Below are 566,112 nucleotides of genomic sequence, written 5' to 3'. Positions count from 1 at the left end.
AAAATTGTTTTATTTTTATTGACATGACCAATTGCTATTCTGTGCACTTCATTAAACTGATTGTGATGACTTTTCATTTGTTTTTATATATGTTGCCTCTGTAGTCCATTATTTCCTTGCCAGAAACAGGAGCTCAGAGGTGTGTGCACGCTTCCCAGCTGCTCTCTTCCCTGACATCCATGGACTGTTGAAGAATGGTCAGGGCTAATTAGAATACTCTATACTTACCTATATATCCCTGTGAAGTCGTGAAGCCAGTACTCCTCTGAGTCTCACATGTGGTGATATATTTTACATTTTGGATACTTTTTTTGTCTGTAACTATTTTTAATAAAACAATGAATACATCTGAGTGAATGTCAGAGGATGTATCATGCATTCAGAAGAAAAAATGGAAAATTAATAAAGGATTACAAATACACATTTTACAGGAATTGCATTATATGTCATAAAACTACATGACAACTTCAAAATGAAAATTAAATACCAGATTATGATAATATTAAAAGTAGTAGCAGTATATTTTAAAATAGGGTTTTCAATCCTATGTTGAGCAAATGCAGATAGATTCTGGAGGGGGCTATATAATGTATGTCAGTTCAGTTCACTATACTAGTGTTTAATATGTGCATACCTAAAAGTAAGCATAAGTCTATCATTTTAAAAGGTATCCAGATTTGAAGCCAAGAAAATCTTCAGTGAAGATGTAAAAGAGACCAGAAGGAATGAAATTAGAAGAGGTGCTTTAGCAGCATAATATACCAAAAGTGTTTTAAAGAGTCCTTGAATACTTTAAAAAATATTTGGATATTTATAAATCAAGAGAAAATAGTTATCTTTTTTCTTACCAGAGGAGTGGATAAAATGGTAGAGTGCATGAAAGGTTAATGTGCATTTTTAATAAGATTTGTTTAATGCTCTGAATTATAAAAAAATGTCAAATAAAATTGAATAAGAACATCAATGAAAAAAATACTTTGTAGTCTTTATTTTAAAAAGTTTAAGAAACTAAACTGGTTTATAACTACACTTTATAAAATAGACATTTTGAATATCAAAGTATTTAGAATAATTCATGATTGGTAGTATACTATTAATAAATATTCAGAAATGTTTGAAATGATAAAATCAAATAATCCTTCACTGATTAAAGAAAAGAAGCATTCAAATAATTAGACATTCCCTATGGAAAAGTGAGGATTATGTGATCAACAGTACTAGGCCTGCCCTTTTTGTATCAATATATCCACTGGAGATTTTACCTATGATGATGTGTTATTTATCTTTCCAAACTGCATTTTCTTTTAAACTACATTTTCAGCTTTTAATGGCAGCAACAGCCAAAAATCATGCTGCCCTCCACCCCCCACTATTGCCAACGAGCAATAGTGAAGCTGTTATTGGGCATGTGTGACTGGCAGGACAGCCACTAGCCATGCTGAGATGAGCCATATTTTTCTGAGAAATTTCAGAGATTTGTTTCAACAGTTCCATTTGCTTTTTAAGCCATCTCCTCTTAGTTCTTCAGTCTGATCATTTGTTAGCTTTGTCATAGATCAAAACTAGAATAAGAACTAAAAAGGTCCAGCACTCTTTTTCACTGTACAATAAGCAGGCAATCTGCAAAACACAGAGAAATATATTTCTGAACACCTTTTTATTGTAATAACCATCTTCTGTGAAATCATGCTGTCTCAAAAGAAATGCTGATAAATGGAGAAATTTTGTTAATACCCAGTAGTAAATGTTAACAGTGTTTAATACAACTTTAAACAAAACTTACTTCAAAAGACTACCTTTTGAAATCCTGTCTGGTTGCTGCAGCTAACCTGTATATACTGTAAGGCAAACCCCACCTCTGAACTGGTGCACTAAGGAACCCTCACTGGGATGGGGTGATAACATCTGCAAATCCACCCCTCTGACTGCCAAAGATGAGAGAAACAGTCTGCTAAATTTGCTGTCTGTAGGAAATTGAAGGAATTTCAGTACATTTTCTATTTACAGTTGAGAAAATTCAAGTGCCTGAGCACTAAATGTTTCATTTACTATATTAAATATTGTAAGCTAATAAGCAGATATAATACATATTTCTCAAATCAAAGCACAAACTACAATGTAGATCTACCAGTGTTTTCATTAGAAAAAAATAAACACATGGAGGAGGTGTGTGTGTGTGTAAAAGGCTGAAAAATAGAAACCCAATAAATACAAAAGAAGTGCTGAAAAACAACAAAAACGCACCTCTGAGGTTAACTGGTCAGCTATGTATTATCAAACCAGATAATGAAAAAAGTTGCACAGTTGATAATTGTAATTCATAACTATCATAGAATTGTTACTTTTGTTTAGCTAAGAAAAAAACACAGATGTGTAAACTGTAAATATATCTCAAAAGTGGTATTAGACATTACATGAAAAAATTAAATCTATTTTTTAAATTTGCTGTCAAAGTTATTAAATGGCTTAATATCCCTCTTAGAAATTCCTACATATAGACCTTTCTGTCTTCATGAAACAGAAACATCTGTACAATAAATTCTAATTTTATCATGCCCTATGAGACTGTTTCTATTTAACTATGTGGTATCTGGGGGGTGGGGTTTACTATGTGTCTTAGGAAATTAATTTCCTCAATTCTTTGTAGGAGCAGAATATAGATTCTATATATTTTTTCATTATGAACTTAAAGAATCCCATATGGATTCTATACCTGCATAAAGCTGTTTGAAACCACCTCAAGTTTATCCAATGTTGGCTAACATTCATGTTTTAATTAATAATTAATTTTTTATTTTTCTTTGCTAAAGTGTAATGCCTGAACAAACAGGACAGGCTGGTATAATGGGGCAAAGTTCATAGCCTGGTCCTATGCAATGCAGGGATTTATTGGACCCAACAAACTGATGCCTGGTTGCAGTTCACGGAACAAACGATGCAGGCAGCCTTCTTTGGGTACCCAATATGGCTCGCACAGCTGCATCAGCTGAAGGTACCAGGCAAGAATGTCTGAATGGAGGATCCCACTGTCCAGGACAGGGTATAATTGGCATAACACGGAGTAGGGCCACGGCTTCCATATTCTTTTCAAGCAGGATTTGTGAGTCCCAAGAGGAGCGTCAAGTTACACACTAGGTCTGTCTGGGGTAGTGCAACCATATCCAGGACCAAAGATGATAAACTCCTGAATACAGAGAGAGAGACACACCCAGAGTCACACCATTTTACCAGGGTTCAGTTGAAGTCAGTTGTGCTCCATCCAGACCCCCCCATAGCTTCCAGGCACAGCAAGACTTTCATTGCATTACTCACTTCACCCAAGATAGAGATATATAATTGGGTATCAGTGTATTAGTGATACCTTGTCCGATGGTTGGATGGTCTCGCCCAGTTTAATATTGATGTTAAAAAAGAACAGAGTACTGAGCCCTGTGGCACAATACAAAAGAGGAGTTGTGAGCTAGATTGCTCGCTCCCTATTAACTTTAACACTGATTGGGACCAGCCTCAGGAGGTGAACCAGCACAAAACGTATCTAACTTTTGAGTTGCAGTCAACATGGATTCTTGTCCAGTCTTCCCTTTTGCCAGGTTCATACTTAAAAGAAATTTATTGACCTCAGCCTTTCACTGCTACTATTGAGCCATAGCTGCACATTCCACTATGAAATGAAATTCTTTCAGATACTGGAATAAACTCATCATGAAGACTTCTTTTTTTAAAAAAAAAAAAAAACAAGTTTTATTAATTTTTAAAACACACAAATTGTCATTATTCATTACATGTTTAAACCTTTTTTCATTGTCAATTTAACAAGTCAGATAAATTATAATTCTGTTTTAAACCATTTCCATACAACATACCAAAACCTCTTATTCAATTTCTCTTTACTTCTCTTTACTCTTATTCAATATCATTATTATTATTTCATCTGTTTCTTTCTGACTTAGTTACCATTATTCTCAATCTATATTTCTACAATTTTTAACTAATTCTCCCCCCAAAAAGACATATACACACAACACACAAAACATAAAAAAAATCTTTTTGGAAAGTAACTTGGACCCAGGTGTCTCTCTCTTCATGGACTTCAATTATATTCATGCTCATCTTACATATCATTACTTATTTTATTTACCATTCTAAGCCTTCTATATTAACTTCCCCACATATTTCACACTTCTTACTTCTATCTTAATTAATCATCTTAATTTGAATCATTATATTTATATCTTTTGTCCATTTTTTATCATCCCTTTGTCTCATTCCTTATAAAAAAAAAAGAAAATAAGTTTCTCCTGAAATCATTAATCAGAGTATGATGCCTTTCTATCTCCCCCTAAGTTAATCAAATTAATCTTTAAAATAATATCTAATACCCAATCCAATTTTGCTTGGTACATTCTATCTAACTAATACATCCAACATAATTAAGTACATAATTAGACAATAAATCCAAATATTAAAAAAGATACTATAATAAAAATTTTATAATAACGTCAATACCATAGTCTTATTAAACTCTTTAATTAAAACAATATTCTAAACCTCCCCTATTATTAGGTTTTAAAGCCAATCATTTTTAAACATTTTAACATTTTAATCTCTTATCAACTCTTAAATCATTACAATACTACCATCTCATCTTATGTACCTTGCAAAATCTTTTTTTAAAAAAAAATTATACTTTATCCATTATCCAAAAAAAATTTCTTTTTTCATTTAATTTCAAAACATTGTAGCTTTTCTCCACCTTTTCCCTTTCTTTCTTCTCCCAACAAACCTTTCTACCCCCTTCTTCTAGCCTCTGCCTTGCCAGCTTCCCTTCTCTGTCGTATTCCTTTTCCCTTTTGTTTACTATCATCATATTGGTTTTGCACCTTATTTTTCCCTTTCTTAAATGTTTTTTTAGATCTTAAGTCCTTAAGTCCTTTAATTTTCTTCTTTTCTCTTCTTTTCTTTTCTTTCTCTCTTCCTTCTTTCTGGATCAAGTTCTGAGATTCATTAAAAATGGCTCCTTTCTTTCTTTCTTGTTCCTCTGCTGTCTTCATCTGTTGTAATGTTTGTTGATAATTAATAAGCGCCATTTCTAAGAAAAGGAAAGCTTCTTCCACACCATCTTTACCATTTTTTTTTGCTTGTTCATATTCTTTTCTTAGTTCCTCAACAGAAAGAGCCATTATAAATCTTTTCTTTTCTTTTCCCCTTCTTTCTTCTTACAACAACCAGAATATTCAAAAGAAAATAAAAAAATAAAACAGTCCCAAAGTTATCAGTCAGTCCAAACCAAGGCAGAGTTCTCACTTTCTCCTTCTGGGGTAATATCAATCCAAGAGAAAGAAAGTCCAAATCTGTTTAAAATCTTATTGCAATATATTCTAGTCTTCAAATCCTTAAGGCATCTGCTCCAACAAAGTCTTAGCATACAAATGTTTTCTTTTTAATCCTCTCTCTTCCCACTCATCGCTTAAAACCAATTTTCACCTAAAAGAAATAGGTTTCTTAATATCCAGTTATTTATTCCGTAGGAAAAGAGGGAAAGCTATCCTTTCAGCACCTTCAAACAGCCGCTTTTTTCCTCTTCTGGCAGGTATTATTCAGAAAGTCATACTTTTCAGGAATTTTATTAGATATGTCTTAGAGTCCTAGGAGCCAAGAAAAACTTTCTCCTCTCAATCACTTTCTCCACTTCCTCCTGCGCATTCTTACCCGGCTGCCAGCTTCTTTGTGGCGGCCATTACAGACCGCCGCTGCACCGTCCTGGGAAAAGGGAGTTCTGCCGGCCAGGGAGGAGTCTGCAGCACCCCAAACCCTTCTCCGGATTCCCCTACCTTCAGCTGCCCCTGCAGGGCAGCTAGCTCCGATACCGGCTGGGTCGGAGCCCCAAAAACGGCTAGCGCGAGGGATCGCGCAGCTTCGCAAATCCCTGCCGCTCGCGGCCGACAAACCGGAAGCCATCATGAAGACTTCTATTGTCTGGAAAGGCTTTGAGGAAAGAGATTCTGCATGAAAGTCTGTTTATGCCTTTAATACTTTGCAGGTTAACTTGTTCTACTGGTGTTAGGCACTGTGAAATGCTAATTAAATGACAGGGCTATACAGAGATTCAGACTCAGGATATAATTTAGGATATAATGTAGCACCTATCATGAACACCTGTAACCATGCATGTTCTTCTGTAAACTGTGTTAGTTAGGGAAAAGGCCACACGTTCAGGAAAAGATGCAACCATTTTAAAGTATTTTCAACAGATGCTCACACATACTTTAAACGTATGCTTAAGTTGATATATAGAAATTATTTTTAAAAAAGAAAATAGCTCTTCTTGTAACAAGGTGAGTAAAATGACCCTTGTAAAAAGACCTCAAGTTTAAATTAATTCCATTATGCAATTAGGCCAAATAAAAGTGAGAATAAAAACCGGATAAAGTACTGTACATTGACAACTATGTTGAGATCACCTCATTTGTTCTTTAATATAATTTATTTAAAAAATTATCACAATAATAAAAATTAATACAAAATAAACTAAAATAAAGAGAATAAAAGAAGAATAAAAAGAGCAAGAAAAATGAAAATTAAAGAAAAAAATAATGTATTAAAAACCTTCATCACAAATATAGAAACATTTATCGGTAGTAATCTTTACTCTCCATAACATTACAAAAAGATATATCTTCATCCCATTTCCCATTCTTTAATATAAACAAATTATATATAAAATAACTTTAGTTTTAACTACTAATTTAAAAAAAATCCATAAAGGATTGTCAGAACTTTGCCCCCCCCCCCAAATGTTTTATTTTAACCTGGCTCAATTGAATTAACTTTATATTCCTTCCTTTTACCTGTGATAATTTTTAATATTTAATTCAATCAAATATTTTGTAGGATTTCAATTATTCTTCCTCCTGTTACAGAGATTTCTTGAAGGCAACCCTCCTTTGTAGATCCGATATGAAAATATTTTTCCAGGTCATTATTTGTATTTCTTTCTTTTAAATAAGCCACCTAGAATTACCTCGAGGTTAAGATTAGTGGCCTATAAATTTTACAAATAAATAAATAATAAATCTTCAGCTACCTTCTTTGGTATACCATACAAGTGTCCTTATTCAATCATTCTGCCATTTGTAGTTCCACTTTTAGTGCTTTCTCTTTCACATAAAATTTCTTCCACATTTGTCATTCTTTTAACATCTTTTGGACATAGCCTATGCATAGAAGTTGACATCATTACTGACAATGTTGATACTGTATTACTAATTGCTAGTTCCATTCTTCAAATATCTTTAACATTTCTGATGATAAACTATTTTTGTTTCTATACATTCCAGTACTAACCAACATCAAGAACAGGTTTGTATTTATTTATTTTTTTGCTTCTGGTTGGAATCCTTATTGCCCTCTAAAGTGTCCAGTTTAATTTTTGCTATGACTTACAGTGGTCAGGATAGCCAAAATTAGTTTATTTACCACAAGAAGCCTTTCATTCTTTATAATTAATTCAAAATCTTACAATAAGCCAATACTCCAAATTTACCTGGAACTTTGTGCTGTACATCTTTATAGGGGGCGACTTTAATGCCCGATTGGGAGTCCAAGTTCCCCCATCGATTGAGGCACTCTACTCCCAAGAAACCCTCCAGGCCATAGGACACCTGATTTCAGCCAGACATTCTAAGGATGAATTAACAAATTTTGCTGGCATTCAGTTAGCCCTTTTAGCAGCCCAACACAATAAGATAATTCTTAATGGAAGTACCCTAGGTGATCTAGCTGGTGAGTTTACTTTTAGTTCCTCACGTGGGAGTAGTGTTATTGATTTTGTGCTGGTACCCCAGCTTCTTAGAAAGGCAGTCTGTGCTTTCTATGTGGACTGCCTTACGGAGAGCGACCACTACCCCCTGGTTACAATCATTGGGCTTTCCTCAAATATACATCTCCCTAGGGGTTCCCAGATATTAGATCCCTATGTGGCCTCGTATACAAGGAGGATCAAATGGTCTTCTAATACTGAAAGAAAGTTCCACTCCTTTTTATCATCTCCAGAGTGTCTCAGCCTATACAATCAGGCCCTAACAAGTAGTGGCCCAGGGACAATCTCGGCCTTTGAATCACTAATTAATAGTGTTCAAAGGGAGCTAGGAGCCATCCGTAGGCCGAGAGGTCCATATCATTCAAGAAGTAATTCTTGGTTTGACAAAGAGTGTCTGATGCTCAGGAACCAGATTAATTGGGTTTACCTTCTCTATCGTAATCGAGGGGATAAATGCCCACCAGAGGACTACTATCACTTGAAGCGGGAGTATGAAGGACTAATTGCTAAGAAAAAGAAAGCTAAAGAGAGAGAGAAGTGGGATCTACTTCTCCTCTCCATCCAGCAGAAGAACACTCAACTATTTTGGCAAATTGTTGCCAGCTCCTTGCCAGGTCATCAAGAACTCCCCCTCTGCAGGAGGAGGGCGGAGCTGGCGTCACGACGATACGGCATGCGATCTTAGAGATCTGAGATCGCTGCCGATATCTTTGCTCCTGGACGATCCTATCGGATCTAAACCATCCCGAAGAGATGGTGAAAGTGAAGAGCGCATCCTGTTGATCCCAGGGACACGCAAAGTCCCTGGTAGATCCAGGAGAAGCTCTTCTTGCCAGCGGCAAGAGGCAGCCATTAAAGCTGCTGAAGTTGGGACAGCTCCGAAACAGAAGAGAACAAAGAGAAAGTGTGCTGGTTTGGTGAGAACTTTTTCTTTATTCTAAGATTTGAAAGGACACCCTAAGGAAAAGAAAGAATCTGTAAACGTTTTGACAGAAGTGATTAAGCGGCAATTTTAAACAGGAATGTCAAAGTAATGTTTTTTTCTCATTGCTGGATTTTCTATACATGATCTTATATTTTGAAACTGGACTGGTTTTTTCTTTTCTATCTATTTTTTTTCCTCCTATTTGATTTTGTAACCATTTTAGGCCAGAGACTCCCTTTTAGTTACTTCTTTTTTAAAAAATATCTTTTTTTTTTTAATTAATTCTTATTGCATTTTGCTTGGAAAAGGAGGGAGAAAGTGAAAGCAAAGAAACTTCGTAACACTGCCAACTAGAGGCTTGGAAATATTCTATTTCTCTTGTGACCAGACAAAGCTGAGAAAGAACTGAGACTTTTTTTCAAGGACATTGCTATTTGATAAGATAGAGGGAAGAGCATGGGAGAGTATTATTGCAGGTGCTCTTCTGGGTTTCTATCAACAGCTGGAGTCTGGTGTTGAAGTTTATAGGAAAAGAAAAGGTGATACGTTTCTGGAGAAGAGTGTTATAACAAGAGCCTTGGATAACTAAACAAAGTGCAGTGTGTTTTCCTGATTTTTCCTAAGGTGTGCTATCCCTCCTCAACAGTTTACTTTTTGAAATAGCTATATGGACTTTTAGTTCTTTGGAACTTGTCTTTGCTTTTTTTTTTCTTTATGCTTGTCTTTGAAAGTTAATTTTTTACGTTAATTTTTTATTTTAAAAGAAAAGTTTTAGTATTAATGATTCCCTTCCTTTTCTTTTTAAGGGAGTAGCCTTTTTTTCTTTTTCTCTTTTTGCCTTTCTGGTACTTTTGTTTTTCCATCTACCTCCAATACTGGTTTTTTCTTTCTTTTTATCTTCCTGGCTTCCCCCCCCCCCCATTTTTTCTTATGCAGCCTTTTATATTTGAGACCTCTTAATTGGATTAAGGTGTTGAAGAACCTGAAGAATTTTTCCTTTTTTAAAGCTTTTTATTCTTCACTTTTCCATCTTTTTTAGGATTTTACAACTTTTTCTCCTTTGTGCATGTTTATGGTTTTTTCCTTCATTTTTGAATTTTCATTGTTATCTAACGAATCGATGGGATTAAGGTATACAAGAACCTGAAGAAATTCTTTTTTCTTTTTTTATTATTATTACTATTTGGCTTCCTTTTCCCTACTATTTTTATTTGGAATCGCAATTGGTTACTTCACAATTGGATTAAGGTCTAGAAGAACTTGAAGATTTTGAATTGTTTGAAATGAGTAGGAAATTAACAGTTACTGGTTCTTCAACTTCTACTTCCTCCTCTCCACCATCTGAAGGACAACGTTCAATACAGACAATGTTAAGGCAAGAGAAAGAAAAAGAAAAAGTGACCCTGCAGATGATTATGCAAGGAATTCAAAACATTCAAACAAGATCAGAGAATATTGAAAAGAGAATAGAGAACATCGAACAAAGAACAGAGAACATTGAACAAAGAACAGAGAAAACTGATGAAAAAGTCGAGAACATCCAACAAATGATGATGAAGTATGATGAGAGATTCCAAAAAATTGAAGAAGATAAACAAAGAGATAAGAAGACTGGAGACATTGATACCAGATTAACTGTGGTTGAACAAGATAAAAGTGGTATGCTGAGATGGGAGATGTACAGATCAAAATTTTATCTCAGATTCCAAAACATAGAGGAAGAAAAAGGACAAAATCTAGCTGAGATAATGATAGAAATATTGGCTGAAGCTTTGGAAATAACTGAAGAGAAGATGATGGGTGGAATAGATGAGGTTTATCGAGTCTTCACAAGATATGCAATGAGAAATAGCCTACCAAGAGAAGTTCACATCAGATTTACAAAGAAAGCCATTAAAGCGCAAATATTGCAAGTGGCAAGAGAGAAAACATTGAAATATAAAGATAAGGAGATTGTGGTTTTGAAACAAGGACCCAGAAGAGTGAGAGAGATGAGAAGAGAATACCGATTCTTGACCAAATTGCTATTTAAAAAAGAGGTGAATTATAGATGGTTGATTCCAGAAGGTTTAATGTTCACATGGCAAGAACAGAGATACAGAATTGATTCAATTGAGAAAGCTGAATCATTTTATACAGAATTTTTCAGAGGGAAAGAGGAAGAGGCAGAAAAAGAAATTTCACTAATTGAATTCCAAGAGGACTGCCAAATGACGACTGAAAAAGAGGAAGGTGCAGTAGGTGGAAAGGAGGAAGCCAAAGGACAACATGAACCAAGATCCACGAGAGCTGTCAAACCTAATTATAAAATATAACCATGGAAGAGAAAAAATTGATTACAATTAATATAAATGGACTTAACTCAGCCGTTAAAAGAAGGAAAACTTTCCATAAATTAGAGAAATTAAAATTTGATATAATCTGCCTACAAGAAGTACATATTAAAAAGCAATATGAACAATTGTTGATACAGCCAAAACTAGGGAAAATATTTACCTCCTTGACACAATGCAAGAAAAGAGGAGTGGTTTTATATATGAAAGAGACCATTCCAGCGAAATTGATTTATACTGATGATGACGGAAGAATACTAATGGTGGAAATAATGGATAATAATACGAAAACACTCCTGATTGCAATCTATGCCCCGAATGACGAACAAGAAGAATTTTATCAAAAATTACATATCAAAATAATTGAACTGGACTATGTTAATATAGTTATGATGGGAGATTTTAATGGAATTGTAGACAACAAACTGGACTATACAGCACAGAAAACAATAAAGCAAAACAGAAAGACTCTCCCTAAATCTTTTTTTAATATGGTAGATGAAATAAACTTAAAAGATACATGGAGAGAAAGAAATGCTAAAACTAAACAATACACCTTCTACTCAAATAGACACTTATCATGGTCCAGAATAGTTATGATATGGATGTCAACAGAATTGTTAACTAATATTCAAGAAATAAATATTGAAACAAGTACTTGGGCAGATCACAATTCAATGACAATTAAATGGAAAGGACAAAGAAGAAGATCTAGATGGACGCTAAATAATACTATTTTAAAAGAAAAAGACTTCACACAGTGGATGGAGAAAGAACTAGCTTTTTTCTTTAGAGAAAACAAAAAAGAAGATACATCAATCCAGAATGTATGGAATACAATGAAGGCATATGCCAGAGGCTTGATAATAGACTATACAAGGAAAAGAAATACCATGAAAAGATTAGCCTCTAAGCATTAGAGGATGAGTATAAAGGACTTGAAAAAGAGCTACAGAAAATGCCACAGAAAAAGGACATTAAGTTAAAAATGGATATAACCAAACATAAAATGGGTCAAATAGAAAAAGAAGAATTAGCACAGAAAATTAGAGGTGCTAAACAGAACTACTTTGACAAAGATGCAAATAAACCAGGTAGATGGTTAGCATATAAATTGAGAAAGGAGAAAGAATCAAGGAAAATATTGCAATTAATAGATGATCAAGGCCAAGTTTGCTATGGTAGTAAAGAGAAGAAGGAAATCATTCGAGACTATTATAGGAAACTATACACACAAGAGAATATTGATGAGGAAAGAGTCAAACAGTACCTACAGAATGCTAAGTTACCCCAGATACCTAAAGAGATTGAAACAATGTTAGAAAGCAATATAACAATGATGGAGTTAACTGAAGCACTCAAGAAGCAAAATAATGAAAAGACACCAGGCCCAGATGGACTTCCGGCAGAATTTTACAAAACATTACAAGAATTGTTGAATCTTCCATTGCTAGAAGTTATGAATGAAGTTATGTTAAAGAAGAGGATACCTAAATCATGGTCAGAAGCTTATATCACACTTGTTCCAAAAGAGGAGGCTGATCCATTACAAATCAAGAACTATAGACCTATTTCCCTACTAAACGCAGATTATAAAATTTTTGCTTCAATATTGGCAGAAAGACTTAAAAAAATACCTAAATAATTTCATCCATCCTGATCAAAATGGATTTCTGCCAAAGAGACAAATTAAAGACAATATGAGAGTAATCTTGGACACTTTGGAATACTACGAGGCACATCCTGAAAAACAAATGGCTTTTATATTTCTAGATGCACAGAAGGCATTTGATAATGAGAATTGGCGATTCATGTTGTTACTGCTGGAACAGATGGGCTTTGCTAGAAAATTTATTCAAGCAATAGAAGCTATATATCATAAGCAAACGGCAAAGGTAATGATAGAGGGAGAACTGACAAGACTCTATTGATATAAGAAAAGGAATAAGACAAGGGTGCCCACTGTCACCTCTGTTGTTTGTGTTAACTTTGGAAGTGCTAAATAGAAATATTAGAGATGAAAAGAATATGAAAATTAAAAAGGAAGAATTTAAGTTGCAAGCATTTGCAGATTGTCTGATTTTTATTTTAGAAGACCCACTAGAAACAGCATCAAAATTGATAGAAAAGATAGAGACATATAGAAAGGTAGCTCGTTTGAAAATAAATAAAGATAAGACAAAGATCTTGACAAAGAATATGCTATCAAGACAAAAGGAAGAAGTGGCAGACCTATTGAAAATACTTGACATCAAGATCCAGTACACTAAAAGAGAATAATTATATCAAACTTAAACAGCAGATAGCGCTAGATTTGACGAAATGGGAAAATTTACAACTGTCATTAACAGGGAGAATATCAACAATCAAGATGAATATATTACCCAGAATTTTATATTTGTTTCAAACAATTCCAATTAAGCTTGGAAAAGACTATTTTGAAGATTTAAATAAAATTGTGTTGAAATATATATGGCAAGGTAAGAAAGCGAGAATAAAGTTAAAACTTTTGCAAGATGCTAGAATTAGAGGAGGCTTTGGTTTGCCTAATTGGGAATTGTACTACCAAGTTACAAATCTGATGTGGGTTAAGGAATGGATAACACTAAGAAATACTAGATTGTTGACATTAGAAGGACATGATCTGTTGTTGGGGTGGCATGCTTTTCTATGGTATAAAGGAACTAAAACACAGTGGTACTTTATTTTATTTTATTTTTATTAAATTTTATTGGTTTTTAAAAACAAACATAAACAAACAAAACATAAAAACATCAAGCTGTCTTCCATAGGTGTACATACAGTGTGCCGGTTGCTTTACAAATTGTTTTGTGCTTCCCTTTTGTAGTCTTCAATTACAATTACATTACATATAATCTCATATTGTCAATCAAAAACTAAATACCTTAGTATCATTATTAATTAATCATTTGACTATACTTTTATTCATTCATGTTTTACAAGATAACCATAATTTACTTAATTTATTGTATAACAGCTCACATTATCATCCCAAATCCATCCCATAATCATCCTGTAGTCATAACAAGAAAGAAGTACATCTTTATATATTTATTATTTTCTAGAAATCTACATATTTCATTACTGTACTTTAGTATCTAACCATTGATAGAAAAGATCCCAAATTTTATAAAATTGTTTATCCTCTTGTTCTCTAATTTCAAATGTCAATCTACTCATTTCAGCACATTCCAATATTTTCTTAAAAATTTCCTCCTGTGATGGTATCTTCTCATTTTTCCAATTTTTAGCAAATACAATCCTAGCCGCTGTTAATATATTTACAATCAAGTATTTCAAGTCTTTACTATATATTTCAAGTAAAATTCCCAATTAAAAATGTATCTGGTTTCAAGTCTATATGTTTTTTCGTCATTTTCTCCAACCACATGTGGATTTTAGTCCAGTATTTTTTGGCATCCGCACAAGTCCACCACATATGCTAAATGAGCCAGGTGTCTGATGACATTTCCAACATTTTTCGGATTTATTCTTGAACATTCTTGCTATTCTTGTCAGGGGAAAATGCCACCTGTAAAATATACAAATTTTCTTTATATGCTGTTGACATTGTCATTTTATAAAGATTTGAAATACCTGATTGTAAATGTATTAACAGCGGCTAGGATTGTATTTGCTAAAAACTGGAAAAATGAGAAAATACCATCACAGGGGGAAATTATTAAGAAAATATTGGAATGTGCTGAAATGAGTAGATTGACATTTGAAATTAGAGAACAGGATGATAAACAATTTTATAAAGTTTGGGATCTATTCTATAAATGGTTAGACAATAAAGTACAATAACGAAATATGTAGACTTTTAGAAAATACTAAATATATAAAGTTGTATTCTTTTCTTATTATATCTACAAAATGATTTTAGGATAGATTTGGGATGATAATATGAATTGCCACAAAACAAATTAAATAAAATATGATTATTTCCTAAAGCATGAATGAATAAAAGTATAGTCAAATGATTGATTAATAATGATACCAATGTATTTAATATTGGATTGAAAATACGAGATCATATACAATGTAATTGTAATTGAAGACTACGAAATGGAAGCACAAAACAATTTGTAAACCAACTGGCACACTGTATGTACATATACGGAAGATGGCCTGATGTTTTTATGTTTTGTTTGTTTATGTTTGTTTTAAAAACCAATAAAAAATTATATATATAAAAAAAGAACTCCCTCTCTGCTGTATTTCCAACAGAGATTGGGAAAACCATTTCTTGGCAATTTTCCAGGCACCAAGTTCAACTGTGCTTGAGCCACAACTGCCTCTGCAGTTCCTGACTGGCAACCCGTGACTCAATGCTGAGATTACCGAGCTTATCTCCAAACTCAAGTCAGGCAAAGCCCCTGGCCCTGATGCTATACCCCCTGATCTGCTAAAATCCAATCCTGAGTGGTGGATTCCTCTCTTAGCAAGACTCTTTACGCATATCAATACCTCTGGCAGGATCCCTACCTCCTGGAGTTTAGCAATTATTGTTCCAGTTTTTAAACAAGGAAATAGGAACAACCCAGCCAACTAGCACCCCATAAGCCTGCTCTCCATCATTGGAAAACTGTATACTAAATATCTCCAACGTAGAGTCCTCACTTGGGTTGAGAAGTCTAATATTATTGGTGCTGAACAGATTGGGTTTAAAGAGGGCTGTACCACACTGGACCACTGCTTTGTCTTAGCGCACCTGGTCGATAAATATACTACCATACCAGGTGGCAAACTTTTTACTTTTATCGACCTAAAGTCAGTGTTTGACTCAGTCCCTAGGGGACTGTTGTGGTCAAAACTGCTCAAAAGTTCTATCGAAAGATGTCTTCTGTTCCTAATTAGATCCTTGTACAACCAGACCTCTAGTCAGGTCAGGTGTGGTTTGCAGGGAGAACTTTCAAATCCTATCCTGATTAAGAATGGAGTAAGGCAGGGTTGTGGTCTGGTTCCTCTTTTGTTTAATTTATTCTTATCTGACTTGGCCTTTCACATTGGATGTATTGAGTCCCACGCCCCAAAGTTGTCAACTATGAAGATCCCGCTTTTCCTTTATGCTGACGATGCGGCCCTCCTTTCACTGTCAAGGCCAGGTCTAAAAAGATTACTTTCTGCATTTGGGTCTTACTGTGCTGAGAACCACTTGTCCATTAATTATGACAAATCCAAAGTATTGGTGTTCTCTAGAGCCCGGAAATTATATAACTGGGCTATCAATGGTAATGCTATTAAACAGGTTTTCCATTTTAAGTATTTAGGTATTCAATTTCAGAACACCGGTGCTTGGCCTAGACATCGAACCCAGATGCTGAACTCGGCCTCCTGTAGTCACCAGCAGATTTTAAGATTTTTTTATACCCAAGGAGGCCAGTTTATTCCTTCTGCTTTGCGTATTTACAAAGCCAGAACTTTGGCTCAAACTCTTTATGGAATTCCCATATGGATACAGGGCTTCAAGAATTGTATTGAAAGAACCCAGGCTGTCTTTCTTAGAAAACTTCTGGGTCTTCCTCCTTGTGTTGGTTTTGCTCCGATGTACCTGGAACTGGGCACTCGATCAGTCGAATGTATGGCGTGGATTAACACCTTTAAATGGTGGTTTTGGGTGCTCTTTCTGGCAGTTCCTGGTAGCTACCTCTCCCTGGTGTTTGCTGACTCTCATATTTCTCATGGGAGAGGGAGCTGATGAAGAAATTACACCTGCTAGGATTTACGGGGGATGCCCTGGGAGATTATGGCCTTACGGACGCCCAATTTAGGGTAGTCCAATGGCTTGTGGACATTGACTTGCAATATCTACGAGCCAGAGCTAACAAAACTTGCTCCCCTCTGATCTTCAGCCAATTTAATAATTACGGACTGAGGATGGCTTCCTATTTTTACACTCTAACCATTCCCAAGTATAGAAGAGCTTTCTCCCTAGCTCGCTTTAATGTCTTGCCCTCAGCACTACTGGATGGGCAATTTAAGAGGCTCCCGATTAACAAGTGGCTATGCTCCTGTGACAGAGCTGAGGTTGAAACTGTGGAGCATGTCCTTTTATATTGCCCTATGTACAACGCAGGCAGATCTAAGTTACTGTTTCTCCTTGAAACAGACCCTTCTAGACCCAATGTTAGCAATTTGTTCTTATATTGTCTTGGGGATGGCTCCTCATATATCACTTCTCAGGTTTCCAAATTTTTTTTAAGAGCTGTAACCATCAGAGGAGTACGCTATAATTCCCCTTAGTCAAGTTTTTGGTGACCAATTGTTCATGAATAATTTTCCCATGTTCTTCTTTTGTTGTACTTGTGTTTTGGTCTGTGACCGCAAATAAAGTATTATTATCTGGAACTTGGACCCCTAATCTATTTATAACTTTGTTAGATCAAAATCTTACTTAGCTTTTTTCTGTTCATTTCAAATTCTGTAAGTTTTTAAGCATATAATTAATTTTTCATCTATTCAAAGTTGAAGATAAACTCACCCAAATGCATCATTCTAAAGGTCTCTACAAGCTTTAAGATGGTTAACAGGCAAGTTTTGATTAGAAAGTGAGACTTAGAAAATCTTAGAACTTAATGTTCTTTAAAAGGTTCTGCCACAGTTATTACAAGGTGGCTGATCCCTTCATCTCCTGGTGCTGAAACCTTCATAAAAGTATTGTCCTGCAGTTTCTTTGTGAGAAGCAGTTGACGAGAGTGCATGTAGACAATTTTCCACCATTAACTTTATTATTTTTCACATTTTAAAACTCCCTTTCCCTCCTTGTTCAGACAGATTCCAAGGAAATAGGCTATTTCCTCAGTCAGCTCCACAATTGTCAGCTCCTTCATAGAGACATCTTCAGTTCATCGTACCTCTCCTGAAAGTCCGAGATCACTGCATTTGTGTATGTAAACATACAACATACCACTCATCTCAATGTAGTAAAAAGTGAAGATTTCCCATCAGTCATGTTGGACTCTAGAGCATGGTGCTCATCTCTATTTCTTGGCTGAGGGAACCAGCATAGAAATTTCCATGGTCATGTGGCCAGAATGGCTATATGCCAAAGGCGAAAGGAACACTGTTACCTTACCATCAAATTGGTACCTATTAATCTACTTGCATTTGCATTTTTTCAAGCTGATAGGTGGGCAGGAGTTGGGGCAAGTAATGGGAGCTCATCCCATTGCACAGAGCTCAGGTCTTGAACCCAAGCTCAGTGTCTTTAACTGATGAGCCATCACATCCCCTCTGAATATAGTATAGGCACCCAAAAATTCAAACTCTTAAATTGTGGAAGGAGGAGTGGTCCATATGAAGGAGAGTGTTGGCATGCGCACTCAAATACCAATCATGCATTTCTCTTATTTCACAAAATATGGGTAGATCATAGCTAATAGCCTTATCTATTTATTAGTAGTGATTAGTGTGCTGGTAGGGAGAGCAGGTCTTAGATGTTTTGCATTTGAAAATTAGCAATTATATAATGTCAGCGTTAAAGCACTTCTTTGTTTACAGGTCTGCTGTTGGGAGACTAAGCAACTCGAGGGATGGATTACAAAATTATTTTAATATGGGACAGAGAAGTTATTTAGACTTAACTAATATTCTCTTGGTGCAATATATCTCTGGATATCTTAAATAGGGGTAAAGAACTAAGTGGCCCCTTCAAAAATTCTTTTGATGGTGGAATCTAGAGATTATTTAATCTTCAATGCATTTCTAAGCAGGTCTTGTTCTTTCCTGATTACATTTGCTGGAGGTTCCTAGATCCTTACCATTTTTAATACAAAACACACACTTCTCTTTTACTGTAGTGATTCAGAAGCAGAAAATATATTGGGCTGTGATCTTGACTTTTAGCGTTTTCAGTGCCAGAGGTGTTGTTTGCTTTAACCACCTCCATCTAGTTGTCATATATTCTTGGGATATTGCTCGGAAGCCAGAGTGTGAGGAAGAGAGTTTCCGATCACCCATACTTTTTTTTTTAAATCATCAATTAGATTAGTATACTATGAGGTGCTTGAAGTGAGATCCAGCACATTTATATACTATCTCTAACTCATTTCTATATAGTTTTAAGCATGTGATAAACATACTTATACACACCTCTTAGAAATGTCACATAAAATAATTAAAGGTTTCATCTGAAACCGTTAGGTCTATATCAACTTCCATGATGATTGTATAGATCTTTAGAAGACATTTGTATTAACACATAATTTATTTCAGTGCAGCAAGAATTCAAGTGAATTTGATAATGAATATTTGTGTATGTGCCTACTGATACTTGGAGTTTTGCTATGAAAAATATCTAAGTAAAAACACAAATATAGTGATGGATTTTGACATACAATATAGCATAAAAACACAGTATTATTGTACAGGGTTAACTTTGGAAAATTATCAGTATTTACTTTGGATTTGCTTTTGCTAAAGTTTAAGCATTCATTTTTATATGTTTAGAAATAGGATCTTCATTGTGTATTATCTCTTCAATATTACACAACCCTACCAAAGGAAGTTTCTGAATGCTAATTTTCATGGAACTTTTTTGAAAACTTACAAATAAATAATGTGGCCATCACTCATCCAGTTCAAAATAGCATCATCCCCTACAAGTTTCAGGTTTATCCTCTATTACCTTCAGCATTTAATATAATGCTCAAGTATGAAGACCAAATGTGAAGTATTTGTCTCAATGCACAAATAAATGTTCTAGTTGTCTACATAATTATGTTGTCTGCTGGTTTTTTCTTTCTAATTTTACTTAATACTATCCATATACTATCCATATTTTGCAAAATCACCATTGTTTTCATATACTTTATAATAGAACACTACTCTCCTCATACCATAAACAGCCTAGCTACAAGCAGTATGTTGAAATGCACTTTCTGTCTTGGTTTTAGAAAGAAAAAAAAGTAAATTCTTATGGTCTCAAAAGAAATTAAAGTATTTTTAAACTAAATCCTTTAAAAAAAGTTTAATCTAAAAAAAATTCTATTTCCCTCTTTTCATATCATTGGTGGAATTGTTCAAGTAAATGTAAACCTTAGCAAACACAATTAGAACTGGCAATTCTATTGCTAATTGCCACAGCCCCTAAGTAGAAAATAATGGGACCATGATGGACTTATGACATCACTTCCCATTTGGTCATTAAGTGAGTCACTGTGGTCATTAAGTGAAGTATCATGTGGATGCGACTTGTGATTTTGCTTCCACATTCTCCATTAACTCTGTTAATTGATTGGGAAGCAAGCAAATGGTAATCATGTGCCCACAATATGCGACATTTGTAAATATGCACCAATTGTGAAGAACCCGAATGGCAATGACATTACAGCGGGATGCTGCGAAGGTCTTAAATGTGACGATTGGTTGAAAAGCTTTTTTTTTTTTTACACAGTTCTAACTTCAAACAGTTTGCCATATGAAGCGGTAAGCGAGGATTACCTGTAGATGGGAGAAGGAGCTGCAAAATGTTGATTGATGAGCTGGAAGAGAGGTCTTTCTTCCCTTAAAGCTCTTAAAAGGAATCCTGCAGATGCTTCTATGCAATATTCTATGCAGTGGATGGTTGCAGAAGAGAAATGCTGAGCTAGGACTACATACATTAGCTCTTCAGTCTACTTCTATCTTTACAGCACTTCATAGAATCCATTTCTGCCAAAAGGTGTTATTACATTTAAGAGATGGATGACTTCTAGTTTTCAATTTAATATCGTGGAGCAGGTTGACAACTTGAAGCCTTCATACACAAATCTTTCTAAACAAAGATTAATTTTGCAAAGAGATGTATACATAAATCAGTTATAAAAAACCTTATCCTTACAAGCATGGACTTTACCCTTATCATTTGTCATATTTGGCACTTCAGTGCAGAAAAAGATTGTGGGGTTCCCTGCACTGATAAAATAGTGTAGAGTTTTTTCTCTTAACTGTTTTTTATTTAAGCATTAAAGAAAAGAAGTTTGGAAAGGAAGCACCTATTAACATGCACACTGTCTCACTGAGAGAGAACACTTTAGAGAGGAAAACTTAATGGCAGAACAGGAATAAGATCAAGATTTTAAACAGGATGCCAAGGCATTACCACCTTATTTTTATACAACTAAATCATTACAAGTTAATAGCGTTGCCAGATAAAGCAAAAGTATATAAAAAGGCCAGGTTTGACTGTTACTAAAAATTGATAGCAAAATATGAAATTCTTAATTTCATTAGCACCACTTTTTCCACCCTCAGTCAAATAAGGGCTTTACATTTTGTTTTGCAGGCTTATAAATGCACCATTTTGCTTAAGAGAAAATGGTGTATTTACAACTTACAACAGATAAAAAATGGGTATTAATTCATTAAAACAGAATAATTAACATGGCAGACGAGAATGTCAGTCACTGAAACCTTTCGGAAAGAAGCATGCCCAGTTTCTGGAATCTTGGAAGCAGTTGCAGAAGGCAGGAAAGTGCTTTGGGTTCAGCGCAGAAAATCTCTAGGTTTTGTTTTTAAGTTGGGCGGCTTTGACCAAATCGAGCTTTTGTCCTAAATTGACAGAAATAGATTGGAAAAATTGCAACAGAAGTTAACCATAGCAATTAATCAATGTCTATGGGTCATTTGCTGATTTAGCAATACAGTACCTGAACATTGCACTACCAAACTAGAAACCGTCAAATATGACCTCTCATTCTTCAATGGAATATGTTATGAGACTCACTGATTTCACAAACTTCCCACTCAATTAGTAATTAGATACAGGGTGAAAGTAAAATGACCACATTGAATCCAATTATTGAAGCTGTAAATTAGTTTCTAAGGAGAATAAAAATTGTATCAGTTCTGAAATTTTAGGGCATGTTATTTAAATATTTATTTATTTATTGAACATATTGGCCACCCATTTAATATGGGGCAACTCTGGGAGGCTTACAATATTACAGTGTAGACATACTGCATATCAAAATCTAGTTGCTCTTCTATAAATCTTTATATACCAATTATAATATTCTTCTTCACTTTCCTTCTCCTATTTACTTAATATTTACCTTATCATTTTTTCAGGGATATTCTGACGAATATTGACTTGTGCAGCTGCCCTGATTTGAGCTTCAAGTCTTGCATAAATTCCGGCTGCAGACTGAAAGGACAAAAGTCAAATAATCAGTCAAATGATTTACAGATTAGGGCTTTATTTCTTACTCTACATAATGGGAGATGGATAGCCTTTGTTAAATGGGATTTTTTTTGTCCCAATGAGAGACAAGGTAAAAACCTGAATTGTAATTATATTGTAATAATACCCAATGAGAAGAAATCAGTAGAGGTAGTCCTCAACTTACAGTCATAATTGAGTCTCAAAATGGTTAAATGGTTCACATGATTAAACTGTGCCTGATATTTGCAACCTTTTAGGGGGCAGTTGTTAAGTGAAAGTGTTGGTTATTAAGCAAACTAGTGGTTGTTAGACGAATCCATTTTACCCACCCGCAAACAGCCATGAAGGTGTTGCCAAAAGGCAACTGGACTTTCTAATGTTTTTTTTTTTCTTGAAAATGTTTCGTTTCTCATCCAAGAACCATCTTCAGTTCAAAGCACCTTTGGGACAACCATGACCTGGATGATTGAGAACCTCCATAGATACTGAAATAGAGGTAAAATCCAGGGATGTTACTGAAGAGAAGGAGCAAAGGACAACCTAGTTGTGGGTAGGAAATGGTGATTTGTTTTAATGTGATGGAAAGACCTAATCACATCCAATATGGCAATGTGACAGTGTCACCAACCAGAGAGGGAGACAAGAAAAGGACTAGAGCAAAAGCATCAGGCAGCTCACAGCTGGGAAAACCAAGTGGGGGACAAGAAGATACAACAATTATTTTTAGGTATCATTACTATACCCAACATTCGATGGAGGGGGGTTTACTGGATTATAGAAAGGTAACAAATAATAATTTAAAGGGAAAAAAATCAGATGCATAGCCAAAATACATCAGTAATATTAAATTAGAACAGCAATAAAGCTCACTTCTTTGTTTTCTTTTGATTTTAGACGATCAAGATCTCCCAACCTAATTTTTATTAGATGTCCTGTTATCTCAATCATTCGCCGCTGATCTGGAGGGGAAAAAAAAACACAGAAAAGAAATAGAAGAGCCAGTCCCTACAACCTTTTCATTCTTCAGAGTAGCAATTACTTTATTTCTGGCCAAAGATCAAACCCAACAAAGACAGGAAAATTAAAATGAAATGTAGTAAAAGCCAAATAATTAAGTAAATAACAAATCATATCTAGAAAGATCTAAATTAAATCAATAAATATTAATATTTAACCCATAGCCCCCCCACTTTTTAAACCCATTTATAGTCACAAAAATCTCTTATAATGTTTCTAGAGATCGATCCATTATTATTATTTTTTTAAAGAACTCATCTTTTCTGAATAACCTAAACAATGGGCTAAGAAAAGTATTATTAATTCATAATTCTGTCTTAATAACTGAGTAAAATGGGTCTCAAACCAACAGGGACATGGGCAATCTTGTGCTGGATGGCAGACCATGAAGTCTAGCCAATTAGACATCTTTACCATAAAAGACAGAGAGGTTTTCATCAAAGTAGTTCAGTAATGTAAAAAAATCTACTACTGAGCCCACCATTAGAGTAATGGAGTGTTCCACCCATCTCTTTGTAGATCCAGGTAAAGAATTTGCTCCTTTGCTTCTAGTGTTATCTCTCAAAAAGGACATGAAGAATTAGGATGAGGGACCAGAATAATTTAGATCTGCTATTATTAATTTATCCCAGGAAGAAACAGTTAATAACAGTTAATAACAGTTAATAATGTGCTTTCATCAAGTTTTGCTTTAGCTATTCTTTAAACAAATTAAACATAGATACTGACAGGCAGGAAGAAGAACTTTCTTTAGAAAGTGGATTTTCAAACATCTTTTAAATATTGAAAGAATGGACAAAGACTATACCTCTAGTTTTACATTAAGATTGCACAAATTAAAGTTAGATGATTTTTAAATAGCTTTTCTATCTGTCACATTAAAAATTGTTTGGAGAGTTTCTGAGGCCAATCCTCAAGACGCTGGAGAATACATACAGCCTAGGGCTGCAGTTTATTTATTTATTTTATTTAACTGGAAAATTTATATTGCCACCTACTCGCTCACAGGAGACTCAAGGCAGCTTATGGGAAATAAAAACACAATATAAAAATAATAATAAAAGTAATAAAAAGGATTATGCACATCTTCCAGGAGTATTCACTGATATTAAGATGCTTCATGGACAGCAGAAAGATTTAATTCCTACCTAACAAAAGCTTGGACATACATATTTATGCAGGTATGGAATAATACTTGCATTATTTTATCTATTAAAATTACACAAACTAAGCAGGTACCTTCTTCTCTCTTTGAGCATCTTGATTGAATCTTAGTGATCTGGAAGGATCCCACTTACTCTGTTGCATACTCATTCTAATGAAAGAGCAGATAAGCCATGACAAAGAACATAGAAGCAAGCAATCAGTCTTATTCTTTCTAGACTAATTCAGGGTATATTGGGCCTGTTTTGAAAGCCATTGCAGAACTCAGAGGAACTGGATAATTTTAAGGCAGGTTGTGAAGTTGGATTGCAGCTCCCAAGGAAGTGAATAATTAGGATCCTTCTCTGGATTTCAGACCTGGCTACAGCATTAAGATAGCACTGCTTACATTTGCTGATGACCTTTGGTGGGTAACATACACCTCCTGCCCTTCCTTGAACCCTCAGCAGGTTCTGATACCATTGATCTTGGACTAGCTCAGAAGGTTAGGAGTGGGAGGCTGTTAAGGTAATTCCCTGTTAGGAGAATGAGTGCACACAGGGAAACGTAGTGAGAGTGATGTTGAATAACAGATACACTGAATAGTAAAATGTAGGTTTTACTTCCAGTAAACAGTTAAGCAAGGTCCAACAAACAGTCCAAGTCATACACGGTTAAAGTAGTCAGCATTCAGTCCAGGGATAATCCAAATAACAAAGTCCAGTATCATAAACAGTTCAGTAAATAGACTCACAGCAATCCAAGAAGAACGATGATCAGCAACAGTCAATAGGGAAAAATGCAGGAACCAAAAACAGCGAACAACAGAACATTGACCAACTAGCAACTAACAGAACTAACAACCCAGGTTTCTGGCTCCATCTTATGGCCGTTTGAGGAACCACACCCAATTACAATTTTAGCATTCCCTTAAAGAGACAGTATTAAATGTCTATCCTGGTTTATATATTTCCAACCCAACTGTTAGGTATCAATTCCTAACAGAGGCTACAGTAGTTCTCCTTCCTCTAGTGCTGCTTCCAGTTGATATTAATTAGTGAGGAGTCCCAAAGTTGCTTTTTCAAAAGGCAACTTGACTTTGTTTTATTTATTTGATTTGTCAATCACTTACAAGATAATAGGTATAAGAATAAACATGAGTATGAATATAGGAAATAGATATGAATAAATGGGGACTATAGGACAGGGATGTAGGCATGATTGTGCACTTATGCACACCCCTTATAGACCTCTTAGGACGTTTCACTTCTCATCCACAAAGCTTCTTCATTCAGTAAAGAAGCTTCTTGGATGAGGAGCAAAACATCTTCAAGCAAAAAACAAAGGAAGCCCGGTTGCCTTTTGAAAAAGCACCTTTGGGAGAACCATGACCTGGATGACTAAGAATCTCCATAGACAATTAGTGGGGAGAGATCAAACCTGTGGTCCCTACTTTGTACAACTTTTCAGAGTTCTAAGCACTCTATGCTTCTCTATAACATCTGTAGTAAGTCACTAAAGAAGTCATCTGTTGACACAGTATGCCGATTATGCTTAATTATATATCTATGCCCCAGGCCAATAAAGTTATTTATTTTTATCTCTGCATGGAGCAGCACTTCTCCAGAGTTGGTATACAACTTGGAGGTTCTTCTGAAAGAGTAGCTTATGTGCCTTCTGTGTACTAGAATCTGTCTTACAGAACATAGATCCTATGGAACAGATCAGAATGGCCTGGACACTTCTGGCCTTTAATAAAAGAGACCTGAATGTTCGTCCAGGCATTGGGACTATGAACTTAAGCCAGTCTATTGGTGGATTTGTTGTTTCATCTGTATGGATTAAAATTGGATTTTTAGATCTGGACATATGTTGCTGTCTTCTTATTATTATTATTACCTTCTATTATTGTATGTTTTGCTAGTTTTAATCATGTGTCTGCCCATTATCACTAGAGCAGGGGTGTCAAACTTGCAGTTCACAGGCCAGAGGCATCGCACGCTAGCCATGCCCACCCCCAGTTTTATGAAGGGGGGAAACGTTGTGATACATCATGTGACAACAATGTGTCATCACGAGTTTGACACCCCTGCATTACAGTTAGATGTGCATCTATATAAGCTATTAAAATAAATAACTGAATAAATAAAATTGCCACCCCTTGCTGCATTTATTTAACCTCTCAGCTTAGGGCCAAAAATCATAATACCAAAATCGGAATTTAGCATCATGCTCATATACTTATGTCACATATGAAAACTAAATACAACAGCTGGAGCAGCAAACTATGGCTTATGCTCTCCCTCCAAACCACAAGAACACATCATAGCCTGAAACTATTTGAAAGGAAAGTACAAACCAGTTTGCCAGTTCAGACATCAAACTGTTTCTTGTAAAATAAGTGGGCATAGCAGAGGAGGAAGACATACATAAGCATTAAATATCATACCTACAGCACTATGGTTTGACAAATTATTGTATTAACCAAATTAGTACAGGTAGTTCCCTGCTTCCCTATCCATTTGACCTTTCAATGGCATTGTAAATAGAGATTTATAACTGGGTCCTCAAAGTTGAGGATATTAAGAGTCACAGTCATGTCACTCTGATTTGGGCACTTGGCAACCAGCATATATTTATGATGTTTGTAGCCACCCAGAGTCATTTGTTCACATGGGCAGCTATATAAATAATAAAATACTAGAGTTTGCTTTAATGGCTTTCCTCTAAATTTTAGCCAATACTTACATAAAGGGAGATGTGTCTCGAGAGGTAGGCTGTCAAATAAAAGAAAAAAGAAATACACTAAAATAAGAAAAATCTTTATTCAAATTTTCTTTACTTAAACTATGCAAGCTACTAACCACAGAGGATTTCCCTTGGAGATACTTGTTTTTAGGCTCAAAGGAACAACAAAACCCTAATAGTTATGAAGTCAGAGTTTATATCTACTAACAAAACTAACCTCATTATGACTCGTTCTTTTCATTTAATTATTGAGACTTAAGTCTTATTCTAGATCATCCATCAAACAGAAAGGCCTATCTTAAACTAATTTTTCAGAGTTGAACTGAAAATAAAATCAAAGTTGTTACTACTTTCAGTGAATAACAAAAAGTTATTTTTATAATACTTTACGCATTTCAGATTTACCTTCTCTAATGTTTTTTCCTTCTTTTGAATATTAGGTGAAGATACTTGCTTTTTTGGGTTTCTGATCATTTTTTTTGGCCTCTCTTTTCTTCCTGTTAATTAAAAATAGTGTACACAAATGATCAGCATATACCCGTGATGGTGAACCTATGGCACGTGTGCCACGGGTGGCACGCAGAGCCATTTGTGCCGGCACGCAAGCCGCAGGCAAACTTACCTCACTGCCCATGCATGCACCTCACAGCTGATTTTCCGGCTGGTTTGAGGCCTTTTTTGGCCTCCCAGAGGCAGGATGAACAATAGGCCCATTTCATCACTTCTTCTAATACTGGAAGTGACGAATCGGGCCTATTATTCATCCTACAAAGCCTGCAGAAGTTTTTTTCAAGCTTCTGGGAGGCTGAAAAAGGCCTCAAATTGGCCAGAAAATCAGCTGTGAGGTGCAGTGCAGGTAAGGGGGTGGGGGAATTGCATGCACATGAACAGGGGGTGTGGGGGGACGCGCACATTGCCTTCTGGGTGCTGGCACATGAGTGCGCACTCACGAGCACGCACACAATTTTTGGCACAGGAGCCCAAAAAGGTTAGCCATCACTGGCATATACCATATTAGGCTCTCTTCATCTGTCATATTCAAATACACAACAATGAATTAAAACATATGTTTAAGCTAGGAATATTCTGAACAGGGACAGATTGACATTTGGAGTTTCTAGATAGTCAAAGTGAAGCTGTATTTCTGCACAAAGTGGCTTTCATTATCAGAATCAAGAGTGGGGGAGGGAAGGAGAGAGTGTCAGCCTTCAAGATTTTTCTCCCTTTGCTTTGCATCTTTCGGCTGTCATAAGTAACGGGGGGAGAGGGGGGAATGGTTATGGGAAGTGAGCTGGAGGTGTTACAAACCAGAACTGTATAAGCTGGGGAGGGGGGGTACATTCTTGCTGAGGTTTCTATCCTATGCTATGCGCAGCTGCAACCCTTTATCAAACTATGTCAAGGTCAACGGACAGAAGCCTCATCACCACCTGGAGATGCCCACATGATGATATACACAACTTTTAATTGGATGAGCCAATTGAACTATTGGGGGTGGGAACATTGCCATTACTTTGTATATGTGATTTACGCGCCCATTTTCTCAGATTCAGAATTATTTTGTTGCTACCACTTGATTTCCAGTAAAAGATATCTTTTCTCTGATTAAAAGAGTCTAAGTATTTCTTTCTTGGATTTTGAATGGAGCACCAGCTGACATTATTCTGAATCTCCACATTACCAGCCCACCTGGAGAAATAATAAATTTTCTTCCGAGGGGATCTGAACACAATGTCAAATCCAGCCAGCGACCAAGAAGACCTGGGAGCAACTGGAGGACAAGATTCTCTGCTGCTAGAGGAAGCAGGGGAAGCCGACTTGTTAGCAGAACTAAATCTTGGGGGAAAACCAGCTGTAAAACCCAAATGGTCCCTGGGAATCGGCTGGAAGGATCCTGAGGAAAAGCCTTCTCCAGGAGTGACCACTACCCGTCGGCGTGGAAGAGAGGAGCCATGGCAAGAGAAGGAAAGGAAGAACTTTTTACTAAATCAAGCCATGCATCTTCTAAATGAAGCTATCAGAGAACCTCAAACTGATCAAAGGTATGAGGGAGAGGAGAGGGAGGCAGCCCCAGCCAGAAGAATCAGAGCAGCCACCCCCATAAATCAACCTGGGCTAGCGCAATAGGCAGCAGCAGCCCAGGGGCCCCCAGAGGGAGGAGTAATTGCCAGAAGACGTAGAACTCCAAAGGTGCCCCCGTTGGAAGTAAAATATGTGGGGGATCCCAAGGAGTTAGGATTCTTCCTGGCACAAGTCTGGAGCCATATGGAGGAATATGGAGGGGATTGTTCCTCAGAAGCAGCCAAAGTTAGATGTGTTACCAGGGCTCTGGAGGGAACAGCTGCAAAGTGGATGGTGACTTTGCATAATGATAATGCCCCTCAGCTGATGAATTATGACCTGTTCATGACTGCACTGCGGGCCAGGTTTGAAGACCCACTTGCTGAACGTAAGGCCAGAATTAGGATGAAGACCATAAATCAGAGGCGGAGATCAGTGGCCAACTACACCCAGGAATTTAGAGAGCTGGCATGTCATATTCGAGGCTGGTCTCAGGGAGCCCTGATAGAAGCTTTTAAAGATGGGTTGAATGAAGATGTATATCAAAGCTGTATTGCCAGAAGAGACCCCAGTGAGCTGCAGCTGTGGTACGTGCTGGCGGCAGAGGTGGAAATTGATCTGACCTGAAACAGACGCCGGGGGGGGGGGTTGGTTGGAGCAAATTCTCCCCCACCAGCCCTCAAGAAGCCTTAAAACCTCAAAAGGGAGGAATGGCAGCAAAACCCAAGACCACTGCTTGCTTCCAATGTGGGAAGGAAGGCCACCGGGCTGCAGATTGCTGTGCCAAGCTAGAACCAAAGGGGACGCCAGGAGGAAGAAAACCTGAAAAAAACCCAGCAAAGCCTTGCAAAACGGCACTTAAAGCAGAGGAAGTTGTAGAGATCGCCCCTCCGAAAGGAGAGGAGCTGGGAACTCCAATCTCTTCTGAAGAGAGTGAATCCGAATCAGAAGATGACTCACTGGTAAGTCCAAACAAGGGACCTATGACCATTCCAGTGAGATTAAGGGTACCCACGTCGGGAGCCGAAGGGGAAATGCTGGCCTTGTTAGACTCTGGGTGCACAAGGTGTGTAATCAGCTCGGAGGCAGTGGAGAAAATGGGCTTAAGGCTGAAGACTTTAAAAATGCCCATAGCCTTTTGCCAATTGGATGGATCGGTAGCTAGGAGCCTGGATCGGTAGCCTGCACATTTCATAATGGAACCAATAGAAATGATGATGGGGAAGCATAGAGAGACTTTGTGTTTTATTGTGGCTCCTGGGATGGAGCAGCCCCTAATAATGGGGTTGCCCTGGCTCCAGAAATGGAACCCCCACGTTGATTGGAGAGCGTCACTGCGCATACGTACTGACCAGCGCCCAGAAGGGAAGGGGCAATCTCAACCGAAACTCAAGAATCCCACTGAACTGGCCCCCACTGGAACCGAGTATCTGAAGGGGGAGGAGAAAATTCCAGAGGAATATTGGGACTTAAAGAAGGTATTCAGTGAAAAGGCCTCGGATGAGCTTCCCCCCTATCATTCAACAGATTGCAGTATTGAAATTCTACCCGGGGTGAAACTCCCAAAACCGAAACTGTACTCGATGACACCGCGGGAGCTAGAAGAGCTGCGGTCATTTATCAATAAGAATTTGGAACGTGGTTTCATCCAACCCGCTAGACCCCGGGTAGCAGCCCCAGTATTGTTCCGTGAAAAGAAAGATGGCTCCCTTCGTTTATGTGTTGACTATAGAAACCTGAATGCTATTTCAGTGGAGAACGTGTACCCCCTCCCCTTGATGAAGGATATGTTGAGCCACTTGGCCAAAGGGAAATTTTTTTACAAAACTCGACTTGAGAGAAGCATACTACCGGGTTCGAATTAAGGAAGGGGATGAATGAAAAACTGCTTTTAACTGCCCAATGGGTTGTTTCCAATTCAACATTCTTCCATTTGGCCTACAGGGGGCTCCTGCAGTATTCATGCAAATGATCAAACAGGTGTTGCATGAACATCTATACAAAGGGGTGTTGGTTTATCTTGATGATATTCTTATCTACATGGAGACTCATGATGAACATGTGAAACTAGTGCGGTCAGTTCTGGAAAAACTTCGAGCTGCTGAGTTGTATGCAAAGTTGTCCAAGTGTGAATTCCACCAGGAAAAAATTGACTATTTAGGTTATCGCATCTCACATGATGGCATAGAAATGGATCCGGGGAAGGTTCGTGCCGTTTTGGAATGGGCCCCTCCCCGCACCAGGAAACAACTTCAAAGTTTCTTGGGATTCGCTAATTTTTACAGTCAATTTATCCCTGCTTTTACGAAGATTGCAATGCCTATCACAAATCTCCTAAAAACCAAAGGAGAGGTGAAACCGAAGCCTAATAAACCCCTGGAGTGGTCCATGGAATGTCAAGCCGCTTTTGAGAAGCTGAAACGACTGTTTGCTGCTGAACCAGTATTCAAGCACCCGGACATGGACGCTCCTTTTGTAATCCAAGCCGATGAGAGTGACGTAGCAGTCGGGGCGGTGTTACTACAAGCAAACGAGATGGGGACTCTGCAACCATGTACATATACTTCCCGTAAACTAACTGAAACTGAAAGAAGATGGGCCATCTGGGAAAAAGAAGCTTTTGCAGTTCGTTGGGCTCTGTTAACCTGGAGGCATTTCTTAGAAGGGGCAAAACACCCATTTGAGGTGTGGACGGATCATAAAAATTTGGAGGCTTTGAAAACGCCTCGGAAGCTGTCTCCCAAGCAAGTTTGCTGGGCGCAGTACTTTAAGCGCTTTAATTTTTCATTGAAGGGGGGAAGAACTTCATGGCGGATGCTTTATCTAGATTACCTCAATATAATAGTGCTCGCCAAGAAGTGGTACGGCCGATTGTCCCAACCAAACAGTTGGCAGCTCCAGTGGTTACCAGAGCCCAGAAAAAGGAGGTTGATTTATCAAATGATTTGACTGCAGTTAAGAGATGCTCTAAAACTTGATGATTGGTTCCTTGCTCACTCAAATAACTGTACGGTTAGAGATGGATTAGCATGGGTGGGGGCCAAATTATATGTGCCAGCGAACCTGAGAAACCAAATATTACAGCAAGCCCATGACTCTAAAGCTGCTGGTCATTTTGGATTCGTGAAAACCTTACACTTGGTTAAAAGGCAATTTTGGTGGCCTACCTTGAAAAAGGACATTGAGACTTATGTAGCTAGTTGTCCTATTTTTGCCTCAGCCAAACGGCCTCCTGGTAAACCAGCAGGCTTACTACAAAATGTGGCTAGACCAACGGCTCCATGGAAGGAAATCTCCATGGATTTTATAGTGGAATTACCTGAAAGTGGGGGGAATACAGTTATTTGGGTAGTAACTGATTTGTTTTCCAAACAGGTACATTTCATACCTTGTCCGAAAATCCCATCTGCGAAAACGTTGGCTAAACTGTTTATTTTACATATCTACAGGTTACATGGAGTTCCTGAACACATAATCTCAGACAGGGGTGTCCAGTTTACCTCAAACTTTTGGAAGGAGTTCCTGAAGTTATTGGGCTCCGCCCAGGGCTTAAGCTCCGCCCACCACCCACAAACCAATGGGGCTTGTGAGAGGACTAACTCGGTATTGGAACAATATCTTCGATGTTATATAAATTATCAGCAAGATAATTGGGCTGACCTATTGCCATTCGCTGAGGTGGCATATAATAATTTGGTACATAGTAGAACTGGGTTTACTCCATTTAAAGTAGCTTCGGGACAAGACTTTGTACCCATACCCGAGCTTCCACAGGAGAAACCTAACATTCAGTCATTAGATGAATGGATAACACAGCTCCAGCTTACCTGGCCAGTTACCCGTAAAGCATTAGATAATGCTCATCAAGCTCATAAAAAATTTGCAGATAAAAAGAGAACTCCACAAAAACCATATCAAGTGGGTGACAAGGTCTTTTTATCCACCAGATATTTGCAGACTACACAAAAGTCAAAAAAGCTTGGACCTAAGTATGTTGGACCTTTCTCAATTGAACAAATTGTGAACCCTGTGGCAGTCCAACTGAAATTACCAAAAACTCTTCGATGGATCCACCCTGTTTTCCATGTTAGTTTGTTAAAACCTGAACATACCTCCGACTTGAGACCAATTCAGGTTGATCCCCCTGTACCATTGCTAATTGAAGGTGAACAACATTTTGAAGTTAAAGAAATTTTGGATTCTCGAAAACGAAGGGATCGACTCCAGTATTTGGTTGCTTGGAAACATTTTCCTCGTTCCCAGGCTGAGTGGGTGAATGAGAAGGATGTTAGAGCTCCTACACTTATCAAGGCATTTTGTATTAAATATCCTGATAAACCCTAAAAATTAGTATGTTGCTGTTACATGTATATTTTCTATTACCTTCTATTTTTATCTTTTTTAGGACTAAAGTCTCTTTTCTAGAAGGGCCGAATGTCAGCCTTCAAGATTTTTCCTTCAAGATTTTTCTCCCTTTGCTTTGCATCTTTCGGCTGTCATAAGTAACGGGGGGAGGAGGGGGGAATGGTTATGGGAAGTGAGCTGGAGGTGTTGCAAACCAGAACTGTATAAGCTGGAGGGGGGGGTACATTCTTGCTGAGGTTTCTATCCTATGCTATGCGCAGCTGCAACCCTTTATTAAACTATGTCCAGGTCAACGGACAGAAGCCTCATCACCACCTGGAGATGCCCACATGATGATATATACAACTTTTAATTGGATGAGCCAATTGAACTATTGGGGGTGGGAACGTTGCCATTACTTTGTATATGTGATTTACGTGCCCATTTTCTCAGATTCAGAATTCTTTTGTTGCTACCACTTGATTTCCAGTAAAAGGTATCTTTTCTCTGATTAAAAGAGTCTAAGTATTTCTTTCTTGGATTTTGAATGGAGCACCAGCTAACAGAGAGAGAGAGAGAGAAAGAAACAGATTTTGTAATACAAGAATACAAAACAGTAATACTGAATTAGTATGTCATGCCCCTGGTGGAGACTGACTCTGAGGAAGAGGAGGAACAGCCAACAGGAAGTGGGAGTGTGGCTGCAGAGGTGGTGGAGGAGGCTGGGGAAGGGCAGAGGCTGGCTGAGCAGTCAGAGGAGGATCCAGGCCCATCCCCTATCCATCCTAGGTCATGCAGGGAGGAGAGGATCAGGGAAAAGCGAGGTCTACTCAAGAGGAGATTACCATGATCCTCCTCGTGGCTTGCAGGTGGGAGCTATGTATATAAGTTTGTAACTGCGCAGTCAGAATTGCTGGAGTAAAAGTTTAGTGTTTACTTTGAAAGAGGTTTATCTTTGCTGGCGTTCTTCCCATGGACTCTCCTCGGTTATTTTCCTAGAGTTTATGATTAGTTATCTTGGCTTGCTTCAGAACTCTCATCAACGCGGTTTGTTTTGGTTTTCTTTTTGCCTCATTATTTACTTTTGTGACTTTAAACTGTGCCTAATAAAACAGTGAAGTTAAGTTGAAGACCTTACCGGACTTTAATGTATGTTTTGGGTTTTGGGTTATTTTAAGAGACTACGGGTCATCACATAGTATAACTTATATAATCTTATATAAGATCCAATACTGAGATGGCTCCAGTGTAATTAACACCTATTGTTTGCCTATTTTTTTTTCATTTGGGGGCTTTTACTAATTTAATATTTTTTAATAATAATATTAATAGTTGATTGTTTTGTTGTATGCTGCCCACTCATTTGTTTGCAAGATGGGCGGCCATATAAATATGACAAATGAATGGATGGATGGATAAATACAATAACTAATCCATATTAAAGTTCTAGGAGGAATAATGATTTGTGAAGAGATTTTTCACTTTCTTATATCCCTAACTGTTATCATATTTAATATTACAGCCAGGAAAAAATACCTGTTTTCCTGGACACTTCTTCTTCATCCCCTACTTCATCCTCTGTGACTTCAGACCCAGTTGTGTATTCATCATCTTCTGAAAGTAGCAACTGTTGTTTCTATTATAGCCAGGGGACAGGGAGGAAATTAATGGGTACCACTCATCTCCAAACAACAATAGATTGTTAGGTAACAGGATTTACACACAATAAACCAGAAAGAGAAACTGGTTGGTTTAAAAATTGAATTTTCTGCTCCCGTCATCTGGTATATGTATTTGAAAATTATTCCCCATATGAGCCTTAAGGAATCTTGGACTCGTGTATTACTCACAGAGATCTAGGTATCACTTTCTACCATTTCTGAATTTTTAAAATTCTAATGTTCTGATCTTGATTATGATGAAATGGAAGTAGTGTAGAGAATGTATGCTATATTATCTATTCCCCTAGCTCCCATAAGCAATCCAGCAGTCTCATTCCATATTAGTTGTGGTTCCTAAACTAGAATTTAAAAAATGGTTCTTTTAAGCACATTAAATAGTCATTAAATAGTCCAGGAATGGCAGATTTTCTTGTTAATAGTACTTTTTCATTTGAATTAAAAATTAATTTGTTTTTTGTTTTTCCAATCCCAGGCACACCTTCAACATATATAACTTTTAGGATTAATAGGTCAAATGAAAGAGCTCTATGACATTCTTATATTGATAAGAATGGACTAAAACATATATGTTGAAAAACAACAAAGAACCTTAGAACATCACCATTTATAAAGCAAGGAACATTTGGGATGTTCTAACAAACCCAAATGGGATCACTGCAAAAACTCCAAGGGGTAGCCAGTCAAAATGATAGTTAACATCTAATAATTTGAGTTTATTGCTCCCAGGGCACCGGAATCTGGGGTGAGAATAATCAGACATTCAGATAAAAGCACTGCCCGTTTATTCTATACATGTCACTTAATGGCAGGAAACAATTGTGTGGACTATCTGTTGCACTATTGGTTGCAGTTTGTCAATTTAGATGAAACAGAGAAGGCAACAATCTCTTGCCTGGGAGTTCAAAACTGGTAGCACTATAAAATGAGCAGAATTGCTGATTATTCATTCTCATATGACTTGGATTTCTTATTCTTTTAGATTCTGCCTAACAAAACATGTATTTAGTTAAACATGTATTCACCTATTTTAGAACAGCTCTTGTATAAAAAAAAATCATCTCTTTTCTTGCATTACAAATCTCAACCAGGTGTAGTGAATATGGCAATCATCAACATGTTTAGAAATTCTATTATATTTCAAAACAGCCCAAATATAATGGCTGAAGTAGGGCACCATTTTCTTTCCCAGTAGGAGCTACTATTGAGCTGTAAAATCATGATTTGCACAACACAAAATGCTCAGGTCATGGTTGAGAACGATAACCTACTAAAATTCAATTAAATTATAATGGTAAAATGTAAAACTGCCACCTTGAGCTCCTGAATGAAAAGCAGGATATAAACTTAATTAATAAATGAATATGAATACAAAAGAAAAAGAAAAAGAAAAAGAAAAAGAAAAAGAAAAAGAAAAAGAAAGAAAGAAAGAAAGAAAGAAAGAAAGAAAGAAAGAAAGAAAGAAAGAAAGAAAGAAAGAAAGAAAGAAAGAAAGAAAAAAATAAGAACAAGGCCAATAAACATATAAGTATAAGCCAACATAGCAAATGAAATTGCAGAAACTACTTTCTTGGGATGGTGTGAAGAAGTTTAAAGCTGAACTAGCAACTTTCCAAACAATGTTCTGACTCTAAGCTTTCCGGCCAATAACTTGTAGTTTTCCATAAATTATTTACTATATTTATATCCTAATATTTGCTGAAGACAATGGTTTAAATTAAGTTTCAAAGGGGTTTCTTGGAAAGCCGGACCCTAGTATAACAAAGCATCTAAACATGCAGAATACTGAAAATGTAGGAATTTTATCTAATGGAATGTAAATAACTAAGATAAACATACCAGCTGAAGAGTCCAGTTTTTCAGAGAAAGGAACTAAAGAAAGAAAGAAAAAAACCAGGAGAGTTGGAGAATGTGGCAAGTCTACTGTGAGCATTTTTAAAAGGGTCTAATGCAGAGCTGTCAAACTCCCGCCTGCAGTCCGGATGCGTTACACGCTGGCCACACCCACGCCGGGTTTAGTGAAGGGGAAAAAAGTCCCAATATGTCATGTGATGTTGCCATGACGTGAGTTTGACACCCCCTGGTCTAATGCCAATTCTCCTGTTAAAATGCAATAGAATGGTAATGATACAGGCATCCCCTCCAGCCAACAGGAGCAGTTTATATCAACAGTTCTGGAAAATGCTAGGATATAATAACAACTAAAAAAATAATCAAAATCATAATATGCTGCATTAAATGATTATTTCCTCTTGAGCTGGTCCCTTTGATACAAAATCATTTCAAGATATAAAGTACACAAGGAAGCAATATTTTTCAAACTAACTAAAATTTAAACTAACATTTTTCTTACTTTATCAACCAAATAATATCACAATCCTATCTACACAGGTCACCATGCATACAATGATCAAATTATTTTAATAAGCCTTCACTACATCTAACGTAGTAAAACTTCTGTGAAGGCAGCTGATGAAAGCAGAAGACAGAGTGTAGGAAGGGAACAGAGGGCAGTCATTCACATATAACCAGTTTGGTATTCTACAATATAACAATTTCTTTAGCCCAAACACCTGGGTCTCAGCAGCTTTCCCTCTTTAGAAAGAACTTGGTTAACCTGAGATGAAAAGCAGAAACCACAGGCCTCTTTCTATGCATCAAGCTTGCATCCAATTTACTGGTCTGGCAGAAAGAATTTCCCACACATGCTATACTTACACATTTCCCTAAAGGCACCAAGGTCAATGTGCTTCTCATGAAGGACAAGTGGGGAGATCTGCAATTGTTCAAATAGTGCTACATTCTTGATTATTGCTCAAACTTGATGGGAGATCCATCCAACAAAATTTGGAAAGCCACAATTTCCATACACCTGTCTTAAAGAAAGTGCCTCCCTGAACTGATTTTACTCTGTTGAAATAAGCAGGGTGATATAACTTAATGGAAATTTAAATAGAGGGGAGGAAATCCCAAATTACTCACAGCATTAATTTCTCCTGCTTTGGGCCCCCATGATGAATTTGGCTCCAATAAAATACTACATTCAAAACCTTTCTCATCATTCAGCCCTATTCCAGAATTGCTTCAAAAAGAAAGAAAGAAACAGCTGTGTTATTCCAGTCAGAATTCTGCAGGCAGATGACTGTCCAAAACAGAACATTTTTTAAAAAAATGGCAAAATATGAAATCAGCAGACAAACACAATGCTTTATTATGCACAATAATGTTGTGGGTTCTAGAGAAGGTTAATTAACTGATGGCATACATCTAGAAATTATTTTACATAGATAAATAGTAACATATACCTATTTTCTTACCTGTTCTGGTCTTTTGAAAAGGGCAGAACAATAATATTTCGGTGTTGAATCAGATCATTCAGTATTTTAGCTGTCTGATAGGATACATTATCCCCACCTTCACCTCCAGGAGGCAAGCCAATCACATGATCTCTTACTTTACATCCCTTTTATTAAAAAAGAACCAATGAGGCAAATTAAATAATACATAATTACAATGTATACAATCACACAATCTTTACAAACAACAGTGATTTTGGCACAATTGTTATAACATTTGTTATAACATGTGTTATTTGGGACATCCAGTATAATGTAGTGGTTAATGTGTTGGGCTACGAATGAGGAAAATGAACTCAGCCTCTGTGTGTGTGTGTGTGTGTGTGTGTGAGTGCGCGCACGTGCATATGTGGGAAGGTGGGGTCAAAGGGGGCAGTATGCTGAAAATAGCAGTGCAGCACCATAATGAAATCTTGCCCCCTTTTTATGTACGTGCTGTTACATTGCACTCAACTATCAACTGATGCAGAACTGATGACATGATATCACCTTTATTGTTTTGACAAAAGCAGACAGATTCTGTGGAGATCCATATTCTAGTCCCCTCTGCCACACAAGATTAGTGAGTGCCTCTTAGCTCCCCTCAAAAGTTTGTTGTTGTGGAAAAGTAGGCCTTGTACTGTTTTTAGATATCTCTGCATTTTATTAATTAATTTGTTTAATTTGTTGACCATCTCTTTTCAAACTCTGGGCGGCCTACAGCACAAAAACTTTAAAATCATCAGAGACAAATACTCCTAACCCAGTAAAAAGAAAGTAAAATCATAGTTACAAGACGGGGAAGGAAGAAGCCAGATTTTTGGGGAGAGGGAAGAGGTGGGATTGGCACTTAATTAACCACCTCCATTGAGATACTTGCCTGTTGGGGCAATTGGTCTGGACATATTGAATAAAAGTACATATTAACGATAATGGTTTAAAATTCATTCCGTGAATCATGCCTCATTACAAGTCATAGTAAAACACAAAAACACATAAAACAAATTTGCATACTGCTTGGATGGCATTCATTTACATAAATATGCAGTAGCTCATTAAAAGGGGATTTGGAGCTTTCTTGAGGCTGCAATGGAGATTGGGGGCATAAATTAGTTAGAAACTACCATATGTGGCAGGAAGATTTCAAAAGATTTCTTCCAAATACATACTTTTGGAATAGGAGCAGGATCAAATCTAAGAACTTTTTGGTTACAGCAGGGATATATTCCGGTACCAGTGGAACCAAGACAACTTGCTACACCAGGATAGAGGACTGGTTGAGGATGATATTGGCAATGTGAAAACTCAGTGCACAGGAAAATCTGCAGGAGACACCCAATAGCAACAAACATATATATTATCACCATTACCATTCTTGCATTTTTTTTACTTAAAAAGGAAGAAAAAGCTGCAAATCAGACTGGACTCTATGATACATTGTTCTTAAATATATATATATATATATATATATATATATATATATATATATATATATATATATATATATATATATATATATATTTCTTAAAAAATGCTACTCTATAAATTTTAAGACAACTAAAAATATCCTGAGGGGACTAAAAAAATACTCACTTGATTACACCTTGAACAGGTCAACCAGTTAATAGTTCCCCAAAGACGCCAGTATACATCTCGCCATGATTTTAATTCTTCAAAAAGACTCAGGAGATACTCATGGATATCCCAAGATTTATCTCTATACAGAAAAATGAGCAGCAGTTTTAGAGAAATTAGTTTTTAATTCTGACTGATTACTGTTGCACGGATTGGGAAAAAACATAGTTCTTTTTTCTTTCACCATTTCTTTGAGTGATCCTCATTGTGCTAATTTAATGATTGGCAATCTTTCATACATCTCACCTGTAGTCTGCTAACATCATCATTTTGTGTTGATGGCTACAGTATACGGAGAAAATTATAAACTCTGAATAGAGTTTAAGTTCTAATAACCTCGTTGGCATATCCATATTTATTTGACAACAATATGGAAGTGGTTTACCATGGCTACTGTTAAGTCGGGGCGGTGGGTCCCAAGGAGAGACGAGACTCGAAGTAGTGACAACAGCTCTTTATTAGGAAACCAGATACTGAGACAACAATCCTAGCCGCGGCAGCCCTTTTTATAGAGCTGGCTGCGGCTAGGCAGCCTATGACATGCATTTGAGCTTGCCGCGCTTGGTTTTACCCAATTGCGGCAGCCCAAATACGAACCAATCAGGATTGCTTAATATTGTCCAATCACGGCCCGGCTTTTCCGGACCAATAGGAATGCAGGCCTACAAGCCTGCTAGTATGGAACAGCTACCTTTGAATAAAGCCTTGGCATTTCCTCACTGTCCCATCCAGTGACCCTGCTTAACTTTTGTTTTCAGTCAAAGTAAATTATACGTTTGAGCCAGTAACAGGGATTGCATTGATCTGCTAAATTGTTTTGTTAATAAATCTATATTTCAAAAATCATTGTTCCTTAGCCATTGTTCCCTAGAGAACCTGGTTAAAACTGTCAGCTGAAATAATAGATGGAGTGTAGTTTATAAACTAAAGATTTTCTACAGCATATATTAAAAGAAGTTAAAATAAAAACACAAAAACGTTGCTGCAAAATGACTTGTGAAGTACCTTATGTGAATATAGAGTATATTTCCATATTGATCCACGTTAATCTTTCCAGGAATACATGGGATTTTTCTTTCAGTATCTTGAATAAGAAGTTTCTTACATAAGTAACATCTGCACAAAAAACAAAAATATGAGAATGATTTTACAAAACTGCAATGAGCTATCTGCCAAGGTAAGTGCAAAGCAATGGAGAGCTGTATACCTGTAAAGGGTTGCTGCGTTTCCCTTAGAATCTGCATTCTGATACTCTGGATCAAACAGTCTTTCTATCTTCTTACAGAAAAGTTTGCTATTAGTCACAAAACAAAAGACTCATAAAAACGAGTTACCAAGTATTTCATTCATATTCTAAATGTTATATTAAAAACAGAGAAGAAAAGTGCTTATAATATTGCAGCCATTTTTTTAAAGAAGTGCTGCACCGTGATTCGGGTTCCTTGCATGGTGTTTGCTCTTTCCTGTATTTAGTTCTTAATTCCTAACAGAGAGGATACTCTGATCTTGGTTACACAGATCATACTGTTCTGATGGAACAAGGAATTTGCCCAGGTGGTTCTGAATATTGGCTGAGAACTGCCATATTCAAAGGATTTGAAATTGCTATCACAACAAAATTCACAAGCTGACAATGAAAGTCCCTTCAATAGTTAATACAATTTGGTAGGGAGATGGCTATTCAGAAACTCAAATAGATTCTTAGCCATTTGAACTTTAGCTCAAACATATTCCTAACCATTTGAACTCGATACAATTTTTGTTAGTTTGGGTATGATAGGAAGAAGGCCACTGCGATAGTGAAAAACAAAAACTCCACAGCACTATCAGTTTGCTTACTAGACAAAGACATCTGTTGAAGATTGCCCAAGCCATCAAAACAGTAACTTTGCCTAAGTACAAATGGGTTTTTAGAAAAGAGAAGCAATATACACTGGACAAGTCCTAACCTTATTTTATGTGACATCTTTTCATATATTTGCAGATATTTAACATCCTCCTCAGTAACATTTTTCAAGCTAAAACCTCCTATGTCAATGTCTTCGAGTCTTACTTTCTTTGACAATTTTTTACTGACTTGGAGAAAGTCTAAAACTATTCCAACTTTTCAGAATGCCCAGAACTAATCACAATAAAGGTGTGTGTTGGGAGGGCTAGGAATGAAGTCTCACCAAAGAAGAATAGAGTAATATTACATTAATAGTTCCTTAGACTTCGTCCATTGGGTGATTGTGCTGTATCCAAGGACAGGACATTTTTATTTATTAATAGCCATAGCAATTAGACTTATATACTGCTTCACAGTGCTTTACAGCCCTCTCTAAGCAGTTTACAGAGTCAGCATATTGCCCCCCAATAATCTGGGTCCTCATTTTACCAACCTTAGAAAGATGGAATGCTGAGTCATCCTTGAGCTGGTGAGACTCGAACTGCCAAACTGCCGGCAGCTTGCAGTCAGCAGAAATCGCCTGCAGTACTGCATTCTAACCACTGGCACCACCACGGCTCCTAATTGATCTAATTTCTATGATTTTGCTGAAGCTCAAACTTTGTTCTGGGAGTTCAATCATAATTAACTAAATATTGGTCTCAATTGTGCAGTTAGTAATATTTCTTTCAAACTAATGATAATATGAATACAAAAGAAAAGGAGACAATGGTAAGGTTTTGTTTTGCTCAGAAAGTACCTCTTAAATTTATCTCTCTTGTCCTTCACCTCTTCTACTTCATTATGTGTGAAAAGATCAGTTATGCGGGTTAGTAGGTTAGCATTAATGCAGTTCATATTGCATGGCGTGGCTACAATTGTACTCATATTCTTGTGGCAATAATTAATACATTTTTCTACCTAAAAAACATAAACATAATTCACTTACTACTGAATAGTCATACAAATATTTCTTATAGCATTTTCATATTCCAAGAAAAGCATTAGGACAATCCAATGACCAGAGGAAATGAATCACTCAGACACTTTTATATACAGAGATTCAAATACTTACTGTTACCTATTAAGATTGGAATAGAGTTGGGGAAGAACCTGCTGGATTGATCAGGCTGAGTTGTGCTATGAGTTGGTGGAGCAATTCCTATCTTTTTCTGATGCATATGCACATGCAGACAAGAAATATTTTTGTAGTTTATGCAAAATTTGGGTTTGATAGGAACTAGCAGTCAAAGAATTTAATTTTCCCATTATCTATGGAATATGTAATAAGCAGGATGACCAGAGATCTCTAAAAATAGGAATATTGCATATTCATTTCTATTTTTTTTAAGATGGCAGTTAAAGTTTGGAGGGGCTTCTCTAAGAAAGCAGCTTTAAATATTCTATACATTTCCATTTCCTGCTCTCTGTTGTGCTTGTATGATTTCTAGGTCAAATCAAGTTAAAGAATACTTAACAAGCAACAGACCCTTCTATCAATTAGGAAACAGAATGGATTACTTCTCTTTTTCCATTTCCATTTTCCATCCTCTACGAGGTACATCCAACTTGAATGAAAGAAAACTCAAGCTCTACCAAAAGAGCCTTTGAATACTGCTTCCTGTACTACTGTTTCCCTCCAACTTGAGCAATAGATCAGGACTGCAAAAATCCAGACAATGATTACAGAGTGCTAAGAGTTTTCTGTATCCCTACACCAGTGGCTAATTTTTTGAAGTTCAAGCATGGAAACCTTCTCAAGTTTTATTTATGTGTAATGAGCAATAAACACAGAAGTTGTTCCTTGCTTTATTACTAGCAGAAGACAAAATCTACTGCTGTTTGGATTGTTGCTGGATGGGATGCGATCCTACAAACTGGGATATTTTTCTTAGAGCCTGGGACACTTCTTCCAAAACGGGTACTGCCCCTGGCCCAACAATCCCAGTAAGTTTGGTCATTCTTAACACTGGTGAAGATTTTGTACTACACTAATTAATCTTTGATGATAACTTGCATATAATTAGACATCATATAGCCTTATTTTTTTACAGCATTTCAACAGACATGAAGCTATTATTTTGGATAGTAACAAGTCTCAACTCCAAACCTAAACTAGTTTGCAAGCACCTTATTCAAATAACTCTAATTATAAATTTGTAAGTAAAAACACAATATTGAAAGATAGGGACATGTATATAAAGAATTACTATATTATCATGTTTGCTTAGTAAATATTTGGAAAATGCAGTCTACATTTTCTAAGAGCTGAGAAATTAAGGCAAATCACAATCCTTTTAAAGATTCTATAAACTTCTGCAGTTCCTGCTTTAGGAAATATCACAGAGAGACCCATGAAGAAAGATTAAATGTTAAATTAAGCTTCTTGCTTAAGCCAGATGGATTAATTGTGTACCATCAAGCTGGTGTTACTTCTTAGCAATCATATAGATTTTATCCATAAAAGACAACATGAGGCATTTTTAATACCAAATATTATTTGATTTGGAATAAAAGGATTTAAGTATTTTTAAAAATAAGATATGAAGAAAAAAGAAGATAATTATAAACAATTTGTAGCCATTAGCAAAGTGAACCAGTATCTACAATATATGACCATAATCTCTGAAATGAATATAACATTCAAATACCACAGAGATAAAATACTTGCAAAACCACTGCATTTATTTATTTATTTATTTATTTGTTTGTTTGTTTGTTTGTTTAAAAGATTTATAAAGCTGGTCATTTTCCTGGGTATCTCCCAGAACTGTAATGAAATAATAAATAGAATGGGATGTCAGACCACACAGGTCAGCTCTGTGGGCTGCCTGTTCTCATTCTAGATGAATTTAGAGCTCCAAAGATACAGAATGCTTATTGCTATAGTGTACTCACTAAAGAATCCATCTTCAGGAATTCAGAGGAAATAAGTATCGAAATGACATTGCTTGGTTCTAAAAAAAAAACAAGATAACAAATTGAAAAGTTATTAGATTTATAAATATTGCAAGATACTTAAAATCAAAGGAAACATTGTAAAAGATGTTTCGCTTCAGAAAATCCACATTCTATAAAATTGGAATAAGAGAAAGTCTGGAGATTTGTTTTGGTAGTTGTTATCAACTACCGTGACCTTGGATTATCCTTGTATAATCTAGAATTTTCAATTCTACTTAGACCTTATATCTAAATAATTGCTTAATAATTTAATGTTAAATCATTATTTGCTTCTAATTTTTATCCTAACATGCAGTCAGAAATAATAAGATAGGGTTTTACAGTTCACATTATTATGACAAAGCAACATGAAGAAACTAAAGAAAGAAAGTAACTATCTCAAACCACGATTCAGCATTTATATCCTGATATTTTAAATGTGTTATACAAACACATTCACAGTGAAGAATTTTGAGTTTCAAGCTATTGATCTCTTTTTTTTTAAGACAAAAAAAATCTCTTTTTTTGTTTTCAGAGAGGAATGGGCTCTCAATATTGAAAGCTGAGTTGAACAAAAGACCAATTTCAAGTTTCAATATATCTAACTTCAGTCCCTTATAAATTAGACAGTACGAGAGCACACTCAGTTTTTTAAAAATGTTTGCACTTTAGATCAGATATAAAGCTAGATCAAAATCACATTTGAAAACAAAGCAATATTACGGAAATCCCAATTTCCCACAAATACCAGTAATTTCCATACTAGCATTGCAAGCCTAGTCCTAACCTATTATTTTCCACCCCAGAAATTTTCCACCTTCATGATCTAAAAATAGTTGTGCTTTCTCCTTTATATGCAGTAAAGAAAGGAAAAGAGCTGATTTTAAACTGGGCGTGGGCAATCTTTATATAGCCGGAACTCTTACAGATGAGCATTATGATCACAAAACCCTGGAGAGCCATGGGAATGACTTGGTGAGATCACCTACAGCAGGGTCACCAACCTTGGCAACTTTAAGCCTTGTGAATTTCAACTCCCAGAATTCCTCAGCCAGCTTTGCTCCACAAGTCTTAAAGTTGCCAGGATTGGAGACCCCTGATCTAAAGGATCAGAACTATAATTGTTCATTTGTTCATTCTGTTTAAGGAATGGAGGTGGGAACTGTTGTTGGGGTTTTAGATTTATATATATATATATATATATATATATATATATATATATATATATATATATATATATATATATATATATATATATATATATATATATATATATATACACACACACACACACACACACACACATACATACATGCATTTTAACCTTTTTTAAGGTTAGAATACCCCTCCCAAAAAAATTGTAGTGCAATGTTACAAGATGTGAGAAACCAAAGAAAAATGGGGCCTGTGGATAGTATGTCCCCTTCTATCGCCTACCTCTAGTTTCAATTAAATAAATATACTGCATTTACTATACTATGCAAACTTTAATATGTGCTATACAGAATATAAGTGAGAACTAACAACTACTTGAACAATATTTTTTTTAAAGAAAAAATGCTGAAGTGCTAAACATTGTTTGTTTAAGTCAGAATCACATAGATATATTAATACCATGAATTTCAGTGAAGGGAAAGCTGAGTGTATACTTAAATCTTCTATTGATTTATCCTGGAATTAATCTTGATTGATGGTATCAAGAGCATTCTACCCAATCAAGGAACCACCAAAACCATCCCTACAACACTAACAGGACAAAGCACTAGTATATAAAAAAGAGAGCAAACCCCACTCTCTAACTAACACTGATGATGTTACCTAGTTTGGTAATGAAATGTCTGCAAGGAAATAATCAAGCTCAGAGAGCAGCAAGGACTCCTTGTTATCCTTCCCTAGCACTATTTATCTTTTACACACACACACACACATGAACTTTCTCTCTCCTAAAATAGGTGCAGATATTTTTCACCACTGAGGCTGTCGTTATCAATTTTTCACATTCTGTCTTAGAAAAGGTTATTAGTAGTAACCTTTAGAAATCAGACTTTAAAGTAGGGTACTTAGAAAGCTCTGCACCCATTTTCAGTAACTTTGATATCCTTCATCCCTAAAATCTGCATTAAATCCATGCACTAATTTAGATTAGATTAGCTATGGAGTAAACCAGAACACATCAAGTCATTACCACATTTCTGGATATTCAGATCCCAAATTTGATTGGGTGCTTTCTGTATACAGAGTGCAAAATAATGGGGCCATAATTATTTCTCAAAAGCAAAAGGTGAATCTATGTATGAGAATGAAGGAGGTTAAATGGGAATCCTCAAATTCTTAATCAAATTAGATTGTGTACCATACTCATTTTGTAAGACATGAATCCCATTAAACTTTATATCTTATTTCAGCTTTCCCTATTGGTGTAGATTAGGCTTTCATCATCAAAAGCAGAACAGGAAAGGAAAATCACCCTTCAAAGCCATTTTTGCAATCAGACGTTTAGTCTGATACAGGTTTTCAAAAAATGTGTGGCAAAAATGAAAAATATATTTTCTTTTACCTAAGGTGGGTATTTCATCAACCTCATATTCCTTAGTGTTCCTTTTAACATATCTTATCAACCAGTTAAAGATGTGAACGTCACAGTGAACTGAAATGTCCACTTCTTCCCAGCGTTGGGCATCCATTGATAGATATTCGGCAAAGTACTTCATTTCAGAAATTAATAGATCTCGTGGACAAACAAAATCTTCCTTCAGATTTTTTGCTTCATCACACACATGGATCACCATATTTGGCCTTTATTTAAGAGGGAAAAATCATAGGGAGGAATATTACTTTCGTTATCTGGAATATTAGAATAATTTTTGAAAATTATTGTTCAATTTTAAATTTAGGTACAATGTTACTATTACGGAAATGTATTGTCATTTGTAGATGTGCATGTTAATTGTTTGTATAATACTTTCATGAGACAAAAAACATGGATTTTCAACTTATAATGTTTTAATGTATGAAAAAAGTTAAGGAACAGTAAAGTAGGAAAAGGATAATTGAATACATTATAATTGGCTTAGTTGACCATGAGCTGGGTAAACATGCATTTAAAGCACACTGTAGCTATGTTTGATAAGAAGCAATAAAATAATTCATCATTATGGAGATGGGTAAAATACATCATTATTGGGAAACAGACCAGTATAGCTTCTTTCTATTTCTCCAGAGTAAAATTAAGCAAAGTGAAACATTTATGAACATGCTTAATTTACTAATGTTCTGTGTGTCTCAAGACGCAATAGCAGATAATGCAGGCAGACCTGTTATTCACATACAAATCTTTTGCCCAAACAGAAATATCTAAACTGATGCCAGTTGTCAAGGCCAAGAAGGTGATTTTATTTCTGTTCATAATCCCTGCTTTATATTACATTTTCCCTCTAGAGATCAGGATGGCCCCAGCCTTACTGGCTTTTCTTTAAAGATCCTTAAAAATGTGGCTCCATGTCCAGGCCAGAACCCCAAGTGTACTCAGGGACCTGATTTTTGGTTACTTTAGTAATTATGTTTGATTTATTCTTAGCCACTATGTATTTTAATTCTTGTATTCTTGTAATTATTCTTATTTTCTTTTTAATTTTATTAAAATTAAATTATGCCCACAATTACTTGTTGAAATGGGCAGCCACACTAACTAACCAACTAACTAAATTAATAAAATGGAATCAGGTGTGTAGTCTGGATTTTCATTTTCTCTATTACTGGGCATATTTTTATGCTAACTATTCATTTCCTTCAAAAATTCAAGATAACATACATAGTTCTTCATTCCAATTTTATTCTGATCACAGCCCGTAATATTAATTATGCCAAAATATTGTTCGTCTCAAATGCATCCATGGAGCTTTATCGCTGAGTAGGAATTTGAATCTAGGTTCACACAATTCTAATCCAACAGGGTTAACAACTAGCTCAATCTCTATTAGATTCCATTGAAGACTGTCTTCTGAAGGCAAAAAGCACAACAAATTCCTGCTTTTAGTCCTTTATTAATTACAAACATGTTAAAAAAAAATTACATCTAGGTAAAGTTATCTTGCTTATCTACTCTAATTACAATATGATTTTTAAAGTAATTCCTATATACAGAATTTTTTTTATTTATACTGAAGTGTGAAAAGCAGAAGAGAAAGAAGAAAAGAAAGGTACGTTTGCATAGGAAAAAAATACTTTGTGTAAAGTTTCATCCTCTGTGCAAATGAATGCAGAAGACCTGGCAGGCAATGAATGTCACACACTGGAACTTTCACTCCTAGCAGAACTCATTTGGTTATAAGGAAAGGTTCCAAGGCTTATGAGAGCTGTTTGCCTTTTACAAACACAATGATAAAGGGTTTTTTCCTCCCTAGATAATTTGTCACAGAACCCCTAAATACTGCAGACCATTTTTCGATATTTCCTCTTAGATAAAATCTGTACACAAGCAAAGAGAAGCTTGCTATGAATCTGTTGGCAACTACAGTACATTGACTCCTTGAGAAAACTGAGTTTTGAAGAAAAAGCTTAGTGTGCAAACTTTCAAAGACTCACTAAATAAAGATGAAAGAGAAAGCTGGTACTGATACTTTTCAAGTTCACTGTGGAATCGAGAGCAAGAGTCTTTTCACAACTGAAACTTCCCTTATTGAAAAATGACACACAGGAATCCCATAATTCAATTTGCCAAGATGATCCAGAGAAACAGTACTCCTGTCACCCTGGGCTAAACATTTACTTCTCCAATTCTATTTCCCAGCTATAATCTAATACTGTTTTACTAAACTATAAAACACATAATTATGTGAATATTAAGGGATCCAGAATTAGAATATTTTCAAAACTGAAATTAATTGGATAGGCTACGATACTGTCATATCTGTAATATTTTTAGACCTGAACATATTTTTCACAAGGAACACATATTTTGAATGCTTTTTTCCCCTTAGCGAGCCAATATAATGCTCCCCACAGAAAACCCAATCCCACCCTCTGAAATTCCACAGAATATAGAGAAGTATGTAAGTACCCAGCAAAAAGACTAAGGTTAATCTAGCTGTTTAAAATGAAACAGCCATCTTCCTACCCTTCAGTTTCATCAGCATTTTCTCCACCTTTAAGTGCAGGGCATTTTTCATTTTCTGAAGAGCAATTCCTTGAGGAAGCTATACTTGACTTTCCTTAAATACAAGTGGGGAGAAAAAGCATTAGGTCATAATGTTGAGATGTGTACTTCTCATATGTGGTAGGCAGTGTTCCTTAGTTAAAGGAATGATGCAATCATTATTTCAAATTTAAATGAATACTTTTAATATATTTTCAGAAGGGTTTTTTTTTTAAAAAAATTGATACAATCCAAATAGAAGAGAAGTAAAGAAGCAAATCTTTTTAATCTCAGAGTTTATTTTAACTTGCAAGAGAGAAGGAAAACCAGTATAACTCTATGTACCACTATATAGTACATGTTGTCTAATATACTTTATGGGAGAGTAAGTGCAAATGTGCTTAAACAAACATACCTCTTCTGAACTATGCATAACATAATAGTGGCAGTTATCTCTGCCCTTGTCAAATACTTCCTTCTTTGCCAATTCCTTGCTAAAATACAAAGGAACATTTAAAAAAATCCACTGGAGTGTGCCTGCATTTTTCTTATTTAACATAGTGCTTCTAATTAAAAAGAAATGATAATACTAAATCTCTGATTTTCACTAGGACAGGTAAAAAGGATTGCTGTAGATTCCCAGTAAGTTATATATAAAACAAATCCCTGAAAAGAACAGCACCCAACACCAAGAGGGAAACACTTCATCTATGTTATTTGTATCACAGATTTGTCTCGATTTTAATATCCTAAATAGATACACAGTTAGTTTTTGGCTTGTCAATTCTAATTTGTAGGCTCTTTCCTTCTCACATAAATCAGCAGGTTTCAGGAAGATAAGTTTACCACATAATTCTTATGCAGAATCTTTGTTTTCTCAGTTTTCACTGTCTCATCACACACAATTGTTTATAGAACATGCTTGTTTGTCTCCTTCATATTTTATGTTGTTTTCTCTTGCAGTTTCCCTCACTCATTCTGCCCTCTAGTTGTGTCTTATTTTCCTAGACCTATGCAAATGCTATTTTGTGTAAGATTTCATCGTGAGATATATACACCACCATATTCAACTACAGTATTTTTGACATGGTCTCTGAGCAGCTTGCATAGTGCTTAGCACCTAGTGTTATCTTGAGTAGCAATGATATCATTCTCAACTGCTTTTCTCAGCCAACCCTGAGAACATCTGAAAGCTTGTCTTCAGACTCCAAGCATTGTACTACAGGTAGTAGTCATTTAATTACCATTTGTTTAGCAACTGTTTGAAGTTGCAATGGAGTTGAAAAAGTGACTTAGGACTGTTCCTTGCACTTAAACCATTGCAGCATCCCTGTGATCCTGTATTCATGATCTGGACACTTGGCAACTAATTCACATGTACAACAGTTGCAGAATCCTGTAGTAACGTGATTGCCATTTGCAATCTTCCCAGACAGTTTCTGACAAGCAGAGTCAATGGGGAAGCCAGCAGGATGTCACCAGTCAGTCTCACATGATTTCTGAGCAAACAATAAAATTGGGTGTGGTCACATGATGCCTTACTTAACAACTGCACTGTTTAATGATTAATTTTCTGTTCCCTACTGCAATCCTAAATCAAGGCCTACATGTATATTACACACCTACTATATACGCCTTAAATTTTGGTAGGTTCCTTGTATGGTTTATACAGCTTTCCTTGGTTTATAGACTATAAATTGGTTGGCAACATTCCTGGAAAGCACCATTTTTAAAAAATACTGATAAAGGGTTAATTACAGCTTGGTTCATACAAGTTTCATAAAGCAAAATAACTTCAGCCTATAATAAATAAATTGTATGGTTCTGTCCAGAACAGAAGTATGATATACTTTAGAGGTCTAATTGTTTTAATTTTAAGGGTAGTTACCCAAGAAGTCAAGTTTTTTTTTAAAGCCACAAAATGTTTGGTAGAAAATGGATATACATTTTAAGAAATCCAACATTAATTTTAAAAATCCATTCTAGTTCAATCTGAAAAGTGATATAGTTGATATATAGATTGGCAAAAGCAAATGATATATCAACAGGAGAAAACTAACATGCATAATTCTATAAACATAACAGAATAGATTAAAGCCTACCATTTAAAGAAATTGCATCATTTTCACTAGAGGGTTCTTGTAACTCATCCTGAGTATCAAGCAGCGAAGATTTAATATAACCAGCTAGTGTTTCCACAGGTTTCGCACCACTGGCCATTAGTGGATTGAACTGGTTATCCACGGGAGAACTTCCACTGCTTTTCAGCTCATCAAACCTTTTTGCACACTGTCAAAATATAGCAAAGTATATTTAGTTGGACATCTTATCTTGCCTAGGATTCTGAGAGCTGACCAATAATTAATAACATATTAGAAATCCCCTGAACCAGGCCAAGATCCATCCTCTTTTGTTTCTCAAAATCAGATGCTTCTGAGATAATCTCAAGCAAGAAATGGAAACAAATCCCTCTTCTGTTATTGTTTTGCTCTAACTAATATCTAGAGCAAGGGTCTTCAAACTTAACAGTTTGCCTTTAGGGAGCTGCTGAGTGCCTGAGAATAGGTACCTGAGGTAGGATTGGAGTGCTGCTTTCGTGTGGAATGAAATTTGGGGTTGTTGCTGTAGTCATGTGGTTTTCTTTTTCAACATTTCATGACAGTTTCCCAGCCAGTTTCCCAGCCAATCTCACAATCCCTTGTTCAGTCTCCCTACCCAGCAGCAGGTAATTACCTGCCAGGAAGGAAGGAAGGAAGGAAGGAAGAAAGGAAGGAAGAAAGGGATGCAAGATTCCTGTATGGAAATTCACTGGAGGTCAGCAGGAAATCAGAAGTTGTTCCTACTCCCACTGTTTTCCCCCCACTCTTAGTTTTATATTTATATATATTTGAATGAATGTATTATTAAGGTGACAAGAGGCTTGGGCACAGAGTTCAGCTTGACTGTAATTTTGGTTTAATCTATCTCTGCTTCTAATGTAAATGATTGTATACTTCTATTAGCTGAAAAAGGTTTACAGTATTTTATTTATTAATAAAATTTGTATAGCCACCCATCTCACCCAACTCTTGACAATATTAAACATACCCTGAACTGCAAAGAATAAATATTTTTCCTCTCTTGTCTTAAACTGCAGTTCCAGCAACAGTTGTTAAAATTTTGCTCTTTGGAGAATTTATGCACAAACACTGAATTTACAACATATTTATAATATACATAGGAATTAAGTAAGCAACATTTCCAATTTGAACTTGCTTAGAAATAATTTTTCTGTTAAAAGTTGGGAGAAGGAAAAAAAGCCTACCTCTTTGGATGAATACCCTGGAACCAGTCTTGCCACATTTTCCCAGTTGATAGGTTGAGGAACTCCAATTAAAGAACAAAGAATCATATCCAAAACCATTTGATTATTATCATGTGGGACATTATTATTTTCTATATATCCACGGTTCATTTTTTGGCACTGGAAAAGACATGAAAATTAAAAAATTCTCATACTGTTTAAAGAATTTTGGTTTGCTGAATTATATAGTAGCTATTATGTAAACCTGTAAGGAGAGACAAGCTTTCTTTGGATAAAAATGCATCCAAAACTAATTAAGTATCTATTGCCAACAGGGTGAACATAGGAACATCAGTGTCCATTGGTACCATCATGGAGAGCTGAGGATTGTCCCATCACATTATTACTTCCTATTCCAACCCACCCCAATCCTGCCATATCAGGCTGATATGTTTACTAAAGGCTACGATATGAATACAGAAAAGTAAAATATGTATTAAATCTGATATTACTATAGCAGCAGGTTATCAGATAGTTGAATTACTGTGGAAGTAAATCAGATAACAGGAGTTTACTACCCAATCCATGAATTTCAACAGTACACATTTTAAATGATATACCATATCTATATTACTAAAGCAGGTTCTCTGTTAGCATGCAAGTTTTAAAAAATACTCAGAAAGAGAACACTGATAATAAAAGATATTAAACATTAATAAAATATAAACATCCGAAAAGTTTTTGTGCCTTCAGTTTACTAACATTGGAGAAAATTCAGCCACATATAGGAACAAAACAATTAACAAATTATTTAAAGAAGAAATGCAAAGGAATAATGTTGGGCTTCATATATGTTCTTTTCAGAATTAGCTGCAGTCATAGAGACAAGCTTCCCCTCCTCACTTCCTTCATGCATTCAGACATTCACTCATATATTTACTCAAAGGCATCCAAGCCAGTTATAGGCACCTGTGATAACTGAGTCACACCTTGGCATTTTCAAGGATGTGCAGAAGTATAGAAGCAGCCTAACCCCATCCAGACAGCTATTACAAGCAGGCAAGAGGACTATCATTCAATTGCTAGAATCACAAGCAACCATCATACATCCTTATGGGAGTCCTGCCTAAACTAAAGAGTTCTATCTTGGGCTCAACAGCAACTAGAAAAGGACCAACCATACTGAAAGAACACTTCATCCCAATGAGTGCACAGACTTTTTGGGAAAAAACATAGGTTATATGTCACTTTAAAGACTATGCGACTTTTTATGAAATGAACATTGTAAGAATAAGCATTAAAGGACTGAGTATTAAAGACATCTTTAAGGACAAATCAACTTGCAAAGTTCTAGAAAGGGGAAGTTGACTCAAAACAATAGTCTGTTGTTGGGAAAGGCAATTAGTTAAGATTTGCTACACCGTGGTGCATCTTTGGAGAGCAGAGAACCCTTACAAGAGGGACCAAAATAAAAAGCTAATAGTACAGAATATTGTCACTATTGCCACTGTAAACATCTCTAATACAAACCACCCACCCAGACCCACTATTTGACTAAAACTAAAAAAACTAAGCAATTGGAGATCATCTGCCATATAATTATTTAGAGTACAGGTTTTCTTTTCTGTGTGCATTTTAAGGGCAGGAATTCCTCTCAATCAAATTATTGTCCTGTACTTTTGTGAAAAAATATAGTCTCTCTCAAACAATTTAAGCCTTATTTGAACATGGAAATGATAAAAAAATTAAACCTTGTAAAACGTTTGTTTTTCTTTTAAATTAGGTTAGCGATGCTAAATATAAATGCAGAAAGCACTATATGCTTAAAGCAAAAAATCTTTCTCAGGATGTTTCATTTTTTCAAAAGCTGGAAAAATGAAGCCTCCCATATTATACATCACTATTTAGCTAGTTTACTTGGCTTACCTGCAGTTCTTGCAGTAACTACTTAGCTGTAAGAAGCATCTTTCCAATATCTAGAATATCTTTAAGTTCTCATCCTTCATTTATTTCCTGACACCCCTAATCCCCAACTGCATAAGCAGATGCAAAAAGTGAAATATTAGGAAGAGCACAGATAGTATCAATTACCTGAAATATGCTTCAAAAGAGTCAGTGTTCTTTGCAAACCAATCCTGTAAATTCAAGATATAGAGAAAGCATTGCACAAAATTAAGCAACTATAGTACATAAGAGAGAAGTACATTATAACTTGAGTGGAGGCAGAACCTCAGTGTTAACTTTAGCACACATTTTCAGCAAGCAAGTCACTCTGTTCAATTCTAAGTTTAGAGAATACAGCATCCTAAACTGAACTTGATCCATCCTTGCTATCAGCCAGCATTTTTTTTTTCATTCTCTGAATCTTTATCTCTTCATCCTCCCCACCCCCTTTCACGCAATGGAAGGAAGTCTGAATCACTCCAACCCACTAAAGCAGCAGCTACCACATAAAATGGAGAGAACTTTCCAACCTCTACATTCCTCACTATATCAAACACCCAAGTGCAAATATGCCACCCTCTCTCGTCAAATCCTGAGACTTCTCCCATTTTGTCATAAGAAGTTATATTTTTATTCCAAGGTACACATAAACATTCAAGGCAATACAAATATTGCTCAAACATTTTCATTTTTTCAAATTTCAACCCTCAGGATTGTAAATAAGAAAGCAAAGCTAAGTACCAATGGCAACAGCTTTGGATTCAATCCCAAAACATCTTGAGCAGTCTTAAACACTATTGGCACTGACAAAATTACCATCAAAAGGCAGCTGTACTTGTGACGGTACCTCTAACACTCTCAAAACAAGATCTACCTATCCCAGAATAAAAATGGCAAGTCCTGTCTAAACATCTGGGTGACTATGCATCCAAATGTAATATATACATACAGTATATATTTTAAAATCCCTATAGGAATTCATTTACTGAATTCTAACAAAAGCTTCATAACATTTCCTCTTTAGGAATTTTACTATTAAAAAGCATTGGAAATCAAAAGACTCACAGTATCACCACTAAGATAAGCATGCAATCAAATGCATAATGAATTAGAGAAGCTGCTGCTCCATCTGAGTCATTTATACTAAATTGGGAAGTAGCGGAATTGTGCCATTTTTATAGCACTCACTCAGTCACCCACCCGCACTCTCGCCCATCCACTAGCTCTCCCAACCTCCTTAGTCCTTTTGACAGTCCGCTCGGTCTTTTAATACCGCCCTTTTCTGATTGAGAGAGAGAGAGAGAGAGAGAGAGAGAGAGAGACCGATTCAGGGGAATATTCAGTCATTCATATCCTAATTAGCCAATCCACGCGCCTCACCTAACTATATCTCGCCTTCCCGGGGTCCCAACGAGCCTATTGCAAATCTGGAGGGCTGGCGCACGCGCGCCTCCTCCTTTTCGGTTTTGTCGCAGTGCAGCGGCCTTCTCTGTTTGAGCTTCTCTCACGCTTTCTTCCGCCCTGCCCTTGCGCGTCTGGTCGCCTAGCAACAAGCGACAGCGCCCTATAATTGCAGCCCAGATCATTTCTTTTTTCAGTAAGGGCGCTCCCTGATTGAATGGAAATGGAAGCGTGGAATAGGAAAGAATGATGGGGAGGGGTTGATTGCAAAGAAAAGCAATTTAGAAAAGGGCGTAGAACATAGATTAGAGGTAGACGGCCATGTGCCACATGCCATCTTTGCTGTAGCACTTGCTCTGCTAATGTAACTCAGGCCAACCTTCATTAAACATATTGTTAACAAGATGCAAGATGAATGGATGTGGCCTTGCAGTTAGAAATTAACAAATCTTACCTCTGCCTTTTTTAATGGGTAGTTAAAATTTACCTTGCAAGTAAATATTTCTTCAGTTAGAAATCTTATCCAGCTGGATATGTGACAGCCAAGAGCAAACACAGGCCTGAAAGCATATAACCATAAATAGAAAATATTAAGCCTATTTTACTTTTATATACTACCGTCATCCAGACTTTCTTTCAACTGTTTCTTGTCCGAATGTTTTCCACCTGACTAACCTGCTCTTATATGATAAATTTGGGATTATGATTATTGAGACTTCAGTGACAGATTTGCCAAAATTCACTTTAGTTTAAATTGGCTTGAGTGAGACATAGTTCTGATTATGAAACTCTTGAAGGGAAATGCACTCTGCATATGCTCAATGTTTCTTGTTCCAAGTAGCAAAATGGAATGTAGAGCAGAGGATGCACCAATTAAGTTTCAGATGAGTGGATAGTACTCAGTGTTAGTAAGATAATGATTCTCTCAAAAGTAGAGGGCAGATCTTCATCTCTCATTAAAACTATTGTGCGTGCAGGGCAATCTATTTGCAATTACCTTGTTTTATACTAACTACTGAGAAATAAAGCTTTTAGCTTCATGCTTGTTTCTGCTTTGGGATCACTTTACAATACGATGAAGTAGCTGGGAATTTATTAGCTTTTCTATCACAAACAATTCTAGTGGGTTTTTATATTAAGTTTTTGAATATGAAATGATACAAGCAAAATTAAAAACTGAGAAAATTCAGGCAGGCCTTTAGTATTCCTGAGTTATTTTTCAGTTTCCCTGGAGCAGTTTTTGTGGACATGGCTATCAAGCTGAAATTCAGCTTGCAAATCTTAGTCAATAATGGAAATCAGTTCCAGTCAATTGGAAGGGAATCTGACAAAAAGTAAATTGTGACAAATAAGTGCTGACATGTCATTTTATCAAAATGAAATTCATCTCATTTCAGCTGGAAGAAAGCACAGAGTAAAACTATTGGGATGTTCTAATTTTGGTATTGAATGGGAGACAACCTTACGTCATATAATTGTGTCTGAAAAGTTTTATATACACAAATTAGATTACCCAAGCAAAACAATTTTAAGCAGTATTGGGCTGAAGGGTTTCATGACTGCTCTAGACAACAGATTTCCTGATATTTCACTGGCAACTGAGGTCGACACCTTCAGTTGGCACAACACCTTGTCTGAAGGTTGTCACTAAACCCTGAAACCCAACTCTGCCCTACAGATACTGTCAGTGAAAGTCTACATCAGTATATAGAATTGTGCTTATTTATTTACAGTGAGAGGCCTAAGAAACCAATATATGCACAAATAACATTCTATATCAGTTCATTTTTAATGAAAGAAATTAGTTTCCAAAGTTCTCAAGCTATCTTTATTGAGAAATATGTTCACATGAATACCCAAGCATATTAGTAAATCTGCCCTGAAATAAACCCATCTGCAATGGTAGATAAGAGGGAGGGACTCTTATTTATGTATGTTTGTAAGCTTTTTACAAAGAATAATATGTATGTGGTAAACAGTATTTATATATTAAATATGTAACATTTATTTCAGTTCCACATACAATCCTTTTTCAAATCAAATATTTTGCAACTATCAGCATGAATTTAAATTTTACTAAATGTTAGGTTACAATATTTTTTAAACTTTTCATTATTAAAAAAAATCAGTAATCTTACAATTAGCTAGTATTGTTCAGAAAAAAATCTTTTTGCACATTATTGTTTTTAAATACTGCACAAAAATAAAGTGCAAGCTGAAATGTAAATATTGTTTTAACAAAAAGGTTTTATAACATTGTTCATTTGGGCAAATGGGTGTGTTTAAAACTATTTTTTCCAAATTTAGGACAAAACAGCATTATTTGTAATAACTTGGCTAACTACTAATTGGATACTGCTACAAAGTTCTGAGAGTTTTTTGTTCATAAGGAACAAAATTCAAAATGCTTTAAGTGTTCCACAATAAGCAGCAGCAGGAATTTAGAACAAACATATTATTCTCTTTTTAATTCAAGAGCCAGAAATTGTGACAGTGGTACTGACTCCAATTATCATGTAAACTAGAGTTTTATTTCGGAATCAGCTATCCAAAATGCTTTTTTTTTTTTTTTTTTTTTTGAGATATAAGTTCCAACACAGGCAAGTCTAGCAGTAGCGGCAACTATTTCTGAATAAAAACTTAAATAACTTGGTGGTTTGTCTTTATTGGAATGGGAAATGAGCATATATATCCTCGAGCAGATCATTTGAATGAACCTGTTCTCTGTCTTGAAGTGTAATTTTAGAGTTAGACAAACTATCTGATTTTTGTAATATGTATACTTAACAAGATAACCACATCCTTTAAAATATTTATAACTTTATTTATGTATTTATTTGATTTGATTTCTATAGCTGCCCATCTCAGCAAACAAGTCTGGGTGGCTCACAATTCAAAGCATATATTATAATTAAAAATTTAAAAAACATTTTAAAAGAATAAAGAGTTAAAAGCATTAAAACAGTAAGAAACATTGAAACACTTAATTTGAAGTATGTGTAAAAGCAAGGTATCTGGCCCATTAACAATATAGTCAAGTAACGGATCCTTGGTACATGTAGCACTCCAGGCTCGGGAGCATATCCAGGTTTTTAGAGCTTTACAAAAGGCTAACAGGGTTGGACCATTCAAATCTCTGAAGTGAGGATATTCCACAGAGCAGGGGCCACTGAAAAAAAAAAAAGCTCACCTTCTAGTCCCTGACAGCTGACATTCTTTGGCTGACATGATCTGCAGCATGCCCATTCTATTTGACCTGGTTGGATGGGTACAGACTTAGAAAAAAGACAATCTCTTAGGTCTTGTATGTGAAGTCTTTATATAATGAACTATTTCTTCCGTTAAATACATGATTTTTGTAGCAAATTATTAAAATGTGGCTAATGTATAGTGGAACCTCGATGCTCAGTTTTAATTGGTTCCAGGAGGTGTGATGAGTATCAAAAACAATGAGTACTAAACAAATTTTTCCCATAAGAATCATGTAGTGAATCACAAGACAGCTGACACAAAGTTCTAGCTTGTGCATCGAATTCTAAACAAGTGATGAGTACTGGGACAAATTTTTTGTATCAGATGTGTTGAGTACCAAATTCAATGTGTTTCAAAGTAGTGGAGTACCAAAGTACCATTGTACTGTATACATTAAAATACTTATATTATATAAAGGGCTATGTACTGGCTTTCTAAAATTAGTAAAGGAACTCTTTTAGCTTCTATTAATGAATAAAGCTATATTCATTATATAAATGAAGATGTTAGACAGGAATACATTCTTAAGAACTAGGGAGGCAACAGAGAAAGCCTGACCCCAATAGTTACTAAACAAGCTCATGTCATTCATAGACAAACTCTTCAGATGGTCTAAGTCTAGGTAAACTTGCAGGTTTATGTAAAAAGAAACTCAAAACAGTCTGGACTGATATTGTAATGTATCTTTGGCAGGAACCTCCATATAATGTCTACATGAGAATGAACAACCAGTGATCTTGAATATCAGAATAAATGTGCTGACATCTAAAACAAGCATTAACCTTTTAAAATAACCTATTTAATAATATGTTTTATGCAAAATGTTATAGTATGCATAATTAGCCTTATTTTACCTAAATCAGAAGATACAAATGTATCTTCAGAATATATTTTGTGTCTTACCTTTTGGGTTTCAAAAATGGTAAATTATAGCAACCAATACTGTGTAATATAAAAAGATGGGTGGAAAATAATACCAATAGTAGCACATATCATAGCTGTAAGACTGGTTTTATTTCAAATCGATATTCTACTTGCACTTTTACTTGAATGTAAGTTTCTTAAGAGAAAACAAGGCTGTACTCAAAATTCAGTGGAATTTAATAGATTTTACAGTTATTCCAAATGCATGATAAAATCTTCACTAAACGTTAAATCGTTATAAACATTTGCATTCTGGCTCCACTAAAGCAAATATGGTTCAAAGTTATGATTTACACTAACATGCATAGATATGCTACTTCATTAGTTAAATAGGTAGCCCTCAATTTACAGCCATAATTGGGACTAGAATTTCGGTCGTTAAGCAGTGTGGTCATAAGACATCATGTAACTAATATCACTTAGTGATCGCAATCTCAGCTATCCTCTTGCTGTTAAGCAAATGTTACTGGTCATTAGTTGAGGACCCACCCCAATCCAAGCCATTTTGGACTTGGTCCCTCCCATCCCCAAGCCTCAGTAAGATAAGGAATTGCCAACATCCCCCCATTCACCCATCTCTGCCCTTTTGGCTACCCTGCACTTTTCTTCCCCTCCCCCCCTTTTTTTTGCAGTCCAAAGCCAGCCCCATATAGACCAAAGGTGTAGCAAAAAGGTGCACTCCAACTCAAGGAGTAGCTGCTTTGCACTCCCCACTCCCCCCCCTTTTTTTTAACTGCATGAAGCCAGGTCCATGCAGCCCAGCAGTTAGGCCAGATATGCCTTGTCAGCAGCAGAAACAAGAAGGTGGAAAAGGTGAGCTGGGGTAGAGTGCAAGGTGGCAGGGAGCCAAAAGGGCCCAGGTGGTGGGAGATAGCTGGGTGGAAGTAGTTGCAGTGTCCTTGCATTCCTAAGTGCATGGATTCTGATCATGTGATCTTAGGGGTGCTGCAACAACAAAACTTTGAACAGTGGCTGAAAGAACTGCCTATACAAAAGTAAATTCACATATGACAATGATTATTGTAAATTCAAGTAAACTTCCCAAGAAGTAAAACCTATCAAATTCAAGACTATTCAATGTTTTACTAAAAGTGGATAATCCTTTTTATTAGAATTCAACACATTTATAATAGTAAAGTATCAGAAAAATCAAATATTTTAAACCTTGATTTGAAGGTCAGTTACAATCTGGAATCTACCCTTTTCACCACCAGATGTTAGTTTCAGTAGGCAAGAAAAACTGATTTCAGGTACTAGATCCATGTCAACATCTTTATTTAAATTTCCTAGTACATTTTTGGAGGAAAACTGTTGTACCAATTTACATTGCAGTGTTTCATGAAAACCTATAACCGTGCAAGTAATAAAGAAATGTGTGCAAATGATTATTCCTGACCTACCTTCAGTCTAATCCTAATTTTACATTTTTCTGGCTTTCAGCTACTAATCATATCAAATTAGAAATTCAAGTATTTTAATTAGAAATTACTGCATTGCTTCTTCACTAAATGAAAAGGATCAAAGAAAATACTTTTAAGGCCTTTAACGAATTGACTTAGCATAAACGCTATGGTGAAAAAAATATTTCCATGTAAGGTATTCTCATTTGAGCTCTTTGTTTTGTGCTGTGATTTACCTGAAGATGCAAAACAGTTTAGAATTCTTAAAAAAAGATTTGTAGCAAAACTGCAAATAAAGTATCTATAGAAGAGTTTTGATTTAAAATTAAGTTTGTCAATTTGTATCTTTCAATTTGGAAATCAATTTATTCTAAGATAGAGAAAAAAAAGTGTATAATTTTGTTGCAATGTAAGTTCAAAACATTTTAAGTTATCAGTACTACACAACTCAGAAATCTATATATTTCATCTAATACATTTCACCCTTAAGTTAGTTTATCACTTATCAAGGCTTCTTCAGAATAAACTTAGATTTTTATCCTGGCTATTGCAAATGGCATGTCTCAGTATAGTATTTAATGTGATTTTTATGAGCAGAAGTTTTATCTTCATATCAATCTGGCTTTGTAAGCAGCACCTCACAAAATTTAGATATATTCTTACTAGAAAATTACTACAGATTTACTAAGCAGAATGTTAAGTGAAATGACATAGTTGGCATTTGCAAGTGAAGAAACCAACTACAGAAAAACATGTATTTATCCTTTTTATCAATCATTAGGCTCAGACTGCATGTGACAGGCATAATTAACTTTAAAACACATAGATATTGCCAATTTATGATGAACTTGAGCCTCTGAAGTATTCTTCATAGAACATGTTTCAGTAAAAAGATAAAGGGAAGTTGTTACATAGTTTATCTGGAAGAACAAGTGACAGAGTAGTTTTTAACATATATCAAGTAACTTCCAATCCAAATTAAGAGGATTACATCAGGCTTCAAATACAATGTTACAAAGCAATTTTTTAAAAAAATCCCAGCTTTCATAATGAAGCATATAAAAAGAGATCTTTCCAGGAGTGGGATGCTACTGGTTCAGCCCAGTTCTATAGAACTGGTAGCTCTGAAGAGCAGCTGACACCAAACCGGTTCACTGTTTGGCCCACCCACCCGCCTGGGCTCTAGGCTGTCCTTTATCCTATGCTTTTACCTCCTCAGCTGCTTTGCGCAGCACAACTGAGTGCCGTTCGTCAGCTGGAGAAGGTAAATGCTCGCCGGAGCCGGTAGCGCGCATGTGCATTTGGCACGCGTTTGGCGCGTGTTTGTCATACATGCGTGCATTCCCCGAACCGGTTGTTATGCCAGTAGGATCCCACCCCTGGATCTATCAGTATACATCCTAGAACTACAATTAGATGGACTTTTTGCTTGTTTTTTAAGCATATTACAAATATTTGTTTCTATCTTGTGGAGACATTAATTTCAACCCTGTAAGTTTTCCTATTGCTAGCTATCTCCCTGAATCAGAGATTTTCCTTATATCTCACAAAAATGTACAAAAATGACAGACAGAAGGTATACTCAAAACCTCTGAAAACAGTTTTTCTCAATATACCACAATGCTACTATATGGAGTAGATTCTTTAGACCAGGAGTCTTCAAACTTGACACCTTTAAGACTTGTGTACTTCAACTCCCAGAATTTCTCCTCCAGTCATGTTAGCTCAGGAATTCTGGAAGTTGAAGTCCATAAGTCTTAAAGCTGTCAAGTTTGAAGACCCTTGCTTTAGACTTCAAAAGTGGCTTCAGGATAGAAAGCTATCTGAAGCCTTAATGTCAGCTTCTTCAGATCAGATGATGATATTTTCACCCTACAGTCACCAATGTTTGCAATCACACAATGGACTTTAGCATACTTTACCCAACAGCCTGATGTTCAATGAACCTAATAGGGTTTACAGCCAATGGCAAACACCCCTATGACTGATGTTACCAGATAAGAATAGCACTTTACCTGGATACTGTCAATAACGATATTTTGCTGCTTACTACTGAATGTCTACCCTAAAGTTTTATTGGTGAATGCAGTCCAGTAGCCATAAATCTTCAAGCATCAAAAATCTTCTTTACTTCCACTAAGTGGAGGAGAGTTTGATCTGACAGGGGTTTTGTTTGTTTCCACAAAAACAGACTCAAAAGCAGCCTCTTGCTCCTCCAAAGCACAAGCAGATGTGCTTTCTTGACCCAGAGAGGTATTGTTAATTGAGGATTGATGCTCTGCAATCTTCTCTATCTCTAAGGTTTTTTTCCCTTTTCTTTTACCAAGTACTCGGACATAATTAGCTGGTATGAGTCCTGTTGTTTGACCATCACGGCTGGCTAAAAGCCAGCCACGTATCTTGGGTTGTCGTTCTGATAAGAAAAACAAAACACATGCAATTACCAGAAAATTCTTATGTAATGACAGTGAACTAATAAAAGTGTATTAGAGAACTTAAGATGGTTAAATTAGATTTATATAAATCTCCTAAGCTTTTCAAATTACAATGAAAACCTATTTGAAGAAATATTTAGAATGTTTATGGTTAGCAATAGTTAAATTAGCCAAAATTAATGTTTAAACCAAATTATAGGACAGTCAAGACATTTTTTAAAGGGACTCACATATCTCAACAACCAAATTTCTATTAGGAGTAGAGGTTCTTTAGTCAAACCCTAACCCATTTTAAAGGGTTAGCATAGAAACTGGCAATCTGTGCAGAACTTCCAGAGCACTGCAACTTACAAGAATCCCTGTAACTTATACCAGTTATCATATTTAACACAGATTATCATTTTTGAACACATTTCAAGGGTAGTACAGATAGTCCTTACATCAATTCATTTAGTGACTGTTCAAAGTTACAATGAGATTGAAAAAAGTGACGTGACCATTTTTCACATTTATGACCATTGGAGCATTCCCATGGTCACATAATCAAAATTCAGATGCTTGGGAACCGATTCATACTTATGACCATTGCAGTATCCCAAGGTCATGTGATCCTCTTCTGTGATCTTCTGACAAGCAAAGTCAATAGGAAGCCAGATTCACTTAACAACCGTGCTCCTAACTTAACAATGTCAGCGATTCACTTAACATCTGTGGCAAGAAAGGTCACGAAATGTTTCACTTAACAACATAAATGTTGGGCTCAACTGTGGTCATACGTCGAGGATTACCTGTATATTGTCAAAGTCAAAATGGGATATAATCAAGGTGAACAACAGTCAACCGACTATAGAGACTATAGCTGGTAAATCATGTCTACCAGGCACAACTGCATGGAACTATGACTTGCCACTTTTGCCATCTACAAATCCAACAGCAGAAGGTCAGGGTGTACTCCCAATAAACTTGTTCTTTGGAGGGCAGTGCAAAGCTGAACTTAATCCCAGTTTCCTGTCCTGTTCATCCATAGTACTTCTATCTTCCAGGTTTCTCTCCCTTGGTGAATTATGACTGAATTTATACAATACTGAATGGATATTTCATAGAGCTTAAAGAATGATGTGACTCCTGGATTATATCATCTTGTATCATATCAGCTTGTATCATCTTGAGGTTACATGCTATGGCTAGCTTCACACAACATGCTCAACCCCACAGCCAAATTAAAAAAAGCAGAGTTCTGAGTTCACAGAAACATTAAATCTTTAATTACCCAACATTATTTTAACCTAATCTCACTTGTTACACAAACCAAGCCTCTTACACAAGAGTAAGCCTCTTTACCTATTCATAGGTAATGATTACTGCTTATAAAATCTTTCATGGTTATTTGCAGGACCACATTTTCTCAACTACTGTTTCTGCCTGGCTCAACAGACCTGGGGGGGGCGGTGCGGGGGATAGTTAGGGGGGAGCTCGCTGGGATCCATCCATTAAGTAGTACTATCTGGCAGGGACCAGGCTGTGGGTCTTCAGTCTTCTATATTGCAGCCTGTTCTCTGGAATATCATACTCCTTAAAAATCATTTGGCTCTGATCTTGCTAACATTTCATAAATTGCTGAGGACATGGATATCTCTCAGGTGTCGTTTGTTTTGTTATTATTTATTCTTTCATTCTGTTAGTTTTTAATCTTGTGTTGGTTGGCCAGAGTTGCAAGATGGGTCACTATATAAGTATACAATAACAAATAAACTGATATTAAACTGTTTAACGTGAACATTGTAAGCCACCCAGAATTACCTCATGGTGAGATAAGGTAACAAACAAATAAAATAAAATAAATAAATGCAAAGGCATCCTTAGCTACCCTTTTAGACAAGTTTATCTGTGAATATTCCACTGAAACTATGGGATTTAGTTCTAAATAAACCTGGATGGCAATCAAATATTAATATAAGAATAATATAAACTAGTAGATCTGTGGGTTGTAATTGAAGGAGCACAGAATGAGTGGACTGGAAGAGATCTTAGGAAATTAATGAGGCCCAAATATATATAGCTAATCCTCAATTTATGAGCATAATTAAGACTGGAATTACAGTCATAAATTGTGGGTTACCAGTTGACTGCACTCAATTTTACTTTTATGCCACATGACAATTATTAAGCAAACCCAATGTACCTTATGAGTGTTTTTGCTGAAAATCCAAATGCCAAAAATATGACCGCATGGCCATCACCCACTCATCATAACTTTGAAACGGGGTCTTAAATAGTTCTGAGGAAGTCCACTGTAATTTTGAATGGTTGCTAAGTTACTGGTCATAAGTCAAGGACTACCTGTATAACTTCAAGCCTCCAATATACTGGCTAAGTCAGTCAACAAATCTTAATAGTGCAAATCCAGAAATTTCTATGAAAATATGTGAACAAAGACCTTCTTTATCGATGAATATTTGCAAGGAGGTGCCTCTACATCTATGAGATCAAATAAAGTTTCCTTCTGATTTCTTATTAACCGTTCAATTGACCCACAAAATAAATATCTTTTCTGTTTTGATTTCTATACACTGCTCAGAAATTTGAGAATGTTGGACAATTTTAAAACAAATTTATCTCACCTTTGGGTGCCAATTTTAACATTTCACCTGCACGGAAAGAAATTTCTTCTTCTGAAATAGCATTGAAGTCATATTCTGCTCTCCCAACAACATGATCATCCTCTCCACTGGCCCAGTCACTGGAAACTGTTTTACAGAACAAAATTAGAAATGTAAAATCTGCACAATGCATGGCTAATGTTGACAGTATATATATTAAAAGAAAACAAAACTCCATTTTTTCCCCAAAGTTGTCCAAACAAGTAATATAGAAATCTGGCTTCAAATTCCTCTGTGAAAAACTGAATGTAGATTAAATAAATAAACAGATTAAAGTTTAATATGCATGGAGTTATGCCTATTAAACTTAGTATATTTTTAATTTCTTGCAAAATCTATACAAATCTATTAAAATAGTTCAGATCTTCAGTATTCCTGATCTTGATCACCTATTTTTAAATCTTGGAAGCAGCTACATTTACAGCAAATCAATTTGACTTTTGAAAAACTTTTGCAGAAGGCAAAAAAACAAACACTTGAGGTCTAGGTTATTCATAGTTATACACTATCTTATGCCAGGTCCTATGAATAAATTTTTAAAAATTAATTTATTTTGGCCTTTCCCTGTCATTTTCTGTTATTTGGGGAAATGTTTTTAATCCCTCCCAGTTTGTATTTTACTTGATTTGATAGCTTCTTTAAAATGCTTTGTGATTCCTAAACTGTGAAGTTGTAAATAATTATTTTAATAAATGAAGAAACCACATATCCCAGCAATATTGAGGTAATTCACAATGACTGAATCTCTTTTACCTATGTTCTTTCTTCCATGACATCAAGATTCTACTATTCATAAATGCATGAATTGGTTCCTACACACACATACACACACACACACTCACACACAGAGGTAGTCCTCAACTTATGACCATAATTGGGCCCAAAATTTATCTGGTTAAGTGAGTTTTGCCCCATTTTACAATTTCTCTTGCCACAGTTAACTGAATCATTGCAATTGTTAAGTTAATAACTGGTTGTTAAGTGAATTTGGGTTCCCCATTGACTTTGCTTGTCAGAAGGTTGCAAAAGGGGATCGATCACACAACCCCCGGGACATTGGAACCGTCATGAGATTAAGTTGCCAAATGTTTAAATTTTGATCATGTGAACATGGGATGCAGCAACAGTCATAAGTGGGAAAAATGGTCATAAGTATGAACTGTTGTATATATGTATATGTGTATGCATATATATTCAAGAATTAAACCCTATTAAAATTGTGTGAGAGATAATTTTTAATAGTGTTTAATTATTCTTGCATCCTTAAAAACATTTCTAACTTTAAAAACTGTAAATTCTAAAATTTTAACTCTAACATTTTATTTTTTTAATTTGTAAAAATTTTGTAAAAATATTAAATGTTAAATTAAACTGAGCCCCTCTATGAGGGAGATGAGTGATTAAGGTTGATGTATGTATGTATGGTATTCATACATATGAATTCATACATACAAAACTTAAGAAAACATATATATATATATACGTATTATACACACAGACACACACACCACCCAGAGCCCTTCTTTGAGGGAGATGGGTGGTTTAGAAATGTAAAATGTAAATAAATAAAATTAAAATAATCATACTTCTCATTAAAAGCTGTCTTCATACTGATTCAGTTTTCTAATTTAAACAAGATTTGAAGCAGTTTGCAAACCCTGCTCATTCTTAATGTTCCACAGCTTAAATAGGAGAGGATAGAAGACAATGCTTCTATTTCAAACCAAATAGACATCTTCTTTACCTGTTTCATCATCACTGTAGGTGGACAGTAGCTTCCATATAAGGTAGGGACCGCCTAAAACCACGGCAAAGAATAGGAAGATGGGCCAGGATTTTGCAGAGTTAGCTGCCTTATCTTCTGGACGAATGCAGGCCACAGTTCCTTTGCTTTCTGCCCACAAATCATCATTCTCTGAGCTCCTTCTCATACCCAGTAATCTCTGCAGCCATCTGTAGAAATATCTTATAGTTCTGACTAATGCAAAGGCTGAAAACACCTTGGTAAAATGTATTTTGAGCCTGGAAAAGTGATTGGCAACATCCAATACAGCTCGGAAACTGTTATAGACAGCTGAAAATGTAGCATCCATCATCATGCTAACAGAGGCAAAGGCATGGACTATGCTTTCAATGGACTGAAATGCACCCCGGCTGCTTTCCTCAGCTTGCTGAACAAATCGACTGGTGGGAATATCATCCATTCGAAAACGACTGTATCCCAAGCCACCATATCCACAATTATATGGGCTGTAATTTCCATAAAAAGAATTCCCGTATGTGCCATAGCCTGAAGAAAAAGAGCTGCCGTATGCAGGTCTGAAGGTGTTCAGAGCAGTGCTCCCAGTCTGTTGTGAAGGCCTTGGCAGAATAGGAGGTGGAATACGAGTGAGTGTGGGCTGTCCAGGTCTAGTCACTTGACTGACTCCTACATCAGCAGATCTAAAATTCAGAAGTCTTCTGTTAATATGTAGGATAATTCTTAAAAGTAAACATAATTCAAATCCACTCTGTATGTTTATAAATTCATGCTAACTATGCCTCATACCATTTTTAATTGCTCCTATCCAGTTAGAGGATTTAAAATTACTTTTACAAAGATTTTCAGATGCACTCAATATAAACATTGATGATTTCAAGTTCAAATATTAAGCAGTTTTTCTGCAGATGTAAAACAGAGAGAAAAAGACAAAATAAAGGAAGGCAGGAGGAGACGGAGGCTATGAAATATAAGCATTGTCATGTCTTGCTCACTTTAGTATAAGCAGAAACTATTTAACAATTCCAAACAACATGAATAGGGATTCTCAATCCAACTTTGCAGCCAATTGCCACTCATATTTCATTACTCCATGCCAACAGGCGTTTTGTGCGATCTCCACTAGCACAGGCAGGCAGTGCTACGTATTGTGACTATTGTATCTCATTTCAAGGTGGCATCTCTGCTCCAATTGGCAAATATGTACCATGGCAGACTCCCCTCTCCTCTGGTTAACTGTCACATGTCCTTGTGCTGGTGAAAAAGGGGACTTTTCTTTTTTAACTGACTCCATTATTGAATCAATGAATGTTCCTTTTTGTTCTTAGTCAGTTACTTTGAATCAGTATACTGGGGTAGTAGTAAAACAGTGGACCTTGTTTTCCTTCTAAATTGGTTCTATGAAAATAATCTAAAAACAGGGAAATGACAGAATGACAGGATGGTGATGAAGGCTAGTAGAGGGAAAAGGAAGGTTGCAAGAATGAGAAAGGGTAGGAGGTGGAAAATCATAGGTGTCTGTATGAAGGAATGCATTTTTATGGGACAGTCAGCAAAGAAACAAGCAAGCAAGCATGAAGGCAGATATGATCAAGTTGGAATAACAGAAGCTTGGTGGGATGAAACCCATGATTGGAACATACTGGTAGAAGGATACAAACTGTTCAAAAAAACCAGACCCCATAAAAGAGGAGGTGGAGTTGCACTGTATGTCAAGGACCACTATATTGCTACAGAAATGCATGAAACAAAGATGAACACCATGTAGAATGCATATGGGTCAATATAAAAGAAAAAAGAGTGACATGGCCATAGGTGTATATTATAGGCCACCCAATCAAGCAGAAAAAATAGATGTTGAATTCTTACAAACAGAGAAGAAGTGATAGAGGGAGTTGAAACTGCAGGAACCTTGGATGAGAGTGACCATGTCATACTAGAATTCAACATAACACAAACACAAGCAATATAACATAATGCCACCGGAGTCTTGGATTTTAAAAGAGCTGATTTTAATAAACTCAGAGAGAACTTGGGAAAGATTCCATGGATGAAAATCCTAAAGGGGAAAACAACTCAAGAATCTTGGGAAACTCTGAAAAGTACGATCATAGAAGCCCAGACCAGCACAATACCACTGAAAAAGAAAAATAAGAAATCCAAGAAGAAACCAGCATGGTTGCACAAAGATCTCTCTGGCAAATTGAAAGAAAAAAAGGACAAGTACAAAAAAATGGAAAGAGGAACGAACATACAACTAAGGCAGAATATCAGCAGATAGCCAGAATCTGTAAAGACGAAGTCAGGAAAGGCTCAGAATGAACAAAAACTTGCAACAAAAGTAAAAGATAACAAAAAAAGTTTCTTCCAACATATAAATAACAGGAAAAAAAATCAAGGAAACAGTTGGTCCACTAAAAAGAGAAGATGGCAAGGAAGTATCAGGCAACAGAGAGAAAGCAGAATTGCTTAACTCATTCTTTGCATCGGTCTTCACGCAAAAGAAACTATAGCTCAACCCATCAAAAATGTAACTGCAAAAGACCAGGAATAAAAGTTAAACTCATTCTTCAACATAGTGGCTAAATTAGACGACCAGTGAAATACTGTGGACATAATATATTTAGATTTCAGCAAGGCATTCTACAGAGTAGACCACAACCTATTTCTTGGTAAGCTAGAAAAAACTGGAATAGATAGCACCACCACCAGATGGACTCGCAACTGGTTGACAAACTGTACTCAACGAGTAATCCTTAATGGGTCTAAGTCTACATAGAGGGAAGTAAGCAGTGGGGTGCCACAAGGTTCTGTCTTAGGCCCAGTACTCTTCAATATTAACAACTTAGAAGAGGGAATAGAAGGGGAACTTACCAAATTTGCAGATGATACTGAGCTGGCAGGAATAGCTAACACCCAAGAAGATAGGCTCAAGATCCAGATGGAACTTGACAGACTAGAACACTGGGCCGTATCTAAGAAAATGAAATTCAATGTAGACAAAAAAAAAGTCCTACACTTAGGCAAGAAAAACCAAAAGTACACATATAGACTGGGTGAAACCAGGCTCAACAGCAGTAACTGCGAGAGGGATCTTGGAGTCTTAGTGGACAACCAGCTAAATATGAGCCAGTAGTGTGCAGCAGCAGCCAAAAAAGCTAATGCAATCCTAAATTGTATTAACAGAGGGATACAATCAAGATCAAGGGAAGTACTAATACCACTCTATAAAGCCTTAGTAAGACCACACCTGGAGTACTGCATCCAGTTTTGGTTACCACATTATAAAAAAGATGTTGAGACTCTACAAAAAGTACAGAGAAGAGCAACCAGGATGATTAGGGGATTGGAGACTAAAACATATGAAGAACGATTACAGGAACTGGGCATGGCTAGTCTAGTGAAGGGAAAGACCAGGTGAGACATGATAGAGGTCTTCCAATATTTGAAGGGCTGCAATAGAGAGGAGGGTGTCAAGCTATTTTCTAAAGTGCCTGTAGGCCAGACAAGGAATAATGGATGGAAACTGAACAAGGAGAGATTTAACCTGGAAATAAGGAGAAACTTTCTAACAGTGAGAACAATCAACCAGTGGAACAGCTTGCCCTCGGAAGTTGTGGGAGCATCATCACTTGAGACTTTCAAGAAGAAATTGGACTGCCATTTGTCAGAAATGGTGTAGGGTCTCCCACTTGGGCTGGACTAGATGACCTACAAGGTCCCTTCCAATTCTGATTACCTGTTATATGTTAAGCCCCCAACTACTCTGACCATTGGCATGGAATGAATTGCTCCTACTTTTCTCCAAGTGTGAATGTGCCTCCCACTTCCTCTAGAACCAGCAACCACGTTTTTATTTATTGAATCTCTCCTAAGAAGCCTTGCAAAGCAGTGTTGGGAGAAAGGAAAGGATTGGATCAGATGACCTCTTCTAAGATCTTTTTCAAGTATATTGCTATGATTCTATGACAGGGGTGTCAAACTCAAGGCTCGAGGGTCAGATCCGGCCCGCAGGATGCTTAGATCTGGCCCGCGGGGCTGCCCTGGAAACAGTGAAGGACTGGCCTGCGGTGCCTGCCAGTGAAAATGGAGCTTGGAAGGGTTGCAGGAAGCTATCACAGCCAAAAATGGAGCATGCAAGGACCACGGGAGGCCCTCCCAAGCTCCGTTTTCACTGGCAGAGGATTGCAGGAGACTATCGCAGAGGTTGGGAGCCTGTTTTCACTGTCAGAGTGTTTGGGCCACCACATGCGCCCACAACAGGGGTGACGTTGAGCTGGCCACCCCCATCCTGGCCATGCCCAACCTAGACCCCCAAGGTCAAACACAGCCCTGGTGCGGCCCTCAATGAAATCGAATTTGACACCCCTGTTCTATGATCACTATATATTGTTTGCTCATACATATGGAAACCATACATATTCACCTGCTCACAGAAATGAAAGTAACTAACCCTTGTTTTCCTAGCATAGGAGGAAGGGTAAAGAAATAGGGGCCATGGTAATCACCATCAGAGAGAAATCCGGCAAGCATCATTTCCAAAGCTAGAAATCTGGGTAGTGATTTCTTAGGCTGCTTCATTTGCAGCTTTATAGGAAGAGAGAGAAGTAGTTTAAAGCTGCTGTGCAGAATTATCCCCACAGGCAATTAGATATTCACATTTCTAGATAAGCGTAGAAATATGCAAAATAAAAACCATGACCCATTTATAAGATCAGACTTTTTAAAAATAAACATAAGAAAATAAAATAAACATATTCTGTTCATTCACTGCAACCCAATTTCTATGAGGAAAACTTTGGAACCTCATTCCTCCCAAGTTTACATGTGTTTTAACCCTGTTGGCTTTCTGCAAAACCCCTAAGAATTCACTTTTCTCCCTCGAGCCGCTCGGAGCATCCAGACTGTGGGATGTGCTTCTGAGTCCTCTTCTTTCAGGCTGAGCTTTAGACGAGGAAACGCTCCGCCCCTCCCACGTGGCATCGCGCAGCGTCTCCCCAGTCTTTTGCTCAGCCTCGAAGAATCAGGCTGCGTTTCAAAGAGCTCCTTGGCTGTTTCATTGAATCCTCCGTCCTAATAAGGTTTGCTTCCTTCCTCCTCCTGCGCAAAGGGTCAGGACTCAAGGGAAATTTCTTCCCTGTCCTCAGGGCGGTTGCGGGCTCGCAGCGCCTTCAGCGCGACGCCCCCACCCTTATCAGATCGTGTCGCTGCCTGCGCGTTGCCTGTGGCACGCGCTCCTCCGCTGGATTCCCCCCCACCCTAAACGCCAACCGGGAGGGCTATCGCCCCTAAGGCTTTAGGAGCGCCGAGCTGACCGGCCAAGCCTTCCTTTTCTTTCCGTCCCGAAGGCGCCCAGGCAGTTCAGCTCGCGGACGCCATTTTGGCTCCACCTCGTGGCCGGGCGCTGAAAGTTTCTTTTTATTTAATATTCAGCTGCGGTGAATTAAATCTCCAGGCCTAGGGTTAAAGCCTAGCTGCCCATTGAACTGCCTGGCTAGTCTTGGTTAGTGCTTGTTGGCCTCCCGCAGCCCTTTTCGGGCGAAGTTGCAGCCTCCCCCTCCGGTTTTTTTCTTCTGTTGTCTGGAGGCTGGCTGCCAGAGGCCTCCTATTCAACTCTAGGCCTCAGGCGTTATTCGACTGATTCGGCACTGAGAGATATACATCCAAGGAAATAACTATAATAGAATTTATATTTGATCCAAATACAAAAGGAATAATAACAAAAAAGAAATAATTTTTTTGGTACAGCAATTTTTCTCTTAAGATATTGGATATATCGGAGTACCTGTATATTCAGCTGATATAAAGAATATAAAAAGCACTACAGAAAGGAACAAAACAGGATTACATAGCTAAATATATATATATATATATTTCTGTTATCTCTGTACAAGTAAAATTCCAAAAGGGGGAGCGGGCCAGCCTCATCCTCACCCGGCCTTATCCAGGCCTGATCTGGGCGAGCCAACCGCCCTTATTAATCTCTATTGTTCAATATGGCAGACGACAATTCCTCTAAACGTCCTTCATTGAAGGCCAAGGCAAAGTCCCACTATTTGCGCAAGCAGGACAAGGAACCTAAGGGCTCTAGAAAGGACAAGGAACCTTCCAAGGCCTCTCAACGTGACGCCTTAAGGCGCCACAAGGCGTTAGAAAAAGAGTTCGACAGGCGTTCAAGGGAGTCCCGCTCTGAACCGTCTCTACCTCCTCCTCCACCCCCTACCTCTATTCAACCTCTCCCCCCAGGCCTTTCTTCCCTACCTAGGCGCAGTTCGCCCCAGGGTCTCCCGACCCCCGGTCCTACGATGAGTCTGACACCCGAAGCCACTTTTACACCCACGGCTGCTGGTCTGCGCCAGGACGAACCTTCTACATCTGAGGTGCCACCTCACATCAGGGCTTGGATGGAATCAGCCATCCGCCAGAGTGTTATAGAGGAACTACAGCACATGTCCAGATCAGGCTTCTCTCCTCGAGTCTCCGAGCACGACTCCTTGTCTATCAGATCCCTTCCACAACCGGTCCCCCGGTTGCTCAGGTACTCTCTCAGAGGGACAGCCCTCCTCCGGTTGGGGCCCAGGTTGAGGAGGAAGGGGACTTTAGGGATTTCGAGGAGGAGGATTCCCAGATGGGATCCTCCCGCTACAGTGAACCTCCCTTAGAGACTGACATCATGGAGGGGGAGATGTCCGAGGACGAGGGCACTTCGACTGACCAACCCTCCTTTGGGGGGCTCTTCAAACCACACATGTTCAAGTCCCTCCTTCTTAAGGCCAAGAATGTCTCGGGCCTTCTTTCCCAGGCCCCTGCTGACCTCCCCCCCCATCCCAGAGGGCCCAGAAGATTCCATTTTCACCCAACCAGTGGTTGAAGCTGAGGTCATCCCTTCCCCCCCATATTCGTAGATCTGGTAGCGAAGCAACTATCCTCCACAGGGACCCCTCCCACACCCTCTAGCCAAGACAAGAGGTTCTTTAATCTCGATTCGGCACTGTCCAGCCTCCTGAACATTCCAGAGGTCGATGACCCTATTGTGGGTCTAGCTTCCTCCTCTACACCTAGTGAGGCCCTAGAGGCCTTGAAACCTGAGGATAAGCGGGTGGAGCTGGCCCTGTGCAGGGCCCACCTATCCGACGCCTGGGCCATTAAGTCAGCTACCGCCGCCTCTTTTTCACTAGGTCCTCTATCCGCTGGCTACGTCCAGCTCAGGGAACACGTCCCTGCTTCCAACCTGAGGGCGCACCAGGACATTGGAAGCTAGTGGCTGCAGCCGAGTTCTCGGCTGACGCCACTTACCAGTCGGTGAAATTCTCTTCCAGGGCCATCACGTCCCACGTCACGGCTCGCCGCCTGCTATGGCTCAAACACTGGCAGGCGGACGTAAAGAATAAGGTCAAGCTGGCCACTGCCCCTATTACAGGAGACAAACTGTTTGGCCCGGCCCTCGAACCCCTGCTGGTCGAGGGTCGCAGCAAGAGGAAGTACTTGCCTTCCCTTCTTCGAAGATCGGAGACCAGGGGCTCTCAGCCCTTCGGAGGAGCTTTCCCGCCCTTTCTACCAACCCCCTTCCCGCCCAGATTCCCCGACCCCTTCCTTCCGATCCCAGGATCGCACGGACTCAGGCGACAGGACCAGGCGAGGGGTGGTTATAAGAGACCCTTTCGGGTACGGGAGGAAGGCCCTACCGCAGAAGGTAGAGCCTCCTTCTCCCTCCCCATTGGTGGCCGCCTCCGCCACTTCGCCGCCCAATGGGACAAATCCACTTCCGATGCATGGGTTAGAGACACAATAAGGTTTGGTCTCGCCCCGAGTTCAAATCCACTCCCCTGATCGCTTTCTTCCCATCCCCTCCTCAGGGGATCCCACCAAACGTGCATTAATGGAGGCAGCCATCCATCACCTGCTTGATATTCAGGCCATTCAACCTGTCCCTCCGGCTCAGAGAGGAAAGGGATTTTACTCCCATCTCTTTGTCGTGCCCAAACATTCTGGGGGCTGGAGAGCCATCCTAGACCTGAAACGGCTCAACCGTCACCTTATCCAGCGCAAATTCAAAATGCACACCTTGCAATCCATTCTCCTAGGCACCAGGCGGGGAGACTGGCTGTCCTCCATAGATCTCTCTGAGGCATACCTTCATATTCCTATCAGGCCCTCTCATCACAAATTCCTTAGGTTCTGTTATAATGGCCTTCACTATCAATACGTGGCCCTACCCTTTGGGCTGGCCTCGGCCCCCAGGACCTTCACCAAGGTCCTGGCGGCCCTGGCGGCCCACCTCAGGAGCATTCCTGTCCGCCTCCACTGCTACTTGGACGATATCCTTATCCTGTCCCCGTCCAAGTCCCAGGCAGTCAGGGATACCAGGGTCACCCTTTCCGCCCTACGGGCACACGGGTTTCTAGTCAATTGGCAAAAGAGCCAACTTACCCCTTCCACCCGAATCAACCACCTGGGTGCCATAATTGATTCGGTCTCAGAGAGAGTTTTTCTCCCCAGAGAGGTTTCTTAGCATTCAAACCCTGGTCAAACAAATTAGACGTTCTAGGAGGGTGGCCTTGCTTGACCTCTCTAGATTGTTGGGAAAAATGGTGTCATGCATCTCTATTATTCCCTGGGCCCGCTTACACAGCAGGCCCCTCCAGTGGTTCCTGCTCCCGCTCCAAAGATCCGGAAGAAGCAACTCAAGATCAGAGTCAAGGTCCCTCCAAAGGTCCTCACGCTCTTCTCTGGTGGACCAATCCCGCCATCAACAGAGGCCACCTCTTTGCGGAGCCTCAAAGACTCACCATCACTACCGACGCAAGTCTATCCGGTTGGGGCGCTCATCTCAACTCACTCTCGGCGCAAGGCAAATGGTCGCCGACCGAACAAAGATGCAGCATCAACTGGCTAGAGCTCCATGCCGTCCATCTGGCTCTGCGCTGCTTCCCCAGATCCGCAGTCGCCATGTTCTCGCTTCTCACAGACAACGCCACGGCCAAGGCCCATATCAACAGGCAAGGGGGCACCCAGTCAATTCAACTGATGAGGGAAGCCGAGCGCCTTTGCCGCTGGGCAGAGGCCAACCTCCTATCACTAAAAGCCGAACACATCTCCGGGATAGACAATACCCAGGCGGACTGGCTGAGCAGGGCCACGGTGGACCAAGCAGAATGGCGACTTCATCCATCCCTGTTCGAGGAAGCGTCCAGGATATTCGGCCTTCCAGTGGTGGATCTGTTCGCTTCCCCATCCAACACACAACTTCCACGGTTTTTCTCCCGGTATCCGTCTCACGGGGCGGAGAACCACAATGCTCTGCGCTGCCCATGGCCCCCAGGGCTCCTATATGCCTTCCCTCCGCTCCCGCTAGTGCCCAGAGTCATTCAGAAACTCATTCAGGAGAGGGCAGTCCTTCTCCTGGTGGCTCCCTATTGGCCCAGGCGACCGTGGTTTGCGGACCTCCGCAACCTATCGGTAGCGCCCCCATGGCGGATCCCCGGACAGGGTCTCCCTCTCTCAGGGGCCCCTTCTACATCCGGAGCCTCAATGGCTACAGTTAGCCGTCTGGAAGTTGAGCGGATCCGTCTGACTAGCGAGAACCTATCAAGCCATGTCATCGACACTATTTTGGCCGCCAGGCGACCCTCCACTACACGAATTTATGATGCCACTTGGAAGGGGTTCTGCAAGTGGTGTAGTGGGTCCCAGGTTGACCCTCTCTCTCCCTCCGTGGCTCAGATTCTGGAATTTCTTCAGGAAGGCCTTCGCAAGGGGCTTGCACCTAACACCCTGAGACGACAAGTCTCTGCCCTCTCAACAGTGGTCTCCTGTGATAACTACGGCTCCCTTTCCCATCACCCCCGGGTTAGATCCTTCCTTAGGGGTGCCACCAACCTGTGCCCTCCCACTGTTCACAGGTTTCCCACATGGGACCTCAACAAGGTCCTAGTTTCTCTTACACGTTCTCCGTTTGAGCCTTTGAGGGAGTCATCTCTTCAGTTCCTCACCTTTAAGGTAGTTTTTCTAGTAGCCATCACTTCTGCTCGTCGAGTGTCGGAATTAGCAGCTCTGTCAGTCAGGAGCGATCTATGTGTGTTCCATGCAGACCGGGTCGTCCTGCGGCCTGACCCCACTTTCCTACCCAAAGTTAACTCGCCCTTCCATAGATCTCAGGAACTGGTTCTACCAAATTTTTGCCCTAGACCCTCCGGGAACAGGGAGGTTCTTTTGGCACACCCTAGATGTTAGACGGGCCTTGCGTATATATATATATTAAGCGCACTCAGTCCTTACGAAGGTCGGAATCTCTTTTCCTGTCCTTTCAACCCAAGACACTAGGGCTCAAGGTTTCTCCTTCCACTATCAGCCGCTGGATCAGGGCGACCATCGCCAGGTGTTACCTTTCCCATTCTCTGCCGGCACCGGTGGAATAACTGCCCATTCCACCAGGAGTGCAGCCACTTCGCGGCCTGGGCCACACAAGCCCCCATTGCTGACATTTGTAGGGCAGCCACCTGGGCCTCTCCGTCCCCGTTTATCAGGCATTACAAGATCGATACGTATGCCTCAGCTGAGGCCTCCTTTGGCCGGCGGGTCTTACAGAGGGTTGTCAATGATCCGGAGGGGCCTTCGGGCCAGACGGAGTCCCACCCATAGGACAGCCAAGCTTTGGTATGTCCCACAGTCTGGATGCTCCGAGCGGCTCGAGGGAGAATGGGGCGTTGGTCCTTACCTGATACGCCCCTTCTAGGCGAGCCGCGAGGAGCATCCAGCCCCACCCTAGCATCTCCGTCTGGTGGGGACTCCTGTTTTCAGCCAAGGAGCCAATAGTTGATTAAATAGGATTAATAACTTCTCTTCTCGTTATCGCAAAAAACTGGGGAGACGCTGCGCGATGCCACGTGGGAGGGGCGGAGCGTTTCCTCGTCTAAAGCTCAGCCTGAAAGAAGAGGACTCAGAAGCACATCCCACAGTCTGGATGCTCCTCGCGGCTCGCCTAGAAGGGGCGTATCAGGTAAGGACCAACGCCCCATTCACAGAGGTGTTGGGAGATGATTGGACTCATGATTTGTATGACATTGCTACCCACTGATTTATCCTCAGTGGGCATTTCCTTTTTGTCTTTGTGTTTTTTATCTCTTGCAATTTCTTATGATATATTTTTATCGTGTTAACTAACCAGAGTCACTTTATATGAGATGGGGAGCAATACAAATCTACTAAATTTTGAAAAATCTTAAGAGCAGAACATTAGCACACTGCCTTGCTTCTTTTCTCTCAGTGACCACCATTGAATGGCAAATTGCTTCAGAAGCATTAAAGATGGCAGGATAAATTGCACATATGTTAAAATACATTTTCCCTCTCAAGATCCAAATTAATGAACTAGGCGGTGCTACAGAGAAATTCTGGGTTACAATTGGCAGTAGAACAAATGAAAGCAATATTGTTTCCCCCCCCAAAAAGTTTATTTTTTAATTATTTAAATACATCTTTGCGAGAACAGTGTGGTTCTAGGTGTTTTACATTTTGAATCAATCATATCCATAGTCACAAATACAACTTTCCAACATCACTTCATTATCTATTAGCATTTTTCATCTTTATATTCTCATAAATTACTTTGTGTCAGCCTCTTTATTTTTATTCATTCTCTATCTTCCTTAATCATATATTCTATGTTTACAATTTAATTCATTCATATCATTTCATTAATCATTCAAAATTTCATCTTACAGTTATCGCTTCAAATCTATAACAATATATCTCATTACCTTCTACCAATGGATAACAGGATATTTAATTCATTACAAATATATTAATCAATCTCTAATTTCCTTAATCATGTTTTAGTATGCTCAATGTTTACAATTTCATACCATTCTTGAAGCATTCAAAAATTCCATCTTAATTTATATTGTCCCCTATTAAGTTCCTACAATATTACATTTGCCACAGTTGATTATATATTTTTTCTAAATATTCCCTTCCCTCTAACATCTCATTTTTACACAAGTGTATTTTCTCTTAGCCAATAAATTCAAACTTATAACATTATAAAATCCCACCAGGCTCAAGGCTGACTCAGCCTTCCATCCTTCCGAGGTGGGTAAAATGAGGACCCAGATTGTTGGGGGCAATATGTTGACTCTGTAAACCGCTTTGAGAGGGTTGTAAAGTACTATAAAGCGGTATATAAGACTAAACGCTATTGCTATTGCTATTATTACTTCATTACCTTATATATATGAATAACAACATATATAATTCATTAAAAATATTATCCTACCATATGGTTAAATCTATTCTGTCAGGCTCCACATAACATTTCTTTTCATCTTAACTATTAATCACTTACATCTTACATTAATCACTTCTATCTTACTTGATTAATCTATTATAAATTCTTGTTTTCATCAGTATTACATTAAGATTATTTCTTCTTGTTCTAATTCTTAATCCCAATTCCTCAAAATCTATTATATATATTTTTACTACAAATATAACTCATGTGGAATCTCCCTCCTTTCCATTTCCAACCATTATCTCTAAGTCTTTCTTTTATATTAATTCATCATTTCTTTGCTTGTTGGTCATTTACTATTATCTTTTGGCTTTTTCCCTTAACCCTTCCTCCATTTATCATCATTTTCTTTCCCATACCATTTCATTTATCAGCATTCCAATCTCAATATCCCCCTTATTATATCTATCATTAATTTGTTCAACTTCTTTTTTCTTCTTTTGTATTATTTGTTGTTCCTTTTGTTCCATTTCACTGGTTCCTCTTTCTTCTGGCTTCTCCCCCTTCTTTGTTCTTTCTCCTTCTTCTCCTTCTTCTTCTGCTACCATCACCATTTCTGAATCTTCTTCTATATTCTGTATTTTAGTGCATAAATCCAAATTCCATCCCACATCTCATTCATGGCTCGAATATCCATCTTTATTTCTTTACATATAACACTCATCGTTATATTGCTTATTGCTCCAATTGTCCGGCATCCAGTAAATTGTATTTTATTTGAACCGGTGTCTCCTTTTTGTGTCAATGTCCTCATATCTTTATACCCCAAGGTTAATCAGTCCAAGTCACCAACAGTTCCAGGGGTAGAACCCTCCTGTATCCTTACTTTTTGTTTATGATATATTTCATCTACCGGGGTCTTATTATAATGTCTTTCTTTTATTCCTTTTTTAATTTCTTTTTTTTTATGAAATCATTAGTTTGAAGGGATCTACAGGATTTTTCTTTCATCAACAGGTGGCGCTTTTAGTTCAGTTTTATTGCCACTCTTTTTCCGTTTCTTTATTCAGCTTCACCAATTTTAAAAATCAAATATTTCTCTTTAGAACAATTATTTCCAGCATTCAGATTAATGCATTTCAATACCAAATCCTGCCCGATCGCCAATTCCAAATTAATGTTCTTCCAGATTAATTCCTTTTCAAATTTTAGGTTTTTTTTAAAAAAAAAACTCTTTATATTCCCAAATTCTTCTTCTATCTTCCATCCGCCGCTAACACAATTCTTTATTCTTCTCTGTTATAGTCTTTTGGGGTAAGTACAAATAAAATAAATTCTTCTCACCTTTTTCCAAACACCGTTCCCAATCTCCACTCCAGCGCTGCGCTTAGATGTTCCTCGGCTGTCCCAACTTTGTAGCGGCCATCTTGGCCCGCTCTTCTCTCCACTGTGGCGTAAAGAGCAAGATCGGGGTTTCTACAGGGGAGCTGCATACTCCTCTGGAACCTCACTGGGCACCTGTCAGCTTCGCCGCCACTCCAAGGGGGCTTTCAGCTCGAGCCCACAAACGGCGAGAAGCCAGCGCAGGAACGGAGACCTCCGTTCACTGCTTCTGGTCTCGTCATGACGTCAGCCTGAAGTCCTCAAAAGCAATATTGTTTTTGGTGTCAGCTTTCATCCTCCCAACCAAAAAGATGTCAATTATGCCCTCCAAAAGCAAAGTGAGGATCTTTCAGTGACATATGAAGCTGTAGTGATGAAAAACTTCAATTAATTCAATGCATGTTGGGGGACAATCTCTACTAAGAACAACCAGAAAATTCTTGACTTGTCTTACAGACAACTTTCTCCTTCAAAGGATGGAGTAAGACACATAAATATCATGACTTAATTATTATGAATAGAGAAAACTTAGTTGAAGACATGGAAATAGCAAGAATGTTATAAGCAATGATGATGTAATACTGGAAATTACAACTGGGTATAACATTTTCTTGGACTTCACAACAACATTAATAAAGAGCAATTGCAAGTATCACTCCATTGCAGGAAAAGGTTAATGGAATATCAAAACATTGAGGAAGTAGAAGTGAGGCCCTGATACACAAAAAGAATACAGACAGGTATCCTAAAACTCTTAGTGAAAGTTTGTTTAAGATTAACAAAGGAGGCTAATGATATCACAAAGAGCTTATTTGGACATAGTGATATTAAAAGAAAAAAAAAGAATCAGTATACAAGCCATTCAGTGAAGAAAGAAAAATGTTAAGTTAACAAAGAAAACACATTTAACTTCTATTTGTGGATTTCTGTACATGATTTTTAATTTTGTAAGATACCTGGAGTTACCCTGTATGAGTTGGGTGCCATATAAATGTTTAATAAGCAAACAAATATTGACTCATACTTTTTTCAATATAAATTATGTCTTTAGCAGGAAATTGTGAAGGAGTAAGACTGAAACTTGACACTGATCAAGGGATTCAATGGTCATGAATGAGTGTAGAACTCCAGGACAAGATTAAATGCAGCAAATTATAAAGAGATAAATTTTGAGAACTAGTTAGTTAGTTAGCACTGATTTGTCAAGAACAAATTTCCCCTCATTCTTTTGATCAGGTAGTCTCCTTTTAACAGATTGTGGGAATGCTATATGAATAATATACCTTTATTTTGAAAAAAATTATGATGTAACGTAGGTCATGTTAATTTGCAGGCTAGTTAAGTGTGGGATGAATGGCATTATAGTAGATACATTTTATACTCAGAGAATGACTCATCAGACACTAGTTTGGCATTAAGTTGGGAGGGTAGTGTCAAATTAGATACTATAAATGCTCAGCCTTAGATTTTTCAATTTTCAAATTTTTCATTCATGATTTGCAGAAGTTTTATGCATTTATTAAATTTATACTGTACATTATGTTCTATATCCTTAAGTTGAGGATCTTCAAATTGTGTGGGAAGACCAATGTCTTAAAAGATAGAAATACAAATCCAAAATATTGTTAGGTTGGAGAAATAGGCTAAAAATAACAGAATGACAGTAAGTGTGCTGACTGCTATTGAATCTTCTTGTAAGTCCTGGATTTTGGGGACAGCAGGCTGTGCCTGTGTTGTCTCATCTTGAATATAATGAGCACTAAGGCCTGGCTGATTCTCTTTAAGAAGCTTCTGTTGTTCTCTCTCTCCTACTTTAGTCTTTCCTGGTATTTGCAAAGAAACTCGTCATTAATTAAGGATATTATCACTAATTAATTCAATGATTGTCCCTTTTCTATTTATTTTCGCAGAGAAAAGATGTGAGGCAATCTTTAGGTATACTGAAATATTCATGATTGCTGGTAGAATGCAATGTGGGATAAACTATGTCTGTTTCTCCCTCATGTACTCTCTCCACTAGGAGACAGGACAAAAAAAGGATGCACAAGTTGTATTTTTGTTCCATTAAGATTAATTAACTGAAAGGATGCTTGCAGGAATTTGCTTTAAATTCACCTTAAGGGGAACTTTCCTTCCTGCCACTGGTGTACAGAATAGGAGAAGGGAAGAATACCAATTAATGACAAGTGCTTCTTTCTGCTACTCCTCTATCTGGCTTTTACTCTCACATGAGGCATAAGAAACAATTAAAACAAACAAATTAAAGATAAGGAAGAATGAACTTGAATTTGTTTTAAAAGTAAAAAGAATGGATTAAATATAAGTCATAATGTATTAATTTATAAATTTTGTTCTGGTTTCATTTACTTTTTGAAATATACCAACATAGAACTGAAATACTAATATGATCTTTGGCCCAAGAACATTTTGCACTGCTGCTTTAAAGTATCAGAAATAGATTGTTCATTTTATTTCAAAATTAGTTCCACTGATACTTTAGTCCCAGTAATACTTTCAAATAAATAAGAACTGATTTTTAAAATGATTTTACATAACAAAGGAATTTCAAGTTGAGTAGAGTTGCAGGTTGAGATCAAAGATTAATTGCACAACTGACTTTTCATTTCTACCCTTATATATTACAAAATGTATCTGAAACAAAAAAGAAAACCAGGTTGACACTTCTAAACTGTCCCAAAAATCAAAGTTATTTTTTAAAAAGAGAAAACACCAGAAGGGAACATCTGATTGTAGCTGGACTCAAATATATGTTTAAGACTGAGGGCATCCAAGGAGTGACTGGGTTTCTTTTGGGCAAAACATTGTATACAAATTTCAGCTCCTTAACTAAATGAGAACATGGTTGTGGGTGAACCAATTTGAATAGGTTCTATTCCTATATATATATATATATATGAATGAAATTAAAAATCTGCAACAATTCATTCCTTCACAGAACAGTCCTTAGACAAGGTACTGTCTACATTATGAAATGAATAAAGGAAAATTGTGCATTTATATAATTTTAGACTGCCACAATCATGTGTTTACAATTAATAAAACATTCATTGTATAACAATCAAAAATATTCATAATTGTCTTAAAATTGGAGTACAGTAAAGCATAAGCTATTCAAATATATGTAACCTCTGCACAGTATCTTTACAACAAAATTCTACACATTGATATAAATTTTAAGACTGACAAAACTTAGTTGTCTCCCATATTAGAGTCTGGAAAGAAATGCCACTTATGCAGGTATATTATGCAATCTTAATTATGTAGAGAACATAGGTAGGAAGCAATAAGAACTCTTCTACCACACCTGTTTAATGGAAAAGAAGGGAGAAGTGGAAGGAAAGCAAGTATGTCCTAATAGATGTAAACTAGCACAGTATGCAATCAACAAGCTGTTGCACTTTAAGTAGGAACAATCCCACTAGGAAAACCATTTTCAATTACAATTAAGTTTTCAGAGCAAAATTTAAAACACCCAGAAGTCAGAAAACTTAACTGTACAAAATTTAACCCACCAACTCAGCATTCGTTCAGATATACACTCAACACAATCCTGACAAGCATACGAAGCTGACAAATTCCAAGGTGGAAACACAGAAAGAAAACAAGCATTTACAACGAGGCCAAAAAAATCCTTAGAAATAAACTCAATTGAGGGAGAAAAGAGGAACACATGAATTTATGGGGAAAAGCTATATTTCCCTTGAGTTGGAGGACAATTTGTGTGAAATACAAAGTACAGTAATAAAATTTGAGAGGGTGGTGGTGGTGGTGTAGGTAGACAATTCCTTCTCCAGTCTGCTAGGCTTCCACTTATTGTCCGTCCTAGAAGACGGAGTAAGACAGTTGTCCCTCTTTTGCACCCTCACCTAGCTCGATAACCGAGTGAATCCGGGGCGGAGATTTAGAGATGGGGGGAAGGGGTTCTCCGAAATTTATTTTTTCAACGACCACCACAACTTGTAGCTTTGAACGAAAGCGCTTAAGATTGCGCAGAGTACCTTTCTTTTCCCCCACTAAAAAACCTCCCCTCCACCCTTTCCGCGGATGGTCCCGTTTAAATAGTAACAATTAAGTTCTGAGGTGGAACAGCCCTTTCTTCTTCTAGGCTCCTTCCTCGCCCGCCTTGCACCCGCAGCCACCTCCAAACTTACAGGCGTCGGTTTTCCCACGGCTTGGGAGGAGGCGGTTGATTGGCCGCCATCACCGCGCAGGAGACCCTCGGTCGTGCGCTGCTGCTCCTGCTGCTTTGCAGAGAGCCGAGCTATGGAACTTACGCCAGAACCGCGCCGCCTTCTTCAGCTCGCGCGACAAGAGCGTCGATTGATTATTTCTGGCTGCGATGCGTGCTTCCTATTTATCCACGTCAAAGAGAAGCGTGAAAAGGAGACCTAGCAGCACTTCCGCAAAATCTATCTCTATGTTTTCATTGCACCTTTGCCTTAAGTTTTCTAATTTATTTGAAAACAACATTAAGGCAACACTTGACAATTAACCAGTGGAACAGCTTGCCTTCAGAAACCGTGGGCGCTTCATCACTAGAGGTTTTTAAGAAGAGACTGGACAGCCACTTGTCTGGAATGGTATAGAGTCTCCTGCCAGAGCAGGGGGCTGGACTAGAAGACCTCCAAGGTCCCTTCCAGCTCTATTCTATTCCGTTGATTCATGCAATTATCAATTAAGGCTATCTTTAAATTCTATTTACAAGGCCGTCCGATATACGTCTTTCTTAGGGCTGATAAAGCCCCGTTAAATTTTACTTATTTAACCCTCCACTCGGTCACTTTGTATCTTTTAATTCTGAAACAGCATTGGGAATATTTTTGCAACGTTTAAATAGAGCGGCTAGCATTAGCACTTGCTTCTCCGTTTGGACTATTTTCTTCCTACACCATTAAAAAAAACCCACATTTTTCTTTGCTTGAAAAAGTTTTTTTACATTGTGCATAATTACTTTGATCATTAAGTCTTTAATTAAAAAAACAGCTGTATTCCAGAGGGAAAAATTAAAGTGTTCTCTTTCAACAACTCAAATCTCCTTTCGTTGGTTCGTTCGTTCTTTGCTCTTTCCTCTAAGCCACCTTTTTTCTTTAATCTCGGTATGCTATCACCGTCCTTCATCAAAACGTTGGAAATCCAAAGAAACAGTAAAGATCTTGCATCCTCGCACAGTTGTGCTCCGGAACAATTATTTCCGAGAAAGCGTTTCCTTCCCATCCGGAAGCGAGGAGCAGCCATTGATTAGGGACGTGGGGCGTGGCAGGTAAATAGTTCCCCCTATTCCTCCTATTGGCATGGGCGAAAAGGTAGGCGATCGTTGTCCGTTATGTTCATTTTTTTTTAAAGCCAGCGTAGAAAGGTTAGGTAGACTACTGATTCTTTGATTTCTTGTAGCAAGATAGAGCCAACATTACTTTGTCAATGCTTATTCGGAAGTAAGTCACCGTTTCTGTGGGATTTGTGTGCTCGCTAGAGAGTTGAAGTCCACGAGTCTTAAAGGTGTCAAGTTTGAAGACCCCTGGAATAAAAGATAAATGCATTTGTCCTTTAACATTTATCTTAAGATAAAGCATAGAATAATTCTTAAGCTAAAGTCCTTATCACTCTTAAGTTAGTTTAGTATTTTCTCTTGAGAGAAAAAATGTTTAGAACTGACTGGTATCCAATACCCAGAATTTTGCTTCTAGCACAAAATCGATGGCTGGCTTAAAAATAGATTGTTGACTAGATAAGAGCTGGAGTTGCACATGTATAATTGGAAGATGCAACTGTGCATCTTCCAATTATAACTTGTTATTACCCCCTAAAACTATATGAAATGTAAAAAGCATGAAAACTAAACAAAGTGAAAGATGAAATGAATTGACTACACACTGACACCTAAGACATCAGCAAATTGAAATGAGAGAAGAGAAACCAAAACCAAGATTCAAATTTTCACTTGAGGCACAAATGACTGAGCTCAAATTACCAGGTGTTGGCCCGGAAACCAGCAGACTAAATTGTAGGCTTCTCTTAGGCATAAAAGCTTGCTGGGTGACTTTGGCCAGTGATTCTTAGCCCAATGCATTTCACAGTTCGTTGCAGAGAAAATAGGAATATTTAATTTAGATTAATTAGCTGCCTTGAATTATATATAAAAAGTAGGATAAAATGTAATAATAGCAATATTATAAATATTTGCATACTTTATGCAAAAGATGTCTCTCTCTGTAGAAATTTATAATGTTGGGAAAGGAAGGAAATAGAACAGGACAATCAGCAGCAGGGTGGTTTAATCAGATTACAGTTTTGGTGAATATACCATTAGAAGACCTGAAGGGCTGCTTTGAGGGCAGATCATCCTGGAAAAGGTCTTTTTAGTGGTTGTTATGAGTAACTAATACAATCGTTAGTTCCCTATCTTCTCTTTTAATTTGTCCTTTCTAAATGTTATCATGAATTTTTCTTAGGAACAAAAGAACTTTCCATTTATTATCAGACTATATTTAGCTTAATTTGTCAATTGTGTTTAATATAGTGTGTGCTGACAGTGGAGGGAAGGAGGAACTGCATGTAGCACATGCACACTATTATGGTCCTTCCTTGGTCCTCTTTCCATTGCGGTTATTATAGTGATTCTATAAATAACTTTTCCCCCAATACAGGCTTCATCAACATGGTTGTACTGACAGAGAAAGACAGACCTGTTGCTCAGATGTTACTGAATTCTGGAACATGTCCCCGCTGTATTTTCAGGTTCTGTGGTGTAGGATTGCAGACTTCCTACCGGCAACCTCATAAGGTTTGATTAAATTAGAATATATGTTGATAATTATTTTCATGAAGTGTTCAGTCTTAGTCACAATCTTTTCATAGCATCTTTCCTGAGAGTTGAAAGGAGATTTGGAATGAACAGGATCCAAAAGGTTTTCACAGTGAAGGAAGACATGCAAGCAGTACTATTTATTATATTGTGCTGGGGATTCTGAATGGGGGAAGGAGATGAGAATTAATGCTAAAAATATCTATCTCAGAGTCCAGGCAAAGGAAATGACCAAGCACAACATCATGAAACCAATAGATTAATAAACTGAAAGTGATTAAAAGTCAGTTGTGTCCCATTTATGACTGACTCTTAGAGTCCAGGTCTGTGTAGGAATTTAGCTATTAAGCTATTTAGTCTCCTCTGATGGTTCCATTTGTAAATTTGCTTTTCTCTTCTAAATATCAGTGGTCTTTTCTATCATCTGCAGGCCTCAGACCTATTTTCCAGTCCTCTGCCCTTGATAACTTTTGTTGTTGTTGTTTTCAGGCAGCGATTAAAAATGATGCCATTGTTAGCTGCTTCTTTTAACAGTTTCAGTCTTATTCTGTTCAGCATTTCAGACATTTCATTGAGCAAATGTGAAGGAACAGCTGGAATATGTAGCTGCTTTATGCTGATTTAGATCTTTGGTCTCCAAGCATAATACCATTTTCTTTGATTGTCAACTTTTTATCTCAGACCTAGTTTTTTCCTCAAAATACTTTTGGAGAATTACCTACGAATAGATCCTGTAAGAATCTGCATGGCTGGACTGAGCTCTGGCTTTCTTGAGGTCTTTCAGCCTATTTTCTTCTCTCCTCTCTTTTATTGTCACCTGCCCAAAAGTCTAAGCCCATTTTGATATTCTTTAATGGAGAATAGAGCATTCATTCTTCTCTGTGTTGGTGTTATGATCCCAAGCCTAATCTTATGCAGGTTTACTCAAAAAGGTTTACTCACTGGCTTTAAATTTACAAGATCACCAATTGCCTGACATTAGTTTTGTTCTCAGTCTGAGATATCTCTTTTATGATAACTTGGTGCTGTTTTCCCATGTTGAATGAAAAACCATATTGATAGATTTCTATTTTTGTTTTGTTTTTTGATCAATCAGGATTTATTTCATGAACTATGCAAGTTTCTGGAGAGCAAAGAAGATGAAAATATATTATCTTGTGAAATGGCTAATCCCCCATGTAAAAAGATCAAACTGGAAAATGCTAATGGGATTAAAGATCAAAACCCAAATGGAAGCCATGAGCTAAACAATATGGGCAATGATGGAAGTAATGCTCCACCAATTGAAAACTTGCTGGAACCTGTTGTGTGCAATATATGTTTGGGGATTCTACAAGATCTTTGTGAAATAGACTTTGTCAAAGCTGTAAGTGTCAGCCTTGTGGAGATTTTCAGCTTTTCAAAGGATAAAACCAAATGTGACATACAATATTGTAAACATAGATGGTATTTATATAGGATTTCACTGAACATTTTGTTGCTCATATCTATCTGAGAATAAATATCATTGCTCCTAAACAAGCGCATAAAAAATTAGACAATAATTAGTTCTACTGCAGTTACAGTACCTTAGCTTAATTCTAAGCAAGCAACCCATTGAGGAAAATTTAGAACTCAATTGTAGCCTTTGATTTTTCTTGGTCTAAGTTATCTTGGTCTAAGTTATACTTCCTCCTTCCTGACTTAGGACCTACTTGTGTTCTCTGAGCTGGTAAGCACCAGGAAGCACAGGCTTCGTTGGGTAAAGTATTCTTCCAGAATGGCAATTTTGTAGATTCTGATTGATGTGGCTCCTAGTTTACAGGCTCAGATTCAGTGTCTGGGTCACCATTTAATAGCTCCTAAAATATTCCTCAACCAGCTGGTTTTTCTCACTCTTTTTGGTTGCTCAAGCATCTTTTGGGATAGAGAAGAATACCAAAAGAATGCAACATCAACTGTTGTGGAAATGAAACTTCTTGAATTGACAAAGATCAGTATAATTAAATATGTTCCTTTTCTCTGTAAAGGAAGCAATGCTTTCTGCTGCACCTCCAGCTTCAGAACTGCTAAACAAACATGCATTCTCTAAGGTGCCTGTGCATCTAAGTTTATGATTTTTCCCCATTGTTTTTTTTTATCTTGCATTAAACAATATTTTGCAAGTACAATATTTATAGTTCTCCTGCCAGGTTTGGTTAATCTGTTCAACTTCTGAATTGGTGGTGGTGAGACATTTTTGGAGTGATGTAAGTTTTTGCCCCAATACTAAAGCCAAACTGGGGAGAAGAAATTAACCATTAGGTACTGAAAGAATCTGAAGAAATCTACACATTTATTCTAAAGTAAAAATACTATCTCTCCAAAGAATTATTTTGTAAATAATATTTCTCAAACAGTTTTCTGGATTGACCTGTATGAAGTAATTTGTTCTGGGGGTATGGGTTGAAATATGGTAAGTAAATATTTTAAATAAATCTATATTTTTCAGGTATGCCATAAGATTAATTCTTCTGAATATCAGTTTTCCAGTTTTGTGTTTTCAGTGTCATTCCCACCACAACTTTCAGTCAGAGAGGTGGGTATTTTGCTGATACTTTTATTTATGCTTCAAATTGGCCTTCAATGAGAAAGAAAGGATGTTCTTACACATTACCTTGCTTTGCATTCTATAAATTACTTTGTTAGGCAGATATTGAACAACATGGGATTGGTAGTAGTTAGCCAAGATGATGGATCAATGGTGGAACAAAGTGGAAAATTGCTGCTCACTGTTTTGGTTATGTTGATTTGAAGTTTAGCATTTCACTTGGAGATGGTAGAAATACTTTGGCCAAAGGTCACCCTGTGTATCAGACAGGCCTTGATTTTTATGAAAAGTAGAGAAAACTTGGTCAGCCAGTTACTGAGGAAAAAAAACTATCAATGCTCTTTCTTTCTCATGCTCCACCTCTTTTGTTTCCCTCCTTTTTCTTATGTATATATCTAAAGCATGCAGCATGGCTGTTAGTGAAAGAAGAAATGGGGTGAGTATATTCTCCAGACAATCTAAGGACCAAAATGATTTAATTATGATTGAAACAGCAGTGACCTTGGTTAAGTCATCAATCAGCTGATTGCTGGGCACATGATTATGAATAGTAGCATACTTAAGTGGCCAAAGCTATGACTGATTCTGGATATTCCATCATAGGTCAGTGTGTTTCTACTGTCACTTTGGCAAGTATGGCAGATGTTGCCAGTCCTGTACTGTATTCTACTTATTTTTAGATCTTTGGAATACAATAGATTGTTAATAGTCAAGTCATTTTAGTTTAGTGGATAAGCACCAGGCTACATAGCAGGACACTGTGAGTTCTAGTCCATCTTAGCCATGAAAGCCAGTTGAGTGACTTTGGGATAGTCATTCTGTCTCGGCCCAACTCATCTTCCAGGATTGTTGTGGGAAATATAGGAGGAAGGTGTGTTGAATATGTTCACTGCCTTGTGCTATTTTTAAAAATAATAAAGGTGGGATATAAACAAAGAAACAAACAGATTACAGAAGAACTTGTTGAGATAGTAAAAATATGGGTCAGTTTATTTTTTATCCCAGTTGTGTGTACTTTAAAAAACTCTTTCTTACAATTTAGGAAACAGGGCCTATCAATTGGAAAAGATGACTTTGTTCAGCTGAAAGAAGCTTACAAATGGCTTATCCATCCCCTGTTCTTGGAGGAGTTGGGAGTTCCTGCTGATGGAAAGGTAGTATATACATAAACCATTTACTCTGTTTTTGCAATGCTAGCTCACCACTAGCCAATGCGATCTGTGTTTTGGCTGTGCTAGTTTCAGACTGTAGATGGGCCTTCATGTAATTGAATGCCTTCTCTAAATATAAGTGGCATGTTAAGGGCAAAAAGAGGACAGAATCCTTTCTCCTGGTGAGATAATATTCCTGGTGCAGAGTAAATTTTGTTCATTGGTATTTTTAATTTTATTAGCCTTCGCCTGCCTTTTTTAAAAAAAGAAATCATTGGTTTCACTTATGGAAGAAAGATGTATAGAGAAAAAAATACAAAAAAAATCAACCATGAGGAAAACATGAAAATAACTTTTTATATTATACATAAGACATTTCAATTCGGTTTTTAAATGCAGTATTATGCCACCATCACAAAGAATTATTTTGGTCAGTACAGATCTAATTTATAAGCAAAGAGCAAAGGCATGCAATCATTTCAAGATTTTAAAGCCAGACTGGCACTGGCACTAAAAAATTTTTTTCCTCTGTATGCTCCAGTAAATAAGACTTTGTATGTTGATAAATTTCTAGTCTGGGAATATAATTCAAAGCTGCAGTCACATCTTTAAACAATGCTACCCTTCCTTAACAAATGTACAAATGTAAAACCAAAATGGAACAATTGTAGGACAAGCTCATATTATATATACATTGCTTCCATAATTTTGCACTTCTAAGATTATGAAGCTGAAAATCTCCACTTTGTGTTGATTGAGTTTTATTTTTTCATTAATATATTGAATATTTTTAATATCTTTAACCATTGATTTGTTAGTTTAAAATATTTCACGCCTTGGTTCCAAAGTTGAGGCAAATAATTAATATTCACTTCAGCAATATTTAGGTGTTTGTAAAAGAAATTTGTTTTGAAGTTTACAATTTAATATAACTAGATGACCTCGTTAGAGATAACTCTTTCCAAAGTATCTTTTGTCCCATTATGTAACAAACAGGAAAAGAGTCATAAAATTTGTGCTAATGTTACATTCATTTTGGGTACCAGATCAAAATTTCATTTCTCTCTGCATTATAAATTGTTCAGCCTGGCCTTCCATACTTATATTACTTTTTCATAAAGAACAATTAACCCAAATAAAGAATAAATGTAGTATTAACCCACAGTATAGTTGCTTCTCTTTTTATAATAGTAAGGAGGGAGCAGTGGAGATGAAAATTAAAGAATTGAAAGACTTAAGTGGGGCAGTTAATCCCAAACATGATTTTTTCATAGAGAGTAAGATAATTTAGGTTTGTCAGAATCAGGAACCATGATTAAAACTTTGAACCAATTCAAATTTTTTAAGCCAACTGTAAACCATGGCTTCATATTCTGGCTGGTATTTCATGGTTTATTGTTATATGTAAAATTATTCTGATGTTTTTTGTTAAAAAGGAATGAAGTTGAAGCATCCACAAGCACTGAAGATACTCAGTGCTTATTGTAGGAAATTCTGATGCTTCCGAGAAACATGCCTATTTCTTAATGCCAATATGAATAATACAGCTGATCTGCCCTTTAACATCTGTAGTTGTATACATGTCTTTAACATGTGCAGTTGTATGTCTGAGGGCCTTGTGTGGATTACTGCCTCTTGCATATGCTTTAAGCCTTAGGACTTGAACCTGTTACTCATAGTTCCTGTTTAATATTAGTCACATCAAGTCTCTTCCTGATGATAGGCTTCAGGTTATCGGACAGACTGAATTCAAGCTATTGAAAAAGTGATGTGGAGGAAATCAGTAGCAATTAAAAATTAACTTCTATCTTTGTGATTCAGAGCCTGTTTGAAGTGGGTGTTGTATTTGCTCATCCAGAGACAGATGAAGATTGCTGTTTCCTGTAAGTATAATGTAACAAGCAACGTTTTATGAGAGCAGAGACACATGGTATTGGCTGAACATTCTAGATCTCCCTCCAATATTTGAGATATCTTGAGCAAGTTACTCTTTGAAATAGCTAATAGACAAACTGTTTTGTCTGATAGTGCTTCTGCTAAGGGCTAGGTGCCCTGTATAATGTCATCATGCTTGGGTTGCATTCCTTACAACAGAGTAAGTGGCACTCAGATATCACTTATTCTGTTTCCAATAACATGCTCCTTCTAGCCCATGATTCTGGTACCAGGAGAACCGTTAAAGTGGAATGGATAAGAATGTAACTCAACTTATTCATGCTTCTACCCTGCACCTGCTAAATGCCTTCCACTTAAAAAAAGAGAAGACCCACAAGATCTGAGGCGTGAAGATCATTTTTTTTTTAGTCAAGAATGAAATGCAAGAGCCTGAACTGGATTTAAGCAGTTCCCGTTGAGTTGATTGTCTCAAGCTTGTATTTTGCTTGAATATAGCCGTATGATCTCCCAGTCAATAGAAGAGATCAGAATCTTCTGCTCTTCAGCTTTTTTAATCCCTGGGCAAATGTCAGCAGGAGCTCAATAACACAAAGTTCCTCAGATTGGCCTTAACTTTGCTCTGATGTTCTGCCAGAGAAGCAGAGCCTTCCAGTTCCATGGCCAAAGGAAGGCAGTCTAAGGACCAAGAGTTGCCTGACAAGGTAGAGATGGGAAAGTTATTTTCAAAAGTATCTATCTTCTTGGAGATTGTTCTTAATAAAATGTCTTGACACCAGCAAATGTAAAACATTATACTATTGTGTTCGTTATCTATTTGGTTGAAAATGTAATCACCGTTTTAAAGAAATTTGACTGATTTTTATTGTTTTCATTCAGAGCTTCAGTGTGTCCAAGCTGCTTCAAGCCAGCAAAAAATAAACAGGTAATTAACTTTAATTTTATACAACTAGCAAGACCTGGTCTCCAAAATCTGTATCTCAGGATAAGCACTCTGATGCTTTCTAAATATTTTGACTTTACTGGCTGAAGTTACATGAGTTCCCAATCAAGAACATCCGGAGAATAGCAGAGTACTTACCATGGTTTCAATTTTTTAAATATATCTCTCTTTTAAAACAGGCAATTGTTGGTTACAGATTCCTTAGTTGCCATAATATGCTTGTTCTTGTCTTTTATCATTATTTGGGGTATATAGTTTTTATTTTACTTTTTGGCTGCCCAGAATTTTAAAGATGGCCAGCCATATGAGATAAATCAATAAAAATATGTATGAATCATATTAACACTAATATAAAGTATGAGAGGCAGTTTGGTGTAGTGGTTAAGACATCAGGCTGGAAACTGGGAGACTGGTGAGTTCTAGTCCCACCTTGGGCATGAAGCCAGCTGGTGACCTTGGGCCAGTCACTTTCTCTTAGTCCTAGGGAAGAGACAATGGCAAATCTTTTCTGAAAAACCTTGCCAAAAAACCTGCAGGGACTTATTTTGGCAATGTCTGAAAATCAGGCACAATTGAATAGAAGGAAATAAAAAAGAATACAGTATAGGGAGTCACATACTTCCCAAGTAAAGTTGGCACCCAAAGCAATCTGAAGTTAGAATTTGTAAAAGCTATGTCTCTATTTAAATGTAAAACTTTCCTTCAATAATAAAGCACCAAGCTTAGAACAAAATTAAGGAAGCAACAAACAAAAAGGGCATTACTAGATAAGCCATTGTTTTTCAATGCTTCCTACTTGGCTAAAATAAATCAACTAGAAAGAATAATGTTTGCAGTGTCTGATAACTCGGGTAATAGTTTACTTTTCTCTTTAGTCAGTCTTCACCAGAATGGCTGTGGTAAAAGCTTTGGATATGATTGATGAAGAAGAGTTTCACAAGTGAGTAACTCCTGAGTTTATGTTGGGGGGGGGGAGGGGGATGTCAATCAACACAAAGATAGTCAAGTGGCATGTACTTTTGCCAGCAGCCAGCATGAGTTTTTTAATAATAGGACAAAGCTAACTTTGTATTTTTTATGACAGTGATTTGTGTGATACAGCAGTGGAAAATTATTGATGTAGTGTGCTTTGCAAACAGAATAACCAAAAATGTGCTTATTAATGCAGATTGGTAGATTTGCAACTAATTGGATAGTTGCATCTAAAGCATATTCATATGTATTTCTTCATCAGTCTAAAAAAAATCAAGTAGGCTTCCCAGGGCTTTTTCCTTGGTCCAGCACTATTCAATAACTTTATAAAAATGTAAAAGATGAAATAGAAGGAATTATTATTAGATTTGCAGATGATCCCAAGTTGTAAAATTGTGGATACAAAATTATCATAGGGTCATGAACAACTAAAAAGACTTGGTAGCAGTGTTGTAAACTTTTTTATAGTATTATTTCAATATTCAGCCAACAGAAAATTTAAAAAAAACACAGACGCTATGCGATTAACATCTCTAGCTTAAAAAGAATAGGCCTAAAAATAGTGAAGACCATGTTGATGTGGGGTAAGTGCGAGCTGTGCTATTTAAAAAAATGGCTACGAAAACTGTTAATTTGGTCATAATAGCAGTTTAGGCATGTGTCAGGCATGGATTGCTCAAGCTCACATTTAATATCCAGTGGATTTTGCATGCTCTATGTAGAACTTGGCAGTGTTATGCATTTGAGGGGGTTGAATTGATAGGGCAATGTAAACTTGGTCTCTGTGGCTGTGTAGACTGGTAAGTAATGGGAGAGTAAAGGAACTGCAGATATCTTTGTAACAATGATTAGGAGAGAAGGGTGTGCTTGGTGATGTTGATTACCTTATCACTGAAAGGCTACAGAAATTCCAGGAAGGAGATCTACTTCCTTCCTTCTAAGAAAGATGAAGGAAACATTGCAATCAGCAATGAAGAATGAAGAACCCGCTGTGTGTAATGATATGCATCCATTATATGTGGCTGAAGAAGCTTACTGGCCTGTTCATGTTCCTTTGATTATGGTAGATGAGATCAGATTTTGAGTAGTGTATTATCAAGGTTATCAAGATTTTTCACCTGCTTCTATTTCTTAGATATAATATTGCACTATTTAAAATTATTTACATTGTAAAAATGTTTTTGAAATATTTGAAAGAAAGTTTTTTTGGATACTCATATCTATTTATTTTGCACAATGTTTAACTTTTCCTTCAATTTTTCTCTAGTGAATTGCCCTTTATATCTCCCCTAATACAGGAACTATACATCTCCTCCAAGTTCACCTAAAACTTCTTGCGCAGCTGTTGACATTCAATGCAACAATGGTGCCATTTTTGTGGCTGGTAAGAATAAATGTTTTTCCTTTAATAGAGGTTGATAAGGATCACTCCTTTTTAAGATTACTGGGCAAGTGTGCCCTTTGGTTAATAAGAAAAGGATACTCAGTTGTTATTGGAACAGAAATCCATATAATTATATGAACGGTTTTGTATTGGGAAGTATGATTGTTGTTGTTAGTTGCAAAGTGTGTCCAACCCATCGCAACCCCATGGACAACGTTGCTCCAGGCCTTCCTGTCCTCTATCATCTTCTGGAGTACATTTAAGGGGAAGTATGATGGTACAGCACAAATCAGCCATTGAGCAAGTGTTAAAAAGTTATGCATTTTTTCAGTGATCTTCATCTGTATTGAAGGAGATTGATATGTAGAATATATAAATTTGTCTTCAAATAGAGTTTGTTTTTCAAATCAGAGTCTATTTCTGATTAAAATGGGCTATTATGAAGTGGAATTTATATTTGGCAGTTTTTCTTAGTCCAAGACTATACTCATTTGACAATGTTCTGTGTTGAAGTCATTGGAAAAGCATTTTGGAAAATATTCTGGGATCAGAACGGTTCGATGAAATACAAATATTTATCCAGTTGCTTTTCATCAAAGTAGGCAGGAACAACCTTAACATGTAATGTGTTGTATATCACAATATATCAACTAGCTGAAAGATATGTTTTCAAAGTAAACTTATGTTATGTCCTTTGCTGCTCAAGGAGCAATTCTTGTGGGATCTTCTAATACATGCTTTATGATAGTGACTTCCTTCTCTGTGCACTTAGCTTTTATTTGTAATACTGTTGCTGAACTAAGAGTTAATAAATATCATAGCACATTTTTTATGTTCTGTTTCTCTTTGAAACAGGAAGATATAATAAATATTCAAGAACTCTACCTCAGACTCCATGGATTATAGATGGAGAAAGGAAGATGGAATCATCTGTAGAAGAATTGATCTTGGAGCATCTCATGGCTGCCTTTAAAGCAGATAGTGAGTGTGTGCATGCATATGTTTACATTACTTTAAATAATTTGTGTATACACTGATGAAAAAATGCAGGAAAATTGGGCAGGCAAGTAACCCAACATCTATTTAATATAGATCTAAACTTTGATTTGCCTTGATCACTTGGCTTGCGTATGGATTTCCAGATTCACTCAAAGTTTCTTCTATTTTTAAGATTTTAACTTTTCATCCTCTGGAAGGGAAGATGTGGATGTGAGAACATTAGGCAATGGTAAGTTCAACACTTGAAAATACTCTACATGGGGAAAAAAATCAATTGACGATCCCTTGACAAAAAAGGAGAGGCATTTTTGATATCGTGGGAGTTAGAAGGGGCTACTTAGGCCATAGAGCCCATCCCACTGTTCAGTGTAGAAATCCAGATAGCATATCTAAAGAAATTTCCTTATGAGAAAATTTACGAGTTAAGTACATTTATGCATAAAATATTTTTATTCAAACAGTATTTAAAGCTAAAGGTGATATAATTGAACAACAACAAAAACTGATTGTCTGTGGAGATTCTCAATCATCCAGGTCATGGTTGTCCCAAAGGTGCTTTTTTCAAGAAGCAACTGGACTTCTTGCTTCTTTACTGAAACAATAAAGTCCAGTTTCCTGTATGTGCTTTTTTTAAAGAGGTAACTGGACTTTCTTATTTCAGTAAAGAAGTAGGAAGTCCAGTTGCTTCTTGAAAAAAGCACTTTTGAGACAACAACAAAAACTATGAAAAGTTTACTTTGAAATAATTTAATAAGTTAACAAACAAATTAACAACATTTGCTGAACACTTCTTCTGGTTTTGTAGCCACTTAATTATCTTTGTCTTGTTTGTCCAGAGCACGTTGTTCCAGAAGTCCTGGTCTTTGCCTAGGTGTTTATAAACAAACTTTAGTCTTGCCCTGATTTTTTTTTCTGGAGAACAAAAGCTTTCTCTTGGCACACTTCCCATGTAGATTTAATTTGTGCAACTTCTTTCTAATGGAAGTCTCATGCACTTTGACATTGATAGCAGCAAGCAAGATAGTAACAGATGAAATTCTAGGGTTATTAAAAACATCTTGTGTTCTGCTGTGGGACAGCCTGGCCTGGGCAAGTAGGCAATTGTGTGAAATATTTTCCATTTGTAGATGATCTTCTGGACAGTGGAATTATTGATGTCCATTGGGTTGGTGATCCTTTGAAATCCCTTCCCAGCCTCTAGGCTTCTATGAACTTTTTGAAGGCTTCAGGGTGCTCTTTTGATCTAGACATGGTAGTACTATATATTTCTGAATTAAACTGAATGCCTGAGGTTTAAGTAAAATTAATTCCTTCTAGGTTCTCTATACTGATCTAATTGTCTGCACCTCATCTGGTGCACCTGATTTTAATTTTAGGTATTTGAGATATTGGTAAACCTAGGCATGTACTGAGGTTTTCCCTTTGTGAACTTAACATCTTGATATATTTTTATATAGTTTATTGAAAATTGATATTTTTCAATTGTCAATCCCCCATCCCCCCCCCAATGTCTAAATCTGAAAACTAGTTTATCATCTTAATTTGTTTTCTTCCCATCTTTCTTTCTTGAATTCCACCACCCTGATTACACCATTGTTCACAGGAAGGCCCTTTGCAGTTGAGCTGGTTAACCCTCGGAAAGTCCAGTTGGCTGCAGTAGAAATGAAGGCACTTCAACAGGTACAGTGTTTGAAGGTTGACCTGTAACCATTGTCATGTAGATTGGGATGAAGGGAGTCAATCAGACATATCCTTGCAAAAGGCTGAATTTATCTCTAAAGCTAAATTGCCTGGGGACTAATACAATCTTCTCCTCTTGGAGGGTATTGAACAGTGGCCAGATGAAAAATTGGCCCTAAATTCCATGGAGAAGGGAAGGCTATTGTAGTAATTTTATACATTGTAAGCTTATTGATGTACACATTTAAATTGCATATACTCTTTGCTGATTTCATAACTCATATGACAAGAATTATTTGATGAAACTCAGGAATATGCATGGTACTCCTTGTTCAGCTGATTAAGGGTATAGTGCTTTATTTTTAAAAGAAATTGTTTTTACTATCAGATTTTAATTGCAAAATAATCACATATAATTACCGTTTTTTATTTTTATTATCCACTTTTAGAGGATCAACAGTTCTTCAGACAAAGTCCAAGTTCGTGATTTACAACTTGTCAACAGGTTAGTTGATTTTGTTAGATAAAACAGGATTTTTTTAAAAAAAGAAATCTCAACGTGAGGTGGTTTTTTTAGCATAATTCCATGGAAAATGGAATCAACCTATTTTTCCTGGCACTGGCATAATCTGAAAAAATTACTGAAATCAGCAGAAGAGGCTCTTTTAAAGGAGCTGATTGATCTATGAAATAGGAGGGGGCCCTATCCTGAGGGGCTTCCAGGCAATGGAATGTGTTCCCTGGGGTAGTACATTTGATACCTACTCCTCAGTGGGGAATAGGAAAATAGCAGAAATACATTTCTTTCAAACTTTTAAGGATTAAACTGATTTCAGTTGTCCCGATTTTAGTTTTGATTTTACTATTTTAATTAGTTGAGTTTCGTTTTTTTCTTGTTAACTGCCTTCTATGCTTATATAAGAATGATTATAAATTTAGTAATAATGAGAAAAGAATAACAACACAACCAGTAACACAAGATCATAAAAGGTCTATAATGTATTTGATCACCAGCATGAGTTGGGAGATTTGCTTCTCTTTTTCAGATGATCAGCATATTTTATTGATTTCTTGATCAAGTAACATATTTCAAAGGTCTTTATATTCAGATTGCAGATTTTGGGGAATCCTCTGCTACTGCAGATTTTCTACTTTTGACATCAGGGATACGTTGCAGGATGGAGGAAGAGATATTTTTCCCATCAAATATCTGATGAGACATCTTTTGCCCATCACAAGTTTGTAGCTGTTCTAATTTGTTGTTTGTTTTTCTTTCAGAGAGGCCATTGTACATATGAAAGAAGGGGAAGAAGAGAAGACCAAGTCCTACAGTGCCTTAATATGGACAAAGAAAGTGATCCAAAAGGAAGACATTATGTTCCTAGACTCTATGAAGGTTGCATGTTTGGGGTGGTATTTATCATTTGTTTGCTCGTTTTTAAATCCTGTACAAAAATTTTACAAGCCCCTTTATAAGAGTATTTAGCTTTCATCAAACACAAGATGAAAATCACTGTACCTTTTTTAGTGGAAAATCACAGAATTCATGCAATGGCTTTGAGCGTAATATTTTTCAGAAGTTTGACACTGACAACATAGAAGTTACTTTCTGTAAGAAGTTTCTATGCAAATGGATAATGTACACATTATGTTGGGTTATTTAATGAGCAAGTTGAGAGGTGTTATAATCAAATGTTTAGCAGAATTAGGAAGAAAATGTCTTGCTCTGTGTACATTGGGTGGGGTATTAAACAAGGTCCAAGCCATCACTCAGCCATAAAAGGCATTGGATATATTTGTTTGTTCCATCCTTTGGACCAGCCATTTTCTGTAGAAATACATCTGAAATAAATAAGAACAATATATATCCATCTTTCTATAAGTAACTGTCAGACATAGAACCATAATTCAGGAAAGTTTGTTAATTCTTGGCAACAGATAAGAAAGAAAAGACCAGCAGGGAATAATGAGAATTGAAATCAACACATTTTGAGCACATCAGATTGGGGAATGTTGATACCTATTTAAAAAGAAGATTAATCGGAACAATGTTTGATGAATGTATTTATTTGCTTTTAGTGATTTTGTATTTGAGCTACTATGTATCTCTTAAAAATATTCGGGTACCATATTATTTTTCCTCAGCCTTCATGGCAACAGCATTGGCAGTTAGCATTAATGCACAATAAATAATTCTTAAAATGTAAGGATTGAAAGGGAAATTGGGGAACATCTGATCCAACAGTTTGCTCAGTATAAGAATCTACCACAACAATATTTTGAAATCTTGGCAGCTTTAAGATGTATAGATTTCAACTCCCAGAATTCCTTAGCCAGTTTACTGTTCTGGGAATTGAAGTCCACACATCTTAAGGTTGTAATGTGGAAAAACACTGTACAACTGTATGACCAAGAGGTTTCTATTCAAAAATTTCCTGCAAAGAGTCCATCACCTCTTGTGGCAATTTGTTTCCATTGTTGAACAGCTCTTATTGCTAGATTTTTTTTCGTGATGCCCAACTGAAATCTGATTTGTAATTCTTTCTGTACTATCTTCTGGAATGTCTGTGAACAATTTTACCCCATCTCTTATATAGCCCTTTTGATTACCAGGGACAGTTATGTTTTCCCACAGTCCTCTCTTCTCCAAGTTATATACACTCAATGCCTCCAATCATTTTTTGCAAGTTTTTCCTCCCAGGCCCTCCTTTGGACATAATTCTAGTATCTGTTAAAATGTGATGCCCAGATGTAATATTCTAGGTTTGGTCTCTGTACAGAATATTACCGTATTTCTGATATCCTCTAGAATTTTATTTGCTTTTTTTTTTCAGCTAAATCACACTGTTGCCTTGTGTTCAGCTTCTGATTCACCGGGATATCCAGAATGTTTTCTCATGCACTGTTTCCTAGTATATTTTCTCCATGGCCTGTACCCATCCTTTCATTTTCCTCAACCTAATGGAGAATTTTGCATTTCTCCCTGTTGAAAAACATACTGCCCATTTTCCAGCTTATCAATATTTTCTTGAATCTTCATATTATCCTCCAAAGGGTTTGTCATGTTCTCATCCTCATTATTGGTTTGTCAAGGTTACTTTGTTATCACTGTGGTAACCTGGAGCTTGGGGGAATAGAATAAGGGGGGGGAATAGAATAAGAATAGAGTAGAATAAGATTTAGAAGTATTAGAATTATTAGAATCAGAATAGAGCTGGAAGGGACCTTAGAGGTCTAGTCCAGCCCCGCCCCCTACTGAAGCATGAGACCTTATACTATACCGGGGAAGATGTCTGACTGGACATTTGAATTTTCTACCTCATGGGTTTGTGATGAATGTAATGTTATTTTTTATCTGAAATTCTTGTCCAGGAATTAAAGCTTGATCAAAAAACTCCATTACGTGTACTTCATCGGCGGCCTTTAGCTGTCAGGATTCGTGTCATCCACAGCATGCAATCAGAGTACATAGACGAGCATCATTTCCGTCTTCACTTGAAGACACAAGCAGGGACGTATCCTTTCTGAACTGAAGTGCCTCAGTGGTCAGGAATTCTGTACTAAGCTCTTCAATAAAAGGATAGTATTAAATATGGAAGAATGAACATAAACCTTCAAGTATTGTTTTCCTTGGAGCAGGAAAATGTGTGGAGTACGCATGACTCATGTTACATTCAATCTTTTTTCTCTATCCCCTTCCCTTCCCCCAGAAGGTGGCATGCTCTCTTCTAACCCCATCTGAATTTTGCTATATCCTGTCATTTAAAAGCTCTAGCAGTGTGTTGGAGAGAGAGTGAGAAAGAAAGGAAGGGAGAAGTACATGTTCTGAATGAGAAGTGCATTATCTTATTTTTAAAATCTATTCTAATAAGCTCAATATTTCTCATTTCCTTATCAGCAATCTGTTAGTTATGTTAAAGAATTTGTACATGGAGATTTTGGAAGAACCCAGCCCAATATTAGTTTCTTGTTGAAGACAACTGCAGACATCTTGGAGCTGGATGTAGAAGTGAGTACTCTCTTTTATATGTCTCTGTAGACAGAAGGATGGGACTGCCACCATTGGTCTTTCAGGCAGGAAATTAAGGGACAAATCACAGGGGATTTGTTTCAGATCTGGCAACCTGAGTTTAATCTAATATCTGCAATCTCTGTCATTTCCTACAGCATCTCATCTCTCTTGAAAACTTTTTTGTTAGACTGAGAGAATGCAAATTTAGTTTTGTGTGTTGAGAACTGTAGAAACGCATTGGGATTAAAATTTTAGTTTAAACTCCAGACTAGAGCAAAACAATCAAATCATATCCCAAGTTGGTTTTCAAATGGCTTTTCATCCAGGCTAATCAGATGTTCACTTAAGGTATATTGTCACCTCAGCATTCCCCAGTCTGGGAACATATAGATGTATTAACTACACTTGCTGTAGTTCTTGGCCTGCACTTTTGTGTTGGACACTGGCGGATGATGGAAATCATTGTCTCACACTTGGGGAACCAAGTTTCATCATTTGTATTGAAGCCATTATCTAAGATTAAATATTTTGCAAACAAATGAGTTAGCTATGATTAAATTAATTTTCTTTCTTTCTTTCTGCAGTCCGTGGATGTTGACTGGCCACCAGCTCTAGATGATTAAGAAACAATTTTAATTTTCAAGAGGGAGGGAAAGACTTATCCACGGCAAGATTTAGAGCACTGTGGGAAATATTTTATAGGCTAGCTGGATGACTTTCCTGGATTTTTATAAACCAGTTTAGATCATGTTGATCTGCTCAAGATTGATTTGTTTTTAATTCAGGGGTTCCCAACTGCTGGGCCAGGGCCTAATGCCAGGCCGTGGTCTATTCGGAATTGGGCCCTGTGAGTGGCTGGCTGGAGCACATGAAGGGCGGGCTGGTGGGCACTTGCACAGGTGGACCCTGGCCCATTGCTCACACTGGCCCTGCTGCTTGTTCAAGGTTTACCTTCCCCCCCCCCAGCTGGGCCACCAAGTCGCAAAGGGAACCACTGTTTTAATTTTTAAAAATGTCTCAAATTGATTTACACACTTTAGACATAATGCATTTCATTTTAACCTCATTACCAATACACTATAAATTGGTACCTATACAGTACGGATACAGATTCTCAAACAGAGAATAATTTTGAATTTCTGTGCAAAGGGGAAGAGTAAAAAAAACAAAAACTTTAATGTTGCATGACAACTCTCAACAAGACATTTAAAAGCTTTTTAATAGGAAAAAAAAGAGCCCATTTTGTGTAACAGTACTTCTTGTTCAGTTCAGTTCAATTCCACATGTCCTTGTGCTTGCATGTCTTAAAGCAGCCCTCTCTTGCTAAGGGCTTTCCAGATGTGTGGGACAATTTGACTAGAATCCCCAGTCAGCACCATTATTGTTGCTGGGAATTTGGGAGTTCTACTCCCACTCGTCTGAAGAGAGGCCAGTTGGGCAAGGCTAACGTACATACACTATTGGAATCATTTTGATAAATTCAGCTACTTTTATCAGTTTTTCTTCTTATACTGCCAATAGAGCAGCACATAGAAGAAAGCAGCTCATTGAATATAGCAAAATTTAGGAATACTATTTATGCATAATAGAATTACAGATCCAAACCAGAAAAAAGCAATGAGATACCTATTAGAGCACCCTAATAATTCTTGTGGTTGAGCACTGTTGACTACTGAAATGTGCAAAGTTGCTGAGCTATCAGCATGCATTCCCAGTAAAAACATGTTGCTGATTTAGTCCTGTATAGGTTTAGTCAAGATGTATGGCTGGCGTTCCTGGGAAGGTGTCCCTGTGCATCATTAGAGGAAATAGTAAGCCTGATTGCATTCAGAGCAACTTATATCTGAGTAAATGGGATTCATTGTTTTCCCAATGATACATAGGATTGCTCACATGCATTCACACGCCAATATGGACACAGGCTTTAAAAAATACATCCCCCTGAAGGAAGATGTGTTTACCCTGTTCAGTATTATGCTAAAAGGCAGAACCAGTTCCATAAGACATTTTTTTGAGATTTTCAAGGAGCAATGCAAACATTGTTAAGTTTACAGCTGCCCCCAACCCCCAGATCATGTAAAGTATAAAGGAAGTTCTGATATGAAGTAAAGATTTTGAACCAAAAATGTCCAGAACTTTTATAAGAAAATAAATTGTTTTTCTTTCAAAACTTTGTTTGCTGTTGTGTGTCTGAGATGTATGCACATATTCATTAGTTGAAAATAAGCCATATAAATCAAGGCTTGAAAATTCATGAAATTAAAAAGAAACTTAAAAATGGCCTGTAAAGCAAAATCTTAGTTCATGGATTTTATCTGTACTCTATATCATTAGTCCTTAATTTACAAACGTAATAGAGCTTGTACATATCACCTCTTAATGCAACTCCTTTAAGCTACATTTTTGTAAACTACATTGCTGCGCTCCAGTGCAGGATTGCAATCTTGGAAAAAATACAAATTTTGTTTAAAAAGTTGCTGATTGAAGCACTACAGGTAGTCCTCAACTTACAACAGTCCATTTAGTGACCATTCAAAGTTACAACGGCCCTGAAAAAAAGTGACTTATGACCGCTCTTCACGCTTATAATCATTGCATCATCCTCATGGTCGTGTGATCAAAACTAGGCCTCTTGGCAACAGACTCGTATCTATGACCGTTTCAGTGTCCTAGGGTCATGTGGTCCCCTTTTGCCACCTTCTGACAATCAAGTCAATGAGGAAGTCCGATTCACTTAACAACCGTGTTACTGACTTAACGACCACAGTGATTAACAACTTAACAACTTGTTTCCCTTAGCAACATAAATTTTGGGCTCAATTGGCATCGTAAGTCGAGGATTACCTGTATTTTATTTTCAAACATGAAGCAATACATTGCCCTACTTAATACGGGTAGTCCTTGACTTACAGCAGTTCATTTAGTGGCCGTTCAAAGTTACAAAGTGGTCATGTGATGTACATTCAGGTGCTTGACAACCAACTCACATTTATAATGGTTGCAGTGTCCTGGAGTCATGCAATCACCTTTTACTGACTTAACAACCACAGTAATTCACTTAACAGATATGGAAAGAAAAGTCATAAAATGGGGCAAAACTCAGCAAATTTCTCATTAGCAACATAAATTTTGGGCTCAATTGTCATAAGTTGAGGACTACTTGTACACCTTATGGCAATCTTGAATCATGATTCAGTTTTATGAATTCAGTTTTATTTATGAATGTATGAATACAGATAACAGATAATCAGAGTTGGAAGGGGTGGTAGTTGCTGGTCCTCTGAACTACTCCAAATTTCCACTACCGGTTCAGAACTGGTCAGAACCTACTGAATGCCACCTCTGGTCTGCATTTGTTCCAATGATGCAACAACAGTAGGCATTCTAATATGGAGTAGACAAATAATAAAAAATTTTTAAACAAAACTTCTGGATTCAGAACCTCTCAAATAAACCTCTCAAACAAACCAAAGCTAAAGTACTCCACCCTACAAATCATGCCCTGATTTTGCTACCTCTCAGAGTCACTGATACAAGAGGAAAGAAAATCATATGATGAAAATGTTTTAGATTACAGATTATAGATAATCAGAATTGGAAGGGACCTTATAGGTCATCTAGTCCAGTGGCCCCCAACCTTTTTTGTGCCACGGCCCGGTACCGGCATCACAAAATGATCTGCGGCCCAGTACCGGCATCAGCATGCATGACAAGGCAAGGCGAGCCGAGCGACCGGCCAGCCAGCCATCCCCCGCTTCTCCCCGCCACCTTCAACTCCTCCTTTGTACCTTTGTCGATGGGCTTCGCTTCGGGACGGCTTCGGGACAGTCGGCTCGCCTTGCCTTGGGTGCTGAAAGAATCCTCGCACCTTAGTTTCGTTCGAAGCCCCCCCTCACTTCGATGAAACTAAGGTGCGAGGATTCCTTCAGGACCCAAACGCCGCTTTCCAACCGGAAAAGCTCACCCGGAAGCACTTTCTCGTCAAACAAGATGGCGGTGCCCAGCAAATCGGCGGCCCGGTAGGAAATTTTTCACGGACCGCAACCGGTCCGCGGCCCGGTGGTTGGGGACCCCTGATCTAATCCACCACCACCCGCCCAAGCGGGAGACCCTACACCATTTCTGACAAATGGCAGTCCAATCTCTTCTTGAAAGTCTCAAGTGATGGCACTCCCACAAGCTGTTCCATTGGTTGATTGTTCTCACTGTCAGAAAGTTTCTCGTTATTTCCAGGTTAAATCTCTCCTTGTTCAGTTTCCATCCATTATTCCTTGTCTGGCCTACAGGAGCTTTAGAAAATAGCTTGACCCTTTCCTCCCTGTGGCAGCCCCTCAAATATTGGAAGACCTCTATCATGTCTCCCCTGGTCCTTCTCTTTACTAGACTAGCCAAGCCCAGTTCCTGCAACCGTTCGTTGTATGTTTTAGCCTCCAGTCCCCTAATCATCCTGGTTGCTCTTCTCTACTTTTTCTAGAGTCTCAACATCTTTTTTATAATGTGGTGAACAAAACTGGATGCAGTACTCTAGGTGTGGTCTTACGAAGGCTTTATAGAGTAGTATTAGTACTTCCCTTGATCTTGATTGTATTCCTCTGTTAATACAATTTAGGATTGCATTAGCTTTTTCGGCTGCTGCTGCACACTTCTGGCTCATATTTAGCTGATTGTCCACTAGGACTCCAAGATCCCTCTCACAGTTACTGCTATTGAGCCTGGTTTCACCCAGTCTATATGTGTACTTTTGGTTTTTCTTGCCTAAGTATAGGACTTTACTTTTCTCTACATTGAATTTCATTTTGTTAGATACAGCCCAGAGTTCTAGTCTGTCAAGAACCATCTGGATCTTGATCCTATCTTCCTGGGTGTTAGCTATTCCTGCCAGCTTAGTATCATCTGCAAATTTGGTAAGTTCCCCTTCTATTCCCTCATCTAAGTCGTTAATGAAGATATTGAAGAGTACTGGGCCTAAGATGGAACCTTGTGGCACCCCACTGCTTACTTCCCTCCATGTAGACTTAGACCCATTAAGGACTACTCGTTGAGTGCGGTTTGCCAGCCAGTTGCGAGTCCATCTAGTGGTGGTACTATCTATTCCACTTTTTTCTAGCTTACTAAGAAGTAGGTTGTGGTCTACTTTGTCAAATGTTTTGCTGAAATCTAAATATATTATGTCCACAGTATTTTGCTGGTCTACTAATTTAGTCACTGTGTTAAAGAATGAAATAAGATTGGTTTGGCATGATCTGTTCTTAATAAACCCATGCTGACTGCTAGTTATTACTTTACTTGTTTCTAGATGTTGGCAGATCTGTTTTTTTAAATTATCTTTTCCAGTATCTTCCTGGGTATTGATGTTAGGCTGATTGGTCTATAGTTTCCTGGGTCTGTTTTTTTTCCTTTTTTGAAGATGGGAAACACATCAGCTCTTTTCCAGTCCTCTGGTAGTTCCCCGGTGCTCCAGGATTTTTGAAAGATATGGTACAGTAGTTCTGAGATGACCTCTGCCTGCTCCTTTAAAACTCTGGGGTGTAATCCATCAGGCCCTGGTGATTTGTGTTCATCAACATCAGACAGGTGTTGTCTTACTAATTTTTTTTTTGCTTATTTTAACTTTTATTTCTGGTCTGTCTTTTACAGTTATGTTTTTGGTGGGTTGAGCTATAGTTTCTTTTTGCGTGAAGACGGATGCAAAGAATGAATTAAGCAATTCTGCTTTCTCTCTGTTGCCTGTTACTTCCTTGCCGTCTTCTCTCTTTAGTGGACCGACTGTTTCCTCGATTTTTTTTCTTGTTATTTATATGTTGGAAGAAACTTTTTTTAAATTACCTTTGACTTTTGTTGCAAGCCTTTGTTTGTTCTGAGCCTTTGCTATCCTGACTTCATCTTTGCAGATTCTGCCTATCTGCTGATATTCTGCCTTAGTTGTATGTCCTTCTTTCCATTTTTTGTACATGTCCTTTTTTTCTTTCAATTTGCCAGAGAGATCTTTGTGCAGCCATGCTGGTTTCTTCTTGGATTTCTTGTTTTTCTTTCTCAGTGGTATTGTGCTGATCTGGGCTTCTATGGTCATACTTTTTAGAGTTTCCCAAGATTCTTGAGTTGTTTTCCCCTTTAGAATTTTCATCCATGTAAATTTTCCCAAGTTCTCTCTGAGTTTATTAAAATCAGCTCTTTTAAAACCCCAGACTCTGGTGTCATTATGTTCTGTTGCTTGTGTTTGTGTTATGTTGAATTCTAGTATGACATGGTCACTCTCACCCAAGGTTCCTGCAGTTTCAATTCCCTCTATCACTTCTTCTCTGTAAGAATTAAGTCCAGTATGGCTGTCCCTCTAGTTTCACCCTCTACCTTTTGGACAACAAAGTTGTCAGGTCGGTTGGTTAGGAACTTATTTGATTTCTCACTTGGTGCAGAATTAGTTTTCCAATTGATATCAGGATAATTGAAGTCTCCCATTACTACTGTTGTGTGTTTCCTGCATATGTTTGTTAGTTGGCTGGCAAATTCAGTTTTATGCAGCCTGCACATGAGGACACCTAAGGAGAAATTCATTTTTAAAACAATGTAGTGAAATCAGGGATGGGATGCTACAGACTCAGGTAGCCGATTGGAGATAGATAGATCTCTAAGTGAATCTGTGTTTCTGTGAGCAACTCAATCTGCCTGCCTGCTTTGCCTGCTTTTGGGTAAAAGTTGCTCTTTTTTTAATAAAAAAATCAATATTTACATAAATATTTATAATATTTATACACAAGCCATGACCACCAAGCCATGCCCAGTAAGCAAGCCACACCCACCCAGTCACATGACTACCAAGCCACACCCACAAATTAGGCCACACCCACAGAACCGATTAGGAAATTTGAATCCCACCCCTAAGTGAAATACATATAAAAAGAACCTCACTGGAAAAAGGGAAATGGGAAGCACAAATGAAACCAACTATCTTGCATATAAAATTTCAAACTGAAGTCAGTAGCCACAAATTATTGCCCAAATAAGATCACAAGCTGTAGATAGTCTCCATTAATATGCAGGATTAAACCATGAGGATATAAGTAAAATCTGATGCTCAAAAGATTGTAGACAATGTTCTGAAAAATAGTAATTTGTTCATTAAACAAGCAATAAAGTTCTAGAGACATAAGTAGAATTAGAATTACAATATAAGGGTGTTAGTAGAAGAATTAAAGATAAATTAATAGTAAACATGAATAGGTTAATAAGGCAGACAAATCCATTGAAAATAATATATGTATTTCAGAGATAGTTTAGAAAACCAAATTTATAGCATTTCTAATAAAGGTGTGTGGCTATTTTTGAAATAAGCAAGTTACAGCCAGTTTAGACTACTAAAACCAGGGATTATCCAATTTTTGAGAAATGAAGATTAGGAACTAATAACAAAATTGGGAATAATTTTAACTATGGGGAACAATTAAATACAAGTTTCAGTGGCATTTGAAGATGCTAAGTTTATGATGAAAAAATAAATACAAATATGGAAAAATGAAAAAAAGTTAATTGGCTTATGGTCAATTAGTAGTGTTAGGATTTAGTGTAAAAATCTACCTGGCTTTAAGTGCTAATCTGGATGTTGAAACTGCTATAGTTTATTTATTTATTTATATTAAATTTATGTATTTATATAAATTTACATTCTGAAGAAGGACGGGGGAAAGAAATTGTGTAGAATGAAATGTCAGTACAATAGCAAATATGAGAGTTTTGTATGGATGGAAAAAATCACCCTCCCCCACATTTTAGCTTTATATATAAATATATATAACTGTGTGTGTATACACACACGCACACACACATATATGGTATTCAGCTTTATTCGGGTATTTTCCCACATCATTATAGTTGTGCTTTTAAAGTTGTAGTAACGTGATGATGGCAGATGAGATTCTGCCGAAACGGTGCTACAACTTTAAAAGCACAACTATAATGACGTGGGAAAATACCCGAACAAAGTTGAATACCATATATATATATATATGTATGTATGTATGTATGTATGTATGTATGTATGTATGTATATATATATATATTGCGGGTACTTACATGTATGTTATTCAGCTTTGTTCGGGTAGTTTCCCACGTCATTGTAGTTGTGCTTTTAAAGTTGTAGCAACGTTTCGGCAGAATCTCATCTGCCATCATCAGGCTTCTGTACTTCCGAACTCGTCAGACGAACACAATACAGAAGCCTGATGATGGCAGATGAGATTCTGCCGAAACGTTGCTACAACTTTAAAAGTACAACTACCCGTGTAAGATTAAGAGTATCTTGGCCACGTTTCGGTGAGGTCCCACTCGCCATCCTCGGGGTGGTGCTTTCGGCTTCATGCCAGTGCAAGCAGTGTGTGATCGGAGCTGCCGTCTCACTATAAATACTGGTGGTGGGGGCTGGTGTGCTGGGCTGGTTGGCTGCGCTGCTGCCTCTTGATTGTTTGATGGAGTTGATGTTGATATAATGGGCTGTGTGATGGCCTTGTGAGTTTTGTTGTGGAGATATCCTGGATCTTGTGCTGTAATCTCCTGGGTCATTTGTTTTGTAGTGATCTTTTTTCCATTACCCTCTTGTGTTTTAATGGCTTGGATAATGGGTTGTGTGTTGGGCTTGTGAGTTCTTTTGTTGTGGTATCCTGGGTCCTGCGTTGTAATCTCCTGGGTCGTTTGTGTTTTGATCTCTTTTCCATTAGCCTCCTGTGTAGTAACAGCTTGGGTAATGGGTTGTGTGATGACCTTGTGAGATTTGTTGCTGTGGTATCCTTGGTCTTGTGCTGTGATATCCTGGGCCATTTGCTGTGTTGCAACTTCTTGAGTTCTTGTGGTATAATTTCTTGGGTTTTCTGATGTGATATCCTGAGCGGGTGGCTGTGATACAGCATTCTGGGTTTTAGTCTGGCTTCAAGTTTGGGGTCTGGGTCTGTGTTCTTGGCGTGTGTCAGCTTGTTTGGTTTTGGGGTCGGGGGTTGCGACAGCTGGTGAAGCAGCCGTGGTCTGTTTTCTGGATGGTGGTTGTCCATCATTTATAGGATGGGCTTGGGCCTGGGTCTGATGAGGGGGATTGGCGGTGGTGTCCCATGTTGTTTTGGGTCTGGTGTTGGTTTTCATGCCTGGGACTCGTTTGTTGGTGAGGGCTAGCTTCCAGATGTCTGGTAGGCGGGAGGTATCGTCCCGTCTATTCATGCTATGGGGGTGTTTATCTCGATGGCTTCCCTGATTATTCTCTTGCTGGAATGTTCAGTGTTGGATATTAATTTGGTTCCTTCTTAATTAATTTCATGTCATGTGGCTTTAAGGTGCTGGAAGAGGGAGGAAGTATTTTCTTCTCTTCTGACTGCGTTTTTGTGTTCTGCGATGCGTGCATTTATTCTCCTGTTGGTTTGTCCAATGTATGTGGCTGGGCAATTGTTGCATGGTATTTCATAAACTCCTTGGTTTTCTAGCTGGATCTTGTCTTTGGGGTTTCTTAGTATGTTGGTTATTTTTGGGTCAGTGCCGAAGGCTGTCCTGATATTGTGTTTGTGGAGAATTTTTAATAGACATGAATAGACAGGACGATACCTCCCGCCTACCAGACATACACACACACACACACACACACACACACACCAAATTTCAATAGACATCTGCACATGTTTCTTACTAAACATAACTTGGCAGTGTGTAGCCAATAACATTGTTAAAAACAATATGACAACCATTAAAACAAAATAACAAAACAAAGCTAAATAATCTCTCCATGGTTTTTCTAAACTATGAATTTGTTATACCTCTTCCCTTCCCTTAACCTAACCCTAACCTCTTCCCTAACTCCAGTTTTATGGAGGTATGTTAAAAAAAAACCCCAAATAAGAGAATAAAATCAACAAATCAGCTCGCTCAAATATCTCATCTTTTTAGAATTATTCCATAATTTAAAATATTGGGTTAAGATGACAATGCTATACAGTTCCTGCTTCTGCTTCCAAAAGTCCCTCAGTAGAAATTAAGTTGTATGAAGCTCATATTTTATTATGGATTTGTAGTGACACTTCCTCTAGCCACTGATTGCCTGGGCATTTCAAGGCAACCTTCAGCAGAGTGGAGGCATCTAGACAGAAAATTAGTCGTGTAGCTCCAATTGTACCCTCCCAATAATGTCTATTATCTAGAAGCAACATGATTGGGAGAAAGTTAGTCATAGCGATGTATGGTATACTTTTGACAGGAAATACATTTCCACTATGGGCCAAGATATCTGGTTAGAGAGATACTTATTTGCCAAGCATAGATCAATTCTTTTTATTTCCTCTAAGTAGTACTTGGGACTTGAATTAGAGATACTGATCATCATTGTACCCAAGGTGCGTATTAGGGCACATGCCTTCATCATGATTTAATAAGCTTACTTGATGAGAAAGTTGTAGAAACTCAACAAATGCTTTTTTTAGTTTTCAAATGACCTAGTAAAGTCTTGATGAAGATTCTGAACATTGTCTCACCTCATGGTAAATCCAGTTTTTCTTGTTCTTTACCACTTGGTAGGCATCTGAAGAACTTTTTATCCAGGAGATTGAGGACGCATTTACTTGAACACATGCTTTTGTGACCATGGTTACAGACCAGCAAATGTATGTTGTAATATTTGTTTGGGGATTCTCATTTACCCACACCTAACAAAAAACAGTTATTGTACAATATCTAATTTCAGAATAGTTGACCGTATCTATAGGATGTGAAAAGAGCCTGTAGATGTCACTCTAGATCTGTTTTCTACTACAAGGATAATTACCAACTATAGGTACTGTAAGAAGAGACAGCCTAAAATCAGGAGTCTAGTTTTCATACTAACAGGTTTTATTAAAAGGCTCAAACTTTTATATACTACTACAGCTTGAGAATGACATCCTGCCCTTACAGAGGAGGTTTTACATGACTTCATCTTCTCCCACCTGGTTTATGCTGTGTAAAACAGAAATTCCCCCCTCACCCAAAACCACACACAAAGGATTGAGTGGGTGGAAATCATGTAAAACCTCCTCTGGTTTTATGAGGGCAGAATCTATAATAAGATCTGTAGCAAACTTGTCTGACAGCATAAGAAAAGAATATGGACTGCATTTATCAAAAGTAGGCTCAAATATAAAGAAAACTATAGGTCCCTTAGAGCAGGGATCCCCAACCTTTTTGACGCCGTGGCCCGGTACCGGCATCAGCTGGGCGCCGCGCGGTACCGGCATCAACTGGGCGCCGCCATCTTTTCGTCAAAAGATGGCGGCATTAGCGCTCCGGTGAGCTTTTTCGGGTAGAAATGGCTTTCTACCCGAAAAGCTCACGAGTGTGGCGCCGCCATCTTTTTGATGAAAAGGCTTCCGTGAGCTTTCTACCCGGAAAAGCTCACCGGAAGCACTTTTTTACCAAAAAAAGATGGCGGCGCCCAGCAACCAGCGGCCCGGTAAGAGTTGTTCTGCAGACCGGTATCGGTCCGTGGACCAGCGGTTGGGGACCCCTGCCTTAGAGCCCAGAAGGATAAAGATTACCCCACTATGATCCTACTTAAACACATTCCCAATTCAGCTGCAAGTTTCCTTTTGATATTCTGCCTTAGTTGTATGTCCTTCTTTCCATTTTTTGTACTTGTCCTTTTTTTCTTTCAATTTGCCAGAGAGATCTTTGTGCAGCCATGCTGGTTTCTTCTTGGGACCTTCTTCTTGGGGAAGGTCTTTGGCTCCTTAAGACTGGTGTGATTTTGAAAGGCTGATTTTCCACGCCAAATGTATATTGAACTGGGCAGTGGGTCACATCTGATGAATTAAATGATCTCTCACAATTCTAACAGACTTTCCCCCTAACCTGAAGTTAACCAATGGTATTAACATTCCTTGACAACTGCAATTCCCCCCAAGCACAACATAAGCCTTCCTCTTGTCCTCAGCCTGCAAGTGAATCAAACTTAAGATGTTTTAAGCTGAACAATTTTAAAGACAGGTAGTCCTCGACTTATGACAATTGAGCCCAAAATTTATGTTAAGTGAGACATTTTAAAGTGAATTTTGCCTCATTTTACAAACTTCCTGTCCACTGTTGTTAAGTGAATAACTGCAGGTATTAAATTAGAATGAGAGTTGTTGAGTGAATCTGGTTTGCCCATTGATAGTGCTTGTCAGAAAGTTGCAAAAGATGATCACAATACTTCAGGACACTGTAACCACCATAAAAGTGAGTCAATTGCCAAAAGTCTGAATTTTGTTCATGTGACCATGGAAATGCTGCATAAGTGTGAAAAACAGCAATAAGTCACTTTTTTCAATGAATGGTTGTGTGATGAAGACTACCTATATTTTATGCATTCTGGTCTATATAGTGAAGCCCCTTCTCTGTCTTCCTTGCCTGGTTTTTCCAAAACTGTAACCATGAAGATATAAATGAAATGTCTTCTAATTTTTCAGGAAGATATTGGGTCACTTATTGCTGACTAATTTGTCTGGTTTATAATTCAGGTAATCCTTCAGAGTTTGTCAATTTCACTCTTTTCATTGTTAGTTATGGGCATAGTGTAATAAAAAAGAGATAAGAGATAATATATTTGACTGCAATGGAGGGGTAGGCTTTTAGAGTTCTTTCTCTCTATTGCACACACCCCAAAATCAATCATTTGCTCCATGTGGAGGGGATTCAAAGACAGCTGCTCTATATTCAGCTTCACAAATATTTCTATAACTTTGGCTTAATTGGCTTAACACCTGAGATATTTAGAGGGAAGTGGCTTGAGGTGGTAATGAATGCAAGCTAGGCGTTCCTCAAACTCAATACAGTCACTCTTCATCCAGGTCCAATACTCCCCTGTTGTTCTGGCATCACTCAGTTGCACATCAATTTACCCATTTTCTGAATCAGCGTGCTGGGTGAAATAAATTATGTGAGAAGGCAGGAATTAAATATACAGGCTGTCTGTCTAAGCAGAGACTGTTCCAAAGCTCTCTTTGGCTCATCTTCCTTGACCAGGAGCAATATTGTTATGCGATATTATTTATCTCTTTCAGGGAAGAGGAAAAGAACATCTTAGTGACCTCTGGTAACTGTTTCTACATTTATTTATTGAGGGTAGCTTGTCTTCCTGAGATTTTCAAACTAGTTTTTCTCTCTCCCTTTTCTTACCCTCTCTTTCTCTTTAGCCACCCTGGAAATTATAATCAATATAGATTCTGTTGACTCTTTTCATCCCAAGTGGATAAATGTTAAGACATATCTTAAAACACTCCTGCTTGGAATCTGATTGTTTGCCTTATGCTCACTAATGAAACAATTTGCTGTCCTGAACTTAGTTTGGCCAACCAGAATTGCCCAATTAGTGTTACATTGTATCATCAGTGGTGTTAATTGGGAGGTGTTTGTCTCAGTGGCTGGTGATATGTTGAAAAAGGAAGCAAAGCTAGAGGATTCAACCAATCATTTTGTTTATCATGATGTTCATATATAATCAGGACTTGGAGACCTCCAAAGTCTCTTGCAACTGTGATTCTATTTGTGATTCTATTTGTGATTCAGGACATTACCATTCATCAGTGACTCAAAGCAGATATAAGGGAGGAAGAATAGGGTTGGTCAACTAGGACAACAAATTTTATACTGATGCTTGCCCATCTACTCAAGCAGGAGTGTTAGTGAAGGGGAAATACCCTATGACTAACCAGCAGACCCATAACTAATTTTTCCCTCTCCTATAAAATGGGATAAACAAAGCAACAGTTGCATGACAAAAACATTTAACATTATCTTGGTTACTACTTGAACTGTAAGGAAAGGTTTTTGAAGGGAAATGGATGGATGATACTTATCATCTATCAGCTGAATGGCACTATGCAGTTCTTTCACTTTTTCCTTCAGAACAGATGTTTTATGAAAACAAGAACAGTAACTTACAAATAGAGGGAATGATCACGTGATCCTTTTACAACATTCTGACACTCACCCACAATTCTGCAATAAAGGCCTCACTTTCATTCCTTTGATTATTCTTTATTCCCTAGAATTTTCTCCATCTTGGTGCCTACTGCTACGTTGACCAACAGTTCCCTTGTCTCCAGATAGATAACTGAACACGACAGGATAAACCTATCAGGAAGGTTCCCCTAATGAAATGATTGAACTTCCTTCTGTGACTCAGTTCAGTTCTCATCCTTTTTTCAGACATCAGCTAGTAATTCCACCAAAGCCCAACTAGTAATCTATATTATAACATTTGAAACAAGAATCTGTACTATAACATTTGAAACAAGAATCTGTACTCTTAAATTGCAGATTGCCCTCCTAACAAATCTATTCTCCATCCAGATCTTTTATTTTATTTTTTACTATATATTCCTGCAAGCTTCTGATGTTGAATAGTTGTAATGGAAGGATGGAATGGCTTTGAGGGACAGAAGGAAGAGATGTTACCAAGACAAGACTCAAAATAAAAGAAACCTGAGTCGGGGCAGATCTGTAACCTGAGAAAATGTCTCAGATAAGACTTTCCCTAGTTCTCATAAAGGGACTGAGGGAGAAGAGGAATGCATTTAAACTTGCAAGGTTCTATTATTATCTTAATAAATGTTCTATTGGCCTGCATGCCTTTGGCTTCCTGGTCTGTCTGCTTTAAAGAATTGACAGTAATTACACTGAGCTAATTATCTTCAGTAAACTTTATTGTTGCTTGCTACATTTCCTTTTTTCTTCGTGTGTTTTAAAATAAAATTTGATTGTATTGATGATGCTCTTTTAAAAGCTGCTTTGATTGTATTACCAGAAAAGTAAGAAATAGTGATTGCAAATAGGCTGTTTTGACCCAGAGGCTTTCCACACATTGAAGGGATTGTAATTTTCACTGACTTTCCCTCCTTCCTTTGCAATTTTATACATTCTTCTGCCTATGTTATCCTGAAGCATCTTCAATCCCTCCAAACAGTTTTGGAAACCACAGAGGGTTAGGGCGTTATTAGCGGGTAGCATCTGCTTTCATGATTAGAGCTCAGTGGACATTTAGATTAGGGACAATAATAAAATAGTCAACCAAATCTTTTTGGCAAAATGATTTTATTTATTTACATTTGTTAAAACAAAAAGAAATTGCCATACATTTTCAACTTTAACAGACAATTACCAGCATGAGAAATTTAAGCTTTAAAATACACGAACATTATTTAGATTAATGACCTGATTGAATGGATACAAATTCTTGTTTGTTGATTTGTAAAACTTATGCCCTGCCTTTTCTGGAAGACTATGCACAAAATTCTCTTCTTGAATTCTGGGTTTAGAGACCATGACGGACATAAGATCACTCTGCAAACTTCCATGGTTATGGGTGGCCATTAGTCTGAGTTTCAGAGCTCGGTATTTTAACCACTATGCTACCTTTCCTTTTAGTATTACTAAAACCCCAGAATTTTTATCAGCTCTTTGTGTGAAACATTCATCTGAATCTAGCATGAACTGAAATACTACTTGGATCACCATAACATTGGACAAAGATCTCATCTTGAGCAAATGAGGCCAAACTACTTAAAGCCAGTGGTGGGATTCAAATTTTTTAACAACTGGTTCTGTGGGCATGGCTAAGTTGGCGGGCGTGGCTTGGTGGTCATGTTATTGGCTGGATGTGGCCAGTTCAGTATCACTCACATCGAGGCACTCATCTCCTCGCCTGGCCTCTCATGACTGTGGGGATGCTGCAACAGTCGTAAGTGTGAAAAATGGACATAAGTCACTTTTTTCAGTGCCACTGTAACTTTGAATGGTCACTCCACACAAGCAAAATACCAGCAAAGGAAGGGGAAAAAAACCAGAGAAGTTCCTGAGACAGGAAGTCTAGTCTTGCCAAGAATATAATAAGAGTTAACGGAGAGGCAGTTTCTGTAAGCAACACCAGAATGTTTCCTTCCTGCCTTCCTTACAGGATTAGGCCAGTAATTTCTTCTAACAACTGGTTCTCCGAACTGCTTAGAATGTTAACAACTAGCGAATAGGTGCAAACTGGTAGAATCCCACCCCTGCTTAAAGCTGTCCATCACACCTGTTCTTGAAAAGTGTTTTAGATACAATTACTGTATTCAAAAAACAACTGTTTTCCATTCTCAGCAGTGCTGGACCTACACATGCTTAGTCCCAGCTTTGCCTATGTGATCAAGACCTACTCCTAGCACTAGAGTAAGAGAACGAATGGTCCTTGTCCCAGGGATCCAATATCCATTCCAATGCCTTGTTATCACTGTAGAGCAGTTGGCAACACTGGGGAATCAACTTGATTCCTATTTTATTTGAGCTCAGATATATTGATTTTCATTAACTGGCAGTATGTTGTCAATTACTTATACTTCAATATGTCTATTTGTATGCCAAACACAATCAATTTACCTCAGAAAACTATGATTTATATCATAAAGGAACAAAATCATAACTCGGGTCCAATCATGCTTACGTGTATTTTAAAACAATGGAAAAAGCACATTGATGCCATTCATAAATTATAAAGCACATATGTATTTTGTACATGCAACTGAATATAATGTTCAATCAGAATTCATCCTTGTTTTTGCAACTTCTGTCTATACCAAATGGCTGTATAATGTTCTGGACTATAAACGCCATCAGAATAGCTAAATGGGGATTATGGGACTATATCTAGAGCATTATAGGATGGGAAAGTTGCTTTAGAAATATCATTAAAACAAAGAAGATATTTTATATCTTGAGATTGTGACCAGTGCAAACATATACTAATTCATCTAATTTTATAAACACTTCACAAAGAAAAAAAATCTCTCACAGTGCAAAGAAAATTGAAAGGAGTGAGAAAAAGCTTGGTCACTAGTATATTTTCAATATTGATTGAATTAATTCAAAAATATATATTTTTTGAAAAATAGCACTCCACATTAGTTATAAGTCATTTCCTCAATGTGAGAACTCTGAAAATTTAAATTCTAAAAATTATTTCAATGCTTTTTAAGGCTGTATTTTTTTTAAATATTCACAATGACATAGTCATTACCATTACTGAAATACAGATTTGCCTAAATGCAAACCTGGTTTAAGACTGTTTATTGTAGTGCTAGTGCAAAATTTCTCGAGAACGTTCGAGCTAATGAGGATGATGCCAAGAAGCTTGCTGACTTTAAACAGAACAACGAACGAGCTCTTTGTATAATTGGACTAACACTGAGTGACCAGCAGCTAGTCCATATTCATGGAGAAGAGTCTGCTGCTAGGTGTTGGGAGAATTTGAAGAGGATTTATGTTCGTGACAGTGTAGGTGCACACATACATCTTACACGTAAACTGTTTAGAACACGTCTTCTGAAAGGTGGAGATATGTTAGCTCATTTAAACTTCATGAAAAGAACTTTTCAAGAGCTACATGAAAAAGAACTGATATTTTCGGAGCTGCATCAAGTTTACATCATTCTTTCCTCATTGGATGAAAGTTATGATGATTATGTATCTTCACTGGAAGTCCTGCCCAGAGATAAACTGACATTGACTGACATAACTGGAAGGTTGTTAGAAGAAGCAAGAAGACGGCTGGATAGGGACCAACTGAGGAAGGAACAACCACAAGAAGAGGATTTGTCTTCAACTGCCTATACTGTTCGGAAATGTTTTTCTTGTGGGGCTAGGGGACATATAGCTAAATTCTGTAAGAAGAGAAAACAACAGAATACTGGCAAACACCAGAAGGCTAAGAAGAATGTTAGTTTGGCTATGTCTAGCAATTCAACTGTAAACCATGATTTGTGGGTTGTTGATAGTGGAGCATCACAATGTATTACTAAAGATAGAAACAGGTTTGTAAAGATGTCCACAAGTAAACAACATGTATCATTGGCAAATGGATGGAAGATGAAAGCATCAGGTGAAGGCACTGCATATTGTTCTTGTATAAACGAACATTTAACTATGTTATATGTACCTAAACTGAAATTTAATTTGTTATCAGTAAGGGCTTTAGTTAATATTGGTTATGTAGTAACCTTTAGGGGAGATAACTGTATAATAGAGAAAGAGGGTAAAAGTGTTACGGCTACTTTAGAGAATGATTTATATGTAATACATGATGATCAGTTGAAGATGGCTAACTCAGTTTACAACAATGTTAAGCCACATGATGAATGTATACATTTACTACATAGACGTCTAGGGCACATTAATTTCAAAATGCTCAAACAAACTGTTGAATTGTCAGAGGGAGTATAATTGAAACCCTGTAGCAAGTATTTACACTGTAATGCTTGTAGTCAAGAAAAGAGTAAGGTTACTCCAGCAAACAGACTAAATGGGTTTAAGACCAAAGAACCTTTAGAGGTTGTGTTTGCTGACATAATTGGTCATAAGAAACCAAGTTTAGGAGGTGCCTGTTATATTTTGAGTATTATGGACCATTACTCACGATACGGTTTCTGCTATCTTATGAAAAACAAAACAGAAACATTCCAACATTTCTTTAACTGGCTAAGGTTTGCTGAGAAAAAAATGAAAAGTAAAATAATTACTTTAGTAACTGATAATGGAACTGAATTTGTTAACAAAAGATTCCAAAATATGTTGAAATTGGCTGGTGTTGAGCATAAACGTTCTGCACCTTACAGACCACAACATAACTTATTTATAGAACGAAGAGGGCAAACATTACAAGCCATGGCTTGCACTATGTTATCTGATTCAGGTTTACCTGAAACACTGTGGGATGAAGCCATAATGTGTAGTAACCATGTTTTAAACAATGTAGTTAATACAACAACTGGTGAATTGCCATTCACTTGTTGGCATGGCAGAAAGCCAAATTTAAGTTACCTACACACATTTGGAGCTCCAGCATGGGTGCATATTCCCTCACAAGTAAGACTGAAAGGGCAACAAAGAGCTAAGAAGGTATTTTTTGTGGGTTATGAGGCCAACCATTTAGATTTTGGGATCAAGGCACAGCTCATGTTTATTGTAGTGCTAGTGCAAAATTTCTCGAGCACGTTGGGTGGGATAAACTGGAACAGGAATCCAGCAATGATATTATTATTGACACCCAAATAGTCCCTAAAGATAAAATCAGTAAACCACAAATAGCCATTAAAGAGGAAGAGGAAGAACAGGAGGAAGTAGGAGAACAGGCACAGGAAGAAATAGAAGAACAGGAGCAGGTTGGCACAGGAAAGTCCACCAGTAAGCCCTGTATTACCAAGACGTTCAACCTGAGTTACACGACCACCTGATAGATATCAGGCTAGTGTTGTATGCCAAGTGAATACAGTTCCAAGTAATTACAGTGAACTGAAAATGTATCCTGCTAAGGATCAGGCTGCTTGGCAGAAAGCAATGGATAAGGAACTAGAATCTTTAAAAAGACTGGAGGTATATGAAAATGTTAAGTTACCACCAGGTAAACATGCCATAGGATGTAAATGGATATATAAACTAAAGACAGGTGTAGATGGGACTGTTACCCATAAAGCCAGGTTAGTAGCACAAGGGTTTAATCAGACAGCAAATGACTATGATGAGGTGTTTGCACCTAGTCTGAAGGCTACTACATTAAGGGCAGCATTAGTGTGGGCAGCTAAAGAGAAATACATTGTAAATCATTTGGATGTAGAGACAGCTTATCTGCATGCACCATTGCAACACACTATATATTTAAAGAAACCTTTAGGTCTCAAAAATGATAATACTGATAAAACAACTGATTGCTGGAAACTGAAAAAGAGTCGTTATGGTTTGAAGCAATCAGGATATGAGTGGAACCAATATATAGTTAAAGAATTAATTAAGATAGGTTTTGTAGCTGGCATGGCCGATCCATGTTTGTTTAAAAGAGAAAGTAATGGTGTAGTGTCATTATTGTTATTATTTATTGATGACATAGCATTAATCACAAAAACTGAACAAGAAGCTACTGAGATAATTTCACTATTGAAAAAGAAATTTAAGATAAAACAATTAGGAGAAATCAAACAATATCTTGGTTTAAAGATAGATAGAACTAGGGGAGGATACAAGATCTCACAAGCTGATAAAATTAACCAATTACTAAAAAGTTTTAAAATGGAACTTTGTAAACCGGCTAAAACACCAATGAGCCTGGAGTTTAGCCATAGTGATGTTCAAAGTCCTATTTTTGATAAGAACATTTATCAGTCTTTGATTGGTAGTTTATCTTATCTCAGCAATTGGTCAGGGCCAGATATTGCATACCGTGTTAATCAATTAGCGAGATTTAACACTGAGCCAACTGAAAGGCACTGGCAAGCTGCTAAACGTGTGTTAAGATACCTGAAACAAACAATGCATTATGCATTGTATCTGGAGCCAAAAGATGAACTGAATTTGACTGCATATGCTGATGCAAGTTTTGCTACAGACATAAATACACGAAAATCTACATCGGGTACTGCTGTATTATTGGGAAAAGCATTGATTGGATGGAGATCTATTAGACAGAAACATCTAAGTTTTTCAACAATGGAGGCTGAATTCTCATGTTTGTCTTTATTATGTACAGATTTAGTTTTGTATAAGCAATTATTGATTGATATGGGAATTGATGTAACAGATCCTATTGTTATTTATGAAGATAACCAATCAGCAATACAGATGGCTTCAAATATTGCTATTAAAACAAGAACGAAACACACAGATTTAAGATATTTAAATGTGAGACAATGTGTGCAAAGTAAGATGATTAAGCTAGAATACTGTATGTCAGAAAACAATATAGCAGATCATTTTACAAAGGCCCAAGGCTCTATAAAGCATAAGGCATGCTGTGAAGATTATGGACTTAGAATGTAAGGTTGTATATATTATCTTACCCAAAAGGGGAGAATGTTAGGAATATAAGTCACCTAACAGGTATTTGGGTTAGAAATATATAAACCAGGATAAACATTTTAATACTGTCTCTTTAAGGGAATGCAAGAGCATGCAATTGGGTGTGGTTTCTCAAACGGCCATAAGATGGAGCCAGAAACCTGGCTTGTTTAGTCTTAGTCTGAGTCTCAGAAGAGAGTGTGAGTATATCTCTGTTTCCTTCTGTTGGAAAATATTGCCGTTGCTCCATTTCTTCTAATTGACTGATATTACTGGATTTAATGTAAGTCTGATACTGAACTGTTTTTGACACTGGAATTTGATATTTGGATTATCCCGGGATTGAAAAACTGACTGATTTTACCTGTGAATGACTTTTGGACTGCTTATTTTGGACTTTGCTTAAACCTTTCTGGAAGTAAAAACCTACATTTACTGTACAGTGTATCTGTGTGCTCTGTGTGTATTATTCCAACACTACTCTCTATACGTCTCCCTGTATGCGCTCATTCTCCTAACGGGGAATTACCTCAACAAGTGCTTAAATCAATTTTGGGAATGCAAAGAAGCTAAAAACATAGAAAAGTAATATTGGATAAATGAATTTAACTATATTTCATATCAGAGATGTTTCATATAAGAGAAACGGCTAACAAGCCTTGCAATCCCATTAATTTCTTTTCTTGGAAATGTCCCATTGCAACTTATTTCTAGAGCCCTGTGGTTACAATGACAACCCAATATACTTGTCTTCCTCTCTGAATGCACATGGCAACATGTACAATGAAAAGAACCTTAATCAATTAAACATGAGAGGTTCACTTAATTAAGGACACCTTATATACATGTGTTGTATATGCATAAAACTAATGCTGAAATTTCATGCATATCCATTTGTAAAGCAACTTCAATAAATTCAGTGGGACTTTCTCTAAGACAGTCTATACAAGAGAGCAGTGTAAATATTGCAACTTCAATAACATTATCAATTTGAATGCTTGCAGATAAAAGTAATTTGCTATGTTCTAAATAGATCATGAATCAAACGTTTCAAACTGTTACTTACTTTTTGATCACATGGCAGTGCTTTACCCAAACACTTAATCCCTAATTTCTAGTATGCTTCAATGTTGTCTTTGTAATAATCTCATGTCAATTCTTTCATGTCAAAAGTTGTATTATTCCCAGCATTATTGTAATATCTGGGATAGGTCTCAATAATATAAATGCGGTACTGTACTGGAAAGGCTTATGCGTGTAGATTTTATATTTACATATTTTGCATTAAGCAAGGATCAAAAAGCTGTTGCAAACAGAAACTGTTGCTGTCAGCACAAAAGGGTAAAAAGGCAGATTTGGTCCTTTCTTTAACCTCCCAAGTAGCACATCTCTGTCAGCAGCAGATCTGTCACATACAGTGCCACTATTCCAATATTAATTACTCTATTTAGCAACTTTTTTGTTGCTCCGAACAATGTTTTGTTTCCTCTTGTCCTCAAGCCTAATACTGAAGATCCTAGGACTTCTCTCAAAGATGCTTTTTCAAAAGGCAACTGGACTTCCTTAGTTTTTCCTTCAAGATGTTTCACTTCTCATCTAAGAAGCTTCATCAATTCTGATTGGATGATGGGGGAGGAATGGAAGGATTAGTTCTCACAGAACTAATCCTTCCATTCCCCTGCTCCCAAATCCACTATCCAGTCAGAAGTGATGAAGCTTCCTGGATGAGAAGCAAAATGTCTTCAAGGAAAAACAAAGAACAGTTGATTTTCAAAAAAAGCACCTTTGAAATGATCATGACCTGGATGATTGATAATCTCCATAGACATCCTAGGACTTGGATCTTCTTAGCTGCAATAGATGCACTTGTAAGGATATGAATATACCCTATTCTGAGATAGGGTATATTCATATCAGATAATAAACTGGAGATAGAGGCACAATCTTGGCAAAAATAATAGCAACAATCAACTGGTAATTTTAGAAGCCAGGTTTGATGATAATATGGAGTCTCTAATAAACTTGAATATGCATCTTCCATATAAATTCTAACTTGCTTCCTACCCAGGGCCAAGATAAAAACACTGTTTCCAATTACACAGCAGAGTAATGCAGATGAAGCATGGATAATCTCCAAACTCAGAATTTTGGTCAAGTATCTTTACTGACACAGGATCAGATATATATAAGGTTGTTCAACATAGTGAGTGGTTTCACATAGTTGCTTTTCAACAGCAACATTGGAAAAGGGTGAAAACACAAAAATGGCACATACAAATAGTCCTTGACTTACAACAATTGGGACCAGAATTTTGGTTGCAAAATGACGTAGTTATTAAGTGAGTTATCATGTGACCAGATCCAATTTTATGACCATATCACTGTTGTTAAATGAATCATACATTCAGTAAGCAAATTTGCCTTCCCCAACTGACTGTACTTGTCTGAAGAGGGCTGGGCAGGTCACAAATTGTGATCACATAACCTCAACAGACGGCATCCATTGGAAATTTGAAGCAATTGCAGTTGAATTGTGATAACATGACTGTAGGAGTGGTGTAACTGTCATAATTTCAAGGAGGAAATTTATACAAGGATTTAAAGCAATTTACACTTTACAGCAAGGAAGGGTCATTATTAATGGAGACTTAATTTTCAGTAATTGTTTAATAATTCATAATCCTGAATAATTATTAATGATTATGAATAATCTTTAATAATTAATAATTCTGTAATTGTAAGTAATTTTTAAATTGAGACTTTGGAAAAAGTTCACAGAAGAGCAACTAAGATGATTCAGGGCCTGGAGACAAAAACACATGAAGAATGGTTGCTGGAATTGGGTATGGCCAGTCCAGAGAAAAGAAGAACTAGGGGTGACATGAGAGCAGTATTCCAGTATTTCTAAAACATCAGAAGGCAAAACAAGAAACAATGGATGGAAACTACTCAAGGAGAGAAGCAACCTGGAATTAAGGAGAAACTTCCTATCAGTGAGGACACTTAACAGCTTGCCTTCAGAAGTTGTAGGTGCTTCATCACTGGAGGTTTTTAAGAAAAGACTGGATAGCCACCTACCGAAATGATATAGGGTCTCCTGCTTGAACAGGGGGTTGGTCACTAGAAGACCTCCAAGGTCCTTTCCAGGTCTATTCTAATTGATTGAATTAAACCATGTGAAATTCAAAACAACATGAGACAAGGATATCCCTTATCTCCTTTATTGCTTATATTACATTCTGAAAAGAGATATTAGACATGCTGAGAAAGTAGACATAAAATTATAAAGGGGGTTTATCAACTGGAAGCTTTTGCTGTTGATTGAGTTATATTTCTGTAAGACTCAAAAACTGATACATAATATTTGAAGAAATTAAATGACTTTGGAGCTTTGGTGGATTTAAAAAAATGAACACAAAACAAAAGATTATGAAATATTGACAAGAAAATCAGGTGGAGAAAAATGTTAAATATCTTGGAGTTACATTGACAAATACAAACCCTAAATTATTTCAAAGCAATTTTGTACCTGTGTAGAATCAAAAAAGATCTATTAAGATGGGATAGTTTACAGTTATCCATGTTGGGTAGAATCTCAGTAATTAAGATGATGGTTTTACCAGAGATGTTATTTTTATTTCAGACTTTACTGATATTGACAACAGATACTCCATTTGAACAATGACAAAAAGACATTTCTAAATTTGTATGGCAAGGAAAGAGACCAAGAATTATATATAAACTACTGCAAAATACTAAAGAAAGAGGAAGTTTGGGTTTACCAGATTTGAAATTTTACTTTGATATATGCTGTTTGGTTTGGATGAAAGAATGGGTGACTCTTCAAAAATAAAAAATTACTTGAATTAAAGGCCATGAACTAAGATTTGGAAGGCACGCCTACTTATGACATGACAAAGTTAAAATGTTGATTTTAAGAATCACTTTGTAAGATATGCTAGATCCAAAGATTTGAAACAAATATAAAACAAGGTTCTCTACAAAGGTACCTTTTTCGACCAGGAAGTCTTCTTCAGAAAAGAAACCAGACTGGTGGACCTATGGACAAATAATACTTTTTAATCAAGTTGAACCTACCCATAAATCTAAAAAAGAGTGGGAGTCAGAAGGATTTGTCTGTCAGTGATTTACATTTTTAGAACTGAAAGAAAGGTTTAAATTAGACTTAAAAATTTATGGGTTTGATTGTGTAAAAAATGAATTTGAAATTGTACTGTGTGTTAAGGATGAACATGTTATTGCCAAGTTCTATAAATTGCTATTGAAACTGAATTTGGAGAATGAATATGTGATGTATTGCTTGATTCAATGGGCAAAGAATTTTGAGTATAATATAATGCTTACTTGAACAATGGGAAAACATATGGACAAAGGGTTTAAAATGTACATTAAATTATAATTTAAAGGATAAAATTTATAAAATGAGATATCAATAGTATTTAACACCCAATAAATGATCAAAGATATACAAAGATATTTCAAATGTATGTTGGAAATGTAAATGCAAAGAAGGAACATTTTACCATCTTTGGTGGATTTGTGATAAAGCAAAGTAGTATTGGAGTAAAATTTATTTTTTAATTCTGAAGATTGTTAAAATAAAAATAAAAATTAAACTAGATATTTTTCTTTTGGGCTTAATAGACAAAGAATTTGAAAAAAATTCTAGAACCTTGCTGTTTTTTATGTTGAATCCTTTATGCACAAAAATTGAGAGATACTTTAATTCTAATGGATAAATAGCTGGAAAAACTGGTGAAACTAGCAGAGATGGCTAAATTGACTGCTCTAATCAAAGAAAAGAATACATCCCACTTTGTTTTTACTTGGAAACTACTTCTGGATTTTGTGCTAGAAAAAAAATTGAAACTCTGACTTTGGGTTTTGCTGATTACATAACTTTTGTTATAAAAATGGCTGGTACAAGTTAAGTATGCAAAAGTAAAAAAAAGTTGAGGATGTAATGTTATTATATTATTCTACTATGCTAAAAGAGTTGGAAGTCAACATTTTTCTTTCTTTCCCCCTCTCTACTCTACACTTCTTTCTCTTCCCTTCCCTCTTTTCCCACTTTCAGTTGTCTTTTATAGTTTGATAAATTTAATACAAGTATTAAAAAAATAATTTCAAGGATGGGTAGTTACTTTTTCAGGGGCTGTCATAACTTCAACCCATCATTAAACAAACAGTCTTAAGTCAAGAACTAGTGGCTGTATGCAACATTTGAAGTAGCTTTGGTCTACTATAAAATTACTCCATTCTACAAAATGTTGACATTTGGTTCTGATTTTGGTGAGCACCAAGGTCCATATTGCATTTAACGCAAAGTAAAAAAATCCAAAACATTATTTTTTAAAAAAATTAAAGTATGCTATCAAAATTGCTTCCAATGGAATGTAGGAACTCATCATCTTGGGTGCTGCAAGTATCAAAATTTGATATATTTATCATGTTTGAATTGCCAGGAAATCCTGATTCATTAAGGTTAGCCATATATTGAAAAGTTGGTGTCTCAAAAATATTGGACATAGAGGTCAAAGATAAGCTAGAAGTGGTTACTGGTGATATGGCAGGAGGCAGCAATGGTTGGACTTTCTTCCTGTGGTTGCTTGGATTTAAATCTTGAACAAAAGATGACTTTTCCAGGTTAACATCTGAGCATCTGGAGTCTTCCATCTCCATGCTAATGCCATTGGACACTGCAGCATTTTCTGGATGAATAGACTGGCTGTCAAGAGTGCTGGAGACATTCTGCATATCTTGCTGAGACACTGATGGCGAAGGTGATGATGACGACATTGTTGACTCATGATCATTCATTGTTCCAAGGAACCCGTGATAAATGTTTCCCTCTTTCTGACTGGCCCAGTTCAGACACTTTTCCTGTCCAAGACATGGAGAGCTACCATTCTGCATTGTAGGATGCAACGTATCACCCAAGTTTCTATGTTGCAGCAAAACACTTAGAGGTGAAACAGAAGAATGCCAGCAAGATGGCAGAACCCCATCCTGCTTAACGGACTCTGTCATTTGAAAAGGTGGACCAGGATGTCCATTGGAACTTAAGTGGTTTAAAGGAGGTGAATAATATGCCTGCAAGGAAGGAATGCTTCCTTTCTGCAGTGGGATGGCTGTTTCAATCGGTGAGCAATATATATTTGGTTCTGTGAAAAAAAAGTCATCATTGATTAGAAAAGTCTTATGGCAACAATTCTTGAACATTTTCCGCACTATCTTTATACTTTACATTCTTTATACTTTACATATACATTATATTCTTTATACACTATCTTTATACTTTACATTTATAACTTTCTTTATACTTTACATAAATGACCTTTGTGATCATATTAAAAGCAACAGCATTCTCTTCGCTGATGATGTAAAACTATTCAACATCACTGACAATGCTGCTACCCTTCAGAAAGACCTTAACCATGTGTCAGAATGGTCAAACAAGTGGCAACTTCATATCTTAAACAACAAATGCTCTGTCTTACATATCGGCAAAAAATATATATCAGAAAATAAAATACAAGCTGGACGGACATGACCTTGTAGACAACCCTCACTCTTTCAAGGACTTTGGAGTACTCATCTTCCCATATATTCCAGAGTTAGAGTGCAAACTGTATTATACTTTATCAGACTATCTAGCAAAGTATTGTTGGCACTAGAACTATTTTTTTCTATTCCAAGTTGGAGATGCTACAAACTGAACCCGGAAGTTCTTGTATGCAGGGTTTTGACAGTTCACCATGAGGACACAAAAAGGTCTCCTTGAAAATCCATCACCATTACACACATCAAATACTCTGGGCCATACAGCTGTATTCTACTTAATCTGGTAGCCTAGCCTACATTCTTATAATTCCAAGCCAGTGTAGACATGGCAGTTTATAACTACGGTATAAGAACTGTAATCCAATATATCTGGAGGCTACTAATTCAGGAGAAGACTCCTGTACAGCATTCATTCTACCTTTGTTCTCCTTAATATATGACAACAAATTAATGGAAAAAAGATGTGGATTCCCTGAAGCAGATTTTTTAATTTTTAATTTTTATTTGTCCCCTGCCTTTTAATCCAGAATGATCCCAATGGTAAGGATTCTTAGTTCATGGGAACTAAAAATCATATACAACCTGATGTATATTCTGTCCATCAGTAATGAATAGAGATGTGTAGAACATTCCATGCATGACTTTTCTGATCCAGACATAAATGGTTTAATGGAGTTAGGGTTATACAAAAAGCCAAGGAGACCAGTGGCCAAAATGGGGCAAGGAGAGAGGAAATGAAAAAACACGCAGAAAATCAGGGAACAAGGGGATCAGAGGGACTGAAAGCATTAGGAAAATTGGGGTAGTGAGTTTGAGGCAAATTCAGTTTGGGACAGCAGTAGCTGAAAAAAGGAGGAAAAGTGGTGGGAAAATTGAGACAAGGATAGATACATGGAAGAAACTTTGTGAAGGTGGCTGGCCATATAAATTTGATAAATAAAGAAATAAAATAAATTAGCATGTGAAGAAGAAGGAAGGTGGGATATGCTGCACTGGAATACATTAAGTGAGGCAATGGAGAGAAAGCCAAGAGTAGAGAAGAGGAACTAGATGGATCAGTGAATTACCCATGCATGGAGCTGCTTGGAACAGGGCAGTGCAGTAATGCATTCCAACAATATATATGCTGGACTAGAAGAAGAATCTATAATTACTCAGAATGTTGTACGGGACTCAAAGAACTTAACTAATACAGTATACACCAAAACAAACTTTACAAAACTAAAATATCTTCTCTTTTAATGTATGCCATTAAAACACTGTCATGGAAGAGATAGGAAGAAAGAAAGTCAAAGAGCCAGAACAAAGAAGGCATTTAAAAAAATACCTTTCTTAATGAATTTTCCTTCACTGGTAGCAGTCTGGAACAGAGCAGCATTAGACCTTTCATAGGGACCTATGGAAAGAATAGCTGTTACCCTAAAGGAAATAAATCCTATAAGGATGATGATCTGATTCACCCAATATAATGAAGACTCTATTCCCCAACATACTGTATCCCCAATTACCCAATTTTAGCCTAAAGTGTCTAAATCCAGCCTCTTACTAAAAAAAATGGGGTCAAGAAAAATAAGAGGGAAGCATCAACATCACTTTGGAAGTCCTTAGATTTGTAATCCCCCCCATAAAATTTAAGTCCAAGTCAAGAATGCAAAATATTTTTTAAAAAAACCAGCCAGTGAGAGCCATTGTATTACGAAGAACAAGAAGACAATGTAGAGAGGCCTTCTTGCAGCAAATAAGCAGTGAGGTCTCATCCCATTTCATTTATATATGTTTAAGCCTGCCTCCAGGGGTGGGTTTCTACCAGTTCTGTCCACCTCTGTAGAACCGGTAGCTCTGAAGAGCAGCAGACATAGAACGGGTTCTATGTCTGCTGATGTTTTTGCCCACCTGTCCACCCAGGCTCTTACCTGACCTTTATTTCCTGATTTTTTCAACTTCAGCTGCCGTGCAAGGCACAGCTGCAGTTAAAAAAGCAGGAAAAAAAGGCTTTTTGAAAGGCTGCTTCTCTGCACGCAGCATGCTGATGATGATTTACAGGCGCGCCGCCAGCAGTGTGCAGGGAAGCACATCGTAAATCACCGAACCTCATAAATGACCGAACTGGTAGTTAACCCTGTCAGATCCCACCCCTGCTTGCCTCCAATTCTCTATCCTGTACATTCTATCGTGGTTCAGTTTAGTGGACCTGCACACATAAGAAGAGAACTTAGACCCTACCTAGTGATACAGTGGCATTCTTGTCACTCCCAAACAAGTGAATAGATGGTATCAATTGCAGGAGATCAGAGACGGAATAAATTACAACATCACATGTTTTGACTTAAGTATGATGTTGCGTGGCATGGTGCAGCTTTTACTGAAAGGAAACCCATAATGGTTTTGTAAGGCACAGACTTCTATCTCTCTACATAGGACTTCTGAGTCAAAATATTCTCAATTCAAATGATGCTAGGAAGCCTCAAGGATACACCCAGTTTGGGAGAGAGGGGCTTCATATTAGAACAACAAAATAAGATGGGATGAGATATACTCTTACCAGAATCTTGAATGAGCTTTTGTAAAGCCATTGGTGACCTCTGCCTCTTTGCCTTATGTCCATAAGGATCTAAAACAGAAAGGAAAAAACAGCATTTCAACTAATCATGTACATACACATGATGATGTTGGGAATGTTTGCTGAAAAGGAAAGGTTTAATTGTGTGTTCCAATTGACTACAATAAAATATAGAATATTATCTTACATAGTGTTGCCTTCTTACTCAGCCTGGTATATTTGGACAGAAAATAACTCTTCAAGCTTACAAGCAAAGCTTCTTCATACAATTTGCTACTTTGTTTTTGAATCTAGGGTCGTCTGTATGTGATCTACTGCTTCTTGCTGCACAAACTTTCATTTTAAATATATTAACATATGCTAACTCCTCGCAAAGAAATTGATAATATTCTTAAAATGAAAAGCTCCTATAATTTTCATTTCTTTTATGGCATGTTTTTTCATTACCCTAAGGTTTTCCAATTAACTAAGCTTTCAGAGGTCTAACTGAAGAACATTTGCTGTAAAGTATTTTCTTTTTTAAGGAGTAAGTATTCAGAGTGCTGGAAGGAAGATTTCTAACATAAAACAGGAGTGAGACAACTGTAAATGCTGCTTCCAAAGGTTGGGACTATTTTGGGAGATGGGAAGATTGACGCTGTATAAAGATTTGGTATGCCATATTCTCCAACATTCAGGGAGTGAGGAAAATCTCCATAATTAAGCAGATTTCTCACTTCCAAGCTTTGCCCATGTATGCCAATTTGGCAACTTTAAGATGTGTGGACTTCAACTCCCAGAATTCCCCAGCCAGCAACATCCCCAAGGAAAGAAGGCTGCAGCCCAGTGAGAGTGAGGCTCACATTGATGTCACCCACCTAAAATAATGCATTGTATATCTGCAATGCCAGCCAGGCCACCAGCCTCCTCATGCGTCAGTATCTCAGTGTAGTTGAGTGAATCCTATTTTATCTATTTTGTTTTGGTCTTTGCAAAAGTTTGTTTCCAAAAGCTTTCTCCCACTACAATTCTCAATGCCTCCAAGGAGTCAGCTGTTTCTATGTGGACAACTGTTTCTGTGTGGGCAGCCAATATCACCAGCCTTGTTTCTGAAGCACAAGCAAAGGTAGATTATAGCAGCAGCTTTTAAAATGACTTCTTTCTTTTTGTCTTAAAGCAATCTTCTTCAACCTGAAGCATGCTGCATTTTAACTCTCAGCCTTTCCAGTTAGCACAGGGCCATGCTGACTGGGAATTCTGTATTTGACGCTCCAGAATGTTTGCAGAACACTAAGCTGGGGAAGACTGTGCCACAATAATACTATAGTACTGACAGAAAAATAAATTGTTCCCAGATCAGAAATCTGTAAGTTCTTCTTTAAATTAGCACGAGCCCTGATTCCAAAGCAGTAGCTAGTCCTACCTCAACAAATGTGTATAAGAATGTACCTTTTTCCACTGGTAAATATCTAAAGTCCATTGGATCACTGACTTCCTGATCTGAGGGCCTTCGCAATTGCATCTTCACAGTCACAGGATCTGGGATATCTTTGAAAAATGGGGGCGTCTTGAAGACAATTGCTACTTGACGATGAACATCAGCTTGTGAAAAAATCCCCCTGTCTTCCCAGTCATTCATGAAAAATCTCACTTCTATATCATCTGTTCATCAGAAAGATATAAATATCACACTTAATTTTAGGAATAAAACAACAAACAATAGTTCAAAGAGTATTTTTTTTTAACATGAAATACCAAAAAGGATCGGTTCTGCTTTCTATATGGATTGTAAATGTCATAGCAATACATCTGGCATATACTTATTTGGGAAAGAATAGCACTTAGAAGTAGCCCAGTTTAGCCAGCTTTCATATTTTATTAAGACTAAGATTATGAAAGTCTTAAATTTAACATGGAATGGATTGTTTTTCTGTTTACCTTAGCAGATTTCTTTTATTTAGTGTGGCATTTCTTAACTTTGGCAATTTTAAGATTTGTGGACATCAACTCCCACAGAATCCCCCAACCAGCATATTGAAGCCCACGTGTCTCAAAGTTGCTAAGATTGAAAAACTTAGTAGCCTTGAATCAGCAACTTATTAATTAATCTTATCTCCACATCATCTCATCACTGGTCATTCTAGATGATGAATTTTCTAAATTTGGCACTTAAAGTACCAGTCTCCAGCTCCCGTCTTCCATAGCCAGCAGCTGTACTGGCTGATAGTACCGGGCATAAGACATCTGGACGGCCACTGGTTGGGGTGGTCTGATATACAACGTAAGTAGCTAAAGCTTGTATTTTGATTGCCAGTGCTGGTTATTCTGTAACATGTGAAATATCATATAGACATCTGCTGCAATACACATACAGTACAGGCTTAATTGCAGCCCCAGAAATGCTTGAAAGGCAGTTTTGCAGCTTTAACACTGTGGCTGTAGGACTGGCCATTTCCCATTGGCAAAGAGTTTTACCTTGCCCCATTTCCCTAGCTCTCTGGAATATCTGGAAGAGTTGCTCCAATTTCACTGGACTCTTTAAATTAAGCAGCAGGACAATTTTACAGCTTTCCCTTACACTAATCCATTTTTGTTCTTCCTTACACAAAAACAAACATTACATATTAACACGCAGATGCCAGTTTTTGCATTTCCTCCTTGATCAGCTGAAAGGAGTCTTGATTGAGTATTGAGCAATTCTGGGCATTCTGAAAATGACAAGGGTGAGGACAGGCATGTGCTTCTGAGTTCAAAACTAGTACATGCATTGTTTCATAGATCTACAGTATATAAATCAATGGATTATACAATGTTTGGATGGAATTTGAATCAAACTATAGAGTTTTTTTGGTTGCACCATTAACCGCCCAAGTTACATACTTAAATATTACAATATTTTGCTAGATTACATGTCATAACTCAATTTTATGAATATTTGGCATTCAGTTCAACCACTTCCACTTTGGAAGTGTACATGTATCCATATAAAATTGGTTGCTTCTTCATATCTCATTCTTTGATATCTAAAGTTAACATTTATACTATACATGGTATTTGAGTTTCCAATCACCTTTCTGAACTTTGTCACACAGGAGGAAAATTTCATCTCCTCCTGTCGCTGTTCCACAGTTCTTGTTCACACGGCAGATTCTCAATTCAGCTGAATTAGGTGCACCTGAATAGAAAAAGGAATTAATTATTGGGGGAGAGAAGGATAAAGAATGGCTATTATGATTACATACGTCTAAAAATAGAACTGGGGGGAGAAAGTTCTGCAAGCAACTCTTTAACTGAAGATAGGTAAAGCACAGAAAGCAATAGATACATTTCAAGCATCCACATAGCCCACTTTACCCACCAGCATTTTACATGACATCATTATGCCCACCATCCCTGATGTTCCTCTTTGATAATGCTTGCTGCCTTTCTTTAGTTCTCAGCACAAAATTTAATGGGTTTTCTGTTTCTGTTGTCATTCTGAATTCTGAATTAAGTGTTCATTTTGTTGCTCAAAAACAGGGTCCTATCATAGCAAGAAAATTTGCAGCATAATTAATCTGTTGTGTAATTAATCAGGGGATTTATTTCTGAGTATTGCCATGAATGGGCTTAACCAAAGAAGTGATCATTATGCCCACCATCCCTGATATTCCTCTTTGATAATGCTTAGTGCCTTTCTTTAGTTCCTCTCTGTTTGGGTGTTGGCCAGCACCTGCCACCACTATTTCCCCCCAACATTTGCCTTCTCAAGTAAGACCAGGTCTCAAAAAATGTTTGCTGCCTCCCCACCCTTTTAAAAATCAATCTTTAGCTGTATAAAAGTTAAAAACATAACAATCTGTTAAAACATGCTCAAGAAAAGGAGTGGTTTTAACAAAATGATGAGATACAAAAATGTGGAACTCACAAAGGGAAAAATAACAGTTTTCAAATATCCAAAAATATATCTGGCAATTTTAAGGGCTTCACTGACTACATTCTAGTCAATTTGCTTTCTACCCAAGATTCAAGTCTTTCAGTGCCAAATAACATGCCACCAGTCTTTAAAATCATACCAGGACAGAGGAGGGGTAGAGGTGAATTTTCAGAAAACTGAACTGGTGCAAGGTTGAAATAACACCAAAGGAAACAAGAATCCCATTTTTTTCTTCCTTAATTTGTAATTATTTCCTGCCTCCATTGACACTGAGGGAAGATAGCAGAGGAGCAAATTATGATCACAATGATTCTTGAGGGGGTCTTTGCTGGTCTCTGAGCTTGCTTGTTTTATTGAAGATGTTTCATTATCTAAACTAGGTAACATTATCAGTGCAAGAAAACAACCAAGTTCAGAGAGCAGCAAGGATCCTTCATTTCAATCCTGAGTTATAAATATTCTCCTTTAATAGCAGAATGTTTTCTCCTAGCAGAAAAAAGATTGGGCTTTAAATAAACAGCAGGGAAATGGCCAAATTCTCTGTCATATATGTACAGAAATATAACACAATTTGTCATTAAATCTGAAAACATATTTATATTCAAATTGAATTCTGTGTCTGCCAAAGATGCTTTCAGTTATCTTCTGCATTTTAGGGAGAAGAGAGATGAAGCAACTCCATAGAGAATAACTGGGGCCAAAGAGCTTGCAGGGAGCACAGCAGAAGAAATTGGACATGAAATATACCCTGTTCTTAGATACTTACGGTTATCATAAATGGGGTTGGAGATAACTGGGGATATAGGTTGTGTGCAGTTGCCAAGCTTATCAGAGAGGAATGCTTGGAAACAGAGTCTCACCACATTGAGGTCATATTCTTCAACTGTCAACAGCTGTTCTTCAGAAACTATGAAAACAAAACAATAATAATAAGGATGGGATATTATATTTAATTTGGGAATAACAAGAAAATGGAAGAATGTTTATATCCCAGACTCTAAATGTTGGTTAAATGAAATTTCTAGCTTTTGTACCAAAGCTTTGTACAGGTAAAACTGTAAAATACGATTCGGTAGGGCTTTAGATTTAATTATATAATCTTAATAACATTACTTGGTAAATGAGATAGCAGTCTTTAAATTTGATAAACAAACAAATAAAATACTAGAATTTAAATTTAACAAGCTGTGTATGTTTATAGCTCTATCTATCACCTGCTTGCCTGCCTGCCCTGTCTCCGTCTGTCTGTCTGTCTGTCTATCTACCTCTACCTACCTACCTGTTGATATATAATTTAAATTATATCTAATATAAATACATAGTTTAGTTTTACTTAGTTGCTTATAATTGTGTTGCTATTTTGTTTGTCTCTTTCTTTCCCTCCCTCTCTCCCCACCAGCTGTTTTTTTCTTGGGATTCCCCCCCTTTCTCTCTCTCTGTAGTTTACTCTAGGATTTGTGGGGTTTTTTCTTCTTCTTATCATCAAATAGCTTTTTATAAAATGCTAGGTTCATAACTATATTTTATATTTTAATATAATAATAGTTATATAGCTTTTTAGAAACTGCAATATTTTTGAAATACCAGACTTAAAAATTATGGAAAAGAAAGGGGAAAAAATCTGGATAGTTGACATTACAATAACTGGAAGCAGCAGGATAGAAAAGAAAGAACTGGAGAAAATCACAAAATATAAAGACCTACAAATAGAAGTAGAACTGTGGCAAAAAAAAGCAAAGATAGTACTAATAGTAATAGGCACCCTGGCTGCAATCCCAAAACATCTGAAGTATGAATATTATGGGCATTGACAAAATTCCCATCAGTCAATTGCAAAGACAGCTTTACTTGGAACAGATAAATCCTCCGACAATACATTTAAACAACAATATCTGTCTTTCCCAGGTTCTTGGGAAGGACTTGATATGGGAAAAAAATGGCAAATCCAGCCTAAACATCTGGCTGTGTGACCAACTATAGTAATAAAAGTAGGTTAACCTATCTAAAAGTCTATTAATTAATTGTTAAATATTCTGTATGCTGTAAAAAAAATACCCTCAAAAACAACCTATACAATGAACACCTATTTCAGAGGCCAGATAATGCCATTGCAAGAAGGTGGGCCAAAATCCCAAGCCTCATTCTCCCTTGGCAATTTTCTGAGATTGGTTTGAGATGATGGAAGTTGCAACTGCCAGCCCAGTGTTGCAGTAAAAAGCACTACCAGACTTGAGTCATAATGGTAATCTGGTGGTAGGCTAGAAGCTTTTAATCATATGGTAGAATTTAGCATTTTCAGAATAGGGGAAAGGCAATTCACAATCATTTATTCTTCCTGGGAGCTCTCACTGTCCTCAAATTTTTGTTGCCATCTGTGAAATTAAATTTCCAGCATCATATATAACCAATGTTCCCACTGATCTCCAATTGCTATTTTGTTAGAGAGGGCAGCATGAATGAAATTTAAAATGGAAATGCCACCCACATTGTCGTGATAAATTGCAAATGTTACAGAAAAGTGAAATATTGCTTCCCTCATAATTGTAGTCCTACATACATACCACAAGGGATGTGGCACTTCTCCCACTTTGGTTTTTATACCTTACTTTCTTCCTTTTTATTGGAGGAGGTGGAGGAGGAGGAGAAGGAAAACTATACTACACTACTGTGAATTGATAAGGATAGCTGAAAGAGAAAGTATATATATTTCACTGTGCTGTAGCCACTGTGCAGTACCTTATCTATCTTGGTTCTAATATGTCTCTTTACATAATTGTTCTTTATACATACACATTCAGGAAACACGTTTATTTCAAAACTAAATATTTGCATAATTCATGGTACATTTAGAGGTGCTTCTATATAATCAGCTCCTAGTACAATTAGCCAATCTTTTATATGATTTAAAACAAATGCAGGAAAAATAGTGAGAAACCAAATGTTTCTCACAAAAGATGGTAATATCTGAACCCAACCTGATAGACATGCATTTAGAATATTACTGTCATCCTATCCATGTTTCTTTGCAATATAACACAGCTTATGTCTGGGCAAAATTGTTGGGTGTAGGATTCTATATGTGTGTGTATTTGCATATAAGTTTGTGTTATATAATATTATAATATACGTAAGTGATAATACACATTCTGCACATGATGGAAATTTTTGCATTACATTCTTGAGTTTTTTTCAATCTGAGGCTCAAAAAGAGGAAGTGCATTGGTCTTGAGCTATTTTTAAAATCCATTTCCTATCACAAGAGTAAAATAGAACAGTGTAAATACTCATGTTTTCCTTTGCTACCATTCTGATAATATTGATAGGCACTTAACATGAACAAACTGAGTAACCCTTAAAAGAATTAAGGTAGATCAATGCTATTAATATATTTATGAAGACCCTGAATTTGAAATCACCTTCACGCCAAAGAAGAGTCAACAACAAAATTATAAGCACAGAGAACAATTCAGTATTCAGTGCCCAAATTCTCCATCTTGTCTATCTATGGTTGTCAACTCCAGTTCAAACCAGGCTTGCAAATTCCCCTTCCCACCCTGTCTCTAATAAATGAGTCCATGACAAATATAAAAATTTATGTGCATACTGTATATTATTCATTCGTGTATTTATTTGTCTGGCTTGATATACAATGTCTTGTATATTGAGCTAGACTGATAAATATTCAATTTCTTAACAGTTTACAATAAAACAAATGGATACCAATTCACCAAAACAAAGAGCAATTAAAACCAACAGACAGAAAACTAATAATAACAATTAACAATTAATTAATACTTAAAAGCCAGTTTTAAAAATGTTTTCTAAATGCTAATAAAGATAGTGTGCCTCCCTACTTTGCAGGAAATAGATTTGTGTATATTATGTATACTTCCTACAATCCCCCAAAGGCCAGGCCAGGTTATAAGGTAAATACATATTACTTCAATTAATCGCCCATTACAAAATACCCTGCCTGTATATTAACTGTCCTTGCACTCACATTAGAAGTGTTCCCATGCCCAGAAACTTATAAATATGCATACATACATTCCTGAGAGAATAATGGGGTAAGAAAAAAAAGGGAACTGCTCTGGAAAGAAAATGAAAGAGAACCAGGGAACAAAAGGGGTGCAGACCAAGAGAGGGGAATTGGCAGTTGATAGGGAAGGAAAAATGATAAAAGCTCCTATAGAGGCAAATTCTGTAGAAAAACAGGTCACCCCAAAAAGAAGCTTATCTTCAAAGGCATCCAGAATATCTTTTGGCAATTTATATGTCACTTGTCCCACACTTTCTTTTATTGGTGAATATACAATGATCACCATCTCCATCTCTATTAACAGACAAGATATCACCGCTGCACATGTTTATAGGGCAAGGCCTGGATGACTTAAATCTGCCCATAAATTGTGAAAGAAAGATCAGAAAGCCACATCTGATCTTGCACATTATATTCCCCAGGGGCAACTATTGCACATTTCCTCCTTTTAAAAGGTGCTTCCTTTTCAAAGCAACTTTATAGGATGTTTTTCCAAAGGTCACAGTTCAAACAGGTGTTTCCGGTGTTTCAGCTAACAGTTCTTAACTGCTAGACTGTACTATCTCCTTATTAATCCTTTTCATGTTCATATCACCACGATCATCAACATTTGTTGCTCTGGCCCGTTGGAAGCAAGCCCAAGCATTAAGCAAATCAGAAGTGGACTTAAGAAGAAAGCATCAATGATACAAATTATGCACAACTCGCCTCTGCATTTGCATTACTGGCAATGAAATTGTATTGGTTCTGGTAGTATACAGGAATGCATATCTTAAGGAACATATCTTGTAAAAATGGGCATGACAACTTTAATTTATTTATCAATTTTATATAACCACCCATCTCACAAAAAAGTGACCCTTGGCAGTGTATAACAAGACTATAAAACAGCTAACATATAAAAAAATATTATTTAAAAAAAATTAAAAATCACAAGCCTAAGAGAGGACAACAGATGTTAACAACGTCAGTCCCCTGTATCTTATAGTACATGATTACCTTTGTAATCTTATGACACAATACCTTATCCTGAGATAACTTTTTCTTTCTATTTGTATTAGCTTTCACAAGGTGTAATTAATTTGATGCCTGGAAAAGAGGGGAGGACTTGCAACCTTGACCACAATGCAAATGTCCAGGGACATTTGAAAACACAGAGAGAGTGCTTGCAGCTTTGCCTTCTTTCAAGTAATGCGTCTTTGTAGAATTTAAGAAGGATTTCAGAGAATGACTTCTGTTTGTAATTCTCCCGCACCTGTTTCCTTCTATAGAAAATATATAAAGGAACATGAGAGGAAAACATTGAGGTGTGGTGGCTAAGCCACCAAGCTAGAAACCTGGAGTTATAGTCCTTCCCTAGAACACAAAGCCAGCTGAATGCTCTTGGGCTAGTCCCTGTCCTTCAGTCCTAGGGAGAAAGCAATGGCAAACCATTTTCAAAAAATCATGCCAAGAAAACTGTAGGGACTTGTCCAGGCGGTTGCCAAGAGTCAACACTGACTCAAAAGCACACACACAAAGAGGCAATAGCAGGGGTGGGATTCTACTGGTTCTGTCCAGTTCTATAGAATCCCTTGTTAACTTTCTAAGCAGTTTGGAGATCCGTAGTTAGAAGCAATCTCCTTTTGTTTTTTTCCATCCTTATTACATTCTTGGCAGTATGCCTGGACTTCCTGTCTCTGGAGCTTCTGAGGCTTGGCTTTCTTAAAGGGGAAGGGTTGTTTTAAGATTTTTACACTGCTGTTGAGAGGAAATACTTCCCTGGACAATCAGCACTTTGAAGAAATAATTGAATAATGAAGCAAAGCTTTCAAAAAACAGGGAACCAAGATGAGTGACATTCAGCAAGGCTTCTTGGCTAGCTAGAAAGATTGACATTCAAACATGAGTTTACATACCCTTTCTGAGTTTTGGTCTAAAACTGGTTTTTGGTGAAGGTTAATTCTGTGCTTGGTGACGTTTAATCCTGTTTTATTGATGGAATAATTTTCCCTATTCAGCTTTAACAAGCAACAGCTACTGTTGTGATAATTATTTGTATTGTGTTTGAATTTTTTCCTGCCTCATGGTTTCTTTTGCTATCTGGGGAGAGGGTGTTCCTTCACTGCTTTAGTGGTATTTGGCACTGTCCTTTTGGGGTATACTTCCAAGAAGCAGCATGTAAGCTTGACGCTGATTGTTTTTACTGCCTTTCTGGGGGGCATGTGACCTTTCCTTAAATCTGGATGATTTCCTTAAGATATCTTGTGAGGTGAGTGAGACCAGATGGTATTTTTAAATGGTGCAAATGGATCTAAGGATTGTTTTTTCTGGGTGTTTTTTACTACCGGTAAAATTTTTTACTACCGGTTCTGTGGGTGTGGCTTGGTGGGCGTGGTAGGGGAAGGATACTGTAAAATCTCCAGTCAGAGGTGGTATTTGCTGGTTCTCTGAACTACTCAAAATTTCTGCTACCGGTTCTCCAGAACCCGTCAGAACCTGCTGAATACTACCTCTGTTGTATCAATTCATTAAACTCTCTTGGTAGAATTTGAGTTTTCTTTCATTAAGTTTGGGAGTGAAATCTGTAGATTGGAAGATGGGAATTGAGAGAAGACTAACATTTTCTAACTAATAGTTTATTGTGTTATTACCCATCCATTAACACAGTTTGACCTGCACAAAATAAAGCCACAATTAAAAAACAGGAACTTTCTGGAATTACTGAAAACTGCTTCCTTTCCGCTTCATTATAGTTGGGGGATGGGTTTCCTGAAGATGAATTGGTCACTAGTGGATGACTTTGTTGGGATTTGATGGAGGTAGAATATCCCTCTTGATCCTTTTAGATCTCTAGGCATTTGATACTACTGACCATGGTATTATATTGGTTTGCCTATAAGAATTGGGAATTGAACACTATATTCAGTGTTCAATTCCCACCTCAGTAAGCAGTTCCATGCAATGGTAATAGGGAAGAAAATATCAGCTTGGTGGCAACTCCCTTGTTGCCCCTTGAATTAGGGTTGCTGAAAAGGCAATGACTTGCTTGCTGACTGGTGTGAATCTTTATGATCACAGCATCTATTACAGTACACAGGTTCTTTATTGCTTAAAGCAGATTTCTAGGTGCAGTTCAAAGTGTTAGCTTTGACTTAGAGCTTTGTGCAACTTAGCATCAAAGTAGTTGCAGAATTTTTATAAGGTAAAGGTGGTATAAGCCAGAAATGATTTTTTTTGGTCTAGAAATAAGCTATGTCTGGAAGTTACACTAGAACCTTGATGATGGTCTTTTGGAAGCTGTGAAGTTTGACCAATTCTGAAGGACTTTGAGGGGTATCAATATGTTTCTGTACTGTTATTGTTGTTATTGTTTTGAGTTTATGGGTTTTTTCTTGTTTAATGTTATTCAGATTATTAATTATCTGTTTATTTTTTCTTAGTGTGGATGTTTGATTGTTCTTTCCTTGGGCACTGTATTGTATCTTCTGTTATTGCAATCTACCAGGGTCTGAATGATTTAGCAATATAAAAAATTAATCAATGCACAATAACAACAGAGAAATCCTTCCAAATATTCACTTGCTCTGTATATATGTAATTTTTGCCTAGGACTCATGGGAACTGAGTTATGGATTAACCAGAGCTCTTAGATCTGGAGCAGAAAATATGGCTATCATATTATGAATTCTCCAATTGGAAAAACAATGATTGGATAATATGCAATGGGGATGAGTAGTCTATGGCATCCAGTTGCATGTAGTTTTACTCCCTATTTTCTTATAGTCCCCAGAGCCACAGATTCTGCTATGCTGCCAAAAGCTAGTAAATAGTTAATAACCAATTGCAGCCAAATGGTCACTTTAGTTCAGTTTCATGAAAACTATTTGCATTCAGTTAACAATTTTTCTTCTAGTAGTCCTCCAGCTGCTAGCCCTGATTGCTCAGTTAACAGTCCTGAGTCCTGTAGCCCACATCCAGGAGATGTCTGGGAGACCTAACACCTTAGCATGGTCCTTGTTGACCCAGGTGACAACCAATCCAGTGTAAGTTTTTGTAAATTTATATCTCACTATATTGTTATGGGAGAATCACTCTTCATCTGACTCCTCTGGTGAAACCTGTCCACCTGGCATAGCTCCCATCCTCCTTGGAGCATATAAACCCCACAATCGCATTACTCTTATCTTTTATTTATTTCAACTTAAAACAGTGATCATACAGTACCTAATACTTTTGCCTCCTATTTTTCCCACCAGGTAGGAGGGTTGGACTGAGAGTGTGATTGGCCCAAGGCCACCCAATCAGTTTTCATGTCTAAGGTAGGACTAGAACTCATGGCCTCCTTGCTTCAAGGGCAGTAATTTAACCAATACATCAACACATTAATTTTAAAAGTCTTAATTGCAAATTGTCTGAGTGTGCAGGGATGGAACTTAAATTCTTTTCCACAATCTGTTCTGTCTGCTGCTTTTGCTCTGCAAAGCAAAACAAAGAATATTAAGGAGCCCTGCGTTGTTCACTTTCCTGTGCCAGACCATTTACAACACTCATTATCATACTTGTGCTTCCTGGTTGCCATGGTTCAAAATTAAAGAGACCCCATTTAATATTTAAAAGGTAATAACTAAAGCAATTATATTTACTAAAGTAACTTCTTCTTTTCAATGCTTTATAGGATTTTTTCCCCCTTTATACATATTACCATTACTTAATAAACAGTACTGTGACATTTTGTTATGTATCTTATCCAATACTTTCTATACATACTACTTCCATGCCATCTATATCTATTATATACATTATTTACATTTTCTTTTCTTATTTCTTATTTCTATTATCTATTATATGTTTCCCACATTGCATAGTATTCTGTATCTACTTTCCCTTTTAATTCCATGGTTAGTTTATCCATTTCCACGCATTCGAAGATTTTTTTAATTATTAAACCTTCAGGTTGTGTGGAGTTTTTCTTCCAATACTGCGCATAGGAAATTCTTGCTGCTAATACATGTAACATAAGATATTTTATCTTTCTATTATAATTTCTTTTTATTATTCCTAAAAGGAATAATTCTGGGACAAAATCAATATTAAAGTAACTTCTACGCTGGTTTTATTGCAACGGAAACTTTGACATAATTTACAATAAAAGATATCAACTACCAACTAAAATCATGACCAGTTTTATCCATTGCACATGGTGAGGGTTGTGAAGGAGAATGGTCTTTGTGCAATAAATCCTCAGATGAATTAGTAACCAATGTTAATTGCAGTGACAGCTGCTGCCTAGTATAATTGGTGTGATGCTGTGTAGGATGCGGCAACTTGTACAGCGCCACGGCAAGCGGAACTAGCTATTTCTCCCGACTTCCTCTTTTGAAAGAAAGACCACTGAAGCAAAAATCACTACAGTTACACAGCAATTAACTCCACTGAGAATTAGCACTGACAAATACAGTGTTCTAAACTCATAATGGTTCAGAAGGATACATTGCTGTCATCCTTTGCAGAGACGCATGACTTCTATTGCTTTTTGTAATCAATGATTCTTACTTTCCAGCTAGGTACACTACTTCTACAACATGAATTGTTTTTTTCAGGTAAAAAGTTAGCTTGGTCTTCATGTATAAAATTCTGCAGAATTTTTTTTCTGTTTGTTCTCTCAGTACATTTTAGAAACCTTAATTAAGACTCTGAAAAGTGGAAAATGAGTGACTTTCCAAAGATTTCTCAAATTTATTGCTCCAATTGCATACCATATACATTAGAATAGAATAGAATAGAATAGAATGGAATGGAATAGAAACCTTATTGTCACTTTAAATGTACACTAATCAGCATATATTAAAATGAAATTTCATTGCATTCAGCTCTCAAAAGATAACTGTTATGCATATAGATACACATACACACACACACACACACACACAGAGAGAGAGAGAGAGAGAGAGAGAGAGAGAGAGAGAGAGAGAGAGATTATCTCTGGGTGACTTCTCGGAGTTTAGAACATTTTGTGTTAAAAAGATGAAAAACTCTATATTAAATTCTACAGAGTTTAACTGCTATTTCTGAACTAATAGGATTAGCCCAGCTACTAGCAGTTAGAAAGGAAACTTAGCAACAGAGCAGACCATACAGGAGATAACTGACAGAAGAGGCACAATGCTAATTAAGTTGTCAAGGCCCCTCCAACAGTGACCTCCCCCCTTGGGATTCATGCCTAACATGGAACTGAATTCACCACACACTAACACAATCTTTCTCAGCCAGACTCCTTGCAAATATTGACTGGAGGATTCCCAAGCAGATTGAAAGCCAACTCTGGGAAGAGTACAAAAAAGAGCAACCTTCTTTGCGTAGGTTAGTTCTACTGCATTACACAATATTTTAAGTTGGAAAACCACTTCTAAAATATTAGAGATTCTAAATGAGACCTGTTGACTAAAATATAAAAAAAATTAAAATGCTTAAATTGTAAAAAAACAAAAAACAAAGTTGTTACAAACTAAGCCAACGCGTTCATTAACAACCCTAATAGTTTTACTTTAACAGCAGGCTCGTAATCCTGCAATTTTGATTGGCCCGCGAATAGCGAGTCGTGATTGGTCATTTCTGGCTGATCTGATTGGCTGACAGCAGGTTGCCTCTGATTGGACGCTTCTTAGAGCGGTAAACTCAAATCATTGGTTGTTTTGACAGCAGCCAGCTCTATAAAAGAGCTGCTGCTGCCCAAGTATTTTGCTCTGTTCTGAAGTCACTAATAAAGAGTTGAAGTCACAGTTCAATGCCTCGTCTCCGTTCCTTGCGCCCATGCTCAGGACTTAACACTGGCGACGAGGATGGGATGCGGAGACGATAAAGCTGACTAAACACTCATCGAACATTACAGAGCACGTGGCTGAGAGCGCAAGCAACAAACGGCAGGATGACCAGCGGCGCCATACCACCCGCTCCATTTGACCCGGCAAACGAAGACTGGGACTCGTATATGGACCGGTTCCAGATGTTCCTGGAGACCAATAATCTGAAAGATGCTACGCCTGGCAAGAAACGAGCGGTATTCCTGACCCATTGCGGGCCTGACGTTTTTAAAATGGCTAAGGTGCTTGCAAAACCCGCGGAGGTGAAGACAATGGATTGGGATAACCTTGCGCCAATCCTCCAGGCCCATTATGCACCCGCAGTGCCAACACTCATCCGAAGACACGAGTTTTACCAGAGGGACCAACGGAAAAACGAGAGCGTTGGAGACTTCATTGCGGACCTTCGGAACCTGGGTGGACTCTGTGGTTTTGCAAACCTCGAGGACGCCATGAGAGACCGAATAGTTCTGGGATTAGATGACCACACAGTACAGAGCAAGATTATGGCGAAGGGAGACATCAGCCTCACAGATGTCATCGCCGACGCTACTGCAGCAGAAGCAACCAGGAAGACAGCCGCTCGAATGCGCCGAGCGAACGCACCGCACCGCCAACTCGCTAGGGACAGTACGCCTTCCTCTGAGAGGCACACTACTACCGCCCATCATGAAGACCTCGAATCCTCATCAGACAGTGAGGAAGAGGAGGTCAACCGACTCCGGTCCGAACGCGACCAACGAGATGAACGGAATCAAAGACTCCCGCGCCAATGCGCTGGTTGCGGGGCAAACCACCCGCGATCAGACTGCAAATTCCTCGACGCACTCTGCCGCTCCTGTGGAAAGAGAGGCCACATCGCAAAGGTCTGCAGAAGCAAGCGAGGGTCCAGTCCAATCAGGAGGGAGAATAATCTCCGCCAGGCTACAGGCAACCCACCTGTAAATCGGGACCGCCTGAACCACCAATGGAACAACCACTACTACAGAAATCGAACACCTGCCACTACAACTAGACGAGAAGAGGCACACCAAACCATCACTATCGGCCACGCCTCGTCCCTGGATGCAAGGAAGATCCGAGTAAAGGTCGCTATTGAGAATCGACCTTGCGTGATGGAAGTCGACTCGGGTTCATCCCTATCGATGGTCTCCTGGAAAACCCTAAAACAGCTGATCCCTGCCATCCGTCGCCAGGACCTCAGCACTCAAAAAATCATACTAAAGGACTACCAAGGAAACAGAATTCCGGTTGTCAGCTCCAGCCACGTCCAAGTATCCTTCAAAGACCGCACCGCATCGCTACCTCTGACCGTCGTTGATCGTGACCGGCCCAGTTTGCTAGGGTTACAGTGGTTCGCCCCACTCAGAATTGAACTAGCGGGCATCCACCAAACCAGAAGCGATGACTGGGAAGAGGCCCTCATCCAGGAATTCCAGGACATTTTCACAGAGAAGCTAGGCAAGTACAAGGGGACCCCTATATCATTTAACCTCAGCCCCGATGTAGCTCCCATTCGCCTTAAGCCTCGTCGGGTGCCCTTTGCACTCAAGCCAAAGATTGACGAGCAACTGGACAAATTAATAGCCCAGGATGTGTTGGAACCGATTGACCACGCCCGATGGGAGACCCCAATAGTAACACCCATAAAGCCAGATGGATCGTTAAGAATTTGTGGGGATTACCGGGCCACCCTTAATCACGCGCTTCAGCAGAGCGCTTACCCAGTACCTGTGGTTCAACACCTTCTTCACTCCCTGGGTGGCGGAAAAATATTTGCGAAATTGGACTTAGCTCAGGCTACCAACAGCTACCGATGCGAAGACTGCAGAGGCCCAGACTATAGTCACACACAGAGGTGCCTTTAAGTGCAATAGACTCCAATTCGGAGTAAGCGTGGCACCGGGCATTTTCCAAAGTCTGATGGAGAGACTATTACAAGGCATAAAAGGGGTCGTGCCTTATTTTGATGACGTCTTAATAGCTGCCCCTACTAGAGAAGTATTAGAAAAACGACTCAGAATGGTTCTCCAAAAGTTTAAAGACGCTGGCCTGAAGGTAAAAAAAGACAAGTGTCAACTTTGTATGGAAACGGTGGAGTTCCTTGGATACCTTCTTGACAGACAGGGAATCCACCCCACCGAGAAAAAACTAACTGCAATCAAAAACGCCCCAAGACCTAGGAATAAGACAGACCTCCAAGCCTTCCTGGGACTCATTAACTTTTATAACATCTTCTTGCCCCAGAAGGCGACTGTAGCTGAGCCCCTACACAGGCTACTCGACAAGAAGGCTTCCTGGGTCTGGGGACATCGGGAAGAACGAGCATTCCAACAAGTAAAAGACCTCTTAACCTCAGATGCTGTATTAATGCAGTATAACGAGACTTTACCTTTAACTGTCACCTGCGACGCCTCACCGTTTGGAGTGGGAGCCATCTTGAGCCACGTCCTGCCAAATGGCAATGAGGCACCTATTGCTTTTTTCTCAAGGACCTTATCAAAGACTGAAAGAAACTATAGCCAACTCGATAAAGAGGCTCTCGCTATTGTGTCTGCCATTAAGCGTTTCCATGAGTATGTATATGGAATACCATTTGCCATAATCACCGATCACAAACCATTGCTTGGCATTTTAGCGGGAGACAAACCAACTCCACACATTTTATCGCCAAGAATGACACGTTGGTCAGAGTTTCTAGCCGCATACGATTATCAACTGCGACACCGCCCGGGGAAAGCCATTCCCCACGCTGACGCCTTGAGTCGTTCCCCGCTACCTGAAGCCATCGACGATCTAGCTCCAACCCTAACTGCACTCCAAATTGAAACTCTTCCCTCACCACCGCTGACTGCACGAGACATCGCGACAGAAACAAAACGGGATCTGTTTTGGCACGAGTCCTCACCTGGGTGGAACGAGGTTGGCCTGACAACGAGTTCAACGACACCTTTGCGCCTTTCAAACATCGCCAGACAGAACTATTCTCTCAAAAGAGCTGCATTTTGTGGGGAGACAGAGTCGTCATCCCAGAGAAGCTACAACATAAAGTTTTAAAACTATTGCACGATGGTCATCCAGGCATCGTGCGAATGAAGGCACTGGCAAGAAGCTACGCGTGGTGGCCAGGTATAGATAAGCAGATAGAAGCCTGGGTGGCCACATGTAGCAAGTGCCAGGAAATTCGCACTGCCCCACCAAAAGCAACTCCAACTGAGTGGGAAGCACCTCGTGGTCCCTGGTCCCGCATCCACATCGATTTTGCGGGACCCACAAAAGGGCACACTTTTCTTATAACAGTGGATGCCTATTCCAACTGGCTCGAGGTCCACAAAATGAAGAGCACCACCACAGAAGCAGTCATTAAAAAATTGAATAAATTATTTGCTACGCATGGATTGCCGGACGTTTTAGTCTCAGATAACGTTTTAGTCCCAGTTCACTGGCATTTGAACAGTATCTAGCAGACAGGGGCATCCGCCACGCTTTAACATCGCCGGCTCACCCTGCGGCCAACGGCAGGGCTGAGCGAATGGTCCAATTCGTGAAGAAGACCTTACACAAAATGGAACATGGGGACATTGACGACAAGATAACCAGAATGCTTCTCCTCCAGCACATCACCCCACACAGCACCACAAACAGAACTCCGGCCGAACTCCTGATGGGCCGGAAACTTCGCTCACACCTTGATCGCCTACACCCTACCTACACGCCAGAAAAGCCTTTGGGGTCCAGCAGCAAGTGTCGTGCGTTCAAGGTAGGCGACTTAGTCTTTGCTAAAAATTTCTCAGGTGACTCACTGTGGGTCCCTGCTACCATAACTCAACTCACAGGGCCAGATCCTACCGTCTGCAAACGGATGATGGAAAATTATGGAAGCGCCACATAGACCAGCTTCACTCCAGACTGGCACCTACGCCCATCTTGTCCCCTGAATCTCAAACCGGGGGGGGGAAGGGATATCGAGGAGGCCGAAGAAGAAATAGCAGCAGCCTACACAAACAACCATGGGATACTCACCTCCAGAAGGAGAACCGAACCGGGTGATTGCCTCACCACATAGCAGCACCGCGATGCAAGCGAATCCAAGGAACCCCGATGACAGCATTGGCAAGAGCGGTGAGGACAGCCCCGAGTCACACAATGGAGCAGCGGGACCATCTTCGCCATCCAGCTCAGCAAGCAGCCCACCGGAACCAGAGAAACCGGTGGAACAGCGCAGGTCAAGCAGGCAGGTGAAGCGACCTGCCTACTTGCGAGAATACGTCACCCCACCCCTAAGACGGAACCTAGGGGGGAGGGGTGTTACGAACTAAGCTAACGCGTTCATTAACAACCCTAATAGTTTTACTTTAACAGCAGGCTCGTAATCCTGCAATTCTGATTGGCCCGTGAATAGCGAGTCGTGATTGGTCGTTTCTGGCTGATCTGATTGGCTGACAGCGGGTCGCCTCTGATTGGACGCTTCTTAGAGCGGTAAACTCAAATCATTGGTTGTTTTGACAGCAGCCAGCTCTATAAAAGAGCTGCTGCTGCCCAAGTATTTTGCTCTGTTCTGAAGTCACTAATAAAGAGTTGAAGTCACAGTTCAATGCCTCGTCTCCGTTCCTTGCGCCCATGCTCAGGACTTAACAAAAGTTCATGATCTTTTTGATAATGTCAGACTTGAAAAGTGACTAAGTGATATATCTCATGATCCTACCTTTCTTAGCTCCATGACGACAGTGAAGAAACACCACCAACTTCCAATTCGCTCTATGTTCACACGTGGTCAGAAATACAAGCTGTTCCGTATTAGCAGCCTTGTAGGCCTGCATTCCTATTGGTCCGGAAGAGCCGGGCCGTGATTGGACGTTATATAGCACTCTTGATTGGCTCGTATGGGGCTGCCGCGATTGGGCAAAACCAAGCGCGGCAAGCTCAAAAACCTGTCATTGGCTGCCTAGCCGCGGCCAGCTCTATAAAAAGAGCTGCCGCGGCTAGGGCTGTTGTCTCAGAATCTATCTAAATAAAGAGCTGTTGTTCACTACCCGAGTCTCGTCTCTCCTTGGGACCCACCAACCGAACTTAACACAAGCCATTAAATATTTTCTGTATCACCCACTCAATTACCGCCCAAAACACCAATCACATTTCCTCATCTACTGACACACTTCACCATGCTGTGACTCACATAGTGAACAGTTACCTATACACAAAGTCCTCCTCACTTGGATCCAGATTCATACCTCTTTGCCGTTCTGCTATCTTTGCATTTATTTACAAAACAAATATAGATTAGAAATCATGTGGCAAACTACAAAGGTCAAGTCAACTTCATACAGTAGCTGCACATTTTCTCAAAGTTTGTTGTCATCTTTAATCAGAAAATACAGTAAGATTATTTTTATACAGTGCCAATCATGCCAGATTTAATGTATCATTAGAACCCTATGAGGTTCTAATGTATCATGAGAACTTGCCATGCAGTTAGGAAGGAATAGTATTAACAACAGCCCAGCATTTTTCTCTGAATTTAAATTTCCATGTCATATTTTATTTATTTATTTATTTATTTGATTTGCCAATTGTTTACAAGATAATAAGTATAAGTGTATACATAGTTGTGAATACATGAAATGGGTACATATAAGAAAAATAAAAGAACAAGAGAAACAATAGGACAGGGACGGTAGGCACGTTGGTGCGCTTATGCATCCCCTACAGACCTCTTAGGAAAGGGGTGAGGTCAATAGTAGACAGTCTAAGGTTAAAGTTTTTGGGGTTTGGGAAGAGACTACAGAGTCGGGTAGAGTATTCCAGACATTGACCACTCTATTGCTGAAGTCGTATTTCCTGCAATCAAGTTTGGTGCGGTTTACTTTGAGTTTGTATCTATTGTGTGCTCTTGTGTTGTTATGGTTGAAGCTGAAGTATTCATTGACAGGTAGGACATTGCAATGTATGATTTTATATACCATGCTTAACACTTTTCCACATGATCCCAAAGATAAATCTAGAAAAATGCTGCATGTCTAAGCACAGACTTTTGAGAATGTCTCTGTCATGATATCTGCTGCCTGTTTTCCAAGGGCTGCTAGTATCCTGGAGTGTGGCTTGGATTATTTTAGTGTATTTTTCTTGCCTCCCTTTTTTTCTGTCCTGTACTGCTTCATAATTCTGGGCACTTTTGGTTGGGGACAATCATCTACTTTGCTATGACTTTTTTTCTTCATTACTTTGTTTTTCTTGCAATGGTTTGAATATGTGAAATAAGGGTCGGTCTAGTACAGGTTTTGCTCTAGATTATATGCCTTCCTAAAGTCGCTCAATAATAAAATGTGGAAAAATGACTAAAATTTAGTCATTTAGAGTTATGGTTAGAGATGTTTAGTTTGACAGAGCCCTTTTCATTTGGACCAACAGATTACCTGGTTAGAAAAATGACATAAGCAGCGCTTCTTTCTTCTCCTATTTGGCCATTCTTTTTTTGCCTTGAATATTGTATATTTGGATTGAGGACTTGGTTTGCTATTTTTGTTCTCTTTTTGATATTAGTTCAAGACAGGATATTTTCTCAAATCTAAATGCTTTGCATTATTTTTTCAACTATAAGCTTTGCTTCTCCCCCCCCCCCCCATTTTCTTAATTCTTTAAGATTGTGCTATTTCTGGTATGCTTGCTTTGTTCAGAATTCTGCTCATTTATCTTATTATGCTTTTAAGTATCACTTCTTTTCATTCTGTTACCCAGTAACGTGTATAAATGCAACTAAAATCTAACCATTAAACCAAATTCCTTTGTAATTTTCTTTCTTTGATACTGTATGGAATCAAGATTAAAGATGTACTGGCTAGTTTTAGATTTTACTAGTACAGGATCTATAAGAGGAAACTTATATTCATTTAAAAAATTGTGTATGGCACTCCTTGAAGAAAAAGATTTATGTAGAATTCTTGAAACCTTACCTAATCTAATACAATTCTAAAATTCTTATTGATTGAAATCCCAGATAGATGCGTTCATCCTTACTAACCATAACTGTTCAATGTTCTGATATTCTGAGCTGATCTATTAAATTTTATTCCTGTGTGCTTATAGAGAGATGCTATACAGCTTTTTAATTGGTTTGTCATTCTCTGTAGGCTTTGCTTGAAGAATCAGTTTTTCTAGTTTCCAGAAATAAAAGATCTGATAATATATATATATATAAGCTAAGAAAAGTATCATAAAACTATGAACAGTACCAGATGAAATCACTCAGCTCTAGGCCAAGATCACAATATGGATAGGGTGAGCTAGTCTGTGCTTGCATCTCAAGATAATTTTATTTGCTGCTCAGACAGAGCCTGATGGCATGACCACAGCTTCCCCATGACGTATCAGTTTCAGTGGAACAACTGAACTGTGGGAGGATTATAGTGTGCGACAGATATCATTTTCATATGAACTTGAACTGAAGTTATTTACATTGCCAAAAAGGCATTAAGAGTTGTTAACCTAATCCTATGTAGCCTTTTCTCTGGTAATATCACACTACTAACCAGAGCATACAAAACATTTGCTAGACCAATACTCGAATACAGTTCATCAGTCTGGAACCCACATTACGTATCTGATATTAGCACAATTGAGAAAGTCCAGAAATATTTCACAAGAAGAGTTCTCCACTCCTCTACTCGTTGTAGAATACCTTATGCCACCAGACTTGAAATTCTAGAACTAGAAAACCTTGAATTATGCCGTCTTCGGTCTGACTTAAGCATGGTATATAAAATCATACATTGCAATGTCCTACCTGTCAATGAATACTTCAGCTTCAACCATAACAACACAAGAGCACACAATAGATACAAACTCAAAGTAAACCGCACCAAACTTGATTGCAGGAAATACGACTTCAGCAATAGAGTGGTCAATGTCTGGAATACTCTACCCGACTCTGTAGTTTCTTCCCCAAACCCCAAAAACTTTAACCTTAGACTGTCTACTATTGACCTCACCCCTTTCCTAAGAGGTCTGTAGGGGGCGTGCATAAGCGCACCAACGTGCCTACCGTCCCTGTCCTATTGTTTCTCTTATTCTTTTATTTTTCTTATATGTACCCATTCACAACTGTGTATTCATTTATATTTCCTACATGTATATTCATTTCTTGTATTCAATGTTCCAACTGTTACACTTATACTTATTATCTTGTAAACAATTGGCAAATCAAATAAATAAATAAAATAAATAAATATTTAATTGCTTTCTGATATAGTTAAATAAAGATAGAACCAATCAGATATTAAAGTACTGTATTAAACATTGACCTTTAAACCACATACATGGACCCACACACATGCATTTCTCTTTTCGTCCTTGATTTTGCTGTTCAGGGGTGCACAGATGGGTGGCAAGGCACTCCGTGAGCACAGAGGGGCTGGGGGAAGATGTGCAAGGATCTGTGGTGGCCAGTGAGGCATGACCCCAGCAAAGTGGGGGTGGCTGGCTGACAAGGCATGGGCTGAGTGCAGTGGGACTGATGGAAAATGTAGGATGGTGTGTGAGTGGTTGTGAGGTACAGGCCGAATGCAGTAGGGATGGAGGAGTGTGTGTGAGGTCTACAAGTCGCTGTTGAGGCATGATGGGTCTGGCTGCTGTCGTGTGGGAAGGCTGCACAAGGGTGCAAAAAGCCTCAGATTCTTGCAATGCAGCAAGAAGCCCAAAGCCATAGCATCTCCCCATGTGTAGCCGGGATGGTAAACTCAGCAGAGGGAAGGCAGGCAGGGGCAATGAAGGTCATATCGGGGGAGGAGGGGTGTGCAGGGTTGGTAGTTGTAAATGCAGACTGGGTCAAATTTTTATTACATGACCGCAGAGGTCCTGCAATGGTTGTAAGTTCAAGGACTGGCCACAAGTCCATTTTTTCAGCACAATCGTAACTTTAAACAAACACTGAACAAATGGATGTTAAGAGAGAACTACCTACCCTGTTTCTCCAACAATATGGCCTCCCCCAATAGGAAGTCCCAGCATGTTTTATAGGCATGAAATGAAATTAAGCCCCTCCCCCAAATTAAGGCCTATATTAAAACATGAAGTGGGGGGAATGGTGGGGGGCTTGCCATTAGGAAGTACTTTTGTTGCACACCCGGATATGGTGCTGCCTGCGTTGACCCCGATACGAAGTGCCCCACCAACGCCGAGGTCAACATTCAAGCCGTCGCCCCACCCGCCCGAAGATGCAAGGGGGAATTAAGTCACCCCGAAAAGACAGCCTAGCCATTTTTTCGGGCTCAAAAAAAAATAAGACCCAGCCTTATTATATGAGAAACACGGTATGTATTACTAGATTCTTAGAGAACTGACTTGCTGTAAGGTATTTGTATACGATCCACTGTGACCTGCTGTAAAGATTTATATTTTCAGATGGTGAGTTGCATGGTTCACGAACACTTATTAGTATAGCAATAGGTAAAAATAAAATCTATCCCCCTGGTTCATTAGTTGAGTTACATGTGGCCAATAGTGTAACTCATTCTGACTTTAATTATAGTGTACCTTTTCATGGTTAGACTTACTGTAAATACTTTACTGGGTAAAAAATTGCTTTGCATCTGGTCTCCTCACAGTTCAGATGTTGCTATTTTTAGTCCCATGCTACTCTTTGGATGAATTTAGAATTCATAGACAAAAAATAATGCAATAATTACTAAAGGAAAGCCTCCAGTAACAAGCTGTGAAAGTCAGTGATGTGATTTTCACATGTACATCCATTCCAGGTAGCTGGTCCATTTTGCGGTTTTAACATGGTTTGATATACATTAAGGGAATTAATATTTCAAAGATGTTTGAAAAGTAAATGATAAAGGAGTCTCAACAGTCATTAATGTAATTAATAATCAGTGGTTATTTACCATTGAATGGATTGATCTTCTTAGCAATTCGTGAAATGATGGATTCCTTGAGTTCTCTCTTTTTCACACACTGAATGCCCAGGTTCTGAAAACTACAGCAAATACATTTGAGAATTAGATGTTTAAAATAAATATAACAATGATACAACTACAGGGACTCTACCATATTGGTAACAAAATAAATTGTGGAAATTTTAATTCTAACAAATACTTTACATTAAGAAGATTTGATGAGATCCTTCATAAAAGACTAAAATAAATGTCATCATTGTAATTTGCCTGTTATTAACCATTTTCAAATATTTAAATGCAACACAAAGAGAGACACATTATTTTCTTTTTTAAAATAAGTGACAAAGAACAAGAAGAGAAGCAGCCATAACAAGAACTATACCACATTATATCAAAGGTCCATCTAGTTAGGGATGGGAAAGTAATCATCTGTTTGGGATAAAAATCAGCAAAAGCCCTCAAAAAGCATTTGAGAGTAGAATGTCTCACTCCAATTATTTATTTATATACCCACCCATCACACAAGAAGTGAATCTGGGCAGTCTGTAATTAAGATATAAAATAATAAGCATATCAAACATAGTTGTATTAAATACACACACAGAGAGACACACACATGCAATTCAATCACCAAGGGAGCTACCTCAAAATCTCATCAGTCCCCTAAACCCCATATCTTGAGGAACTGGAATATAAGGAGGGAAGGAGCTGACTTCTGGAGGGAAGAGGGGTTGGAATGGAGAGAACGTTCCATTAAGCAGATGCCACGGAGACACGCCTCCTTGGGTTTCCTGAACAGATGGGACAGGAATAATAATCAGGAAGAGGTGATCCCTCAGATAACATAGCCTCAATCCATGAAGGGTTTAAAGATCAAACTCAGCAACCACAAATTAGCCTGATTCTCTGGAAGCATCAGATGGGCTGCGAAGAGGAGCAAAGCTGAGGTGTGTTGCATAAAATCAAATGCCCATGTGTCCTTATGTGAATATTGGATTCTAATCTCCATCAGGCTGTTACAGTTCTTTAGAAAGAAAGACTTGAGGTATAAGATGAAACTGGCATTTAGCAGCGTTATCATCTACTTAATGAAAAGGCATGCTTTGCTTCTCCTTTCTACTGCGTTTTGTTCAAAATCCAAATAAAGACATGTAGTTCTTGTTTAGTGACCACAATTAGAACTGACAATTTGGTTGATAAGTGAAATTATGATTGTGCTTATGATCTTACTTCATTCTTTTTTTGCTTTACAGACCTGTGAAGATCATAAATGTGAGAATTATCACTGTGAATGGTAATTAAACAAGACAGTTACTAAACAAGGACTATCTGTAATTTCTTTTGCTGCTTAGGATAGTAAAGGCTGAATGACCGCTGCCATCATTTCAAGTAATTTGTATTTTCTGTCAGGGACAATGTGAATTGTAAAATAATTCCCACCATTTTAAGTGGAAGAAGGCACAAAAGTATTGGTACATTACAAATAACTCATTCAATTTCTGAAAGCAATAAGTGAGGGGAAACAGATTTCTCCCATTCATAAAGCATCTGCTTCACCGATCCCTTTCCAGGACCACCCCTTCTACAATATGACTCATGTACAGAAAGTAAAAGACCAATTGCCAGCGAGAATATTAAAAATATCTGAATCATAATGCAGCAACTGACTGGGTTTAGGCATTTCCACAACTTAGCTTCCTGGGTGGAGTTATTTTACCTCATTACCTCATTCTGTCAGTTCTTTGGCTGGTGTTGGCCTGAAGTTATGACCATCACACCACCCCAATTGTCATGTGATCAAAATTTGGTGCTTAGCAACCAGCTCACATTTATAACAGTTGCAGTGTCTTGCAGTCATATGAACATAATTTGTGACCATTTGACTTCCAACAAGCAAAAATATTGTAAAATGCAGATTAGAAATACAAGTCAAAATAAGCAAGAAAATGGGAAGAGAACACCTAACTGTTCTAGATGAGTTCAAAATACCAGGACCAGATGGTTTACACCACAAGGAATTGCCAGATATGAACTAGAAATATTGAACCATATTTTTCAAAGATCCTGGAGCGCTGGGGAACTACCAGATGATTGGAAAAGAGCTAGTGTAGTTTCCAACTTCAAAAAAAGCTGGGGGGGAAATGGATCCAGGAAACTGCAGGCCTATCAGCCTGACATTAATACCTGGGAAGATTCTGGAAAAAATAATCAAGCAACAAATCTGTGAACACATAAAGACAAACGAAGTCATAACCAGAAGGCAACATGGGTTTGTCAAAAACAGATCACGTCAGACAAATCTTATTGCAATATTTGACAATGTGACAAAATTAGCAGACCAGAGAAATGCTGTGGATATAATTTATTTTGGCGTCAGTAAAGCATTTGATAAAGTAGACCACAACCTTACTACTTGATAAGGTAGAAAAATATGGATTAGACAGCACCACCACCACATGGATTTGTAATTGGCTGACCAACTGTACTAAATGTGTAGTTCTTATTGAAACTGCATCTACATGGAGGGAAGTATGCACGGGGGTACCTCAAAGCTCTGTCTTAGATCCAGTACTCTTCAATATCTTCATTAATAATTTTGCAAGGGGATAGAAGGGGAATTTATCAAGTTTGTAGATGAAATCAAGCTGGCAGGAACAGCCAACACTCTAGAAGACAGGCTCAAGATACAGAAGGATCTTGACAGACTTGAATACTGGGCCCTATCTAATGAAATGAAATTCAATGGTGAGAAAAGTAAGGGTCTACATTTAGGCAAGAAAAACCAAATACACAAGTATAGAATAGGTGGTATCTGGCTCAATAGTAATAACTGCGATTTAAAAGGACAATCGGTTAAATATTAGCCAGCAGTGTGCTGTAGCTGTCAAAAAAGTCAACACAGCCCTAGGCTGCATTAATCAAGGGATATAATCGAGATTATGTGAAATATTAGTACCATTTTATAATGCCCTGGTAAGGCTATGTGGCTGTGAAAGTTGGACCATAAGAAAGGCTGAGCACCAAAGAATTGAGACCTTTGAACAATGGTGCTGGAGAAGACTTTTGCAAGTCCCTTAGACTGCAAGGAGATCAAACCGGTCAGTCCTAGAGGAGATCAACCCTGACTGCTCTTTAGAAGGCCAGGTCCTGAAGATGAAACTCAAATACTTTGGCCACTTAATGAGAAGGAAGGACCCACTGAAGAAGAACCTAATGCTGGGAAAGATTGAGAGCAATAGAAGAAGGGGACGATAGAGAATGAGGTGGGTGGATGAAATCACTGAAACAGTAGACGTGAGCTTAAATGGATTCCAGAAGATGGTAGAGGACAGGAAGGCCTGGAGGAACGTTGTCCATGGGGTTTGCGATGGGTCGGACATGACTTCGCAACTAACAACAACAAAGACCACTCTTAGAATATTTCATCCACTTTGGGATGAAGCAGTGCAGAGATGAGTTACAAAGATGCTTAGAAGTTAGAAGACTGGAGACTAAAGCATAGGAAGAATGATTGCAGGAATTGGATATGTCTAGTTTAATGAAGGACTAGGGATGACATGATAGCAGTGTTCCAATATCTCAGGGACTGCCACAAAAAAGAAGGGGTCAATCTATTCTCCAAAGCACCTGAAGGCAAAACAAGAAGCAATGGATGGAAACTAATCAAGGAGAGAAGCAATGTAGAACTAACAAGAAATATCCTGACAGAACAATTAATCAGTGGAACGACTTGCTTCCAGAAGTTGTGGGTGCTCCAACACTGGAGGTTTTTAAGAAGAAATTGGACAACCATTTGTCTAAAATAGTATACAGTTTCCTGTTGAGCAGGAAGTTGGACTAGAACAGGGGTGTCAAACATGCCACTCGTTTATTACGTATATCACCAGAAAATTATAACAAAGGGACTACATATTTAATAATACATGTGTTGACAGCAGCGAGAATTGTATTTGCACAACATTGGAAAAATGACGACATACCTACAGTGAAAATATAATTAGAAAAATTTTAGACTGTGTGGAGATGGATAGATTGACATAAACAATAAAAGATAAGGAAGAAACAATATTTTGCAACATAGGATATGTTTTATCAATGGTTGGATACAAGGGGTAGAAATTAGAAAATGAATGATTACTGATATATATATATATATATATGCAAATGATGTAAGAATTCTACTAAAATAAGTAAATATTAATTTTCTAATTATGGTTGTTATTATTACTATTACTTTTATTACTAGTTTATTAATACTTTGTATAAACAAATTGATCCAGGCACATGTATTTTAAAGAATGTATATATATATATTACTATATACATGTATTTTAAAAAAAACACGCAGCTTGCGGGCCGGATATGGCCCGTGCAGGCCATGCCCACCCCAGCCCCACAAGGGCAAAAACAAGTCCAATACGGCCCGCAATGCAATCGGGTTTGACATCCCTGGACTAGAAGATCTCCAAGGTTCTTTTCAACTCTGGTTTTCTGTTAATCTAGGAAGCCAGATTTGTTTAATAACCACATAATTCATTTAATGGCCATATGATTTGCTTAACAATCACAATAAAAATAGTTGTAAAATTGATCCAGTCATGTTTAGCAACTGCATTGCTTAGCAACTGAAATTCTGGTTTCAGTTGTTCTAGGCTGAGAACTGCCTATAGAACTGGTCTGGGCATCATGGAAATCAACAAGAGTAATGGGTCCCAGATTTTTTATGTATTATATAAGTTAGCAGATTTTATTAGCAGATTTTTAGGTTGTGGTATAATGAACCATTTGGGCTAACTTGAGAATGCAAACAGACAGACAAATATAATGAGAGTTTTAGTAGTATATAGATTTCATACTGAAAAAAAAAATACTTTTGGGGGGTCCTTGAAGAAGATTAATATGTAATTTAAGCAGAACTGGATACTGGTTTGAAAATAGAGATGCCAAGTGTTTAAAGACAGCTTGACTAATTAAATATTAAATACTAAAATATTAAATACTAACTTATACTAACATAACACCACAAAATACATATTTTACCAATATCAAAAAACAAAAGAACAAATGGATAATCAAATTAGGAAGAATTAATCTAGACTTCTCACTTGATCCAGAGTCAAATTATTTTATTTACGGTACATAATGCAAAGATGTAGCTCTCTGAATAAATCTATAAAATTGGAAAAGGTGAAAGGAAATAGAGGAAAAGAACAAGCAACTGTAAGATGGATGGCCTCAATTTCAGCCCCAACAGTGGAAGACTTTAAGGAACAGATTAGGAATAGATCCTTTTGGAGAAAATCTGTGTGGTCAGTAAAATTCGATACTGACTTTATGGGACATAATCAGTGAAAACCTTTCTAAACAAGAATTATTCAGAGGCAATACTATCTTTCACATTTCCTTTTTCTATCTTAGTAACATCACAGAATAGTCTCTTTTTAAAAAAAAAAAACATCCTTCAATTGCACACTTATATATTTAAATGTTCTTCAGTTAGATTATTCATCTTCTAATTAAAGAGAAAGAGGCTACAATATTATATATATTTGCCTGGGAGTAAATTCCAGGAACATTACTGAGTGCACACAGGTAGAAGTAAAGTTTAGTAAAATTTACCAAAAGCCAGAGATTTGGCTGATTGAGACTGAATCCAATATTCCATTGTCTGAAAATGCAGTGAGCAAAATAGGTTCTTAATAGATATATAGAGAATTACATCTTAAAGTTCTTCAATCCCTAAGATCTGTACTTTGTGCATATTTGCTTAGAATGAAGTCCCTCAGAGTTTGGTGAAACATTTTTTCTAAAATAAGCATGGATTGGATGGCAGTTCTGGATTCTAGATACCTCCCCTTATTTTTAAAGGAAAAAGGAACATGATCATGGTCTAGAGAGGTATGATATTGTATATATTCCCACAGAGGGAAGTATCTTTCTTCTCAAAGTTTCTAACAGAGTGTAGCTGTTCATTTACCCCCAGGTATCCCTGTTTTTTTTTAAAAAAAAAACCCCACCAAGAATTAGTTCAAATTTGTTTTTTTCTGACAGAGAGGGAGGAATGATTCTGAATCATGTAGCTATGAGAAAAAATTACTATGGCCAGGCTACTTGTCTGGTGAGATTCTGAATATTAGCAACAATAGCATCAGCTTCCTAATTTGCATGTAATGGTATCAGATCACAAGGCAGTTTTAAGGGACTCTCCCCACCTACTCCAGCAACCTGATTCTTTCCCACATGGAAAACCCATGACATCACTCCAGCCCAGGGTAAATGCAAAATAGGAATTAATACCAGATAATTGCAATATGAGAAATCAGATTACAGAAGAGCCAAAATCTTGCACATCAGCTATCCAACTGCTGATATTTCTGAGGATTGATAATTGCCATATTACCTAGAGATACAGCAAATCATTTGCCTTATAAATCTGACTGATTAATTTATCCCACAATAGACAAATATGCAACCTTTCCCATACTCCAAATCTACATATGTAAACTCAGAAACAAATCCCAGGTTGTTCAACTCTAGAAGTGTGATTTCAATTGTGCCTTAGTGTTCCACAAGTTTCGACACTGTAGAAATCATTTCATCCCATGTAAATTTGTACACAAAGAAAAAAATAAATAAAAACCACTGGTGATGTTTGTGATATCTCTGAGCAAAACTTTTCATGAATAACACACTTGAGTAAATATTTAGAACAGCAGTCATTGGCAATGAAGTCATACTGCTTGCAAGTGAAAAATTCCCAATCTCAGTTAAACCTTTCAGTTCAACCAGCTTTTCTTTTAAATGACAGCAACTTCACAGTATAATTTCTCTCTGAATTACTTTGTGTTGAATAATGTTTACTTTCAGAAAGCAGCTGAATAAGGAAGAAGGCTATTCCAAAGAAACTGTGGAAGTAATAAATCTATCATCTCCTTCAGCAAGGAGGGACTTGGTGAATCAGAGAAAGGTAGGGAGCACTGGGCCACCACAAATGCAGTTAAGTTTTCAAATGCAGTTCAATTATACCTGAAAATCATGCAGGGGTGTAAGAATGTCCTTTGGGGGCCTTTATGTGATCTGTGAAAAGACATGGGTGAGATACATAGTGCCAGAAGACTAGAGAAAGAAAAAAGGACTAAAAGAAGAAGAGCCAAGAAACTTAAGACAGGTGATTTTCATATTAATATCACTAGTGATAGCATTTAGACTTACATTCCACTTCACAGTGCTTTATAGCCCTCTCTAAGCTGTTTACAGAGTAAACATCTTGCCTCCAACCATCTGGGTCCTCATTTTACCAACCTCGGAAGAATGGAAGAATAAGTCAACCTTGAGCTGGTGAAAATTGAACTGCCGAAGTGCTGGCGGCCAGCAGTCAGCAGAAGTAGCCTGTAGTACGGCATTCTAACCACTGTACTACCATGGCTCATGCTTGTCAAAACTCTAGAAATGACCATTGATCAGTCAGTTTGTGAACATGTAGAAAAGAATTCATTGTTTGACAGGAGCCAGCATAAGTTTATGAAGAATAAATTATGTCAAACCTATCTGATTTCCTTTTCTTGATATATGACCACAGGAATATGGTGGACATAATGTACCGCAAACTTAGCTTCAGCAAAACATTTGATAAAGTCCTCCATTAAATTTTGCTAGAGAATATAGTAAAAATAGAACTGAATTACCCCAACATTAACCGAATAAAGATCTGGTTGACCAATGATATCTAATAAATGTATGTCAATGATTCTGCATCAAGATAGAAGGCAGTAACAATGCCATACCACTGGGCTGCATCCTACACGGAAGGGCCTGCATTGTTCATGCTTATCAGTGCCTTGGATAATGGGTTTAAAAACCCAATTATCAATTTGCAGGCAATACAAAGGCAGGAGGAAAAGTTAACAATTTAGAAAAAGTATTAATATTCAGGAGGATTATAATGAGCTGAAAAAATGAGTAGAAACCAACAAGCTGAATTTCAACAGGGAGAAATACAAAGTCCTTCATTTGGATAAGAAAATCTAAGACATGAGTAGACAATCTTACGGAACAACTATATATGACAGAAAGTTCTGAGTATCTTGGTGGATCACAAGCAGGATATGAACAGCGTGATGCACCTGCGAAAAAGTAAATGTAATTCAAGACAACATCAATAGAAATATAGAGGTCAGGATGAAGAAGAGTCATTAGTTCTAATTGGTATTGGTCAGACCAACCTACAATATTGTATCCAGTACTGGGCTTGGCACCTTTATGAAGCACTGACAAACTGGAGCATGTCCAAAGAATAGCAACCAAGATATTAGCAGGCCTAGAGTTAAAAAACTGATGAGGAATAGTTGGAGGCACTGGATGTTTAGCCTGAAGAAGAGAAGACCATGGGGAGATATGACAGCAGAAGACAAGAAATAGTGAGTTTAAATGAGAAGGAAGCAGATTTCATTTGGGTATTAGAAATAATTTTCTAATGAGAAACTGTTCAGCAGTGGAACATGCTGCCTCAGATGATAGTAGAATTCCCGTTTCTATAAGTATTTAAGCATGGATAGCCATGAAGTAGAAACAATGTAGCAGTGGATTACAGTACTGGCTAGGGGTTAGTCTCCTGGCCAGTATTCCAGATAAGCTTCAGATAATCAGAGTTGGAAGGGAGCGTATAGGTCATCTAGTCCAACCCCCCGCCCAAGCAGGAGACCCTACACCATTTCTGACAAATGGCAGTCCAATCTCTTCTTGAAGGTCTCAAGTGATGGTGCTCCCACAATTTCCAAGGGCAAGCTGTTCCATTGGTTGATTGTTCTCACTGTGAGAAAGTTTCTCCTTATTTCTAGGTTAAATCTCTCCTTGTTCAGTTATCTCCAAGGTTTCTTCTAATCCTTCCAATCTATTATTAGTCCTTCAGTTTTTGAGGAATAAGCTTTCTTCACTGTTCTCTTTTCCTATTATGAGGAAGAACTTCAAAAGTTCCTGTTTCAGATGCACTTGGCAACCTGGGTTGATATTTAGAGTATACCTTCCTTTCTACATTTCTCTACTGGGAGGGAAAGGAGGGAGTGAAATAGAAGCCTTTTTCTCTCTGTCCATCAAGGAAATACAGCAGTCTTCAAATATATTGTTTTTTCTCCCTGCTCTGGCAGTATGAGCACTCTTCCAAGTATGTTGAAGAGAAAGGTGTACTTCCCATTAAGCACAGGAATATAAAGAAGATTGTGAAGGAGCAACACAAGGAGTGAAGGCCCACCAATCAAATGGGGATGTGCCTAGGTGATCCCAAGGCTGGAAGCTTCTTACACTGGGCAAAACATATTGGAAAGTTTTCCTCTGGAATAAATTTAATTTTTAAAAAAGCTTATTGTAATTGTCCACTTTAGTATACCAGCTTTAAAACAACACCAACTCTGTGGTTCCAGTGTCTGTACTCTTTCTCTTTACATGAAATCAAACATATTTAAATTTCATAAGAAAATACTATATCATATATAAATATCACAAGAAATGCACAGAAAAGAAAAATCAGATCTTTCAGGCAGGATATTTCACCTTCTGCATATAAGTACAACAGAATTGGCCTCAGCATTTTCCATCTGTTCAATGCTCACTCAACTGCTACATTTTCAGCTAGTGATAGTTAACAAAGAACTTCGTAACTGGTACCCAAGACACAGGCCTACTTTAAGTCTGCCATACTTTGGGAGGTTTGTTAATTTTCCCCATATAGAGAAGTAGAAAGTACTAGCAATTAAATAAGTATCTATTAAGAAGTCAAGGAAAGAAAAGGGCTGCAATACTTCAACTACTGGTAGTATCCAGTTCCCCATGGATATCCTTACTTAAAACAGAGCTACAAAAAGTGTGCTCCACCAGCATCATTTCTAATAATTTCTAATCATTTCTAACACTTTTTTTTTGTGTTTTTGGAGTGAGTTTGGAAATAATATGGGCGTCTTCTATGCCCTGAAGAAAGTTGAAGCTTGTATCTCACCTTCCAAATAGGTTTTGATCTTGCCTATTGTTATGGGACCACTCAATATAACATGTAAAAATTTGCAACAATTCTCAAACTGAACAAAAATGTTAGTTCTGTTTCATATCACACATAACAACACCCATTTACTTACCTCAAAACTCTACGCTCTGGCCCAAATTCAGCTTCATAGTAACCATTTTCACAATCCTTTCCAACCAGCTGGTGAGGATGCGGCCTATAGGGTTCATTCTTAGTTACCAATGTTATTCTGATTTTTACTTTCCCAAAGTAGTTCAGAATCTAAAAAGAAATGAAACACACAGCAAAAATATAATGATATGATTAAGCTGATAGAATGAAAGGTTATAAATCACAAACTTTCCCAGAGCCCTTCAGGGTCTACACACACTAGCTTTGCATCCTGCTGTGTTAATTCTTGTTGCCACCACCTATTTGGATAACCTTTTTGCTAATGATGGTTCACAAGAAGGACTATACTTCCATAGTTTATATGCTTAGCTAGCAAGTATAAAAGATACAATATTGAAATATATTCTAGTGTCAAGTCCTAACTTTGTAACTTTGAATGACATGGATTCTGAAATAAGTGTCCCACTCTTTGTGGGGAGATAGATCATTCAATTTCACAAGAGAGAAAGAAAATCAAACTTTAGCTTAAAATGAAAAGAGATACTGTAACATTTCATATTCACTTTAAATAATTACATGCAAAATTACAATACTGGAACAAATAAAAAGATATGGCTTCTCAAATTACAGAAGTGATTACAACAGAAAACTATATAGGGGAAAAATCACATTCTGAATAGATTTCAAAATTATGTTGATCTGCTTTTACTTAGAAGTAAATATACGTTTTAAACAAATGGCAGCGTGTATAAAGTATACAGGGACTGTGCTTGTGGAGAGACAGTAATGACTGAGAGAAAATATGATAGGGGTTTGCAAATATATGAAGAGGTGTCATATACCGTATCAACCCAGAATGCAAGACATAGTATAATGGCTTTATGTTAAGGAAAGCAAAAGTACTGAATGGTGCTATAATTACTAAGTGAAATAATGACTCCTTTTATCTGGATGTGTTCAAATGAAACACTGTGATTAGGAATCCTGCACTGACCAAGAGATACATAATATTTTAATGACCTGTTCCTATTCTACGATTCTAAGATCTTCCATGTTTTCCAAAATCCTACAACCTTTTAAGTTCAATATTAAGTCAAACAATGCAGCTTGCTCAATTTCATTTTAATCAGTCCTTATGTTTTACATTGAGGTTTTCTGGGTAAACCCAGGATGCTTTATTCAATAAACCATAGTTTAGTGTGTCCTAACTTATTTCATCAATTAATACACCACATAACCTATACACAGAAGACAGCCCCATTTAAATTAGTGGTGCTTACTCCCAGGCAAGTGGACACAGAATTAGTGCCTGAAGATATAATCCTAAGCTCACATATTTGAGGATAAGGTTTACTGAACTGCATGAGGATATTTTTCTCATAAAAAACCATCAGGGAAGCATCAAACTTATTATCAGAGTACATGCTTTAATGCAGGAGAGTCTTGGCTTCAATCTCTGATGGCTTTAGTGGAAAGAAACTGAACAATAGGTAGATGTTATTTCTGTGACTTTTCTCTGCCTGAAACCTTAAGAGACACTAGCTTCAGGTCCAAAGTGGCTGTAAATTTTTTTAGGATTATATATATTTTAAAAATCTTTATTAAATTAAAAAAGTCATATAAGATATAAAATAACAAAAAGCGAAAAACCTGCGAAAGGAGGATCAAAAAGGGGAAAAAATTAAAAAGTGACAAAAACAAAAGGGGGATTGATTTCCAAATTTCTTCAGTACAGACACAAATAAATAGTAATCTCTTACAGTAAAGTAAAACAAAATCTTTTAAAAATATACAGATTAAACAATAAAAATAACATTAAAATTATATAAGAAAAGCCATCTTATTCTAAGTTAAATACAAGCATAATGATGACTATTAATAAGAATATAAATGCATAATACTTGTATAGTTATATAAAATCTAGTTATCAAATCCTAAAATCAAAACTTCATTTTTATCTTTTACAAGGAAGAAGTCCAAAAGTGGTCTCCAAAAAGAAATAAAACTAGATAGGATTTTGTCTTTCATCAAAGTAGTCAGTTTTGCCATCTTTTCTAATTCCCTATAAAAATCTTTGCTTTTCCATTGTTCACTGTTCCTCTTTCTTGTGAAGGAAGCTCCCAATGACCATTGCGATAAACATGGTTTTTCTTTTGAGGGTTATGCTTTGGCAAAATTCCGCCACACAAAGATCAGAATTTCCTCCTGATTGAATTATCTGATAAATCTTTGTGAGATTATTGGAAAGTATGTGGTACTACCTGTACAGTGGCATTCTCCAACTTACACAACACCTAAATACCTTCCCAACATTCCCCACCTAGCCTAGCCAAACAGTAACTGAATTATGGACACTAAAGAAAGTCCTACCTAATCTATAAATTAGAGAAGGGTGCTGTACAAATCATTACAAATATTATGGCTACAGAGATAGTCCAGGTACGGCTGGAGTGGATATTGTTTCTCCATTTTATTTTTCTGCTGGTGAGATCCAGGAATGGACAAGAAGGATTGATACTTGGAGGTAGCCTAAGAGCAATAGTGTGGAAATTGGCTAGTCAGGACTTTCATCAGAAATTCAAATGTTTCTGAATGATTTTTTTTCCCTTCCAGTCAAAGCTATGAAACACTCCGCTGTTTAGGTTAAATGACAGTGATTTTCCTTCCTTGATATTAACTATAAGGAAATAAGGAAATAATCCTGGAGGTATGCAAACATCCTGACTGGCAATTGTTGGCACTACTAGACTTTTCCCTCTACACCTGATGAGTGGTTCGTGGATTTATCTTTTGGATTCACCTACTGGGATAAATGATTCTATATTCTATTTTAATTGGTTCAGAGTGAGAGAGAGAGGATTTGTCAATCTTTTCTAGATTTGCTTCAAAAGGCTCACTGTAATCTTTAAATCCTCAAAGTCCCAGAGCAATATACCTGAAGGATAATTATTCTTTATTACAGAGTTCATGCAAAACAAGAATCATAATGAAAATTGTGGTTTATTTAAGTTATCCTTGGTAGCACAGTGGTTAGAATGCAGTATTGCAGGCTAATTCTGCTGACTGTCAGGAGTTCGATTCTCACCAGCTCAAGATTGATTCAGCCTTTCATCCTTCTGAGGTCGGTAAAATGAGGATCCATATTGTTGGGGGCAATATACTGACTCTGTAAAACCACTTAGAGAGGGCTGAAAGCACTATGAAGTGATATATAAATCTAAGTGCTATTGCTATTGCTTTCATTTATATTGTTATTGTTGTTGTTATCACTTGTAGGATGCCTATCCATTGAAATGGTGCAATGTTTCTCAACTTTGAGAACTTTTAAGAAGTTTAACTTTAACTCCATGCTGGCTGGGGAATTCTGGGAATTGAAGACCACACATATTAAAGTTGCTAAGACTGAGAAACATGAACTAGTGTGTGGTATGGTCATGCTTTATTCAATAAATTATGGTTAAACAGTTCATGGCTTGCTACAACTTACATGGCCATAGTCCTGAACTAGGAAATCTTTCTTTCCCCTGTAGAACTGCAAAACTTTCTGCTTTTGTTAAGTTGCAAAAAAGCTATAGAACAGTCCCTTTACAACAAGCTTTTTAAAATATCATTCTGAGGGTCATCTTTTTAGGGTAGCCTTTTACAATATTATTTGTATTTATGCGATTATTGTATAATTTGGATTTCATAACATAAGAACAGGACAAATGAGGAATCAAATTTAATCTTCCCAGCAGCTTTTCAACACATTTTGCCTGAAGAAAGCGGACCTTAAACAATGTACTGTATTGCACAATCCTTGCCTTTTGAGCAAAACAATCCCCACTCCCAATTTTGAAAGAAGTTTGGGGTACACAAAAGAGAAAGCAGACACAGTAATAGGTATACCTGTATAGATGGGAACGTCCGGTTGATATCGGTACTATGTTCACCCGGAATACTGCCTGCTGATCTTCCTTCACATTTGTATCGAAAACGCATCCCTCTCTGTCTAGGTTGCTCATGTATTTCAATATATGGCTCATGACCACCTTTAAAAGGAAAGAAACAATTATAAACATGCAATTTAAAACATATGTTATGGTAATTAAATGACCGCTAGAAACTGGCTTTTAAAAGAGAAGGTGAAACAGCTAATTTGGAAAGCAGATAAGAAAAGTCATGTGAAATGCTGATATGTTCCTGGAGATTCTCAGTCATCCAGGTCATGGTTTTCCCAAAGGTGCATTTTCCAAAGGCAACTAGGTTTTATTTTTTTGCTTCTCATCCCAGTAATTTCTTCAGTATATTCTGCAAGGGATATAAATCCTTCCTTCTCCACTATTCAGTCAGAACTCAAGAAGTTTCTTGGATGAGAAGCGAAATGTCTTCAAGCAAAAAACAAAGAAAGTCCAGTTGCCTTTTGAAAAAAAAGCACCCTTGGGATAAAACATTCACATTTTCTACTGATGTCAGTTTATCAGCTCTAGCAGCATTGCCCATAAAAATTCCTATCTGGATTCTGTGACAGAAATGGCCTTATTATTGGGAAAAATTGAAACAAAATTCTGTTGATTACTTTATGACCTGAGTTGAAGTAAATTACTCTGCTGTACGAAGCTTCAAATGCTTAACTCAAGATATCAAAACAAACACTGATTTCTGTATTGTCTTTCTTGTTCTGAGGCTCATCCATATAGCCACCTTATCCAGGCTATGAGACAGCTCATTCTTTATTTCTTGAATAGAATAGAATAATAGAGTTGGAAGGGACCTTGGACGTCTAGTCCAACCCTCTGCTTAGGCAGGAAATCCTATACCATTTCAGACAAATGGTTATCTAATCTTAAAAACTTCCAGTGTTGGAGCATTTACAACTTCTGGAGGCAAGTTGTTCCACTGATTAATTGTTCTGTCAGGAAATTTCTCCTTAGTTCTAGGTTGCTTTTACATGTCCTCAATAAGGAAATGCCATCACATTGCCAGCCTACTATTGAGGCAGACTGAAGTCAGATTCAGCTGACCAAGCAGAAAATTTGTGTTTTTCTGGAAAACAGGAGAAAACCCGTTTGAATGTTCTACTGTATCTTTGGAGGGTCAATAATTTGTTGAACTCTAATAGGTCCTTGAAGACCATCCTCTCCCATTGGGCTGAATGACTCCACATTTACTGTATATATATCCTGATACTGTTCTCTTTTTAAATTCTGCACTTTGTTGAAAAAAAATTGATTACATTTACCTTCAACCAGGCTCAAATTTGAAAAAATATTTTCAAAACCTAAAATCAAGCATGCAAGATTTATATGCACAGATTATGTATGTGTGCACAGATTGCCTGTATTTTAGCACTAATTCAAAATTGTGAATCCCCAGCATATGACTGCAGGAGGAACAATTTCTAACTAGAGAGAAAAATGATTCCAAGTTAGCTTCTGCAGTTATCTCAGACTGAACTAAATGCTAATCTTTATGTTTTCCTAGTTTACTGGTAACATTAATTAACCAAATTGCTGTGGGGCCTTCTGAACAGATTATACTAGATTGTACTTGCCAGCTTCAGCCTACTTAGACTAACTTTGTACACTGAGCAGAAATCAGCATTAAATAACTAGCAGGAATAAAGGGGGAAACCCGAGTTTGATGGATCTCATGATGCCTTTTTCCTGAAACCTCAAAGGCTATCAGCAAGAGTTACCGGTAGCCTTCAGTAGACTTAGAAATAATGACCTGTCCCTACGGAAGATATGGTAATTAAAAAAGTGTTTGAATGTGCAGAGATGGACAAATTAACGATGGAGTTGAGGGACAAGGAGGAAACAGAATATTATAAGATTTGGGACATATGGTATGAGTGGCTAGAGGAGAAAAGTAAAGAATATGTATACAATTACTTAAGATTTGCAGGAAATGTGTATATAAGGAATTATAAAAAGGTAAATATAAATGTACAAATATTAGAGAAATATACCAGGAACTGAAAATGAAAATGAAAGTATTACTATGTAAATAGGAAAGAAGGTGACTCTGATGTACTGTCAGAAATGAAAATGTAGTGTAAATGTTTGAAAAATGTGTAATAAAGATTATTTAAAAAAAAAGAAATAATGACCTGTATTTTACTAAACCCATATCTAACATTGTTATTCATGGTTTATTGAAGAAGCCATACATGTGGTTTATTGAATAAACCTAACTAACTGGTGTCAGATTAAGCATGCAGACTACTTTATGGCTTAGCACACAAAAGTTCTATCATACTCTCAATAGAGTATTTTCATACTCTCTACATGCTCTTTATTACAAAATAGATTTAGACACAACATTCTCACAATTCTCTTATTTGCTGTCCTTCTACTCCTCTCCTAAGTCTTTCTTCTTGGAATATTGTATCCAGTTTTGGTCAACACAATATAAAAATATACTGAGACTGAAAAGAGTGCAGAGAAGAGCAACAAGGATGATTAGAGGTCTAGGGGCTAAAACATATGAAAAATTTGGTATGGCAAAAAGGACCAAGGATAACATGATAGCAGTGTTCCAATATTTGAAGGACTGTTATAAAGATGAGACGGTCAAACTATTTTCAAAAGCACCTGAAGGCAAGGCAAGAAACAATGGGTGGAAACTAATCAAGGAGAGAAGCAACCTAGAACTAAGGAGAAACTTCCTAACAGTGACAATTAATCAGTGCAGGTGCAGGTGTTTGGCTTCAGAAGTTGTGGGTGCTTCATCACTGGAGACTTTTAAGAAGAGACTAGGCAGCCATTTGTCTGAAATGGTATGATAGGTCTTCTGCTAGAGCAGGGTTTGAACTAGATGATTTCCAAGGTCCCTCCCAAATCTGTTGTTCTATGTTTTTCTTGTCTACTGCAAAATAGCTTGGGACTTGTTCTACCATTCTACAATCAACACCAAAATTGAGATTACAGTACCGCTGTTGTTTCCTTCTGCATACATTTATACAACGCAGCACTTGAGTTGTAATGATTATGATAATACAGATGGAATCCAGGTCAAGGAATGTTTATGAAAGTGACTCTTAAAAGTGTCTGTTTTTACATTGTCCTAACACTAGACTCTGTGAAGCAGTGCTATTGCAAAGCCTTTTGCTTCATTCTGAATTTGATCATTTACAGGCAGAAGATTAATTGGAAAAACATACATGTGCATTCATTAGGAAATTAGAAAATTCCCCTAATTTATAAAAATATGAGGATCCTTTACAGCTTTGTTTCAGATATTAAAATACAGGTTGTCCTCAACCTAGTGGCCATATATGATGGCCCTTTAAAAGAGTGAGTTATGGCAGTTGCAGCATTCCTGCAGTCCTGTGGTTAAAAAAATCCAGGTGTGCATTTGCAATAGTTGCAGCATCCCAGAACCAGGCGATTGTCAGGTGTGACATTCCCAAGGGGGCTTCCAACCAGCAAAGTCAATAGAAGAAGCTGCTTTCACTTAACAACAGCATGACTAACTTAATGATGGTAGCAAAAAATTTATAAAATTGGGCATGACTCACTTAACAACTGCATCACTTAACAACAGAAATTCTGATACCAATTATGGTCATAAGTCAATGACTACTTATGCATTGTTTACTAGGAAATCATGGGACTCACTTACTTGAATAAGCAGACTCAACATGAAGCTGTTTATTGAACAACTTTACAGGTCTGATTTCATTTTTGGATTTCTTTCACAATAATTTTTTAAGTAATACCATAACCCCAAATGGTTCAGCTGCCAGGCTGCAATGAAATGTGCGAAGTAATGTTCGCTGATAGATTCCTAAATATATTTACACTTATTTTACTGATAATCTACCATTATTCAAATTCACTAAATGAAGAGCCTCTCTACAATGCAGATTCCAAACCATGAACAATTAAAAAAACAAAAACAAATGAAAGCAATGTTATATTCATCCAAACTAAAAGAAATAATGAACAAACCTGGAAAAATAAAATTGTAAGACAAAGTATGAACATATAATTAGGCCATTGGTAAAACACATGATTGGTTTGTCAAAGATTCTGGAATATTTAATTAATTTGGGGGGGAGATTTTAGAGAGTCCCTGTCAATCAAAACAGACAATACTGAGCTAAATGGACAAATTGTTTTAAGTTTTGGCTAAGGTACTTTCTGATGATACCTAGCTCATTAAAAAGAGTGATATCGTTTCCTAGATTTAGAAGATCGTACTACAGAAATGGGAAGCAGTGACCTCATTGATGTGTTTTATATTCAAACTTTAGATTCAAACTTGCATTAGCAATTTCAAAAACTCTTGACCAAGTTTAACAATCTAACAAGCAACTAGATCCTTCTGTCAAGCTATTGAGCATAAACAGAAAAAAATGTTGCCATGCCCACTTTGGACTGGGCTGTCTTTCATCTGCATATGCTTAGCATATAACGGTTCTTGACATTTGACTCCAAAAGATATGTGGTCTTTCACAGGCAAGAATTTTTTTTCAAAAATTCAAGGCAAGTGATGTAATAACTTAGTTGCCCATTTAAAAAACAGATTAGTCACATTTTAAGCATTTTGAATGTGCTCAGGCTGGAATGACCGCTTGACAGTTCTTTTCTACAGAAGTACATTGGAAAATGTTCCCAATTCTCAATTTTCACTTCCACTTTTCTATGTTCTTGAAAGGTGTTACGCTGGACAAACCCTGTATCAAATGTCAAAACATCAATTCAAATGTTGTATCTCGGGCAGAGGTGGATGTACTACATTTAACAAGAAAAAGGAACCCCTCCCAAATCCTGGTTTTATGCATATGAAACTGGCTTCATATCTATAGCCTAAGCCAGCATAGATTCCTCCTTTTATTCGACAAGGTTCCTATGAAAATTCATCATTTACTGCACACATAATTCTTGCCCTACACAAGCCAGTTCAAGACTATAAGTAATTGTCAACTTACCACAGTTCATTTAGTGACCATTTGAAGTTATAGTGGGATTGAAAAAAGGAACTTATGGCCATTTTTCACACTTATGACCATTGCAGCATCCCCATAGTTACATGATCAAAAATCAGACGCTTGGGAAGTGACCCATATTTATGATAGTTGCAGTGTCCTGGGGGTCACATGATCATCTTTTGTGATATTCTGATAAGCAAAATCAATGGGGAAGCCAGATTCACTTAAAGACCATGTTACTAACAATGTCAGTGTTTCACTTAACAACTGTGGCAGGAAAGTTGTAAAATGGGGCAAAACTCAACAACAAATATGTTAGGCTCAATTGTGGTCATAAGTCGAGAACTACCTCTATTTAGAGACAAGTGTCAACCCTGAAGCTGGCATATGTGTAGCCATATTTGATTGTAGCCTTTGTCTATGCTTTTCTTAACTTTCTTTAGGGTTTCTGCAAAGGATTTTAACGGTGCTTCAGGCTCGCCACATTCTAGCAGCAGGGGTGGGGGGTTGCAGAGATAAGGGGGAATGTTATGGCTAATTGGCATTCCTTCCCGTGAGAACTGAAAAGGTGCCTGCAGCTGGCGGAAGGTGGAGCTCAGAGTCATCGGACTGATGGACTGTGTGCTGATTGGAGAATGTGATTATGGGGGAAAGTTTCAAACTTTTGTTTTTACTGGATGTCATTCCGGGATCTGGTCAGAGTAGGAATTAAACCAAGACCTTGCCAATGTGATATGTTCCTAATAAATAGACTTCGATGAAAGATGGATGCCTTGGACTTTTATTCTGGGGGCATATTACTTGGAACCTTGACAACAGGATGAGCTACCTTTAATGGGGATATAGCTGATGATGCCATGAGTTGAGCTCAGATATTTTCCCCCAAAACACAGGGAGGAAAGAAAGGAGGAAATTATTCCACCTAAAACAAGTATTTTGATGCCAAATATCAGTAATTTAAACTTCTGGACTCTGAGATATTGCCGATAGTGCACCTCTGCTTTAAAGTAAATTATTTAAAAATAGTTCCCCAAATATGCATATTATTACATTGTGAGAGAAAGCTTCTGCAGGTAGGTTCTTTGTGCAAGCAAACCAGAGTCTATGGATGCCATTATACACATAAACCCCCCCCAAACGGTTTCCTCAAGATACTCTAGTTAAACAAACAACAAAAATAAACAATTACAGATGGTCATAAATTCACACTGTCATTAAAATACCTTGAGACTTCGTGTAAAAAGTGTGAAACCATGTTTAAAAAAAAGATTTGGCCATCCTGTGAGCTTTCAGTTATTATTCGACATATAAATATATATACAATTATTTTTATTTAACACATGAACTACAGGCCCTGATTCTCACCAAATATCACTTAATTGACTATAAGCTGAGAATAACTAACCTAAAGAATACCTACTGTATGTTATTTGTCTTTTGTATATGCTTCTTATGTATTTGTTGTAGCTCTTTTCTTCCCCATCCCTAATTTTAATAAAACTATCGCTTAATGCAATGTGTCAACCAAGCCTCTCAGTATTCATATTAGATAGTGCCATGTTCATGATGTTGATCACAGAGCTCAATTAGTGATTTAAGGCAGCCACTGTCACTCAACCCTACCTACCTCATATTTTGCTATGGGCAAAATCTGATCCACATATAGTTCGCTGAGCATTTATCGAAAACTCTGAATAAAAATAGAATAAATTTAAAAATGTATAAAGGGCAGGAGAAAAGAAATGCAGCTGCTTAAGATAGAAGGTACACCTGTGATTGAAATTAATTCAGTTGTATAGCTTCTCCTTTAAAAAAAATTGTACCTCTGGGTTCCAGGAAGTCTTGATGTTATAAGGAAGGCATGACTGAACTATCCAAAAGGCACCTGCTTGCCACAAAAGAAGTCAGATGTTTTTTTCTGTTTCAGTAAGTTTTTTATCTTTATTGACGTTAGCCTGTAATTAGCTCAATAGTCTCCTGCAAGGTTGTCAAACTCGCATCGTCACACCATCATCACATGATGTATCACAACTTTCCCCCTTTGCTAAACTGGGGGTAGGCGTGGCCAGCGTGTGATGCATCCAGCCCATGGGCTGTGAGTTTGACACCCCTGGTGTACTGCCTTCAGTGAGGCTTTCCTTTCATTCCTCAAACCAATAGACCCCTAGACCATAATCTCAGGCCACAAAGTTCCCATTTCTTTTCATGCATTGCCTTTGCCCAGGAAAATCCATGGTGCTATACATATAAGATAAAATAACTTTTTTGTCATTTTTTTTACTGTGAGCACATTGGCCCACATTAAAAATGAAATTCTGTTGCCTGCTCTCAAGTAAAAGTGTGTATCTACCCAAACACATATATACACATGCTATATACATACATAAATACCTGCACTGTACATACATACACACACACACACACATCACTGTCCATTTTGAATATGTAGTGGAAAGGGGAAACTTGAGAGTTCACAAGGTTGATGCCATAAGGAACAAAACTGTGACTGAATCTAGATGTTCTGTTTTGGATACCACAAAGTCTCCTCCCAGAAGGTAATAAGGAAAACAGGTTGTGAAGAGGATGTGTAGCATCCCAGACAATCCTGAGGACCCTGCTCAAGCATCACTCATGTTCTGGATAGAAGGAAGTGAACTACCAATGATCTTTTCTGCTATCCTCACCACTTTCTGCACCACTTTCCTGTCCAAAGCAATAATGCTTCCAAACCAGACGGTAATGCAATATGACAGGATGCTCTCAATTGTCCCTCTATAGAAAGTGATAAGGACAGGGGAAGAAAGGTGAATTTTTCTCATGTGATGCAGAAAATGCAGGTGCTGCTGTGCCCACTTTGCCAGTGTCTCACTGTTGAGTGACCAAGCTAGCCTACTTGTTAGTTGCGCACCCAGAAACTTGATGCTGCTAACCACCTCCACAGGTGACTCATTAATATGTAGAGGTGTGTGGCTGTGCCTGCCTTTTCTGAGATTGACAACAATCTCTTTCATTTTTCTTACGTTTAAAATGAGGCTGTTTTTGTTACACCAGTTCACTAAACTCTCTACCTCCTTGTGGTAAGCATCCTCATTGATATCTTGAATAAGGCCCAGTACTGTTGTATGCAGAAAAAGCTTAGTACCTTATGTAAAATGATATAATCTTTCTCTCCTTTGTGGTTTTCTCATTTGAAATGTCCACATATGTAAGTTCAGAGAATGCAGGAAAAAATACAGTAGTTTTTCCTTTCTTCTATATTTTAAAATGTATTTTGTCATTTAGATTTTACAAGTTGCATCTACAAATCCTGTCTTTCCACCAATATAATTGAAAATGCCCAATATATGAATGGTGCCAGTAATTTAATTTCAACATCAAGACAAGGAAATTTGAACAATCTTTGGATTATGTTTAAAGAGTATTGGTAAATCATTGCACTGTGTATTGATTACATTCTTCCTTGATATCCATTGAGAGAACAAATATTAAATATTTAAATAGAAAATCATGTTACCAGCTTGGATAAAACAGGAAACTGTATTTAACTGAAGACTTCCTTGTTTTTTGTTTGCTCAAGAAAAGAGAGAAGTAAAAGTGTATAAGTGAAAGGTTCATTCATGGCTTGGTATATAACAGTATGAGCTTTCCCAGTGTGGTACATTTTATAATATCCTTGAAGTTATTATTTCATATCAAAAACAAAAGGTCTTGAAATCAACATTTCATTGTATAAATAATCTCACAAAATGACGCTGACAAAAGAAATTTAAGATATTTCTGTGATATGTGAAATTCTGAATGCAATGATGAAAAAGATACAAGGCTTAAATGTAGAATTTTAATGCCTCAAATCATATAGAATGAAATACTATATACTATAAGTTTCATATGCAAAATATTACATTATACATTCACAATTGTAAGAGGTAAAAGTTTCTGAATAATATTATACTGTATTTCTCTTCCACCAATTACTTCTATTTATTAGTAAAAATGATATTGTACTACTTTGTAACTTTCAAATAACTTCGAAGCCAGCATAGCAGGTAAAGAAAAATCGATGTAATTAATAATGTTAAAAAACACAGTTTCAAAACATGTTATTAATAGTTGTTTTCAGTAAAAAAATGCTATAAGGATTATGATTCAATACTGATAAATGGAAGATTTTGATTTTAAGAAACTAAGGCACAATTCATCCCTTAAAAACAAAATGTAGCCTATTTATGGCTCTCCATTAGAAATTTAGATGGAAATCTGTGCAATTTTCATCTCTGTTTAGAAAGACATCGTTACAGTGCTTATGTGGAAATAAATCAACTTGGAATCAGTGAGGGGTATTTGAACAAACATACAAAATTGAGATGAATTTTGTCTACTTTCCCATCTTCACTGCCTCTTCCCTTCATATCTTAGGCTATATTGCAGATAAAAGAGGGAATTCAAAAAGGCAACAGCTGAAATCAAACAGTAACTACCCAGAACCTCCATTGTTTGGAGGCACCAGTTCAGATTTCAGTACCAAGAATAGACCAATGCAGCAAGAAAGTATCCAGCAAGTTCCAAAATTGAATGACAGTAAGTGGTAGGACAATAAATACTCATTATGATTCTTTTTTTAAAAAAACTACATTAATTATGAATTAGGATAGTGTCTGTGTCTTTCCAATTCCACTCTACCTCATTTTTACAGTTATTTAAGCATGTTTGTTCAAAGCTCTTCTTATTCAGAAAAGTTGAAGCTGTCAGTGAAAAAATGACTTTAATGCCTCAAAGTTACCTATTATAGTGGAGACATAAAAGTTCAGATGTAAACCTGAAGTGCTCTAACAATCTAAATATCAAAACAAAGAAACTTTGTGAGACTTTAAAGACCAGCTTTTGACAAAATATAAAGTTTTGCTATAATAGATCTGAAGCTGTCACAAGGCTCTCTTTTCATTGCTACAAAATAGTATGGATCCTTCTCAGTTAGCAAACAGCAACTGCAATTAATCAATACTATATTGATTCTAGTATTTCATCAATTACTGAATTATTATATCTGTATCCTATTCTTTTTCCAAGCAGCTGAAAGTAACATTTTAGCTTGGAAGAACCTATAAAGTGCAAAATAAAAATAGTATGTATCTAAGGAGATTTAAATGGCTACCTAGGGGTCGTCTAAATTAATTTTTACAATTAATTATATTAATATTCATAATTAATTAATATGCTGCCCCTCCATAACAGCATAATATAAAGATTAAAAGGCAATACAAAACATTTGAAAATTAAGAAAAAATAAAGATTAAAAAAAGGAGGAATGGGTGAGATGGGTGAGGGGATTTCTCTTTAACCCATGAGTCACTCCTGACATTGAGCACCATGGGAGGATTTTGTGTGTGTAATTTTGATTTTATTTTGCCTGCACTGAGCAGTTTACAAAACCTGGCCTCACACCATCAAAAGTTTTCTCCGGCTACTTTCACACCAGGAAAACATTCAAACGATTAATCTAACTATCCGCCATCACATCCCCTAGCCTGCAAAAAAGGGAAAGGATCAAGAAGTAAGCAAAGCATTTGTCAATACTCTAGAACCCCTGTATCTTATAAGCAAGCTTCTGTGGTTTTCTGTCCAACTGCCCAGAAAGAAAATAGTTTCTTTGGCCCCAGGGACAGAAACTAAAGTGAGTGCGGAGGAACTGTTAGTATAGGAACAGACTTCCTGAGGCCTCTGCGCCTTGATCTCTGCCCTTTTTCTGGACAATCATGTCGAGCAAACGGCACGGGGCCGCCTTGCTGACCTCGATCCGAGAGAGCCCGACCGCGCGATTCGAGCGCTTACCGGCCATGGTGGGACCTTCTCCCGCTGAGGCTGGCGTCTGCGAAGCTGCTTCTCGTTCAGGCGGCAGCCTCCGTCTTGCCTATTCCGCGTCTGAGTGCTGCTTGTCTGGGTAGTTAGGATCTTCCTCTCTGTGCGCTTACTCGTTACAGTCAGGGAATTTCCCGAGACTTAGGCAAATCACTTCCCCGTCGATGTCTGTCAGTGAAAGAAGTACCTATAATTTTCTTTGCTTAAATATCAAAGGAGGGACCGCCTCCCGCCTCTTCGATTTTCAAGCTACCTGTGACTTTAACATGCAAAAGCTTCACATGAGGAGGCTGAGCTGTATCTATGGGTGAGGTTTCGCCAATTGCCAGATCGAGGCCAGAGCGCCCCTCCTTTTCGTGGGTGAGGGGGAATGCCTCACTGCAATTCACACTCAAACCCACTGAGCTGTGGTCAGTGACCCTCTCTTTGCTCACTTCTCACCTGTTGAGCCTCCCCCTCAAAAGAAGAAGGGGTTTGACTTGGTCGGCCCTATACAAGAGAATGGGTCAGATCTGGTTGGAATTTGGATGGGAGACTACCAGGAGACCCCAGGGCTATATACTAGGCAGAGAAGTTGGGGGGGGGGGAATATTCCCACAAAAAGGGAATGAAAAAGTCTTTCCTTCCTGTTGCCAGGATAAGTGCAAGGAATATATCTCAAGTCACGAGGAGATTAAGTTGACTAAAAAGAAAGTTTTCGTGGGTACTTACATGTATGTAAGTACATGTCAGCTTTGTTCGGGTATTTTCCCATGTCATTATAGTTGTGCTTTTAAAGTTGTAGCAACGTTTCGGCAGAATCTCGTCTGCCATCATCAGGCTTCTGTATTGTGTTCGTCTGTGAGTCAGATTAAAACGGCTGTAAAAGTCTGACTCACAGACGAACACAATACATAAGCCTGATGATGGCAGATGAGATTCTGCCAAAACGTTGCTACAACTTTAAAAGCACAACTATAATGACGTGGGAAAATACCCGAACAAAGCTGAATACCATATATATATACCTGCGAAAACTTAAGAAAACATATATATATATGTACCCAAAAGGACAGAATAACAAAGTTTGAGGGGACCTTGGAGGTCTTCTAATCCAACCCCATGCTCAAGCAGGAGATCCTATACCATTTCAAACAAATGTTTCTCCAGTCTTTTTTTTTTAAAAAAAACCCTCAAGTGATAACTTATGAAGGCAAGCCATTCACACTGTCAGGAAATTTCTCCTTAGTTCTAAATAGTGTTTTTCAAACTTGGCAACTTTAAGATATATGGACTTCAACTCCCAGAATTCCCTAATCAGCATATTGCCCATTCTCTCTGGAATGATCTTTCCTCTTTCTTCAGTATACAACATGCCACAACTCTTTTTGACTTTAGGAAAGACCTCGTCTCATCTCGTGTTAGAAATGCACGAAGTAGAAAAGGACAAATTATTGATTTAATATTTTAAAATTTTAAAAGCTTTGATAAAATACAGATTTATATAGACCTTACTGCCTGGCTCTTACTCCGGGTAATAGGGGTCAGCTAAGTGGGAGTCCCTTCTCTGAGTTGGTTGCCATTTTGCATTTTACTTTTGTAAGAGCCATGGTGACACAGTGATTAGAATGCAGTATTGCAGGCTAATTCTGCTAACTGTCAGCAGTTTGATCCTGACTGGCTCAAGGTTGACTCAGCCTTCCAGTCTTCCAAGGTTGGTAAAATGAAGACCCAGGTTGTTGAGAGAAATATGCTGACTCTGTAAACTACTTAGAAAGAGCTGTGAAGCACTATAAGGTGTACAAGTACTATTGCTATTGCTGCTCATATCTTGTTTATTGTTATTGTTGTTAGTGGGTGTTTATGTTGTATACCACCCAGAATCACAATGACTGAGCTGGGTGGCCTTATCAACCTTGAAATATTGTAAAATAAAAATAAATAATTAAATAAAATAACTTGTTAATACTCCTCAGTGTTCCATGTATTTGTTTATATTTCTCCTTGAATTTATAAAAGACAACCAGAAAAACAGACCCCTGAAAGGCTGCTGGTGATTGTAAGAAAGAGATAGTGGTGAAGGAAGATTGTTGGTGAAAAAGATTAATAAGTGCATACTGCCTGGAAGCAACACTTTATAGATATTGTGCTACAGTTTTTAAACAGCATGGATAAGCCCTGTGGCAATTAAAATAGGATAGTAAAACATCACCAAACTTGCAATTTCAAAGCTCTTCTAAGAGGTTGCAGATTGGATACATCACATTAATCTACTTAAAAGATGCCATTCTGAGCAGAATAGGATTATGGGAAGGAGAAATGAAGGAAGATAATTTAAAAATTATGCATATGCAAATTTTAGAATGTTGAAAGCTGTATGAATGTAACAACATCTATGGAGTGAGTAAAAGATGACTGCATGTTGATTTTCAGGGCCTGGTTTCAGCAGATAGAAATGAAAGCTAGGCACAAAAACAGGGCAATAAGGCATGATGGTGAGGAGTATGATGAAAAGCCCTGGGTGCTCTGTTAACAGGGCAGAGATTTCTAAGAGAAATATCAGTAATGTGAGTTTCAAAAAAAAATCCCTCTTTTTTAACATTTGGAAAATGCTTGGGAGCTGGGGGGGTGGGGGGAGCAAGATGTGGAAATTGCCAGTAGTTGGAAAATTCTACAGGCAGACTAAAAAATGTTTTGAATGTCTCATTGAATTGAATCCAGATTGTATTCACTCATAGAGCAGACTCATAGAAATCAATGAGTCTTAGGTTAGTCCTAAGTTTAATGTTTTGTCAGGTCTACTGTCACATCTTGAGATGGTACTCAATGAAAAGACATTATTGCACCTCAGTTTTCAGATCTCTCCAACCAAAAGAGTTTAATGGTACGAAAAGAAACAATTATTTGCAAAAGACAATAGATTAAGTTGCTACCAAAGAGTGCAGAAACTGGACAGAACTGGTAATCTCTAGCTTTAAATTTATCTCAAAACTTCAATCCTTTCAGGTATCAGATTAACCTTAAAAAAGGTTAAGTATGACATAAAGTGTATAGAAGGCTCACTGTATTCAAATATCTGTGTTCAAATATCCTTTGTATGACGTTAACAAGAGAAACCACAGACTGCTTAAGCTACAGACTGCTTTTTAAGAGAAAGAATCAGAAGTGCAACTTTCATTTTCAATCTATTTCAAATATTACAGCATTGCTACAGATTCATTACTATGAATTCAATATATAGTATGTAGATTTTTTTTAAAGGAATAGGCACATTTAAAAATGCATGGAATGATTTAACATTAATACAGGTTGGACTCTTCTCAAACTGATAGTCCATCTGATTTCTTATTATAAAAGGTAAAAGTTTACAATATTACAGAAGATTCTGGAATCCCTTGCTATGTTTGAAAGGTATCAGAGGCCCTCAAACTTATTTCATTTTTATGTTGTTTTTCATCACTGAACTATGGAAGAGAAGCCAAATTCAACTGCACTAGGAGTGAAGTGCCATTTCTCCTTAGGATGACACACAATTCAGTCTAGGCTTTGGTGTTGGAAATCAAGCATAATATAGCTTCAATCTCTGCAACATGTATTCCACCATAGTTCATACAAGCACAGATTCAAACACAATTCCTGAAGTATAACAACCTAGATGCAATGATGGAAACTTGTTGCCTCCTGGTTAATCAAGTCTTGGCTAGGAGATAGGATTAGGATAAAACCATATCTTTTGTGGGATTTCTTTACTCAGGATGTCTGTTTGCAGAATGGGTTGCTTGCCCTTTGAGGTTATGAGGCAAAATCGATCATTGGCTATGTGATCTTCATGGCCTTTAAACCTTGTGGGGTGAATTCCTGCTTAAGATATAGTAGTAAGAGGAAGTGATTAATTTGAATTACTAGTCCCATCTGTTAGCACTATGGTATCTCTTCTTTGTACCCAAAAGGACACCCATCATATGCTGTTTGAGGTTTTTTGCTACTACAGCTGTGGCTTCTCTTTCATAATCAGATCTACCTATACTGTACATATGACTAAAGTGTTTGATGCATCTGTCCTGCTAAGGAATGAATATTAAGTGTATATACAGTACTTCTGATTTGGTTGGGCACAAATTTTTGGAGAGTGCTGAGGCATAGCATAACAATTGCTAACGTGATGTATTTATTTTGAGCACAAAGTGTACACAGAAAGAATTATTTTCTTTCTGATGCCAGGAAACCTGGTCAACTGGGCAATGGAAGGCTAAATTCTGGTCCATACACTGGCTGGTCTGTCAATGGTGAGACCCAAATAGTTTCTTTATACAGAGATATGCAGTCTTGTTATTCATTACAATGGTGAGAAAAGAAAGACAAAGGGTGTTAAACAAGGATGTTCTCCAAACTGTACTTTGCTAGAACTACAAAATAAGAGACAGAGACTCAGAAGAGAAAAGGCTATTTATCACAGATTGTTATTAACCCAAAATGGCTAAGTTCAGATCTTTCAGCCCAGAGCCGCATCTGTTCTGCAATGTGATTATGAAGATGAAAAGAAAAGGACAGGATTTTACAATTCATGGGATCAGTTAGCTGAAAAATGGCCATTTTAGACTATTAGTCTGATTTCTGAATGCAGGAGCTCTGTATTAGAAGTTCTCTAAAACATAATACCCAGCTTCTTTAACTCTTTGAAAGAAGGGTAGAATATGAATTCCTACTTTAATCAACAATCTGATCTCCTGAAATCTTAACAAAACATTGCCTTTTTCATACAAGTTGTCTGGAGATGTGTGAGAGAAAGAATTATGTAATATAAATACACATACAGGTTTTTTTTTAAAAAAAGAGTATAATGGAAACCCTGTTTCTGAAGAAGCTGGCTGAAATAAAGAACAGAAGTTGCATATTATATTGGTGCGTGAAAAACAATATAATAGGCCACTTCCCATTAAGTCACTATCACTTTGTTTCACTTGATTGATCAAGTCTATATTTCCAACCTGGGGGGAAAATATAGGTACCAATCAAACCTGAGGAGGAAATATAGGTACCAATCAAAATCAGTGCAAGTAAATCTTAGTAAATTATCAGTAATTCTCCTATTACATGTGATCTTTTAAATGAGAGATGATAAAAATGGAATTCATCATTTCTGCATGCATAACATGTGATCTGTCTTTGAATTATAGCTATTTCCTCAGAAGACATCGAATTACCAATGTAAAGAAACATTCTAAGAGAAATGTGTCTCTTGATGTGCATTTCTCTATGTTGGCTGAGGAATTCTAGGTTTTTGAAATCCAAAGATCTTAAAGTTCTCAAGGTTGGAGAGCCCTGTTCTATAGCGGGGGTTTGTTTTTTTTGTTGTTTTTTTTTTTTTTTTTTTGTTGGGTTTTTGTTTTGTTTTTTTTTTTTTTTTTTTTTTTTGGTTTTTTTGGTTTTTTTTTTTTTTTTTTTTTTATTGGAAGAGGGATTCTCCCACATATTTGCCATTTGAAGCTATTTCTATGCATTTTCTGTGTATTTCTTGCCAATGTTTCTCTTTGTTCTTTGAACTTCTGTAAAAGCCAAGTTAGAGAATAGAGAGTCTTCTTTCAAGTTTAAAAAGACTGTGTGAAGGACAACCATACAAACTTCTTTTCCTAGAGGAGAAAGATTTAGACTTTCAGACACCAAGGGTAATGGTCCAAAAGGGACTTTAAATACACAGACTTCCCAGTTGTAGGGAGGATTCAATAATGTACTCAACCACCACCATTCAGAAATCAAGAAAGTGGATCAAATGCACTGGAACAGGGCTGGTCTCTATGCAGGCCTTACTTGATCATGACTTAGACTTAGACTGATATACAGCTTCACAGTGCTTTACATCGTTAGTGCTTTACAGACTTCATTGAATGATGCCCACATCAGAAAACCACAAATATAAGGTAGGCATTAAGGTGTCTGTTTCATTTCCAAAATAAATTTCATTTCCAAATCAAATTCTCCTTTATTTTTGAATATGGATATTTGATTCTAATTAGCTATATTCCCTCCTGCCCCACCCTATTAGTCACAGATTTGTTGAGAATTAAGTTTTAATAGGTTTAGTGTAAAAAGATATTTTTGGTATGAGCCTCATATGTCACAAAATAGCCACTTATCAGAAGGAAAAGTGGTAATCATGCTCTACTAAGTAGCTTAGCATCTAAAGACACTTTCTCCTATCCTTGTTTATCTTTGCTTTTTTCCCTAGGGCATGTGACTACAATTTATTTATATTTATATATCAACCTTTTTTTGGTAATAATTTTTATTGTTCTTTTTCACCTTTAACACACATTAATTTTGATTTTAACAGTACTGTGTCATCATTATTATACACATTGTTCTACACATCAATCTCATATAAGTATCTACATTTATACATCTTTGTGTACATTCATTTAATTTTATCTATAATTTTCTTACTTTCTTTATCTTTATTTCTATTATTCAACCAATTATTCCAAATTGTGTAATATTCCGACTCTTCTTTCTCTTTTAATTTTAATGTCAATTTGTCCATTTCAGCACAGTCTAAAATTTTTTGGATTATGAATTCCTCAGTAGGCATGCTATTTTGTTTCCAACATTGTGCATATATTATTCTTGAAGCTGTCAGAATATGTAATAGCATATATTTAATCTTCTTTCTATAATTTCCCTGAATTATTCCCAATAGAAACAACTCTGGTTTAAATTCTATTCGCTCTTCTACTATCTCTTGTAGCCAACTCCATATTTTAATCCAATATTTTTGGGCTTCCGGGCATGACTACCAGATATGGTAAAAGGTACCTTGGTTCTGTCTGCAATTCCAGCATGTTGGATTCATGTTAGGGTACATTTTAGCCAGTCTCATTGGGGGCAAATGCCACCTATAAAACATCTTATACATATTTTCTTTATAGGCCACTGATCTTGTTAATGTATAATTTTTATTCCACATTTTTTCCCAATCTGCTAATTTAATATTATGACCAAATTTTTTTGGCTACACTATCATGCAGCCTTTTACTACCTTCTCTTCTAATGTAACTTTTAATAAGTAATTATACATCTTCCTTATAAATTTCTCTTCTGGGCCTGTTAAAATTTTATCTAATTATTGCAGCTCAGTGTAAATTCCATATCTTTTTTATATCTATTTTGTAAATATAAATATGGCCACCAATCTATGAATATACTTTGCTCTTTTAATTCCTGATTTGTTTTAAGTTTTCCTTGTTTATTTATCTGAGTCTTTCATAAAATGTCTATGAAAATATGTTTGCTTTTTATTTTTATTTTCCCATAAAGGCATGCCACCCCGTCTGTAAATCATGACCCTCCAAAGTTAATATTCTTTTATTGTTCAGGTTTACCCATTCCTTAATCCAAATCAATGCTGCCGCATTATAATAAAGTTCCCAGTTCATGAGCCTAAAGCCACCTCTGCTTCTACTGTCTTGTAACACTGTTAATTTTATTCTGGCTTTCTTTACTGACCATATAAATTTTAGCATAATTTTATCTAGTTCTATAAAGAACTTTTTATCTAATTTTATTGGGATTGTTTGGAGTAAATATAATAATTTTAGTAAAATGTTCATTTTGATCATCACTACTCTTCCTAATAATTTTACTTTCCTCCAATATTCCAAATCTTTCTTTATTTGATGTACTAATTTCATATAATTATCTTCTTTCATCATTGAGCATCTTGCAGTTAGCCATATTCCAAATATTTAATATTCTTTACAATTTGGAGACCTATTGCCCTTTCTAATTCTCTTTTCTGTTCCTCCATTAGATTTTTAGTTAACATTTTAGAGTTTTCTCTATTAATTTTTAGACCTGATACTTCTCCATATTTTTCTAATTCTCTAATTAAAATATTTCCTGTCTCCAACGGGTCTTCTATGAAGAATACCAGGACATCTGCAAAGGCTTGAATTTTATATTCCTCTTTTTAAATTTTAATTCCTTTAATATCTGGGTTCTATCTAATTCAGATTAATAAAATTTCTAGGGTCAGGATGAAAAGCAAAGGTGACAGTGGACATCCCTGCCTTACCCCTTTCATTATTTTAAAGGATTCCGTATTTTCCCCATTTATTAGTATACTTGCCTTCTGGTTGGAATATATCATCTCTATCATTCTTACGAACCTATTCGTAAGGTTCATAAGGTTTATATATCAACTTTTATTTATTGCATTTCAAATGTCTGGCTATCTCTAATTATTGATTCCATACGTAAAGAATCCTGGGGGTGGATACTATCTTTCTGCAAATAAAGATGATTCTACTAGCAGGCATATTAAATACAGATCTACTGGAAACACTGCAAATCCCAAACATTGTTCATTAGTATCGTGTTGCCTACTTGTTATTTTATAGTCTTGCCAGTCTAATATAGCATAGTATAGGAAGATCTGGACAACAGATAAGAGTATGGCTCTCTTACTTATTTAAAAGTAGTCCTCAATGTATGGCCACCACTGAGCCCAAAATTTCTGTACCTAAGCTAAACAGTTATAAACTGAATTTTGCCCCAATTTAGGATATCTCTTGCCAAAGTTGAGTCACTGCAGTCATTAAGTTAGTAACATGGTTGTTAAGTGAATCTGGCTTCTCAATTGACTTTGCTTGTCAAAAGGCTGCAATATGTGATCACATGACCCCAGGATACTACAACCATCATAAATATGAGTCAGTTGCAACGCATCCACATTTTGATCATGTGACCGCAGGGATGCTGCAACACTCATAAGTGTGAAAAAGTGTCATGTCACTTTTTTTCAGTGCCGTTGTAACTTGGAATAGTCACTAAATGAACTGTTTTAAGTTGAGGATTATCTATATACAGAAAAGTCTTTTTTGAAGTGTTTTCCAGGACAAGCCTATTTTATGCAGAAAGAGCCATAAGAAGAAAAGGCATGAGGTTGTTTTAATTAATCAGTGGAACAAATTGCCTCCAGAAGTTGTAAATGCTCCAACACTGAAAGTTTTTAAGAAGCGATTGGATAACCATTTGTCTGAAGTGGTGTAGGGCAGAGGTGGTATTCAGCAGGTTCTGACCAGTTCTGGAGAACCAGTAGTGGAAATTTTGAGTAGTTCGGAATACCACTTCTGACTGGCCCTGCCCCCATTTATTCTCTGCCTCCTGACTGGTTGGGTCTTCTTTTGTTGCCCTGCAAGGAGAACGGAGCTGGAAAGCAGGTTAATGGGGTGGTGAGAGAATGGTTTTTTACAGTATCTTTCCCCTGCCACGCCCATCAAGCCACACCACACCACGCCCACCAAGCCACGTCCACAGAACTGGTAGTAAATTTTTTTGAATCCCACCATTTGTGTAGGGTTTCCTGTCTAAGCAGGGGGGTGGACTAGAAGACCTTCAAGGTACTTTCCAACTCTTACTCTATTCTATTCCATTCCATTCCATTCTATTCATTTGTTTACTTTGTCTTCCATCTCGCTGTGAGGTGATTAACAATTGAGAAGCAGGCTAAGCAATACAGGCCTAGAGCACCACTGTAGTTACTGTGTCAAGATGTATAGGGAGTCCTTGATTTACAACCATTCGTTTAGTGACCATTCAAAGTTACAGCGGCACTGAAAAAAGTGACTATGACCACTTCCCCACAATCACATGACCAACATTTGGGCACTTAGCAACGGGTGTGTATTTACGACAGTTACAGCCTCCCAGGGTCATGTGATCGCCATTTGTGACCTTCCCAGCCGGCTCCCAACAAGGAAAGTCAATGGGGGAAGCCAGATTCGCTTAACAACCATATGAATGACTTAAGTGCAATGATTTGCCTAATATCTGTGGCAAAAAAGGTCATCAAATGGGGGCAAAATTCATTTAGCAACTGCCTTGCTTAGCCACAGAAACTTTGGATTCAATTGTGGTTGTATGTCAAGGACTATGTCTATTACATTTCAATTTAAATTAGGTTCGGGGGTCAAACTAGGTTCTAGATTCTATTGTATCTCAAGACCTAAAATGGACATCTAACCTCAGAAACGTCATCGAAAAAGCACAACAAAGATTGTTCTTTCTGTGCCAACTCAGGAAGCTCAAACTGCCCAAGGGGCTGCTGATACAGTTCTACAGAGGAATTATTGAATCTGTCATCTGCACCTTTATAACTGTCTGTTTTGATTCTGCAACCCAAGGGACAGACACAGACTTCAGATAATAATTAGGACTGCAGAAAAAACAATTACTAACCTGCCTTCCATCAAGGACCTGTATACTGCACGAGTCAAAAAGAGGGCTGTGAAAATATTTACTGCTGTTTCATAAACTGTTTCAGCTGAATTTATTTAACTGAACCATCTTAGGAAATTAATTTTGAGAAACACAAAATAGTGTTCTAGCAATAGCAATATCACTTAGACTTATATACCACTTTACAGCCCTCTCTAAGCAGTTTACAGAGTCAGTATATTGCGCCCAACAATCTGGGTCCTCATTTTACTGACCTCAGAAGGATGAAAGGCTGAGTCAACCTTCAGCATGTGAGACTCGAAATGCTGGCAGCTGGTACTGCATTCTAACCAATGTACCATCTCGGCTCTTCTAAGAAGTTATTTAATAGCTAAGAGGGGAAAGAGATACTTTTGATAGCTTTTTCAATTTTAGTTCAAATGCCAAAATACTGGGACTATCTTTCATAGGGAATCATGTGATTTGAGATGAAGGTAGGGAATGTCTTGGGCATTGGGATGTATTGTCTTGATCCAGCGCTGCAACCATAACAATAAATTATCCATCAATTTAAAATATAGCTACCTATCTTACAAACAACTCTGGCAGTTCCAAAATTATTTAATAATTTTTACAGTTAAGTAATTTAAAACTTTTCACCCTGCCACCAAAAGGGACTGTAATAGATTTTTGTGTGAAAAGAATTATGAGGTTTGTTCCATTACTGAGTGCTAATTTTGAAGCAGGATATGCGCTTAAAGATACTATCTTCCTTTTTAGCAAGTATATGATTCTCAAGCCACTAGTTTGCATCTACCTCACTTTGGTGGACCTAAAGGTTCTGGTAAAAAAAGAAAGGAGAAGTAGGTTCCACAAGCCTAAAATTTGCCACCCTGGAGAAAAAAATATTTTTATTATCTTTCTACAACGTACATGCTACATGTATTAAGGAAATAAAAGTAGCTTTTAAAATAGCAACCAAAAAAAATCATAAAAAGCAAGAATATTCAAACCAGCTATTATTTCTTCAATCTCCTTTCCAATATCCTGCAAATGGGGTTTATTTCAATGGAGTCCAACAAGTTCTTCAAAAAGCTGTGATGGATTTATATAATGGTACTGACAACAATGCTATAAGGGGTGTTTGGGATCAAGTTGCTATTTACATTTTCCATAGTAATAGCAAAAGTACTTAGAGTTATATACTGCTTCATAATGTTTTACAGTCCTCTCTAAGCAGTTTACAGAGTCAGCATATTTCCCCCAACAATCTGGGTCTTTATTTTACTGTCCTTCGAAGGATGGAAAGCTGAGTCAATCTTGAGCAGCCCACCATGCAAACCCAAACTGGACAAACATATAGCCCTGTTTGAAAGAGTTGACTCCATAGAAACGCGAATATCATCCCTTGACACCATAGTAGCATCCCTGGACACTTTAAATGAAAGATTAACTAACCTTGAAAAAAAAAGACACAACACAAAAACCTGAACATCCAATAGCTACAAACCAACAACTGCAACCTAATCCAATAGCTACAAACCAACAACTGCAACCTAATCCACAAAAAAACATAAATCCAACAAATAATTATATCCCAATCCTCGTCAGAGAAGCTGTCGAGCGCGAACGAAAGCATCCTAATGCCATCTTATTTGGCCTAGAGGACATCAACAACAATGATGATATCACAATTGTCTGCAACATCATCAGTGACTATCAAGCATCAACCATCTCCCCTGATGAAATACTTGACATTTCCCGCATTGGCCGAGAGCTCAAAAACAGAGAAGGCTCTGTGGCCCCACGCTTCTGCAGAGTCATTTGCAAAAATGAATTAAGCAAATGTAAAATCATTTATACTATAAATTCACTCGCCAAAAACATCAACCATAAAAACCTCCAATCTCGTCCTGACCTAACCTTACAACAACATGCCCGCTCCCATATACTATGCACAGAACTCAAAAATCATCTAGACAATGGAGAGAAGGACCTGTACATTGATTACCATGCAGACTGTATCAAAAGAAGGTCACACAACCCACAACTCCACATCCAACCCTACTTCAACCAATTCACCATCACCCAAGACTAGGCATGCACACCCCCAACTACCTCAATTCAAACTACAACTGGCCTTAAATGCAAGCTACTCAATGCAAGAAGCCTTGTAAATAAAATACCTGAATTTCTCCTCTTACTAAATACGGCTAAATTCGACATCATATTTGTCTGTGAAACATGGCTCAACGCATCTCTCCCTGATTCCATTACCTCATGTTTACCGATATGATCGTGAAATCCGTAGAGGAGGTGGTGTTGCTATCTTCTATAAAAAGTCCCCACATCTAAAAAACATCCAAGTTACCCAAGAGCTTGCTCTTCCTGAGACCATTATCTGTGAACTGACCTTAAATATCACATTTCAGTTCTTACTATGTTACAGCGCCCCTGATTATGACAAGCTAAATACACTACTAACATGGGCAGCATCCTGCCCACATGCTTTTATCTTTCTTGGTGACTTCAATCTACCTCATAACTGGACCCTAAACGAATGTACAACTGAACCCATACATGCAACCTTCTACAATGCTGTAACAAATCTGGGACTGGAATAACTAGTAACCAACAATACTAGGCTTAACAACTGCCTCAATCTCATCTTCTGCAATAGTTTTAATTCAATTTACAGAATACAAATTAAAGAATCCTTTTCCAACAGTGACCACAACATGAATGACTTTTGTCTCAACATAGGCCCACACAAAAATCATCACAACGACAAAATCCCCAATTATAACTTCAAAAAAGGCAACTATGATCTCATAGACAACGATCTCTCATCCCTTGATTGGCAATTTCTATTCACTGGATGCAGTACTGTTGAAGACCATTACAACATATTCTTACTAGAAATCAAAAGAGCCATCAAACTATATGTACCAATAACAACTCCCCAAACCAGGAAAAAACAGATTACCCATAACAATAAAGAAGCTTCAATCCAAAAAGAGATCACTTTGGCAAAAAAACAAATCTGGTCATGTTGCCAACTTCAAAAGCTGATACAAAAATCGATGCCACCAGATAAAAACTGAATGCACCAATTATCACATTAAACAAGAGGAAAACCTTCCATGCACAAATTCCACCCGTGCTTTCTACAATTTTGTAAACAACAAACTAAAAGACTCAAGGTCCATCCCACCCCTGAAAGGATCTAATGGCAAAGACTGCAACAACAACACCATCAAAGCAAACCTCTTTAACACATTCTTTGGCTCAGTATTTGTAAACAGCAATGGATCATGCCCAGTACTTCCTAGTCGAACCACAGACAACTACAATGATCTAATAATACATATCGATTTTACAGAAGACATTGTTGAAAAAGCACTGCACAATTTAAAACCATCCCTATTTATTGGACCAGATGGAATATGTGCCTACTTCTTAAAAAAAGCTATCCACTGCCATAGCCGAACCTCTAAGCATAATCTTTGAAAAATCTTTCAGGACCAGCTCCTTGCCAAAACTATGGTCACAAGCCACAGTCATCCCCATCTTCAAAAAAAGAAGATCCCAGCCTAGTTGAAAATTACAGACCAATCTCCTTATGCAGCGTCACCTGTAAAGTCATGGAATCAATTACTAACCAATCCATTATCCCCCACTTAGAGACAAACAACCTACTCTCTAATAAACAATTTGGTTTCAGAAAAGAACTATCTTGTAATCTGCAACTCTTACACTGCAAAAACATATGGACTACACAACTCGATCAGGGCAAAGCAATAGACGCAATCTACATAGACTTCTGTAAAGCCTTCGATTCAGTGGTACATGACAAACTACTACTAAAACTAAAATCTTATGGTATCTCTGGACACATACATAACTGGATAGAAGCATTCCTGTCCAACAGACAACAAATGGTCAAAATTGGGAGCGTCCTATCAAATTCTGTACCTGTCAACAGTGGTGTCCCCCCAAGGCAGTGTTTTAGGAGCAACTCTCTTCATACTCTACATAAATGACCTCTGTGATCATATTAAGAGCAACTGCTTTCTCTTCGCTGATGATATAAAGCTTTTCAACACCACAGACAATACTACTACCCTACCAAAAGACCTTAACTATGTATCAGAATGGTCAATCAAATGGCAACTTCAAATCTCAACAAATAAATGCTCTGTCTTACATATTGGCAAAAAAATAAATAAATCAGAAAATAAAATACATGCCAAATAGTCAAGACCTTGTTGAGGATCCAAACTCTGTCAAGGACCTTGGAGTATTCATCTCTTATATCTAAGTGGTAGAGCCCACTGTAACTACATAGCCAAAAAGGCATTAAGAGTTGTTAATCTAATCCTACGTAGCTTCTTCTCTGGTAATATCACACTACTAACTAGAGCATACAAAACATTTGCTAGACCTATACTTGAATACAGCTCATCAGTCTGGAACCCATATCATGTATCTGATGTTAACACAATTGAAAAAGTCCAGAAATATTTCACAAGAAGAGTTCTCCGCTCCTCTACTCATTGCAGAATACCTTATGCCACTAGACTTGAAACTCTAGACCTAGAAAACCTAGAACTACGCCGCCTCTGGTCCGATCTAAATATAGTATATAAAATCATCAAATATAGTATATAAAATCAATATATAGTATATAAAATCATCCTACCTGCAAATGAATACTTCAGCTTCAATCATAACAATACAAGAGCACACAATAGATACAAACTCAAGGTTAACCACACCAAACTTGACTGCAGAAAATACAACTTCAGCAACAGAGTGGTCAATGTTTGGAATACTCTACCTGACTCTGTGGTTTCTTCCCCAAACCCCAAAACTTTAACCTTAGACTGTCTACTATTGACCTCATCCCCTTCCTAAGAGGCCTGTAGGGGGCGTGCATAAGCGCACCAATCGTGCCTACCGTCCTTGTCCTATTGTTTCTTTTTATTTTTCTTATAAGTATCTATCTCATGTATTCAAAACTATGTTTATTCTTATACTTGTATCTTGTAAGCGATTGACAAATCAAATAAATACTAAATGCTAGGATCGAACTTGTAACAGTGAGCTGAATTAGCCTGCAATACTGATTCTAACCACTGCTTCTTCCATGAACATTTTTATTTTGGCTGCTAAAGTGAACAGTATTGTAGGCTAATTCTGCTGACTGCCAACAGTTGAATTCTGACAGGCTCAAGGTTGACTCAGTCTTCCATCATTCCAAGGTAAGTAAAATGAGGGCCCAGATTGTTGGGGGCAATATGCTGGCTCTGTAAACTGCTTAGAGAGGGCTATAAAGCACTGTGCAGCGGTATATAAGTCTAAGTGTTATTGCTATTACACTCATTAGGTCTATTTGTTTTTTTTTTTAATTTTTGAAAAGAGCTGGTTTAGTGCAGTGGTTAAGTCAGCAGATTAGAGACCATGAGTTCTAATCTCACTTTAGGCACAAAGCCAGTTGGATGACTTTGGGCCAACCATTTTCTCTCATCTTTAGGAAGGAAGCAATAGCAAATACTTTTGAAAAAACTTGCCAAAAAAACTGCAGGAACTTTTCCAGGCAGTCTTTCACAATAGGACATGATTGAATTGGGGAAAAAAGATCTAGGTCTGTATAATAAACTTTTTTTTTTACTGCACTCCACTGTATTGAACTTACATTTTAATTGCTATCAACAAAATATGTTGTGCCTAAAATAAAAACTGGACAGCCAAATTTACCAGCGAATCCCAGCTATCTGCCAGAAAGGAGTCCTGGTGACCCAGTGGTTAGAATGCAGCTTTACGGGCAAACTCTGTCCACAGCTTGGAGTTCAATCCTGATGGGACTCATTTTTTTTGACAAATTTAGAAGAGAAAATGTTGATGCTTTAAGGCACCAGTTTAATCAGTTAAAATTCTTGAAACCACCTTCCAAACCAGATCTTGTTTTTACTCATTTCTGGAGTATTTCCAAATCACAGAAAATCCAATGTAGCCAGAGCCAAAAGAAACTTGCATTCCTGTGAAATAAGAGTGATAGGAATGGTATTATACAGAAGACCCAAAGGTGCTTTTTCCAAAAGGCAACTGGAATTTCTTGGTTTTTCTTAGAAAACATTTTGCTTCTCATCCAAGTTTTTTGGATGAAGAAGTGAAACATTTTCAAAGGAAAAAATAAAACCCCCAAGAAAGTCCATTTACCTTTTGGAAAAAGCACCTTTGGGACAACCATGACCTGGATGATTGAGAATTACAGGGAGAAGAATGAAGTACTATTCTACTCAGAAAGACATATATAAAGGCAGAGAAGAGTATCAAGCCCAGCTCACAATAGCAGGAGCTTCACTTTTCATTTAAATTGTTTCTTAACCAAAATCAGCAAATGAAGCTTTGTAAAATTGGGAAATGCTTTTAGACCTTATGTAGAATTAAACAACTTTTTCCAACCTTGTACCAAGCCATTATGGATCTTTTAGCCCACCATATCCAGAGGGCACCTGATTGGGAAAATTTGAATTAGAGGTCAATACAGGGGTGGGATTCAAAAATCCCAGCAACCAGTTCGCTGCCTGGTTGCTGGGTGGGTGTGGCCATGGCCTACCGGAACTTCCTGTTTCCGGCGGGCCTTCAGAGTCCAGCGAAGGCAGTTTTTGCCCTCCCAAGAGTCCGGAGGCCTCCCCCGGGCCTCTGGGACTACTGGAAGGCCTGTTTTGCCCCCTCCCAGAGCCTCTGCATGGACCCTGAACTTACCTGCATCGCATGGAAACTCCTGGGAGGGGCAGCGTGGGGTGGGAGTGGCCAATCTGTTGGTTGAAATACCGGATGTAATTTTAACATCTGGTTTGCCCGAACCAGTCTGAACTGGTAGAATCCCACCCCGGGGCAACATCTTTCTATAATCTCTAAGCACTTAGGTTTACTAATGAAATATTAGATATTTTCAGGCAGATTAATTCTGGCTGGTAACAGATGTTTACAAGATGTTCTTACAGATATTTTTCAATTTATGCAAACTGAGGATGTATGTAACATCATTGCTGGAATAGTGTCTAGTAGATGTATTATGAACCCATGTCCTTTCTAATTTGTGAAATCTGTTGGAGTGGAGCTAATGTGCTGGATCATAGATATTGCTAACAAAGATGTTCTTCCAGCTGTATTCTTATTATAGTTATTATCAAAACGATTCATTAAATCTTCCAGAATGATGTAATTTCTAGCCAGATTTGAGCAGTCTATTATTTGTGCAAGGTGACTTAGCCCCATTTGAAACTGAAACTGTCATGACTTCCTAAGTCAAAAAAATAATTTCCAGGCAAACAATCTAATCATACCATATAAATTAATTGGAATTGTAGCTGCTCATAACAACAATCATGAATCTTGTTGGAATTATGTTCTACTGTCAGTAGAATTATGTTCTACTGTCACTACCTCTGGCCTGAATTTTAAATAGACTACGGCATACCATTTTTCACAGATTTATATCAGCTTGTTTGCAATGGTCATTTAGGAGAATTAATGTTGAATTTGGTCCAAAACAAGTTGCAATCTACAAGTTTAAAATCCTTCTAAAATTCCATTTGCATCTCCTCAGGGAAGTCTACCACACAGTCCTTTCAGCAGTTCCAAGAAGCTCCACACCCATTTGTACTATTCAGGTAACTCTGAGGAAAGAAATAAACCTCCAAGTGGCCTCAACAACTTTCTAAAAGAATGCAAATAACCAGCTGTCTGCAAGGAATATAAATCCTTCCATTCCCCACCATCCAGTCAGAGCTGAAGAAGCTTCTTGGATGAAAAACTGGAAAGTCAAGTTGCCTCATGAAAGAAAAAAGAAAAACTGGAAAGTCAAGTTGCCTCATGAAAAAAAGCACCTTTGGGACGATCGTGACCTGGATGACTGCGAATCTCCATAGACATCTCCTCAGGAAATAACCAATGCACATTTTATCAGAATAAAATGTTATCTCTATTATTTCTATTAAATATTATCTCTATTATTTTGTAACTAGAAGCAAAGAGTTTCCTAAGTATTCTATAAATGAAGCAGATGAGACTAGGATTTACATTTCTTTGAAAAAAATTTTTTTTTACAGTACATACAAAAATACTCTGCATACACATTTTTGTTTCGATTACAATTTTTTACAAAAGCAGATATTACAAAATTTAAGATTTGAAAACAGTATTTACTCCTGGCATATCAGGCCATGGGCTCTGAAGAAAACATGGGTCTGGAAGAGTCAAGTGATCTTCTAGTGGGAGACACCGATTCTAGTGAAGTTGTTCAGAAAACTAAAGAAGTCAAACTTGAGTAAAACTCATGATTCTTCTCCAGCATTCCCAAATCCCAATTCACAGAAGATTAAAGAGTGCTCATTCACAAGGCAGCCAAAATAGGGAAAATAATTTTCAGAACTTTCAACATGTAAGAAAAAAAAAGGATTGATTGCAAATTATGGTTTTACACGGCCCTCTAACAATTCTGAAATTCAAATAATATACTAACCACTTTGCTTGCATTCCAGTATTGTTGAAGAGATTAGTCTGTTTACATTTTTATTTATAGATTAACATGCAATCCAGCTAAACACTGAAGACTATTTCATTCCCATTGGTTTAAAATTGGAGTGCTGGATGTGTAGAGAGAAGCATCGAAGTTAAATTTATATCTGACTATTATAGGGCTTTAATGCATCTGAACAATGACTGAAAATGTGCTCTCCTTTTCCTTTTGTGAGTCTCCAGGGGAAGCAGCTTTTTTGGGGACATCTACATATATCCCTAATGGTTTGTTTTTTAAAGGAGAAGTACCTCCAACACATACACATATACTCCTGTGCATTATTCCACTTTACAAGAACCCCTATGGGGACCTGCTACGCAGATCACTAGCCAGCGTTACATACCACCGAGACTAGATGTGGATTTTTGGGTTAAAACAACAGTGTTAAGAATATATTTAAGAGAGAGCTTCAGACTACCTTGCACCCCTGTACTGAAATGACACTGATAACAATAGGAATACATCAGGGCAAAGTACTCTGCATGCCAACGCCTTTAGGAAAAAATAAAGGCAAGAAAAAATATTTTTTTTGGTTTTTCATAATAAAGACATTTCTGCTGAAAGAACAATACAAGACAAAATAAAGCTATGCATTTGCACAATGAAAATAAAGGTCCAAGGGAATAAACTTTACACTATAGGAATACCCACATACCACACATTTTGGAGGAATAGTACTTTGAAATTTTTACAACAATTATGACAGTGTAACACCTGCAGAGAGAAATCTATAGAAGAATAAGCCATTTTAAACAAGGATAGATGATATGTATAATGCCAATATTGGTCCACTTAGCACTGCCTTGATGCCAGCTTGGAGTAGTTATTCAGGAAGTTCCCAGCTCTGTAATGAGAGATCCAAAGCGGAGCTGACATGGATCGATACGTAAATCATAGGTTGTACCCTTTAGATGCAGTCTGTCTTCATTTGTTGAGAGTTGCTTTCTATTACAGTAGTATGGATACAGTAACTTTAGGATGCCTTTAAATGGAAGAATATCATATGGTGCTGTTGATGAATATTTTTTTTTCTTTTGAGTCAATATTTCAAAATTATGCATTTTAAACTGAAACATATTTATATTGTTTTCTTTTAAATTATAAGGTTTGCATATTTTTAAATTTATGCATAAAAAGGACCAGTATACATTTGTTGATTGTTGCTATAATCTCATTGCATAATCTAGTGTCTTCCAGATACAGGGACACTGGTTAAAAATTTTGGGACTTACTGTCTCTACACATTTGATGAATATTAAGTGAGAAATTATGTCCCATACTTCAATATGGTATCTATAAAAATTTCAACCTGGTGAATGGTATCTATACACATTTCAATTAAATATAATCAGGATTCCACTCTGTACAGCACAATGTAGCTGGAATTTTGCATACACAATGGAAGTCTTCATTCTCACTCATCCCCCTCAATCTTTGTAGACGAGTTGGAAAAATCAAATGAGCCCTACAAAAGAAAAAGGGGAACTAATTCTAGTTCTAGATAATTCTGACAGAAAACTGGAGTGGATCAGGGCACCTTTTCTGTGAGTTTAAAAACAAGTTTATAAGTGGTTGCAGGCATGTCAAAGTTCAAAAGTGAAGCATGAACATAAGAGCAACAATTGAAATAAAGAAGTAAGCAATAGTCATTAAAATGCAATGTCTTTACTATTACCTGGTAAAGCACTGCTATCGATTAAGAGTCAGTCTGATGGAGTTTTTGACAACACGAACCATACCACTTGCTGGAATTGGAGAAGATGAATCTGGCAATTCTTTACTAGAAAGCCGCTGCAAATGAAAACTAAAATCAGATGAAGGAAGCAAGATTCCAGAGATATGAGTACAAGCCTAGATCAAAGCAACATCTGGCATCAATCGTACTGCTAAGAGATGTGTCATTTCCAGCTGCTCAGCTTTTTTTACTGCTACTGAAAGGAGATGGTTGAGTTAAAGCTTTTACCATATAAGCCAATCTGGGAGTCTTTGCAGATGGGTGGCAACCCCTAAAAATTAGTGTACAAATTATATATTAAGTGTAGGGAATACTACAGATTTGATAAAAGAGATACTTCAGATAGTACAAGAACTGTGAGCTTCCTGCTGCAGCCTCATAATCCTGAGATCAGGATTATGTTTCAGTAACTCAGAGACAGGTGCTATGTACCCTGAAACATCTCTACTCACTCAAATCTAAGTTACTGTACAGTTCTGTTATATTTAGTGTCATTTCAGGGAGAGCAAATTACAAAGCGTGAAAGCATATTACAGAACACAAAAATAAAACGAAAGCCTCATAAATATTAAAAATCTGCAGACATCAGTTATTATCTCCATTTTGTTTCAAATACAAATGTTCACTTAATACCTGTGATCTCTGTGTATCAAAGGTTGGAAGAGCCAGGGTGTCTTTAAGGCTTTGCTAAAAAAAAGAAAAAACATAAGTTGCGTGTCAAAATGCAAGTACCACTGGGCCACAGGCAGCAAATACAAGCTATACTGACATCACAACATCATGTCTGCACAAATGATGTAATGAACTGCAGTGTTCAATTTATCTCACCACTTACTCTGACATATGAAACTTGTACAAAGTAATGTAGTGTTTCCCTTCCTTCCCATCTCTGAGTCTTGACAATAACATCTAGTTTGATATTATAACAGAGCTGAATTTGGATAAAATACACCAAATTATTGAAAGCTATGTAAAGCCAGGTTTAGCCCTTCATTTCACACTTTGAAGACTCATCAAATTACGAACAATCATTTTATCATGCAACACATCATTCTGGCTTTTCATTCATTCCAGTGGTGGGATTCAAATTTTTTTACTACCGGTTCGGTAGACGTGGCTTGGTGGGCGTGGCAGGGGAAGGAAACTGTAAAATCTCCAGTCAGAGGTGGTATTTGCTGATTTTCCGAACTACTCAAAATTTCTGCTACCGGTTCTCCAGAACTGGTCAGAATCTACTGAATACCACCTCTGATTCATTCCCTACTTCACTTCATTCCCCAATATCTAAACTAAAATAATAATTCAAAAGGCAGGAATGTCTCCTGAATGTATTGCCAGGAAAAAAAAACTCAATTTGTTTGATATAAATTATACCGTTAAATTAGCTGTAAACCCCATAGAAGGTGAATGGGGGGGAAAGGGAAGGAACATTACTTATGCCCATTACAGAGTTATTACTACTAAGATCTTCACCCTTATTCAAGTCTAAGTCAATCTGGGTGTTTTTCTCCAAGAGATCACAATCTCTATTTATAGTTATTCCAAAAGTAACTTTCACTTAGTTTGAAGCTGTAGTGCTCAGCAGAGTTTTGTTATCAGTCATGCAACTGTGTCCTCTTTGACAATTAATTTAAACACTCATACTGCATGATTATGGCACTTGTGCAGAGAGACACTTACCTTGTCTACATGTTTCAGCCGCTTAAAACAATCTTCGGAGACTGGTGAGTGAACTCTCTTATGTGCAGAGTTATTTTTAATAGAACTTATGCCATCTAGGTGTCCCTGGGAATGAGTAGAAGCAAGGATGATAGTTGGAGGAATTTTATTTTGCTCTATGGCCATGGAGACACTACTGGAACTTAAAGGCAGAGTTGCATCTGCTGAAGTTGTAAGATTCAAGCCTGCAAATTGGAGTAACGTTAAGTTTTATTTAATGGCCCTAAAAAGAATACTAATTAATTTTGAAGTTAGTATATTCAAGAGCTAGTACCTGGTACAGACATTGCTGACTGAGTGATGGCCCATGGCTTCTCTTGCCTTTCAGATATTGTAGGTTTTTGAAGGACATCAGACCTGTGAAAAGCAGCACTGGTTAAGAAACATTTCATGGAGATGAGGAGACATTATGATAAAAGCCTTCCATAATAACATGGGAAAATGGATCGAATGACTTAATGAATAGATGAGAATTGAGGAGAATGACAATTGTATTTATTTATTTGCTTGTTTGTTTATTTATTAGATTTGTATTGCTGCCTATTTGCCATGGCAATTCATTTAGAAAAAGTCTATTTGCGATACATGGTTTAAGAACAAGTCTATTCATAAGCATACATAGAAGAAGAGTGAATGAGGAAACCTGATTATTTATGATGAAAAACTGAGGGAATTAATTAGGGAAATTATGTATGATTTAAAAAAAGAAAATTTGGAAACAGCTTGGAAAAGAGAAAAGTATTATGTTACACATGTGATCAAAATCCATCTAGGACAATCACCGGGAACCTGACAGAATGTATTTTATGGAACAAAATGAGGGAATATTGTTAGAAGCATCTCAGAGATCTTTATGAGAAATTGTACTCTCTTCAAAAGTAAAAGTAGCAAAAGCAAACATAAGAACTACCTGGGATAATTTTTTATAAATGGATTGCCCAAATGTCTGACAGACTTAAAATTTGACTTAAAAGATGCAAGACGTAATCATAAGAAAAAGTTTGGGAAATGTGGTGCGGCTTTATTGAAGACAATGGACGAGGGGACCAGGTTTTACTCTTTAGCAAGCCTCTGGGAAGCCTGTTATCTTTTGCTACCAATACAACAGAAGCTGGCTCAGTAATGGACAATCACACTTTGTAGGACCATTATTTTACAGAGCAGCTTTCCTGCCTACCCTATTTTTGCAAAATTACAGGTGCTTTAAATCTCTATGAGTGCAGCCCTTTTGCCTCTTAAGTCCTACTAAACCCCTCAAAGCACAGGCTGAATGTTGTTTTCTCCTACTTTGGTGGTGGTGGTGGTGTGTGTGTGTGTGTGTATATATATATATATATGTATGTATATATATATATATATATATATATATGTATGTATATATGTATGTATGTATGTATGTATGTATGTATATGTATATGTATATGTATATGTATATGTATATGTATGTATGTATGTATGTATGTATGGTATTCAGCTTTGTTTGGGTATTTTCCCACGTCATTCTAGTTGTGCTTTTAAAGTTGTAGCAACGTTTTGGCAGAATCTCATCTGCCATCATCAGGCTTCTGTATAGTGTATATATTTATATATATAAATATAAATAAAATCCCTCCCTCCCTCCCTGTCTCTCTCTTTCTCTCTCACACACACATCATTCTGGCCTTCCGAGGCCTAAAAAAATCATACTGTTGTGGCCTGTCAGCCGCTGGCCCCTCCAACAGCCAAATCAGAGCAGGAACCGGCTGCGTGGGAGTCAGGGTCAGCATCAGGGCAACCTGGGAGCTCCAAGGGGGAAGAGGGAATGGAGCTGGCAGAGAGAGACGGATAGAGGCAGACTCTGGGTCATCCATCAGCCCTCAGATGGAGAGTCAATAACCCTCAGATCTGGAGGTGGTTGATGAAGAAGAGGAGGAACAGCTGGGTCCAGTGCCTGACACACAGCTGCGAAGAAGGCAGAGAAGAGGAGAGCAGTGGAAAACTGTGGGCCGATCCTGGGGAAGGAAGAGCCACCACTGCTAGCGAGGCTCCATCCTAGCTCTGGGAGATAAAAGGTGGAGATGAATGGGTGTGGCAGACAACTATTCATCTTCTGGCCGGATGGACTTGTTAGCCTGCAAGAGAAACTTTTCACCGGGGCTGCCAGCATTCCTAAAAAAGGAATCTCTTGAGTTCACGTCAGAGGGTTTGTTGTGTTTGGGGATATGGGTCAGAACACATACAAATACCCATACAAATTATTTATTGGTCACATCCTAGAAGTAATATTGATGCTATACCCATATGATAGACACTTGACACAGCCACACAACACCTACCTTTCTAACCCTTTTGAAAAAGATTTACTGCAATATTCCACCACGTTGTTGAATGAGGGAACAGTATTGCACTGTGTAGTAACTTCTGCACTGCTGTAAGTGTCCAAACCACTATCATTTTCCATTGTCTTTTTCAACATGACCCCACAAGCATGTCCACCAAGATCAGGCACGCTCTGTTGAGATAATTTCAGTTTAAATACCCAGATCTGTAAATGAAGTATTGTCAGAAAAAACAAAATTTGGACCAACCTTTTTCCTCTTCTGCAAAAAGTCTGCTGGCAAATAAAAATGGAGTTGTTTCTTCCTCACATGAGTAGCTTCAATCTTCATGCCTTCTTTCAACATGTTGATATTGTTTGCCTGTCTGTAAACTAAGATCAAAGATGACAAAGTCAAGAAGTTATCCAACAACTCAAGCAACTTTGATCAGCCTTTAACTTGCTGTCCTGCTGCTGCTGGAACAAGCTTCCCAATCCATAACGCATATATCAGATTGGGTATTACGATATTATCATTCTACCTTTAGGTAATGAAATAAAGCCATAGAGTTCTTCCATATGATCAGTGAACAAAAATAAAGAAAATTATCTAATCCAGTTTATTTTTGCAGTACATATGCATTATGAGTCCTGATACTTCAGATCCAGATTCTTAGGTTGTCTAATAGTCTTACCAGTAGATTTAATTTTACAAGCAGAGTAAAATAAGGGGAACCTAGGGATACAAGCACAGAATCTATTTTTCTTCTGGAATCTGATTCTTAATCAGCACTATCCCTTCTGAAGAAAAAGCCCAGATAAGTTTTTCCCCCAAGAGAATTAAGCATCAGTCTTCTTTAGTTTATTAGTTTGATCATGCAACGAAATACTGAGGCATACTGGACATGTTAACTTGGTCTATATAAGTATCATTATATGGGAGCTAGTGTATTAGAAACTAGATTTTATAACACAACAATGGCCAGCTGGTTTATTGTCTCCATTAATGTACAATTATTACATATTTTCTAACAAAGGACTTACATAACTTAAAACCAGATTATCCAAGAAAAAAAAATTGATAAAAGGGGGAGGGCTTGATCTCTCTCCCTACAGAAATCTAGTTTATACAGTTAGAATAGTATATACGTGTATAACTTTCTACCCAATATATTTTATCACCTAGTTTACAAGATACATTTCTACTTTAGCAGATACGTGCCAATACATCTAGTAAATCTTGAAGATAGTCCTTGGCTTACGACTTGTTGCTTAACAACCATTCAAAGTTACAATGGATTCGAAAAATTATTTACAACTCATCCTCAAAGTTGTGATCATTATGCAACTCCTGCAGTCACAGAATTGCTTTTTGGGCGCTTGGCAACCCACTTGCATTTATAACCAATTGCAGCATCCCATGGTCACATGTCATGCTTTGTAATGGTTTTTTGTTATTTTCGGGTAAAAAATGGCAAAAAAAGCATCCATTAGATAAGCTAGATTTGGACTTACAACCATGTGACTGACTCAATGACCATCATTAAAACAACTGTAAAATCTAGTCTGGTCATGTAGTGATTCAATTTATGACTGCAATGACTTATGATCAAAATTCCAGGCTCAATTGTGAAGATAAGTCAAGGACTATATTTTTATATCCAGAAATAAATTTCCTGTGTAGAGTCAGAGGCAGTGGAATGCTGATAGGTGTTTAATAACTGACTCTGATGACTCCATAGCTACTACCACATTGCTAGTCACTGAACAGTTGATCAGTGTGTCAGGTTGGAGACTCATCTTTGCTCTCAAGTAGCTCACAAAATTCCAGAAAATGTAATGATCAGCATTTGGAAAACTGCTATGAGAAAACTCCAACACATTACTGGGCAGAGGGCTCCACTCTGGAAAACATATAATACAATCATGAGTTTTGGCTTCTTCTTTCTTTCCAATAAATACAAACCAAAGTTGCTTACAGCAATGTTCAGCTTTCAAAAATAGCTTTTGCAGCACTTTCTAGGCTGACTGATTACATTTCACAAGACACTTTTCATCTCTAAATAAAAACTTCATACATTTTGAGAAGTGAGCCTATTTTTCTTCCTCTGGAGAAGGACAGGTCCTAATTGGACTTGTATTCTTTTGCAATTAGGAAATCAGGATTGTGCCAGTCCAATAGACTTTAAAGGTATTTAAAAAATAGCAAATCTTTGGGGGTGGGGAAATTATTTAAAGAAGAAATTTCCTTCAGCACAAATTCATTTTCAAATCTTCTGCATGGCCATATTGGTGTATTGTTGTAAGCTGCCCATAGGTGTGATTGGCGGTATAGAAATTTAATATGTAAATATTCCTTTTCTCATTTTTATAAACCACTTCATTATAGATGATATTTCACTTGGTTGCCAAGATGTCAGAGGCACTAATTTATACTAAAGTGAGGTATCCATCTAAAGTAATATTGGTCTACTTAGAACAGGACTTTTAAGGGGAGAAAGGTTTACCTGTATCTGTGAATGACTGGATATCATAGGTTAAGTCAACGCTTACACTCTCTGCATTCTCCAGTTTCTTAAAAATTATTCCCAGAAACCACATTGATACATAATCACTTCTAGAGGGAGAGACGAAAAACAACATATTACCAAATGCTCCAATGCCAGAAGTGTTGTGGGTAAGAGTAAAATGTAAATTACCTCTGCATTAGGCTGATTTCCTTGCAGAGATTCAGATGCCAACATAATAGAGAACAACTTTATTTATTTATTTATTTATTTATGTCAATTGCTTATAAGATAATAGGTATAAGTAAAAACATAGTTACAAATACATGGATACATATAAGAAAAATAAAAAAATAAAAGAAGCAATAGGACAGGGACGGTAGGCACGTTGGTACGCTTATGCACGCCCCATATCTATCTATCTATCTATCTATCTATCTATCTATCTATCTATCTATCTATCTATCTATCATCTATCTATCTATCTATCTATCATCTATGTACGTGTGTGTGTGTGTGTGTGTGTGTGTGATTCTTACGTTGTGGTACTTACATGTATGGTATTCAGCTTTGTTGGGTATTTTCCCACGTCATTATAGTTGTGCTTTTAAAGTTGTAGCAATGTTTCGGCAGAATCTCATCTGCAATCATCAGGCTTCTGTATTGTGTTCGTCTGTGAGTCAGACTTTCACAGCCGTGATGAGATTCTGCCAAAACATTACTACAACTTTAAAAGCACAACTATAATGACGTGGGAAAATACCCGAACAAAGCTGAATACCATACATGTAAGTACTTGCGAAAACTTAAGAAAACAAATATATATATATATATAAAGCCTGCCATCATCAGGCTTCTGTATTGTGTTCGTCTGTATACAGAAGCCTGATGATGGCAGATGAGATTCTGCCGAAACGTTGCTACAACTTTAAAAGCACAACTATAATGACGTGGGAAAATACCCGAACAAAGCTGAATACCATACATGTAAGTACGCGAAAACTTAAGAAAACAAATATATATATATATATATATATATATATATATATATATATATATATATATATATATATATATATATATATATATATATATATATATATATATATATATATATTTTCTGAGGTTCTCGTGGGTATTTAGAGAAGCACAGAGCGGAAGACACAAGCCTGAAGATGATGAATGAGACTTCATCGAAACGTTGCCTCAGATACTTCCAATCTTACGCGGGAGAAAACCCGAAACCAAAGATCCAAAGAAATTACAGACTTTGAAATGGAGAACTGTTATTATTCTAATGAAGAAGAAACAATGTTTGGGACCTATGGACTTTATAGAGTGTTGCACACATTCATATAAATTCACACATAACTGGACAAAAGAGAGAGAGAGAAAACGTAGACATAAAATCTCTCACTCTCAACCATAGTATGCTCCCTGGAAAAAAGAACATGAATATTCCCCATCTCACTTTTAATTTAACAAGGTCAATGGAGATAAAAGGTTTTACCAAAACAGCTGCCATTTTACACTTGTTCTTTTCTTTACTTGTTTCTTTGCTTCCTTGCTATTAATTTTCTGGAAGGCCCTGCTTCTGTAAGACACAAATAACTACAGAGCTCATACCCTTCACAAACTCTCCAAGAAGCTCTGGTGCCTGCACAGGGAAGTTCCTTGACTTAGAGTTAGCAGGAACAGGGCTTCCAGAAAACTTGCATAGCAGCTGCACCACAGAGAAGTTTGGAGAAGACATGTAACATCACACTATGGTAAATGCCCACAAAGGTTGAATGCAGCTTAGATGTGGTTGAATGTTGTAGGTTCCCTACCCCTTTGGCACTTATGGGTACCAGGAATATAATCAGCCAGGAAGAAACTGAACTATTTCCTTATCAGCTGATTTTACTGCAAAACAGTCTGTCTGCCCCTATCCTTACCTGGCTAGGTAGGTAGAAAAAGAGGGAAATGTGCAAAGGCAAGTTCAAAGTAAGCAACTTTATTCACATCAGTTAGTCATTCCTTGCAAATGCTCTCTACCACGCTTTTATTCCTTTAGGCCATATGCATTTATAAACCCAATGCTTATTTACATTCTAATCCTATTAAATAGACAAAAACCAGCTATATTAGACATTAAAAAAAAAATCCAAACTCCCTTTCAGTCATACTTTATTAGGCAATTCAAGATTACAATATATGTACATTTTCCAGTCACTAGGAATTATGGTTTAAAAGAAAATAGAGAGAAATAGTATGTGTCACTGATATTAAAGCTAACTCCGTGTTAATTAATAAAAGTAGGCATGGTTCCTTTTCAGAGGGTGCCTTGGCTGCTTGAGATCTGTAGAGTCTCTACCCTAGTAGTCCTTCTGGAGGGCTATGAAAACCTCACATTGGGCAAAGATCAAAGGGAGTCCAAGCAAATGTAAATGTAAAGTAAAGTAGGAGGTTCTGGTTTAGCTATATGGTGTTGCTTTGGGGTTCAGTTGATTTTATTTTTATTGTTAATGAATATCATTGTAAGCTGCCTAGGATTTTCTGATATAAGATAGGCAGCCATATAAGTTTTACAAACAAACAAATAAATGAAAGTGTGCTTGGGTGAATCTAGAATCTCTTAAAGTTTGCTGAGAAGAATAATTAAAACTATATTACCCAAAAGTGCTTTTCAAAAGGCAACTGAACTTTCTTCAGAACTGAAGAAGCTTCTTGGATGAGAAGCTAAGTGTCTTCAAGGGACACCCCCCCCCTCCCCCAAAAAAAGTCCAGTTACCTTTGGGACAACCATGAATTGGATGACTGAGAATCTCCATAGGCATAAAACTATTTGACAAAATATAAAATCCAATGGTGTACCTTGAAGGCTTCAAATCAATTGTGACACAAATCATCTTTGTGCTACAGCACACTAAAGTTGCCTATAGATTAAGCATCATTATCATATGCCTCCCATATTTTCCCAGTGCCTGCTTTGTCTCGTTATCCAAGGAAACAACTAAGGATGGAAAGACAGACAAGCTATACAAGGCTTACTAATTAGAAGCATTAGCCTCTCTGCAAAAGCAGACAACAATGCAACATGTTGACATTAACTTACTCTTTGTACTGATCCCTGTTCCCACTGAAGGACTGTGGATTTACATGGGCAAGATTAATAAATTCATTTCTCTCCAAGTGTCCAACAAGAACACGGATTTTAGACTCCACCAAGCCAACCCTACAGAGAGAAAATCAGCCTCAGTTAGCAGCGTGTCAAAGTGGCAAAAACTATCAACTACCTTTGGAAATATGTCACCATGCAATTTGAGGGCGCAATGCACGGAACACAAAAGAGAGAGACAGAGAGATTTAATACTAGAAAATAGTTTTTTTCAGCATTTATAATTCCTTACATCCACAGGACGAATTTCAGAAATAAAAATATCCATCACAAGTTTGAAACACACAAGAATAAAAAACAGTAAATTAAAAAGCAGCAGATAATTAGCACAACAAAGTGTTATATAGAAATGATATTTTAAAAATACCACCAGATGAAGTTTTGATTAAAAAAATAATGGACTGTGCTGAACTAAATAAATTCACTATGGAACTGAAAGGCAAAGAGGATCAAGAATACTTTGCGACATGGGAGAGGTGGTACGAATGGGTGAAGGATAAGGATAAAAATAATGTATAGTCACAAAATAAGAAACATGTATATACAATGACACAATAACTGTTAATGGAAATGAGATTTTTGTATTTTTGTTTTTAAAGAATAAAAATTTAAAAAAAAAGAAATTATATTTAAATTAGACTTGGGGGAAAAGGCTGATGCTGATTTAGGAGCTAACATCAACTCCTTTTTTAAAGGATGAAGTTTATATATTGTCCATCAGAGTCAAAGGAGTCTTTGAATCCACATTGTCTTTCTTCAGGTTGAGATCATAATACGTAATCAACGAGAGCTGATAATCCTTTTGGGCTACAAAATGTATGATTTCTGAAAGGGTCTAAATGTTTACAAGTACTGCAAATCAGTTGGACTATAAAGAGCAGAAAAATTATCTACTTTTCCAAGTAGTTTTTGTATTTTTCACTTTTTAATATCCATAAACAATAAATGATATATGCATTATATAAAATACTTTTCTATGGTTTGCAAATAATTTTATTATAATGCATATAATAAAATTATTTGCAAACTGTAGAAAAGTCTTTTATTGATAATTGCTCTGGGGTCATTTGACCTTAATATGCATGTGCTACTTCCCGCTTCCAGAGTGGAGTGAGTGGAACATAAAAGCTGTTTTTCATTTTTAAAGGGTATCAAGAATCAGGTTACACCATAGTACTTGCAAAATGACCTCCCTCAAGAATCAAACTGAGTATGTTAAGCTCTTCTTCAAATGATCCATTGAGGATCATGATCTCAGTGAGCCTTGGTGTCTCTTTGTTTTTTTCAGTATTTTCAGTTTAAATTTCCCACATGCGCTAAGCTTGTTTAAAATCTATGTTGTACATTTTCTTTTGTTAACATATTTTATTTTATGCTTTGTTTTACTATTTACTTACTTACTTACTAAATTGTCCATGTCAGACAAATGATTCTGGGCAGTAAACAATCATAAAACAATTAAAAGCAATTACAATATAGTAAAATGTGTGGCAGCTGAATAAAATTGTTATCATAAATGTCAATATAATCAGGAAATTTGGGGCTCTTAAGTCCTTAAAGCCCCAAATCATGACACAAAGCCAGGTCTTCCAAGGCCTATCAAAAGACAGCAGGTTGGGGGTCATCCTCAACTTGAAGGGAGAAAGTTCAAAGAACAGGAAAAATTTTATGTTGCTTTTATGCTTTCTCAATGAGAACAAGAAAATATAAATGGGCAACTCTGTATTATTAACTACAGCAAGACCTTTGACTAAAAGTTCATGCCAGAATGTGGAACTCGTGGTGTGTCAGAACAGCTGATTATTCTTCTGACGAACACTTACAATTAACAAGAAGCTACTATGAGTAGTAATTTTAGAAACATAGTGTCTCAGTATATGTAAGTAAAACAAGGATGAATATTGTCTGTCTCAATAAATATAATAATGACAAGATTCTAAAGATGACAACTGGAAGTTGAAACTCTTGGCAATCTGAGATACATAGATAAAACAGGTTTGTTAGCTGAATGTAAATAGCTTGTTATGAAACAAAAAATGAAAAATGTGGATTTGTGCTAATTATTAAGATAACAGCATCAATTAGCCTTAGTGAATTTACAATTGAAAATGAAGACGTGATTGTGGTACATTGTTTTATTTTCTTTGACTTAAAAATGAAGATGGATAGTTAATAGAAAAATAAAGAAGATATCAATTGTAGGATGCATGGTGTTAAATAAGATCAGGAAGGACTCTAACATTCTTAAAATGAAGATCAGAATATTTAAAACAAGGTTCTCAGTGGTGATGCATATTTCTGAAAGCTGAACATTGAAAAAAAGTTCACACCTTAGAATCATAGATCTGGAGACGTTGACTAAGAATGTTGGTATCTGGACCCTTTAAAGCAACAATAAATTCCAGGGACGTACAAATTTGCCGGATGTTGTTGTTGTCATAATTTTTCTAATAAGATTCAGGGTGAATGAATTGAATGAATCAACAAATAAAGCCAAAGAGCACTTAACACCTTGAAAAGTTCAAAGAATCCATTAAGTTGAACTATAACAATCTGCCACAGGAACAAAGACAGGCAGAGGTACACGAGTTTACTGTAAAAGTCCACTGTTTGATCACTAGAGAATTCCAGGAGCCAATCCGAAAGAGTCCAAATGCAGAGCAAGGATGACAGGAATGCAGGTCAAGTTTTTCCAGTAGGTGACTTTTTTCCAATGGAGTGCTAATGTGGCTGGATTAGCAATGTTATCACCCTCTCCCCTCAAGGAGGCATGCTATAATGTTTCCCTTTGCTCAGTCCTTTGTGGCTACCACTTATTCTTGAGAGAGGCCTCCTACCAGAAACTGGCCCCTAGGTCTCCCTAGTTAAGGCTCATTGTCTCCCAAAACTGCTGTAGGTGCTAATTACTTTTTGATTCCTCAAGATGCTGGTCTGTCTCTTTAGTTTCTGACTCAAGGTTTCAGACAAGACCATAATAACCTCAGCGGCAAGAGGAATCAATTAATCCATCCTGGACTAATTAACCATTATTTACTTCCTTGAGATTATGTATAAACAGAAAGTCATATTTGAGACATGTGATGTGAACATATCAACTATTCTGATTGACGAGAAGAAGAGGAGAATGAATAGAGGATGATCAGGATCAGAGACATCATTGGAATGTCTTTGGAAGAGTTATGGGTTCTCACTGGAGACAATCAAAATGGAGACATTTGTGCTAGTCACCAGGATCTTCAGCAGCAAAACCAAAACCAAAACCAACTATCTCTATTCAAACTTGTTCTCTAATTGTTTGTATTTATTTATTGGAAACTAAATGCTATTATGGAATGACATGTAACAACTCTGATTTTCTTTTTAGTAATTGCAGACTGTGTTTATATACTAGGAAAAGTCATAGTTTGTTAAATAAATCATAACTGGCTTGGCTGTGCATAGTATGTCAATCCATGAATTATGACTTATGAACCATGATGGATAGTTTCAAACAATATGTTAAGCCAAAGCAAGCAAACCACATTATGGCTTAGTAGAGTATAATCATAAAATAGATAGTGTGGTTAGAAATTAGACTGACCTGATATTAGACAAGAATTACATGATGGGTGGGCTTACAACTGGGTTCATCCTGCAACTCTCTTGATGTGGTTGTGTGCATAGAATTTAGTACTGAAAGCTTTAGTTTTTTTCAATGTTTTTATACCTTCATGCATGTAGACACACCTGAAATTATGTGGTTAAAGCTTGTCACAATATAGATGTCAGAGCAAGTAAGTTGAAATCTTAAAATAACCTGAGTAACTTGCAAAACAATTTATACAAAATAGATGAGACTGTTGATTTTTCTGCTCATGCACTGAAAATAATATCACCATATTATTAATTTGGATACTTGAATGTAATGTGTTCAGTTGATTTGGGAAATACATCTTATTGTTCCTAATGAAGACAATGAGGGAAAGACATCCCCACCATTCCTTTCTGAAATGCATTTGATTTTAAAATTAGGATTATTATCAGCATTTAAAAAATAGGCTTACCATTCCAAATGATGTTCTTCAGTGGAAGAAACAGCAGTCAATACAATATAGTGCCTGGAAAAATAGAGAACTACAATTGGATATATTTAATAGTTTTAATATTAAAACTAAACTATTAAAACTACTGTTAAACTATTTAAAACTGTGCTACTCAATCTTCCAACTGCCAACCTAGCAGCTTGAAAGCATGTAAAAAGGCAAGTAGAAACAGCGTTTTGTGCACCTTCGGTGGTTAGTCATGACGGCCACATGACCACGGAGACGTCTTCGGACAGTGCTGGCTCTTCGGCTTTGTAAGCACTGCCCCCTCCCGAGAGCCAGAAACGGCTAGCACGTATGTGCAAGGGAAACTTTTAGCTTTGCCTACTCAATCTTCAATTCTTATTAACTTTATTTATAACATTGTCTCTTCTAAAATCATCCCTAACCTTGAAGTGTATTGATGTGCTTCTCCCACATTAATTCTCCCTCATGTGTAAGGCTAAGGAGGCTTTGGCATCATTCAAGAGTGGTAGAAGAGCTTGTTTTAAGCAAGACAGTTTATCAAAAATGGAAACTGGAACAAAACATACTTGATTGACATAGAGATTAATGGCTAATACAAATTCATGATTCCTACTACAGGAAATACAGTATACGGAGCAATTAACCAATTCTTGTTTCAGCCAATATAATTATAATTATATAATATTAGTATGCCATATTTCCATTGTTGTTATTTTAGCATATGCTTTTACCCATAAGATGCTTAGGATGCATTGCTAGCTAAAATACAGAATATTTAGTTGCTGAAATGTGATTTCTGAAACCCTTGGTGATCTTACATACTTATACTTTTGAAAAAAGTTGGGTGGCTCAAGCAGCTTTGGCCAATCCGACTTTCCTTGAAAAATTTCATCTGTAACCATGAGACCTGTTTAAATATAACACACCTGTAGTAAGTACTTTACAATAAACAGTTATAAATTCAGAAGTGTCGGTTCCACAAAGGTCATTGAGACTAAGAATAATAGGAGTTCTAAGTCATAACAAATCTCATCAAGAACTTTCCTTAACCTCAAGTATCCCATTGTTTTTTTCTGGTTGTGCCCATTCTAATATTCTTCCTGTTGGGGTCAATTATAAATAGTGCCACATTTCCATCTCAATCTCTATTTTTAGGGCTGGCATCCTATCCCTAAGCTACAGTACATGGGAACACTTTGTATCTCACCTTGGATAGTCACTAGTGATAAATGGATGTTATCAGAAATAAGAGATGAATATATAAAGAGAGAAGGGGGAATAATAGTTAATTCTTCCCAATGCCCATCCACACATCAAAATCAAGACTCCCAGTGCCAATGGTATACTTAACAGTTAAGTAATAATGAAGAAGGGAGGGAAACATTTCAACTGTTCTCAAAGATTGATAAATATTGAAAAGAAACGTGAAAGATTTACAAGGTTCATACCAGTACTAGAATGAATTTGAATAACTATTTTGTTTACTAATGTGTGTGTGTGTGTGTGTGTGTGTGTGTATACACACACACATTGTTTTTGCTATGTTTTTAGAATTTTTCTTTTTACATTTTCAAGGGGAAGTACCAAGCAGAGTCTGAATGATGAGATTTACATGATATAAAATAGATATTAGAAATTTGAATGTTATAATTTTAGAATGCACAAATTTAATGTTTAATGAGATTTCATATGATAATAACAATAAGACTTAAAGGTGTTGCACTCCGATTGGCAATCATAGAGGGAATTTTGCTTTTTAAGTATGTTCGAAGAGAACATAATGAAATTGTAAACAAGACAGACAAAAGTATAAGTATAATGAATAAAAAGATATCAAAATTTAGGTAAAAGAAATACAATTAAATAAGAAGAAAATGGATAATCATAAAAGAAAATTAAGAGAAGTAAAGGGAGAAATAGTGAGAAGTTGGAAAAAGAGTAATAAGATATGAAGTTGAATATATAAGATGAATATGCATATGAAATTGTGTCTGTATGGAAATGTGATAACCCAGAACCATGCTATACTCAAATAAGATGTTTTATTTGTTTTGTTAAAACTCAATAAAACTTTATTTAAAAAAGAAAAGACTCCCAGTGCCACATTTCTACAATCCTTGAAACAAGAGATGTCTAAAAGAGAGACTTCTCTATGAATATTTTTCACCCCATTCTCTCCTGTCCCATGATAAATTGTTCTGTTACTTTTAAGAAGGCTATTGTTTTCCCTTAAAACAATAGAATAAAACGATGTAGAATAAGGACAGGAATAGGACCAAGCAAAATCAGCAACAATGACATGAATGTTGTTTACTTGCATCAGTAAAGGTACACCTGGGGGGAAAGGGAGAATAAAGTCAATCTTCCTATCGCCACTAATCAATCCCTCCAACCCTGAAACATTGAAGGAGAAATTGCTCCTCTGTCCCAAAGAATGCCCTTTTTCCCTAAATTTTGCTGAGGTGAAACAGGGCAAAGAATGTTTGGACAAAGTCTCCCTTATCCTTTTAAGAAATTTCTGCAACAACCAGATACTAATACAGCAATAGCTTCATTCATAAGATAGTTATATCTATTTTTCTATGGCTATTTATCATTGGTTGCTTTTGTAAGTTGCATAGATTCATTTCCACTGAAGTGGTATTATAATAAATAGAAAAATAAATGAAACTTATCCGTAGACATCCATCTTTGCGAAAATAACAATATTATTCAATGAAAATGCATTCCTATTAGATTGCCAGTGAACAAAAATGATCCAGAGCACTTTTTTGTATCCACTCAGAAGAGGAAAATGCAAAACTCTTCAAACAGATAATCCAGCAAATAACTGTTCTTACTCTGCTATGCAAAATATAGAGGCAATGGAGATGTGACTTACCATATTTGAATTCTTCTACCATGATTGCTCGGGTTGATGTGGACACATTATATGTGGAGTTCTGCTGTGGATAAGCTGGAGTGATAATGGGCATTAGATGATACCTGTCAGCTGGATTTACCTGTCATAGATAAATGGGTGATTCCATGAAGAACTAAGCTTCAAAATATGAACCAAAAATCTCACCAACCACCAACTCACCAGCTGGCCTTTAGAAAAGCCAATATAAATGGAAGTCTTAGCCTCGATTTGAAACAGAGAAATATAACATCAATCTGACTTAACTATTGTAACTATTGTCATTATACCAAAGATAATCCAGGCAACCTATTTTATGCATGTCCAGCAGTACTTTATTGCTGCTAACTAAAGTTTAGCATTCAATAGAAAATGCAGAAGAAACACCTTCACTTATCAGGAAATATCTTTTCCCTACTCAGAATAGATAATTGCAAAGCAGCCCAATAAGTCTAAAGCAATTTTAAAAAATAGCTCAGAGTATGAAGCAAGAACGTGACATAACCACAAAATTGATTACAAAGCATATTACACAATGTCACAATGCCCTGCATGCATTTTGTCTTGAAATGAGACAGGGACATTCAGTTTAGGAATGGATTTTGTTCCAAACATTCCAAACATTATTTTCTGTGAACATTTCCTCTACTCCCATGTTGCTCCAAATAACTCAAAAGACCCTCACAATAACAGATAATCTTTTAGAAAAGGAATGGATACTGAAAAGCCCTCCATCAAGAACTGTTACTGTTCTCATCTCAAAGTGGTGTGGTTTACAAACCCTGGGGTCCCAGACAGGCAAGTTGAGATTGCTCTCTTCAGGTTGTTTCAGCAAGACAGGATTGGGCCATTCCCTGCAAGCAAGATAGATAAGTGGTAATTCTGGAGAGTTAAATTTCTTTCATTCTTTCCCAACAGATAAACTGTATATGGCCTCAGAATTTGCTCTGCCCATTATATTAATTTGCACACAATGCTAATATGTACAGGCAATCTGACAAAACGTGAACTACACATAGAAACTCTACACTACAAACAGTAGAAACATAAGATATGCCTGCCTTCCCCAATATGCCACCTTTCAGGATTACAACAACCATAACTTTCCAGCAACACTGCTATGCTAGTCAGAAGTGGATGCATGTCAGTAATGTCTAGAACAAGGTTTCTCCAGCATGGCTGGCTGAAGAATTCTGGGAGCTGAACTTGACAAAGTCTTAAAGTTGTCAAGTTGTACAGCTGCTCTAGAGGTTACCAGGCTGGGAAGGCATTATTTTATACCAATGCTAGGAAACAAATAACAAATGCAAGGGAGATTAACTTTCTGGCATATAACCAGATTCTGTAGTGAACTAAACTTCTGGTTCTGGAGACTGACCCAGATTGGATCCTGCAAGATTCTGTAATCCCCAAAACAATTCTTGTGAGAACTAATACCAAAGGGAGGGTAAGATTATTTTCAAAAAGTGAATAAGCCCAAGGTCACCTATGGAGACGTAAGAGTTAAAACAGCCAAATATAAATTATTTTAGCAATTCCACTAATGAACGATTTTTTAATTATCAAAGGAATGCACACTATGAGGCTGAGGCCCACAATGGCCTATAATACCAGTACTGTACTCCAAAAAAGATGACAAAATAATTTAATTTCTCTTCTATTTAAATTTAATTTAAACTAATTGCAGCTATCACACTGCAACTTTTAAGTATTTTCCTCTTGTGTCATTCTAAGAATTCTATTTCAGGCAACTCCTGGTAGGACTTTGGCATACTGAGCAACATTGTTCTATTTGAACTAGGAGAAAGTTAACTGGAGTGGTAGTTAAAAGCTATATTCTTTCTGTATGCTTTAAGGAGCATGTTGCTTTATTAGTAATGGTTGCCTTCCTGAGACAATCGACCATTCTAAGCATGTAAACCAGATGTGTCAAACACATGGGCCACAGGCTGGATCCGGCCCACAATAGGCCCAGAGTTGTCCTGCGGGGTCATCTACGGAGACGGCGAGGGGCTGGCCCATGCTGACCCAGCCACACCCACCCAGTCAGCTGTGATGAACAGGCCACACCTACCCCAACTCTCCAAGGGCAAACAAAATCCTAATGTGACCCACAATGAGATTGAGTTTGATAGCCCTGATGTAAACCAATTACGAATTGAATTCCTCTGAAGAAATTCTATGCCAGATAAATGTTTTCAGAAAACCAATTTGGATAGCAGAAGGCAAATTCCTTTCCACAACAAACTTTAAACTTTCTAGGATGAATACTTATCAGGAAGAGACATGATTTCAAGCTACTTGACTTGCCAATCATAGCTTAGTGTAATGTTTTGTTAGTCTATAATATAACCTGCATTGCTTACACAGTAGAGGCCCAATACATTAATCAAAAGTTGCTTTGGATAGTGGGCTGGGTTGTCTATTCATTTACTAAATAAATAAATCTTACCACTTTGAAAAAATTAAGAAGAATCTGTGAACAAGGGTTGCTGCCAAAGCATTTGGGTATAGCTGACAGATCCTTGCCACCAGCATGGCCCAAGAAACACCACCAAGGAATCCCAGCATGTTGGAATAAATTCCACGCCCTAAAAATAGATATTTGGCACCCAGATGTGACTCAGTATTTCAAACAGTCTCATTCATTATACTGGTATAGGCTATCATGGCTGGCATCAATGAAGCAGTGATGAGCTTTTGGGCTGAATGTGTGCTCTAGTATTCTTTTGTCCTGCCACAGATTCTGGTAAAACATCAGGACAAAAGAAAACTAGACCGTGATAATTCAGCCTGCTTCAGAGTCTGATTTAAATTAGTTCATTTTCTTTTCTAAACCAGGTAGGTTAAAAGAGATGGAAAAATAGATGATTGTATTTTCCACTACTTTTATCACCACTGAATAGTTTACACTCAGTGAAATAAGCAGCATTTTAGGTATAGGAAAGAAATTTAGAACACGAGCACAATGCAAAGAAGTGCAAAAACATGACTGCCAGCAATACTTCCAAAATTAAGACAGAACCACTTCACCTCCCTTAAGAGGCTGAACTCTCAACCCCCTTTAATTATCTCAAGACTATGAAATCTGATGGCAGATCCCTTGTATCTAACATGGCACAACACTCAGCAAAGCCAAAACACTGAAACAAAAATTCTGAAATAGAAGCTTGCACAACAGCCCAAAGACAGCTTTAACTAACACTTAGTTTTGAGCTCCCCAGCAGCAATTTTCTACATATTTCTTATTGGGACTTTGATTCTAGCAATTGCTTTCCTTTTGAAAGTATTCCACCTTGTGGCCATTTGTATGTTATAAACCAGGCAAGCATGGAAATAGTTGAATTTAAAAGGCACCTCTCCTGTTTCCTGCAACCCTAAATAGACATCTCTGTGCTGCTGATTTGCCTCGCTTCCCTTTAAGGATAGCAGGTGAGCAGCTGCAATTTGGACAAACCAGCCTAGGAAAATAGATTCAGCCCATACTCTCACTGTCCACAGCTCACCAGCTTGATAATCAGGGATGATGCGCTGGGTTGCAATTCAAGCTAATAGTTGGGTTACATACCCAAATTATACATGCACCTTACAATACTTTGTTCAATGCCCTTACAAAATATTCTTTATTCAGTTGTCAAATGCAGGATTAACCTGATAATGAACATTTTTTGCTTAGTACCGTATTTATCGTATAACACGCACAGGCGTATAACACGCATCTTCATTTTAAGAGGAAATTTCACCCCACTCCCACCCCGCGCGCTTCAAATCCACAGTGTCCCATTCTGCCTGCCTGCCTGCGCCTGCTTGCCTTAGTTTCTGGTTGTTTGGGAGCAGCTTGGCTGAGAATAATAACTATTCGCCTCTTTTACTCAGCCGAAGCTGTTCCGATTCAACCATTAACGAAGGCAGGCAGGCAGGCAGAACGGAGCACTGCGGGCGGGCGGGCGGGCGGACGGGGTGGGGTGGGGAGAAACGGGCGCTTCAGGAAGCTGTGGCGACAGGAAAGCCCCCGCTTCTTTGAAGCAGTTTCTTCCTGTGCTGGTGGAGGAGCGAGAGAGCGACTGAGAGAGCTGACCCAGAGAGAAGGACAGGCTTCGGTTGCTTCCTCCCTCCCCTTCTTTCATTTGTGTCCTTGATCCCCGATCCCAGCAGCATTCACCGAAGGCTTCTTAACATTATATCGGCGTATAACACGCATACATCATTTGCCCCCTATTTTCAGGGGGAAAAAGTGCGTGTTATACGCCGATAAATACGGTAATAAGTGCCTTATTCAAGACATTGAAAAAATATAAAAGAACTAGCAGGTATATCCAGCCAAGCTTGGCAATAAAATGTTTTTAATAATAGGAAAGATGTCACAGTGATTATTGTCAGTCTCAGCACCTTTTCATCAATTTATCCCCCTCTCTCCATCATTTAGGTCCCTAGACTTCAGCTCTAGCAGCATCATAGCAGCAGTCTGAAGTCTGACTAGAACCATATGCTATAAAAGTTCTGGGTGGTTGACAAATGCCACTGTCATCTCGCAATGCACAAGTGAATATTTCAAATTCCTAAAATTAGAATGAAAAATAGGGCCCTTGTCCATCAATAGAAACACTTGTTAGGAATAACAAGGTTACCTAACGTAGTTTGGGTAAAATAATATATATAAACTATGATAGTAAGTTTAAGTGTGTGTCACTTTAAACTGCAAAGCATGTAATTTTGGGTGCAACCACCATAAGAGGGAGCAATAGAACCTGCTGGTTTGCTTGCTTGCTGACTATGCTAGATTGATGGTTTGCTAACTGCGTGTTCCCTGCTGCTGAGTTTTTGGAACGTCGAAGGAAGAAAGGAGGTTTGACTGCTTTATATCTCTACTGCGAGAAGATATATTACTGGACTGATATTTGTAAGTTTACTGACCTCTTTTTCGACACTGGACTTTGCAACTGAATAATCCCCGAATGGACTGAACTAGTGAATGATATATGGACTGTTTGACTATGCTAAAACTCTTACTGGAATAAACTATTTAACTAGCACAGTGTATCTGTTTTACTGAGTGTAAGCTACAAAAAACGTTTATCTCACATATTTGCCTGCCTGCCTGACTGCCGTGCACATTCTGCTAGGGTGTATCCCTAACAACACTGATTTACCGCCAGCCTATCAGGTACTTAGGAACCAAGGGTGCAGCAGCACAAGGAAGCAACAATCAATGACTTAACAGACTTAATAATTAACAACTAAAAGCTACACACAATCAGGAATCAAACAACACACAGAACACGAACAACACATAGAACAGTCCAGTACACATATTCTGGAGAGAGAGAAGTTGTCTTGGATCTGTACCTGGACCCCTTTCCAGATGCTCAGAGGAGGAGGGGGAGTGCATAAACCAAAGGGAGCCTCCTCTTACGTGCAAAGAAACACAGATATTGGTTTAAGGGGTCATGTGTTCTAATCCCTTGATTGAGCTGACATTATGTTTAAAGTTTCTCTTAAAAAGAATGAACTACTTTACTCTTGCTGGAAAATATTAATGCCTTTCAGTGTCCAGAAGCAAATAACTTTTTTCCTATAGCTAAGGATAACTCCAGACTAGTCATGTCTACTATTATATGTAATTCATAACCGATAAGAATGAGAAAGGCACTGTGACTTCTTCAATATTTGGATTGAACTTTCAGCACTATGAATTAAGAATTACAGCAGAGTACATGATATAATTTATACACAATTTTTATAACAAAGTGAGTACAAGTCTAATTTCCAATGAGGAACAGCTCATCAGATTTTCTTGGTTATACTACTTCTTGATTCTCATAGGAACCTCAGTGCTACTTGCCAGGCCCAGGAGAGGCTTTGAGGTGATGTAGTTAGTAGAAGGGCAACTGCAATGTTTCTGTTCTTGTTCTTTCATAGGACTGAATTTTTGTAACAGAATAAAATAGCTGAAAGGGAGCTTGGAAGTCTTCTAATCTTCTAGACCCTATACCATTTCAAATAAGTAGTTGTCCAGTCTCTTTTAAAAAACCTCCAGTGATTGAACACCCAGAACTTCTGAAGGCAAGTTGTTCCACTGATTAATTGTTCTGTCACTTTTACAATCTGGGTAGATGTCCAGCTCAAATACCAATGCTTAACTACTTGATGTAGCTTAAAGTAGGTTTTGAGCATTCAACAGGAATGACAAACACATACCCAGCCACTGCTTTGCAAACATTAGACACATGTAAATTTGTTTCAGGACCCACTAAATTACCATTATGGTATCCAACTACCATTATGAAGATTTGCAGAAAACATTCATATATGGCAAATTCACTTAGCTTATCCTAAAGAATCGTTTCAAGGACTATTAAACCCTGCAGCTGATAATGCAAAATTTGATGCATTAAGTACTTACGCTTAGCCCACAGTTTAATTGCTCTGAGTGTCAGCCTGAAGTTCTCCTTGTTTGGTACCAAATGAAGTATTTCATCAGTGACTCTGCAACCTGCCGACAAACATTAAAGTTTCAAGTTAAACAGGCAAAGCACCAATAATGGCAAACAATGGTCTACAGCAGCATTCTTCAGCTCCCTGCTATCCAGATTCAGTACATCGCATTGACAAGAATTCCCAGCCATGTTCAGTAACTGGAATGTAATTTAACATATCTGAAACATTCCAGGTTGGAAAAATGTTGGTACATGAGGTCTTTGTTTTGCTTAAGTCATCCTGGGGAAAAAAATGGTGAACACTGGTCTGAAACAGTAATATTAAATGTTATCCCACATATAAAAGACATTTTTTAAATAAAAGATGATTCAGCGCATTTTACCATATTTTTCCATATCCAAGTATTATTCTCAATGCTAGTTCTTTAAATCTAGTTGCTATAACAATCATGCAACATCAATATATTTTTGCTATTGCTTGCTTTCTAGGATTGAGAAAGGGTGATGGCCCAAGATCACCGAGCTGGGCTTTGCGCCTAAGGCAGAACTAGAACTCAGTGTGTCCTGATTTCTAGCTTGATGCCTTAGTCACAATACCAATCTGGCTCTCAATATGAATACTGTAGCTTAAATGCTTGTTTTTTCTTTCCAATTGGGAAGATGGATATAAACTCTCCAGATTTTCATGGATGTATTTCTGAAGAACCTAGCTCTTTGACACTTAAACATATTAAATACATAGGCACCGCATATATTAATTATTAAAAGTCTTGTATGTCATATTTCTATCAGCAGATGGCCCAATTGTTTAAGAACAGGATTGATATTGGAAGAGAAAACCCCAAATTTCCAACAAAGGTTTGATAAAAGCTCAATAAAAGCCTAAACATACTTAGCTTGCTAAAAAGTAACCCCAAGTATATTAAGGCCAACAGGACAGATTTGCAAATATTATGGATAAATATGGATTCTGGAAAGGGAAGTTTGCAGGAAAAGGCATGGTATGGAACAGGTAGCATTAATTAACCTATGCAACTTTGTTGAGTATTGTATTATGCATATGTGCAATGCTGAAATCTTAAAAATACAGGACTTACTTTAAAGGCACATGGAAAAATATCTTGTGACCTTGTGATGTGAGCATGCTGTAACTTATGGTAAATGTTAAAGCTCACAGAGAAGACATTGGGGGGGTTACATAGGCTTTGAGAGAGATGATCCTATGTCATTTTCTTCAGCAGAATAAACATTCTTTACAATTTCCATCTGGGTTATTCAGTGGGTCCACTGGGTGTGTGGGTCCACTGAGCAATGAACCCCAGTGCAGGATTGGGACAGCAATGTTAAAAACCAATGCCTATTTTTCCAATAGTGGTGAGGTGGTGGTAGAAGTTTTATGTTTTTCCAATATCGGTGAGGAATTTGGTAGAATTTGCCTTTATGTTAATCTGGTCATATCATGTCATTAATAATACCATGATCCTCCTGACTTACCCAACAGGATTTTAGAATATAGAATAATAGGGTTGGAAGGGACCTTGGAGGTCTTCTACTTCAACCTCCTGCTCAAGCAGGATATCCTATATCAGGGGTCCCCAACCACCGGTCCGCGGACCGGTACCGTCCGCGGAACAAGTCCTACCGGGCCGCTGGCTTGCTGGGCGCCGCCATCTTTTTGATGAAAAAGTGCTTCCGGTGAGCTTTTCCGGGTAGAAAGCTCACCGAAGCACTTTTTCATCAAAAAGATGGCGGCGCCCAGCTGATGCCGGCACGGGCCGCGGGCGCCCAGCTGATGCCGGTACCGGGCCGCAGCGTAAAAAGGTTGGGGATCACTGTCCTATATCATTCTGGACAAATGTCTTCTTGAAAACCTCCAGTGATGGAGCAGCTTCTGGAGGCAAGCTATTCCACTGATTAATTGTTCTCACTGCAGGAGATTTCTCCTTAATTCTAGGTTGGAGCTCTCTTTAATGTTTTCCACTCATTGCTTCTTGTCCTGCTCTCAGGTGCTTTGGAAAATAGGTCAACCCACTCTTCTCTGTGACAGAGCCTTAAGTATTGGAAGAACTTTTGTTGCAAAATGATTTTTTGCAATAACTGGAGCATTTCTCTTTGAATATTGAAAAGTGTTACATGCTATTTACACTTGTGTATGAGAGTTCCATCATATTTAAGCAAACTGAATTTCAGAAGTCAAGCAGCCGATACCATTTCAGACATATGGCTGTCCAATCTCTTCTTAAAAACCTCCACGGTTAGAGCACCCACAACTTCTAGAGGCAAGTTATACAACAGATTAATTGTTCTAACTATCAGGAAATTTCTAAATTTTCTAGATTGGTTCACTCCTTGATTAATTTCCATCCATTGCTTATGGATGGAAATTAATGGATTGCTCCATTCCATCCATTATCACGTGAAACACTCAAAAGCACACATTTTTAACATTCACTATCCAGCCACTGTTTCACAGGTTTTGAGAAGACAATTATTCCTAGCCTGAATCCTCAAGCCAAATTATAAAACTGCATGAAGACTAGGGAAAGCTTTGAAATTACCATTTAAACTCCGAATGCATCTGATATCAAGGCTTCTCAAATGTGCATCATCCCTAAGGTCCAGGCTATCTGAAATGCTTGGCAGAGGTAGTCTTGCGAAGACGAGATCAATCTAAAATGTAAGAAATGAAAATGGTAGCAGTAACTCTAACAATGAGCTACCAAGTAGCACGCATTCTGGTTTGATCTATGTATCCGGCACAGAAGGTAGAAGAAATATCTCACAAAATTCCATACACATAGCCTGTGTAATATTGTACTACATCACTCTTGCAATTCATATGCTCTTCTTCTGGAACTGTAAAAAAAGGCTGCATAATGTCAGCCACCGTGGCAAACTGCTGCATGCTCAGTTACACTTAGTACAGTCAGACTTCAGTTTTGCAGGACTTCTATATTCCCCATACCCTCAAGATATATCAGCTAATTTACAAGGCTGTGTAAATTAATAAATTTCTTCTCTATTTCATATTTCCATTAGTAAGGCATAACCTAGTGTTTAAAAGTTTGCTTCTCAGTCTGCTAACATATGACATAACATATGATCTTGTATATATCTTCAATTTACATATATGTTAGGGTACCAAGTATCATTTAATAAATGCAAATCACTTTACTTCTTTATGTTGACACAGAAATGCCTTATTTCCAATTTCCAAGGAGAACTATTTTTTATTTGCTTGCAACTTTATTATCGTATTATTAGTATTGTTTATTTCCCAATGCTTTTCTTTTTGATTACTGACCAGGAAAGAGATATGTCAGCTGAATTTTCTTTTATGCTAACAATCATGTCACTGTGAAGACCAATGGAAACCTAGTCCAAATTTGCTTCCAGTGGGATCTGCCAAAATTCTGTTACCTAAGTGCCAAGCCATTCCTGATCTAAGCTTACATCTCTTCATTCACATTTGGAGAGAATCTATATAGCTTTATGTCCTCTTATCCAAATATGACTTTAAGAACAAGTTCTCCACTAAAAAAGGACAACCAGTATCATCAAATTCAAATTTCAAGCAGAAGCTGTCTATATAGTACATAAAAGGATAAAAGCTATATTTACCTCAATACCATCAAATTCAAACTTGATTACTGGTACATATGCGTCTTCTACTGCCTGTAGGAAGGAGTGAAAAACATTTACTTGAAAAAGGTTTGAATTATTTCACTGCTTCCGGAATGCAGATATGCAAAACACAATCATGGGTATAACTTTTCCAAAAGAAAAACAGAAAGTTCAGAAATCTCAGCCTCCCCAAAGACATGACCTTTGAATACCTCAATAAAAAGCAGAATCTATCATATACTTTTAAAACAGCTAGTTTGTTTTTTACCAAAACAAAATTGAAGTTGTGCCAGCACCCCACGTGTCAGGGTTCAGATTATAAAAGATTATAATAATCCTAGATTCTATATCCCAGCAAGATGTAAGAAAGTGCCTTCTAACAATTAACAGAATAAGAGTTAGACGGGACCTTGGAAGTCTTCTAGTCCAATCCCCTGCTCAAACAGGAAACCCAATACCATTTCAGACAATCTCTTCTTAAAAACCTCCAATGTTGGAGCACCCAAATTTCTGGAGGCAAGTCATTCCACTGATGAATTGTTCTCCAACTGTCAGGAAATTTCCCTTTAGTTCTAGGTTGGCTCTCTCCTTGATTAGTTTCCATCCATTGTTTCTTGTCTTGCTTTCAGGGGATTTGGGGAATAGAAATAGCTTTCTTCTTTGTGGCAGTCCCTTAGATATTGGAAAACTGTTATCATGTCACCCCAGTCCCTCTTTTGAATTAACTACCCATATTATTAATGACTTTTGAATGGCCTGAATCCCTGGATCTTTAAAAAAATACCCTGACAAATTCATCTTCAGAAAAACTTAACTGGCAAATACAGGCAACCTTTCTATAAAATTGCTTAGCTAGAGCAATATTTTTGCCTTCTCTTATTCATACATCAGTGCTTCTGTACTTGGGAACTTCCCAAAGCTAAGGAAGCAAGAAAGGATGAGAATTAAAGCTTTCATATTGCAGCAAATCTCCTGGGTTCACCCCATAATTCAAAGTTGTAATTATTGATGGAATAGAAAGAAAATGAATAAATAGGAAATAAGCATGCCAACTACTTATTTTAAATTGAGTGTCTGCCTTTATTTTTGGGAGAGTACTTCTTACATGTCCCTCCAAGACCCAGAACAGCTCCTAGATCTTCTTATTCCATCTATTATAAATGGCTTGTCCTAAGGAGGTGGAGAGACATTTAGAACGGCATTTTTTTAAATGTACAACTTTAAGATATATGGACTTCAAACTCCCAGAATTTTCCAGTTAGCAGGGGAGAAAGTCAACAAACATTAATTTGGAACATAAACATGAATGAATCTAAACTCCAACTGATAGAAAATAAAACATGTTTACACAGTTTGTATCCCTTCAATACAAAGCCTTTCTGAATCTTTCAGGGCTTGTTAATAAACAATTTTTACACAGTGCTGCCCAACCATCAAGTGAATGACATGCCCACCTGAGATGGTTAAAGAAAGACAAAGTGACTTACTCTCAGATTTCTGATGCCATCTTGGAGCTTTAATTTTTCAAAAAATGTCTGGAAAAAGTCTGATCTTTCTATGTGTCTAGGAGCTACACAGAGCGCGTCTATATCAGCACCTACCAGAAAACAGTCATAGCAATTAATTGATAAAGATGAACATGTTCACAGTTCATGACTGTTTATAACAGCCTTTCACAATCTGATAGTCTATCCATGCCAGCTGCAAATTATGTAAATAATTATAGTCCAATGTATCTGGTAGATCTTACCTTTGGTGTGGACTCCAAGCCGATAGGAGCCAAATGTGAATATTTTGCCACCAGCTCTGGATGAGATTAAAGTTGGCAAGTTCTACAGTAAAGTAGGAAATAGTTTTACTTTGAAAAAAATCAGTGATTCCAATAATGTACACAATTATATTTAATGTGCACACGGAAATAAACAACTGAACATAGTGGAAACACTGCTGTAACAGTTAACATTCTCATCAATCCTCCTATTCCAGAAGTATTTCAATTATTGTCATTATCACCAACATATTTTACAGCCAGTGGTAAAATGACAATGGTCTTAGTTAAAACTGTTAGCTCTTTCCAGAAGTTTCTCATGCAACTAGTTTTTAATTTTTTTACTCTTTTTCCCCCCTTCTTTTTCCTACTTATAGCATATCTATTCAACTGTAATCCATTTTATCAGCTTCTACGAACTACTCTGAGTGCATTTACGGAAATTATTCAATAGACTGGTATGTTCTGGCATTATGCTGAGCTATAATGTACTGCAGTTTGCCCAGTTTTATCATGTTTTTTAATTTCAGCCACTGAAATATTCATGCCATAATTTATGATTTCATGCATTCTGTGTGCCAAGTCAATTGTAGCTTATCCCCCAATCTTTGAGCAAACACTCGTCTAAGTAAAAAAAAACTCAAATAAGGTGACATCTTGTCTTCAGCCTTTGCCTGCCTTCACCTTGGAAAGGAAATTTTGCAAAGAGCTTTTGTTAGAGTTTGACTCTATCAATGATTTAACAACAATGATAAGTCATGAGCTTTCCAAAGCAATCAAGTATCATTTGCTGCAAAGTCTTGTGGCTTCAAAGATTATCCCAATTGCCTCCAAAATAGAGCTGGCAGGAAGGAAAGGAAAGGAAAGTGGGAGATGAAGAGCTCCATGGAGGGAACAGTTAGTCTTCTCATATATGGCAGGGTACCTGTAGCTTGACAGCAAGCGTCTCTTAAAAAACTGCTAAATCTCTATTACTCTCAACAGAATTCTATAGTAGCTTAAAACAAGGTAAATAGTCTGGAGGAGTCAAGCTTTGACAGGCATCTTACCTTATTTTTAGCAACTTCTGCAATCCAGTCTTTAACCAAGTTATTTAGTTTGTCTAGAACAGCTAACCTGCAGTAAGGAAATATTTAATAAAAATAAAACATTTAAAAATTGGTGCCAAGGGGTTTATCCTTTTGTAATTCCACCAAGAGAAACCTCACTATTATGATTTTGGTAATTAGAAAATGTTCATTTAAGATCAGCAGTACTACATACACTTCCTTTTACCTGCGATCAAGTTCTTCTTCCTCTTCAAATACACCAAAAGGCTTCAGGGCTTCAATCAATTTCTGTGAATACATATAATCTATTTCCTTTGGTGGCGCCAAACTAATGGGAGAAGTAATTCCGTAGCGCCTTTCCAGCTGGTTCTCCAAATAAGTTCTGTGCAGAAAATTTACATAAATCAAGACTAAGGAGTTTATTTTTCTTCACCACAACCAATTCCTTTCTTCACATCTCCATTGCATATTAAGTAATTTATCTGATTTAAAGTCCAGAATTTGCAGAAAAAGAAGCTATTATAGGAAATAACCTCATATCTGAAGTGAAATTCAACAGTTCAAGCAAAGGCACATTTCCATAATATTAAAAACCAAGGCTTCTACTAATATCAATTCAAGATAGCTTGCATCTTAAGGCAAAAAAAAAAAAAAAGGATACATTTTTATAGGGAAAGCAGCATCACTTTGCTGTTAGCTGAAATTTCAGAAATGTGTCTCTTCTTAACAGTTTTCTAAGTATTACAGACTTCAGTGCGTGGATACACATTTAAAGATCCAATCAGTCTGTCTTGGCTGATTTGTAAGTTCACTTTTGCATGCCTTTTACAAATATAAAATGATTTGCAAGGTTTGCATTGCCTTCACTAATAAGGATCCCACCCAAGATTTTTTCATTGTGTTATCAATATAAAATTAAACTAATATATTTCAATTAGTTTTTAAAATATTTTGATGTTTGATTTAGAATCAAATAATTTAATACAATTATATATAGAAAATACATCTAAGGATGACTGAAGTGCTAAATAGGTAGTTGTCCCTCCCACAATTTGCCACATTACTGTATGAAACTGATCACTGTAAGTACAGGAATTTCTAAAGCAGCCCCTCACTCCCCTAACCAACTTCTTTCTATTGCACTGAATAAGGCAAAAACATAATTTTCACATATTCGTATGTAACTTTCTCCTATGAGAGAGTAATACTTATAGAGGGAACATTAGCATTACTTTCCAACATCATTAACTACTGATAATCTCAATTTAAAAATTCTAGTTAGTTGCCTTTTATTTAAACATCCTAAATCATATTCCTATGTGATTAGAATAGGAGTGGGCAACTTTTGAATGTACTGGGATCCATATGGTTCTTCACGAGCCAAGCGCTTAGCCTTAGAGTGAATGGAATTATGATGAAATATGGTAAGCAGAATTTTCTAAGGGCTCTTGGCGGGTGGTGGTGGTGAGTTCTTAAAATATTTGAGACATTGGCTTTGAAAATTAAACAGCCTTTAAGAAGCAGCAATGAGCAGATTTCACACTCACAGAACTTTTTTCTTCCTCACTACAATCCTGCAATGTGAAAGACACACTCAATTCATTTCCCAAACCAAGAATTTGCCAGAACAGAATCCTTCAAACCATCAGGAATTTCTTGTTTTCTTTTTAGATACTTTAATTTCAGCAGCACAATTTCCTTCTTCCAGCTGTTCTTCTGTTGTTTCTGTCAAACAACACTCTGAAATTTTTGCTATAAATCACACTGATCAACCAATAGTCTACTCCACGTTTTACTCATTGTTAATCTCAAATAATCAAAGAGCAGAAATGCTTACATATAGGGAAGAGGAATTGTTTATCTAACTCAATACTATTGATTGCTGTAATAGGTTTCAGGCAGACAAATCTGTCCCATTATCTGATCCCTAATCCCTTTTGACTAATAATAGGGAACAGAGTCCCAGTCTCTCCAAGTGGAAAGCAAATGCTCTACAGCCAAGTAATCTCTTCTTCAGCAGTGAAACTGAACACAACAAAGATTTGGGCAGCAACAAGATATACCAGAAGGCACTTTCAAAAGAAGTCCCATCCTTCCTTTCCAAAAAATGACCAAAAATGGCCTATGATCTATCTGGATTATTATGGAAGGCAAAGTAATTATTGACTCAGGAACTCACCCTTTATCTATGCATAATTTTGGAAAGGAAATCTATAATCTCTCTTCCAGTGTCAACGTTTTCCCCTTGTTTATGAATAATTTCCTGGTTTAGCACTGTGCCCATATTAACCTTCCTGATATCCTCCAGCTGATCAATCCCACGTAATTCTCAACAATGGCCACACCTCCTGAGAAATTATATTAGCTGCATTCTATACATCTGGAGGGTCTTCAGACTGTCCTACATGTAGACACATTCTCTGATTGAGGCTTGGGTTCCTGAGGGGGACTTAAGTCAGAATACAACAAAAAATATTAATGACTGAGAGAAATAGGAGGAAAGCAAGATTGTATGACGTTTCCTCCCTTGATATTGTCCACTATTAACTATCCTGATCACTGTTAAATATATTTTAAACAAAATTAAGGGGCACTACATGGTGGCAAAGTCATTTATATTGTATGCCAGGATAGCTTAAAACCAGCCCCTCTAGGATTAACTCATGAAGAGACCAACTAGGGTGGAAAACCGATTATAAAACCAGAATCAAAAAGGTCTACAGGTGAGATCATAGGTTACAAGGGAACCACAGAGCTGAGCAATCTGAACCCAACCTAATTCAATGGGACTAATTTTCAAGTAAGCATCTGAGATTGCACAGTAAACAGCAAGGTGGCAAAAGGAGTGGATTATGCCCAAAATAATTGTTTCATCCTTCAACAGATATGGATGTTCCTCTCCCAAATCTATAGCACATTACTTAACTACAAAAGGGTAATAGTTAATACATTCACAGACTTTGGCCACGCAGGAGTGTTAGGTCCTCTGACAGATACCATCTTATTTTTAGTTGCTAATTTAGCAGGTAAAACACACATCCTAGAGTAAAACAGGGAGCTATCTCCTTAGCTGTCTTTGCCTTTTGTTCTTAACACTGTCCTTCAGGAAATCTCATGTTTGACCAGGGTTACCTTGCTCCCAAAGAAGCAAGCAAACTGCCTCAGAGGACATAAGTGGACAATAATGATTTGAGAATAGGATGGGACCATACTGCTCTATATCAGGGGTCGTCAACCTTTTGGACCTCACGGACCACCAAACTCATAATTTTAAATTCCAGGGAACTACTAACTTCTGGTTCTGTGGGCATGGCCTAATTTGTGGGTGTGGCTTGGTGGTCATGTGACTGGCTGGGCATGTAAATATTATAAAAATTTATATAAATATTGAATTTTTTATTTAAAAAGAGCAACTTTTACCCAAAATCAGGCAAAACAGGCAAGCAGGCAGAGTTGCTCACAGAATTATTCAATGATCTATCTATTTTCAATCTGCTAGCTCAGTCTTTCACATAAAATTTGCTTGTATGAGTCAGCACTGAATAGAACCTTCAGTCCTAAGGAAGGTTGGCTGTGCTTAAAAGCAGAGCCGAAGATCTAAAGACTAGCTAGAAAGCAAGAAATCCAACCATTTCCTGCTTCCTAGCTAATCTAAATCTCCTGGCACAGCAGAACAGCTGGTGGTCAGAAAAAGGGGAAAAAAAGCAATTTAGGAGGCAAGTTTGCCGGGTAAGGAGTGGGCGAGGAGGGTTCCCACGGGCCATGTCTTGTGTTTCTGCGCAGCCTGGATTAATTGGTTTGGGGGGGTGCTCTGGGGGTGAGATTTCTCTGCGGCCAACCAAAATGTTCTCGTGGCCCACCGGTTGGCAACAGCTGCTCTATATCAAATAGGGCCATGATCTCTATACAGGTGGCCTTACTACACACCACAAATTAGATGTAGAACAAACAAGAACAGGGAGAATGCATTCATCTGCCTTATATTAAGGACCTCTAAAGAATGGTCTTTCAAAAATGGCATAACTTGGCAGAAATGATTCAATCTACCACTTTAGGGCCTATACTACCTCATTCTCTGCAGGTGTAGAGTAAGTATGCTCATCAACGGCAGAGAAAAGCAGTGATACAAGCTAACTGTGAGGCATTTGGGAGCAGCAGGAAAGGATAGATATATCTGAGACTTCCTAGATACATTTGTAAAAAGCAGCATTTCAGACAGAATTTGGGCAACCTATTTCTCTCCATTAAAATAAAAGCCCTAGTTTTCAGTATCTTGAAATTTTTACTCAATATACTTCATATTTTTAATGAATTTAACACCTACAGGGCCAGAGACATAAGAATTAGCTTGAGGGTGTAAGTGTGGATGCTTGCTTTTCATACACAAAGTACTAGGGAGGAGAGGGTAAACCCCAGGGATCTCAAAAAACAACACCGAAACACCGAAATTCAAGATATATTTTCTTCCCCCTCTCCTCTCTTCGGTGCCTTTTTTTGCGCGTGTGTATGAGTCCTAACCAACTGATACTTAAAGCCACTCAAAGTACTCCCACCTTCCCAAATTTCCACGCGCATTGGGGATGACGGGGCTGCCGCGCAATACCTTTGGGAGCACACACTTTGACGTTTTTATTCCCCCTCGAAACATGCCTTTTTACGGTTTTGCTTCTAGCGGTCGCATTTATCCAAACTGTTCTAACAAGTTAGAGGTTTCCATAAAGCCAATGGAAATTCTGAGCTGAGCGTGAGAAGGGGAGAAAACGTCAGCAGCAGCGACCGCAGCGGGTCACATGCGTCCACCCCGCTTTCCTCAAGCGAAGAAGAGCCCGGCGCCCCACTCCCAGGCTGCCCGTCCACCCCCCTTACCCGCACGTCTCCTTCATGCCCACCGCCAGCATGAGCTCTGCACGCATTGACCGCCTCCAACGCGCGCACAACACCTGCGTTCAACCACTACCTGCTCCCTCGGTCGCCTATATAGGGAGGGAGGAGCACTCGCCACATACAGTAGCAACAGCACCCTCTTCTGGAGAGGTCTGGTATAAAAGCGGTCCACTAGCGGACTTCCGTTGTCTCTCTGCTCTTTTCCACTGCTTGCGGATTCTGTGAATCTATGGCGAAGATTTTGGGAGATAATGCTTCGGAAAACTAACAACCCTCGTCCCTCAACCCGAATCTCGTCGTTTAGACAAACCAGTCTTTTTTCCCCCGTTCTAGTGCCCTCCAGTGGTCTCGGATTACAACATCTCTCATGTTAGTGGAGCGTTGGGCCCAACACAATTTACAGAAACTTCGAGGAAGAAGACGAAAGTGTAAACTCTAGATGGTATCCATGCTCGCCGTTGTACTGCCCGAGCTGGAGCATTGGAAGCCCAGGATTGATGCCTGTATCTGGCTAGGATGATATAAGCTCCAGCTAAGCACTGCCAAGGCTGAATATTGGTTGTCCTTGTTCAGATAGCATTCCTTCCACAAGGTTTTGCTCATGGCTCCTTCTCAATTGATGAGAAATTCCTCTATAAGGAAAGCCATGGCTTTGGGGTGGGGGCAGTGTTGCTCAGCTTCAGCTGCTGTGCCCATTGTGATTCTGCTTTGACCATGAAGTGATGGCAACTCATGCCCTGATCATCACACACTTACATTACTTGAATGTGCTCTGCATGGAGAAGCCTTTGAGGATGACTGAGAAGGTACAGCTGGTTCAAATGGCAGCAGCTGACAGGACAACTCTTGTCAGAGCCAAATTTCATCCATCCCACTCTTCCTGCATGGGCTGCTGGTTGGCTTCTGGACCCAATTCAAAGTATGAGTTATCATCTTAGGGTGGCTTCATCCAGTTATTATATCAGGAAATTCCCTACCAGGATAGAATCTGTCTGGCCAGGATGAAGACCTAAAAGTTGATCCCCACACTCTGCCAGGCTTATGGGGTGGGGGGCAGGTGATAGGCATTAGGTTGGTCTCTATTCCTTGAAACTCCATAGTAAGGATATCCCCTTGTATTTAAGCAAGTTCAAAGTGCTTAACTTAAAACCAGCTTAAAACCAGCTGGCATTTGGCCTCTTCCCTATTTCACTCTCAGTTGTTTGGACCTTATATTATGGTTTTCATTGTGTATATCAGTTGTGTTGTTTGCCTCCCAGTCAACTGGAACAGCTTAACAATATGGAAAATAAATACGTTTATTGTTGTTTTTTGTGCCAATTCCAAATTGGCCATTTTGGTATTGAGGCACATTTTGGGATGGCGATTTGTGGCACACTGCCAGAGAGATGTCCCTCTCTGGTCACCTGTGATTTGTGGAGGCTCATAAGGAGATCCCACATAATCCATGTGGTGGTGAATGATGGGAGGCAGTCAGATGGTTTGGGGGAGCCAGATGTGTTCACCTGGGACACCTGCCAACAGTGTGTACTTAAGAATAAAATTACTTCTAGCAAACTCAGTGTTGTCCCTGCCCAGAATTAGTATGAAGGATGCTCACAACCATATTGGAAACTTGGGAAGGTGGTTGGGAAAGCACTGGCTGTTGCAAGAGCTTTCCCAATTCATTCTGGTTGTTTAGCACGTTGTGTTTGCAGCAAGGGAAACTGCGGGGTTTGGGGGAGGGAGGAGAAGGAAGTGGAGCCAGTGAAGCCAACCGGAAGCAGTTAACCTGCACTCTGGTCAGCTGAGAATGTTAGGGTAAGGCACACAGGCACCACTGCATTCTTGCTTTGGAATTGCCCTGTGTTCAGCATATAAATCTTTTATTTAAGATGTTTTTCTATCTATATCCCAGGGGTCCCCAAACATAGCTGGCTGGAGAATTCTGGGAGTTGAAGTCCACATGTCTTAAAGTTGCCAAGTTTGGAGACCTCTGCTTTATCCTGTGACCTTTTGATATAATCCAAAACTGCTTTGCTGTATATTGCAAAAAGTACCTTTTGTTTTACTTTATTTTTGTCTTGATTATATTTTGTTATATTCATGCCAACAGACTGAAAAGGGTGGCAGGAGTTTAATTGTTCCTTTCAGCATAAACAAATAGAATATCATCCAAGCAATACACTGTTCTAATTGCTGTATTTTGACTTTTGTATCTCTGGCAGAATCAGTTTGAGGGAGCCTTCATCTTTTATAGTTAGCTTCATTGAGGATTTGAAATGGGTTCTCTCCCTTTAAAAAAAAACACCCAACAACTTGTAATAACTTCATATTTTATTCATGTTCTTGGTACAAACAACCATGTCATCATCTTTAACTGAGCAAAGTATTATAAAATAATAAATTCTTGTCTTTAGCATCCCTTCCCATACATATGCGCAAAAGTACAGCATTTGAGGGCATGGATCCATACATTTGGCGTGTTCTTTGTAGGAAATGTTGGTACACACAGGTAAATGGTGGGGATCTATATATGTACGATGTATATAATATAAATAGTGGTATGTGGGAATGACTTTGGGAGACAGATGGAAGAGTCCCACATTAGACAATGGTCAGGAAAGTGGTAACTGAGCCCGCCAGAATGGGGGCATGGCAAATGTCTGGAAGAGACTCAGTCTAGTTTCTTTGACTATTAAGGTGAAGAGGCAGATGTGTTTTCAAATTTGAAAGATTCTGTTACAGTACTGTAACTCATTATAAAGGTAGTGTTTATAATCCTGGCTGTGTTTCTTGTATGGACCACCTCTCAAGGCTAACAAAATGGTAGTCATGATGACCAGGTGAAAGTCCCACACTGCCTTGAAGGGGTGTTTAACCAAAAACACCCCTGTGCCTTACAAATGCACAACTCACATAAAACAGGAACAGGGCTTTGATTGTGTGGGTATGGCTGCCATCTTGACTTTCTTGACCCCTTCCTGCAGGTGTTCCTGATAGGAAGTATAGTTATAATTCAGGGATTTGTGGTGATCACATATAACCTAGAGCTGTCTTCGGCTGCCACAACTGCATATGCCAGTTCCTTATTCCAAATGCTAATGTTGAGGCACAAATGAACTCCTGATACCAAAATATCTGTAGATGTAATGGACCCCAGCTCCTCAAATCCTCAACTTTTAGGTCAGGGAAGCTGATCCAAATTGTACAGCTATTCTTTTTTGTATCTGCATATGCCTAGAACGTAAAGGGAAGGCATATCTTCCTGTAATAACATCCACTGTCTGCCCCCCTCCATTATTACAACTCCAGGGTGCCCACCAATTACACTGTGGCTTTGATTGCTTGCATTAAATCTCCAGAGTGAAATACTGTCATTAAACTGGACAGGCCATTGCGCCGTTTCCCTCCAAATTGAAGCCCAGATTAATTGTGGTGCTGGCAAGCTCTCAAAACAGTTTAGGAAGAAGAAGCTAACCATTAACACAGTGGAGCCACGCTTATTGCACCAGCCTTGATGCAGCCTCTTTCTTTGATCAGCTCACTCTCTCTCAGCAGGCCCCGAAATAGCCCCAGGGTACAAGAGTGCTTCCATTGCAATCATGTTAATTTTGCTTTTAGTTTGTCTTTAGCGGTTGGAGATTAATGAATAAAAGTGGTGTTTAAATTTACAACCAGGCTTGTTCTGATGGCTCAGTAGTATCATCGCCCCTGGTTTTTTGACTTTGATTATCTGAGCCAGTCATCTACAAAAAGGGAAAAATAAAGAAATCCATCTTCTGTCTAGAGCAAGGAAACCAGAAATCTAATGGGGGGTATGGGAAAAAAAAACAGGTAGCATAAAGACGATCCCTTGAGATGGGTTGATACTCTGCATTTTGCTAAGTGTACAAAGAACAAATGATTTACCATAGTTTGTCTTCTGAACTGAAATGCTGCATGAACTGGTTGATTGTACACGAGGTAAAATGGGTTACTGACAGTGAATGTCACTAGAGCATCCATTTGCCTCTCATAACATTATGACTAAGGCCAGGAATGTAATACAGTGCGTGGTTTTTTTTAAATGACCATATTTGTTGTATTTTAGTAACTCTAGTTGTCTAAGGCTGGCAAACAATTTCTAAGTTATTGTTATAGTTATTGTATTTTTCCCTCTATAGTTGTGGATATTCTTTCTAGTTTTCAAAAGCCTTTTCCATTTTTCCAATGCATGTTTTTGAAATTGACTAATTTTAAAAACAGTCCTCATGAAAAATGGATGAGCTCTATCCTTAAATCAATTTTGAACTGTCAAGAACAGGGTTCTTAATAAATGAATAGACCACTACAGATATAAACATGTGCCATTGGCACAGAAATCTAGTTCGTGATCCACAAACACTCAAGCTAGCAAATATATTTGTAGTTTTGAGGGCATGGCAAGGCATACAAAATTGCATTGTGACGTATCCCATGCACAAAATGACAGCTGTGGTCATAGAAATAACCACAATACCCGTAAAGCACTGTGAAATGGCATATAAGTCTAAGTGCTATTGCTAAGTGCTGTTTTTAGCAACAAAGATCATTTTGGGGAAAAAATAATTGCCATTGTTTAACAAGGAGTCAGTTGACTGACACCATTACTTGCAATGCTGTCTTAGATTGTTGGTTCCATTATAGTCCAGACATGGCTATGAGTCTAGTGTTTAGCATTAAAGTTGGACAGTAATATCCTGATAAAAGATTTTGTTAACATGCCTAGAAATAGCCTTGGTCATTAATTCATTTTCATGATATCTCTTTTCTCTCTTTTGGGGGCGTGGGCAGTTGGCACACATCTAAAAAACACACTGGGCATTTTATGCACACGTATCAGTTTATGCACAAATACTACATATACTCATGATGATCCATAATCATAAAATAAGCCATGGTGGCTAATTTAACTGACAAAATAATATACAACTGTGATTCCAATTCTCCAGCCAATTTTGCCCAGTTGCTGAAATGAAGCACTATAATTTGCTTGTTTGCTTCTAAACGACAGGGAAAAAGATAAAAATCACTTGTTTTGTTTTTAGCAATAAGGATCATTTTTGAAAAAAAATATAATTGCCATTGTTTAACAAGGAGTCAGTTGACTGTCATCATTACTTGCAATGCTGTCCTAGATTGTTGGTTCCATTATAGTCCAGGCATGGCCATGGGCCTTGTGTTCGGCATTAAAGTTGGACAGTAATATCCTGATAAAGAATCTTGTTAACATGCCTAGGAATAGCCTTGGTCATGAATTCATTAGTTCCATGCAGAGATTGCATATAATTCTGATTGCTGCTTGTCGAGAAACTTTAAAGGTAGAAGTGGCTGGTAATTATTGGAGCACCCTGAACTGTGTGTGCCACATGAACTAGGACACTCATTTACCAAGATGACCAACTTGTTTTGTGCTACCAGAGGGTGGGAGGGAAACTATTTGTTGTATGGAAAAGGGAATTCTATCAAGGGCAGCTTCTTTCCTTTCTGCCTGGCAGAGTGAATCTAATGAAATACCTTCTTTTCACAAAAAACCCCTTGTCCTCTTTTGCACCTGACAAATTGAAGCAGTTTGCGATTTTCAGTACACAAAACCTTTGTGTAATCAGAATTTTGGATTCAAAAGAATGTTTTCCTAAAGATCTGCAAAGGAAGGACAAATGCAACAAGCAAGAAGTCCAAATCCACACATCCCCTTTAAGCAGTTTTATCCTATTAGTATGGAAAAGAAAAATATACAATTTAAAGTGTGTATATATCAGATTGGTGTAGTTTTGTGTTCAGTTAGTTATCTCATTTATATACTACCATAATCTAAAAAAAAAACTTTGTAGAAAAGTGGAGATAAAATCACATTTCAATATTTGTGTAGCATTTACTTTCTTCTTGGCAAGTGCTTGTGACTTGGTTCCCAATGGAAGAATTTTTTAAAAGTCAAGATGATATCCAGGATTATGTACTTGAAATACTGTTCTTTTTGAAAGTTTTCTTGGAAATGTCTGCTGTGTTCTAGGTATTTGGCATCAGAAGATGTGCTTTCAAACATGCAGTTTTCTCGATTCTTTCCTAATAGCAACATACCAAGTTTCTGGGATTCACACATAGGGAACAAACTTAGAGGCGAACTCAGGGAACTCTTTCACTTAATCACTGTCATCCAAAACTTTTAAGATTTTATTCATCTAACTGTTCCTTTCCTTTCCTTTCCTTTCCTTTCCTTTCCTTTCCTTTCCTTTCCTTTCCTTTCCTTTCCTTTCCTTTCCTCTCCTCTCCTCTCCTCTCCTCTCCTCTCCTCTCCTCTCTGTACAAAAGAATAAAAATTAATAAATTTTGCATCAGAATAATAATCTTGCTTTTTTTAAATTCTCAAACAACCATTAAACTCACATTTTCACGCAAGCTTTGCAAACAAAAGTAAGCAAAAAAATAAATAAATCTGTCGATTATTTGCTACCCTGAAAAACAATTTGGGAATATTTTGATAATCCAGCCAATTCATGATTATCCTTTTTTTGCCCCCTTCTAATCAACCAATTAATGACCTAATCAACAATCTTCCCTAAATATGGACTGTTGGAAATTTGCAGATAGTGCTGGGTCTAGGGAAGGTCTCTTTAGAAGAGGGTACATTGACCGCTTTAAAGGAATTAGTACCATTCCCTTTCTGAAAGAGCTATTGTCTGCCTTCCAGACTCAACCATTCACATGGCCACTGGCTACCTGAAGAGCCAGGTGGAAGATAGATTTAGCCCACAAATGGTGGAGTTTGTGAGGTATAGCACCCTATTCATTGAAATAAGCATACTCAATTATTCCATGCATTTGATGAAGTTGGTTGTACTCCACAAAAGTTATGTTATGTATTATTCTTTAAAGGGCAACAAAACACTTTTAATTAAAAAGTATCCTTAAATAATTGTTCATAGCAGAATTGCTGCCTATGGGAATCCTATTATGAATGCTTGTTTTTGTTTTTTGTTTTTTAAAAAATGGATAACATATCTTGTTCTGAAGCAGTTTAACTGCCCCCTCCCCAAATTGTACAAAAATAATTGGTTGGAATGTGTTACAGATAGGATTTTCCCACTTTTGAAGCATTCCATTTTCCTGAACAATGTCTTATTTAATCGATGAGAATTAGATAGGCTAAACCCTCTTGGGAGTGCTCCACTCACTCTTCAAAGGCAAGTTGCTAACAACTCAGCACTGAATTATGTTATGAAGCTATATTTCATTCTTTATCATTTATTTGGAGAGCAGCACTAATTAATTGATGCCAGGTTGCTTTTAATTATGTCCCGCTCTGAGTAAGCTTTGGGGATCTGTTTATTGTTGGTTACAAGGTTTAGAATAGGGAGCAGTTCAAAAAGTTTGTGTTTAACATTTTCAATTCTTCTACTTTCATCAAATGCCCTGAGACAATTACTAAGCTTTACTTTTCAATGCTGTTTCATTTTTTAAAGTTGCCAAAATGAATCCATGTTTTAGTTAGCAAAGAACAGATTTTGATGAGATAGTATGACACTCAAGAACATGATCATAGAGAAACAGCAATTGGATTCTTTTCGGATATTAAATATCTAAACAATCTCAGTAACATCAACACAAGATTGGATGGAGATGAACAGGTTAAGAGTGGAAAATCTAAATTTCATTAAGAAAGAAATCTCGCTGAACGATACCTGCCAGCACCACTCATCACTGGCCGTTCTACCTGGATTTGATAGGAGATAAAGCTCAACAATATCTAGTAGAGTTTACACCTGTAACTTAGAAGTAAGTTTATATGAAAACTACCCAGATGTTTAACCTATAGGAAAAGTTGATTCTTCAAAGTTTGTTGAGGCAAAAGAGTGAACAGAGAGGTCTGAATTAAGAGTATAAGAAAACAGATAGATTTAAAAGCTGGCAGTTGAACAGAATGATCTGAATCTAAGGTAAGGTTAAACTCAAATGTCCCATTTGTTCCATTCCAAGTCAAAAAGCTCGGGCAAAGATAACATTTTCATCTGAGCCTTCTAATTTGACTTGAGGGTTATTTAAGAATCTTTATGGTTTGGTAAGGAAAAGAGCTCTAGGCTATTCCTGATAGGATATGTAATGGTACTTTATGAATGACCAGAAGTATCACCTTCCATAAACTTTTTTCACGTGCCCTGTTGTTATGCTTCTCCTAATTTGTCGTTGGTGTGACCAGCTGCCATACTGAATGAAATATATGGAAGCAATGGTCCAATATATCTAGTTGGCCTCAAGAATGCAAAAGGCTGCCTAAGGATAGGAAGGCAGAACTATTCCAGGGCCAAGGGCCAATTGTGGATTTTGTGGAATGTAAAAGAGGTGCATGTGAACAGGACAAGGGACCCTACCTATAATAAAATTACTCTGGTTTTTCTTAAACCACGCCATATCAATGCCTGTTTGTGACCTGCAGATCTTAGAGCACTCCCAGAGTGGGTAATATCCAACTCGTCTTCTGTTTGGAGGGGAATTGAGGATTAAGGATCAAAGTGGCTTCCTTACACCTTGCAGAAATGATAGGCACCTATATTGCTAATTTTTTTCTCCCCCCCCCCCCTTTCTGATGGGGAAAAAGCAAATGGGTGCTTGAAGCTTCTGCAGGTCTCCGGGGCACCCATTTTGCTCCTTTCCAAAGCCTTCTCCCAAACTTGAAAAACATGAGGAAGCACTAGTCTATGAGGTTGATGGCCAAACACTGCCCACTCCCAACCCTTGGAGGCAAGAATATCCAAAGTCCAGTCCTCTGCTTCAAGAGAGCCACTCATCCTACTAATGTTTCTCAATCTTGGCAACTTTAGACCCTCAATTCCCAGGCTGGTGTATTCTGGAAGTTGGTCCACACATCTTAAAGTTGCCAAGGTTGAGAAACACTGGGATAAATGTTGCATTGTGTCCCTGTATCCCATCTTACTATGTGTTGCTACTGGTATTTGGATCATCCTCTTCAATTGAAAGATGCCATTAACATGGCAGAAAATTTGAGGAGTTAGGTCTCCCATTTCACCAACATAGAAGCCAAATTCTAATGCCTTCAGCCAGCATACCTTGTACAACATTTCCCTGTAGGTTAGCTTGCATCAAATGTGAAAAAAGAATGTTATTGGAATTCAGCCTCAGTAATTAACTGTCTGTTCCATACATCTCTAGTTTTGAGCTTATTTCCTAGGCATGCCTGCAGATAAGGCTTGAATTTCAGTGTAGGGGAAAGAAGTTAGCACTCATTGATGCAGGAATCTTTCTGATAGTGGTTGGAAGAGACTGAAAAAAAGCCTTCAATAACGATAAGCTAAGTTTAATTTCAGCTAAGCAGAGTTTTGTTCATGATAAAGAGTTTTTAGAAACCAATTCTTTGTGCCTGTAGGGAAACCAACCCCTAAAATGTCTAATCTTTGACAAAGAATGAGAACAGACTTTTCTGCATCCTCTGTAAATCCCAGAGCTGATAGCTAGTCAATGTGGAACACACTGAATATAACAAGAAAAAAACCCACTTCAGAACTTGCTGCCAATATAATATTCTTGGAGTCAAAGAGTAATCTTTCCCTAAGCGTCTTAATAATGAAAATAGTGGTCAGATAAGCATAGCTCTGGATGCTCTGCGGTAAACCAAGGAATACACTGAAAGGATTTAAATTAATTTTTCTTTTAAGAAACTTAATCTTGATTGCCATTGCTGAATGCAGGCCTATTTTATGATATAAAAGTTAATGTTGCCCACCTTCGTGAAAGGAAAGGCCAAGACCTCTTTAAGCAAGATTAGAAGGAAGAATAGAATCCCAAGGCAAGCGTTATAAATCCCTGCATGTACACAGATACAAACAATACACATGGAAATGCAAATACCACATAACATATGTAGAAAGATATGTGGACCCCACTGATAGAATGATTCAGATAGCACAACTATGAGAAAGCCAGTCAGGTATTCAAAAGAGAAAAAATGAATGCATGTTGGAGATGCATAAATGCCACTGGATTTATTACCTCCATTCATCATGCCTCAAGGCAGCTCCAATTAATTCACTACATAGATAGAAAGCTGAGATTTGGTGACCGTTAGAACATGGTGGGTAATTCATGATCCGTCCACAGGCAACAAGAAGTTCCTGAGCCTTTCTTTTGCAGCTTTCGGGACATTCTACAACTAACATTGCTAAAAAAAATAATGCAAATGGGAATTAAAAACAGATTCAGGCGGGAACCACATAAAATTGGTATAGTAAATCCTAAAGCAGCACATCCATGTGAAAAAGGCAATTTCTAAAACTTCTGAAAACTGGTATTTCCAACCTATGTGATGTAGTGCCCATATTTTTCAGTCTTGACTGCCCCACATGTTAAAGCTACAGCCATTGGCTACAAAAAAGTTTCCCACCCTTGAGTTAAAGAAAATCACAACAGCACGACAGTAGGTTATGAATGGAAGAATAACGACCAAACTATGCATTACAAAGTCATCAGTGTATCAGAGATTTATACTGAGAGCTGAGGGTATGTTATTGCAGCTGAAACAAAGGAATCTGGGATATCCATATTTCCATCCTTGAACAGCCCTAATCGTGTGAGAAACAGAGCCTATTGTTTTTACAGAATTGTAAGAAGACAGGCTAGCCTGCGAAAAAAATACATTGTATATGTTTCAAATCTCATGAGCTGGGCCAGGGGTGTCAAATTTGTGACTCATGGGCTGGATGCATCATGCGCTGGCCACACCCATGTCCAGTTTAGCGAAAGGGGAATGTGTTATGTGACGCTGCCGCGACGCTGCGAATTTGACAACCCTGAATTAGGCTGCAGCTTGAGAATTGTATGTAGGAAGGCCTCTGTTATGCTAGAAACTAGTCTTAACCAGAATTTACTGATATGATAGTTACTCTAGAGACAACTCCTAGGAACTATGATCATAAAATGTGATTTGTAAATAAGGGCAGGGGGTGATAGAATTAGAGTAATAGGAGATAATGTATTCACTTTAGATGCTTGGGATAGGTTGTGACGGCATGAAGAATAAGCCAATGAGGAAAAGGTGGTAGGTAAGTTTGTAACGGCAATAGGGGATATAAGGAAAACATATTGATGCTTTAGGACAGAGGTGTCAAACACAAGGCCTGGGGGCCCAGATGCAGCCTGTGGGGCTCTTAGATCTGGCCTGCAGGGCTGCCCTGGAAACAGTGAAGGAGTGGCCTATGGTGCCTCTGCCAGCCAAAATGGAGCTCAGGAAGACTGCATGCAGCCCTCCCAAGCTCCATTTTTTCTGGCAGAGGGTTGCAGGAGGCTGTCACAGCCCAAAAATGGAGCTCAGGAGTCCATTTTCACTGGCAGAGCACTCGGGCCACCACACAGGAGCCCCCAACATGACTGATATTGAACTGGCCATGCCCACACTGGCCACACCCACTGCATCCTTCCCCAGGGTCAAAAACAACCCTGATGCGGTCCTCAATGAAATCAAGTTTGACACCCTTGATTTAGGGTGTGTTCACTGTTTCTGTGTGTGTGGGGGGGCCAGGGGTGGGAATCAACTGGTGTTACTACTGGTTCGGTGAGAGTGCATTTTGCATGCATGTATAGCATTATGTTAGGAATGAGATTCACCTAACAGTTGGGTTGGAAATATATAAACCAGGATAGTAATTTAATACTGTATCTTTAAGAGAATGCTGTAATTGTGATTGGCTGAGGTTCCTCCAACAGCCATAAGATGGAGCCAGAAACCTGGTTTCTTTCTCTTGCATTTCCTGTATTGCTGTATTGCCTGATCGTCGTTCTACTTGGATTGCTGTGAGTTTTGCAACTGTTAGCAAACTCCGTTTACTGAACTTTGTTTATAATACTTGACTTCGTTTTTGGATTATCCCTGGACTGATACTTACTGCTTTAACTGTGTATGATTTGGACTGTTTGTTGGACTTTGTTTACCCGTTTACTGGAAGTAAAACCTACATTTTACTATTCAGTGTATCTGTGTGCTGGTCATGTGTTATTCAACATCACTCTCACTACATTTCCCTAAGTGCACTCATTCTAACAGGGAATACTTCAACACATTTGCAAAAAACCATTAGCTGTGCCACCTGAACAGCTGATAAGTGCTGCATGCAGGTGCGCAGCATTTGAAAATCCTCTTCTTTCCTGCTTTTTCAACCTCAGCTGTGCTGCACAAAGCAGCTGAATTTGAAAAAGCAGGAAATAAAGGACAGCCAAGAGCCTGGGCAGGTGGGTGGGCCAAACAGATGACCAAAAGGTCGTTGCAGCGAACCGGTTAGGTGTCTGATGCTCTTTATGTGTTCTATAGAGCTGGGCTGAACCGGTAGCATCCCACCCCTGTTGGAGGCACCCTCTTTGTAAAGCTGTTAATAAAATTGCCATTGTTTTATTTTGAAAGTTTTGGCTGGTGATTGTTTATTTCAAAAATAGACAATAAATCCCACAATAGCAAATGATTATTTTTCTTTCTATAGAATGTTTTGTGACAATCTGGAATTCCAGCAGCAGTCTCAAATTTATATTTGTTAGGCATGGTAGTGATTTGCTTGCATATTCATTCCTTCACAGCTGGTTAAAAATGGGAGAGCGATGTGTTCATCTGGAATTTATACATCATAACTGGCAAGAAATTTTTTTTACTTCCCCAACTTGGCCTTATCAAGTATTAGAGTTGTCACTCAAAATGTTCCCACACAAGGCATGACCTCCTAGGTTGAATTTGAGGACAGAGCTATTGAGGAGCTATGGGGTAGAAGGAAGAGTGCTGGCTGGGGAATTCTGGGAGTTGGAGTCCACACATTTTAAAGCTGCCAAGGTTGAGAACTGCTGGTCTGGGAAGAAATATTTATTCTTAGGAGAGAGGATTGTGATCTGAGAGATATTTTGCACAATAGAACTAATTAGAAGCCAAGTTGTAGAAGAATTAAGGGAAATGTTTAATTTTCTCTTTAGTTATTCTAAAATGTAATCTTAAGGGGACCTATTTACAATCCCTTTTCAGTTAGATAATAAAAGTTAAATGGGTTCTTTGTTCAAATTTAATTTTTAAAAAGTGACTATTTGGTAACTTTTCCACATTCCCCCAAGTAATTCTTGCATACACACACACACAAATTTTCAAATAAGGAAGGATCATAGCAAAGTAGATAAAACTCTTAAAAGTCTTCCTGCATTACCAGGACTATATCAATAAAATATTAAAATAAACATGTTTACTCTTTTACCACCAAAGATAAAATACAAAACAAAGAAGAAGAAGAAAACAGAGTAACAAACATCTAACTAACTAAAAAATAAAAATAAAAAACATGTGTACAAAATTGCCCAAAATATCACATACAAATACATCTAACATTAAACATTAGAAAATATTTTTTTCTGACGGAATTCTTAAAGATAGATAAAAAATATAATATGTTCCCCTCCCCTTACATAACTGGTCTGCAATAGTTGTAAACCTTTCCATCTATATTTTACAAAAATGCTATATTACTTAAATAAATAGCCCTGATGTGGAAATCTATCTAATAATTAAATCAACCCAACATTTATACATATTTATGTGTATATGTGTGTGTGGAACATAAATAGTCAACAGGTTACCCCAAAGTTAACACTAATCTTCAAATCCCTTTCTGCACCATCTGTCATTGTATTTAACATGTAGAAAATCCATAAACGGTTTCCAGTCTCTTATAAACTTGTCTAATCCATTGTTTCTAATCAAAGCAGTCACTTTTGCCATCTCTGCTAACTCAATCAGTTTTAAAATCCACTTTTCGACAGTTGGCATCCCCTTTTCCTTCCAATGCTTAGCATATAAAATTTTGTTGAGATCTGAAGTGCTATCAAAGTTCTAAAACTGTCTCTTCCACAGAGCACCATCCTTGAAAACACATTTTAGGGACTGATTTTCCAGTCAGCGAAAATTTATAGAAATCAGTGGCTCCATTCACAAAAGATATTTAACCCAGATACTGAATTAGCTTTTTTTCTGAATTTGTTCACTTCCTTGATTCATAGGCTGATATGTCCATCACAGTTTGCAAACTCACCAAACAACATCCTAAGGTCAAAGCAGGGGTGGGATTCTACCAGTTCGCACCTATTCGCTAGAACCGGTTGTTAACATTCTAAGCAGTTCGGTGAACCAGTTGTTACAAGAAATTACTGGCCTAATCCTGTGAGGAAGGCAGGAAGGAAACATTCTGGTGTTGCTTACAGAAATTACTCGTTAACCCTTATTACATTCTTGGCAGGACTAGACTTCCTGTCTCAGGAATGTCTCTGGAGTTTTTTTCCCCTTCTTTGCTCGTACTTTGCTTGTGTGGCGTGACCATTTAAAGTTATAGTGGCATTGAAAACTTATGACCATTTTTCACACTTACGACTTGCAACATCCCCACAGTCATGAGAGGCCAGGTGAGGAGATGTGTGCCTCGATGTGAGTGATATTGAGTTGGCCACGCCCAGCCAATAACATGACCACCAAGCCACGTCCACCCAGTCGCATGACCACCAAGCCACGTCCACCCAGTCACATGACCACCAAACCATGCCCACCAACTAAGCCACGCCCACAGAACCGGTTGTTAAAAAATTTGAATCCCATCCCTGGGTCAAAACCATTCAAGTTGAATATGCTATGTAGCAGTTGCTAGTCTTGAACTGCATCACGTGTGTCCTTGTGCCATGATGTTTAATTATACTGGTAATTAATGTATCCCATTATATTTAGGTTTCACTGCACTTTTTCTTTATCCTTGTAGTCAGTTTTTTAATCTGTTTCCACACAGTCCATTTTTTCTCAGTACTTCCTGATCTGGGAAATTTAAAAAAAAAAAAAGACAACTTGAAGAAATTGCTCCCTCTCCTGGTGTAGAAAAGGAAATAATCAAATGAAAACCAATTTTAAGAGAGGAAAGTGTTTGGACTCCTGGAGATTTTTCATTGCCAGTTCATTCCTATAGTTAATCCATGCCCCTAATTACAGCTATTGTAGTTCAAGGAATGGTACTCTGTTTAGGAAACTGAAACTATGGAAGGGAATCTAATATTTTTCGTTGAAGACCAAAAGCCTTATGTGTTTGAAGAACATCAGAATAACAGAATAAGAGAGTTGGAAGGAGCCTTGAAGGTCTTCCAGTCCATAGATAACCCATAAATACATGAATTACACATAAATGGTCCCATTCTTGGTATCTCTGGTATAAAGAGTCAGGTAATGTTAACATTCTCTTCTATTTCAGACTTACAGAAACACTGCTAAACACACCTAAGTAGACAGTCTGATCTTCATATAATACACTAATTTGGATGTAATACTCTTTGACAAAATACCTAACTACCAACAATCACTCTGTAAGGCACAAAAAGCAGAAGCTGAATTCCAACACAAAGGAAGCCTTATGTTACTGGATCCAGAGAAGCTATGTTCAGCCTGCTTTGGATAATGTTGGTGGGTGGATGGAAGTTTATTATCTACGTCGAGGTTTGTTCACTGAGATTGAGTTGGCATGGTGGACCTTTTACCACATGAATGAGGAAGCTGTGACCCTCCAAAAGCTGAAGGATTAAAATTCCCAACATTCCTCATCTTTCGTTGAGGTTGCTGGGAGGAGAGAGCTGCTGCCTCTCCATCTCTATTTTGACTGAGCTATAATAATTTAAGAATAGGACAGAGATTCATGCCCTGAAAATTTCTTGATTGGGTCATTACATGAGACGTCCTTTGAAGATGATGCAAAAGCTTCAACTGATGCAGAATTTGGCTTTTCTCTTTTCAGGATTTTCTCTTGCTAAAATTGATCATGTCATCCAGATATTACAAAAACTATGTTGGTTGACTATTTCCAGGCCAGCACAAGGTTTTAGTACTTAAAAATTAAATGGTTCTCTGGACCCAAACTGAGCAAAAAATGAGTCTTATCCTCATGGCGTCTCCATGTTAAACCTGTACTACTGCTGAATATCTCCCTTATCAGAAATTCAAAATTTATGCTGGTGCTTTGGTTATCGAAAGCCTTCCCCAATTTACCAATTTTCAGCTCCAGATTAAGAAATCTCTTTTTACCCAGACATTTAAATTTATATCATCTTTTTTACCTGTCATTCTAACTGAAATTGTAGTTGAAATTTTAATTACTACACCTGACTGTTTGATATATATCATAGCTGAGTTTAATGTGCTTTCACTTTCAAATGAAATATCCCGAGCCTTAATACACATAAAACGCTTAAGCATCCACATGAAAATTTTAGTTAAGACAATATTGAGGGTGTTGAACATTCAGGAGATCTTAGCTATGGTGTATTCTTAATAGTGCTGCAGCAGCAAATCTTGTGGCAAATAAACCTAGTTTTCCAAGAGAGACAGAGACAGTATGGGTGGCTGATTTATGGTACTGCCTTAGAAGTCAGTCATCAATTTTTATAATGGACAGTTCTGACTGAGGCATCTTGCCCAGCACTTGGACTGTTATTTACATTTCAGAATTTGATTAGATGCACCAGTTGCCATAAGAAGCAGCAGAATCTGGAAGGTGTAACAAGAGGGCAACTAATAAAACAGCAGTTTAAAGGTCAGCTCTTGCATGATTTTCCATATTGCATTAACCAAATATCAAACTGTAAAGTACCTGATGCCTAAGGAATAAGGAATGAGAAGACTTATTCTTTATATTGTGCATTTAACATACTTATTCTGAGAAGAGACTACTGTCCTTCAGGAACAGTACATGAGATGGCAAATTGAACCATGTTGTTCCAAATAATAGGTAGTAAAATTGCATGTCTGACCATCTCCTCTTTGGGGAAACTCCCCCAAACTAACCATCCCTTTCAGCCCTCCTGAGAAAGTATTATCCAAGAGGGGTGGATCCTATTTAGCAATCTCTATTCATTTGGAGTGATGCCTGCGTATATAGTTATTCAGTACTTTCTCTGTGTATACAGTTATCCAATATTTTCTACCTCTTCAACTGATGTTTTGTTTTAAAATATAAAGTGCAATGACCTATGCAGAAATACACATCTGAGTTTATTAATATTTGGATCTAGATTAAAAGATAGTTAGGAAGATGACTGTATATTGCTGGATGGTGACTCCATGATATAGGATTTGGACACCCAAGTTGGCTTCTCTATGGCAGCCTAAACTTTTTTCTAATTGCATTGGAAACATTAAAATATTCAGAACAGTGGAATAAGGATTTAACTGGTGTATCTAACTTGGAAAATATAATTGAACTCAACCTACAATGCAGTGGTGGGATTCAAATTTTTTTACTACCGATTCTGTGGGCATGGCCTGGTGGGCATGGTGTGGTTTGCTGGGCATGGCTTGGTGGGCGTGGCAGGGGAAGGATACTGTAAAATCTCCATTCCCACCCCACTCCTGGGGGAAAGTTACTGCAAACTCCCATTCCCTCCCCACCCCACTAACCTGCTTTCCAGCTCTGTTCTCCTGTGCAGGGCAACAAAAGAAGACCCAGCCAATACAATTGTATTCTCCAATCCAAATCTATATATATATGACAGGGATGAACTGTGGAGTCTTTGGTGCTCTCTGAGCTTGGCTATTTCTTTGCTGGGAAGGCAAAATGGTTCCCGATTTCATCAGCAATAGTAATAGCACTTAAGACTTATATACTGCTCCATAGTGTTTTACAGTACTCTCTGAGCAGTTTACACCATCGGCATATTGTCCCCAACAATCTGGGCCCTCATTTTACCAACCTCAGAAAGATGGAAGGCTGAGTCAGCCTTGAGCCAGTCAGGATCAAACTGCTGGCAGTCAACAGAATTAGCCTGCAATACTGCATTTTAACCACTGCACCACCACAGCTCCTGGATATTAGTGAAGGTATTATAGCATCACAATAGGCTTTAAACATTGTTCATTTAAAAAAAAAATCAAAAACCCTTCCAGTCAGAGGTGGTATTCAGCAGGTTTTGACCAGTTCTGGAAAACTGGTAGCAGAACTTTTGAGTAGTTCGGAGAACTGGCAAATACCACCTCTAGTGGAGATTTTACAGTATCCTTCCCCTGCCACACCCACCAAGCCACACCCACAGAACCGGTATTTAAAAAAATTGAATACCACCGCTGCTTCCGATGGATATGAGTTCTGGAAAGTTTAACTAATTGGATTTCTTTGCATCAGAGCACGTTCTTCATTGCTGAATATGCCAGCCATGTCCACAGCACACAATTAGTCATTCCCTGTAACAGTGAGGGCATAGCCATTTGTCGCTATGAGATATTCTTTCTCTTATTAAAATATAAGGTGAACATTTCTAAAACAGAGGTCTGCAGTATTTTTATGTTAATTATAAAAATATGTTTCCATTAACTACTTGTTAAACACTGATTTCAAAGTATTTTATTAAGCAAACTGATATTTTCACTAGAAAATTATAAAGGAATAGATTTCTGTACTTCTGAGGATAACTTTGGTAGCAGGGAAGAATGAAAGTGAGGATTTGGGTCAGGGAATATGGTAATCCCTTCACTGGAGTCTGCCCTATTATTCCTACTAGTTACACTGTCAAGAAACCATTTTTTCGAATTGCTTTTCTTTCTTTCTTTCTTATTTTTTTTTGCAGGAACATTATACAACAGTTACTTCTAAGTGCCTTTGTAGAAGATTGTCACCCACACCTTATAATAAACCAAGTGTGCAGATAACATATCTTTTCATGCTTTTAAAGTGCTTGGATGATAACTGTGAGAAATTATCTCATAAATGTTACCAAGAGGTACCTGTGGCCATTTTCTCATGACCCCTGTGAGATAAAGTTTACTGCCTTAGATCATGATGCATTGTCAAATTGCAGGTTTAGCTTGTCTGGCCAACAAGAAGTAATTGAGGAGTGTTATAGCTTTACAATCCATGTTCCAAAGAATTGGGAGCATCTTAGCTGTTAGACCTGAATAAAATAGGTCAGCACTGAGAAAATAAAGTTTTCTGTATTGGCTTCTCTTTCCTTTTACAGCAAAGGTATTTCTTTCTGTGTGCGTATATGTACGCACGCATGTGTGTGTATGCACGCACGTGAGAGAGACAGACATTATTTCTTGACACTTCCTAAAAATCCAATGGATACTCTTTTCACAATTAAATGAAAAGAAATGTTTCTGTCAATAATATAGCTGACTACTGATCTTTTTAATTCATGGTTATTTTTTCACATAGTAATGAAAGCCACAATTATTTCTTGCAACATGTTCAAGGTACATTTTTTCCTGAATTTTAAAAACAAAAATCAATGATTGATAATGGTGTTTTAATCAATTTTTACATTTTTTTTAAAGCTGACATCCTCAGATGAACTGAATAATTTGTGTCCCACTTCCAAGTTCTTTTGCAGAAAAGTCTGTTCTTTTTCAAGAAAGGTAAAATCTGTTTCTTCAAGAGGACTATTATGCCATGTTAGAACAAATTTTACAAAAATCCTTCAGCGGTTTTCTGCTTAGTTAATTATAGGGTTTAATGCATAGGTTTAAAATATAGTACTGATCATCACCTACAAAGCCCTACGTGCAGTGGTGGGATTCAAATAATTTAACAACTGGTTCACCCAGGGTCAGGCTGGCTATCATGAGAGGCGTGGCCCCTCCAGCTCTGCGCACATATGGGACAAACCTCCAGCAATGGTCAACCTGACCCTGAGTGAACCAGTTGTTAAATTACCACACACACACACACACGGCCCTGCGCTATCAAAGTAGATCCTGGACGCTGCACTGAATGGAGAAATGGGCAATGGAGCAGCCAGCACGAGGGAAGGAGGAAGAGCAGGGAGAAGAAAGAAGGAAAGCTGCCTTCTCCTTCCCTTGCGCCAGCTGCTCCTTTGCCCATTTCTCCATTGCAGCACAGCGTGCAGAGTCCACTTTGATTGCAGGGGTGGGTGAGTAATTTAACCATTGGTTCACCTGAACCATTGTGAACCGGCTGAATACCAGCACTGCCTATGTGGCAGTATATCCTCTCAGAGTTGCCATGCTCCATGTTGTGATTAAATAGTGCCATCTATTCCACACTTGGAATACTGCATTCAGTTTTGGTCGCCGTGATGTAAAAAAGATATTGAGATCTAGAAAGAGTGCAGAGAATAGCAACAAAGTGGATTAGGGGACTGGAGGCTAAAACATATGAAGAACAGTTGCAGGAACTGGGTATGTCTAGTCTAATGAAAAGAAGGACTAGGGGAGACATGATAGCAGTCTTCCAATATCTCAGGGGCTGCCACAAAGAAGAGGGAGTCAAGCTATTCTCCAAAGTACCTGAGGGCAGGACAAGAAGCAATGGGTGGAAACTAATCAAGGAGAGAAGCAACTTAGAACTAAGGAGAAATTTCCTGACAGTTAGAACAATTAATCAGTGGAACAACTTGCCTCCAGAAGTTGTGAATGCTCCAATACTGGAAGTTTTTAAAAAGATGTTGGATAACCATTTGTCTGAAGTGGTATAGGGTTTTCTGCCTAAGCATGGGGTTGGACTAGAACAGGGGTTGCCAACCTTTTGGACCTCAGGGACCACCAAACTATAATTTTAAATCCTGCGGACCACTAATATGAATTTTGACTGATGGCAGCTTGTTGACATTGGTGGGAAAGTCAGTCCCATATTCCAGAGCGGCAGTAGTCACAGGACTGACCCTTTGGTCATCCCGGAGCAGCTGCTCCTCCACCCGGGTGCACCAGCCTGCCATGGACTGGACGACCTGCTCTGGGATGACCAAAGAGCCAGTCCTTTGACTACTGCAGCTCTGGAATATGGGACTGACTTTCCCACCAACGTCAGCAAGCCTCCCCAGGGCGGATTTCTCTCCCCTGCCATTGGTCTTACCTTCCAGTTCCAGATCGCATGACTCTACACAAGTTATGGTTTATGCTCGGCCGAAGGGTGGGGGCCAGTGGGTGGGGGGGGCATGTGGGCAGTGCAGCCTTGTGTTCCCGCACAGCCTGGATTACTTGTTTTGGGGGCACATTTCTCTGCGGACCACCAACATTTTCTCACGGACCACCAGTGGTCCCTGGCCCACCAGCTGGCGACCACTAGACTAGAAGACCTCCAAGGTCCCTTCCAACTATTCTATTCTATTCTATTCTATTCTATTCTATTCTATTCTATTCTATTCTATTCTATTCTATTCTATTCTATTCTATTCTACTCTACTCTACTCTACTCTATTCTACCCTTATTCTACCCTGTTCTACCCTATTCTATTCTATTTAAAACAAAAAGTGTACCTTCTCTGCCACAGTGCCTGCCGTCTGGAATGAGACACCCTTTGAAATCCATGTGGCTTCTACCCTGTTGATGTTCCAGAAGGCCTTGAAGACTGGTTGTTTTTCCAGACATTTGGTTAAGAAGAAAGAACCCCTTGTGGGTTTCTATGTGTGGACAATACCTAAATTTAAATGAGTAAGTAAGTAAGTAAATAAATTGGTTTGATCACTTTATCGGTGAGGAAATGGGGCATAATGTGTTTAGATGAAAGTATTTATTTTCCTATCAGTGACATACACTGTATATATGCCTTTCTCCTAAAACAGCTTGGATACTAACTGATGAGTGGATCTGGTCTTGAGAAAAATGTCTGTTTGAAACCATGCTCTTCCCAGTTATCAGAATAATTTGAGAGTTGGTCTTTGGGAAGAATAATGATAATGAAATAAAGAATCAAGAAGAATCAATGTTAACCTTAACAAATTAACAGATAATCAGAGTTGGAAGGGACCTTATAGGTCATCTAGTCCAACCCCCCGCCCAAGCGGGAGATCCTACACCATTTCTGACAAATGGCAGTCCAGTCTCTTCTTGAAAGTCTCAAGTGATGGTGCTCCCACAACTTCTGAGGTCAAGCTGTTCCATTGGTTGATTGTCCTCACTGTCAGAAAGTTTCTCCTTATTTCTAGGTTAAATCTCTCCTTGTTCAGTTTCCATCCATTATTCCTTGTCTGGCCTACAGGCGCTTTAGAAAATAGTTTGTCCCCTTCCTCTCTGTGGCAGCCCCTCAAATATTGGAAGACCTCTATCATGTCTCCCCTGGTCCTTCTCTTCACTAGACTAGCCAAGCCCAGTTCCTGTAACCGTTCTTCATATGCCTTAGTCTCCAGTCCCCTAATCATCCTGGTTGTTCTTCTCTGTACTTTTTCTAGTGTCTCAACATTGTTTTATAATGTGATGACCAAAACTGGATGCAGTACTCTAGGTGTGGTCTTACTAAGGCTTTATAGAGTGGTATTAGTACCTCCCTTGATCTCCATTGTATCCCTCTGTTAATACAATTTAGGATTGCATTAGCTTTTTTGGCTGCTGCCACATTTTGTTAGATACGGCCCAGTGTTCTAGTCTGTCAAGGTCCATCTGGATCTTGAGCCTATCTTCTTGGGTGTTAGCCATAAAATAACATTGGTCTGGGTCATTATATCCTAAGATCTCCATTTATTCTCCTGTGGATCTATTTGATAATCTATTTGACACACCCCTGCTGCTTGAAAAGAACATGCAGATCCCATTTAGTTAAAAGCAGCAGATTAATTACTTGTAAAGAACCATCCTATCTTTCTACCTAACTCTTTTGGGACAGGCACTTCTTCTTCTTCTTGGGACTCCCTGATCAAGTCAACACTATTTCCCCCCCCTCTCTTTCCTAACTGCTTGGATGCAGATACTGCACAATGCCATTGCTGCTTCTTTCTCTGAGATTTGTTCAGAGTGGGAGGCTGCTTTCCAACTGGATTGCAGGCCCAAAATATAATGCACAGTGTACTTGTTTTTTCAGATGACTGAAATATTGGAATGGTAAGACACATAAAGAAAATGTAGAGTGCTTGCTAAAATTACAGAAGGTCCTAAATTCCATTCCCAGCATCTCTTAATACAGTAAAGAAATAAGTAAGGTGCTTATTAATGAGAGCGCATTACAGGTCTTATGGCCACAATTGAGCCCAGAATTTATGTTGCTAAGTGAGAAATTTGTTAAGTGAATTTTGCCCATTTTAGGACTTTTCTTGCCACAGTGAATGACTGCAGTTGTTAAATTGGTGACACGGTTGTTAAGTGAATCTGGCTTCCCCATTGACTTTGGATACCATAGTTGAAAAAGATGATCATGTGACCCTGGGATACTGGAACTGTCATAAATATGAACCAGTTGCTAAGCATCCAAATTCTGATCCCATGGCCCTGAAGCATGGGGATGCTGCAACGGTGGAAAGTGTGAAAAGTGGTTATAAGTCACTTTTTCAGTGCTGTTGTAATGTTGGTCACTAAACAAATGGTTGTAAATAGAGAAGTACCTACAGGGATTCTTGCTTATTTTTCTCAGTGTCATCTCCCTGATTCTCTACATGTGTGTGTGGATAGTATCATATTAAGGTTTATACTCTAGGTGATAATAGACTTTATGGACAGAGGTGTTTGTTTGTCAAACCCTGTCAAGAATGCCAGGCTAGTTTAGCTGATTGGTTTAAGGCAGCTTATTGTACAAACAATTGATATATTTAAATTGTGCTTGGGAACATGGATTATTATTATTTAAATAAAGCATAGGCAAAATCTGAGGGCAGAGGTAGACAGACTAGCTAGAAGACTTAGGGCCAGTCAATAGCAGCTGTTTTACCCAAATTAGGATGAAACTAATTGAGACATTCTCTGAGCCCTTTTGATGACTGTAAGACTGTATTAAGAAAGGGGAAAAAAGAATGTTTGACTTTTTGAATGACTTAGTTTGGGGGGAAAAAGAAAAAAAAGAAATTGCCCATCTTACTGTAGTCATAACCTGTAGCCTACAGACAAATAGTTATTCTTAGCTGCTGTAGCAATTTTTCTGACTCTACCTGGCTGTGATTCCAACATCCTTCTCTTTGTTTTCAGCTGTGTTAAAAAGAGCTGGGTTATTTAAACTTACCATCAAACAGAATAAAAATCAAAGTGAGCTAATTTTTCTGAAACACTAATCATTTTAAAGCTATTGAACTAAATATAGAGGCAGTTCATTAAATCATTAAAACTGCTTGCAATAATCCTCACAATGTCATTATAATGGTATTCCCTAGCCAGAGAGGTAGGTTTGCCTTAAGCACAGTTTAATCAAATTAGATAGCAGGCCTATGTCATGGGGCTTCTCCTATTGATATTCATTAAAAATACATGATTTATCACTAATCTATGTAAAATATATCCTGCTTCTGCCAAATTAATTTTGTAAGAGTTGGGAGGGAGAAGAGAGTAAGGAAAGCAGCATGGTCTATTGTTACAGTACTAATTTAAGACAGGCATACATTTTACAGTGTTTGAATGCTTTCTCTTTCTGATTAAAACTTTTGTGGTACCAACTAAACCACAAAATGCCATCATGGTATCTAATATTTCTTTAAACACTTTTTCCCATTTACTTACCAGGAACATAAACCAGGCACATTACTTGTAACTCTGGTACACAGATTTGGATACATATTCAGTTTATTTAGACCTGGGGTATCTACAGGGTGTGCTCTAAAAAGTCAAGAGGACAGCCATGATGGTACAACTGCACATAACAAAGGAGGAAACTTTAAGCTTCAGTCTTGACTTTTTGAACCACAGGTTGTAGATACCTCTGATTTAGATCATGCTCAGTGGGAGATATTGGGCTAGATCAGCCTTCTAGCTGAGATCATTACAACTCCAATCAACCCATTCAATATGGTCAATAGCTGTGGTAGAGGATAGCATCTGAATATTGCAATTTGGGGAAAGGCTAAATAGGCAATTAATATGACCTGACAGAAGAGATCTTTGTATATCCATATGTTTCTAATGCTGTCATGGTTGTTGGTAAGCCTAGCAAGTCCTTGAAAGTATCCAACATTCCCTGCAGTCACATTTGATTCTCTCTGTTCATACAACATAGTCTACCACAGATGGTATCAACTGCAGACAAGTAATTTATCCAGAGATCTGTGGTCAGACACCCCGGTAAACTAAGAACAGATTCAAATAATAAAAAGCCTCAGGGAAAGTTAGACTTTAATGTGCTGCATATTATTGTTGCCAGAAAGCTAAGATGCTTCTTCAGGAAGAATTTCTGAACAAGCAAACTTTTATGTCATATACAGTACCTTCTAGTTTTCTTCATTCTTGTGCTTCCAGATGTGCTGGGCCCATCCCCTTCATCTAACATTATTTTGGTCAAACTGATTAGACACAAAGGACACTGTGATCATATTGACAGGGGATGATGGAACTTGTATTTATTTATGATTTATTTAAATATTGAGGCCATTTAACTTGTGGACAACTCTGGATGGTTTATAAATAAAAAATGAAGCTACACATATAAAAAAAACACACAGCCAATCAGAAGAGCAAACAATCAATCTTAGGCAAGACTAAAAAAGGGCTCTATAACTATACTATCTCAGTGCCTGGGAGAAATACCAGGTTTTTAAACAGTTTCCTGAATATCATAAGGGTGAGAGCCATGCAACTCTTTGGAATGATATCGTTCCAGAGGGCAGGTGCTGCAACCATGTAGGTGTACCTCCCAGGTCCTGCAAAATCACATTGTTTAATAGATGGGACTTGGAAGCTACCCATCTGCTTCATCACACTGGACAGTAATTTAAGGTAGATCTTAAATAAATATTAAACAGAAGGAAAAGACCTTGAATTCTTAGTGTGCCACAAGTGATGGGCCATTTCTTCCCATTCTTCAACACTAGCCATAGAGCAAGTAAGAGGACCACTGCAAAACAGTACCTCTTACCCTCAATCCTTGAGGCTAGGTCAGAAACAGGCACTCAAAACTTTTGACAGTAACAAAAGTATGATAGATGGGCACCAGGTTGAAGAAGGCTAATTTAGGCAAATCCAATCAGGGATAACTTTGTGAACTAGGCATTATGAGAATGATATTATTGTTTCTTTCAAACTTCAATAAAAACTCTTGGTTCTTTTTTCCACATTTATCAGGCTTTTTTCACTAACTGAGGACAAGGACAAATTGCAACTGTTTCAGCTATTTAAGCTGTAGCTGCCAACAACTTGCTGAGTGCAACAGCTGGCGCCCCAGATGGGAGGAACTGCAACCTGCAAAGAAGCATTCCATTAGCTTCTTTCTTACACTGTGGACATACACTCAGAAATAGAGGGAAGATTTACCAACTGACAGACAACAGCTATTAATTGGGTTATTGTGTCACCTGTTCCTGTGCACAGGTATTTCTTACTGATGACAATGTAAATATTTAAAAAAGGAAATGTTTTTCCAAATGCAAAAATATTATTTCACCTTTTGCAATGCTATATATTTATTTGCTTATTTATTTAACTTTCTATTTTTTTTAGTTTAAATCAATTCATTTTTGGTGAAATGTGTTGGACATGTTAATGTCAGATAGCAGACAAGGGCAGGAAGTGGCTGCAATATTCAGTTCTGAAAAGGGACTCCTGATATGAGAAGCTTTTATTAAAAAGGAAAAATTTAATAAGAGCTTTTCATACTATGACTTAGACCATAAAGAAGTTTTCTTTCTGCAGACCACCATCTTGTGTTCCAGAATGAGAGGTTTTGTTCTTTATTTTCCTGTTCAGGTCAAATTTGCTTCTGGTGTCACTGCAATGATCTCAGACTTAACATGGGGGGGAATATTTGATGGAATTATATGAGCAAATATATTTTAGATAGCTGTATTCCCCACATTTGCAAGTTAGCCTTCATAAGTATGAACAAAGGAAATTACAAAGACAACTGGATAGTCAAATAGTGTATGGAATAAGAAAATTTGTTAGAGGGTTAATTTTCTTCACATTTTATTTTTCTCCCTGTTTCTGATGTACCTTTGCTATTGGAAGTCTTAATCACTATTTCATCTAGGAAAACAAGCTAGAATCTCTGGATCCATTCTGGGAAAAACATGAAAGCCTAAGTGAAAAACAACATTCCGTAGAAGAATGCCAAATATCAAAATAATTTTCCTCATAGAGGCAAACTAAGAAGCTTTGCTAAGTAGATGTCTACCTTTTTATGGTCATAATTGTTTATAGTATTTAGGAGATATAACACACTGTAATAACATAACAGGGTAACATGCTAATAACACAATGTTATGCAAAACATCCAAATGAGGTATTTCACAAAGCACCCAAGCAGAAGTGCAGAATCCTTCCTAGAATTGTTCTTCCAGAACAATATTTCAAACCTGACAGTTTTAAGATATGTTGGCTGAGAAGTTCTGGGAGCTGAAGTCCACACATCTTAAACTTGCCAACTTTGAAAAATACTGCTATAGAAGAATTGTAGCTGTTTTGAAGACTTTTATCATTTGCATAGAAGTGGGCATGTTGAGAAAAACACTTCCCCGGAGACTGTTGTGAAGTAGCTTTGCATGCACACACAGAGTCAGGAAAGATATTGAAGCAGTTGAAAGAAGCCTGCAGACTGCTTTGTCCTGATGCTTCCATAGCCCCATGCCATCATGGATGGGCATCATGATGGTTAAGGGTGTTATTGACCCCAAGCCCAGAAACCAAAAGCAGATGATGCAATTGCTGAAAACTGGTGGGATGGTTTTCCTATTTTGAAATAAGAAAAAATAATATGCAAAGTAAAACATTAGAAATAACATATATTGGATATTCCTTCAATCCTCTCCCAAACATTTAAAAGACATGAAAAGTCCTAACCATGCCCATGTGTTGGATGCATTTTCTGAAGCACACAATCTACCAGTATAGTTCCCAAGTCAAACTTTTTTTGCTTTTGCTACAGTTGGTCGTACAGTTTCTCTATTTAGGTAATGTAATTTTTGACATTTTAAAGCAGAATCTCAAATTAGAGTTCTCCCCACATCTGCTTCTGGAGTGGTATAATTGTAGATGTCCTTACTGTAATTAAATCAGTTGCCCTGCATAGGAAGCTCAATGGAGAAACCAGATGAATCGGTTTGATTGAACTTTGCTCTTACACCACATGACATTAAGAGGAACTTCTAGATGTATCCAGTGGTTTTGCATGGGGATGCAGCCCAAAGTTGGACAAGACCAAACTTCCCTTGATTGTTATCCTACTAACTGATTCTTCCTGATGTTAAGAAGATGCAGTATTAGATTGATGTTTCTTTGTGAAAAGGAAATGGTAAGGAAACTATTAGGAATCTTTTTGAAGTTGTGTTTGAATGACATGAAGATAAACGCTCCCTCAAGCTGAGCTTGATTTCTGGACATGCTTATGTATTTTTGTTGGGAAACATATAGAAGGAGCTTGACAATGCCTTCTCCTGGATTTTTTTTTTAATTTTCAGGTCTTTTATTGCTTGGGTTTCTGTGGTGCTTCCCATTGGAATCCTAATCAGAAATTATCCTGCTTCATCTGCTGGGAGTAAATGATGCACCCTTCAGTATTTGGACAAAGAGATGGAAAAGAGAGAAGAGGAAAATACTGGATGAGACTCAATGAAAAGTTGTGAATTGATTAAAGACATCTGGAATCACTAACTGCAGGCCACTAGTATCCCATGTGGGATGGGGTGATCAAAACAGTCAAGATGTCAACAGTGAAATGCAGATAAGGCATTTGCTTGTGTGGTTACAGTTGCCATATTGACTTTTTGGACACCATTCCTAGTAGACAATTCTGGTCCAAGCCTTTCTCTGGATATTTCTTCTATGGTAAATCTGCAAATTGATACATAAAATGTTAAATACATATTTTTGTGTGTTTCTTTCTTTCTGTGCAAAATGAATAGAAACTTGAAAAGCACTGAACTTTCTTCCTTTGTAGGAAGTAATGATGCACAAAAATTGGTACCAATCCATGGGCAGCTTACCATACTCAGACAACTGTCCAAGGCATTAATTAGGATTGCTTTTGACTTTAAACATCTACACAATATTTCATTTCCTGTTTTCATTTCACAAATAGAAAATTAATTGCATGCTCTTGAAGCCAGAGTAGATACAATTCATTATGGATTGTTAGGGTCGTCTGTGATAAATTTATCAAGCTTACATAAAAACTACACCGAAATCACAATGAATCCATCTTAATTAAGGCTTCTTTTAAAGTGACAGATACACCTGTCCTGAAACTGTGGGATGGAGAGAGGAAATCAACAATTTTTTCCAAACATGAAAGCTGAGTGCATATAAGGCAAATGGTAATACTGAAAAATTTAGGTATATGTATATGTATATTGACCTCTCTCTTTCTTTATGTACAATATACATATCATCAAAATTCTTGGGGCTTGACAAACCTTTGCAAAAGGTTTGCAAGTACATAAAAAAAACCCAAGATCAACAGCAAATAGTCCAAAAAGTATTCTAAGACTTTTTAAAAAGCCACAATTCACACAAAATCAAATAGGACATACCTCTGGCTGTTTCAATTTCATTTACAAAATATCTTTATGTCTGAAAGTATCAGCCATTAGCCAAGTATCTTTTTATATATAGTCAAAAGTACTGTTTATTTAATCCTGTTAAATCCAATTTATCCAATTTGTACACCAGAGGTGCTTAAATCTGGCCCATGGGGACAGCCTGAAAATAGCAAAAGACCGGCCTGCGGTGCCCCTGGCAGCCAAAATGGGTGGGGACCCCACCACATGCAGCCCCCCCCACAGCCTGTTTTTGACTTGGGCAGCCTCCTGCAGCACTTTGCTGGCCAAAATAGGGTGTGTGTGTGGGGGGCAGGGTTTTGGCTGGCAGGGTGCTGCAGGAGGCGTCCATCCTGTCTCCCCCGCCCTGGCTGGCCCATGGAGAAGAAGTACAATGCTGATCCAGCCCTCGAAGAAATCCAGTTTGATACCCCTGTTGTACCCTATTTAATAGGAAAGCTCTCTGAGAAGGTCAGTTCATGATTCTAATCCTAACAAGGCTGGAGAATCATAAACCAGTATTTAATTATATATGAGTTGCCCAAAAATGCAGTTGGGCTGCTCTGATTTGTTTTGAGTTAAGCAATCCACATTTCTTCTAAGTTTTCATGGTAACAGCGCTCTGTAACATGCACTTTTTAGGATTACTTCATCAGTAAATAATTGATCTTGAATTCCTGTGAATTTTTGCAGTTTTGCTTGAATCCAGTCAATCCAATTCATGGACTATGCAACGGGAGAATTCTGAGCAGTTTAATATAAGTAAAATCTATACATGAATATATTTAATGCAGTTATAAAATATTAATACACTTGTAAAATGATCAAATCTAATAATAAAAATAGATAAAAAATTAATTTTAGTTTAAAGAATAATAACTTCCAAAGGAAATAGCATGTTTCTGTCAGTAATATGTGTAAGCAGAGGGAAAACAAATATCTGTTTTTCTTACATTTCAGATCACACTTGCTTAACAGGGTTCTCCATGTATTTAGTCTGTAATTTTCAGTTTTACAGGCCTTTTAAAGGTTCCTTAGTGTCATCACACATGCCAAATCACAGTGCTGGCATTAGTCAGTGGTGATTAAAACCAAAGAAGATGAGAAAGAAACTGTGTGTGTGTGTGTGTGTGTGTGTGTGTGTGTGAGAGAGAGAGAGAGAGAGAGAGAGAGAGAGAGAGAGAGAGAGAGAGAGAGGGAGGGAGCGGGGGGGAGAGAGAGAGAGAGAGAGAAAGAGAAAGAGAGAGAGAGAACAGTCCTGAACAGTGGGCTGCACAGGCAGAAGGAGAAGCACAGCTACAGCTAGTAAGCACAGATGACCAGCCATCCATGTGGGCTGCAGAAGAGATGCAACTGCAGCTGGTCACTGCTGAAGAGGAGGAGTTGTGTCCCGCACAGGATCCAACTCCAGAGAGCCAGGTGCAGAGCCAGGTGGAGGGAGGCACAATGGTGGCTGGTGATGCTACTCATGAAGAGGCAGCCTCATCCTTCCTAATAAGTCACAATGGTCAGCACCTATTTAGTTCAGAGTCTGGAGCCTGAGGGTTGTTGGAGACAACTATTCGCAATCTGTTGTTCGTGCATGCTCTTGACTTCCTTGGACCCATTGACTTCTTCAAGCCTTGACTCCTGATTCTGTGCTGTTTTTGTTGTGCTTTTGACTATGGACTTGTATTGACTTCGTTGTGTCATGATACCTTTGACTTTGGGGTGACTTCCTCATCCCTTGGACCTATGGACTTTGTAGGGCCCTGCTGACTTCCTTGTCTCTTGGACTAGTCATTTACTTTGTTGGGCTTTGACTCCATTGACTTTGCAGGAAGCAGATCCCTAAAAGATGCACTTCCAATCAGGATTTGGGGGATGACAAAGGGGCTTGGCAGTGTAAAATAAACATGTTAAACCCTGCTTGTGTGTATATGTGTGTGTGTGTGTGTGGACTGGGACAGGACATTAAGTGAATCTGGCTTCCCCATTTACTTTGTCCGAAGGTTGCAAACGGTGATTGCATGATCCTGAGATGTTGCAACCATCATAAACATGAGCCCGTTGCCAAGTGTCTGAATTTTGATTATGTGACTATGGGGATGCTGCAAGGGTTGTAAGCGTGAAAAACGGTCGTAAGTCACTTTTTCTGTGCTATTATAACTTCAAACGGTCACTGAACAAAACATAGGACTAGCTGCGTTTAAAAAAAGGAGAAATCAATCCCAACTCTATCAGATTCAGTTCTTGCTTCTTCATAGTCCCTGGGCATTTCCTTGATCTCCCTACATTCAAGGTAATCCACTTGAATAAATCCAACCCCCTTTTATTTTCTAGGAAATCTGTTTGCCTATGCAAGTACCTAGGACAGTAGTGGCTAACCTTTTTGGGCTTCTGTGCCAAAAATTGCACACTCACATGCTCATGTGCCAACACCCAGAAGGTAATGCGTGCAGTCCCCCCACGCCCCTGCGCATGCGATCTCCCCCCCTGCTGCCCCTTTACCTGCCCTGCGCATGCACGCACCTCCCAGCTGATTTTTGGACCTTTTTCAGCCTCCCAGAGACTCGAAGGAAGCCTCTGCAGCCTTTGTAGGCCAAAAAATGGGCCTGTTTCATCACTTCCGTTATTTCCGGAAATACAGAAAGTGATGAAACGGGCCCATTTTTCGGCCTACAAAGGCTTTAGAAGCTCCCCCTCGAGCCTCTGGGAGGCTGAAAAAGGCCCCCAAATCAGCTGGGAGGCGCATGCATGCACAGTGAGGTAAGTTTGCCTGGGGCTCACATGCCCTCACAAATGGCTCTGTGTGCCATCACGGACCTAGGACATAATTTCAAGGTAAATTCCACCTATGGATGAATGGAGGACAGATCTGAAACAGAAGTTGGTCATAAATGCCTCCAAAGATGGTGATTTAAATACAAGTGGAGTTCAGAGTCACTGGAGGCACTAGGCTTTCCCCCCAGTTCTTCACACAGCATCAGGTAGTTTCGTATAGAGTTTGTCACATAGCCTAATTGTGAACTATACTGAGGAGGTAAAGGGAGAAAAGGAATAGATCCCACTATCTTCTGCTAACTATAAGAAAGAAATTTCCACTGCTATTTTTAATATATCCAGGGAGGAGGAATCCCTTGTGTTTTGCCTTTTATAATCCAGGAGTTATCACCACATTTTCTGTAAAAGAAAAGCCCAACATTTTTACTTTAAATGGCCTCCTCCTGATTTGGGAACATAAAGATAGCAAAAACTTTATCTGTAACTGACTCTATATTCTAAACCAGCTTCTCCTAAAGCTAAGGAATCCAAAAAGCAGCCAGCAGAAGCCAGAGTATCTTATTAACTTATCTTTTGCCCCAGAACTCACAGCTGACTTAGATGGCTTACAAAGGAAATTAGACAAATTAATGGTGAGTGAAGATAAGCCTATCAGAGGCTATTATCTGTAAGCAAATAATTTTTGACTTGCACCCTTACCAAATTTTAATGAAGGTGCACTAAAATGTAGTTAGGCTTTTAAAATAATTTGACAGAGCAATTATGTACTGTATCTTAATATGGGAAATAAGACTTATTGAATGGGACTTATTCTCAAGTACGTTAACATTGTGCCTCGATGCATAATTACCTGATCATGATTCATTGATTGATTGATTATGTGCCATCAAATAAGTTTTATTTATTTATTTAGCATATGGCATCTACAGAGGTCATGCAATCAAGTAGGTGTCAACTCTTAGCAAGCACACAGATTTTTCCCCAGGAGAATCTGTCCCGAACATGGTCCTTCAAATCTTTCAGTGGTTTCCCATTGTCACCACTGTAACTGAGTTCATTCACCTTGCTGTTGGTCATTATCTTCTCTTTGCTTCCATCTTTCCCAGCATTATAACCTTTCTAGAGAACTGGGTCTTTCCATAAAGACTCTGAATGAATACAATACGATAAATACAATAAATACAAAATATTTGGTTTTATTTTGACCAAGTAGGCTATCTGGCCTCTAAATTGTATTACAATCTAGCAAATTTTGCTCCTTAAATTTGAAGCTTTGGGATACATTATGTTTTATAGTTTTATGGATTTTGCTTAATCTTTTGGTTCATGTTGAAAACTGTCTGGAGAACTTCTCAGTATATAATATTGTCAGATTATAAATCATGCTTTAATTGGGTGGTGGTGGATTGGAATGTGATGCCATAGCATGTATGAAATATTTATTAATAGCTGGTGCCTCCACCATCTTTGGGGCAAAGAGACAGTCATGGAACAAATTCATCTTCCATGAATTTGAATGATGGATTGCCAGATCTTTTCTTCATAAATGATGTGTTTTCTTCAAAAACTTTCTTTTGATTATCCAGAATCAACTTCTACCGATCAACAAAACTAAGAATGTCTACTTTGGTAAGAGATGGATAGAGGAAAACCTTCTTTGATCACATTTGTCATATATATTATATTCTGTAATCTTCTATCAGTCAATCCAGTGCTGATTCCTTATATTAGATAATAGTAGCTTTATTCATATTTTCTTGATCTAAACCATGATTAAAAAAAATCAAATGAATCCCCGGTACCCCCAATTGAATTGTTTCCACATACAAGGAGACAATCCATACTTTATCTAGTCATACTGGAAGAGCCTATAAAATGGCAGTTTCAAGTTTCTCTGCACATCCTGGAATTTGGGCATGTGTGTATGTGTGTGGTGGGGGCTGTCTTTGAAAGCTGTCTGGAGAACTCATAGCCTCTTTCTCACCCTTGTTTTGTCCCCTCTCTGTCTGACACGGCAGCATGCTGAACAAGAGTGGCATAAGAATCGATCTGCAGGCAATCAGTGACACAGCGGCTGGCCAGAGCCACACTCCACACCATCGATTGGCTCCAAATCAATTTGCACACCACATTCTCCTCTCAGGTTACCTGCCATCTCAGGCAGAGAATGGAATGGTGATGTGAGAAGGAAATTGCACCCAAGTATGTTGGGACCTCTATTTGTAACCTCAAAGGTCACCAACAGGTGACCTCTCTCTGTTCATATTTCTGTGCCTACGCTCTGTTGGAAAATATGAGATGGATCTGTTTTGATAGGTCTACCTATATAGAAAAACAAAACAAAAACAGCCTCACAATTTTTCCTATGCTTTATTTCAGAATTTTCTGTTCTGAAATGATACAATCTAATACCTATCTCGTGAAATTGTGCAGTTGGGTTTTGGGACTAGGGCTCTCTTCATTGGCATTTTGTTGTACTGCTGACCTGTTTCCAAACTCCCAAATCCATGCATATTATTTTCTCCCTTTACTTTTGTGGAGGATGAATTTGCACAGTAGCCTAGAGTTGCCTAAAATGAATTTGGGAACTTTGAGTTCAGCATCTTGTGGAGGCAAGACCTTGTTTTAGCAGGTTAATCTGACAAGGCCACCATATTAAGCCATAACAAGGTTTTCTAGTTTGAGCCCACTGAATACTGGAATACTGCAGTTGTGTTTATTGCTCTGATTCAGGGTTAAAGATGTGTCAAACCAGTCAGGACATTTCATGGCTGAGCAAGAACTGGATGTATTTCTCACCATTTCAAGTCCAGCATTTTAGTTTTTGGAACTTAGTTCTTAGCCTTTTTGCCAAGATTTGAAACTTGGAGATTCTCTAAACCATGGCAAATTCTCAGACGGTTCTTGTTCCTTATGTTGTTAGTTGCAAAAGACAATGTTGTTTCCTTCAGATTCGCCAAATACTCCCTAAAGAATACACACAAAGCATGAGCAATGCACACATATTCTCACAAGAATGTATCTTTTTTTTTTAAGCACACCCAAACTTCTAGGCAGAGGGACACAGATATTTAGAGAAATATCTTTGCTCTTCACACTTTATGTTTGATAGGAGCCATGAAAAAGTATGGTGACTTCATAACGTGGAAAACTCCCTTAGAAACGCTGATGGCCCTCTCCCCACATTCAAAAAAACCAAGTGAATGTTCATTGCAGCCACTTCCTAGAATGTACAAATATGCACATAAACCACTTTCCCCAAGCATGTCAGCAATAAACCTCAAGACCCCTGCATATCTTCTATCCATGGCCAGAGTCAGCTGGGCAAACTGATATTTGCAGCACCAAGTAAGCAACCTCCTCTAGCAAACTCTAGTCTTTTTAGCCTGTGTTCCTCTAGATTCCACCTCATCTTTGGAGGAGTGTTTAAGGTGAAGTGAAGGGAAGGGAAGCTTAGGGTTTGACTCTGAAAGCCCCCATTCTAAAGGCCTCAATTCAAAAGGGCACCACATGCATCTATTCCTTATCATATGACACTAAAACAGGGCTGTCAAATGCCTGGCCTGAGGGCTGGATGCATCACGTGCTGGCCATGCCCATGCCTGGTTTAATGAAGGGGGGAAAGTCCTGATATGTCACATGATGCCACTGTGAAGATGTGAGTTTGACACCCGGCACTAAAACAATGAGTCCTACATCATGACAGCAAAATACCAATTCTGCCCTTTCATAGCTGTATTGCAACATTGCAGACAAATATGTGATTGGTTGAGTTTGTGGCCTGATGTTACAATGCAATATCTCACTCCTCCTACCAAAGAACAAAACACAGTCAGGTTTCACCTTAAGAAAGATTCTTGATCAGTCTCACTCAGGGGTGGGATTCAAATTTTTTAACAACCGGTTCTGTGGTCGTGGCCTAGTTGGTGGGCATGGCTTGGTGGTCATGTTATTGGCTGGGTGTGGCCAACTCAATATCACTCACATTGAGGCACGCATCTCCTAGCCTGGCCTCTCAGGACTGTGGGGATGCTGCAACAATTGTAAGTGTGAAAAATGGTCATAAGTCACCTTTTTCAGTGCCATTGTAACTTTGAATGGTCACTCCACACAAGCAAAGTATCAGCAAAGGAGGGGAAAAAAACTCCAGAGAAGTTCCTGAGACAGGAAATCTAGTCCTGCCAAGAATGTAATAAGGGTTAACAGAGAGGCAATTTCTGTAAGCAACACCAGAATGTTTCCTTCCTGCCTTCCTTACAGGATTAGGCCAGTAATTTCTTCTAACAACCAGTTCTCCGAACTGCTTAGAATGTTAACAACCGGTTCTAGCGAATAGGTGCAAACTGGTAGAATCCCACCCCTGGTCTCGCTGCCCAGCATCTTTGCCTTTAATGATGCTGGCTTGAATGAGCTGGTATATTTCTCCTTTTCTGGATCCAGTTGGTCATAGCCCATCATTTCTTCTTGGGAGAAGAAAACAGTTTTAACCAACTCAAGCCTAACTCTGGGCAAATGTTCTAAACAGGAACAGCATACATCAGATAGTATACATTGTATGAGAAGGGTAAGAGTAACACTATGTTTTTGCTTCCTTACTGCACTGAATCCCCATATGTTCTGTTTAAGATGCTTGGATTCAAACATGCAAACATGCCTCTATTTTACAATCTGTAGCTTGTAGGAAATGAATGTGTGGACTGTAAGTGCTTCTGAGTGACTGAATGTGTGGACTGACTGCTTCTGAGTGTACAGAATTGTTCTAATACACACGTTTTCAAGTGTAGTTCCATGAAGCTGAAATCTGCAGTTACTCTGGCTCAGGATTGAGGTGATGAGTGTAAAGGAGTTTCCTGAACTGGGAGCTGAACTAGAAAAGGATAAATACCCTGAATGATGGAGGTTTTGTTCCTCCTAACGACAGTAGCTTGCTTTTAAATTATTTATACAATCTCTGTGGAAGTGCATTGGTGCTGCCTTTTCACCCCACATAAATTCTGCAATGCCATTCTGAGGAGGCTTTGAAAGAAACATAATTGAACTTGGCTTCCTACTGGCCCACAAATCTATAGTAGAGGCAACTTGAGGAAGAAAATAGACAAGGGGAAATATTCTTCTTTCTTTCTCATCAGCAACAATGTGAGAAATAGCTAATGGTAATGATCTCAGCAATTATAAAAACAAGAGTTGTTGAGGGGGTACTTGAACCTCAAGTATGAAAAAGTAGCTTCCCATTTCCCCAAAGTGTAGACAGTACAGCTTTTTGGTCTCAAGATGGCGCCAATTACCTGTTAAAACAGGCCTGGCAACAGCAATACATATTAAACAAAGGGATTTCACAGTTTGCTGCTGTCTGTTGAAGAGAGTTTTGTGACCTGTTGAGAAGATGTTAGCTATACTTGTGCACCTTCTGTAACACAGCTTAGAAAGGAAAAAGGCACAGCCGTAGGAGAACAAGAGAATCAATGGGTAAGGTGGGAAACAGCTTGGGAGACACTCCTTTACTGTTGTTAATATTTAATATTAATATTTAAGAAAGGTGATAAACTGCTGACTCAAAGGAAGTGATTCAAATATCTCTTTTTCCACTCATATTTTTTCTTCCTTTATTGCAGAAAAAGAAGGTATTGAAGATCAAGGAGCTGCAAGAGTGACGATAATGGTAGAATCATTTGATCAGTAAAGTTTCATGATATTTTCTTACACATTTATACAGTAACACCCTTGTCTTTGGTGCTTTGCTGAGCAAGTCTAGTGAGAAAGACAACTCCTCCCCCAACAGGAGGGAGACCTGGAGATAGAGGACTACTAGGTACATGCAGTTAGATATATCTTTTGTAGGGGATATGAAACCAAAGAGTTAAGCCAAAATATTGCATGGCATGCAAGGATGACTGGCACTTTAATGTACAATTCTTCTTTCGAGATTAGTGTTTCTCAGTCAATTCTGGGAGTTGAAGTCCACATATCGTATATCATACATGAAGATACCAAGGTTGAGAAGCAGATTCTATATTTAGAATCCCCATCTGCTCTACTGTCTTATCAATAGTTGCGTTAACTGATGCTGCAGTGGCCATATCTTTGACTAATTTAAAAGCCCCTGTTCCTTTTTGTAAGGAAAGAACTAGAAGAGACATGGGTAAAGAAATTTGGAATTTTGTCTAACAATAGCAAGCACTAAAAAGCTCCCCCTTCCCCTTAAATGAGGTTGTTGAAAGATTGTTTGAGGGATAAATCAAAAACGGATTTCTGTACAGAAAGACTTAATCCTGTAGAAGTGTCGTTCCTTAATTCTTTGTTTATGTTTCCCCCCACCCAATATTTTTTATCTACAAAACTTGAGAGACTGTTTAATAAAGCCAAAAAAAAAAAAAAAAGTTTATCACACAACCTTGACCTCTAGCCATTCTTAAACTAGAATCCATTAGTTGTCTCCAAATTTATGCAAAGTAGTTCAAAACATACTTTGAATAGCAGGTAGTATATGAAGGTGCCAGCTGTGTATTACATAGTTCCTTAGTGCTCACATGAATGCATTTTGGGAGGGATATTCACCACCAATCTAACTCACATCTGGAAGGAAATAATATTTAGTTCCTCAGAAGCCATTTTCCAGACTGCTGGGATTACTCCCATATAGCCTTTTGAGGTGGAAATGAGGGCCTCAGTATGAACTTCTGAGGAATGTTGTGAACACCTTCTTTCCCCCCTCCACCCCACTCCCAAATCTTGCATTTGCTATAAAGAACCAGAACTTGCCTTCTGAGGGATTTAAGTCTAGCTGTTTCAAAAGCATTTCCTTTGAGATCTAGCCTGATTATGAAGCAGCTGGAACTCTCATGTCAGGGGGAAACTTGTATAAATCTTTGCCCTGCTTGTCTATTGTATTGCATTTTAAATATACTTGAAGCTACCTGAGAAACCTTTTGGCAGGGTGTAAGTATTTTAATGAATACTTAATTACTCCCAGTTCTGTTGCAAAGTATTATCCATTCCTGCCAAATATGGGCCTTTGAACAAATTATAGATAGTCGTTGACTTGCAACTACAATTGAGCCCACAATTTCTGCTGCTAAGCGAGAAATTTGTTAAATGAATTTTGTCCCATTTTATGACTTTTTTGCCACAGTTGTTAAGTGAATCACTGCAGCTGTTAAGTTAGTAAAACGGTTGTTAAGTGAATCAGTTTCCCCATTGATTTTGCTTGTCAGAAGGTTGCAAAAGTTGATCGCATAACCCTAGGATAGACCTTCATAAACAGGAGGCAGTTGTCAAGCATCTGAACTTTGATCACATGATTATGGGAATGCTGCAACAGTCGTAAGTGTGAAAAACAGTCCTGTGTATGTAATGTCGATATGTTTTTAATTGTAAATTTAATAAAATTTATTAAAAAAAGAAAAGAAAAAGAAAAACAGTCCTAAGTCACTTTTTTCAGTGCCATTGTAACTCTGAATGGTCACTAAATGAACTGTTGTAAGTCAAGGACTACCTGTATCTTTCTCAGTTTGGTACCTTCTTAACCTGAGGGGAGTGAATGCCCCTACTGGTTAGCAATTTTAAGAGCCACGGTTCCAATACATCCAAACAACAGCAGGTAACGGGAGGCAGGAATGCAGGGAGTTGGATGGGAGGCATCCAAGTAATACCAGAACGATGTTCTAGTTTAGGAAGATGAAGGAAGAAGGAACTAGCAGTCATCCAAAACTGTTGCCAAGGAAACTGCAGGGATGGTCCATTCAAGTTGCTCTGTGTCAAGCTCAATTCAAAGGGGACTTTACTTCTAACATGGGCTTTCAGAAATTCTTGTGGCAGATGGATGGGAAATTTTCTACAGGCTGGTCCTAACAGAGCTGCAGATTTAAAAATTCAGGTAGAGGTTCTCCCTCTCTGATCCCACTCCCAGGCTATGCTTGTCTTAAAGCAGAGGTCTCCAAACTTGACAACTTTAAGACTTGTGGACTTCAACTCCCAGCATAGCTGAGGAATTCTTGGGTGCATTGGATCAACTTCCCTCTCTGATGACTTGGGATGCAGCTTCATTATCCTAGCAATGGTTCTGTATGATATTAACAATGTAGCTACAGCAACTACGAACATGAGCCTGTTCTGCTGCAAACTGACGAAAATGATTTGGTTGCATTCACAACACAGGGAAGAAGAAACAGGGTTGATTACCTTCAGGCTATCAAAAGTTAGAAATGTTGAATATCCCATAGTGATTTTAGATTTTCCAGCCCCAGGGGTTTCCATGTGCAGTTTTCCTGTATGGATGGGGACTAGGATTAAAGACTAGGAATTGCTGCTATCCAGATTGTGTTGATCCTCAGGCAGGAGATAAAAAGAGCATCAATCAAAACTGGCCCAAGGCAGAGCAGCCCATCCTCGTCTCAATGGAATTGTTTTGCCACATCTTATGAATCTTCCATCCTAATGCATTAATTACCAAGTAAATAACAATCTCCTTACAGTGGTTGCAAAATCTGCTAGCTAGAGCAGCCTAGGATAAAAAAATATTTTGCAGAAGCAGTTTGAAAACCAAATCTGGGTTGCCATGTTAGATATACCACATTGAGACTACAAATATCTTATCAAATAAAAGCTAAGAGTGTGCAGCGACAGCCAAAAAAGCCAATGCAATCCTATGTTGCATTTACAGAGGGATACAATCAAGGTCAAGTGAGGTACTAATACCACTCTATAAAGCCACACCTAGAATACTGCATTCAGTTTTGGTCACCACACTAGAAAAATATGTTGAGACTCTAAAAGAGTGCAGAGAAGAGCAACCAAGATGATTAGTGGACTCGAGGCTAAAATATACGATAAACAGTTGCAGAAACTGGGCATGGCTAGTCTAGTGAAGGGAAGTTGTGAGTGCTTCATCACTGGAAGCTTTCAAGAAGAGACTGGACTGCCATCTGTCAGAAATGGTGTAGGGTCTCCTGCTTTGGTGGAGGGTTGGACTAGATGACCTACTAGGTACCTTCCAACTCTGTTAATCTGTTAATCTTGGTGATTGATAGATAGCAGCATACAGGATACTCTTAATTCAGTCTGCTGGTGTCTGGACTTTTGTAGCCTAGCTTTGCTAGGCCTAAGCAGTGTGACCCTTAGATGATGTTCTTAGATTTCCAAACAAGTCAAAAAGGATGTTAAACTTAACTTTTCTGCCTATTGTCTACCATTTTTCTACAAAGACATTCCTTTTCCCCACCACTCAGTCTCCACCTGCCTGAACTAGGGGAAAAGGGACTGGTGAAAGAGGCATATCAGTTTGAAGGTAAGCCCTAAAAGTAAGATGACAATGAAAAATGGAAGGTAACTGATAACGTATGGGGTAATAATTATTTTAATGTATTGTCCCATGTCATAGTGCACATTGCAGCTTAAATCTAAGAAACCTCTACCAATTACAGTCAAAGTAAGGAGTTTTTCAGACTCAAAGTGGCAGATGAACATTTACCACCAACATGTATACTACCTACTGAAATTCACAGAGCTCTGCCTCATAATCTAGCGCAGGGGTGTTAAAATCGTGGCCCACAGGCCGGATGGGTCATATGCTGGCCCTGCCCCCACCTGGTTTAGCAAAGGGGGAAAAAGGTCCCGATAAATCACGTGATGATGCTGTGACGACATGAGTTTGACTCCCCTGATCTAGCAAATCAAAATAGAATGACATCATGCTTGCTTGCTACATGCTTCCTTGGGTCAAATTATTTTAAATGTGCTTTTAAAAGTGTGCCTTTTACTCCGTTAGTTATATTTAAATAGGGAAGTGGGATCTTAATTAGAAGCAGTCTAATTAATTAATTAAATGGGCAGTCAGACACCCATTTAAAAATCCTGCAATTTATTCCTCCAGCAGTTATCTCTTTGGGAACAAATAGCAATGGAAGTTTTCAGAAAGAAACCAGCGATTACAGTCCACTCTTCCAATCTCGTTTGGAATTCAGAGCCACTGCTTTTTCTTCAAAATAAATCTGTCACTGCAGAGAACCACATTTAACATGACTGCCTTCTTTGCTCCTTCCTGGGGAACTACAGGGGAGGGGGAGGCACTGGCATAGACCCTTGTCTTGCCCCACTGCCCAGGACAGCGAGCTAGATCCTGAAACAGCCAGGCTGAGTCAAAATGGTGCAATTAAGCTAAGCCAGAGCCAAAGCTAGACAAATCAGTCTTGGTCTGTAGCTCCTGATCACTCTCATGAAAACCCAGAGAAGATGTGTAACAAAAGGACAGCCAGAAAAAATGCTTAAGCACAACTAGAGCTGCATCTAAACACGAAGGAAAAAGGAGACTAAACAAGCGCAAGGTTTTTCTGTTTTCTCCCTGAGCCCAGTAATCCCTCTGATTACATCTAACACCTGCCAAAACCCATATGGTATGCCCACCCATCTCACAGTGTGATAATGCCACATGGCAAAATCTACCTATTAATATTAATTGTCAGCCAGAGAATCTTTCTGAACTGCTAAAGTTTGAGATTGCCTCCAGAAAGCAGGGAACGGTTTAGCAGGGATTTTAGAGTAATTCTCATTCTTTCAGCCCGAGTCTCACATATGTGGAATGTTAAACAACATCCATCTCATTCCCATCACCTTCAGTTTCTTGCAGTTCTGTCATTAAATAACCCTATATTTGTTGGCTTCCACCTGCTGATTAAAGACTTTACCTTCCCATTTTCAGAAGCACCTGAGAGTTGGTAGTGGACAATATGTTCCCTAGTTAGTTGGTCAGCTTGGCACTGCCCTGGCATATAGGATGTGCTCCTTGTGCAAACCATAGTAAGAAATGACTTAGAAATTGTTGACATGCATCCCCCAAATTCATACCTACAAATACATGCCTCCGTTTTAAATTTAAACCGGAAAAAACCAAGCGGCAAACTTCTACTACAGGTAACCCTTATGATCACAATTGGGACCAAAATTTCCATTGCTAAGCAAGGAGGCTGTTAGGTCAGATTTTATGATCTTTTTTTGCCAAACTGTGAAGAAAATCTTTGCAGTTGTTAAGTGAATCATGCAGTTGTTAAACGAATCCAGCTTCACTTACTGACTTTCCTTGTCAGAAGCCAACTGGGAAAGTTGCAAATAACAATCAAATGACCCTTGAATGATATAAGAGTTGTTAGTATGTGCCTGTTGTCAAACTCCTCAATTTTGATCATGTAACTCTGGGGAGGCTGTGATGTACTGATTGTATATCACTTTTTAAGTGCCATTGTAACTTCATATAGTTGCTAAATGATTGTAAGTCAAGTACTATCTGTAGTACATTTAGAGCAGGGCTGTCAAACTCATGTCATCACAGTGGCGTCACGTGACATATCGGGACTTTTTCCCCCTTTGCTAAACCGGGCATGGGTGTGGCCAGTGTGTGACACATCCAGCCCATGGGCCGTGAGTTTGACAGCCCTGATTTAGAGAATTTAATTGGAGTTCAGTAAGACAGTCCACACTCTGTAGGAAGAAGTTCCTGGATTCATTCCCCAGAAAAGGCTGTTTCCCTTTTTTCTTGTTCCTGAAATATTTTAAGGTTAGAAAGAATAGAATCACACATATTTGACACAGATAACATTGCTAAAATTATTTATTCTTGAGAATCCTAACTGTATCTCTTCAAATACATTTCCGTAACAGGTTTTTTGGGGGTTGTTTCCCGTCCATGGCCTTTCACATCTATTTTCCTGGCATAGTGATACAGAAATTTTCATAATTAGTGTAGAGCAAAGGAAGGTAATTAGGTTCCTATAAGGTCCTTCAGATTCCAACTCCCATTATTTCCACTTTTGAAGAGCAAGAACTGTAGCTCCCATATCTAACTATCTAGAGGAAACCAGATTGCCAACTTCTGCTTAGGCTAAGTTGGTCCAAGTTGTCTCATTTGAAAGAGTGCCTTCCCTTATGATTGGAGGCAGCACAGAATGCTGACTTTTTCTATGAATGTCCACATCTGTGCTATAAGCTACTTTATAATTTTCTCCCCTGATATATTACTATCTACTCTGAAATGCTGTGTCTTTGCTCTTATCCTAATTTTTAAAAAATATCAGTTAATAAAAACATTATCAAATGTCGCAAATGAAGGTAAATTTACACATCCCAGGATAATGTTTCAGGATCCAATCTGATCACATGACCCCAGGATGCTGCAACAGTTGTAATATGTGCCTGTTACCAGACCCGTAGAACAGTCCAGTCCATATTCTGGAGAGGCAGATTTTTCCTGATGATGGGCTCCAGTACAAGCTCAAATGCTTGGACAGAATGAACCTTTGGTCCCAGTGACCAACTCAGATTAGATCCTGCATTACTAAATCTCTTTTTCTATGGGCTAGAAGCAAAAGATTGAAAGATTATTTCAATAAGAAAAGAGCCACATTGGTCCAGTGGATAAGGGACAGAGGTGGTATTCAGTAGGTTCTAACCAGTTCTGGAGAACTGGTAATGGAAATTTTGAGTAGTTTGGAGAACTGGCAAATAGCACCTCTGATTGACCCCACCCCATCTATTCTCTACCTCCTGAGTCCCAGCTGATCGGCTGGGTCTTCTTTTGTTGCCCTGCACAGAACGGAGCTAGAAAGCAGGTTAGTGGGATGGGGAGGGAATGGGGATTTTTACAGTATCCTTCCCCTGCCACGCCCACTAAGCCACGCCCACAGAACAGGTAGTAAACAAATTTGAATCCCACCAATGATAAGGGACCAGGCTAGAAACAGGAAACTGTGAGTTCTTGTCCTAGCTTAGACGTGAAATTTTGCGGCCAGTCACATACTCTTGGCCCAAGCCACCTTGTAAAGTTGCTGTGGAGAAATAGGTGGAGGAAGGAATATTAGGTATGTACAAAACAATAAAAGCAGGATATAAATTAATAAAATAAACATAAAAAAATGTATGAGATAATCCCAGTGAAATTTAATTTGGAAGATATCTTCACAAATCAGATATTAAGAAAGAAGATTAATTTGGCACATTTTTCCTACATTGTGCTTACATAAAAAACAGATTTCCTATCTCTTGTGAGAGACATCTGTTGGTCATCAGTGACTTTTGCATTTAATAACAGCCTCCAGGTATTTGTGCAAGATTTGTTCATACTCAACCAGCAGTAGATTCAATTATATGGAGTCAATTATACATACAAAAAAAAAAAAAAGATTTCCTTGGGTGATTTCAAAAATTTGATTAAGGTTGGATCTGGTTAGGCATGGGATGGGAGACCACTAGAAAATTCCTGTGGGGTACTCTAGACTGGAAGTAAAAAAAAAAATGATAAAAACATTTCAAACTCAACTTGAAGATGCTTTTACCTTTAAATAATATTTGTAATCTAGATTTTTGCTTTCCACAGAGTATATTTATATGTGGATATGGGGTGATTTGGCAGGATGGAGATTAAAAGAGAATAAATAGCTTGTAAAATAAATTCTTTTACAAGTTGCCTTTAAAAGCTTCAAGATAAACAGTTTAATTCTGAGAAACACAATGTGATCTCATAAATTGAGCAAACGTAGCTTCATCACGGAATATTCTAAAACATGCTGGTAGAGCTCCCTGAGGATGGGGTCCAGCATGAGCCTAAAAGCTTGGAAGACTAAACCTTTCATCCCGGTGATTGACCCAGATTGGATCCTGCAACACTATCCTGTGACATGTATATTTGCCTTCATTAGTGAGTTCTAAAACAAACCATGGTGCTAACAACTCTTAAACATACTGTCTTGTTTCTCTTGGAAAACTTTCAAATCAGAAGAAAATATATTTCTGGCTTCAAAATCTGCTTTTTTCAATGCCCCCACCCCCATTCCAATTAAGAAATCAAGATGTTGATTCTTGCTCTCCAAAATTTCCTCAAACCAATTGCTTTCCCTTTTCTCCCTTTGCTTCTATTCTACTGTATCAGTTTGATCAAACTAGCCGTTTCTGTGCATCTGTGTTTGGCTGCTTTTGAGCATTCTTTGTACACAATATGAAAGGGAGGGATAGATAAATGCTAGACTAAATAACTCCAGCTGAAAAACAGTAAGTGCTGGACAAAATATGCCCGGGGTTACCAAAAGACCTTTAGAACAGAAAGCTGCGACATGTTAAAGATGCATCATTTGAGAGTTGGTCAGGGAGAGGAAGGAGTAAGGGGTGAAGAAAGCTCCAGGGATATAATTTAGCCCTCACAGCAAGGTCAAGCACATTTAATCCTCCCTGGTAAGTTGAGGACAGGCCGGACTGACCCAATCTCTGGCTTTTCCATCTGGCTTTTCCTGAAGCCAGGCAGACTCAGCAAGGGGAATGTGTATTTCTGACCAGCTGCAAACAAATTGAAGTCATCTCTTCAGTTTGGGGGCTTTCTCTAGCTGTTTGCTAACTTTCTCCCATAGCCTCCGGAAGTTATTGTCCACCCCCACCCCCCATTTCCCAGAACTGCACAGTATCAAAGTCAGAATCATAAAAGTGCTGTGGTTTTTCAACATTGCAATTTTACAATCTTACTGTTAAACCACCAGCCCCAGTTCTTAAAACCAGGCTGCCTGTTAAGCTGTTAAGTACGTCATTGGCACCCCCATCACCCCTTGCCACATTTTCCAGTTGTCTCCCCAGTGCTAATATTCAGTTATAAATTCTTCAGAGCAGGAACATCTCCTCTGAGTCTGCCTAAGATACCTGCTGCTTTGGAGGAGGTAAGTTGTTTTGACACCTACAGGGAACCACTTCACAGATAGGTTTGCGTAGCACGCCGTAGTATTTTTCAACCTGAGCAACTTTAAGTTGGGTGGACTTCAACTCCCAGAATTCCCCAGCCAATGGACCATCAACTTGAGAATTTTAAGGAGAACAGTATATTAGAAGATAGCAATTATGTTTAGTTATTCTACTAATTATTTTTTTTGTACATTTTCTTCTCCAGTAGCAAAAATTCAACCACAAATTAAACAAGCACTTTCTTCTCTTTTTGTCAGCTGAAATCTGCTGCCAGATGTAGCTGTCTCATTTTAAGGTATCTTGTCTTCTGTAAAGTACCATGCACGAAAGATATGCCACAATACTGTCACATGCATCATGATTTCACTCCAAAAAAATGTGAATTACGTACATCATTTGCATGGTGATATCATGATGTACTTGACATCCCTCTCTCTCCCCGCATGCATGTCTAGTAATTCCTAATACAATATACTAACAGAATTATTTGAGTATCAAGTTCACGCGCCATTTAGAGAAAACAGCTTTCAGGGAAATCATTTCCACTATTCTTCCACTCCAATCAGTCTATGCAAAGAGGTGACTGTTTCATTCTCTCCTTCCAGCCCTTCTTTTCTCTTTCTGTGAAAGAGAACCTTAAAGATATCTAAATTGAGAATTTTTGGCATGACTTTGTGAACATAACACAGGAGATGGTCATTCAAACCCCAGTAGAATGTTTCAGGAGCAAGAGATGAAACCCAGAATAGAGGAGAAACTGCAACTTTTCTTTCTTAACATTCTTTTGTTAGTTTTGCTATACACTGATTTGACATTTCTGTGATAGCATACAAGGATAGGTGAGATTACCTTTTGGAATAGGATTTGGGGTTTCAGAATAGATGCAGCATATACTCCAGAGAAGAAGTTCGGTCTCTTGTTTAGCTGCTATTAACTAGCTCATCTTTAATACACTTGAGAACAGTATCATTTTATGGTATTACCATTTTAAAAAAATATTGTGTTTTATTGTTTATATTGTATTTTAAACAGCCTTAAGTTTTAGAGGGAACATCACAGAAATGAGTGCAATGAATACATACATGATGGTTATGTATCTCAGCAATACATAAGGGAAAATCAGCCTAGCTGTGAGGGAGTTGATGTAGTATATTCCACCTGATATTTATTTATTGTTTATATTCAGCCTTTATTATTTTTACAAATAACTCAGAGTGGAAAACATATCCAACACACTTTCCTCCTCTTATTTTCCTCACAACAAAACCCTGCGAGGTGGCTTGGGCTGAGAGAGAGCAACTGGCATACCCAGCTGGCTTTCATAGACAAGACAGGACGTGAACTCACTTATCTCTTGCTTTTTAGCTCAGTGCCCTAATCAGTAGACCAAACTGGCTACCAGGGATTATCTACATAATCAACAAATCAGAAACTGATCTAGCAGCTGAGCTTATCTGCTGGACAACCATACCAGATGTAGTATGTTTAAAGTGTGAAAAGAGATTGTGTCTGGGATGGAGACCAGGAAAGAAGGGTTCTGGTCCTATTCAAGAATTCCAACATAGGTTCAGCTTAAATGTGCGCTAGGATAGTGAGGCAATTTTTTGATGGACTGTTATCACATTTAACTTTTTGGGGGAAGAAGAAAGCAAGATGAAGGTGCAATGTGAGTGAAGCCATATCATATACAAGAGCAGAGCATTTGGGTTCAGAATTTTTTTTCTTTTTAAAAAAACTATTATCCTTATTTTAGAGCTTATACTAATATTCCTTTTATGTATTTTTATTATAAATGTTTACATAGACAAGGGATAAATAAGAAAAATATATAGAATAGGGAAGGGGAAAGAAAGATAAAGAAATAAGTGCAGAAAACAATACAAATAGAAAAAAGTATTTAAAAAAGCAATGTAGCAATAAAAAAGCAAAGATCTTTATTGCAGTTGCAAATTATAGCTCCTCCTTTTAGGTTACACAAAGACAGCATAATTCCCTTCTTCCCATATTCAATCCTTTTTAATCAGCAGATCCAGAAATCACTAAATCATTTTTATCCAATTTCAACAAAAAGTAAATAAAGGTTTCCAATCTTTTATGAAACATAGTTTTCATATGTCATATTTAAAAAGCAAATTGTATTGGGCATTTTCAGACATTATTCAGCAGTATAGATTCAGCAATGAAATACAGGCTCATTAGGATTAGTTGATGGGGCCATGTCTTAATGGTATCCAAATACTGTGTTGTTTCTTGGTCTGTCTTCCAAGTGTAGTTCAAGATGATGATTCTTCTGTTGAATATAGATATTCCAACTTAAGTCAATATTCTCTTTGTAGAGTTTTCTCTTACCACCAAAGCTTAAAGAGAAGAATGATGGCAACTAAGTTCAGCCTCAGCTATGCCATGGAACATTTGTTTACTTCATATTCTGGGACCCTTTCAAGTCAACAAACATTCTTCCAAATGTTCAATCTATTTGTACGTCAAGTTTTTTTCTTCTACTGTTGCTTGAAGTTGTGTATATGTCAATTATTCCTGCCTTAGAATTGCTTTAAATGTCATGCAATGGGTGGCAGCACTTAGCCTAACCTTGGTTGATCCCAAGGATAGACCACCATAACTGTTGCGTGGGGATGTCAGAAAAAGGCAATACTAAATCATACATGTATTATTGCCAATAATGTACTTCCGTCAAAAATTGATTTCACCTTAGGAGCACTCTAACTTATATACAATAAAAAGTTAGCATTTAAAGGGAAGTTAGAATCACATAGCTTTACTTAGCATTGTATCTCTAATGCAAAATGCAATTAATTCTTCCCTGATACATGGCTAAGCTTCACTATCCATTAATAAAGAACCAACTTGGCAAGCTATGCCAAAAAACATCACTTTATACATTGTTGGATTCTAATATTTCCTACAATATTCTTGAAGGCCCTCCCAAATGGCTTTCTTCTGGGGCATTGAAAAACGTTCTAATTATTGCCCATAGAGAAACAATTACATGTATGAGAGAAGATTGGCAGTCCAGATATGGCATGGGAAAGCAACATGACAACTCAAAGTACGTAACTTTACTTAGAAATAATACCTAATCTCAATTCTTAATTGGTGTACTAGTGTGTCACAGCAGCTTGCAAAAACATTAGTTGGTGCTAGATTGTGGGGTTTGTAGTATCTTCCCATAAAATAAAATGTATGAGTTGACCCTGTAAGAATGCACTGTATTTTGTAAAACTGTAATGAACAGAAACCCATGTTGCAGTTTGCTGACAGGGGCTTTTCCACCAATTTGTTCCCCCCAAAATGAGAACAAATGATAAAACTAAATCTTGCTGAGCATTTTATCCCATCGTCTAAGATCTCTCTCTTTCTTGCTTGCAAAGTAAAGCAGAGATTCTTTAAAAATAATTGTCAGGACAGGATAAATATGCAGGGTGATGGCATGTGAGTGAGTAATTCTTGTCTCATGCAAATTACTGACAATCTCTCCTTCTATTTGTAGTAAGAACGTGCTTTATTAGAAACTGAACAAAGAGGTTAAGAAAAGCAGGCCTAGAATTTCCCCAATCTCTTTCTGTGCACCAAAATATTTATCTTATTGATAAAGGCCACTGCGGGGGATTTATTAATTATTTATTTACTTCACAAAATGCATTCACTTTCTTTTACCCCGAAGGAGGAAATTCTACATTGAGTCAATGCTGTTTTGTTTCTATTCTGCATGAAGAGAGGGCACATTATCATTTCATACTGACAGAGGGGCACATTATTCTCCAGGCTCCTTCTGAAACCTTATAGCCTGGCCCCTACATGTCCAGTTTTCCAATGTTTATTACGTTTTAAATATAAACACACTCATATATTAAAAAAAAACATACAGCTAGTATTTAACCTACTAATCAATATGAAATAACTAGAATAGCAAATGTTTGCATCAATTAATTGGCTAGATTTATCAACTGAAATCTCTCCTAATCAGGCATGTGTTAAATAAACATTTAAACAGGTTTAAAAAAATAAAACAAGTATAAAATTATTTGGTACCATTGTAGCAGAAACATATTTCATGCAAGGAAATGCCTTTATTGTGATGTCTAAATCTTTTAGGCATCACCTGTAGCCAATAAAAATGTTTTCCTCTTCTTCAAACTATCTAAATGAAAACTCATGCAGACTAACACTTTAGTCTGTCACCCATAAAACAAAATCATTTCCAGAATTCTTCATTCATATGATTAACATAAAAGGGTAAATGCAGACATTGGTTTGACTATTTTTATTGTTTATATGTAAGAACAATAGACAAATTTGTTGGGCTTCCTTTCCTACAAATATAGGAAATTTCCTTGGTTCAAATATTTTTCTAGCCTATGAATGGACAATTAAAGCATTAAATCATTTTCCTGTGGGGTGGGATGGTTACGTATTTTACTGGCTTAAAATACTTTGGTGAGAGCTTGATATTTAATTATTAATGGTTCATTAAAAGAAAATGGTCTATTTATTTATTATGCCACCCTGTAAAGTGTCCTCCATAGTATTTAACCAATTTCATTAGAGCTGTAGGATATGTTTTATGTTTTGTTTTATGTGTGCTAAATTTCCCATGGAAAGGTTTAAGGCACTGAACAGTATAGTTTTAAACCCTCCTCCCCAAATGCTGAAAATGTTGGGTGCACCCACCTTGGTGAAATCATGATATCCCCCTGGGGCCACATAATGTGGTCTCAGAAAACCAAAAAAATTAGCTGCCCAACCCTAGCAAAAAAAGGAAAGAGAAAAGGAATGGGCGCAGGTCCCATCCACTGCTAGCATCTATCCCACAAACAAATGAGGCCATGGAATGAAATACAAAAGCCTCCCCCAGCTTATTCAACATTGCCTTCCTCAGTTATATCTAAGCATAGTTCTGAGTGCTCCACCAACAGTATGCAGCCGCAGTGGTGGGATTCAAATTTTTCTCTACCAGTTCTGTGGGCCTGGCTTGGTGGACATGGCATGGCTTGGTGGGTATGGCAGGGGAAGGATACTATAAAATCTCTATCCTGGGGAAGGTTACCACCAGTTTTCCGCACTACTCAAAATTTCCGCTACCGGTTCTCCAGAACTGGTCAGAACCTTCTGAATACTACCTCTGCACAGAGGTGTTATAAAAGTTGCTACCAGCTGTAATTTTTTACAGGGAAATTACTAAATACACAGGAGTAATTGTCAGTACCATTCATTTGGAGGATATACTGTGAAGCTAGTGAAGTGCTAAAAACAATATTAAGTTGAATTAACTTTAAAAATTAAATGTTAAATGTACTCTGGTATTCAATCACATTTAAGTTTTGTCTGGCTTTGTGTACATTTCACAGCAAAGGCCAGAAAAGCTCAAAAAGATTACTTATTCCATCTTATAGAATCTTTTTTCTTTTGAAATCTTTGCTTAAAATCTTGAATATACTATTTCTGTAAATGCAGCTGTTGCTATAGGTTCTCCACATCAATAGTTTGTAGGTCTTAGCACCAGAAGAATAAATAGCTGGTTTTGATTTCAATAGCTGAGGAAGGCCCATCAAGGCTAGAATAAGTTGTACTTGATAGATTACCCATTTTTCTCCCTTACCATAAGTCCAAGAAAGAGACTAATCTAATTTTTTGAGCTTTAGTCATTCAATATTTTACTTATGAAGAAAGATGCAAAAGATTTCTTTTGCAAGAAATCTGTAGAAAATTGGGGAAGTAAAAAAACAACAACACAAGAGATAAACGTGAGCAAATTCAGTTATGTGTATTTGAACGATAAAGAATTTGTGTGGAAGCCAAATACTGCAGATAACTGCTAAACCTGGAGAAATATTCAAAGGAATAAATATTTGTTAGACTTTAAAACAAAAAAAAAAAACAGAAGTGAATTTATTTGTGAGATTTATGCCCCACCAGAAACTCAAAGCAATATATATATAACACTTTCTCCTTCCACTTCCATCCACGTCCCAATCAAAAACCTTGTGCTTATAATTAAGAGATATGCACTCAAACTTATCCCATGGACTTCTATAGTTTAGGGTGAATTTAAACTTTGGTTTTCCCAGATCTACTCCTACATCTGAAACTACTACTATATGTGTAGGGGAGATGAAGACGATAATGATATGTCTGAAGAGAAAATGTAGAAGTCTGCCACCACAGCATTATCAAGACCTATGGGCCTCTTTTGCCCCCTGGGGGAAAGCCTTAATTAACGATATCCGACACCTCACCTTTGAAGGCAAAGGTATCTAAGGGCCCCAGGCCCTCCAGCTGGATCTCCATCTGGAAGCCAGTCTAGTTGGATATTATGAAAAAGCCTAAGGTTCAGGACGGCTGCTCTAGCATGTATATCTTCTCTCCTGACATCTTCTTAGTAGCCAAAGAAAAAGATTCTCATCTTGTTCTCAAATTACCACTGATGGTAATAGGTTCATTCAGATGGCAGAAGTGTTAAATGTTAAAAAGGAAGACATTCTCCCATATGTAAAGATGTATATTTTTTACATTTTCATAAACTAAGAGATACAGTTCTTAAATTGGAACAAAAAATGAAAAAAAAGCTTAGAGATAAAGAAAACTTGACATACTTTCATTGTAATATGGCTTGTGTGCCTTCCACAGGCATAGAAAAATTCAGGCAATCTATTGATTAAAGAAGGATTGTTGAATTTTCTCTTAAAGTATAACATTCTTAGTCTCTTTTCCTTTTTCAGGTTCCAAAGTTTTTATTTTTTATTTTTAAAAAGTGCAGAGATCTTTGAATGGGATAATGTTATCTATTCATCACAGTATAGCATCCATTTCCCCCAATTCAATGAATACTTTGCAAAGAAATAGCATAAAGTGATGAGGCTTACAAGTACACTTAAAATTCTGATATTCTAGTAAAAACACACTCAGTGTGTATAGGAAATGGGAGATTGGTTTATGGAATGATGCACGTAAGTTAAATTATACATTCCGTTTAAAAAAACCAATCCTTTCATTAAGTAACACTTTTGCTTAAATTTCCTTTAAGACAAGCTGGACTCTTGATTTCATGGACAAATCTATTTTTTCTGAGCAACAAAATAGAATACCGTCTTTCAGAAATGCTTTTTTTTTTTTTTTAAACTTCTGAATCTAACCTACTACTTTGGTTCTTTCTGGAGGTCTCCTGTCCAAAGATTTTTGAAATCATTCAGCATCAATAAAACTCCATTTTTATGATCCTATAAACCTTTAATTCGGGGTAGAGATGGGGCGACTGGATGAAGCAAAGTGTTTACTGGATGCCCTTCCTGATGCCACATGGAGTTTGCAAAGGATATTTTTTTCTTTGTTTCCTAGAGGGAAATATCTGCTACCTACCCCAAACACAGCGTTGGGAAAGGAGAGCAAAGCCAGAGTGGCTTTGCTCTCCTTTTCAAACATCCCGCCACCGCTGTGTTCCACCCCATTGAGCCCCTTGCACTGGAGGCACCTGTCCAAGGAAGTCCGAACAGAGCGGTGCACGAAGTCAATGGGGTGAGCCTGAGAGAGGAAAGAGAGAGAGAGAGAGAGAGGGAGAGGGAGAGAGGGAGGGAGAGAAGGAAGAAGAGAAAGAGAAAAGGGAAAGCAAGAAAAAGGGACAAAGGAAGGAGGGATGGAAGGAAGGGGCAGAAAGAAAAAGAAATAAAGAAAAAGGGATAAAGAAAGAGGGGGGATGGAAGGAAGGGACAGAAAGAAAAAGAAATAAAGAAGGAGGGAAGGAGGGAGGGAGGGAGGGAGGGAGGAGAAAGATAATGAGATATCTATTCTAGTCCAATCACCTGCTCCAGCAGGGTTAGAAGGGAGTGTGTGCGTGTGTGTGTTCTTGTAATTTACCAGTACATTTTGGTTTTGCCTTCTTCAGAATTGGCACTGTAATACATTGGGGAAAAGTAATTTTTTAGGGTGAAGATCTGGTCCAATGGATCCTGTTTAAAGCCTCAACAAAATGTGAGAGCTTCCTGATAGTCTTGGCCATGTTTTGTCCACAAAACCTTTAATTAATAGAAGCCAAAGAAGTTTCAATGTGCTGGCAAAGATTCTGGCAAAGATGTTTCAATGTGGAAAAGGGCCTCTAAACTAGGCCTCATTTCAATCTGATGCATCAGGTCTCTCTCTCTCTCTCTCTCCCTCTCTCCCGCTTCCCCCTCCATCCCTCCATGCCCCCCTTTCTTTATCCCTTTTTCTTTCTTTCCCTTTTCTCTTTTCTTCCTTCTCTTTCTCTCTTTTCTCTCTCTCTCTTTGCCTCTCCCAGGCTCACCCCATTGATTTGGTGCACCGCTCCGCTTGGACTTGCTTGGGCAGGTCCCTCCAGTGCAGCGGGCTCAATGCGGGGCCAGCACCTAGAACACGGCAGTGCCAGCACGTTTGAAAAGTAGAGCAAAGCCAGAGGTTGGTAATTTTTGCTGCAAAGAATCACAAAAGCTTCTGGGTTGTGCATAAAGAAATACAAATAAAACAAATCAACAAGAATCGGCAAAGCATCTCTGATTAGATTTTATTCACTACTAGAATCTAATCAGAGATGCTTTGCCGATTCTAGTCCAATGACCTGCTCCAGCAGGGTTGGAAGGGAGTATGTGTATATGTGTGTGCATGGCTGTCAAAACTCCAAAAACAGGTCAAGTAGTTCTGGGGAGGCCAGTCATAAATTAGAACACTTGCTAAGCAACCAGCCATTAAGTGAGGACCACTTGTATTTGGTTTGCCAGTCACCAAACCATGCTCACCCAGTCACGTGACCAGCAAGCCACGCCACCAGTCACGTGACCAGCAAGCCACGCCCACCCAGTCATGTGACCAGCAAGCCACGCCCACCCAATCACGTGACCAGCAAACCACACCCTCAAATTAGGCCATGCCCACAGAAATTTGAATCCCGCCCCTGGGTGGGGGGCATTTAGGATGAGTTTGTAGCACCAAGGGGGCGGTGGACTGAAAAAGTTTGGGAACCACTGGGTATAGATTATCTGGCTGATATTTCTATGCTTTGTCCTGATGCAGATCCATACCAATGGTTTATTTATTGAATCAAACTATATAGCTGATCATCTCACAAACAATTATTCTGGGTGGTGTACAACAGAGCTGAAAACAGTTAATAAATACATTAAAAAGTATAAAAACCCAAACAAAGAATAATATAGACGAAGAGGTGTTAAACATAATTCACTTTGGAGTTCCCCAGGTCTGTTGGCATATCCATGTCTTGTGGTCCTTTGGAAGCTCAACAGTAACAAAGCTGACCTCACCTCAGGCAGAAGATTCCACAGTGCAGAAGCTACAGCAGAAAAGGACCATCACCCACAGTCCATCAAATGTAGCTTCCCAGGTGACAGAACACATAATGTGCCCTCCGTGTTGTATATGATAAGATAGATGAAATCCCTCAAATAACTTGGTTCTGTGAAGGGCTTTAAATTTCAACACCTGTACTTTGAATTGGACCCTGGTAACAAACTGGTAATAATGCTGCTTGCAAAACAAAGACATAACGTGTGACAGCTGAATTTTGGACCCAGCTTCTTACTGGGCAGTTTCAACCTAAGATACTTGGTCAACAAATATACTTTGTCTCCTACTTTAAAAGGCGGTTGAAGGGATCTATGTTTATCCACCTGTTTTTTATAATTTTTTGCAGCTTTGGTCAAAGCTTTTTTGTATCTTCCCAACCTTTCTTTAATGAGTTCATCCATTTTTGTTAGGGACATGGATGAGGGAGGTTGTCTAGGTAACTCTGGCATCGGGACAAAATCAATTCCAGTGTTGATTTGGAATGGAGTCAATCCTGCATTATTGTAAGCAACCTCTGCAAAAGGTAATAACTCAGCCCAATTTTCTTGTTGATAATTTATATAGCATCTAATGTATTGTTCAATCATGCCGTTAGCCCTCTCCGCTTCTCCGTTACAAGCAGGATGGAAAGCTGAGGATAACCCTTGAGAGGAACCAATGGATTTCAGAAATTTCCTCCAAAATTTTGTGGTAAATTGTACCCCTCTGTCTGATATTACTCTACAAGGTACTCTATGTAGTCTATAGATATGTTTCACGAACAGCTTTGCAAGTTTTTTCGCAGATGGAAGTCCTTTGCAGGCTATAAAATGGGCCTGTTTAGAGAATAAGTCAATTATAGTCCAAATGATCGTATTCCCTTCACTCTTAGGTAATTCAACAATAAAGTCCATTGGGATTTCTTCCCAAGGTTGGGTTGGTTCAGCAACTTGTTGCAGGAGGCCAGGGGTTTTTCCAGTTCTGTGTTTCATTGTGGCACAAACTGAACAACTTTTTACATAGTCCTCAAAATCAGATTTCATTTTTGGCCACCAGAACTGTCTTCTCAGTAAATGTAGGGTTTTTAGGAATCTGAAGTGGCCTCCCAGCCGGGAGTCATGGCTATGTTTTAGTACCAATAGTCTTGGGGTTGTGGGCACATAAAGCTTAGTCCCTTTCCAAGCTAGTCCATCATTCATTGTCAACTTGGTTTGATGGTCCAGGAACCAAGGATCGGTCAATAAGGCCGTTTTCAATTCTGCAGTCAGCTTATCGTCCAGGCATTTGGGGGTGCAGTTGGCTTGTGCTCGAGTGGTCACTTGGCCTGCCGATTGAGCAGCTGAAATTAAGGCTTGTACTATTTCCTCTCAGTGGCTGTCAAACTGAGGTTTTCTGGACAGAGCGTTCACCAGTATGTTTTTCCCTCCGGGGATATATTTAATGTTGAAATTGAATCACTTGAAATATTGGGCCCAGCGGACTTGTTTGGGTGATAATCTCCTAGGGGTCTTTAGAGCCCCAAGGTATTTATGATTTCTGGATGCCTTACAATGTATTCTACCAGAAACACACATAATTACTTGAGCTGCTGCTTTATTCCACCAACTGAAATTTCTGAATACTCTTCAAGGGCAGCCCCACGTAATATTCAAGGTAGTAATAAAACCGGAAAGGTGACCAGGTGTGAGTTATTTGCTGAAGGCAATATTAAATTAAATTCCATACATTTTGTGTGGCTTACAAGAGGTATCTATGGGGGGAGGGGAATTATGCTGTGATCTAGAAAATGAAATTCTTAATTTGGGCGGGAAGAAGATAATTAAAATGCAATATGATAGAAAATCATAAAGTCAATATGATAGAAAATCTTCTTCTCTCACACTACTTTTATTGAATTTATTTCTCTTAGTATATCTGATAATGTCTGCAACAATTTCTTGGGATAGTTAAAATAATAAAATTAAAAGAAACAATTTTGTATAGAACAGATCAGGGTAGCATGAGTATAAAACTCAAAGAGGAAAGTTAAAATTATATTAATAAATTTTTCAAATCATTTGACAAAGTTATTTTGACTGAAAAGCCCCCACGACCAGGACACAATAGTAGAAAATATAATCCATGATCATCTAACGCAACAATCAAGAGATCCTCTACATAAAAAATGAGTCACTATGGTAATTAGCCACTCTGTCAGCCTTGGAAGTTGACTACTTACGATATTAGACAAATTAACTCAGGTGAATTAATGATGACTACATCATTACATTACCAGATACCAAAAAATCCAGCATCATGGAATATCTGATCTTATAGGAAGAAACCGAGACTTTCCTGCCTTGCCTGGGCAATCAATAGAAGAAGAGGACAAAGGGAGGAATCACTGACTACTGTTACAAACAGCAAATTGGATTAGTTGCAGAAGCATTCTGACGTTCTTTCAATAGCAACAGAACTAAAAGAACACTAAAAATTAGTGTATAACCAAAATAACATTTCTAATCCATTTTGCTGCTTTCTGATTTCAGATTCCCTGGTTATGTGAATGAGCCAGAAGATCCCAAACATAATGGGAAATTCTTCCCATTACTCCAAATATACTACTATTCACTTCACTATACATTTGCTTTAAATTAGATAATCAGAAACTCTGATTCATCCACGGACTCTTGGCAAGAAGAATCATCATGTGGGAGGAGACATATGAATTTAGATTTACAATGGCCTATTAGTTCATGAAGCCTAAGATTATAATTACATCAGTGCAGGAAACACTAGTACATGTGTAGGAAGAAATATATTGAAGAATTGGTGTTGGACAATCTATATACCGAGTTGAAATTTCTACAAACCCTACTTAAAACTTGTCTTAAGATGCTAACTTTTATTTGCTCTGAGAGATACTGCCATCTTTTGAATTACATAACTCTTTCCTTATCTCATTTGTATTATTTTTGGGAACTCAACAATATCCAAGATGGAATTCTACAACACTGCTACTCTAAACAGGGTTATTCCTTATAACATTTGTTTCTTGCTGAAAATTCCAGGTTTTCTTGCTTTTTTCTGAAATATTTTTAAGTTTGGGAGCCCCTAGTTACATAGCATAGCTAGTTTAGAAGATAGTATTGGAGCAGCTGGATGGCATGACCAAAGGGTAGTTTTTTTTGTATGAAACAAATATTTTTTGGATTTTAAAAAGTGTTTAAATGTGCTATAGCATTTTCAGGAAGCAGAGAAAGTCAACAGTTCTATTTAAGGCAGCGTTGTCTTAGGCTGAAAATGGTGATTTATGCTAGGAGGAAAGAAACTAACACATCCGCCTCAGCAATTTTCTAAAAAAAAAAAAAATCTGTTAAGTTACACGAGTATAAAAAGAGAGAGAGAGAAAAGAAAGAAAAGCTTTATGATTAATTGACACTCTTTTTCTGGCAAGTGTAGCAAGATTTCCAAATTAACCTTATGCTGCACATATCCTTGTTTTGTACCAGAAAGTTTCACAAATATTCGATCTTCATACCAAAAAGCTATTGTAACATTCAAGGGTGTGTGAATGTATGCGTGCGCACATGTACGTTCAAACACACAGGGGTGCACATTTGTAATAGAATTATTCACCCTTTTAAAAAAATAAAACAAAATCCTAGCTATAAATCTAAATCATAATAAATTCCTCTAGACCAAGAAAAATGCTTCTATCAGGTACCTTTGCAAAAATTCTACAGTTATGCCTAATGCTTTTCCAGCTCTTACTAGACCAATATTTCTTAACCTCAAGGACTTCTAAGATATTTGGACTTCAGCTCCCAGAATTCCCCAGCCAGAAATACTATTCTAGATGTTGATTGCTGACCTGAATGTATAAAGAAAGAGCAAGCAGTTTGGAGGGATGGAAGGCCCATCTCCCAAAGGACTGCCATGGTTGGGGAGGCCACATCGTTTCCCCACACCCTTAAAAAGTTCATCAGAAGGCACATTAATTGCTTCACATCACTCCATGCAGCCTCCCACCAGGTGTTTCCTGTGGCTTCTTGTGGCTTTGTATTTTAGGCAGCAGATAGCCACATTTCGAAGGCACTAAATTGCAGCCAACCAGCCTTCTAATATTCCTAGAATATCTATGTACAACTTGGAGATATTCTTGCAAAAAAAAAAAAAAAGATGCTGAAAGGTGGTGTTTTGCAGTATAAAAAAAACACATCAATTAAGGCAGGGAGTCTATAGGCATTCCAAAGGTTACGTAGGTGTATTAGTCCTTGTGGGTGCTTATCCACTTATCCATGATGTTTATCCACAATATAAAATGTTTTGCAGTTCCCCCTGTAAAGTCAATATACCTGGAAGTTCAGCCTGGAGTTTTCTCCAGCAGAGTTTTTCTTTTAGTTTTTCATTTAGGATTTCTTCTCATTTTTAAAAATTATGTGAGATCCCTAAAGAATTTGTGTTCATATAGGTTATATTCAGAGATGGTATTCAGCAGGTTCTGACCAGTTCTGGAGAATCGTTAGCGGAAATTTTGAGTAGTTCGGAGAACCGGCAAATACTACCCCTGACTGGAGATTTTACAGTATTTTTCTTCTGCCATGCCTACCAAGCCACGCCCACAGAACTGGTAGTAAAAAAAAATCTATCATATTCAAAATTAAAACGGATGCATTTGCTGCTGCTATTGCTTCTCAATAGTTTTTGATGGATTTTTAATATTGTATAATTTTTGAACACAAACTTGCAAATACTACTCATTTCACACATCCCTAAAGGATCACGGGGACCTCCAGGGGCCCTAGGACCACATTCTAAGAAACATTCTAAGAAACTATGAAAACGAAGTGCAAGAATGGGAACATCTACATTCAGGATCAATGAAATGGATTTCACTTCTCTGATTAAGGAAAGACCATTCTCCATCCTTCCAGCTTATGGGCCACAACCAAACAGGCCTTACATTTAGGCAAACAAAGGAGGTAGAATGAAGAAGATGACCATCAACAAATCTGGATCTTCAATTAAGGATAAAGGCAGGCTTTATATAAGACAATATGGCTTGATACATAATAGGAAATGTTTTTTTTTAAAAGCCCCTGGATAATTTATTTAAAAATTCACACCTAGTCTGTATCTCCTACCTTCATTTGACTGAGAAACCCCAGATTTACTTGTAACTTCATATATGGGAAGAAGCCATCGACCACCTTATATGTCCTTTATGACAAAAAAAAGGCATCTATATTGAGGCTCCCTTGAGACATAAAGTTTAAATGTAATTGCTTAATTGATGAGCAAAACAGCCCACTAGTATTGGCGCAATGCCGGTGTAATTTAGATAGAATCCAGCTGGCATGGTGGAACTGTACGGGACTGTGCTTAACTTGATTAAAGGACAGATGGCTGTTCAGTTAAGCGTTCTTTAATTAGCTCTGTTTCACGTACAATATTTCAAGAATCCTTTTCTCTATCCTGTAAGGTAGGCCAATATTACAGCTTCTTCCACTTCCAGCAGGAAATGTGTACTCTTAGCTACTAAGTTCTTAATGTGTAGAACTAACAATACATAGTACAATATTGTATTAATATGGTAGATTGTATATTGTATAAAATGATGGTAGACTTTAGAAGAAACCCTCCCATACTACCACCTCTTACAATACTAGACAACACAGTATCAACAGTAGAGAATTTCAAATATCAAATTTCTAGGTTCTATTATATCACATGACCTAAAATGGATACCTAACATAAAAAACATCATCAAAAAAGCACAACAAAGAATGTTCTTTCTGCGCCAACTCAGGAAGCTCAAACTGCTCAAGGAGCTGCTGATACAGTTCTACAGAGGAATTATTAAGTCTATCATCTGCACCTCTATAACTGTCTGGTTTGGTTCTGCAACCCAACAGGACAGACGCAGACTTCAGAGGATAATTAGGACTGCAGAAAAAACAATTACTACCAACCTGCCTTCCATGGAGGACCTGTATACTGCATGAGTCAAAAAGGGCTGTGAAAATATTTAGAGATCCCTCACATCCCAGACATAAACTGTTTCAACTCCTTCCCTCAAAACACTATATTGCATTGCACACCAGAACAAGTAGGCACAAGGACAGTTTTTTCCTGAAAGCCATCACTCTGCTAAACAAATAATTCCCTCAACACTGTCCAACTATTTACAAAGTCTGTACTACTATTACTATTAATCTTCTCATCTCCTCCTTATCACCCATCCTCTCCCCCTTGTGACTGTATGACTGTAACTTTGTCGCTTGTATCCTTACGGACTATATATATATGGACTATTTCCTAATATGATTTGATTACTTATTGTACCCTATGACTATTATTAAGAGTTGTATGTTATGATTCTTGATTCTTAACAAATGTATCTTTTATGTATACAGAGAGCATTTGCACCAAGACAAATTCCTTGTGTGTCCAATCACACTTGGCCAATAAAAGAATTCTAATATAAATGCTTACTTACTATTAATGTATGCTCCCTTTTTTCCTCTTTGCTGCTCTCTATTTTTTCTGTAGCTTGTCAGGCTAATTTTGGCCAAGCCTGAAATATATCTGAGTTTGGTGCAGTGGTTAAGGCACTAGACGAGAAAGTGAGAGGCTGCAAATTCTAAACTTATTTTAGGCATGAGGCCAGTTAGGTGACCTTGTGCCAGTCATTCTCTTTCAACCAGAGATGGTATTGACCAGTTCTGGAGAACCGGCAGCGGAAAGTTTGAGTAGTTTGGAGAACTGGCAAATACCACCTCTGACTGGCCCTGCCTCTCTCTATTCTCTGCCTCCTGAGTCCCAGCTGATCGGCTGAGTCTTCTTTTGTTGCCCTGCACAGGAGAACGGAGCTGGAAAGCAGGTTAGTGGGATGGAGAGGGAATGGGATTTTGCAGTAACCTTCCCCTGCCATGCCTACCAAGCCACACCCACCAAGCCATGCCACGCCCACAAGCCACGCCTTCAGAACTGATAGTAAAACAATTTGAATCCTACCGCTGCTTTCAACCCTAGGAAGGAGGCATTGGCGGACTATTTCTGAAATCGTCTCAAAACAACAACAACACCAAAACAGCAGGGATTAGTCCAGATAATCACCAAGAGTCAAGGTTGGCTCTAAATCAAATCAAGGAAGGCCTCATCTTTCCAGTATGTTCTGCCATGTCTACAGGATATCTTACAGTGGACACAGAAGGTCTACATACCTCTGTTAAAAATGGCAGGGTTTGGAGATGTAAAAAAATCAGACCAAGATAAATAACCTTTAACATAACATATAAGCTGCATAATTCAATTGAAAAACAAACTAAAATTAGTTATTGGGGAAAAATAAAAAAAACTAGAAACATCACATTTTAATAGGGGTGTGTACTTTCTCTAATCACTGTATGTTATTTCTTAAAAAGTATTTTTAAATGGCAAATGTTTAATTTACTGAGCAACTCCATTAAACTGAATGCAAACTGAATCAAGATTACTTTCCTAAAAATATTCTGCTATTCCTTTTGGTGATTATATCATGAATAGTCAAAGTGGTGACTATTATTGTTTTTAGTTATTTAAATACTGTTCTTAAATTTTTCGTGTTATTATGCTGAATACTTTTGTCACTATTATGACTGCAGACTTTTTAGATTTAAGGTACAGCCTATTCATGTAAATTAAGAAAATAAATATGTGGAGTTTATTTTATTGTTACATTTACCCTATTGCTGGGTTATTTTTCTATTTGCATAGGGATTCAGCTTTTCACTGAGTAATCAAGTTAACCAATACATTAAACGTCTTTTGATTGAATAAAAAGACAGTACATATTAGAAGGAAACTACCTTTAAAAGTAGTCTTAATGTAAGCATTTAGTAAGAGTTCAGATGTTTGAATAGGCATTCCTTCTTTGTATCTTGTGTGTGTGTGTGTGTGTGTGTGTGTGTGTGTGTGTGTGTGTATACACATCAGAAGTGGTATTCAGCAGGTTCTGACCAGTTCTGAAGAACCAGTAGCGGAAATTTTGAATAGTTTGGAGAACCAGAAAATACCACTGCTGGCTGGAGATTTTACAGTATCCTTCCCCTGAGATGCCTGCCAAGCCACGCCCACAGAACCGGTAGTAAAAATTTTTGAATCCCACACAGAATCTTTTATCTTAATGTATGTATATCTTACTGTACTCTTACTGTACCATATCTGAATTTTGTAGATTTAATCAAGAATGTATGATTGGCTAAGATTTCTTGGATTACAAGACATTGCTAACTGTGATCAGTAATTTTTATGGCAGTCAGTATGCTTACACACAAAGGACTGATTGACATGGTTTTTCATAAAACAAAAAATTGTAAAAGATCCTCACCATTAGATAGAAAGCTGAAATTTGATACAGAATTCAGTACAATTCTTCTCTGAAATGAAAGTCATATAAATACCTAAAATGATTAAGATGATCCAACACCAGCTATGAAGCTGAGACTTGGTACCCTTCTAGACCAGACACCTTTACTATCAGAAAAGAAACTGGATTGGAGTTGGGAATTTTAAGGTTGGAGATTTGCAGAATCACTTTATTTACATTATATAGACTTATATATGGACAGAAACAATGTTTCTTTAGTATTTTCATTTGACCAAGTTACAAGTTTCAGAATAAAAATACTAATATGGAAATTTACCTATTAGTGAAAAGTAGATACAAAAATGTCTTTTGCTGAAAATAATGCACAAAAATAATGAAAATACAAGACAATCATTTGCAAAATGTGCACTAATAGGAAAAATATTAGAACATATGTAGAGAAAATATGCATATATTTTCAAACAGTTTTTCATATAAAATTGCAAATATATCTAAGTAAGATTGAAGGAACTTGCATATTGGAAAAATAAAAAATTGAGCAACATTGCATCTGGCATTCTTTTGGCCATGTGACCAGGGGTTAGTGCTACAGCAAAACACAAAACAAGATCTATGCACAATAACATTTTAAAAATGGGTTCAAATAAAAGTGTGCAGAAATCCATTAAATACTAGCACCTTGTTTAATCTGAAACAGTGTTTTTAAATCTTGACAACTTTAAGATGCCTGGACTTCAACTCCCTGAATATTGGCTGGGGAATTCTGGGAATTGAAGCCCAGGTATCTTAAAGTTGTCAGAGTTGAGAAGCACTAATTTAAAACATTTCTACTAACAATACAAGTATATTAGAACATGTACACTATAGTTTGGGGAATATCTTATGGAAATAAAACAAATCCAAAATAAACACAGCAATGCAAAACAAGATGTTTTCACTGAAGTCACCCAACTCAGATGCAGAGTTGTCTAAGAGTTAAGTGTAGATTGAGTTGTTTATATATTTTACTCCAAAAGGCATCAAAGACAGACATGTAAAATGATTTTATCTGATAGTTACAAGAGGCCCATGAAGATTATCCGGAGAAGTGCTTAATTAGCTTTAGATCAACACTGGAGTTTCATTGCAGAATAAAAACTGGGATACCAATTTCTCTTGTTCAAGTTAAATATCATTTATTCAATTTGCAATTTGGCCAAGTGAGAAACATTTGACTGCTTTATTACAATGAGCACCTGGAAAGGAAGAAGGAAAACACAGAATCAAGACCACAAACTCAGCTGTCCTTCTCGTTCTAGCAGTGTGTTTTCAAACTCAGGTTAATGGGGGCCACTCAAGCCTTGCTTTCTTAGTACCATTTTCTCAGGGATTGCCCTGTATTGCAGTGGCACTTTCTGAATACATAGCATGGAAAATAAGAACTCCTGAAAACAAACCAAAAATCCATCCAGCACTTGTCCCTTTTCTCCCAGCTGTCAACCCCTGGGAGACTCACAAGAGCTACACCAATCCCAGCTGTTCTCAAGTAGCTGGCATTCAGTGGCATATTAGAGTAAATGAAAGTTTTTATATAACTGTTGACTCATCAGTCCTCCATCAATGCAACTTGGTTCATGCATTGCCTAGATGGCTAGATCATGGTGCTAACTAAACCACAATGGACTGGGCTTATCCACCACAGCCCAAAAGTAGGTAAACCACTTGTTCAATATAGTGTGTAAACCTAAATTAATTAGGTTTAATCTTAGGCCACCTTGGACAAGCAAGTCATTTTTGTAAAATAATACTACTCTGCTCTTCAGTCAACAGGGTTCCCAGAGTTAAAAAGATCACTTCAGGAGGAACGTGCTCAGCCATTAAATGAAATCCCTTCCTTCTGTTGAGGTATTCCCATATGGAGAGTTTGAAAAGCAGACGCTTGGCAGCCACAAACCACACAGGAAGTCTGTTTAAGACTGTTAGTCCAGCAGACCCAAGGCAGCCTCCTAACCATTGGCCAGTTACACTATGGCAGTTCTACCATTCACTAGACACCCTCCTTGGCTTTCAATTTCATGCAAGTTCACTGCAAACAAGAAACAGTCCTCGCCTTAGGCAACAACACAATTTTCTTTTTTCTGTCACGCTGGTAGGTAAGTGGGGCATGATCCCAACACGCCAAATCTATGTTTGACGCTAAATTGATCTGCACATCAGTATGAACTCCAATCTAAAATCACAGTTGAAAAACTTACAATACCTGCACATAATGCTGTGCAATGGGATAACATCAACCATTCATATACTGTAGTTGACACATTATCTTTTGCCTAAAATCCGGAGTTCTTCAAGCAGCACTGGCCCAGTGACATTTGTGTACCGAAAGTCATTAAAAAAAAGAGGGGAAAGCCTGAAAATTGTGTAGCAAAGCATCGACTGCAAATCACAGTTGCAGTTACTAACAGTTTTTAACAGGCTCCAAGGTCTGGAAAAGATAACCCTAGTCCAGAAGGCTTCTGGTGCATCTCCAGCATCTCACTTTTGCAACTAGAACAGAGTTCCTTCCATCTCCTTTATAGTTTTTAATCTCCCAGATGCAAATTCCTGGTAGCCAGTTACCAAAAATCAAGAGTGGAGAGGAATTATTAATATAGCCATGCATATATAAAGCAAGCCTTGATTCAGAGTGTAGTAAGTTTTCTTTCTTCTAGTTGCCATCAGCTAGTCTTCCAACAGACTCGCTGTAAATTCCTGCAGATCTTCTAGATTACAGCCCCCCCCCCCATCTCAAACATTTTTCATATTTGCTGAGGCTAATGGGAGATCTATTCAAAAATATCTGGAGGGCATCATCTCAAGGAAGGCCTAGGTTAGCTTTAATATGTAGAGGAAGAATTTTGCAGTTCCCTTAATCTTTTGGGGTGGGGTAGGAATTGCCTTCAAGTCAGTGTTGAGTCCTAGTGATTGTACCTAGTTTCTAGTTGATGCTTTAACCACTACACAGAACTGCTTGAGGGATTGCCACTAAATTATTCAACAAAGCACCAGAGGGCAGAACAAGAAACAATAGTTGGAAACTAATCAGAAAGAAGCAACCTGTAATTAAGGAGAAATTCCCTAACAGTGAGGACAATTAACCAGTGGAACAGCTTGCCTTCAAATGTTGTGGGTGCTTCCTCATTGGAGGTTTTAAAGAAGAAACTAGACCAGGGGGTCCCCAAACTTGGCAACTTTAAGACTGTGGACTTCAACTCCCAGAATTCTCCAGCCAGCTTTAAGATTTTTGGACTTCAACTCCCAGAATTTTCCAGCCAGCTGGAGAATTCTGAGAGTTGAAGTCCACAAATCTTAAAGTTGTCAAGTTTGGAGACCTCTGAACTAGACAGTCACTTATCTGATATGGTATAGGTTCTCCTGCTTGAGCAGGGGGCTAGACTAGAAGACCTCTAAGGTCCCTTCCAGCTTATTCTATTCTATTACTATTCCATTCCCAATTCTCATTCCCATTCATTATCCAAAACGTCCCTCTTTGTTCTCTTGAACAGCTGCCCAACTGCTATTAAAGTTCTGTCCCTTTTCTTTCCAATCCAAATCAACATCTTGATATTGCGCGCGATTCTGGCTTGGCTAGGCTAGGCTAATGGTTGCCTTCGCGTCAGCGGTGAAGAAAAGCAGAAGCCATGAAAGCAATTTAAACGTTAAGTACACGATGTGGGGGAGGAGCCGAACGGTTAGTCTAAAACGACTCCAATCGAAGGCGGCTCCAGGATCAGCGAAAAGCGTTTCCATTCAAAACGCCGGTTGCGTTTATTGCAGTTGGAAAAGTTAGAGTGGCCTCGTCCCTGCCGCCTTCAGCCGTGTGGTGCGCCAGCAATTAAAAAAAAAAAAAAAAAAGCTCCTCCTCTCCTTTCGACGCTTCAAAGCATGCAAACAAATGCGCACTCCAAACGCAAGACGAATCCGTAAAATGAAATGGTCTCGAAAAGCTTGTCTTCCGCAGGAATGTAGAGCAAATATTTTAAACGCAACGCATTACAGAACGACATGATGGTTATTATTTTTGCTTGCGGTTGTGGGTCCGCAATTCGCAGCTCGCTCTTTACGCAAGTTTTGCAATTAAGGCAGTCGTGAAAGGACGAGCAACTCTCCCATTTAACAATGGCAATCTTTTAGAATAATGATTTATAAAAAAATAGCCACGCATTCTGGGCGATAAAAATGCGGCTGTTACACCGACGGCTCTGAAAAGTCAGCAGCAAATTGCACAGTCAAGATGAATTAAATGGGAATTTAGAAATACCAAGATCCGGCAGCTTGCAATTCCAGAGCAAAGCAAAAAAAAGGGGGGGGGGATGTGTTTGCGCGTGAGAAAGATCTGAGAGGAAGGAAAATAAGGAAAGTGAAGGAGAAATTGGGCTGGGGGGGGGGGAGAATGACAGAAGTGTTGATTTATTGCGGAAGCCGCTGGTCATTTCCATATATTGAAATGCGCCCAAGCGGCCAGCAAGGCAATTTTCTTCCAGGAGTTGCTATTGCAGCCGCCTCCACCGCTGCGCTCGGCCAGGGTGAATCCCACGTGACATCGCATTCCTCTCTCTCTCTCTCTCCCCCCCTTATCTCCTTTCTTCTACTACATCTTTACACTACTATTTCCCAGGAGGAAATGTGGTGTGGGACTAGTGTTTCACGTGCGGACGAAGGAGTGAGGCCGGCCTGGTCTCGGAAAGGAGGAGGGCGAAGGCTAAATGGCGGAGACAGGTGGGCTCGCCACGAAAGCCGCTTGTAAATTTCTTCCCACCTTCCTTCGCCCGTCCTCCTTTGTGTCTTCCTCACAGAGAAATCTAGAGGTTGTTTAGCCCCAGCTTACCCGCCTTTCCTCGGAAGGAAGCCCTTCAGAAGTCGCTGCCATTTGACCTTGGGCGGAGGGCGCCTTTAGCCTGGCGCAGTGGGTTTACTCGGGAGTAAATCTTAGCGAACGTTGCCGATTGCTTCTTCCAGGAAGAGGGCGCCGGCTTTTTTTTTAAGCTAGGGCTTATCCCCGAGTAAGGACGGCTGCGATCTTTCTGCGTGTTCCCTCGGGAGTAAGGCTGGGTTTGCTTTCATATAGGCAAGGGCGCATTTCATTTGGGGACAGGATCGGGAGCCGGACGTTTCGTTTCTGAGCAGGGTGCGAGGTTATCTCCTTTAAAGGCCGCCCGCTACTCGCGAATAGCTTCTGTTTATTCTCGTTCTCATCCCTCCTAAATGAGTGAGAGTTCAGCTGTATGGGGATAATTTTTTATCATGTTATACAGAATATTTTGGGACTTAGGTTATTTCTTTTTAAGAATACCTTTTCCGAGTAGTTGCAGATAAACTCCGGGGTCCGACGTTGTATTCTTATTCTTGCGTGGCAGTGAAAATGCAACAGGAATTGTTCAAACTGTTATTTAGCAGCATCAAGTGTTTTTTTGACTTCCTTTTAGAGTCCAGTAGACTTACAATTTTAGAAATTTATTTTTAACGTTCTTTTATTGTAGATTCAGTATTAAAATTTTATTTACATGGATGTCCGGCTTTCTGTGTGTCTACTTCAAAGTAAAGCCCACTGAATTCAATGACTTTTATTCCCAGGTAAGTGTAAATAGGTTTCCATCCTGTTGATGGCTTCTCTGCACAAGTTTACCTGGGATTCAGCCCAGTTGAGATTCTGCATAAGCTATTCTATCTGTCTTCAACTGAAATCCTAAACACCTAACATAGAGGGCCTGGTTTTAAAGAAAGTACACTTCTTTTGCATACTTGTTTGAGGACAAGCCAGGTTATCTTGAAGACTTCCTTTTGAAACTGCAGTCCTGTTGGCAAGTTGATAATACACTAGCATTGAAACAAGACTTTTAGCAGATTGAGCCCACATCAAATTATACGTAATTTGCATTTTTTTTTAAAAAAAAAAAAATTTCAACTGGGTTCACAGTTTTCTTATCATTCCCTGTTCTTAAAACAAGTAAACAAGCAAGCAGCATTTCTAAAAACAAAGTACAATGGTGGAATTATATCAAAAAAAACCTTTAAGGTTAGAGCAGGTGGGATGAATGCAATGAAATGCAATGCAGTTTGCTGGACAGTAGTGAATTCTGCCTGCCAAAAAGCTTTTTGCTATTTGTTCCCGAGTGGTGATGGGGTGGAAGTATATAATGAATAGCTTATAATACAGAATCCTATAGGGAGACTTGGGGGGTTGTAGGAGGAAGGAATGGTAGAAAGGAAGATTTCTCAGAGGTGAGGGGGGAATCACATCACAAGTAGATTTATGGTTGCATAAGAAACTCAATCATTTCCATATATTGAAATGTGTTCTTTGCACGCATTGCCCGAGCCTGTGGATAAAAAAGAAAGGGGAGAGGGAGGGAATAAAGCAGGGGGGGAGGGTGCATTGGATTCTGCCTTGATCAATGTTGACTGTGAAGCCAGGAGAAGGAGGAGGCGGCTGCGGCCTGGGGGAAGAAATACCCTAGGCTTGCACCAGATGGAACAGGGTCTAGAGGCAAAGGTCAAGGTTAGCTCAGGCTGCTATTGAATCTGTGGCTGCCTCAAAGATAGCTCTTTGCCTTGGAGGCACCCACTGGGGCTTCTCAAAATCAAATCTAATAGAAAAAGCAGCCTGAGAATGAAATCACTTCATCTGAATGCTAAAATTGTTATTTGGCTACATTAAAAGAGACAGAATGAGAGGGGAAGGATGGAGGGAGATACCATTCACATCTCTCTCTAGCAGTGTGCCTGGAAAAAAAAGGATTCACTTGTGTGCACATGCTCACACTTGCACACACATAACACTGAATATGTTGATGGCATCTGAAAGTTGCAAGAATGACAAGGGTGTGTTTTGTATATAGATGGATCAGATTTAAGATGCTTAGGAAACAAAAATTGTATGAAATACCTGTACAATTCAGTTCTGTTACAATCCACATATTTATGAATTGGATTCCTCTTAGGCACCAATTACCAGTTGGACATTTTAGATTGGATTAGGTCTGAAAGATTTAGTAACTGCAATAGGTTGAACACATAATACCTTCAAATACATAGAACTGAAGAGTTCTATTTTTATACTAACATCTGATAGGGGAAAAAAGACTTTGATCATGAGAAATTTTCTTTACACTGTTTTAGCTGCAGATATTACATTTTTGCACAAGTTTGGGTTTGAGAATTCCAAAGGAACCTGTTACATCATGGCATAACTTCTTTCATAAACATTTGTGAGATGCTGCTAGAAAATATGATTCATTATTGATTTGTTCATATACCCATTTATGCACATTAAAAGTCTGCACATGTCAATTCAAAAACATACCCATTGAGTTTTGCAAGGCTTTTAGATTGGCTTCATGCTTTTATTTACTAGATTTACTTCTCACATTTCATTTGGAATTTCTAGACCATGCTATGCCATAATGTTTGGGTCTCTCTTGTCACAGTGTGTAAACTCAGCTAGTATGGTGTGTAAACAGTGATTAAATGTTTAGTGTAAGGTATGGAACAAGCGAAGTGAGGTTTAGGCAACAACCAATGATTAAAAGGCTTGTAACCTAACATGTGAATCCAGTTTTATTCCAAGGTAAGAGGAAGCCAGGTCACAATCTTCATTAAAATTCATACCAATAAATAAATCAACCAGAACGTTTTTAATTAGATGACAGCCTTTAGATGGCTTGTGCAGGCTGGTTTCCTTTTATGGCATACATATGGATTTTGATCTTTTGCAATATGACTCAGGTTTGTGAAAGAATTGCATCACTAGAATGCAGTACATTTCCTTGTTCTGCCTCTTCCTTTTAGAATTTCTGCAAGCAGACCCCATTTTTAATACCATTTGCCCCTGAATAAATGTACAGATGCAAATGCACAGATCAACAACTACCATGATTTACATTAAACATTTTTAAATTCCCAGGCCAGATACAATTCCAAAGAAGGACTTCTAGCTCTTCTGAGATCAAATGCCAGCCATGCTAGGTTAGACTTGAGGACTGCATAATAGGGGTTAATGAATTTGGAATTAAATGATCATCCTAGTTGCATAGAACTGCTGAGATGTTTTAATATGCAGCCCTTACTGACAGCTCACAGATGCAGATAATATCAAGCCACCTCTAGATTGAATAGCTGTATGCAATTCTGAAAAGTGAGGGACAGGATGTAGGTGGCATTACTTTGGAGAGAGAGAAGTTGAGAATTCTAACTTGCAATGTCTTTTTTTCTCTTAATTGTTGCTTGCACTCGAACTTGGGGTAGGGATGGAAAAATGAAGGTAGGAGTTCCACCTAGAATATAAGTATGAGAGCAATCATGTTTTGTTTGCCCTGATGGATTTTATTTTGCCATTCCACTTTAAATACTTTGGAAAACTTATGTTTTTAATTGTTAACTATTTTTGATGAATTTACTAAGTTACTTTTTCTCACATTATGGTTATTTCCAAAGTGTGCTTCTGCTTTACTTGGTTTACTTGGTTCTAAATAAAAAATGAAGCTAAAACAAAGTGCAGCTGTTCACATATTCAAGAGCGGTAAAAACCAAAACAAAACCAGTTCATATAACTTTAGTTGCACAATCGTTATACTGCATATTGGTATTTATTTACTGGTCTTCAATAATCATGCTTCTCCGGGCAGAATACATTGATCCCAATTAAAATGTATAAAAGCCAATAGGAGGGAAAGCACAATAAACCAGGCAATAATAATAATAATTTGCTGTAGGAATGGCAATAAATACTGCATAAAACCTGCAATAAAAATAGCAATAAATAACAGTGAAAAGACCAGATTTTTTTGGAGTGGGGCAAACATTCCATAGATCTTGGACTTTATTCCAAGAGTAGTTCTAATTTGGAGAAGTTGTTGACAGTTTTTGTCCAGGTCTTATAAACACACAGTTTTGGCTACACTGAATATTCTTGAAGAATCTATTTGAATGCCTGAACCAATAGAACATCCTTCCGCAGGACTTCCATAATACTTGGAGAATGTATGTATGAGATAATTCTTAACATATGATACAATAATTTAATAGTACATTCTCTCTGGCTTTGGGATGGTAAAGCCCTAAAAAGCCATATAAAAATACTTGAAATGTATCACTTGGTGAGCACCATCTTAGAAGATACATGAAAAAATGCCAGTTTTGAGAAGGCATAAGAAGAAATATGCACCTATTGTTCCATGGAAATGATAATTGTAGATATGTACAATTATATGCCAGTTGTCTGCTCAATGGTATTTCAATTTACTGCCCCTTTTATTTTTAGTGGTGCTTGCTTGAATCTAAAGGTGTATCACATGAAAACCAAATACTGTATTTGGAATGATTCTCATGCCGCCTTCAAAAAAATGCCTTTTTATAGCAAAATGTTTTTAACAGTGGTAGATATCAAGGAGGATCCAGAATTGTGAAGTCTTTCAACCTTATCCATCACTCAGAAAGCAAGGTAGATCTATGTATATGTTAAGATATTATGTGGCTTGTTTAGTTTTGGCTTAGTGTGTTTTGGAGTCCTATTAACTGGTTTGTGGCTTACTATGCAGATTATTATTGTGCAGTTCCAGCCAATTGTGGTTTATTCAGACCAGGGTTAAGCAAACAACAGTGAACAAGGCAATATATACATTTGAAGAGTAAAAAAACTCAGAATTTTCAGTGTTTATTGTTACCTTTGTCCCATGCGCGCCTGTGCTTAGTAGGGAGTTTATAAGTTAAATATTTAAGCATCATATAATGTCATTCTCTTTCCATCCTTTTCTCCCCAGTCTTGTTCATAGCTGTAATGTTGGGGTTTTTTTTTTAAAAAAAGAAAGCTACATACACATAAAATAATCCTAGATGGGTGTGTAAAATGACATGATATACTGACCTATAACAATTTTTATTATTTGATAAAGAGGAGGATGACTCCTGATCTATTAGACGTTGTTGTCATGTTAATACATTTCAGGCAATTTTTAAAATGGATATTATGTCTTCAATAGACCGTCAAGGGTGTGAATGTTATTGTGATACTCTGATGTGTGATGAGCACTGCACTATAGAGCATCAGAGACAAAAGTTATTGCAAATCTGCTTATATTCTTTACTCTTAGATAAGATAGCTGTGTAAATGCTGCGTGTCCCCACCTCCTCCAATCTTTTGGAATAATGACCTGCAAAATTTAATTTTGACAAACAAACTTCTATTAATGGCTCGCCAGAGGAAAGCAGAGAAAGGGAATGGCTCAGAATTTTTGTCTCTTGTTTATATTCTGTCTTTCCAATATGCACATCATTAGGGCAACAAACAGAAGTGTTATTTAAATTTCTCGCTAATACAAGAGCAAATGACCAAAATCAACCAATCCAGTCTTGGGCTATAAAAATAAAAAGATATAGCCTTTAATTTGTTTTAGCAGTAATGAGATTATGGCGCCATGGGCAAATACAGCTAGATTTTTACGAGCAGGTATATTAGAGAGAGAGAGAGAGAGAGAGAGAGAGAGAAAGAAAAATAGTGAGATGAAGGGGAAGAAGTTTTATTTCTTGTAGGGCTGGACAGCCAGGACAACCTTAAAGGTGACTAGGTTAAAATGCAAATATATTGGCTGAACCTGTAATTTAAAGGCAATCATAATATATGATAGATCTTTCCTGGGGATCTGAATATAGTGACTTGGTTTTTTTTAAAAAATAAATGCAAATGAAAATTAGCTTGTAAATAAACGTAACATACATTAGAGAATGGATAGATTGAATAAGGGCTTTTAGTTGCCTCACATAACTTCATACTACGTAGAGACGTCCTTCTGGTAAATTTCTTTGTACTTTTTCACTTCCCTAGAATTTTGGTCTAAGCCAATTTTTATACTTATGTTCTGTTCCTTCTGAAAATAACATTTTGTGACAAAAATACTGATGGATCTTAGATTTGAAAGAGGATTTTTCACATAACGCTTTGCCTCCTCTTCCATGGACAGCTTGTGAATACAGCAGGGGGCACCACTGACATATAAATTACTCAGAATGGAAGTGCTTTGGCTGGCATCCTTCTACTTGAAGGCGGAACCATTGAAACCAGTTATCTCTCGGTGATTTGCATATTTATGGGGCCTCCTGCAGTTTTCCGTGATTGCTTTACAGTCAGGAAAGGTAACTGCAAAATATAGATCCTCTGCTTTAAAGGAAAAAAAATGAAGAGATCATACCCGAGCAGTTGCTCAAATACATTGCTAATCTTTGTAAAACCTGCGCCATGAAATTTATTTACCAAGCATCTCCCTCTGCTCCGTTTTACATTAGAAGTTGCAGTAGATAAGAGCCGAGCAACTCGAAGTGCATGATTTTTGCCAAAAGTGTCATGCAACAAACGCCAAGAATTTCCAAGACGATAATTAGCCCAGTCACATTCCATATGTGTATAAATGTTAAAGAGGTTGCAGTCCCAGAAGAAAAGAAATGGCATATGACAGAGATGCCTCACTGGGGTTGTGCTGTTTGCCTTTAGCTACAGCCTTCAACAAGATAGAAATTCTAGTCTGCCATGTGCATGAAGATTTCTCAAATTCAGTAGAATTTCTCTTTTACTCAGAGCAAATCTTCAATTCTGTCCTCTTTATCCCTTTAAAGTGTAGGATTCAGATTTTATTCCAACTGGAAAAGACAAGATCCAAAATGCAGTTTTCCCTCAGTGATTCCCACAATGCTGGGAAGGGGATGACAGGCCAAAGACAGGCCAAACACACCAAAGGGTGTCCAAGTCGTACTTAGTCCAGGAGAGGCAGTTGCACTATGCTAAATGCAGCATGTTGCACAGGGATGAGAGAAGCTGCATTTGTGGAAATTTCATACGATCTGGGCATCTATAACTATTTTTTTTCCTATACAAATCTGTAATAGTAACTCAATTTAGTTTTACCTGCAGATTGAAAGCAAGCTGCAAGAAGGGCTACAGACCCAAGTACTGGAAAGAATAATTTAGGCCCATTGGTCACCCACATGTATCCTCTTTGCCCTTTGGAGCTTTTTTAAAAAGAGCCATTACATTTTGTCCCTGATCTCACTCTCCCTTTTTCAAAGGAAAAATTGAGCTTTTTTAAAAAAATGGAAGTGGTTTGTTTGGCCATTTGACAACTTTAAGGTATGTGGTCTTTCTTAATGAAACTACAGACACAGATTTTAGCAGGATGTATGCACTAAGCCATAATGAGGACTATTGGTTTTGGCTTACCAAATTATGCAAATCTGGCTATACTGTGATTTGAAAAATGTGTTGTGTACTTACAAACATATCTGGAAGCACTCAGCTTCCTTGAACAAAGAAAAGTTACATAGGTGCAGTTCTTAGTAAGCAAAGTTAGACCCTCCTTGTCTCTATAAACAGATTAGCTTCAATTTCTAAATGTACAAAATGTAATCTAAATGTATTGTTGTTTGAGAAAGTCTGGATTACTCCCTTGACCTGACAATCCTCTTCTACCAGTCATTTTTCAGGCAAGAAGCACTTAGGAAGTAAATCTGTTCTTCGAGAACCTTAGAATTTGGGAGGATTACTTGAAGAAAAATGTGATTTGCTGAGCAACTGCTACTAAAAAATGTCTCTTGGACACTGGAGAAACAATAAAATCTGAATATTGTAATACCTTTGATGAAATGTATGATCCAGTCATACCTTAAGATTATTGTAGAACTGAAAGGGGGGGGGGTTTGAGATAAAATCTAATAAACGGAGAGATTACGAGGAAAGATTACATTACATTGGGCAATCCATAAAGCTCTAGACATTGAAGAACTACAGCTCCTAATGTCATACTTGGTTTTATTAACAAAACTTCCTACAGTTAATAGATTTCTCCTAATGTCAATAACTTCCATATCAGTTTAATTTTATTCACTGGTATGACAGAGGAGTACAAATTAAATAAAATCTGAACATAATTCATCAGTCATATATAATGATCCATAAATGGATTTATAAACTTATTTTTGCAATGATTTTAGAGCTAGTTATAAGAAGTTACTGGATTCTAACAGGTTGCATGTTTGCGCCATTTCATTTTTATTTGTTTTCTTGTTTAATTTATATGGCTACCCATCTCAAATGTATGGCCCTTGTTAGCTAACATGATGTTGTAAGCTGCCCAAAGCCGCCTTGCAACAAGATGGGCAGAAAACAAACTTAATAAACAAACACAGAAATAAAATAAACATTATTTAAAATTATTTAAAAATAAATAAAAACTAATATTCAAAGACATTTCAATAAAAAAGTAAAAGCAAGTGTACCTAGTAGCTTCAGACTGCTGCACAGATCTGAGAAAAGGTGCTCTATGGTTAGAGACTGAACAATTTTTCACAACTGTTGAGTGCCAGGAGTATCAAGAATTTTGATATTAAGGCTTTTCCGCACTGCCGCCTTAAGCTGCTTGTCTCCCATGCATAAACTGATGAAAATGAGGTTGGCTTAAGAAATCCCTTTCTGGATTTCAAACTCTGCCTCAGCTTTGGCCAAGGTGAAAGCCTGATGTTCTCTCTTCAAAACAGCCTTCAGGCTGCCATTACTGCAGCTCCTGGTTTTTTTTAAAAAACATTCTTCTGGAAGGTTAAAAAAAAAAGGATAAAAATACTTCTGTTTTACTCTTTCTGTCATTTTTTTTAAAAAAGTACATCCTTTACTTGTTCCATCAGTGAACTTGTACAAAACAAGAAAAGCCCAGTTCTTCATTGTTCCACTTGTGAACTTGTTAAGAAAAAGTCACTGCAGAGGCAGTGACCATTGAGAGGAGGGGACGGGAGGTACCTTTCCTGCCAACAGCTAGCATGGAAAGGTCTGCTTCCAGTAAAATGAAGCATTACTTGAGTTTGCATAAGCAAGTAGAAGATAGTGCTATGCATTCCTGCTTTTAAGAAATGGTCAGTGGCCCACTCTTGGGTGAGGCAAGTTGGTTATGTGCATCAGGCCTTTGACTTAGGAAAATTTGCATCAGATTTTCAGCCATGCAGCCCAGTGAATAAACAGCCTCACAGGGATGTATTGAAGATAATGCACAATTTTGCTTTTGTTGAAGGAGTCCTTTAAGGATTGATAATCTAGTTATTTTTAGAATGGCTAATTAAAAAAAAACACCTGGATTTAAATGTGGATGGGGTACAGGGAATTGATTGGTTATATAATTCTTAACTATGAGTCCTTGGTACTCCCTTGAGCTGGGTTGTTCCCTTGCAGACGTTTCATTACCCAAACTAGGTAACATCATCTGCATTGATGATGTTACCCAGCTCAAAGAGGACCTAGAAACCTGAGCAACAAATGTTCTCCTTTATTAGATTCTTACAATTGATGTCCAGGTTAGGAATATTTACTAGTTGCATTTTGACCTATGACACATAGAAAATAGTTGTTGACTGAAAAAAACTGCAGTAATTCCCATTCATCAGGCACAGGACAAGCTATGATACTCCACACTTTGCTAAACTACAGTTCCTGGTGTTTTTAAGGAGTACAGCCAAGAGAAGGACTCTCATCCAACATCTGCCGTACCACAATCAACTGTTTCTTATTTTACATCACACTCTTTAGCTATATGGAGAAGTTAACACCATTCTACAATTGAAAGTTTCTATGGCAATTTCTGTCGGACTGAACTGTAATTAAATATATAAGCAAGTTGGATTTTCCCCCTCAATTGCCAATACTAAGAACCAGAAGCTGCCTGGATACTTTGGGTATAGTTTCAGGAGCATTATTAGGTATGATGGGAATTGTAGGCAAAAACCTCTGAATGGACCCAACTTAAGCCTGAAACAACTATATCATAAAAAGTTTTTTACTAGCACTTTTAATTGTAATACATGTATGTCAGCATTCTTCTCAAATACACAGGTAAAGGCTTAACCTGGTTCATTAAAAACCTCTTTTTGAAAGAATTTGGATATATAGCTGTTTCTTAAAGGCAGTTAAGCATATTCTTCCATTATAAATGCAATTGCACTAGTTTTTATAATGTTGGTGCACAGTTGTTGCAGGAACAAATACTTAGGGAGAATTCTAAATCTCTGGTTTGAATATGTTGAGGTCAACATTATCACCCTGAGTTTCAATTTGATATTGAGGTAATAAAAACAATATTCTTTAAGATAGATTTCATGGAAGCACAAACAGGCAGTTCCAAGTGTTGAATCAGAGATCTGTCTGATGTGTGACCCATCAAGCTAAATGTAACTTCATCATGCAGGACAAAGCAAGTGAGTGAATAAATACATGGTCTGAATTAAGCTCCTGGCAAGCTACTATCCATGGCTGGGAGGCTACATTTAGCTTGGTGATTCTGTTATGCAAATGTATTAGATATTATGCTGTTTTTTAAATTTATTGTGTTGCTGGCATTAGAATAGTGTAGTATAGATAGGCAACATGGTGTTTTCCACAGGTTTTGAACTACATTTCTTAACAGTTACTGATAGGGATCAAAGGATATGCCTGGAGAGCAGAACAATTTTGTAAGACATAAGGTGGAAAACCCTATACACATATTATGCGTGCATAAGCGCACCAACGTGCCTACCGTCCCTGTCCTATTGTTTCTCTTATTCTTTTATTTTTCTTATATGTACCCATTTCATGTATTCACAACTATGTATACACTTATACTTATTATCTTGTAAACAATTGGCAAATCAAATAAATAAATAAATAAAAAATTCCCTCTCAGTGATAAAACTCAAGGGTTTTAGCCACTATCTCTTAGCTCAATCTACTTTACAAGCACATTATGGGGACATAGTGGGTAAGACACAACCCTCCCAACCCCTCCCCCCCAAATAAATGCTTGGGTGGCAGCACTGCATTAGAATGTTGGAGTTTGTGTTGGTGTGGGTATTGTACTTCTTTTTTAATTTAGAATTAACACTGCCCAGGAATCAGAGTTGGAAAAGTCAGTTAATGTTTCAGGGCATGTCAATTTTTTCAACTTTCAATTTCCAAACATTAGGGTTACTCAAAAGCTGTGACATGCCTTGGGGATTTTAAAGATTTGGTTACTTTAACATAATTTAGATGTGCTTGATAAGTAACTACATAAATATTGTAAGTTTTTAACATTTTGTTTGTTTCATTGGTCCAAACTCCAATCTCGATCTGAAGAAATGCAATCAAGGGGATCTCCTCATCTTCCTTAGTAGAATAGAATACTTTATTGGCCAAGTGTGATTGGACACACAAGGAATTTGTCTTGGTGCAAATGCTCTCAGTGATCATAAGGTACATGTAATGGGTTCCATTGACAAATTACTTAATAGGTGGTTTTTCTTAATGCTTAACAAGAATCTGCCTTCCAGAAACAAGACTACAATTCCGTGCCTGGTTCCCTGGGGCAATATAAAGATTGGCCTCCTTTTGGGTGATACCACTCAGTTACTTGAAAAGTGGAATTGTATTTCCCTCAGTCAGCTGTTTTTTCTGAAGCTCCTGGACCTAAGCAAATGCAAAATTGGGAAGCTTTTCAACGTGAATTCCTGAGATGAAGGACAAGATGGTGTTGTGCCTCCCTCTTGTGGAAGAGTTGATTGAACTGGCAAATGAATTGCTGATAATGGGTCAGCTTCTGACCCATTACTTTTAAAGCAGCTTTGTTATTTCAGGTGACATTGAGCAGCAAACCTGCCACACCGTTCTCTTTTCAATGCTATCTGAAAAAAACAAACTCCCTCTCCTTGATTCAAGTTGTAAACTAGCTCTTTATCTAATTTTTTAAAAGATTTGTCAAAAATCTGGTTCACACGATTTTCAGATCTGAAATATACTTTGGATTTTGCATGTTGTAGAAACTTAGCTGTTGTAATCCAGGGTTTATGATTTAACATGCTGTGTGCATCCTTATGGTTTACTCAATAATTGGATTAAGCCAACCATACTTTAGCATGTTGTCTGAACTGATCTCACAATAGCTCAGTAAAGGAGCACTTGTTTGTATTTTGAAATTCAGTGAGTCTAATCTCCAGTGAAAGGATCAAGTGGCAAGGACCTTTCCTTATCTGCTATTTATACCTGCACAGATCATCCTATATGACATCCAGCTACTCTTTGATCATTGTATGCTGTCCTTGTATATGACCCTGAAAAAAACCAATAACTTCATTTATTTATTATGGTATTTATAACTCCTGATAACTTCATATTCCAGAATATAACTTGTTTTTCCTGTTTAAGCTTTTAAAGGGTCATGATGGATAAAAATTTCATTATGCTTTCTCAAAATGTGCTGAAAGTTTTTTTTTAAGAATATAAAAGTATAGTCCATTAAAAAATGTAATTGCACAAAAGTTGCCATGGAAGTTGTACTTGTGATGTTTGATTTCTGATGGTTCCTTCAGTGGAATTCATTAGCTATAGATCAGGGCTGTCAAACTCCAGGCCTGCGAGCCAGATGCGTCACGTGCTGGCCACCCACGCCCGGTTTAGTGAAGGGGGGAGAAGTCAAAATACGTCACATGAGACTGCTGTGATGACGTGAGTTTGACACCCCAGTTATAGATAAACCAGCTTCAGAAGCAGTTTTCATGGCAAACCCCACAAGGATAGGCAGTTTGAACCAGTGGGGCTGTTCCTTAAGTATAGCTATGCAGTGATGGGGTTCTAATTTTTTTACTACCGGTTCTGTGGGCATGGCTTGGTGGGTGTAGCAGGGGAAAGATACTGTAAAATCTCCAGTCAGAGGTGGTATTTGCCGGTTCTCCAAACTACTCAAAATTTTTGCTACCGATTCTCCAGAACTGGTCAGAACCTGCTGAATACCACCTCTGTAGCTATGTAGTATGAAGGCATATATTCTTTCAATTCAAGAGTTGTAGGCCTACTGGCTTCAAGTCCTAAACTCCAGAACCTTTTCCTGTCAGCTTGTGTCAGGCAGGAAAGTGTTACAGTGTAAGTCCTAATATGGCTAAAGTAGAATTGGAACATCAGAAAATCATTAGGTTGGAGATGTTCGCTTTCCACTGGAAGAAGGGTCTAGGAGAACTCAAACAGCAGCCAACTTGCCAGTGGCCAACTTGGGAGGAAGTCTCCATTTGAAATCACATAGATCTTCTTCCCACACAGAAAGATGCTGTCTGGATCAGATTTGAATACTGCAAACTTTAGCGAAGTCTTTCTGAATTTAGCAAAATTTCCAGTACGATCAATGACTGATTGCAATAGGAAATCAACAATAAATATAGGTCTGTATGTTTCATCATGTTTATCCTGAAATAAACTTCCCTGGGGTTGGCTTACCTCCAAGCAAGGCCTTAAGAATTTTGTGCTGCAGCTTTTAACAACCTGATGGGTTCATGCCCTATAAACAGGGCAAAAGAACCAGTTTGAAATTGCCGTGTGCAAAAAACCCACACAGGCACCAGAATATAAAGTTACATCAAACAGCACTCCTTACTACCGGCACTGATGTTACCTAGTTAGGGTAATGAAACATCTGCAAGAAAACAAGCAAGCTTAGAGAGCACCAAGGACCCCTCAAAAGATGTTCTGTTGAAATTATGTCTAGTAATGAAGTCTTTTTCAGATGCATTTTGAACCAGGACAATGGATTCCTCCCTTTCCATTAAGCAAGGCTCAGAAAGTTCTTTTTGGGATTCCCCTTTCAGTGTGTTTGTTTTTGGAGGGAGAGTTTGCTGTGTGTGGGCAAAACAATCATAGGACACAGCAACCTTTTTCTGGTAAAGGACCTGCTCACTGAACTCCCACATCAGAGCTGCTCACCTCTGGCCTGAATTACCCTAATGCAGGCATGGGATTCTCTAGTGCCTTGTGCTGCAACTTTTTCTGCCAAATTGCTTATCCACTTTTTGATCTTATAATAAAAGGTTTATTTTATAAAACATTTCTGTTCTTCCTACTACATGGATTTTTGCTTGGAAATAGGATTTCTTCTCTACCCTGTTAATGGCAGTATACTGCCACTGTGGGGCAAGGTTCTTATGTATTTTATCTGTCACACAACAATCCTGCCAAGGCAGTTGGCTGTTAAAGATGTTCACCTTGATTGGAAAAAGACTCTGGGTTCATCTTGGCAAAAAGAAGTGATTAGTCGTCACACCCTTTTGAGAGTGAAGAGGAGGGATTTCCAATAGAAAACATACACATTTCTCTCCTTCCCAAGCTGTAACTTCCAAATTGGTTAGGGGAAAGCTATGCCATTTAATCTGAAAGTGGCATCAATTTTTCCAGTACAGATGTATACCAGGTGTTTTTTTGTTTTTTTTTTGTTACGGCAAGGTCAGCTGTTGAAGTAGCTCTGCAGTCCACACATTGTTGCTGTTCTAGAATTTAAGTAAAAGTTCCCCATCCTGCCTCTTCCCCACCCTGGTATGTCGTTTTGTAGTCTTCATAAGCTTCAGCAAATATGGCTGACAGTGGTGGGAACTCTAGTTTGGTGCATTTGGAGGGCATTGGGGTGGGAAATTTAATTTTGTTGCTATGACATGTTTTCTTCACTGTTTTGTTACAACACTATGCACACACGTATGAAAGAATATTACAAGATTATTTCTTCCAAAGTGGTTCAATCTTACTCTCTGAAAATCTGAGTTCAAGCCCTCCTCAGAAGTAAACTACTAAATTTTGCAGTTATTTACTTCTAGATAAGAATGTCACATATAGAACTATAGGTTTAGGAAAATTGGATTCACTAATGAGAAGCATGCAAGAGTCAGGTAGATTTACTAGACCTTGCTGTGATCCATTAGTTTGTTTACTAGGCAAGTAAGATCAAGACCAAAGCTTTTAGGAAGAAATATTTGTGTTTGGGAAAATGAACTGTAGCAGGTAAGAGTATACCAGTTTCTTCTCTTCTGTATTCCAAATCAACATGACCATTTGTTTCAGTCCTTTGGACAATTAAAAAGATTGTAAGCCAGCAGAATCTGAGAATAAGAAAGCTGATGTGCTCTCAAGTAAAAGATTGCATTTGAAACATTTTTCCAATTGTAGTGATGGTGGGTGCGGAGAATACTGAAATTACAAGCTGTCTTTAATTTATTTGAATGGTTACTGCAAACAGGTTCTGATAAAAGGCAACATTTAAAAGAAGCCTAAATGGATTTTGGAATCCCAATGCTGATATGTGTAATCATAGACTTCTGCGGTTTAGATGGGAAGTCACCTGGGACTTGTTAAAAGTGCACTTTAATCAGTTAATATATTAGTCTTGAAAAGTCATGTTTTAAATGCTTTTCTAGAAAATATATTTGATACATTCTAGACTGATAAAATATTGTGGCTTGGACATCCCATATTAAAGGGGATCATAAGTGTTACCTATCCATAGCCTCCAGGGAATTAAGCTCAATGGTGTCACATCTTCTAGTAAAATAAGGAATCTAAGAAGTCTATCATTTGGGACTAAACTGCATTCCCCCAGGCATTCTGTACACAATATATACCAAACACTTTAATATATTCCCATGCACGCATTGTAAAAAGAACATGTATAGGCTTGTAAAATATAGGGGGACAACTCATCAGGGTATATCTACTCAGCATTCTATATGGCAGGTCCCTTCAATACAAAAAAAATATTAATTTTGGAATCTGACCCAATCACCTATTGACAGCATAAAGGAATATAGAGCAGGATGTCAATGAAATTCCTAAAGTTGCAAACATTCTGCAGTCCAATGCCATTTAAGTTTATTCAGAAGTGATATACAATGAGTTAAGTGGAAATTATTAGCCTTCACAAGTTTCTCCTTCCTCCAATGTAGCAAGACTCAAAGGTCTTATGAGAGTCGTAGTTGATTTTACTGCAACAGAAAAGCAGTAAATTATTTCCAACACATTTTATGCATGTTCTCACAATGTAGAAAAATAGCTGAATGCTCCTGTTTATTCACATTCTGCTTGATAGAGATTAGACTTCTGGATATAAAGGGGCTTAATGGATGTATACATTTCCTCTTTGCAAATTGATATTTGTTTATGTGATTGATTTCTTTGTGTAGCACCCAAGCAATATTAAACTCAGTTTTGCTTCTTGATCATGGTTGGGAAATTTCTGGTCTCAAGACTGAGAATCGGTCTCTGTTAGCACAACCAATAAGTGGAGATGATGGGACTTGTAACCCATCACAATCAGGAAGATCAGTGCTCCTCTGTCTCAATCTTATCTGTAGAACAGAGAAAGGTGTCTGGAGTATGCCCCTGAGGGGTGGGGTCTCTGAAACCACCTTCTTAATTATGTCTTCCAAATAACTAAGCCTCATTTTTAATTGTTCCTTCCTACAGTAAAAGAAAGGGGTGTTAGGTGGAATTTATTTAGAAATTAAAGACAAGAGACACACAGGTAACACAAAGCAGAAAACAAAAATGAAAGTAAAATATTGATAGTTCTGCTAACATGAAAAATTTAATGAAACAAAAATAGTGCTAGATTCCAGTCAGGATACAGAGCTTCAGATTGCATAGTTGGGTTTGCAAGACATACTGTATCACTAACCAGGCAGCTTTACCCAAGCGAATTGGCAAATCCTGCCTGCATGGCTAGCTTATAGCTCAGGGCATCTTGGCAATCAAAAACTTGGGCTAAATGCATAATACATGGCCAATTTAACTATAGATAAGTCAGTAGTGTGAAGAAAACCTGTATTCATGCACACAAATATATATTTTAAATATGTTTTGAAACATAATTAGAGTGTACATTGATTCTGGCTCTTTTTCACACATGGTCTAAGCAAAGGTAGGTACTCTTTTCAATTTTTTTAAAGGAATATACTTGCTTTGGACTAGTATTCCAGATAGAGTGCCAAAAATATGCATATTTTCCTTATTTCAAGCATATTTTCAGACAAGCCTGAGAACAGAATTATTTGCCTACTTTTAATGGTGTGTATTAAATGTACTTACAAATGGATTTAACTCTCATTTGCACATATACTCCTTTGGAACACCCATTTTGCTCCTTATTCAAAGCACTTTTCTTCCAACTATGCTGCACTGACTTCAGAAAATTTCTTTCCAAATAAGCATGTTTGCTTGGAAGACAAACATGCTGAAAAAAATATCAAAAGATCTTTCATCTAACATACTGAAGTTGACGTTATTTTAGTTGGAAGCAGAAGGAATTTGTTTTGATTCCACAGGGCTGATTTCTACATTAGCTCACTGATAACTTTAGTTGTATTTTGTGCCTTTACTACCTCCCCCTTTTTCTCTACCACAGAGCTGTGCATCTAGCTGCGTTTGTGTCACATTTCCTGCACCCTTTTGCCCATTTCACAATGAAATCCTTCCCCACCTGTTTCCCCTTACCATATTTTCTACGGATGTTTCTCACTACCCGCCTTAGGTTTGATTTCTTTCTTTTCATCTTTTCATCTTATCGCAGCCTCCTTGTTTTACTGGGCGGTTTTTTCCTCGCTACCATCTAATCTTACTATTCATCTTCAACATTCACAGATTGCCATTAAGGTAACTCCAAGTGGTGTCATTTTTCAGCTGCCAACATCTACTCGGGCTGACTGCAGGTAGTATTGGAGGAGATCGAGTTGCTGCGGTGGGATGGGAAGAAGGAAAGATGCGGACATTTTGATGATATTCAGAAGTGCCTCCTTGTTCGCTGTCCCATTCAACGCACCTTTTTCTTCTGTGGGGTTTTCGCTGAGCCCAGGGAGGACAGAAAGCTGGCAAAGGGACTCTAAGAAACCGGAGCTTCCTCCTCCATCAATATCTCACTTGCCGGTTCTAGGGGGAGCCCTTGTCGTACGGGTGGAGGCGCGCGAAGCCGTCTCCGAACAGACTTGCAGGCACTGGCAGCTACAGGCCTGCTTAACTCTGCAGGACAGACCACAGCAGGCACAGCACCTCAGGGCCTGCCAGGTGCAGTGCCACTCACCCAAAATGTCCCCTTCCCCTGGAAAGGCCTTGCCCCTCCAAAGAGGAGCCGCTGAACTCAAGGCGTCTATCTACCCGGGAACTCGGTTACACCAAGGTCAATGAGGCACTGAACTTTCTAATAGCCGTATTTGGCTTGACTTCCAAGGAATGGCGGGCTGCTCATGGCTTCCCTGGCAGTAAAATCGTCACGATTCCTTCTTCAACCCCCCCTCCCCCCATGCCCAGGTGCAGGTGCTTTCGAAATTCAGCAGCTGCCTTCCCCAAAGTTCCCTTGACCAGAGAAGAAACTTACGGAGGGGGGCTACAGTTCGAACCCCCTTCCATCCAGCGTCATTAACTAATTCGCACGCGACGCCGCTGCCGACGGCCACTCCATCTCGCCCGGGGATCGTTCGATTCCTCGGGAAACTCGTCCTTTGCCTTTTTCTCCGGAGCCGAGGCGAAAGCGCTGTTATGTTTTGGAGCCCCGTAAGTGCTAGGAGGGGAATGGATCTGCTGATTTCTGAGAGCCTCTTCCTTCCCCGTTCGGATCAGAAATCGTTTCTGAGAGGGCCGGGGTTGTGCAGGCGTATCCGAGAAGGGGGAACACTGAAGAGGAGGTCTTTGAGCTTCTCCGGGTACGCGTTTGGATGAAAGAAAACAGATCTTTCTGTTGGGGTGACAGCAAGAATTATACCCTGATCCTATGCCAATTGCTCAGAAGTTCTGTTAAGTGGAGTCAACAGTCGCGAGAAAAGCACGTGCGAATGTGTTTGGAGAGAAATGAAGAATGCCCACTCCTTCCCGCGAGGCCCTGTACTATCCTCGGAAAACCCTCGGTTCAAAACGGGGCAGGTCTGCAGTCGAAACATTTGTAGTGGTGCGCAGAGGGGTGGCAGTTCCGACCGTCGGCTGGTCAGCAAGTAGCTTGCTGCACCCAACAGAGCTTGTTGAGAAAGTGGGCGCGTGTGTCCGAGTCCGCGTGGAAGCTTGCACAAGACGCCCCTTCAAGGAGGCGAGCGCGCCTGTTTCTGCGCAACTCGTTTGGAAGCAGCTGTTTCGGCGCGTTGGACAAAGCGCGGGGCCGTGTAAAAGTTGGGTTTTTAAAGACGAGCGGTGCCTATTGGAGGGCGTTATGGCTGAGGTCCTGGGCATGCTTACTCAGGAATAAGCCCCACTGGCCTTCGGTGGTCTTACTCAGGGGTAGGCCCCCGCAGGATGGACCATAAGTGTGAGGCGCCTATTAAGGAGAGCGCCCCAAGTGGGCGCAAATTAGACAAATTCGACGGCCGGGCCCAAGAATTAGTGCGGGGGGGACGGAATTGAGACCCATTCATTAAAGATTTCAACCGGCCTCTCAAGTACTTTTCAAAAGTTCCCGTTCGCAAGGGCTCCCACTCTAGAACTTTCTTCCGAAGAAACGCACCCAACAGACAGACTTTTCTAGAAATCAGAAAGACCCGAAAAATGCACAACTTTGGCTGACTGGTGGCCTGTGCGTGCGCCTGCGTGCCAAGTTCGATTCTTTCAGGGGACAGAATTGATCCGGGCCCTGCGCGGGGCATCAGGCTCTCTCTCCAAAGTTGAAATGGCTAGGTCGATTCCCCCCCGCCCCATTCAAGACCGTTAAAAAAAAAAGCAAAACAAAACTACAACACAATCGATAATCGCACGCGTCACATCAAGCCTTTGGCTTCACCTTCGCGCTCCTCTTTCTTGGCCTTCATTGCTTTCAACGGAAGTGATTGAAAGGTGGCGAAGGGGGCAGAGAAAGGAGCGTTGAAAAAGGACCTTTTGCCCGCGCGGACTTCGCCGTGTCTGGAAAAGGCCCGCGCGCACGACGCCCCTCCCCCACCGCAAGGACGCACGGGGCCGCCGCCGCACCTCGCTCTGCTCAGCTCGCGTCGCCAAGCTTGGCGCCGAACCCTCTCGCTCCTTCGCGTCTCCCAGCCCGCCTCCCGTTCCTTCGCCTCTGCTGTTCAACCGACCCACCCTCCGCCGCCGTGCTTAGCCTTCTCTTCTCTGTGCGGCTTTCTTTCTTTTTGTGGTTGGAAGGCGAACAGCAGAAAGTTCATTTTCCCCAGCGCGGGATTTTTCTGCTTTTTTTCTTTTTCTTTACTGTAACGAGGAACTCTTGCTTTTCTCACACGGACATTAGGGCAGCGGTCCTTTTTAATTGCTGGTTATCATTCCCTTGTCTGCTGCTTCTTCCTCCCCTCCCCTAATGCCCTCCTCAAGCCGAGGGAATGCCCTTCTATAGCCAATTACCTAAGAATGAGCCTCAATCAGTTCAATGGGACTAAAGGTGTCAGGCCGTCGTGGAATTCTTACTTGGCCTTTTTGACCACGGAGAAAACCCAATCTTTTCCTATTCTTTCCTTCTCTTTCATTACTTGTGGGGCTAATTCTTCTCTTCTTAAAATGAAGGGGTGTTTTTTCTAGACTTGCCTTCTCTTGTATATTGTGAGCTGGAGTTGAAGATAAACGTTTTTTCCCCTTCCAGCACCAAATCCGGGACCCTTCATGGTCGCTGATATGTCCCCCATCTTAACAAATCGTTGTTTTTTTCGCCCCCTGTAAGTTTCTTTCCTCTTCAGGATAGGATCGCAAACATTCCCTTTCTTCTTGGGAGGGGACAACCGTCTTCCTCTTTTTTTAAAAAAAATGTTCCACTTTTAAATTTCTTCCGAAAATATTTTGGACAGTACATGGTTAGGGGGTTGGTGAAAAGCTTCGTATTATTATTTCACAAATAATAACTTATTCTTTCACAAACTTAATAAGACCTGCTACCGTCTCCAAAGCTACCTTTCAGGTTTCGCCGGAGGACACCCCCCCACAAAGCAACAGGTGAACCTCCGTTCTCTGACCCCATTTCCAGCTTTCCTAAGACAGGATCAGCACGTTTCATAGCTTGTTATATACCCCTCCCCCTTCAGCTTGCTTAGACTACTTGTAAAGGACCAGGGTCTCAAGCATATTGGCAACATGAGTTCTGCGATCCTATGCAATCTCTTTGGAAGGAAGTTCCACTGCGTCCAATGAAGAATCCCCTTTAAATTCTCTTGGTAATGGAGTTATATTTATTTACAATGGGTTACATTCTTACAACCCGAGTGTCCTCTTGTTTACTCAAGGGTAACTGTCACTGAATTCAACGAGGGCTATTCAATTATGTTGAATCTTTACACATTTTTCTGGTTATATACTAGTATGTTTTACGGAGCGACGATTCCAACCAAGTGGGGAAAAGGGAGAATCAACCTGTTTATCAAAGCTGGAGATCCTTTATTCCGTTTTAATCCATACAACATTTAGGAATTACTGTATTTTTAATCTTAAGAAAAATGTACCAACTTCTATTCTTCGCAATAGAGACCCACACGAAATCAAATAGAGCTCCCAGGATCCGTTGCAGTGTATCTGTTACTATAATCAAACAATCAGCGTTGTTTTTTATACTTGCTCCTTCCGAGGTAATTGCTTGTCCGGAGAATAATGGCATAACCTCTGGGCCTGATCCTACTTGAACAATTTTAAGTTTTCACCTCTTAAAAGGTGAGGTAGTTATGCTCTCACTTTTGTCTGTTCGTTACCGCTGTTTTGCTTTTTAATTGTGCGGCAATTTGCTAGCAACTCTATGAAGATAAGAGCACTCATTTCCAGGGGTATTTGACTTCTTGTTACATTTTACGGTCTCTCCCTTTCCCTCTGCTCGCCCCTCCCTTCTCTTTTAAATTTCCCTCCTGGCTCTAATTGATTTTTTTAAAGGCTTACAGAACACTTTCTTTCGTATCAAGTCTTCTTGCTCCTCCAGCGTGCCTTTCCTTTTTCTGCGGTCACTCCGGGGCTGTTGCGCGCCTTTACGCACGCCTCTCCCTCCCCGCGTCTTTTACCACTCCGCCTCCCTCCGGAGGAGCAGCAGCGTGTGCCTGGTGCCTAGGAGGGTAACCCCCTCTTCTCCCCCCACCACTGGCCATTGGCTTGCCCTGCTACGGCTCCCCCCTCACTCTTTTGCTTGATCATGTCCAGCCCCCGATGACTGTCCATTGGCGTGGCGCACAGCTTCCCTCCTCCCCTTTCCTCCAGTTTCGCCCTGCCCATGTTTTGTATGTCTCTGTCCATCCAGCCGCTTGACGTTCAAGTTCGTAGGGACGTCACGTCCGCACTTGAACTTGCAGCTCAGGGGGGCTTTTGCCATTTTTTTCATCTCTCTCTCTCTCTCTCTCTTCTTTTTCCCCCCTGTCTGTTTCTCCCTCTCTTGCACAGAAAGGAAAAAAAGAAAAAGAAAAAGCCATGACTGCTATCCCACAATTCATCTTCCCCGCGCCATCTTTGTATTATTTCTAATTTATTTTGGATGTCAAAAGACATTGATGAAGGTATTTTCTCTGGAGTCTCCCTCCTTGCTCACCCGGCGCTTCCCGATGTGATCCGAGCGAGAGAGCTCCGTGCGCGCCCGCCCGAGCAACCAACACCACAATGTCTCGCCGCAAGCAAGGGAAACCCCAGCACTTAAGCAAACGGGAATTTTCGCGTAAGTAAACCACCTTGCCGCTCTGCTTTTTACCTTTGAGCACACTCGCTTGCAAACTAACAATCATAATTCAATTATTTTTTAATATTTTGCACATTTCACTCTTTCTTTGTGCATGCGTCTTTTTAATGCATTGGAAGACAAAAAAGCAACTCACCTTAAAACTCAGGCCCCTTGCCCCTCCCTCTTTTTTTTGCATCGCTAGCACCTTCAGTACTTTTCAGAGAAGGTCCTTCTGTTCTTCAGCGCTTACGACCGCTTGCTCCCTCGCTCAAAGTTCCATTTGTCTCTCCTCCCCCCCATTGATTCTTCTATAGATATTTTGCCGGAAGAGAGCGTGTCTGAGTGCGCGCGCCTGCAGCTTACAAATGAATTGCAACTTAAGAAAGCACGCAAAGATACACATTTTTGTGTGTGTGCAAAGGACAGAGAAGAGGCAGGCGGCTTAAAGGAGGGGATGAAAGTACGGAAGAAAGCGGTACATGTATGTGTGTGTGTGTGTGGGGTGGTTGAATCGGGGCACTTTCTTTTATTTTCACGCGGAGAGATTAGGTGCTCTCCGAGCGCCTTGTCGTGTGACGACTTTGCCTTTTTTTCAAATCCGCTTTGCTCATTCCGTGCAAATCTCCTTTTTTATAGATGGGGTGAAAGGGGGGACCATTTCTTTTGTCTCCACCATCAAGATAGGGATAGTGGCGGAGAGAGATCGCCTACCCCCACCCTTTTCTGTATGTCCCGCTCCTTTTTCTTTCTTTCTCTCTCCTCTCCAACTCCGCACCGGGAAAGGGCAAGGAAGGGGCCAGACGTGGTGTCTGTTTTTGGCCGGAGATCGGCTGCTTTTCTCTTGCACCGCCACGATTAGCTTTTCTCCCCTCCCCCAGTCAACTGCCTACTCTTACCAGCCTCATTTTACCCCCTCCTTTTCTCTTTCCGTCGTTAAGCCCCCAAACTCTTGCTTTGCAGAAACTTGGGTTAGCTTGCGTACAGCTAAAAATGTGAGAAGGATCGGAGTGTGTGGATATGTATGCGTGTGGAATTCCCCTCCTTTCTTTTGTACTAGTTTTTGGAAGATTTTCAAAAAAAAAAAGTGGAAGTGGATTTTGATTGGGAAAAATCTCGTGTCTGACTGTTTACAAGCGCCGCGTGTGCTGCGGAGTCGCTGCCAGCAAAACAGGCTAGGAGAACAAACGTATTGGAAGGAGAAGAAATTCATACAACATATATACATGCACACATGCAAGGTTTTGTAGATATTATAAAAATAAATACAAGCTTACGTGCAGCTGTGTCAGCTCTGATCATAAGAAAGGGAACATTAATCTCCCCTAAACAATTAATTAGAACTTCCACCTCAGTAATTGCATTTTGATCTAAAGGTTGTATTTCCTTTTTCATTTAAACAAAATAGGGATTTTTTGCTATGGCTCGGGTTTCCTCTTTCAGCCTTCCAGGCATGCGGTGTACAAAAGCTCGAGCAAAGCCGTGCTTGCTTGCAAACACAAAAGGGAAGTCTGGTCTGGACTTGAGATGGTTGAAGGCGGAGGGCAAAGTCGAGGTGGGGGGGGGGGGGGGGGAGGAAAGAAGGAAGACATTAAATGTATAAGTTATATTTGCAAAAGAAAAATAAATGGTCTTCCTTGAGCTGTTATTATTTTATTATTATTTTCCCCTTTAATTTTCAAGATTGGTTTTTCTTTTGGTTTTGCAAAACTTTGCATTTTCGCCGTCAGTGGCCTTGTCTCCCATTAATTGCTGCTTCCATTGTAATGTAAAATATCGTTTAGCAATACGAATACTTAATTAAAATAGCCAACAAATGAAACATCGCTGCCCTTTCATTTTCATGAATTATAGTTGTCTTTTCAAATATGTTGCATGTTGCTTTTCTGTCCATTCCTACAATTATTTTTGTTATTTGAAATGCAAAATCGTATGTTTATTGCAACATAACTGACACTTTTGAACATGCTATCACCTTCCAAACACGTTGCAAGATTCATTCTCCCTCCCTTCCTTCAGCCAAACTGATAACCTAATTTGACTCTTATCTGAAATGAGAGGTAGGGGGTGGGGAAGGAGAAGTGGCTATTTGGAGGAAAAGATGCCCCTTTTTACAATGTAAAGAAGATGATTTGTAACTATATTCTAGTTTCTCTGCTCCACATTCACCTGCAGAAGACTTGAAAATTAGCCCCAAAAATAAATATATAGAGGTGCAAGTTTTTGTTTAGAGATTTGTGTTGTGTAACAAGGGATCAGCAGAATTCCTATAGAAGTTTATTTTTTCATGTCTTCTTCATCTTGTCTTGGGGAGCAAAATGAGAGAATAGGGGATAATGAGATTATAGCAGAGAGGGCAATTTATGTGAGTTGGGTTAAAACTATTCTTTTTCCGTTTCTGTATATTTTTTAAATTTAAATGTGAATTTTAGCCACTAGGAGGCAGAGTGAGATCAAGAAAGCTTAGTGAACTTGAACCTGATCCTTTTTGCTCACACATCTTTTAATTTTCTATATTTTTCATTTGGCATTGGAAGGTGGGGCGAGAGTTCTGTGTATTTATGTATATGTTGTGTGTGTGTGTGTTCAGATATTCTCCCTTCTTTATCTCCCACTGTTCCTCTGTAATTCAGCTCCTCCTTTTTTGCTTTTAATTTTGTTTCCTGTGTTAATCTTTTGGAAAGGACTGTAACATTCAAATTATTCTTTTAGTAGATTCCCTCCCCTATAGAGTATTTACAGTTACTGCTTTTCATCTTGTCATCCCTCCCTCCAAAGCAGGAATACTTCTGTTTGGAAAAACAGCATTAAAATAATTATTATATGATCAAGCACACTACAACATCGTATGTGATTATTTATCCACACAACACAAACTGAGAAAGGCAACCCTTCTTAGCATTTAGAAATAGTATTTCTTAGATGGCAACTAATTTTTTTGATAAAAACTACAAAAATTCAAGGGTATTAAATTGCTTTCCAAAGACTTTTGGGTGCTTTGGCTTAATTTGTGGAGCATCTGCTTTTGTTTGGGTGGCTTCGTGAGGGCTGTTTTCATTCAGTCTCAGTCCTATTAGAAAGCTTATTGTTGCTTTTGAAAATCAATTGGTTTATTTTGTTTTTAAAGTAGATCTCTAAGAGAACAGCTGGCTGAAAAGGCAAGCAAATATTTTGGCTCCCTTGCAAGTGTTACTAGATGAGGTTTCTGAGGCTAACCTATATGCCCCCAAATTGTATTTTCTGCTCCTTCCCAAGTTTACATCCATCCAGATGTTCATTCACCTAAACACTTAAATTTTCTTTTTTCCTTTCTTCTCTTTTTGAATATCCCTCCTCTCCCTCAGTTTCTCTTAAAGTAATCCACTTGAATGCAAAGTTGAAACTGAGCTGTTGTTTCAGTTTTAACTATTTTGCGGATGGGGAGGGAGAAATATATGTTTAATTGCCTTGCATTAATTTGACTCATTTGATTGCTTGTTCCATCCTAATTCATATTTCAAAAATGAAAGACATGTTTTCTACTATAATCTGGAAAATGCCTTCGTTGGCATTTCTGCTTCTGTCTTCTTTCTTTTTTTCTCCTGTTCTTTGTAAAGAAGTGAAAATCTGTGACACTAGTGTTTTGTTTTTTAATTAAAAACTCCACCTTCCTTTTAGGTTGGCCTTTAAAAGAGAAAATACAATCCCCTTTTTCATTAATGATGTATTAATGTAAACAGAAATAACGAACAATTAAAATATAAAAAGTGGTTGCCAATAAATTAGAAACAAAGCATACCATGCAAATAATCAGCATCAAGGATGATAATACACTAGCTCTTTGAATTGCAGACATACTTTTAATAACAGCAGTACACTTTTGCCCTGCATTCTGTATTTTAGGAAACCGTTTTTTAAACAAACGTAGTGTGCTAGCTCTTGCTCATTTATTGTCTTATCATTAATCTTGATTAGCAATCATTTATATTAAATGCATAAACATATGGAAGGTATGGGTTTTATATCTGTACATTGTAATATCCTATTCTTAAGAACTTTGCCTCTTCTAAAATTAATTGGATAAATTGCGAAGGTGCAATCAACAATACTTTTTAGTTTTACTTGATTTGCTGTTTTTTAGAGAAAATCTAGACCAATTTACAGCCAACTTTATAAGAAATCATTTTCCCCAACCGTTATCTAGTATAAATTTTAACTGCTTAGGGAACAAATGTTTTGAGTTTTCTTGCTAAACCAACTTACTAATTTCACAATTTTAGGCCCTAGTCTTATAGTTTGACTAATTACTCCTTATAGAACTTTCTGTTTTATAGAAAATACTTTGCTTCTTAGATTGAGCTTTGAAGCTTGCATGGAAAAATATTTCAGGTATTTAAATATTTTCAAGATAGAGTGTACTGAGACAATTTATTATTCTATTTGTTGCCTGCCATTTTGTTAGAGAGAACTAGATATTTGCTCACCCGAAAATAGTAGGGGAAAGTAGATACCATAAAATCACTCATAGTCCCAATTTCCCTCTTGACTATTAATCACAACTGGTATTACTACATTATGTTTGGTCAAGAGAGCTTAAGAGCTATGGCCTGAAGATATTTTAATGTAAAAATAATGTTCATGTTTCTATAATCATTATTACTCTATATTTAGGAGTAAACTTGGGAGACAAAAAATAATGTGAAAGCAGAGATTTGCAGAATTGTTTAGATAGAGCTATGACATCCTAAAATTATGTTCCCTTACACATATGGGAATTTCTTGAGATTCCCTTAACTAATATGGATTGTTCGGAAACAAATTAAATCTGAGTATACTTTTAAAAAAACCACCAAATCTATTTCAATATGACTCAGTCAAATTAAAATCTATTTTTTGATTCTCTGTGGCTTTAAATTCATTAAATGTGAAATTGGCCATATATTAAAGAAGGTCAAGCTGATTAACTGTTGAGGTATTGTGTCCTTTCACTTTTTTCTTAACTGGTAGCTTTTGATATTTTGCAAGAGTACTATTTCATGTTTGTTTATAGGTGAAAGTACTGTACGGTTGTAATGAAATTACATCCCAAGATGATTTTTTCTTCTCCCTCTCTTTCAGTCTGTGTGGAAGACTGAAATCATGAACACTTTCTGCAAAAGTACTTTAATAGAAAATAATAGTGGGATAAAAAGCTAATTGCAGTATTGTTATGCACCTTGTTAAAATACCTATTGGAATGTTGCCTGTATAAACAGAATTTTAGCTTTCTGGAGCTTGTTCAGCAAATTAATCAACTTGGACAACATTAAGAAAGGTGCTGTAAAGAAAGGATTTTGGTAATGAATGCTGGAATTCAGTCATGTTTATACTAATATTTTACCTTATGAAGGCCATCATTACTAATATATTCTGAATAAATGTGACACATTTCCTCTAAATGGCGAAAAGGACTAATTTGGTTTATTTTCCTAGATGTTCAAAAGCATCTTAATTGTGACTGGAAATTTTGAGTAGTTTGAAGATACATATTTATATTTTGTAAATGAAATGTTTGGCTATTCTTGTTTCTTAATAATACTTGATAAATAAAATACTGTGGATTTATCTTGTTTTCTGTTTGCTTGATCATTTTAGAGAAGACTTCTAGGAAATTCTGTGTGCATCTGCATATGTATGACACAGAACATAGGAACATACTTAAAAACCATGGGCTGTTCAGGTAATGGGTGCCAACTGGCGGATGGACACAAGCAATCAATTTTGTAATTATGTGATTATGCTTACTTATATTTTTGTATGCATGTCCAAACACTTGTATGCATAAGTGTACCCTAAAGTAGCATATTCATTCCAACATACGACACTTGACAGGGAGAAAATAAACAAATATTGTTTTGTGAAAAGAAAAGAGAAATCCATGGGTTTATAGATAGATAGTTCTGAGGTTTACTTTTGGAGGAGGTAAATAAAGATAAGAATTCTGAGACATTTGTATTTTTATTTAACATGCTGATTTGTAAATAGCAAATCTCTCTCTAATTTTTTGAGCTCTGAAAGAATCTGAAATTCTCACCTCAGTTATTAGCATTACATTTGGTTTTCTTTCAGATACAATTGCTTGATGTCGCTGGTAAATTTCTTTTCTTATAGCATGACAACATGCTATTAAGAAGAAACTCCTTAGGTTTGGAACAAGAGTGACCTATTTTTTTCTGTTAAAACTAATACTATAATAAAGCATATAATCATTTAAAAATAGGAATGTGTAATGCATTTTGTTTTAAGAAATGCTCTTGATGAAATAAAGTACTTGTGTGGATGTTCCTCCCCCCCCCTTTTTTTAGTTTAGGCACCCCAGCACAACGCTAGATTAGAAGTGTCAGTACTGCTACCCAATATTTGGGATTTTTTAAAAATGTTTGTCCTGTACTCTGAAAACATACTTTCCCTCTCCAATTCTTTTTATTTCTTAATCTGTATTTGAATTCCTGATTTCTTTTGTTTCTTTCTTTGCAGCCGAACCTATTGAAGCCATTCTTACAGACGATGAACCAGATCATGGTACTTTGGGAGCTCCAGAAGGCGACCACGACCTCCTTACCTGTGGCCAGTGTCAGATGAACTTCCCTTTGGGGGATATTCTTATTTTTATTGAGCACAAACGGAAACAATGCAATGGCACTCTTTGCCTAGAGAAGGCTGTGGATAAGCCCCCTTCACCCTCGCCAAGCGAGCTGCGAAAAACTTCCAATCCCGTGGAGGTTGGCATCCAGGTCACACCTGAGGATGACGATTGTTTGTCAACGTCATCTAGAGGAATTTGTCCTAAGCAGGAACATATAGCAGGTAAATCAAAGTGATGGGGGGAGGGGAGGCAGGAATGGCATGCTTACAGGCTGAACATTGAAAGTTTGTTGTTTTGTAAAAAATGTTTTCTGACATTTTATCTTACCAATTCGTGAATTAAAATTTCATTATTTTTATTTATAGTAAGTATGCACACCTCCAGTGTTCTTACAGTTATCTACAGAAGCGTAAAAGTCATGGCATATCATAGAATAACTTTCTAGCTGCTCTCTTTCACATCTTTCATGTTCTATACATTTTTTGATACTGCGTTGCCAAATTGTGCTCACCCAAAGAAGAGGACACAGAAGAGAACTGGGCTTTTTTCCCCATCTGAAGCTTTTTTTTAAAAAATCCACTGTTTCCTCCCTTTATACTTACCTTACAAAAAAGCCTTCACAGCAAATTTAATTCCATATCATACTTTATCATTATGTTTTAACATAGGTCATAGGTTTATGGTATTAGGAAACAAATTATTATTTGACAGATGGATATCTCTATCTTTGCAGTGAATGTTCATGAGTGTAGACTTGTTTGGCTCAGTTTTGTGTCACATGCTCCTAGTGTATATCTCTGCACTATAGCATTCATACATTTATTGCAGGAAACAGGTACAATCCCACCACCATCATAAAAGTAAGTTCCTTATGAAATATAAAACATCTATGTCCACCTGTTACTCTTGCTTAGTTCTTATTCTGGTTCTTAGAATGGAAAGGATCCTAAAAGTGTCACCCTACAATACCTTTTAAGTCATACAAAAATAAGCTTTACTTCTCAGAATAATTCTTTCTCTCAAATTTCAAAGTTGATTGAACCAATGTGTAAAATGGAGACAAAACGCAAATCTGGGTAGCTTTTCCTCCCCCAATTCTTATACAAGTCTTTTATATAGGCCATGAAAGGGCACCAAAGCTGCCTGGAAATGCAAAATGTGCTGCTGCAGGGTTTAGAGTTTCTGTTATGCCTGATGCTTGATGGAGTTGGTTGTATAGCCTTTTTATTTATTTTTAATCATAATTTTCTGCAGACTGGTATAAATGTGAAAGAAGAGTTAACATCCTCTGTTCCATTTTGTCATTGCATGGACTGTAATTAAAGGCAGCCCCTTAGTGAAGTGACATGGCTGACCTTGATTTTCAGATGCCATTTTTACTGCCCAGGCCAGAGTAGAGAGGGCAGCTTCCAAGGTGTGTAGGTTTGCTTATATAAAAAGTTTAAGAGCATGTTAGAAATTTCTAAAGGTTGGCTTGACAGGAAAGGAGGTTGCTCTCTGCAATCTTGTCTTTTCAGCTAAATGATAAATGCCCCCCCCCCCCATCTGTGATGTGATTTTGACAGATAAATCTTCATTTTCTTACGCCACATGTCACATATATGGATCCAAGGCAGATTCACTTTTTGAACAATGGCAACAACCTCAACTTGTAATTAAAAATAATATAAAATTAAATAAGGGATGTCATAGGCATCATCAACAACAACAACAACAAAGACAAACAAATGGGTGGGCTGCATACTGGCTGCATGTGTGCATGTTTTTTTTATAAAGGAAGTGAAAGGATGTTTGAAGTTACTGCAGATGTGGAGAGCTCTGTTAATACTGCTAGACTAAAAGAATCGTGTTTGGTGTCATAATCCAGATGGCAAAAAAACCTGCTTTCTTTTGGTTTTTGTGTGTGCTAACAAAATTGACATAGATTGGATGAGGGTAAGGAAAGGCCAGAATGGTTAGCACAAAGTATCACTTGCACTATTGTTTTAATAGCCTCGGGGATGCTGTGGTATTACAAGACACTGTATGTAAGTCACATGCTGCCTTGTATTTAATCCTTCCTCCCCCAAATGATTTCAATAACAAGGCAATTCACAAGCTACCTCAGTTGGCATGGTCCTGTCAGTGTTGTTGGATCTGCAACTGAATAAGTGGACTAAAACTAGCTTTTACTTGTCAGCTGATGGAAATGATGAATATTTATCTTGCCTCTTTCAAAATGAAATAATTAAGTTAACTATATGTGTATTTATACATAGAAAGATGATCGGTAGGTAGCCTCGATACAGTAAATCAAATTTAACTTCATTTTTTAAATATTTGCTTTGGCAATTTTGTATTTTCTGCAGTTTTTTAATTCAGATTTAGCCAGATGACTCTCTAATTACAGACATGGTTTGTGTATTTTGCTGGTAGATTTTAATTTTGCTGGTGGAAGTTACCTACTGTAAAGTTACCTACATAAACGTTCTTGTAAATTAAGTCATTTTATTGGTGAAAATAAAGCAAAAGCTCTAAATGTGATTGTTGAGCTCAAAATATCCAGCATTTTAATCTGTTACGTATTATGCAGTTTATTAGAATTTTGAATTTGGATCAGGTATTGTTTTGAGACTGAATTGCTTGGAAACACATACTCTTGGTATCTGTATCATATAAAAGTGGAACATTATTTCATATATCCATAATTTTAAAATTTGTTGTCCTAATATAAGTATGCCAATGCTGCACTCTTACCAAGTTATCAGCAATTTTAAATCTTTTTAATTTGTTTTCTATATTTGTGTTGCTTGTTATTAAAAAATAATTTTTACCTCCTGAATTTTAGACAGCTTTTCATACAAGCATGGCATTATATGCCTACGTTAGAAATTATAGCAAGTTTCTTGTATAACTCCTTTTAGAGTTACAGTGCAGAAGCAACATTGCCAAATTGTTGATCCAAAATTTTCCTTATATTAGATATACTTTGTTCGTCCCAGTCACTTAGATAAATTCAAGAGGAATTTATATGTATTAAAATAATGGCAAATATGTTATCTGGGCATGTGATTGGAAGTGTATATATAAGTGATGGGAGAAGGGAAACTGGAACACAACAGCTATCTTATTTATAGCGTGTAAAGTTATTGTAACTGTCATGTGCTGCTCACATTCTGAACATGAAGGAGGATGTTCGTTTAGTCAAAACTTTCAAGAAAGGTTTTCCGATCTTCTGTGTAATGCAGGCACGTTAAATGGCCAAATATGGAACATCCCTTCTGTGACATAATGCACTATTTACATATTAAACATCTCTATTTCAAAGACTAAACACAGCATCTGTCAAGCAAAAATTAAGGGGGAGGATGAGCTAAAAGGCCCACTCTGTAGATATTAGATAGGTTGTTTAATCTAAGATGGAACAAAACTGAGAAGGGAAATAATAACTTTTTTTTCAGTGCATTGCTGCTGTCTTGCCAAACCCAGACCCTTTTGTATTGCTGGCACACGTGGTCAATATATAAAAAAGCATATTGGATTATCATCCTACCAAAATCTGGCAAACTCTGGTTTGTGTTATTGGTGGTTAATGTATTGCTGTCAAGAGAAACTGAATGCATTGTGTTGCTTGGGGATTGAAGACTGAGGCTAGGGCATAGAGTAGTGTCAAAATCATATTCATTGCTGAGAAGATATCTGAGTTGAAGTTTTCTTGTCCTAAGTCTGGTATTCACCTGGACTAAAACTTGGGGATAAATTTGTGTCACAGTTGGATGAATATAGTTTTGAAGTGCATTAAATTGCCATTTATTGTAAGAAACCTGTTCCAACCATCTATTTTGTTCTTTAAAAAGAGCTTATATTCATGTCTAATGCTTCAGTATAAATGCAGTTATATGTGACAAACTTGTTTGGAAGCCATGGAGGTTGATCCTAATGCAATGAAAACAATATCTATTTGGAATTCCTTGCCACCATTAATCCTTTCCTCTGTTCAAAGCTATTTTCATTCTGCTATCAGCAAGTATATCCTAGGTACCATACTTGTGGGCTTATGTTTAAAGCATTGGAAGGCATAAAGTTGGGAAATGGGGAGTTATATTCAGCTAGCTGTTCATAAGATGATATTGAAATGTCAGGAAAGAAATCCTTTTTGTCATATTTTAGTGGAGAAAGAGCCAGGGGTCTTTGTGCATATTTAAAGGCATTTAAAATATGCCTTATTCTCTAACAAAATTGGTGTAAATAGCTTTTAAAAGTGTTCATGGAATTGAGCATTGATGATGGAATTTTTAAATCGGACTTGAAAGTACAATAAAACTGCTAAATTTATTACTGTTCAGGGTTAATGAATTTAAATAGAAAGTGAATCAGCTGAATTTTAGCTAATCTGTCATTGATACAAATTTCTTTTTGAAGTGATTCTTATTTTGGTGTGGTACTGTAATCGGGAATGAGAAAGAGAAACAAAAAGCGTTTTTGCTGTGGGATTGGACCTTTTAAATTAGTGAATAAGTCACCTTGCACATTTAGTAAAATGGAAATATTTTTATATTTAATTTGTCAAGTAGACTGTTATTTCAATAAGGAACCCATTTTTTTCAGGTGAGGTCAAGAAGGTATTTAGAATTTGTTTAGACTCAATGTTAAAAGGATTTATTTGTGTTTTGACAAAAGTGTAATCTAAAATTTGAAAATGGGATAGTTGAGGGAAGTGTGATGGTAATGGACGGAGACAAATGCTGAAAGTGAACATATAAATATGCTGCTACTTTGACTTCATTTTGGTTAGAGGTGCATATTTGTAGGAGGGTTTCAAGAACTTCATGCTATTTGGTGTTTTAAAGGAAGTTACTGTTATATTTGTTAGATAAATCTATCACTTCCATCCACTAGGGAAATGGATTCTATTGGAAAAAAATATTTTCTTTTCCTGCATACGTTCTCCCACATTTGCCCTCCTGATCTCTTCTAAGGATTTGTGAGATATTTATCGAGTGAGCCTGGAAGGAGAAATTTAAGGGTACACTAGGTTTGCTCATACTGTGGTAGATGTTGCCACACTACTTCTTTTTCTGTGAATTGGCAGAGGAAACAGGCACTCAGAATATTCCTTTTGCAGTTAGACAAGTGGGAGAATATTTAACAAATCTTTGGTTCGTGTAAACATGGAATACTGATCTCCCAATCCTATCAATCCACTGGCTGCACTGATTCCTCAGGTTTGTTTTATAAACATTAGCCTGATTGTTTCATTTTGAATGTGGGAGTCAGGGATGCTCTTTTTTGCTTGCATTGTTTGTTATTCCTACATGCTGCTATCTGTCCCTTATGTAGAAATGAATAGGACGGTTACCATTTTTAATTTAGGAATAGAGAGATTAACTAATGTGAAGAAGATTATAATAGATTTTATAGTCACTCATTGGTATTTTCCCTTGTATTGACTGATAAGAGTAGTGCAAAAGCAAAAGAAAGTTCTCCAATGTTTAATGAATTTATGTAATTTACTTATCGCTAAAGGGCTAGTCGATACTATCCACTTCTGTTTGTCATGGCTGTGAGGCCCAAAAGAGCAGTATGGCTACATCACGTGATTGTCACTCATTTAGCACCGCCCAGGGAGCACGTGAAGTTTAAGGAATGCTATTGACATGAGTTATTATTGCTCCTGCAATAAGTTGTCACAAGATGTGATGACAGCAACTGACTTCCATCACTTTCAGAGGGTAGTAAGACAAATTTGTAGAGTTGTAATGATTGCCAGTCCAAATTGCTTTTTATAATCTTAAATTCAAAAGCAATTTGATTTTCATTTCAATACAGAGAGGGAGTCTAGTCAATTGAGCATGTTTAGCACATTTGATACTCTATATCACTAATTACTAGTTGGTGCATACCAATCTATAGTAGAGAAATACAGCTTTTATGTTTTAGTACACTTCCCTGTAGCATTTGGTGTGACACTGCTGGGAGCAGGAAGATGAATCTTGGGTTTGATCCAAGATTCTTATACTTCTATGCATGTGCATGAGTTCTGGATATCATTGGAACTCATGTGCAGTGTCTTGGAATGATAAATTCATTACTGATATATACAAAAGATTAGTGTTAGGTTCACTGCATTTTGTACATTATTCTAGAAGATAGCCAGTTTAAGTTGACTTCTACGTGAGGGAGTATCTTTTCAGATTCATAAAAAGATTATATAACTGGGGAGATCTGTAATGGTATAAAATACTCTCATTGTATAAAACAGTCCTTTCCATTACTTTTTTTCATTTTGTTTGTCCCTGTTTTGGCAGTTTACATAAATTCAGGATAAAATATACTATACTATTAAGCTAATGTTTCAGTAAAATTGGAGTAACAAAAATTGATTCTTTCTAATTCTTACTTTTGGGTAAAAGTACTTCTGGAATTAGGAACTGCTCAATCAAAGTAGTTGGATATTCTTTTTTTTTAGGCTTGCTAGTTTTACAACATCTTACAATCCTTGAAAATGAAACAACTGAGTATGGCATTCTGAATGATGGATGCATATAGTAATGAGTGGTATAAACTAGCATTTAAAAAACCTGTGAAAGAAAAAATAATTTATCACAATAAATGCTATTGGGAAAAATGCTTCATAACAACAAAATAATGAGTTCTGTTAAGACTATAACAGAAACATGATTATTGCCCTGTTATACTGTATATTAAATATGGAAAGTCACTGAGCCATTTTCTAGTCAATAAGCAAAGGTGTTAGGATAAATAATATTCAGGGTTCATTGCTTTGATATACAAGATACAAGTTATTGCATCATACTATCAAATGATACATCTTTAACTCATTGGTTTTACTTTCTCATCTTGCTTTATAGTAAGGAAATTCAAAATGAATATTGATGTGAAATTTTGGCAATCCATATTAAAAATACATTCCCCATACTGTATGTGTGTTAATAATGTAACAAGGTAGACTAACTTTTCTATAGGCTCTAAAGCAATACAGTAATGTTAGAGGTCAATTGCTGTAATAAAACAAAATTGATAGAAAATGAAAGCATTCGTCATGATAGTGCATATTTGTCCTATATAGTATCTTTTGCCAGTGATTTAGCAACAGTTTAATGATAAAGGAATAACAAGCACTTTTAGCTTTTGTTAACCTGAAAAGTAGATAATTCAGTTTTTACTAGTGAATGTGATATTATAATTTTTAGTATTGCGAATTGCTTCTTTATATTAAGATATCAACTTGTTTTTATACACTTTGTTGTGGTTGTAAGGAAATGTAATTTTAAATTTTGTTAAGCATTGTGATGCATTATATAGATACTACATGTACATGCGTACACATATAATCTGTAAGCTGTGTTAATGGGGACTCAAATGATAGTATGTATTTCTTGTAGCATAATTAATTCCATTTTAGAATTTAAATAGGTAGAAGATTTATAAAATAGTTGCTTTGCTTACCTACATCTCCAATAGATGAAATAAGTTCAGTAGACCAATTGTTCTTTGTGCTTTGCAGATTTTAGTTTGTAATTGTATCCTATTGAAAATTCAAGAAATTTTAACTGTTGCAGTTTGGTTGGGCCAATGGGACATGAGAAGTAGATGAAATCCATTTTTCTTAATTTGAAGAGTCAATGGAGATTGCTGCAGTTTGTGTAATACTGCATACTGAAAAATCCCACTGAGTTGAATTGGATTTATTTTCATGTTTTCTCAAGAAAATATAACATTGCAGTTTAAAATAGTTATTCATCCGAAAATGTGAGCTTGAATTCTTCCTGCCTTCTCCATGTGAATTTTGCTTGTAAATAAGAATTGGGAAAGGTTGTAAATTGTGAAATTTATTTTATTTTGTTTGGCCAATGCACAACATCTGAGTAACTCTTTCCAACACAAATTGTAAAGGGAACCATCACAAAATTGTACAATTGAACTAGAGAAGTGCTTTTCCTTTTGTTGCTGGATAGTTGTTAGAAGACTTTGGAAAACTTAATTAAATCCAGAGGTTTGCTTGGATAGAAATTTATTTTTGACAGGCAAAGAATGATACAACGTTGGCTGAGGCAATCCCAGTGTTCTGTTTTATTCTGTCCTGTCAGCTTACCAATACAATACTCAGAAAATATTCTGAAATTGTACCATTGGTGTTAGCTGGATAAGTGCATGGCATAACTTGCTGAATATACGTTTTATGACAATTTTTTTCTAAAGTTACTAATTTGGAGAAAGATCTTGGAATCTGGCAAGACATAATTTGCCTGCAATTAGCGAGTGTTCCATTTTTTTCTGTTTTTCCCAAACCTATTATATAAAAGCAAGTTTTTATTTCAAATACACCAGTCTTTTATTAAGAAGCATTAAGAGAAAGCTCCTTTATCGTTGATCCTCCAATGGAGTTTTTATATGAGCTGGACTCCCTTGAACTAACCTACTACTTTGCTTTCAGCTTTTATGTTATTTGGGATATAGAGTTTTTTTTTTCCGCGTATACATATTTTTTTCTTTTTCCTTGGCAGCATGTGATGCTTGATTGAGGTTCTCCCAATGAGCGGAAGTTCCCCTGGATGCACAGAGTTGACTGAATAAGAACATACTGCAAAGGAAATAATTTAATAAATACCAGCCCTATGGCTGGACTTGCTTAGACAATAAGGAGATTGATTTGTAGATTTTCAGCAGGAATGTTAGTGTAGTAGAATATTTGTAAGAGAGCGAGTGAGAGAGAAAGTTAATAGACATTTAGGGAGGAATAAAGTACCAAAAGATAAAATATTTCAGATTAAAAGTATGACAAACTGCACCATTCTTTCCTGGAGGTCTCCCTAATATTTTGAACAGATATCAGCTCTGTAATAATAAGGCAAAATTCTCTTTGTTTCTCAAACACAAATGACAATCACAGTGATGTGGTAATAGAAGACAGCATACATGAAATATACATGCATTTCTCACTTAAAATATGTAAACTTCTTTGGATAAAATTCAAGGCCTTATTTAATTATATACAGTGCAGGGATAGTAAAACTCATTCTCTGTAATGCTGATTACAATGCTGTTTTGTTTTTAAACAAAAAGCATAATGCTTATTTTGTGTGTGTGTTTTTAGTAATAATTGCTTCAAGACTGTGTATTGTTCACTAATGGAACTTTTACTATGCTACATTTCATGTATTACACCAGAAGAAATGCAGTTATTCTTACATAATACTCATAATACTTTCCTGATAAGTGTATCTATATATAGGAATATCTTAAAATATCTGTGCATCTCACTGAAAATCAAATTCTTGAATATATTCTTGAAAAAAATGGATTTAATCTTCCTTTTAAAAAAAAGGAAGGATGAAAATGCTTTACAAGAATCTGAAATCTTAATGATTTATTGTATCATCAAAATATAGGCTTTGGTCATGTTACTGTACTATTGAAATTTATATAAATAATATTTATTTATTTTGTTGAATCTTTTATTGTCCCCCTTCCCCACAATTCCCTATTTAGACGAAAGGCAATAATTGCTGAACCATTCAGCAACTAACTTGATCCAATTTTAAATTGGTCTTATGCTTAGCTACTTTTCATTAAAAAAATTCAGTTACATTTTTAATTTGTATATTGTGTAATTTGACTATGGTTACACATAAAACATAGCAGTATAACCAAGTTATGCATTCTGCAATCCCAAGCTCTCACATTTTCAATTTCCATGCTCATATCTTGGGTATCATATTTATTATTATTTTTTCTTAAAAAGGAAATGTGAATTTCTAGGATATGACCTAGAAAATAAATTGTGGCTTGATGAATATTTCAAGAGCATATTTATTAGTCTTTGACTTAGAGATTTTTAGAAAATGTGGAGTCCCTGCAGTTTTCTTGGCAAGGTTTTTTAGAATTGTTTTGCCATTGATTCCTTTTTAGGGCTGAGAGAAAATGATTAGTATAAGATCACTTGCTTGGGTTTGCATTAAGGCAGGACTAGAACTCATGACCACCTCCCAGTTTCTAGCCTGATGCCTTAACTACAGCACCAAATTGGCTGTCTAAACATGTATGTTAAGAAAATCTAAACCAATATTCTTGTTTTTGTTCCCATAATAATTGAATGTCTTTGTTTGGTTTGGCTGGTCCAAAGCATGCAGTCTCAGGCAGCCAGACCAGAGTTCATATACTGTGCTAAGATATAATGTGATTTATTTGGTGTCATAATAAGGTGTGAACTGATTCCACTGGGTTTTGCAAATGATTTTAAGGGATAAGTTTGTGCCTTACGTGAAGCCTAAAAACGATCACATTATAAATTCATACAATGTATGAACTAATGTCACATTCTGTGAACAAACTGAACTGGTTTCCATCACATTACTGATAATGGAGTATTGTTTTCTATGTCTGAGGGCAGTAAACTGACTAACAGGTAAGTACAGGTCTATACAGGTAGTCCTTGACTTGGACTTTAGTTTGAATTGGAATTTCCATTGCAAATGTTAAGTGTGTTTGTGGCTAATTTTATGACCATTTTGCTGCAGTGGTTAAGCAAGTCACGGTGGTTAAGTGAATAATTGATTCTGTCTCCCACCATTGTCTTAATTGGTTGGAAGCTGGTTGGGAAGATTACAAAGAGTGGTCATGTGACTCTGTGATGCTGCACCCATTGTAAATATACAATATGTTGGTTGTCAAGCATGACTATGATGATTTTGTGGCTGTTGTAGTTTTGAGGACTGGATGTAAATCACTTGTTTCAGCACCATCGTAACTCTGATCTGTCATTAAATAAATGGCTATAAGTCAACGATTACCTGTACCAGGTTGTCAACATGTGCTGTCACTAGCAGTTACCTAACTGAAATCCAGTTAATTTCAGCAGATTGATAATAAGGTATTAGGATCAGCCTTGGTTATTGTGATTGCTTTAAATGAGGACATCTCTACTCTTTTACTTGTCCCTTTTTCATCTCTGTATCATGTACTCCTTTGTTCCTTTCATCTGAAGATTTCTGCTGCATTCCTTTACGCCCCATCATAAATCTGTCCTTCAGTAAACTACATTTAATAACATCTTAGCAACTGATTAGATAATTTTCAGTGCAGAGTATTTCAACTGATCAACGGAAAAAGAAATAGATGCATTTTTTCCCCTCTTGGATAACAGATGGAAGGAGGTTCTTGTCTACTTCTCACCATACACAGTTTTTTGAGGTATAAAATAATAGCTATAGGAGATTATAAAATATGTTTTAAAAGAAAAACAAAATTGTTTAATTATTTAATCCTAAATCTAACTAAAACAAGCTTTAGCTACTTCCTGTAAAGTTTTCCTTTTCTTGAACGAGAGTGATGGGATCTACACATAGAAACTTGTGTTTTAACCATGACTAAATTGGTATTGGAATTTTTCATTTGTCATATTAAATTTGCACTAACACATAAGTTGTGTATGATTTTATTTTATTAGTTTCATAAATAACTGAAGACATCAAATGCTCCCTCTTCCTCCTATTTTTCCCACAATAACAACCCTGTGAGTGGGTTGGGTTGATAAAATGTGACTGGTCCATAGTCACCCAGCTATCTTTCATGCCTAAGGCATGACTTGAATTAACAGCCTTTGGGTTTCTGGCCTTGTTCTTTAACCCTTGCAGTAAATGAGAGGGATGGACTAGGAGGAAGCTTTTTTGGTTGATAACTTATACCTCCCCTTTCAGACCTCCAGCCTTATATAACTGTTATATAGAGTTGGTTAGAGTGTAACAGCTATAGAGTGCAGCTGTATGATCCTGGAAAAAGGTGTACCTGCTTTAAGTACTTGCAAATGGGGTATTTTTGGGCTCCTGAATGTTCTGAAACACCATTTTGCTTCTAGTCTGAAGGTCTGGACAGTCTTACTAGATACAGATGTATGATAGAATGTGTAGCAAAATGATTCTTTCTTCATTGAAAGTTTTAAATCAGACAAAAATATTTTTGCAACAACATTTGCAAAATGTTGCAAGTGGGATGATGGGAATATGGGGGATTGGAGATATAAACCCTTTCTTCCTTATGCCTGGCAGTTGATTAGGAATGTCCTGTCATAATCCTCCAACCATTTCAGCGTGCTTGTAATGAGCAGTACTGGAGTTTACAAAATGGTTGTTTTCTTTGCTCCTACTGCATCAAAAAAATTATCTCAAGGAATTCTTTGAGGTAGAGTCTTTTCTATAAATTCCTCATTCCAAGATGATGTTGAGTCAGGCTGTTGAGGGCAGGAACTGAGATATGCATGCCTATATGTATTTGTCTATTAATGTGGTAGAGAGGTTTAGTCCTAATTCCTATGGGGATTATATGATCTTCATTTGTCCTCACAATTAGAGTGCTACAGAATAGATTTTGGGTTTGAGCTCAAATGGGCCCATGTTTTGTCAAATGCAATCCAAAGAATATTAATGTTCCCTTAACCACCATACAATAATAAAGTTACATACAGCAGATTAATATGGAAGCTATCTAGAGGATTGAAGAAGATTGAGATAGCCTAGAGAGAATGAAAACAACAGCAATATTTTCAGTAAGTTAGATTTTCCAGAATAAAAGAAAATTGATCCACATTTCTAATTTTTATAGAATGAACTCCTCATTTTCTTTAACTCCCCATTAATAGTTTAAGGAATTGATGTAGAAATTTGCATAAAAATAGAATAAGAAATACTTCCAGTTACCTGTTGAAATGAGTTTTACCTAAGAATTGCCATACATTAATTTTTAAAGGCAACAATTCTACATCTGATTGAATGAAACAAAAGAGAACACTATCATTGCTACCTTTGTGGTTTATTTTTTTCCTAGCCAAACAAAACCTTCCCCTTTATAATTAGAAGGTTGTACCCCCACCCTCTTTAAAAATAATGCATTGAAACAACTGTCAGACACAGTTAAAATAAATTGAATGAAATGCATGAAGAGTGGGATGAAAAAGAATAGCTCCCCTTTCTTCTAGTAGCTAGGTACACCTTTTAAAAGTGGAAATAAATGAAGTATCAATTAGGTGTTGATTTGTACTTTTCAGATTGTGTGTTATCTCCCCTAGGTAATCTGATGCAATCCTGTTGGAAGTTTTACATATACAGTTTAATGATTTAAGCAAATGTAGTTTTGTAGGTGAATGAATCAGTGTTATTGAAATTTGGAATACACACACACACACACACACAGAGAGAGAGAGAGAGAGAGAGAGAGAAATATCAAACATCTTTATTTTCACTCAAGAATATCTCATACTGTATCAAGAAGCAATCAAATTTTAATCTTTCTATAAAATTATGATGGGAATATGCTGGTGCTTTTGTAGATCATCATTGTCAGCATGTTATTTTGCTTCAGATAGGCATCAGTCTTTGAATTCATCCTGGAATAGTTCAGTGTTGATGATGAAGATACCCAGGGAGAACTGGTCAGTTATAAACAATGAACACTTGTTTATATGATCTTATGTTTTTTAATGCCACTATTGAAAAGGTTATACTGACAATTTAACTTTGAAATTAAAGAGAAACACGCATACACACACACACACACACACACACAATTTAAAAGTTTGCTTAAATTCTTGATCCTTTATTCTACAATTCAAATTATATTGAACCAAAGTATCTGAAAATAAAAATCTCTAAGTAATATGGGTATTCTAAAAGACATAAATTTTAGAGTCCCCTTTGTCCGCAGTTTGGGAATTTCAGTATTGGGTTGTTACATCTGTTGAGTTTAATTAACAAGAGTTGTGGAAATTTCAAATTTGGGTGCATTTTGTTACCAACAGTGTTAAATTTTGTCTGTTTACTTTTAAATAAACTTTATAGTTGGGTTTTCTTTCATTCCAATTTATATGGTAGTCAGAAATTTTATTTTCAGGTTTAAATTTTATTACTTTTCACTTAATGCAAAGAGTGTAGATCATGGCTGTTTATTTGAAATTCTCAGAAGGAAGACACCTTAAATACTGCTTGACATTTTTTTTATTTGACTTACATATCACCCATCGTACATACTCTGGGTAGCTTACAATAAAATAGATAAAAACAATAAAATAGATAATAGATAAAACAATAAAATGTTACCTAATATGATATAAAATAACATAATTTGTTAGTATCTTAGCAGATCTTGTTAGTATATCTGATGTATTATGTATTAATTCAAAAGGTGTGTTGTGAGTTAATTTGTGTTTGCTTGCTAGCAAATTTTATGAATTTGCTTGCAAGCAAATTTTATGTGACAGACTCAGGCAGCAGATTGCAGAAAGATAGATCTATGAATGAATCTGTGATTCTGTAAGCAATTCAATCTGCCTGCCTACTTTGCCTGATTTTGGGTAAAATATTTACAATATTTACATACAAGCCACGCCCAGCCAGTCATGTAACCACCAAGCCATGGCCAGTCAGCAAGCCATGACCACCCAGTCACATGACCACCAACCCATACCCACAAATTAGGCCACGCCCACAGGACTGGTTGTTAAGAAATTTGAATCCCACCCCTGCCCTGAGTTATCCACTTTGTCTCAGCCCCAGGAAGGAGGCAATGGTAAACTACTTCTGAAAAACCTTGCCAAGAAAACTGCAAGGACTTGTTGAGGCAGTCTCTGAGAATTGGACACAAATGAATGAAGAAAAAAAAGGTTTGAGTAAAACATGTAGCATTTGAGATACTTAAAAAAAATGGATGTCAAACTACTTTTTTTTAAAAAAAAATGAAAACACATTTTTGATTAGTTAGCATATGGTAATTTTGTTGATTATACCAGATTTTAAATATACTGTATATATCTTATATCCATTGTTAACTATTAAGAATTCTAACAGAAATAAACTGTAGAAGTCAGTCTACTCCTAATACATATAGAGGTTTGTGTGTGTGTATATAATATCAGAGCAGAAAAGAACAGGTTCTTTAAAAACATATTTATAACAATCATAAAATCAACATGAAGATGCTATTTATAGTAGAAGTATAGAAGCCGTAATACAAACATCCCAAAGCTCTGAATGCAGCCCGATAGAGCCCTTGCCAAAGTTTTGCTAAACTGTAATTTTTAATGCAGTTGAAGAAGAAAATTGTTGAACACATGATAAGTCATACTAATTCTATTTAATTGCTCAATTTTACTTAAATTTAACTTTGAATTAAATTAAATTTAGCTTTTGTCCCCAGTCATTTCTGTATCCTGGGCACACATACTCTTTGGAATATGAAGTATTCTGTATGCTTCTGAAAAGCCAAACATAGCTTATTTTTACAAAATATTTTCAGTTGTATCGTATCTTTTGTTGCAGAATATGTATAGTCAATTTAGGCTCAAGGCATTTCAGTGAAAGCCACTAGATTTATTTATTTTAATTATATGCTGCCTTTCAAAAGTTTTTAATTCTGTTCCTTTCTCACCCAGAGCAACAAAATTAAAATTGGTCACATTGGACCAAATGTGACGTCTTCGTTAAGAAGAATTTGAAGCTATACTGTCTTCTCACTAAATAATTATATTGAGATATTCAATAACCTTTTATTAATATAAACTAAGCCTCCATTTTAATAGGGGAAAGTGCTGAGCAAATTGTAATGTGAATAATGCCCAACACTTAAATATTTAGAGGCTTAATTTCAGTTGGGGTTGAGGATTTCCAGAATGTATAGGAAAAGATGAAATATAAGTAGGATCATAAGAGGGAAGAATCTGAAAAAAAATTGGAGAAATAGGTTCCAGGCAAAGGGGCATCAAAATACATGGAAGTACTTGCAATTTGGCTGTGAGGTTATAATGTAAATTGTATTTCTGACTGAACACAGTTTCTTGCTTTTGTTTCTGCTCTAAACATGCTCCATAAAACAGTTCATTTTCTCCCTATGTAAACAAAAAAAAGTGGTTTTAGAAGTTAAGAATTATAGTGCATTATTGAATTTTAACTGAGAAATTACTGCCCAGTAATAAAATGTATACTGTTTATTTAGTGGTACTTTTTGTGTAATACTGGGAAAAGAGGTAGTCAATAAGGAAAACATTGAATTTTGATAAATAGACTTTTGATGTGCTATCCTTTTTAACTTCAACATTTGAGGAGCTTCAAAGGGGATGCATTTCTTCTGATCTTGAGGCTTCTGTGACTGATAGCAGGGACAAAAATTTTATAGTAATAAAAAAAACCTACCTTGTTCTGCATATGAATGGATGACATAACATGTTAGCACAGAAACATACTTATTTGTACAATAGAGATAACAAGATTACTGTATGAAAACCAATTTGTTCATGGAAGCTGCTGTGCTATGACTCATTTTAAATTTCTTGTGATGGTCAAGGAATGAAGTTATGAATTAGCATTTCATACTATTTTCAGTAGTAGCTAAGCGGTGGCTGGGAAAAATATCCTTGAAATATTTACCTTTCAGTATGCAAAGCTCAAGGTGAGCTTCAAAATGTCTTTAGCTTTATTTTAATCAGGGTTAACATGAGTGAGTTGGCTATATCATACATTCACATTGGCAGGGAAGGGGTTATACAGTAAAACTTATTGATGTTGCTATTTAATTTTGAAAATTAAACATAATTCATACAATACATGTGTAAATTGTGTCATGTCATGATTTGCCTGAGGCATTTGAGCATTCTCTAGTAAAACCTTTATGAATAATTTTTGTAGAGGCCAGTGGTAAGGATTCCCCCCTCCTCTTTCTCCCTTAGACCTCCCCAAGAATAACACACTAAACCATTAAAATTTATTAAAATAGCAGCAAATGTGGAAAAAGGTAACTTAATCATATTGAAATCATAGTATTCAGTTTTCCTTATACTTTTTTAAAAAGAAACCTGTAAATAGAATCCTGATGGAGGTTCTCTGTCAGGGATATACATGCCTATAAGATTTAAATATCCTAGAAAGTCTAGAATCCTTCCAAAAAGAAATATGATGTGGATACAACTTCAGAAATTTTGAAAGACTCTCCAGATATCCCCCTGCAAGTGTTTGTCTTTTGTTTTTAATCCAATTTCAGTTTATTCCTTCACAACCCTTCAAAATTAGCCTTTTGATATCATATGGTAAAGAAATGAGAATTGTAAAATAAATAATTCTGGCATAAACTGAATGACAGTTCACTTTGAAGGAAAACAACTATTCTCATAATATGTAGCTCTTAAAACTTGAGCTTGGTGTACGATATCACATTTACCTTAATGTTACAGCAGTATTTTGTTATTCTTCTCTGCAACTACCTTTTTAATTTGGAGGGCATTTCTGCAAGCCAGTGTTTTTAACCCTGTACTGATTTAGTATTGTTTATTATGCAGAAGGCTAATAAAGGAATTATTGTGCTTATACATATTAACCAGCTGCTTAATAATTGTTTGAAGTTACAATTGATCCCCCCCAAAAACTATGATCCGTTTTTGAAGTCACAGTGACGTCCCACAAACCGCCAATTAGAAAAAAAATGGGTTTACTTAGCATTTGAAGTGTTTGCTTAACAACTGTAGTGTTGGCTTAATGCCACCAAATATGTTAAAAAAATCAGGTCCAGTCACACAATGCCTTGACTTAACTACTGCAACAATTTATGACCATAATTCTGGGCTCAGTTATGGTGGTAAGTCAAGGACTACCTATTGTTACAGATACCTGGATTAAAATAGAAAAAAAATGAAGTTTGCTTCATTCCCTTGTTTGTAGGATTAAAAGGCATAGACATGCACTCATTTGTGAAGAGTATTTAACTATCAATATACTTTTTTTTAGATAAAGATTTTTATTTTTAAACACAAACATACACATACAAAAACATAAAATCCTCTTCCATTTTATATACATACAGTGTGTCAGTTGGTTACGTATATTTTGTGCTATGCTTTTGTAGTCATTTCACAATTTATATCAATCTTCACATTGTCAAACTAACATATGTTTATATATTGATCATCATTGATTAATCATCATTGATTAATCATCCATGACTAAACTATTTATTCCATCATTTTATACGAGATGTTGCACATTTTATCTTAAAATTTATGTTATACTTTCAACCAGTGGTTATATATATCTGTATTATGTTTTATATCAATCTATTAGATTTCTATCACAAAATTATCTAGTTTATTATATTACCTAGTTTATTATATTACCATGCCTTTTTATCCAACCATTAATAAAACAAATCCCATATCATATAAAATTGCTTATCCTCCTGTTCTCTAATTTCAAATGTCAGTTTACTCGTTTCAGCACAGTCCATAATTTTTTAACTACCAGTATACTTTAGGACTTAAATTTTGAATTGATTTAATTATAAGATTAATTGCCTAAACTTTTAGTCAAACAATAGAAGGCAAATTTTAAATAAATGTAGGTAATTTTAATTGATTGCCATGAGAGTATTTTTGGTTTCTTGTTTTAAAACTAGTTTAAACCAATGATAATATGATGGGTACTTTAAAACATAATGAAAATTGGCAAAAACTAACCTAGCATGCATTTATTAAATTATAATTTATAATTCTTTCAGTATTTCAAAAGGGCACTTATATTTATTCTTTTATTATAAGTGGATGTATTTAAATTGATTGTTTAATATGTGAAAAGGCAAGTTCTTCCAACATTAAAAGTTCTTCAATAAAGCATATGGTTGTAAAGGATTGATTCGAAAATAATTTTCCATTGATATTTTTACTTTCAAACACCTGTTGAAATAAAAATAGCTTGTGTTGCTTCAGAAGATATTAAGATTTGCACTTTACTGAATATGAGGTATGAGTCACATAGTGCTGGGGGAAAAATAAACCTCTTGTAGTGAAATATGTCACAGATATTTGAATTTGCTTTTTCATCTAGGCTCAGTTGTCAGTAAGTACAATATTTTTGGAATTATTACTAACCCCTCTGTCACTGGAGGGCATTAATGATAAGCATGCAAACTCAGTGAGAAGACTGATATTAAAAAAAACCATGACTGAACCCCCTGTTTAGTAAATTATTTGGGGATAGTGTTTGAACTAGGTTTTTCACATTCATTGTAGAAAATTCTGAGCACTGTCAAAAGTTTTTTTAAGACCCAACAATCCCTATTTAATGTATGGGAAGCAGCATTATTAAGAGATTATTCTAAAGTTTAGATTTGTATTTTAAGATAAAACTATTGTTATATTAGGTGAAATTATAACAAATTTTAAAAGGTACTGCTTCATAAATTTAACAATTAAAAACAATATTTTAGAAGAAATTATATATGTGGTTTAAAAACTTAAGGGAACTTGTAGAGCAAGATCTGTGTTGAGCAATGCATGTGCTAATACTATAACTGCCTTCCATTCTGCAGCTTGCAAAGTATCTATCAGCATCTGCTGTTAAATATTGACAGGATTCATTTTTATTTTAAGCAATAGAACCCAAAATAATAAATGTAACTGATTAACCTTTCTTACTGATGATTAATATATTTTAATGTTTTTCATTCAAAAATAAAGAAGTTTCTTTTTTTAATGTTATTCGTTATACTCATAAATATATGCTTTTATTTCTATCTTTTCTAGATCAATTTGCCTTGCTTTCTTTTTAATGAAGAAAGCTTGTTCTCATTTTGTTTTTAAAATTGGTGCCAGTGCACATTGACAGTAATTTTATAATACAGTTAATACAGTATTTACATGGAAAATGCAGCTAGAAGGGAGAACAACTTGGTGGGAAGTGGAGGTGGCAGAAATTTTCTTAATCTGTTCTTGGAAAGTAGCTCACAATATCACTCATAAGCTGTTTATGTTGCTTTTGATAAATTACCGTGTTTAAAAGCATGATTGGCACTGAAAGGTTTAGGTTTTTGAATAAAATCTTCCAAATTGTTTTTATTCTCTCTCTTCAGTGCCTTTAAGCATGGCTTAGAAGCCTCTTAAAGTTGTATTGCAGTCTGGAAGATAGAATGATTTTGCATTAAAAGAAGGAGAAGAAGGAGAAAACCATAGGAAGAAAAACCCTTTTTGCTTTTTTGACGAATCTTCCTGATAATTTGCTAAAGCTCATTTGAATTTTAAGCACTTCTTTAATCTTCAAAGGCTAAATTGCTTTATGAATATGCATGGTGTGGGCAGACTTTAGTTCATTACCTAGTTGTAAATTCTAATGACCATTAGGTCCTTGCAGTAATTGCGAATTGTTTTGCATTTTTGATTGGCCTATTAACATGTGCAGTCTGCACACATCAGGCCAAACTGTCAGGCTGCTGAAGGAAGGAAAGGGGGAGAGAGAAGGGGAGGGGGGGAAAAGGTGAAAATTGTTTATAGCACTAAGATTCTTAGATTTTTTTTTTCAATCTCAGAAAATTGATGATGTAGAAAAAAAAATTAAAGCAGTGTTTTCAGCACCCCCTTTCTCAAGATTGAAAGTTCACCAAGAGATTTGACATATTTAATTTACATGATGACTTTGCACTCCTTCATTAATGCAATTTGCATATGAAGCTGTTGTTAATCACTTTTGATCATGTTTTGTGTATTAGCTGCCTCAGTAGCTCTTCTCCCTTGGATGCTCTAGTCGAATGCAACAAAATGATGCCTTCTTTCTTGCCAAGTTTCCTTTAGTGAATTGAGGAATTCGATGTGTAACCTGGAGTAATTAAGTATATTTTATCTATTCTCTTTTAATGTTAAGTATAGTTTGTGGAAGTGTAGAATTAAATTGCTCCCATTTGGGGGAGACATTTCTTTTAACAAATTTTAGCCATATCTTCACACAGTCATCATGTACATACTTTTTCTCTTAAGTGAAAAAGGTATATTGGCATGAAATATATCTACCATCTCTCCCTCTTGAGTGACCTGGAACATGTAAAATGCATTCTCTTTTTTTATTCATATAATATGTTAAAATCTTAGCTGCTGCAAGTGTGGAGATGTTATACTATAATATTTGGAATACAGTGCATTGCATTTCTTTCTTGCTCTTCTTTCTGCATCTGAGATTCAGGGCTTAAGTGTAAGAAATAAGGAATAGGTTTATGTATAGGAAGGGGGTAAATGCCCTAAACCGAGTAAGACCATTAGTTTGTCTACCACAGAATTCTTTTCACAGTGGGCAGTAATAGCTTGTGAGGATTGAAGTCTGGGGTTTATTACAGTCCTAGTTGGAGATGTAGGTGAACCAGAATCCACCTTCATTTAAAATGGGAACTTGTTAATTTGTGGGAGTGAAGTGGCCTCCAATGTATTGCAAATGTTTGGTTGTGTCTGGATCCCAAAAGTAAAGGCCAATTAAAGACCAAGATCCTGATCTGAGAGTATTCGAGAATGACTGTACAGAAGTAGATCATAGAGGCAATGGTCATTGTTTTCCATGTCAGAAGCTAACATATGTTGTTGCAGACAGGTCTCACATGGCCAGCAACTATCTTGCAAAAGGGCCAAGCTAGACACATTTAGTCAGTAGTGGGAGGAAGATGGGCAAGATCAGCTGGAGATGGCATGGGTGGAGGAGGGCAGGGTGGCAGAAAGCCGGGCATGGGAGTTCAGGGCAAAGCACAGGGTAGTGGGGCAGTGGAGTGCAGAGTGACCAAAAGGGCAGAGATAGAGGAGAGATACACAGGTAGGCAGGATTTGAAGTGTATCCTGAAATTGTAAATGGGCTGGTTGTCAAGCAACCAAATTTTGAACATGTGAACATAGGGGCAATACAGTGGATTTAAATTTGAGGGCTGGGTGTAAGTGCCATTCATTCAGCAATTTTGTAACTTTAAAGGATTGTTGAATGGGAATGGCGAGGACTATCTATATTTGATGTTCCTCAGTTGAGAAGATCAGTAATAGCATTTGAGTTTTTGTAAAATCTGATGCTTGCTGCTGTTCAGTGCTTTGTTACCAAGGACAAAGAACTGATGTAGAAAGGGAGCTGAAAAGTTCAGCACTGCTGACTCTGGCAGACAGGCAATAGTTTTCAAGGGTTTAAATAAGTATTTCTTAGCTTAATAATAAACTGAAACAGTTTTATACAGAGTATTTCCTTATCTGATAAGCTACAGCTATTCCCCCCATTTCAGTTGTGTGATGGTGGTGAAACTGAACAGTTCGTATGATCTATGTGACAATCTTATATCATTTCCTAGAATTTGCTATAGCATCCTGAAAAGCATTCCTGGAAAGTAGACACAGTAGAATGTTTATAGATCACAGGTTTATGAATTTACAGATAGGAAACAAAGAGTGCTACACAGTCTGGGTATTTTGTACTAATCATTTCAGAAGAAATCTGGCTATGTATATATATTTATTATATAGAAAGCTGTTTCCTTCATTTCAATGGATAAGAGACAAGGTGTTTCTTCAGTGTATCAGCACCTCAGCCCCCAGAAAAGGTTACTGATTCAGGATTGGGTATAAACTATCAGAATTTTGTTGGTATGGAAAATCTACTCAGAAAAAAAATTGTGCATGTGTGTGGCTGTATAAATTTGATTAGTAAACTTTTAAATAAATAAGTGAGGAACCAAGAATTTCAAAAATTGAATTGCTTAAGTTAATCCCACTTGATATTTATTTATTCTGTTTATCCATTATTTCCCTACAAAATAGACTCTGACTAAGGGGTTATGCCAAAGAGTAACACTTCTTGCTTGTCTAGATGCCTCAACAGCTAACAAAAGGGATGAATGCTAAAATATATTGTAGGTTCTTGCAGCTTGTATGAAGTACTATGGGATACATGTGAAGTGTAAGTAAAGGTTTGTTCTGTGTTTGAGGAATAATTACAGACGTAAATGCAAGAAAGAGAAGGCATTTAAATTCTTCTTTGGGGTTGCCTTTTTAATTCTTCCATGTAATTTTTGTTCAGTTCTTCAGAATGGTTGATAAAATATTGACAAGGCACAAAGTTTTCATGGAAAGCAAAATTTGTAAAGTAATTATAAAGTGGACAGGCAACTTAATAATTATAGCTTTGATAGTTTTGAATGTGGCTCCTTTTTCTAGTTTTGCCATTGATTTGGGATAAAGGGAGTTGTAATCCAAAAATGAAAGAGACCATATTTTTATTCCTATTGTTGAAACATCTACTTTCCATTAGTAATTTAGAACTTCCATAAGTATAACTAAAATAATAATGAATCAAGGCCAGTGCTTTTGAATTAACTGTGGCGTATATTTTTAAAATCACTCCAACATTTTGTTTAACAATAAATCTCCTTTTCTCCCTATCTCCCCCAATTTACAATTGAGTGAGTTTAAAAACAAAATAAAAATTTCACATCAAGAAAATCAGAACTAGATACTGTGACAAAATTATGGAAATTAGCTAGATTTGCATGTAATTGCATATTTTTGCCTAATTTGTTCTGCTTCCAAGATTCAGATGCTGAAATATTTATGCCGTGGACTGTGTTTAAAGTAAGAATGCTGTTGGGTAAAATAAGGATGAAAGAAGGGATGTGGAAGAAGTTGGAACTGAGAAGAGTTATGAGATGGGGTGTAGCAGTCTTATGAGAAATGATTTACATTGAGTAGTGGTTTGCCATTTTTGGAGTTTAAAAAAAAATGACTAGATTGATAATCAGACTGACCTAATATGCCACTTTAAAAGTTCTTAATTTTCTGACCTACACAAGAAATCGGAAATGGAAGGAAAGAAGGTAAATATCTATGTAGTTATGTGTTAAATTGAAAAAGTGGGCAGAATTTTTCTTCCTATACAAACTTGGAAATACAAACTTGGAAACACCAAGTTAAAATGTATAAGACTGTAGAAAGCTATGATTGGCTATAGGAGCAGACTTTGAGTTATTGATATGTAGTATTCAAAATGTTTTTAACAAGTTTTCCAATTTACCTGAGAGGCTAGAAGTCCCAGAAATATTCATTCATTCATTCATTCATTCATTCATTTTACTGAATTTTATGCAAGATTCTGTTTATATCTTTAGAGTATTGTTTTTACTGCTGCTGAGAAGGGGCAATGATTTACCTGAGACACTCTTTCTCATTCAACTGCGAGAGTCCAGAACAGGGTAGGCTCCGCCTCCTCGTCATGTGACTGAGTCTGCCAACTTGTTAATGTTGCCTCCATTGCCATGGTTACCCCAGCTTTCAGCAAAGGGATCTTGACAGACGTGTGGTGTTCTGAAAAATATTAAGACATCCTTCTCCTCCCCCCCCCACTACCAGACCTCTTCAGGGTGGGCCTGGAGTCTCTCGCAATCAAACAAGAAAGGGCATCTCAGGTAAACCAAAGCCCCTTCTCTGTTGCGGCCTCTTTACGAGCCTGCCAGTGAGAGTTGAATGTTACTTGGACAATATTTTAATTCAATCATCCTCGGAACTCACTGCCAGGAGAGACCTTCAAATTACTTTGCAGGTTCTGCAGTCGCATGGATTTTCAATAAATATCAAGAAGAGCCATCGGCGTCTGACCAACCAGCTTCTCCATTTGGGAGCGGTCATAGACACAGTGTCCTGCGAAGTTTTCCTGTCTCCAGATCATCAACAGATTTTGCAGTCCTTAGCCAAGCAGATCCGGCAACAGCGAACAGTGCCCCTGTCTCTTCTGTTTCAGCTCTTGAGCAAGATGGTGTCTTGCATATTCATCGTCCTATGGGCAAGACTTCATGCCTGGTCATTACAGTGGTTCCTTCTGCCCTACCAAAGGTCAGGCAGGAGCCACTCTGCCATCAAGGTTTTGGTCCCTTGGTTGGTTCTCTGATCTTTCCGGTGGTGGCAGTCTTCTGCCATCAACAGAGGACAGTTTTTCAAGGAGCCTAGCAGGGTGGTTGTCACCACAGATGCCAGTCTCTATGGTTGGGGAGCCCATCTCCAATTGGAATTGGCTCAGGGTCAATGGTCTCAGTTCAACAGCACTCGACCTATCAATTGGCAGAGCTCAGGGCGATTAATCTGGCTCCATCATTATCAGGACACAGATCCCCATCACTTTGCCCCAAAACTGCCTGAGTGGACTGAGTCAAAAGCTGGGGTAACCGTGGCAATGGAGGCAACGTTAACAAGTTGGCAGACTTAGTCACGTGACGAGGTGTCGCTTACCCTGTACAGGACTCTCGCAGTAACGGAGAATGCTATGCCAAAAAGTTGAATTTTACAACCTATACATAAAAATTTGCAAATATTATCTAGTAGTTATTTTGCAAAGTATATTATACTCCTGTTCATCATAGGAAAGGCCAAAGAAAGCTATAGAAGGTGTTGGAATGGGTGCTTTACAACTTAGGATCTGGTCTAGACTTTCATTAGTGTTGTAAACTGCCCAAAGTTGCCTTGTCGCAGGATAGGCATAGGCAATATTAAACAAACAACAAACAAAATGATTTTAACAGTGTTTGATACATTTTTAAAGCCTAGTAGTTGCTTGATCACACCTAAGTGGAATTGGTTCATGTGATGAAAAAAGTAGAAGAAATGGATAAATGGGCAAAATATTGGATTATTTATTCAACATTTGTTCTCTTAAAAAGAAAAAAATAAATGTATCTTTGGACACTTAAGTTTAAACTTAATAGATTTAGCTCCTCATTATTTAAAAATTGCTATAGTATGCCTTTAATAAAACCTTTAAAAAGTCTCTTAGATGAGTCCATTGAGAGTGGTCATAGGGTGCAGTATCATCACTATATTGAAGATACTCAGTTATATATCTCCATTGCTAGACAACCAAGTGACCATGACCTGTGCCCAGAGGTTGTGAGGATATGGCTAAGGGACTGCCTGACCTGGAGAATATCTGCCGTTTCACCAGATCTGAAAAGGTGGGCATCTTCCAGATCTTTTCTTTTAAATGCTGCCCCTTAATGAGACCTGGAGAGCCTTCTCAGTGGTTTCTACCTTTTCTCCTGAAATTCACAAACCAATACTCTTCTTGCCTTCCAAACAGCCATGAAAGCCCTGGCTTTTCCCACAAGACTTGGAGTAGTGTGAGGCAAGCCCAGAAAAGCACTAAAGGTTTTTTCCCCTGAATCTGTGTGTATGTGTTGCGCGTGGAGGTATCGGAAGTCGAGAGGTTCATTATCATTTTTGTCTCCTCCTCCAAAATATCTCTTTTCTTCCCCCTCTGTCCTCAATCACAGCAATTGTGTAAGTCCAAATATTTTGAATCTGTTTTCTGAATAGATCTTCTGTCATTTACCATATCAAGTACTTTAGGTTATTCCACATTTTCTGCTGATCATAACATCAAATACTTAGGTGGTCCAAAACAGGAGTCTCCAACCCCTGGTCCATGGACCAGCACCAGTCTGTAGCATTCCAGAAACCAGGCTGTACAAACAAGTGAAGCCCTATTCATGGTATTCAGGCAGCACACGAAATAATATCTCTCCGGTCTGTGGAAAAACCTCTCCATGGAACCGGTCCCTGGTGCCCAAAAGGTTGGGAGCCGCTAATCTAAAACAATTAATGAAAATGAGAAGGAGTGACTATTTTACAAAAAGCATAAATTTGCTGTTTTGACAAGAATGCTTGGTGTTGCTTTTTTGGCACTCTCAGCCATATTTTTAAAATGCATCAACAATAATACGACCTCCCCAAATAGGAAGACCCACCATGTTTTCTAGGCATAAAATGAAATTAAGCCCCTACCCCCAAATTTAGGCCTATTTTAAAACATGCAAAATGGGGGGAGGGGTGGGGGGACTTGCCGTTAGGAGCGCCCCGTGGGCAGCAATTCCTTGCCACCAACTGCTCCTAATGGGCGATCATGGCAGAGCGCGGAGAGCTCCCTACTCCTGCCAAGCACCTTTGCAGAAGACCCAAGACCTTCAGCGCCCGCCACTGTTGATTTCCCTTCTGCCCATGCTGCCGCCGCGTTTGGAGCTGCCACTTCCATGTTTGGAGCACCACTGCTGTTTGGACCACTGCTGCCGTTTGGAGCTGCCGCTTCTGCATTTGGAGCTGCTGTTGCTTTTGGAGCTGCTGCTTCCGCATTTGGAGCTGCCGCCGCGTTTGGAGCTGCCACTTCCGCGTTTGGAGCACTGCCGCTGTATGGAGCACCACCGCCATTTGGAGTGCCGTCGCCACTCCAAACATGGCGGCAGCTCCAAATGCGGAAGTGGCAGCTCCAAACATGACGGCGGTGCTCCAAATGGCAGCGGCACTCCAAACACGGAAGCGGCAGCTCCAAACATGGTGGCGGTGCTCCAAATGGTGGCGGCACTCCAAACAGAGAAGTGGCAACTCCAAATGTGGCGGTGGTGCTCCAAATGGCGGTGGCACTCCAAATGGCAGCGGCACTCCACACACGGAAGCGGCAGCTCTAAACGTGGCGGCGGAATGGGCAGAAGGGAAAGCAACAGCGGCGGGTGCCAAAGGTCTTGGGTCTGCAGCAAAGGTGTTTGGTGGGAGTAGGGAGCTCTCTGCGCTTCGCCATGATCACCTGTTAGGAGCGGCTGGTGGCGAGGCTGCCCGCGGGGCGCTCTAGATAAGGATGCAAGGGGGGGAATTAAGTCACCTCTGAAAAGACGGCCTAGCTGTTTTTTCGGGGCTCAAAAAAATATAAGACCTGGCCTTATTTTATGAGAAACACGGTACTTGCTGATATTCAGTTGTGAGCATATTTAATTTTTGTGTGTGGAATACAAATAGTTTATGTGAATTTTTGAGGTTATAAAATGAAACAATGGGGTCCTTCTGTGAGTTCTAAGTCTTTTTTGTGGATAGATATGCAAGGTTCTCTTCTTTCTGGTTTCCTAACCTTACTCTGATAGCATCCAAATGTATGTGTAATTGATTTAATATATGTGAACATTTTCATAATGTAATTTATCAGTAAATTATGACAATAATGGATAAACTGGATAAATACCAAATGTTAATAAAACACAATAATTTTAAAAATAAATGTACTGTAATTCAAATATTTATCAAAAAAATATGTATCATTTGCCTTCTGTTATAAGGCAACTAATCTAACCTTATAAAATGCAGACATTTCTTTCCTTCAACATTTGCAAAGCAGATACTTAAGGCTTTTATTTTTGAAACATGTAGTATATTTATATGTAAACATTGATTGCTATTTGCCCTTTGCTGAAATGCAATGGCAAAAATTGTATAAAGTCTTTGAAAGTAGAATAAAGGATTTCATTTCTTCAAGAGTCTTAAAATAAGTACAGCATTGTTTCAGAAACTGTTTTAAAGTGTTATGATATTCTCAATAAAACATTAGTAAGCAGATATTGTTTTGTTTCTGAATAAATGTACAATTATGTAAAATCTAGTTTATTCGAGACAGTACAAAAATTATTCAAATGTCAAAGTTAAAAAAACCTGAATTTTATTTTCTTCCTTATTTTCCTTTTTATCCTCTGTTCTCCTATCTTCTGTTTCTCACCCTGAGTCTCTCAAAATGCTTATATAACATTTCTATGTTGATATCATGCTACTCTTATATATTTAGACTCCACGTTTAAAATATTATTTTAATTTCAAGGAGCAAGTTTTGCAATCACACTACTAGTATAGGTTGAAGCCAGGAATCCTTTTAATATTACTCTCTGCAATTTTTTTTTCCATTTCAAAGCTTTCCACAAGAGTTAGGCAGTAAGTATGAGGCCAACCCACATAATCACGGCAAACAGTTTTGAGGCAAAGCCACAATAATGAAAGACACATGAAATGAAATTTGATCAGCAGACATACTTCTATTCCAAGGAATTTCCTTTTGCCACTCACATACCAAAATTCTGTTACACACTGATTTCATGCAGTAGAATCAATTCAAAGGAACCATGGTGAAAAGAGTACAACCAAAAATAAAATAGCTAACCAAAATGATCTTGTTCTAAGAATTAATTGTTGAGTGACTATTAACTGATGCATATTTTATTGGAATTGGTATAATGTACAAGAAGTGAACTTCCTTAAAGTAAAATACAATTTCTGTTTTTCCAAAGGTGAACTAATGCATCAAATTAAATTTTAAAACTTAAAAAAATCTTTATCTGATAATTCCATTTTATCCTTATTTTTGTCTTAAATTCAACTAAAATGTAAATTATTTTCTGGTTTTAATTGGATTTAATTATTTCTTTGGGAGAAGATAGTTGGGAGGGGTGTTGATGGCATGCAGCTGTTCTGCTCTGAAACAAAGGATGTAGTGAAGGGAAAAAAATCTACCCCAATCTCCTCCCCTTATCCCCAAATGCTGGTTAATAAATATTATAAGGGATGCAAATTCTGAAAGGCAATTCATATATTGGATGGAAGGGTATGGAAGAGATAGAAACTAACCATTCTTTTGGGGCTTACTTATGAATGTGGAATAATTGTTGGCAAATAATTTCTTCTTTACTCCTGTGTGCTTTTAGAATATTTTTTCCCATAGAACCTGTATTTGAGCGATTAAGATGGGAAGATCAAACAATTTTAAGGCCAATTCTATTGCTTTAGGATATGTTATAAAGTTAGAAAAACGTAATGCTGCAGATTTTCTTCTAAACGAATAATCAAAATATTGTTCAAATAATATGCAGAATAGTATCACAAATATGTACCAATTTAGAGTTAGTACCATTAATTAGTGAAAATTACCTACTCAGATCCTACCATATATAAGTTAAATGTGACTCAAGTGGACAGATGTAGCTGCTCTAAGATTTTGAGATAGGATGGTAAGAGGTTTGCTTACATTGAATGTGATTATTGATCTTTTTAGCTGAGTATTGTCTACACTGACTGACAACCAGTTTTTCAGGTTTGGGGCTGGCAACAATAGGAATTGAATGGGCAAATGTTAGTGTGCAAAGGATATTTTGAACTTTACTCATTCTCATGGGATACAAAGGGCAGGGGTTGTTCATAAAAGTGTTTAGGCACACTGTGAGAAAAAAAAATACATTTTTGTATATGTGAACCTGATTGCATAGATCTTATAAGTGCCAAGCAGCCAATCTAAAATTATAGGTATTACCTTACAAGGACTAGATTGTTAAAAATGCATATATTTGGAAGGAAGACTACTTTTTTATTCAAATATTTACCCTTAATGTAGGAGAGTCATCTTGGATTTACTGACAATATACTGGGGTAATGGCAGTAGATAATGTTGTTTTCAAGTATTTATTTGGTGTGGGGAGGTGAAATTATATTAAATTCAAGGCTTTGTTTCTTTTGAGTAAACGTTAGCAATCACCTTCAATAGCAGCGTACGTAGAGTCTCAGACTCCCAATGGGAGATGATAATATTCTTCTTGAAATTTGTATTTTAAATTACTGTGTTATAGCTTAATGTCCAGTAACTTATTTTTAGAAAATGTGTTCCCTTGTTCTCAATCACAATTCCACAATATTATGTGAGTGTCTATACAGAATGTATTTTTTGTTATTCATGTGCCATTTCTTCATATACTGTGTGGATTCGTTGCATGTTTACAGTCAAGAGACACATGACTGTGAAAATGTAATTCCTCAATTCTTAAAATAATAAAAAATACAGTATACTAGCATAATATTTGATGTTCTGATGGCTAAAGCCACCAAAATGGGATTATCCTAAAATGTTAACATGAAAGAAACTTTGGGTGGATTTCCCTGTTTCGTTTTTTCTTTCCCTGAGCATTGTCTACTAGTGGCGAAAGGAACCACCAATTTGCTTTCCTGAGAGCTACTTTGATGTAGTGGTATAAGATACCAGGCTAGAAACTGGAGATTTTGATTCTATTCTTGTTTTATGCATGTTGAGTGATTTGAGATTATAGGTAGTCTTTGACTTATGACCACAATAAAGCCCAAAACTTAAGTTGCTAAGTGTGACAGTGGTTTTGCCACATATTATGACCTTTCTTGTTAAGTGAATTACTGCAGATATTATTATCATTATTATTATTTATTGAATTTATATTCACCCATGGCAACTCGAGGTGGCTTACAGAATGTAAAACCATATTTATTTATTTATTTATTTGATTTGTCAGTTTATCAAATGTATACATAGTGGTTGGGGATATAAAGAGTGGGAGGAGAGGTAGTACCGCCCCTACTAGGAAAGGGGGGGGGGGGGGTGGGGTGGGGGGTTGGGAGAGACAATGAGCGCCGTGGTTCCCGTTGGTTTGCTTGGGCGGTAGCGGTGGTTTTATATAGTAAGTCGGAGCCGGGAGGGGGGGGGTTCTTGTTGGGGGTGGGGGGGGGGGGTGGGGGGGGGGGGGGGGGGGGGGGGGGGGGGGGGGGACTGCTCGTGAAACGGGCTTTCCTGGTCAGTAGGATGTTGACTGTTTGTTTGGCTGCAATGTTTTTTTTGTTCTGGTTAGTTGGTACAGAGAAAAATAAATGATAAAAAACAATAAAAACTAACAAAAAGAATCAAATTAATAAAGTACAATATAACAAAATCTGGAATAAATAAATAAATCACCCCTACTCCTCCCCCCCCCCGCCCTGATGACAGCAGATCACATGAGCCATTTGATGGGCTCCATCCCACTCTGGGTTCCTCAGGCCTGCTGGCAGAACCAGGTCTTCGGTGCCTTCTGGAAGAGTATTAATGAGAGGGCCATTTTAATCTCTTGGGGAATGATATTCCAGAGAGAGGGAGCCACCACAGAGAAGGCTCTTCTTCTGGGTCCCACTAGGTGTATCATGGTTATAACATGGTTGTTAAGGGAATCTGGCTTCCCCATTGACTTTGCTTGTCAGAAGATGATCATATGACCCTACTGTGAAATATGAGTCTAAATATGAATCGGATGCCAAGTGTCTGAATTTTGATCAAGTGACCTTGGGGATGCTACAATGGTCATAAGTATGAAAATTGGTCATGTCACTTTTTTCAGGGTTGTTGCAACTTTGAACGGTCACTAAATGAACCCTTGTAAGTTGAGGATTATTTGTAATTGCTCTCCCTCAGCCTTAGGAAGAAGGCAATGACAAACCACTTCTGAAAATTTACCAGGAAAACTGCTTGGATTTGTCCAGGATGTCAAGAATGTCCAAAGGCACACAAACAGACGTACAAAACCTAAACTCTTTTTTAGTATGTGATGTGTCCGGGATCATGTTCCATCCTTGCCTTTTGGATCCCATAGAAGGAACAACAGGTATATTGTTTGAATGAACTTTGGATGTCAGGTTTAGCTATCTCTTTTTTGTTACACCGGTAAAACTCCCCTGTTTCACCTTATATTCCTCCTCCATACCTGTGACTTGTGAGTTAAGAGGTTCAGAAGAGGGCACCAATTGAAGTGGTAGGGAGTGATTAAGAAGGAGTGAGCTTCATCCTCAACTAGTGCTGCAAGGAAATGGCAATCTTGGCAGCAAATTACTATGGCCAGAAGAACACAAATATAGATGGCACAGAACAATAACATAGAAATAGGTATCATGATATTGCTTCCAAAGTAATAGATAAAAGGAGCAACCATGCAAAGCCACTTGTTTAATGTAGTGATAATAAATTGATGGAAAATCTGTAATGAACTTATCAGTAACAGAACCAGCAACCCTATTGGCAGAGCCAGATCTTTTTCCAGATTTAAGTTTATCTGTGCACTACAGGATTAGTGATAGATCACATTTAAAAAGTATTTCTAGTGCTCTTTCAGAACACTGCTAAACCCACATACGTAAGGAATTTATGGCCTGACAAGCATTTTGGAAGATGCTGTGCAAATAGATATGTCTGTGAAATTGAGGTGCATTCATTCCCACAATTCAGATTGAAATGGTCACAAGGGCAGACCCATCAAATAGAGGAGAGATGGAGTGTTGGTGCTTACCTGATACGCCCATTCTCTGGGATTTGTGAAGAGCAGGTATGGGAGGTGCTTCTGTCTCATTTGATAGGCTGAGCTGATTTCTGAGGACACTCCCCCTTGAGGTTCCTCCTTAGTGTCCCCAGTTTTGGTGAAGTCAAAGTGATAAGTTCATTGCTGTTCTCCTTCACCTTTGCTCTGTAAACTTGGCCGGAATTGGACCCACACAATATGGACTCTAGGTGGGGCTGGATGCTCTTCACAGCTTCCAGAGAATGGGTGTATCAGGTAAGCACCAACGCCCCTTCTCTGGATGAGCTGTTCAGAGCATCCAGGCATGGGACATACCAAAGCTGGCGTGTCCTACGGGAGGGTCTCCGTCTGGTTTGAAGTCTCCTTTTTTATGTGTGGACCTGTTGTAATACCCATTTCCCGAAGGCTGCTTCAGCAGAAAACGTCCAGTTTATAGTGCCTTATGAAAAGTAATGGCAAAGCCCACGTTGCTACCCTACATTTCTCCAGATGAGCTGTTCAGAGCATCCATTGTTTGGGATGATGCTTTTGTCGCTCGTTTGATAGGCTGGGCTTTAATTGAGAGGATGCTCCTCCTCCTCCACGGGACTCCTCCCTAGCGTCCCCAGTTTTTGCTCAGCCTTCGTGGATATAGGCAACTTAATTTCCTTTCCTTTGGCCGGAATAGCAAAGGCTTCAAAAGGAGACAACAAAAAGGTTTGCTTTTAAACTTTAAACAACTCCTTTTAGGCTTTTAGTTTCAATGAGTCAAGCAGCTCCCTACAGTATATAACTTGAGCCAAGGGAGCTCACCGTAGCTTCAGATAATGATCTCTCACCCCCAGGACGATCGGAGGTGATAATGCCTCAGCCGCATGGCTAACAACTCACATTACAATCTTTTCAAGCCGAGCCGCTACGATCGCCGCCGCCCATGCCCGACGGGAGAGGCTCCATTTTAAAAGGGTCCGAGGCTTTTTTCTCTCCCCTGGAACACTGTCTGGGGTGGGGGCATCAGCGCCCATCTGCCCCACCGCGCCTTTTTATTCAAGGGGAAACTGCAGTATCGACTCCCCACAAGGCGTGGAAGTGCTGCTGAGCCGATTTAACTCATTACGCACCTAAAGAGATAACGGCTGGTGCCATTGCAGACTCACTAACCATGCGGTAGTGATCTGCATTTTATTACTGGAACTGTGAGAGGCTTTTCTTTCCCCAAGCAGGGGTCTCCTTCCTGGAACCCGAGGGAAGTCACCCTAATACATTTGTGTGTGTGTAGATAGATAGATAGATAGATAGATAGATAGATAGATAGATAGATAGATGATATATAGAGAGATATAAATATAGATATTCAGATATAATTATTCTATTTTGGACCCTTATTCATTAAGGAGGAAACTGTTGGCTTATGCCCTCACAGAATTAAACAGCAGCACCACAGCGAGCACAAAGGCCCGTGTCCGCCTGTACAGGAAGCTGTCGCAGGCCTACATCTTATTTCAACAATGCCTCCTTTCTAGGCCTATGAGGTGTTCCAAATTTGGCAAGAATAGGAACAAGAATAATAATTCAATATTCTTACATAAGATTATACAAAACTTGGGAGCATTGTTTTAGGGTTCCCTGGCCATTGCTGGTTCAGGCCCCTGGGCGTGCCAACCGCCCAACATTTCAGCCTCATTAACAGTAAAATTTAATAAGCGGTCACAATGGCAAGTGGCAGTAGCTCAAGAGCCATGTCAAATTCTGAAAACAAATTGAAGCATTCTAAGTGTACCTCCTAAGCAGCAGAAAAAGACGCCAACAAGCGCCATAAGGTACTAGAAAAACACATGAAGAAGTTCATGTGGGAGGATGAAGAAAATTCTCAAACCTCATCTCCTCCAGGCCTACTTCGGCTCCAATCCCCCTCTGCAACCACCCCTGGATCTGTCTGTAATCCAGATGCAGCGCAGCTGCACAAGATCAGGTAGCCCATCTAGATCAGTACAAGTGTCTCAAAGTGCCTCTGTGGCCACATTGCTCCAACAGCGGCCAGATTCTGTCAAGATGATGACTTACCAGAAAATATCCCCACAAAGATGAGACTGTAGATGGAATTAGCAATACGCTAATGTATCTCTGCGGGGGTGCAGCATACTGCTCTGGACAACAACAGAGTGCTCATTATTGGAATTCCCTATAACTCTGGTCACTAAGCAGGACAGAGCATCCTTACCCTCAGGTATCTTTCCAGAGGAGATTCTGTAGTTTCAGATAATACTCCTGCAAGGTATATAGAAGAAGCAAGGGCTATTGATTGGGTGGAGTCAGAGGACTCAGAGTTCTCCTGCTCAAATTCTCAAATTCTAGTTAGATTCGCATTGGCTCACAATAAGAGGTGATGGTTGATGCTACATCTTGACGACTAAAACAACGCTGGCATCATTTTGTTTATAAGAATTCCATGGCATTATCTGTTGAGAGGCCACTTCCCCTCACAAGGATCTCCATGAGGGTCCAAGGGACATTTATGCCGTTTACGGACCTCTTTCTGAGGTTGACTATTGGGCTTCCTTTTTAAGTTGGCAGCCCTCACAGAATTCTAGCAGCACAGTAACAGCGAGCGCCAAGGCCTGTGTCCGCCTGGGCAGGAAGCTGTTGAGGGCCAGTGACTGCAGGATCACCCAATTGCAATACAGGTCCTGAAAGGTGTTCTCTAATTGGCCTCACAATTTGATTCCATATTCAGTCATCTAATTATGAGTTTGGTAACAGCACAACAATTTATGTTTGTAGCTGTGCACAGATATAACAAAAATATTATCAATAATAATATTAATGATATCAATATTATTATGAATAATAACATAATAACAAATTGAATTTACCAAAAAAAGGGGGGGAGAGATCAAATATCAAGAGGATTCCCTGTCTCTCTTTACATCAGTCCTCTGAACCAGTCAACAGCCCATTAATATCTCATACACATATAGATATATAGATATAGATATCTCACCTTGTGGGCTTTAAGTCAGAATCTTCAAGGGCAACCAAAAATACCCCCAGAGGACAATAAACAAACTCAAAGGAGGTCAAAATGTCCTAGAGAGACCTCTAAGGCAACAAAGGATGCCAAGAGATGCCACAATGCGTTAGATGAGCACATCTTTTAAAAAAAAATGCATGAAGGAGGTTGAACAGAAGTCTCAGTCCTCTTCCCCAGCCAGGCTGGTCCCAGTGCTCGCTTCTGCAGCACATATAGTAAAATTGGAATGATACAGAGAAGATTAGCATGGCCCCTGCGCAAGGATGACACGCAAATTTGTGAAGTGTTCCATATTTCACCTTGCCTCCATCCCTGTATCTCTCAGCGCCATCCAGGAGAGCCTCAGAGGGACCGGTTGAACCCAGGCCTTCAGCAGTGCTACTTGCCTAACAGACAGTTGTGGGACCATGCCAGAATTCCTCCTTTCAGAGGATATCCCTGACAAATTGAAGGCCTGGAGGGACATGGCAACCTGAAGAGGCATTGCAGCCGGGGTACAGTAGAAGTTGATGGCTAGGCAGCCTCCACAATCTGACCTCGATTCTCACTCGATTTAGTTACTATGCAGAACGGACCCTCATTACCAGCAAGTACCTCCTTCAGGGAAGTATTATATAATCCAGTTACACATTCACATGATGCACAGGATGAGGGAGAACGAGAGACCAGATAAACAGGTTGAGGAAGGGTCTACTCACGACAGTGACCAAAATCTGTCGGAGGTGGATCCCTTTAAAAAGGGGGGGCATGTCAGACATTGAAGGCATTAAGCCAGACCACCTGAAGGTCTGTTTCGCCCTCAGACTTTTTTTTCAAGTCTCTGTTGTTTCAAAAAAACAAAAAACAAAAACAAAAAAACTACTGCCTGCCTTGATATTCCATTCCCCTTGGCCCAACAATCATTACTGTAAGGGGGGGGGAGTGTCAGACGATTTAATCTTCTCCCAACCAATAATGTAAGAGGAAGTCATAACTGTCCCACAGAGGTTCTTGGATCTCGCCCAGAAACAAGGGGTCTCTTCAGTGGCGTATACCCCTCTTACAGGATATGATAGAAAAAATTTAATTTGGTTTTCTGATTCTGCTAAATTTCTCATCACCACGATAGTAGATAAAACAATAATGATATGTGTTAGGAAACAAAAGTTCTCTTCATTTCTTTTCAACCACTCACCATTGGGTGCAAGACCTCTTCCTCAATGACCAGTATGTGGCTGAGAGCACAATTCCCAAGTCCTATGAGACACAATCGCTTCCTGTACCCAGGGGCATCACTGCTCATTCGACCTGGAGCGCTGCGATGTTGAAAACATGGGACACAAGCGCCAATAGAGAAAATTTACAAGGCGACAACATGGGTCTCACCATAGCCTTTTATTTAGAAACTATTAGAATGATGTCTTCGCCTCTACGGAGGCTGCCTTTGACAGGAGAGTGTTACAAAGGGACCAAGAAAAAGGGGAATCCAAACCAGACGGAAGCCCTCCTGTAGGACACGCCAAGCTTTGGTATGTCCCAAACAATGGATGCTCTGAATAGCTCATCTGGAGAAGGGGCGTTGGTACTTACCTGACACGGCCTTTCTCTGTGAGCTGTGAAGAGCATCCATCACCACCCTTATTCATCTGGTGGGATGCTATTCCGGCCAAGTATTAGAAAGGGTGAAGGAGAAGAAATATTTCATCAATTCGACTTTGTCAAAACTGGGGACTCTAGGGAGGAGTCCAATGGAGGAGGAGGAGCATCCTCTCAATTAAAGCCCAGCCTATCAAACGAGCGACAGAAGCATCATCCCAAACAATGATGCTCTTCACAGCTCACAGAGAAAAGGCATGTCAGGTAAGTACCAACGCCCCATCTCATCGATCGGTGCTTGAGTAACCCAAGCGGCCGATGTTGCCGCACTCCTAGTTGAGTGTGCCATAATATCTGTAGGTACGGGCAATGCCTGAGTCTCATAAGTGTTTGCAATCATGGTTCACAGCCACCTGCCAACTGTCAATGATGTGACTTTTCTTCTTTGAGTAGAAGGTTGAAAGATGAACAGCATCTCTGTCTTCCTAAAAGACGCAGCCCTGTCTATGTAGATTCGGAGGGCACATTGTACACCTAATAGATGCCATTGTTGTTCTAGACCGTGAGATGGTCTAGGACACAAGTTGCGGAGTATCAACTCCTGTGCTCTGTGGAAGGCCGAATTAATTTTGGGAATGAAGGTTGGATCTAAGTGAAGGACAACTCTGTCAGAATGGAAAATGCAGAGATCTTGTCTCACTGACAGGGTGACTAGCTCAGAAATTCACCTTGCAGATGTTATCGCTACTAAGAACACCACCTTGTATGTGAGTAGGTGGAGACTTGTGGTTCCCAGAGGCTCAAAAGGTTGTTTTGTGAGTGCTGTGAGAACCTTGTTTAGATTCCAGGTAGGGTATCTGTGCACCACTGGGGTCTCAGGTTAGTGGCCCCACAGAGAAAATTGCATATTCTTGGGTGATGAGTGAGGGATCGTAGGTCTCCGCAGGGAATGACTGATGCTAAGGCCTCCACCTGTCTACGCAAGGTGGTTTGGTGAGAGTCCTTTGTCCAAACCTTCCTGGAGAAAGTCCAATATTTGCGCCACTGATGGAGAGGTGGGGTCTGTTTTCACCTTGTCACACCATCTGCAGAAGATATTCCAGGTAACGTTGTATGTACGGTTCATTGAAGGACGTCTGGCCACTTTGTTCGTAAAGATGACTTTATTGGAGAGCTTCTCTCCTTTCAGATGTATCTGCTGAAGTGCCATGCAACTAGATATCTCCGTTGAAGCGCCATACAGCCATTGTGGGTCCGGATGTTGAATTGAACCCTGTTTGTGCGAGATTCTGTCCGGCGGAATTCTCCATGGGTCTTTGATCGATAGATCCCTGAGGTCTGTGAACCATGGATGTCTGGGCCAACAATAGTTCCACTTTCTCCTCTAGAAGCTTCTGGACCACCATGGGAATCAGTGGGGGGAAGGAAAGGCATATAGGAGACCTTGAAGCCAGCAGCAGTGTAGAGCATTGACTCCCTCCGCTCCTTGTGTTGGAAATCTGGAAAGGAACCTCGGGAACTGTGCGTTGGGGGGTGAGGCAGAGAGGTCTATGATCGGTTGGCCGAAAAGAAGTGACATCTCCTGGAACAGTTTCAGGTGCAGGCACCACTTGGAATGGTTGACAGTGGCCCTGCTCAACCAGTCTGCCTGGATATTGGAGTATCGCGAGATGTGTTCTGCTTTGATGGAGTTTAAGTTCCTCTCTGCCCAGTGGCACAGTCTCTCTGTCTCATTAATGATTTTGAATGTGTGCCCCCCTGCCTGTTTATGTGGGCCTTCGTGGCCACGTTGTTGGTCAGGAGGAGGACATGCTGTCCCTGGATCAGTGGTAGAAATTTGCGGAGGGCCAGATGGGCTGCTTTCAATTCCAGCCAGTTTATGCTGCAGGTTTGTTCTGTCGTGAACCAATGACCCTCAGCTACAAGGGACTGATAATGTCCCCCCCCCATCCAAATAGACTTTTGTCTGTTGTGATTGTCTATGAGGGTCTTGAAAATATAGCACTTGTTGATGTTTGTTGTGGTCCACCAGTGAAGCGATATGAGAACCTTTGATGGAACAGTGACCTTGGATATGGCATTGCTCCTTCCTGACCATTGATATGGGAGCAGAAACCATTGTAGGATTCTGGCACGGAGCTGGGTCCAGGGAACAATAGAAATGCAGGAGATCATTTTTCGTAGCAGTTTGGATAATTGGGCAGGGGTACTTGTTTTAGAATTCTGACCTTGTTTGACAACTCCCTAATGTTACTCTGCCTATCCAGTGAAAGGGAAACCTTCCCTGCCACTGTATCAATAATGGCTTCCAAGTGCTGGAGACAAGTTGAGGATGTCAAATAACTCTTGGCCCAATTTATTGAAAATCCATGTTGTTGGAGAGCCTATAGGGTACTATCTCCATCTGTTGGCAGGATAATGACAAAATGAATATGTCATCGAGATAGCATTGTAGCTGGACTGGCTTACTTCTAAGATGGCCTGCTAATGCTGCCAGAACCTTTGTAAAGGTTCGGGGTGCTGACGCCAGGCCAAATGGAAGGGCTTTATACTCGTAGTGATGGCCATTCTAACAGAATCTAAGTAATCTGCTATGCAAGGGTCTGATAGGCATATGTATATATGCTTCTGCTAAGTCTATAGATGTTAAAACATCTCCCTGTCTGATGCTGAGGAATATTGATTGTAATGAGCTCATCTTAAACCACCTGTAGATCAGGAAGCGATTCAGGGGTTTTAAGTCTAGAATTGCCCTCCATCCCTCTGAACTCTTTGGAGCCACAAATAGATGTGAATAAAATCCTTGCCCTTGTTGCTCTGTCGACACAGGTTGAATTGCGCAGATATCCAGCAAATGCTGGATTGCTGTCTCCATAAGGGTCCTTTTGGTAGTATCCCTTGAAACAGGGCACTGCAAAAAGAAGTTTGGGTGTGTGGAGAGGAACTCTAGAGAGAGACCTGATCTTATGGTCTCTCTGACCCAGGCATCTAATGTTGTGGATTTCCATTGATCTGCAAATAGCCTTAACTGTCCTCCTATGGGAGAGTGGGGATGATACTATTTGGGGCGACAAAAGGACTTATTACCTCCCCCATGAAAGGGCCTTTTTGTCTGCCCTCCCCACCTATTTCTGTCACCAAAGTCAGATCTTTCTGCCTGCTGTTCCTGTCGGTACCCAAAGGGTCTCTGTGTTCTCTGAGGATAGGTTCCTTGATAGAAGGGACGAAAGGAAATCCTCCGAAAGGACTGGGATAGTCTACTTTAAGGCTTGCGAATAAGAGGGGGAAGTATCTTCTTATTCCAAGATTCCACCAGGAGCGGATCCAGGGCAGATCGAAACAGTTTGTCCCCTTCAAAGGGGGCGGATGCCAGCTTCCATTTATGTTTGGTATCTGTTTGCCAGTGTCGAAGCCAAAGTAGGCGTCGTTCTGTGACTTGGGACGCTATGGCTCTTGAAGAAAATTTACCGAATTAAATGTTGCATCTGCAGAGAATTCTACAGCTGCCATCAATTTGGCTATGTCTTGATGCGCCCAGGTATTTGATGAAGGAATGTAATCTCTCAGGTGACGGAGCCACCTTAGGGAAGATCTGGTAAAGAATGAAGCAGGTGTAGCCACTCTGAGAACCCACATGTCTGTTTGGTGAGCCCTGTGAAGTGCTAACTCTGTTCTCTTGTCCTCTGGTTTGAGAGCTTCCACTTCGCTTGATGTAGTGGAGGAAGAGGCTAGGGTACCACAGGTTCATCTATATTGGGGGCTAGCAGGGAGTTAGAAAATTCTGGTTTAACAGTGCCAACAACCAGAATATTTTTCCTCAGAGGGATAGGTGGCAGTCTTAAAGAAGTTTGCAAATCAGTTTGCGCATTTCCCCATCATTGGGACAGGTGGTAGCCTTAAAGAAGTTTGCAAATCAGTTCAGTGAATGCACAAAATATTTTAAATTCTAACCATTTGTGCAGATTGTCAGGAAGGAAATCTTTATATAAATATAATACAGTTTTCAGGAAAATTAACCCTGTTGAATCGGATGGAATTTAATTCTTCATAATTATTTATTATTTATCTATTTATCAATCACATTTTTGAATTGCCATCTCCCTCTTTCCGATTATGATCAGAATTGTTGTATTAGAAAAGCTAACAGAAGGTTGGCTCTACTATTTTTTTAAAAAAGCAAATAGGACTTAATGTAGTTTTGAAATTCCACATTTATTACTATATTATTCAAGCATATACCATACCTTTTAAAGCATATAGTATAATCAATATGCTTGATTTTAAGTGCTATAAGATTTTTGGTTGTTTTTGCAAAACAACAGTTTCATTGATGTAAAGTAGAAAACCTAGACTTTTGTGATGTGAGCCACATCTCTCTAAATACTATTTCTCCCCAAAGTATGAAAACAAAACTATTGGATCACATGTGTGTATTTGGGAAAGAAATACAATGACTAAGTAAGTCACATAATTATGAAAATTGTTCCTTTTTTCATGTCTGCAGTTGTATGTCAGGCTTGGCTTACTTATTTGACATTTCTGGGGCAATCACTTTCCCAGTCTCTTTTTCTGTAATGCATGTAATAGGAAAAGAGGTACAGCCCAGTAGACTTTTTCTTATCTTGGAGCAATTGTTCTATTTGAACTATTTGCAGTTTGGTCTTTACCAAAAAGGTTGGCAAGAAATACTGCTCTGGTTGTTTTTAGAAGTTAAAATTAGCTGCTGCTGCTTCTTTTTTGCCTGGAGTAATTAAATTTTTTTGTAGCAATTAATCAGCTTTCAAAATAGTAAATACTAAAAATATAAAATAGTGGCAATTTGCAAAGCATTTTCAAATACATGTAGGCTTGTACACACTGACACAAACACACATGTAGAACTTAAAATATTTTAATCACCTTGAGCTTTGGGAAAATATGTGCTTTCAGAATAAAATCCATAAAAGCCTTCACACTTAATTTCTTTAACTTTTTTTAAAAAAGTGCATTTGTGAGAAAATGATTTTGTGGTCAATAGCAGCTGCTCCTGAGAAAGTGGTAGAGGCAAAGAGGTTAGTTGTAGGAGAGCAAGCACAACAAAGGGAAAATTGTACATTGAGATCATTATTTTGTTGTGCCTTAGTGTGGCCAGACTGGTTTGGCAGACAGAATGATAGATGGCTTTGTGAAGGGTCCCAGGGTGTGCCCTGGACTTGAAGTGTTATGTTTATCTTGAATGGAAAGGGAAAAGCGCAGACATAATCGATGTCTAGTTTTTTAGGACTGAGAGGGGTCAGAGAAAAGGGCCAGCATAGGGCGAATTGTGGGGGTGGGGGAATAAAGGGAGAGGAGGAAAATGGGAGGGGGTTAGGCAATGGTTGTAGCTGCCTATTAACGGATGAACTTGGCTGAAGTCCAGAGTGTGATGAGAGTGTCACATCCCAGGAGCATTAGAGTCTTTTCAATATTTTTTAATGCTTCCTGGCTGTACATTAAATGCTTATAGGTCTTTTGGCTAAAGGAGAGAAAGGCAGAGGGAAGGTGGGGAAAGGTGAATGCAGCTAAATTCTCGCCCCACCTTAAAAAAAAACCCACTGTTGAGACTAGTCTTTTGGCTATACAAACAGTTTCTATCATCTTTCTTGGCTTGGTGTTCAGAAGAAACCATAAAAAGGAGTTGTGTTAGTGCCAGTATCCTAAAGGCCCAAGTCAAAAAGAGTACAGTTTTTCCCCCCAAGAGGCAAATTAAAATGAAAGTATGTGCTTATGCACACACATTCCCCATTGACTTTGCTTGTCAGAAAGTCTAAAAGGTGATCATATGTCCCTCGACACTACAACCATCATAATTGCATGCCAGTTGCCAAGTGTTCAAATTTTGAACATGTGACCATGGGATGCTGCAATCTTTGTAAGTGCGAAAAACAGTCATAAGTCACTATTTTCAGTGTCATTATAACCAGGAGTGGGATTCTACCGCTTCAGACAGGTTCTATAGAATTGGTGGTTATGATTCTGTGCAGTTCAGAGAACCGGCAAATTGTGCCCCTGGCTGGCCCCTCCCCTCCCCGCCCAGTCAGTCCCTATAGTGCATGCACAACATTGTGTGCATGCCTGACATCACTGACTGCATTCTTCCCCGCCCAGTCACTCTTTAAGATATTTCTTTTTCCCCTCCTGACGATCAGTTGTTCCTATGATCAGCTGTGCCGGGATTCCCCTTGCTTACTTACTGCTTCGCCAAGGAGGCTTCCCTGAGGCCAAAAAAGGCAAAAAATGGAGAGGAGGCGCAGCACACACCCCAGGCCTCCCCTCCATTTTTTGCCTTCCTAGGCTTCTGGGAGCAAAAATGCCCCCCAGGAGGCTCCCCTAAGGAGCCCCCAAAACAGAGTGCAGGAGGGTGCTGCATGCCCCCTCTATGCTCCATTTTTTGCCTTCCTAGGCCCAGGGAAGCCTTCTGGGAGCAAAAACGCTTCCCCATAGAGGCTTTCCTGTGGCACAGAAGGCCCCAAAATGGAGCATGGGGGGGGGGGGTGCTGTGATACTTAAAGAAAACATTTATTTGTGTTTCTGTGTATTGTTACCAATCTGAAATTAAGTATCACAGCAACAATTTTTGCACTATTCCTGTAAGAATTAAAAAACTCAAATTATAAAACAGAAAAAAACAAAAATTATATACACATATTTATATGATTAATGCATTTTTTGCTTTAAATATATGCTTTGACTAAAAATAGTTACATTGGATTCTCCACTGAATTGATGAGAGAATCCAGGTTAAGTTGGGTAGTCTCTAGTCTCATTGCTCTTCAGACTGAGTTGAATTCGGAGGACACGCCTCCCTGGTAACGGTCCCCAGTGTTTCAACTCAGTTTCAAGCTCATTCAGATGTTCCTTAAGGCTCTGAAGATCTTGAGTTTTAAAAAAGAGACTTGTATTATTAATCCCTGGATCTCCCATTGACATCAGAGTCAGTTGGAAAGATTTGAAAGCTGTCCAACTTAGGACAGACACTCTTTGTTTTTTTCCGCGCCTTTGTATTTTAGCACCTTTTTTATTTTTATTGTCAGGGCCCCAGGATGGGATACCATGTTAGTGGGATGGGGGCTGGAGTTGCGGCAACTGCGAGTCATTTAATCCTGCCATTAATTCAGCGGCCGACTCAGGTCTTGTGGGCAAGCTCCTGGACAGTATCTAGGCTTGCTGCTGGGGAGTCTGTTCTGGGTCTAGTTGTTCAGTCAAACTTGACAGGTTCCTGAATCGCCATGGCAGCTGTGAGTCGCGTAAGACTGTCTGACAGATTGGGGAGCAGCCAGGGTCCCGCTTGCAAGCTCCTGGTTTCGTCAGGGCTTGCTGCAGTTTAAATTTTTTTTTTAACTTGGTATAGAGTGGTGCTGGGCTGACATCTGAGCCATGTTTGCTTCCTGGAGCTGCATGGACCTGCTCTAGAGATCGCTGTCTGTTTGTTTTTGGTATTTTTATTTTTATTTTTTCTTCAAAACTTTTTCTCTTGCTTGTTCGTTTGGCGCCCACAAAATGGATGCCACAGAAACTGCTCAGGAGGTGACAGCTCCTCAGCAGTCTAGAGACAGAGCTGTTAAAGGCTCAGCTAAGTCCAGGTCAGCTGGCCTGGAGGCTGCAGCTTAAATTAGGGCAGGGCTCTCGCTCCAGGGCTGAGGAGAAGGAGGCTACATGAAGGCAGAAAACCTTAGATAAAGAATTTGACCAGGCTCTAGAGGGCTTCAAGATGGCTGACAGCTCACTTTTGTGCCATTTTCCTGAGGAGGCCTCACAGCAGGAGCAGTCTGGAGAGCTTAATAGACTACACTTCAGATCCAGGTCACCAGGTGGCTCTAGCAAGCATTTGTTACAGCAAAGCCTTCCAGTTTCTGCAAATGCGGAGGCTTCTATTTATGACCAGTCAGAGATGCCTGAAGCAACTAGGCAAGGGAGGCAGCCTCTCAATTGGGCCAGGGCTGTGCCAGAGGCCACCTTCACCCCTACAATGGCGGGGCTCCGCCCAGAGGTGCCTCAGATTCAAGAGATTCCCTCTCGCAAGCCATCAGGCAGGAAATAGCTGCAGAACTATGACCGCAGCGCCAGTATTTGCCCACCTCAGGGGTAGAGCATGCCCTCCTCACAGGCAGATAGACCTGCGTTTGGAGCCAGAGGCTATCAGCAGCCACAGGGCAAACGGTCCTTTCATGGCACCGGCAAGTCTTTTAGAAGTCCCAAGTGATGTCAGGGTTCATCCTCCCATAGGAGACCGTCTGAGTCTCTTTGCATTGTGGTGGGAGGAGACCATGATGGATGCCTGGATCAGGGAAACAATAGGTTCAGGGCTTTCCCTAAAGTTTCTCTTCTCACTCAAGGTTTTTTATCCGTTGCCCCGTCTCTAGAGACCCGACAAAGAGGGGCCTCATGGAATCGACAATCCCGCATTTGTTGGATATCCAGGCCATCCAGCCGGTTCCAATGGACCAGAGGGGGTAGGGGTTTTATTCTATTTTGTTTGTCATCCAAAAGGCCTCGGGTGGTGGTGGTGGAGAGCAATCCTCAATCTCAAGGGACTCAACAGGCATCTGATCTACAAAAGATTCAAGATGCACTCTGTCCATTTCATCCTGGAGGGAATCCGGGAGAGAGACTTCTTGACTTCTGTGGATCTGACGGAGGCATACCTCCATATCCCTGTTCATCCAAGCCACTGCCAGGTCCTGAGGTTTTGTTATGTGGGACACCACTTTCAATAGAGGGCACTTCTGTTTGGCATGTCATTGACCCCAAGGACATTTACTAAATGGCAGCATACCTCAGGACTCTATCCATCAGGATCCAGTGCTACTTAGACAACATTCTGATTGATTCCTCCTCGCACCTTCAAGCGGAGGAGGATCTGCATGCAGCAATTGGGTCCTTTGGGAGCACGGATTCTCAATCAACATGGACAAATGCCATCTAGTTCCCTCGACTCAACTTTTACATTTGGGGGTGATTATAGACACCCTAATTGGACAGGTCCTCTCCTAGGAGCGATGGGACAGCATCAAGGCCTTGACAGATCTCAGAGGCGCTCCTCTGAGGGGCTGTCCTCAGAAGGGCTCCTCTCGCCTTGCTGAATCAGCTCCTGGGCAAAATGATCTCCTGTATTGGTATAGTCCCCTGGGCTTGGTTCCACGCCTGTTCCCTGCAGTGGTTTCTGCTTCCCTATCAGAGTGGGGGCAGGGGCAACTCGGCAACGAGGGTTTGGGTGCCACCAGGAGTACTTTGCTCCTTCCGCTGGTGGCAGTACAGGGCCATCTGCCAGGATTGTTTCTACAAGGAACCATAAAGGCTGACCATCACAACCAATGCCAGCCTGTTTGGCTGAGGGGGTGCCCACCTCAGACCCCAGGTAATCCAGGGGTTGTGTTGCAAGAGAGCTTCACCACAATATAAACTGGTTTGAATTCAGGGCAGCCCGTTTGGCACTCAGGAGTTTCCAGCAGGAGGTCTCAGGACAGCATGTCCTCCTCACAGACAATGTGGCTACCAAGGCCCATATAAATCAGCAGGGGGGCACTCGATCCAAGTCCCTCATGTAGGAAGCAATCCAGTTGTGTCTTTGGGCAGAGAGACACTGTCTATCGATATGGGCAGAGCATATCTCGGGAGTCTTGAATGTGCAGGCAGACTGGTTAAGCAGGGCCACAGTTGACAAGTCAGAGTAGTGCCTGCATCCCAGTCTGCTTGAGGAACTTTCGGAGTGGTTCAGCCATCCATTACTGGACCTCTTTGCCTCTCCGTCAAACACCCAACTCCCAAGATTTTTGCGAGGTTTCCAGCACCAGGGAGGAGTCAAGGCATTACACTGCCCGTGGCCCCAGGGCCTGTTGTATGCCTATCTTCTTTCCCTGATCCCAGGGACAATCAGAAAGGTGCTGTCGGAGAGGGCGGAGGTCTTTGTGTTAGCTCCATACTGGCCCAGAATGTGGTTCACCGATCTGGTCATCCTGTCGATTTCCATGCCTTGGAGGATTTCCCTGGACAGTCTCCCTCAGCCAGGGTCCCATTAACCATCCGGAGCCAAGTGGCTCCAGTTGACTGTCTAGAACTTTATTGGGGACTCCTAAGATATGTGCAGTTCTCCAGTAAGGTCATCCAGGCAATCCAGGTCACCAGACGGCCTTCCACTACTAGAATTTATGATGCAACGTGGAAGATTTTCTGCGGTTGATGTTCGAGACGCCATATTGACCCTATGGTCACAAGAGACTGTCACTTAATACTTTATAGCAGCAGTGGAGGCCTTGGCTTCAGTGGTTTCATTCAAAGACCTGAGCTCTCTCACCAGCAACCTAGGTTGAGAGCCTTTCTTAGGGGTGTCGCAAACTTAAAGTCTCTGGTGGTGCACTGGTACCCCACCTGGGACCTACCGAAGGTTTTGCAGGCTCTGACTTCTGCACTGTTTGAGCCCCTGTGAGAGGCTAGCCTGCACTTATTCAAGTGCAAGATGGCCTTCCTTGTAGCTATTATGTCTGCCAGATGGATTTCAGAGTTGGCGGCCTTATCTGTGAGAAAGGACCTTTGTATTTTTCATGCGAACAAGGTGGTTCTGCGGTTGTACCCTGCCTTTCTGCCCAAGGTGAACTCCTTGTTCCATCGATCACAGGAGTTGATCGATTGCCTGATTTCTGTGCAGGGCCTAAACATGCTCTAGAGAAGAAATGGCACACCTTGGACGTGAGGATGGCCTTCCACATTTACATCAAGCAAACCTCTTCCATCAGGAAGACAGAATCCCTGTTCGTCTCCTTTCAGCCATCGACTTTGGGCCACAAGGTTACACCTTCCACTGTGGGTTGTTGGCTAAGGGCATGTATTGCCAAGTCCTACAAGCTGCAGGCCCTCCCAGTGCCCAGGAGGATTATGGCGCACTCTACCAGGAGCGCGGCCACAATGGCAACTTGGGTAATGCAGGCCTCTGTAGAAGACATTTGTTGGGTGGTGACGTGGTTATCAGCATCACTGTTCATCCGGAAACTATCAACTGGACACTTTCACCTCTGCAGAGGTGGCCTTCGGCAGGCTTGTCCTGCAAGGTGTACATGTTGAGTTGGGGACTATAGACCAGACCAATTCCTGCCTGTAGGACAGCCAGCAGCCAGCTTTGGTATGTCCCAATCTGGATTCTCCCATCCACTCAGTGGAGAAGAGGTGTTGGTCTTACTTGATATGCCTCTTCTCGGGGAGTTGATGGGTAAATCCAGCCCCACCCTGAGGAATGTCTGGTCAGAGTCTTGGGCAGACTGCCTTTTGGGCTGAAGAGGGACAGCAGGATTTGCTTTGCCTTCGTTTCAAATGGGGACTGTTACCAGGGAGGCGTGTCCTCAGAATTCAATTCAGACTGAGGAGCAACAAGATTAGAGACTACCCAACCTAACCTGGATTTTCCTGTCGACTCCCCGAGAAGAGGCGTTTCAGGTAAGACCAACGCCCCTTTTCCACACAAAATCATTTTAAACTTCAAAGGAAAATTATTGTCAACTCATAAAATATGTCTCTGGTCTTTTAGAGTTGTGTAGCAGCTGCAAAACCGAAACTGCATTCCATGGATGTTTTCATATATAGTTTCCAGGTGACTGAAGTTTCTGCCACACAAAATTCTAACTAGAGAGTGTGATTGATGACTCTTGGCTATGGATGTGTCCCATTGGAGAATATGAATTATGATACGCCCAGGGGATGGGGAAAAACCAGGGTCAAGGGTAACAATGAATGATGTGTCTCAGAGTCGGCTACACCCAGGCAGCGCTGGCATGTCTTCTAATAAATCTTTGAGCTTTGAAAATCCGGGTAGAGACTCATGATTTAAATGGGGGGTAACTACCGGAGCCCTGACAGTTATAACTTGAACTTGTTCTGTTTTCCTGAGATTTCCACTAACATTTTTTCCAGCAGTTTACTAATCAAAACATATTTTTCAGGTTTAGATATTTTTCAGATTTCTCTGATGATTATATTTTTAGAGTTCCACAATGACTTTCAGATGTCTATGCTATGTATTGTATTGTCTTCTAAAAGCAGTGATTTAAAAGGCACATGGCTAAGTTGGCCTTTTTTAAATAAACTCTCCCAGGCATGCAATTGTGTCTTTTCTGAACTTGGCTTGAAAATTAGATGGCATGAAAATTACAGTTGATTTGGAATGAAGAATAGGTATCAAAAATGCAATTTCTTTTATTTATGTGTTTCATAGTGATACCAATGTGTGCTGTTAGTTGGGTAAAACCAAGGGTTTTTCTTGTACGGTTCCTATGTATGGGAGTCATATATGATTTTATTGAGTGCTATTATTTGAATTTGGTCTGATATGAACAAAGTATTTTGGCTATGCACTGCACTTCACAATAATTTGGGATTATGCTTGTCCCATGTCTGCTTACAGATTTGTTTATGACCACAATTGAGACTGAAATCTCAGTCGGTGAGCAAAACAGTAATTAAGCAGGATGTCACATGACTGCTTTGATCAGTGATGCAATTCCAGCATTCCTGGTTGCAGTTGTTAAATGGAAATTAGGGATCTTTAAGCAGATGGAGTACTAGATAAGGAGCACAGGATGCTTCAGGGAGATAGCAGGGACCCTGGGAGGCCTAGCACAAGCTGCATGCAAGTTGGGAGTGCTGCAGTACAGTGCAAATTTGCAGCCACTACTGAAGGCCTCAGCCACCCACTCTAGCAAAATGGCACTCATTTGTGTCAGTGCCGGAACTGGGATTGAAGTCGACCTTCAGCAGTTTCAGCCATCTGCTACCAGCCCAGGTCTTGACGACCTAGATCTGGCATCAGGGACAGAAAAATGGTTGAAGGTGAATGGCACACAGCAGAGTGGTGCGCTGGGGAGTAGAGGTTGGCAATGGCAATTGGGGCTTGGTGGAATGGTACTGGTGTGGCTGGCTGTATTTCTTAGTTGGACTTGTAGCACTAGGTTGAAATTAAGAACTGGGGGTGGAGGCAACTGGCTGAAATGCTAAAGACCCAGGGGTCCCTACTTCAATGTCATTTTTGGTCCTGCTGCTGCTGCTAAGTACTGCTATGCAGGACATTTTTAAAAAATGGATGGGTGGGGAGATAGGTGAGTAGAAGAATTGTAGCACCTATAAGTGCAGATGGGCTGCCAAGTTCCTGAATATTTATGATATGAGTTTAAGAGTGCAACCCTAACTTTGGTTCATAAGTGCTTTTGTTCAGTGCCATTGTAATTTTGAGCAATCACTGAATGAATGTTATAATAGTTGTACAGATAGTCATCAACCAAAGATTGCAATTGGTAGCAGAACTTTGTTTGAAAGCCAAGGAACATCCATGTGACTGAACCTGATTTTATGACAATGTTTTCAGTGGCCATTAAACAAATCACATGGTTTTAAGTCCATTTTAAATCCATTTTCCCGAATGACTGTTTTTGCTCAAAACTGGCAAAAAGTACCAGAAACCAGTAAAAAGTTTGCAAATTTCATTCATATGACCACAGCTTGCTGCAACCAATCATAAATGTGAGTCAGTTGCCAAGCTGCTGAAAACTGGTCATATGACTACAGTGGGCATGACAATCTGCAACAGCCGGAAGTGCTTTGCCTTTCACATTTCTTTGTAAAATTGTCATGAACCTTAGTAATGGAGCTAGAAAGTGTATTCAGGACTGAGTACTATGTAGAAAATTGATGGGTTTTTTTTGTGGAGAATTCAGAGCACTCAAGTGCAAATATTCAATGTATCTTTGAGCTGGTTCAGACATAGCATTGATTTTCTGAAAATTGCTATTTGCAAAATGATAACTAGTCTTTTATTATTTTATCATTCACTATTCTTTCACACCTCTTGCTTGGTGCGCATTCCCTTCCTTTCTCTTGCTTTATTTGTCTCACCATAGTTTAATGTAACAAAGGTTTTGACATCTGCAGTTAAAAATAATCAGATTTTACGAATGGAGAGAACTTACACTTATTTTGTGTAGAAATTTTAAGAACAAACAGGCTTAATATTTTAGTAATAAATAATTTAGACAAAGAAAGAAAAGCATGATTTGTATCTGAAAAAAGAGATGGGAATTCCTTGTGTATATTCCTTGGGTTAGATCCTGATGTGGAAATCATAGTTATAGAGATTTTCATTATGCCTGCATTAGATATAAATGTTTTTGAGAATATTTGTTCAAATAGAGCAGGTATGGCAGTGGTGATATTGTACTGGTTTGGCCTGGAATAAAAAAACTTGCTACCAGTTCAGCCGAACGGGTAGTAAAAAATGCTACCGGTTCGGCTGAACTGGTATTTCCGATGATCAGCTGGGTGACAATCAGCTGTGCCATGTGATTTATATTAGCTAGAAAGCAGGAAATTGTCTGATTTCTTACTTTCTAGATAATCTAAATCGCGCGGCACAGCTGATTCTCTCCCCCCTTGTTGGAAGAGGCAGGGGAGAAAGAAAGTGAAAGAGAAAGAAAAAAAGAAATAGAAAGGGAGGGAGGGAGGGAGGGGAAACGGAGAGGAAAGAAGGACCACAAACCTTGGCAGTAGACACAGCTTCTGAGTATGCTTTGAAACAGCACAACAATCCAGGGCTGGAAGGTATCTCAGAGGTCATCTAGTCCAACCCCCTGGTCCAGAAATTGAGTTTCTGTCTTTGACCCCTGGTCACATGACCACAAAACCATGCCCACCCAGTCACATGACCACATAGCCACGCCCACCCAGTCACATGACCACATAGCCACGTCCACCAAGCCATGCCCACAGAACTGGTAGTAAAAATTTTTGAACCCCACCACTGAAGTATTGTGTGTCATAATGAATAGTTGCTAAGCAGCAGTTATGGGGGTATTTTGAAGATCTTAATTTTACTGTGATGGTTAATTTGTGGTCCATTGGCCACAGGCCATCCAAAATCTGCAGATTTTGATTTACAATGCTAATTTCATAATTTAACTGTATGTTAAATGTTCAACGGGTTTAATACACTAATTGACATTAAAAAGAGCTCTGTTGCACCCCAAAATGCCAAAAGGCAGGAGGGGAAAGGGAAGATGTTTTGCTTTTGTCTCCTCTGACCATGTCACTTCCTTGTCACCTCTAGCTTCTGGTTGCAAAACACTCACTCACTCACTCACTCACTATAGTGGTGTAAGTTTTTCTATTCGAAGTATGTTTAATTTCTGAGATACAAATGTCTTCTCTAGATGGTTTACAAAATTAAAATAAAATTAAAATACTACCTAATTGTAACCACAAAATTACAAAATACAGCAGTGCCAATAAACAATTATCACAAAATGTACATAAAATAATATGATGTTATGAATAAAATAATTGACTTGTTTATGGGCATAATTGGAAGAATAGAATCACAGGGTTTTTTTCTGGGATCATAAGGGACTTGTCTAGACCCTGTACCTCTAATTTGAAAAATCTTGGTTTTGAGGGCATCTTTGGTGCTCTCTGAGCTTGGTTGTTTTCTTGGCAGGAGTAGCACTTATGTTGTTACCTAGTTTGGGGTGATGAAATGTCTGCAAGAAAACAACCAAGCTCAGAGAGCACCAAGGACTCCTCATTTCAACCCTGAGCTACAAATTTTCTCCTTTGTTGGTAATCTTAGTCTTGCTATAAGTTGGGATACTGAATAGAACAAGACTTTAAATTATGACAGTTCCAGAAGATTACACTGTTTATTTCATTTGATTGAACAGATGCTTTTACCCAATCAAAATGTAGTAAATTGATATTATTCATTACACTTTAAAAGCCATCTGATTTAACATTGGGTGCTTTCTTTTTTCTCTCAATAATTCAAAAGAAAAAAGAAGTGAACACAAAACTCTGAGAAATTAGTATAGCTAGCCATTTGTGTAAACTCTGCGAGAAAGTGATTCAGGCTTATGATGTACTTTGATGCTTCCGCCCCACCCCCTCAGAGAGAGAGAGGGGGGGGGGGAATACCAAACTAAGCATGTTCAAGAACTCCTTTTTAAAAAACATTTGGGTGAATTTCAAGCCCCAGCAAAGTCAACTTAGAATGTCTCAGGGGATGAACTGGTGACCTTTAGGTCAAGTACCTGGGTCTGGAGATTCCACAATAAATACTGCACTGTAGAAACATTGGGGAGGAGAAGGGGTTTAAAAAGTGCTGTAAGTAAAGAGAGGTAGAAGCAGCTTCACTTAAAAGCTGTTGGATGAGCGGTGTAGTATTTCTAGTTCAAACTGATTGAAATGTTGACTCAAAATCAATACTGTTGACTCTGAATAATTTACAGTTCTCTCCATGCTAAGTATTTTTTGCTTTTGCTGCACTGACATCAGAACTAGAGAGCTGATTGCCACAATGAATCAGATGTATTATAGGTCAGCTGTTTATTTGTTTCATCATGACTTTTACACAGTTGTCACATAATTTATAGGGTTTTTTGGTGTTGTCAAACACTTTCATTGGAGGGCTCTCCTTAGCACACAATATACTGCCTCTGTCTCTTAAACACAGACTGGCATACACCTAACCATGAATTTTAAACATGACTATATTACTTTCTAATGTGAGACTGAAGAAAAAATCCATGCTATCTTCAGGCAAATCTAGATACAATAGCAAATTATAAATATGCATTTAATATTAAATGAGAATTTGTTTTTAAATTCTTTATTAACGCAGTCTGTGAATATTCTATAAAGAAAACAATCTTACTCTAGTGCAATGAATATGCTTTCCAATTGAGGACTTACAAAAAATCAAAAGTAATATTAATTGGTCAATTTTTAAATTAATTTTTGGCTAAAAATATCAATCATAATTTAATCTGTCAAAAATAAAACTATAAGTTTATATTGCTGACAGTCTGTTTTTGATAGGAATCCTTAGGAAGACCTTTAATTTCTCAGATTCTACAAGACAATTGGAATTGGCTACCGTTAAAGTAAACTGGGCATGTTAGTTAATAAAGTTACAAGTTTATATGTCAGATACTTTATATTGTATGTTTCATGTTTATGTAGAAAGAAATGTCAAATTTATTTTGGAGGCTGAGCTGTGATACAGTTTGGATATTTCATCTTTTAAAGATAAAGGTTCCCCTCGCACATACGTTCTAAGTGTTTCCAGCTCTAGGAGGCAGTGCTCATCTCTGTTACAAAGCTGAAGAGCCAGCGCTGTCTGAAGATGTCTCCGTGGTCATGTGGCCGGCATGACTAAACCTCGAAGGCGCACAGAACACTTTTACCTTTCCACCAAAGTGGTCCCTATTTTTCTACATGCATTTTTGCATGCTTTCGAACTGCTAGGTTGGCAGAAGTTGGGACAAGTAACAGGAGCTCACTCCATTACGCAGCGCTAGGGATTCGAACCACTGAACTGCCGACCTTTCTGATCGACAAGCTCAGCGTCTTAGCCACTGAGCCACCGCATCCCTTATTTCATCTTTTAGATGAAGCTTTATCATAGAATCACATTGTCTCATTTATGAATTTTTTTTATCGGGGAGCCAAATTTCTACATCAAATATCCTATTTTTCCTTGCCAATGTTTCTTCCTTTTTTCTGAGCAATATTAAGAGGAAGAGATAAAACAGCTAATGGAAAAAATTACAAAATACTAGAACTTGCAGATCAAAGTTGAATGCTGATGGAAAAATAGAATTTTATTATACCAGTAGTCATAGGAGCCTTTGGAGTAATACCTAAAGGAGGTCCTCGGTAACTTGTCCTCCATAGAATACACAGGGCAAGTTACTTGGAGCAGACTTTTGACAGTATAATGTGCTGTGCAGCAGTCGAAAAATAGGCTACAGTATTTACAATTGTCAAGTGACTGCCTTTATAACTTTTCCTTTGTTGCTCCGAGGAACAGAGCTTGACCACTATGATTTATTGGAAACTGTAATTAGCTGGATGGCCAAAAGGGGGTGCTTGGTGGTTAGGCATCCTGCTGATCCTGTGGAGTTTCCCCCCACATTTAACAGATCAACTGACTTTCTGCTTCATTAACATTGCAGCTGGAGGTGGCAGTCAGAGGAAGGGGTCTTTTATTTATTAAAGGTGTAATCTCTGGTATCTTGAAAGGAATGTTTACCTAAACTGTCACCTTGGCCAATTTCATTTTCTTTGTTGATGTTGACCTTGGGTAATGGGTCCAGGTTCGAGGAATCTTATCATGTGTGTAAAGGATTTCTATATCCTAAGGGTATTTCTAATGGTTTTGTTAGAGTTACTGATGCCTGTCAGTTTCCTAGGGAGATATGCACTTAGTCAGTACAGCCCAAGTATAACACAGGCAGTCCCTTTGTTATACCAGAGTTGTGGTCTAGAAACACAATTGTAAGCCAATTTTACAAAGCCTGTCCCAAGTCATCTGGGTCCCGACACATAATAATGGATGTATGTGTGACCTAGCTGATGGTCTGGATTTGGGAGATATAGTATTTTCTTCCCTGTCATGGTCAGATCACTCCCTGGTGAACTTTCATTTCTCTGATGTCACCTCCTTCTGCAGACCAGCTGGGCCTATTAGATTGGCTTGCCTCTGGTGACTGATGGACCTGATTGGATTCCAAAGGAAGTTTGGGATTGTTGTGGAAGGCCTGCTACACGGTCTGGTGGAAACCTTGGTGGCCACTTGGAATGCCTCTCCATTCCCACAGTTCCCTTAACTATACCGAACGGCTGAGGGAACTAAAGAACAATAAGAGACATCTGGAATGCAGCTGGTGGAAAGAAAGAGTATGAAGACAATGAAACACACACTATAACTGCTATTAGAACATACTTTCTGGCAGTAAGGTGATGAAATGTAAATATTTCTTGCATCCACACATAGTTGCCCATTGACTCTGTTTTGGGTGACCTGGACTCTTCTTGGTAGGAGAAAAACTGAGATTCACTTACAGTATTGCTGTGAAGAATATGCTGTATACCTAGCAGATAAAGTTGCTTGTATTTACTTTATGTTGAATACTGGCTTTTGGGCAGAAGCAGCAGAGATTACTGAGTCCTGCATGGTTATACTCTGTGTGTGTGTGTGTGTGTGTGAATCCCATTGAGCCTGAGGAAATTGGCAAGATCCTTGCATTTTCTAGCCTGGCTACTTAATTGTTCCTTGAGGGAGCGAGGGAGGGAGGGAGGGAGGGGTGGTGGCCCCATTGACTCTTAAGGAGCAGTGGTATGCCCTCTCCTCAAGGGACCATTGCTCAACACAACTAATCCAGACTGTTTTTTTCCCCATCCCTAAACTTTTTCGGTTGTGGAGAGAGCAGTTGTGTGGCAATTTTAAAGGACCCTGCATGAAATGAATGATCTGGAAAATCAGAGTTTAGCTTGGGTTATGTGACTGAGACAAATTGATCATGCTTGCAGATGACCTCTGGCAGGAGTGGAATGGGGTATTGCGTCCATCCTTTCTCTTAGGCTTCTCAACGGCCAACGATACCATTAATTTTAGTATCCTTCTGGATTACCTTAGGGAGTTGGAGTGAGTAGCACTATATTGTGTCGATTCTTCTCCTTCCTGTGGGGTCAGTTCCAGTCGGTATTGATAGAGGAAAGTTGCAGCCCATAGCCCCTACTTTGTGGTGTGCCTGAGGGCTCAGTTCTCTCTCTACTATTTAACATCTGCACGAGGCTACTGAATGTCAGTCCTCCCAGGTAAACCAAATAGAAAATAGGACTAGATGAACTAATTCTATTTTATTGTAAGGCTGCATTAACGGCATCTTGAAAATCTGGAAGTACAAATTTAGCTGAGATTGGCAACTACAGAAATTAAATAAACACATTTTTGTGTATGTTTAACTGCTGATGTAAATATACTCGTGCTTGACCTCTCTTTTTGTAAGTTCAGATTTACAAACTTAGGGCTCACCTTACTTGGGGGCTGTTTGTAGTTCATATTTCAGTGTGGAAGATTAAGTCAATTGATCTTGTGATGTCTCTTCCCATAAATGTTAGGATTTTTAAAGCAAAGATGGGGATGGGGGGAAATAAATAAATAAATAATAGAAATAAATGTATGGTTTTGTTTATATTTCACATTTGTAAAGCTACCGATCCTGTTTATTATACACAATAATAAGTTAGAAAACAGGTAACACTTTCTTATAACTGAATTTCAAACTGAGCAATTCCTTGCCACATGCTAAAGGCACAAAAACATACAATGCCAATTTTAAGCTATGTAAAAAATGCAGTTTTCATGTGTGTTTCAACAGATGTTTTTCATTAGTTTATCTTAGATTGGGAGTACATTCAGTGAAAGATCAGGCATGGTATTTCATATAAGAATGCGTTAAAATATAATTTCCAGATTAAATTGTTAAAAAGCAAGATTAATATAAAAGTATATAGATATTTACTTATACTGCAAGAGTATACCTGCATTATCAGCAGAGGTTGGTCATTGTTTCCTTTCTTTGAGCAAAATGCCTTTGAAACTATGATGAGAATACATTCCTCTCAGGGTTTATTTTGGAAGTAACAGTCCATATAAAAATATCTTCCCCCTCATCACTTCAGTGTTACTGATGTAATCAACTTAATAGCCTCTTCAACTACAATTTTTTTTATTAAAGGCTTGACTTGAAAAATATATTGCTCTGTGTTGTATGTCTTGTCATACACTCTTAGGTAATGTGATCCTAACAATGTTTCTTTGCAGGACTAATAAAACCCACAATCTTTCTACTAATGGAAATTGTTAGTATTGGCAGGCTAATATCACTGTTTACAAACATAAGGAAAAAAACCTTTGTATAAAATTAAATTTATACAAACTTATACACACAACGCACACACACACACACACACACACACACACACTAATTATATGGCCAATAATTAATAGCAAACATGACAACAGTAATTATTGTCTAACTTTAATGTACTCTGACTACCAAGATCATAATATTTTTCATGTTGGCCTTTAATTTAAATCCAAATTTAATGCAGCCAGTTTTGAGGGGATTCAGATATTCAGCTTCATTTAGTAGAATTTGGAGTTGTCTTCACCATCTGGTCCACTGCTCCTATCATGTACTATATCATTGCAACTGTGATTTCATTTTAGCTACAAATCTTCTAATTCCATTAAATATGCATTTATTTTTCTCTTTCGCATCCTGTACACTTCTTGCTGCCTTCTTGACACTTATGTACTGTTTCTTATTCCACAATCAAAACAGAATTGTGTGTGACTGGAACAATTGTGTATTCTTTCCCTGTTTTTTCTTGTGTTTCCCTCTCTCTGTTTACAGTTCTTTCCCTTCATCAAATTTTAGATTTTTAAGTTCTCCTGGGCATTTTTAAAAATAACAATACATAAATATATTTGAGATGACAGCTTCATTTATTATCTGCCTATCCATTTTTTATTGTACTGAGGTTAGAGAGTGTCACAGTGTCATTGAAAGAAATTTCTTCAATTTTTATATAGGTTTTATTGACAACTTCTTGTGCTGGTTGCCTGCCAAGGAAAGAACTTAGAATTTGTCAGCTGTTGGCTAGACTGGGACATTTTTAAAAATGCAACATAATGAAATGGCAAATCATTTTGTGACACTGTCAAAAAATTGCATGCATAAAGTCATGAGGAAGAAAGATGGATTTGGGATGAGAGTGCTTTGCTCTTTTACTTTTGCTTTTTGCTTTACTTTTTTAAAATAACATTATTTGGTGGCAGCATCTTGGCTGATTTTAGAAGCTAAGCAGAATATAGTATGGGTAGTATTTTAATGGAAAACTGAATTTCAGGACATTGACAAAAGTTTCAGAAGAATCGGTAGCAAATTAGCCAAGAAAATGACATTCGATACAGTAATCAGAAATTAGGTTTAACTTGAAGGTTCTTTTTACTTTTTATAGTAATATAATTTGATATTTATAGAATATGTTTACTCGTTAAAGTATATCATGTTAGTTAGTAATTTATATTCTAACCTTCCCAGAAAAATCTATATTATACATCAGCCCACTACAGGTAGTTGGGTGAGATATGAGAATATTGTTTTTTGTAAAAATCACTTATGAATATATTTTGGGTTAAGAAAAAATTCTGAAATCTTACAAAGCACTTCCAACCATCATAAAACATTGTAGAGCCTTCTCCATGACCATATTTTGAGCACTTGGTAACCATTTCTCATTTGCAGCAGTTTGCAGTGTCCCATGGCAATGACCACGATTTGTGAGTGCACAATTTGCTTAACAACCATCATAAATATGCTTGCAAAATTGAGTCCGGACACATGGGTGCCTCAGACTATGATTGCATTGACTTAAGCCTGACATTCCACTCCCAGTTGTGTCATCAATTGAAGATTACCTATACATACTTGTGCATGGAATAATCTGTGTGTGTAATAATTGGCATGTCTCTTATCAGTTCTTTTTTCCTTTTCTATGTTTCTTATAACACACCAAGTTGTAATGTGCAAGCATTTGAGAAGGAATTGGACTAGAAAGTAGAAGTAGCATTAAAAATTAAGGTCAATTTCTTTTTTAAAAAGTAATAAAGGAATATATTTTACCCTCCTGAATACGTTTTTTGAAGTGCCTGTGGCTGTTTATATTTTCTTTCATTATACTGCTTTGAAATTAAATATACAGCTGGTTCCTACATTTAGAATTTCTGCTTGCAATACATAAGCACAAACTTCATGCTATCATATCTATTATGAAAAATAAACATCCATGGGTGTATTAAAGAAAGTCATCCTATGTGTACTTTAGTTTGTATATGGAAAGTTATGAGTTGAATTTTGATAAAATTCTAATGTATAGAAGGAATAGGCTAGGGTAACCTATGTACTCAGATACAAATATGAAAACTTCTGCTATTTAGTTTTCTTCCTGCTACTTATATAGATTACTGTGATTACAGTTTTGTTTCCTGATGATATTTTAACTTATCTAACTTATCTGAGTCATTGAACTGTCCATGTAATGTCAGCCATTTTTACTAGGATGGCCTTTAGTAGTTAATGGGGTCAATCATGTCAGCATATGATATATGGATTACAGCAAGTTAAATCACTAAAGTAGACAGCTGATAAATAAAAATACACACTGCTTTCTCACCCCTTGCCCCTTTTTCTGAAGTCCCAGTGTCTCTTATGGAAGAAAGAATTGCTTTGAGGGATACATATGGATAGAAAGTTATCATAAAAGTAGGACGTCCATATTTATTCTTTTGAATGCTGGGAATATGTTACATAATTTTATTTAAGCTGTTCTTTGACTGACAAAAATTAGAAAAAATGTGCTGTAATACCAACAGAGATAAACTCATGACTTCCAGTATTAGCATAACTTTTGCAAAATGAAGTCTTGGGGGAAAAAATATGAAAATTCACAGCAGATGCCCATTGTAGGCAGTGTTTATTTTCTATGAAATTATTTGTGAGGTGAATCCCCTCCCCAATCTCTACAGTTCCAATTGTAATACAATCCAATGTAATGCTGTATAATCTAATCTAATCAGATATGCAGCACACTAGGTCCTGATATATAAAGCTATTTTTTGGGGGGGGGGGGATTATGGTAATTTGCTACAGAGAATTGGCAAAGAGAAAGAACTTAAAAATTGGCATTAAGAGGGAAGCAAAAAGCGCTGCAGTCATTTCTCTATTTTCCCCTTCAGCTCCATCAGTGCTTGTAGCATTTGAATGATGTGTGAAGCACTTAATTCTTAACAAGAGATGGAGGCAGGAGAAAAAATAATTTACATTTTGTTTCAATTACTTTAACTTTGAAAGTTAAATATAGTTAATGTGATCATTCTTCTAATTGATATTCCTCTCTTCTGCTTATATTATATTGTACCTGTATTTGGAATTTCACAGTTGGGAATTTTGGAGCCTCAAGTTGTGCACCATTATTCTGTGGTTCTATTTATTTTTTGAAGTTTGTAAAATAGTATTATACCAATAAATTACAGGATAAAAATCACTTTCTAGGACTAGATGATTATTGAGGAAGTATCCCAGAAAGCTCTTCAATTCTTTGGTACAAGAGAAAAATTGCAGTGAAGTGTTGGTTCTTCCTAGATTGGAAGTGCAAACAGGTTAAAAAGGCTTCACCATCCTTTGAGTGTAAGCCACTTTCTTCCTGCTTGTCTATTGAAGTTGATGGATTTTGTGCATCAGGTCTGTAATTGCTATGGATTGTGAGTTGGTTCACAGTCTGTATGGGACACACTAAAAATATGGTTACAGCATGATGCTGAACACTCTTTGAGTAGTGTTTTGAATTCATTTGCCTTGGTGTCTGAATTATTTCATTAATTGTCACTGAACAGCCACATTACAACATTTCACTAGGACTGCAGTATAATTTAATTTTTTAATTAATTTCCCCTTTTTTCCTTTTCCCACATCTTATATTTGGTTAGCTGGATTTAAAAAAAAATCAAGAGTGTGCTTGAGTGTATGCAGATCCTGAAAACACATGAAGTCTACTAAACTTTTTACCCTTGAGCCATGAAGAAAATGGCCACACAAGTTTTTGTTTCAGTCTACATGTTTGTCTACAGTACTGGTTCTAAAGTATGATCAATAGGTTTATTGTTGACTCCAGTGTCTTTAAAAGCATTGTGACCTTATCCTGTCTAAAAATAGCATACAGTCCTGTTGCCAGGAGAACCTTGACCTGCAGGAGCCTATTTGGAATATAACTGACACATCCAGTCAGCTGTATATCTGAGACACTCTTGGAGGACATATTCTGTCCAGCTTCATCCTATCGCTGACTTAGGAGTTCTTAAAAGGGAAATGTCAGCATTTGCCAGAAGATAGCTGGTATGGTCAGGGAGTAGTGGCAGTATGCTGCTATAGACCGGAGTTTTGGATAGTATCTTTGACAAAAGATCAGATGCTGAAGTAAAAGATGGAATATTTCTTCAATCTCTTAATGCATTAATAAAAATCTGTGAAATACCCTATGATAAAGGCAGGCAAGTAGCAACAAGAGGTTTAATTGACTCTGAAAATCTATACAAACTGGAATTAGCAATCATTGAAAAAAGCTGAATTGAAATTTATTGAATGATTATTTTTAAAAACCCACAAGTAAGTATATCATGTTGCTAATAAAAAGATAAAATTATGTTTCAAATTCTTTTCATTCCTCAGAAACATTACCTTTGTCATAAGGGTAAAGCCAAATTATAACACCTCCCCCCCCCAATCTTCTTAGGAACAATCTGTCCACTTCAATAATATTTTGATTAAATATATCTAATCTAATCTAATCTAATCAAATATGCAGCACACTAGGATATAAAACTATCTTGGGAGGAGATTATGGTAATTCTCCAGCACAACAATTGGAGAATTTACAGATGGGTTGGCACATGCCATTCTGCCCGGAGACTGAGTCCATAATCTTTGCCACACCCCTTGTCAACTGTCACTTTCCCATGTTCATGACTCAGTCTAGCCTTAAGAGGTTGTGGCAAAGATTGGCTCCTCAATCTCTGGTTAGAAGTGTGGATTCTTCGATCTGTCATTTGTGCTGGCAAGTCTGTCCTTGCAGTGCTTTTAAAACATTGCCGAAGCTTTTTTTCTGCTAATTTTTCTTCCTTTTTTCCGGCTTTCTAGCCATTCCTTGTAGCTTCCTCCCTGACAGCAGTCCTTTGTCAGGGAGATTTTTCGTGCATGCGGGAAGCCTGCTGTCACCTGAGGCGTTGCTTGCCCAGGTGCGGCCTCTTCGAAGCTCCGCAAGCCGATAAACAGCTGTTTTTGTTTTTTCTTGAATTTTTTGGCTTGCAGCTTCTGCGCCTTTAGAGGTTAGCCTTTTTAGCACCACTTGCATTCCGGAGGCTAATCTGACAGCCTCCTTTGCCTGGATTAGTCTCTGCTGCCAGTTTTTCACAGGCAACTTTAGGAATGCGGAGCTACAGGAGGAGTGTGCTGGCTACCAGTGCTGGTTTGCCGCCACAAGCCCAACCCTACTTAGCTCCATATTAAGCAGCAGCAATCAGGAGACTAAAAAGCTGTCAAGATGGTTGATCAGTTTCTGATGGCCAACAGTATTGCAGGGCAGGAAGCCTTTTCTTCTTCTCTTCCTCCCAATAAGAGATCCAGCTCCAGAAGAGACAGATCAGCCAACCAGGAGGCAGCTGGCAAAATTACAGCAAAGGTCATCTTCTCTAGAAAACCTTCTAGAGCTGAAGAAAAAGATGCTGACAGAAGGATGAAAGCTTTGGAGAAACAAATTTCCAGAGTGCAGAAGAAGGCTCTCTTGCCTTAGCTGAAGCAGTTATCCCCCCTCCCCAGCCAGCTTTGCAGACTAGTTTTGCAGTTCCTATGAGCTGGTCACCAGAGGGTGATAGGAATCATTTCTCTATTTTTCCAACTGAAGATTCAAACAGAGCAGTTTCCCTTTGACTGTAGGGCAACTGGGGGAGCTGATCCCTAGATTAGGCAGAGATCTTTAACCACTGAAGTTACTTTTACCCCAACTGCGGCGGGGTTCCATCCAGTAGAGAGGCAAGATCCTGGTCTATCTGAGAAACTCAAAGTCCTCATTTCCCAGGCTATCTCCCATGGAGTGGCCAATACCCTACACCTCAGAAGTCATGCTGCTTCTGTTTCTTTTGAGACCCATTCCCAGCAACCTCATCACTATTTGTATGCTAGGGAGGCTGAACAGTCACATAGGGCCGCATCCCCCATTCACTCATTCAGGGATAGGACATCTGTATTGGGGGAGGTGGAGTTGGACCAGGGTTTCTCAGATGTGATGGCCCAGGGGCCTGTTGTATGCATTCCCTCCTCTCCCCATTATACCAGGAGTAATCAGGAACCTTCTCATGGAGCAGGCGGAGCTCTTGCTTATTGCCAGACAGCCATGGTTTGCAGACCTCGTCAAACTCTCTATGTCCCAGCCTTGGAGAATCCCTCCAGACAGGATCTCTCTCAGCCAGGGGGTCTTGGTACATCTGGAGCCTCAGTGGCTCCAACTGACCACCTGGCACTTAAGAGACAGTTCCTGATGAGGGACAACTTTTCAGGAAGGGTGATACAGACAATACAGGCTTCCAGGAGGCCTTCCACCAACAGAATTTACAATTCTACTTGGGAGGCATTCTGAGGTTGGTGTGTTGAATCAGGTCTGGACCCCACAGCAGTTTCCATCCCTCAAATCCTAGACTTCTTGAAAGAGGGTCTGCATAAAGGGTTAGCTCCTAATACTATCCGAAGACAAGTAGCAGCCTTGTCTTCAGTATCGACTTATGGGGACTTAGACTCCATAGCGCATCATCCGATGGTGCGCTCCCTTTTGTGGGGGGTGGTTAATTTAAAGCCACCTGTTGTTCGCACATATCAAACCTGAGACTTAGCTAAGGTTTTACATGCCATTACCTTACCACCCTTCGAACCTCTCAGGTCTCTGAGTCTGCGGTTTTTGTCCTTTAAGGTTGCCTTTTTAGTCGCCATCACATCGGCTAGGCGAATCTCGGAATTGGTGACTCTCTCTGTAAGAGAGGAACTCTGTACCTTCCATGCAGACAGGGTGGTTCTACATCTGGACCCCTCCTTCATCCCCAAGATCAACTCCTGGTTCTACTGGGCCCAGGAGATAGTGTTGCCAAATTTCTGTCCAGGTCCTTCCCATCCATTGGAACAGAGATGGCACATTCTGGACATAAGGAGGGCCTTATGCAGGTACATAAAACAGACTTTGCCTCACCAAAAATCCAAATCACTGTGTGTCTCATTTCAACCTTCCTCTCTGATTCAAAGGTCACTTCATTGACCATAGGCCGTTGGATAAGGGCATGAATTGCAAAGACCTATGAGATACAGTCGATTCCAGTCCCCAGACTATTAACTGGTCATTCTACTTGAAGCGCTGCTACCACAGCCGCATGGGCAACACAGGCTTTGATTGAAGAGATCTGCAGGGCAGCAACATGGTCCTTACCACTATAAGTTGGACACTTTGGCCTCAGCTGAGGCTGTCTTTGGGAGGAGGGTACTTCAGCAAGTGCATGTAGCTAGGGGGACTCAGGTTCACAATCCCCGCCCATAGGGACACCAGGCTTTGGTATGTCCCATCCATGGATTCTCCAATCCTCGTGCTGGAGAAGGAGCATTGTCTTACCTGAACACTTCTTCTCAGCATGGCGATGGAGAATCCACTCCCTCCCTAAGAAGCAGTTAGGTTCTTCATCCAGCACAGGAACACCGGAGGAGCCAACGCCACCAACGGTTCCTTCAGATGCTGCGCCTTTGTCGTGAACTGGGGAAAGTGACAGTTGACAAGGGGTGTGGCAAATATTATGGACTCAGTTTCCGGGCAGAATGGCATGTGTAAACCCATCTGTGGATTCTTCATCGCCGGGCTGAGAAGAAGCGTTCAAGTAAGACAACACTCCTACAGAATCAATGCTACAAAAATTGGCAAAGAGAAAGAACTTAATTATTTATTAAATGAAGGAATAATTGTTTGATATTTTTGAGTAAAAACTGGATTACCTTCATCCTCTTGTACCATCCAAATTTCATCCAAAATATGATGAAACTGTCCCATCCATATTGACAAACTATAGTTGTTAAATGATTTTTAAACTAGCATTTGAAACTACATTTAAACTATGGTTTCCACTTCTGTTTTGAATTACAAATTGAGGCCATAATTCCCATAGATTTGGTTTGGTATGAACAAGGAAATCAGGAGGACATAAGTAACTATAGAACACAATAGGAAAAGTTTGGTTTATATGTCCTTAGGCCCTAAATTATGCAACTTTTTCAACTCTCTTAAGATTGTGCTCCTGAAATTTGGTGAAAAAGCTCTGTAAAACAATGGAACAACTGTCCATTTTCATATAAAATGTAAGAAGTTAATATATTAGGATACAAAAAGTTGTTAAAGTTAAGGTTAAAATAGATTTAGAGAATTTGTGGCTCATTGTGTTGGGGGAAATAAGCATGTTAAGTGAAGCAGGTTATTACATAAATCAATAGTATGGTATTAGTTGCTTGAGTATAGCATGCTAAGTGTACCCAGCAATTGCATTATGTCATTCCAGATTTAGAGATTATTGTTGTGTGACCCCAACCATATTTTACTATTACCAAAAAAGACTAAATTTGCTGTGGAAGAGGAAAAGCCTGAAAATTCAACACAGTCTCCTATGATAGCCATTAAAAAGAAATAAAGTACACCTTTGGTGTACCAGAATTAACTGTGAATTTTGTATTTTGAATTTTGCATGAATTTTGTAGCTCACATAATTTGCCATTAGCATGAGCATCAATATTTTATAGTGCTAAAATATTATACATTTTATTACAAGTTACAATAAGTGAAGTAATAAATTGCATTGGGAGCTGTCACTTTTTTTGTATCAGATTATTTGAAAGCCTCTGTTGTATACAGTGAGTGAAGTTGGAATTGATCTCTCTGCTTCAGAAAAACAACTGCAGCCAAGCAGAAACTCCCCCTGCCCCCTTCTCTCATGCATTCAGATAGGCATTCAAACTGGTGTCTCAGCTACCTGGCTAATCCAGCCTCACCCTGGTGTTTTCAAGGATGTGCAGATGTCTAAAAGTAGCCTCACCCCACCAAGCCTTTTGAGTTTACCAAAGTAAATGCTAAGACAGAATGGGAGGAAGAGTCTGTGTAGCAGGAAAGGTGATAGCAAACCATATACAGATGGGGAAGCGGAGGTGACATCTGGAGATTGACAGCTGTTACAAGCAGGCAAGAGGACTTTGATTCAGTGGCCAACTGCCAGGACTACAAGTTATGGTGAGCAGTACTGGTGGAAATCCTGCCTGGAGTTTGGAGCTAGGCAACCACTATAAAAGGAACATCCACAGTTAAGCAGCACCTCGTGCAACTAGTGTAAGAATGTTTGGGAAAAGACAAAGGTTTTATGCTTCTTTAGTGGCTTTAAAATTTTAGTTTGAACTGAATATTAAAAGAATAAGTATTAAAGACATCTTTATGTGGCAATATCACATTGCAAAGCCTAGCATGGTAAGTTGACTTAGAGCAATAACTTGTTGGGGAAGATGATAATTTGCTGTATAGTTTGTATAGGTTTGCTATGTTATGGTACAGTGGTGGGATTCAATTTTTTTTTACTACTGGTTCTGTGGCTTGGTGGGCGTGGCTTGGTGGGCGTGGCTTGGTGGCATGGCAGGGAAGGATACTGTAAAATCCCCATTGCCCTCCCCACTCCTGGGGGAAGGTTACTGCAAAATCCCATTTCCTCCCCATTTTTAGGGGAAGGTTACTGAAAAATCTCCATTCCCTCCCCACCCCACTAACCTTTTTAGCTCTGTTCTCCTGTGCAGGGCAACAAAAGAAGACTCAGCCAATCAGCTGGGATTCGGGAGGCAGAGAATAGATAGGGGAGGGGCCAGTCAGATGTGGTATTTGCCGGTTCTCTGAACTACTCAAAATTTCCACTACCGGTTCTCCAGAACTGGTCAGAACCTGCTGAATACCACCTCTGTTATAGTATATCTAGTCCTTGGAGAACAAAGAACCATCATGTACGTAGGGTAATTCCCTGCAGTAGTTCATCCATCATAGAACAAAAATATAAGAAAAGACTCATACTGCTGACCCTGCGGAAGGTTTGTCTAGTGCTCCAGTATGGAGCCAATAGCCAAGCCAATACATCTGGGAAGCCTGTGTAAACTACATGACTTTTAGATATTGGTAACTGTTCTCAACAGACACTAACAGTCTTTACTATATCTGAAGTAAATAATTTGTGTAGATTAAGTTCCATAGATTAAAAAAGAATATCCAGTCTTGTGGATTTGGTACTCCCTTTCTTGTTTTGATTTTAATGGCAGTGCAGGTCTTGAAAACTAGTGACCCATTCTTTTCTGTGATTTGTGTTCAGCCACCCTTCCTTTCTCACTTATCTCTGACTTAAAGTTAATTTTTGTAACTTGTAATTCATATAATCAGATCATCATTCTTGATTTTGGAATATATATATTTTGGCAGCAGAAGATTAATCAAGACATTATTAGAGGAGCAAGGATAGTTTTAGATATATCAATATATAATAATTTACTGATTTAATGTTAATAGTGTATTTGCTTAGTTAATCAACACGGTTATCCTTGGGGTAAGCTGAGACCAATTTGTCTGCAATCTGCTTTAGAACCTGAAATTTAAACAAGTGCTTTTTGGGTAATCAGGACAGGCAAGCTGGTCATTGGTCATACAGTTTATTCAATAATTTTATATCTATTTAAACATTAGAATATGTTTTCAAATGGCACACTTGGCAAACAAATTATAATTATATATAAATTATAACTTTCATTTTTTCAACTTCATAGCCATCTGGGAGAGAAAGAAATTATGGGAACTGGGCATTTCTTCATGATGCCTAGAAACCTTTAACAAAAGTTTTATATTCTTTGCATTCTTATTCCAGGTAATGTTTAAATGGATGAAAATGATGGGGTTAACTGGGGAAGTGGGTTAAATTAGCAGGGAAAAGCAGCAAAATTGCACGGTATGCACTCTGCACCTGTCAGTACATCCTTTAAGAACTTGTACCTGTTACATTTATTGATTGATTGATTGATTTATTTATTTATTTATTTATTTATTTATTTATTTATTTATTTATTTATTATTTTCTGTCCATCTCGTATACAATAACTGGGTGGTTTACAGCATAAAAATGTTAAAAAATATTAACATCAACAATTATAGAACAGTGACTAAAATAATTGACAAATAAAATCATTCACACCAGTTGGGAAAGGAGGGAACCGGACACACGGGGAGGTGGCATCAAGTTTTAATTAGTCAACCACCTCCAGTAGGAAGTTCCCCCATTGGGTCCCCAAGCCATCTGGCAAAATTAAGCCTTAAGGTTCTTACAAAATGTCTGAAGGGTGGTACAAATCTTACCTTAGGGGTAAGATGTTCCAGAAGACAGTACAATGACAGAGACAAGGCTCTTCTCCTGGAACCCACCAGCCAAAATCCTTGGCCGAATCAGTTATTAAAGTCCTATGTTAGCTATATGATCCCTGGAAAATACATGTTTGCATTACAAAGATGACTATAAGATTTTTGGAGTGGGTATGGACACCTTGTCACTACTTTCTCCAGAGAATGGGTGTATCAGGTAAGAACCAATGCCCTTTTTCCTGTAATTATACAGTTCTTGTATTTCTTTTCTTTATGGGAATTAATTTTAATATTATATGAATCGTCCTTTTTCTTTTTATTTGTTTCTTTTCTCATGTACGTTTTAATTTATTGTAATCACCATAATGCATATATTCTGTTATTGTACTAAGATATTAATATTGTTTAACTTCACTAATAAGAAAGAGATAGTTAAAAGGAATGTAACTGTCAAAGCAGGAACTTGTGGTCTGCAGAAATCAGATGCCTTCCAAGACCATCAAAAGAATAGCCAAATATCTCTTGACTAACAAAGGCAGAACAAAAAGGCATATAATTTAATCCTTGGATATAAATCCACTTATGGCTTCACTGTTCTTAGTAAAGATATAGTTAAGTCATGGCTAAGAACCATATGATAGTCAGTCCAGAATAATGGGATAAGAGTCAGATGAAATTTATAAATGAGAAGTACAGAATTCTCCAGCACATCGATTGGAGAATCCACACATGGGTAGATACATGCCTTAAGGCCCAGAGACTTAGTCCTTCATTTTTTTACTACGCCCCTCTGTCAACTGTCACTTTTCCAGTATATGACTCAGTCTGTCCCTAAAAGGACATTGCAAAAAAAAAGGACATTGCAAAAAAAACAAAAAAAAACGGCTCTCATCTTTAGGCAGAAATTCTCCATTCAACGAGCTTCTGTCAGGTTGGAAATTGTAGCCTGGTCACAGTGCTACCGTGGCCCTAGAGCAGTGATCCCCAACCTTTTTTATGCCGCGGCCCGATACCGGCATCAGCTGGGCGCCGCGGCCCGGTACCGGCATCAGCTGGGCGCCGCCATCTTTTTGATGCTTCGGTGAAGAAATGCTTCTACCGTGAGCTTTCTACCCGGAAAAGCTCACCGGAAGCACTTTTTCATCAAAAAAAGATGGCGGCGCCCAGCAAACCAGCGGCCCGGTAGGACTTGTTCCACGGACCGGTACCGGTCCGCGGACCGGTGGTTGGGGACCCCTGCCCTAGAGCACTCGGCTTTGCTGACACTGGGCCACCTTTTCTATTTTCTCTCAATTATCTGCTGCCTGATTAAAGAGGGGAGATCGTAGCGCTGTCAGAGTGCTACAGCGGCTCCATTCGCTCAGCTCTGCTGACGCAGAAGCCCCCAGTTAATTCTTGCAGCCAGAACCTCGCTACTAACAGCGAGGCTCTTCCAGCCAAAGCCACTGCCACTTAACAGCTGATTTTCGGCTGTCAAGGTTATAATTAACTTCATGGCTTAGCGGCTTGGATTTAAAGGCTCCGGCTGCAGCAGAGACTCAGCCTGCGTTTATTGATGCTCTCTTGGACTGCTTTCTTGAGAACAGGGGTGAGTGTGCATGCTGGCTATCCCAGTACACTGGTCCTGCCGCCACAGTTCAATCTCTCTCAGCAGCAGCAGCAGCAGCAGCAGCAGCAGCAGCAGCAGCAGCAGCAGCCACTAAGCAAAGCGTGGTCGCAATGCTCTGCTGAAGTAGGCTGTCAAAATGCTCCTTGTAGGCTGCTACAGCTCCTGTAATCAGGACAGCATGGTAAACCAGGAAGCTTCTACTTTGGCTCAGCCTAGGAAATCAGCTCTCGAAGAGCTGGATCAGCTAGCCAAGATGCTGCTGAAAAAATTAAAGCAAAAACCATCTACTCCAGGAAGTCTTCAAAGGCAGAAGAAAAAGATGCTGGCAGAAGAAAGAAGGCTCTGGAGAAGCAAATTTCCAGAGCTGAGAAGAAAGCAGAGCAGGAAAGTATCTCTTTCCCTCCTCAGATAGCAACTGCCACCTCCCGCCTTCAGCAAGCTATGCAATCTAGCGTTGAGTTCCTATGAACTGGTTAGCAGAGGGCGAGGGTGAACAGTTGGCTTTTCCCCTTCCAGTCATTCAGGATGAGGTTGAGCAATTTCCCTTTGCCTGCATGACAACAGTTGACTGAGCTCAGTTTAGGGATAGGGAATCTGCTCCAGTGGTTACTTTTACCCCCATTGTGGCAGGACTCACAGGCCAGACAGGATCTGGCCTGTGAGAGGAAAATCCCTCTTCTCACAGGCTATTTCTCACGAGGCAGCCTCTACCTTACAGTTCAGAGGATACCCTACCTCCATAACTTCTGAATCCCCCAATAACTGTCCCACCACCTCCAGCTTCTTGTGGGAGGGGGGCCGGAGCAAAGGTCAGTATCTCCCTTCCATTCCAGTAGAAGTAGGGCATCTGTAATGGAGGATGAGGAACAGAGGCTCTCAGATGATGACCAGGACCTCCCTGACTCCCCCCACAGTTCACTGGACTTTTCCGTCCAGTGCTATTTAAATAGCTCCTCCACAAGGCCAGAGCTACTACCCAAATAGGAGCCACATCCAGTGCATCTGTGGCTCCATTGGAACCCCAAGGGCCATATAATGTTGTGTACTCTGAACCTGTAATAACTCAGGAGGACATTCCCTGCCGCAAACTTTTTTTGGATGTGACCCAAAGACAGTGGAGCCAACCTGGCACCTTTCCTAATCCAGGAGGGAACGACAGGCGATTTTTCAATATGGCTCCCAGTTTATCTGAAGTCCTGGAGTTGCCTTCAGTAGATGACCCTCTGGCCTCCTCCTCAGCAATATCTGGGGACATTGCAGAAGCTCTGAAGGCGGATGATAAGAAGGGGGAATTAAATTTCCACCAAACTCATCTAGCTAGTGCCTGGGCAGTAAAGGGGCTACGGCCACCTCCTTTTTTGTTAGGACTTCCCTACTCTGGCTGAAGCAGTTGCAAGTGAGAGTTCCTTCAGAGGAGACCCAAACGCATCAGGATATCAAGAAGTTGGTGGCAGCTGCTGAGTTTTCGGCTGACTCCTCCCTACATGCTGCCTGGTTCTCCTCCAGGGCTCTTGCTTCCAACATTTCCTCCTGCTGTTTATTATGGCTTCATCAATGGCAGGCGGATGCCAAAACTAAGTGGAGATTAGCTTCAGACCTATATAGGGGCTCTTCCCTGTTCAGGGAGGCCCTGAATCCTTCCTTACAGAGAATAAGATAAACAAGATTTTTTTTTAAATTTTAAGTATTTGGTAGCTGAAATTGCTGTTATAATCCTTTTATAATGTATTTTCTAATAGTTTATGCTATTTTTGAAAGTTGAATACTTCTATAATAAAGAATAGGACTGCTTTTCTGTAGCAAATTCTAAAAGTAGATAGGATTGCTATAAAATAGGTAAAATCTTCAATGCTGGATGATAGACTTATTATATTTTCTAGTCATTTATATAGTATGTAGAAGCTGGTTTAAAATGAAATAAAATGTAATGATATTTGAGATTATACATATACTGATTTGTTTCCCTGTCACACTGATTCTTGTATTGTTGTGGTAAAATCTTACCTATAGATCTTTCGTGGTTTATCACAGCTATGGAATATGCTGCAGTTAGTACTAGTATAGTAATCATAATAATCACCAGTAGTAATAATAGTGAACATAAAAGAAATGTTGGTTCTTCTCTGGGTAGACTTGCTCTTTTGTTATTGTGGTGCAAATGTTTCTTGTGCATTTTAGGCTGACCTAAAGACTTAGAGCTTCAAGCAGTGTTTGTGCACAAAGATGGCTCTTTCTACAAATGTTAGTTTGATTATTGTAATTCACCAACTATTATTTCTGCTTCTGAGTCTCTGTAATTTTATTTATCACTAACTTAGAACTCTTTAATTCTCCAGTGTGCTGAGCATAGAATCCAAAGAACAGGTTAATTCTGCCTTTCTGCCCAGAGACTGAGTTCTTTTAAACTTTGTAGCCACACCTCTCTTGACTGTGTCCCAGTTTTGACTCAGTCTTAGCCCAAGAGAGACACGTTTAACAAGAGCTTCTCAGAACAAAAAGGCAGAGTTGAATTCTTTGGATTCTCATGAAGAACTGGATACTGGAGTAGACTGCAAGTAGTGAACACAGTAAGTCAGCTGGCTTCCTGGTCTACCGACATAGCCACTGCAGCAAATCATCTGTTAGGCATGAACAGCGTGGTTTTCAGGTGAGCAACATAGCTGCCAGCAAAGCCCTTCAGTAAACTGAACTTTTTGGTCTCTGTGCCTGCTTGCAGCAGATTGATTGTATTCTCATGTTAAATGAGGTCTAGCTATATTGGAAGCTGTAGAGTTGTACTTGATTCTAACCTCTTTGTGGCAGCAGAGAGAATCCCTGATTATTGGAAGAAGTTGAAGTCAGAGCAACTGTTTATTGTAACAATTATTTTTATTTTATTTTAAATGTATTGGCTGCCCCTCCAGTGACCTCTAAATTATATATTTGATCCTCTAAATCCCTGATTATTGGTGATGGAGATGCCCTGATCCTGGCTCTTTCCTACTAAAACTGACATTGATTGAAATTTGTCATTATGCCTTGCACAGTTTAAAACATATCATTGTTCATTGTGCAGAAGATTAGCAATTTCCATCTTGTGGGATGTTTCCTACACAGAAGAGGAAACCCCCACCAAATCTAATAATTTGCATGCAACACCAAAATGCTAATTTATTTGAATACATACAAGTTTAGAAGTCATCATTGTAATTTAAATAGCATGAGTAATGAATCCCAACCTATCCTTGAAGAGAAGTATCATTAGGAGAGTTGTATGCTATTTTTATTAGCTTTTCCTTCTTACATTCTTTATCATTTAGTGAGATTAGGATTGCAGATTAGGAAAGCCACTTGGATGTCATTAAATATACACACTCTTCTGGGTTGATATTTATGAATAAAATGTTAACATAATATACAGGTATATGTGAAAATAACTAATAATATATAGCACAGAATAAACAAAGAACAAGTTCTGTTATTGAAAAAAAATGTTTAAGGAAGTCCAAGTTCCAGATCTGTTTTCTTATTTGGTATTTGACTTAATGTTTAATTGTAATATTTTAGCAAGTCTTATAATAAAACATTACTTATACACAGCCAGCATCCATCAACAGTCCCAGAGACCAACTTGTTTTTCCAGATGGTTACCAATAGAAGCAAGTGAAAGAGAAATAATGTAATATCTGAATCCCCACTCCCTAAAAATCAATTAAAATGGGGGGGAAAACCCTGTTGTCACAGCTTCTATTTTGTTAACATTTTTCTGAGATGGCTGTGATTATGCATTTCTCCAGTTTGGATTTGGAAATTCTAGAAGCTAATGTAGAATTTCGCTTTTTGGAGACTTACACGGTTTAAACAAACATGGGTTGTGCCCATTAGTCCATCTTTCAATATTCCCATATATATTTGAGTCAGCAGTAACAAAGTTTGAAGGAAGAATTCTCAGTGCAATTGGAGATCTGGCTTCATGAGGTTCCTCATTGGGGCATGTTCTTATTATATTTAAGTAATTTTATATAGCATGTTCGTACAGCACATTAGGGAGTGTATAATGTCTCTGAATATAAGAAACATTTCACGTTTCATCCAAGCTTTGGAATGTGGTGTCTCTAATCCTTTAGAACAGGGCTGTCAAACTTGTGGCTCGTGGGCCAGATGTGTCACGCAGTGGCCACACCCACACCCAGTTTAGTGAAGGGGAAAAAAGTCATGATACGTCACATGACGCCTCAATGACGCTAGTTTGACATCCCTGCTTTACAATATCTTTTTATCATGTCAGTGCCACATATACCAGCTGAAGTAAGTTATAGCCTTTAACAGGTTCTAGTTTTAGTAAAAATGTTTGTTTTCAGACAGACGAGAATATTTTGTCTTCATTTAAACAAATAATCATTTTTATCTAACAAAACTTTAACATGTTTTAAATCTTACACAGTTCACTCTGGGAGTTAAAATAGGGTAATGAAATTAGCCTATATAAGTATTAACTGAAAGTTGAGATATTTTGATTATTTTGTTTCTAGATGACAAATTGCATATTTAATTAATACTTTGAATACATTTTGAAAGTATAGGAAAATATTTTAAGCAATATGATGTACATTGTGTGAATATGCAGAATATGTGAATGTGTGAATATGTGAACATTCTGTGTACATGCAGAAATTAGATTCATTTACAAAGTTAAAATATATGCTCTTGTCTGTTGAAGCTCTCAAAATAGAACTGAAGCTCAACATGTGAAAACATTGGATAGTAAAAGTACACAAAACAAGATTTTGTAACTTGCAATTGAACTAAGTTATTCAAAATAAGCGTTCTCCTAAGTTTGACTTATAATGGAATCTAGCTGCTATTTGGATATTAGTTTGATTATTTTTTAAAAGAAAACAAGATTTAGTCTTTCTTAATCCTATCCTAGGATGTTCCTGTTTATAGAAACAAAATTTCCACTTTTTAAGAAAAAATACATTTACTATTTTATGTTATGTCATACAATTTTATTTTATTGTACTATTCTGCAGAAGTGGGCCAGAAGGAGTTCTATAACCCTAAAATTTATAACAAATAAAATTAAAAATGCCCTCTTACTGCTATCATAAATAATAAAACATAGAGCTTTAGCTACTTAAAAACTTAATTCAAAAATATACAGAAAAATGGCAAAAAGGGCAGAGATTTACTAGATACAATAAAAATGGCATAATTTGTTGTGTAGGAGGTAACAGAGCTGGTTGAAAGGTTTTGTGAGCTAGATTCTCACCTAAGTGGCAGGAAACGGCTGTGCTTTGGGGATGATCATCTCAAGAAAGAAGCCCTATCCGAATGGGAAGCTCCTCTAGGGCCCTTGGCTTTCTGAAAACATTGAGGAAATCCCGAGGAATCCGCAGATAGGGTTTAGGTTAAGATGCTATCCAGAGGAGCAACCATGTAAAATACAGGTAGTCCTTGAACAATGAGTGTTTGCAGTTACAATGGTGCTGAAAGACTTGAATTCAAAGATCCAGCCATTGCAATCTCCTGCAGTCATATGAATACCCCCCGGAAAGATGTCCACTTGATGAGACCAAGTGCTGGTGGGAAGCAGTCCTGAGGCCTGAAGGTATGCAGCAGGGTGGAAAGTAGAGCACAGCATCCTTTAGGGAGTGGAGGAGACCCGAGGCAGACCTTGTGTGTGTTGGGGAGATGCTGCAATGTGGGACTGGGCCTGTGCCAGATATCCCAGGATTTCCCCAACGACCTGAGTCATCCTGTGCTTCACTAAAACAACACACTCATTCATTTAATGACAGCAATGGTGAGAGCAAATAGCTGAAATTGTGATTATTAGGCAAGGTGATGACATAGATGGCTCACTTAATGACCATTATGACTTAGAACCATAATAGGCAGGTTCCATTATGGTTGTAAGTTGAAAACTACCTGTGTATTACAGTTGAAATTGCAAATGGTGCTGTACCACTTAAACGACTAGCATATGGACATATACATAAACATACCCTCCATTTTTTATACTTCCAGAATAATGAAGTTTACAACCCTTTTTAAAACATTCTGAAATGTCCCAAAAACATGAATTAATCTCATATTAAGAACAAAAGAAACATACTTAATGTTCTTTAAGACTCTTAATTATTGATTTGTTAATATTCCACCACTTTCCTGTTTCAAAGTTACAGAGCTTAAATTATGCTTTAAAATGTTTTTAAAAGCATTGATAATACTTTAAAATACTATACATTTCAGTGCTAATAGTAACTCAAGCATTTTATATGCTACTAGAATGAGTGCCTGGACTTGTTTATATTGCCCCCAACAATCTGGGTCCTCATTTTGCTGACCTTGGAAGGATGGAAGACTGTTTGAAATTTTGAGTCACACAGGATCGAACTGGCTGTGGGCATTTTAGTCTGCAATACTGCATTCTAACCACTGCACAACCATGGCTACTGTTTTAAATTAAAAAAAAATGGTTTACAAACTTTGTTGACAATTATCTGATCCAAAGTATTAATTTCCCTGTTAACTAGCCCATGAATTCCAATAAAAAATGGGGGAAAGAGACTGGTTTTCTGTTTTCTTATTAATGTTTTCCCCTAGTGTGTTGATCTGTGAACAAGGATTAGAATTATACTTCTGTCTTAATAGTTTTTATTTTTATTTATCAAATTTATATAGCCATCCATCTCACCAAAAGTGTTTCTAGTCTTGTAGAAAGATCTCCCAAGCTTTCCTCATAACTTTTCATGTTGTAAATCTAAAATATCAATTAATAACTAAATAACTAAGCTTGCCATCTTTTTAATAGAACCAGGTTGTGCCAAAATGAACTGTCAGAGATTTGTCTGTACGATACTCTAATGTACCAATATCATGATCCCAATTTTGATAACAAAATTTTAACCAAAAAGAAAAGGTGATAACTAGTAGAATCAGCAAAATCTTTACCAGCCTTCAGAATCTAAACCATATTAAAGGAAGTTGAAAAAACTTCATTCAAAAAAATCTCTAATAAGATAGATGCAAAGCAATTGATTGGTTGTGATTTTATTATATGTATGAAAAATGTGATCGTTATTTCTTCTATGAGTAATCCTTTTTAGACAAAAAAGTAAGGGAGCAAATATGAATAAAACACATGGGCATTTTCCAGAAAATTTCCTTTGTCCTCCACAAATTACCTCACATTAGTAAACTTATTGCTGCTTATTTTTTCTTCCACAAGAAAGCAGCCTTTGTTGTTTTCGCTAGAAGTTAAGGTGACGTAGCTTGAGTTTTTCACTATTGGAAGTGTTTAATGAGTGATTTATCTTTGTATTAGCTTTCCAGGATTAGCCTCACTAAAGCAGAAGACACAATTTCCTGAATGACTTTGAATAAAACCATTGACTATCATTTTCAAAAAAGGAAAAGAAAACTCCGGGGGAAAGGGGAAGGCAGGGAACATGTTAGAACAGAGATTGGCAAAAACTCACCATAAAAAAATTGTGAAGCACACCTTGGAGTGAATTATAAATGTGAATGACAAAATCTTTAAAACTTCAGTACGCATAACTGTTATACAAAAAAAATTCTCTACTAGAATCCTCAACAAGGCAACTTTAAATTGCTGAAGCAATAAGGACTTTCCTAAGGTTAAATTTCTGAAATTGGAAAAGGTAGCAAAGTCAGGCATATTTCATATCTTTATGCTCTGGTGGTCTCCTGGACATCTTTTCAACTGGATCTCCCATCCCCATGATCGAAGAAGAATAGCAAAAGATAAGTTTCTCCTGGATTTTCAACTGCCAGGTTTTCCTTTATGAAAGGAATACCACACCCATGTCCGCCTACCTACAGGTTTGAGAGGCTGACACATTTTTGGCACCAAGCGAAGGAAATGTTCCAACATGTTTTAAGGAGCAGCTTTCCTGCCTCTGTCAGTCTAATGTAGCGATGTTTGCTGAATGTTTTTAGGAGATAAAACTGATGCAGGGTTACTTGGAAGAGGAGGCATGCAATACATGTCAGATGCTGCCATCTACTAATATGATGAAATTATCAATACTCTTCTTCCACTATTGCCATTACATTATAGCTTTTGGTATTTTTTATTGCTCTTAGTCAAATGGCTATCACATATAAATGTGTACATTTTACATACAGAGAATTATAAAATAGCTGATATTTTATTGGTTTAACTAATAATACTGTTATGTCATTGATACTGGCAGTTCTCCAGTGTGCTGAGTAGAGAATCCAAGAATGGATTGACATTGCCTTTCTGCCCAGAGACTGAGTGTGTCAAAGTTCCAGCCACGCCTCCTTTGCCTGTCTGACTCCCAGTTTTGGCTCAGTCTGTCCAAGAGAGAGGTTGGAAAATTGACTCCTTAGAGACACAGATCTGGACAGAATTGCTTCTTGGATTCTCTACTTTACAGTAGGTCATTAGAACCGCGCTTCTGTTCACAAGGATAGTGAACGAATTGGCTTCCCCGGTCTGTCTGGCATAGTCGCCATGCGATAATTGGCTTCCGGATTGCCTGGCATAGCCATTTTTTGATTTAGCTGGTTCTCCCGGTCCGTCCGGCATAGCCTCCCGTCCCAACTGAACCACCATAATGGTTGTGCCCTGGCTGGCTCCCCCAGTCTGTCTGGCATAGCCACCTCACGCATGCGAGTTTTAGCCACTTGTGAGTATGCTGGCTCCACTGGTCTGTCCGGCATAGCCATCACCACCAAAAGCCCTTGTTCAGCAAACTACGATAAACTGCAACAGCAGTTCAGGAACAGTCTGCCTGTGAAGGGGCTGGAGCAGAAAGTGGAGTCACTGTCCGGTTAATTCCGGGGCATTCTCCATTGCGGCACTCAAAGCCGCGGCAGTAGTGTTCCTTTCAGGAACAAGCCTGACTGGCCACAGCAATCAAAATGGAGGAGACAGGAGGCAGTGGGAAGATCAGGCATTCCCTGTACAACCCAAACCTGCCAAGAAATGCTCCATACCAACCAAATTGGCTAGCAAGGGAGCAGCTGACAAGATAAGGGCAAAAGCCCTTTATTCTAAAAAAGCTTCCAAAGCCGAGGAAAGAGATGCCAGAAGGCATCAAAAGGCTCTGGAGAAAGAAATCTCCAAGGCTGAGAAACAAGCAGCGGGAGGGAGGCAACCAAATTCCTCTCAGGGTGGCCCTGTCGTTTCCTGCTCTCTGCAGGCTAAACCATTGGAACATTCAAACGATGCAGTGTAACAGGTCTGGTTGCCAGATGGCGCCAGAGAACAGTCCTCTCAGCTGCCCTTTCTATCAGGCAGCAATGAGGAATTTTTTGGTCCACTTTTCTGCCTAGCAACAGCAGAATGGGAACCACCTTCTAAAGGCAGAGTCTCTGCTCTTGAAGCCACCTTCATTCCCACAGTGGCAGGGCTCCACCCAAGAGGGAGCCAAGGGCCTGAAATATCTGAACAGTTAAAAAGCCTAATTTCAGAGGCAATAACACAGGGAATTGCTGCAGGCTTGCAACAGACCACCAGACTCCCACTCTGGCATCCAATACTTCACAGCATCCACACCAGCAACCTCAGATTCACACAGACTTGGCAATCTTTCGGCCTTGATCTCCCAATTCATCCATGCAGAGCAAAGAATCGCTCTCGGGGGATGAAGACCAGAGAGACCTGGCATTCTCTGAGGACAAAGGACTGATTCCTGATCACCCAGCATTCACAGGCTCTTCTGCCCAGCCCTCTTCAAATCCCTCCTGTTTAAAGGCAAAACCACGGCTCATATGGGAGTTGATTCTCACCCATCAGAGGTGGCTTTGGACCTACAAGACCCAAGTAAGGGACTATTTTCTGAATCAATTGTGGAACATGAGGAAATTCCCTCACCTTAGCTGTTCCTGGATGTGGTCCAGAGGCAGTGGTCTCAACCAGGGTCATATCCCACTCGGAGTGACATAAAGTTTTATCATGTTGGCTCGGACCTCACTGAGGCACTCCAGTTACCAACAGTGGATGGACCTATGGCGGCCTTAGTTTCCTCCCCATCTTATCCAGTGACATAGTGGATGGCCTGAAGATGGAGGACAAGAAGGTGCAGCTGACCCTCCGCAAGACACATCAGGAGGCGGCTTGGGCGGTCAAGACAGTGATGGCCACATCCTTTTTCAACAGGACCTCCTTGCTCTGGCTTTGCCAGATGCAAGCGAGAGTGCCATCCAAGGACACCTTCACCAGGACATCAACAAACTGATGGAAGCAACTGAATTCTTGGCCAATGCTACCTTGAATGCAGCTAAGTTCACTTCCAGGGCCATTGCCTCTCAGTAACATCCCACCGTCTCTGGCAGGCAGACATAAGGTCTAAATGGAAGCTAGCCTCTATTCCCTTCAGGGGGAGCAAGTTGTTTGGAGAGGCCCTGGAGCCCATCCTTGTGGAAAACAAAGACAGGAGGAAGGTCTTACCTTCCATGTATAGGTGAGCGGACTGCCGTCCCTTGCCTTACTTTCATAGATCTTCCTTTCAGTCTACAGACATCGGATTTGACACCCCTCAACACCAGAGGGCCTATTTGCAAAGGCCTGACCACCAACTGGACAGAAACATTTCGGGACAGAAACAGACAACAATTTCAGGCCAAGCGCCATTTTGTGGGTCAGCCCTTTTCACTGCTTCAAGTGACTGCCAGTCCAATATTCCCATTGGCAGCTGCCTAGGTCTATTTGCAAACTAATAGGAGGCAACCACAACAAATACTTGGGTCCTAAATACGATGAACCTAGGTCTCATACTCAAATTCCTCTCCACACCCCTGAAGCACTTCATTTGTTGCTCCATCTCCAAGAACTACATAAGGAGAGGCCTCATGGAGACCGCAATCCAACACTTGTTGGACATTCACGCTATCTAGCCAGCTCCAGAGGACCAACAGGGGCAGGTATTCTATTCCATCCTATTCATAATCCTGAAGAACTCAGGGTGGGGGTGGAGAGCAATTCTGGACCTCCATGTGCCTATCCTATCATTCCATCGAAGGTTCCTGATGTTCTATTATGTGGGACTTCCAGTACAGAGCCCTACCATTCGGCCTGTCCTCAGCACCCAGGACCTTTACCAAATTAATGGCGCTGGCGGCACACTTCAGGGCAATTCCTGTGCGTGTCCAGTGTTACTTCGACGATATTCTGATACTGTCATCATCTCACTTTCGGGCGAGAGAGGACCTGCAGGTCACGATCTGGGTTCTCCAGGACCACGGATTTTCAATCAGTTTCGAAAAGAACCACCTGGTTCCCACCAATCAATTACACCTCGGAGCAGTGATAGATACCAGGTCGTGCGAGGTTTCCCTTTCCCAGGAGCATCAGGCCTGTATAGAAGCCTTAATGAGTCGGATCTGAGTGGAACAGTGACCCGGGTCCTCCTCTTGCAGCTCCTGAGCAAGATGGTGTCCTGCATATCAATCGTCCCTTGGGCACATCTGCACACCAGGAGCTTACAGTGGTTTCTCCTGCCATACTCGACGGCAGCAACCCGAATGCCAGGGTTTGGGTTCCATCAAAAGTACTTTGATCCTTCCAATGATTGATGTCCCGGCCATAACCATGGGATGTACTTTCAAGGAGCCCAGCTGCTTGACCATACTTTGGACATTAGGAAGGTTCTCCACACCTACATCAAGAGAATAGCCTCTCTTCGAAAAATGGAATCCTTGTTTGTATCCTTCCAGCCCTCTATGCTGGGTACCAAAGTTACACTATTGACCATAGGCATGAATCACCAAAGCTTATGAGCTTCAAGCTCTTCCATTGCCCAGGCGAGTGACAGCTCATTCCACCAGAAGCACAGCCACGATGGCTGCATGGGTGACACAGGCCTCTATTGAGGACATCTTTAGGGCAGCAACATGGTCTTCTCCGTCTCCATTTGTAAGACACTACAAATTGGACTTCTTCGCTTCAGCTGAAGCAGCCTTCAGCAGGCGGGTGCTTCAGAAGGTGCATATGGACTTGTGGACTCGGGACCAGACTGCTACCCATCCTTAGGACAGCCAGCTTTGGTATGTCCCATTCTTACTTTCTCTACTTGGCACACTGGAGAAGGGGTGTTGGTCTTACTTGATATGCTCCTTCTTGGTGTGCTGAGAGAGAATCCAACCCCACCCTGGTGACCGTCTGGTCCAGAGTCCAAGAGTGGTCAGAATAAGCACTGGAAATACATCTAGGCCAGTGATGGCTAACCTTTTTGTTGCCGCATGCCAAAAGCCTGTGTGCGCACACTGTTGTGGTTCACCGGCAGCCTGTGCAGACGGCAGTGGAATTGGACAGTGAGGAAGTACGGGGATCAGTCAGGGAGTCTGGAGAGGACTCGGACGAGGGTCTTACGTTTGATGCAGAAATGGGGCCAGGACCATCTGGGAGTGGGGTGCTGCCTCCAGAGCCTCCAGAGTCTGGCAGTAGCGAGGCAGAGGACCCAGAGGAGCCCATTCCCAGTGACGGTGTGCGCAGAGCTGCTAGAAGGTGAGAGCAGCTGAAAAAAAGGAGTGACTTGGGAGTAAGGATGGGAGGTGATTGCCCCTCCCATAAGGTATAAAGGACAGGAAAGATGATAAAACCTTTGTAGGAAGCAAAGTCGTTCGTTTGGTTCAGATTTAGTCTTGAAGCTCTTTGTACTTCGGTTGGTTTTTGTTCTAGTTTATTTGACATTTATGTTATTGGCAGCACTTCACAGGAAAGAAAGGTGGGTGCTTATCTTGAGGGACTGTTTGAGATTCATTACCGGCTGGGAATGAAAATAATTCCCAGCGTTGCAATAAAACGACTTGTTTTTTAAAATAAGTGTGTGAGTAATTATGGTCTTGGAAGCCTTGGTCAGAACACACGCATGCTTGCAGTCATAATGCAATGCCCGTGTGACCCCCCCGCCCCTCCTGCACATGACCATGTGATCCCCTTACGCGCCTCACCCCCCCACACGCATGCGTGGCAGATACCCAACAATCAGCTGGCTGTCAGGAGGCGTGCACGCATGTGCAGTGACTCTGTTCTGGATTATAGCTCGCATGCCGGCAGAAATGGCTCTTCATGCCACTTCCGGCACACGTGTCATAAGTTCGCCATCATGGGTCTAGTCAATCGCTACGCCTTCATCAAAATTGGGACTCAGACAGGCAAATGAGGCATGGCTGGAACTTTGACAGACTCAGTCTCTGGGCAGAAAGGCAATGTCAACCCTTGGATTCTCTCTCAGCACACCAAGAAGGTAAGACTAATGCCCCTTTTAAAGTCTTCTTGTCATGTTTCTCCTAAGAGCAGATAGGTGAATTAAATGAAAGCCTTTACGGTGCTTGTTCATTGAAAAGATATTAAGTAGCATTTTAAGACATTTTTTTTCTGTTGGAAAAACAGTGCATTTTATAAAGTTAAAATATAAAACAAAACAATAAATAGAATTATCATGACTGTATAGATACATGTATGGAAATGACCTATGAGTAATTTATCAATTTTGTAATAGCTTGTTGCCTATAGAGAACATATTCTCTTATGCTACACCAATTAATTAAGTAATACTCTGCATGACAGTGGTACTTCAAAATGGTCAGCAATTTCAGAGACTTCTGTAATACTGAAGATTAAGTGAAAAGAATTAGAGCCTAATGTCTATATATACTGTTTTTCAACATCTGGAATTTTGGAAGTGGGTGGTAGGTATTTGGACAGTTATTGTCCTCCCCGCTCCTTGATATGGTGTAATCCTAGAAGAAGTGTTACACAGCTTACGTCTAATATGGACAAGAATAGAAGTAGATTAATGAAGTGATACACATTTACACTAAGACTTGCTGAATCTGTTTAAGAGATGTCTACTCAGCATTTTTTTTGCTTCCACCATTGATTAGACAGATGCTTTTCAGAATAAAGGAAACAGCCTTTATTATATCCCACTTCTAATATTTAGAAATCCTTATCCATGGAGGTTCATCTACCATGGTAGATAGCTGTAGTAATAATGGTCTCATCCTTTAAACAACATTTATGGGTAGTCCTGGACTTACCAACACAATTGGGACAAGAATTTCTGTTGCTATAAGGAAGGTGGTTGTTAAGTGAGTCACCTATTTGTCATGGTTGTTAAATTAATCATGCAATCATTAAGTAAATCCATCTTGCTTTCTTTGACTTTGCTTGTCATAAGCCGGGAAGTTTGCAAATGATGATTGCATGACCCTGGGACAATGCAGCCATCGTAAATACATGCCAGTTGCCAATCTCCCAAATTTACTACAACGGTTGTAAATACAAGGACTTGTTGTAAGTCACTTTTTTTCAGTGCCATTGTAACTTCAAAGGGTCATTAAGTGAATGATTTATATTGAGGTATAGTTGTAGTGGCACTCATCATGTTTTGTGATACTGAAATTTTACTTGGATTGAATAGTTTCATTAGAAGTTTTTCTTACGTCAATTTTTGTTTCTTCACGCCTCCCAAGCCTTAACTGGCATTTTTATATTACATTTCAAAATAAATTCTTTTCTGAAAAAAGTCAGCACTTCTATCTAGTTGTGTTTGGAGAAAAGACTGATGAGCTACTTCTTTGTTATGTGAAACCCTGAATGTTCACCCTTGACCATTTCTGTTGCAGACTGGTGTAGGAGGTTAGAGATTTTAGGCTGTTTCCCAAAGTGTCAGCATTTAGGAGCTCCATTAGGAAGACTTAAAATGGATGGCCAGAATAAAGTGAGAGAATACATTAGCTACTTGGAACAGTGCAAAAGAACAAAGCCATTTGTGAGGAGTACACTGAAATTTTCCATTGAGGATTACTTCCCCTCTGACATCTACTATATAGTTCATTATAAATCAAGAAATTACCCCTTTCTTCACTCACCAAGCAGGCTATATTATTTCTGGAGGTAATCCAAGTTATGGAGTTTGATGCTATGTCTTCGAGGTGTCCTGAAGTTGAAAATACAGCAGCTGTTTTTTTGAAGCTTATAGTGAAAAAGAAAAGCAAGATGTAACTTCAGATTTCAGAACTTTGGGACCAAGATCATATCAGTCAGCTCAACTTCTCCCTACTGATATCAGGAGATCTCTAAAACTTCATTTTCCTGTTCTCCAACATATAATAGAAACACATGTTTCAGCTATGGAAAAGGTTCCATGTTACCAACAGGGAGAAAAAAATGTATGTATGTCTTCATGTTTAACAGGCTTCACCCATTTTGTATAATTGTCCTCTTTTCTTGCTCTTCACCCTACAAAAATGCTGAATCTAGCCCAGACCACCAAAAGATTGACCACATTAACAAATGGGATTTACCAGTCCCATTTGTTGATACAATTTCTTAGTTACAAAATTTTTACCAGTGGAAATTTTATTCTAAAGGCCAGGAATAGCAAAGCACACACTCTGCTTTCTCTTCTACTATGCTAGAAAATTTGGCAGCTCATGCTGTTACTTTTTCTTTATCTTTTTGGAAGAAGGGACTGTGCCATCTTTTATGTCTAGGAAGTAGTGTGTATTGGAAACAAATAATAAATATTTCATGTTGTATTAATAAATGTTTCACCAAAGCAGGGAAAGTTCTAAAAACTACTTGAAGTTTTTAGAGTTTGACCCAATTGTAAAAGCTCAATGTAGTGGTTAAAACTCAGCACAGCTTCCAGTTATTTAAGAGATTTGGGGCTGGGGTAAGGGAAGAATATAAATTCCGGAAATACATAGTTTAAAGTTTAAATTATGAGAAAAGCTTCAGTAATTCCCTTATTGCAAGCAGAATTTAATCTCTTTTAACCTGCAGGAGAAACTTTACGTTTTCTAGATGAGTGCAACTTTGCATACATTTCAGAGTTCAAACTCCTTGAATTTTATGTGTGCCATCATATTGCTAGAGTATAAAATGTAACAGAATTTGTAGAATTTGTGTTATAAAGAATAAGGGTTCTTCCATCAAGGATTCAAAACATGCAAGATTATTGGAAATGAGAAGTCATGAAGCTGATCTAGTTACTAAAAGTCAAGCCGTGATGGTGAACCTATGGCACATGTGCCAGAAGTGGCATGCAGAGCCACTTCTGCTGGCATGTGAGAGGTTGCCCGGAAGAGCCCCACTGCGCATGCGCGTGTGCCACCCACCTGCCCATCAGCTGATTGTTGGGCATCTGGTACACATGCACGGGGGCAGGAATGCGCGGGAGACACGTGTGCATATGCAGACGCATGGCGTGTGGGGGATCCTCGCGCGCATGCGCACAGACGGGTGTGCATGGGAAGTCAGGCACATATGTGCAGGTGCATGCCCTCCATGCACATTGCCGTCTGGGTGCTGGCACACGAGCGTGCATGCAATTTTCAGCATGGGAGCCCAAAAAGCTTAGCCACCACTGCCTTAGGGGAATCTCAAAATGTTTACAAAAGTTTTTAACCAAAGGCCAGTTAGACTTTAAACCTCAAAAAGTTTGATTAGAGTGTACATGTTTTCCCTACAGATAATAATGCCCATTCTAGGGGACTACAAGATGATTTGCAGAGATATTTACTGTTATGTTTGCAATGGAATCTTTTAATTGATATTCAAAGGTAAATGGTAAATCCAATTGTTTTTATTGGGTTTATGTATGGGTAAATATAAATCGAATTGCAGATTTAGTCTGATTTAGACTTAATATTTTGTGAGTTAGTAATTTGTATAAATTTGTTTATGAGAGTGATGATGATTCATATAAAACAACTCAATGAAGAAAAAAGGCAATCTTTTAAATTATATATAATCTATTGGATGCTAAGAGAAAAGAAATGAGAAGGGATGGGGGAAGAAGAATCAATTTTAGATACTAATTCTTTAAGTTACAGTTGTTACTTATTGCTCTTCTCTGAGTGGCTAGAATAATGACCAAGTTGTTGATCAATTTTTCAGGTGCTTGGCATCTGCAGACAGTTGCTAATATTAGAAATGGTCCCACTGATGGGGGAGCACTTAGTTAACCTTGACTAATTTTGCAAAATCCAGTGTTGCAAAAATGAAAAAAAAATTGAAAACAATATCTCAGAAGAAGGTAGTGACAAACTACTCCAATGTTATTGCCACAAAAGTAAAATGGATATGTATTTGGAGTTAAAAAGAAAGATTTTAAAGACATTTTATTTTTCTAAATAAATTATGGAGGAACAGGGTATCAGTGAAAAGACAAATCCTGTATGTCAAATATATTCTTTTTTTCTTGTGCTGTAACATCATCATGGATTCCCCCCCCCCCTTAGCTTTCATTGACAGGTGATAAGGAACATAACATTAGAGAAAGTTGTAACATTAGTCACAGGAACTGGGTGATAATTTAATTGTAAAATGCTGTTTATGCCATCATAGTCTCTGCACAAAATATGTTGGGGAGCTGAAATACGCATGAATTTTTGAATAAAATTTGCTCCCATTATTATTATTTTAGATCATTTCTAAATTTAATATGCCATTTTTCTTTCTAGACCCAGAATTCTGTTTAGTATTTGCTTTGTTTTAAAATGCTTCATTCATAGTATTGAGAGTGAATTTGTCTGCATTAGAATTTTAGGATGCTAAGAGACTTAGTCTCCATCATATCTTTTACCTGGATTACTGCAAACCTTTCAATGATTGGAGTTTGAAAGAGACTGTGTATCCCTCTTTACTTTTTCAGGCTTGGACTATGGTTATTCAAGAATTTAAATGGATTATTCTCTTCCCCTCTCTCACTTGGTTTCCATGGTATGAATCTTTTGAAATTTGAGCAGGGAAATCCTCCCTTATCAGCCCATACCACTTCCACCTTGTGTTGTAGTCCAAGAAAAAAATGATTTTTTTGTGTTCAGAACTGGGATTCTATCCCTATCTTAGTGCACAGAGGTCTAAGGAGGCAAGAAACTGACCACTCCAACTTCAAAAAGATTATCCTACAGCTTAGGCATATCAGCAGGCTTTATAGTACTATAATTCAGGACCTGAAAATGAAAAAAAAATATTAAAGAGAAATAAAGTGATAGTTTATTCTTTTGCCTTTTCACCAACTAATATTCAAAATCCTTTAGCTGGTCCATTTCTGAATTACATACTTCTCTTCTTGAGGCATAGATTTATGATGAATAAATGAAAAAAGAAGCAGTTCTGTCCCCATTGAAGCAGTTTTAAGCTGGGGAATGTATGTATTTTAGGAAAGATATAAGATGTAACAGTTGGAAATCATGGAAGTTATTGAAACTGGAGTCTTTATCACAGTGGCATCAAAACGCTAGTACTTTCATCCAGAAAACTTCATGATTCTATTGTAGATGGTTTTGTGTCAATAAATTACAAGTTTTTGTACTTCAAAGGGCACTTAGTGGCTTAGAGCTGCTAAAATGTGACTTCTGCTGTTATTGGCTGATCTGTATTTTGCTGGCCAGGAATGTTACAAAAGGTGATCACATGACCAGGGACAGCGGAACTGTCATAAATACTGCCAGTTGTCAAGTGCCTGAATTTTGATCACATGATTGTGGAGATGCTGCAATGCTTGTAAGTGTGAAAACAGGTTGCAAATAACTTTTTTTCAGTGCCAATATAACTTAGTGAGACTGGAGAATAGTCACTAAATGAATGATTGTAAGTTGAGGACTACCTGTATTTTCATTGCCTTTCTAAGATTATCAGTATGGTAAATTTATCCAAGCAGATTACAGATCTCATGAAAGAATTTCTGATAAGATTTAGGAAATGACTATAGTTCATGGGAAGCAGCATGAGGTACTTTCCTTGTAACCAACATGAGATGCAGTAAATGTTTATTTGTTGCTCATTTGTTCCTCTCCCTCAAGATTGCTGTGCTGCATTGAGAATTTTTCAAAAGCATTGACCTTTCGACTAGAAAGTCTAAATTCAAATTGTGCCTTTATAGTTGGGAAAGCTGGGAAGCCAAATTTCAAATCACAATCCTTTCAGTAAATAACACAATGCAGTGTGTTGTTACCGTACAGTTATAAGGCAATAGGCATAAACATTTCATCGTCAATAATATATTTCATATTACAGTAGATCTTTGTAGTCAGCTTTCTTCTTTGTTCTGAGCTCATTAGGTGGCATTAAGCAAGTCATCTTTTTTTCAATTCATCATCATCTATGAACTGATAAATAATTCTGGTAATACTGTCATTGTTAACTGATCTGTAATAATATCCCAGCATGCCATTCAACGAAAATGGAATCTTAACATTGAGAACCTACTATACAATAGGTTAAATTCATCATTACAATGAACATTTTTGTTGGTTATGTTAAAACCAATTTAGTCATGTTAACTAGTATCCCGTATTCAATAAGCAGTTTTGTCTGAAAGTGTTTAGAGCTAAAAAGTTGGGAGAAAAAAAAAGAGGAAAAAGGATGTCTGCTATTATGGAACTATTATGGAACTATTGGTCTTATATTTGATGAGCCGTGGTAGCGCAATGGTTAGAATGCAGTATTGTACTGGCTCAATGTTGACTCAGCCTTCCATCCTTCCAAGGTTAGTAAAATGAGGACCCAGATTGTTGGAGGCAATATGACTGTAAACCACTTAGAGAGGGCTGCAAAACACTATGAAGCTGTATATAAGTCTAAGTGCTATTGCTATTTATTTGTTTTATTTTATCCTATGTTTTCTTCAGGAGCTCAAAGCAGTTTATATACAGTTCTGTCTCATAACAGTTCTATGAAGGGGTTGGGCTGTGAGAGACTCACTAAGACTTCTTCTTAGGCTTAGTTTAATATCTTAACACTACCTCTGCGAAAGTTTCCCATATCAAATACTTATTAAAGCTCCTTTTCAGATAAACTGTTCGAAAAAAAACAACACTAGCATTATGATCAACATTAATAAGCAAGCCACCAGTACTTCTGGCATGCATAAATAGTAGCTTTTAGATGCTTTATCTGAAGCCAAACAAATATTATAGAAAATGCTTTTTTATTATTTAAATACAGAATATATTATTAACTCAAATAGTATTTTGCACTTTATCTGGTTGTGTGAAGCTACATGGGGAAAAAATGAATGTCATTAGAAAGAAAAAATGCCAATGTATCAAAATATTAGTGCAAATCATTTGTCACAAACTTCTGGTATTCAAATCTCCACTGAACTCAACAAGTTGTCAATTTTGCATCAGCGTCCATAGATCTTCTGAAAAAAATTATTGCGCAAATGAGAATTTCCCATATGGGAGGATTGCTTTTGATTCCCCCCCCACCCGAACTAAATATATATTAATTGCTGTCTCTAACAGAAGTAGCTGAAGCCTCTTTATGGGTCATGTATGGCAATGTATATGTTCAAACTTCAAAGTCCTCTTTTACATTAAGAATAAGTAGCAATTCCTCTTAAGGATTAAGTGTTTTAATTTATTTTTAAAAGTTTACTATTTAAAAAACTTGCATAGTTATATAAATGTGGTTGCAAGCAGAACATTGAAATATTTTTATTGCTGTAACCACTATAGAGTAAACATTACTATGGTTAAGGCATATCTATAATAAATCTGCTTTCATGAGTATTCAAGATTTCAATCCAATAGTTTAATCTCCTATAAATTCCAGCAGATGAGGAAGATGACACTGCTTTGTGATGTCAGAAATATCAAGAATACCAAAAGAAAAGCATTAAGAACTTGCCCGTATCCTTATATATGCAAAAAACCCTGTTCAGATTCAACTTTGGAGTATTTGAGTAGGACCTTTAAATTTTACTGTTGGATGAGGTTTTCCTCCTTAAATATTGGTTTTTAATAGCAACATTTTTATTATATTTTCAGTCTATATCATTAGCTAAATTACCAATATTTTCTTTACAATAAGCCCTATCCTGTAATTGGTTTCAATGAAGTCTGCATCAAGCTTTTAGCCACAGGCTAAAGATCAAATCAACAATTCAGTTCATTGATTTGATGTTTTGCCCCACCCTTCTTTGACATTTTGGGAAATTGCAACTTTACGAACATGTACATAATGAAATATAAAACTTCATCCTGGTTCATCTTAAATCACATAAGTCAGTATGTACAGTAAAAACAGAATTAAACAACAGGTTTGGTACCTAGGAAAAGAGGAGGTAATACAAATTTGCTTAGAGTATAAGCTAATGTGTAGAGACTAAGCATGAATGTCTTGCAGACTTTCCCATGAAATAGTTTATTGTGTCCTGTGAAGTTGTCTTGTTGAATGTAGTTTGCAAAGGAACTTTTCTCAGAACTGTTTGTAGCAGGTATTACTTGCAATGAGAACCCTCTGTTTTGCTAGTCATGTGCTTACACACACGCTTCTGTATCTGGATAATTGAACTCTACTAGTAAATGTCTTGTTAGCTCGCCTGAAGGCAGTCATATGGTAGTCATAATCCAGGATTGGATAATTCCAATTCCAGTTTCTGTCCTGGAGTTATTTCAGAAGAATTAAAATATTAATAGAATTCAAAAGTGAAAAGGTTAACTTGAACTAGATCCATGACTTTTAATGAATGAATGAATGAATGAATGAATGAATGAATGATTACAGTCAAAGACAATTAAAATGCTCAAAGAGTATCTAGTTAAAAGTTTTAGAAGAAAATAATAAATCTATGTTGAAATCATTGGCAGCTTATCCTATCAGTTGCAGTAAACAAGAGCATGGCCTAAGCTAGAATATAATATTAATTGTGAATGTCTACAGTTATTAGGTATTAAAGTACAACAGGGTGATAATATCATTAATGCATTAATTGTATAAAATGGTTATAGTGAATTAGGTTCATCAGGTTCCAGCAAACTTTGAGTGCTGCTGCACAGACTCTAGCTAGCTGCACTGTGACTATGATCTGTTCATCTTTAAGCAACCACTGATGATAAACAGTTCTGGAGTGGCCAGAATACCTATTAATTATCAGGAAAATAAATTTTGTTCCAATGTTTCTGTAAAAAGAGCAGCAAAGAAGGAAGTGTCCAGAGGTTTCCATTTCTCCAGAATCACGGGGACAGAGCCTTTCAACCAGAGGTATCCCTTTATATTTGCTGTCCAGGACGGCTGAGGGGAGAGCATGGCAATGTGCAAGTGAAAAGACTTTTCAATGATTTGCTATCTCTAACTGGCTACCACAGCTTTCAAAATAGAATATGCTTTATTATCCTTGAAAATATGATGTATTATAAAGAACCATAGCAGCTCTGGAGCTTAAAAATCTTTTTTAGAAGCTTTTTATGGGGGGAGTGGATATCTCCTACAAATCCAGAAGAAGTTTGTAAAAAAAACCAACCACCTAGTATTCTCCAACAAACGTGTAAGAAATACACTTCTGGAAGCTTATAATATTGTCAAAGGTCAAACTAATTCTTGGGAATTCTGGCCAAGAATGATGTAAATCCAGAAAACCTCAAATCCAACAAAAAACTCCGAGACAGGTATGCTCTCAAAGTCTCCTTTTATTAGAGTAGTAAACTGGCACATCTGGGAAATCCCAAATCTGAAACTTCTGGGTTTCCCTCCAATAAGTAAAATATTAAAAATCCATCCCCTGCTCCCATCATTCCATCACATGCCCCAATCACCATCCATCCCAACTTGAGACGTCCCCTCTACTACTCCTCAGCCAGGAGCAGGAACAACATAACCTTGACTCCAAAGAAGAATGCTATTATGTCTAACCACATACACTCCATGAAATTCCCCCCTCCCATCTTCCCAGGCTCAAGAATGTGGCAGCATGGAAGCTTCTGGTGCTAATATGGCTTCTAAAGCTGACACATTGGTTAAATATAATATTGAATCCAGTATAGTCAAATGTCAATGGGTAGCTCCTCAAATTCAGAAATTCTTGAGCATTAAAAATATTAAATACTTTAAAACTATTGAACTTTTAATTGGATATTGATGCTGGCACTTTAGATCTCTAGAATTATGTCCTGTTCCTGAGATTAGGAATTGCTGTAGAGCAGGAGTGTCAAACTGGATTTCTTCAAGAGCTGGATCAACATTGTAGTTCTCTTCTGCCGGCGGCGGGGTGGGGTGGGGAGGTGGGACAGATGCTTCCTGTAGTACCCTGCTGGCCAAAATGGGGGCGGGGTATGTATGAAGTCCCTCTGCACCTTGTTTTTGCCCTCTGGGCCTCCTGCAGCACTGTGCTGGCCAAAAACGGGCTGTATGGCCCGTTTTTGGCCTGTTTTTCACCCATTTCTGCCCTGTTTTGGGCCCCCTTTATGGCCTGGTTTCAGATGGCAGAGTGTTGCAGGATGCCATGGGAGGTGAAAATGAGGCACGGGGGGGGGGGGATGCGGCCTGTTTTAGCTGCAGGGGCCAACATGGGCTGCTTCTTTGATATTTCTCCCATGAGCTGTTCAGAGCATCTAGAAGTGGGAGGTGCTTCAGTCTCTTCTGGAAAGGCTGGGCTTAAAACTCCGGGATGCTCCTCCTCCTCCACGGGACACCTCCCCAGCATCCCCCAGTTTTAGCTCAGCCTTCGTGGTAAGAGGTTGTGCACTCCCTGACTGGAACGGTTTTCTGATTCAGCTAGTCAAAATTCAGGTTTGCTCTTGGGTTAATTCAGCTAATTTTTCCCCAATTAATTTGGCGATTTCAAGGCTTGTGGCTCTGTTAGGTCATCCCCCCGATCAGTTTGAGAGCAGTTCTTTGTGGCTGGCGGAGCCTGCCACTCCGCAGGCAGCCTGAGACGGCCGCTTCAGGCAATTAGCTTATCTAATCCCCTGATCCCCTTATTTCTGCGATCTTGGTGGAGCTCTCGCAGCCGCAGCTCACTTCTCCTTGCCGTTTTGACTGACAGGATCATTTATCTGACAATTTCGAGAATCAGCAGCAGCGGTTCGTTAAACTGCTCAGGCAATTAACATCGGAGATTCTGCCTTCCCGCCATTTTCAACGGCTGGCTTCAAGTTCGCGCCTAAATATCACAGGCGCCATTCCCCGCTGGTTTCCCTTCTTGGGGACCGGGGCAAGTGCCTTCCCACTCCACTTCCCTGTCATTATTTCTCTTTTATCTTGCTGGCTTTGGATAAGCAGGCTAGTCCTTAAACAGGAATTTTGTTTTTTCTCTGAAGCCGCAAGTGCCATTTCAAACAGCGGGATGTTTTTGACAGGAAAGGATCCATCCAGGCCCTGTATAGCTGGTTTCCCTTGTTGGGGACCAGGGATCCAGAATATTTCTTGCTTGGAGCGCTTGGGGATTTCCCTTGTTGGGGACCCTTAGATACTGTTTCCCATATACACAGTTTTACATGTAGATATAGGCACATGTGTGTGTGTGTGTGTGTGTGTGTGTGTGTAGGTGTATATGTGTGTGTATATAGATATATTGACTTACACTCCTGGAAAAGCGTTCTACTTTCAACCACAGGGGTAGGCATCACCCCTAGGTATAATAATAATAATAATAATAATAATAATAATAATAATAATAATAATAATAATAACAATAACAATAACAATAACAATAACAATAATAATAATATAAAGTTTGAGGCACGAGAATCAGTCCCCCACAATGGAAGGTGACAACGTCTTCCGCTCCAAGAGAAATAAGTCCCGAGATAAGTCAGTGGGCCCCAAAAAGGCCTCTAAGGCAGCGGATAAGGATGCCCATAGACGGCACCAAGCCTTGGAAAGGCAGTTGCAGAAACGGGCCAGGGAGGCGGACAAGATGGCTATGACACAACAATCGGATCAGGGCCCAAGTACATTGTTGGGGCCCTTGGACTTATCCACCCAACCCAGACAGGCTATTTCTGGACAGCCTCCCATAGGCATATCTCCTCCAATGAGCACTGACCGGCGAATCCCAGAGGCAACCATCACCCCTACGGCCGCCGGTTTAAGACAGGAGGAGGGATTACCTGAGACTATTCCCATCGAAATGAGGCAATGGATGGAGATGGCCATACAAAAGGGCATTGCGGCTGGAGTGCAGCAATCCATCCGGACCAGACACTTTTCGGCTACTTCGGAAGCGGGATCCCTGTCTGCTCGATCCTTTGTGCATATGGGACATCATCAAACTCAGGTATTCCCCAATATTCCTGACATACCAGTCCAAGGTCTTCGGGAGGAGGTGGAATTAGATGACCATGATGTTCCCATGGAGGTGGGGTCGATCCATCAGATGGACTTGGGGTTGTCAGAGGCTGACCTACTAGAACGAGGAATGTTGGATGACGAAGGCCTCATCCCGGACCAACCTACCTTTTCTTGCCTTTTTCGTCCGCACCTCTTTAAATCTTTACTGTTCAAAGCAAAGAACACCGCTAAACTAGGCACATCAAGCCCTCATCCATTGTCAACAGGGTCTCAGGACGAATCCGAGGATCTAATATTCTCACAACCGGCTAATGAGGCAGAAACTATTCCTGTCCCTCGTATGTTTGCTGAATTAGTACAAAATCAGTGGGCATCAGCAGCATCCTACCCAGCCCCAACAGGGTACGATAAACAATATTATAATTTGGCACCAGAGTTTTCAAATTTTCTCAAAACGCTGGAGGTGGATGAGCCCATTGTGGCACTGGCCTCTTCTTCAACCTTTCCCAACGAGGCCGAGGAAGCTCTGAGACTGGAGGAAAAGAGAGCAGAGTTGGCACTCCGTAGGGCGCATGTTTCTGACGCCTGGGCCATTAGAGCAGCTAAAGCTGCGTCCTTTTTTACACGGTCCTCCCTACGATGGCTCTTCCACTTGAGGGATATATTGCCGGCGTCAAATGTCAGAGCCCACCAGGACATTGCTAAGATTATTGCAGCGGCAGAATTCTCCGCCGACGCCACATTTAATGCAGTCAAATTCTCATCTAGAGCCATAGCATCTAACGTATCAGCACGCTATGGCTCAGACATTGGCAGGCAGATACCAAGCATAAATGCAAGCTGGCATCAGCACCAATATTGGGGGATAAATTATTTGGCAGTGTCTTGGAGCCCCTGCTTATTGAGAATAGAAACAAGAAAAAAGTGCTTCCCCCTCTTTTTCGGAGTTCTGACAACAGAACGCCCCAGTCGTTTCGAAGGGGTTCCTTTCGGCCCTACTATCAAGGCCCATACGTTCCCAGATCGCAGAGAGCATCAGGCTACAGGCCCAGTTTTAGTCAGGATAGGTCAGAATCTTCCGATAGAGGTCAGCAGGGAGGCCAAAACAGAAGAAACCCCAGAGGTACCGGAGGCTGATTTTTTTCGTCACCCCAACTGAGTCCTTGACAGCAGCTCCCATTGGAGGGCGGCTAAAATTGTTTGCTGATCAATGGGACAGCTCCACCTCTGATGCATGGGTCAGGGACTCTGTTAGGTTTGGTTTGGCGCTAGAGTTTCAATCCTCCCCCCGAACTTTTTCATTAGGAGCCCTAGGTCCACGGACCCCATTAAGAGAGCATTGATGCAGGAGGCTATCAATCATCTGCATATTCGGGCCATTAGAGAGGTCCCATCTGAACAACTTTACATGTATATTTCAAGGTACCCATCCACATGTCTCAAGGCTGTTACTCTCTATTGTTTGTGGTCACAAAGAGTTCGGGGGGCTGGAGGGCAATTCTGGACCTCAAACGTCTGAACAGATCATTGGTTTATCGAAAATTCAAAATGACTACTCTCCAGTCTATTCTGCTCAGCATCAGAGAGAACAATGTCCTGACCTCTATAGATCTGACAGAGGCTTATCTACATATACCAATTAGACCTGCTCACTACAAATACCTTAGATTTTGCTATTGTGATTGGCACTACGAATATATCGCCCTACCATTCGGTCTGGCTTCGGCCCCTAGGACTTTTACCAAGGTCCTAGCGGCTTTGGCTGCCTCCCTCAGGATCAAATCTATTCGTTTACAATGTTATCTGGATGATATTTTAATTTTGTCATCTTCCAGACATCAAGCAAATTTGGATACCAAGATTACTCTGGAGACCCTTCAAGGTCACGGCTTTTCCATAAATTGGGATAAAAGCCATTTGATCCCTTCAACTAGGTTAGTTCATTTAGGGGCAGTGATAGATACCGTGGAGGGCAAGGTTTTTCTCTCTCAGGACAGGTTGAATAGTATCAAGTCTTTGGCCAGAGAGATCAGAGCCTTAAAGAGGGTTTCCCTGGCAGTTCTGTCTCAACTGTTAGGGAAACTGATTTCTTGTATTTCCATTGTGCCTTGGGCTCGATTCCATTCTAGAGATCTGCAATGGTTCCTGCTACCTTTCCAGCGATCCAGAAGAGCCACTTCCAATGTCCGGATAAAGGTACCGCACAATGTTCTCCGATCGCTCCGCTGGTGGTCGGAAAACACGATAAACAAGGGGTGTCCTTTCAAGGAACCTTACAGGGCAACGATCACAACCGATGCCAGCCTGGTAGGATGGGAAGCTCACTTCCAATCCCACACTGCACAGGGAAGTTGGACTATTTCCGAACAATCACAAAGCATCAACCTGTTGGAGCTGCGAGCAGTTCATCTGGCATTACGCAGTTTTCTACCCCTTTTCCAATCACACCACGTTCTGGTCTTGACAGACAATATCACAACCAAGGCCCACGTAAACAGACAGGGGGTACCCACTCCAAACTTCTGATGCTGGAGACGGCAAGGTTGTTCAAGTGGGCCGAGGCCAATCTGTTTTCGCTCAAGGCAGAGCACATAGCAGGGGCCTTAAACACACAAGCGGACTGGCTCAGCAGGACCACAATAGATCAGACAGAGTGGCGCCTACACCCGTCTTTCTTCCAGGAAGCAGTGCGGAGGTTTGGGCAACCGGTGATCGATCTATTTGCCTCTCCCCTCAACGCCCAATTGCCCTGGTATATTTCAAGGTACCCAACTCAGGGGGGCGGAGGCCATCAATGCCCTGCGATGTCGGTGGCCTCCCAGACTTCTATATGCGTTTCCTCCACTCCCTGTAATACCCAGGTTGATCCAGAAGTTATTGGAGGAATGAGCAGAATTGATATTGGTTGCCCAGGTGGCGAACGTGGTTCGCGGACTTACAGGACCTGTAGAGACAACAACCTTGGAAAATTCTACCGTCAAGGGTTTCCCTCTCGCAAGGGCCGGTATTTCACCCGGACCCACAATGGCTCAGCCTAGCCATATGGAGGTTGAGCGGAGCCGTTTAAGGACCCAACAGATTTCAGAGGATGCCATTGCCACCATACAAGCATCCAGACGGTCCTCAACAAATCGTATATACGAGGCCACGTGGTCCGCTTTCTGTCGCTGGTGCCAGGGGTCTAAGATCGACCCAACCGCCCCATCAATAGGACAATTATTGGACATTTTACAGGAGGGGTTGACCAAGGGCCTATCTCCAAATACTTTATGCAGACAGGTGGCGCCCTTAGCCTCGGTGATATCCTGGGATGACCTTCGTTCCATAGCGCACCATCCACATGTCAGCAGCTTTCTTAAGGGTGCTGCAAACTTATGACCTCCTGTAATTCACCGCTCCCACTTGGGAGCTCAACAAGGTGTTAACCGCACTTACAACTGACCCGTTCGAGCCTTTAAGAACCGCTAGTCCCAAATTCCTGACATATAAGGTGGTCTTCTTAATTGTGATCACATCAGCAAGGAGGATTTCCAAATTGGCAGCATTGTCAATGAGAAAGGACCTGTGCGTGTTTCATGCGGACAGAGTGGTTCTCAGATTGGATTCATCGTTCACCCCTAAAGTAAACTCAGTCTTCCACAGAGCACAGGAGTTGGTGCTTCCAAATTTTTGTCCGAAACCATCTCATAGACTAGAGCATCAATGGCATCAACTTGACGTTCGAAGGGCATTAAGCATCTATCTAGACCGCACGGTGGCATTTCGAAAATCTGAGGCTCTATTCCTATCCTTCAACCCATCCACTTTAGGACACAAGGTGTCATCGATGACCATTGGTAGATGGTTGAGAGCCACCATAGCTAAAAGTTAACGAATGCCAGTCCATCTCAGTTCCTAAGGGCACTACAGCCCACTCAACAAGGAGTGCGGTAACATCAGCAGCATGGGCCACATGGGCTTCCATAGAAGAAATTTGCAGAGCAGCAACTTGGGCTTCACCATCGCCCTTTGTCAGAAATTATAAAATTGATGTGTATGCCTCAGCGGACGCTTCATTTGGCAGAAGAGTCCTGCAGAGGGTCCACAGAGTTTAGGAGTGGATTTCAATCCAGACGGAGTCCCTCCCTAAGGACAGGCCAAGCTTTGGTATGTCCCACTTCTGGATGCTCTGAACAGCTCATGGGAGAAAGGGCGTTGGTACTTACCTGATACGCCTGTTCTCTGAGCTGTGAAGAGCATCCAGCCCCACCCATTTCTTTCCGTCTGGTGGGGTTCCGTTCCGGTCAGGGATCTAGATTAGGTGATGAGTTCCGGACTTTGGCACTCAGTCTTTGCAAAACTGGGGGACGCTGGGGAGGTGTCCCGTGGAGCAGGAGGAGCATCCCGGAGTTTTAAACCCAGCCTTTCCAGAAGAGACTGAAGCACCTCCCACTTCTGGATGCTCTTCACAGCTCACAGAGAACAGGCGTATCAGGTAAGTACCAACGCCCTTTCTAGGCCAACCCCATGGGCTGGATTTGACATCCCTGCTGTAGAGAAACGGGTATGAAAGACTCAGATTGCCTATTAGTGTTCTGGCTAAGGCTTCTGAGACAGTAATTACGCACACACTTATTTTAAAAACAAGTCTTGTTTTATTGCAACGCTGGTAATTAATCTCAAACAGACCCTCGAGATAAGCACCCACTTTTCTTTCCTGTGAAGTGCTGCCAATAAGAGAAGTGTCAAACTAGAACAAAAACCAACTGAAGTACAACGAGCTTCAAGAATGAGTCTGAACCAAACGAACGAGTGACTTTGCTTCCTGGAAAGGTTTCATCATCTTTGCCTGCCTTTATACCTTGTCACCTCCCAGTCTTATCCTGAGTCGCCCCTTTTGTTTCAGCTGCTCTCGCCTTCTAGCAGCTCTGCGCACACAGACACTGGGAACAGGCTCCTCTGGGTCCTCTGCCTCGCTGCTGCCAGACTCTGGAGGCTCCAAGGCAGCACCCCCCTCCCAGATGGTCCTGGCCCCATGTCTGCATCAGACGCAGGACTCTCATCCATGTCCTCTCCCTGACTGGTTGTCAGAATCCTCTCCTTGACTGGTCCCTGTTCTTCCCCACTGTCCAATTCCGTTGTGGTCTGCGTAGGATGCCGTTGAACCACAACAATTACATCTCTCCCTTGGGTATGAAGTGCTGTGCAGAGATTGTAATGTTCACTTCACACATTAGGGCTTTTCTTGGGGAAAAGAATGGCCATGAGGTTGAAGTCCACACTAAAAATTTGGCTGAAAAACAGTATGATACTTAGAAGAGCTGCCCTTTTTTCTGTCTCAAAAGCTCTCAAAAATGATAAAATGAAACTGATTCTCAGCATAGTTAACCATTGAATATGCTCAGAACGATTATAATGAGGGAGAGGGTTTCCTCTAGCTGTATGTTATTTCAGCATCCATCACCTGTCAGCTTTTGTTTTGTTTTTCTTTGTCTTTTAACTGTTATTGATTACTTAAAAGATCAAGTGTGAAAATAAGAGGTCATGTTCATGCTTTATGTATATAAGGTCCCAGAAATGTCTATGGCATTTCTAGCTGAATGCATCTTTGACAACTGAATTAGAAAGGAATTCTGCTGGAAATCTTGTTGAATTGTTCCCAGTCAGAGGTTGCAATTTAATGTTAGATCTCTAGCAACCAAAATTTTAGGCTCAATTGTGGTAATAAGTAAAGGACTATCTATCTCTGCCTTCCTCTGCATAGCAGCCTTGTCCTAGTAAACTCCTTCTTTCTGGCAATTTTCCTGTCTGTTAGAGGCACCAAAATAATCCAGACGATACAAGGTTTCCTGCTGTAGCAAGGGGTTGGACTAGATGGCTTCCAAGGTCCCTTCTAACCCTGCTATTCTATGATTCTGTAAGGATCTCCTGCTGGAACAGCGTGTTGGACTAGATGACCTCCAAGATCGCTTTCAGCCCTAGATTCCTGTGCTGTTTCAAAGTGTCTCTGAAGCCACATCTAGTTCCAGGGTTTGTGGTCCTTCCTCCCCCCCCCCTCTCTCCCTCTTCCTCCCTCCATGTATCTATCCATCCATCCATCCAACTATATCTCATTCACTTTCCCCTCCTTCCCTCCCTCCCTCCCCCTCCCTTCTTTCTTGTCTATCCCTTTTCTTCCTCTCTCTGTCTCTGTCTCTTTCTCTCGGTCTCTCTGTGTGTATGTGTCTGTCTGTCTCTGTCTCATCTCTGTTTCTCTTTCTTTCCCTTCCCTTCCCTTCCTCCTTCCCTCTCTTCTTCTAAGGCTAGGAGACCCACCCAAAACAACAACTCCTTTGGATAAAACCGGCCATTGCCATTCGGCTTATTCAACCCAGGACACAAACACACACACACTTAAACAAACTTCTGTGGTGCTAGGCTACAAAGTGCAAACAAACTCTTTTTTTGCAGTGCTTCTTTTTTTCAGCCCGAAGCCTTTCCTGATGTTTTCTTCTCCATTGTCACAGCGCTAGGCTGTAAGGGAGGGAGACCTTAGGCGTGCGTGCACGCGCACACACACCCACAGACAGACACATGTACTCCAGTTGGAGAGGTGAGCTGAGAATCACGCAGAGGTCTGTCAGACAGAGAGGCAACAACAGGGGAATGGGAAGCCTCTGCCCATTAAAAAAAAAAACTTGCAGAGCTTCCCTTTTTGTCCATCCTCCCCTCCGTTGCCTCCATTCCTGATGCCAAAAGGACAGTTTTTTCCAGCGGCTTCTCACGATGTTTTCCTCTCCATTGTCACAGTGCCGGGCTGCAAGGGGGGAGCCCTTAAGTGTGCATGCACTCACACACACACAGACACATGTGCATGGGTTGGAGAGGTCAGCTGAGAGTCATGCCGAGGTCCATGAGGCACAGAGGCAATGATAGGGGAAAGGGATCAAAATGGGAAGCCTCTGCCCATTTAAAATAAAACTTGTGGAGCTTCCCTTTCTCCAGTGAGCTATTCCGAGCATCCAGGCCAGGGTAATGCTTCCGTCTCTCTGTTTGATAGGTTAAGCAAAGTTCTGAGGACCCGCCACCTTGACACTTATCCCCAGTTTTTGCTCAGTCTTTCATTCAATCTAGACGTGTTCTTTGGCTAGGATTCTTGGAATGCTACTGAATTCACTGTTTAGACCATGTGCGATGAGAGTGCAGCCCTCAGGGCTTACACAATTTTTCCCAGCTATTTAAATACATTTTTTGAGTAAAAACTCTGACAACTGATGTTAATTGTACCAGCTGGCCGTCGGTTGCAGTGGGCCGGAGCTCAATTCCACCACAAAAGTCTCTTCAGCTGTCAAGAGACGAGGCTTGCATAGCTATCCCGAGCAAGAAGCGCATTGGTGCTGATTTTTTAAAGCTTTTAACTGACTTTAGTAGCTTGTGCCAAGGCCTCCTTTGACAGGCGGTTCCATTTTGGTACTCTGACTTTCGCGCCAAGCCTTTTTTTGACAGCCAGTGCCATTTTGAAATTTGATTTTTTGCGTCAAGGCTTTTGACAGCCAGCGCCATTTTGGCATCATGCTGAGCCATTTTTTTTGACAGAAAAGCCTTCATTTTTAATCTATCTTTACTGCCGAGGCCCTTTTGACAGCCAATACCACTTTGACAGCTCGATAGCTAGCACTGAGGCTTTTTGACAGGCAGCGCTCTTTTGAACCTTGGCAGTTAACGCCGAGGCTTTTTGACATCCGGCGCCATCTTGGCAACTTGACAGTTCGTGCCCAGGACTTTGATAGCCTGTGCTTTTAAAACTGTTTAATAGCTAGGGAACTTATCAGGGAGCTCTACCGGCTGAGGGTTAATTTAAGTCCCTCAGCTGTGGCCAAGACAGTTTCCAGACCTTTCCCCCTCTTTTTGCCTACAGCTGTTATCAGCAGTTTGTTGCCCTCATACTACAACAGCCAAGGGCTTGAATAATTGTATCAGGAGTCACTGCCCACCACCGCAGTCTATTAGCCACATCCCACATGGAAACACTGGTTTGCAGGTGTGCAATGGAAAGAGAGGGCTCTGTTGGTTCCAGTGAGCTAGGTTCCAGAGCATCAGGAAGAAGAGTGATGTCTAAGACCAAGGCCAAGGCCTCTTTTTCCAGAAAATTCTCCAAGGCAGCGGAGAATGATGAGAAACAGCGCCAGAAGGCACTGGAGAAACAGTTGGAAAAAAAGCCTTCGGAAGGCAGAAAAAATCAGACAGTCAGCTTCCCCAGCAGCTGCAGTAACTCCTTCCTATATCTTTTCAGCCCCTCCTTTGGACCTGTTGGTCTCTAACAGGGGCAGAGACAACCTGAGAGCCCACCAAGGCAAGCACTTGAGGTATTTCTACTTCAGGCCCCTATGGCAATTGTCAGCAGCGAGGGCTTTCCCAAGTGGGGACTTGGCTTTCCCATGAGGGGTGGGGCTGTTCCAGGGAAGGGCCAGCAAGCGGGGCATGGGGGCATGGTGCCACTGGTGGCCAGCCTTAGATTTATGCTGCCACCTTTTCCTGGAACTGCTCCAAGGCGGCTCCAAGGGCGTGAGGGCTGGGCTGAAAATTCATCCTGAGTAAAGGTCAGTGCTCAGCAAGCACTGCCCAAGGACACCAGGCCCTGCGCATTCGCCACCTCCTGTGTGCATGCCCAGGGTGTGGGGCTGAGATGGCTCCATAGATCTAAGTCTGAGCCTGGACGAGGAACCAGAGAGCAGCTGGGCCATGGGCGTGACTCTAGGCGAGCAGCCAAGGCAAGATAAAGAGTGGTTGGGAGGGGCCAGGCAGGGTGGGTGGGGCCAGCCAGTGGTGCGATCAACCGGTTCACTGAACTAGGTAAAAAGTTAACGAGTTCAGCTGAACTGGACCGAAGCGGATGAATTCCACTCCTGAGTGTGGGGTCGTAGATGAAGGCCACCTCCTAATAGTAGCTTTGTTTTGTAACAGCTTTGATTGTAATGGTCCTCCAATCCTTTCAAACTGCCTTTCCACAAAATATGTTTTCTAATTTTTAAAATTATTTTTCTGTGTAGTTATTGCCTGCATTGATGGGCCTATGTGTATTAGTGCGGGAGAAGTGTTGGCTTTAGGTAATGGATCACAAAATGAGTTTTTTATCTCAGCTTCTCATTCATTGTTTTTCCTCACCCCTGCATTTTAAGGCAGTGGTCACCAACCAGTGGGCCGTGAGAAAATTTTGGTGGGCTGCAGAGAAATCTCACCCCCAGAGCAACCCCCCCAAAGCAATTAATCTAGGCTGTGCAGAAACACAAGGCTGCGCCGCCCACATGGCCTGCAGGAACCCTCCCCACCCACTCACTCCTTACCCGGCAAACTTGCCTGCTAAGTTGCTATTTTTTCTTTTTCCAACCATCAAGTGTTCTGCTTTGCCGGAGATTTAGATTAGCTAGGAAGCAGGAAATGGTTGGATTTCTTGCTTTCTAGCCAGTCTTTAGATCTTTGGCTCTGCTTTTAAACACAGCCGAACCTCTCTTAGGATTGAAGTTCTATTATTCAGGGCAGACCCATGCAAGCAAATTTGAGAGACTGAGCTAGCCGATGGCAGATAGATAGATCACTGAATGATTCTGTGAGCAACTCAATCTGCCTGCCTGCTTTGCCTGATTTTGGGTAAAAGTTGCTCTTTTTTTAATAAAAAATTCAATATTTACATACATGGTGTGCTGTGAGTTAATTTTGTGAGTTTGCTTGCTAGCAAATTATATGTGACAGACTGAGCTAGCTGGTGGCAGATAGATAGATCTCTGAATGAATCTGTGATTCTTTGAACAACTCAATCTGCCTGCCTGCTTTGCCTGATTTTGGGTAAAAGTTGCTCTTTTTTATAAAAAAAAAAATCATTATTTATATAAATATTTATAATATTTACATACAAGTCATGCCCAGCCAGTCACATGACCACCAAGCCACACCCACAAATTAGACCACGCCCACAGAACCGGTTAGTGGTCCCTGGGATTTAAAATTATGAGTTTGGTGGTCCCTGAGGTCCAAAAGGTTGACGAGTCCTGTTTTAAGATACTTCCTTTCTTTTTCTGTTTCAACCTAAATTTCCTCCCATTGTCAGGTGTGTGTGTGTGTGCATGTGTGTGCGCACATGCGTGCTTGTGTCTCTGGGTAACAGACAGAAGTTTTCTTTATTGGATGGTACAGAAGATTTGAGCTACAAGCATTTTAAGTTAGATCAGTAACACAATATATATTATTTATCTAATACTGTTAGTTGTGTTTTCAGATCCAATGTATCCAGAAAAGTTAATGTTTATCTATACCTTTAGCCTTAAAAAAACCCTTTTAGAAGTACTTGCGAATGCCACCATGTTAAAAAATCAAACTTTTAGAAAATATCAGAAGTTTTCAGGATTAACAATCAGGAATTTCTCAGAAAAGATCCAAAGCTCTGGCTAGACTATTATTTTTTGAACTTTTAAACTTCCTTTTTATGCAGAAAATTCCAGGATCAATAGTCCATATCTCCATGGGAGTTGGTAAACTCCCCAATCTAAACTTCAAGAGAATTGCTGTCAGCCTTGCTCAACCTGATGACCTCTAAATGTGTGGATTTCAGAGCACCAAAAATTCCAGCTAGCTAGATGGCAATTCTAACCATGCGAACATAGTTGTAACATCATATACCATGATGGCGGACCTATGGCACGTGTGCCACAGGTGGCATGCAGAGCCCTCTCTGCAGGCACATGAGCGGTTGGCCCAACTCAGCTCCACCGCGCATGTGCACCTCCCAGCTGATTTTCGGGTCTGTAGATCACACTGACCTCCCCCATCCTATTTGCAAAAACCTTAACTTTTTGCCTCATTATCTGGCCCCGCCCCACTCTAACTGCCTCTCCCATCTCCAGAGTCACGCGCACCGCCTAATGGTTCCTTGGCTGCTCTGGTTCCTGCTCCTTGTTTCTTGTTGCCGCTTGTTTGCTTGCCTTCTTGCCCTGACTCCTCGCTTGACTGCATAATATTTGGTAATTTGCTGACTTTGTGATACCCTCCTTCCCTTGCTTACTTGCTGCAGTCCAGGTCAGCTGCTTCTGCTCCTGGCCCGCTTTCTGTCGGTGCCCGCATCTGCCCCCTTGCAAGCCAGCAGCGCTGCCACTGGTTGCTCCCCTGTGCCCACCTCGCGCCCCTGGTGGCTTTTAACAATGCCGCAGGAAGGGCCCAGGATCCACATGAGCTGGGGGGGGAGGGCAGGCATGGCTGGCTGGATGCTGCCCGGAGCGCAATTCTGGTAGAAGAGGAGCGGGTATCCCTGTGCCCCTTACCTGCTCATGCCGCTTCCACTACCACCAGGAAAGGCCGGTGGTCTGCAGCGCACCCGTGTTGATAACGAGTGATAAACGGAGAGGGAGGGTACCACGTGGGAGATCACAGCATTGGAGCGTTTCCCAGGTGTCTCCTGGCCTGCGAGGGGAGGGCGTGATCTCCTGCACTCCCCCCACCCACCCCACGAGCATCAAAGCCCTCGCCTCCCCTCTGGCACCTGCTAAGCCTTGTCCCACTGCGCTTCTTTTCCTCTCCAGAAGTGCTCACATGCCCAGTGGGAAGGAGGCAGCTTGGCGAGGGGCAGCGAGCGCATTGTGAATCGTGGGGTGGGAAGCACGGGAGATTGCATCTTCCCCTCCTGGGGAGGTCAAGCCTCCCACTAGCAACATTTTTGGCATCTGAGGGCATCGCTGGTAGCCGCTTCGTGCAACTCAGGAGTTCCGTGCTCTTCCCTCTGCTGCTCAGCTTCCTCGATGTGCAGAGGCAGGAGGCAGCAGCCACGGCGCGTGTTTGCTAGGGAGCTAGGCAGACTGCAGGAAAAAATCGCCCCTGCCCAGCTTGGCTGTGCCCCTGCCAACCCGGTCACTGCCCATTTCTCGTTTAATGCTCTCATTTAGCTTAGCTCCGAGACAAAAAAAAAACAAAACCCCAATCAGCCAGACTTCTATTTCTAAGAGGAGAGAAAGCCATGGTCACTTGAAGTGGCTCTCCTTGAGCACGGAGAAAGGTTGCAATTTAATCCCCTTTACCCTCCAAAAGCCCCTTCCTTCCCAGCGGCTCTCGGCGCCTCTTCTCCGCTTACAGGAGGAACTGCATTCTCACGGTGATTGGCTAGCCCTGAAGCCGAGGGGAAAAGCGAGGGGGAAAAGTTGGGGAGACGGATGAAGTGTTCCCCTTTCCAGCCAGCTGGGCTTTCTGCGATCGCTGCTATTCCCCTTTGTGGGTGCGGAGCCCGACGTCTTTTCTCTAGCCCAGCAGTCATGGCTAAGGAAGCGCCACCGCTGGATGCTTTAATGCCTGCCACAATCCAAAGCTCGTCTTCCTGCTCTCGGTCTCCCTCTGTCACAGGTGTCAGTTCAGGAGCTGTGTGGGAAGGGCTACAGAAGGCTTCTCCCTCCTCTCCCCTCGATTCATCTCCAGGCAACACTGTGTGCAGCCAGAGAACTGGGAGAAAGAGGGAGAAAGAGAGAAAGGGAGAAAGGGACATGATAGAAAAAGGGGGAAAGAGATGAAAAAGAGGGAGAAAGAGAAAGGGAGAAAGAGAGACAGAGAGAGATAGGAAGAGGGAGAGATGAGATGTTGCTTATTATGAGAAAAGGGAGTTATCTAAGCAAGAGCCCCCTCCTCACTTTACCCCATCTGAAAGGGGAGGGGGATCTCTTTTTGTTGTTATTTGAATAAAATGAAAAGAAAGCAATCCAATATTTGTACCTAGTCTGGGGAAAGAGATGAAATCTACTTAAGTGTAGAGAATAACCCATTCCATCAGCTGGTTTTTGTGTGCATGCTCTTCCAGTTTCTGGCACTCCCACGCGCTCAAAGACCAGCTGGCTGGTGCGCACATGCACTCTGGGGAGCTGCTCCTCAAGTTTCCAGTGCTCCTATGTACGTGAAGCCCAGCTGACCAGCTGGATTTGTGTCAGTATGTTACAAGTTCTTGTACTTCAGAGCCCTAAATTACTTTGATCTGGTAAAATATGACCTCTGCTGTTATTAGCTGATCTGTCTTTTACTGCTTCATTTCTATATGGAAGAGCCAGTTTGGTGTAGTAGTTAAGGGATCAGACTAGAAACCAAGAGAGTGGGAGTCCAGTACTACCTAAGGCATGAAGCTAGCTGTTGACCCAGTCATTCTCTCTGAGCCCTAGGAAGCAAGCAGTGGCAAGCCATTTTTTGAAATCTTGGCAAGAAAATTGCAGGGACTAATCCAGGTCTGAACTGAGGTGTATAGGCTTATTTCTTTTGTGTAAGCAGATAAATTTCTGTATAGAAATTTGTGATGTCTTTCAAATAAGTTCTCAGAAGGTATGTCTCAAATAGCAATAGCACTAGACTTATACTTCACTTTATAGTGCTTTACAACCCTCTCTAAGCGGTTTTACAGAGTCAACATATTGCCCTCAACAATCTGGGTCCTCATTTTACCCACCGCAAAGCATCCTACTGGCTGGTTCAACTGGATCAGAGGTGGTATTCAGCAGGTTCTGACCAGTTCTGGAGAATCAGCAGTGGAAATTTTGAGTAGTTTGGAGAACTGGCAAATACCCCCTCTGATTGGCCCTGCCCCCATCTACTCTCTGCCTCCGGAGTCCCAACTGATCAGCTGGGTCTTCTTTTGTTGCCCTGCACAGGAGAACGGAGCTGGAAAGGAGGCTAGTGGGGTGGGGAGGTAATGGGATTTTGCAGTAACCTTCTCCCAAGTATGGGGACGGAATGGAGATTTTACAGTATCCTTCTCCTGCCACGCCCACCAAGCCACGCCCACCAAGCCACACCCAAAGAACTGGTAGTAAAAATAATTTAATCCCACCACTGATACTAGATGCACATTTGGCAAAATCCCGACAAAAGAACTACCTTTGTTTTAAGATATTTTGAGAACGTTTTATACTCAGATGACAAACTAGAATCAGTAAAACAGTTTGAAGAAAATTGCAAATGATATTAACTGCTGAATCTGGTTTGTCTTGAGATTGTAGTTTCTCCACTGCTGGATGTTTTTGATTAGTTTGAACACAATGCCAGGCAACATCAGATTTAAAATATGATGTGGGTCATAGATCACTGGGAAGTCCTTGTCCAGAATGATTCTAGAAGTATATTTTGCCTATATATGTATTGGGAAACAAATATGTATTTATTTTCTAACTTCTTTGCTAAAGAGAAATGTTGAGAGTTCTTAGCTTTGAATGCAAAAGCTAGTTCTTGTGTGGCATGGACAGTGAATATTTGATCCCCAAAAGCTGCCTGGGGAAGCTGTTTGTACACTCAGGATGCAATCTCAAAGTTGACAACAGCCACCTGAATGCTGTGTTGGTGGAAATATTAGTGGAAGAAGAAGATGTGTGAGCTGGCAGAACAGTTTCAGATGTATTAGTATAAGTAAAATATTTGTCCAGCTGTCATCAGCTCTTTTAGACTTTGTACTTGAGTAATTTCCCAAGTTTGATTTTATTAGCAAATAAAATATAATGTTATATAGTGTTGAGTTTATCAATGTGTGAAGAATTCTAGTTCTGAGTTACAAATGCACTGTTGTGCAAAAGCACAGGCCTTAGATTTGTGAAATTTTAAATAGAATATAAGATAGATAGATAGATAGATAGATAGATAGATAGATAGATAGATAGATAGATAGATAGATAGATAGATAGATGATAGATAGATAAAAAGAAAGAAAGAAAGAAAGAAAGAAAGAAAGAAAGAAAGAAAGAAAGAAAGAAACAAAGAAAGAAAGAAATTTAGATCCCAGGTAACGTCTTTCCCTTCCTTGATTAACAAAATAAACATTTTTTCAATGCTGTATAGTATGTACTAGTATGTTTAATTTTAGAATTTATGCTGTTATATTTTTCAGATTTTCTTTTTGTCCAGGGTCAGCTATGAATGCATAGGTTGCCCTGAGTCAGTCCTTTTCTTTGTCAATCTAGCCTACTTCACAGGTTGTTATGAGAAGAAATACCAGGAGGGAAAACAATGCTCTCCAGGGAACGAGGTCTTTGTTTTTCATTTTCATTTGTTATCCATTCTATGATTCTAAATGCAAGTTCCTCACACAAATTAATCGGAAGAGCTGTGGTGGATCAGGGTAAAGATTGATTAATTCAGCATCTCTCGGGCACATGTCTCTGAGAAGATCACAATCAGGGCTAGAAAGGCTTCGTTTGTCTCCTAAATTGCCATCCATATGTTCTTTTTTTGGTTCCTGGGGATCAACTTAGTTGGAAGGCAATGTTTGCATTATAGGAATAACGTAAGGGAAAAGCTGGATGCAACTTCTGAATCAACGTTGGGTTGTTTTCATTTCAATGGGGTATTTTTAAAGTGTTTTATTCACAGGCTTACACAACCATTTAATTTATTTTTTAAAATCTCGATTGCCTACCCTTTGTAGCATGTGCTGTGAACCTGATACTCCATTTAGCTTATTGGACAAGTATGAAATAGTCCCCTCTAAAGCTATCTGAATTTAGGACCATCACTGTGTCTTGAGGCAGTAATTCTATAAATTTACTATATATAAGGAAGTTTTTGTATGGAGGTGAAAAGTTTGGAAGAACTCATTTATTTAAAGCATATTCAGTTGGCTTTTCAGTGACAAGGCTGCCAAAGCAGCTTAAGGTCAAAGGGGAAAATATTACTAAAATAAAAGGTTAATAAATGGTGACTGTCCATTTCTTATTTTTGTCTTTCTTGTAGAGCAGGTGATTCTAATGATAAATTCATGCTGATTTTATACCTCTTGTGCTGATGGTAAAGGGTATTGTGAGAAGCGTAGGAGTGCACTGCAAAATTTTACCTGTCAAGATTTAATAATTAGTGAATAATCTTTACCACTACTAGTAATATAATAGTGGCACTGTCACCAGCATTACAACTACCATATTATAATTATTATTTTCCCCTTTCAAGATTACAAAGTTTACAAAGCGAAAACTCCCAAGCAGTTTACAATTAAATATTCAAGTCTTTTCTTCTCAAATCTTGACTATTGGCTGGAAACATGATCAAGTGATTGAAATCCTACTTAAAGAGAAGAATTAAAACATGCAGGTTAACACTGAAGAGATATCTTTGGGATAAATTGTCTCTTTCCCCTCATGCTTTTCTTCCTAAAAGAATGCCTGCAAAATACTTTTGCGTCCATGGTCATGAGAGAGATAAACACACACAAGTACACATTTGCAAGCATATCTGTGCTTGTGTGCACGCACACACACATACACAAACACTTGTTTTTGCTTTTACTTGAGTGCTTGAGAGTTTCTGAATGAATTGGCCTGTCCTTCTTAGATATTGACCTAATTCTGTGCATGAACAATTCTCTAATAAAATGCTAGAGATAAAGGAAATGATATATCTTAGGTCCCTAGTTAAAAACATTCAGACATTCCAACAATGGGTCTTTTTAGGATAAATGAGAAGAGAGTTCTTTGGTTTTTTTCTTTGAATACAGTTTTTTTTCCTTTTTCCTTTCCTCCCTCCCACTCACATAGTTGTTAGTGAAGTGATCATTAAGATATTAATGTATCTTGGAGTTCAATAGCAGGAGGCATCTGTATTGAATTTGATTTGTTGAAAAGAAGCAGTTACTTTCATAGTGCAAACCAAAAGTCAAGGTATGTATCTTTTTTCATATTGTTAATACTAATATGAATGATATCTATGTCAAGAGGGCTTTATGAGAAGATCCATCTCGTACCATCAGTTTCTGCCTATACTTTAAATTTTTAAATTCAGTTTTATGTTTTTAGCATTTTATTTATACACAGTCCAGAGTCTCTATGAATGAGATAGGCAGTTTCTGAATTTGAGAAATAAATAAAAATAAAAATCTGTAGGAGAAAGAAAATAGGAGAGTAGCTTGATACTTCAACTTGCACTTGTGTTTTTATGGCAAGATCTCATGTATTTTAAAGTATCTCTAAAATACTTCTATTTTATCTTGATCACTTATTATATTGTTATACAGCTTGTTTCACCAATTGCTTCGTAGGACTTAAATTAGAATCTGGTTTTAGAAGTTATAAAACCTCTCCCCATTTCTATTCTTCATCCTATACAGTATGTAAATAGATGTAATATAATCAGACACCCATATATATATATTGCCTTTTGCTTATCTTTTTTCCAAACAAAAATATTCTGAAACTAATTAAAGTGGATTTGTTTCAACCCTTTGAACATTTTGGTTTCCCTTTTCTGTTCAGTGCTATTTGCTTTTGAGGTAAAATGGTAGTAATTTTAGATAGCTTTTTGTTAAATGTCAGGTTTTTGTCAGTTGCAGATATAGCCATCCAATTTCTGACATGTCCACAATCTTTTTAATTGTTTTTGAGACCTAAGTATGTTAATGCCAGCATTATATTTAATAATCTGGCTGGTAGCTAGAGGAACTATGAATTCAATGCAGGTATGTGAGTGGGCTGGTAGGGAAGGAGAGGAGTTCTCTGTCTTTCCTCCACTTGACACTCATGGTGATTTTTTAGAAAGGGAAATCCATATCTTATTTATTTTCCATTTTTTGCCATCCTATTAAGTAGAAAGCAGTTGTTCCTTCCAGATCTATTCTGATTGATTGATTGTTTTTATTGGCCTATTAATACCCTGCACTTCCATGTGATTGCAGAAGAAAGGGCTTCTCTCTTTCTTCACCAAATATGTAAGCAATAGGCTGTGCCTCAGTTGAAAGTTAGTTAACTTTTGTGGGTTTATTTTTAAGGCTCCTTTATTTACTTGATAGATTACAATGTCTACATTCATAAATGTTTTTCTAAAGAAAGGTTATTTGGTTAACTTTCAAGAGGTCTTCAAGAAATGATGGGACTCTAGCCATTCTAGAATGCTCTCTTAGCATTTTGATAGGATTCCATTTTCCAAGTAATAAAAACCCACTGTTTTCATTGGGCTTACGTCCACTTTACCATAATTGTTCTGAAATGCTGATTCAAGAATAGATTGCAGTCTTTTCAAATACAAATCCATTTCTTGTCAGGCCCTGGCCCAGTCCAAGCTCTCTTTATTTCAACAACTTAATTTTGGGTGAAGGATACCATTTTTTGTTTTGTTCTTATAAATAATATAAATATTATTAACCTTTGCGAGTCAGAAACTACAAATCGGACAATTATCTTTTTGCCATTTGGAACTAGACTATCTGAAGCAGTTTCAGTTTTTCAGGTGAAAGTATTTCTCAGCCATAATTAGCATTAAATCTAGCATTTAAACTAAGGACTCTGTTCAATGGTGGAATATAAAATATTTTACTATCAGTTCTGTGCGCACATGCTTCGCTTTGCGCACGCTGGGAGCATTCTAAAAGGGGGAATTTTAAGCATGAAAACTTACCTTATCTTCAGCGCTGGTGAGTAAAACAGCTGCAGTGCAGCAATCCGCTCTGCCACGCCTATCAGCTGAGCTACAAACAAAGGAAATATAGGACAGGAAAGGGCAGAGGCAGGTGGGTGGGACCAACTGCTGCTCGGTGCTACCAGATTGCTAGAACCGGTGCGAACCAGCAGCATATACCTCTGGCTTTGCTCCTTTGGACAGATTAAGTCTCAGTTTTTACACATGATTTTTTTTCATATTTTTCTCATCCTTTTTGCTTCTTTCCTTCATTTCTTTTTAGTTGTTTAGTCACTAGTGACATTTAGAAAGACCAATAGACAGCTTTTTAGATAAACTGGACTTGTGTACTTTTGTCCATTTGTAATCTATAAAGACCTTATACTTTGACAAAACTATTACATATTGAGGAATAAGATATCTTGCCTTTTTATGATGAGAAGGAATTCTAAGGTCATAACAGGATCTTTTTGCCCTCCTCCTTCCTGATCTTGAAGAATAATTTGCAGCAGATCAGCAAGAGTATAATAAGGACTCCAAAGTGGGGCAAGCATGACACCAAACTATTATTTTCAGGCCTGCTGGGAAATTCTGCTGCCATTCCAAATGTGGTTTCCCTGTTTGTCAGCAACAATGGCTGAAAAGCTGGGTAAATTCCAAGGGTAGACAAGGCCCATATGTTTAGATGCTGGTCCTGGCAGAAAGCCTGAGTAAACAGACTTCACACAGGAGACTTCCATTATAAGATGTACCTTGAGGCCGCAACAATATGCTGTAGCTACCATTACAACCTCAGGCCAGTACTAGTAGCCATCACAGTTGTTTGCTTACCACACAAGAGAGTTTCACTGCAATTTCCTGTATTCTGCCTCTCTGGCAAGCTGTTCCTTTGTAGTTCCCATTCTAACAGAAAATGAAAAGGCCTCAATCTTGAAAAGGTCTATGTTCAACAGCCAACTTATACCTAATGTAAGTATGAGTCCAAACCAGTGTAAGGATTTCAAGGGTACACATGGACATGGATTTGTTTATAGAGCAGGTTCATTTCAAGAAATCATCTCAGTAAGCATCAATAGGGCATTGATCAGTGATAAATTTCAATATGATTGGTTGCAGTATATGAAATGACTGTTAAGTCTCCAGGTCTATATCTTTTTAACTGGTGGGTGTGTTTAGTTTATTGTCATTGCACCTCTTACAACAAAATTAAATGCCATCTTCAGTGTACATCATACAGGGATATGTGTGCAGGGGTATTTAATTTCTATAGCACAAAATGTTATAATGAAAAGCTTAAATTGATCTTCTAATGGCACATAGCAATGTCATTGACATTTTGACTTTTCTTCTCTGTGTTTTGGTATTGAATCCAAATACCAGGCTTGATAAGTCTCAGGTTTGCATCATGATCTTGCCTTTGCAACACAGATTCCTGTGACACAATTGTTAAAAATAGAACTAGGAAAGTTATATTCTTTTTTTTATAGTAAGCAATCCTTGTATCAGAGAAAAGCTGAAGTAACTACCTAAATAGTTAAATTGCTATACTTCTATAATACATATATGTATATTTTAGAATATTTAATATAACCTCTGAGTAAGAAGAACGCAAAATCTAGCATAATTTTTGTGTTATTTGATTCATCTTAATAAAGGCATCACTCGTGTAAGGGTGTGTGTATTTATTTATTTGTTTGTTTGTTTGTTTGTTTGTTTGTTTATTTATTTATTTATTTATTTAAATAAATGATGAATAATAAATAAATAAATAAATAAATAAATAAATAAATAAATAAATAAATAAATAAATAACTAACTAACTAACTAACTAACTAACTAACTAACACCCTACTGGTATTTTATAGAGCTCTAAGGCCTTTGGAAAGGGTGTCTGGTTCCCCTACTTCCTTTTTGTTCCCCTTTGGGTTTGTTTTTTGTCACTGATGTTCCTTTCTGTTGTCCTGTTTTTGGGTTTGGGGTTTTAAATATATTTACCATATTGTTTTAAATATATTTACCAAACTGTAAACTGTCCAGAATCAGAGTCAGGCAGCATATAAATTTAATAATAATCCCAGACCCTGGGAAGGACACAATAGGATAATAAAATGCCAAATTAGCTTGGGCTATAAAGGAAACTAGAGAATTCTACTTTGCAAGATTCTTTTAATATGGCTTTGCAATAAGGAATAATTAGTTTATTTGGTGATATTTCCCTCTGGTCTATCTGGTAGGGCTGACACCTGTCAAAACATGTAAACTTTACACACTTTTGGGGATGACAGATCTCTTCTGACTTTATTAAAAATAATTTTTAAATTGAAATAAAAATAGGAAACCAATGTGCTGGAAAACAAAACACCCTTCTATAACATTCAGTTAATATATCAGAATATGTTTGAACCCTACAGTGGTTGCACTGATGACAGAGAGGATCCTAAGAGTAGATCATTTTCCAGTGAATGGATGTTTATGGATAACACTTTGTCCCTATCATTTGTTCTCAGAATTCCAAATATGTCCCTAAAGAAGCTTTTATCCCCATCAATGTTGTTTAATAAAATGCAGCGGTTGTTTCCATTATGTCCAAGCACATGCTTAATATGGTGGCTATTCTTTGGTGCATAACACACACCACACATTTAATAACCTGTTTTGATCTCTAACCTAGTATGTTGTTTGAACCTAGATGTACACTCATTTAAAATATTTCCATCCTGTCTGGTATCAAATGTGAAGAATTTGACTACTGAGAGCTATTTTTATGGCTGCATGTAAAACAGAATTACAATGAAAGTTTTCAGCATACACTTAAATTACAGCTGTCGATTCCAGGTAGTTGGACCAAACAGTATCACACACCTGCCAGTGCTAGATTCATGCATCAGTGACACAGAATGGCCTCTGTGTGCCTCTGGTACATTATATTTTTGAAGAATGAATTTTAAAGATTGAAATTAACAGATTTTTTTGTGTCATTTCATCCATTTTCAATTAATTTAAACCTAGTATTAGTAAATATTTTCATAGTGAAGGCACTATGGAGCTGGAAGTTGTTTTGGGGCCACTTTTTAAAATCTATTCCTGCTACATTGCCAAATCTGGTAGTCTAGATATAGTTAACACAAATTTAATTATATGATAATAGTAAATTGGGTCCTAATGGTACTGAACTCTTTCTATGTTCTAACCTAACTCACCAGCATCTTTTTCATTTTTTTCCCTTTGATATAAGTGTGAATAATATTTTGGAAATACAGTACTTTTGTTTTCCTTCAGCAGTCGCATATCCTCCTTTTCTCCATTGCTGTATTCATGGATGGTGGAGGTCCTACCCAGTAATGGAGAAGTGGAGAAGACTGACAGATGAATTCAGTATTATGAATTCAAGGGTCATCTGTTCTGTCTGAGGAAGGATGATGAGATTACTGAAGATGTATTGTATGTAGGCCAGTTTGCCAGTTTGCTTTCTTAAAATATAGCAATTGTCTTTGCAATTCATCCAACAAATAAACAAAATCAGATCCTGGATTTTTAAGATAATTCTGAGATGTTCACTTTTAAAATAATAAAATAATACTTCAGTGGCTGAAATTTTATTTCAGCAGAAAGAAGTCAGAGATGACAAAGACTACATTTCTTTTGATTGCACTATAAGTCTGAATTTGTTTTATTCATTTGATTGATTGTAATTTTTACACTCACCTGAATTTTCCATAACTGTTGGGATACAATTTTCTCAGGATTTTTTTTTTTTTTGGCCTTGGAATTCTGGGAATTCTAGTTCCAACAAATATATAGGGATAAGTGAGAATTCTAGTGAAAGGTGAATTCACTACTTTTCTGAACATGTTCTGTGCTTGGATTCTTCATTTCCTCTTTATGAACATTAGGATTGATGCTTTCTTCACAGTATAAATATACATAGAGAAGAACACAAGTGTGTTAAGCAATTACCTAATTTTTCTACTCAATATATAGATACTGTACTATTTTTCATCCTAAACTATAGGAAAGATACAAAAAATAATTGCTGTTTTAACTTCTATATTTGTCCAGTTGCTATAGAGGCAATCATACTGTATTTATATATTCTCCAATATAAGAATATAATATAAAACAAAAACAAAACAAAACAAAACAAAAATCAAACAACGTAGCTTTAAGGAAAAACAAAGGAACTTTCCACTACAAACCTCCAATACTTCAGTACCTCCACTATTTCAGTACCTCAAGACCAAATATGCTTTGTCTAAAATAATTGATTTATCATCTAATAGTATAATAATTAATTGTTAAATGACCACTAATTTACTGATTCATTGAATTGATAGAGATTTAATACTGTATCATTGATTATCTAGTCGATTGATTGATTAATTGATTTTTAGTAATAAGTAACCTTACTTTTGATTTGTTCTCTTACTTATCAACATTTATTAATTACCAACATTCATGAAGTAACTGTCCACCTATCACATTAATTAGCTACTGTAATTGTTTAGTTACTATTGTCATTGACCATGCCAGCCAAAAACTCCAAATCCTCCACTACCAAACAACAAAAGAGTAATATCTCTACCAATGACCTCCCAGACTCCTGCACATGCTTCAGATGTCTTGAAACCATCATTGAAAGCGAAAATAATGTCAAATGCCATCTATGTGACAATCAAGCCCACCTTGCCTGCTTAAACTTAAACAAAACACAGCTGATCTCCTAAAAGCATCCGATACATTCCCTTGTCTATGTGCATCATGTTTTCCTAAGCTAAACAAACTAAGTACCCTGCCTGACAGAGTTGATAGCATAGAATCACTCATTCACTCATTAGAAAAAAAATACAGCACAAATAAGCGGATACCTATCAGCTCAAAATCAAATCCCAACTCAACAACCACTACTACAAATACTACCTCAACTGCAATCACAACTACAACCAAAAATAACCACCAAAAGCTGGACTATCAAAGCAGCGTGGTGGAGAAGGGGCGTTGGTAGACTTACCAACGAATGTCCTTTCTAAACACGCTGCAAAAGAGTCCAGACCCTCCCTGTGACCATCTGGTCGCCCTTGGGGGGGGGTATATTCTCATTGTGTTTGTGTTTTATTCTAGAGACAATCTAACTCTGTCAAGATTCTTCACCAGAAAAGCTGGGGCTCTCAGCAGAGTCTGGCTTTTTATAGTGGCAGACTCAGCTCTATGACATTAGAGGGTGGAGTCATATCCCAATGCTGGACTCTCTTGCAGCATGTTTAGAAAGGGTGCTCGCTGGTAAGTCTACCAAAGCACCTTTTCAAACATCAGCACGTACCAGAAGATACTCAGTATAAATGGGAGTATCTCATTTTGGGAGCTTCTTTGATCTTTTTCTCAGGCTGATAATATGAAGTAGAACCAGTGTACTACAAGGCTTACAGTGTAAGGATTGAAGAAGTGCAAACTTCATGTAGTTTTTGGACCAGTGGAGAAACCTCCTTCAGAGTTCATATGAGAATTCATAAAAATACTGAGTAGGAAGAAGGCCCACATACAATGCTATGAATCCCATGAATTTTTATCATTGAATGGAAGAAGCTGCCACAGGAAGCACTTCAAACACTGGGTAGTCATCTGCCAGAGGTGGTCTACTACAGGGGTCCCCAACCTTTTGGACCTCAGGGACCACTAAATTCATAATTTTAAATCCCGCAGACCACTAATAAGAATCTAGTGTGCCGCTCCTGAAGCACCTGGACGTCCAGTGACGGGATGGGGTCCTTCAGGCACTTAGCTTGGCTGCCTGTTTCTGCAACCTTAAACACTTAAAGAGCCAATTGGACCCATTTCTCACAGAAAACACATCACCGGGGTCTCTCTCTCTGAGTCTCTCTCTCTGAGTCTCTCTCTCTGAGTCTCTCTCTCTGAGTCTCTCTCTCTCTCTCTCTCTCTCTCTCTCTCTCTCTCTCTCTCTCTCTCTCTCTCTCTCCTCCCTCCCTCCCTCCCTCCCTCCCTCCCTCCTCCCCTCATCTCTCTCCTCTCTCATCTCTCTCCCATCTCTCTCTGTATCTCTCTCATCTCTCTCCTCTATCTCTCTCTCATCTATGTCTCTCTCCCATCTTTCTCTCATCTCTCTCCTATCTCTCTCTCCCATCTCTCTCTCTTTTCTCTCTCTCAATCTCCCATCTCCCTCCCTCCCCTCTCTCATATCTCTCTCAACGGAGCCAGCCAGTGTTTTGGGACAGCAAGGAAGTTGCATGTCTCCCAGTCACGCAGCACCAACAAGGGCTGGAAGAAACCCGTGAGACCCAGCATGAGATGAAGCTTCGCTCCTGCTCTGGAACAGCAGGCATATGGAGTGAACCTCCACCCCCCCGGCTCTTTCCTTCTCAGGCCAGTTAAGGTGTGAGTGGGAGGGGAGGGTAAGAGTCAGGGCAAGCCAGTGGATGGTTCAGCCAACAGGAAGCCACAGCAGGGGGAAGAAAGAGCAGTGGGCTGCCGACAGCTGTTCTGGGGCTCCTGTGCCGCCATCCCCACTCCGTCTTACTGCAACAGCACCATTACCTCATTCCTGCCAGCAAGGGCTGCACTGCTCCTCCCTGCACTTCCTGCACAGTTGCAAGTTCACATTCCTCCCTCTACAGCAGAGATTTCCAGCCCCACCACGAGCTGCTTGGCTGGTCCCATAATCCAGAGCTCTAGTCACAGGACTGGCACATTGGTCATCCCAGAGCAGCTCCTTCACCCGGGTGCGCCACGGACCACCAAAATTTTCTCATGGACCACCGGTTGGGGATCTCTGGTCTAGTAGATCCTGCGTTAAGCAAATGGTTGAATTAGATGACCTATCTGACCCTTTCCAATATTTTATATTTCTATGAAAAGCAGAGCTTGAATTTGACCTTTCTTATGAACAATTTGCTGAGTAGAGTTTTGCAACCAATATTCTGATGTGCTGTGGGTGTACAGGGTCTTTGGTGTTTGATATGTTGCCTTGTTTACCTGTTTTGATTTTAACTTCAAATCTAACTTATAATGGGTGGGATCAGTTTTGGTTTGAACTTTGCTTCCATGGGTTCATATTGAGAAGAGCTTTAATAAAGAGCAAATTGGATTTGTTCTGAAAACATGTGCAGAAATCATCTCAGTGTCATCTTTTAAATTTTGTTGATTATTATTGGCTGTTTGCAACATTGTTGACAAATTACTTCAATTCTTATGTGTTGCATCAACGTGATACCAAGGATTTTATGGAGGCAATGCAATTGGATGGTTTCCAGTTTTTAGTTTCTGGTTATACAAGGTTGGTACTTTGACTCCATATAGTGGCACTGCCAATATCCACAGAATAGCCACATATTGGCTCATAGGCTTTCTCCACAAGCATGATGAGTGGAGTAATATCAACTGCAATGGCATCATTAGTTTTTCATTTTAGCTATTGAAGAAGTCTTCTTTTCTTATGTTATGGAGCCAAAGTATTTGAATTCTGTGTACTTATTCTAATTATATTCTTCTTAGCTGTATGACTAATGGTGAACCATCAGAGGAGTACTTTCATTTTTCCCGCTACAAACCTGTTGAAATGCTGTGCTGCATCCAGATGGCACAGAATATATTAGTAATCACTTTGTCACTGATAAAGATTGTAATGGCATCCTCATACATGAAGTCAGTGATAAACTATTCCTGGCCAATTCAGTTCCTTGATTGTAAATACTTTTCTCATGAAATCATCTATTGCAGTATTGAATAACAATGGAAATAGGACCACCCTGGAGTATCCCTATGTAGATTGGGAGACTCTCTAGTTCATCTTTGATGGAAACCTGCATCAGAAGTACACTATAGGATGGTCCTACTTGGCATTCCCTCAACAGCAAGTGTTTTCCAAAGAGCATATATTGTCATAGGCAGATGCAAGGTCAAATCAATAGTATGATGAATTCTTTGCCACACTAGATTCATTTTTCCAAGACTTGTTATAATATAAATATGTGTAATATTGTGTTAATATTAATATAATATATGTGTTAATATTAATATAATAGCAATTCAACAACGAAGCCCAGAGAGCATCTAGAACTCCACAATTGAATCCTGAGCTACAGATATCCTTTTCTGTTGGCATGTTATCCTTGATACTATGCATTCAGCTTCTAAGATGGCACAATGTAATATACAGCATTTGGTGTTCTCATTGGCTTACAGTTCTGCTCTGATATTATTCTAGTACTGTCTGTTTCAGTTTCAAATCATGGAGTTGTATTGGAATACATCAACTAGTTTGAATGTTTTCTTTTGGTCATGTCTTCTGATATCCAGACCAGGGTGCATTACATGGGGGACAAGTCAAAGAGACATTTCTTTATATCTACAGCTTCCTCAGTATTTTCTGGTTCTGCAAGAATTGTGAAATTCTGTGGTTGGATAGGGGCAGCTGGAATTGTTGCTTGAAAGTTGGATTGGATACTCAAGACTGTACAATATGAGAGTTTTGCCTTGGAGGTGGGTGTCTTCAATTAGAATTACGTAGAATTCAATCGAACAATCAATTTATATATGCAGCCATGGAAGTTGAAGTTTTGTGAGGTGTTAGAGTATACATTTTCGATGACCAGCCCTTTTTTGGTTAACATTTGGTTTTCCATGTCTGTAAAAAGCAGGAGAGGAATATAAAAATAAAGCTCCCCCCGTAATAAATCAGTGACCATTACTGATCTGCTATTGGCAAGTTTGGACCAAGGAATTTTAGATGGAATGCAGTTGTATGTCTTTCATGATATAGAGCAGGTCTGTCAAACTGGCAACTTGTGGGCTGGATACATCACACACAGGCCATGCCTATCCTGGCTCTGCAAAGGCAAAAAACGTCATGATATGTCATGATCTGGCACATGGCACAATCAAGTTTGACAGCCATGCTATAGATTGTGAAACAAAGAGAGAGAAAACATTTGGACTTGAGGTGATACCTGAACTTCAACCAAAAGCAGGTCCCCAAACCAGCTCCCATGGATCCCTTTTCAAGAATTAAAGATCTGTATGCACTTAGTTGGCTTTGTAACAATAAAGTAATACAAAATCACAATGCGTGTATATATAAGAACTATGTAGCAGCACAATCTTTGGAGGTTTCTGATCTGGTTTAATTAAAAATCCTTGTTCCCCTCTTATGATTAGCAAGAGGACAGCTGAAACTCTCCTTTTGAAATTTTTAGCAATTTATTAAAATATGCATTTGAGACCTGCCTCAAGTCTTGCTCACTTCAGATAGGTTTTTAAATTATACTGTATTACTCTTAAAATAGTGATAAAATAGAAAAAAGTAAATAAAAGATAAAAAAATACATTGTCAAGAAAAGAAAAGAAAAAACACAGTTTGTCCTTGACTTATGACTACAAGGGGACCAAAATTTCTATTGTTAATTGGTGCGGCTGTAAAGCGAGTCATTACATAATTGGACCTGATTTCATCACCATTGTTAATACATTTGTTAAGCAAATCACATAGTAACTAATCTCACTTCCCTAATTGACATTTTTTGTCAGAAACCAGCTGGGAAGATCACAAATCATGGTCAGGTGACTGCAGGATGCTGCGAGCAGGCTTAAATGCGACCTGGTTGACAAGTGATTGACTTGCAGTTGTGACTATGGGGGTGGTTGAGTGGTCATAAGTGCAAGGACAGGTTGTAAATAACTTTCAAGGCTATTGTACTTTGAACTATTTCAATATATCAAATATAAATGTATGGTTTGTTTCACTCAATAGATTGAGTACTTGATTGACTTGCCATCTATGAGAGAATTGCCTATAGACTAATCTTTGTGTACATAAATATAATGAAATATGGGTCTCATTTATACAAATGGTAGGTTAAAAATGCTAGTTATATGAATGTATAGGAGATTATATATGTGTGTGTGTGTGTGTGTATGTATATGTATATATATGTATGTATGTGTGTGTATGTGTATGTATGTGTATATATGTATATGTATATGTATATGTATATATATATATATATATATATATATATATATATATATATATATATATATATATATATATAAACAATAATTGAATTAAATAACTATATATAGGCTTGTAACTATTTACTGTTAAAAATGATATACTTTTTTCTTTCTTCTTTGTTGTTTTTCACTTTCTTCAGAAGTGAGATAGATAGGAAGTAGAGAATTGCAACATAGAATTATTTCCTCAGAGACATTTCCTGGTGTTGATTTTACTATTTTTGTTGATGGTGAAATACATTTTTGTTAACATGTTTTGAAAAGCACCATAGATTTTAAAGACATTACTATAAATAACGTTTTAAAAAGCTGTTCCATCTATTCATTTTAACAAGTGTGACAAAACTTTATTTGGATTGAATGATTTCTGGTAGCAGAGAACAGTAAATTGTAGATTGACATTGTGCTAATATGACACAAATATTACTTGCAATTAGGAAATTTAGGGCAATTTTGATCGACATGCTGATCATAGTTTAAATGGCTAATCTGATGCCTACCGTCCCTGTCCTATTGTTTCTTTTATTTTTCGTATATGTATCCATGTATTCATAACTATGTTTTTACTTATACCTATTATCTTGTAAGCAATTGACAAAAATAAATAAATAAATAAAATAAATAAGCAGTCATTATTTTCTTCTCTTACTTCTGGATGACATCCTGAAGTTGTAGTGTTTGAAAAATGTTTGACTTGGTGCTTGACTTACAACCTCAGTTGGGACTGGAATCTTGATAATTGAGTGAAGGGGTCGTTGAGTGAGATACCCACATGGCTACTTCACTCAAGAATTGCAATCATGGCACTCACAATTGTGATTGTTAAGCAATCGCATCAGTCATTGGAGTCCCAGATAAGTTGAGTGGGGTGGCTCAGAAGGATGGGGGAGACCTTGGGAGGCTCTGTTCAGGAGACAAAAATCCCCTTTGTTGAAATTAATGCTGAATTTTCAGCCCCTGAGCAAGATATACTCAGGGTCATTTGCAATGGCCTCCCAGGACCTCCTCGCCCACCTGAGCCACTCTATGGTCTTTACCATGCTTCCTCTCTACTTTAATTTTGGCTCCCTATTATTTCTGGGAAGTGGTTGAAATAGCTGTCTGCTGAAAGAGTTCAGCTCCCATTCATGCATGGAAGAGAACATCTTTGATGGAGTTCAGGAGTGGGATTGAAATCCCTAGCTCTGTTTCTGCATCCTGTTGAATGAGTTCAGCCCCCTTTAATTGGTAGCTCTTTCAGCAGCCTCCAGAGATGAGTGTTCTCAGTAGGAAGCTTCCAGCTTTCCCTGCCAGCTTCCCCATTGACTTTTGGGGGAAGCTGTCAGAGAAGATTGCAAATTGGCGATCATGGGGTACTTGACAATCGGCTTAAGTGCAAGCAGGTTGCCAAGCACATAGATCATTATCATGTGACTCTGTAGATGCAGTGTTTTGCAATGGATGGAAGTGGTTTACAGGCCATAAAGCATCCTTTTCAAAGTCATCATTTCGGATTGTCATTAAAGAACATAAAGTATAGAAATCAAGGATTATCAGTGCTTTATTTTGATGGATTGGGTCTAAGGGGGCAACTGATTCATCCCATTGTGAACCTATTATGACATTGCCTGCAAACAATTTGTGAATGTAGGAAAAAATGGGTTATCTTCTTTGCCTAGCTCTCAGGTATTGATTTGTGTTTTTCAATCTGTTGCCTGTGTGTGCTGGAGTGCAAAGTAAGTGCAAAGTAGGACATGTTTGCAGTGTGTTGCCCCTGTTGAATGGAATACCATGTACTTTATGGTCAGCTTTTGAAATAAAAATCCTAAAAATTCCCCTGGATAGTGTTTATTTTATTTGCTGCTCTCCTCTTTCCAGTAGCTTTGTCCTGGAAATAATAGGCATGAAGTTAAACATTACATGAAAAGAGTCTGCATTTGCCTAAATTTATCTCTCCCTTCTTTTTTTCTTCCACTTTTGTTAAAATGTAGACTAAAAGGTCCCTAAGAGAGAAAAACCAACCTTTTTCTTTAGATAGTGTTTTTCCTGCAGAGTCCTATGTATACAGTATCACAATGTAAATGAATATAATTCTTATACAAATTATTATCACATCTCACATTATTTTTCCTCAAAAAACCTATGTTTTGCTTTTGTTCCATTTTTTACAAGACTATAGTTCTGTAATAAACCTTGGAAAGTTTAGTGTTTTGTGTCGCATGAAAACATACAGTTTTCACATTGTATAAATATTTGCACATCCATTGTGAGCCGTTGGATCCACTGTTAACTGTTCCTTCTTAGAAAAGAAAGCTATTTCTTCAACTTGCCATAGGTCACTAATAGTATTACTTAGTGAGCTGCAAATAATCTAAAAATTTAAAAACCACATAATCATCCAAAACAATAACATTCTTACTGAAAAGCCACTAAACATCTGAATTAATTAATATTATTAGTGCAGTAAATGAATAGTACAGCAACTCAAATGAATAGTACAGCAATTTCCCATTTTTTGGAGTTAGAATTGTATTTTATAGTCATTTAATTCAGTAAGAAAAAATATGTTTGTAATAAACTATGTTTTTGTCTGGCTCAATACAAATTAGGTTTTTTAAAAATTTTAATGATTTCCATCCTTCCCAATTATATTTGATGTTGATGCCTGTATCATTTCAAGGTTTTTTTTAATTGCATGGCTTAATTCCATATGAAAAGATAGGTAAAACATAGTTATATAAAATATATAATGTCTTTATATAGTGCCTATATAATATCTTGGTAAATATCTACAAATACCATGTTAGAATTTGTTCTGAACACTTTTGGATAACAAGAAAAGAAATACATCTTAATAAATACAAGCAGTTAACATGTTTCAGTGCATAATCTGTTTGTGAATTCATTGCCATAATGTGCTGGCAAGCTTGAAAAGCAACTGTAAAAGAGGATGACATGAATACTTGGCATGATTACATGGTGTACACATCTGATCATTGTTGTTATTGTTATTATTATTAAATAAAAAGAAAATGCAATAATAAAAAAAAATTAAAAATGATCCACAGATATTTGAACATCTGATTTCCCTGAAATGAAAAAATTTAAATTGTACATTAGACCTTTACACAGGAACACCTAAGAAACATACATTTCAGCCTGATAGGAATTTTATTATTTGCTGTCTTAGACAATTATGTTTGTGGTCTTACCATACTTAACTTCTAAAAGGTTGTATTTGGTTTGATGAATAATAAGTCATATATGCATGCATTTCATACAGTTTGACTTGTTTTCTGGAAATATGATGGAAACATGAATCTGTAACCTTAGAGTGGATTGGAAAGGGAGTTCTGGGAGAAAACCATTTTCCCTTCCAAAACTGCTTTGCCAGAAAGAAACTGACACAAGGCTTTTTAAAGCCAAATGAAACTTGGCTTTAAACCTCTTGCATCTGTCAAACTTGTATTTATTTGGCATCTACATATAGTTCTTTTCTTCTTCTCTGAACTCCCCTTCACATATAGCAGGTCTCCCTCAGGAAGGCAACAAAGACAGGTAAACGATGAAACCTGTGTGATATTACAAATTATATGTTTATGCGCAGCATTACAGTGCAAGTACATAAAGGCAGATCTTGCATTGGCCCAGATTTGATTCACAGTGTCCCTTCATACAAACATGGCATAACAACGTCTACTGAGGTTCAAAATGTTTTCATCTTGTATATAAAAGATGAGCATGAAGAAAAGTTTATCATTTTAGAACATTTTATTGGGATTTGCATTTCCATTGGACAGTGACTCTAGTACTTGACTGTAGTCTCCTAGTATAACTCTAATGATTAGCAAGGGTCAATTTTTTAAAAGAATTCCTGTTTTGTAATAAGAACAGCAAAAAGGAAAACTTCCCTCTCAGAGAAAGTAAAGAAACGTAACTGAAGCAAAAAATTGGTCACATTCTGTATAAATTTGTCTGGAGGATCTTCTGGATTTTGCTGTCATAATCCTGGCTTCTAAAAATATAGAATGTCATTTACTACTTAGGACTTCAAGAATATAGAATTGTAGAGTTGGAAGGGCCATAAGACTCAGCTAATCGTTTTTTGCAATGTGCAGCAAAATTACTTAAATCATTCTTTGGTCATGATGTATCCCTACATCTGTGGAGAAAGAAATGAAGGGAAAAATAAATAGATTGATGGCACTTGGGCCAGTGATTTAAAACAATCAAATGAAATTTAACTTCTGCCCAATGGTGACACTTTTTGTCAGAATAAACTGGCAGGGCAGGCTAATATTTATAAACAAGCAGTATTATAACTTCACATTCATTCACATTGAAGACATTACTTTGTTGTATAATAAAATGTCTGCAAACAAACTTAGGGATCTTGGATAAAATTTATGTTAAAATATAATACTAGAAACTAAGAGTACTGGTCAAACAAGTTTTTGTTTATATTTGGTCATTTGGCTAGTAACAAAACTTTTTGTGGAAGCAGACAAAAAAGAAACTCTTTGCGTCAAAGCCAAGGGCAACTATGATATTACTAGCAAAGCGTACTGATATGAAGGAAGGAAACTTGTTGAATATGAATATGTGCAGGAGATGTGGAATACTGTGGCAGCATGCAACTCTCACCAAATTTTCCTGTGATAATTGAAGTGTGTTTGAAGTATATATGTAGTCAAATATTTATCCTGTCCTTTCTTAAAGATAGGCTGCATATGCTGCCATAAAAAAGAATTATCTAATTTATATGCCAAGTAAACTAGGGCTTTTGTTAAACTAGCACAAATAAATATAAAATACAGTGGACTACTAAAGATAGAAAGTCTGTTTTCATGATCCTTGTTATAGCAAGGTGAAAAAAACCTCTGCTAACCTCTGCTGCATTGAATTTTTCAATTACAGTGAGATTTTCTTTAAATTGGGGAGTATTCAAAATGGTTCAGTCTTTAAATAAGTCATATATAAGTCTTCACATCTTCTGGTGGTGAGAGATAAAACCTGCAACCCTTCAGAATCTTTCAAGTTTGCCAATGCAGTTCTCCAAATTAATTTATACCTGGTGTAAGAAGAATTACTATGTATCTCTTTCTCACACTTTCAGTGAACTAAAGTATCATATCTGTAGTGTTCCTTCTCTGACTTGTAGTTGTCCTTACTTCTTCCTCTGTAATTTCAGATCTCCAAATAAATTTACATACACAAATTAGGTATTCTAATTATATTAAGATTGAGTCTAGACCTGTTTTTCCCTATCCAGGTCTCCACAGCCTCCACATATTAAGAGAGAACTTTCACAACATCATTTGATTGGCTGGAGAGATCTGTAATTGGGTACTATCAGTAATGATGATTATATAGCCTATTGATATAGCCAACCTTGTGTTGACAGATGAGCTGACATAGCTGCTTCCTGTAAATTTTAAATGGGAGTAGGAAGAGAGTAGAGCTCACAAGACCCCTACAAAACAAAGGGTTAAGGCTTAAATTTTCTCTTCCACTAATAGCATACAGAACAAACCCCAGAGCTAAAAAGAGAACTACCAGAACACTGTACCTTCTTCCCCCAACCTGTGCACTAGTCCAGAAAAATTCCATGATTGATGGCATTGGAGACCACCAAGTGATTAATATAACACTATATTCACTAGGATGAATATAACACTATGATCCTGATCCCACCAGACATCATCCTCAAATGTGATCAATGCCATCTCAGTACCAAAGAGGCATTTTCAAGAGACAACTGGACTTTCTGGTTTTGCTCCTCATCCAAGAAGCTTCTTTAGCTCTGAGCTAATTCAGAGCTGAAGAAGCTTCTTTGTCGAGAAGCAAAACATCTTCAAAGAAAAGCCAGAAAGTCCAGTTGTTTCTTGAAAAAGCACCTTTGGGATAACCTTGACCTGGATGACTGAGAATCTCTATGGACATTTGCCATCTCAGTATTTATTTTTATTTTATTTATTTATTTATTTGATTTGTCAATCGCTTACATGATAATAGATACAAGTATAAACATGAGTAAGAATATAGGAAATAGGTATGAATAAATGGGGACAATAGGACAGGGATGGTAGGCACGATGGTGCACTTATGCACGCCTCTTACAGACCTCTTAGGAATGGGGTGAGGTCAATAGTGTTTAGTTTGAGGTTAAAGGAGTGGGGGTTAGAGGATGTAACAACAGAGTCAGGTAGTGCATTCCAGGCATTGACCACTCTGTTGCTGAAGTTGTACTTTCTGCAATCAAGTTTGAAGCAGTTTACATTGAGTTTGTATCTGTTGTGTGCTCTTGTATTGTTGTGGTTGAAGCTGAAGTAGTCATTGACTGGTAGGACATTGTAGCAGATAATTTTGTGTCTAAGCTTAAGTCTAACCATAGATGGCGTAGTTCAAGGTTGTCCAAGCCCAAAATCTCAAGCCTGGTGATAAAGGGTATTTTGTTGTGAGCAGAGGAGTGTAGTACTCTTCTCGTGAAATACTTCTGGGCTCGCTCGATTGTATTAATGTCTGATATGCAGTGCGGATTCCAGACTGATGAGCTGTATTCGAGTATTGGTCTGGTAAAAGTTTTGTATGCTCTAGTTAGCAATTCAATATTTCCAGAGGAGAAGCTTCGTAAGATTAGATTTACAACTCTTAATGCCTTTTTGGCAATGCTGTTAAGATGAGCTGTGGCATTTAGGTCATTTGATATGAGAACTCCAAGGTCCTTGACAGAGTGAGGATCATCAATGAGGTCATATCTGCCTAGTTTGCATTTGGTGTACTGATTTTTTTTTTACCAATGTGTAGGACAGAGCATTTGTTGGTTGAGATTTAGAGTTGCCAGATGTTTGACCATTCAGACACATAATCAAGGTCGCTTTGAAGGATAGTAGCATTGTCAGTGGTGTTGAATAGTTTTATGTCACCTGCAAAGAGGACGCAGTTACTTATAAGGTGATCACAAAGGTCATTTATATAGAGTATAAAGAGTGTGGGTCCTAGAACGCTGCCTTGGGGGACACCACTGTTAACTGCAGCAGGGTTTGATATAGTGTTCCCTATTTTTACTATTTGTTGCCTGTTTGACAGGAACACAGTAATCCACTTATGGAGGGATCCGGAAATGCCGTAAGAGTTTAGTTTTAACAGTAGTTTGTTGTGTACCACTGAATCAAAGGCTTTGCAGAAGTCTATGTAAATTGCATCTATAGCTTTACCCTGGTCAAGTAGAGTAGTCCATATGTTTTTGCAGTGTAGGAGTTGTAGATTGCAGGACAATTTTTTCCTGAAACCAAATTGTTTTTTGGAGAGTAGTTTGTTTGACTGTAAGTAGAGAGTGATGAATTGGTTAATGATTGATTCCATGACTTTGCACGTGACACAACACAGTGAGATTGGTCTGTAGTTTTCAACCAGGCTGGGGTCACCTTTTTTGAAGATAGGGATAACCATAGGTTTGGAAAGGAGCTGGTTCTGAATGATATCTCATATATAATGCTTAGGTGTTCTGCTATGGCAGAGGAGAGCTTTTTTAAGAAGTATGCACATAATCCCTTTCTACCATCTGCCTAAAAAATAAAGATTGGAGACAAGGTAAAAAATTAGCCAGTGTTCTTGGGTCCAGTAATAGCTTCTTGAGGAGGCAAAGAACCACCACCTCCTTAAGTGCAGGTGGGATCATGCTTACACTAAAATAATTATTTTGCTATTGCTTGGATTTAACTACATATTACTTCCTAATTGGCCATGCTTACTATTCTGAGAATGCTGTTTTATTCCTTAGGACCAAGAGGCTGACATTGTTTTCAAATAAGCAAGGTAGACAGCCCAATTCAATTGGTCCTTCATAGCCAGAGATCAGCTTAGAACAGTGGCATCAAACATGGTCACAGCAGCATCACGTGGTGTATTGCAAGTGTTTCCCCTTTGCTAAACTGCTTGTGGTTGTGGTTGTAGTTAGCACGTGACGGATCCGCCCCTTGGACCATGAGTTTGACAGCCCTGGCTTAGAGATTTGAGTGACGGATGTCCTAAGTAGTCGTCACAGTAATCCAGTAGACGTTCCTATGGTTGGTTCCATTGGTTCATCTTGAATGGAATTGTTTGCCATGAATAGAAATATGATTAAGACACTGTGGAATTCTTTTTCTTTGGAATTGTGACAAACATCTTGGTATAATTTTTGATAACCTTTTAAGAGGTTTTAATGTTTGCTCGTTTTCCTAATTTTATTTTCCAGTTCTTACATATGTTTTTGAAGTTTTTGTGTGGGAAGGTGTTTGGAAAGGTATTTCTGTTCTGTTCCTTTAGCAATTTCTACAGTTTATAACTGTTTCAGTGGATATAAATAACTTATATGTTGGCATTGTCCATCATTTTGAACACTTATATACTGGGGAAAAATTGCTCAAAAGTCAGAGTCAAAATTAGAACAGCAAAAGTAGAACAAATATTTTCTGATTTTACCATTTAAGTATTTCTGCTGCTATTGAACCTGCTGTATTTCTCTCAATAGTTCTAAATAACATTAGAAATTGTGGAGCCTTTTATACCTCTTTTACAGAGACATAATATATAATTGAAGCATTTTCTTCTGTCCAAAGTAAACTCTTTACGGCTGTAATGCAGTTTTAAATGAATGGTGCAAGTGATATTGACTTCTTTGCCAGCAAAAAAATTTTTAAAAGGAAAAGTGAAGAAACCCAAACCGAACAGAGATGCTGTTACTGAAATGTCATTACCTCTGTATACCCTTTCCTTATATTTTCCTGTAATCCTGTTATGGCACTGTTCTGTTACCTCAAGCACTGTCATCTTTAACCACTGTCAGATCTTAACTGGATTGCCAAGGACACAAGGAAGGCATCTAGGAGGTGAATCCAATAGTAATTCCAGTACAATATATCTCTCTGTATGTCTATTTTCTGTTTGTTGTTACCTTTTCACATAGCACTTCCTATATAAAGATACACACAGTTTATTATAGAAGAAACTGTTGAGGTGAAATATATATTTCACATCTTTATGACCTCTGGGCTTAGACAGAATTGAATGATGATAAAAGTAATACAGTTAAAAAAGAGTTTATCCATAACATTGCCACAGCTTTTCACATTCAGCATAATTTATATCTTTATTGATCACTATATTTAGGAAGTCAAATCTGGAATGCATGCCAGTCAGGCTTTTGGTGACTATAGATATCCCAGTCGTAGTTGCATTCTATCATTTATAAATGCTAAACTGAATATTCTTCTCTACTGCCTGCTTGTAATTTCTTAGATCTGAGAGAATTGTTGAGAATAGGAACTGAGCTGTAGGATAACAGGTATCCCAAAGTGAGATTTCTTTCAATAGCTTTCATTTTCGAAAACATTTTTGGGTGAGTAAAGTGAAATTCATTGAAACAAAGCAAGCATCTGATGAGTTTTCTAGGCAGAGTCCCTTGATGAATTTCCTTGAAAAGTTAGTTGACCTATTTATCTGTAAATTATCACAGGTTTCTTTTTTAGGAGTTGATTCCAGTTGTTTAATAAAACTGATGTATGTTATGGTCATGGCTGAACTAGAAAAAAACAGAGAAAACTTTAAAAAGAACAAAATGTAACTCATCCTTATTGATATATTATCAATAAATTATCACTCAGGTGTTGCTTTATAGTGGTTTTTCCTGTTTAAACATTCACAGCATTCTACTTTTGTGGGTCCATGGAGAACTTGTATTAAAATTCATCTGAACAGAAAAGACCAACAAATGGAGAACCAACAAGCAAAGAGGCCTCTCCAGTGATGTAAATTTTTATGAATGCTGAATTGGGAATGAATCATAATTTAATATGGTTTTGTGAGACAAACCTCCTGGGGGGAAATAGTATTTAAAACTATAGAACATTCCATCTGAGATCTTTAAAAGTCAAGTGGAACTGCATATGTCTGGGTATCATTTTACTGAACAACAAGCAGAAATAGTAGCAGAGAATTGCTATTCTGTAACAGAAGAAAAATTCTGCCCCCACATTTTGCTGTAGTTACATGATATATACGTCTTTGGCATACACCATGGTAAATTAACTAAGTCTGGTAAACTAGCTATGTCTGAATTACTAGAGATGACATTTTGGTCCCTCATCTGTTCATTATTTTAAAAAGAGAGAGAGAGATGTGCAGTTTAAGAGATTACAACCTTGTAGCATTTGTTCCTGCAAAGCTAAGATTCTGTTGCTAACAGTGGTAAGAAAATGTAGCTACATTTAATTACAATTATATAGAAATTATTATTTCTCCAAAGAAATATTTTCTATGAGCTTTTGTTTCTTTGAATGAGCCATAGTGAATTTCAACAGGTTTAATAGTTCTGTAATGCTCAATTTGATACTTGTATTATCTGGAGATTGCAGAGTTAGTATTGTATGTTTAATAGAACTTGAATAAAGTGGGTGTAACAATAAAGTTGAAGGAAAAGAAATGTAAATTACGATATTTATCGGCGTATAACACGCACTTTTTTCCCCCTGAAAATAGGGGGCAAATGATGTATGCGTGTTATACGCCGATATAATGTTAAGAAGCCTTCGGTGAATGCTGCTGGGATCGGGATCAAGGACACAAATGAAAGAAGGGGAGGGAGGAAGCAACCGAAGCCTGTCCTTCTCTCTGGGTCAGTTCTCTCAGTTGCTCTCTCGCTCCTCCACCAGCACAGGAAGAAACTGCTTCAAAGAAGCGGGGGGCTTTTCCTGTCGCCTCCCCCCCCCCACCCCGTCCGCCCGCCCGCCCGCCCGCAGTGCTCCGTTCTGCCTGCCTGCCTGCCTTCGTTAATGGTTGAATCGAACAGCTTCGCTGAGTAAAAGAGGCGAATAGTTATTATTCTCAGCCGAAGCTGCTCCCAAACAACCAGAAACTAAGGCAGGCAGGCAGAATTTTTTAAATTTTTTTTCCTGAAATTTCCCCTTAAAATGAAGATGCGTGTTATACGCCTGTGCGTGTTATACGCCGATAAATACGGTACATTGTCTCAGTTGCTGGAATAACAGAATTTAGATTCATCATAAAAATGCTTGCAATTGCTGCCAATATTGCCTGCCTGCTTGCCTGCCTGCTTTGAAATAGTGAGGAAGATCCATGTTAATCTGTGCAGTAAATCACTCATGGAATCCCTTAGTAGAAAAACCTATAAAGCTGGTTATCTTGAAGAGTCTTATCACTTTCCTTGTCCATTTGGAGCTCAAACAACTCACTGAATGAGTCAATAGTTTTGAATGGCTAAGATCCATGAAGAAGATTTATCGATTTGAAGAATGGAGAAAACTGCATAAAACAAAACATTTAGATCACCTTTTGAGATTGAAAACTGATAGGGACCAACCTCTTTTACCTTCCTTAATTTTAATTTGTTACTACACATTTAGAAATCTCTTTATTATATTATTTTGTACTGGACTCACCTTTGACACTGTGCTACATTTTCTCTTCAACTTGAGAGCCCTTCAGATGTGTTGTATTGTAAACTCATCATTAGCTAGTATTCCAGAAGTGATTGAGAATGATGGGAGATAGAATCCAGTATCTCTAAAGGTCACAAAGTAAGAAAGATTATCCTAAAGGATTCCTCCTGCCATTTTGTCTCATTTTTTGTGGATTGAAGCTATATTAGAAAGAAAGATCCCCTATAACACAGGGGTGTCAAACTCACGTCGTCATGGCGTCGTCATGTGACGTATTGGGGACTTTTCCCCCCTTCACTAAACTGGGGGTGAGTGTGCGGGGCCAGCATGTGACACATCCACGCCGCAAGTTTGATACCCCTGCTCTAACAGATCACAAACTTACCATATCAGAAATAACTAGAATATGAATTTACTCTTTCTCAGTACTAAATTATGGGCAACATTTGTGGTAAAGAGGACAACAAATTATGGTGAATATTACCTGAGTACTTTGTGAGTAAAATTGTTCCCATTTGCTCTGGAATGGAAGTTTGATAGCAAAATCTGTTGAACTGATAGATATAATACCTTGTAATATTTCCTGAGAAGTTTTTGAACCCATGAAACTTGAAGAAAAAGAGATAATTCTTTGTGTTCTAGCTTCACAATTTGTGAATAGTATTTACTTGGTCAAAGTGACTGGAAAGGAGTTACTTGAGGAAAAGTTGTTTGAAAGAAGGAGAGATTCCGGGAATCTGTTAAAAAGCACTAGTTCACTTCTCAAGAATCCCTTTATAGAAATAGCCAACTGCTATCTAATATCCAGCCTCCTATTTTTAATTAGGATTGTTTTAAATGGAGATATACTTAAAACTCTGGAAGATATGAAAGATATGAAATAACTAGGTTTGGGGTGAATACTTCACCATGATGTTAAGAGACTTTAAGGCTTCCATGAATATTCATCACCATGAATTTTGGGTGGAGTCCTCTTGATTTTTTGGTATTGGGTATGTATGTGTTCATCTCATTGTCATTTGATTGTTCTCCATGCGGAGAATATGACCTGCAAATTGGAACTTCTGCACATGACAATGTTATGTAATTGCAGGAGAAAGTCTTTAGGAGCACTTCTTCATTAGTAATATGGTCAAAGTAGTGAATCTTTAGGATTCAGCGAAGGCATTTTTGTTAGATGATATAGAATCTCTTGTTGATACTCATTGACACCTTCCAGGTCTTACTGGTATAAATGGCTAATGGGATTCCTACAGAGGCAAGCAAACAGAATTTAAGTTTCAGTGATATAGATGTTGAGGACCAGATTTTATTCATCCTCTGGAAAACAGCTGTTGCTTTCCCAATGCAGCACTTAACATCTGTTTCTGCATCTTCGTTTCAGGCTATTACATCACCAAAATAGGTAAGTCTTTCTGCTTTCTGAAATTGCTGTCATCTGAGTGTGATTCTCTGTATTTGTGCGGTGGAACTCACATACATGATCTTTGATTTCTAGGCACTTATCCTGAGGCCAGTTTTGCTTGGTTCTTCATCTAAGGCAATTGTCATTTGTAGTTTCATATTGTCTTCCTCAAATAACATCTGCAAAATATCATCTGCAAAATCCAGGTTGCCAAGATGGTCTTGGTCAGAATAATAAATGCTTTTCCTGCTATGTGATGTTCATTGCAAAACAGTTGAGGGTCCTGAGGAAAAGGAGTAGTGATAGAATACAGCCTTGTCTAACTCAGATAGTAATTTCAAAGAAGTCCATATGGCCATTTTTTGTCTTAACTTAAGCAGCATTTTGAACAGATAAAGACTGTTGGTATACAATATAAATGTAGGATTTCCAGAGTGATTCTTGGTGGACACGGTCAAATGCTTTCTTAAAATCAATAAAATTAATGCCCAATTAATTAATTAATCCTTTGGTTCAGAGCAAAATATTCTCAATATGCTGATGATGCTCAGTTGAACTTCATCCTTAGATCTAGTGAAATATATGATGCAAGAGCTGACTCAAATTTGAGAATGCCAGCATCTGGAAAGCCCGACTCAAAACAAGCAAGAAAGAATGTCTGTTAATTCAGAAGTCTGTTGATCTCAGGATAGTGCTAACTTTGATGTTTGGGGGAGTTGTGCTCCTGTAGACAGTGTAGGTTTGCAACTTAAGGATCCTTCTGAATTCTTGGCTCCTCGGGGATTGGCTTTGCCCAAGTTTAGTTGGCACAACTGTTGTGATCTTGACATGAAAATAGTTGCGAGTAGTCCTTGCTTAATATTGTTCTTTCAGCAATTGTTCAAAAGTATGATGGTGCTGAACTATGGGACTTATGACCTGTACGTGCAGTTACAATCCTTGCAGCTCCTGTGGTCACATGATTAAAATTCAGGTACTTGGTAGTCTATCTGCCCTTATGATCAACTGCAGGGATGCTGCAACAGCCCCCATTTCACCCAGCTTGATCAACCAGTCCAGAAGCATAGGCAAAGCTTCTGCTGCCCTGGCCTACTCCCTATCCCATTCCCTGGGAGGTCTTGCCTGATTACAGGCCTACCAGTACGCACAAAGCTGCCAACAGTAAAGCATTTCCACCTACCAAGAGGGGGCACAATAGCAGATATTCTTAATAGAAGCCTCCTGTAGCAGAGATCGCCAACCTTTTGGACTTCAGGGACCACCAAACTCATAATTTTAAATCCCGCGGACCAGAGACCCTGGGAAACTCCCAAAAAACAGTCTGCAGGAAAATTCCCCACCCTGTTTTCCTATCAATTGATCATTCTTTATTTAGAATCACAGGATACCATCTCTAGCTCCATTCTCAGGGAGAGAGAGAGAGACTTTTGACTCAAAACCTAGAAAACCTAGAACTACGCCATCTTCGGTCCGATCTAAATATAGTATATAAAATCATACATTGCAATGTCCTACCTGTCAATGAATACTTCAGTTTCAACCATAATAGTACAAGAGCACACAATAGATACAAAGTCAAAGTTAACCACACCAAACTTCATTGCAGGAAATACGACTTCAGCAACAGAGTGGTCAATGTCTGGAATACTCTACCTGACTCTGTGGTTTCTTCCCCAAACCCCAAAATCTTTAACCTTAGACTATCTACTATTGACCTCACCCCTTTCCTAAGAGGTCTGTAGGGGGAGTGCATAAGCACACCAACGTGCCTACCATCCCTGTCCTATTGTTTCTTTTATTTTTCTTATATGTATCCATTTCATGTATTCATAACTATGTTTATACTTATACCTATTATCTTGTAAGCGATTGACAAATCAAATAAATAAATAAAATAAAGACATGTTGCACTGGCGCAGCCTCTTAGAGCAGGATGCCTTGCAGGGTCCCAAAGACTCATTTCTGGCAGAGTTTGGAGGACAGAAAGAAAGGCATTTGTTGCTTTCCTTGTGTGGAGCCAAGAAGAAGAAAGAAAGAAGCAGAAATAAGCAGCCTGGTGTTGTTCGCAATGCAAGCGACGCAAGCCTTCTGTTCCCGTGGGCCTTGTGGGCGGTGCAGCCTTGTGTTCCCGCACAGTCTGGATTAATTGCTTTCGGGGGTGCTTTGGGGGTGATATTTCTCTGAGGACCACCAAAATGTTCTCGTGGACCACCAGTGGTCCCCAGCCCACAGGTTGGCGACCACTGTCCTATAAAGCAGTATGCCCATTGACACATGTATATTCTCCATGCTGTGGCGAGAACCCAGGATGGGTTAGACTCCTGATGATGTCATTAAGCTGAGTCTGTTTTTGTATATAAAAGGCCAGCCCCCGGGAGTCTCCCCAGCTTTGACTCAGCTTCTTTTAAGTCAGCAAGCTGTGTCTCTGAAAGCGTTAGTAGTATTCAGTGGATTTGATTGAAGCTATTTCAGCTTTTAACAGCTCCCAAGGATCCGGGTAGCCGCAACTTCAGGAGAACGGGGTTCCATTCTCCTGCAACGTTGAGGATTCAATGTTGACAGTTTGCAGGGAAGGCAAGTAGGGAAGCGTCTCAGCTACCTCCCCCATAGCCTTCCATTTGCGTGATCGCTATAGATAGGCAGAGCAATAACAGCGCCAGCCAGCTGATCACTTTGACAGGGGCTCCTCTCTCCTTCGGCCAATCTCCTCGCTCGGGGCTCGCTGCAGCCTAGGGAGCGACATCATTTATCGGAGGCCTTGGCACGTGCAGTGGCCATTTTGGAGGACAAAATCCTCCATCGCAGGAGGCGAGCAGCCAAGTGGCCCAATGACGTTGTCTCTATTGCCATTAGACAAGGTCTGGCTGAAGGTTTCCAGCAGATTCTGCGCCCCTAGAAAGGGCTCATGCCCTTCTCCCTTCACAGTCTCTAGGTCCCTTGCCTCCTCAGAGAGATTTCCACATTCCCCAGGATCTCAGGGTCCAACCTTCCCACTCAGAATGGGAGGATTATGAGGAGGATGACGCTGACAATCCATCTGAGCACAGTGGTTCCCCACGATCAGATCACGAAGAGGGGGAGATCCTAACCTCATAGAGGAGAAAGACTCTTGCCCAGATCAGCCCTCCTCAAACCTGCCCTGTTTAAACCACTCCGAAATAAGGCCCTGGTTACTGCCAAGCTGTCACCCGAGGAAGTAGCTCCCGAGCCACAAGGGGTTCCCTCTGGACAAGGAGACTCCCTTTTCTTCAAGCCCATAGTTCACACGGAGGTTTAACCCTCCCCTCTTTTGTTTCTCGACCTGGTCAAGGAGCAGTGTGCTTTCCCTTCCACAGGTCCTTGCCCTTCGTCTCATGACAGATGATTCTACAATGTGAGCCCCTCCCTAGCCAATGCTCTTGCAGTGCCTTCTGTAGATGCTCCTGTTGTTGCCTCATTCTCCTCTGGCACCCCCACCGAGCCAGAAGATGTACTTAAGGCCTAAGATAAACGCTCCAAACAGACTCTCAAACACAAGCACCAAACAGCTGCATGGGCTGTCCAGACTTCAACGACTGCGTCATTTTTTACGAGGGCATCACTCTTATGGCTGCACCAGCTGCAAGACCAATTCGCGGCATCTGATCTCAGGTCTCACCAGGACCTCAACAAAATCATAGCAGCAGCAGAATTTACTGCAGATGCCACCCTCAATTCCGCCAAATTTGCATCCAGAGCCATGGCATCTTCGGTGGCAGCGAGAAGGCTCTTGTGGCTCCGGAATTCGCAGGCGGAGTCGCACCGAAAGTGGAAATCAGCGTCGCCCCCCCTGCACAGGTGACAAGCTTTTCGCCGAGGCGCTAGAGCCATACCTCATTGAAACCAGAGATAAAAGGAAGATTCTTTCCTCCACAGGGAAGAAAACTATTGCCCAGCCCCGTATCTCCCACCTGCCTTTCGGGCCAAGACTACCACCTGTTTTTCCCAGCTACAGAGGGCGTATTCCTAACGTCAAGACCAACAGCAAGAAGCACCTGGCAGACGACAATCTTCTGTGGGTAAACGGCCCACAACAATCTTCTGTGGGTAAACGGCCCTTTCGTGGGGGAGGGGGTCGTTCCTTCCGTCGCTCTAAGTAATCCCTTGTTCTCCCCACCCATCGGAGGTCGTTTGGCCTCCAGATGGGAGGAGTCAACGATGGACGCCTGGGTGCTCAACACAGTTAGATCAGGGTTACAATTGGAATTTCTATCGTCACCCCCAGAAAATTTTGTGTTCTGTCCCGTTTTGTGGGGTAGTTCAAAAGGGGGGCCCTCATGGATTTGGCCATTCAACACCTAGTCGACATAAGGGCCATTCAACCAGTCCCCAAGCTCCAATGGGGACGTGGGTTTTACTCTTGCCTTTTCGTTGTCCCTAAAGCCTCGGGGTGGTGGTGAGCCATCCTCGACCTAAAATTTCTGAATGAGTTTATCCCATACAGGCATTTCTCTCCCACGATCTAATTGCTTCACTTGGGAGCTGTTACTGACACAACTCTTTGCCAGGTTTTCTGTCTCCAGATTGGGAGAAAAGCCTTACTGAGATCATCTGCCAGATTCAACATCAACACACTGTCCCCCTGTCGCTGCTGTCCAAACTGTTGAGGAAGATGATCTCCTGTATTGGCCTCGTTCTGGTCACTCCAATGGTTCCTGCTCCCCTTTCAACAAGCAGGAACCAGCCACATGTCGATCAGGTTCCTGCTCTCTCCACAGGCCCGGCGGTTCCTCAAATGATGGCTCTCCCCAGCCCTCTGGAAGGGGCTCCCGTTCAAGGAACCAGACAGGCTAGTACTCAACAGAAACGCCACTTGTTGGGATGGGCACCCTTATGGATGGCCAGATTGCTCAGGGGATTTTGCCCCCATCAGACAGAATCCACCCCATAAACTGGCTAGAGTTCAGAGCAATTGCTCTGGCACTAAGACACTTCAGGGCCATGGTAACCAGATCCCATGTTCTAGTGTTGACGGACAATATGGCCGCAAATGCACATGTCAACAGGCAAGGTGGGACGAGATCCAAGGCACTTATGAGGGAGGCCGAACAGTTAGGGCTGTGGGCAGAGAGACACTTACTGTCGATCACGGCAGATCACATCTCTGGGATTGACAACTCCCAGGCTGACTGGCTGAATCGGAGCTCAGTCGACCAGGCAGAATGGTGCATTCACCCATCCCTATTCAGGGACCTTTCCCTCAGATTTGGGATTCTGGAAGTGGACCTCTTCTCCACTCCCCAAAATGCTCAAGGAAGCAGTTTTTCACCAGGTTTCCTTGTCAGGGAGCAGAGGGGACCAATGCTCTTCAGTGCAGATGGCCCGAGTGTCTCCTCTATGCCTTTCCCCCTCTTCCTATCATTCTGGCGGTCATTCAGAAGATGTTGGAGGAACGAGTGGAGCTAATTCTCCTGGCACCCTATTGGCCACGGAGGCCCTGGTTTGCGGACCTACTGAACTTGTCTGTAGCCTCTCCTTGGAGGATCCCAGCCCACTTGATCTCCTTGCATCAAGGAGCCTTGCTCCATCTGGACCTCCAGTGGCTCAAGCTGACCATATGGTGCTTGAGTGGCAACGGTTAAGAGAGGCTAATCTCCAGAGAAGGTTATCCTCACCATCCAGGCAACTCGTAAACCATCTAAGAGGCGCATCTATGATGCCACCTGGAGGGTATTTTGTCAATGGTGCCTAAGGGAGGGTCTATCACCCTCCTCAGCCCAGCTGGCAGAGGTTCTTCAGTTCCTTCAAGACGGCCTAGAGAAGGGACTAGCCCCTAATACCCTACGCCACAAAGTAGCAGCCCTGTCCTCAGTTCTCTCCTGGGATTCATTTCCTTCCTTGTCACACCATCCTTCAGTCCGGAGCTTTTTAAAAGGGGCTTCTAACCTCCCCCGTTGTACACAGGTATCCTTCATGCGACCTTCATAAGGTACTTCAGGACCTTACAAACCCCCCATTCAAACCTCTTAGGACAGTGTCTTTGCAATTCTTGACACTGAAGGTGGTTTTTCTAGTTTCAATCACATCTGCTAGAAGGGTGTCAGAGCTGGCTGCTCTCTCGATTAGACAGGATCTATACACCTTTCACTATAATAGAGTAGTTCTCCATTTAGACCCCTCCTTTATCCAAAAGGTTAACACCTAGTTCCACAGGTCCCAGGACATTGTGTTGCCTGATTTCTGTCGCCAAAGCTGGGGAGTCTCCCGGGGGGTGGTCTTTTATATACAAGAACAGACTCAGAAGGAATCTAACCTATCCTGGGCTCTCTAGCAGCATAGATAGAAAGGGTGTACTCAGGTAAAATTACCAACGCCCAATCTCCATTCTTACAACATTTCAGAAGCTAGTAAGACCTGCTCTCCCAGAGGGCCTTCAGGAATGAATTGCAGAGCCACCAATGCATATATCTATTAGTATATCAATATTCTGACTATTACTATTTTCATTTTACATTATTTATTATTGGGTGTTTAATTATATTTAAGCCCCTTTGAATTGAAGTAGGGAGAATCAACATAAATAAAATAGTATATATGCTCTTCAGGGGCTCCTCCACAATCTCAAACTTGTTAACAGGGGTAGCTGGATCTTTTTGCTGCACCCCATATTGCTTAGCAGCATGAACCTCAGAGTGATCATTAAGAGCTCACTTTATAAGAAACAATTTCAGGAGCTGGCCCACTGAATAGCAAGGAGGATTACTCCATTAATTTGTGCATTAGGCTTTCAAATAAAGGCTCTTACCGATAGCTAAGTGCTGCCAATTAACACGCTGAAGTGTGTGTTCCCTTCAATGAAACACTTATCTTGGTAAATGTAAAGGGCACTTCATGAAAGGTAACAGATGCTGAAAAGGCCCTCCTTTTCATTATGAAGGTCTTCCTCTTGTTTTTGCAGATGTCTTTCACATGTACGCAAGGCCAATCACAGAAATATGGTTTTAAAAAGAACCACAAATCCCATGCATTCTCAGCGCACATTACTGCTGAAAGCTAGATATAGCAGAATGAAAAATGGGATTTTTCGTTACTTTAGACTTCAGAAGTCAGGCCTATGAATTCCCTTTTTCCTTTTCTTGTGTTGCTTCTAGATGATAGATGAATAAACTGATTTTGAATCCAGGTATTAGTAGGAAAAATATTTTCAGCAAATACATTGCTGAAGAACTCTTCAATAGTCGGGACTTCCGGTTTGAAGGGCTTCGGCGACAGACAGAAATCCGCGATTGTGCACGGTTTCTGTCTGGGCTCACCGCTGGAGCGCCCCGAGCCAGCTGGTTTCGGGGCTAAGCCACCCTGTAGAGGTGGTGAAGAGGGGGGAGACTGCCAGCAGGGTCGAGGAGAGCCACATCGCTCCTCCTCAGCTGGCCATTACTCCCTTTCCCGAAGGCGGTTGCAGCGGTGGTCAGAAATGGCCACCACAAAGAAGAACTCGACCGGAAAAGAATGTGCAGGAGGAAGATAAGAAGTGAAAGTTTTGGCTGACCGGGTTAAATAGTAAAAGCAACAACCAAGGTACCCTGGAATTTAAACTTATAAAAAATAACATCGCTCCCAAAGAAGAGTCGGAAGCAGCGAACGAAAGTGAAAAGGGAAAGGTTTGGCTTTTCCCCCCCTTCTCTCTCCTTCCCTATACTGACAACTAACAGACTAACAGTGTGTATTTTAAGAATGTACCAAGCAGAATCCGAATGGAAGTTATGTATTATATTGAATGTTACAACTTTAGGGAAAAGATATAAAGGTGTCATACTCCAATCAGTAACTACAGGAGAAATTTTGTTTAATGAGAAAAGATAATAGATAATTGAAACAGGACAGACAAAAAATATAAATACAATGATTTGAATTGAGATGAGATAATTAAAATAAAATTGAGAAAATTAAAAGAGGGGAGAAGCTATGCAGAAAATGTAAAATAGTAATAAGATAAGGAATAGAATATAAAAATGAGCATGAATCTGAATTTGTGTCTGCCCGAAGAAATGTAACCTGGGATTATGCTGCTTTCAAAAAAGATGTTTTATTTGTATTTTTTTTCTCTTTGTGAAAACTCAAAAAAAAAATTTTTTTTAAAAAGAACTCTTCAATAGTCTATTGAATAATGGAGTCATATGAGTAATATTTGAGGAATTTGAAGTTTGTCTGTACAGAAGTTAACTCTTTCAACCCATGTACTATACTGGAATATAACACAAAAAAATTCTTTCTGGACATTCTCCTGATATAATGGTAAGGTTTGTTACATCAAAGTAGTTTAGAGAAGGCACTTAAATATATAATGAAATTTTTTTTTTCATCAATTTATAAAATTATGTAAATGACATATATTCAAATAAAGGGAATATACCACCACAGATATTAACCCAATATCAGAGACATTTCAGAGTTAATCTGCCCCTTCCTCTGTTTAGTTTGTTAAACTGAGTTCTTACAGTATGTCTTTATGTAAGTATATGTCTTTTCAGTGTAAACTATATGTGATATAAAGGTGATCAAATAATTAATATAGAATGGATTCCAAAATCTTACCTGGAATCTAATTATATAACAATCACAAATATTTTTTCCTAATCTAACCTGCACTTCCATCAACATTCTTATTATAGACTCACCCATGTTGAAAAACAATCTGAGACTGTACCCAGACTTAATGTGGAGCTCTGATCTCATTAAATCTTGTAATATATGAAGTGATACAGTAACATATCACACTCTGTGGAGATATATTTCAGAAGGAGGTAGGCAATGCCTTCATTAATACAAAGAAATAGAGATTGGGTTTTAGGTTTGTGTAACATACTCATGAAAGTCATGATATATATAAGCATGTGTCTGGTACTCATTTAAACAACTATATCACTTTGCACTATCACATAGCCAGGGATATGCAGGGATAGATATATCTGTGATTCCTTCTGTTCGAAAACCATTTCCTTTAAATTAATTGTATTAGAAAGTTGTAGTAGACATGTGTCCTGCTTCTTTCCCACTATTCTATGAGATCCATTGGATAACAATTGAACTTCTCTGTTTTGTTGATATGGAGTTAGTAACCTATGTTGCCAAGTGACTTTGCACATGTATGCATGCATTTATCAAGTTTATATGGCTGCCCATCTCATACAAGGTGATTCTAGGCAGTGTACTATAAAAGCAAGTATTAAAACCTAATATAAAAACCTATTAAAACAAATAATCAATAAAAACTGATTATGCAAGGGTTACATAAGATCAAGGGTGGGATTCCACCGGTTCAGCCCGGATCTATAGAACTGGTAGCTCTGAAGAACAGCTAACACTGAAGCGGTTCTCTCTGAAGATCTTCTTTTCATCGTTTGGGCCCACCCAGGCTCTAGGCTGTCCTTTATTTTTACCTTAGTTGCTTTGCGCGGCACAGCTGAGTGCTGCGTGTCAGCAGGAGATGGTGATTGCTTGCAGGAGAAGTTGTTTTAAAAGTTCTATGCACATGCTCACCGAACCAGTTGTTATGCCGGTAGGATCCCACCCCTGCATAAGATGCATGGACTCTTTGCTGTTGGAGCCTCTCAGGCTTGATCATGCGCGCGCGCGCGCACACACACACACACACACACACACACACACACACACACAGTTTGGGGCTTTCTGGAAGGCAATAAGGATTGAGGGACCAAGCAGAAAAGAGTTGTCTCTCTGGGTTTCCAGCAGATGGAACTTCCTAATGGACAACTCTCCTACTGCACCTGATAGGATGCTATCAGTTGTTTTTAATTAATCTACTAATGCTTATTATTTTAAATGAAGAATAGGTATTCATCCTACACATTTAGGTGTAGGAATATAGAAACATCCTCTCTTTTGACTCTTCCATTCAACATTTTTCATACTAGATATCTATTGACCCCAATTTCCTTGGTAGTCTGAAATATATAGGGAACAAGAATAGAAGAAGGCAGGCATTTGAATGAAAAGAAACAGAAGTGCAAAAATAAACAACTCCTAGCTTTATGTATCGCTGAGAAACTGAGCAGAGACACTGCCAAGGGAATAGTCAGAAAAGCGACATCCTAGTCCTAATAATAGTTGGGGCGAGATGCCTTCCCTAACTTCTTGGGTTGGAAAGAAGATCTGGATGGAGTGGGAGGAGATTGTACTTTCAGACCTGCAAGTTTCTGTCAATCTAGCTTTACAGTAAAGTAGAATTAGCTTATCTAGTTGTGATTACAAGCAGGACAAGGTGTAAATTATTTTATTTTATTCCAGTCTTGAAAACTGATACTGATATTAGTAACATCCTAAAATGCAGGGCCTGTTAATAGACAGTTTAAAATATTGTATTTTTTGTTATAGGTTTGCTTATGTTTTAAGAACTCTTCTTTTTATCCCACTACTTTTGGAAGCACATTTGGTGGAAGTAATGAGAACACCTTCTTCCGGTTTTGGAACACCCTGCCAAAGTTGAGCTGACTAGTGTCCTCTCTGATATATTTTCACTGGCAGGCAAAAATGTTTCTGTTTAAGAAGGCTGAATGTGTAAGCTGGTTTGGCTGCTGAGTTAGGTGGATCTTTTTTATTGATATAGAGCTCATTTGTTTGATTTGTTTCTTATTTTATTTTTAACCTATTAATTTCTTTAAACATTATTCTAGAGTGAAAAGCAGGTTGTAATCACAATAACCAAACAAATAAGATCTTCCTTTTTTTTTTCTGACTTTCTACCAACAACATTCTATATTTAAATATGGCAGGAAAGTAATAATTTGCATGTATTGTGAATGATGAGGTGCTGCGTCTTATATATATCAGTAATTTTTTCTCAGTGATTGGAAGAGCGCGCTTTGCCACTGGGTAAGTCAAAGCTATTTCAGCCTGGCATCCCATGGGATGAATTCTTCTGGGTCAGGCAGGACCTTACTGGGAAATGTAATTTATGCTTCAATGTATCATCTGGTTACAGCAAAGTTAATATATTCTTGGGCATTTTGTAAATTGTTTTTAAACCCCTTGCCATATGGCCCAGTAACCAAAGATAGGAATCAGGTTGCAAGAATAATATCCTTAAAAACATGCAGATAAATCTATCATTGTGAAAGCTTTGGCCACCAACATATGCACACACCAGCAAGAAATAGCCCTGGTTTGATTATTTACTATTTGATTTATTACATGGGGGACTGTAAGGAAATGATCATAAATTTTAAAAAAATCTACAAGCTTTTGTGCTAAATCTCATATCCCAGAGTAAGTCTACTAAATCAATTAGATTACTCTCCAGGAACTAGTTTTGCATTGGTTCAGGCCTTAACAACATTTATTTGATAGCATCTTCAGCACCTCAGATTTCATCTTTCTAGTTCCTATGTGTAGAAAATTGTGTCGGTTTAAACTGAATAAAAGAGTGGATTAGTTTCAAATCATTGAATTATTATTATTTATTTGCAGTGTTTAAGAAATGTATCTGTTGCCTTACAACAAGGTGGGCATTGTTTTTGAGATGAAGAATTGTCATAAAATAAAAAATAATGTCTTATTAGATATCATGTTAACGAGAGGAAAAAACTATGGTCTGCTGGGGTAATTCATGTTGTATTGCTTTCCCAATTTTAGTATGGGAGGGGTACAGGAAAAATTCAGTTTGGTGATATCACTTTGTAGAAAAGGCAGTATTTGTGTACCATGGGTTGCAATGGTATGTAGTAAGGAGGTGGATTCTCAGGAGGAAGGGGGTGCATTCCAAAAGAGTAGGAGGCAAATCAGTTCAGATGTTATGTGTGAGAGAAAGAGGGTGAAGACAGCCCCTCACCCAATAGTTTACAGAGTATGTTGTAGTTGCAAATAGGAGAGTCCTCAGGTCTGGTAAGATTTTGTCTGTAGATATGAAAACAATAAAAAAACTCAGCTTGGAAGAATCACGATGTCATTCTTGGTTTTGGGTTTAACAGGGTTTTTACCTTGCACCAATCCATAATTCAGTTTGTTAGGCTTTGGTTTAGTGCTGTGAAAGAGTGCAGTTATGAAATAATTAACCTGATGTAGTGGGATGTTTAAAAACTTTGAGCTTTTAAATTGCCAGCTAAGGAATAACTTGTAGCTAAAAGACATCATCTCTAGAAGAACAGGCTATTAGTGCAGTATTAATTTTCTAGTTCTCAAATGGCCATATTCTATCTGTGTAAACCAGCAGACTAATAATTCTGCAGCCTTAAGCTGGAGATTAATTTGATGTGACTTCCAACATATCTAGTTCCTGTGCCTGTTGTCTTATAGGTGAAGTAACATACATTTTTGTTACAGGGCAGTAAGACAGGAGTAGCCGCTCCCCCTTTTCCCCCCAGGGAGGAGAATACAGAGGTACCATAACTCAAACCCAGAATATCACAATATTCTTTGCTCTTCTCCCTTTATTTTTAATTGCAGGACTTGCATACAAGCAACCCTCTACTTATAACTATTTGCTTAGTGATCCAATGGACCTATCTGCGGGGTATTTATGACCTGGACCCAAAGTTCCAACACTTAATCCCCCCAGCAGTCACACAACTGAACTTTAGGTGCTTGGCAACTGGGCTACCTTTACAATCATTTGCCAAAACAACCAGCATTTACTTTTTGGGCAAAACCACACCCATAGGAAAATATTTGGTTCACTTAACAACCACTGCAAAAAGTTATAAAGTCAGGTTGGTCACATGAGTAACCCATTTTATGGCAGTCATGAGTTATGACCATGACAGATCAGGCTTCAATTTTGTCATAACTCTCCCACTATATATATTTCATCCTTCATGGACAGTTCTCATTCTCATATAAAAATTGGGCTACATTATATTCTTGATGCATAATCAATCTTCCACTATTTTTCTACCCACATCTCTGCACCTTAAAATTGTTTCATTTCTTCATTTTTCAATAAACATACTGCTATGTACATTCGTTTGCTCTGTTTTTTGCTATGTATGTATACCTTGTACTTCCACCTTCATTTTCCTCCAAAGATCTCTTCTTAATATCTCAAAAATGATTTGTCCCACATTCAAAACCTCCTTGTATCCTTTACTACAGGGGTCCCCAACTCCTGGTCCATGGACTGGTACCAGTCCGTGGCACGTCAGCAACCAGGCCGTGCAAACAAGCGAAGCCCCATCCATGGTAGCACGCAGAAACATGCCCCCTCCAAGTCCACAAAAAAACCTTTCTCCATGGAATTGGTCTCTGGTTGGGGACCATGCATTTACTAGTTATATCTTCATCTTATATTTGAAATCAAAATTTTTCACATGCTATTGTTGTCATCAGAAAGACTAGAGATAGTTCATCTGCTTTTTATGTCTTTCATCAAGAGAGGTTTTCATATAATACTATTTTGTAAGATAAAAAAGATAGAGTTTAGGTTAATAAGGTTAAGTCATGTTCAGGAAATATGCTATTTTCACTACTAATAATAAGGATAGTTTTGGGGTATTTTAGCCAATATGTTATAAACAAAACCAAAATCCAGTTTCATCCAAAATGTTATTTACACTATTCTGTGCAAGCTAATCTTTAACTTAAAGACAACTTTTCAAACTAACATACTTTTGCCTACATCCCAGTATATGCAGTACAGTCTATGCAGTATGCTAACCAGGGGTGGGATTCAACCGGTGTTACTAGCGGCTTGGTATTGTGCTTGTGTGTAATACAATGAAAGCTGTGCCTCCTGGACAGCTGATAAGCACTGCGTGTGGGTGTGCAGCATTTGAAAAATGCCTTTTTTACTGCTTTTTCAACCTCAGCTGTGCCGCGAAAAGCAGCTGAGGTTGAAAAAGCAGGAAATAAAGGTCAGATAAGAACCCAGGTGGGTGGGTGGGCCAAACAGCAGCAGACACAGAACTGGTTCTGTGTCTGCTGGTCTTCAGAGCTACTGGTTCTACAGAGCTGGGCAGAACCGGTAGCATCCCACCCCTGATACTAATACACATTCAGGTTGCATGTATATTTTTTGTAAATATATATGTTATTTCATTTGTATATTTGGAAGCAATGTTTTGGCAGAAAATAAGGTGTTTTTGAGGCTAGATGTGATCACAAGTAGAAAAGCTTTATGTAGGGAGGTAGAGGTGCTCAAATGCCAGAAGGCAAATTATATAAGAAACTGATATGTGCTGTTTCCATGTCATTTTCAATATTATATTTGTAAAACTATCTCTAAACACTTGCGACATAGGTATTATTTTTTTTAAAGATTTTTATTTTTTAAGACAAACATATACAGACAAAAACATAAAAAACATAAAACCATCTTCCAATTATATACATACAGCTTGTCAGTTGGTTATAAATCTTTTGTGCTATTCTTTCATAGTCCTTACTCACAAGTTATATAGGTTTTCAAATTGTCAGTCTAGTATATGCTTATATATTTATCAGTTATTAAACTATTAATAACTATTAATAGACTAAACTATTATTCCATCATTTTATACGAGATATTATAGATTTTATTATAAATTTATATTAACGACATAGGTATTATTGAGGGACTGGCGCATCCCAATGGGATTGGCCTCACCTGTGCCAGCAATGGAGGCATACTGGGCCCCATAAGCGAGTATTAGAGCTGGCTGAAGAACTTTATCTACCATTTTCCCTTTGGAACATCTTGCCATCCACTTCCCCCCTGAGTGAAGTCAGTTCCAACCCTTCTGACCTTCCATAAGAGCCCAAGGACTTGGCTCTGCCTGTTAGTTTGGAGCTCCAATGGAGGAGTATCACAGTGTAGGTGATTGATAGATACACAACAGATCCCACCTCCCCACTATTTAACTCCAGCCCTCCTCATTTTTTAATTGGGGTGCGCTATTTGGATCTTCACAATATGTTACTTATGTCTTTTAGCTTTTGTATAGTATTTATCTTTTAAGATTGTATTTGCTGCCCAGTTACCTTGTGGTAAGATGGATGGCCAATAAATTTTATAAATAAATAAATAAAACTATGGTTAAAGTGCATGGAGAGACCTGGGAGAGACCTGTGGAGAGACTTGGGTTATAGTTTATCCCTCAGTCACAGAAACCCCTTGAAAAGCAAGTTTTAAGAGTTTTATAAAGGATATACAAAAATTGAAAGAGAGCTCTTTGGTGTAATATCTGCTGGGGTGGTATCGTGGATTTGGAATGTCTCATGACTCTGGTGAGAATCTTGTGTATTGTTCAGATACTGAAGGTTTGGTACTGTTGGATTTGCATTCTGAAATGAACAAACTTTGTTTAGTATAGTCTGTTTACAGTTTTAATAGGATTCAGGATATGCAAATTGGACAGTCTATCAATAAGGAATTGATCAGAAGAAGGAAAAAACACAAGTGCACTCTAGAACAATTCTCAGTATCTATAAGCGACAGATTTTTCTTAAGCTTCCCACACCTTTTCCCTTTTTAATTAGTTTCCAAGAGCAATTAGATCCAACCCTAGATAAATAATATCACAGCACATTTCATTATACTAATGTGCAACCAGCAAGCTCGCTAGAACTAATGCGAGTCAAGCAAGTGCAATTTAAACAGTAGAATTTCAGATTAGCCAGCATGTAGGCAAGGTAATGGTCAGTTTAACAGGAGTTAGGGACAGATTAATCTTAATGCTAATGATGCCATGTAGGCCATTTGAAGCAATGCTCATAGGCAAACTGAAGTTAACAGTTAACTGCAGCCAGTTCTGGCATTGTAGAATGTACATCTAAACAATAGAGAAAAGATACATTTACAAACATGCTCTACACAAAAAGAGAGAGAGAAAGGAAGGAAGGAAGGAAGGAAGGAAGGAAGGAAGGAAGGAAGGAAAGAAAGAAAGAAAGAAAGAAAGAAAGAAAGAAAGAAAGAAAGAAAGAAAGAAAGAAAGAAAGAAAGAAAGAAAGAAAGAAAGAAAGAAAGAAAGAAAGAAAGAAAGAAGGGAGGAGGGAGGGAGGGGAGGAGAAAATACTTGATTCCATCCCTTTAATTCTTTCTATTTATCTATCTGACTTACATATGCATTTGGTGGTTTGAGATTTCATTCTCATGGTTATAATATCTGAAATTTACAATAGCCAATTATAATAGCAGTCTTATCTTTATATTTGTAGTTTTGTCATATTCTGCACATTGATTGCTGTTATTTTTTGTTTGTGTGATTTGTAAGAACTATATATATTTCATTGTATCCATTATTAAATAATCCCATTAGGTACTGTGTAATGCACTTAAATAAAAAACAGTAAAATAAATAAAAAAAATAAAAATACTGAAGTACAAACTCCATCATAATATAAACTACTGGAGCCAAAATAATAAACTTTAAATGGGTAGTTATCAAATGCTGGGAGCAAACAATGGTTTTAAATCTGAAAAATTTAATTTTTTTATTACTGTAAAACTTAAGCCAGTTTCATTCCTACAGTTCATTTGTTGTGTTCAAGTGAAAATGTCTTACAAAACTTAACAAGAAGCTGGGAAGCATTTATTAACAACATTTTTCTGCTGCTCATATTTCTGTAGTATCCTTACTTTGGTATGAATTATAGTTTTCCATCCATAAATCAAAAGAGACTGAACAGATTTTTTTTCAGTATCTCTGTTCCTTCCTGGAGGAATATTTCAAGAGAGTGAGGATTCATTTAATGGCAAGGGTGCTACAAAGTTTTCCCATATCTTTTAGGTTTGTCAAATTATTGTACTGTGAAAGTTATCCAGATATTTGAGCTTTGATGACACCCAACTGTCTCTCAGTTACATCTGATCTGTATTGGTTTATGGAGGCCATTTTTGAATGGATGGATGTGAAAAGGCTGGCTACGCGTTGTAATAGATTTGAAAAGGAAAGCTTGCTCATATAAGTATGTTAGCAGCATCTTAAAGCAAGAGTACCTTTTCTAGGAATGGCAGAGTTACAGTGCAATGCAAGGAAAATGTTTCATCATATTGCTCAGAGATATAGTGAACATATACACATGTTCTGAAGCATGTGTGCCAGCAGAAGAAGCATTTTGCAAATAAATTTCTCTGAACTTTATTATTATTTATTTATTGAATTTGTTTATTTGCGATCCAGCACTGAAAGACTAGTTCTGTTTCATCTTTAACTGAATTGAGGATGAGGGTAAGAAATTAAAAATACATTATGTGTCATAGCTAATTATAGTACCATAATTGTAGTATAATCATAATTTGTATAGGATAGCTAACTCATTTTTTTGTAGTTTAGAATTTGGATCATTTTTTTATCATATACAAAAACATACAAGTTAAATGATTAACTTATATAAAAGTGAAATTTAGAAACTACTTTAGTCTAACCTAGTGTAAACTACTAACCTGTCAAGAAAATTACATCTCTTGAAATAAAAAAAATCAGATTGCTTTTGTTACAAATGCTTGCAATTAGATAAAAAAGGGAGAAATAATGTCAGCAACATAAGACTAGGCATTGTAAATAACCTGTTTCTCGTAAAACCACTCCTTTGAAATACATTATATTGAAAACTATAATTAGTGTGGTATGCAGATTAAAATTTCATCTATAGTTGTTTAATGTCAAGAAGTTAAGTATTTCCAATTCCTTTCTTTGTTGCATTTTCCTGAAATCTGAAGTTGTGAGCTAACTCCTTAGCATTATGAAATCTGGCCCCCAAATTAATCAGTTAATAGGCTACAGTATGGGTTCATTAAAAAATTAAGAGGAAAAATCAACAAATGGGCAAGCTCCCTTCATATATCTTAGCTGGCATTAGATCACCTTATCAGAGCTGTATTTGGCTGTAAAGCAAATACAATTGCAATTGGGACTGGGATTGCAGTTGCTAAGCCATGCGGTCAAAAGCACAATATCATGGGACTGCATCACTAGTAAGTGGTATCCCAATTGTCATCATAACCCCAAAGTGCATCGGTTATTAACCGGGAAGAGGTGGGAATTCAGATAAGCCTTTTTTTTAAGCCCCAGTGTGCACTACTTTATAATTCTTTGCATTGACTTGAATTTGCTATATTGAAGCCCATTGCATCACTTCAAATAGACTTCATTATCTAATTTTTAATCTTCATTATTTTTATTTTAGCTGCATTACATTATTTGGGTGTTGTCAGAGAATTTGGATATCTCATTTTTAACTGTTGAATATTCCAAATATAAAAAAGTTTGAATCTCAGTGAGGATCCTTCAGAGACCTTGTAGCTTACCTCTGTCTTCTGTAAAAATTGACTTGTTCCGGGTTTTTTTTTTTTTTTGCTTTTTCCCTTTTAACTTGCTATTGATTGATAAGAGGACCTCTCTATTTATCCTAATATTTGCTTGCTTTTACACAAGTCTTTTAGGGAGGAATTTTTAAAAGGCCTTTTGAAACCCCTTAAGTAAATAATGTTTGCATTGCAAGCAGTCACTTGTATCCACTTGCCTGTTGTCACCTTCAGAGAACTCTAAAAATGTCAGCAGGATCAAGTGCTGATATTTTCAAAAAGCTTTTTCGAAACTTGCCCATTACACTTTTTGAATTTGGTCTAGGTAGGAATTAGTAGTCAATTATAGAGAACCTTAGTTCTGGGGTACAAGAGACAGGAACCAAGTTATTTATTGAGATAATAATTCAGAGATTATTTCAGGACAGAAAAAAGTAAGATCATCTCAATTTTGTCCTTGATTATTGAACTCAAGGGCGAAAAGGGCAATTAAATAGCATTTGACAGAATAGTGTAATGTTTTTTGATGTTAGGATAGCATTTCAATTACTTCCCAACAAGCAAAAGCAATTTTTTGCACCCCCTCCTCTCCCCGTCAATTGGATTTAGATGTATGGCTATACAATTTGATTGATTGAATGAATAAACAAACAAACAAACAAATAAATAAATAAAATTCTCACTAGAAATTATCCTGCTCCTCCACTGACCTAATAGAATTCTTATCTAATAGAATTTTTATCAAAGCATGTCTTTTAACTTCAGGATATCATGACAATACATTGCAATTCCTAGTATAAAACAATTTACTGCCTGTTTATGAAGAGAATATGCAATTAAACGTAGATCCAGAATTAAGGCTACACTTTTGCTGCAGAGTCCTATTGTGATTTCTAGTTATATTTCAAGCAATTATATGACAATGTTAGAAATTAATAAGCTTTCCTTATTAATAGTAAGGTATTGATCTAGTTTAGAACTTCAGTTTGGATAAACAGCTCTTTTATGCTTCCTTGGATATGATTATGAGGAAATGCTTATGACTGTCAGCTTTCTATTCTTTACCTCTTCCCCAGAGTGAGAAAAATATTTCTTTCAAATCTCAAACCAATAGTGTGTGGAATATACAAATTTCTTTTTCTGTGTTTGAGTTCTGTGCTTGTTAAGTAAATTTGTCATTAAGTGAAAAATTGTGACCATGACTGTATTTATGATTTTACCTCAGTTTTCCTTTGCTTTTCAGTGTCAGAAGGACATGTCCCCAGTTAGGTGTGCTCAAATGGTAGGGAAAGTTTTTGAATTTGACTCATAAGGAAGCTGTCAGCTGGTGCTCCATTCAAAATCCAAGAAAGAAATACTTAGACTCCTTTAATCAGAGAAAAGATATCTTTTACTGGAAATCAAGTGGTAGCAACAAAAGAATTCTGAATCTGAGAAAATGGGCGCGTAAATCACATATACAAAGTAATGGTTCCCACCCCCAATAGTTCAATTGGCTCATCCAATTAAAAGTTGTGTATATCATCATGTGGGCATCTCCAGGTGGTGATGAGGCTTCTGTCCGTTGACCTTGACATAGTTTGATAAAGGGTTGCAGCTGCGCATAGGATAGAAACCTAAGCAAGAATGTACCCCCCCCCCCCAGTTTATACAGTTCTGGTTTGTAACATCTCCAGCTCACTTCCCATAACCATTCCCCCCTCCTCCCCCCCTTTACTTTTGACAGCCGAAAGATGTAAAGCAAAGGGGGGAAATCTTGAAGGCTGACAGAAGCTGGGTAAAAGGGCAAACCTTACAGCTTTTTTTTAAATTTACTCCCCACTCTTTGGAATACTCATTCTATTGCTGGGATTATTAGCAAAAAGAGAACTGTTTGTATTTACATTCATTGAAGAAAAAGGGATTACAGGAGAATAAGAAAAACACAATGGGGAATACACATCCAAAAAAATATAATAGCAATGGCTGTTTGCCTAGCAAACCACTTAGGAAGCAAACGAAGCCTTTAGTGTGAAACTGATTATGGTTTGGTCAATTTTAGGCAGCCAATCCCCCCAAAATGTAAGCAACTGATTAAAGTCACAGAGCTGAGTTTGTTAACTTGTGGTTAGCCCTTTTTAGGGTTCTATCACATATTATGGAAGCAGTATGTGCTTTCTTGTTCCAGCTGAAACACTTAGCAATGTCATGTACAAACAATGACTTGGACAGGCAGTAGTGACATTTTGCTTCAGAGCTGCAAAAGATAGATTCCAGAATATGTACAATAAGGAGAATTTTTCAAGTCTGGATGAGTTTTTATATACAACCAACAAGGTTTTTATTGGTTTGCTTCATTCTTTGGTAGATGAATGACTGTATTATACTAAGTACTAAGATTTCTAAAAGGTGCTTTTTTCTTCAAAAGGCAACAGGACTGTTTTTTCCCTTAAGGAAGAAGAAGTGAATAAACGAAGCAGCAGCACTCAGAGTGCTAACAACTAGATGACTGCAAAGAAATATTCAGCCCCCCCCATTATCCTATCAGAACCTATACTTCCATCCCTCCACCATCCAGTCTCAATTGTCAATACCTAGCCTTCCATCCCCCTGCCATCAGAACTGATGATGCTTCTTGAATGAGAAATGAAATGTTTTCTTTTCTTTCCTCAAGAGAAAAAAAATCAGTCCAGTTGCCTTTTGAAGCATCTCTGAAAACAACTATGATCTGGATGACTGAGAATCTCCATAGACATTAAGATGTTTAAACCACATTGCCAGAGTGATTAAGCCTTTCAAACTGCAGAGCGGTGAATTTCATTACTCATGCATGTCCTATACTTAAAACTCCAACTTACTCTTGCAGTACATTGAAATGTTTTCTTTGAAGAATACTTTATATTCATTATTTTCTGCATTGGCATTCCTGCCCTTTTTCACCAATAGTCATAAGTAGCAGGAGGAATTTTTCTAAGATATTTGTCAATGCTTCAATAAGAACATATCTTTTTTAGGGATATGTGGAGGAGGCAAAGATTTTGAGATTTACCTTGGAGAATATTTCCTTCTTTCTTTTATTTTTCCCTCTAGATTTTTCTCTCCTTTTTCATACAAAAAGAGGGAGAGAGGAATAAAAATCACTATGTAAATGAATTTGGATGGAAAAATAGCAACTAATTGGTAACCCAAAAAGCAGTGCCTGAAAACCACTGCCAGTAATTCTAAACTTCTCTCTAGCACTCTGTAATTACTGACTGCATTTATAAGGTGAATGATTAACTCAATTGTCCCTAACGGCCAGCAGGTAAATACATAATTATGGACTGTTGAAACAAGGTTATTGTTTATCTGAATTGTCGGGCACCTGCTTTGAAAGACCTTTGATCTAGTAGGTCATAGCTGGGCTGAGACATTGTAGCTTGAAGAGTTCATTGACCAGAGGTCAGAGTGTACATTGGGGGTGGAGGAAGAGACACACCTTCATGGGTTCCAAAGGAAGTAGTTTCTTGTTTTAGGTTTATGTGTACTGGTATCTTAGCTGTAATTCTTAGAAGTTTGATGACTCATGCAGGCAGATATGGCCAGTGGTTTTAAACGGTCATTCTAATGCTTGATCACAGTGAAGTTGAAACTGAACTTGAGAGGATTAATATGACTGTTTCTTCTCATATGTGTATGTTTTCCTCCTAAACTGAGGGCTACCACAGAAGAGATGGGGTGATATGTGGAAAGGCCATTTTGCTCTATTCAACATTTTTTTTTCTATCAGAATTTTCAGATCAAAAGAGCATTTTTTTCTAAATATATTTTCTTATAAACAGAAGATGGAAGAGAATGGGCCTTTGAAAGAAAAACAATCTGCTAGGAAAAGGGTTAAATACACTACTTCCCCCTGCTGGATCTCTGCACAAGAATGAAGATTCTTACATCTGTTCGTGTATATAAATGATTACATCATAGAGAATCGATCATGCAACTTGCATGTCATTTACATTTTTAGTACAAACCTTTTTGAAATGAGAAAGATGGCTAGGTGAGTCATAAGGTTTTCCTTTTTGTTCCAGCAATTAAAATTTGCTTGAAGGCCATTTTATACTTGTGGGGAGTATTGTCTCTGCCATCTTCTGTAGTTTTATAAAAAGTCTGAAGGCAGTAGCGATGGGATTTTTCTGCAAATAAAACTTAATGCTTTTCCATTAAATAGCTAGTAGTTCGGAATAGTTTATTGTGCCCTTCATCCAAAGAGCTTAAGGGATTGTTGGTTATCATGTGTATGTGAGACTGCAACCAAAGAAGTTTGAAAGTGGGGGAGGGTGGTATGATTGTTACCACAAATAACAAATCTGGTATAATACTTATATGTTTAAATCAAATTTTGTTATACCGTTGACATATTTTAACTGCAAACCTCATTTACACACACACACACAACACAACCCCCCATCTTTTTCTTATTTATGGATTTGTTGATTAATAGGAGGAGGGCTCTTGATTAGTTAAAATTTTCAGCTTCCTATGTGATCAGTTCTCATATGTTTGGAGAGTTTCATTTGAGAACTGAATCCAATACTGAACATTTGCCACTAATTCTAGCCCTTTCCAATTCTTTTCTTGTAGTCTGGTTCAAATGCAAAAGGGACAGCTTTTAACTTACTTTCCACATCCTGGCATTAAGCCTTTAAAAATTACTTCCAGACTGACAAATTAACTTGCCAACTTGAAGACAGAAGTTTGTGGAGGGGGGCTGATCGCCAAACTCTGTGAAGTCCAATAAAAGAATGACAGTTGATTGGCATCTGTGCTAGACTTCTGAGGGACAGCACAATCCATCTCTGTTTTGCCAAGCTCAGAACTGTTTCCTGTTAGTAGATGTTTCTTTAGGAGTAAAAAATAATATAAAAAGATATTCCCTCCTGTACCTACTCTCTGAAGTTTATATAAGTATCAAAAGAAGCACATACATGATTAACCACAGGCTTATTTAAAAGTGTCGTGTTTTTTATGAATCTGAATATGTGAATTAATGAATAAAGAAGCTGTGTTCACACCAGGGCATATCTGATAATAAATCTGAATTAGTTTAATTATAATATTGCTACTCTTTCAGAATCCCCAAGGTGTGATTTTTAAACTAGGAAAAGAGACTTAAAAGCTCAGAATAGTCTAAAATGATACTACTTCAGAGATATATGACACAGAGAAAAATTGTGTCATTTAGTTGTAGGTAGTCTGAAGCCTATGGGTTGACTAGCTCTTGTCATAAAATGTGGGTAGAGGCTTCAAACTGGTCTTTGAAGTATTTTATTTAAATATACCCAGAATCTTCTTGCTATACTTCAGAATTATTAACTACAACTGCATTAAAATGATTCCTAAAATATATCAGTAATCTTGGATCAGACACCACAGGCCCATTTTTGTTTTAGATATGTTTTAGATATATTTTCTTAGTGAAAATATATAATACAGGAAGTATTTCATGTACTGGGCAGAAAGAGTTATTTTTAAATTTTAGGTAGCCTGTCTTGAGATTCAGTAAGTACCTGAACTAGGGAGTGAAAATATATAACACAGGAAGTATTTCATGTACTGGGCAGGGAGACTTATTTTTAAATTTTAGGTAGCCTGTTTGAGATACAGTAAGTACCTGAACTAGGGAGACCAAATGTGACTAAAATAAATAAACATATTTTATCTCAGGGACAGAGCTTTGTAATGTGTAGAATGTGTACTGTTGTACAATGACCCAGTGAGGGAGGGAGGAAAGAAGGAAGGAAGGAAGGCTAACTCTGCTCACTCCAAGAGTTTCATTCTGAGTGGCTCAAAGTTGACTCAGCCTTCCATCCTTCCAAGATCGGTAAAATGAGGACCCAGATTGTTGAGGGCAGTATACTGACTCTGTAAACCAAGTAGAGAGGGCTGTAAAGCACTATGAAGTGTTATATAAGTCTTAAGCGCTATTGCTATTGAAATATTGTAACAATGACCCTGATATACTCTGGGCCTTAGACTGCAGACATGGAATGTAAAAGAAGCATGGCACCCAAATGATCTGCATGGTTTGCTTACAAGGAAGACTTACATTGAGAGGAGTATTGTGTAGTATATGCTCACAAAATTACAGCATTAATTGTTCAGTCCAGGAGGACCAATTTGATATATTAGTCATTCCCCTCTCATTTTTAGATTTGCTGGTTGTTGTAGTAGCTTATTATATTACCCACTTACATGAGAATCAAAAATAAACCCATGTAGATTGGAGATTTAACCTGGAAATAAGGAGAAACTTTCTGACAGTGAGAACAATCAACCAGTGGAACAGCTTGCCCTCGGAAGTTGTGGGAGTGCCATCACTTGAGACGTTCAAGAAGATATTGGACTGCCATTTGTCAGAAATGGTGTAGGATCTCCCTCTTGGGCGGGGGGGTTGGACTAGATGACCTACAAGGTCCCTTCCAACTCTGATTATCTGTTATCTGTTATATATCAGTGATTTAAAAAAAGATTAAAACAGATCACCGTATGGAATTTCTGGATTTAGACATATTATGGCACTGAATATATGTTGTTAGAGAGCAACAATACTGGACTGCATATGTGAGGTCCTTGATAAGTATATGAACCTGACTTTTCCTAGATCAGATATACAGACATGCACAATTATATATACACTATATATCCCAGTATAATCTATTCTGATTTGTAGCAACTTTCACGAATTTCAAGCTATATTATTCTGTATTATCTGTTACCTGATAAGTTGAACTGAAAAACTGGATATTGAACCCACAATCTTCTACATTAGAACATCTCAATAAAGGCATTGTAGTAACCCCACAACCTTCTATGAGTCAAGTAAAAATTAAACAAGACATACCTTGCCTCCTGGATTTCTTGCAGGAATAAATACAACGAAGCTCTTCAAGCATTCACATAAACTATAGGATCTCTTTTTCCACAATTTAAAAAGCAGTGACAGTACATCCAATGAGTATTGATTGATAGCCAGATGAGAAACACTTTTAATTAAAAATTATTGCAAAGTTGAATGGAGAGAACATTCTTTGTTCTAAAGCTGAGTGTCAATCAAATCTATATCAGCTCACTTGTATTTTAATCCTATTATTTTATCAATTTATCAAACTTATTTGCATTTATTTCTTCACTTATATTAACATTCTGTATTTCAGTGTGTACAATAAAATTATGCCTACAACTTTATCATACATTTTGTTGTCTTATAATGTACATTTGATGAGCCACATAGCAATTTTAAAGAGAAACAACTAAAGTTCAGAAATATGCAACATTCCATAGTGAAAACCTATTATTACTGGTCAAAGAAAAGTGAAGAGGGCTCTCTGTAGTTCCTCATTGTTAGTCTAACAGTAAACTAGTTAATGTAAAAGGTGAGCAGGGCTTTCTATGGCTACAAAGTCTACATTTGTGAGTGACTGAAGTGAGCTCTACCTTTGGAATTTAGCAGGCTTCTTTTTAGTTAGTTTGTACTGGAAGCTACCTGGTTGTTCTGAGATTGGTCATGGAAATTAGTGCTATTCTTGTTTAATTCTGGAAGCAATTCTATTCTACTTCCATGCGCTATCTACCCCACTTGTGGTACATAGTGGTGGAAAGAAGCATTCAATAAGCAACATTAGAACTGACAAAGGAACAGCAAGTGAACAGGTATAATTTCATTATTTATTTAAACGAGCAAAGATGATGATTTTTTAGGATAGCAAAATATTTTGGAATTTATCCATCCAAAATTAAGCTTTTATACCTTGAACTAGAAAACTAAGCACATTCTTAATTCTCCCCCAATGAAATAGATGGGACTTTTAAGCATTTAGCTTTGGCTGGATTAGGCCCCTGTGCATATTTTTACAGGCCAGATGGAGAAAAGGGGGAATTTAGAGCAAGTGGTAACAATTAATTATTCTCCCATTCTGTTTTCCTCACTTTGCCTTGCTTTCAATATTGTCATGTCTGAAGACAAGCATTCATTTGACATTTAAGTTGAATAAAAAAGAAATTCCTAGTTTAGCTATGAACTGCTGTTCCAATATATATTTTTCCCCCTGATAGCAAGAGAAAGGAGAAGGAAAGGAGGATCCGTTCCCTGGCATCTGAATTAATGCAGGCATGTCTAGTAACAAAAGATGCACACATGCTGTGTGGGAGTTTACAAAAGAAACAAAATTTTATTCTGGAGCAGTAAATAAAATTATAACCTTGTTATGAAAAGAACCATAGAATTATTTTTAAGTGGCAAAAGGTCAACAGGAGCCAGATCTAACATTAGACAAGGTGCAGTAGTTCAGATATGGGGACATTGGATTGTCAATTATTCAGTTTATATTTTAGTGTGAAAAGGTGCCATTGGAGTTTCTGCTTCAAATCTGAAATAACTTGGACAGTCTCACTGTGTCAGATTTACAACATGGTTCCTCTGGCAATTATTTCTGCCATTTGAGAAGTTTTTCTAATAGATGTATTTTACTTTCCTAAAAGAAATAAACGTAAAAGAATAGGTGATTCATGTTCAGAAGTGAATGTTGAAACACATTATTTATTATAATATCAAGTATATCACAAAAGGAAATAATATACTAACTTTAGCTAGGTTGCACATCTGTATTAACAAGACTTTTAGTAACTGTCATTGGAAGTTGTATTTGACCCATACCCATTAAAGAACCAGGTATGAATCCACAGAGTGATCAAGGAAAGGATAGATGCAATTAGGAAATTACATTAGAAAAGAACTTACAAAATTTTCATTTTTCAGATGTTGGTTAGTTGAGGGTTTGAGAATGAAATGAAACCCATTACCTAGATATGAGACAGGTTTGAGAATCATTGTTGGATCCCTTTCAGGAAGTGGCTTTGACATTAAATATACCAATTTCTGGTTTGGCTCTACAAAATGATTGTTTATATTCTAATAATCTTGTCTATAAATTGACATGAATAACATGTCTGCTTTCTTAAACCCAGCTAATGACATTTTATTCTTAGTTTTGGCAGACTAAGACAATATCTTTCATTAGATCTTTTCATTTAAATTTGAAAACTATTGTCTTTTTAATCAAATCACATTTTAAAATTTTTATTTGCTGACCAGTATACATTTGTATTAATCTTGGAATGGCTAAGACTTCTTTTACCTCTACTCATGAAGCTTAATTCCTCATTTAATTTTATCATGATTGCTCTCTTTGTCTCTTATTTAAAATCTATCAGTTTTCCTGTGTAGTAACTTATTAGAATATACTAATTTTCTTATCTATTCCCATTGTCACGCATCTGTTTTTTGGTAGAAGATGAAAGTGAGTATGTGCTCTGAGCCTCAAAAGGTGAAAGGCAACTGACTATAGACGTGTGTAGGACTAAGAAGAATGGTAAAAACTTATATTATTTTTGATGGAAATTATCAACTTCTGCTGTATCAAGAGAGATCATAAGTTCCTTTTGTCATGGCAAGCTCTGAAAATGTTAATTTTTGAGTTTTAGAAAATCCCTAGTATTTGTTTTTTGAAAGAAAAAAAACTTCAGTGATAGCAGGCATTGTGTATATCTAATAAAAAAATTCTTATTCAATCATCCTCTAAGATCGATGGAAGAGAAGGTCAAAGTTTGATAATGAGTTCTCAGATAACATATATTTGTCTGTTTAAAGGGGAATCCCTTCAACCAGGTTGCATTCTTAAAATAGCCTTCTAAAAAAACAAAAAGTAAGGACTATAGCTTAGCCTTTGATCCCATCTTTCCTCTAAAAATACTTTTTGATTAACATTACCTGATCATGTATTTCCGTTGTCCTGTCTTTCAAAATGATTGGTTATCTCTTTGTCTCCTTAATGAGTATGTACAGCAAGTGGTCACTTAAGAAAGGAATTGTGGAATCATATCCAGTGCTTGATGAAGTCCCACCCCACTTCTTTCTTATGAACAAATTTAAGGCTGCAGTATATCCATTGTTGTTGAGGCTTAGTCAGAATTGGGTTCAAAGGTTTTTCTACCTAAGGTTCAGTGGACAAATACATTTTCACTGTATAAACCACAAAGTTCTTAATGAACATGATTTAATCTGGGCAATCTGAAAGAAAATTATCCCATTTTCTTTTTTCCATCTGAAGGAATTGATCACAGTTCCTGTATAAAACACAAAGGGAGGAAGCGGGGAGGGGAAGGGAAGGGAAAATTTTGTTTTGTTTCAGATTGCCCAGATTAAATCACGTTCATAAGAACTTTGTGGTTTATACAGTAGAAAACATGCTTGTCCCCTGAACCCTAGGTAGAAAGACCTTTGGACCAGTGGTGGGATTCAAAAAAATGTTGCTACCAGTTTTGTGGCGTGGCTTGATGGGCATGGCTTGGTGGGTGTGGCAGGGAAAGGATCAGGGGTGGGATTCAAAATTTTTAACAACCGGTTCTGTGGGCGTGGCTTATGTGGTGGGTGTGGCTTGGTAGTCATGTGACTGGGTGGACATGGCTTAGTGGTCATGTTATTGGCTGGTTGTGGCCAACTCAATATCACTCACATTGAGGCACGCATCTCCTCGCCTGGCCTCTCATGACTGTGGGGATGCTGCAACAGTTGTAAGTGTGAAAAATGGTCATAAGACACTTTTTTCAGTGCCATTGTAACTTTGAATGGCCATTCAACACAAGCAAAGTGCCAGCAAAGGAGGGGGGAAATACTCCAGAGACATTCCTGAGACAGGAAGTCTAGTCCTGCCAAGAATGTTTCCTTCCTGCCTTCTTTACAGGATTAGGCCAGTAATTTCTTCTAAAAACCGGTTCTCTGAACTGCTTAGAATGTTAACAACCTACTCAAAATTTCTGCTACCGGTTCTCCAGAACTGGCCAGAACCCGCTGAATACTACCTCTGCTTTGGACCCAATTCTGACTAAGCCTCAACAGCAATGGATATACTGTAGCCTTCTAGAGATACAGTCATATTCTTAGCAAGGTAACCTGGATTGCTCTCATTACTAAGTTTCCTACTCCCATTTCCTTCACTTCCTAGAAGGATACATACTGGTACAAATCATAGCCATTTCTCTGATTCATTCTATACAGGTTGGAACTCTTGACATTTCTGGACTAGCATAACAGAAGCCTTGTAGCAGTGGAAATGCTAGATTTTTAATTCTCCTAAAATGTCAATTGTGTACAAATACTAATACATTTTGGACATTGTCTTTACTATTACAAATAAGGAAAGCTTTCACAAAGTTTATTAGCACATTGGCGAACATATCATTCCATTACTGATTTGGCAGAATAAAGTGTTTAAATACTTTACTCTCTTAACTTCCATCCCCATTGCTTTCCCTTCAGTGGCATGTAATTTGTATCATTTCTTCCCAGCTGGCCCTGCTTTGGATTCTAGCTATACCAATAACTGCTATTCTTTTTTTAAAAAAAATCTTTTTTTTAAGACTATGGATGGATTAGTTCTTCCCTTATTTGGTCATTGGAAAAAGTCCACACAATTTGTGACCCACAAAACTGAATACAATTTGTATAAATGCTTGGCTAATTCTGATTACTCCTGCTTTTCCAGATCCAGACAAGCAACTGAAGTTTTATCAAGCCTATTGAGTCTTTATAAGAATAATGCATGGAATTTTCTAGAAAAGCTGAATGAAACAGTCATTTCAATAAAACTGAATTGAATGTTACATTTGGATAATTTTATACATATCAACTGACAAACATCTCACTGAGTTTAGTGAGATGGCAGCAAATTGAAGCTGCATGTGGTCATCATGCAACTTGTTTAGAAAGAATCCTGAGATCCCTGAATAGGATTGTGATATCAATCTTTTATTATAAAATAAATAATGATGAGTATAATGCTGTTTTTTTTTTTATAAAGAGTTAAAATAGTAAAAAAAAATCGGGACTGATAGTATGTTTAATAAGATTCCAGCAATTGAATTTGCTTTGTTTGTGCATTCATGAAAGAGATCATTATGAGGTTATTTGTTGTCATAATTACATGCAGATTCCAGTACAAAATCAAGTAGATTCATCCCATTGTCAGAATCTCCTTCTCCACACCCATTTATTTCTGACGTATCATTTAGTCATATATCTATCCTATGTTATTCTATTCATCAATCCTGTCTGAAATGGTCAAAATCAGTATTTTTTCAAATTCTGACTCCAGATAAAATACAGGAGTTAAACTACTGATTGGAAACAAAGAAAAAAATGAAAGAAATTATTCTGATTGCATATGTTTCTGAGCTCAATTAAAACATTTTCTTATTTTTAAAAACTATTCTTTAGAAGATAGGTGCCCATTCCCCTTTAATATAGAAAAAGTTTCTTTTCTTTTCACGCACTCTAAAATTTTACTGTCATATCAGAATTCTGCCACAATTCCCACTTCAGATTATAGAATGCAGACCTGTCTGTGTGAGTAGGAAGAAACTTGAATACAGGTTCCATTCATCATTAAGTGAGGTATGAATGTTTCTTGACTTACCATCTATCTGTCATAACAGCATTATTATACTTTTTAAGCTTGCTTGGAAGTTCAGGGCCCTGAGAAGATAATGTAGGAGTTTAATTGCAGAATACTTGTTTTCTTTTAACATCAGAATCAGGCTCCTAAAAAACCTTAATGACCAAGAACTGGTTATGGTTTGGTGCAGATACAACCTAATAGAATAAAGGCAAACCATTAAAGTTTGGGAGAGGGAGGGGGATACTCTAAAACTTGCATTTTGTGTTGAAAGTCAGAGAATTGGCAGGTCTATATGCACAGCAGGGCAGGGAAGGAGGTGGCACAACAGGGGCCCTTCTGTCTGGCCCACTCTCTGCTCCATGTTCTTGTTTCCCTTCCTGGCTCTTAGGAGCAAACACCGTGTGTTTCTCCCCCTCCTCCTTCTGGTACTTTGGCAGGGCAGAGAAAAAAACCAGGTGGCTCTCGCCCATTGATCCAGTCTTGCTAGAACAGTGCAGCCATGTGACATGAATGCTAGAAGTAGCCTAAATTGATAGTTGCTCCCACTTACTTGGCTTCAGTCTAACATTATACTCCACAGTACTTGCATGCAGAAGTTGGATTTGCCAACTCATGGTACATGCAATGAAATTTTAGTAAGGGATGAAAATTAAAGAGTGAATCAAAGAAACTGGTAGTACTAGGATTTGATATGTACTGCTTTACCCTTTGCACCTTTCAAAGTTGTTTTGCATTTATACCTTTTATGCAAGGGGTGGAGAGGAGTATCTATGTTGAATATACTGAAAGTAAGTCTAAGTAATTACAAATGACAACTGAAGCTCACTTTACTACTTTCCTTTGCTTACATTAAACCCTTAATCCTTAATGTGTTGCTCTCATTTATGTTGAGATGAAGACAATCTTTATATTGTTGAATAGTGATTCAGGTGGGAAGAGTGAATAATTGGCATGGGATGATTTTTTTAAAAATGAGAAAGTATTAAAATTGTCTCCTTATTGAGTTGCACTGTTCCCAAGCCCCAAAGAGTGCTTATAAACATTAGGTTAGAGAATTATCTGCTGAAAGGTAAACACAGGCATTTTTACAGGCAGTTTTAGCATTTTCGCAAAAGAGGAAATCAATTTGTATCTCAAATACACCATTTGTGTTGCAAGCAGTGATTCAGATGAGTCCTGTATTAAAGCAAACATAGTAATTTGTCAATAGCATATAGCCTGGGATTTTCTCTGATAAATTCTCCTACCCCACTCAGGATTGATACAAATGTTCAGATATGTAATATGATAGAATAAATGCAAATAGATCCACTGCTCTTTTCTTTGTGAGAACCAGGCTTACTAGATAGGTATAGGAGATTTTTTAGTAGAATTCAGAGGACTAGGTTGGTTGGTTAATAATGGTTAAGATGTTGGGTTGGCACCAGGGAGACTTTGGTTTTGATCTATTCTTAGAAGTTCACTGAATGAGCCAATAAAGTAACTGGATTACTGCTGGCCAGTGACACTTTTTCAGCCCAACTTACTGCCCAGGTTTGGGGGGGGGGGGGAAGTGGGAGGAGAGAGTTCTGTGTATGGTGCCAAGAGCTCCTGAAACCAACTTGAAATATAAATCTAATGAATAAAAGACACATAATTGTTTTTTTTTCTCTTGACTTTGGAAAAGCTTCTTTATAAGCCAGAAATCTCATGCTGTTGACAATTTTGAGGCACTTTAGAGAAGTTCCATCCATAGTGCATAGTAAAGGTCTGTTGAAACTTGGCAACCCAGTGCTTCAGTTTGGCTAAATTAGCATGATTTGCTAAGTAGGATAGTCTTCGATCATGCTTAGCCTGGGTTTGTTCCAGCTGTCTCTTAGCTGTAACCTATTGTTTTATTTTCAAATCGTGGAATAATCTGCACCACTGCACATGTAGCATTAAGGAACTTAGGCTGCTTTTTTCCTAGGGCTCTGTGTATGTGAGTGCTTAATTAAAAATAATAATCAAATGAAATAAAAATGTGCTGAGATAATTCAACAGTGCATGAAGAAAAACTGAATCTTTCAGTCTGTTTAAATTATATAAAAGAAGTGAATGTCCATATGTTTGTTCTTTTTGCTCAAATCCTCATTGACTCCCCCCTCCCATCAACACAAATGTTTCTAACCATTCCAGGGGGGTATAAAAAGCTTCAAATGGTTTAAAAGTGAGAACATGTAGTCTTCTGAAATTGTAATATAATTCCACTCCTAGATTCAGAAAATTTCACAGTCATTGGGTTCCAAAGCCTTATCGACTAGTGCTGAATTCTTGGCCCATTTCCAAATTCTGCACTTGAGTAAAATGAAATCAATACCACACAGTGCTACTGTTATTTGAAGGCGCTAATATTTGATGGTTATCTTGAAACTGTTGCCCATATCATCATCTTGGGCTCTATAATTTGAGTGCATGAAAAATACCAAATGGAGCAATATAAATTTGATGTAAAATGATAATATTCTGTGTCTAGACTAGGGTCCATGGTTACCAGGAGTGGGATTCTACCGGTTCGGGTGAACTGGTAGCTCCAAAAATCAGCTGGGATAAAACCGGTTCACTCCGAAGATCAAGGTATTTCCTCCCCCCCCCCCATCGACCAGCTGTTTTCTGAAGATCAGCTGTGCCACGCGATTTAGATTAGCTAGAAAGCACGCAGTACCCCACCCCATTTTTTGCTCCCAGGAGGTTTCCCTGAGACCCAGTAGGCAAAAAAAACAAAAAAAACCCACGCCCACCCAGTCACATGACCACCTGGCCATACCCACCTAGCCACGCCCACAGAACTAGTAGTTAAAAAATTTGCATCCCACCCCATTGCTTACAAGAGGGAGTTGGAAGGCACTATGCAAAGTACTAAAGCCTTTTAAGTATTAAAAACCCTGAAATTTATCTTGGTAATTCTGGGGTTTAATTCTTCAAAAGCATCTCTCCAATCCTTAAGAGATAAAAACTTGTTTGTGTTAAAGGTAAGCAGAAATGCCCAGGCTGTGAATTCAATACTTTCAGTGCTTTTCTTCATCTACATGGAACTGTAAAATATGCAGAGGTCTGTTGATGATCAGCATGTTAAGGATGCAAAAAACCTTTTAGTGAAAAAATAAGCTGTTGTATTCAAGTTATATCTAATTCAAGAGCACAAGGATGCAGAATATAAATGGTTTTTGCTTTTCAATCAGTCATCCATCCAGATATTCTGTCATTAAGCCTCTATGTAGGCTTCTTGATAGTTGAGTACAGATAATGGCAATAAGGAAGAAGAAGGAACATGGAAATGCATATGCATACTATTCTTCCTTAGTTTATCATGGGAAATGTGCATATACTGCACAGATGTACAGCCTCTGTTGAGCAACAATACACTGTCTTTCACTTGGTCTGAGCTATACAACCCATCTGTGCCCCGAAAATCTTACTGAAAAAGAGACACTGCTCTGGAGGGAGTGGAAGCATGAGTGCTTGTTTTGTTTAGCATGTTGAGAATCAAATTCAGATAGGTTTTCATCGAGGCCTCCATAGGGAAATATAAATATGGTTTCTACCACATATATTTTCCTTCCAAAGGAGAAGACAAATATAAGCTGAATATACTTGAAGTATATTCAAGAGTTTCATTTTAATTATATCTCCTCTGTTTAATTTGTCTAAAATACCTGAGGTAGCCAACCAGTTTGAAGCAGCTGTTCTCAGGTGTTGCTAAGGAAGTCCAAATGGTACTTTCCTATGTATACGTTTTCTCATAAGAACCGCAGTAAATTTATTGTCTTTAAATTATATCCCAAATTTGTGTACTAAAGTTATAGAAGAGGCCTTTACTCCAGGAAATGATTAGTGGAGCTTTTTTTAAAAAATAAAGTTTTATTTGGGTTTTCACACATACAAAATACAAGTAAAACATCTTTTTTGAAAATAGCTTGGTCCCAGGTTGAACTTCTTTATAAAGACACAAAACTCGATTTCATGCTCCTTTTTGTATTCTATTCCTTATCTTATACTATTTTACATTTTCTATATAGTTTTTCCCCTCTTTTGATTTTCTCGATTTTAATTTGATTATCTCATCTCAATTCAAATCATTATATTTATACTTTTGTCTGTTCTGTTTCAATTTCATATTATCTTTTCTCATTAAACAAGTTTTCTCCTGTAGTTACTAATTGGAGTATGACACCTTTATATCTTTTAATTACATCCATTCAACTCTTATTTAAACTTCAATATATACCTTAAGGTTATGACCTTCAATATAATACATAATACATAACTTCCAATCGAATTCTGCTTGGTACATTCTTATAATACACACTATATTCTTTAAAAAAAAAAAAGATTGTAAATATATGTAATTATAAACCCTCATTCCATTCCAGTTCAGTTCTATCATTAATAATCATTAAAATCTTAACATCTTTAACACTTCTTTTCAATTAAATATCATACTTCCTTAAAAACACATATAATCTCCATAATTAATTTTTCCCTTATTTCTCTTCACGTATGTTTTATAAATCATTAAATATACCTTTTATTACATTTATTTATTGACAAGCATTCCACTGAATTACGATAGCTATTTTATCAGACATTTTAATCATACATTGTTTCATATTTTCTAAAATTATTTCTGTTTCTAATATAACCATACTATCTTATGAACCTTTGCAGAATCCCTTTTCCATTAAATTTTCACCCATTATCTCTAAATAGGCCCTGTTTCTCTGTATTTTTTTTCTGTCCTTTATGACTTCTTTTCCTTTCTTTCTTCCCTCTCATCTTCTCCCTCCCCTTTTTACCCCCTTGTCTCTCTATTTCCAATTCTCTCTTCTGCATTTCCCTCTTCTGTTGCTTTCTGATTTTATACTTATTTTTCACTATTATTATTTTTTTGGAGTTGTTTTTCCCAATCTTAAACTTTCCATTCTCTTCCCCCCCTTTCCTTTTCCCCCCGCATCTAAGATTACTTGTTCATTAAAGATGGCTTCTTCTTTGTCGCAATCTTCTTGTTCTGCAGGCATTTCTTGTTGTTTCTCATAATTCCAAATCTCCATTTCTAAAAACTGAAATACGAAGCCAAAAGAACCTCTCCATTCTTACGCATCTTCTTTGTACTTTTTAAGTTCCATTTTCAGTTCTTCTAAAAGTGGAGCCATTTTAAACAACCACCTGATTGATTTTAGTCATTCAAAACAATAACCAAGAATCCAGAAATCATCAAGTAATCCAGATAGTCCCGAGTTATATCTTCTTATTTCTTTTTCTACTTTCTCTTCCTGGGGTTTTTGTTGCGATATTTCAGTTAGAATGTATCTTTTGGAAGTCTTGTTGAGATTTTGCTATAAGTTCTTTTTTAATTCCAGGCAGTCTCCTCCCTTCCAGATCCTGCCCTTTTATTCTTCCTCTCTCCTTTCCTGTTTTCAAAAGCTTTTAATTATCCAGAAATCTTTATTATCCCTTTGACTTTTTATTTTCAGCATTAAATGCCTATTGATGTCAAAGTGGATTTTTTTCCAATTTCTTGCTTAAGTCTCTTAGCTGTCAGTATAGGAAAAGGAGGGAAAAAAACCAAATCTTTTCCCTTTTTTCTCTCCTTCGCAGCTTAAAAATCTTCTTAGGGAACAATGTTATTGTTTTTTAACAGTTTCAATTCCAGGGTACCTTATTTGTTGCTTTTGCTGTTTGACCTGGTCAACCAAAACTTTCTCCTCTTATCTTCCTCCTGCACATTCTTTTCCGGTCGAGTTCTTCTTTGTGGTGGCCATTTCTGACCACCGCTGCAACCGCCTTCGGGAAAGGGAGTTATGGCCAGCTGGGGAGGAGAGATGCGGCTCTCCTCAACCCTGCAGGCAGTCTCCCCCCTCTTCACCACCTCTACGGGGTGGCTTAGCCCTGAAGCCAGCCGGCTCGGGGTGCTCCAGCGGCGAGCACAGATCGAAGCCTCGCAGAGACGAGGTTTCGGTCTGTCGCTGAAGAAGCTCAAACCAGAAGCCCCCGATTAGTGAAGCTTTTTTACTTTTTTTTTTTACTTCAGCTTTTTTTACTGAAATGGTTTTTCATTTGCTCTCTGAATAGTTTGGGATGAATATGAACAATTAACATAAAGCCATGAGAATCTTAAATAGGATTCTATATAAAATATGTCATAATTTTAAATTGTTCAGTGGGCCTTCACCAAGCTTGGACTTTAGTGACTCAGGGACCAGAGGGAGCTGGCTGTCAGCCAAGTGGGCCAAAATCTGCTACATTGTCTGAAATAGTCACTTTTGCTAGGGAATACCTCCTCAAGCCAGTGACAATGACCGATTATTCACAACCAGAAGCACCTTCAGAGGCTAAATTTTTGGGAGTACTATTGAATATGTTACCTGACTTAATACTTGGCGAGGTTGCAAAATTGATGGTGTTCATGAACCATTTAGCTAAGCTGCTACTTGGGTTTCCAGTAGGGCAAATAATGTTAGACCCCTTTTCTGGTACTTTATAAATACATACCAAGAATTTTGTGGAATGCTTTTTGATAACATACAATTTATTATGTTTGTGTAACTCTGATGTTTATATAATCTCATCAGGAGCTAGTAAATCAGAAGTATTACAGTATTTTCTATAACTTTTCATGAATCTATAGCAGAGATACTCACTTGGGATCTCAGGACTGCATGCATGCCATTCCCAAAAAGTCTTGCATTCCATTCACTGAGCCCTTCTAGGGTGCAAATGTTAATGTAAAAGAAGGAAAGTATTATTTTCTTGGGCAGTATTTATATAAGATATTTAAATTGATTTAATGGAACTTGGAATGTATTAAATTTAATCTTTATATTGGCTCTGCCCATGTCTTCATCCTTACTTTCTTATTTTCTGATGTCTTACCTTTTGTTATAGTTTGTTGCATTCCTTATCTAATGCAGTATTTCTGAAACTCAGGAATTTTAAGATGTGTGGATTTCAATTCTCAGAATATTCCCCAAAGCTGAGAAATTCTGGTCTTTATTTATTGTCTCTTCTCTCACTGGAATGGAAGAAAGTGCCAAAGCACCGTGGATGAACTGAGGACTAAACTTTCCGATATTTTGTCCCATTACATTTTCCGTATGCATGAAAAGTTAAAAGAGGTGCAAAGAAAAACATTGCAACTGCACCTTGTTCTTCACCTCATGCAAACTTTCTAACTTTGCTGCATTTGCCTTAGGTGGATTTTTCTTCTAATCTTTAATGCATTAGAAATCCTTCACTGGCTGGTAGAGATATCTTCAGGAGGTAAAATGGTCAGTCAATAGCTTTCATAATTAATCAACTACTAATAGACAAATTAGAAATTGTGTTTCTTCAAAGCAGGTGGTAAATCACCCATGGAGTTAAACTGTCTTGCTGTCCCAGCTTACATATTCTTGTTCTGTCCCTCTTCTTCTACTCCCCCCCCCAAACTCCCTCACCAAGCAGAAATGGCCAAAAAAGGAAATCTACTATTTCATCTGAGCAAATAAAAATATATATATATTATGTTTAGACTAGTAAATAAGTGACTTTTAAAAAATGCTGTATAAAATTGACTTTAGCCTTTAGAACAGTTGAATATGTTGTTAAGAAAGTCATTTGCTGAATTATGGAACATAACATTTTTATTGATGACTGTAGGTTAGAAATTTTGGCATTGTGAACAGTGTAATACAATCTACTGCCCTGACAAGAAGCTGAATGAAATACAGATTATACGGTAAAATTGTAATGCATCATTTGCTATTAGTGGACTGGTAATAATTACCAGTTTCAAAGCTGCTTTTCCCCCCATATAATCTTTACTCTCTGCTGTAACAGCCTTTCTCATTGACATTATGATTATATCAGTTGCCCTTCTGATCCAGAATATCTAGTTGATGGGAATGCTAAAATGCAATTACAAAAACTGTGTTGTATCCTCATTATAAGACATAGTGCTATTTCCACTGACCTAATACATAAACCAGCTAAGCAGGAGAGTATTGTATTGTTAGTAGACTGGAGGTTGATGGTATCGCTTTCTGTAAGAGTTTTTTTTTTAAAAAAAAGAAACTAGTTTTCAGTATAAAAATAAAATGAGTTGCATTGCCCATTGTCTTTACATGGTGTTCCCTAACTTTAAGATTGCTCTTCTTAATCTCCATCTAGAGCATTGCCCAAATCTTACCAACATGCTTATGGGAATCACACTCATGTTTCTTTCTTTTCAGAAGATGTATGCTTTTCTTTGCCAGGGTCTCCAATGCCCCTGTGCTAAACACTACATGTGGTTCATTGAAATGCTGGCACTGAAAAAATAATGAAATGTTAAATATTGTTCAACAGCTTTTTTAAGCAACCAAAATTCTAAACACCTGCAAACAGTGTCTGATTCTTTCTCATTTTTAAATCACCCAATTTAAATTGTCAGACTAAATATATAATAATAGAAAAACTGAAACTTGAAGAAGGTTCACGGGGGCGGGGGGCATTCAGTGTTAGTTGTAGTAGAGGTTGCTGTAATACTGCCTACCTATCATTTTCCAAAGTCATTTATTCAGTACCTTACATAATGAAAATCCTCTTATAAAACTGCTTTTTCATAATTGAAGTAAGGAGAAAAACAAGAACAATGAAGATCAAATCCATCCACTTCATTTTTTTCTCCCTCTTTTTCCACCTGCACATATATTAAGCATCAATGGTGGGATTCAAAATTTTTACTACCGTTTCTGTGGACGTGGCTTGGTGGGTGTGGCAGGGGAAGGATACTGTAAAATCTCCAGTCAGAGGTTTCCGAACTATTCAAAATTTCTGCTACTGGGTCTCCAGAACTGGTCAGAACCTGCTGAATACCACCTCTGTTAAGCATGTGTTTGGAAACCTCATTTTGGCATCTACTGTCTAATCTTGTAAGAAGGTTTGCCCACAAGTTGGCTATATTGAGTGCTAGTATAAATACTGATGTAAAGTAAATTACAGGTCATTACAGAAGTACATATTGCAGTCAAATACCATTGCAAATCCAGTTTGTTCTTCAAAGACTAATACAATATGCATTTGTAGGGGCATTTCAACAAAATACATATTCTTGTTTCCAAACATGAACATACACTATTGCCTGGTAACTCTTGGCAATTTATGCATTATTAAAACAACCCAGTCATCAACTTCACAATCAGCTCATATAATGCAGCTTTATACAGATTTTGACTGTTGGCATGTCTTGCTCAGCACACTCTGTTCTGATTAGCATATTTTCAACTATTTCAACCAAGGTGTTTCCTGTAATGCAAATTCTTTACACTATGGAGAATTGCTGGAAAATAGACTTTGGACTATGCTCTAATAATCAGATGCATTTTTATAACTACAGAATTGGGGGAGCCTTTTTTTATGTTGAGTTGGTTATTGCTGTAGGGAAGCAATGCCAGGGATGCTGCATGCTGGCTGTTGGCAGAATTCAGATCCAGCAGGAGTAGAGGAATGAACCTTTGGGTTCAGCTGTAACTCCAGAAGACTCACTTCCTGAAACAGAGAGAAATTGCTGCTTTCATAGACTTCTTCCTTAGCTGCAATGTTGCACCTAGGATCAACTGCTCTTTATACATCATTTTGAAGGGATCTTCCAAGTGACTTTGTGAGGTGGCCACGTTGACTGTCCACAAGTACTACAAATGCCTCGTGTATGTCAATCTGAGGTCCATCTCATAGCAGTGGCAAAAAGGAGACTAGTAGGACAGGAAACCATTCCCAAGATCCATTTGTCTTAGACCAGAGGTGGGTAACTATGGCCCCTTTATGGCTGGCTCAGGAATTCTGGGAGTTGAAGACCACAAGTCAAAAAAAGGCTATAGTTCCCCACCCCAGTCTTAGATGAAATGAAAAGACTGCTGTGGGCAGGCAGTTGACAGTACAGGAAGTGGGAAGTAGGCTCTGCCCATCTGCAGCTTCAAATATCTGCTTCATTTCACACAGTGATGGAGTTGGCCTTGTTCAGGCTGAGCTTTTCTGCGCCATCAGTTCTGTTTATGAGACAGTTATGTTCACACAACAATCTTTTTTCAGAAAATGCATAAAGTATGAACTACAGACACATGTTCTTAGTCATTTGAATATGTATATCAGAGTTTCATAATATGTGTGTGTGTACTGTGTCCTCAGCATTACTGGACAAGATTAATGGAACAGCAAAGGCAATTTCATTTTTTAATTTCAAGATAAATTTGCTTTGAGACTGAAAATTCGGACATCTCTCCCCCAATCTTTGTAAACATTTTGGACTCCTCTTTGTTAATTTCTTCCTTACCAGAGGAATTGCTAGTTTATGATGTTCCATAGGTTCCATATCCTGCACTGGTGTATTTAACGATGCCTGTTCACTATAAGAAATACTAGGAAAACAGTGATAAAATATTACCGTGTTTCTCCAAAATGATGACCTACCCTGAAAAGAAGCCCTATCACATTTTCGAGCGCATGTGATCAAATTAAGCGCCACCCACAAAATTAGCCCTAATTAAGACCCCGCTTACCCGGGGTGCAGGGTTTGGGGTGAGGCACACAGGTAAAAAATAAGCTAGGGTAGGGATGAGGGGGTGGAGCTGCCCTGCTTACCAGGCTTCGCAAACCTCGCACCTGCCTTGTCTTCTTCTGTGGCCACTTGCTGTCACTCGTACGCATCACCCCGGCCTCCGTTTCGCCTTCAGTTGCCTGCTGGAAGGCGTCTGCAGTGATAACAAAGCTCTGGATTGATCCGGAGCTCTATTATTGGCTGTAGATGGCTTTCCGGGCTCCTGCTGGGCAGGGCTGTCAGTGCCACCTCCATGAGGTGAGTCAATAATTAGAACCCTCCAAAAAGAAGGCTTCGCCATTTTGGGGGGGGGTTTAAAGAAAATAAGACCCAGCCTTCTTTTTGGAAAAACACTGGTAATAATAAGGCAGAACAGATAGAGTATATCAAAAAGATTGTTAGAAAACTACCCAAATATTCAAGGAAACTGAACTGCTAAACTAGATGCAAGCGTTAAATCAACTTATCAAGGATGAAGTTATTCTCATTTCTGCCAGGTTATTTTCAAATCGTTACAGTAGGTGGGCAGAAGCTGGGGCAAGTAATGGGAGTTCACTCTATTGCACAGAGCTTGGGTCTCTAACCCGAGCTGTCAGCTCTCCAGATGACAAGCTCAGCTTCTTTAACCACTGAGCCATTGCACCCCAAGACAGACAAATAGACAAATATATAGATATGTACACACACACCCAAAAACTTTTTTTTACAAGACAATAGTCTTTTTCCATTTTATTTTAGCCATTTGAATATAAACATTAGGAGCACCACATACAAATCTTGTTGAGGCTAGGTATGCGCACGCGCATGTACACGCACACATACACACACTTGTATTTACTCAGTCATCCATAAGCTAATTGATAGTTAAACTGCTCTAGAGCGGAGAACTAGTAGGCTTGTAGGAGATATCGGACCAAGTATAGAAGTGTCCAAATTTTTCTCAGTCCCAAAGATTAGTGGAAGATGTTACATTAGCTACCTGCATTCAATCTAATCTATCTAATAGGATTATTCTGAACATAAAAGAGGTGAAACTGTTCAACGTTTGCAACTCTTTATAGGATAATTGATTAAAATGAAATTAAAAAGAATAAGAAGAGGGATGCCCACTAAAATGTTTATTGAAACAACTCATATATTTAAATAACTTATGCAAATATTTTAAAATATTAAATTCACATTTACAGTCTTAAATATTTTCTAGAAAAACTGCAATTGTTCACCTCACTAAATTTAGATAGACAACTGATTTTTCAATCAAATGTGGGAATTGAACTATCTAAAATATATTTTTATTTAAACTTGTCATTTCAAAAATCCTAGCATATATATAAAATTTGCCCTTTTATCAGAGGTAATGTATATGTTATAAGTCAGTTCAACCCCACCCCCCGCAAAAAAAAAACCCCAAACTTCTATTGTATCATATATTTTAAACAGTTTCATTTTGATAGTTTAATCTCTCTTAATAATCAGGGAATATTTTAATGGAATTGACTTTCATTTTTTAATGTTCATGTTTGCAAAAGAAAACTGATAAGTAATTAATTTCTACTCCTATGTGATTAACAATCTTTACCCTCAGAATTTAGTTCTATATTATTTCAAAAATATTTGTTTTAAAGTCAGTATGCTTATAAAGCAACTATAAGCAATAATTATTTGTAAACATAATTACTCAAGAGTAGGATCCATTGAAAACAATTGGACATAGTTCCAGGTAAGCATGAGTGCAGTTGGCTGCCTCTTTAAATCTTAAACAACATTTCATTGAAATAATAGGAAATTATTCTAAAATAAGCTTTGTAGTTAAGGCTGTGCAATATTTTAGATTTGACTGAGGAAAATTGCTTCAGAATAAGCCAGAGCAGCACATTTAGTCACAATTAAAATAGCCATGTGTTTGCAGAATTGTGGTAGAAATTGTACCCTCAGTAGTGATGTGATCTTGGAAGAAATTACAACTGTTTTAATGAGATGCTCCAAAATATTCCTTCTTAACCAAATTTGTAGCATTGCACAGCCAACTTTATAGTGTAAAGTTTATATTGAATTAATCTCATTAAAATTTTTGAAGTTAACTGAAAATGTAGCTGAGTTAATACTATTTTTGTGCTACAATCTCTAGTAGTGTTATCCTATCCAATCTTACACAAACATGTGAGTCCCAAAATAAGAGACATTCTCAGGTATGTAGGATTGTACACACAATAAGTACATTTATGCTGGTCTAGGACAAAGAGCTTAATCATTGATGTTGATAGTTGTATATAGTACTTCAGTAATTGATATTTTTAACAGTGTAGATGAAGAAGTGTATTAAGGAGATAATTATATACTTTCCAATGATTGTTAGATGCATGAAACCAAAGTTATGTAATTATGCAGAATATACAGAAAACAAGCAGTGACTTTTCTCTTATAAATGTTAGAAGAATGATGGATGGGATATGTTGCCTCAGTAAGTGGCCATTGGCTTCAGGGGCTTTAGAACAAAATTAGACAAATCCATGTGAGAGGATTTTGTCTAATTGAGAGGAACCTCTTATTTTCTGGCCAATTATGGCAGTAAATACAGGTGGCTTTGAAGGTAACGTTATGGATACTACAAATGCCAGAATTAAGCACTGAATCAATTTAGCATTACATTTAACAAAAATTAATTTCTCTTTTGATGTCAGAAATAATTTGATAATTAAAAGATTGATGTTACCATTGTGTTGTTTTACAGGTAAAGATGAACCCAGCAGTTACACGTGTACAACATGTAAACAGCCATTCAACAGCGCCTGGTTTCTCTTGCAACATGCACAGAACACTCATGGATTAAGAATCTACTTAGAAAGTGAACATGGAAGTCCTCTGACACCGCGGGTTGGTATCCCATCAGGACTAGGTGCAGAATGCCCTTCTCAGCCACCACTCCATGGGATTCACATTGCAGACAATAATCCTTTTAATCTTCTTAGAATACCTGGGTCAGTCGCAAGAGAAGCATCAGGTCTTGGAGAAGGCCGTTTCCCTCCCACACCTCCTTTGTTTAGTCCCCCTCCAAGACATCATTTGGATCCACATCGCATAGAACGCCTAGGTGCTGAAGAAATGGCTCTTGCAACCCATCACCCCAGTGCCTTCGACAGGGTGCTGCGACTCAACCCCATGGCCATGGAGCCTCCAGCTATGGATTTCTCCAGGCGGCTTAGGGAGTTAGCTGGAAACACCTCTAGTCCACCATTGTCACCGAACCGGCCCAGCCCTATGCAAAGGTTACTACAACCATTCCAGCCAGGCAGCAAGCCACCATTTCTGGCAACACCTCCTCTTCCTCCTCTTCAATCTGCTCCTCCTCCTTCTCAGCCTCCTATCAAATCCAAGTCCTGTGAATTTTGTGGGAAAACCTTTAAATTTCAGAGCAACTTAGTTGTCCATCGTAGAAGCCACACTGGAGAAAAACCCTACAAGTGCAACCTTTGTGACCATGCATGCACTCAAGCAAGCAAGTTAAAACGCCACATGAAAACACACATGCACAAATCCTCCCCAATGACTGTGAAGTCAGATGATGGCCTCTCAACAGCCAGTTCCCCAGAGCCTGGAACCAGTGATCTTGTTGGCAGTGCTAGCAGTGCCCTCAAATCTGTGGTGGCTAAGTTTAAAAGTGAGAATGATTCCAATATTATTCCAGAAAATGGGGATGAAGAAGAGGAAGAAGAGGAGGAGGAGGAGGAAGAGGAGGAAGAAGAAGAAGAGGAGGATTTGACTGAAAATGAAAGGCCAGACTATGGTTTTGGCATCAATCTAGAAGCAGCTCGGCACCATGAAAACAATTCCCGGTCTATTGAGGAGAATCGTTCTATCCCGGATGTCATGCAAGGGATGGTCCTGAGTTCCATGCAGCACTTCAGTGAGGCTTTCCATCAGGTTCTTGGTGAGAAACATAAACGAGGGCACTTATCTGAATCTGAGGTGCATAGAGATACATGTGATGAAGACTCAGTAGCTGGTGAATCTGATCGCATCGATGATGGTGCTATTAATGGTCGGGGGTGTTCCCCTGGTGAATCTGCCTCCGGAGGTTTGTCCAAAAAGCTGCTCTTGGGTAGCCCAAGCTCCCTAAGTCCTTTTTCTAAACGCATCAAACTTGAGAAGGAGTTTGACCTTCCCACGACAGCTATGCCTAACACTGAAAATGTTTACTCCCAGTGGCTAGCTGGGTATGCTGCTTCTCGGCAGCTAAAAGATCCATTCCTCAACTTTGGAGACTCCCGACAATCGCCTTTTGCTTCCTCCTCAGAACACTCCTCTGAAAATGGAAGTTTACGCTTCTCGACGCCTCCCGGGGAGATGGATGGAGGGATATCAGGCCGCAGCGGTACAGGAAGTGGAGGGAGCACCCCGCATATTAGTGGTCCAGGCCCTGGAAGGCCTAGTTCAAAAGAGGGCAGACGCAGCGACACTTGTGAGTACTGTGGGAAAGTCTTCAAGAACTGTAGTAACCTCACTGTCCACAGGAGAAGCCACACTGGGGAAAGGCCTTATAAATGTGAGCTGTGTAACTACGCCTGCGCCCAGAGTAGCAAACTCACCAGGCACATGAAAACGCATGGTCAGGTGGGGAAGGACGTTTACAAATGTGAAATTTGTAAGATGCCTTTTAGCGTGTACAGTACCCTGGAAAAACACATGAAAAAATGGCACAGTGATCGAGTCTTGAATAATGACATAAAAACTGAATAGAGGTATATTAACTTGACCCCCTTCTCCTTCCTTCCCCCAATTTATTCCTGGCCCCCTGTGTAGAGATTTTCTAGTCCCTTGTGAGTAAAATATTGGAAGCTAAGAATGGTATTCAGAAAGTGCTTGTCACCAGCACACCTGTTTTCATCTTCCTTTTTGTTTTGTTTTTCCTTTCTTTTCTGTTTTCATCATTTGAATGCATGATCTGTATTGGGGCAATACTACGCAAACTTTGAGCCTTTCTCTTGTGCAATAATTTACATGTTGTGTATGTTTATTAATTTTTTAAAAAATTAGACAGCATGTATGGTATGTTATGGCTGTTTTTTTTAAAAAAAATGTCCCCAAATTCTTTGCTGAGCAAACAGACAAAAAGATCTCTCACACACATGCACAGCACCATGGCTGTTTCCAGTGATATTCCAGGAAAACACACACACACAGAGAGAGAGAGAGAGAGAGAAAGAGAGAGAGAGAGAGAAAGAGAAAAGCAAAACAAGAATTTTTAAACAACCAACCATGCTGCATACATTCTGTAATATATCATATCCATGTTTTAAAAAATAAATGAAAATGTGCTTTGAATTAACCCTTTATCAATAGACAGATAACACTGAAAAGGGGAAAACATTCCTTGTTACTTTGATTTCTGTCTTTAAAACATTGACAATATCAATTAATTTTTGGTGGGGAGATAAGTCTTTAATTGAAAAATGAGGAAATGAGAGCAAAGAGATAAATTTGTACTATCATTTGGTTTAAAATGGAAATCTGAGTGCCTTGAATATATTTAAGCCATGTTGGTGGCAACTACTTGTTCTAAACTTGTAGGACAACTTTCGCACTGGGCAATGTAAATGAGTCCTTTAGGACCTAGCCGATAACTCTGTATTATATTTTTCACAACAGTGGCTACCTAAAAAACAAAAACAAAGAAACCCAACAAATCCTAGTTAATCATCATTCAATCCCCTCCTCAGTCCACCTTTTTTTAAAAAAAGAGTGATCATAGAACTGAAATTTATTTTGCTCTAGGAGAGTTTAAAACAATCACTATTATCATAGGGAATGCTTCTCTCAGGTTAAAATATTACTAACCTGTATCAGTCCCTCCCCTTCCCCTTCTCTTCTCCCTCATTTCCATTTTAAAATTATTTTATTGATAAAAAGAATGTGACTTGTGCAAAAGGCCTTGGAAGATGATTAAGTACGTGAGAAAGAAAATTCACATTATAAAGATTTTTTTAAAAAAAAATCTTAGTGATCCTGGCACAAAATAAGACTTAACCGTAAAAACAGACACTATTAAGCGCAGGTCTAGTTGGTTGTTAACTAGACAATCAAATTAACAATGCACAAACGTGTGTATCATATATCAATCTATGATTTTCCTCTATATAAGGAAAGGTATATAAACAGTCTGGCAATAATATTTTACCGAAGTGTATAAATATATATAGTGATTTATTAGCACTGTTTGCCATTTAAAATTAAGAACAGGTTATAAGCTAATATTGATATGATGATTAACTACGAACTATTAAGATTTGCCTTGATGTGTGACATTCTGAGAGAGAGAGAGAGAGAGAGAAAGAGAAAGAGTAGTAGTGCTCCCTAAAAGTTGTTCTTCGTTTTGTTTCTTTTTAAACCTATGCTATGTGCTTGTTGTATTGACAAGAAAAAAGGATTCATTGCTTTATGATTAAGCTAGCATCTGCCCCGCTGGAAGTTCACATAGCACTTGACTCTGCCTGTCGTGTCTGTATTGTTTCTTTTAATCAGAGGTACACAGGTTGAGTATAAAAATCTTTTTTAAGACTGCTCAGATAGGACAATTTAAATGCACTGTACAATTTTCCCAGTTTACAGGTCTATACTTTAAAGGGAAAAATTGCAAGATTAATGTTTTTTTTAATGAGCATGATCTCATGATAAACATATAAATAATTCTGCCAGCTTGCCATTTTACTTGACTAATGAGTGGGACATAACATTATGGCGCTGTAAATGGGAACAAGTCCTGCAGTTATGTCAAAAAAAACAAAAACCCAGACATTGGTCTTGCTCCTGCAGTGCAAAGAAGTGGTTATTTTGTACAAAACTTTTAAAAATATAAATGTTATGATTTTTTAAAAAAAATTCATTATGTTTAGGGGAAAATGTATTTTAGAATTCATTGTCTTGGTGGTGTACAAGACCTGTTCTTCATTGAAAACCAGTAGTTAAAAATCCTATGCCTTGGATATACATACAACATTTCAGGTTGTAAAATAAATACTTTGGAAAAAGGTTTAACAATATTTAGTACTTAAATATAGGAAAATGCACACTCCTGTTGATTCCTATGCTAAGAAGAGGAAAAGCAAACAAAAGGAAAAGAAGAAAAACACATTTATGGTCTCTTTTTTCTGTAATTTTTAGAATGGTATTTGAATTTAATGTTCACCTAGAGTAGGCACTATAGTATTTATAATGAAGCTTGTATTTTTAATTGTTGCTTGTTTCTCTTTTTTTTTTAAAAAAGAGTATCAGTTACCTTTTTTGGTTGTGGAAAAACATACACACAAACAAAAAACAAATAGGCTGCCACAGTATATATTTTTTAATTTGGCAGGATAATATAGTGCAAAATATTTGTATGTTTCAAAAAATAATGACAAGGAAAGTGTGACATTGTACAGATAAGAGGCCATATAATGGCTGTTTTGGGGGAGGGGGAACAAAAACCTGTTTGAATGTCGCACTAAATGAGCATCTCTGATGGTTGTACATATCAAAGTTCTTTTGGGGTTTCTTTGTTTTTTGCTGCCATATTGTATGCAGTAATGCAAGGTGATGATGTTGGTTTGTTCTGTAGTGTGCTCTGGTCCCTTTTCTTCTCTTACCCTTTTACATTCCAGCATCTTAAACTTCATATGCAGTAAAAGAAAAAAAGATTAAAAAAATAGAGTGAAAGGAAAAAATAAAGTTTTGCAGGCTTTTTTTTCCATTGCCAAAAAGAAAAATAAATTAAAATGGTGCTTTATATATTTAGATTGGAAAAAAATTCATATTGAAAGCATATTAAAGAGAGAGAGAGAGAGAAAGAGAGAGAGAAAGAGAGAGAGAGAGAGAGAGAGAGAGCCCCGCTGCAGTCAATACCTTTTTTGTATATGGCAATGCAAAATATTTTGTTATTATCAGCCTTTTCTATTCCTGTAATGAAAGCTGTTTGTCGTAACCTGAAATTTTATCTTTTACTATGGAAGTCACTATTTATTATTGCTTACACGCTCTGTTGAGAACAGTGGCGTCAGCTTTTATCTTTGTTTTTTGGATTTTTTTATTATTTAGATGACCAAAGGTCATTGGCAACCTGGCTTTTTATTGTATTTTTTTTCTTGTCTTTGTTAAGTTCTATTGGGAAAACCACTGTCTGTGTTTTGGGAGGGAGGGTCTTTTTTAATTGGGTAGTTGTCTGCATTACCCTGTTCATTCACCCATTTTGTCCCTAAACTGAAAAAAATAAAAAAAAATTGCTTAAAGTACATACCATAAGCTTTGCGTATCCTCATTTGACACACTCTGTAAATTTCCCTCAGTGAGAGAAGCAACTTTTAAGAGAAGCCCAGTGGGTTTTCTTCACAGGGCATTTTAATATATTACTAACCTAAAGACCCAGAAAGCTCCCTATTTATACTACAATAAAATATTTTACCCCTGAGGAAATGCTTCTTCAGTTTTATATTGCAGTGATTTTTTTTTTAAAGAAATGAGAACTTTATTTTATTTTCCATCTAGATGTTTTCTTTCCTCTCCTTCCTGAGTTTTCCTAAGAATGCATATCTAAAGACTAAAAGTGATGCTCATATTTGCCTGTGAGAGGGTCTATCGTCTTGGCCGCTCCCATACCCCTTTCTGTTTTGCACTGTTGTATACAATCACTAACATATCGAGTTATAAAATGATATGCAACCCTGGATGGTGACCTCCCATAATCCCCTCTTCTTTTTCCCAACTTTAAAATCAACTGAAGATCCATGTGATAGATGAATTGGAAATATATGGTCTCTGCTATGCAATCATAATATAGCAAAGGCAGAAACATTTTAAGGATGTGCAAGAATGCACATTGAAACATATTGGGGTGCGCATTCTACCCCCCCTCCCCCCCCCCAAGTTTGCATCTTCGAGACTCAACATATTGGGAAATTGTTTTCTGATACTTTCTCCAGTTGGAAAACAGACTGGGATAGGAGCTGCTCTTTTTATATAGACTGTACAGTTGATAGGTTTTGTCAATACATTGTGTATATATATATATTGTCTTTAAATATCTGAACTCTGGTTCTAATTATATATTATATATATATTATTTATTTATATATATATATATATATATATATATATATATATATATATATATATATATATATATATATATTACAAATACTGCATGTTGCAGCATTAGTTTGCTTTATTAAAAACACATACCTCTGTGATACTGTCTCTTGCTCTTCCTACACAAATTTCTTGTGTATTTTTTGTTTAAATTTTATTTTAAACTTTACGTTGGTGTCAGTTCATTAGCAATTTGATACTAGTTTCAAATCTTGAGATGTCGGTTTTAAAATAACTAATAAAGTAATTTCCCTAAAGCTCACACTAGGGATTTTTCATGGGTTAATTTAAAACTGCCCATGACCTATGTTTAAAGGACTTTTAAGAACTCTTAATGTCCCAGCTCAGTTGTATTTTGGCAGGTATCACTCTGCTATCAAGCTGTTCAAATAACACCAATGATCAGCACAACATAAAAAACTGGGATTCCTCCATTCTGGGATTCTGAAGTATAAAATAGCTTGCCAACTATTATATTTTTTTCTGATTTGTGCTACTTCAGGGAATCCAACAGCTGCTTTTAATACTAAGAGAGAAACATGGAATGTAAGGGTACAGTTTTGAAACAAGGTTTGTGTGTCTCTGTATGTGTACGCACACATACATACCCATATATGCATGCACTCACATATACCCTCAATACATACATGCACACCTGCCAGACATAAACATCTGCCAGAGAGACATAAGTTTTATACAGAAAAAAACAGTTCATGCTGAAATTATTCATCAAAAATCCAGCCATATACAAACTCTTTTTGCTTTTACCTCAGCATGGATCTAACACCCTATGGACTTGTGAGGTGTACATGAAGCCTAAATTTTTGCTGTTCTTTGCTGCGAAAGGAGAATTCTTAATGCTTCTATTTTTGGTACAGTATGTTTCCCTGACATGGAAGAGGATGAGAGAGTTTTTATTCCTATTAATGCAGGATACTGCATTAATGATGGTGATGAAAATTATTATTTTCACATTCTGGTGACTCACAGGATGGGCTGATCTAGCATCTTATAGTAGAATAGGATTGAAATAGAAAAGATTTACATAAAACTGATAACTGCATGAATTTCATTTGAGGACTTTACCTCTTACAGTTCCAGCCATCATACAGCACTAGTTTCAGAAATCCATATGAACATTGCAGGACTTCAGAAGTGAGAACTGAGAAAGATTGTTGCTAGCAGACGTACAAAAGAACTACAGATATATTGTGTTACATCTTACTGAAAGACTTATTAGTTAATACCTCTTCTCTTAACATGTTCAACTACCAATTTTCTAAGGCAGGTTCTCAATACAATTTTAATTCAGTGAGTATTATACCATACAACATGCTAATGTAAATCACGAGGGATGGCTTAGCACATTATTCTTATTTCATAAACCATAGTTGAGCAAACCATACTTCTATTATCTTACTTATCTGCTACTCATTCTTCTATCTCTTCAAATTTTGAGTCCCAGGACCTATAGGCTCTCACCCTTGGCCGTGCCTCCTTCACCTCCAGCCACCAGCTTCAACCCATTCACAGCCAGCTTTCCTCCTCTGCTAGCCCTCCCCCAGCAATTGTCCCTGGCCAATGGGCCTCTAGCCTTTTGACCTTTGCCCTTAGTTTCAGCCCATTCGCCGAGACACAGTTTGTCTCATAGAGTTTAGCTCCATGGGTCAAAAAGCCACCAGCCAATCAGGTAGCAGGCAGCAACCGTGGGACTGGGAAGGGTGACCGAGGTGGCTGGAAGGGGGATGCAACTAGGAGAGAGTAAGGGGGAGCAGGCAGACATATGTCTGCATGACTTGTGCTGGTACTGGGAGGGGGAAGCAGGCAAACGCTGCTTGCACGCTGCTCCTGTGGGGCTGGGAGTGTGCTCAGGCAAACGCTGCATGTGTGCTGCTCCTGGAGGGCTGGGGTGATGACAGAGCTTTGACGGTAAACATGGCTGCTGGTGTGAGGGGGGGGTCAAATGGTGTGGTGCATAGTGGGGAGAGCAACTGAACTGCCTGTTCTGTGTTAACCCAGAGTCCAGGCATTTGCAGCAGCACCAACCATATGCAAGCAGCATTTGCCTTCAGCACCCCAGGAGCAGCGCGTAAGCAGTGTTTGTCTGCTTTCCCCTCCCTGCACCAGCACAAGCTGCAACAGGCAGCATTTGCCTGTCTTCCCCCACTTGCTCTCTTCCATAACCTGTCACCAATCACATCTCCCTTCCAGCCCCCTCAGCCACCTTTCCCAGCCCCATTGTTGCTGCTGCCACCTGATTGGCTGGTGGCTTTTTGTGGAGCTAAACTCTATGAGACAAACAGTGTCTTGGCGAATGGGCCAAGCCTAAGGGCAAAAGTCAAAAGGCTAGAGGCCTATTGGCCAAGGACAATCGCTGGGGGAGGGCCAGCAGAGGAGGAAAGCTGGCTATGAATGGGCTGAGGCAGATGGCTGGAGATAAAGGAGGTGTGGCCAAGGGTCCCATTCTGCAAATTTCAACTTTTCTCTAGTGTTCCTTTTAGTTCCCCCATTTCCTAAATTTGATCAATCTTTCTATTCTCAATTTCAGTATACCATTGTTGCCATTTTAGGGTGGAAGGTTAACTTTTCTAATTTCATGCTATTTTGTTTTTTTCCCCTCACCTTTACAGCATTGTAGCCAAAGGTTGATTAGAGTGTGTCAGAGAGGTAAATAAAATTGAGCTGTTATTGATTCAAAATTTGAATATATATTATAGAAATGAAGGATGCTTTTGATGATGCCAACAAGAGTCACCAGAGCAGTCCCTTCTGTATTGGATTGCTGGCTGCTTCACATGCAGGATCTGAAAAATATTTTTTCTATGAAGGTGGTACTAAACTGAAGCCATGAATTTTCCTATTCATACTTTCCCTTTTCTGATCTGGCAAACAACATCATTAGCTCTGCACAAAATTCTTCACAGGTACTTATAGCATCCTAAAACACTTTGGAGCTGCTAAATCATATGTCATGTAGTTAGAAGCACTGCTTAGAGGATTAATAACAAACATAATTTCCTGATATGTTTTCTTTATTATATATTACTTAGTTTCAACTCTTACATTAATTAAAACATGTTCAAAGCTTTAAAAAAAATGGTCTTATTTACTGTTGCTTAATATCCTATTTTAATTCTTTTTCAAGGTCTTCAAGTGGAAAGTGATTAATGTAATGTTCACCAACAACTATTGACATCCCTAGTTCCTGGCCAAATTATCTGAATTAAAAGTAACTCAGCAAACAAATCAGAACAATATCCTCATACATTGTGTATCTTCCCAACCATTAAACATTGGTACAGGCTGAGGTCAAATTAGACCTTAGGTGATAGTTTTGATTGACATAGTAAATTGTACTAAGTAACACAATGTTTATGTAGGGAAGCCAATTACCAAAACCAGGGTATTGTTTAGTCACTGATAATAGTAATGGTTCTCCATCAATCCATCTTCAAGCCCTACAGGTTTTCAGAAATTTATCCTATACTCTCCCCTTGTCTGGGCATTAATCTGGTTCAAGGTATCCCATTCTCTTCCTGTTATTGGGCTTCTGGCTGATTAGTCTCTCTTAGTTTCTTACCAATCCAGTTTCTTGTATTTTGATTTCCCTTCCCCTATATTAGTTTTGTCTTTTCTAATTGGCACTTTACATTTGAATTCCTAAAACCACTTTTAGGTGGCCAAAAAGTAACTCTTTCTTGTTTTTCTCCCATCAAGCCAATCAACCTCTGTTCTTCCTCATTTTTCTAACTTTCAAAGTTATACACTTCGTTAAGTTGTAATTTACACCCACCTCAAATCTCTAGGCTAATATTTCTTTCCAGTTATCTTGCCACTATGTTAGATCAAGTCTATTGAATTTTCCCCCTCTATTAGGACAACTTTCAGTAGTTTTATTTTTCCGTTTTTCAGCCATGATGCATAATTTCTCTTCACCTTCTTGACATTTTTAGACTTTATTTTTCATGTCTACCTTTGCAGCAGAATCTTAAATTTTATCTAAGTTTGTACTTCCATATGTATCGTTAATGCAGAATTAACCCAGTTCTGTGATCCAAGCAAATAGTACAGATTTAATCCAAACACAGGTATAGTTTTCTAGGTCTTAGGTTAGTCTCTATTCTGATTGAGACATCTTTTGCAAGATATGGGGGTCAGAATATCTTTATTACTCTTTTCAGGTGTTGTCTGCAAAAGTTCTTTCAAGGATCTTATATGTGATAAGTTGAATCATCAACTCATGTTCCTGCAGTGCCCTATGGTACTTGTTCCTGCATTATGTGTTACATCATGCATTTGTTAGAACCTATGGATCTTCCACACTATTCACTGAAGACTATTCAAAATCTTTACTCCAAAAATGATGGGAAAATGCTTTTGTATCCTTTTGGTTCCAGTACAAATTGCCTTTAATCCTGCAGACCTTTAGAAACTTGAGGATGAGCAACAAAAGAGAAAATGATGGAAAAGTAAGGAAGGATTAAAAATTGGGAGTAATTGCATATGATTTATGTTATGAAGTTAAGCTTTCTGCTAGCTTAACTGTCATGATGGTGTTAAGGTGAACCTGATGAATTTGAAACTGACAAGACCAGAAACTTTCAGAAGACTGGCGAACCAGTGGATTGGACCATTAAATGAAGACGTGGATATGGTGACCTGCTTGCTGTTTTAGCCTTGCAAAGGCTTACAAATGTTTCTAGATCCCTTGATTATATTTTTTCCTGTATTATTTATTTATTTGTAGCTCACTGAGAGCCTGAAGAAAAGAGGCTGGAGATTAATAATGCTGCAATAATCATCTTTGGTGGATTAGTCACTTAGTAAACTGTATGAAAGCCATAGGGAATGTATGTGACTGGCTATCTCTTAACCTGGGCTTTACAAAATAGGTAGGTAATGTGTGTGTAATCCTGACATGAAAAAATAGGCCTTTACTGCAGCACAAGGTTAATGGAAGAGTAACATCCTGTTTTCCTTCACTACGTGTATAAAGTATGTTAGTGCAGTGTCCCTGCAGAATTTAATATAGAGATTAATTTTGCATAATGCCCTTACTTTATGAGGGAGAAGTGTTGGTCGGGTTTCAGTATGGAATATCTGTCCCAGACTTTACCACAGAACCATGTATTTAGCTTCACCTCAAAAAGAAAATAATCTGAGTGCTAGCAGATTACTGAAATCAAAATGGCAATGCTGTTTGAAGACTTCAGTACTGATCAGTTCAATTACTATTTTCAGTACTAGTATTAAACATTTCAACAATATCTTGTACTTGCTTTTATGAATGTCTGTAAAGATTTTAGAAGTCTTTTCATTGGTCATCTGCTGTGAAAGAGCTATTATTTCAGTTTCCATTACCTTGCACATTGCACATGTACAGAATGTGATACAGAAAACTGTCAAACTGTATGTCTTGTCTTCATTTCTGAGGCTATTTGATGTATGTATGTATAGCATATATTTTATCTGTAAACATGATGCCTTGAAATAATTAATCAACCATATTTTCTTCAAATAGGAGAATTGGCTTGGACCACCTGAGAATATAGACAGATCTTAAATACCCTGAAAGTTTAATTATAGCATCCACATTTGCTCTACGGTTGTACTATTATAACAATTTTCCAAGCCAAGTCAATTATGGTAACATCTCAATGATACCTGCTTTTGTATCATTGAGATTGTATGGGAGAGTTGATGGAGATAGAGTAAAACCATTAAGTTCAGAATTCAGACCTTCCACAAGAGTTAATTCATTTAGGTTCTCGTCTCATCCATCACGTGCTAACTTGGCTGCATGGAACAAGGCACTTTCCTCCTCCTTCACCATTGTTTTTTATATTGTTTAGCAAAATAAATCTTCCCAAATGTTTTCTTATAAAGACTTCGTTAAACTAGAATTCCAAGGGCCTTTCAGATTTCTCATACTTAACCTTAACAAAGTGTCTCCCATTCTTGTGTTTTAGCTTGCACAGAGAAATAGAAAGCCCAGGGCCATACAGCAATTTAAGGACAACCTGACAAATTCACAATGTACATAAGGTTAAAGAACCTGCTGTTTTCATGTGAAATGTGTAAGTACAGCAGGTGACAACACCTAGCTCCCTTGGCTGATTCAATGAAAGCTAAGTAGGGACAACCTTAGTTAGTACTTTAAATGAGAAGTCACTGGGAAATCACTGTAAGCTGTTCTGGGAAGAAATTCCAGAAGGTGATAGTAAATAACTTTCCTGTTGTTGGCAGGACAATTGCATGGACATCTCTGTACTTAACTAGGAGTCAAATGTAATTTGAAGGAGTCTTTACCATTCTTAATAGATGAATGAAGCCCAGCCAGTGTTGTAGTCATTTCAGTTTGACTACATGATAGCATTTTTAAGAAAAAGAAGTAGACCTTCACTTCAAAGTAAAATCATGGGATTTGTTTTTTCAAGTTATTTATTAATATTCCTTACAGTAGGTGGTGAACCTTTGTTGGATAGATACTAAAATCTGCATACCTGAATAATAACAACATTGCTCAAACACTGAATATTATTAAAATGATTTTTTTAAAATTTTCAGTTCATACTTTTTATGCGATATATTTGAGTACATCACAATCTGAAAATACGGTTACTATGGCAGTTGTGAATTACTTTCATGATATAGAGAGTTAGGTCTGTTGGGGACAATTAAGGCAATAGTGGAAAACAACAGCAAGATGCCACCTAAACATAGAATGAAACAGCTGTGAGCCTTCAATGTTTTTTCTGCAAATCTCAGTTTTTTTAATCATCGGCTGTGTTGGCTAAAATTGTGAGAAATTTATTTCAGCAATATCTAGAAACCCACTGTTTTAAAAACTTAAAGAACAATTCATATCTGACATGTAATTCTATACTGCAACTTTGCTTCCTATGTATAAGCTGCATGGAAATTAAGTCCACATTTTCAAGATCCCATAGTATTGCTTAAGTAACCAGGTAAGGAAGCTGATCTACAGGAACCAAGCAGAGTAGAATAATAAGAGTTTTTATAAGACAATGTATTGTGGCCTGAAAGCCAAAACAAAAAAAACAGCCATGTGAAATGTGACATTTTCTAGAAGTGTGATGAATTAATGGCATTATAGAAGCATTAACTATTGAGGCCACTTAATATCTGTTAGATTCCTGAAAGTGAATTCTAATGGTAGCCATAATGCATTCTGAAGTTGTGCCAACGTTCTATACAAGCTTGACTGGCAAGCTTCAGAAATATTTTGATATTTATTTCTGGTGAAAAAAATAATAATGAACAATATGGTTCAAGTGGGTGGAACATATAATAACATCTTGTGAACATTTGAAAGCCATTGAATCTCAGGAAGGCAAGCCATTTCTCAGAAAATTTGTCACAATCCTACTGCAATTTTCAAATGAAAGAAGACACTGAAAGCCATTTTATGCTACAGTCCTGATTCCCACAGATATATTCCAGTTGGGCTATATCACTTCAGGCTGCAGAGTAGAAGTCATTTGTATGATCCTATATATAAAATGCATATCAATGTTTGCATAACATTACTGCTGAAGCAATTTTTTACTGCACAGAAATGATAACATATCATTATCAACCCTCAGAACTAGATCACAGAAATTTCATGCTAGAAATGATCTTGAAGAGCCCCTTAAAATAATAAAGAAATGGCTTGTCTTTATCAGAGTTACCAAAGTTTTTCATGTATTTGATCAGAATCATATCCTGTGTAATAGACACTAACACATTGCTGTGATTGACTTTGGGATATGAGAACATATCATAAGATTGTTCTTTTAATTAAGGAACTGCTATGTGTTGTTTCATGAGGGAAGCAGCACACATGATCAGCTATATCTTTCTGGTGCAGTTCCTCGTAAACTGCAGCATTATGAATGAAGAACATCCCATGCTTCCAACACATCCAATACATAACCAAATATTTATTTTGGTGCAATCAGTCGGATGATCTTTATGGACAAACCATCAGATTACAACAGTGTCACTGGATAAGACCAATCTAGTGGGTGGGGGGACCAGTAAAAGCATCATTTACAAGAACCATAATATGGACGGAATTCTCCAAATCTGGATTCTACATCCACAGTTTCTACTAAAGTCAGCAAAGTTTGAAGGCCACAAGCATGTAAGCCCATGTCTCACATCATGGGAGCTGCTAATGGGCTTGGATGTCAGCATTTCTCAAGAAACAAGTATTGGTTTGATGGCAATTTGTCTTGTCATGAGATTATGCTATGTGTTAGGTTAGACCTAAAAGCCCTGATCCAGCAAAGGAGATTCAGGTATGAATAGCAATAGCACTTAGACTTATATACCGCTTCATAGTTCTTTATAACACTTTCTAAGATGTTTACACAGCATATTGCTCCTAACAATCTGTCCTCATTTTACTCTCCTTGGAAGGATGGAAGGCTGAATCAAACTTGAGCTGGTTGGGATTGACCTCCCGGCAAAGTTAAGAGAGTTAGCCTGCAATGCTGTATTCTAACCACTGTGCCATCACCACTCCATGAATGCAGGCTTCTTTGTGGTGAATCCATATCTATAAACCACAAAATGCACTTAGGTCCATAAAAGTGGTTGAATGTGTCTACAAAATTGACCAATGGGCATATTGATCCGTGACCTTTTGTTGTGAGTGATTAGGTACATATGCTGGATTGGGGCACTGTATTTTTCTGCTTAATATAGGAGTTTGTTAACTTGAGAGGTGCAAGGTGATCAAGTAAAGTATCGCCTAGTGTGCTGCATCCTCTTAATTGTAAACACAAATGCTTTGACTTTCGGTCCATATTACACCTTTCTTTTTTCCCTCCTCTGTCCCCATTTTTTTTCCCTAGGTTGGCGTAGCGCCCAGGGAACTCCCGATGTGTGGCAAATTCCGGATGGAAGCTCAAGGACGCTTAAATTCTGAGAGAATTTGAAACGCAATGGGGATTTGCGCCACGTATGTGAAATCCAAGTGGGGTTGGATGTTTGGTTAGTTTTGTGATGCTACCTGACTGAACAGCATCAAAGCCAGAATCTTTGCAGACATCCCTCTGCCGCCTGTCCAGAAGACTTTCTATTTATATATTTTTAACAAAATAGCAAAACCACGTCATTGGGGAAAAATCTTTCATCAAGGGCTTTCTTATATATATCTATATTCCTTTATTTGACAATCTTGTATGCCATTTTGTTTCTAGAATGGCAATGGGAAAGCCACCTAAAAATAATAAGGGTGATCCAATAAACAAGGAATTATTAAATCAAAACCTTTTACTCAGGCACATCTACATTTCTCATTTATGATGTCCAAAGCCTGAAAGAACACACATTTTAAAAACCTTTAAAGTTCAGGAAAGCTTTTTCCCTGGATCTTTGAATTTCTACATAAGTCACAGAGGAGACTATAGTTCAGGTGGGGTGGGCACCCTATGGGTTGCATGTGATTCCCAAGTCCACTTTTTGCAATTCACTGAGTCTGTCAAGATCATACAATCAACATTTGGTGGAAACTACCAAATAATGATGGTGCCAATTCTCAATGAGAAATACATGAAAATAGGTGTATTAATTTCTGATAGATTTAATGCACCGATCAAATTTTATCCTTCCCAGCCCCTCCTACCCACAGAAAATCTTTCTTCTCTGGTGATGCTATTACATTACTGCACAATCCACTGCAGCTGTAACAACCACGGTCCTTGGCCATGGAAAAGTTGCAAGACTTGGACAGATGAATTTTATGAGGTCTGGTTCAATATAACATAATTTTTTTGACTTTACTTACTACAGCATAAAGAGACAGCTCTCTTTTTAAGTATATGCTGAATATTTCAAGGCCAATTTTAGGAATATCTGACTGAAACTTTTTATCCACTTTGTTTAATACCTATTCTTCAGTAATGGAGAATGCCAGAAGGGAGACCACAATAAACAAGAACTGCTTGCAATGCTTGCAATGACATAATGGTATGCCAGCTGATGTCACACATGAAAAAACTGCTCCCATTGATTTCTGCTGGTTTATTTTGTGCATACTAGTAGCCAAAACTCAATGAAAAAGCAACAGACGTCATAATGAAACATGTCTTCCCTAACTAGTAGAAGTGGAATACTATTATTTAGCCCTTTGGAAGTTTTAAACAAGTGCCTGTTAGTTAGATATGATCAACATGAAGTCCAGTCATGGAAATGGCCATCTTCTTTTCACAGAATATGTCCCAGTGTTTCTTAAGGGAATATTTGAATTATAACTCCCTTTAGAGTGCTTTTCCTTCTTCTGGTGAAGCCCCATATCTTTGCTTTTCTCATAAGATACGTGCTATAAGTTGTTTGAATAAGAAGAGATTTAAAGAGAAGCAGAAAGCTGGCAGAAGCAGCCACTGCAATGGCACAGGCCCTGAATATCTGGGGGTCTGAAATACATTAGAAACCTGATCTTTTCTTATGGAAGCGGGTTCTTTGCGTGAACTGGTATGAGAAGACAACTGGTGTCCTCTAAATATTTTTGATTACAATTCCCCACCGTCTTTTGCTGATAGGAAGTTCCAAAACATTTGGCAGAAGCAATATGCCTACCCTTGTTGAAAAATTAATAGATAAACAGAAATAAAATGGGCCTGGAATTTGAGAATTTGAAGGGAGGCTTCTAAACAATTAATTCAATTTCCTGTGATGTAAGAAATTAAGTACCAAAGTAACTCCTGCAGATTACTTTCCCCTCTATCTGGAGGCCTCCAGTGAAGCAGAACCACTAGCCTTCCAGATCCTTGGTTCCATTATCAAGACAAGAAGTTTTTACTAGTGTAGAAGTGAAATCTGTCATTCATGATAAGTCTGTTGTGCTGCCTTGACCAGCATGGAATACATGTTTTCTATCTTCTTTTGATAGTCCTTAAGGTTTGAATTTCAGTGATTAATTACAAATCATTGATCCAGCAATTTTGATATCCTATATTGACAGGCAACATCTCTTGGCATTTCAGAGGAAGTCTCTCAACTTTATCTGGAGATCCTTTCAAATTACTACTTCAAAATTAATAAGTTTTGCTTGCTCTTGATTATAGCCACTTGGTACATGTTTACTCCATGCCTAAGACCTACAAAGAATCTGGATTGAGTAGTGGAGGAAGAAGCAAGGAATTTTGTATCCTCAAATCTTATTTTCCTGCAATTATTTTTTTCTACAGAGGGCAACTCTTTCAAAGGACAAGTGAAGCTGGGTCATTACAACTATTTTTTCCTGCAACCTAAATTAATTGGTGGAAAGGATAGTTCTGACAGATGATAAAATAGCACATGGGGTCTAGAGAAGGATAGACACATAATTCTTTTTATCTCAAAAAACTTTTCTATGCTTTCTCTGTACCAGTTCCAAGCTGACAGGCAGTTTCTCTTGGGATAGGGAATTGTGCCGCAAAACAGATTTACAGCAATCCATGCCATTGCTAAATTTGTGGATGCTTTAAAAAAATAGACAGGAGAGAGGTTAATCCACTGCTGATGGCATTCTCCTGATTTGAAGAGGGCCATTGGCAGTTGTTCCTTATATTAGGAAAGGAGGTTCCCATTGGTAACAAAGAGAGTTCTCTACTGATGCAAATAGTAGCGCCAGGGATTTGCTATTCAACCTTGTGCTGATTCAAACTTCTTACGTCTCAAAAGTCAAATTGATTGGATTCAAACTTTTAAACCAATCTGAAAAATGAATTTGAGTCAACTGTTGTATTCAGTTTCAAAGTTAAATTTAGAACCATTTCCAAATTAAATCTCTGGATAGTGTATTTGCATAGCCCCAATAGCTATGTTTTGGGAGCCAGTTACATTGGTTGATAACCTGGTGAATCTCAATATAATTGCCTACAACATAGGCCTAAAAGACACTCTAGTTTAAAAAAATTCTAGAGAGAAGAAAATTGTCTAAAAATACATCTGGCACAAATATTGCCCTGAATTTTTGAGCCCATCCACTGTTTTTTGAACCAAACTTGAAAAGAGAATGGAGACAAAATTTTAACAGTCCTCCAATACAAGACCTATTAGTCAGGAGTGATATACGGGTGTTAGGATATATGAACACATGGTATGCTGGGAAAAGGTACTTTGCCCCCCCCCCCATCAGTCTCCAGTATGTGTATCTGAAATATCTGAAATGGATATGTTAGGTATTCAGCTGAACATGTTTACAGTGTCTGCATGATCAGGAACTTTATCAAAATTTCTTCTAGTGAAAGTTTTATAATTAGGTTCAGCTAATGTGGTACATTTCGATTTCAGATCATCCAGATAAATAGGGATGTCACAGCAGAGGAAATGAGGCTGCAGTATGTTTCTTGTTATTATCCATGCTTGTAAGTTTTCAGTGTCAGAGGAGGGCTTGGGATGTGCACAGGATTTATATATGCCCTCCCTCAAAAATTTGTATATGCATGGGTTGCTAAAGCCAGGTTTGTGAATGTAACTGATCATTGCCCCAATTGGGGGGAGGTAAAGGAGACTGGTTGGTTTATACTGAATCAGTTCATTGGTTCATGTTTATTACTGTCAACGCTATGCTAAGTGGCTGTGTTTCTCCTCCAGAGGTCCAATCTGCTAATCCTTTTAACTGAAAGTACCAAGAACTGAACTATGAGCCATGCGACTAGCATGCCTCTAAATTATCATAAGTTTTTAAAATCTACTTTTCCAGATTAAACTGAAACAACCTATATTTTCACATCCTACAATTTACAGCTGTAGACACCATATGTTTGCAGAAGTATTGAAAATCATTACTACAATTCCATATTCTAGTCATCACATTGATATTCTTGCCTAATTCTGTGTGGGATTCCAACTGTCTTAATTTATTATTTGTGTGCAACTAAGTGATGCTTATTGTGATGTATTGCTTTTCTGTTGCTTAAGTATGTATTTGGGGGACAATGGGGTGGGTGGGCTACTTTGTTTGGAAAAATAACAAACAAATGAAATCTAAGAGGTGTTTGTGTCAGACTGTGATTGTACAACTTGTTCTTTGGGGGAAAATAAGTGACAAAAAATTAATACATTTCTTAGAGTCTATTTTATCAAGGAAGCTAAACCTATTCAAGGAAAACACTAAAGTAACAGAAAGTTACTGAAATAAGAAATACTAGTTTAGACACTCTCACATGGAAATTTGATTATATTAGTAACCTAAAATCTTGGGGTTTGGATAGAGGGATGAAAGGAAACAATCACACAATTCTTATGAGCCTGAATGAAACTGGACAACATAGAAAGAATGGTCTGGAAAATGAAACTTGGTGCTGGAATGGCCTACATACTTTAATTGAAGCCAATTGACCTACATATTCTGGACCAATCATGGATGTAGCTGGAGAGATACTGTGACACCCAAAGTAACTTCTAAATATTTGGAATAAGCCAAGCCATATGCTACAGATAGGGCAACTCCCCTTTCCTGATTTAATGCTCCATTTGCCTTAAGTAATATTTTAAATTACTGCCTTAGAAATGAATTTGATACTCTTTTAGGACAGCTATGTGGGCAACAGTTCCCACTAGGTCTTCCCCATATAGACCACTACATTTGCAGAATTCCATTAAAAATGAAGGTGAGTGGAAATCGCATGGGAAGGAATAAACCAACACAGCTTCCAGATTCACTTTCCCATACAGGCATGGTTTTCTCCACGTTACTTTACCTACACAACTTTACCTACACAACTAGGTAACTAGAGCAATGTGGAATGAAGCTATAGAACTCTAATCCAAGTCAATTCTAAATTTAGAAAAATCCATGAGGAATTTAATGAGACACATCAGTCTTGCAACATGTATAAAGACATAGTTAAGCTCATCAAGTTAAAAGAGTGGAAAAGTAATTTAACTAGTTACACTGAACATTATTGAAAGGTTTTGTTTTCATTAGAAAAGCAGTTTGGTTCACAACGGCCTAAACAAGAAAAAGCACAATAAATATGCAAAAAAGAAAAATGAAAATGAAAAAAAAGTACTTTAACATTGACAATATCTTATTACATTTTAAGTTCTTAAGTAATCGTGTTTTCCCTTTTTAACAGCAATCACATCTTGGGTCCTAAATATCTATTTCATTTCCCAAAAATTGGTCAGTTTGCAACAAGATTCAGAAAGATTAAATAAAAATAAATTGACACCCCTCCCCCCGATACACCACCACCACCACTGTATTTCTTTGATTAAATTACCTTGCTTCTAGAATCCTTGTCTCTACATGCAGTAACTGAGTCTCTTAGCAATAAAATATAGCAAAGGTTAACCTGTTTGTGACAATTTCTTTCCCGCCCCCTGACCTTAAAAATTGCATTGATTAAGTCATCACAAGCTGTTGGTGGGTTGATATAATTTTTATAGGATGCTAATAGAACATAGCAGACCACTCATAAAGCACACTGATTTCAGTTGCTCACAAGGAATTGCCAGAACAGGAACTTGAAAGATACACAGCCACATACATTCTTCTGCCAGCTTCACATTGAAACTTGTTGGATAACCTGAATACCTAATAAGTCTTGAAGCATGATGGCTAGAATATTTAGTTCTGAATGTGCTGAGTGACCAATAACATCAGGAAAAATTGAAATGAGTACCTTCCTTGGTTTTTAATATTCTGCTTAACATGCCATTTATTAAGCATCCTGGATTTTAAAGTCAGTCCTTGCTGTTTTTGACCACATGGCATGCTAGAATTTATTGCAGGTACTTTTCCCTAATTGAGGGATGTTTTGCAATTTCAGAAATATAAAGACTTTCACTATCTTTCTCATCATTCTAGTGGACAACATCCACAGCACTGGCCCTCATTACATGCCATAATCTCTCCAATTTATAGACCCAACAGACCACTGTGGAAGCCACTTCCATGCTTCTGCAGCTTCACCCTAAGGCAGCTTTGCTGGGACTATTGTTACATTGAGAAGGAACCATAAAACCTTAAAAACCATGCATCTTATTGCACAGAGACACACGATATCACTCTGAGGACTTCAGCTAACATGATTTTGCAACAAATATTTTTCTGAGGTCTCAACAAACTTGGGTACCAGAAACTGGCTAGGTGGACCTGAAGGTATTGGTCCCAGTTTCCAGAATAACATAAGAATCACAAAGTCTCAAATCCATGTATACCACAAATAAGGAATATTTGCAATAGCTCATAAGTAGATGAGCAGGAACCAAAGTTTTTGCACTACAGTCTGTGACCTGGAATGACAAGATCCAAAGCAGAAATAAAGACTGATGCATAGATGTTGTTTCAGGGTTTGTCTGACAGCTTGGGCTGTGTGGTATGAATTGCTAAATGTCCATATTGATTGGAATTACTGAGAGATTTAGTTCAGCAATATCTACAAGTGTCCATACTTAACTACTGATTTTAAAGATAGGACAGTCATTGAAATATGGCTGTCTGAAGACAAAGGCAACATGCTTTTGGAATAAAGGTTCCAATATGTGAAATACATATAAAACTTTTTCCCTGCCTAAGTTATAGATGTTGAGAGGATGGAACAGAGAAGCTGGCAGTCTTGAGGATGAAGCCAAGAAACCACCTCCCGCAGTTATTTTGTATGTTTCTTTTTTTTTTCAGGAGGTCATAATGCAAAGCCACAAACCATCCATATGAAAATCTAAAATGCAAACATTTCCTATAACATTACAAAATGCATTGACCCATTGTGTAAAACCTAATATTGTTTGAGTAATAAGCCCTAGTTTTACTCATTATAATGAATACAGCTCGTCACAGTTTTTTTCAAAGTTTTCTTGATGTGTTTTATTTAAAATGCTTTTGAATCTGAGAAAGTCTCCTCCTGTGAAATGTCCTCTTATTTTTGCTGAGCTTAGAGACTCTAGTCAGTGCATCTGATTCTACAAGAACTTTATCAGAAACACCAAAAAGGAACAATGATCAAAAGAGCTGGCCTGCCAATAACTCTGTAGTCTTGCAAACTAACAATCAAACCTATTACTGGTGGAATGAAAACAATAGGATGGGGAGAATGGTTGTGGGGATGCCATGGGGACTTTTCATCTTACCCACTTGCCCTGTTTTCAGTCCTGAATTATTACAGGAATGTTTTTTCTTCCAGTTGGCAATTTTTTTTATCTATAGTGAGAGGACAAAGACCTTTGTCCTATTCGTTCTGAAGACAGACCTTAGACACAGGACTTCCAGGAATTAATGACAGATGGCTTGCATGCCTGAAGCTTGGACATTAACACACCTTTATTGAATAAGGTTCAATAATTCAATAGTTTTTGAGTGAGATTATTGTGTGCTTGCTCAAAAAGCTATCCAGAATCTTTCAGGATATCTGTCTGCTTATTAGGCTTATAGGAAAAAAGTATGTGAAAGACATGGAGTCGCTAGCATTGAGATTAATTAGCTAAAGTTCTACAACACCAGCAGCAGTATAGCCACTACAAGATCTCATGGGGTCCAACACTGGCATCAGTGTCTCCTTTGGCATCACCACTCTTGTTCTTCTGCAGTTACTTTCTTTTGTAGTTCTGTAAAAGTGGAAGATCTGATTATGCTGAAAATGAGACACTGCTCTCCAACATAACATTGGTTTCCAAACTGAGCCTTGAACACTCTGTTTGCTATTATTCCCATCTGCCCCAGGGTTGGAAAGAACAAAGGGGCAAGCTTTCTCACCAGATGCCTTCTGGGAAATGGGTGGTTTGTGACAGTACACAGGTCCACGTGAAACCCAATCAATACACTTCAGTGAAGTGCATCAATCAGTTCATAATGGCAAAAGAGCTAGTGGACAAATCACTGACCGGATTGGCTGCTTCATTTTTACAGAAGCAGCTTGTGTGTGTGTGCGCCCAAAATTCACTTTTGCCAAACAAAGCATCATAAGTGCCCCGCTCAACCAACGAGATAGAATGTTGCAACTATTAGTGAAGGTGCTTTGGTGAACATTGGGCTGAAGCCTTTGCTGAAACAAATTATGTAAAGATTTGCATGCCAGACAAGCTAACATGGCAGCTATTTTTTGAGTAGGCATGTCTTCACACAGCAGCCATTTTATAATACAGAGCAGGCATGCTGTAAAAATTCTAAGTGCATCCAAAATTTTGCGTGCTTTGTCCAGCTTTTTGTTGTCCTCTCCAAGTTAAACTCTCTCTTCAATGGATTTATCATTTTAAAAGAAAAAAGAGCAAGTGACCAAACAAAAGGTAAAAAACAGACAAAGGAAATTACCAAGATTGTATTGCTGGTGCTCAGGATATCATTAAGAAATAAAACAAAGTACATTAAGTTACCTTAACAAGGTAGGAAAGGATTTGAATATCTGAGCTAAGTGCTAAAAACCTTCAGTGGAGCCTTTTGGAGTTTAGATCTTTCTACTTTCTTACGTTTCTTGGTCTGAAAAGCCATAAAAGTACAAGTCCAGTCTTGGCCTAAAAATCAAAACCCTAAAAACAGAAAGCAAGATCTCATGCTGATGTTGGCAGGTAGCAGTGGATTAAATGGCAGACACAGTCATTCACCTCATCACAGTCTTTCCCACTACTAAGGCAAGACATCTTTGACTATCATACTTTGCATTTCTAAATTTGCATCTATACCTAAATTCTTAGATTATACAAATATATGCCCTCCTACGGCAATAGTGTTCTTCTATTTCGATGATGTGCATAATTGGACAGATGATCTCCTATGGAAGGTGCCTTGCTGTTGTTCCAGACCCAAAATGTTCAGGGAAGATGTGTGTTAAAGCCTACAATTAGAAATAAGCCATGATAGGAAAAACAAACAGGTCTTCTAGGCTCAACAATATTCTACCTTAAAATCAGCCTTGTTGTTTTACTTTGTAAGTAGTAAAACAGTTATATTTTCACTATCTCCAATTCATTCAAAGCCAGAACATTATGAGCACAGCACAGGCACACTTCTATTTTTTTTGAGTAATGCTTGCAGACAACCACAAGTGAATCAATATTTCCCTTTTCTGACCAATAGCTGAGCATGAGAATTATCAGCCAATCAACGCTCACCTGTCAGACTAAACTTCTTGCACTGACAGATCTGAAATTCATCACACATCTTTTCTTCCTGTTCACAAAAGTAAAAGAGAAGGCACTTCTAGTGTTTTTACCAGTGCTAAGACAATACATTTCTTTTGCTTTTCCAACACCTAATACTGGTGTGCCAGCAATTCTTCATTGGAACTCTATTATTTAATCATGCCAGCTTGATTGGGATTGATAGCCCCATTTCTCTGGTGGGACCCAAGGAGCCAGGAGCCAAAAATCTCTACTAAAGGTGTGCAGAGCCCAAGCCTTTTTGAAGAATTACAGCTCGTGTGAAATCTCTCAACTGCTTCCTCCTCCTCCTCCTCCCTCCTCCTCTTCCTCCTCCTCCCTCTCCAAATATACCATTGATAGTCCATTTGCAAATTGATTTATTTCACATTTTGGGAAGGAAGTACAATCAAATAAAAATTTAACTTTAGGAATAGCCTTTTAATATAAATAAAATATATCCTTCCCAAATGCAAGAAAAACCAGACCTGTGTTTCCATGACAGAGCCCTGTTCAATTCTGTCATCTTCACTTTGCCTACTGGTGCCCTGTGCATCTCTCCTCTCCACCTCCCACTGCTCTGGCCAGCAAAACATTGATTGCTTCTGGCTTAGTATTATAAGTATAGCTCATCTACTAGAAAAGTGCTGTGGTGGGAGTTGACATTTTGCATAGTTTGAAATACAAATGTAGAAATTACAGAAAAATCATTGTTTTCAAAGTCTAAATTGAGGTTTTAAAATGCATCAGAATTAAAAGTTTTACAATTTAATCATGTCTCTTATCTATGGCATAAATCCTCTTACCTCTTGACATCACACAGAGACATTCCCTACAGCTCTGGAATTTTCCTTCCTGGTGATTTGCCAAATTTCTGCCAAATGAATGCGTTCCAAAAAAATTGGAGTAGGTTTGGGGGCACAAGGATAATGAGCATTTGTCATTTCGCACATTGGTTGTTAATTTCTTTTAATTGCATATTATTACTCATTAATACCTGTTGCCACATAAACTTGTGTGTCTCCCTTAATACATCACAAAGAGCTGAAACCAACCTGCATTTTTTTTTACTTCTGTTGAACTTGACACACCCCAAACATGCAGGAAATATCATGGCCCTATTGGTGCTCACTGTTAGGGTTAGGGTTAAAGGATTGAAAGGGCATCATTCAATCAATGTCCCAATGTCCTACCCCTACTGCTATCATTCATCCAAGAGTAACAAAAATTACTTAAAACACAAAAGGTTACTGAAATGAACTGCTATTTCCCCCTCCATCTATGGTTTCAATTCATGGTATTTGGATAATTGGGAAAATTACTGAGTGGCTGCTACAATATGAATTTGGAGCTCATTTTGAACTAGCACACAATGTGATTTTCTACAGTGTTAATAGGGGATGAGTTAACACCATTGCCTGTCCAGATGCCCATCACAAGTACTTACATTTTCTCATTTTTTTAAGCTAGAAAATCAGGGTTGTAAGTTGCACAAGGTGAAGTCTAAGCAAGTCGAGCATTTGGCTCCCATCCACAACATTCAACAGGGGAATATCTGGGTGGCAGCAGGGGATGAGGGATATAGGCCAAGAAGTTGGAGCAGAAGTTCTGGTCCCTATTTCTCCACACAATACTGGTTATATAGAAAGACAAATGCCTGCATCTTTTGGAATATCTTTTGAAAATAGATGTCTTTCAACTAAGCACACCATCGGGATGTTCACATAAACAGCCTTCATACAAAGAGTTGTATATATTATTGATGTGTCTGGCCATATGGAGCACACTTAAGAATCACTCTGTCACACTTAATAAAGAATTAAATCTGTGTACATGCAGGAGACCATTATATGTAACAGAACCTCGTACACCTATGTCACTGTGTGCCCAGGATACCAAATGAACAGGACATATTGTAGGAGCAACAGGAGCTGGAGGATGGGGTGAATTATGAAACAGCACAGGAGGAAAGACTAAACCTCCTCCATTAAAGCCTTGACTCCAGAAGGACTAGGCATAATAGCTTGAAATGTATCTGATCAATTTCTAAACAGTTTATGGACTCATTCCCAAACAATTCAAAGTACTGAAATTTACCTTATAAATTCTTCACCTGTTGGGATTTGGTTATCCAAAAAACGTTTACTTCTATGAAACTGGTCCTCCTCCCAAGAAACACAATAGGTAATAACAAAGTTGCAGGAACAACTGCTTAGTGGTGCCACCTTATTTATAAAATCCTAGATTCTGGCAAATTCCTTTATATTTTCCCACACTTTTAATTGTTAACATCACGTTGATTTTTATCACAACTGTTTTATGTACTATGTAATATTGTTGGAAATACTATTAGGATTGTTTTTAATTGTGTAACTTTGCATGAATTTGGGAAATGCTTGTACTGAAGGGTGGCCCAGTAATTTAATAAATAAATACAATTCTTTATTTAGATGACAATGTTGTTGCTGCTGGTGGTAATAGTCTATGTATCTTATTGCACCCTATCTTCTTCTCTCAGGTATCTGTCTTTCTATCCACTTTCAGAAGAACTCTTTGAGGTGGGTCATTTATTTATTATTCCCAAAAATAAATGCATCCATTGACTTTGTGGGCATGATTTAAGGGTTTAAGAATATCCAGTTAGATTTAATTACCATTAAAGCTTAACAGCTTCTCATATGTTACACATGGTACATTTTCACAATCAGGGGAGGGACATGTTCTATGACTTATCTGCTGTTCATCATAGAGACTAATATGCTTCCTTTGCAATCATGGTAGGCTTTAAATCAACAAGTTTCAAAGTAATATTCAGCCAAGTTCACAATGAGGTGGGGGAGGTAGGGGTGGGAGGAGGAGGATGGGTCAGGGAGAAGAGTTTCTGATAGATGTTTTGTAGATTTCAAGGGGGAAAAAATTTGGAATGAAACTATGAGGAGATCTGTCACAATTTCACTGAATATTCATTATTTTCCAGAATATTCATTTGGAGTATTTAACCTGATTCATTGAAAGCTTTGGTTTCTAAAAAAGAAAGAAAGAAAGGGAGCGAGAGAGCAAGAGCTGAACACTCAATTCAGATCCTATTGGATGCTTATGGCCCCTTTTCTCTCTCTAAGGTCATGTTCTTGGGCTCTATTATTATTATTACTACTATTATTCTTATTTTGCCAAGGTAATTATTCTTAGAGAAGAAGAGCTGTGGATGTTGGGAGGGGAGAATAACCTTTCTGCATGATTTCCTTTTCATGGGTTAGTTATTCTTGAATTTACCACCTCTGCTGGTATGGAGACTATATATAGCATATACATACACCTCAGGTAGATGTGGCCTTGGGCATTTTCAAAGGGAAAAGCCCTTTATTCAAAGTGCCATTGAAAGAATAGTTATGAAACAGAAATGCAGGAAGAAAATAAACTTGAACCCAATATTGCATGCAACTGGTGAAACAGGTCATGGGGCAAAATGATACATTCTTTTTCCACCCCCATCCCTTCCTTTCCTTTATTCCCTTTTGTGTATTAAACATCATTTTAATATCCTAGTGACAAGGTTTTATAATTAATGTAAATGTAAGAGACCAAGCACACTGGAGATTATGGCTCAGCGTAAAGAGGTGAAAAGGGTTTCTCAGCTTGTAGCTGGCTTATACAGCAGGTCTGCTGAATGTGGGTGGTACAACCAAGTCCATTATCTGGTGGGCTCAGTCCAGAATAGCAAAACACCTTGTACACCTTGGAAAAGTGAAAAACCTTTAACTCATCAGAGCTGTAATGTTAATATGGAAGGAAAGTGCTTTCAAAAGATTACATTTCGTTCACAGACAGATATTGAACTCTGGAGGAGCAATCTAAGCCCTCGAGAGATAGCAACTAAAGAGCTGGGCTATAAACTAGAATGATAACATCCTTATTATAAGATGCAAATGAAGGGGGGTGGGTGAGCGCAATTCACTTCAAAAAAGCATTAGGAGTGTTTAATTTTTCTTGTGGGAATAACACTCAAGCTGGCCTGGGTATGGTTTTTGTGCATATGAGCATGCCATATATGGAGGGTTTGTCTTCAGACAGCCGTTTGGGTTTGCAGTGAGGAGAAACACATTCCTGTCCTTTCCCATCAGAAGAGACTGTTCTACCAGACTTTATCCTTTCTAAAAGTTCCTGTCATTAGGCTGTGCTCCGATATCAGTTTTGTTCTTGGTAATTGTGAGACAAGCTAGCTGCTTTTCAAACAATGGTGATTTTGTACCAGTGTGCTTCAGATTCTGGAAATGAAAGAAACAGAATCTTGCAACCTGTGGAAATTAAAGAAATTACATAAAGTTGCACAGGATATGCAAGAGCAGAAGGATTATGTAAAAGTAATTGCTGTCATTTATTTTCATTATTCTTATTATTTTAATCTGCCAAAGTTGTAATGGTGGGAGTGGGGGAGTAGATACTTCAGTCTACATTTCCCCAGGTGTTTGGATCACAGTTCCCATCAGCCCCAGCCAGTGAATGTTGCCATTTTAAACATCTGGAGTTCACAAATTAAGAGAAATCTGAGCTAGAGGATCTGCTTGGTAAGAGCTTTCAATATTCTAGCAGCTGTTTGTATTATTCATTGGGATGGGATGGGATGGCTTTGGGTAGTGCAAAATTGCAGCTGTTTCTGGAACATGATTCAGGACACCTGAAGAAGAGGGAAAATATCACAATTCTACTGAAAGTCCTGTTGGTGCTTGCTAGCATTTAACTTCATCAGGGATATTCTGTAATTAAGAAGGAAGCTATACTAGGAGGAAAGACAGTGGTCTTTCTTAGGGCTGACCAGTAAATATTAAAAGGAAAAAAAACCATAAAACAACATAATCCCATATCTTGCATTTGACCTTTATTGTTTGCCAAGTAGTGAAGGCCGAAGTCTGAAGGGAAAGAATACAAGGTGTAGAGTGTGGAGATAAAGAGAGTATGAAATTGTTTGGTCTAATGGTCTAAGTATAGTTGAAAAGCCAAGAATTGCTCTAAAACAGCACTGGAGAAAAGGGAAAAAAATCTACCTAGGCACATAGTAGGGACAAAAGACAAATAGCTGGTTGCTTTAGAGATTAAAAAACTCACATTTCTCTAATAAGTATTTTTTTTTAAAAAAGACAACTTTGATGTGGAAGGTTAATTGTTGAAAAGAGGAGAAACCCTCAACTTTTTGCCTGAAAGACGGATATCAGGGACCCTTTTTCAAACAGATTTGGTTTGTTTGTGGACTCATCCCTACAACCAAAGATGTAATTTACAAACCTAATTTGCCTTATTTTTCAAATTTTTGAGATAATTACTATTCAAACCTTAGGACCAGTGACCTGTTAACAGCTCTATTGTGAAGAAGCCATTTTAAGTTGTTGCTTGCACAAATCCCACACTTTCTCCGTACCAGCACATATTTCTGCCTCTCTTTTTATTATGGGAGCATGGAGAAATCACCCAATTCTAAGCTAAAGTTCTGGCAGTGGCTGTCACTTATGTTGAATGCTGCCTAGAAAAGGGCTAAAGTGAGCTGACTGTCCTGAAGTATATTCATGCAGAATAATAGGGGGATATTTTCACAATGTAGCTATGGGTTTCTAAGAAGCAACACCTGGTTGGCACTGTGGAAACAAGTCAGAAGGCCTTTGGCCACTTTGAGTTTCTAGTAAGTCCCTTGCCAACTGTGACGATGATGTTGATGTTATCCATTTAGTCGTGTCTGACTCTTGGTGATTCTATGAGCCAGATCTCTCCACATCTTCCAATCTTGCCCTTCTTTGAATTTTTCTATGCTGTGGCTGGTGTCAACTTTGATGGTATTCAGCCATCATGTTCTTTGGTAGCCTGATTTCCTGGGGATGGTGCAATGGTTGTAAGTGTAAAAAATTGTCATAAGTCACTTTTTTTGGTGCTGTTGTAACTTTGAATGGTCACTAAATGAACTGTTGTAAGTTGAGGACTACCTGTAGTTTCTTACTCATGCTCAGTTTGATTATTTGTCATCTTTCTCTGATAGTGCTGTAAGTGTCTCTTCTGCTGCTTCAACTCTCTAAGTTTTATGCTCTCTAAGCATAGAAAATCAAGGAACAATCTAGAATCAGAGCACAATGGGAGTCCATATGGTAGCAGTCATGTCCAAGGCCCCATCACCAGGCTGAAACAAAGGCTTCTGCCAAACCACCCATCAGAACTTCAGGAGAAGCCCCAAGCTCCTTCTGGTATCTAACAGTCACCTGGAGCAAAACAGGTCCTCCCTGCAGGGGAAGATGGCACCCTTAAGATTAAAAGCAATTAGAGAGTAATTTGTCAGGCAATGGATTGATAGTAATATTTTCAACATCCATATCATGTCGCAATTGCCTCAAGATAAAAACCAGATCTAGAATTTAACTTCTAGTATGCTTTGAGCTCTCAGTTACTGGATCCATAGTCACCATGTTGGATATGAACTCTTCAGCTGATCAAAACTCAGTGCCACGTAGGGGAGACTGAAGTGCCCAAGAACCATAAGCCTCAGCTTTTTCTACCACCAGCTAGGTAATGAGGCTCAGTAGCTCAGCAAGATATCTCTGCACAACAAGGAGACCAATACAACAGCAACAAGTCCAACTATTCTCTAGAACCCAATTTCAACTTAGGTTTCACATCCATATGCCTGTGGAGCAGGGTCTCAAAAGCCCTCAAGGTCTCCTGAATGGGAACTGCCCTACTCTGAAGTTGTGGCTGATGCCAAACTTGAAACTGAGGCAGACAATTCTTTGAGGGGGAACTATCCAGGTGTTTTTTTATGCATGTCAGGTTGACTGTCTCATTCATAATTAAATCATGGATAAGGAAGGTATTATTACATACCAAGTTGGCACTTAAGAGCAATCCTTCCTTCAGGTTGTTCAAACTTACTGGATTCTAAGACAGAATTGGGCAATTATTGAGATCAAGAGACCTATACTGTCTGTTGATGCTCATCCTCTGAATCTGAGTCCTCTTAAATGATCTAAAATTGCTACTCTTTAGTGAGCATCCAGGACTTTGCAGTTCATACATGGTAGCCACAGAAATATTTTAGCCAGAGACTCCTGCCTGCTGTGTGATGAAATTCTTATTTGCTTTGCAAGACGGTTGTATCCTTCAATAATAAGTCAAACACTGCAGCACCTTGGGTTCTTTGAGGAATTTTTTTATCTATGCATCTATAATAAGAAATAGTGGTAAGCAAAAGGCTGACAGAAAGTGCAATCTCCCATTATTCTTTGCATATGACATATTCTCCAAATAATTTTATTTATACATACTACTGCACTGAATTGAAACAGCAATGTTTATTACAGCCAAACAACTGGGAATGGTAAGAGGAAAATTCTCAGATTATCTCTGGTATAACAAGATTGGGCAGGGAAATACAAATAAGTTGTATTTCCTCTTGCTTATGGTGAAACTACATGAGACCTGCAAAAGGTGATTTGTAAAACATGCATCAAATCACAGTTGTGAACACAGTTTCTGAAATCAATGTCTTTTTTATTCTCAAAGTACAAGAAGAATGAGGAAAAAGAGTAAGGAAAACACTTATATGGTTGGGAAGAATCATAAATATAAGATATAATAGGTTAGTGGGCTAGCTGGGCTTCTATTGGGAGTCAAAGGTTAATTAGGCCAACAGTATTTATGATGAAGGGTTTACTGGGGTTCCTGGCAGTTAATTCTTAGCAGAGAGATATTGCAGCTCTGGCATTAGCAAAATATACTGTATTTTCTGCTCTTCTAAATATCAGTTATCCCATAAAACTACTTTCTAACACACCAGAGCTTATATCCGCCAAAAATGCATGTAACATTCAACACTTTCAAGAATGGCAAAAAGAGAAGTATAATTGAAAGTAAAACTACTGGTGGATTTTTCTCTCAATATCAGTAACTGGGACCATGAGCAGGAGTATATTAAAGCATTCGTGCTTACTATATCAGGATATGGACAAATTAGTTCATTGGTCTGATCCAGTGCACAGTCAGACCACTTGACCAGCTATCTTAGTCCTTATTTGTATTGACAATAGCCAGTGGTGGCATCCAAATTTCTTAACAACCGGTTCTGTGGGCATGGCCAGATTTGTGGGAATGGCTTGGTGGTCACGTGACTGGGTGGGCGTGGCCATGTGTCCATGTGACTGGCAAATCAAATACAAGTGGTCCTCGCTTAATGGCGGGTTGCTTAGCAAGTGTTCTAATTTACAAATGACCTCCCCAGAGCTACTTGACCTCTTTTTGGAGTTTTTTTGAAAAATACTTTATTAGTTTTACCTTTAAAAGAACAACACAACTACAAATTATGTACAACAAAAAGAAAATAGGCCTTGGCATAGACCAAGAGGGAGAGAGAGGAAAGCCTAAGAGAGGGAAAGGGAAGAGTAAGGGAGGGGAAGAATAGAGTAGGGAAAACAGTTAAAATAAAACCATATTTTGTGACCTCTTTTTGGAGTTTTGACAGCCATGCACACACACTCACACACACATACACACACACACTCCCTTCTAACCCTGCTATTCTATAATTCTGTAAGGATCTTCTGCTGGAGCAGGGGTTTAGACTAGAAGATGACCTCCGAGATCCCTTCCAGCCCGAGACAGCTATGCTGTTTCAGAGTCTTCTGAAGCCAGGGTTTGTGTCCTTCCTTCCTTCCTCTACATTTTTTCTCTCTCCTTCCCTCCCTCCATGTATTTATCCATTCATATATCTCATTCACTTTCTCCTCCCTCCCTCCCTCTCTTTCTTTCTTTTTCTTTCTTTGTCCCTTCCTTCCATCTCTCCCTTTCTTTGTCTATTCCTTTTCTTCCTTTCTCTTCTTTCTCTCTTTTTTCTTCCTTTCTCTTTTCTCTTTCTTTTCTTTCTTGTCTTTCTCTCTCTCTCTTTCCCTCTCTCATTCCCTCTTTTTCTCTCTTTCCCCTCTTTTTCTCTCTCTTTCCCTCTCCCCCCATGTCTCTCTATGGCTCTCTCTTCTCCCCCTCTGTTTCTATCTCTTTCTCTCTCTGCCCCTCTCTCTATCTTCCCCTCTCTCTCCCACTCTCTCTGTCTCTGTCTCTGTCTCTGTCTCTCTCTCTCTCTCTCTCTGTGTGTGTGTGTGTCTCTTTCTCTCAAAGTCAACTGGGCCAAGCCAGCAAGCTCTCCTTGGCACTCTTCACTACTTCTTTCATTTCTTCTTTTTGGAATCCAGACTGGCTGAACAACGATCACCAGCGGCAGTGGAAGCATCCCTTCAGGTGACCCTCCTCCTCCTCCTCTCACAACCGACAGATGTGGTGGGGCCAGTAAGGTGCACAAGCACTGGGAGACCCCCATCAAGCGAGCATCTGCCCGCCCCGTGCCCAGTTTTGCTGTGCTTTGGCACTCACTTGAGGAGTATCTCCCCACAAGTGTGCACCCTCCTGGCCCCACCACAGCCACTGATAGTGAGAGGAGGAGGAGAAGGGTCACCAGAAGGGATGCTTCCACTGCCGCTGGTGATCATTGTTCAGCCAGTCCGGATTCCAAAAAGAAGAAATGAAAGAAGTAGTGAAGAGTGCCAAGGAGAGCTTGCTGGCTTGGTCCAGGCATGGCTTTCACACACACACACACACACACACACACACACACACACACACACACACACACACACACACACAGACACACAGAGAGAGAGAGAGACAGACAGACAGACAGACAGACAGACAGACAGACATGGAGATGGAGATGGAGACGGGGGAGAGAGGGAGGGAGAGGGAGGGGAAGATAGGGACCCAGCCGCTTCACTATCCCCCACCATTGCCCTTACCTTCTCAGGCCAGGCGAGGGAGGGGAGGGTGAAGGGCAGGACCAGCCACTTCAGGCAAGGTGAAGAGGCAGCGACCAAGCATGGACAAGTAGAAGCCTGGGAACGGCAGCTCCCGGCTCAGCTGGCCCAAGGGTCTTTGAGGTCGGATGGCCTGGAGCAGCCGAGATCTGAGCGAGCATTGCACTGCAGGTTCACCTGAATGCCCACTTCTTTGGTGTTGGCTTTACGGAGCTGCCGGGTCAGGCCTGGGCTGATGTGCGACAGCAGCACCTTTAGCTGCGCTCACTTGTAAGTGTCCAAATAATCTGGCAAAGACACCGGAGGAGTCGCTCAGGTAGACCTCCCCCCTCCGCAGCCCTCCTCCTGAAGAAAACAGCTGTTCCCAGAGCTAAGAAGGCACGGCGCTGTGGCTTGACTCACCCAATTCCTAGAACTACCACAAATGGTCCCAATTTGGCACAGAAAGGGAGGCTCCCCCTGGCAATTTCCCTTTTCCCTTGGTGCTCTGGCTCACCGGCCTGAACATCAGATCGGACCACTAGAAGGCCACTTCCCTGCTTCTCAGTGGCGCTCCTTTGCTGGCCACTGCAGGACCCTCCACCTCCTTCCCCAACTTCTCCCTCAACTTCGAAATAATGACGTCTGTTGCCAACACAGGTGTGACCAGGCGGGCATGGTGGGGCCAACCAGGGGTGATTGTTCCGGATCCAACAAAGGGGCTGTGGGAGGAGAGGGAAGGGGTGGCATGCAAAGGGGTCATCCAGGCAGCAAAGTGGTTGCCCAGGTTAGGGCGGTGGGTGGCGGTGGCAAAACGCAAGTGGGGGGGGGGGAAGGCGACTGGCAATGGCAGGTAGGTGACTGGGTCCCAGAGCTTGCAAAGCCTCACTCACCCAGGAGATCAGGTGGGGCCACAGCGGAAGGCAGGCAGCAATAGCTGGCCTGGCGGGTGGCCAAAAGCAGACTGCAGACGATGCCACGCATGTGCGACAAGGACTGAGAGGGCAGGGAGGGGAGAGGCAGGTGGAGAGGGGCAGGGTAGGGCCAGCCAGTGGTGTGATATGCCGGTTCTCTGAACTGCATAGAATCATAACAATCGGTTCTATAGAAATGGAGAGAACTGGTAGAATCCCACCCCTGACAATAGCTCTCAATGAGATCTACTCTTCTATTCTCTGCCATTTGGATCATAGAGAACAGGCAGTGAGGTGGTCATATTAGTCTTAACAGGAGAAATCAAGTTAAAATAATACAAGGAACAAGCTCTACTTACTGTATTTAGTCACTGATCCATCTAGTTTAACACAGTCTTCAAAATATTAACAAGGCTTTTTCATAGAGTGTTATCTATTTTTTCATTGATTGGTATCAATTCATAGATTGGTATCTATGATTTATCACTTATTCAATATTATGCTTATTGCTTACAATTATGATCAATCACTTTGGTTTTTTTTAAAAAACAAAGTTTTTATTTTTTACAACAAACATACGAACAAAACATAAAAACATAAAACCATCTTTCAATTATATACATACAGTGTGTCAGTTGGTTACAATCTTTTGTGCTATCCTTTTTTTACCATTACTCACAAGTTATATAAATTCTCACCTTATCGATCTAGCTTGTGCTTATATAATATCAATTATTATATAATATCAATTATTCATTTGACTATTTTTCCATCATTTTATACGAGATATTCTAATTTTCATTATGATTTAATCTTATACATTCATCCAATTGTTATATATTTTATATTGTATTCTATATCAATCTATTAACTTTTATTGTAAGGCTTACTAGTCTATTTCTTTACCATGTCTTTTTATCTAACCATTGATAAAATAAATCCCATATCATATAAAATTGTTTATCCTCTTATTCTCTAATTTCAAATGTCAATTTACTCATTTCGGCAGAGTCCATGATTTTCTTAATAATTTACTCCTGCATAGGTATTTTTTCATTTTTCCAGTTCTTAGCAAATACAATTCTAGCCGCTGTTAAAATATTTACAATCAAATATTTCAATTCTTTACAATATATTTCCGGTATAATTCCCAATAAAAATATTTCAGGATCAATCACTTTGTTGTTTGTATGTATAGTGAGAGCTTATGCATTGGAGACAAATTCCTTGTGTGACCAATCACACTTGGCCAATAAAGAATTCTATTCTATTCTATTCTATTCTATTCTATTCTATTCTATTCTATTCTATTCTATTCTATTCTATTCTATTCTATTCTATTCTATTCTATTCTATTCCATTCCATTCCATTCCATTCCATTCCATGCAACTCACAAATACTGTACAAAGACAACATTCACTAATTTATTCCAAAAGTTAATATTCAGAAAGTTGCTGCCAATAGATCTCCATTCCACTTCAGGTTACAATTACATCAAATTACATCAAAACAGCACATTTATGATATCACAGAAATGATGCAATTATATACTTATACCATTTTAAGTTTTACATTTAAATTGCAGTATTTGTGTGATGTCATCATGTATGTATAACTATTTGCCTGTTCTTGTCCCCCATGTTGCTGCTGCTGAACCTGGATCCACTGAGTTATGCATAGACTGTTCTCAATATCTACTAAATATTGTATGTTAGTTATAAAAGAGCAAACATACAGACAGAGGCTAAATCACTGTTTCCAGCACTATAGCTTTGTTTATACAACACACTTAACCCAGTTGTATTCATGCAACATGGTTATTGAATAGGTTTTGTGATTTAGTGTGTTTGCACCCAGCCTGAGAATTTGTGGACACAGAAAAAGGGTGAATGCAGCCTATGTTTCTGTGAGCTGAACTTGTTCCTCCTCTACATATTTGGACAGGCAGCTAATTTTCTGTTACACTACCGAGTCGCACTAGAACGTGACTCATTGCAGACTTCCCCTTGTTTCAGGACTTTGAGTTCAAGAAGGCCATTTCATAGGTAGTGTAGTTAGTATAGGGAAAGAAGCTCAGTCCTGTACATTCCATGTGCCTCAACCAATCCTACCTCCCCAGCAAGTAAGATTGTTCTAATTACATGTGTGCAATAATGGCTAGTTATAAGCACATTTTATATTCTTAAGTGTAGATTTCCAAGAAAGCTTAACATGTGAGAATCTCTCCCTTCCACCCTCCCTCTTTCCCTCCCTCCCACTCTCTCCCTTCCCCCCTCTCTCTCTCTCTTTCCCTCCCTCCTCTTATGAAACAGGAAGACTTTTGTGGTTTGCCATGGGTTGGGGGAAGGAAGTCAGCCTTTATTGCAGTTCAGCATCATAAGAAAGAAAAGTTTAACTGAATATTTACCAACCCACCCCTTTCACAATTTTTTCAGCCTTTTCCTTCATTCCAACTCTTGACTACTGGAAGGGCATTCAGCGATTGCAATCTACCCTAAAAAGCTAAACTAGGAATGGAATCAGAAATGGGGGGCTCTGTGATCCCCAGGCAAGGAATTGGTGTACATTGGAATCATCTGCTGGCGATGGGGCTGACAAACAGCTTAGAATGGTGTTTAGAAAGAAAAAGTCTGTGTTATGTCTAGGAGGCCCGTGTGTTTTGTGTTACGCTGACCCCAAGATTGTACCATTTTCCATTCAGAACTGCTATGCAAACCTTTCAGTCTTGACTCACCGACGGGAGTTTGTATCCCAGCCAAATCTCCATTTCAGATTTGAAAAAGGGGCAAAGGTCAGTGTTCACAGGTTTGAGATCATGTTTAATATCACATGACACCTTTGTCAAACAGGGCTGTGTTTTCAAAAAAGAAAGGGGGGAGGGAGGGGGAAGGAAGGGGGAGGGGGAAGAGAGAGGCTGTCTGGATTTCAGTCATTGGGGAACCTAATGCCCTGAACACCAGACTTCATTCATGTCAGCATTTAACCCATTGAAATGTCCATTCCTACCTCTTTGCATCAGAGGTTGCATTTTAGAAACATTCCAGGTGCTGATTTTTAGATATGTAGACTCAGGTGCTTGGCCATCTTTCTTTGCTTAGGAAGAGAAAAGCAGTGCTAATGAAGCTGAACCACTCCTCCAGTAGGGCTTCCTGTTCTGCAGTCTGTCATTAGGGCTCCTTTCTCCTTCAGTCAGGGTTCAGTGATGGATTTGAGCCCTTCGTGGAGAAAAATACACACTAGAAAGGGGGAGTCCAGGTCCATTGCTACCATGATCATCTTTTGTTAACACTGATCCTTAAAGCTCAGCTATGGTTGACTAAAGTCAGGCATGGGTAGGGTGAACAGGAAATTTGAGCCTCACTGACCTACAGAGCAAAATTGTTTCTTGAGATCAGGAACAGTCTCACCGCTGGTGTTCTAGGTGTGCTGGAACTACCATGCCAGCATTCTTACCTTTAAGTTGAGAATCATTGGGATGTAAAATTGGCCATTGGTGCTGGTGATGGGGAGATAGCTAATTATATCTTTGTTCTTCCTTAGTGGGAAGGCAGATTTTCATAGTTCCACTTCAAGGAGTCTTATATAACTTCTGCATAAGAAGCATGAATATATTCTATTTCATTTACTCTCTTATATCAAAAAGTCTTCACAAAATGATTTGCCTTATAAAAGTAATACAAATATACGTTGTAACAGTGAAGCAAATCAGTGTAATATAAACAAACATTACAATAAAAGCAGTGAAATAAAATGGCAAGCAGAACAATCCTAAGCGTTGCTTGGCGCTCTCCAGTAATGGCATACTGCAGCATTTCCAAATAGCTGCTACAAATGGAATTTCAGATTGGAAAGAGGAGGAGGAGGAGGAGGAGGAGGAGGAGGAGGAGGAGGAGGAGGAGGAGGAGGAGGAGGAGGAGGAGGAGGAGGAACAATGTTATGGTTTATGAGGGAACCATCACATTCCTTGCAGGATCTTTTTCTTGTCAGGGATTCTAGCCCAATCAAAGAGTTGAGTTTAGAAGCTGGCAGAGAAGGGAAAGCCAATGTTATACTTCCCATTCCAAGATGGGGATATATCTATGTTTTTGAAATATTTGCTTTTGCAAGGACTTCAGAAAAAGGAAAAGCTCTGAAGCACCTCTAAAAACCGCCCTAGGACATGATAAGAGCTGATACTACTCAGTTCTTTATTGAGAAGTTTAAAATACTGGAGCTATCACAGGGAGTGTCCCATTCTTTGTCTTTCTGAACCAGAATTTAGGGTGGGGGGATAAGAATATGGCCTCAGATAGCAACCTCAAGGTTCAGATAATTTCATGTGAATGCATGGAAGTCCAAAGATAACAAAAGTCTCACATCAATTAAGGCAGGAAGGAAGAGATTTGCGATCTTTCAGACTGTGTTGGGTTTTCATTTTCAGCATTAGCCAGGGCTAATGAGAGATGGAATCTGGATGGGCTGGAGTTTCTAGTGTTGGTTCAAAGATTAAAAGATCCTTGTCCTTACTAATCATTGGGTCTCTGTCAATGCAACTGATAGAGAATAAGAAAATATATATGTATCATATGAGCAAATGAAGAAAAACGGTTCACTTTTCATATTCTTTTTGAATCCATCACTAGTGTTCTTCTCCATAGCAATATCCCAAAATGAAACACTTCCTTCCATTTCACTTGGTCACAGAAGTCCCTAAAACTATATTTAAAAAGAAAAAGCTAAAATTGAATATCTGGATTTCAATTTTGAAATAATATTATATATTTTTACCTGGTCCAACTCTTTTTAGTTTTAGAAAATATCTGCAGGTTATTCTGACCGAAGTTAGTCAGACAGTCTCTGATCATATCCCTTATTTAAGCATATAATGAATATGGTTATCCTTTTGCTGATTAAATCAGTACAGGAAAATGGACAGCTATGAGAATTAAGTGGGTCACAGAGAACAATCTTCTTCTCCCTCATGTTTAGGCTGATATCTGTTGCACCATGCTCAGTTGAGAATGAAAAATAGCTGCTTTTTAAATAACCAGTTCAAGATAATTAACTGTGCCACAATGGGAGATTTTGAAATAGTAAAATCAGATCTATAGAAATATGTGGGAGGGACAGCAAACAAGATTCTACAAGAAATTTGGTACAGCTTTGGCCACTACACATCCCAAACAATATTGCAAAATTAGAAACAATGCATAAAAAGGCAATAAGGTGGTCACTGGAAACTCTCAATGGTAGAATAGTAATAGCAATAACACTTAGACTTATATACCGCACCATAGTGTTTTACAGCACTCTTTGAACAGTTTACAATGTCAGCATATTTCCCCCAACAATCTAGGTCCTCATTTTACTGGCCTCGGAAGGATGGAAGACTGAGTCAACCCTAAATCCATCAGGATTGAACTCCAGACTGTGGGTAAAGATAGACTGCAATACTACATTCGTCACCAGAATGTCACCAGATCTCCTATTCCTACCTCCTTTAATAGAAGCAGAAAATCAACAATCGGTTTCTCATCAGCAAATGGACCATATTGATCAAGTGACAAGGAATGAAAATGGGTGGAGTTCCATGGCTCTAAGACTGGCAGACTTTGAGTTCTTTCATACAATACTTGCTGTCTTCCCCCTTGGCAGCCTGTGGGATCTTTTTTATTGTACAAAATCAAAGCAACAAAAATAAAGTTATCCTGCATACTGTGTGTAGGAAGATCAGAGATAGCTGGAATTTATTTTACCTCACTTGAGTGAGAATGATAGTATCAGCAGCCATCCTCGATCTTAGCAGCTGCTGGAAGATGTCTGCCTGATGTTTTCAAGGATGATTGCAGTAGGGTTGCCCAGGACCTTCTGTATAGAAAGCAGACATTCCAGGGCTGGAAAATGACCTAGTTTTACCTGCATGCCAATTTTTCTACCAAAGCAAAGGCTGCTTTATGTCAAGTTAATCCGGGGAAAAAATACTAAAGGGCCAGTGACAAGAAAGCTGTAATAATTAAAAAACCATCAGAAAGAGAATGATTAAGCGGGCTGGTTTCTGCACTGCATATTTTATTAGTACTAGACTAATTCCATAAAGACTGTGAGCTCCACAGCTTAGGAGAAGAGATGATAAATAATAAATAGTAATTAAATTAAAGATGTACATACTACATTGCTCCAGATTTCCTGGAAGTTTGGAAATGGACTCATGTATAATCATAATAATTAAGATCTCTTTGCACACAGTCCACTGGGCGCCACATCACACAGAACCTTGAAGTCAGTTTGCACACTAAGGCTGCTGGAGAAACTGTCAGACTTTTCATTTTGTTGGATTGATTACATTTTTAAATGGGGGGAAATGAGAAATGCCATTGGCTATAGCTTCACTTTATTTCCAGCAATAGTATGAAAAAAAAGAACATCAATATATTCCTATCATTTTAACTGCAGCACCACTTATGGTAGGGGTTCTACTCTGGTTTAGGTTTGTATGAGGTGGGGAATTAATTACCTTATGCCCCAACAAATGAAAATGGAGATATTCTGAGCTCCTGGGTTTCATAAAATAATCCTGCATCCATCTCAGGCATTACTCAGTCCTTAAACCAGGGGTATTGACAGTGATAGTTATTGTCATCACTGAGTGATAAGAATCCCACCTTTCTTTTAATGTGCACGACACATACATAGATAAAAAGGACTGGGATTTTGATTGCACCCATCATTTTGAAGCCATGGGCACTCATAACCTAAACATTCAGCTATAGATCTCCCAAAGCCTTTAGAGGAAGGTTTCTAGAATTCCCTTGGTAAAGGGCAGTAAGTAAGGAAGTGTGTCTGACATCTGGCAGACATATTTCCAGGTCCACATGGACGAACAAACAACCAACCCTTAGAACAGTTTGTCAGTTTGGGTGACCTTAACAACGTAAGAACTCATTGCTAGCCAGATCCTCTAGGAATTTCTTTTCAAATCATCCACACTATAGCTGTCAACACATCTGATGGCAGCAAATTCCACAATTTTATGTGTTGCATAAAGAAGTATGATTGTATCCATAAATGTACATTGGGAAGGATGCAAAAGGAGACAAGCGATAGTCGATTCACAACATCACAGTGCAAATAATATGAATTATGATTGATGGCAATTATGTAACTTGCATCAAAACAGATGACATCATGATACAATCTTTGTGTTTTCTAACCAATGGCCCAATCAGAATTATCTTTTGATCCCGGTTTTCAATTTTTTAGCCAATAAGAGTACCTTTTATTTTTTTAAGTTATTGTTTATTTTAAAATAACAATGACAGGTGATTGTCCATCATGAGAAGGGTGGAGATGAATAGGGTTTCTTTAATACAGCTGCATTCTTTAATACAGATTTGTTGGAATCCATAAATCTAATCACATAGAAACTCCCAAAACTGGAGAGTCCTAGATTGCTAATAGTCTATCTATCATTGAATAAGCAAAACAGCAGTAAATAAATAAAATAACTAAAATAGAATAGAATAGAATACTTTATTGGCCAAGTGTGATTGGACACACAAGGAATTTGTCTTGGTGTAAATACTCTCAGTATACATAAAGAAAAGATACATTCGTTAAGAATCAAGAATCATAACGTACAACACTTAATGATAGTCATAGGATACAATCAACAATCAAATCATACTAGGAAACAGTCAAGTGGGTGAGAAGGAGTGGTGAGAAGATTAACAGTAATAGCAGTGTACACTTTGTAAATAGCTGAACAGTGTTGAGGAAATTATTTGTTTAGCAGAGTGATGGCTTTCGGGGAAAACCTGTTCCTGTGTCTAGTTGTTCTGGTGCGCAGTGCTCTATAGCGTCGTTTTGAGGGTAGGAGTTGAAACAGTTTATGTCTGGGATGTGAGGGGTCTGTAAATATTTTCACAGCCCTCTTTTTGACTCGTGCAGTATACAGGTCCTCAACTGAAGGCAGGTGGGTAGTAATTGTTTTTTCTGCAGTCCTAATTATCCTGTGAAGTCTGTGTCTGTCCTGTTGGGTTGCAGAACCAGACAGTTATAGAATAAAATAAAAAGTGCAGGGAGGGGAAGCAAGAAGAGTATCACCTGATACATGAGCATGCCACATTTTTATTGAAAACTTCATATAACAGCCTTTTCATCCTTGTGTTTTAAAAGGGAAATTTTTATTACTGGTAATCCTTCCTTTTTATACACAATATTATTGGATGCTGATTATAAAATGGAGAGGAAGGTCAAGTAAGCAAAGAACTGATTGAATGTATTCCTATTTGCATTTAACACACTTTCAGCAATTCCCCTCATAAAAGATATCATTGGATGGATATAAGTTGATATGAGAATTTTCAGACCTTTTTGATATTATTTGAAGAGCTCTATAACCAGCTATTCAGGGGAAGATAAAGCTGATTTAGTGTGACCTTTTATTGATGCTGGGTGTATGTCAACATTTTGAATTCTCATTGTTCTTCCTTTATGTTTGTATTGTTTTCTACATAACCAGGTAAATATCTTTATTATTGCTTAAAGTACTCTGGTTCATGGCAGGCAAGTAAGGAAGGGAAAAGCCAAAAACATTTTTGTTTTAAGACAGAGCTAACACAACATTGTGGCCACTTTTAAACATAGGGCTTAGAGGCCATACGTGCCTTCACCGGTATCTGCAGGAATGGTGTCTATCAAGATGCTGGCACCACTAAACAGCTGAAGCCATATACATTTATCTGTCTGTGTTGTACATGCAATACTTAATCATATATTTGCCACCACCATTTTGCTTTTTTCAGACTTCCTTGTGGCTTAGACCACCATTCTAAGATTTGATATTTCACTCCTGGTAGTCATTGCAATAAATATTTAATTTTATATTTATATTTAGTTTTAGATTTAGAGTTCAACTTAGACTTACATTTAGACTTAGATAATTTATGACCAAACATAATAACAATAGAATAGTACATGCTAGTGTACTACGAGAAAATGATGCAGTATGCAATTGTAGAATCATAAGATCACAGAATGTAAGGTGTGGTAGGGACTTGATATATCATCTAGTTCAATCTTCTGCCCACTTTTATAGCATGCCTATATCCAACATTATCTATAGTGGTCTTTGGCGTTCTATTCCTTGTTATCACCACCCTCCAATAAGTACACTGCTCAAAAAAGTAAAGGGAACACAAGAATAAGACATTCTAGATCTGAATGAATGAAATATTCTTATTGAATACTTTGTTCATTACATAGTTGAATGTGCTGACAACAAAATCACACAAAAATTATCAATGGAAATCAAATTTAGCAACCCATGGAGGTCTGGATTTGGAGTTACACTCAAAATTAAAGTGGAAAAACACACTACAGGCTGATCCAACTTTGATGTAATGTCCTTAAAACAAGTCAAAATGAGGCTCAGTAGTATGTGTGTCCTCCACGTGCCTGTATGACCTCCCTACAACGCCTGGGCATGCTCCTGATGAGGTGACGGATGGTTTCCTGAGGGATCTCCTCCCACACCTGGACTAAAGCATCCCCCAACTCCTGGACAGTCTGTGGTGAAACGTGGCATTGGTGGATGGAGCGAGACATGATGTCCCAGATGTGCTCAATTGGATTCAGGTCTGGGGAACTGGCGGGCCAGTCCATAGCATCAATGCCTTCAGGAACTGTGGACACACTCCAGCCACGTGAGGTCTAGCATTGTCTTGCATTAGGAGGAACCCAGGGCCAACCGCACCAGCATATGGTCTCACAAGGGCTCTGAGGATCTCATCTTGGTACCTAATGGCAGTCAGGCTACCTCTGGCGAGCACACAGAGGGCTGTGCGGCCCCCTAAAGAAATGCCACCACACACCATTACTGACCCACTGCCAAACTGGTCATGCTGGAGGATGTTGCAGGCAGCAGAACATTCTCCATGGCGTCTCCAGACCCTGTCACGTCTGTCACATGTGCTCAGTGGGAACCTGCTTTCATCTGTGAAGAGCACAGGGCACTAGTGGTGAATTTGCCAATCTTGGTGTTCTCTGGAAAATGTCAAACGTCCTGCACGGTGTTGGGCTGTAAGCACAACCACCACCTGTGGACCTTGGGCCCTCATACCACCCTCATGGAGTCTGTTTCTGACCGTTTGAGCAGCCACATGCACATTTGTGGCCCGCTGGAGGTCATTTTGCAGGACTCTGGCAGTGTTCCTCCTGTCCCTCCTTGCACAAAGGCAGAAGTAGCGGTCCTGATGCTGGGTTGTTGCCCTCCTACGGCCTCCTCCACATCTCCTGATGTACAAGGCACCTTTAAGTGCATTCATGGCTCACTGAAGAGAATGGGACATGATTCCTTGGGAATGATAGAAAGGGGCACCTTTTTAGAAGAAGAAAGAAGAGGAAGAGGAAAAATATTAAATCTGAAATTTCATAGTTCTCTAATCTTCCCTTTCTTATTATATTACTGTGGCAAGTTGCAATAGTTATTTCTTAATCAAGAGGAATAAATTGTCTGTGTCCCAGACTATAATTATGTTGATAATCTAGTGCAAGCCCGACACCCCATCCTAAGGGCAAAAAGATTAGATCTATGTAGAGTTTTTAAAAAATATATATATATAATAATTTCATTTGTCTGCCGTCTTGAGTTTCCATAGAAATGATATATATATATACTGGAGGTTTCTACACAGTTGAAATGGGCCAAAGTCTGAACAAATGTGAGATCTTATGTTGATCTGGTAACTTGTATTTAATAATGACATGTCATACATGTACTTGGTAAAACATGGGTAGAGATATTACTGGATTTCATACTGGGAGTATGAAAAGTAGAAGAAGAAATGGCCATAACTTTATGTAACATATTTCAATGGCACCCCACAATTAATGGGCATGAAATTTACCGTTACTTTCTCTGAGCACTGAAAAGCTCTAAGAGCAGCTGGATTTGTTTCTCTTGTGAAGGAGATCACTGGAATCTTAACATTATTTTGAAACATTCACTTGCAAGTATACGCACAATGCATACAATGGACATAAAGACTACATTATCCAGCAGACAGGCAATTCATGTGCCCTCAAAAGATCTACCAATAGAGCACACAGCTTCCTCTAAATGGTATTGGTTTAATGACCTTCAACTCAGATCCCAGTAATAGAATCACATGTGTGTGATCACAGTGAATAATGGACTGAAATTTGAGCAACAGACTGCAAATGGACCTAGATGAAAGAAAACACAGAGGTTGGGTTACACAATGTGCTAAGCCATGATTTAACCAAGGCACTGAATAAACCACAGTGGCTCAGCTGACTCTCAGCTCTAAATCAGACCTATTGTTATATTATGGCTTAGACCTATATAGGAATAGAATAGAATAGAATTCTTTATTGTCCAAGTGTAATTGGACACACAAGGAATTTGTCTTGGTGCATATACTCTCAGTGTACATAAAAGAAAAGATACATTCATCAAGAGTCAAGAATCATAACGTACAACACTTAATAATAATCATAAAGTACAATAAGCAATCAAATCATACTAGGAAACAGTCAATATAAATCGTAAGGATACAAGTAACAAAGTTACAGTCATACAGTCACAAGTGGGAGGGGATGAGTGATAAGGAGTGATGAGAAGATTAATAGTAATAGTAATGTAGACTTAGTAAATAGTTTGACAGTGTTGAGGGAATTAATTGTTTAGCAGAGTGATG

General features: G+C 38.3%; 6 protein-coding genes, 1 long non-coding RNA gene, 1 other non-coding gene and 1 pseudogene across 17 annotated transcripts; 4 read left to right on the top strand and 5 right to left on the bottom strand.

Moving 5' to 3' along the window:
* Positions 1-19,291: 19,291 nt before the first annotated feature.
* On the bottom strand, positions 19,292-56,721 carry SANBR (SANT and BTB domain regulator of CSR). Its single transcript, XM_087961313.1, has 22 exons — positions 56,500-56,721; positions 55,582-55,625; positions 53,512-53,670; positions 52,310-52,496; positions 50,190-50,283; positions 47,631-47,869; positions 45,032-45,090; positions 42,894-43,054; positions 41,414-41,500; positions 41,212-41,322; positions 40,165-40,288; positions 39,741-39,893; positions 38,554-38,699; positions 38,219-38,318; positions 37,076-37,108; positions 35,094-35,193; positions 27,558-27,649; positions 27,153-27,181; positions 24,507-24,576; positions 23,115-23,207; positions 22,135-22,226; positions 19,292-21,631 (listed from the first exon to the last, which is right to left on the bottom strand). The coding sequence occupies exons 3-22, from the start codon at positions 53,659-53,661 to the stop codon at positions 21,595-21,597; spliced, it is 2,157 nt and encodes a 718-aa protein (XP_087817439.1). The 5' UTR covers positions 53,662-53,670; positions 55,582-55,625; positions 56,500-56,721; the 3' UTR covers positions 19,292-21,594.
* Positions 56,722-62,269: 5,548 nt separating this feature from the next.
* On the bottom strand, positions 62,270-87,260 carry PEX13 (peroxisomal biogenesis factor 13). Its single transcript, XM_026676738.2, has 4 exons — positions 87,050-87,260; positions 69,251-69,948; positions 67,468-67,593; positions 62,270-64,824 (listed from the first exon to the last, which is right to left on the bottom strand). The coding sequence occupies exons 1-4, from the start codon at positions 87,097-87,099 to the stop codon at positions 64,526-64,528; spliced, it is 1,173 nt and encodes a 390-aa protein (XP_026532523.1). The 5' UTR covers positions 87,100-87,260; the 3' UTR covers positions 62,270-64,525.
* Positions 87,261-88,084: 824 nt separating this feature from the next.
* Positions 88,085-116,465, top strand: PUS10 (pseudouridine synthase 10). 4 transcript variants are annotated; one of them, XR_015748808.1, is made up of 18 exons: positions 88,085-88,158; positions 89,543-89,679; positions 90,797-91,066; positions 92,171-92,257; positions 92,671-92,705; positions 93,312-93,423; positions 95,242-95,303; positions 96,193-96,238; positions 97,132-97,196; positions 98,527-98,612; positions 99,468-99,593; positions 99,784-99,840; positions 101,215-101,291; positions 101,741-101,796; positions 102,570-102,704; positions 104,664-104,806; positions 105,201-105,300; positions 105,888-107,473. XR_015748808.1 is itself a non-coding variant. In XM_026676735.2 (18 exons), the coding sequence occupies exons 2-18, from the start codon at positions 89,554-89,556 to the stop codon at positions 105,924-105,926; spliced, it is 1,605 nt and encodes a 534-aa protein (XP_026532520.1). In that variant the 5' UTR covers positions 88,085-88,158; positions 89,543-89,553; the 3' UTR covers positions 105,927-107,473. The 4 variants fall into 4 exon arrangements, 3 of the variants coding, with proteins under 3 accessions (XP_026532520.1, XP_087817408.1, XP_026532519.1); XM_026676735.2 differs by having other exon boundaries at positions 102,570-102,687; XM_087961282.1 differs by lacking the exon at positions 105,888-107,473 and adding an exon at positions 115,843-116,465 and having other exon boundaries at positions 88,120-88,201; positions 102,570-102,687.
* A 14,720-nt stretch (positions 116,466-131,185) lies between these two features.
* On the bottom strand, positions 131,186-185,127 carry REL (REL proto-oncogene, NF-kB subunit). Its single transcript, XM_026676733.2, has 10 exons — positions 184,822-185,127; positions 173,964-174,106; positions 170,077-170,225; positions 159,941-160,032; positions 139,942-140,082; positions 138,330-138,434; positions 136,709-136,921; positions 135,263-135,331; positions 134,048-134,116; positions 131,186-132,320 (listed from the first exon to the last, which is right to left on the bottom strand). Exons 1-10 carry the CDS (start codon positions 184,826-184,828, stop codon positions 131,518-131,520), a joined length of 1,791 nt encoding a protein of 596 aa, XP_026532518.1. The 5' UTR covers positions 184,829-185,127; the 3' UTR covers positions 131,186-131,517.
* Positions 185,128-203,123: 17,996 nt separating this feature from the next.
* PAPOLG (poly(A) polymerase gamma) lies at positions 203,124-239,849 on the bottom strand. Its single transcript, XM_087961272.1, has 22 exons — positions 239,739-239,849; positions 235,099-235,254; positions 234,873-234,939; positions 233,806-233,887; positions 233,543-233,652; positions 232,053-232,106; positions 230,990-231,101; positions 228,398-228,487; positions 224,447-224,585; positions 222,776-222,848; positions 221,977-222,097; positions 219,918-220,002; positions 219,090-219,143; positions 214,984-215,103; positions 211,887-211,996; positions 209,651-209,772; positions 209,399-209,574; positions 207,358-207,440; positions 207,045-207,268; positions 205,998-206,051; positions 205,305-205,420; positions 203,124-204,611 (listed from the first exon to the last, which is right to left on the bottom strand). The coding sequence occupies exons 1-21, from the start codon at positions 239,783-239,785 to the stop codon at positions 205,319-205,321; spliced, it is 2,181 nt and encodes a 726-aa protein (XP_087817398.1). The 5' UTR covers positions 239,786-239,849; the 3' UTR covers positions 203,124-204,611; positions 205,305-205,318.
* Positions 239,850-288,683: 48,834 nt separating this feature from the next.
* LOC148132756 (uncharacterized) lies at positions 288,684-332,095 on the bottom strand. The gene is made up of 3 exons (XR_015748795.1): positions 331,820-332,095; positions 322,530-322,590; positions 288,684-288,898 (listed from the first exon to the last, which is right to left on the bottom strand). It is a non-coding gene; the product is annotated as an uncharacterized LOC148132756 (long non-coding RNA).
* On the top strand, positions 330,945-534,895 carry BCL11A (BCL11 transcription factor A). 7 transcript variants are annotated; one of them, XM_087961244.1, is made up of 5 exons: positions 330,955-331,662; positions 338,158-338,487; positions 519,229-519,371; positions 520,792-520,956; positions 534,479-534,895. In XM_087961244.1, the coding sequence occupies exons 1-5, from the start codon at positions 331,608-331,610 to the stop codon at positions 534,560-534,562; spliced, it is 777 nt and encodes a 258-aa protein (XP_087817370.1). In that variant the 5' UTR covers positions 330,955-331,607; the 3' UTR covers positions 534,563-534,895. The 7 variants fall into 7 exon arrangements, with proteins under 7 accessions (XP_026532514.1, XP_087817363.1, XP_087817344.1 ...); XM_026676729.2 differs by lacking the exon at positions 534,479-534,895 and adding an exon at positions 529,796-534,455 and having other exon boundaries at positions 330,945-331,662; positions 519,229-520,956; XM_087961237.1 differs by lacking the exon at positions 534,479-534,895 and having other exon boundaries at positions 330,945-331,662; positions 519,229-520,425; positions 520,792-525,480.
* Positions 374,186-374,292, top strand: LOC113418080 (U6 spliceosomal RNA). The gene has a single exon (XR_003371711.1). It is a non-coding gene; the product is annotated as a U6 spliceosomal RNA (small nuclear RNA).
* Positions 417,719-419,755, top strand: LOC148132755 (uncharacterized; annotated as a pseudogene).
* Positions 534,896-566,112: the final 31,217 nt, after the last annotated feature.

The sequence above is a fragment of the Notechis scutatus genome, chromosome 1, assembly GCF_049901735.1.
Source record: "Notechis scutatus isolate UNSWTSFEM ecotype Mainland chromosome 1, rNotScu1.2, whole genome shotgun sequence".
In the NCBI taxonomy this organism is placed as follows: Eukaryota; Metazoa; Chordata; class Lepidosauria; order Squamata; family Elapidae; genus Notechis; species Notechis scutatus.
Note: the sequence above shows the minus strand (reverse complement) of the source record. Positions and strands in the feature narration are given on the sequence as shown.

Coding starts and splice junctions, on each gene's coding strand:
- SANBR (XM_087961313.1), bottom strand. CDS start 53,661: ATGAACCGTGGATATATAGAAAATAATAATGTCCCACATGATAATAAT. Junction 52,497..53,511: donor CAGGGTATTCATCCAAAGAG/GTAGGCTTTTTT, acceptor ATATTTTGACAG/TGTGCAAAAAGGTTTGATGA. Junction 47,870..50,189: donor AATGCTGATGAAACTGAAGG/GTAGGAAGATGG, acceptor TCTTAAATAAAG/GCCAAATATGGTGATCCATG.
- PEX13 (XM_026676738.2), bottom strand. CDS start 87,099: ATGGCGGCCAATCAACCGCCTCCTCCCAAGCCGTGGGAAAACCGACGC. Junction 67,594..69,250: donor CTACAGTGATGATGAAACAG/GTAAAGAAGATG, acceptor TCTGTAAAACAG/TTTCCAGTGACTGGGCCAGT. Junction 64,825..67,467: donor GTTAAAATTGGCACCCAAAG/GTGAGATAAATT, acceptor TTTTCTTATCAG/AACGACAACCCAAGATACGT.
- PUS10 (XM_087961282.1), top strand. CDS start 89,554: ATGGTTGTACTGACAGAGAAAGACAGACCTGTTGCTCAGATGTTACTG. Junction 92,258..92,670: donor CACAACTTTCAGTCAGAGAG/GTGGGTATTTTG, acceptor ATATATCTAAAG/CATGCAGCATGGCTGTTAGT. Junction 97,197..98,526: donor GATGAAGAAGAGTTTCACAA/GTGAGTAACTCC, acceptor CCCCTAATACAG/GAACTATACATCTCCTCCAA.
- REL (XM_026676733.2), bottom strand. Junction 140,083..159,940: donor GAAGATCAATCCATTCAATG/GTAAATAACCAC, acceptor TTGTTTTCATAG/TTTCTGAAGAACAGCTGTTG. Junction 136,922..138,329: donor GTGTGACAAAGTTCAGAAAG/GTGATTGGAAAC, acceptor TCTGATGAACAG/ATGATATAGAAGTGAGATTT.
- PAPOLG (XM_087961272.1), bottom strand. CDS start 239,785: ATGCGTGCAGAGCTCATGCTGGCGGTGGGCATGAAGGAGACGTGCGG. Junction 224,586..228,397: donor AATTAAACTGTGGGCTAAGC/GTAAGTACTTAA, acceptor ATCTATTTTTAG/GGCGTGGAATTTATTCCAAC. Junction 219,144..219,917: donor AACTTTTTTCAAAAGTATAA/GTATGTAAGATC, acceptor CTATTTTTCCAG/GCACTATATTGTATTGACTG.
- BCL11A (XM_087961218.1), top strand. CDS start 331,608: ATGTCTCGCCGCAAGCAAGGGAAACCCCAGCACTTAAGCAAACGGGAA. Junction 331,663..338,157: donor AAGCAAACGGGAATTTTCGC/GTAAGTAAACCA, acceptor CTTTCTTTGCAG/CCGAACCTATTGAAGCCATT. Junction 338,488..519,228: donor TAAGCAGGAACATATAGCAG/GTAAATCAAAGT, acceptor GTTGTTTTACAG/GTAAAGATGAACCCAGCAGT.